The sequence below is a fragment of the Eretmochelys imbricata genome, chromosome 11 (genome assembly GCF_965152235.1).
Source record: "Eretmochelys imbricata isolate rEreImb1 chromosome 11, rEreImb1.hap1, whole genome shotgun sequence".
Lineage (NCBI taxonomy): Eukaryota > Metazoa > Chordata > Testudines > Cheloniidae > Eretmochelys > Eretmochelys imbricata.
This window is the reverse complement of record NC_135582.1, coordinates 56601095-57149420: the sequence shown is the minus strand read 5'-3', so window position 1 is coordinate 57149420 and position 548326 is coordinate 56601095. Positions and strand designations below refer to the sequence as shown.

At 41.1% G+C, this 548326-nt stretch overlaps 10 protein-coding genes and 2 long non-coding RNA genes across 34 annotated transcripts; 6 read left to right on the top strand and 6 right to left on the bottom strand.

Annotated features, from left to right (window-relative positions):
- Nucleotides 1–9710: 9710 nt before the first annotated feature.
- On the bottom strand, nt 9711–15925 carry HSPE1 (heat shock protein family E (Hsp10) member 1). Its single transcript, XM_077829616.1, has 4 exons — nt 15637–15925; nt 11894–12058; nt 10647–10736; nt 9711–9955 (listed from the first exon to the last, which is right to left on the bottom strand). The coding sequence occupies exons 1-4, from the start codon at nt 15637–15639 to the stop codon at nt 9905–9907; spliced, it is 309 nt and encodes a 102-aa protein (XP_077685742.1). The 5' UTR covers nt 15640–15925; the 3' UTR covers nt 9711–9904.
- A 226-nt stretch (nt 15926–16151) lies between these two features.
- On the top strand, nt 16152–33361 carry HSPD1 (heat shock protein family D (Hsp60) member 1). Its single transcript, XM_077830323.1, has 12 exons — nt 16152–16328; nt 17841–18016; nt 21085–21337; nt 22117–22199; nt 23291–23386; nt 24514–24607; nt 25615–25783; nt 26246–26345; nt 28718–28963; nt 31590–31764; nt 32487–32665; nt 32771–33361. Exons 2-12 carry the CDS (start codon nt 17843–17845, stop codon nt 32912–32914), a joined length of 1713 nt encoding a protein of 570 aa, XP_077686449.1. The 5' UTR covers nt 16152–16328; nt 17841–17842; the 3' UTR covers nt 32915–33361.
- A 929-nt stretch (nt 33362–34290) lies between these two features.
- COQ10B (coenzyme Q10B) lies at nt 34291–53329 on the bottom strand. The gene is made up of 5 exons (XM_077830324.1): nt 53210–53329; nt 47999–48148; nt 43484–43676; nt 39888–39989; nt 34291–35410 (listed from the first exon to the last, which is right to left on the bottom strand). The coding sequence occupies exons 1-5, from the start codon at nt 53281–53283 to the stop codon at nt 35243–35245; spliced, it is 687 nt and encodes a 228-aa protein (XP_077686450.1). The 5' UTR covers nt 53284–53329; the 3' UTR covers nt 34291–35242.
- A 4006-nt stretch (nt 53330–57335) lies between these two features.
- LOC144272155 (uncharacterized) lies at nt 57336–69118 on the bottom strand. Of its 7 annotated transcripts, none has more exons than XM_077830041.1 (3): nt 65805–65834; nt 62835–63011; nt 57336–59860 (listed from the first exon to the last, which is right to left on the bottom strand). In XM_077830041.1, the coding sequence occupies exon 3, from the start codon at nt 59816–59818 to the stop codon at nt 57791–57793; it is 2028 nt and encodes a 675-aa protein (XP_077686167.1). In that variant the 5' UTR covers nt 59819–59860; nt 62835–63011; nt 65805–65834; the 3' UTR covers nt 57336–57790. The 7 variants fall into 7 exon arrangements, with proteins under 7 accessions (XP_077686167.1, XP_077686172.1, XP_077686171.1 ...); XM_077830046.1 differs by lacking the exon at nt 65805–65834 and having other exon boundaries at nt 57336–58214; nt 59112–59860; nt 62835–65543; XM_077830045.1 differs by lacking the exon at nt 65805–65834 and having other exon boundaries at nt 57336–58901; nt 59003–59193; nt 62835–65543.
- A 619-nt stretch (nt 69119–69737) lies between these two features.
- SF3B1 (splicing factor 3b subunit 1) lies at nt 69738–108700 on the top strand. 6 transcript variants are annotated; one of them, XM_077830263.1, is made up of 25 exons: nt 69738–69845; nt 81657–81823; nt 83209–83310; nt 83898–84012; nt 85861–85940; nt 92704–92871; nt 93089–93323; nt 94525–94737; nt 95035–95156; nt 95981–96178; nt 96280–96381; nt 96905–97084; nt 97731–97817; nt 97997–98267; nt 99526–99671; nt 99772–99918; nt 100081–100206; nt 101176–101397; nt 101885–102067; nt 102171–102282; nt 102372–102492; nt 103459–103590; nt 104845–105117; nt 106197–106413; nt 108064–108700. In XM_077830263.1, exons 1-25 carry the CDS (start codon nt 69818–69820, stop codon nt 108220–108222), a joined length of 3906 nt encoding a protein of 1301 aa, XP_077686389.1. In that variant the 5' UTR covers nt 69738–69817; the 3' UTR covers nt 108223–108700. The 6 variants fall into 6 exon arrangements, with proteins under 6 accessions (XP_077686389.1, XP_077686392.1, XP_077686393.1 ...); XM_077830264.1 differs by lacking the exons at nt 69738–69845; nt 81657–81823; nt 83209–83310; nt 83898–84012 and adding an exon at nt 84067–85544; XM_077830265.1 differs by lacking the exons at nt 69738–69845; nt 81657–81823; nt 83209–83310; nt 83898–84012 and adding an exon at nt 91092–91161 and having other exon boundaries at nt 84067–85940.
- A 39539-nt stretch (nt 108701–148239) lies between these two features.
- Nucleotides 148240–363606, top strand: ANKRD44 (ankyrin repeat domain 44). Of its 3 annotated transcripts, none has more exons than XM_077830497.1 (28): nt 148240–148420; nt 236075–236158; nt 249483–249561; nt 256842–256912; nt 270300–270500; nt 273489–273576; nt 275937–276079; nt 277427–277639; nt 279148–279226; nt 285660–285774; nt 289638–289720; nt 291051–291114; nt 296105–296173; nt 298686–298826; nt 303026–303109; nt 304906–305017; nt 323427–323498; nt 327016–327217; nt 333776–333854; nt 335052–335169; nt 336039–336255; nt 337037–337124; nt 339213–339296; nt 341963–342108; nt 343124–343206; nt 344709–344791; nt 354510–354601; nt 359845–363606. In XM_077830497.1, exons 1-28 carry the CDS (start codon nt 148394–148396, stop codon nt 359901–359903), a joined length of 2976 nt encoding a protein of 991 aa, XP_077686623.1. In that variant the 5' UTR covers nt 148240–148393; the 3' UTR covers nt 359904–363606. The 3 variants fall into 3 exon arrangements, 2 of the variants coding, with proteins under 2 accessions (XP_077686623.1, XP_077686622.1); XM_077830496.1 differs by lacking the exon at nt 359845–363606 and adding an exon at nt 358376–358726; XR_013347556.1 differs by lacking the exons at nt 296105–296173; nt 298686–298826; nt 303026–303109; ... (11 more) ...; nt 354510–354601; nt 359845–363606 and having other exon boundaries at nt 285660–285819; nt 291051–291081.
- On the bottom strand, nt 327114–366963 carry LOC144272447 (uncharacterized). 3 transcript variants are annotated; one of them, XR_013347559.1, is made up of 6 exons: nt 366838–366963; nt 364306–364444; nt 348361–348608; nt 347173–347324; nt 328870–329145; nt 327114–327253 (listed from the first exon to the last, which is right to left on the bottom strand). It is a non-coding gene; the product is annotated as an uncharacterized LOC144272447 (long non-coding RNA). The 3 variants fall into 3 exon arrangements; XR_013347558.1 differs by lacking the exons at nt 347173–347324; nt 348361–348608; nt 366838–366963 and adding an exon at nt 366124–366211; XR_013347560.1 differs by lacking the exons at nt 327114–327253; nt 328870–329145; nt 347173–347324; nt 348361–348608; nt 366838–366963 and adding exons at nt 358749–359905; nt 366124–366211.
- Nucleotides 366964–367134: 171 nt separating this feature from the next.
- Nucleotides 367135–431015, top strand: PGAP1 (post-GPI attachment to proteins inositol deacylase 1). The gene is made up of 27 exons (XM_077830498.1): nt 367135–367289; nt 382000–382153; nt 386310–386485; nt 387509–387680; nt 389603–389763; nt 391482–391534; nt 391712–391778; nt 393708–393813; nt 395293–395348; nt 395432–395515; nt 398700–398749; nt 401937–401988; nt 403554–403631; nt 404652–404727; nt 405045–405118; nt 405223–405274; nt 408927–408993; nt 412255–412363; nt 412806–412844; nt 415226–415319; nt 415962–416052; nt 416284–416481; nt 419987–420122; nt 421055–421105; nt 424231–424457; nt 424908–425012; nt 426402–431015. The coding sequence occupies exons 1-27, from the start codon at nt 367146–367148 to the stop codon at nt 426538–426540; spliced, it is 2811 nt and encodes a 936-aa protein (XP_077686624.1). The 5' UTR covers nt 367135–367145; the 3' UTR covers nt 426541–431015.
- Nucleotides 431016–436184: 5169 nt separating this feature from the next.
- LOC144272448 (uncharacterized) lies at nt 436185–448792 on the bottom strand. The gene is made up of 3 exons (XR_013347561.1): nt 448670–448792; nt 440675–440749; nt 436185–438257 (listed from the first exon to the last, which is right to left on the bottom strand). It is a non-coding gene; the product is annotated as an uncharacterized LOC144272448 (long non-coding RNA).
- Nucleotides 439492–445943, top strand: C11H2orf66 (chromosome 11 C2orf66 homolog). Of its 3 annotated transcripts, none has more exons than XM_077830503.1 (4): nt 439492–439878; nt 441609–441749; nt 443348–443548; nt 445687–445943. In XM_077830503.1, the coding sequence occupies exons 2-3, from the start codon at nt 441627–441629 to the stop codon at nt 443528–443530; spliced, it is 306 nt and encodes a 101-aa protein (XP_077686629.1). In that variant the 5' UTR covers nt 439492–439878; nt 441609–441626; the 3' UTR covers nt 443531–443548; nt 445687–445943. The 3 variants fall into 3 exon arrangements, with proteins under 3 accessions (XP_077686629.1, XP_077686628.1, XP_077686627.1); XM_077830502.1 differs by having other exon boundaries at nt 439492–439938; XM_077830501.1 differs by lacking the exon at nt 439492–439878 and having other exon boundaries at nt 440777–441749.
- On the top strand, nt 448602–479969 carry GTF3C3 (general transcription factor IIIC subunit 3). 2 transcript variants are annotated; one of them, XM_077830499.1, is made up of 19 exons: nt 448602–448738; nt 452472–452574; nt 453881–454071; nt 455281–455404; nt 455976–456167; nt 456713–456878; nt 457699–457846; nt 458982–459054; nt 460069–460161; nt 461394–461497; nt 462046–462217; nt 462859–463061; nt 463846–463947; nt 465065–465200; nt 466069–466306; nt 466820–467010; nt 468950–469074; nt 475535–475687; nt 476239–479969. In XM_077830499.1, exons 1-19 carry the CDS (start codon nt 448637–448639, stop codon nt 476359–476361), a joined length of 2739 nt encoding a protein of 912 aa, XP_077686625.1. In that variant the 5' UTR covers nt 448602–448636; the 3' UTR covers nt 476362–479969. The 2 variants fall into 2 exon arrangements, 1 of the variants encoding a protein (XP_077686625.1); XR_013347557.1 differs by lacking the exons at nt 465065–465200; nt 466069–466306; nt 466820–467010; ... (1 more) ...; nt 475535–475687; nt 476239–479969 and adding an exon at nt 463470–463550 and having other exon boundaries at nt 463846–463909.
- On the bottom strand, nt 467975–529188 carry CCDC150 (coiled-coil domain containing 150). 5 transcript variants are annotated; one of them, XM_077830493.1, is made up of 28 exons: nt 529097–529188; nt 528740–528909; nt 528260–528480; nt 527953–528131; nt 526160–526228; nt 523345–523461; nt 516482–516611; nt 512108–512151; nt 507862–507954; nt 506430–506537; nt 504824–504948; nt 504371–504548; nt 503780–503848; nt 502962–503054; nt 501318–501401; nt 499402–499509; nt 499233–499295; nt 495092–495220; nt 493049–493218; nt 491157–491250; nt 490116–490285; nt 489124–489250; nt 488244–488438; nt 487572–487640; nt 487324–487485; nt 486859–486945; nt 484546–484665; nt 467975–468179 (listed from the first exon to the last, which is right to left on the bottom strand). In XM_077830493.1, exons 2-28 carry the CDS (start codon nt 528883–528885, stop codon nt 468174–468176), a joined length of 3156 nt encoding a protein of 1051 aa, XP_077686619.1. In that variant the 5' UTR covers nt 528886–528909; nt 529097–529188; the 3' UTR covers nt 467975–468173. The 5 variants fall into 5 exon arrangements, with proteins under 5 accessions (XP_077686619.1, XP_077686617.1, XP_077686618.1 ...); XM_077830491.1 differs by lacking the exon at nt 467975–468179 and adding an exon at nt 481155–483463; XM_077830492.1 differs by lacking the exons at nt 467975–468179; nt 487572–487640 and adding an exon at nt 481155–483463.
- Between the last annotated feature and the right edge of the window lie 19138 nt (nt 529189–548326).

Here is a 548326-nt window from a genome sequence, read left to right as displayed (position 1 = left end):
CCCTAGACGGGAGCGAAACCCTTTTTCCCTAACAATTTGGGGACTCGTCCGGGATTGCCGCTTCTCTGGACCGGTGGACGGTCGGGGCTCTGAATCCTTCTTGCCGGCACCTGGGTTGCTTTAACCCTGAAGGCTTCCTGTCTCGCTTCCACCCACCGTTTTGGCGAAATAAGGCGTCCCTAAAGGCACTAGGGTCCGGACCTATTGGTGAACACCAGCCGGTGGGAACTTGGTGAGTTCTGAATTTTTCCTTTGTGATTGTCTTGACAACAGTCAGGGGTTCTGTCTTTGGGAAAAGATGGGAGGGGGGTCATAATGAACTGTTGATCCTTCTACGCCCCTGGGCTATATGTTAAAACATTATGATAGGGATATCAAGGCCTTACAATCGGATAGCAACAAAACTGTATATAAGTTTATATTTTTGAGTCAAGGTCCCTGGGTGGAAATGATGCAAGACGACCTGGAGCCAGGAAATCGCTGGCCGGGGGAAGGAACATTTGAGTTACATACTGTTGTTCAATTACGGAAAGTACTGCGTGATTTGAAACCGCGGCAACTTGAGTATTCTGATGTATGGATAAGAGAGGCCGAACAGCGAAAAAGCGCCAGTGTAACTACTAGTTTACGAATTGAGGTAGAAAAACTTAAAGCCGTGTGGTCTCCACCCTATAATCCAGGATCCGGTGATGCTGACCGGAAGCCAAAAACGCCAAAGTCTATTTATCCCCAACTCCCATTGAAGGAAGCAGGGGATCCTATACCATTGGAAGAATGTACCTGGATATGGGGTGGGGTACCGCAGCCCAGCCCCAACGCACTCACGTCCCCGGAGAGTGACTGGGCGCACTACAGGGAGAGGAGCGGCCCCGCTCTCCCACTCACTACTGATGCATCCACATCTGACACAGAGCAGAGGGATGCTCAGGAGGCTGGCACCTCTACAAGGGAGGTGGCACGTCTTGATTCGCGACACCCCAGTGATGCGACGCCCGCTAAAACCCGCTCTCAAGACACACCTCAGGCAAAAGTTATTGGTGCTGTGATGGCTAGTGCAGTCCAAATGCCTATGCGACAACTGCCAAGTGGTATGGGGGGAACGCAAATGGTGTATGTCCCTTTTACCAGCACGGATCTAATGAATTGGTCTGCTACTTTTCCCCCACTTTGAAAGTGTCCGGAAGAATTTATTAAGAAGTTGAAGGGTATTTTCACAATGTATAATTGTAATTATGATGATGTAGAGATGGTTTTAAATCAAGTGCTAAGTGAGGGTGAGAAGGCAACGGTGTTTAAGAAAGCCAGACAGACGGTACAAGGCAAGGAGGCTTATCAGCAAGAGAAACCTGAAATGGATTGGGATGTTCCAGAGAATGTTCGTGTGTGGAATAATATGAGAAAGCGAATTTTAGAAGCATTAGAGGAGATGTCTAAGCCTGTTTATGATTGGGGAAAGGTAGGTGCATGTGTTCAGAAGCACGATGAACATCCACGGGAATTTTTCCACCGTCTTTGTAAGGTTTTGAAAAACCATGGCGGCTTAGATCCAACCTCCCCTGTAGCAAAAACACAAGTGATCGGCCAGTATGTAAAAAATTTATTGCCATTCGCTCAGAAGTCTGCGTGTAGTCAACCAGCTTATGAAAACAAAACGCTGGAGGAGGTGGTGGGTTTAGCAGCCCATGCTTGGAAGAATAGAAAGAAATTAGACACTAGGAGGTCTGAAAAGCTTCTTAATCTGCAGTTGCAAGGGTTCCGAGACGGCCCTCGGGGACAAGACGCCAGCTGTAGAAGGGGAGGCTTTCGGGGACGAGGCGGAAGGGGAGGCAGCTCTACCCAGGGATGGGGACCACAAGGTCAGAACTTCCAGCCACAGCCTGGAAGGGCAGGGCCAGATGAGCGCCGGCGGTGCCGACAAAAGGGACACTGGGCTGCCCAGTGCCCGAATTACCGCCCCCCCCCCAGTCAGCTGACCCTCTTATGCAAGCCTACCAAAGGGTTCAGGAAAGGGGGCGAGAAGAAGGAGGTACTGATTGAAAGCTAGCCGCCAACAATGCTTCACTCCCCCCACCAGAAACCCCCTCCACTTCTTGGACAGTGCAGTTGGATGCAAACCATCCGGAACTTCCCGTTGTAGTGGGAGGAAAAACTTATTCAATGTTAGTTGACACCGGAGCAGATGGAAGTACTCTACAGGACCCCAACCTTCCTACTACTTCTGCAACTGTAAAGGCTATAGGCGTTGGTGGCACCGTATGCGCCCTTCCTCTAACTGCTGAGCAAATGGTCCAGCTTGGCCCGTTATCGGAGGATCGTAGCTTTTTAATTGCGACCTCCTGTCCTGCGAATCTATTAGGCATTTTTCAGCATTCCTGTGCACCCGGACTCACAGTTCCTATTTGCCTTTATCTTTGACGGACGTCAATACATGTGGACCCGCCTCCCTCAGGGATACAGGGAGAGCCCTACCATCTTCAGCCAGTATTTAAAGCGAGATCTGGACTCTATTTCGTTGGCTATGGTTTCTACTTTGATACAGTATGTTGATGATCTGTTATGCTCTACAGCCAAGGATGCCTGTGTACAAGATACTCGAATCCTTCTTTGTGCATTGGCCGAAAAGGGTCACAAAGTGGCGCTTTCCAAGCTACAGTTTGCCCAACCCAAGGTGGAATACTTAGGGCACCGTATTTCTTATACCTCTACTGCGCTCACTCAAGACAGGATTAATAGCGTTCTGGGTATGCCTAGGCCTACCACAAAAAAACAACTCCACCAGTTACCAGGGGCAAGTGGCTATTGTAGAGCCTGGATTCCGGCTTATGCGGAGTTAGTACACCCCCTCACCGACTCGCTGCTGGATTCCCCCCTTGGGGAAAGAATTCCTTATAGGGATGGGCCTCCATGTTCATACCTCAGGACTCAGACAGACAGGGTTTGAGCGGTTTGAACTGGAAGAGATATCACAAAGTATGTTGAATCAAGCTATAAAAGCTCTACCTTGTTCTTTGTTCTGGGCTTCGCCATTTTCCTCTGTGTAGGAATTGGTGAGCCCTTCAGCTATCATACTTGCTCGCATTAAAGTGCCTCATTTTATCTAAGAGTCATGACTCTGTGTTTCAGAGTAACAGCCGTGTTAGTCTGTATTCGCAAAAAGAAAAGGAGTACTTGTGGCACCTTAGAGACTAACCAATTTATTTGAGCATAAGCTTTCATGAGCTATAGCTCACTTCATCGGATCTGTGTTTGTTTGGCTAATACAGAACACCAGGGAAGGGTACCCTCCCAACCTTAGACAGGAGGGAAACCCTTTTTCCCTAACTGGGTGATAAAATTAGAGGGGGAAAATGGTGGCCTACAATGAAGGATTAAGTAAAAATATCTGGGTTCATATTCCATCCTCTTTAGACCTCGTACAATCCAAAGTTAATGCCTTGAAAGATGGCATTCTGCTCTGCTAAGCATGGCACAAGGCAGACCCGCTCATTAGCTGCAGGGGTTCCCCTGCCACTAGGCACTGATCTTTTTCCTTTCCATACTTTCTAAAGGTTAGCTAACATTTGAAGCACAGAAGTTAGGGTTTTGACAGCTGCTTGTCCCTGACTTTATATTCAAGGACAGCAGAGCTTCCAAAATGCAAATAAATCAAGCTGAAGAACACATATGTCAGAAGGCAATTAGTATCAGCTCTATCCATCTACAACCAGTTCATAGTTCTTGCAAGTCAAAGAGAAAAGAAATTAATGGTATTTTTTTAACCAAGAAGTCTTAAGTGGGATTTTAAGCCTCTCTCCCTCCCAGTATTTAGTTACTTATGTCTGGCATTTGTCCAACCGTGTTAAATTTTACCAAGTAGATGAGTATTTAAAGAATCATTTCACTTTTTTTTTTTAAACCTGCACCCTCATTTTTCATGAGTGAAAGTCAGAGTATTTGGCCAATTTATTTAATATTAATGAAATCATCCACTTAATGTGCAGTGGCAGTCAAAAAAGTGAACAGAATGTTGGGAATCATTAAGGGAGAGTAAGAAAATATCATATTGCCTCTATATAAATCCAGGGTACGCCCACATCTTGAATACTGCGTGCAGATGTGGTCGCCTCATCTCAAAAAAGATATATTGGAATTGGAAAAGGTTCAGAAAAGGGCAACAAAAATGACTAGGGGTATGGAACGGCTTCCATATGAGAAGAGATTAATAAGGCTGGGACTTTTCAACGTGGAAAATAGACGACTAAGGGGGGATATGATAGCAGTCTATAAAATCATGACTGGTGTGGAGAAAGTAAATAAGGAAGTGTTATTTACTCCTTCTCCTAACACAAGAACTAGGGGTCACCAAATGAAATTAATAGGCAGCAGGTTTAAAACAAACAAAAGGAAGTATTTTTTTCACGCAATGCAGTCAGTCTGTGGAACTCCTTGGCAAAGGATGTTGTGAAGGCCAAGTCTATAACAGGTTTCAAAAGAGAACTAGCTAAGTTCATGGAGGATAGGCCCATCAATGGCTGTTAGGCAGGATGGTGTCCATAGCCTCTGTTTGCCAGAAGCTGGGAATGGGCGACAGGGGATGGATCACTTGACAATTACTTGTTCTGTTCATTCCCTCGGGGGCACCTTGCACTGGCCACTGTCAGAAGACAGGATACTTGGCTAGTTGGACCTTTGGTCTGAACCAGTATGATTGCTCTTATGTTCTTGTTATTTTTGCAGGGTTAGGGCTTCTGGCTGTAATGTGCTTTTTCACACAGAAGCCTCACCAAGGCACATTCCTGCCTCATCATCACAGAGGATGGAGCCAGCTAGGGCAACAAAGTTTCCTGAAGATAATACAGCTGCTTCTAGGCAACATCTGTAAGGTGGCAGAACGGGAATGAAGTTTGAAAGGCATACCTATGTCCCCACTCCCACAATCCGATGTAGTTATCGAAAGGCTGGAGAGAAAGTGCAGGGGTGAACAGAAAGTACCCATACCTCCCCATTTCACTTACCAGTAGTCTAAAAAGCAGAGGAAGAAACAGACAACCTCTGATATGGGATAAACAGCTGGAAGTGAAAAGAAAAGGAGTACTAGTGGCACCTTAGAGACTAACCAATTTATTTGAGCGTAAGCTTGCGTGAGCTACAGCTCTCTTCATCGGATGTATCCGATGAAGTGAGCTGTAGCTCACGCAAGCTTACGCTCAAATAAATTGGTTAGTCTCTAAGGTGCCACTAGTACTCCTTTTCTTTTTGCGAATACAGATTAACAGGCTGCTCCTCTGAAAGCTGGAAGTGAGAATTTTTAAACAAGTGGCTGCCCTTCCCCCAAGAAAGCCTGAGGGGTAACTATTGGCACAGTCATTGACTTCAGATTGATAGGACAGTGGCAGATAAATCACAGTTGCTAAGTTTCAGAGTAACAGCCGTGTTAGTCTGTATTCGCAAAAAGAAAAGGAGTACTTGTGGCACCTTAGAGACTAACCAGTTTATTTGAGCATGAGCTTTCGTGAGCTACAGCTCACTTCATCAGATACATACCGTGGAAACTGCAGCAGACTTTATATATACACAGAGAATATGAAACTTTCATATTCTCTGTGTATATATAAAGTCTGCTGCAGTTTCCACGGTATGTATCTGATGAAGTGAGCTGTAGCTCACGAAAGCTCATGCTCAAATAAACTGGTTAGTCTCTAAGGTGCCACAAGTACTCCTTTTCTTTTCACAGTTGCTAAGTCATCCTGTCCCTGCCTCCAGTGATAGCCTTGCAAAAAAAAAAAACAACCTTCACCTTATATGTAATCTGTGCATATTGGCCCATCAGTCATCTAATCACTTTATTTATAGTGCAGAGTGAATTCAGGGACACACTATCACTTTGCACTTGTAAACTATAATACTCTTTTTTTCCCCCAAGAACCACAACACACTTCACAAACAAACAAGTAGGAAGGCATTATCCCAGTTTTCGGATGAGAAAACAGATCTTAAATCCCCCAAATTTTCAGTCAATTACATAAAGTTAAGAAGCTACATCCATTTTAGGCACTTACATAAAAGTGGCCTGATTTTCAGAAGTGCTGAAAATCTCAGAGACCGGAAAACATAAGGAGGGAGCAGAATAATGGGTGAAGTACCAGTAGCAACATTAGCATGCTCAATACATCCAAGCGACTTTGGGCTGCTTGTACAGCACCTAGCACAATGGTGTCCTGGTACATGACTAGGACTCTTAGTCACTAAATACAAATAATCAGTGGGATATATGCTAAGGAAACCTGTATCCCTCAGGTCTCCCAGGCATCAAGCCCCTAGAGATATCCACTACGAAGAAGAAGCCTGTGTGCATCTTATCTTTAAAAGACTCTTATTTAGAGGGACTCTCAAATATTAGGCTTACCTAGTGACCTACATTAAAAGACAATCTCCACCCCAGTTCTTATCTATGAATAGTTAGCTTACAGAAACAAACTAGGCTGTTAATATTTTAAATCTCAGCCAGCTCAAAGATTCAACTTAACATGTGACCTGTTTAAATCCCAGAACACAAGCATTATCATAGAAGATAAGTGATTGCATCATAATTGCTGTGACAGCAGAAGGTGCATTTGCTTATTAGCACTGGGTTGCACAATCAGTTGGTTTTAAAACAGTTAGGGTACAGTAATCTTCAGTTTCAGAAATAAAATGCATCACTGGAATCATGAAGGTAAAATTGAAAGGGGGCAGCTTTCAAGTGTTTAGGCTAATAAATGCTAATACATGACTTTGCATTTTATTCAGCAGCTTTCATTCTAAACCACCTTGCAGACTATCAGACAAGTCAATAGGAGTGTGTCTCAAACTGGTAATGACCACATGATTTTGCCCAATTTGGATGCAGACCCACTGAAATGCAAGCAGACGTCTATGAAGAGGTGGTGGTAACCAACCGATACTACAAAATTGGGGCAGGGAGCATTTTGGCTAAAGACACCAGGCCACGTGAGATCATGAATGTCCACACAAACTATAGGGGGTCTTGACTTAAGGTCTCCTCCAAAAGAGCCACAGTTGGCAATCCTTATCTACCTTGGAAGATCAAAAGACTGAGCTAACATTATCAACATACGATCAATACAAAATACAGTTATGGTTCCAGGAAGTCCAGCTATTTCAGTCCTGAAGTTTAGACCATTAAACCCTCAACTCACGATATTTAGAGCATAAAAGCAGCATTTTTTAAATAAAAGTTCTAGCCTGTTGCCATTCATTTCAAGGGGCACAGGATTGGGCTCATAATTTCCTTACATTTTTCTTGGAACTTTGATTTCACAGTTATTTTGGTCGTCTAATATGCAGACTGGCTTTTTTATAAGTAGCAGTATTTTTCATACTATTACTGTTAAAGTTTTGTCAGTAGTAGTAACAACAACTGCACCTGTTTCTTTTGCTTCAGAAAAACCCCACAGGAATCAGAATTCCATTTAGGATGTAAATAAATTCAATGAACACAAAATTAAATCAGGTCTGGGCAGCCAAATATTAAGCTTCCCTATTGAAAAGGAACTTTCTGTATAAAGGTTTACACACTGTTAAGTTTGAGTGACCTTGAATCTCCTTTTGAAGAAGTTATTTTCTTACCCCCCAAAAAAGCTGAGTGCAAGGGTTGGTTGCTTAAGGAAAAAAATGTTACTTCAGTTAAAATTAAACCATGGCTGGGTAATATTTACCATATAAGAATGCTATGTCTGTATAAATGAACCACCACTGTATGTTCTGGAATATGCTTCTGGATTGACAAATACCTCAAAACCACCACAGTGCTATTTTCTTTGTAGTCCATATACTACATGATGGGAAAAGCCTTTAAACCCCAGCCTATTGTGAGCCAGTAACTTCCAAGCCCTGGCCACCTAGAGGGCCATTACAAAAAGCCAAACCCAACACACACAAGCTGAAGCCTAACTTGGTTCCCCCATCCAACAACCATGTTCATAAACCAACACATAGGAGGGCTAAATTTGTTATGGGTCTTGGTTAACCCTAATGTAGGGGGCCGAGAGAACTCCCCTGCAGTTGCTGTTCCCCAAGAGCTCTGCCAGACATGGAGCTAGATCCCTGACCTGGACGGCTCTTATAAGCTGCATGAGCATTCACAGGAGGCTGGGAGCTAAGGAGCAGCTGCAACGCTGGGCACCAGCAGGAAACAGGGGAATGCCGCAGCTACCTGACTGGTACCATGGAGCAGAGCAGCAGTTGCTTCCCACCTCCTACCTGAACATGGGTTGGGGCCTCAGATGCCAGGGAAGAGGTAGGGAGATGCCCCCAAAACTGCAGTGTCAGAGCTAGGCAGTCCTGGACGTAACACTCCCATGCCCCTGCAACTCTGCTCATGGCTTCTGCCCCACGGGGAGCAACGGGACACAGAGATTCAAGCCCAAGGCCCCACTGGGGTCACAGACCACTGGTTGAGAACCACTGGTCTAAATCACAGTACATATCTTGGATAAATTAAAACCACACTTTGCTGCTGGTGGAAGAAGGGAGTAGCAAACTTCAACCTCACTGACTGCTGACAGGGTGCATCACAGAAAAGGCCAAGGTGGGGGGAATACAGCACTGTCTCAACCCTTCCAGACTAGGGTACCCATTTCAAGAGTCTGATTGGTCTTGCATACCCAAAGTTTCACCTCATTGAAAAACTACTTGCTTACAAAGTCAGACAAAAATTCAAAAGTGTCACAGCACACTATTACTGAAAATTTGCTTACTTTCTCATTTTTACCATATAATTATGAATCAACTGGAATATAAATATTGTGTTTACACTTCAGTGTATAAAGCAGTATAAACAAGTCATTGTCTGGATGAAATTTTAGTTTGTACTGACTTCACTAGTGCTTTTTATGTCGCCTGCTGTAAAACCAGGCAGCTATCTAGATGAGTTGAGGTACCCCTTGGAAGACCTCTGTATATCCCCAGTTGATAAGATAATTCTGCTCCAGTGGTTGTGTCTTTACAGAAGGTAACAGGACTCAAATCTAGCAGTAAGGCCATAGAAATGCACTGAAGTATGTTTTTTAAAAACATTGTCATCTTATTGACATTAAGCTTCATTACAGAACATAATTTTGCGGAGTGGATAGACAGCATATTAATAAGATTCTACTGTATAACATGAATATTCAACGCCTCTGCCTACACAACGTCTTTGTGTGAATGTATAACTTTTATATTAAGCAACAATTGTAATGTTTCTATAGAAGATGTCTGGTTCATATTAAACCAGAAAAGAGGTTGCCACGGGTAGGTTGAACAAGAAAAGGAGTTTCACCTAGTTCAGCAATTACAATAAAATAATCTCTGTAGCACTCCTCTGCGGAGGCGGTTTAGTCCTTCCAGCTCTTAGTCTATTTTTTTTGGAAACAACATAGTGTTTGTTACCAGTACAACTGTACTGCAGGTATGCATGGAAGTCATATTTGGATGTAGTCAGTTTCACTGTTTCTGGGGAGCAGTAAGAGAAGCAGATGAACAATGAAACCACACAAACATCTATAAGGCAGCAAAAACAAAAACACCCCACCATTCTAAAATTCCTTTAGAATAAAATTAAAAAATTCAGGACAGTTTAGAGGGTATCGAAATTGAATTTTCTGCAATCTGGAAAAGTTACAAAAATTCAAACTAACAGCAGCACTTTGAACTGTTCAATGGAACTCCAAAATAAGAATGAACATGTGTTTCTCTGACTGTACACATTCCTTTATTTTGAAGTGTTTGCATCACTACAATGGAACTGTAGGAATTATTTTCATAGAGACTGGTTATCTGTTTATTACAAAATAAAGAACAGGAAATTATTTACATGATGGAAAAAGATTTCAGCACTTTAGTGGAATGGACAACTTCATGATACTGCAGCCATTTGAGAAATTTAGTCCACATACTTTCCAAGAATGTCACCGTCTCTAAATAAGTAATACTCCTGCAAATGGAGAGAAAAAAAAAAGTTTATATCTGTTGCAGCCAAATCTCACAGAGCTAGTAACTGTCTCCAGGGTCAGTAGCACTAAATATTGTAGTTACTGAGATTGATTTATTGCTGAAGGCTGAAGCCAATACTACACAATCAAAGGAACTATTAACCCAAGGACTTTTATAAATATCTGTTGCCCCGAGAGCCTGTCACTATGTTTCTTTCATTCCTGGGGATTTTTTCACCCCTTTGTGCAAGGCTCTGGGGTAAATTTTCCTGGCAGGAGCATCCTCAGAGACCATGTTCACGAATTCATGGGAGCAGTAACATTTAGTGATAGAAGGCTCTGGAATCTTCTCTCCTCCTCAGCAAGGAGGACATTGCAGTCAGCCCTCTATATTTTTTTCCTCCCAAGATAAGTTGACAGGTAAAGAGAACCACTTTCTCTCTGCAGGTATGGGGAAATGTCAGGGACAGAAGTGTTTCTCTCACAGCAGAGGATCACAGATGTGTAGTGTGCAAAAGCCACAGGGCCAGCTTAATGCTCCTCAATTTGAATATTAGCAGTTGTATCGGTCATTCAGTTTGTCAACAACACTATTCATTTTTTCACATGGCCTATTAGCTAGAAGGATTTTAAAATAATCCTGAATATTAGTAAACCAATTTAGCTTGCAATTATAAAGTTCAGCAAACAAACCTTGTCTTCCAGTACTACTTTAGTACCGCCATATTCTGGCAGCAGAATCTTCTCACCAACTTTTACACTAACTGGCTGAATCTCTCCACTCTAAAGAGGAAGAAAAAAACCTCATAAGTTTCTAGAAATATCTTACATTTGTTCATAACCACACACAGTTATTTAGGAAAATTTAAGCAGAATATATTTACTAACTGTTTCGCAGCAGAAGTACTAATCTTGGGGGAATCTGCACAGTACATTCAAATTCTGCATATTTTATTTGTCAAAACAACACAATATAATCATGCCAGTTTCAATAGTTTTGGTAATTTATTTCAAATACCTGTTAGCAAGTATGCCTGTAACAATACAGACAAAAAAAAATCCCCCCAGAAGTAGAGAGTTTAAAAAACCCCTAGGACAACCCAGTTCCTGTTTCTTTGTTATGCTTGTGTTGGTGCCCGAGTCTGGGTGTGTCATGTGTGTCAGCTGGGCCCATCTTGGGGGAAAACTCTGCCCCTCTGGTCATTTAGTTGACTCATTTTTTTCCCTACCCCCACATGGTTACCATATAGTCTTACTGGACAAACCAGTTTGTGAGCCGCATGCGGCTCTTTTACTGTTAAAGTGCGGCTTGCAGAGCCCTCCAGGCCTGCCCGTTCTCCACATACCAGACTGCCTGTGGCGGGGTGGTGAGGTTAGGGGCTTCTGCCAGAGATGTCTAGTCTTCTGGGCGTCAGGACAGGGCCAGAATGTAAAGGTTCACTTCCCGCCCAATAGCTTGAGTCATGCCCCCCCCCCCCCGCCCCTTTACCCTCAGTGTCCCCTCTCTGAAGCTCCCAGGTGTTAGCTCTGCATGGAGAGGCAGCAGTAAACTGCTGGGAGGGGCAGCTGCTTTAGCTCCCTGGGGAGAGGCAGCAGCAAAAGCAGCAACTCACCACACAGCTCCCAGCTGTTTTCCACTGCCTCTCCCCACAGCCACAGCTTGCAGGCTCCAGAAGCTGCTGTGCAGGATGGGGCCATGCGGCACCATATGACTGAGCAGGGCCAGCAAAAACAGTCAAAAATCAATTGGGGCGGGGGGGGAGGGGGTGGAAGGGGACATCTTCCTCTTCAAAATATTATACTTATTGTTCTGATCAGACACAATATAAATTTAATGACAAACATCCTTTAGCTATTTTGATTTTTTTTCCAGATAACATTCCACTTTTATTTCTTTTATCCAAAAACGTTCGCATGGTGCAAAATCTGGACATATTTACCTTTCCTTTGGATCCTGATCCAACCGCTACTACTGTTGCTTGTAGCACTTTTCCTTGAGATTTTTCCGGAAGCATGATGCCTCCTTTGGATACAGTCTCAGCTGCACATCTTTCAACCAGAACACGGTCAAACAGGGGAAGAAACTTCCTAAATGCTTTCCCTGCCTGTTAAAACAGAATTTGGTATTTTTGTATATAAAAAGGGCCCATTCACATTTGAGACTGCAACAAAATTGCAATCCAAAGTTCCAAAACCATGATTTTACTATTTAAATAGCAAACTAAGGACTGGATTCTAAACACCTGCAACTCCCACTGGCATCAATGAAGGTTGCAGGTACTCAGCAGCTCTCTGAATTAGGCCCATATATTTAATATTTAAGCAAAAACAGAGCTAAATTATTGTTGTAAGAAGGTATCCCATAAGTCTATAGAAGGAATAGGCTCCTAAATAGTCTCAATATGTGCAATAGACAAGTTTAACAGTTAAAATGCACAGAATTTTAAATAACTGCCTAAGATAACTTAAAACATTAACAGATGAGGAAAGCTTCAGGGAAACCTTATGTAGTTTAAACCTCTGTAGATCTAGAAAGCATAATATATGTTATTAAGATTAATTACTTCTGATTAAATGCAGTTCACATACAGATTGAAATCAGAGTCACCTATAGCTAAGATATAAGACACTTGTGGAACAGTTGGCGTAGTTATTTTAGCTGAATGCTTCAAAACCAAGAAGCAAAGATTAAGCATGTCACATGTTGGTCAAGGCTTTTGAAATATTCAAGTTTACAATCCATACAATAATTAAGGTACAATTTTGTGCTAAGTTATTTGGGAGAGAAGACTATTAACTCATCTACTTTTGCCAGCTTTTGAAGTTTGAGATAAGGTGTACAAAAAAATGTTTGAAGGAATGCCATTATCTGCAAAAAGTTTTGCAGATACCATCCAGTGATTTTTACAAAAGTGTTAAGATTTATAATTTTGTGTAAAGTTTAACATATGATACATTTAAGTATATTACAAACATTGCCACTTTGCTTCTTGGAGAAGAAACAGACAGCAGGAGGGGGAAAGCAGCTTAGGATGGAGAAAGGAAACCCGAAGCTAACACTGAGGATTGCAATTATTTTGAACTGAAGTTAGCAGGAGGCAATGGTAAAAATGTTACCAGCCTAGGGCTGTCAATGTCAGTCTTAACTACTGAGTCAGCAGGTAATAGTGTTTGAGATCACAGAGCAGAAGCCACATACCAGTCTGCCATCCCTACAACTTCACTAAGCAGGCAACACAAGAAAGGGAGGCACAGGGAGTGGGAACACGTTTTAGTTAAAAAATAATCAAGTTGTGGCCTGTGGAGAACTGCCAAGTCACATGGTGCTGGCTCCCTGCTCCTTTCCAGTTGCTTCTACAGATGTCTGGACGCCACAGCCTGGACACTTGTAGAAGCAGCTGGAAACTAGGAGAAGGAACAAGATGAGGTCCCTCCATTAGGGGCTGCTGCTACACAAGAAAAGAATAAGAACTGTCTTCACAGACCAGTGCTTCTAACAGAAGCAGAGCTACTTGGAAGCAGGTAGCTGTTATTCACAAAAGTATTAGCTAATTGTGGATCATCCCCCATTTCTATTAAGACATGGGCAACACTATCAACATGCTGAAAACACTTAGTTTAAGTAACTTAGATTTAAGCATTTAGGGGCTTTTATACTAAATCCTGTTTTTTTGAATCAGTAATTTCTCTCACAGGAAAGACAGCATGAGGGAAGAATCAATATAAGAAACGACAAGGAGTCTGGTGGCATCTTAAAGACTAACATTTATTTGAGCAGAAGCTTTTGTGGATAAAAACCCCACTTCTTCAGATGCATGGAGTGAAAATTACAGCTACGGGCATAAATATATATTGGCACATAAAGAGAAGGGAGTTACCTTTTTAAAACTCCTGTTGTTTTTGTGGATACAATAACACAGCTACCCCTCTGATACAATAGCAGAAAAAAGGCAAAAGGAATTTTTTCCTCAAACTCTGTCGGCTTTAGCATTGTCTAAAGACACATTACAGATGCCTAATATGAGCTCACTCTCTCAGTGTATTAAGTCTTGCTTCTATTTTTTTTTAAACAACATTGTTTCTGATAGGTGACAAAGCAAAAACATTTTAAGAGAAGAACATCCTTGTTCTCTCTGTTTCTATCGGTGTAGCAGTTTCTACTGTATCTAAATGACCTTGTAACCATGCAAGGTCACTTTCACGGATAGGCCAAAAAGAGAAAAAATAGTTTAATTAATTTAAAAAGATTGTTGCTGGGTAAGTTACAGGTCAACTTGGAATACATGTTCACTTCAGAGGCTCCTGACAGCAAATTCCATTACAAAGGCATGCTGCCTTTCATTTCACAACTACTTATGGTAGCCAGAAGTTAGACACAATTCTGTTTCCACCAGCACACAGCAAGAACATGGTGTTTTGCTACAATCTCAGCTCCTATTCAGCTGGTGTTTATATCGGATCACGGGCTTAACTTCTCAAGGGGGGGCGGAAAGGCTGGCTCAGCAAGCCCGCTAAAGACAGACTGGAGGACTAGGTTCCGAGGCATGAGGTGCAGCCTTGCCCGGTGCTAGGCCACGCAACCCACCGACGCCCGTGCGCTCATCACTGGGAGGCTACAAGGGGGGGGGGGGGGGAAAGAGAGGAGAGACCCCGTGGCCGCTGGCTGGGAGGGGTGGAAGACCCGATGGCCCCCGTGCTCGCTGCAAGGGGGCGGGGGAGGGGGGGTGGAAGACCCGCTGGCCCCCGTGCCCGCTGGCTGCGAGGGGGCGGGGGAGGGGGGGTGGAAGACCCGATGGCCCCCGTGCCCGCTAGCTGCGAGGGGGCGGGGGGGGGAGTGCATAGACCCGATGGCCCCCGTGCCCGCTGGCTGGGAGGGGGCGGGGGAAGGGGGGTGGAAGACCCGATGGCCCCCGTGCCCGCTGGCTGCGAGGGGGCGGGGGGGGGAGTGCATAGACCCGATGGCCCCCGTGCCCGCTGGCTGCGAGGGGGCGGGGGGGGGGAGTGCATAGACCCGATGGCCCCCGTGCCCGCTGGCTGCGAGGGGGCGGGGGAAGGGGGGTGGAAGACCCGATGGCCCCCGTGCCCGCTGGCTGCGAGGGGGCGGGGGAGGGGGGGTGGAAGACCCGATGGCCCCCGTGCCCGCTGGCTGGGAGGGGGCGGGGGAGGGGGGGTGGAAGACCCGATGGCCCCCGTGCCCGCTGGCTGCGAGGGGGCGGGGGAGGGGGGGTGGAAGACCCGATGGCCCCCGTGCCCGCTGGCTGGGAGGGGGCGGGGGAGGGGGGGTGGAAGAGCCGATGGCCCCCGTGCCCGCTGGCTGGGAGGGGGCGGGGGAGGGGGGGTGGAAGAGCCGATGGCCCCCGTGCCCGCTGGCTGGGAGGGGGCGGGGGAGGGGGGTGCATAGACCCGATGGCCCCCGTGCCCGCTGGCTGCAAGGAGGGGGGCGGAAGACCCGACGGACCCCGTGCCCGCACAGGCCCACAGCCGAAGGGCGGCAATGGCGGGGCGCCCAGAGCAGCTCCCTCCCTTCCCACCACAACGTGCTGGAGAGAAGCAGGAGCGCGGCTCCTACCTGCGTCCCTCCCACCTACCCCGCGCTAGTTGCCGCAGCGCGCCCCCCCGCCCTCCGCGCAAGCCCAGCCCAAGGGCCCCCGGCCGGGCCGCGCGAGGAGAGGGGAACACTCACCATGGCGCACCGAGTCCCTCCCGCTCACCGTGCTGTGAGTAACGGAGCGCCGCGGACCCACACCTAATACACGTGGGGGGTGCCACTCTGACTGCGCATGCGCCACCACCTCCCCTCTGGTGCCGCGCGCGGGAAGGCGGGGCTATTTCCGTTGTCCCGAGAAGACACGTTATTTCCACGTTTATTTTTTACTCTTGCAGGCGCCTTACGCGCTAGAACCGGATTCTCTTTACAGCAGAGCCGAACACGAGTCTCAATAGTTCCTCGTTACACCCTGCATCGGGCCTACACCCGGAAGTGACGTAATACCACCTTTGATCTGTGGCGAGCATGAGCTTTCCAGAAGGTTCTGGAATTGGGAGGCCCCAAAACCTGTTTGATTCATACGCGAGTAGCCGGAGCTCACGCATAGGACGCACAGTCCCGTAGGCCCCGCCCACTCCCCGGCTGGGCACTTGAACGATTGGCGGAAAGCCGCGCCCCGCCTCCAGCTGGGCCAAACGTATAGTGTTATGCTGGGTGCGGGGCCTGGCCGCACAGGACCCCACATGGGTCGCTGTCTGAGCGGGGGAGGGGCAGAGCCCGTGAGTGCCGTGTTCCCTCCAGGCTCCCGTCACTCAGTCACACAGCGCTGCGCTGCTCGTCCAGCTGCGGACCGCGGAGCCGCCTGCTGCCTTGCCCGCCGTGTTCAGGTGAGCGGCCTGGCGGCTTGTGCCGCTGAGGCGGGGCCCGGCGCGGACGCCTGTTCCCCTGCCGCTCTTGGCCGCGCCGGGGCCTCTACTCCCGCTAGCCACGTGCCTCCAGGGCGCCGGCCGGCCCGCCCGGGCAGCCTCTGCAGGCGCGGGGCGGCCATCGGCGCTGGGGGGGCAGGGGACGGCTCCTCGCGGCTTCCCCGAGCCCTGCCCGCCGCCATGGAGCGCGCACGCCCCTTCCCGCACGTGCCCGGTGTCACAAGGCCTGGGGCGTGTGTGAGAGACCCTGCCCCCACCGGGTGCCCACGGCGGGGGACGGGGATCCCCGCCTCCAGCCCGCGGGAGCGTGGGGGGGGGATCCCCACCTCCTACGCTGGGCGGGGGGAGAAGAGAGGAGACGCCTGCCTGGGTGTGCGGTTTCCCCTCTCCTGCTCTCCTTTGTGTGTGTGTGTGTGAGAGAGAGAGCGATTTTCCCGCTTCCTGCCCTTGGTTGTGTATCTGTGTGTGTGAGAGAGAGAGACCCCCTTCGCCTTCAGCCTGGGAGGGGGGTGTGGGACTGTGTGAGAGAGACATACAGGGGGCTGCGCACGGCTTCCTGCGTGCTGGGTTCCCCTCTCTTCTGCGCTGGAAGCGTTACTGGCCCTTGGCTACCCCTGCGGGAGTGGCGGCATCGCCCTGTTAGCGGCATGGTGTCATGCCTTTTCGTGCTGGGCTGCAGGTACAGCCTCTCCCATAGTCTCTGGGAGAAGGGGCCTCCATGCGGGTGTCTCCGCTGCCTGTGCAGGTTGGCTCATCGAGCAGCAGGGGGCGAGTCTCTCTTGACCTTCTTGTGTCCTGATGGAGAGAACCATGTGGAGGGGGGATAGGCCTGGGTTCTGCAGACTTCCTCTGCCAGGCTGTTGATACTGTTGCAATTTTCTTGTTAGTTTATCACCAGATGCTCTCACCCTTGGAACTGTTCGTTTTTCACGATCACATTCTAATAGCAACTTTTAGGATTTTTATGCTGATAAAGCTGCTGAGCTCTGACAGACATTTTCTTCTAACCTGCTTGTCTGTAATAGTCTCAGTGAAATACCCCACTTTTCCTGCTTTATCATACATAATACTAGTAGTCTCACAACACTTGTCATTGCTGTGGCTATAATCTCTTCACATACAAAAAGTGAACTTCACGATGCTCTCATGAGCTTGATAAACTTTATTCCCATTTTACAGAAGGAAAAAATTGTGACTTGCCCAGGATCACATAGTGAGTCACTGGAAGAGCTGGGATTAGAATCCAGGGGTCCAGACTCCTGGACTTTTGCTCTAATATCCAACTGTTAGAAAAATTGGGACGCTAAAATATTTGATCGGTCACAGCTTTCATTTAAAACTCAAAAAAACTACTAGTAACTTGTTGTTTGCTCTAAATGTTTGGAGGAGTTTGAGAACAAAACACAGGAATATGGTGGTTCAAAGTACTGTGACACAATAAAACTAATGCAGTATCTTACTTTTTTCCTTCAGAAATGCTCCGTTTATCAACAGTGCTACGTCAGATGAGGCCAGTGTCCAGAGCACTGGCCCCACACCTACTACGGGCCTATGCAAAAGATGTTAAATTTGGAGCAGAGGCTAGAGCTCTCATGCTACAGGGAGTAGATCTTCTAGCAGATGCTGTAGCTGTCACCATGGGACCAAAGGTATATTAAAAGCTGTTTTTTGTGTAACGTGAATACTTGTACAGTACATTCCAGTTTTATAAACTAATTAGGGATTGAGGAGTTCATAAAATAAAAAAGTTATCAAATGGACCATTTCAAAATTACAGTAGGTACAATCATTCAATCACTGTGTACATAACAAATGGTGAATGTATCATGTGCCACACTCTTATTAGAGGGAATTGAATCTCTTCTTTGCTGCTAAATCTGTCTTTCCAGCGCCACACAGTAACTTAAATGTTGGCTGGACAATTGACGTCACATTCAGTGGATAGAAGATGATTTGTAGCAGGATATATTTATGTTAGTTAGCGTTAATGGGGTCTGACTAAATTAGAAGTGTCCGACTCAGTTAGAACCTAGTCCTGTTTTAAGTAATAAACCCATTGGTGATGAGAGGAAGCTAAGTACTTCCATCACACAATGTGAGTAGCGTAGCTTAAGTGAACATACAGTGGGGGAAAAAGAATAGAGGCAGCTTAACTGCCTTCAACAAGTTTAGGCTTTCAGAGTACTAGCTGTTATGTCCTGCTGGATCATATGATGTTGGAATAAGACCGTTTGGAGAGGGTTCATGCTTAAAGCAAGGTCATGGACATCAGTACACAGCTGTGATGCATGTGATACCCTCAATATATGGATTCAGCCCACAATATATAAGTAGGTTGGGAGCCACTTCTCTAGGGAGTATAAATTTCAGACTTTGTCAGCATTGGTTTCATCTTGACTTGGCCTGGTAAATAAGTAAGAGCAAGCAAGTCCCAAAGCTGTAATAATAAGGGTGGATGATGGGTGAATGCACCTTTAGGGCCCAGTTTTGCAAATGTTTATCCCAGTGAGTAATCCCATTGAATGCAGTTGGACTACTCCCATGAATATAATTATACATTATAGGTATATTCATTATAGGTAAATTAGGTGTTTGCAGGATTGAGGCTATATATATTACTATAGAATATTTGCATGTAATCGAGTTTGTCTCCAAAGGTAAGTGTTCCATCACTCAACACTCCTGAAATTTTCTTTTTAAACCAAAAAAACAAATCAGATATCTATCAGCTTGAGAGAAACTTTCAAGTGGGGAGGAAATTCTGCTTTATTTTTAAAAGCCATGATATAAATGATCTACATAAACACAACCAACAGCATGTGAGAATGGGTTTCTCAAAGCAGTTATTTTTCATGGTTAGTGGCTGTGTAGCTTATGAGAAATGAGTTGGTCTGTCCATTTATTTCTTCATCACTATGACAAGATGAGCCACAAGCCACAAACTGCACCATGATGTTTGTGCCTGTCTGTTTCCTCTTGGTCCAGCCATTAAATAAACTTTTTCAATGTTCAGTTCAAAGGCCTGTCTGTAGTCATAGTTTATTCTTGTATATATTGAATAATCTGCAGAACCCTCATGATAAAGTCATTCTTTCCACAATCCCAAAGTACAGGAGATTCTCGGCTTTTTTTCCATACCCCTTTCTGGAATGTCATCTGTCATGTTCCAGAGCTCTGGTCTCCAGGCCATCCACTTGAGAGGTCCCAGATTTGTTTCCTTACCGTGACTATTCTCTGGTAGCCCCCAGACAAGTCTCCCCTATGAGAACTCCCTAGCAGTGTTGCACTCACCTAGGCCTCCCTGACTGAGCCATTCTCCTGACTTGCATCAATCCTATTGTTTCAGGCTATTCTTCCCTTTGTGTCCTAGGGGCCTTTGTATAAGCTTTCTTGTAAGTCAGCAGGGGTTCACCAGCGTTGGCCAGTCCTCACCACTAATGTTCTGTACCTTTTGTTCTTCCCGGTGGCTCTCTATATCAGCTCTCCTTTGCTGCTTCTGTTTCTCCCGGCATCTGTCCTTTTCTCCTCACGCAGTTGTCATCTGCCCCTCTTCTGACTTTCTCCTTTATATGGCTTAGGTGCCTTCTCTTAACCCCATTCGGAAGGTAACTAATCAATCAGGTGCATTGGCCCCTGCCTCCTCTTGAAGGACCTAGTCACCCTGTAACAATCGGAGTTGGCACCTTCTCAGCTTTTCTGAAGGGCAAAGGTGTAGTGGATGTAGGTGAATGGCTAGCTTCTCAAGGTGAGGGCTGAGAAAAAGTGATGAGACTGAGGTCACCTCTATACCTAAAATGCTGCCGCAACCCCCAGTGTAGTTGTGCTTCTGTAGCCCTTCAGTGAAGATGCTACTATGCCAGTGGAAGATGACGTAGTTAATCTACCTCCGCAAGAGGCGGTAGCTGTGTCAACGGAAGAAGCCCTCCTATTGACATAGCGCTCTCTACATTTAGGTTGGTATACCTGTCACTTGGGTGTGAATTTTTCACACCCCTGAGCAATGTAGTTATACTGATATAAGTTTATAGTATATACCTAGCCTCAGTATGGCCCTTTTCTGTAATGCAGCTGTCCTGTGGGTGGGCAAAGGATTTCAGTACTGTCAATTGATATCTTTTATATTAAATCAGCTCTTTAAAAATCATAGATGTCAGTGCACTCAGTCCCCCACCCCATAATATACTTTGTTTGTGGAAGTTGGTTGGATGCTCTCCTTTTAAAATGGTACCATATGCTTTCACTGATTTCTGGCCCCAAATAGAAGAACCATTATAAATCTCACTCTCTGACAATGGAAACTAGGAGGAAAAACTTTCCTCTTCATAAAAATAAGTTTATATTTTGAGTTGGCACTATTAACAGATTTGTGTCTCTTGGTGGAGAGTGGCTGTCTGAGGGTATGTTTACACTGCAGTAAAACACCTACAGCTGGCCCATGTCAGCTGGCTTTGTTTGGGCTGCAGGGCTATAAAATTGCAGTGTAGATGTCTGGGCTTTGGTTGGAGCCTGGGTTTTGGGATCCACCCCCCTTTTGGGGTCCCAGAGCTCCACAAGCCCAGGTCACCCAACATGGGCCATCCGTGGGTATTTTATTGTAGTGTAGACATTGTACGTTGTTTAGATGTGCCAAGTGATAAATCTGTGGTAATCCCTTTTGTCTGTGCTGCTTGGTATCATTTCAGTTAATTTACCTCTTATGTATGTTGGATGATTTTAGGGTAGAACCGTGATTATTGAACAAAGCTGGGGAAGTCCCAAGGTAACAAAAGATGGTGTGACAGTAGCCAAGGCAATTGACTTGAAAGACAAATACAAAAACATTGGAGCCAAGTTAGTTCAAGATGTTGCCAACAACACAAATGAAGAGGCAGGAGATGGAACTACTACTGCAACAGTGTTGGCGCGTTCCATTGCCAGGGAGGGCTTTGAAAAAATCAGCAAAGGCGCTAATCCTGTGGAAATCAGGAGAGGTAAGAATTTAACAATCTCTTTGTCACTAGTGCGCTTAAGGTTTTCTATAACATTTATCTCGACAGTTTCTTCTCTCTGCTTCACCCATGGCAAATTTGACTGGTGTTTGAGAGAACCTGGCTCCACTCGAAAAAGCCACATGACCCTTTTGGGAAGGGGCAGAACATAGAAATGAGTAACTTTGCTGTCAAGTGGATGAATTAATATTGTCAGGCCTTACTTTTTTAGATACATACATTTTATATAATCACTGGATCGTATTTACTTGTCATTCATCACAACAGATCTCAGTAAAATCTGTCTTCTGATAGGCTTATCTTATGGAAGTTATAAATCAGGGAATGTTTATACAGTCCTTAGTATTATGTGCCCAGAGTATTTCTTTTAAATTCTGTGTAACTTCTTTTCCAAGTGGTATCTTAGCTATCTCTGCTTTTCTTCCTCTCTCACTGACTATTCTTTATGCACTTGCAATTTAATATTGATGGGTCGTCTTTATAAAAAAAAAAAAAAAAAGTAAATCTGTTAGTGTCTTGTTTGTAAGATTGGGACAGGCTGTCCTTTGTTCTTGAAAGTGCATGGCCTAGAAACAACAAAAAAATAAGTACTCTACTTTGTATACAAATGGGGGGAAAAAAGGATATGTTGCTGCTCTTGCATTGTTTAACTTGCATTCCAATTTTGAGGAATTTTGAAGCTTGTCATTGGACTTGACTGTTCTGTACCATGTAAATAGAATTCACCTGAGTAACAATAACTATCATATTCTTCTATCAAGGTGTGATGCTAGCAGTAGATGCTGTCATTGCTGAACTAAAGAAACAGTCCAAACCTGTTACGACTCCAGAAGAAATTGCTCAGGTGAGGCTTCATTCCTTCTCTGTTTACTAGTTTTCTGTAACTGTCATAAATAAAAATTTCATCCAACGAGTGAAGATGTGCTATTAAGAGTAAAAATAATTTTAATGGAACCAGTTAAATTACAGGTTGGGTATATGACATCAACTTGCTATCGTGTTGATCAGACTCTTGTTGCATTTTCAATTTGAATTGTAATATTTTATCTTTAGGTCTCTGTAGCCTGCATGAGCCTTTAGTGCTCTGCCTCAGCTTTCTCTAGCTGGTGTGTGTGTTCGTCCGTCCTGGGGGAGGGGGGGAATGTGCTGGGGCCCAGGCCATCCCCCATGGGGGCAGGGCCGCCCAGCTTGGCTCCAGCCCTATCCCAGGCTGGGGCTCCGCTCCTGGTCCCAGACCCAGCCCCAGCTGCAGCATCCTTACTCTGGTCCGCATTTCCCCACCCCTACGCTGGAGTCATGGGGAGCATGACCCTGAAAAGTTTATGGATGACTGCTCTATGGAGACCAGCTGCCTGCTCTGAGGCTGTTAATGAGGCACAGGAGGGCTGGACCATTGGCCTTTAAAGGGTCCAGTCCACTCTCTGATAACCAGCATTGATCTTCAGCTGACTCGTTAGCCTCCCAAGTAGGTTCTGTCTTCATGTCACAAAATGCCAAAAGTGACTATTGCTATCTTGATTCACAAGTGAATACTACATATATTGAGAGGAGAAACAGCTGTATATTAAACTCATTTGTAATTGTTCACTGGCTATCTATGGGAGAAACATTAATGTCTGTGGTTAGATTTCTAGACTTCTCAGTTGTTTAACATGAGATGAAGACTTGGTGTGGAACCTAAACTCTAATTTGTACTAATGAAAAATGGAAGACTTCCGTGAAAAGGCTGTAGCTTTTCACATATCTAATATTCCATATCTAATCATGTGGCAATGTTAATGCTGAAGTTATCATGTCATGAATTGCATCCTCTTGTTCTCTGACCTGTAACTCTTTAGTCTTATTGCTCCTGTAAAAACTGTCCCTAAATTTAACTTCTGTAAATAGTGGATCAATCAAGTGCTAAAGGGAAAAATAAATAACATCTCATTGAAGGTTGCCACAATCTCAGCAAATGGGGACCAGGAAATTGGCAACATAATCTCTGATGCAATGAAAAAAGTTGGACGGAAGGGTGTTATCACAGTTAAGGTAAGAGTAATTGTTATGCTCGTTGAAGATAAACTTGCCAAGTTAGAGGAACATTTGCTGAAAGCACAGATAACCAGAGTAAGAAGTGAACTCGCTGCACTTGAAGCTTAAACTCCTTCCACTTTATTCTGAATTCCAGACCTTCTGTATGTTGTTGGTTCTTGTTTTGTATGGCATTACTGCATGTACTCTGTCCTCACTACAGAACTCCAGTAAATTGGAGTTGGATTAGGGGTACATAGTGAGCCCAACAGCTTATTAACACTGTCATAGTTTTGTCTCATAGTCGATAGGGAATAGTGCAAAGAAATTAGAGAACACAACTTTTTTTAAGAGGACTGTTGCTTGCTCTTTATAGTCCAGATGATATATAGACAAAAATTATGCAGTGATCGTAACATCGGTATAGTAAATACAGGGACATGGAATACAGTGAATGGAAACTGAATCAGTGATGAGTTGGACTGCAGAGCAGATACATATGTCTGAACTAATGTGACGTGCTGAATGGTTCTCAGTAGCCTGGTTATGAGACATACCAGTATTTCCATGGTGCATAGTACTTTTAAAATCTCTCAAAGATAATTGGGAGAATGTGGTGGTTTCTTAACTGCAGTAAATTGAGCTAAGAATGACTATAATGGCCAACAATCACTAGTTCGCAAGCTTTTTTTCTTTTTCTTTTCCTTCCACTGTTTAAGTAATCTAGAACAATAAATACTGCTAACTGGTCAAGATAATTTCTGTTAAAAGACTAATACAGGATGAATTTAGCTATAAAAGTAGAGGTGAATTTTCTTCATGTTTTTGATCTAATTCTTATGAGACATTGTTTCCACCACAGGAGGTAAGAATGTGTTTTACACGACTCCATTAGAACACAGTTTGTGTGCGTCCATACTTCCCTCTCTAGAGACAGTATCACTTTTAGATTGACCCCTCTTTCTCTCCTCGTTCTCTTTTCCCCCATAAAGGGTAGAGGACCTAAAGAATACAACCATAGTGGTGAAGGTAGCAGAGAGACTTGAATTCCATAGTGATTGACATGTTAAAAATATGTGCATAGAAGCACTTTAGGTACTACGTAAACTATAGATTAAATGTAAATTTGTATCACATTTAAACAGGATGGAAAAACCCTGAATGATGAGTTAGAAATCATTGAAGGTATGAAGTTTGACCGAGGCTACATCTCGCCATACTTCATTAATACAGCCAAAGGTGAGTTTGCAAAAGTTGCCATCGAAGTACCTTGTGCTATAACCTGTATGAACAAAAAGAATGTCTTCCTAGAGAGCTTACAATATAGGTAAAGTGAATCTTGGGTAAAGTGTCAACATTTATCCTTAACTTTTCTGAACCCAAAGATGTTTCCCTATTTGTATTCGGTTAGCTGCTTACTTTTTGGACTAAAACAAGTTTTTACCTTTTGTTGGCTGTATTGGCTCTGTAATTGGTGTGTGTGAGCCAGAAAACACAGCCTAACTTTCTGATCCGAAGTTGATAAGTTATCAGAACTGGCATTAAAAAAAAAGGCAAAAAAAAAAAAATCTTGCTTACAAGAAAATGCCATGTTGGTCTCTTCAGAGTGTAATCACATGCTAATTAAATTTAAGACTTATGTTTACATGGAATAGAAGTATCATTTGATCTTTGAGAAACATAAGTTTATTTGCGTGGCTAGTTATTGCATTCCCTTGTAGAACTAGAGCATTCTTTCGTAAGTAAGGGCTGGGGAAAGGTAAAATCACCTTCTCTTCACAAAATGAAGTAAAGGGGCAGGATAATGTTGGTGGGTGTTCCTTTGCCCCAGAATATACATGGATGCGTGCAAAAGTTTGTTCTTATCCAAAAGTATTATTTGTGTATATGTTGTTCAGGGTTAAGTCCATCAAATACAAATTGAGGACGTGACACATTTGTGGCACAGCAAAGTGCTAAAATTCTTAAGTGGCTTGCTCGTGTGCAGTAGTTTGTTCAACTAATTCTGACTATGTAGGAGTTTTCATGAGAGAGAAAATAGAAATGCCACAAAATCACAAACTGGCATCAGGTTTCAGGAGTAGAAATATTACTTGAAACTAGTTTTCATTCTATCTAATATAAATGTAAATGGAGAGTGTAGTGGCCAGATTTGATCAGACTTGGGGATTGTAAAGGGTACCTTCATATATACTTGCTAAAATAGAACAATTAGATAGTTCAAACAATACTTATTGCCTCTGCAGGACAGAAATGTGAATTCCAGGATGCTTATGTCTTAATCAGTGAGAAGAAAATTTCCAGTGTTCAGTCCATAGTTCCAGCTCTTGAAATTGCCAACGCTCACCGTAAGCCTTTGGTCATTATTGCTGAAGATGTTGATGGTGAAGCCCTCAGTACTCTCGTCTTGAACAGGTAAGGCTTGAATAGGTGTACCTCTGTAATAGAATCTTGTCAGTCTACTTCAGAGTCAGAAAACTGTCTTTAAAAACAGCAGATGTTCCTGCACGGTTTACTCTGTAGAGCAGTAGGACCAGATGTATCTGTCTGAACTTGACAACTTTTGCTTCTTATTTAGGTCTCCTCTCAGCAATGCAGACAAACAGTAACAGCTGTGAATAGCCCCATTCATCTAATTTGGGTGATAACTCTGAATCCTAGTGATTTGATGGTTTCATTGCTAATCAGTTTAGTAGAAAAAGCCAATTAATGGGCTTGTGGGATCCATTAAGATGGCATTTTTGCTTTTTGTCTTACTTACACTAAAATATCTTCATTTAAAACATTCTTTTGTTCTCTCAGCTACTGTAACAGGGAAGTGTAAACAGTTTAACACTTTGTTAGAATTAGTGTTCTCACTGAACTTTTTCTTTTCAGATTAAAGGTTGGCCTCCAGGTTGTTGCTGTAAAAGCACCAGGTTTTGGTGACAATAGAAAGAACCAGCTTAAGGACATGGCAATTGCTACGGGTGGTGCTGTAAGTAAATTATATGCATGTGTTTGTAAATATGTAAAAATGTATTCACTTTGTGGCCAAGCACCCATTTGATTTTAACTTCCTACAAAATGCTTCAGAGGATAACCATTTGAGGGATTGGTAACAGGGTACAACCCTTTTCAGGTCACTGATTGACATTTGGGCCAGGTTGGACTGTCATGCCATTGTATAGCATGGTAAGCGGCCAGTTGTTCTAGCTGGTTATTAGTTGTCCGCTTCACATCTGCAGTTAGGGTGACCTGATATTTCACTCTTGTGATCTGGACACATTGGGCGGGGGAGGGGAGAAGACAGACACGGGTGCACAGCCCCAACCAGAGGCACACTGGTCCGCCTGGCCCTGTGCTACCAGCGTGCCCCTTCCTGTTGGGGGTGAGCCTATGCTGCACCACACAGCTCCCCTGCCCAGCGCCCCCTGGATCCACTATGCCCAGAGCCCCCTACAACCCTTCCACCACAAATGCACAGTGCTGTGTGCACACACACCCAGCTGCCCAGAACCCCTCACTCGCTAGTTTCCCCACAGCCCCACCACCACAACTACACAATGCCCCACACAGACCCCCAGTACCCTGACACACACAGATCTCCCCCAACAGGCCCCCCTTCCCTGGTCATACTCACCAGCCCCGCTGGGAGGTCTCTGGCTCCTAGGGTGAGAGCAGCGAGGGGAGTCTCCAGACGCTCCACGTGCTGTGCCTGCCACAAGCGCAAGCTCCGTGGCTCCCATTGGCCGGGAAAAGCACCAGTGGTAGCTGCCAGAGCCATGGAGTGGGGCTTGCAGGTGCCGGCAGCACACAGAGCCCCCACCTTAAGAGTCAGAGGGACCTGCCAGGGGGCGAGGTGGGGAGTCCCGGCGGTGCTTACCTGGTGTAGCTTCTGTCCCGGGAAGCATCGACCGGGCAGGTCCCTCTGGCTCCGAGAGTCACGGATTGTGGGGGCAGAGGGCTCTCTGCCCGCTCCTGGTGCCTGCAAGCTCCGCTCTTGCTGGCAGATGGGCGCCAGGAGCTGCCCCAGGAAGCAGTGAGTGATGACATTGCGGCTGTGGTTCAGACGGTCCCGATATTGGGACAAAGGGCGTCCCGACCAACGTAAGGTCAGGACGCGGGACAAGTCCCCTAAAATCAGGACGTCTGGTCACCCTATCTGCAGTTCTTGTTAATAGTCTCTTCAACATATTGGATGGACATGGAACTGTTCTTGTTCTTAGGTCATCTCTCCTTAAGAGACGCTTGATGTGACAGGGCGCTGTGAGAGAACTTGCACTGTGGCTGGCTTTTTGCCTGTTTTGGAACTACTGTATTGTAAAAAGCTTTAATATGCAGGGCAGTCAGATTGGCACCTTGCAAAGTCTGATTTATGCACTTTTTCATTTAAAATGTTAATGTTTTATGTATGAGTAAGTTTTGAGAGCTGTAGTGCAATGCAGAATGATCTGTTTGTGATCATTAAATAGCTTTTTCACGGAGTGCCTTTTATCACATCTATACCTCCCAAGTAATCTTCAGGTTAGTAGCTAGGTGGTGCCCAGGAAACTTATCAGAGTTGTTCTGGAAGTTTTTACTACTTATAAAACTGAACAAAAGCATTACCAAAATTAACGTTAGTGAGCATGTCGTGACTTCTAGAGTTTGGTCTTAAGGAGCATGTAGTGTTCTGTTGGGTAGTTTAATTTTATTTGTTTTTTAAAATCTATGGCAGGGGCAACTATAATATTAAAAAGCCATCTTTTTTTTTTTGTATACTAGTCTAAAAACACGGCAGCATTATACAAGACCCAAACTAATTCTTGAAAATGATAGGCTTCACTGCAGTGTAAAAGGAACAGGATAAACAAAATGTAAAGTCCCCTAAATTCCATTATAATAATTGCAGGCATCAGTAACATAGGGAAACTCCTTGAAATGGCCTGACAGTGTCTCTGTAACACAACTATTACACCTGACATGCTGGAGATAAATGTGCAAAGTATTCCTTTTAGCTGGTAACTGCTGAAGGTCTGTAAATTAGAATTTTTATTTTTTTTTTTTTTAATGGTGGTCAAATTCATCACTATATACAAGCATTGATAACAGAGTTAGGCCTGTCTATACAGGGGAACTTTCTGGTATAGCTGGAGCAGAATAACTATTCCATTAAAGCTATTCAACTCTCCCATGTGGCAAGTCTGTTTTGGAATAAAATCACCTATTCCAGAAGAATTATTCTGCTTCAGAAGCAAAGTAACTATTCCAGAATCGTGTCCATATCAGGGAGTTAAAACAGAATAGTTATTCTACTATAACTGTGCAGGGAAATGTCTCCATGTAGATAAGGCCTTAGCGTCCAAGCTTTCATATGATCTATTTCAGGTATTTGGAGAAGAGGGTTTGGGTCTCAATCTAGAAGATATTCAGCCTCATGACTTTGGTAAAGTTGGTGAGGTCATCGTGACAAAAGATGATGCCATGCTTCTGAAAGGGAAGGGTGAAAAAGCTCAAATTGAAAGGCGTATCCAAGAAATCATTGAACAATTAGAAGTTACTACAAGTGACTATGAGAAGGAGAAACTAAATGAACGACTGGCCAAACTCTCTGATGGAGTAGCAGTACTAAAGGTGAGGAACTTTTAAACTTCCTTATTAGACTAAAACAGCGGCTCTCCAACTATGGGGCAGGCCTCCCAAGGGAGGCGCAATCTGTGTGGTGTTTTGGTTTTTTTGAGAGAGCTCTGGCTGTCAGTTCTAGGTGGCTGGGGCTTCTGCAGAAGGGGCCATGCACATCTGGGAGGTGGGTAAAGGGGACAGCTGGAGCCCTGCCATTGAGGCTCTCCTCCCCTCACTTGGAGGTGGCAGGGCTCTGGCTGTCCAGCCTCGGGATGGCAGCAGCAGCACAGAAGTAAGGGTGGCAATAGGATGCTATGTCTGCTGGGAAACGTGATATTGACTAATATCACTTTCCATGTTTCTACCTTCTGTACTGCTGGTGCAGCGCTGCCTTCAGGGCTGGGTTCTTAGCCAGTAGCTGCTGCTGCTCTCTGCTCTACCTTCAAGCTGGGTGGCGGGATATGTATTGGGGTGGGGGCATAAACTACTACAGACACAGAAGGGGGCACTGATCAAATAAGTTTGAGAACCCTTGGACTAGAACTATGCTATACTAAATGGATGACAACAGCAAAATTTTACTTTTCACTAAAGATCCATTTTAGCAGTCACATCACTTTGACTCTTTAAATGCTTAGCAGAGGTGTCCTCTTTAGTCTCCATTTCTAGAGTGCCAGAAAAACCCCACTACTTTAGTCAAACCTGATAAATTGGACCTCTGCTACACGTTTTTTCTTGTCAGGATTGCTTAAAATAGGGTGACATTCCTGTTAGAAATTACATTACTTTACATGCCTTTTTTTCCCCCTTGAGAGAAAAACCTCCCTGTCTAGTTGAAGCAACTACAGTGAAGGGTGTATGGTTATATCTTTGGTACTTAAGATTTGTCATGGAGAAGCTGTGCCCTATAACAACCCTTGCTGGCTGAGCATGACACTACCAAAACTCCCAGCTCTCCACCCACTGGTCTGTGCTGGGGGGATATGGCTTACCCCTCCAGGCAAGTTACAAACTTCACCCCTTCTGACATAGCAAAAGTCCAACTACAAAGTCCCCCAAACAGAAAAGCTCTTCTACTCTTTAGGTGTTGTCTTCACACCACCCTGTTCCCATCTGCTTTCTGGGCTACTTTTGAGTCCTTTTTCTGACTAAGGGATAGAGTACTCTACCTCAGTCTGGTTCCCCTGGTGTACCATTCTGGGTCCCTACTGGGCTCTGTTCCTTCCATCCTTTAGAACAGGCTGGCTCCCCAGGAGTACCTGGTCTCCTGCGGACCTGGGCTCAATGGAGCTTGCCTTCTCCCTGTAGTTCCAACCAGTGAGTCTCTCAGCCTTCTTATAAGGCACAGGTGTCCATTAACCTATCACCTCTTTAATCCCACCCCTTCAATTAGATGAAGCAGCTAATTAATTATGGCACAGGTGGGGCTGATTCATCTTTCCTCTAAGGGGCCAGGACCCTGTGACAATTTGCAATTTAACAACATTTATGTAATCCCTTAATGCTTCCCTAGGTGCAGGAGTGGGGTTTAGTTGGTCACATAGGACCCAACACTGTTGACATTAAAGTTAATAAAGACTGCTATCTTTATAACTTTGGATCATCATACTTGATACTCTTATTGGGTGTCTGAGTTGGATTTATTTGCCACTTTGAAGGGTCAAAACTGGCAGACATTCACTGAGACTGGGGAGCACCAATATGTGCCAGTGGTCTTCCTTTTAAGATTAGTAAATGTGTATTCCAGAGTAGTGCCAACTGCAATTGTCCCTTACCTGGCTGAGCATGTTAGTCCAAGAGAGTCAGTTTGGCTCACTATTTAAGTTTGGAGGCTGTGGAAAGGCCAAACTGCTATATGAAGTGGTGCTAAGTTGGTAAGTAGAAATTGCCTAGTAGCTAAGGCACCTAGCCATCTGTGGGTGCTCTTAGACTAAAATGAAGGTCTTAATTCTTTGTGGCCACTAAGAATCCACAAGATGCTGTTTACATGAATAGGGCTGTAAATCACTATCTACAGGCTTAATTTCCTGAGACAAGGTGGGTAAGGTATTTGTTGTACCAACCTCTGTTGGAGAGAGACAAATCTTTGAGCTTACACAGATCTTCTACGGATTTCATTTTCTGTCACTTCAACTGGATAAGGGATTCTTACTCTGATCCATTTTTACAGCAGGAATATATATTTTTGCTTTTCAAGGATGGATTAAGTGATCCATTTACACCTTTAGAAATATAAAGCATCTTAATTGCAAGAGGCTCTCTACAACTAAAGTACATATAATTTTTTGAAAAAAGAAAAGGAGGTCTTTGTGGCACCTTAGAGACTAACCAGTTTATTTGAGCATGAGCTTTCGTGAGCTACAGCTCACGAAAGCTCATGCTCAAATAAATTGTTAGTCTCTAAGGTGCCACAAGTACTCCTTTTCTTTTTGCGAATACAGACTGACACGGCTGTTACTCTGAAACCTATAATTTTTTGACCAATTTCTTTCTTGCTTTTTGGCATTCAAATGGAAAAGTCAGTTTGTTACTGATGTTTAACTGGCCCGCAGTGCTTCTGAAGTCTGAAGCACTTCCTTGCCTCTGAGAATGTATGGGGACTTTACACAACTGACGAGATGTGGCTCATTTACTCTAGGTTGGTGGCACAAGTGACATTGAGGTGAATGAAAAGAAAGACAGAGTTACTGATGCACTGAATGCTACTCGTGCAGCTGTAGAGGAAGGTATAGTTCTAGGAGGTGGTTGTGCATTGCTTCGATGCATCCCAGCACTAGATGCTTTAACGCCAGTCAATGAAGATCAAAGAATTGGTAAGCAAACTACTCAAGAATGGATTTAGTTTGAAGATTAACATTTTCCTTGTGATACCACTTACCTTCAAAAACAGCTGTTCTCTCTAGGTTAGAATACAATTCATATCAATGAGTCCTTTATGGTTATTTGGTCTGGTTAACGAGGAACCTTTGACACTCCTGATGATCTGCTATATATTAAAAATGGGAAGAAGCGTTCCTTCTGGTCTAATTTAGAAAAAGCAGGCAAACAGCTATTCTGAGACTGGTATTTAATGCAAGAGAACTAAACTATTACTTTTCTAAACAGTTAAACAAAATGGGTGTCTCATAACAATTGTAGTTAAAATTAAAGATTGAAAACATTTCACTTAATTTGGGGAATCTAATGTGACAGTGGCTTCTAAAGATTCTTTATCTCAGAGCAGATCATTCTGTACCAAGTTTTCCTAACCATGTTTTGAGTGGGGAGTGTTTTGTCTTTGGTTAGATAAGTTCATAGCTTATTTTCAAGAGTGATAATGGTAATTTAAACGGGTGCTTGAACCTTGTACTAGTAGTGACCTCTCTTGTAATGCTGCCCAGCAGTAGGTCATTACCTAACACTTTCCTGGAAGAGGCAGAAAATCGTTTTTTCTCCTTTGTAACTTTTTAGCACATCAGTAAGTTAGAGTACTTGACTTGCAGTAGAACGCATGGAGAATGTACTGTATTTAGAACACTAAAAATACTTTTTACAGGTATAGAAATCATTAAGAGAACACTGAAAATTCCAGCAATGACTATTGCTAAGAATGCAGGCGTTGAAGGATCGTTGATAGTTGAAAAAATCATGCAAAGTCCACCTGACACTGGGTATGATGCAATGCTTGGAGACTTCGTAAATATGGTAGAGAAAGGAATCATTGACCCTACAAAGGTAATGTGACCTTTTTTTTCTCCAAAGAATATTACGATTGTACCTTATTTTAATGGAGGGAGAACTAGTATTGAATTTTTTTTTTTCCCCCCCCCATTCTCTTAGGTTGTAAGAACTGCCTTGATGGATGCTGCAGGTGTTGCTTCCCTTTTATCCACAGCAGAAGCTGTAGTTACTGAAATTCCTAAAGAGGAAAAGGAAGTGCCCATGGGCGGAATGGGTGGAGGAATGGGAGGTGGCATGTTCTAATTCCTGGAATACTGATCCATTGTGAACTGTGATGGTTGAGACTGACAGTTTGCTAAAACTTCAGAAGTCAGTGCAAGGGGTGGATAGTGACTGAAGTGAGGCTGGTGTTTAAAAGAATCACTGTAACCATTAGTTACTGGATTTCATTTAACTCATGTAACTGTTTACAGTCACTGTCCATGCCTACAGATAAATTATTTTGTATTTTTCAATAAAGACATTTGTACATTCCTGCTACTGGGTGCAAGATCCACATACCAGTGTTCTGCTTTAAATTTAATCAAATTAAGGCACTTGAAATTCTGTTTAATCAGAATTTATTGGTGCTTCCCACTACTAAGCAAAGTTCTGATGAAGTCATTGTGTGCAAGACTTAAATTGTACAGAGACAAATATACAATTATGTGACAACCTCTATGTAATAAAAGATTGTTCAAAGTTATGAAATGTATTGCCTTATTCACCTGTCCATAAACCTTTAACAATCAAACCTAATGCTAACAGGGATCACATTTAAACTCTGCTAGAAATCTGTTAGTGCTGGGAAGGGGTGGAGTATTTGTTTAAGAAACAATCCTCCCCTCCATGGAGGGTGAGTGTAGACCACAAGCTCAACTGACAGTTCTTAAGAAAAATTAATCTTAAATTTAATGTAGTTGAAGTAGTAAGCTATGGACAGGGACTTGTCACTCTGCCTATTGAGTACTAATCCTATTTCATGTATTGGATCCTTTTAGCAGCAGTGTTGGGAAAACTGTGAGGGTATGAAAGAATAAATTGCCTGTGATATTTCAAAAGGAATCTTGTGTTTTCTACAGGAGAATTAGCAGGTCTTGTAAAGTAAACTAGTACCCCCCAGGTTGAAAACTAACAATTTTGTATCACCAGACACTCTACTAGAACATGGAGAGGAGATTTTTTTTGTCACTGCTTTAAACACATTGGGGTGTATATTTTTAACACCTGAAGTTTAAAGAACCATACCTCTGCAGCTGCATGAAGAGTGTTGCAACTCATGATGTCCTCCAGGGAAAGTGGGAGAAAATTTTCCTTCAATTTAAAGTTTGCAGAGGGACAGAAAACTCAAGTCAGTCTCATGGTTCCATGTTCCCAGCAAACAGTGAAGCTATTGTATGGGGAGGGAAATTGTGCACTCATAGTGTAATGCCTGCAACTGATTTAAATCTACTCAGTTTAAGAATCTGAAGGGATTTACTTTTTCCTGGGATATCTACTCTATATACAGTTAATACATCTAACTTTTCTGAAAGGGAAAAGGGGTAAATATTTCACTGATTTCAGACTTGAGCTAATGGTAAAATTAAAACAGGAATTAAGCAATTCAATATAATATAGAAAAAATGCAGATCTCTTCATTCACTTAATTTATAGCTTTAATTTTTGAGACAATTTAGCTCCAGCTTGCTTTTGGGAAGGAGGGGGAATATAGACAGTTAAGACAAGGGAATAGCCCTAATGCCAGCCCATCAAATGCATTCAAGAATTCTTGGCATAATTTACCCCTTTGCATTGTTTTAATGTTACAGTAATCTGTTTGATGGTAGCACTGAATGGGTGGATTTAAGTAGACTTCTTTTAAAAAGCTTCCTTTAATTGCTCACTTTAGACCTTTGTATTTAAGTGAATTACATATACTTTATACAATACCACACTGATTTAGTCTACATCAGCAAGTTATAGAACAAGGAATTGCTGCTCTTAACTTCTGTTATGTGTCAGTTTATATTTTTACCACAGCTGCTAATCTAAGATGGCAATGCTTTGTCCACAGGAATCTTGTCAGTTAAAATGTATTGAAGCCATCTATTAATGCATTCTTTTCAGTCTTTTTTGACACACAAGTCTAGTAATTCCTGATGCAGGGAAAAGTAGGAAGTTACAGGCAGTTGTCTTTTCCTGAACTTGTTTGGGTTGATACTGATACCATGAGAATAAGTTACATATGTTCAAAAACTGTTAATAACTTAAACTTCATACACTTAATACAAACACTGCAAAAAACTTAACAGTTTAGATAAGGCAGTAATGCTGATGTGCTGTTCATCATATAATCAAACTGGCAAGGTAAAGGCAATCTTGGTTGGCTAGCTGACAGAAGCTGCCACTCAGCTTGTTACAAACACCACACCCTGAATTGCACTTGAAGCTTGAATATTCCTCTATGTACATCTGGTTCCATCTTATATGCATGTTTTGTACAGCAGTATCACACAAAGCTAAGTTAAATAGATGCCCACAGAAAAGCACCTCTTATAAATAAGGTGTACAAATTAGAGTATAATAAAGGTAGAGAACTAATTTTTTCCCTTATGTGTGATGAATTTCATGAAACATTAGCTCCCGAGGTATACTAGTTTCTGGGCCATAGAGTTTGGATGCTCTTCTTTCAAAGGCAGCTACCATCTGTTTAACAACTTCATCAAAAAATAGTGTAGCAAGTTGAGAGTGTAGAAGTGAACGAAACTCAAAAGAAACCTGTTTGAGAAATCAAGAAGAAAGATTGTTCTAGCATCTATCATTTCAGTGACTTTGATAAAGCAAGATTAAATAATCTGTTTACTTAAGGGTATTTTTAATTGTATATCTAGCACAATTTAAAAAAAATTGTAAGGGGAGATTTAACCCTATGCAAATGAAGTTTATGTATCCCTCTGAAAAATATCAAGTGAAAACTCATGAGCCATTCAACCCAGTTCATTTTTAGATAGCATCTTTCATACATGCTACAGCCCAGAATACTTCAGTAATAATACAAAAGCACAATCACTATTTAAAAAAAAAAAGTGAAGATGGGTGAATAATGCATGCAGTTATAAGTTCATGACTGAGGCAAACTGAGACCTAGGTAAATGAGAGGAAAAGTGTGAAAATAGATTTGAATTCAGGTGAGTAAGGTCTGGCAGACATGGAGTTACAGCCAGAGATCATTTATGGGTGGCACTGAGCTAGATCCTGAAATAGAGAGAGAATGTGTAAACACAATTGAACACAAAAGGCGTTTCATTTTAACACTAAATCTAGTTTTTACCTTGACTTGTGGTTGTCATAATATGCTATAGCTACATTTAAAGCAAGGAAAGAATAATATGGCAATTAGGGAGGAAGACCAGCTGCTACTTTTCCACATCCCATCTTTCAGTGATTAAGGCTATAGCTTTAACTTTGCTGCAAACTACATTTGCTGCTCTCACCACCTTTGGATCCAAGTATTCCAATTAGTGAATGGTCTCTCTCAAACAAAATAAGAACTGATTTTATACAGCACTAATGTATTAGTTATAAGCAGCAAGGCCTAAGACTATTACAGTCCCAGATTTTGGATCCTATCATTCTCTCTAACCATTTAGCTATTCTTGTATTTAAAACAAAAATATCAGCATAAAGTAAGCATTAGGAAAGAGAAAGGAAGCTTAAATAACTCATGACAACCATGTTACTGTTTACATGAAATAGCCTGTCATATTACTTGGTACTGTCCCTAGTTAGGGAACACTCATCACTATAAACTGGAATCTTGTCTTAACTCAGTTATATTGGTTTTGCATACACAAGTCACCCTAGTAAGAGAAATCTTTTTACAAAATTCCCATATGGTTTAGTAGGTGATAATTTACCACAATCAGTACTAAGAGCTGCAGCATGGTGTTAAGATGTACTCAGCTGCTGCAGGTGCACTCTTTCCTGGAAGATGCTTAAACATCATGTGTCATTCTTCCTAAGAGTCAGTGTTAAGAGTGGTGTCCCAATTAAATTCTAAATGAGGCACTCATAGCCTGCCTATAAATTGACCTTACAGCTTCAAATAGATACAGCAGTCTTCCTCTTGAGTTATGTGGAATGGTGTGCATATTAATCTACTTATACAAGGGTTTTAAGCACATGCAACTTTACTCAAGCAAGACAAGCACATTTTGGCAACTCTAAAAGTTCTTTAGGGAACAAGAACTACAGGGCAGAGACCAAAAGTTGTGTCCTGCAAAAAAGTATCAGTGTTTAATTTTGTTTAAAAACTTCAGATACTACAGATTTTTCCAGTGAACTGCAGATAACACTATGCTGTATTCAAGCTATGTAGGAAGAAAGGTTAAAAAGAGCTAAAACACAGCTTAGATCTAAGATACCTCTCATTCAGAATTCACTGCTGACTTGGTTGAAGACTGGCACAGTAGCCTGTAGGAACAAGCAGCAGCCCACAGCTCAGATTTCTATTTTTGCATCTAAGGCTACATCCCAAAAACTACATTTTCAGTTGTTTCACTTAAACCCTCAGTTATTGTAAATAACTTAGTTCTACTCTGGGCACGGCTACACTTGCAGATGTAGAGCACTTTGAGTTAAACCAGCCTTCGTAGAGCGCAATAGGCAAAGCGCTGCAATCTGTCCACACTGACAGCTACAAGCGCACTGGCATGGCCACATTAGCAGCTCTTGCAACAGCCACAGAGGGCAGTGCATTGTGGTAGCTATCCCAGCATGCAAGTGACTGCAACATGCTTTTCAAATGGGGGGGAGGGCTGGTGGAGTGTGACAGGGAGTGTGTTGTGTGTATGTGGGGGGAGAGAGCATGTCAGCATGCTGTCTTGTAAGTTCAGACAGCAGCAGACCTTCCTCCCCACCACCCCTCTCTCTCTCACACACACAGCATTCCACAGTAATGGTTGCTGTGTCTCGGAGCAGATAATAGAGCTTTCAAAGGGCATATCCGCATACCTGCAGCAATTCCAAAACTATGCCAAGAGTGGCCACTTGACTTAAGGGGATTATGAAATGTTTCCGGAGGCTGATCAGAGCGCAGTAATGCAACACCTCATTCACATTGACGCCCGGGCATTTCAGCCAAGGCGCAACAACCGTTAATCTTGCTGAGGTGGAGTACCACGAGTGCTCTACGTGCCTTGCTAGTGTGGACGGGTAGTGAGCTAGGACGCCTGGGGTTGCTTTAATGCGCTCTAACTCACAAGTGTAGCCAAGCCCTCTGTCACATTCCAAAAGGCTGTGGAGATGTCTCTGCTACTTCTGTTCCCAGCAGTATACACTGTTAAGTGATGTCAAAGATGATAAAATGTTTTATTCAGAGAGCAAGCATAAGGAATAACCATTAGTGTGCTTTACTTTTCTAAACTGGGTACAAACATTTACTAATCCATAACACCACACCGGTAAAGTACTGTAGATATGTATTAATCATAGTTTTGCAGATGGGGAAAAGACTTAAATTACTTTGCTGTAGGCACACAGCGAGTCAGCAACAGAGCAAGATTAGAATTCCAAAGTGCCTCACTCAGAGTCCTCTTCTACATCCAACGAACTCAACTGTCTCTACTTCGGTTACTGATACAAACCATTTACCTCTTCAAAATACGGTGGATGGCAAAGGGCCATGATAGCAGTTCCACGTAAAGTCAAACAGTGTCCATTTTAAGGCCAATTTTGACTCCCTTTAACAACCTAGAATGTCATAAAGTGGTTTATGTAAGATTTTTTTTTTTTTTAAAGTTTGTGTTTCCTTAGAACAAGGTATCTGGATTATGGGATTTAAAACCAGTCATTCTGACTTTCTCAACTCACACAAGGTTTGGGATAAAGCCTTCAGCATTTCTGCACAATCAGTGGGAGCTAGCATACTGCTTTTTTTGAGGAGCTTTAGGACAATAAATTTTTCTGGGGAGCTTTTACATTCTATGAGTAAAATAGCTTGGGGGTCCATACATCTTGCAAGCTTAAGTGGCATGTCCTGCAAGATCATTTAATTTTACAAGCATGTGCTTGTTTTCCTATTACTGAACTTGTGATGTCCCCAATCCCAATAAATGGAAGGAGATTAGCCCATGCAAGAGGGTCTCAAATTACAGGAGGCACCAAAAGAGCTCTCTCCTATTTACAGGAGAGAGAGTTTGTTAAATCAGGGAACTCCAGCAGATGGCAACAATATCTACCCACACATGAGTACAGCATTTGCTGCTGTAGGCCAGGCTGTATACAGAGGTGCAAGTTTTCAGGTAGGTCCCTGGCTTGGGAATGACCCCCCCAAAAAAGCACACCTCTCTCTCTCTATATATATATAGCCAGAGAGAAAGATACACACAGAGGAATTAGGAGATAAATTTAAAAAAACAAATAACTAAGAAGGGAGATGGGCTAACACAGTTTTGAGCTGCAGTGGTTTCCCATCATAGAATAGAGAGGCGTTATTTTCCCTGAATACAACTCCAGTGTAACTGTCTGGAATACATCTAACTGCAGCCACCTCATTACCAAACCATATAAACTGCATGCAGGCAGTTCATAAGGGAGCAAGAAGTGATTAAGGGACTGGAGCACTTATGTGGAGAAAAGACTAGAACAGAAGAGCTCAATACATACAGCTTGGCTGAGACAACCAAAAAGGGACTGGATAACAGTACAAAGGAGGAAGAAGAAAGGTCAGTACACAAAAAAGGAAAAAAAGAGTCTACTCTATGCTAAATAGCAGAGGGAAAATACCACTCCTCTCCATTGGAATCCTCTCCATTGGAATATTTAAAACTAGAAGTTAACATGAGAACAATCCTGTATTTGTGGGGCCATGGTCTATATCATCTAGTAGGCTTTTCTATCGCTGACTAAGACAAATACATATGGGATAATTGTGTCTGGCAGCCTGGAAAACACCAGCATTAAGTGTTTAGTAGTTTGAGGGGAGGAATATACTCAACCCCTTAAACTATTTCATTGCAGTGGAAGCTAATGTTTTCATCCAAGAAGTATTCCTCATGAGGACTAGAAAGGGAAGTTTTCACATGGTAAAGTTTAACAGTAACTTTTGTAAAGTTAACATGATTTTTCAGTGCATGTGCTTAGCATATTTTTCATTAGTAGCAGCACATTTGTGTTTATCATGGCTGTAGTTTGCTTTTAAGTACATTTCCATGTCCCATTTCCAGCAGTCAGTGAGCTTAATTACCATACTTACTGAAAAATCCAAGGTGCATGTTCTTGGATAACCTGGGATTCCTGGACTGAAACGCCACACTGTTTCCAGATGATTAAATAGTTTCCCATCTGTGCAGGATGCCTAAAAGAAAGTTTAAGAGTTAAGCTAGAACTATGCTCTCGTACATTAAATATACGAGGCCGAAGTATTTCCTTTTGGAAGCTGGTATTAGGAAAGTTAATGTTTTCACGTTTCACTACATATTAAAAGGCATGGTGCAGCTAAGAATTTCTCCTGCATTGAAGCCAAGAAAAGACCAGTTTACCTAAAATAATTTCAAGCAATGTAATCAAGTTATCTACATGAGGAGCAGTTCTTAGGTAGAAAAAGGACGGTGTGGAGGGGGCCAATTTCTGTTCTCAGAGCCACAACAGATTTCAAAGCAGGTGCACTGAACTAAGAGATCGACGTATGTAGGACAAACAGAATAGTGCCCCTAGTATTGTAAATTGCAATCATTTAGTACCATTGTGTTGTAAGTACCATGGTTTTAAACAAGGCATCTGATATTTAACCTTTACAATTTCTTGTGTATAAATTATATGCACTGAAATGTCTCCAATATTTGTAATTACCCTGTGTAAATGGTCTTAATTTGTAGCTATTGTCTTTTGATGCTAAACAGTATTAGTGGCTATATGTTAAACTACCGTAGGTCTCAACTGCAGCCACCTCTAAGTTTGAGAGTTCACAAATATTATTTCACGAGAAATGCATGTCATTAAGGAACATATTCTACCACTCTCACTGAATGAAGAGTTTCATTGATTTCAACGTAAGGGATTAATCTATAGAAGAATAGCAGAATCTGGCCATAAGTATACATATTTGGCTTCAGTTCCCAGCAAGCAGTGCTTACAGGCGGATCTGATTAGAGTCCTTGCCTAAAGTTTTATATTAGGGGAGTATAGTGGTGTTGGCTTCGTAACCTCCACTCTGGGATTGAAGATCAATGTAGCCCTTATTTTCACTCACTCTTGTTTGCTGTCCAAATCCAGATTTGGGCTGGCCATACTTCCAGCAGAGGATTGAACAATGCTCCCTCTTCAAGAATCGCCTAAATGCTGCTCCCCAATTGCCTTGGAATTTTCAGAAAGAAATTACATGGTTCTTCCTCTACCCTGGGAAACAGCATGCTGCCATTGCAACTCTTCTAGCCTCAACGGACACATCAATACTAGAATTTTTTTCCTTCACATCGGCCACTGTTGATACTAACGATTCAACGCTGTCAGCAACAACAATGGTGGATAGGCGCTGCTGGTGTTTTTGCCACCATAATAACACAAGTTAGAATGCCAGCAGCTCCTTGTCTATGGTACCATTCCCACTTTGCCAACACTGATGGATCTGAATGGTGGGAATTTTTAGGGAAAAAAAAATCCTCATATAGACAAAGACAATAGGTCTGGGAGAGACCTTAAGCACCAAAAATAGATTTCTCCCTTCACCACTCTTAGGGGTGGTTCACCACTCTAGTCCAGCGGTTCTCAACTGGGGTCCACAAGCCCTTTCAGTGGATCCACAGAGCCCCGTGGCTGAAACCCAGAGCCCCGAGCCCCTGCGCTGAAGTGGCACGGGGTTGAAACCAGCACACCCCGAAGCCGGGAGCAGTGTGGGGCTGAATCCCATGTCCGTCCCCCCCACAAGCTGGGAGCAGTGCGGGGCTGAATCTGGCACCCCCTTCCCTACCCCTCAAGCTGGGAGCGGCATAGGGCTGAATCTGGCACCCCCTTCTCCCCCCAAGCCAGGAGCAGCGTGGGGCTGAATCTGGCACCCCCTTCTCCCCCCAAGCCAGGAGCAGCGTGGGGCTGAAGCCAGGAGCCACACTAGGACTGTCCCTGCCTACCTGTTCACAGCCCCTAGCTACCACCTGCCTGCACCCTGAGCTATCCCACTGCCTGCACACAGCCACTAGCTACGCCCCTTTGCACCCTGAGTCGTTTTCAAACTTTTTGAACTGACTCCCCCCTTTGAGTTATATTTTTTGGTTGCATCCCCCCACAGCCCAGACAGGCTGGGTGGCCTCCTGAGTGAGTCGGGGGTGGAGGTGACACTCCATCCCTGGACCCCACTGTGCAGAGCGGTCTCGAACCCTGCCAGCTCTTGCCCACTCCAAAACAGAAGTAAAACTATGCCTATGCCCAAGGATCCCCCCCAAGCTCAGAGCCCCAAGTCCTCCCCCACCCCCAAACCCCACTGGGCTCTGGCATTTTTATAGCATGTTGAGGGGGGGGCTCAGCAAGAAAAAGGTTGAGAACCCCTGTTCTAGTCTTCTCCAAGACTAGATGTGCTCTTTTAAGGTGAGCTGTAAATTTAAGAGATAGTTATGAAGCAGCCTGATGCCTACATTCACAGTTCTCTTTTAGGTCAAGAGCCAGTCTTGTAGAAAAATAGTAGGGATAGAGTCCAGTCAGCATGTGAAACCTGAACTTTCTGCTGTAATTGTTCACCTGTCTCAGGTCCTGATTTTTACCCCCCAGAATGAGAAAGTACTTTAAATAAAAGCCCTTCTTCCCACTGTACTGTCTTGGCATCTTATATCCCGCATACTTAACAAGGAATCCATTTCTGCTCTTAACAGTGTTTTTTATAAGAGGAATCCCTGGAAAGAATGGGGATGGGAGAAAGAGCAGAATTGGACTGCTTAGCCAAACAATTATCTTTAACACAAGTTATCTATGGCAATTTTACTCCATGCTGCAAGAAAATGGATGAGGTGATTCCTAAAGTGAAGGAAAGGTGTGAGACAGAAAAGTGCAAAAGAAATAAGAGATTAGGTTCCCGAGCAACCCTTGAATTTGAGCCTGAGTAGGTGTAGAGGACAAAAGAGCAGCTGAAGTGCCAGACTTCTGCTTAAAATGTTGTCCTTTTAATCTGCCTTTTTGGTTACTACCATGGTTGAAACGGTTATGAAGAAGGGTAAAAGGAAACAGATGAAAGTTATTGCCTCTGCAATATGAAAGAAGATGAAGCAGGGTTCCTTCTCTTCTGACCAGCTTAACTCAAAAGTCTCCATCTTCTCATCAGTCTTGCTACTGAACAAGCCTTCACCATTAAAGGGCTCCTTTCCAGCCAAACAGGCCAAATAATGTAAGTCATGAACGCTGGAGGAGAGTGATGACAGATGCCACAGTTCTTGCTGAAGTGTCTGAAGCATCATGCCCCTTTTTCTTTGAGAAGCGGGTAAGTCAAAATCAATTTTAAGTTTAAAGAGGATTATATAAAAAAATATACTAACAAGCATTCCTTATAATGAAGAGAACTAGGAATGGTATATACATGTATCACATAATTGGCTGGTTATTTCTCACACAATAAAAAGAATAAAGCAAAGATTTTTCTTTAAAGACACATTTTAAAAACAATGTTCAATATCCCTCAGCTGTAATTAGGTCTTAAACAAAAGCTACACACACAGTTTTTGAAAATATAGCACCACTCAAAACAGCTTTATGAATCATTTTTGAATTTTGTTTTGAAGTCATAGTTTCCTGTTTTCTTTAAAGTATTACATTTATACAATTGGATATTACGAAAAGTTACACACAAGAAATACACAAAATAAGAATTACCTTAACCAAGTGAGGTCTCACTAGGGTAACAACTGATGTATACTTCTCTACCACAGGAGGAAATCCTATTTCTAAGTGGGCTTTGCAGTACCCAGAACGTTTGGATAATATGTCTGACTTTTTACACCAAGGAACAAAGAGTTTGTAGTCCTCCACAACAGCTACCACTTCATACATTTCCTGCATGGAATACCTGGAAATAGAAACATGACATTACCAGTTATAAAACTGTAGTAATTTAAATATAAAAGCTTTTCAAGTTACTATAAGTTACATGGGCAACTTTAATTTGGTATTTCCAAACATATGAGTTCTTGACTTTGCAGATTTACATCCTTTTAAGATTTTAACAGTAATTTATACAGCACTGTAAATGCTGACTACACTTTACAAAAAATTAAATGAATATTTTCACTCTAAAAATCATACAACTTAGAATCTCAAAAGATACAATCAACTGAAGACAATATAGCTATTGTTAAAAAAATGTACAGGTAACTTAGCTAATTAAAAATAGTTAAGAAAGAGTTGTAAGCAATTTGGCACAAATCAGTATTTGCTCAAGGGAAGCAAGACATTGGAATAGATGAGGTGCCACAGGTTAGGATGAGGTATATTGGTAAAGCTAGGTGGGGAAGCCAGCACAGTGCTTACCCACCGTCTGTTCTGTCAAGCTTCTGCTATTAGTCCCTTGCATTCGAGAGCTAAGATCCCAATCCTACAAACACACAAATGAGTAATTTGTAATTTCATGCATATGACTAGCCCCTCATATCCATAAGTGTTTGCAGGATTGGAGCCTAAATTACTCAGTATTTAAAAAAAAAAAAGCTAAAAGCCCATTTCAAGCAGTCTGCACATGCAATTCTTCAAGATAAACACTGTTGGTACTAAATTTTAGATGTCTCAAAAAGGGGGGAACCTTTTAGTCTGAAGTTTAAGCTACTTCTGTATCAAATGGACTTTACCAAAAACAAAAAAACAAATGAACAAACAAACAAAAAAAACCCTAAAAAGAAGCCATTAGACTTAGATGCTGGATTTAATAAAAACCTCCCTCCGACTTTTTAATAAGTCAGAATCTCATTCAGACCCTTAGGGTGAAAGCAAGATGGAAATTCTAGTCTTGTCTTGAACTAGTTTTTAATGGGGTAAATGCAGAACAGTTTTTTTTAAACTGATTCTGACCCATATACGAAGTTTCAGCCCAGGGTAAATATTTATATCACCTTCATTTGTAATGGTCAAACAACGATATCAAGATAAAAGTTTTCTATTATTCATAAAGGCTCTTCAAATACTGTGCAAGTGATTTTCCACAGAACAGTTTTTATACCTCTAGTTCAGCCTTCTAGACTACGGCCCGCGGGACTCTCCTGCCCAGCCCCTGAGCTCCTGGCCTGGGAGGCTAGCCCCTGGTCCCTCCCCCGCTGTTCCCCTCCCCGCTACAGCCACAGCTCACTGCGCCGCCGGTGCAGTGCTCTCGGCGGCGGGGCCGCAAGCTCCTGGCGCAGTGCGGCTGCAGAGCCCAGCCTGACCCAGTGCTCTATGCTGCGCGGTGGTGTAGCTGGCTCCAGCTGGGCAGCGCGGCTGCAGCGCCGCCAGTCACTGGTGCTCCAGGCAGCGCAGTAAGGGGGCAGGGAGCACGGGGGTTGGATAGAGGGCAGGGGAGTTCAGGGGTGGTGGTCAGGGGGTGGGGAGGTGGATAGGGGTCGGGGCGGTCAGAGAGCGGGGAACATGGGGGTGGAATGGAGGCAGGGTTCCAGGGGCGGGGGGTGCAGTCAGGAAGGAGAGAGGGGTTGGATGGTGTGGCAGGGGGCAGTCAGGGGTGGGGGTTCCAGGGGCAGGCAGGGTACAGGGAGAAGGGGTGGTTGGATGGGGCTGGGGTCCTGGGGGGAGCAGTCGGGAATGAGAGGAGGGGTTGGATGGGGTGATGGGGGGCAGTCAGGGGTGGGGGTTCCAGGGGCTGTCAGGGGACAGGGAGCCAGGGGGAGGGGGAATGGAGGAAGCGAGAAGCTGGAAGGGAGGGGGAGAAGGGGCTGTGCCATGCCTGGCTGTTTGGGGAGGCACAGCCTCCCCTAACCAGCCCTGCATACAATTTCTGAAACCTGATGTGGCCCTCAGGCCAAAAAGTTTGCCCACCCCTGTTCTAGACATGCAAAATTGCAGTAAATTCTTCAGAGATACAAATTTAAGTATGTATAATTCTGCAGATCTTTAGCTTTTCATCCCACCGTTTAGCAAATCAGCCCATTCATATGTTTTGCAGAACTGCATGCTTTTAAAATATACAAACTTTAAAAATCCTATATTATTAGGAAAGCTGATACAACTGCTAGAGGCAAAGCTGCAGGAGTGTCTCCAAAGTTGGTTTCTGTTGGGAAATGATTTTTTGGGGGTGAGGAGGGTTTGAGGGGGAAAGGGCGGTGAGGGGGGCTGAGTATATGTCAAGTTTGAAGGAAAAATTACAGCTGCTTTTGGAAAGAGGAAAAAAGCTACCTTGCAGAAAAATAATAAAAACAAAAACAAAAAAATCTAGCAACCATCTGACATGGAAATTGCCCTCACTGAGACCTGTCAGTCTTCTGAAGAAAACCGATTTTGATTTAACCAGTTATGACCATTTGAAAGTCAAATGTTGTCCACATACAATACAATGAGTATATTTTTAAGCACCACCTGGAGCAAAGATAGGCGGCATTGCATATGTTTAGCTGTACAGTCAACTCCTTAGTCCTTCAAATGGACTGGTACTCATCTCCAGGAGTTTCTAGAAAACAGACTTAATTAAAGAATCCTCCTGCTGCTGTAGTCTCTTTTTGTTTATCTCCCTCTAACCCTTCAACTCATAACTCCTCCCTTCTGCTTATTTCACCTCCTCTTTTCTCTTTAACCACTCTCCCCTACTGGCTCCTTTCCCTATTATCTTTTAACATAGGGGGAAAACCGTAGCTCAGACCCATCTCTGTACCCTTCATTTCTTCAATCCTTCAGCATGCTGTGAACTGCCTAGTTTAACCATCAGCTACCTCAGCAACTCCATTATCTTATTCCATCAGGCCTTGTCCGCACATCACCCTCCATCCTGTGCCCAGCATTTTGTTGTCTTCCCTCATACATCTTGTTTAAACTTCACATGGCAAATTCCTTGGGGACATGGACATTCTTATTTGTTTGAAGTATTACTACATTTATGGTGCTTTAGAAATAGTAAGTAAGATCAGCCCATACCCACAAAGTGCTGTGCACCTCCTGATACGCACAGAGTGAACTGACTTCCAATGTGCATAGCACTTGCAGGATTGGACTCTAAGGAAGTATGGGGATGGGTTTAAATTAAAGATTAAAACATTTTAAAGAGCATTTGGAAAAAAAATAAAAACAAAATTCTGATCTTGAGTTTTTCCTAAAACAACTGGTGACATTACAAACAATTAAAGCAAAGTAGAACATGCAGCCTCTTTTCTGCTTTAGGTGTCCCAATGTCAGTCATCAAATTGAGAAGAAAGAGATCCTAAACTTTGGCCCTTCTGAAGTAAAATATCTTCACTGTTTTCTTAATTGTAATATTAAAGGCTTTTTGCATGTTTCCTAACAATTTAAAACGGAAGTCCCAAAACTGTGGGGCACACCCTGCTAGGAACTTCCAGGGGACATGGTGGGGAGGGAGCACCACGGAACCCCTTCCTGCCCCCAGCTCTGCTCCAGTCCCGCCACCAGCCACGTCCCTGGCTCCTGTCCCCAGCCTCGGCACAGCTCTGCTCCTGGCCCTGCCCCCACCCCCAGCCACTGGTCACAGCTCCATTCCTGGCCCAGGGCCAAGACCGGGAGCAGAGCTGCACCTGGGAGCGGCCCCATTCCCAGCCACAGATCCACCCCCAGCTGCAGACCCAGCCTTGGCCCCTTTACCCCTGTCCGTGTCTACTGACTTCAATGGGGCCAGATTTCACCCTCGGCTGTAGCTCTGTACTTTTGTTTCCCCATCTATAGAACAGGGATAATGCTTCCTCTCCACACACCCCAACAACAATCTAAGATCCTCAAATGAAAGATGCAATATAAGTGCAAAGTATTAGCATGTTCTTGGAGCAAATGAGGAAAAACTAGTTGAGTTCATACCTTTGTTATTTTGCTGGAATTAGTTTTCTGCAGAAGCAGATTAAATGGTTAAGGCATTCTTTCCACTAGAAGGGGTAGCTTTTTAAATTTTATTTATTATACATTTTTTTGAACACTGGGTTTAATTTCTGGACAAGACAACTAAACCTTTCAAAACTGGCTAGTGATTTTTAGTGTCTTCATTTTTTGGTGGTCATTCTGAGGCACTTAAAAGGGGCCTGATTTTGAGGGGAGAGATGCTCTACACTTTCTGAAAGTCAGGCTCCTTTAAAATCATTAGTCAGCACTAAACATAAGCCATAAACATTTCTAGTATTTCTGGTTATCTACAACAACTTATAGAAACCAAATGCACACACATCTATAAGTCTATTTCCATAGTTCTATTATACAAACCCTATAATTCTTCTCTCAGAATATTCTTTTCTTTTATTTCCGAATGGTGAAGCAATGTTGAAGAAAGTTCTTCTTGCGAAGGTACGGTTTGTTACAGATGCTTGCATTTGAGGAATTCTGCTCATCAGAATACCACATGAAGCCAAGTGCCTGCAATTGTGAAAATGTTTTATTATAGTGTGTTTTTGATTAACAAAACAAATCATTAATGCTTTGAAGTAAGATAGAGAGGTGGGTGAAGTGCAATAAAAGATATGACCGCACCTATCTTGTCTCTCTAACATCCTGGGACCAACACGGCTACAATTCTGCATACATTAAAGTGAAATATACAGGCAATCTGTTCTACAGTATTGCTGAAAATTTTTGATTCAGATGTGAAAATGAGCTCCATAACAGTCTGTAAGCTGTTGAAGATGCAATGTTAACCTTTTTTTGTCTTTGGCGAAACTAAAAATAGCTCCCAGTCATGGAAAAAAAAAATTGGCACAGTAAAATACAAAGGCCTTCCTTTAAGGCTTGGCTTCAACTCAGTCTGAGGCCATACACTAAACTGAGTTCACTTTGATTTGCAGACCAGCATTTCCTGCTAATATACAAAGTAGTTTTCAGATGTCATCTCTAATATTTTGTCCCATTCTGAATATGTGAACAGAAAAAGAAGTTTGGAGTCTGAAATACACAGCTGAATACCATTAAAAATACATTCATATTTTTATGTTTCAGATGACAAGAAGTTAGTTTCTCCTCCCCCCTTATTTCTCTTAAAAAGCAAGTTCCTGGCTGCATGGCCTTTTGGAGAGGAAACTACACTCCTTATCCTACTTTAGACATTTGTTTCTCCTGAAACAGTTGAGATCATATATAATCTTGAATTTCAGAAATAAAACCTCACCATTTACTTTTCAGAAATACTTATAAAGGTCATATTTATATTCTCTCAATGAATTTAAGATTATGGACAAATACAAAGCATATTTCAGTTTTAAAATGTGAATCATCACATTTATAGATCCATCTACACTGTTAAATTCAACACTCTGCTTGAGTTGGGATCTCTCATTGTTAAGAAGCACTAGTATATTTTATACAAAAGTTAACCTCAGGAAGTCCTGATTCCTGGCATCAAGGCATTTAAAAGAGAGAGCTCTATTACCTACCAGTGGTTCCTCTCCCCATAATATCTAATGAACTATCTGGGTTTCTATCGTATTTCTAACACAATCAGAGCTTGTAACTCTAGAATCAAGCAGTCATATGAATGAGGAGTTAAAAATGGAACTGACCTTCCCCAATAAGCTGAAAGGTTTTTTTTTTTTTAAACATAGTGCACTGGTGGATGAGTCTTCTCCTTAACCACTGAAGTCTAGCAAGTTATGATAACTAAGTGTAAACTGCCAACTATTTAAAGAAGAAACTATTAACTTTGCTGGCCTGTGACTGCAAAACATCCACTAATTTCCTACAATAACCAACAGTGTAAATTTATGGGGCAGACATTTAATACATCATGGAAGCATCACATACCTGCTCTGCACTCACCTCAATGGAGCTTTATTACAGGACATTCGAATAATACTGTAATTATAGAAGCCATTTTATAAATATTCTTGAGACACAATCCCTGCTTTGAGGAGCTTATATAATAGAAATATCTACTTGAGTAACTAAATTCTATTCAAAGCTATCATGAACACTTGACAAAAATGCTTATGCCCCTAAGAACTGCAATAAGTAACAACTCAATTGTACAACTACCCCAGGGCTACAGTTGCATTTAATTCTGGTTCACCATGTTAGACAGAAAACCAGTCTGGAAGGGACTTCAGAAGAGAGCAAAGAACTCTATCACATTCTGGAGAGATAATAGATACATATTTTGCAAGGTAATAAAACGTGTGAAACAAGATCATAGACCACAAATATTTAGAATCTTAAACACCAGAGACAGAAAGGAATTACTTGGGATTGTATCGGAGATACAACCAGGAGTATTGGTATGAAATTAGGAAAGGGAAAGTTAGGCTGAGTATCTGGTAAACCCTTGAGAATGAGATCTATTTGACTGTAGGACAGTTGTATCTCAAAAGATGTGACTACAGTCCCATAATTTAGCAATGTGCCTGGACAAGATGCAGCAAGGGGTACCATATAGAAACAATCTTGCAGTGCCAGAGAGATTGATAAAATAATTAATAAATCCTTATCCATATCCAATTTCTATAAATCTGGCCAATGCACTCAGAAATAGTGCATACAATACTGGGATAGGCTTTATTTTACATTTAAGTTAGCCTCTCTCGACCACAGACAAAAATAAAGCGTGAGAGTTTTTAACTATATATAGTACATTGTCAAAAGTAAATGTGTATTTAAATTTCTGTAATGATACAGTAAAAGTATTTCAAACCATTTTTCAGATAGGCTTGCTTTGCAACTTCCAAATCCCAATTCTAGATGTTAAACAACATAAATAAGGACAATGAGAAATAATTGCTGATAGATAGTGTCTGATTTAGAGCTTTAATACCATTCAAAGGTAGGCGGGTATGATTAACATAAGAAGAAATTACAAGGTTAACAAGTCTGGAGAGGTTTCATATGGAATACTGCATCATCAGTTTATTTTCTCTTGATTTCATCTGAAGATAAATCAGATATCAAGAATGTGCTGTCTTTGGCTCCGATTCAAGAAAGCATCCTTATAAAAGACATCAGTGAAATACATGACACCAGTGGGACTTAAGCATAGGGCCACTCTTGAATCAGGCTTTTAACTCTTTCAAGGACACATGTAGTAACAAAGTATTTAGTTTAGCTATATAAAAAACAGTGCTCAACACTCATTGTTCATCCATCTTCAGACACTACATATTCCCAATTTTACAGATAGGGAAACAGATGTAGAGTATTAGTGACTTGTTTAAGGCACAGAGGGCAGATAGCAGCAGTGCTCATATTAGAACTCGAAAGTACTTGGCTTCTAATCCTGCATTTACCCCTCTCTAGCAACAGGGCAGGCAGCTTTCACATCTTAGTATACCTTTTTTACTATTATCCAAACCAATCGTTTACTGCTTTATCTCCAAATGCTAGGACAACTACTATGGTACCACATGTCTTTCATGCTCCACGGAGTCAACAGTTACTACTGTATCTTACATGTTCAAACAACATATACTCCATGATTTTATTAAATTTAAAAAACTAGATCTGTTTTAAGATTGAAGTTGATTAGAATCAAGTACTAGAAGAAGAGAGATATCTAACAAATGATAGAAAAAACATATTAGTACTAAAGATGTGCCACTGTAACCATGTTCATAGTTTCTCAAATATCAGTTTCATAAAGTTAATGTCATCTAGTGGCTGTTTTATGGCCTGTGTCACCAATGTGACATAAGTTGATCTCATTCCAAATCCTAGTGGACATCAATTTCTCCCTCATTAGTTAGTTTGGTACTCAACACATAGGCAGAGCAAAGCTCACACATTAGAGGGGTTGTAAGCAGCTGCGTGGTGTTAAGATACCACATAGACATCTTTTCTTTTCACACAATTGTGCAGCTTTCCACAATGCTCCTCTCTGCACTAGGTGACAAAGGAAAATGCACAGGCCAAAGTACTTTATGGAAGGGTGGTCTGAATGTCTCTCCCTCTTTTATTAATAGCACATTATTGATTAAAACATTAATAGATAGAGGTATGTACTTGGTACATGCATTATACAAGTTATTATAAAGATACATTTATATAAATTTGGTACAGATTGGATCTATAGCTAAAGTATTTGGTAGATCATGAACATAGTGCTTATGAAAACCTAGTAATATCTACACTCCCCTAATTCTTTATCTCACTGTCAAGGACAGAAAGTTCTGAACACACTATCATTTTAAGACAAGTTACACTTGGATCAAAAGCACCTAAACATCACATTTGTTTAAGATAGGCTATAACCATATAAACACAGTTTCTGGAAATGGAGTTTGTCCTCAAACCACACATACTAAAATAATTTTTAAAAAGGTTTCAGAGTAGCAGCCGTGTTAGCCTGTATTCGCAAAAAGAAAAGGAGTACTTGTGGCAACTTGGAGACTAACAAATTTATTTGAGCATAAGCTTTCGTGAGCTACAGTTCAGCTTCATCAAGGAAAGCTACTTTCCTTTAACAAGGATGAACTATTTTAGTATCTCCAGCCCACATTAAACTTCACTTGAATGTGGACAGGACATAAAATTACTTTTTTTCCCCCTCCAAAGAGGGAAAAAAGATCTCATATTTTTCTACTTCAGTCCCTGTGTCAAACAACTAAATGTAGTTTATGACATCATGAAGGGATTTTGACTCCAACCTATTTATTACCACACACACCTTACCTCAACCTTAACATGGAGGCACAACCAGCAGCTCCCTAATAACAATAAAGGCTGCAAGAGTTCCTTTATTATTTCACTCCTTATTAAAAGAAATAGTTGAGTCCATTTTGCTTTCAAAGTTTTCTTTTGTTTTCACACAATTTGCCTCTATAATTGAAAGACTGGGTTTAACAGAAACAGCTGTGACACAAAGTGGGTAGATCTTGACTCTTAATCAACCTTACATTTATTAAAATGTCATGACACAGGTCTTGAAATATGTTTGAAATACACCCCAAAATTATATATATTGGTTCAGCTAGAAAGAGTGTCAGTTTGCTAACAGTTAATGCTTTGCATTTCCTTCAAGCAGAACTAGACATTTCATTTGCAGTAAAGTTTTTTGGAATCACAATATTCCTGGGACTGTATTTCACCCTTAAATTATCCCCTTAACTCCAGCCTGATGTTGGGGTTATCTAGGGGGGATTTACCTAGCTACCTATTTATTGCTTTTGAGTTGGAAAGAGACCTGGGCCCCTGGACTCCAAATCCTCAGCCAGAAGGGGGCTCCGAGGGGAGCAAGCAGTTGCCCCATTCATCTCCAGCGTGTTCACTCTGGAGCCTACTGACCGCAAGGCGAATGTCAACGCTGCTAATTATCGCCACTCAGCTCCTGGGTGGAGCAAGCAGGGGCCACCTCTCACGAGGTGGGGGAGCGGCTCAAGGGAGATTCCCAGTTCCTACGCGGTGGGAGGAGCCGCTCGCAGCGCGGGGAAGAACGGGCCCCGGGGGGAGTCATCAGCCCCTTTAAACCGCCCCATGTCCCTGTGACTGGAGGACCCCGCCTACCTGAGAACGCTTCTGTGCGGCGCCGTGAGCCTTTCGGCGAGCACCTTCCCAAGCGCCCGGCCGCTCCGCGCCATGTTCAGCCCCGCTACCTCACCCCCCCATCCCAGTCAGCCAGCCTAACGGCTGCCAGCGCCAGACCCGCCCCCATCTCTAGCAAGCCAATCACCGCGCAGCAGCCGCCCAGACGACGCCAATCACCGTGCTAAAAGTCCCTCACGTCACTGCTATGTGGACTGCGGTGTCCTACCCTCGACACACCCCCTCCCACACCCACCCCATGACTCTGGTGCGAGAGCGCGACACAGAGCTACGGGGCCGCGCGCAGTCACAAGGCTTAGGGTTGGCTTTGTCGGGGTTACATAAGGCTGGGAGCAACAGGGGCGGGGCGAGTGCTGGAATCAGCCCATTGATTGGCCGAATGGAGTGACACTCAGCAGCTCTTAAAGTTACACAGGCTGGCGTCGGGAGGAGTAAGACAAGGCTTTGCGGCGTGTCCTTGCGCCCCCTGCGTTCTGCGCGCGGGGCAATTCCCCCACGAGCCTTCTGTCCCGGTTCCCGCCTTCCAGCTCCCCCACTGCCCAGACCCTGCTTCGTCTCCAAGCCTCCCCTCAGACTCTGCCCCGCCTGGTCTCGCTTCCCCGCGCCTCAGCCCCCACCACTGCTTATCCTTGGTCTCTAGCTTCCGGCCCCACCCCTCAGATCCTGTCCTGTAGCCCCCTGCCCTCGTCACCAGCTCCCCCCACCCCTCAGACCCTCCCTGTATCCCCCTCCCCTCATCACCAGCTCCCCCCACCCCTCAGACCCTGCCCTATAGCCTCCTCCAGTGCCTGCCCCTTCCCCTCATCTCCAGCTTCTGCACCCCTCAAACCCTGTCCTATAGCCCCCTTCCCTCATCTCCAGCTCCCCTTCACCGGAGACCCTGGCCGTACCCCCTTCCAGCACCTGCCCCTCCCCCCACCTTGAACCCTGCCCTATAGCTCCCTCCAATGCTTCTCCCTTGGCACTAGTTCCCCCGCCCCTCAGGTCTTGCCCCTTATCTCCAGCTCCCACTCCCCACCCAGGCATAGTGTAACTTCTATATTTTTGGAGCAGCTCCAATCTAGGCAATGGGGCTGTGTATGGCAGGGGGTACAGGGGGTCCAAATTCTGTGAGGCTTGCATTTTGGGGTGGCAGTGCTTCCCTGCCTCACAAACTACACCCATGCTCCCTTGTCTCCAACTCCCCCATCTACACATTCCAGGCCCAGCCCTGTGGTGTCCAGTGCTCCTGTCCTCACAGACCCTGCTCCTTTGCTGCCTGACCACTGCTACCTCCCCCCAGACCCAGTCTGTGATGTTTTTATATTTATTATTTCTAAAGTGAACTGACGGTGCACCTAACTCCAAGTAATACTACTTTGTGCATAACAAGGAAGTTTACCTTGAGCATTTTACTCAAGAAGTACAAAGGTCAGTGCCTCTAAACCAGAGATGGGCAAACTATGCCCCGTGGGCCACATCTGGCCTGCAGGACCGTCCTGCCCAGCCCCTGAGCTCCTGGCCCGGGAGGCTAGCCCCCGGCCCCTCCCCTGCTGTTCTCCCTCCCCCGCAGCCTCAGCTCACTGCTCCACTGGCACAGCGAGCTCCTGGGGCAGCGCAGCTGCAGAGCCCGGCCTGACCCGGTGCTCTGTGCTGCGTGGCACGGCTGCCTGTCGTGGTGCATCTGTGCTGCCAGCCACCAGTGCTCCAGTCAGCACGGTAAGGAGGCAGGGAGCAGGGGGGTTGGATAGAATGCAGGGGAGTTCAGGGGTGGTGGTCGGCAGTGAGGGGGTGTTTAGGGGTTGGAGCAGTCAGAGGGCAGGGAACAGGGGGGTTGAATGGGGGCAGGGACCCCAGGGGGGCAGTTAGGAAAGAGAGCAGGGGTTGGATGGGGCGGTGGGGGACAAGGAGAAGGGGTGGCTGGATGTGGCAGGAGTCCCAGGGGGGTGGATGGGGCAGTGGGGGGCAGCCAGGGGAAAGGGGTCTGGGGGGATTCAAGGAGAAGGGGGGGGATTGGATGGGGCAGGGGTCCCGGGGGGGCAGTCAGGAAGGAGAGGGGAGTTGGATGGGGCGGCGGGGGGTGGTTAGGGAGAGGGGGTCCAGGGGTGGTCAGGGGACAGAGATGGGGGTTGGATGGGGCAGGAGTCCGGGGGGGGCTGTCAGGGGGCAAGAAGGGCGGGGGGGGGCACGACTGGCTGTTTGTGGGGGCACAGCCTCCCCTAACTGGCCCTCCATACAATTTCAGAAACCCGATACAGCCCTCAGGCCAAAAAGTTTGCCTGCCCCTGCTCTAAACTCTGGGGCTTTCAGGGTTACAGAGTCAGCTTTGTAACCCTGGAGAAGTTACATACCTAAGCAGAGGCTGCATGTAGGTCTATTTTCCAGGTATCTGGGCCCTGTTTAAGAGTGGTTAATATACTAGGAACGGTAAGAAATAGTATTCAGAAGATCCAGTTCCACAAGTTGGCATAGTTAGGGAACTATAAAATACTCTCTACCAATAAAAACCAAATTAGAAGAGTTCCTATGGATTTTTTTCCCTTTGAGTAACCAGCTGTCTTCATACACATCACTAACTACACTGCTCGTGTTCACTAGTGCCACATCTTGAATGCCCTTGAGAATTAAGGACATTTAACACTCTCACATTCAGGACTTCAGTTTCTAACAGCAGAATTACTACAAGTTTTTTATGATAGGTTATATCAGTTTATTACAAAAATTTAGAATGTACATTAAAAATTAATAAAAGTGGGTTCAAAATAGGTATTTCAACAGTTAAAATATTTCATGGTGTTATCCTCCACTGTTATAATTCCAGACTATTTTAATAGTTATTAATTCATACTTGTACATAATTCATCTAATTAAAAAAAGTCCCAAAAGCACAAGACAATACCATTAAGAAATTACAACTATCTTACAATTATTTTAATAATCCTTAGTCTTTTTATTTACAATATGCCACTTTGAATTTCAGACTTCTCTTTACTCCTGAGGGAATTTTGCGCCACTGCGCATGTGCAGAATTTACATCTCCTGCAAAGGGAAGCCACAAGAACAGTCATGCGACCCTCCCCAGGAGTATTTTTGGGTGCCCAAAGCAGCTCTCAGAGAAGTAAATCACTGTGAGGCAGGGGCAGGACTGGGGAAGACCAGGCTGGTAGCTCCTGCCCTGCGCCAGGCTCAGCTGCTAGGACTTCCTCTTTCCTTGCATGGCACCCACCCCCCGATTTCTCCCCCAGTTGCAAACTGTGCCCTCCCCTTCCCCCCTGCACCTATTGCTCCTCAGCTTCAGGGAGAGGGATCCCTGCACAGGGAGCTGCTCCCCCATCCGCCCAACCCCCATGGATCCAGACCCCCTCATACCTGGACCACTCCGACAAGCCAAGCACACCCAGATCCCCACCCCACCGAAACCCTAACCAGCTGCACCTGGATCCCTCTCTCACTGGGCTTCTCACACCTCCAGCATCTGTACCCCACCACTGAGCCCCCCAAACCCAGACCCCCCTGAAGAGCTCTATCCTCCCCACACTGACCCCCTCTGATGAGCCCCAACTTCCTTCACCTGGAACCCCCTGCAGAGTCCCATTACCGCTGCACCCAGAACCCCCCAACAAGCCCCTGTGCATCCAGATCCCCCCTGCACTTGGATCCCCCACTGAGCCACCTGCACTCAGGTTACCGCACACAGAACCCTCTCAACCCACCCCTGGATTCCCCCACGCTAAGCCCTGCCACACTTGGTTCCTGCCTTGCCAAGCCTGCCTGCCCACACCTGGTGCACCTGGATGGAGGGGAAGGTGTTTCTGGGACAGGCCCAGTCCTAGCACTGTCAGGGTTGGGTGCAGCCTCACCGTCGAGTCCGAATCCCAAGGGGTAGCTGCACAATGATTTCCCACCTCTGTGCAGCCAGTGGCCTATGCTCCCCAATGCCATGTGGAGCCTCCACATTTATTTGACAAATAAAATTTGTAGAGTTTTGCAGAATTTTAAAATATTGTGCACAGATTTTTTTTTTGGCACAGAATGCCCTTAGAAGTATCTCTTTTAACACAGTCATAAATACAAATTATTCAAGGATAGTGCCCTCCAAAACTCATATGTAAAAAAGCAGGTTTTATTTAATCTTCACCCAGCCATTTGGCTCCTGACTGAGAGTATTGTACTGAGGCACAGAAATGTAGTGTCAAGTTCTGTATCACTCAATATAAAAATATGCCATGACTGCATTACATTAATAGGCTAATGGAGAGGGGTTTTTGGTGCGCTCTCTAATCAGCATCTTCAGTCAAGTGCACCCCCACCAAATGAATTACTATTAGAGCATGCCTCATTAAATTTTACTTTCGTTTTTCAAAAATCCTCTTCTAAAAGGGTTGTGTGGTTTTATGCAATGTATCTTACTCTGTGAAAAGTAGTTCTTACTAAATGAATGGGAAAACGGATTTGTAGATAGAACATTTTAAATGCATGAATCAAATAGTTCAATTGCAATGAGCCATTTTGAAAATCCTTGCTTACTTTTCTAAAAAAGAGATCCTCTTCACTTGAGTCTTTTCAAAATATATCCTCCTCAGAGTCATCTGTAGCATCCTTGCTATTAGCAATTGCATAAAACTCATTATTAAACAAAGATATCATCTCTTTGGATGGCTGAAACTGGTTGCAGCAAATCTTATTTCGGTGCATATAGGCCCTGATCCTTAAGATATTTTCAAGTAGGGTGTCCTGCAGTCTGTTCTTTAACTTGGTTTTTATCAAGTTCATTTGTGAGATTGTACACTCCACGGCTGCAGTGCTGAAGGGTAAGGTGAGAAGGGCAAGGGCAAATAATCCTAGCTCAACAAAATCCTTATCACCAACTTCATCTGTGTGTTTTGCAACTTCTATCCAGAACTGTTCTATTTGGCTATCTTCTGTGTTCGTCCATGAGACTGCATCCAGATTTCTCCATTGCTGTTTCAACTTGATATGATCCCCTCTACACAAGGACAAAAAAGACAGGGTTGAGAATTCAGGTTTTGTAGGACTGAGAACAACTGAAGGGCTGAGAGCGCTGAGAGATTCTAGATGATGGACATTTGGAGGCAGTCGGAGCTTTATTTGCTTAGCAAACTCAAGGATACAATCTCGACATCTGCTTTGGATGGTATCTACTGTATGTGAGGAAAGATTTGCATTTATTAATTCTGATAGGAACGCTGATCCAAAGTTAACCTCTGAAAGAGGCATGTAGTTCCTGTTACAGTGAATATCATAATTTACAATGGATGTCCATGTTGTAAAGACACAAGGTTTCATGACTCTTTGTACCAAATTTTGATAGAACAGCATTAATTCAGCAATAAGGTTAACTGGATTAACTGTTTCAAACTGAAATAACTTGTTGATCCTGTTAGCTTCCTCAATAAGAGGCTGCAGAAAAACAAGATAGAGTCTATTTACTGGGTCAGAATACATTTGATAGAGAAGCTCAGCACTGTAGTCCCTTTCATTGTCTCTTATAGACTGAAAGTGCAACATCAGAGCTTCATACTGATCAAGTACTCTGTTAATACAAGGGCTAATGGACAGCCATCTTGTCTCAGTAAGCTGCAGTATTTTCAGGAAATTCTCTCCAACACTGATGGCAGCATACAGTTCATGGTACCTCTTCTGGTGGAAAGTGCTATGGGAAAACCACAAGTACGTCCGTGAAACCATGTACTCTATGTTCAATGGAAGCACATCAATGGCTTTTGAAGAACACAAATAGAGAGAGTAACTTACATATTTGATGAAAACTCCACAAGGATTGAGTTCATAAAACTTTTTGAGCAATGAATTCTTATTTCCACATAAGCTTGTATTGAAACCATCAGCAGCAATCCCAACACACCTTTTTATGTTCAGCTTGTTGTCATTTAGAAATGTCAAGAGTGCTTCTGTGATACTACCACTTCTAGTCAAGTTAATGATCCCTGCAAAGGATGATACAATACATTTAAGCTTGTTGCTGAAGTATCTTACTATCAAGCAAAGTTGCTTTTGTGCTGATACATCTGTACTTTCATCAATGATCAACGAGTAGTGTCCATTGCCAATGTCTCTGAGAAGTTCTTTGTGTACAGTAGGACCAATGACATTTCTAATCAGTGTGGAACATTTTGTTTTATGCAGACTAATGTCCTTCTCTGCTATCCCTCCAACAATGCAGCCTAGGTGATCCACTGTGAAAATGCTCATATGGCAAGCTATGTGTGCCGCTAGCTTCAGTGCGCACACATTAACAGATTGATCCAATTTGGCTTGCGTGATATCATCATCAAATGAATTTTGGTTTTCAACTTCAAATTCAAATGAATGTTTTTTCATATCAGAAGAATGTGAAAATAAAGCAACATGTCTCTTGTGCTTTTTTGTTTTACTGTGTGCAACCAAATCACTATGATGGGCTCTGATTTCACATGCGCAGTATTTGCATGCTGCCTTTGTGTCATCTCCTGGTACACTTCGAATCCATTCTTTTAATCCAGTTTCCCTTTCCCAATCTCGACAGTATCTTTTTCCATACTTTTCCCACTTCCCAAGTGGTTTAGGTGCCATCTATGGTCATGTGTTATAGGCTTCTCTAAGAACATAAGATTCCTTAAAAATAAAAATAGACAATTACTATAAAACTCCCAAGATAAAAGTAACATGAACATTTTGAAATCCCTTATTGGAGGATTAACAAAAAATGGTCACATAGAAAAAAAGAGGATTTCACCAATAAATTCTGACAACCAGTTCAAACTCTTCAAAAGGCAAAGGCTTGCTAAACCTTTAAAGAAAATCTATATGTAAGTGTAACTCAGGGTCCAAATATTCAAATTTGTTAATTTTCATCTGACTATAAACTGCTAGTTCAAAAAGTTCAGAGGTACTTTAACAAAACTGGTAGGCAGCGAATTTTACAACTGTAGGATGCCTTCTTCTTCCCAAATGGGAAAAAAGTTATACAGGTCATAATTAACATGTTCCCACAAGCTATTTTACTAATAAATGTCTTGTGCCTAATGCCCAAGACTGGGATTAGGAATGCTGGGTTCTATTCCCAGTTCTGTCCAGGCTTCTTGTGACCTTCAGCAACTCATTTAGATCTCTAATTAGGCACCAAAATAAAAATGGACTGATTTTCAAAGGTGTTGAGGCCCTCAAACTCTCACTGACTTTAGTGGAATCTGAGGATTATCAACATTCGTAAATTTGTGCCTAATTAGGGATTTAAGTGCCTAAGAGTAGACACACAATTTTAAAAAAATTAACCTCAACTCTGTGTTTTGGTTTATCCATTTATAGGGACAATACTTTTCTACTATGCAGACATTTTGAGTCTTAATTAATGTTTTTGAAGTGTTTTGAGATCTTTGGATGGAAAGCAGTATGTAAGAGAAGTAAAAATTAGTCTAGCTTAATATTTTACAATTTTATAATATTACTCAATATATCACCAAAATAATCTCCATATAAAAGATATTAATCCCCACTCTTCCAAAACGTGCATACCCTGCATTAAAGGGAAAAAATGTCCACAGAGGATCTAATTTCAGGTTGTATTATACAAATTATATTATCAAAGCAAAAGCGGAATGGACTGCTCACGTTACTAGTAATGGTATAGAACTCTTAAAGGACACTGGTTCTAATCAACTCCCAGTTGGTTCGGGCCAGATTTTGTAAGGTATTTAGATGTCTACAGATACAAATAGGCTCCTAAATACCTTTAAAAGTCTGGCGCTTGATGACTGAAAATCATTGCTGTCTGGTAGCTGCTTAGTGATCTATGAAATTAGTTGATGGTTTCAGTCCAGTTGCCTACATCAAGTACCATCATTGCAACTATTACACTTGGTGCCAGTCTTAGTAGAGAGGCCAAAGACAGAATCGGTCACATGACTAGATCGACAAAAGAACTTGGGCATTTCAGTGCCTAACTTTTAGGCACTTTGCCACCCACAGCCTGGCTCAAGCACGTAGGCTACCCATACAATGCATGGGAAGAGATGGACATCTAAGAATGGGATCACAAAACAGAATAGTGAGCAGGGATCCACCTAAATTTACCAATAGGAAATGCTGAGGAGAGGTGTGGGTACCATGTGCCACCACTCAAAGGCATTAAAGTGCCTAAGTCCACACTAGACTAAGTGTCTACCTCCACTAAATATTCTCGGCCATAAACCCTCTTCTGGAATGAGGTATCTACGCTGTTTTGTTTTTTTAAGACATGCCACAGAGAAGGTGGTGGACCCCCCTTAATAATTTTTAGCTCAGTGATTAGACCATTCACTCAGGATATAGATGACCCAGGTTCAATTCCCCCTCTGCCTTATGTGGAGAAAGGATTTGAACTTGGGTCTCCCATGAGAGTACCCTAATCACTGGCTATGGCATAATCTGATACGAGTCCCTCTCAGTTTATCCCATGGAAGCTGTTCCACTGTATATAAGTAATTACATATGCACTGGAACAGAAAGAGAGTGAGAATGACTCTATAGCTGTTATGGCTTTGGCACTCACCTAGCATGTGAGACATTGAGGTTCCAGTCCCCCTGCTCCAATGCATATTTGATTATTTATAAAAGTGGAACAGTTTCAACAGGAGAGAATGAGAGTTACTTGTCCCAGTATACCCCATAGGCCAGTGGTTAAGGAAATCACAAAGTAAAGGAAGACAAATTCAATTCCTTTCTTCACCTCAGGCACAGGGAGAACTGAACCTGGGTCTTTTACATTCTGAGTGAGTGTTCTAACCACTGGGCTAAACATTATAAGGGGGCAGTACCACCACCTCCTCTTTTATGTAGGAACACCTTCTGGATCAGGCTCTACAGGCAAGATAGGCAGAGGAACACTTAGTTTGAGGATCCTGCTGGGGCTCAGGTGCCCAGACACCAAGACTGAGGAGGCTGTACACATGCTCCCTTGGAAAGGGAAATTCAAGCACCTTTAGACTTTAGAGTGAGACAGCAGGTGAGCAGGGATTTTGAGGATCTCGGTGGTGCTTTAACATTGGCCTTAAGCACCTAAATCGTTTTGTGGATCTGGCCCACAGTGACTAGACTTCACTCTCATCCCAAAACTGATCCTGCAGAGTGAGGCATAGGCTCAGTGACAGCCGGTAACGAAGGCAAAAACATCCCTATGTACTTTTTTTGTGAATACTTCTTCAAGAACGTCAACAGTCATCTTTCATGAGCACTAAATTCAGTTAAAATCCCAATATGTCTTTGGTTTCAATCCTATTCTCTGCATCAATCTAAAAAAGTTGGTAAACATGTTTGATTTTTAATTTCCAGCTCCCAAGAAAAGTTTCCTGGGATATTCAAAAAATGAAATCTAGCAACATCATTTTCTTTTCTTAAAAAAATAAATAAAACAAAGTTTTAAGAAATCTGTGCGAAGAAACATAACATTTCAACACAGTAAAAATACTCCAATGAAACATAAAATACATAGAAGACCAGAAGAAAAAATAAAGGGTGAGTATTTTAAGCCTTAAGAGCATCAGACTTGATTTAGTTAGAAGCTCCTGTTCTGTAAATAACTTTATGCTGTTCCTTCTCTTCTGGTACCAACCTTTCCTTTATTCAGAAGTACTCCTCTTGACCACCAAGTAGTTTCTCTTCTCCCTGTATTTCTCTTGGTGTCTTGGAGTGTGTCTATCACTGTTGTTGTAGAATGCTTACTCAATGCCATAGAAAAATTTTGAAACCAGCAACACCCCCCCTGTTCGTTACCAGAGGATATCAAGATCTACCAAAAAATAAAAACCCAACCTAATTCTCAGCAATATTTCTGAAGAATCAACAATCAGAAACAATTCTAAAACAAATTGTAAAATATTTTTCCATCTGTCTATGTCAGACATTTCTAACATGCCTATCATTGTAGTAAGGGAAAAGAGCAGGAAATGCAGTCTCGCTGTCTACTTTATGTAAATGTACTGTACTCTGATATCTAGGTGATGCTCACATTAAAAATCTCTAAAAAGAGTAGAATCTAAGTCCCATATACATTGAGACACATTAATTTGTCTGTAAAAGATCCTGTACTTCATCTCTGCTCCTTTCAGCTTTTATTTTAATTCCCTCCTATTCACCCCTTATATATGTTTTTTTTTGCTTTGTACTCTGAACTTTGTCAGGTTTGGTCTTGGCCTGATTGATCTATAGAGCCCTGAAAATCTGCGGATTTATATCCACAGACCATTTTTGCAGATCGCAGATCACATGTGAATATAAATTTTGTATCTAGAGCCCTACAAATCTGCGGATATCTGCTTTATATCCACGGATGGGATATGGATACAAATTTCGTATCTGTACAGGGCTCTACTGATCTATTCCAGTAGGGAAGTTCCAACTTTCAAGGTGCCTTTTTTTTTTTTATTAAAACATTTATATCACACTGTCCTAATGACAACAGAGAGCTTTTTTGATATTATTTAAACTTGGTTTTCCTTTTAAAAAAGAGAAGCCACCAGCACAATCAATCCTATAATACCAAACTAGAGCATACATTTAGAATAGAGGAAAAACTGACTAGAAAGTTTAACAGATTCATTTCAACCTTCTGATTATGAGTTAAAAATACTTTTACAATATCTAACACTTTTCAGAGTCATTTTATGTGGGCAAAGGGTGGTTCCTAATCGGAGCTCGCAGAGGTGACCATATGTGATCATGGATAATTACGGTTTAAAAACCATTGCATTTTTAACATGCTGTATTTAAAACTGGTTCTATAGATAATTGAATAGTGCAGCTGTATGGGATGCTCCATTGGCAGCCAAAGCAGTAATACAGCAATTTTTCTTTTATAAACACAAAGACTTTCAGAGTTCCTTCCATCGAAATAACTAAGAATGCTTTACACACAACTGTTAAGGCAATACAATTCTGTGAGACAGGGAAATAGGCCAAGTCACTAACCATTCTGTTTCAAGGTGATACAAAGTGGTGGCAGAGCTTTTGGAAATTAAACCCAGAATTCCATTCTCCTAGTCCTATGCTTTAGTCACAAGACAATGATAGAAAGCGATAAGAGCTTCACCAGCATGTACATGGGGATCTCAGGACATTGAGCCCCCTGGTGAGGCAAAGATGGAAGAAAGTCACTCCCTACTAGCTTAATCATGTATTTAATTGTGAAAATATGTACAGCATTGGCAAAATTTCATAAGAAATTGTAAGCTAAAAAAGTAAGCTGAGAACATTAACTCTCTCAAAAGTAGATAGCAATGGAGTTGGATTATGTTCAACTGACGGAAGGTCATCTAGAATTTGAAAGCAAAGCTAGACCTCTACATTTCAGATGGAATTTAAATGTATAAGGAACAAGGGTTCTCAAACTGGGGATCGTGAGGTTATTACATGGGGGGTAATGAGCTGACAGCCTCCACCCTAAACCCCACTTTGCCTCCAGCATTTATAAAAGTGTTAAATATAAAAATGTAGTTTTAATTTATAAGGGGGGGGGGCACTCAGAGGCTTGCTGTGTGAAAGAGGTCCCCCAGTGCAAAAGTTTGAGAACCACTGATCAAGAATATTAGAAAAGTTTCAGGTGAAATGAAAACTGATGAGAGACATGAACTATTCAATGGAAAATACACAGTAAGTTTTGGAAGTATTATTGCATCTATTTATATTTTAGAAAGTGGAAGCAGAGGCATGAAATCCCTGCTGAGAGCTCTACAGATGCTTTCATGACAGTGTTTCAGTGGTTAGGGTTCTTGGACTTAGGAGACCAGGAGTCCAATTCTTACACTCTCAGACGCTTCCTGTGTGACCATAAGCCACTTACTTAGTGTATGACTATCATACAGTGCACTGCTGTGGCATAAACACATCCTACATCAACAGAAGGGTTTTTTCCATCAACGTAGCTAATCCACCTTTTAGAGAGATGGAAGCTAGATCAAGGGAAGAATTCTTCCCTTGATCTAGCTACTTCTACAGTGCGGGGTTAGATCAACCTAATTACATCAACAGGACGTTAAGTTTTTCATAGCCCTGACCAAAGCAGTTAGGTCAATCTATTTTTAGGTGCAGACGAAGCCTCTGTCTCCATACCTCAGTTTGCCATCTGTACAATGGGAATGCTAGCACTTCCCTACCCCTGCAGGGTGTCGTGGAACGTGGAGATAAATATGTTGAAGGCTGAAGCAGGGACCGGCCCTAGGGAGCGATTTCAGTACCTAGACCATCCCTCTCCTGTGGTCTCCCTGCCCTGGGGCTCAAGGCTCCTGTCCGTTAGTCGGTCTCTCTCTGGGGCCCCCCACTCAGAGCTGAGCGCCATTGACCCCCACCCCGGGCTCCGCGAGTTCACCCCGCCCCCCTCGCACACCCGGGCTCGCCGCGCCACTTCCCGCCCCGCGCCCAGACCTCTGGGCGCGGGAAGAGCCCCCCCCGCGACCCGCCAGGCAGGGCCGCGGGCCTGCGCCCTCCCTATACCGCCCCCTCCCGCGCCTAGGCCCCTCTTACACGCAGCGGCCCCTGAGCTCGCCTCCCTGGCTCGGGGAGCCAGTAAAACAAAGGCAGCACGCACCGGGCACCAGCGCTTCTGGGCGGCGCCTTCCCATCACTCCTACCGCCTCGGCCCGGGCCGCGCCCGCTCCAACCATACAAGCAGGGCCCAATCAGCGCCCGGTTCTTCTGACTGACAGCCCGTTGTCCCACAGGGCTGGTTGCTCCCGCCCAGACTCCCTGATCGACAGCAAAGCCACCCAATCGGCTGTTGCTCAAAGAGGTAGGGGGTCGGCACCCGAAGGCGCTCACTGCAGGCTTGAAGGAAGCAGCGCACGGAGAGCGTGTGCCTTCACAGCGCCACCTGCTGGGCGAAGGCGGGAGAAACTGCAATGTCATAACAGTATGAAGTTAGAATCTATTATGCAATTAATATTAACCATTTGTTAAATATTAATATAAAATCGCACTCAGTAAGTGGATAGTGCCCTTATATTCATGAAAGTGGGCTCTGAACCAGACTTTGTTGAAAACACCGCAAAGGACATTTGGGGTGAGCTAAATGTATTTAGACTAAAGGTTAGTCTATTAAGTTTAGTCTTTAGAAAACATGTTATACTTTTGTTTTATATGTAACCTGTTTCCATTATTCTTACTCGCTATCTCTTAAATCTTGATCATTGACAATAAACTTATGTTTGTTTTAACTATAAATATATCTCAGTGCTATGGCGTTGTACAAGGAGCTGATCACTAGTTGAATTGCTCAAGCAGGTGTGTATACTGTTCCTTTGGGGACAGCAGACCTGGTATTACTGTGAGTGTTCAGTGGATAAGGGGCTGGCCACTGCAAGGGAATGTTTCAAAGAGGCTCGGGTACCAGAGTATACCTATTGTTAACCTGCAAGGCAAAGGAAGGGCTGACATAGCCCAGAGGAGATTGTTTGGGTGGTTAGCAAACTGGAGGTAAGAGCTGACTTCTACTAAAGCACAAGCAAGCCCCTCTCTCACTGGAGGCAGGAGGGTAACAAGGTGACTCACAGTCCTGGGTAGCTTGAGAACCATCACAGTGGCACAGTCATGGCAGGATTTACTCAGTTTGCTGTTTAGCTAAGGATCACGTTCCAAGCACTGAAGTTTGGAAACAGATAGAAAAGGTTACCGTTGATTATTTTCTATTTATATATTTTGAGTAAAGGAAATAGTATAAAAGAAGGTATAAGATGAGTAACCATAATGAACAGCAAAAAGACAACCTGATGTACCAAAAGGACTTGAGGTCTAAAAGCCTGGAGGTGTCAGGAAGTTAAGCATAAGCAAAACTCTCTCTCGCTGAAGGCAAAAGGGTAACAAAGTGACTAACAGTCCTGGGTACCCCGAGAACCATCACAGTTACACACATTAAACTCCTGCTACACTAAATTCTTGTCTCTCTTGATCTCCCGGCCTAGATCTCCAAGAGACTCAACAAATAATCCTTTCTGTGGCTATGAGAAGAAGGGGTGGGGGTGTCAATAAAGAGAGTCTAACAAAACATGAACTGATAGAAGGGAATATAAAAATAAGGGAAGAGAAGAAAAGACCCTCACCATCTTCCAGCTATTTGAATGGCCAGCTCAAATAAATGGAAAAATGGTAACATTCCAGATAGATCATTCCCCTAATAAAAACTGAATTAGAACATACAGCTTGACAAAATTTATCTGAAACACAGAAAACAAACTATAATAAAATATAAACTTCCTCCCCATGGCAACATCTATCCCATTAAAAACTCTACCATTTATCCCAATAAAGATTCCAAACAGCTGTGCTAGCCCATCTCAATCTGACCTTAATAGGATCTCTTAAAGTACCCTTAACAAACTCAAACTGCCAACACTGGCTTCATTTAAGCTTCTCTGATACATCAGGAAAATAGAAGAGATATGATTTATGACACCTTTGACCACCTACTTGCTGGTGAGACCAGGTTGCTAACACTTGTCTATCTAATCTACCCATTATTTATATTTATAGAGCACCCATCATGGTAGTATCTCAGCATAGTATCATTGAGTGACTGAAAACCATTACAATCTAATAGATGTTGGGAGATCCTAAGTGAAAATGGTGGTGGTTACGCTAACCCAGGAGAATAAAAATAAAAGCCACCACAGATTTTGCAATAATGTCATGCAGTTTCCTGTTGTTCTTTGTCCAACAGAATACAGAGCCTTTCACCCCTAGGACGCTAGTCCAAGTCCAATTCAATTTTCTGCATGTTTCCTTTAGGGTTGAAACCTTTCAGGTTTGGTCTGAGTCTAAAGGTGATTTTTTTTTTTTAATTTTAATTTGAGAAAACCCACTTAATATGTTTCTGAGTTTAGTTAAGGTTTCTTTCAAGCCCCTCCAGCCAAGGCAGCCCAAAGGAACATACAGAATTAGCATAATTTCTGAATGCCCTATGCAGTGTCTATCAATCAGGTTTGTGGCTGCAATGACCAGCTGCTGTACCCACATCGCGGAGGATTTGCAGGCAGTTTGGGTCAGATTTTTACAGGAGTTAGGCACTGAGGTGCTTTTTGAAAATCCTACTAAGCACCTATCTGCATCTTTGGGTGCCTAAATACCCTTTAAAAATATGAGCATAAATCAGGAGTAACTCCAGATAAGTCAGTGGAATTCCACTACTGAAAAACTAGCAAATAAGACCAGAATTGGACAATATGGGGGGGGGGGGTTGTTCAAAGTCAAACTCTTAAATATTAGAGAAATCATGGTGGTGACCGCTCGCATTCATAAGTAATAATGTTCCTGTATTCTAAAGTAGCAGCCTCAAACACTGCTACTTGCAGTAGTGTTACTGCAGTAGTGTTACTGCCGATCAGCAGCGATAGATAGAGTAGATCACATGTCTATCCAAGCCTTTTCAGAGTTATGCTGATTTCCTGTGGTGTGGGTTTTGGGCCTGCTTGCAGGTGCCAGGCAGAGCAATCGTGTTGCCACACTGTGCTGTGGTGCTATGTTATTCCAGTCAGCACATTTGCACTCTGGTGGAACTCTGTCACAGTCTGATGTTGACACTTTCTTAGGTTGGTGTCACAATCTCCTAGCACTGTGAAAGGGAAGGGAACAGCTACCACCAATAGTATGGACATGGGGCAACCTGTGGGAGACTACATGGCATTCATTCCCTATATTCCTGATCCACCATCTTGTGCACCAGAGTGTTGGTTTTTTTTAAAAGTCTGTAGCGCTTATTGTTATGAAGATAGACTTACTTTATATTTTGGAAGATAACTGATTCAGTGACTTCTGCCTCCGTTTTCTGGACCCGAGACAATAGCTTTGAGGGGTGTGAACTGCCTCATTAATCTCCGTGAGGTTTTAACTGAGCGATCCAATTATGAGAATTCAAATGTCAGCGTCGCTGACTGTCTCACGGCTCCTCCAAGCGGGTACGAAAGGAGAAAAGGACCATGCCATGACTATCCGCACGCTTCGCTGTAAGGGACAGCGCATGTTCGGGCCAGGCCCGGGTGGCGCTCCACAGAGCACCCCACTCGGTCATCTCCAGAGTCAGAGAGGAGCTTCGCCCGGCCGAACACAGCGGGGCACCCAAGCTCCGTGGGCGAGCCCAGCAGGGCACCTGAGCCCCACCGGGCCGCGAAACAAGCCTTGACATGGGCACAACGCCCTGTGAGCGGCACCTGCCTCTGGCATCCCCACCGGCCGGAGCTAAGAAAGGCTCCACCCCAGCTCTGACCCCGCAGCTCTGGCGGGAGCTGCCTGTCACGGTTCAGTAAAGCCAAGCACGCCGAGGGTAACAGGCAAACGAGCGGGTGGATGCCCGCCGCAAAGAACCATCCCCTCAGACTCCCCCGTGCGCTTTCTCACGCCCGCGCGGTCCAGCACTGCGCCTGCGCAATTGTCGCCCCTTCCTCGTCGACGCAGACCGCGCCTGCGCAGTGAGTCTCCGTCGCCTTGGACCGTCGCTAGGTGACGTAGTTTACACCTGCGCAGTGAGTTTCCCCCTCCCTCCGCCCCCCGTAGCGGAAGTGGCTGGGGACTGGGAGCTCCAGTTCCGTCTCGGTGTTGTTCGCGCTCCACAAAATGGCGAAGATCGCCAAGACCCACGAAGGTGAGAAACGGAGCCACCCCCGCTCGGGTGCGCGCGCCTTGCGGTCCCCGTGCCATGCGGCGCCGGGCCCAGTTGACTGTCGGGGAGGGGGGGCAGCGCAGGCCGCGGCGAGCTCTGGGGGGGGGGGGGAAGAGCGGGCGAGTGGGCAAGGCCTGTGTGTAATGGCGTCTCTGCCTGCGTCTGCTCCAGGCCCCCCCCCCCACACCCCACCCCGACCTGGCACCATCCCGGCCGCCCCGCTGCAGGGGGAGCGGCGATGGGTTAGCGGCGGGCCCCGAGCGAGGAGAGCGCGGGTGGTGGACGCCGTAACGCGGGGGCGGGCGGAGAGGGGCACGAAGGCGACGCGGAGCCTGGCGGGAACGGCAGCGCTTCGTTTTTTGAAGGTGACGTCTGGCCCGCGAGCCCCCGGTCCGCGTCGGGTCGGAGCCCTGCTCTGGCCCGCGCAGTCGCCTCCCCGGCTCCGTGCAGCGGGGAGCCATGTGCGGATCCAGCCTGGATGCGATTCAATGACGGAAACCCCGCCTCGCTCTCCAGGCTCTCGGCGTGTTCACACTCTCGTTGCCTTTCGTTTAGAAATGCAAACACGGGTTATTGTCTCCTACTGACTAACAAGTGTTGTATCAAAGCTAGGTGGTGGTATTCCCGCGTTTACAGATGGCTGCATCGCAATCCTGCAAACGCTTATTAAATACTGCACGTTACAATTTACTGTCCTTCCACACCAGAGACTGCGAATTGGTAACACTAGTTGATCTTCTTGCGTAGTCTCTTTCTCGCTCGACCTCCTCAGTATTAGTAGTATTTATTTTGTAATAAAGTAGTTGATACTGGATTGCTAGGTAGAATAGACACACTCCTTACTTATATAGTGTCAAGGTGTTATGTTGTTCGTTAGTCACTCTGCCCATGTGAGGTTATACAGTAATCTGTCATATCCTGATGAGAGCCCAGTTCTACATGGGAGGAGCACTGTTGACTTCATTGAGGCTCTGAGTGAGTGTAAAAGGATCTCTTCAAGCACAGTCAGATGCAGGATTGGGCCCTTAATTTGTCATTATTGTAGCTGCTTTTATAAAAGGCTTATTTGGGTTACTTGTAGCCAGATTCGTTTCCCCAACCGAGCATACGCAAAAACTGCCTTGCAGGACATGTGCAATACTTCCTGCTCCTGAAATAGCTTTAATGCAAACTGAGAAATAACTAATAGAACAAGAGCACTTAGTCCACCACACACACAAACAATTTCTATTTGAATGCATCATACATGACTCTCAAAATTAAGGGTGTTGATCTGCCAGGATTTGTCTGTGCTACCAGCCTTCATAACCATAATTTACTAGTGCAGCTCCACTGGTGGTTGTGATGGTGGCTCCTGTAATGCAGACAGGGTGTACATGTTACTACTGAATTATGTGTAAATGATGAATTAGTTGCAGAGTTTTCTACTTCAGAGGAATGCCTGTGCATGAATGCGAGCTCTTGGGAGCTCTTAATAGTTCACAAGAGCTGCAGATCTTGTTCTAGTTTGATGGAGAAGACACAGGAAAGCTTACATTATTTTGTCACGGAGGCTTTCTTTTTCTAAAGTTTGCAATGAGTTAGTGCTCTGTAGTATACATAACATATTTATTCAGGTGAAGTGAACTTGCAATTTTTCCACCTTCCTCTGCAGCATGGGGTGCAGGTCATTTGTTGGGATTACCTGGGTATATCTAGCTTTATTAGTTCCTGGTCATTTTCAGGGGCCTTGGACATTGATGCACCTCAATCCCTCCTATTTTATGCCTGTGGGCTGTAATACCTTGGTCTAATTTCAGTTATTGGGTGTAGTGTATAATGCTGGGGTGATGTTGGTGGCCTATGAATGTACAGGATGTCAGATTGAATAATCTGGTGGTCCCTTTTGGCCTTCAGCTCTATGGCTGTGTGGCCATGTCTACCCTATGGGGACTATAGCAGCATGGTTACAGTGCTGTAGCCATGCCAGCATAGGTCCATAGTGTAGATGCAGCATACAGTGACAGAAGGTGGTTTTCTGTCACTGTAGGAATGCCACCTGTCTGCTGTGGATTTGGTCAGCATAGGTACAGCACTCAGGGTTGTGGATTGTTCAAACCCCTGAGTACCATAGGTGTGTCAATCTAAATTTTAAGTATAGATAAGGCCTATCATTGTGCAGAGAATCTGAGTATTCAGTGGGTTGCCGGGGTCTTTTCTGTGCTACCAGACTTCATAACCATAATTTACCAAAAATGGTAACAATACAAATATAAATTCCAGTCTTGCAAACATACATATGATTAATTTAACCAGCTTCATACTCCATTGGCTTTAAAGGGACTATGGACTAAGCATGAGCATGTTTGCGGGGTTGGTTAGTCTAATTGCCAAGGTGTTAGCTTTGGATCACAAATGAAATGAGTTTTTGTTTCATACTAGTTCTCATAGTATATTGTCAACATGAATAACCACATTTGTGTTTTGGAAATACTTCTTTGGTAGTGTGTTCAGTGTTACAACTGCGGAGTGTTGTAGTATATAGCTAAATTTTCCAAGAAGGATGTCTGAGAAAAAATGTATCATAAAGCAATTTTCCAGGGATCAGAACAGAGAGATTAACAGCTTCAAATTCTTATTGTCAGCTGGATAATTTAAAGGGAAGCTGTCAGGTATATTTTTGCTTATTTGAGCACCTAAAAGTGATTCGCTAGAAACAAAAGTGAAACTGAATAATTATGCTCAATGTCCAGACTAAGGCTTTGTCTTCACTACGGACCTTATAGCAGCACACCTGTACCACTACGTAATTAAACTACCCCCAAATATGACCAGCATAATTAAACTACCCCCAATGAGTAGTGTTAGCTGTGTTGGCAGAGTTTTTTTTACAACCCTGACCAAGAAAAGTTTTACTGACAAGTGGTAGTGTAGACAAAGCCTAACTGAAGTAGACAAAAAATAAACAGAGTGAATTGGGAAAAGTAAATTAAACTAAAAATATTTCTTCTTTAATATAATACATTAATACAAGACCAGATTCTTATACCTTTTCTCACATTGAATAGAACCTTACGCCACAAGCAGTCAATTGAAGTAAATGGAGCTGTTTGTGGAGTAAGGTATTACCAATGTGAATTAGGTTATCACATTCTGGCGTATGTGGGGGGAAAAATTCTTTTTCCAAATTATTTTTAACTTGAAGATATCAGTTGTGTTTGTAAAGACTCAGTGCTCAATACCCGTTTTTCTAGCTAAATCATACTCATGATGCTATGCTTTATTTAAATACCATGGTTTATAAAAGTTACAAAATAGGGTGAAATGCAGAAAAGGAAGAATTAATACTTTCATGCTGTCAGATATTATAATTTTCTTTTTCAATATTAAAAGCAAAGAAAGAATTGGAATGCAGTTTTCTTTTGAGAAGAGGATAGTTCCTCTTCAAACTTAAATTAACAACTCTATATATTTATATTAAGATCCCAAATCAGTAAGGCACTTAAGCAAATGTTTTGCTGAATCAGGCCTGAGATGACGATTGTTTAATTTCGTCAGAATTTTTCAGGATAAATAGGAAAGTCACCAAGCTCATTAACTGTCTTTAAAAAAGCCTTTTAACTGATCTTAAACTAAAGTCTTTGGTGCCTAACATAGTACTTTTTAAATATGCAATCATGCTACCTGTCTTTGATTTTCTACACTAAGCGGGGCTGTGTCTGATCAGGAGTTGGATGAGTTATCTCGTACAAAAAACCCTTGCTGAAGCTTGCCTCTGCGATGTTCACTGAGTTTTTCCTTTTAAAGGGGTGTCTTCACTGGACTGTATTGCCACAAAACTTTCACTATTGCTACAACATGTTCAGTTCTATTGGTAGTAGGATTGATAAGGCTTCAGAGGGTTGTTTTAAGCACTGTCACACAAACTGATCTACACAACATAGTCCTTAAGACGTGACAGATGGCTATTTGAATGCTATCTTGGGGTAACTGAACCACTGGTAATTATGGGAAATTTTTGCAGTATGTTCCTGTTGAAAACAACCAGTTGTGTGGGTACACAAGGAATGCAGAATTGGGGCTTAAATCAATGCTGATCTTACACTAAGAGGCACTGTGGTGTTTTAGTTACTGTCTTTTTGAAAAGAGATAAAGTACTAGTCTGCTGTGAAAAATATCATAAAGTGGCATGGTGAGGTTCCATAGTCATTGTATCTTAATGATTCCATATCAGATTTGCTCAATTTACAATTAAAATCCATTTTTCTGTCCAGCAGCCCTGAAAACTGCACCTGAGCCCTCACACTGGGTTCTTTAATTCTCACACATGATAATCAGTTATAAGGATTTGTCAGGTCAAATTATTCCCTCAGTTGCAGATGTACAAAACATTCCCTCATAATTCCTACCATAATTTGACCTGCGGTGTTTTTTAATTATTAGTGACAGTGTGTGAGAGGAAAGGAATCCCGCTTTGATTTCAGATACAATTAAAAAGATGTTTTTTTCTAAACTAAGCCATTTTTATGTGGAATCAGTGACCCACTATAAACCTGGAATCCTAAAAGGCCATTTTCAGAGACACTTCAAAGTTAGCTTGATTTGACTCTGTTTCTATGTGGCCCAAGATTTCAAGATTTTAAAATAAGTTTTACAAAACTTATTTTAAATAGCTTTTAATGAAAGTAAAGTTTTAGGCAGCAGGCTGGGTCACAAATCATGTAAAATTTTAAAAACTAAACAATTTTTAATTTAGTTTTAAAAATTTTACATGAATTGTGACCCAGCATGGTGTCTAATGCAAGATAACTGGAAAATAAAACTGACAAATCCATTCATCCTGGAAAGTAGAAATGAAATGAAGAGTAATAATAAAGAACACAAACAGTGAAAGGTTTTAAAAAATCCTTTCAGTTTTAATTATTCCTAAGATGATATACGAGCTGACAGTGCTTCTTAAAAATTGAGCATTAGACCACTTGTGGTCATTACAAATGTTTATGGGATTTCTGCAAGTGTGGGGTATAAACCCAGTGTTCTGGTCAAGTATTGGGTTGCATAATTGTTTGGTCTGCTGAAATTGCCTCCTCCAGTTTTGATCAGATAATATCTTAAAATATCTCTCTATTGAAATGAAGTACCATAGGAGTGCAAATACAGCCAGAGGTTTTGTGGGGATTTCTTTCCTCTTTGCTGATGAATCCACATCTTTGCTATCACTTTATTTTGAGTAATTGTAATATTAAATTATAATTGCAAGTTTAATACTTGGTGTGGCATTTAAAGTGGCAGGAGCACACTATAATCCCATTTACAGTTATAGCCTCTAACAGTTCTAGGGGCAAATAGTTCCTTATTTTTTGTTTTCTGATTTGTTTGGGAATATAATGGAGTTGCGCATTTGAGTCTTCTGGAGGTATTGAATGTCTGGCATTGTTATAGTTTTATTATCACTCTAATTGATTTAGGGCCTGATCCTGCTTACATTGAAGACAGTGGCAAAGCTCCCTGAACACCAAATGTCTTTTACATTTTTTTTCCTAAAGCTTGGCAAACAATGAAATGTTGATAGATTTCAGTCACAGCTAAGGCGGTTTTATTTGTGACTGTCTCCCTTTTTGTCCTCAAACAGAATTACAAACAGAAAAAATGTCCCTGAGATACATTTTATTCCCCCCCCCCCCCCCCCCCCACACACACACACACACAATTCACGGACAGAGAACTCTGTTAATGCACAGTTAAGGGTCCTAGAGGTTTCTAGTGTCCTTCCCAAAAACAGAGTTCAGAAAAATCCAGATTTCTGACAGCCAAGAAATACAGTGTTAGGGTAAACACTGCCGCACCCTTAACTCTGCTGTCCTGGAGCTACAGTAGCCACTGGGAGTTATCTTCATCCACACAAGCTGTATTTACTGTGTTAGATGGATTACTTGAAGCAGCTTGGCAGAGCTGTGTGATTTTTTTGTTGGGGGGGCCATGCTTGAGTCCTTGACCCTCATTTGTGATCAAAGGAAAGATGAGCATGTGTGCCTTGAGAGATCCAGTATGCTTAATTTCACAAATCAAAACAATGATTTAAATCAAGTGCAAAGCGTCAATTTACATAATTGATTTTAGTCAACTTTTCAATTTTTTAACTTATTTTCTAAAGAAAGGTGCTTTCTCATTGGTTGATCTAACCATTAAAATGGGTTGATTTACTACCCATTGGTTGATGACTATATAGATATTTATTTAAGTAAATATATAGCTTAATATCTTCAGATTCTTTTTAATTTTATATTTTTAGTATGTTAAATGGTGAATGATATATTTCTCATTAACTATCCAATTAACTTTTTGCTCATGGTTTGTGTCAACCTGCGTTAAGATGGTAACTGGAATTAAATATGCAAAACAGCATATAAAATTTATTTTTAATAAACAAAACAACCTTAAATGTTTCGGATACTAAAACTTCTCTTGTCAAAAACATGTTTCACATTCACAATTCAATAATAATGTTAAGCCTAAACGTATTTTAATTTCAGATTTTATTTTTAAACAGATTTAAAAGAAAAAAAACTTACTATAATTTAAATAGCAATCAGAAGATTTCATTGAAATAATTTTTTAATTTTTTAAACAAAATCATCAACTTTTATACTCTTCGGTAGGTTGTCAGAATCAGGATACAAGAACTTCTTGCCATGGGGATTGTCAGCAGTTAGGTGACAGATTGAGCATGGTCAGTGGGTTTGATGAAGGGCAAGTGAAAGTATAGTGTTAGGTGCCAGTTTATTTTTCTAGATACATAAAGGTGAAGGGGTTGTAAAATTTAAGAAATGTGTGTTCTGTGCAATAGGCTAAGTGTTCGAGTGTAGGGCAAGTGTTGGTAGTGCCTGTTCATTACACTGGAAAGGTAGAGTGTGGGTATATATGTGATTACTGTATTGGGCCATCACTCAGAGGGCAGAGTTAAAATTGCATGGACATGTATCATAACTCTGTATTTCCTGCTTTCCAGAAGTTTGAGATTGCCGAACTTGAATTGCTGGAATGGCGTGAGATACCACTGGGCAACCTTAGCTCTGTGTTAGCAAAGTCCTTTGTGGGTGAATTTCCGAGGGTGGTTTTTTTAAAAAACAGAAAAATGTTGGTAGGAGTTAGTGGTCGTTTAGGCAGATGTAATGTAAGTGTGTAGTTGAAATGGTACTGCTGCCAGGTAATGATAATACCTAGCTCTTATGTAGCACTTTTCATCAGTTGATCTCAAAAGAAATTTACCAAGGAGAAAAATATCATGATCTCCATTACACAGATGGGGAAAGTGAGGCCCAGAGCAGTGAGGTGAGTTGGCCAAGGTGAGCCAGCATGCTAGTGGCAGAAATGGGAATACAACCCAGACTTTCCGAGTTCCAGTCCATTGTTCACCCCATAGGCCACAGGGTTGCTATGTGATTCCTAAGTGCCCCACCCCCCATACACTCTGTTATAGTCGAGTGGGATAATGGTTGTACTTTGAAATGGTTGGAATGCATGTCAGTGGGGCCAGTGAGAGAAATCTGACATGGTTTATGTCTAAAAAAACTTGATGGTTTTGTTACGTGCTAGTTACAGTAACTTCAAGTGTGTGAAAGAAGACTGGTGTGTTTCTCTCCTTCCCGGCAACGTAGATCCCACCCCTGCCATTTCTAGCTTATCCTCCCTTTCCTGTCCCATTAAGCCATTCACAGGCCAGGTGTGCACAAATAACATTGGTCGAATCTGTGAACCTTAATACAAGCTGTTTTTTTTTCAGATGGATTGTATCTCAGGAACCTCTTGTTCACATGACCCCAAATTTGGATAACTAAGCCAAATTTCATGAGTAAGCATGTGTATTTTAGAACACTTAGAATAATTACCCTTTAAACAGAAAAGTCTTCTCAATCTTAACAGCTGGAGAGGTGGTGCTCCACTATAATAGGTTATTAAATTAATTATCAGCAACTGCTTTGCTGTATCCAGTTTTCCAGCACAAGATAATCAAGAAAGAATAGGAGGCTTTGAGAAGTGTGAAGGAGTCCATTGATCTCCGTGTTTTAGTACTCAGGAGAGCACCCCATGGAGATGAATGCAGCCTGAAACAGTAGCTCTGAGAGGTGTGAACTTCTGTGTTCGTCTGAGGCCTTGTCTACACTACAAATTATATCAATCTATATTACATCAGTATACAGCTGCTGCAGTAATTCAATTGCTTTTGCATGTCCACACTATGCTCCTTGTGTCTAGGGTAACCAGATGGCCCTATATTAGGGGCTTTGTCTTTTTTACGCAATTATATCCCTCGCTCTCCTGCCCCAGAAAAGTGTCCCAATTTTTCACACTTGCTATCTTGTCACCCTACTATGTCAGCGGTGCACGTTCTCACTGGCTGCACTTGCATCTATGCAGAGAGCAGTGTCCATAGGTAGCTATCCCACTGCGCAACGTGCCACCATTTAGTGCAGGAGGGTTTTGCAATGCCTGGTGGGGCCAAACGAGTCAAAAAGGGGTGACTGGGAACATGATTTCAGCATCTCATAATGCAATGTTCTTCATCCCATGATGTTTTGTGCCTCTTTTCAAAATCCCCGCAAACCTGCACGTCCCTTCTCACTGTCTGCCATGTGTGTCAGAAGTATGGATCCTGCACAGCTCTACTGTTGTGATGAGCGTTGCGAGCATGGGGCACCTGATCTTGCAGTATTTGCAAAGCAACCAGAGGAGCTGCGGGGAACATGACAATTCCTTGGAGGCTAGGTTTCTGTGGGATGTAGAAAGAAACAATACAAAGTTATTGGCGGTATTCACGGAGCAGCTGCAGATGGTGGAGCGCTGGTTGTGGACCCGGTAAATGAGCACGACTGTTGGGTTTGCACTGTTATACAGGTTTTGGATAAGGAGCAGTAGCTGCAGAATTTTCGTATGCACAAGGCCACATTCTTGGATCTGTGTGCAGAGCCCTCCAGCACAGTGACACCAAAATGAGAGCTTCACTGACAGAGGAGGAGCAAGTGGTGATTGCTCTGTGGGAACTTGCAATGCCCGATTACTACCAAACAGTCAAAGGACTGTGACTCTGGGCAATGTGCAGAACATTATGGTTTTGCAGCAATAGGATTCCCAAAATGCGGTGGAGCGATACGGAGGTGCATGCCATCTATTTTGTTCCCAAACCACCTTGCCACAGAGTACAGCAACAGAAAGGACTACTTTTCTGTGGTAATGCAAGCGTTAGTGGATCACTGGGGACACTTCACCAGCATCAGTGTGGGCTGATCAGAGAACATGCATGACGTACGCATCTTTAAGAACACAGGTTCTGGTCAGAAAGCTGCAAGCAGAGACTCTTTCCAGACTGGTGGATTATCATTGGGGATGTTGAAATGCCAATAGTGATTTTTGGGAGACCCAACCTACCCATTACTCCCATGGCTCAGGAAGCTGTACACCAGCTGCTTCAACAGTACCAAGGAGTGCTTCAGTTACAGGCTCAGCGGATGCAGAATGACAGTTGAATGTACCTTTGGCTGTTTGAAAGGTTGCTGGTGATGTTTACTCACAAGACTGAAACTCAGTGAAAAAAAATCCCAATAGTTATAGCTACCTTCTGTGTCCTGCATAATATCTATGAAGCAAAGGGGGGAACATTTCTGCTGCGGGGGAGGAGACATGAAGGTAGAATGGCTATCTCCTGATTTTGGGCAGCTAGAGACCAGAGCAGTAAGAAGAGCTCAAGCTAGAGCTATTCGGCGCACAGAGGCTTTGGCTATGTCTACGCTACCGCGGTACGCAACTCCAGCTACGTATCTTTGGTTGAATTACCACGGCGTCTACACGTGGCGGGTCAATGGGAGATTTTTCTCCCCTTGACTTACCTTACCTTGCTCTTCTAGTCAGGGGTACAGTACAGGGCTTGACTGGAGAGCGATCTGCAGTCAATTTGACGGTCTTTACTGGACCCGCTAAATCAACCACCAGTGAATCGATATCAGAGCGTTGATCCCCACAGTAGTGTAGACCTGCCCTTTGAAAGACCATTTCCTTAATGAGCTCCAGTAACGTGTGCTGCTGTAGTGCGCTCTGCGTGGCATTGCTCTTTTGCACCCTGGTATGAACCTTGTAATGAGTGCTGTGTGTATGTGTAGTAATATAACATTGTAAATGCACCTATTACTATTGTCTGTGAATGATGTCAGCCCTACCCAGCATATGTTGTGAACTAATAAAGATGAATTAAGTTTCCAAAAATAGACTTATTCCTTTATTCCATACCCGTGCAGACAGACATATTTATAGCTGAATAAAACTTAATAAATAATAGGAAACGGGTTAGTGATAACTAGCTAGCTAAGATAAATGTCGAACAGTTGAGGCCATTTTAGGCATGATCAGAACTTTGGTTTAATCCTTAAGTCTGCTCAAAAAAGTTGATAGAATATGTCAGCCTTAAGAACAGACTTGGGCATGGGTTTAGGGTAAGTGAGCCAAATTTGGGGGGGTTCCTGAGATATAGCCTATCCCATCTGTGATACAACAAATTGCAAGGCATGCAGATTTTAGAGAATTTAGAAGAGTTTACCTTTAGACAGAAAGTTCTTACCTCATGAGTAATTACAGTGGGGCTATATGACGGGTTTCAGAGTAGCAGCCGTGTTAGTCTATATTCGCAAAAAGAAAAGGAGTACTTGTGGCACCTTAGAGACTAACCAATTTATTTGAGCATAAGCTTTTGTGAGCTACAGCTCACTTCATCGGATGCATTCAGTGGAAAATACAGTGAGGAGATTGATATACACACAGAACATGAAAAAATGGGTGTTACCATACACACTATAAGGAGAGTGATCACTTAAGATGAGCTATTACCGGCAGGAGAGCGGGGGGAGAAAACCTTTTGTAGTGATAATCAAGGTAACTTTACATGTGGAATCCAGTTTGAACTATCTGAGTTGAATCATTTATTAGAAGGGTTCTAATTATATTAAACAATTCAATAAATTTTTGTATGAATATATTACATGGATTGAGGAATAGAATTAGTTTCTGCTGTCCAAACTTAAATGAGATTGCAAAATAAATATGGAAAATAATTTCCCCCAAAATATTTAGCAGAGCAAAGAAAATAGTGTTAGCACTAGTTGTTTTAAATAAGACTAAGATTTTGTCACGGATACTTTTTAGTAAAAGTCATGGACAGGTCATGGGCAAAAAAAGAAAAAATTAATGGAAGCCGTGACCTATTACTAAAAAGATCCATGACAAAATGGGGATCTATGGGTCTCCATACCACCTGCAACAGGCAGGTGTGCAGGGGCTAGGAGCTGCCTGTAGCAGGCAGCTGCGCAAGGGCTAGAACCGCTCGCAGCTCTGGGGGGCCCCATCCCCCTTGCAGCCGGGAGCTGCAGGGTTCCCCCACTGCCCCGGGAGCTTGGGGGGTACCCTGCGGCAGCCAGGAGCTGTGGGGTACCCCACTACACGCAGCGGCTTGGAGTTCTGGGGCCAGTTCTGGGGCAGGGGTACCCTATAGCTCCTTTGTGACTAACTAGTAGCCTTAGTTATAAATAAATATGAGCTATATCCTTTAGATATTGTTCTAATATAACTGTGTGCATGAGAGGTGCTACTAGAAGAGGATCGCTTTGGAATAGGGATTAAAAAATCAGTCTTTTCTATAATGTAATGTATAGTGTAATGTTCTATATTATTTGCTGGATTTTTCTCAAATGTCTCACCACTTATCATGCTTGTAAACTTTGCTTTGACAACAAACTAGATAAGAATCTAAAATTGATTATTTCTTCCTAGATATTGAAGCACAGATTCGAGAAATTCAAGGAAAAAAGGCTGCCCTTGATGAAGCTCAGGGAGTAGGCCTTGATTCCACAGGATACTACGATCAAGAGATTTATGGTGGCAGTGACAGCAGGTTTGCTGGATATGTGACTTCTATTGCAGCAACTGAATTAGAAGATGTAAGTGAAACATATTCTTTGATTTAGGGAAAGCAGTCAAAATAATTCAGATCTTACTTTCGTTTCTCTGAGTATTTTTTAAATTCGTAAAATAAAAAAAACTAGCAGATTATTTACAGATGGACTATTTAAAACTTAAAATTTCAAACTATGTACAATTAAAAAAATTAATTTACATAGGTTCTAAAAGTAAAAAGAGAGAAAAGAAAAGGGATTGTCTTTTTGCTCGTATTTAACTCCTCTCCTCAATAATGTCCTTAAATAAGACTGTCAGAATATTAATTCCCAATGTTTACAAAGTTTAGGCAAATATTTTAAGTCTTAACCAAAATTCTAGTTGTGTGAATAGTCACAAAATACTCATTAACTCCTCTGACTGTAAAGAAATAGACCATAAAGTTGAATAACTCAGGTATACTCTTTAAAAGAGTATATGATGTAGAGGGAAGAGTAAACAAAACAAAAATTAAGCTGATACTTGTAATTCAAAAGTTGAATTCAACCAATTCAAAAGTTGGTTACATAGTGGATATTTTGATAGTTGCTTACCTGTTTTTTTGTCAAGTGCTATTAGTTGTCATTAGAAGAGGTCAAAGGCTGCATTTAAAACACAGACCTCCTAATGAAGGGGATAAAGTCAATTTAATAACTGTTTTGCATATATTTCTGTTCAAATGGCTTACTTTTAATAGTTATCTAATAGTATTATTAAAACTGACAACTGAACTGTAGCAGGGAATGTCTGTACTCAATACAGTTAGATTACTATATGTGCAGTATATATATTGTAGGTACTTTCCACATGAGAATTTCTAATATTTTGTTTAGACTTCTGTTTGTGATTCAAAAGCTATTATTGAGTTGGCAGTTTCTTTATAAGTTTCTGATTCCTTCCAGCCCCCATCCCCATGTTTCCCATCAGAATTCCCTCCTGAAATTTTGTCATTCACATAGCCATTTTCTTTTCAAAATTTCAGATTGAATTACTTTACTAGGGATTGTGAAGCGTGGAAATTCTTTTTATTAGGTATATTACATGTTTCTTGCATCCTACATTTCCAACAATTGATGTTGGAGATCATCCGGTACTTCTATTTAACAAGTATAGACCGTTTACTTCACGCTTGGCATCATGTGGTAGAACACATGATGCCTGCACCTTGGCAAGCTATATTTTAATAATGTAGGTAGCATCATCTGCTCATCAGTTCATTTTTTTGGAGTAAAACTGTACCTTTGTGAGCAGGGGGATAAAGTATAGAGTAAATGTAGCTAGTTCTATTTCGATACAATATAGAAATTTGTAGCTATAAAATGTAAGTCTTGCAACAGGCAGTTTTAAAATAAACAATAAATTTATCTTTCTGAAAATTTTGTTTTGACAGGATGATGATGACTACTCCTCTACAAGTTTGCTTGGTCAGAAGAAGCCAGGGTACCATGCTCCAGTAGCATTACTTAATGACATACCACAGTCAACTGAACAGGTGAATTTTCTTAAATTTATGAGTACAGAGGAAAGTCATTCTAGGTTTTTTGTGTAAGTGTTTTTGGTTTTTAGTAAAACATTTTACAATGTATTATCTTAAAGTGGCTCCTGTAGCTTTTATGTTCCATATTTTTAAGACTTTAAAAGCCATTTGGAAAAATACATTAGTTCTTAGACTATGAAACTGGCAGTTTTATGAACGACAGCTCTGGCACAACATTGGTGAAAAGGCTGATTACTAAAAACAGGGTCAAGTGCTTGAAAATCACCTTTATAAGGAGGAGAAAAAACTAGAATTAAGTGAAAGAGCAGTTCATTTAAAGCATGGTAATGTGGTTTAGTCAGATGTGGTTTCTGTCTGCTGGACAGAAATTTACTGGTAGCAATCATTTCTTCCAGTTGTAAAGGGTAATTTCCCCACAGTTTAGTGTTCCTATGTTTTATGATTTGAGACTGTAAAATAAATCCTAACCTATGTGACAATACTGGAAACCCACATGGGTTTACCTTTCTACCACTCATCAGATATCTTTCATCCTGCTATTTTATACAGTGGGCTAACAGTCAAATATTCTTTACTTTAAGTATGATCCCTTTGCTGAACATCGTCCACAGAAGATTGCAGATCGAGAAGATGAATACAAAAAGCACAGGCGGATGATGATCATTTCTCCTGAGCGCCTTGATCCTTTTGCAGATGGTAATTGGTTTCACTTTTTTATAGGTCTTATCAAGTTTGTTGTCTTAAATTGTCTTTAGCCCTTTGATTTCTTTTGGCATGCTTATGAACTTAGTTTTGTTTTAAACATCCCCTTTTTTATATAGATTTTATAGATTTGGTTGAAATCACAGATGTCATATTTTTCATCTTTATAACACAAGTTTTCTTTCCAGGTAGAAGGACAAGAAAATAATGAGCCATTGCCATAGAAACACAAAGGGTTAAAGGTTTCTCTTTTAATTTTGTTTTGGGTTGTGTACTGTACTTTGAACAACTTATGTATTTTGTGCTCAAAATAAATGTACTTTGAGTACATGGAAAGTTTTCATTCCAAATCGTAGTTTTACAGGATTATTGCTTTTGAAATGCTAATTCTCAAAATAGAGCACATAATTCTTACCATCTTATGTTAATGCAGGTAGTATAGCTGAGTGAAACAAAAAGCATATAAAGAGACTTTGATACTTTTAATAGTGCAAGTCTGTTCTGCTAATTTTAGTATGCAAGTCAGCACAAGGGGCATAATGGCCTGATGGAAGCTTTCCTCAGGTGAGTGAGTTTCACAAGTGAAAATAAGGCGCCTGTTTGCTTAAAATTTGAATCTGTTGCAGGTTTACAAATTAGAATTTCAGCCTGCATGAATTAATAGGGATATTAATTATTTTACTTGCTTAATTGTAATAATTGATATAAACATGTTTTGTCAGAATTCACAGGCCCATACTAACTGTCCTTAATTTCTTTCCTACAGCAGTACTGCTATATGCCAGTCCTGTCTGCATTCTTAAGGGTGCAGTTCAACACATCCTGTGTAAATTATGGTGAAAAAGTATTCCAAAGGAAAGTCCTATCAAAGCTAGTGTCAGAATGACACTGCCAATTGGGCAATGATCTTCAGTATAGAAAATGTTTTAAGAATTTTATTTTTCCTAAATTGTAATGCTATACTGCTTGTATAGCAAATCTGCACATTATTTTAGAATAGTGTGTCCATGATAAGTCTCATTTTTATATACTTGGGCTTCCGTAAAGTATTTAAAAGTTAAAATAAAAACTCAAGATACACAGAATAAAACATGGTATACAAAAATCTTTTTGCCTGTGAGTATCATCGTGGTGGTAAATGTACTGTATATTACAATCAACTCCCAATTGTAATTGTACCTTCGGAAGAAAAGAGGGTCAAATAGTATAATTTCATTTTTTTATAATATAAAAAATGAAGCCCTTCTACAATATGACACCTCAAAATAAAGAACTAGAGGGTTTTTTTTGTCCAAATTTGTCAAATGTATAAACTGGTATTTATGCTAAAACATTTTGAATCATTATCTAGGTATACAGTAGTTATTCATAGTCAGATAACAAGTAGGATTTAACAGCTTACACAAGGTAATGTTTTGAATATAAATATCTTTCCAAAGTGTTACTAATGGTAAAGAGATAATTTTCTAGGCTTCTATTCTGCTGCTTGAAGTCAGAACTGCTGATGGACACAAAGGCACGAAAGTGTACGTATTCCGGATTAGCAACCCAGGAACCCATCACTTCTGAAGACTCTTAACTGTGTTATCATTTTATCATTTTTATCTGCTTTAAAATATTTGTTTTAAACTGCAGTAGTTATGTTTGTGTTCAAACAGGTTAAATTGATCAACAAACTGAATAAACGTAAGATACGTGTAATTTTTAAAAAAATTCAATCAAAAAAGTAAAATTAAGTGATTATGGAATAATATAATATTAGAGCAGGACGATGAAAAAAGTAGATTTTTTGATTATCCTGTACTTATTGTATTCCTGTCCTGTTGCTGTTCTCTTCTGCAGGAGGGAAGACACCTGATCCTAAAATGAATGCCAGAACATATATGGATGTTATGCGTGAACAGCATTTAACAAAAGAAGAGGTCTGTTATCTTTTTGATCTGAGCTTAATGCTTTATTTGTTTTGTCTTGGATTTCTAAAGGAACGCGGGCCTTAGACTCCTTTGAAATCCAGTCTTCATGGGTAAATGGTTATTACTTGTTTAAATATCATTTGTTTGAAAGCTTATCTACTTGGGTTCAAAATAACAGCTAAGATAACCATGGAGGAGGAAAATCTTTTTGTTGTTGTTTCTTTAATACACACAAAGTAAATTACTTCCTGTTCAGTCAGCTTTGTTGTTTCTCCTGTATAGTCACCTTCCGATGTTGATCTTTCATGCAGCAGAGGCAGGAGAGAGATTTTTAAAAAGTGATTGTAAAACCCCAAAACAATTGCCAGAAGATTCTGATGACAGGGATCATATCTGAATGTGTATTTAGTTCATTTAAAAAAAAATAACTAGAGAATTCAAGTTGATTGGGTTTCTTTAAATTTGGCCTAAAATTTAAATTTGTTTTTAAAAGAAAAATAAAGTCTTTTAAAAGACTTTGAAATGGTTCTCCAAGTTGTATTTTAATAGATTCCAAATAGGTTTTTAAAGAAATTTCTGTGCTGCAGTATTAGAAACGCACATGTTGGGGTGGCTTCTGAGACCTTATCCGTTCAGTAGCCTCCAATACTCCAAACTCGTCTCTGAGGTTTCTTTATTGGCATGCAGTCAAACTACACTTGAGCTGATCAGGCTCAAGCATAGGGGGTGGGTACCAGGCATACCACACCCCCAGATTTAGAGCAAACCTTTTCCTTTAAATACGCTTACACAAGACATTGTGTTTATTACTATATATTGCATCATACATTTTGGGATTAGCTTGGTTACCTTGTAGGCACCAGTCCCTGTAAAGCATGCTCTGTCCATTTTATATTTACTGATTTTTCCTTGGTGGTGGGTTTGTTTCTACTTTCAAAGTACACAGCCATCTGAAAAAGAAAAGAGCCTACTGTGGATCCTCTTTGGAGCCATTGTAGTACTTTAAGTAGTATGTTTTCTTTCATAATTTAACTTGCACTTTTAATACAGCTAAAAATGTTGTAGCAAATAAATTATATATTCTATTAGTGTACATTGAGTATACTAACTTCATATTTATATGAAATGGAACTGTTTTGTGTTTACAGAGTGTTCATGTACCCCTATACAAGTCACTGGTCACTCAGAGCCATCTTAAGGTTCATTGTTCATATGCCCATTCTTGGAGAGGAATTGTCATTTTATTTTATTATTATTTATTTTGCTTCTGCAGTTTTTTAGTGGTTGCTTTACTACTGAAAAAGGAATCAAGGATCTTTTCTCACCATCCTGGTTCTGGCCACCCTTTTAGTCCCTGTTTTTATTTGCTAATTTATATTTAACGTTTATAACCTACTTTAAAAAAAAGAAAAAGTTAAACTTTGTAAAAGCATTGAGACACCCGAAGGGTTAAATAACAAAGTTAAGACTGTCAGGAGACATTGGCTGCTGCTCAGTGTCTGCGACAGCTTTGCGACTTTGAATGCAAGATTTAGCTGGATTTTTAATGGAATCTTTTAAAAGCCCATTCATTTTTAGATATATTTTACATTTTCTTTTTAAATAGGAGTTTTCTTCAGTTCTGTGGTCCCTTACTGTGTTGCAAACAGTTTTGAGAGACCAAATAAACATTTGAAACTTGCTTGCCAGCTGAGCCTTTGGACCTTCTTTCCTAAAATGGTTGTACTCTCCTGAAGTTTTCCTTTTGTAAATTGCATGTTATGCGCAGATGACACATTTAAATTGATTACATTTCTGAACTGCAATTTTTATTTTTGAATTTAAGCTTTGAATAAGTTCTTCACAGGGAGAGAACTTTTTTGGCCTGAGCTCTGATAACTGCTGTACCCTAGCAACGTTTTGTTTTTACTAGGGCTGTCAAGTGATTAAAAAAAGTAATCTTGATTAATCATGCGATTAAAAAAATTAATTGCTATTAATCGTGCTGTTAAACAATAATATAATGCCATTTATTTAAATATTTTTGGATGTTTTCTACATTTTCAAATATCGTGATATCAGTTACAACATAGAATACAAAGTGTACAGTGTTCAGTTTATATTTTTGATTACAAATATTTGCACTGTAAAAAACAATAAATAGTATTTTTCATTTCCCCCATTACAGGTACTGTAGTGCAATCTCTTTATCATGAAAGTTGAATTTTCAAATGTAGATTTATGTTAAAAAAAAACCAAACAAACAAACAAAACCTTCCTTCAAAAACAAAATAATGTAAAACTTTAGAGCCTACAAGTCCACTCAGTCCTACTTCTTGTTCAGCCAATCGTTCAGACAAACAAGTTTGGTTTTCATTTGCTGGAGATAATGCTGCCCACTTCTTGTTTACAATGTCATCTGAAAGTGAGAACAGGTATTCACATGGCGCTGTTGTAGCCATTGTCGTAAGATATTTACTTGCCAAATGCCCTAAAGCAGGGGTCCCCAATGCGGTGCCCATGGGCACCATGGCGCCCGTCAGGGCAGTTTTGTGCTCCTGCAGGACACCCCGCCACCGAAATGCCGCCGAGAAGCCTTGCTGTTTCCCGGCCGCATTTCGGCTGCAGCGGGGTGTCCAGCACCTGCCACAGTCTTCTGGGAATAGCAGTATGTTATTCCTACAAAAAAGGTTGGGAACCACTGCCCTAAAGACTCATCTGTCCCTTCATGCTTCAACCACCATTCTAGAGGACATACGTCCATGCTGACGATGGGTTCTGCTCGATAACAGTACAAAGCAGTGTGGACCAATGCATGTTCGTTTTCATCATCTGAGTCAGATGCCACCAACAGAAGATTGATTTTCTTTTTTGGTGGTTCGGGTTCTGTAATTTACGCATTTGAGTGTTGCTCTTTTACAACTTCTGAAAGCACGTTCCATGTCTTGTCCCTCTCAGATTTTGAAAGACACTTCAGATTCTTAAACCTTGGGTGGAGTGCTGTAGCTATCTTTAGAAATCTCACATTGGTACCTTTTTTGTGTTTGTCAAATCTGCAATGAAAATGTTCTTAAAACAAATAATGTGCTGGGTCATCATCCGAGACTGCTATAACATGAAATATGTGTCAGAATGTGGGTAAAACCAAGTAGGAGATGTACAGTTCTCTCCCAAAGTGTTCAGTCACAAATTTAATTAACGCAGTATTTTTTTAATGAACATAATCAGCATGGAAGCATGTCCTCTGGAATGGTGGCAAAAGCATGAAGGGGCGTATGAATGTTTAGTATATCTGGCATGTAAATACTTTCCAAAACTGGCTACGGTAGTGCCATGCGAATGCCTGTTCTCACTTTCAGGTGACGTAAATAAGAAGCAGGCAGTATTATGTCCCGTAAATGTAAACAAACTTGTTTGAGTGATTGGCTGAACAAGAAGTAGGACTGAGTAGATTTGTAGGCTCTAAAGTTTTACGTTATTTTGTTTTTGAGTGCAGTTATGTAAGAAAAAATCTACATTTGTAAGTTGCACTTTCACGATAAAGAGACTCCACTACAGTACTTGTGAGGTGAATTAAAAAATACTATTTCTTTTATCATTTTGAGAGTGCAAATATTCATAATCAAAAGTAATATAAATGAGCACTGTACACTTTGTATTCTGTACTGTAAATGAAATCAATATATTTTAAAAAGTAAAAAAAATCCAAAAATATTTAATAAATTTCACTTGGTATTCTATTGTTTAACAGTGTGATTAAAACTGCAATTAGTTTTTTATCACAATTAATTTTTTTGAGTTAATTGCGTGAGTTAACTGCAATTAATCCACAGCCCTAGTTTTTAGTGCTGTTTTCACTCCCTTATTTTCCTTGTGTGTCAGCTATCTGGGGCTTTAATAAGCTGATTGTTGCGCTTAATTTTTTCTTTCTCTGACAGGCAGTCAGTTTTACTAGATTTTTTTTTAACAATCTGTTGTTTGAGCTAATTAATGCCCCTTGCATTGCTCTTATTTATTTTTCTACACAATAAAACCCAGATCGCATCTCCACTAGCATATTCAGAAGTAATCAAGCCATATCAAAATCCCTATTTCCTTTTTAGTGGTTTTGACTAAATCATCCATAATCCAGTTATTCAAATCAGATTGTCACTCTGCTTGCAGCAGCCAGCACAATTATTTACAGACTCTGTTCGTTGGAAGGGCCCATTTCCTTCAGAATAGCTGTGAAATCTTCTTGGGGGAAAATTGCATATAGTGGTGGTAGTTGTCACCACCTGACCTCCCATTTGCATCATTCATTTGATTACTAAGGGTTTTACTGGGTGTGATTGTACGAGTTATACTGCCATAACTGGGTTTCATTATCAAACCATGCATTCTCTTCTTTAACCCTTCGGCATCCTCTTTAACACTTTCACTGTAACATTTCACAGTCCCAACTGTTTAATTCCCTCTGAACTCTTCAGTGTTCATTTGTGCAAAAGCTCCTTTTAACTCCTCATTCTCTTTGCTTAAATCACTTACTCATCTCCCAAAGGGACACATTTCTCAGACGAATTCTTTTGGTGGCTCTAAACTTATCTTTTGTGGTTTTTTGCTCTTACTTCTTAACTTAGTATACTTTGCCTGCAAAAGCTGTACTCACTAAATACAGTCTTAGACAGACAGCTGCTTTTTACTTTAGATTCATGCAAATAGGTAACTGGCATTGTGTTCTCCTTGACCTGTCAGGAATCTTTTCTATTTAATTTGTTTCCTTCTCCACAACTTTTATTTATTCTTTATGCTTTATACATTCATCCCTGAAGGTGACTTTGTAAAGTTTTAGCCATCAGAAACAATCCTTGAGAAACTGCTGTCTTGAGTTGGGCTTTCTTTGTTTTAGGGGGAAAGAAATAGGTATTTATTTTTTCCATGGTTGCCAGAGTGTCTTATTTTTTTGAAAATTTCAGTGGCATTCGACAGACCTCTGGTATGCTTTGCCAAGCATTCATTTTTTATGTACTTCTTTTTTCCCTGCTCTCCGGAGTTCTTTTCACCTGATCCCGCTGTCCCCTTAATACTTCTCTGGAGAGTCCCTGTGGTCTGCCCTTAGATTTAACCTACTTCTCCAGTGTGGTGTGAAGTTCTTCATATTAAACCCTTAATTCCTTCCAATGCCATTTTCCTTAATGCTAGGTTGCGACCCTCACACTAATGGGTGTATATGTTACCTGCTCCAGACAAACGGATCCGAGTTGCTGCACCAGTAAGTAGTGGTAGCCTCTGAGACCTTATCTGCTCAGGAGTATGTTGGGGTGGCTTCTGAGACATTATCCACTCAGCCTCGGAGACCTTATCCACTTGATTCCCAAGAACTCAGTTTGACTCAGAACTTATCACTGAGTTTTCTTTATTGTATGCAATCAAACTACACTTGAGTTGAACACGCAGAAGCATAGGGCCTGGGTATAGTGCATACCACATATCTGAAATTACAGAGCAAAACTCTTCCTTTGTATATATTTATACATTATATTGCATTTACTGTACATTGCATTACATGTTTTGAGATTGGCTTAGTTACTTTGTAGGAACCAGTTCCTGTACAGCACGCTCTGTCCATGCACTGTTCATGTATGACTTACTTTTACTTCATCTTACGTTCCCAACTTACCTTAGCTATTGTTATCTTGTCCATTGTAAATGTTGTGTGGGTGTATCTTAAGTGGTACAGCCATTCTGTTTCCAGCCTACTGATCCATTTACCTCACTAATCCCGTCTCTCAAGAGATGAAGTCTCACTTACGTCAAACCAGGCCTACAACATTTTGCAGTACTAAGAACTCTGATGTGAAACCGACATTGATTTTTGGTCAAAGATGAGAAAAATGTAAAAAGTGTAAATGTTTAAAAGTTGATATTTAAAACTTTCTTTTTTAATAACCAAAATAATGGTGCAAATTCCGTGTGTATGTACACACACGTGTCCCTTGGCGTCAATGGAATTATGCTGATTTACCCCACTTGAGGATCTGGCCCGTGTTTTTTATGTTGTCATCTTAATATTTGTGTACATACTGATAAGTTAAAATAGAGTTCCATATGAATTATATATCCAACTTGTCTAAAGCAATCTTCTTAACATTTAATTAAGATCAGACATATAGCTAACTCAAATCTAAATTATTAGCTTCAAATATTGCATGCTGTGATATAATTCATTTAAAAATATTTTTAAAATAATACTTTTCTAAGCACTTGGGTAAAGAAGTTGTTCGGTTGAGGCAAACGTGTAGTAAACTTCTTAAATGTACACTGTCTTACTGATCACATATTGAAAAGTATTCTGTAATTAATCACTTTTAAAATAAAATTTGATTTAACTTTCCATTTGTAATACATCTAGAACCTTTTAGAGAGACAGTGGTAAGACACGTTTGGCATAAAATAGTGGTTTTGTAAAAATCTAATACCAATATAGGTGTTTCTCTGAAACCTTTAAAAACAATCCAGTGAAAACTTTTTAAAAAATAAATATTCAACTGCAGAATGCTGAACCCAAACATTGCAGTGTTATGCTAGTGTAGGGGAACTTGAAATTAAAATTGACCCAGAAATTGATTATAAACAGTGTCAAAATTTCATCGTCTAAGCTGAGAAAAATGCAAAATGAAACAGCATGAGAGTAAATTTGACTATTCTGTCTGTTTTAGTAACCTACAATATTACCCTAAAGAAACTTGTTTTGAGAATTATTTTTAACATAAGAGTGCCCTTCTAAGGAATAAATTCTCTATTTTTTTAACAGAGGGAAATTAGGCAACAACTAGCAGAAAAAGCTAAAGCTGGGGAACTTAAAGTCGTCAATGGCACCTCCTCCCAGCCACCTTCAAAACGCAAACGGCGTTGGGATCAAACAGCTGACCAGACTCCTGGTACTACTCCTAAAAAACTATCCAGTTGGGATCAAGCAGAGGTAATTATCCCTTTATTGGTTCACCTCTGTGTTGTAAAAGCTGTCAATGTTTCCAGCAAGTCTTTGGAGTTCTACAGAAGCTCTTGACTTCTATAGATGTCGCACAGACTGCACTTTTATTATACTAAATAGAAATTAAGTACTTACCTTTTACTGTACAAAATAAAATCAAAGGTAGCTGAGGAGTTTTAACAGCTTGTGCTTTTGTCTTGGTTAGACCCCTGGACATACTCCTTCTTTGAGGTGGGATGAAACTCCTGGCCGTGCAAAGGGTAGTGAGACTCCTGGAGCAACCCCAGGCTCAAAAATATGGGATCCTACTCCCAGTCATACACCAGCAGGAGCTGCAACCCCTGGACGGGATACACCTGGTCATGCAACTCCAGGCCATGGAGGTGCAACTTCCAGTGCACGTAAAAATCGATGGGATGAGACCCCCAAAACAGAAAGAGGTATTTCTGAAATTACTAGAATTGATAGAAAGGTCTGGATGGGTAATGGGATAAGAACTTTTAACTTCAGGCTGTCAGTATGAAAGCAGGTCAGGCCAGAAGTAGGGAAAAAAGTTATTGCTCTTTGATATCCAGTGGCTGATGTCTTTTTCAGTTAGGGTGCTAGTAGGCAGAGTTCTGTCACAAAAAATTCACCCCTCATGGTTTTAGTAAAGGAAACTAAGGCGATGCAGTATGCGCACTGCATCAGCATGGCTGTGGTGCCATAGCTATGCCACTGTAACCTTATAGTGTGAATGCAGAAGGGGTTTTGGTGTCACTGTAAGAACTCAGTCTCATAGAGCGACAGCAGCTAGGTTGACAGAAGCATTTTTCTGTCAACTTAGCTGCATTTACATGGGGGAAGCAGGTCAGCATAGCTACAGTGGTATGGATATTTCATACCACTAAGTGCCACAACTGTGTTGACCTGTGTTTAAATGTACACCAGAGCTTAAGAGTCTTTTTAGTAGTGATACTGCACTATCCGCTGCAGCTGAGGCTTTTGAAGCATGCTGACAGGACAGAGAAGCTCACATTATATTGTCTTTTATGGATATATAGAAAATGTTGCTTATACTGTCAATTGGGCATGTTTCATAAGATTTATGCATTTATTACCCCTGTTTGCTTTGACAAATTTTATTCACCTAATAGACTATAAAAAAAATCTTTGTCATATGTTAAATTGTTAAAATATTTTAACAAAGCAAGTATTGGAGTGTTTAATATATAAAATATTCAAGTTCTTTCAAATATGTTGCAATGATATCTAGTACTGATTGCTCAGGTGAAACCAAAGAATATAAAAAAGACAGACTCTTTTCCTCCCTAAGATTAAATTATTGTGTACATTCATTATACTGGTGGTAGCCTTTAATATTAAGGATGAGGGAAGTTTTTGGTTACCTGTTTGGTATCTTTGTTTATCTGATCTACCAGTGGTGGAGCTTGATGTTTCTGTTAGTATGTTGTTATGGGCAAGGAGGTGAAAGAGTGGAATGGAATAGTGTAAGGGAGATCAGATCTTGATATTGTTGTAATGCTTCCCTTTTAGAATGTTTTGTTTGTTTTTCTGACTTTCAGAAACTTTAGGATTTTGCTTGTAAGATCTAACTTGCAGCCATCATAATCTGAAAAAATTGGGCTTTTATTTTTATAGATACACCGGGACATGGCAGTGGATGGGCTGAGACTCCTCGTACAGATCGAGGTGGTGATTCAGTTGGTGAAACCCCAACTCCTGGAGCAAGTAAAAGAAAGTCACGTTGGGATGAAACACCTGCTAGCCAAATGGGTGGTAGTACTCCCGTTTTGACACCTGGCAAAACACCAATTGGTACACCAGCCATGAACATGGCAACCCCTACACCAGGTAAGATTAATCCATTAACTAAGACTTCTGTTTTCTATCACTTCATATTAAAATGTAAAAATAACGTAGATTTACGTAGGCATCCCTATTCTGCTTTTTGACTTTGGAAGCCCAACTTTGTATTCTGAATGTCTGTAGCAATTGAATTCTGGCAGGGAACACAACAATGTAACCTCAAAGTCTGAATTCTGAGGCCAGTTCTGTACTCAAGTGCTGAAAATGTCTTAATTCCAGACAATATTAAAGAAAGTACCCTTGCAGATAAAAATTAAAATACTTTCTTTTCCATAAATGTAGGTCATATAATGAGCATGACTCCTGAACAGCTACAGGCATGGCGCTGGGAAAGAGAAATAGATGAGAGAAACCGGCCACTATCTGATGAAGAACTGGATGCCATGTTCCCAGAGGGATATAAGGTAGTTGATCTGAGTATATCAAAGCAGTCTGTCGCTATATATGCTGTAACATACTGGTAATACATTTTCCACTCAGAATATGGATTTTAACAATAAAATAAATGTTATGATTTGAATGTTTCACACTAAATACAGATGAATTCATGCTAACTTTTGTTAATTTAGTTACTGGTATTTTATAAATATCCATTAGAAGGGGAAAACTTAAGAGTTAAATTAAAAGGAGGGCAATTTTTCTTCTGCTTCACCTTAGGGAGCTCATGCTGATTTCAGAAGGAGTTCCGTATGTGGAATGGCTGCAGAACTAGAGCCCATGGCGTGGTAAAACAGATCAGACAGAGATTGAAAACTGTCAGTAAGACAGTATTAACATGCTACATTTAAAAAAAACCACCCACTTATTTTAATATTCATATCAAACACTTCATAAAGAGACACTTAAAGGCTAAAATTTCATCTCCTCTCATGAGAACTTTACAGTAGTACTTACGATTGTTAGGACTCCTCTTGACATCATTCCTGTACTTTCAAGTCCAACAGCATGTACACAGTTCCAAAGAATTCATAAGATCACAGTTACTTAATTTACAACAATACAAAGGTAGACTCAAAAACATATACTGGAAGACTGTCACAAATCAGTAGAATAAACAGTTAACATGACAGATACATGTATCAGTCATTCCCTGTTCTGAGGCTGTTGTGACTGTCAGGTAATGTTATTTTTAACATTCTGCTTTGCAGTCTGAAAATACTTTTTAGATTTTAGTGTTCAGATGTCTGCCTTATTTCAGTGCATTATTTTTATCTTTATTTCGCTTCAGGTTCTTCCCCCTCCAGCTGGTTATGTGCCTATTCGTACTCCAGCTCGCAAACTTACAGCAACTCCCACACCATTGGGTGGTATGACTGGATTCCACATGCAAACAGAAGATCGGACCATGAAGAGTGTTAATGACCAACCATCTGGAAATCTTCCATTCCTAAAACCAGATGATATTCAATACTTTGATAAACTACTGGTAAATGAGATTTTATTGATACTGATTTAATGTCTCCTTATATGGGGCTGGAGATGGTAGAAAAACTGTGCATTAATTAATATATTTGGAATTATTTATAGGTTGATGTTGATGAATCAACACTTAGTCCAGAAGAACAGAAAGAAAGAAAAATAATGAAATTGCTCTTGAAAATAAAGAATGGTACACCTCCAATGAGAAAAGTAAGATATTCCTCTGATGTGGACATACCACTCTCCTTTTCAAATACCGTAATTTCCTTCCCATTTATTTTAGGATCCAGTTTCAGCTTTTTTCCCTAGAACTGCCCATGGGCTTTCTCCAGGCTGCTTCTAAAGGACTTTTATTTGTCTGTTGTTTTTTCCTTCTTCTCATCTAACTTTTGTTTTCTCTCTGTATTGTTTTTCCCTTATTTATGCCTCTTAATTTTTCCCCCTCTCTAAATTATATATTGGTCACAACTGTATTAAATAATTCAGTAAATATTTCTATTTTATAATAATTACATCTATAAAGCATATTGTAACACATTTATATGAAGGATGTTATATTTTATTGTATCTTAAGATCATTGTTCTAAATGCATTTCTGGCAACAGCATGCATAAATAATTTGAAATCAGTAGAAATGCACTTGATTATGGCTTGATTTTGCTCATTACATAGAAATGTTGTGTTATTTTGGTTTCATTCTGTATGGTTTAATTCAGAGGGGTTTCTTTTTTAGGCTGCTTTGCGCCAGATTACTGATAAAGCTCGTGAATTTGGAGCAGGTCCGCTGTTTAATCAGATTCTACCTCTGCTGATGTCACCAACACTTGAAGATCAAGAACGTCACTTGCTTGTCAAAGTTATTGACAGAATCTTGTACAAACTGGATGATTTGGTCCGACCATATGTACACAAGGTCTGTTTCACTGAAATTTACTTAAATATGTAATATTTGTTTTATGAATGCAGTCTGTACTCTTTACTGAGTGCTTTATAATAGTTACTTTTCTGTGGCTCATATTTACAGATGTTTATGCATCTGTGCATTTGAATCTTCATTTTTAAAAAAAAAATTTACATTATTGGTAGGAGTGCACAGTTAGAGATACTGTCCTTTTTATAAGTACAGAATGTAATACTAAAATGCTTTTATATAGTCATTTACCAGATTTCATTTGCAGAACATCTTTTGTAAGTTGTATGAATAACACATCAAAATATAAAACTTAAAAGCAAGGCAGTCTGGAAGAGTTAATTGTACATGAATGTGCTGGAAATAAAAGATTGTGGTAGCTGATCCGTGCAATATCGCTGGTATTGGCATCCTGTCTTAGAGGAGAAAGGTAGTCTAGAAAATCAATCAATGTTGAATGAGGGGGTAAAGGATTATTAAGGGAGATGGTGATCTTTTGAATTTAATGAGCGTGGGAGCCATGGAATCACCATGTTAACCAGCCTTTTCTTAGGGCCAGAACTACTGAAGTGGACAATAATACTTGAGTTGAGAGAGATTCATTAATATAATTTGAAGTGTTAATTTGTTCATTTGTTACCCTTTTCAGATTCTTGTGGTCATTGAACCACTACTGATTGATGAAGACTACTATGCGAGAGTGGAAGGCAGAGAAATTATATCAAACTTGGCTAAGGTAGTAACACTGCAGCATCCTTCCTTTTTGTACTGAATGTGATAGTGTTATAGCTAAAATGTAACTGTAACTATGTGACCTGGAGTATTCTGCTTTTTAGTATTGAAAATGTAATGGTTATGTGATGAGAAACTTACAAACCCAGCAAAGTATATATGTTTTATTTTTTTGTCTTTCAGGCTGCTGGTTTGGCTACAATGATCTCCACCATGCGACCTGATATTGATAACATGGATGAATATGTCCGAAATACAACAGCTCGAGCCTTTGCTGTTGTCGCCTCTGCTTTAGGCATTCCTTCTCTGTTGCCCTTCTTGAAAGCTGTATGTAAGAGCAAAAAATCCTGGCAAGCTAGGCACACTGGCATCAAGATTGTGCAGCAAATTGCTATTCTTATGGGCTGTGCTATCTTGCCTCATCTCAGAAGTTTGGTTGAAATCATAGAACATGGTATGTTCTGTTTTTTGTTAAATGTTTTCTCTAGTTTGTACATAAGGCTGTTGGTTAAATTAAGGACTCAAATTCTTGAATGTCAGTCCTAGACTTTGTAATCTAATAGAGACTACATCAGAGTATTCGTCTTTCCTTTTTATAGTTTTTTCAAATATTTTGGTCTATAGCCTGGTTTAAATAACTGTAATAAACCTTTATATGTGAGTTGTTATAGCTATAAAGCACAGAAGACAATAACTTGAAAATAACTAGTACTTCTAATTTCTTTTGGACTATTAATCCTTTAGTTCTTATGTAGTATAGTTCTTGCTCTTTGGACCATGTTTTGACTAGTAGATGACAACAATACTGTTTGACTTTGTATAACTGCATATTGTCCTGCGTTCTCCATCTCTCAACAAGTCTTGTATAATTTAAGGTATTCTCTATATTAATGGTTAAATTACGGAGAACGCTTGGGTTTCAATGAGCATCGTGCGAGCCAATTCTAATTGAGGAAGTTTTCTTTATTGATACAATAACATCCCCATGTATCAAGTTCACACTACCGCACTTGGGATGATTTGTATTGTAATTGCTTACTTGTTTTAGTGAAACATCTGCTGGTCAATTTTAATCGCTGTATTATGGAGCTCTTGGGACTTCATTGTTGAGAAGATCTAGAATTCTAGGGAGTGAAATGTTTTAAAATCCACAATAGAGGCACTTCACAGGTTGTAAATAATCCACATACTTTTTCTGAAACGTTTTAAAAAATCAACTTCTGAAGTGTTAGAGCACAGCCTGATGTAGTTGGGTGGTTTTGTTTCAATTCTGTTTTTTTCCAGGTATTACAAAATAACATGAGGTTTTTCATCTGGATTTCCCCTGCCCGTGACTTCTCTACAATGATTCCTTTTTGTTAAATAGCTGCCATGGAAGCAGCACTTGAGTACTTTTCCTGAAGAGGCCTGAATCTGGAGACATTTGAAGCTGAAACTCCTCATTGTTTTTGATTTTTAGACATTTAGAGCAAACAGTTCTCTGTGTAAACAAGACTTTTTTAATTCCAGAATAGATATTGAAGGTTTGTGCCAGGAAATGCTGAGCACAAGATGGAAGGGAAAAGTGGGGGGCATGCTTTTACGCTTTAACAAAAGAAGGATTTTATTTTCTCTTTCCTGTGCTCTGGCACACATTCCCCCATTTTTCCACAGTAATTCAAGCTCTGTGTAATGGTGTAAGAAGCACTTACTGAATATGACTTGTTTTCCAGGTTTGGTGGATGAGCAGCAGAAAGTGCGTACTATCAGTGCTTTGGCTATTGCTGCTTTGGCTGAGGCAGCTACTCCTTATGGTATTGAATCATTTGACTCCGTTCTAAAGCCCTTATGGAAGGGTATACGTCAGCACAGAGGAAAGGTATGTCTCTACAATCTGTTTCTTTGCATCTCTTTATTTTGAATGTAAACTGCTGTATATATTTTAATATCCATAACAAATATATTATGTATTATAATAGGGTCTGGCTGCCTTTTTGAAAGCTATTGGGTATCTTATCCCTCTTATGGATGCTGAGTATGCCAACTACTATACCAGAGAAGTAATGCTAATCCTTATCAGAGAGTTCCAGTCTCCTGATGAAGAAATGAAAAAAATTGTGTTAAAGGTATGTCAAAATCACTTAAACACTGTCAGTGTAATGTTTAAAGTAAACTGGATATTACTTGTGATTTGGATCAATAAAAGAATCTGTCATTTAATAAGCATTCTTCTAAAAAAAAAAAATGGTCTACAGCATTAAAACTGTTGCACTTTTATTCCCTGTTAGGTGGTAAAGCAGTGTTGTGGTACAGATGGCGTTGAAGCAAACTACATTAAAACAGAGATTCTGCCGCCATTTTTCAAACACTTTTGGCAGCACAGAATGGCACTGGACAGAAGAAATTACAGACAGGTATAGTTTAGTTTGGAAAAGATTTTAAACTGCTTTGAATTAAATTTATCAAATGGTATATATAAAGATGTTTGTGGTGGTGAATTTATTTTTGACTTTTTCAATGTATCTTGAGACGGCATTCACTTTGGGCAGAGACACATTGTGAGATGTGGATAGATGGTTAAAAGGATCAGCATTCTTAAATGGTATACAAAACATTTTGCTTCTAGTTTACCTGTTTGAATACCAGTCTCAGTTGGTAGTACAAAAGTAAGTACCATCTGATGGCTCATTTGTGCTATGTAAAATGACTGGTTGGTTTCCGTTTCTAGTGGATAGGTGTCCCCATCACAAAAGTGTTACCACTATTAGCTCAAACACCCAAGTTGACAGTCTCAGAGAAGACTTAAATGCTTCACTTTCCATGCACTCTAGAATTGGTCCTTCCAGTTGAGAGATACTAACATGGCAGTGTGTTTTAAATCATTTTCAGTCCATCCTAACAGGAAACAAACTCTGGAAATTCACACTACCACTGCGAATGACAAAAGTGCTCAAACTCACATTTAAAAAAAATAGTGTTTAATTATCTGGGTAATACATCCACCTCACATTAGTTTAAAAACAAAATGTTTTGTAATTTTTAATTATCTATGCAAGGAAAACTCTCCCACTCCCTGACTTGAAGGCAAAGAACAACCAAGTGGATTAGTCCATTTGCAATAATTTTTCTCAGGATATAGACAGGAATCTGAGATTCTGGAATTTTTTCTGCTTACCCACAACCTTGAAAATGGCTTTCTGCAACTTGGTTGTTGCCTCAGGAGGTTTATTCTGTTCTTGAGAGTAAATTATACCAGCATGATGCCCTTTCATTTCTTGTACCAGGCAAAGGATTTCCCAGATCATCTTAGAGGTTTTAGGAAGTCTTTGTAAACTCTCTCTCTCTCTGATTATTTTGCCCAAAGCTATATTTTCATGTTTCAGCTGGTTGATACAACAGTGGAGCTGGCAAACAAAGTTGGAGCAGCAGAAATTATTTCCAGGATTGTGGATGATCTGAAAGATGAGGCTGAGCAGTACAGAAAAATGGTTATGGAAACAATTGAGAAAATAATGGGGAACCTGGGTGCAGCAGACATTGACCATAAACTAGAAGAACAGCTTATTGACGGTATCCTGTATGCCTTCCAGGAACAGACCACAGAGGTATTGTTAGAAGATGCTCTTAGCAGTTAAAATATTTAATTTAATCTGTTTACACTGTTCTGGAAAAAATAGTATTTACACTTGAAATCCAAACAAGAATTACATGGGTTTTTTAATTGGAACAAAGAGCACTGAAATTTGTAAGGCAGTTTTGGAATATTAAAGTGGCAAATATTATAAAGGTTGTAGGTACGAAAGGAGTTCAATAGTAAATGGACAGTTGATATAAGAGAGACAAGGTGGGTGAGGTTATACCTTTTATTGGAACAACTTCTGTTGGTGAGAGACAAGCTTTTGAGCTTACACAGAGCTGCTCTTTGAAAGTTTGTCTGTCTCACCAACAGAAGTTGGCCCAATAAAAGATACTAGCTCCCCCACCTTGTGTCTCTAATATCCTTGGACCAATGTGGCTACAACAATACTGCATGCAATTAGTGATGTAGTTGATCTTGCTTTTCTAACTCTTTTTTTTGTTGTTGTTGTTCAGGACTCTGTGATGTTGAATGGCTTTGGCACAGTGGTTAATGCTCTTGGCAAACGAGTTAAACCGTACTTGCCCCAGATCTGTGGTACAGTTTTATGGCGTTTGAACAACAAATCAGCCAAAGTTAGGCAGCAGGCTGCTGACCTGATCTCACGTACTGCAGTTGTTATGAAGACTTGTCAAGAGGTATTCATTTCTCCCATTCCTCCTTTCCACAGAAAGTCATTTTTAAATGAAAGAAAAGTGAGAGAATTTTTGTTAACTTTTACATCTTGTTACTTGGTTCTAGGAAAAACTGATGGGACACTTGGGTGTTGTCCTGTATGAGTATCTGGGTGAGGAATACCCTGAAGTATTAGGCAGTATACTTGGAGCACTTAAAGCCATTGTGAATGTTATAGGTATGTGGGGTTTTTGTATCAGAAGCAAGTGGGGGGGGGGGGGGGGTTTAAAAGAATGAGACTTAATAAGGTGTCATTCTGTTGAACAGGTATGCACAAGATGACGCCACCAATCAAGGACCTGCTGCCAAGACTCACACCTATCTTGAAAAACAGACATGAGAAAGTACAGGAGAATTGTATCGACCTAGTTGGTCGTATTGCTGACAGGTGAGTTGTTGTGGTATACTTCTGAAACGCCATGACATGTTAATTGCTTACATAACAGGTCACAACATTTACCCATTTTTAATGTTTGATAATTTAGTTATCAGGTTTGGGATCTGGATTTTATAAATCTTTGGGGCTATTGGAGTTCCTTAAGCTTTATTACAGGGGTGGCCAACCTGAGCCTGAGAAGGAGCCAGAATTTACCAACCTACATTGCCAAAGAGCCACAGTAATAAGTCAGCAGCCCCCCATCAGCCCCCCCCCCCCCACACACACACCCCGCTCCCAGCACCTCCCGCCCATCAGCAGCCCCGCCAATCAGTCCCTCCCCGCATCTCGTGATCAGCTGGTTCATGGCGTGTAGGGGGGCAGGGGAGAGGAGTGAGGGCATGGCAGGCTCGGGAGCAGGAAGGGGTGGAGTGGGGGCAGGGCCTGTGGCAGAACTTGGGGTTGAGCAGTGAGCACCCCCCGGCACACTGGGAAAGTTGGCGCCTGCAGCTCCAGCCCCGGAGTCGGTGCCTAGACGAGGAGCCGCGTATTAACTTCTGAAGAGCACATGTGGCTCCGGAGCCGTAGGTTGGCCACCCCTGCTTTATTACAAAGATTGTTCATATTAACAGGTCTTCATGATTAATAAAATGAAATATGTAGGTACAAAGTATGACTGATCAGGTATACATTTGCAGTCTCATATACTATTTAAATTATATTATTTGCTACTGTTAGTCTTTAATTGGTTTGTCAGTTTACATATACTTGATACAGACCATAGAATGAAGCTTAATTCCCTATGTGGTTGTGTACTCTTGTAACAAAAATTCACATAGCTATCCATTAACTGTTTAAAAAGAGAGAAGGTGAGCCTGTGTTCCTGTGTTAGTAGCATAGGTGTACATCCTGTAATCTGTTTTTTGCTTTAAAAAGGTGTGACTTTACTAAAATACCTGCATTCCCTTTCTTATCCAGGGGAGCAGAATATGTTTCTGCAAGGGAATGGATGAGGATCTGCTTTGAACTGCTGGAGTTGTTAAAAGCTCACAAGAAAGCTATCCGACGAGCCACAGTAAATACTTTTGGTTATATTGCAAAAGCTATTGGGTAAGTATGTTGTCTTGATACTGATCAGCATGTGTAGGCCCTTTCTTAGAACAGTGGTGATTGTGGGTTTTCTTGAAAAAAAAGAACAATGAATTTCTTTTGTTTTTAAAATTTTCAGCCAAATTGTTGTGTACAATAGGTTTTTTTGTACTTCATTTTATTCACTTTGTAGGAGGCAAACTACAATCCGTTACACTTCAGTAACATATGCCGTTTTAATAGACATGGGGTTGGTCTACATTACAACATTAAGTACATCGCTCAGGGCTGTGTAAAATTTCCTGCCCTATGTGATTAATTAGGCAATTTAAGCTCTAGTGTAGACACCGCTAGGTTGATGGTATAATTTTTCCATTAACCTAGCTACCACCTCTCCATCCCCTTGCATCGCTGTATTAAGCGTCTACACTACAGCGCTAAAGCTGTGCCACTGTAGGGTTTCTAGTGTAGATGTACCCTAGCTTCGTAGGGCAGACAAGATCAAAGTACATTTTTATGTTCGTAGAAAGATAAAGTTAAGTTATAGCCATCTTTTTCCAATGCTTGTACTAGAATGGTTCTAATTTTATAGGTTTGTTTATTTTTCTGAGTGAAAAATTGGAGTAAATGGTACATTCAGGTGCTTCCTGGGTCCTTTCATACAATCTTGCTCTTGAGATTGTGGTTCCACAAGTCTCTTCCGTTAGTGTTTTCTGTAATAAAGAACTTCACCAAAGAAATAATTTTTGCTGTTAATTTGTATTACCAATTTATAGTCTTGTCAGAGTGTAGCGTGAAGCTTAATTCTGTATATTAGTCTACATATTCTTAGCAAATGGTCAGACGTCCAAATAAGCAATCTGTTCAAAAACAGATACAAGGTATCTAGAAGCCCTAAAATTGGGACCACATCATACAAGCACTGTATGAATATACACCCTAATCCAGCTAACACTTAGCATGTGTGTAATTTTCTGCAAGAGCATAAATGTTTGCAGGATCAGGGCTCTAGTAACAGAAAATTCTTACTCCAAAGAGTGTACTAGCTAATTTGAGGCAAGATAAACAACTGAGTTCCAAGTGGTGAAGGATGGATGAGGGTCATGAAAAGATCACACAGCTATTGCACAACTTGCTGCCTTCTGCTAGTTCCAAATCAACTGTTTGTCTCTGAGATACAGTCTATTATTGACTGACTGGTTTTTGACAGTAAAAGTAACTTAGTACATATTTACATCTTTTCACTGACAAACTCCTGCATTTTGTCTCTTCCAGACCCCATGATGTGCTGGCTACACTGCTAAATAACCTGAAAGTACAGGAAAGACAGAACAGAGTATGTACTACAGTAGCAATTGCTATTGTAGCTGAAACATGCTCACCTTTCACAGTACTGCCTGCTCTGATGAATGAATACAGAGTTCCAGAACTGAATGTCCAGAATGGTGTATTAAAATCTCTTTCTTTTCTGTTTGAATACATTGGAGAGATGGGAAAAGATTACATTTATGCTGTTACACCACTGCTTGAAGACGCTTTAATGGACAGGTCAGTAATTTATCACTTTAGGATATTTGTTGTCACATTCAAGTTCTTCTTGTTACATTAAACACGCTTTCCTCCCATACCTGGTTCCTCAGTAGCAGAAAAATGTACATGGAGATGATTGCTTCCTCAAAAACATTAATAGAATAACATATATATTTTAGCTTGATGTAATTCAAGCCAACTTTCTCTGTGTTCCAAACAACTATACATTCCTTTTTTAGTAATACCATTGAAGACTAAAAGTTTGCAAAATGAGATAATTACAGAATGACCCAGGATTTACCATATTAGGACAACTTTTAATTAGTTATTTTTCTAGACTACTGAGCAGTGTTAAATGATAGTAATTTCTCCTATGAAACTGTTAGATGATTTTTTATTAGCTGATTTGAAGTGTAATTTCTCTGCCCCATGCTGTTTGCAAGGAAGAATAGAAGAGTATCATCAACTTTTTAGCATTCTTTGTGTCAGAAAAGCATTATTATTAGGGCCCTACCAAATTCAGTCCTTTTTGGTCAAGTTCACGACCACAGGATTTTAAAAACGGTAAATTTCATGATTTCAGATTTAAATGGCTGAAATGTCAAGGTGCTGTAATTATCGGAGTCCTGACCCAAAAAGGAGTTTGTGGGGGGGGGTCCACAAGGTTATTGTAAGGGGGTTGCAGTACTTTTACTTCGGCACTGCTGGTGGTGGCGGTGCTGTCTTCAGAGCTGGGCTCCCGGCCAGCAGCCGCCGCTCTCCAGCTGCCCAGCTCTAAGGCAGCATAGAAGTAAGGGTGGCAATACTGCAACCCCCCTAAAATAAATTTGTCTCACACACACACACACACACCCCCCAAACTCCCTTGGGTCAACACCCCCAATTTTTGAAACACTGGTCTCCCCCATGAAATCTGTATAGTATAGGGTAAACGCACACAAAAGACCAAATGTCATGGGGGTGGCACCATATTTCACGGTCCGTGACGCGTTTTTCATGGCCATGAATTTGGTAGGGCCCTAATTATTATGATTTCCAACAGAAAGTTTTGTTTGCAAGTGAACTTGTTAAATAAACAGGTTATGTTTTCTTTGCAGAGACCTTGTACACAGACAAACAGCCAGTGCTGTGGTGCAGCATATGTCTCTTGGAGTATATGGATTTGGCTGTGAGGATTCTCTGAATCACTTGTTAAATTATGTGTGGCCCAATGTGTTTGAGACATCTCCTCACGTCATTCAGGCAGTTATGGGAGCACTGGAGGGCCTAAGAGTTGCCATTGGACCGTGTAGAATGCTGCAGTATTGTTTACAGGTATGCTTACTTACGTTGGGGCGGCAGGGAAAGTAATTTGTCAAACCTTGATACTCAACAAGGAGGAGACTTCTGGAAAGCAGAAATCCCAAAAGTGTGTTAAGGATGATAATGGACATCAGCTTTGGTGTTTGCAGTGTAATGTTGCCATACGCCACAGAGGTGGGAGAGTAATAGTATATTACTTTGTGATTCAAACTGTATTTGAAATATTGTATTAAGTTCTGCACACTTTGTTTACATATTTCTGGTAACAATATTTAGGGACTTTAGAGAAGTGAAACGAAAGTAATCATGGGGCTGCAGAAAAGCGTGTGGGGAATGAAAGATGAGGCTGATGAAGGGAAAAATGAGTTTAGTTTGACTAACTTGTGAGGGTATAACCATCTGCAGATCCTTGAAGGTAAATACGAAGGGCTGAGAGGAACAGTGGGGGTGTGTAAGAGAAAATAGTGAATGAAATTAAATTGAATTTAGGTTAAATCTCAGGAAACAAACTGATAGCGATTAGTGTTAGCGTGTAGTCTGTTCATCCCTCAAGACAATTAAAACCAGATAGCTCAAAGCACTGGAAAACTATACTGTAAGATAGGAAATATTCTCTCAGCATTGGGTTTGAATGTTGTTTATTAGTGAACATTTATGTTATGGTAGTACCCAAAAGCCCCATTGCTATACTGTCACAGACAATAGATACTCCTTGTCCTGTGGGATTTGCAGTCTAAAAGACAAAACAGATGAAAGGCAGGGGATGAGGATATAACATATAGGGAACTGAATACAGCAAGGAACTGACTCTGCTTCTTTAGTTGCATGTCTGGTGTTTTGTTTTGCTCTTTAAGATGGTAGGGTGAGGAGTTAGTAGGAATAAGGGAGTAGGGAAAAGGAAAGAAAGCGAAAGGGGACATCTCTGCCTAGTCTGTTTTATATTCTTAATTTGTATTTTCCTCACTTAAACTACTAAGCAATAGATTAGTATTTCCCTAGAGCCTTAAAATTCTACCTGTTCTGCAGTGAGGGGGATAATAATAAAAACTTAACTCTTGTATAGCACCTCCATGCGTTCATCTCTGTGCTGTACAAAGGAGAAACTGAGTAGCATTATCCCCACTTCACACATGAGGAAACTGAGGCACAGAGAGGTGATGTGACTTCCTCTGGGACACCGCAAGTTAGCACAGCCAGGAACGGAACTTGGGTCTCCTGCCGATGTCCCGTTCAGTGCTAGCACTTCATCTGTTCTTCAGGGTGAATTCCACTGTATGAGTTTCTGGTTGTTTTGCTCTTTTTAGAAAGGTGAAGAGCCCAAGCAAAACAACCAGAAACTCATACAGTGGAATTCACCCTGAAGAACAGATGAGACTTAAAGGGTGCAGAACTCCTAAATTTGAATATTTCCTTTGTATATGAAGTAATGACAAATCATTGTTTTATCTTCATTAGAAAGTTAAACAAGAATAGCAGTAACAGGAGAGAGTTCACTGTGTTTTCTCAGCTCAGACTTTTAGTTGGCATTTATTTTAATAACTAAACTCGATTTAAAATAATTGCTTAAGTTTTTTGTTTTATTTTTACTATTATGCATAGCCCAAATACCAAGTCTGTAATGTACATGGCTTCTTTATTTTATATTTTGTTTTATTTTCCTAGGGTTTGTTTCACCCTGCCAGGAAAGTCAGAGATGTGTATTGGAAGATTTATAATTCAATCTATATTGGCTCACAGGATGCCCTGATAGCACATTATCCAAGAATCTACAATGATGAAAAGAACACCTACATTCGTTATGAACTTGATTACATCTTATAATCTTATTGTTCAGTCATTTGTGTTTAATGCACAGCTGTTCCACACTTAAACTTGCTTCGAATTTGGTGATGTAAAATTTTAAAACGTTGCAGATCAGTCTAGAGCTGGTCAGAGGAGGAGCTAGAAATCCATTAGCATGATTTTTAAATAATCTGTCCTATTTTTATGTTAAACAGTTAAAGCCAGTAGTGACCAAGAACACAGTGTGATTACACAATGTACTGGAGGGATTTCATTTTGGATTCATCTTTATGAAGATTTAGATTTCATTCCTTGTGTTTAAAGGGGATGTTTATTTGAGAAATAAACATTTGTGTATAAAATACTAATTTGTGTGTGTGTTTTTGGACAGAGAGGCTTGTGAAGCGAATCTCTTTGATAGATTGTTAAGCATTTGTTTATGTAAAAAAGGTGGCGTAAATTTTAACCCTCATTTTGTTATCCCCTAGTTTTGAATAAATAAGAAAAATGTACAAACTGTAGTTGATGTGTGTGTCTTTTATAATGGGATAATGAAACTGTACTATAGCTGGTTGCCATAGTTTTCACATTCTATTTGCATGGAAACCATGGCTTTTAGTTACTGCTTGCTGTCAGATTGCTTCACTCAAAATTTCATGGCTGTGAAGATTAAATGTGCTGTCATTGTAATAAAAAAAATGAAGCTTTTTCTAGATGGTCTAAGTAAAAATGCGTTGTCAGTTGAATGTGAACGTGAATCTGTTTCATAGCCTTTTAATCAGTGTACCTGCCCAGGATGAAAGTGACCAGTATAGTGCTTAGGTCTGATTTAGGCTAATAGGATATTTGTCAGAAAAATAGTATCTGTAGTACCGGACTTGAGGCAGCTGCTGGGAGTGCTGAGCAAATGGACAGGAATTATTGGAATCATTTTGTCCTTACCAGCTGCCGGTATATAGGGGAGGGTAGAAGAAACACCTTCCCTTATTCCTGCTCACCCCCAATTATACATACTCCAGCAATAAAAAATAAGTCAAGGAGGACATATTATAAAATGGAGACATGGAAAACCACACAAAACATGGGATGATGTCCTGACATTGCCATATAAGGTTATCATTGTGATGATGTCATTGCAGCCTAATGAAATAGTAGGATGAAAACAGCAGTGGTGTGAAATCAATGGCATTATTTTGTGAGTGATTTACACTCCATTCTATGATCAGGTTGCATTCTCCCTTCATATTTGAATTCTAATGGTCTAACAGATTTCTTTCTTCTGTTTGTATCAATGCACAACATTCTTTTTCCTGTTTAGCATATAAGCAACTATTGTTTATCCTAACTTTCAAGGACACTTAAATATCTCATCTGAATTATGTCATTTTTTTTTAAAAAGTACTTGTGTGTTAGAAATTTACAACCCTATTTCTGGGGCAGATCATTACTTGTTACCTTTTCTGACAATATTGATTTTTTTGGGGGGGAACTGAAAATATGACCATAATATTTCTACTTGCACTAAACAGCTTGTCACTATGGAATTTATTACATGACAATAGCTGAGAGTTCTTGATGGTGGCTTTATAGTTCAGGAGCTCTTCTCTTCACAGAACTACAAGCAACATTTTTATATAGTGTCACTTGAACTTGTTTCTAGCTTTTTCTTGTTCAGCAATGCTTTGTTTGCATCTCTGTAGGGCTCTCACTTTGATTTCAAAGCATTATACAAATACGATAATGCAATTAGCCTTTCAAGAGCCCTTTTAAGTTGGTCAGTGTAAGTCTCCATTTGACTGGGGAGGAAGGGCGGAACTGAAGCGCAGTGAGGTTAAGAGACTTGCCCAGTCCTGTGTGTTAACTATACCATGTTTTCTAAGATATTAATATGACAAGTAAACCCATGAGATTATTCAGCAGGAAATGGAAACTAGCAGTCAACTGTTAATTGAAATGCTCTTTGAGGGGGAAAAAAACCTTCATATAATCTCTCATCACCCCCAAACACACACACACACACACACGCCCAAAAAAAGGGGAGGGAAAGGAGAAAAGGATCCTACTTGATACAGTAAAAGTATAAAAATTGCATTGTACTATTTTATTTTTATGCTTTATCTCCAGCACCAGTTGACAAAAATATATATTTTAACAGTGAAACTGAAAGGAAATTCTTCATGTCAAATACTGGTAAAACAAGTTTGCTTGTTACGCCTCAATAGTCCACTTGCACTACCTTGATTTCTCCCAACTGTCTCACCACAATATTGCCTTTTCAGAAAAAGTCCAAGTCTTATTTGGTTTGGCATTTTTGGAAGTCAAAAACTGCACTTTAGGAATGTTATTACATGCTTTGATAGTTGCAGCCACACTTGTGTAGTAAAAGCAGGTCATGAGTCCATTGTATCTAGGACAACTTGATGACTCTTCCATCACTGTCCTGCTGGATGAGGACAGAGTTATCATAGAATCGTAGGACTGGAAGGGACCTCAAGAGGTCATGGAGTCCAGTCCCCTGCACTCATGGCAAGACTAAGTATTATCTAGACCATCTGTGACAGGTGTTTATCTAACCTGCTCTTAAGTTCCAGTGATGGAGATTCCACAACCTCCCTCGGCAATGTATTCAAGAACTTAACTACCCTGACAGTTTTTTCTAATGTCCAACCTAAACCGCTTTTGCTGCAACTTAAGCCCGTTGCTTCTTGTCCGTCCTCAGAGGTTGCGAACAATTTTTCTCCCTCCTCCTTGTAACAACCTTCTATGTACTTGAAAACTTATCAGGTTCCCTGTCAGTCTTCTCCAAACTGAAAAAATTACGTTTGTTTAATCTTCCCTCATAGGTCATGTTTTCTATATCTTTAATCATTTTTGTTGCTCTTCTCTGGACTTTCTCCAGTTTGTCCACATCTTTCCTGAAACGGGCACCCAGAACTGGACACAATACTCCAGTTGAAGCCTAATTAGCGCTTAGTAGAGCGGAAGAATTACTTCTTGTGTCTTGCTTATAATACTCTTGCTAATACAGCCCAGAAGAATGTTTGCTGCTTTTTTTTCTTCTTTTCAAGAGTGTTACACTGTTGACTCATATTTAGCTTGCGATCCACTATGTCCTCCAAATCCCTTTTTGCAGTACTCTTTCCTAGGCAGTCATTTCCCATTTTGTATGTATGCAATTGATTGTTCCTTCCTAAGTGGAGTACTTTGCATTTGTCATTGAATTTCATACCATTTCTCCAGTTTGTCCAGATAATTTTGAATTTTAATTAGGGCTCTCGATTAATTGCAGTTAACTCACAAAAATTATCGCGATTAAAAAAAATCACGATTTAATCGCATTTTTAATCGCACTGCTAAACAATAGAATACCAATTGAAATTTATTAAATATTTTTAGATGTTTTTCCAAATTTTCGAATATATTGATTTCAATTACAACACAATACAAAGTGCTATATTATATTTTTATTACAAATATTTGCACTGTAAAAATGATAAAAGAAATATATTTTTCCATTCACTTCATACAAGTACCGTAATGCAGTCTCTTTATCATGAAAGTGCAGTTTACAAATGTAGATTTTTTTGTTGCATAGCTGCACTCAAAAACAAAACAATGTAAAACTTTAGACCCTACAAGTCCACTCAGTCCTACTCCTTATTCTGCCAATCATTAAGACAAACAAGTTTGTTTACATTTACGGGAGATAATGCTGCCGGCTTATTTACAATGTCATCTGAAATTGAGAACAGGTATTTGTATGGCACTTCTGTAGCCGGCGTTGCAAGCTATTTATGTGCCAGATGTGCTAAATATTCATATGTCCCTTTATGCTTTGGCCACCATACCAGACGACATGCTTCCATGCTGATGATGCTCGTTAAAAACATAATGCATTAATTAAATTTCTGACTGAACTCCTTGTGGGAGAATTGTATGTCTCCTGTTCTGTTTTACCCGCATTCTGCCATATATTTCATGTTATAGCAGTCTCAGATGATGACCCAGCACATGTTTGTTTTAAGAACACTTTCACTGCAGATCTGACAAAATGCAAAGAAGGCACCAATGTGAGATTTCTAAAGATAGCTACAGCACTTGACCCAAGGTTTAAGAATCTGAAGTGCCTTCCAAAATCTGAGAGGGATGAGGTATGGAGCATGCTTTCAGAAGTCTTAAAAGAGCAACACTCAGATGTGGAAACTACAGAATCCGAACCACTGAAAAAGAAAATCAACCTTCTGCTGCTGGCATCTGACTCAGATGATGAAAGTGAACATGGGTTGGTCTGTACTGCTTTGGATCATTATTGAGCAGAATCCATCATCAGCATGGATACATGTCCTCTGGAATGGTGGTTGAAGCATGAAGGGACATACAAATCTTTAGTGCATGTGGCACGTAAAGATCTTGCGATGTGGGCTACAACAGTGCCATGCGAACGCCTGTTCTCACTTTCAGGTGACATTTGTAAACAAGAAGCGGGCAGCATTATCTCCTGCAAATTGTAATCAACCTTGTTTGTCTGAGTGATTGGCTGACCAAGAAGTAGGACTGAATGGACTTGTAGGCTCTAAAGTTTTTCACTGTTTTTTATTTTTGAATGCAGGTTTTTTACATAATTCTACATTTGTAAGTTCAATTTTCATGATAAAGAGATTGCACTACAGTACTTGTATGAGGTGAATTGAAAAACACTATATTTTGTTTTACAGTGCAAATACTTGTAATCAAAAATAAACATAAAGTGAGCCCTGTTGACTTGTTCTGTGTTGTAATTGAAATCAGTATATTTCAAAATGTAGAAATCATCCAAAATATTTAAATAAATGGTATTCTATTATAGTTTAACAGTGCAACTAATTATTTTTTTAGTCGCTTGCCAGCCCTAATTTTAATCCTATCCTCCAAAGCACTTGCAACCCCTTCCAGCTTTGTATCATCTGAAAACTTGATAAGTGTACTCTCTATGCCATTATCTAAATCATTGATGAAGATATTGAACAGAATCAGACCCAGAGCTGATCCCTGCGGGACCCCACTCAATATGCTCTTCCAGCTTGACTGTGAACCACTGATAACTATTCTTTGGGAACGGTTTTCCAACCAATTATGCACCCTTTTTAGTAGCTCCATCTAGGTTGCATTGTCCTAAAACAAATATCCTGTCTGAGACAAAATTGCAATGTAGCAAATAAGCAAAAAAAAAAACCCACACTGCTCCAGAAGTACAATTGGCTACTCTTAAGCACAAAATTGACAAATATTAATATGCAGCTGTAAAACAAAATTGGCTGGGGCATTCAAGCTAGTACAAAGTCTAAAATTATTTTTTACTTTCTTTATGAATAAAATTTCAAGTAGAAGGTGTTCCTTTAATTCTAATTTAATTTGTCTCTATTTATAGCATCTGATGCCAAATTCTGTCCTCATCTGTACCATTGCCACTAATGTCATTTGGGTTGCAGAGGTAAGTAAAAACTGAATGTGTGGATATATATTTGCAAAGGCTGAGGATGTTTGTATTTGATGCCTGAAAAATTATAATTGTCAATAAGGTGTTACAATGCAATAGAAACAGTTGATTGTGACAAGTAGTGAGAGCAATGTATAAATTTGTTGGGTAGCATGCAACAATATCCATCTGTAATTTTGAAAACCAAATTGATTTAATCCTAAATTCACCAGTAAAATTAATTTGATGGCAACAATTCCATTTTCCTGAAATCTGACCATTTTTAAAAAAAAATATTTTCATCTTAGTAAGAAAAATAGTTTAAAGGCACATGTAATGTCAAATGAACCTTCACAAGTAAATATGATTTTGGTCTAAAAGAACTGGAGATGAAGGTAGCAATTTTGTCTTTGATGATAGCTAAACAGAACACACCAGAATGGGGGTTCAAAAGATGAACCATAAAAATGACATAGAGTATTAAAATATTATGAACCCAAGACACATGCATCATGGAAATAAGATAAATAATTAATGGAATGCCATCAAATATTCATTATTTTGTCTTTGTCAGAACTTACATACTCTAGGGTTGATCGTAAACTGCCTCCAAAATGTGGATTAAAGTGTTCAGAATTCAGAATAGACATCTGTCTGTTTACACTAATGTTTCAACCTAAGATTTGCAACCCCTGGTGGCTCATGAAGGGCAATCGGTGGGATCACAAGACTTTGGGAATTTTATTATTCTAAAGCAAAGAGAATACAATTTCTAGGATATCTCCAGAGTAGCCAAACTGTCATGTTGGTTAGGTCAAATGTAGAAAGTTCTATTACATAGATTTATTTTAATCCGTGATACAGTTTCTTCTCATAGTAAATGTAAGTGTGTCGTACAAATTTTCATTTTTGAATAAAGGTCACCCATCTGAACAAGGTTGAGAAACACTGGTTCTTCGAGTGCTTGTTCACGTAAATTCCAATCTAGTGTGTACTAGGACTGGCAACTTTCTAATCGCACAAAACCGAACACCCTAGCCCTGCCCCTTCTCAAGGCCACGCCCCTTTGCCCACCCCTTCCCCGAGGCCTGCCCCCCAGTCACTACATTGCCCCTCCCTCGGTGGCTTGCTCTCCCCCACCCTGACTCACTTTCACTGGGCTGGGGTAGGGGGTTGAGGTGTGGGAGGGGGTGAGGTCTCCAGCTGGGGATGTGGGCGCTGGGGTGGGGCCGGGGATGAAGGGTTTGCGGTGAAGGAGGGGGCTCCAGGTTGGGGGGGGCAGGGCAGAGGTCTTCAGGGTGTGGGAGGGGGCTCTGGGCTGGTGCAGGAGGGGCTGAGGGCTCTGGGGTGGGGCTGGAGATGAGGGGTTCAGGGTGAGGGAGGGGGGCTGCAGGTTGAGGCAGGGAGTTGGTGTGCAGGGGGTGACTGGGGGGTAAGTCAGAGGGGTTCAGGGTGTGGGAGGGGTCTCGGGCCTGGGGCAGAGGGTTGGGGTGCAGGGGGCTGTGGGCTCTGTCGGGGTGCAGGCACTGGGGTGGGGCCAAGGATGAGGGTTTGGGGTGCAGGAGGGGGCCCCGGGTTTGCTGGGGGGGCTCAGGGCTGAGGCAGGAGGTTGGGGCACAGGCTTACCTCCGGTGACTCCAAGTCAGCGGTGCAGCAGGGCTAAGGCAATTTTGCAACAGAAAAGCTTCAAAAACAGACTCTAATGAGAAACTGCTAAGCTTGAATTAATATGCAAACTAGATAGCATTAACTTGGGTTTGAATAGAGACTGCAAGTGGCTGGGTCATTACCCATATTGAATCTATTTCCCTAAGCTAAGTATCCTCACACCTTCTTGTCAACTGTCTAAATGGGCCATCTTGATTATCACTGCAAAAGTTTTTTTCTCCTGCTGATAATAGCTCATCTTAACTAATTAGCCTCTCACAGTTTGTATGGCAACTTCCAACTTATCTGTATGTGTATATATAGATATATCTTCTTACTATATGTTCCATTCTATGCATCCGATGAAGTGAGCTGTAGCCCACTAAAGCTTATGCTCTAATAAATTGATTAGTCTCTAAGGTGCCGCAAGTACTCCTGTTATTTTTCCGGATACAGACTAACACGGCTGCTACTCTGAAACCTAAGATGGTTATGTTCTCCAGAATGGCTGAAAGTATAGAGAAGGCTTGTGTAGTAATTGCAGCTTCCCTGTTCCCCAGAAAGCCAAGGATCTCTGCAATTTAAAAACCAAAAAGTTGTAACTTCCCATTCTCTGTGCGGCCTTTTCATTGTGATTAACTGAGTTTTGTCCAAGGAGCTTCTGGGAGCTGAGGTGTTCCTCTCAGAATACACGGAAGCTCAGTTTTACAAAGCATTTCTTGGCCTTGAGATTGCACACAGCACTTTTGCCAAGAGGTGCCCTGAACCTGTTGGGAAGCCCTGAAACAATAATGCACTCTCTGATGTCTGTTTTTGGGCCCTTTGAGCTCTGATGATCCTTTGACTTCTGCTAGTCCTTCCACTAGGCCCACTGCAGTGTGGCCCGGGCTGCAAAACTGTCACAGGATGGTCCAAGTGGAAGCATTTCTGTGATGAACTTATGGTAAACATTTTGAACAGGACCAACAAACTGGTGCGGTGCAAGAGGGAGAAGGGTTCGTGGCAAGTGGAAAGAAACAGACAGCCTACAGAGCAAGAGGACAGAATTTCAGCATGTGAAGAGAGGCTTGCAGTTTCTGGAGGAGGAACATAGGGACAACTGGGAAGTGGCATGCAAACACTATTTCTCAATATATTTCTGTATGTCAAGTCATACTGTAACTCCAGTTCTTGCCACTTGCCCCTGCCCCCATTTCATAAGTAGTCAAGTCATTCATAACTACAATGCATGGCAACACACGTGCTTTTCATTGTGTGATGTGTCAGTACTTCATTTACTGTAAAGCACATTCACAAACATACTATTCTCCCTCTTCCATTGGCCCATGCAAGCCCATAGACAGAGCATCCCTGATCTGTGTTGCCCAGGTGCATCCTGTCCCAGCTGTGATAGGTGCACTTCCTGCCTGAGCATACTGGTTCACCAGTCCAGCACCGTCACAGCTCCATTCAGGTGGAAATGGCTTCACAAAAATTATGAAGAACACAGGGAGCCACAATAACGCAGACAGCACTGATGTCAGGAATCCAAATGTGTCTGTAAACAGTGCTAGCAGGATTTCGGTCTACAAGTGCACAGGCAGTCAACATTCTGCACTTGCTGAGAATGTAATTAAACCTTCTTTGGCCAGGCCCTCTAAGACAGATTATGGTTTCATAACTTGGCAGGCTGCAACAAGTTCCTGTAACGTGGGGTGGACAGTCAAGTTTTCCCATGTTGCACCACAAACCAATAGCTAGAACAGCTGGGAGAGGGTGCTAGGAAACCTGGGATAAGATGGTTTGACTCAGATCTGTGTACTGCAGCATGGACAGGTCCAGATATTGTGGTAATGTCAATATGTAGTGTGGATGCTCAAACTTGCAAACCCAGGATCCACAGACTCAAGTCCCGCTAACCCTGGGTTTACACTGCAGTGTAGACACATCCCAAGTTACTCCTGCCCAGTAACAAGGCCAAGGCATTAAAGGCCTGATGCTGTTCCCATTGAAGTGAGTGGAGTTTTGTCAATTATTTCAGGAGGAGCACGGTGGACTGTCAGGGTGGCATGTAGCCAAGTGCCTAATTAACCTGATGATGATTGCATTTAAACCCATCTTTTCACACAATCTGTGCCTACTTCCTGCCTTCTTTCACCCTGTGCACCTACCCTCAGACGCATCTGTGCAATCCCAGTGTCTTCCAGGTAAGCCCTCAGTAGTTACACTAGGGCAACTGCAGGAGGCCTAATTGTGTTGCACAGGTATAACTGAAAGCTTAATTTGGACCTTCAGAGTCACTATTACTGGTGACAAGCAGTGAAAAGGAAAGAATGCAGCTTGATTCTCAGATCCCAGATTCTCCTTGGCTGCCGAGACCACTTTGGGCTTCCCATCACATGGTGGGAACCCTTGCCACTGCCCGGGGTGGGTCCTTGGCAGGGCTGGTGGGTCTGACTTCTGTGGTACCCCCTTGACTCCCCGTAGTGGGCGCATGGCCTGACAGAGGTCCTTTGCCCAATGCTGCTCTGTCCTTCGGTGCCGAGGGGCTTTGTTACTTCAGCTTCTTCTTCGGCACTGGCGAGACGGATCAGTGCCGGGCTGGGTCCGGCACCAGTGATGCGCTGCACGCCGAGGCCAAAGTGCTGGGCGTCGGTGCGGCGGTGGAGGGTTCCGACGCCAGACACAGAGCAGAGTCCATCAATAATGCCCTCAAGCGGATATCCTGCTCTTTCTGCGTCCGCGGGCGAAAGTTCTGACAGATGCGGTACCTGTCCTTGCGATGGCTTCTCCTAGACACTTAAGGCAGCTATCGTGTGGATCAGCATCGGCCTGCTGCATAACGCACATGGCTTAAAGCTGGGTCAGCAGGGCATGCCCCACTCGGGGCAAAGCCCCAGTGGGGGACTCTCTTGACTGACTAACACTATCAGCTAGCTATCTAACTGAAACGATATGTACAACCACAACTAGCAAGTCAATGGATAAACCGCAGCTGTTCTTGCAATGCAAGACAAGGTGCTCCAACCAACCGTCACGGGCGGTAAGCAGGAACTGACAGGGCCGGTGGCGCCTGATATACCACCGCATGGGAGCACCACTCCAGAGGGCGCCACAACCGGCCCCATGGATCCCCCTAAGGCAGAAATCTCCGACAGCCGTGCACGTGGGCACATGCACACCTAAAATGGAATCGACGTGAACAAGCACTCGAAGAAGAAATCAACTTTGGAAATGTGAAAATTATCTTCTTCAGATATTATCACTGTTTTTTCCTAGCAATGCACCTAACCTGAACAGGGAACTGCAAAGTCTACTGAAGTGAATAGAAAGACGGGGCCAAATCTATAACTGTTGAACCTCCACTGGAGTCAGTTTATTTATACTAAGGATGAATCTGCTCTAGAAAAAGCATTAGGTGAAACATACTTTTGGATTGGTTTATTTGGGATGATTTAGCATAATTAAATATAGTTCACCATATGAGTAGTAGTATCCCAAATCTGTGCCTGTAGCAAATTTCATAACAGCAAACTATTAAAAGAACATTAACGTTGCAAAGTCGAGCACTCAAAAGTAGGAAATACCAGAATTAAGGTTGCCTGTGAAACCCTAATTCGTCCCCCTGTGTGTACACATTATTATTCAGGCTTTAATTATTTGACACTTACTGGTTTTTTTTCTGCAGGACCCTTGCCTCATTCTGTGAATGGGTGAATGAGCTGCTATTCAGTATTTCCTTTTATCCATCATACTCAATATATGACCCCAGATCCATTTAATACACACCATCCAAATCTTGCACTGAATACCGAAGTATTAATTTCCTCCTGTGCACTTCTGCGGTACTCTCACCATAGTGTGGGTGCTTCACAAACATTAATGATTTGATCTTGACAATACTGAGCAGATGATGAACTGAGGCAGCTAGGAACTGATTTTCCACAGTACTTAGCATTTTATAGGTTCAAATCACAGCTCCAGTTGCAGATGCGAGTACTCAGCACTTCTGCAGCTCTGGTCCCAGATGTCTTACGGTGGACGGCCAAAATTGAGGAACTCACAGTTAGTGGCCAGTTGTTGTGCTGATGAATGAAATAGACTTTTGTAAGGCCTGGAGCTTGCCTATGAACCAAACTCCCAAAGTACTTTTGGAGACATGCTAAGGAGAAAATAGTTTGCTAAGAATTACCAGAAAAGACCTGACAATCTTTAGAAGACTTGTTAAGGGCTATTATTTTTAGTGATGTATTAACAACAAGTAACAGATGCTTAGGTCAGCAGAACTTAATATGCTTTCCAAAAAGATGGAGATAATCAGATGTTCAAATATACTGGAAATTTATGGGGGAAAATAAAACATCTGTGAAAAAGAAAATAATAGAATGAAATGGTAAACAGATTGGTTCTGAATTTGGCTTTCAAACTCACATTTTTATACCCACACAACTTAAGCTAGTTGTCATGTTGTTGTAGGCATAGGTTCTCACAGTTTGTGGTAATGTCTATCTCTTTCTGCTATGCTTTGTCTAATTAACTAATTGTCTAATAAAACTCACTCAATCTAATTGATCTGAGGTCTATTTGAATTACTGAGTAAATTCAAACCCTTGTTGGTAAAACTGGTAACAGGGAGAAGTTTGATTTGAATAACATCATAGGAACTTAGTGGCAGATTCCAATCTTTCAAGGTGTCCTTCTCTTCCTTAACTATGAGACTGTCCTTTCTCTTCCTGTCATTCATGGCCTCATTCACTACACACCTTCCAACTTCTGCAGCAAATGAGGTGGGGTCCTAAAGCCAACAGCCTCTTTCACGGATTCATCCCCAAAGCACCATCCATCCTGTGCCCTGAATAAGGTCTGGAGAAAACAGTATAAAATTATGTAATTGAATACTGTACCATAATGCAGGCACACAAGGGGCCTGAATTAAAATCATACAGGCCAGCTCAGTTTGGGCATTTCTTAACTTTTGAGTTTATTGTGCAATCTTTAAAATGCAGTTTTTCTATGTAACTTCCTCATTTAAAAAAAAAAGTAAATTGAAAAAACAAATGCTATCACATGGACCTATAATGACACCTAATTTGGGTGATCAGCATGGTTTGGACCTTTAAATACAGAGCACAGGCCTGTACCACTTGAGCTGCAGCACTAATAGGCGGCTCTTCTCTCAAGGGATACTAGAAGGGGATGACACACTTTGCCAGTGGGCTTCACAGCTATTTGCGGACGGAAGAGGAAGGTGGAGAAGGTTAATTTTCAGGTTTTGTAGGAGAGTGTTCTCTAATGTTTATACACATTATATACTTCTTCCCCTGTGCCTCTAGCCTATCTTTGTTCCCCTCTGCAATGGGATGATCACCCCACACAAAGCATGAAGGGGTGAATGAGCCCAGTTAATCTATAGGCTGCACCTGGAGGAAAGCCATGGCATGCTAAAGCCTAATTTGCTGATGAAGTCCAACTGGGGGAGGAGCTGGGTTGGCCTTATAGAGCCAGGAAGCTGGCAACAGAGAGTTGCAAGGTACAGAGTCCTTAGAGTGGAACCTGGAGTAGAGGGTGTGTCTGAGTTCCCCTATTGGCCTGTGGGGAAGCTGGAGAAGGCTGCCTGAGACCAGTCATGTGGAAGGGCTTTAGTGCCTGGAGGGGGGAATACATGCTGAGGAAGCTGGCTGGAGGGCTGAGTCATGAAGAGGAGACAGCAGTTCCTGGAACAAGAGAAGGGCCACAGATGGTGAACGAGCCAGAGCATAGTGGAGTGCAGCCACAGGAGGGGATGTTGACTGTGCAGAGCTAATCCCCAGAACGGTCAGGAAGGGGTGCCACCTGCACTGAGTAGAGTGCCCTGTCACACCTTCTCTTACACACAACACAGGTACTATCCACTCCATCTATGTGATTCTCTGGAGTTGCGTGGTGCAACTGAAGACAGGACTGAGCCCTAGAGATCTATTCATTCTCTGTTCGAAGTATGTATTTCACAAGATACTGTGCTATTAGGCTGTCTTCCTAAAACTTGCTAGTGTGATTGCTGTGTTGTCCAAGTAAAATTTTAAACACAGTGCTGCATCCGACTCAACATTTACTTTCTCTGTTTAGCTGTTACTCAAGAGAATAAACTTTTTCAGTCATTGAAGAAACTACTTTGCGAAGAGCTGCAAAAACAACCTTCAAACCTTGTGATTCTCTCTTTAAAGAGCCAGGGCATATAGCTATGTAACTGGTATTTATTTATATGCTGAAAATTGTGTAAAAGAGTGTCTGTTTAAGCCACGTACTACTCTCAATAGGAACCAACTTTAAAAAGTCTGTCTCATCCATTTAATTGAAAAGCAGGTAGGTAACCTTCAACCTGAGACTGTCAAATACCAATGTACTGTTCTAATACAGCTATTTTGACTGAAAAGTCTCATTTGTTTTTTGTCTATCAAAGTACAAAGCTCTGAGGCTGTCCAAACTCTAGTGGGCCCAGAGAATAAATGATTTTTTTTTTAAAAAAGTGGAACTAGCCATTTATTATTTTAATTAATAAAGGCAGATATTGTATGTTAGCTTTTCCCAGATTCCAAGGCACTAGTAATGGAACAGAGGTTAAAGGCATCTGAAATTCAATATTAAAGAATGGACTCTTTGTTTTTTGCACAGTACACAGCTGAGACAGGAGGAGGAAACCAGGAAATGAAAACCAGGTGGTTACTGGTTTGAATTTTAAAAATGAAAGATATGACTTTCAAAAACGGTTATTTCCTCATTTTAAAAAAGCAAATTCACCAAGAATAAAACCATTTAATTATCTCTTAAGTTTATTTGCAGATGTTTCTGTTATCTTATTCGTAGTGTCTCCACACAATGAACACACTGGAATGTAGCCAGGCATTTCTGTAGCATTATGTTCTCTAGTTAATTTTGACAAGATGGGAAGCGGGAGTATATTTTTCTCAGTGAAAGCAGGCTGAGGTTTTTGGCTAAATACAATTCTATAGTAGGCTTTCAGCTATAAGCAAGTGTTAGTGTCAATGACATTCTCACATGGAGGTACAAATCTTGTATGTTTCTCTGTTTTAAACAAAGTATTTTTTAAAAAACAATAGTGTCACAAACATTGAGAAACAGCAGTTGTTGATTCTCTTATTTCCTCCTTATTCTTATCATAAAACCTATTGTACTAAAATGGATTAGCCTCGGGCATTTTCTAGAAGAAAGAATCTAAATTTTAATGTATTTGGTTTATTGATTTGCATTGAGTAAATAATGCTGTTTCTGGCAGGCACAGTTACCAGTTAAAGCTCAGAAAGCACTAAGGGGAAATAACACTCCGGTTTTCAAGTAGACTTAGTTTTCTGAGTCTTGATGAAATGTTGAATCATTAATTTATAATGACCTAAAAAAGACACCTATGTATTACACTGGGCACTTTTAACATTTAAAGAACCAATACAACTGACACCAGCAGTGAATCCCAAAACAACTCCATCCCCGTCTCAAGCAAGTAGAAAAACTTTCTCCATCAAAATTGCTGTCTCCTAAAATAAACAGAATGCATCCTTTTCAAAAGCCCAGGCAAAAAGCTGGGCTTTGCCATGTGTTCTGAAGGTGAATAATCCAGGACTATTTTGGAGCATGGGCAAAAGCTGGTTTCACAGTGAACACTCCACTTGCAACTCTCTCTCTGTTTGTAACAGTGATTCCCAATCCTTGATTCATGAAGCACTTCCAGCTGGTCTAATGATGCGCTGCCCTCATGTTAGTGAAGTATCTGCAAGTCTTCAAGCTGTCGGGTTTCCTGCTTAGATTATGTGGGAGGGTTAGTAATGAGTTAGTTAAAATGGGCTAATGTGTTCTAAAATCCTAGTATAGATAAGGCAAGGTGTACCTCAGTTTAGTGTGTGCTCGCTGGTCAAGTTGAAGCCCAGCTTAACTCAACCAGTTACCATGCTAAAATAGAACCTCCTTTTGCCGACGTTCGAAGTCTAGTATATGTTCATTGGAACATGCTAGCTAATGTTCTTAAACAAATCCACCTTTATATCAAGACAATCTTTTAATTATAGCCTAGTTTGGGAGTCTGGTGAAGTTGCCTGAAAATAAGATGAATAATAAATATGCAGTCATGGACCAGGTCCCCATTGTTTTAGGTGCTGCACAAACACAAAGCTTACTCTAGTGGAAGTAGTTATATTTTAGATGTGTAAATAATTTGTATGTGTAAAATTAGTGCTTATTCATGACAGGTTGTTGATTGACAGCTCTGGATTGTCAAAGATGATCTGATGCACTTGGTATCCCACAGCCCTCCACTCCTTAGACTTCAGTTTGGAACTTCTTTCTTTCCCAGCCCTGGCACCCTGACCCCAACATCCCAGCAGAACAGAACTATGTCAGTTCTGCTCATATCATGGACAGCTTTGGCCACAGAGAAAGGGTAGGATATACCCTATACTGTAGTATAGATACCTATAAAATATGTCCACTATTCATACCTTTGCTGCTCTATCAATTCTTGTAACTGTATAGCTGACTGAGCAAAACAATAAGATTATTGTTTTGAATCACCACTCTGAACTGTGATATAAATCCCTGTTTCTCCAGATGCCCCCATTCTTCCTCCTCTTAAAAAGACCTGTGAGGAAAATAATCATATAGGTCTGTGATATCCTGGAGTTCCTCCTTTGCAGATGGCTTCCTATTTCTAAAGAGTTTTTGGGGTTTGTTTTGAAATGTGTGATTGGAGTATTCATGAGACAGCTTTGGAGACTGAAACCCGGTGTCTATCCACAGATTGGATATGGTATGGGTAGCTGCAGTAAAAGCTTTCCTACAGTGGCTTTCCAATGTGTTCCAGCTTGGTGTGAAGGGACCACCTTTAGGAGTGCGATGATAACGCAGCTTCCTCGCCTAGTCAATCTTTGGTACTCCTGCAGTGACTGACAGGGATCCTTTATGTGATATGGACACTTGTCCGTTCACAAGGGTGCTGAGGCCCACCAGCCCAGCTCACATATTAAAGAGCTTCCTAACACATCTGCTACAGGTTTTTGTCTCCTTTCTTTCTTCTTTTGGATTTCTGGTGAGGGTCTTTATTGGTTCTTGAGTTTTTTCTCATTCTTTAGTCATTCTACTTTCTTCCCCATCAGTGCTAACATGTATCTGATCATACTGTCTCTGGTAGTGCCAGTTGTTGCTTTCACATCATCTTTGTAAACACAGATGCAGTCCTTTTGGGCTATGTTCAGAATGTGTACATTTTCCACCAGTAAACAAACAGTTCCATCTGTTTCTTTCACTCACTCCTTGTTCCAAAAAAACCTTGTCCTTTATTTTAACTTCTAGTGAAATCCTCCTTTGTCTCCACCGCTGCTCTTATAACCTGTATAACATTTTACAACATAATTCTGCATTTTCTTTCACCCTCCTTTCAACCTTGTTTCTCTCTCCCTGGTGTCCATTTTTATCCTTGATCACTCTTTTCCACATATTCATTCATCTTGCGTGCAATTATTTAAAAACTCCAGGTGGCCATAGTTGACTTTTGGGTAACATGGTATAATTCTAGGTCCCTAGTAATTTTAATGCTCCTCAGTATGCATAACCCTTAGATGCATGCTCATTCATCATAGAATGTTCCATTGTCCTGTCTGTACTTTCTTTCCATGGCTTTGTGCCATACACTTTTTTCACTTTGTGTTACCAAAGTGTATTGGTTTAATAACATGCTTTAGCTCAGTGGTTCCCAAAATTTTTGGCATCATGCCCCTTTTTAATTTTCGAGAAACCCTCATGCCGCCCCACCTCTCCTTTATTATCACCTCCCCCCCCAATCCTTGTCCCCTGACCTCCCCACTCCCTATCCAACTCCCCCTGCTCCTTGTCCCCTGACTGCCCCCTCCCAGGACCGCACCCCCTATCCAACACCCCCTGCTCCCTGTCTCTATCCCTATCCACACCCCCACCTCCTGACAGGCCCCCACGCTATACAACCCCCCCCACTCCCTGTCTCCTGACCGCCCCACCCAGAACCTCCGCCCCATCTAACCGGTCCCTGTCCCCTGACTGCCCCTCCAGGACATCCTGCCCCTTATCCAACCCCTCCTCCCACCGCTCCCTGCCCCCTTATCAGGCCGCTCAGAGCAGCAGGACTGGCTTATTGGAAAGCCTGGGAGGCGGCGGCGTAGCTGCAGGGGAGGGTGGATAGGATGGGAGGGGCCAGGGGCTCACCTCCCCGGCTGGGAGCTGAAGGGCAGGGCAGCCTCACGCCTCCCCCCTTGGTATTTCTTCACGCCCCCCCAGTTTGGGAACCAGTGCTTTAGCTCAAGAAAGTATATGCGCTAGTAAAGGAGCACAGTATGGGGAGCCACGGCTTGTGAGTTCTATTCCTGGTTCTGCCAATGACTGGCTGAGTGACTTGAGCAAGTCACTAAACTTCTCTGCAAAATGGGAATAATATTTAGTACCGGCCCTTTGATACTATTGTAATAGTTACAGAAAAACTGAAGATATAGATAATATTTACCTTACTCACAGGGGTGCTTAGAGGCAGTGTGGCTAGTAGATAAGCACTAAATGTGGTAATTTAGTATATGTCTGTATGTATCGATTCCAAACTCCATTTTGTTTTGGGAGGACCATTTCAGTTGTAAGACTATACTGTGGTTTATGAACATAAGAATGGCCAGACTGGGTCAGACCAATGGTCTTTCTAGTCCAGTATCCTGTCTTCCAACAGTGGCCAATGCCAGGTGCCCCAGAGGGACTGAAGAGAACAAGGCAATTGATCTAATTATCCACTCCGCATTTCCCAGTCCCAGCTTCTAGTAGTCAGAGGTTTAGGGACACCTGGAGCATTGGGTTGTGTCCTGACCATTTTGGCTGACAGCCATTGGTGGACCGATCCTCTATGAATGTATCTAATTCTTTTGTGAACAGTTATACTTTTGGCCTTCACAACATCCTCTGGCAACAAGTTCTACAGACAGGGTGACCAGATATCCTGGTTTTTATAGGGACAGTCCCAATGTTTGGGACTTTGTCTTATAGGGATGCCTATTACCACCCATCCCCCTCCTGATTTTTCACACTTGCTATCTGGTCACCTTATCTACAGGTTGACTGTGCGTTGTGTGAAGAATTACTTTCTTATGTTTTGTTTTAAACCTGCTGCCTATTAATTTCATTGAGTGAGCCCCTGGTTCTTGTGTTATGTGAAGGGGTAAATACTTTATTCACTTTCTCCGCACCCTTTCATGATTTTTATTGACCTTTCCCATATCCTCCCTCGGTTGTCTCTTTTCCAAGCTGAACAGTCCGAGTCTTTTTAATTTCCCCTCACGTGCAATCATTTTTCTTTCCCTTCTCTGTACTTTTCCCAAGGCTATTAGATCTTTTTTGAGATGGAGTGACCAGAACTGCAAGCAGTGTTGAAAGTGTGGGCATACCATGGGTTTATATAGTGGCATTATGTTATTTGCTGTCTTGTTATCTGTTCCTTTCCTAATGGTTTCTAACATTGCTGTTTGGGTTTTCTTTTTTGACTGCTGCTGCACATTGAGCAGGTATTTTCAGAGAACTATCCACCATGACGCAAAGATCTTTTTTGTGAGTGGTAACTGCTAATTTAGACCATCATTTTGTACATTCAGTTGGGATTATGTTTTCCAATGTACTTTGCATTCGTCAACACTGAATTTCATCTGCCCTTTCGGTGCCCAGTCAACCAATTTTGTGCGATTGCTTTGTAACTCTTCACAGTCTGCTTGGCACTTAACTATCTTAAGTACTTTTGTATCATCTGCAAGCTTCACCACCATACCCCTTTTTCCACATCATTTACAAATATGATAAACAGAACTTGTCCTCGCCCAGATCCTTCGGGGAGCACAGCCCCCCATTTACCTCTCTCCCCTGTGAAAACTGATTGTTTAGTCCTACCCTTTGTTTCCTGTCTTTTAACTAGTTATTGATCCATAAGAGCACCTTCCATCTTATCCCATGACTCCTTACTTTGCTTTAGAGCCTTTGGTGAGGGACCTTGTCAAAGGCTTTCTGAAAGTCCAAGTACACTATATCCACTAGTCCATATGTTTGCTGACGCCCTCAAAAATTCTAATAGATGGGTGAGGTATGATTTCCCTTTATAAAAGCCATGTTGATTCTTCCTCAACACAGTGTTAGTCTATGTGTGAGATGATTCTATTCTTTACTATATTTCCAACCAATTTGCCTGGTACTGAAGTTAGGCTTACTGGAGCCTTTAAAAAAACACATACACCACCAGTGTCCCATTAGCTATCTGCTAGTCATTTGGTACAGAAGCTGATTTAAATTATAGGTTACATACCACAGTTAGTAGTTCTGCAATTTCATATTTGAGTTCCTTCAGAACTCTTGAGTGAATACCATCTGGTCCTGGTGACTTATTACTGTTTAATTTATTAATTTATTGCAAAACCACCTCCATTGAAACCCCAGTCCCTCAGATTTGTTTCTTAAAAAAGAATGGCTCAGGTGTGGGTATCTCTCTCACATCCTCTGCAGTGAAGACCAATGCAAAGAATTCATTTAGATTCTTCATTATGGCCTTGTCCTTCCTGAGGGCTACTATTCCACCTCAGTCATCCCATGGCTCCACTGACTGTTTTAGGCAGGTTTCTTGCTTCTGATGCACTTAAAGTTTTTGCTGGTTTTTGTGTCTTTTGCTAGTTGCTCTTCAAATTCCTTTTTGGCCTGTCTAATTACACTTTTAGACTAGAGAGAATTTACGCTCCTTTCTATTTTCCTAAGTAGGATTTGACTACCAATTTCTTAAAATGTCTTTTTATCTCTAACCACCTCTTTTATTCTGTTTAGCCATGGTGGCATTATTTTAGTCCTCTTACTGTCTTTTAATTTGGGGTATGCATACATTTTGAGCTTCTGTTATGGTGTTTTTTAAATTTTCCATGCAGCTTGCAGACATTTCACTCTTGACTGTTGCTTTTCATTTCCATTTAACCAGCCTTTTCATTTTTGTGTAATTTCCCTTTTTGAAGTTCATTGCTATTGTGGTGGGCTTCTTTGGTACTTCCCTCCCTCCCCCACACCGATAAGAAGGCTAAATTTAATTACATTATGGTTGCTTTCAGAGTAGCAGCCGTGTTAGTCTGTATCTAAAGGAGGACTTGTGGCACCTTAGAGACTAACAAATTTATTAGAGCATAAGCTTTCGTGAGCTACAGCTCACTTCATCGGATTACTAAGCGGTTTAGCTATATTCATCTCTTGGACCAAATCCTGTGCGTCACTTAAAACTAAATCAAGAATTGCTTTTCCCCTTCTGGGTTCCAGGACTAGTTACTCCAAGAAGCAGTCATTAATGGTGTCTAGAAATTTTATCTCTGCATCCCATCCTGAGGTGGCATGTACTGAGTCAATATGGAGATAGTTGAAATCCCCCATTATTGGGTTTTCTACTTTTGTAGCCTCTCATCTCCCTGAGCATTTCACAGTCACGGTCACCATCTTGGTGAGGTGGTTGGTAGCATATTCCTACTGTTGTACGCTTATTATTCAAACATGGAATCTCTATTTGTAGAGAGTCAATGGCACTGTTCTGATTCATTTCAGATTTTTACTATATCTGGCACTATGCTTTCTTTCCTGTAGTGCCACTCCCCCACCACTATGACCTACTATCATTTGTATATATTTTGTACCCTGGCATTCCCCTGTCCCATTGAGTATCATAGCTCCACCATGTTTCTGTGATGCCTCTCTATGTCAATATCCTCATTTAATACTGGGCACTCAAGTTCACCTATCTTAGTCTTTAAACTTCTTGCTTTTGTATAAAAGACTTATAAAAATTTGTCGCTATTTAGTTGTCTGCCTTCATGTGGTGTAATTGAATGGAACTCTTTTGACTGTTTCTCTTCAGTTCCTACCTGTACTTTAAACATCTATTCCCTGTTCTTTACTACATCTATTCCCTTTAATAAATACTCCCCCGAGGGATGTGTCTGTCCTCCTCCACGCTGGTCAGCTTCCCCCAACCCTTAGTTTAAAAACACCTCTGATCTTAATTTTACATGCCAGGAATCTGGTTCAGGTGGAGCCCATCCTTCCTGAATATGTTCCTCCCTTCCCAAAAAGTTCCCCAGTTCTGAATAAACCTAAATCCCTCCTCCCATGCATTGAGACCCTGCAGTTCTGCCTGTCTAACCGGCCCTGCATGTGGAACTGGAAGTATTTCAGAGAATGATACCATGGACGTCCTGGACTTTAATCTCTTACCTAGCAGTCTAAATTTGGCCTTCAAGACCTCTCTCCTATCTTTCCCTATGTCATTGGTACCTTCCTTGGTGTCTTTTTACCTTCATCTTAGACAGGAATTTGGAGAAGTGTTGACTTGACAGGGGGAAAAAAATGCAAAGCAAACAAAGGTTGTTAATAGTAGATTACTTTGTCCTGGCAATAAAATGGGTATGCTAGAGAGGGTGGCCAATCTGCCATAAATCGGTTTTTCCAGTCTCCCCTTAAAGTAATCAAGCAACCGATCACCTGGTAGGGGAGCCTTGATCTCCTAAGGGAGTCTTTGAGGATGACCAGGAGGCTCATTTGACAGAGGAGACTGGAAAGTTATAAATGGACAAGGTCTGCTCTTTCTAGCTCTCTCACCAGCCAGAAGAAGACAAGAGTGAAGAGGAGGAGGATCCTGGAACCTTAAAAGGACTGACCAAAACCCAAAGGGTTCTCAGAGTGGCAAGGATAATGGTAAGAGGGTTTTGCATGTAAACTGTCTATTTTTCATGGATCTGTAAGTCTCTTATGGCTTCTCTGAAAGTAAAGTGTACGTGTCTTTTAAGAGGCAAGTGTGAAAAGCCTCTAAGTTCCTTGCTTTAACTGTTGAATGTTCCCAAAGGATTACACAGTAAACCTGAGTCCCTACCAGGGCAGAGCTCTAGGGAAGGCGTGCTTAAGCAAAGGTGGAGAGTTGGAGTTCAACACTGGTTGTCTGGCCTAGGGAAGCTGGACTGTGAGGTTCCACTTCCAAGAAGAGGTACCAGAGAGGGAGTCTGCACCCTGGGAATGTTTTGACAGGCTAGAGCCAGAGACGGTGCCTGGACATTGCTCGGTCTCAGAAGACTTAGAAGCACACAGGATTCAGCACTTGGAGTCAAACACAGCAGCCTAGTGAGTGTCCAGCAGGGAGAGCTCAACCAAGTCTGTGTCACTAGGCCTCAGGAGACCAGCTGTGCCACTGGCCCGGTGGGTGACCTTGGGCAAGTCATTTCACCTCTCTGCCTCAGGTTTCGCCATCTGTAAAATGCACGTAATGATACTGACCCTCCCTTGTAAAGGGAAACTACATAACAAAGAGGAGGCAACTTTAGATCTCAAAGCACTCTTGACAGTTGCCTTTTAATTTATGATGCTATATCACATATACTATTGGTTGATATTTGTAAAACACTCAAACGTCCTTCAATGGAAGGGTTCAGAAACAAAAGTTGTTTTTGCATTAGCTTAAGCTAAAAAGCTTGTATAATAAATGTTCCTGTTTAGGTCTCAAATCTACTTGTTTTGTTTTCTGTAGGGTATAGCAGGCAAGATTTTGAAGTCCTGGGGATACAGCCACTGTTCTGGAAAGCAAAAGGAAAACATTTTGGAAATACACCACTGTCAGCTTTGCTAATGAATTACCTACCTTTGAGGCACTGAGGGGGCTTGAAGTGACTTGCTCAGGTGGACATAGCTAGTCAGTAGTAAACAGACATAGCCACTTGCAGTACATTGAACTTTGCTGTCTGAACTCCCATGCTCCTCTCTAATCATGCTACTCCCTCCCTACATTTTCCCCCCAAAAGGGAATGAAGCTGAAGAATATTTTATTCTAATACAAGCAATTTTTAAAATAAAATTACCCTAAACTTGTAGTTGCTGAAAATTTAATATTTTGCATGTGGAGTAAACTATTGCCAGGCAAATCTGCCCACAGGAAGACATCTGAGAACCCAGCTGGTGCTATTTATTACAGCAGAACAATGCTTTCTGAACAAACACCAGCCTTCAAGAAGGCAGGGTTCCTTGGAACTGTGTTCTGTGAGAGATCGGCAACTATTATTATTATTTTTTTTTAGTGTTTCTTTTTCCTATTAGCTAGAGTGAACTCAAGCCATCTGGAGTGGGACTGGTGAAGAAGAGTAATCTGCTGTCAGCAGTCTTACTCTGTTAGCGAGTCAGCAGTGTGACATGAAGGACTTAGCAAGGAGTCTCACACTGAACCCCATCTCCTCATGATTAAAACCAGTCCCACCTACTTGGCATGCTTATTCAAGATGTTACTATTTAGTGGATGGTGGTCTAATAATTCAGGCTTAGCTTTCCTGCCTTTGATTCTTTGTGCATAGCCTATTCAGTTCCATAAGATACTATTTGGAAAATTATAGTTTACTGCATTGCCAGCAATAAGAAACTCATGGACGTGTCCCAAAATGCTACATTGTAACTTGTTTCCTGCATTGAAGGAACTTCAAAATCTGCCAGGAAGTCTTGCACTTTGGAGATGGCTGTGGACATGTGTGATTTAAAAAAGCCACTTATAGCCAATTTATAGCCAATGTTATTTACCTGCGGTATTACATTGTGTGGTCAGCAATGTTAAAATAAAAGGTGACCATAACATTAAACAGTAATAGTGCGAAGTACATGCAAGCACTAACTTGTTCTTGGCATTAAATGAGGAAATACATGATTTCCTGCTACACTTGCATTTGTTTGTGTTTCTCAGCATAACAGTTCATTGTACCTTTCACAGTCCCTGAAGTCATAGGCTGGACTTCCCAGAACTCCATGCAGACCCATCAGGCACGACCTGAATTTGGACAGCTTTGCACCACTATGCCTGCAACTACAAGATAAGACCTCCCATGCTCTTCACTGCCCCAATGAGAATGCAAGGAGCTAGTGGAGCAAGGCAGTTGTAGCAGAAGCTTAAAAGCCAGAACATTCTCATTAACAGTTTTCAACTTCTTCTTCTCCTGGTTCTGTCTCCAGGTATATGTACAGATGCTAGCTGTGTCAGCTGGAGAGCACAGCCATACTCAAACCCCGACCCCACAAAGTGCTCCATACAGGGAAGACCACTGTACTGATGCATAACCTTACTGAAGCTCCAGGCAGTGCACGGTTCATCTGTGTGGACAGACCATAGACTCCATCTTCAAATATGTGCCTACACTGTGCATTGGTTATTGGCCTTGTGCAAAGCACATATAACCCTGTACTGCGCATACAAATATTTTTTCATTCTTCTGTTCTCCATCATTTAACTCAAGGCTATTTAACAAATACTCACTTTTTAAACAAAGCTGATACAACCTGGGAATCCAAACATCCATATAATATGGACTCTAATTGGATTCTATAGTGAAAGACAGATCCAGTTAAGATGGATTTGAATCTTTTAATGGAGGGGTGCTCAACCTGGCGGTCATGATGTTAAGGGGTTGCCAACAGTGTGCTCTTCCCATATTGCTAAATGGGAGAGGGTTCCTGATTTGGAAGTGGGGATGGGGGAGTCTAAGTATGGAAACACTTGAGGACTATTAGGTTAAAGGAGTTCTGATTTGTTTGTGGAAAGGTGTAAGAAGGGAAGAAAGATTCCATGAATCCCTTCTGCACAGTTTGATGTATTTGTGCAGGACTAGCAAAGGACGGGTTTAGAAGCAATGTTCAATGGGTCTTTAGTACGTATGTGGTATTCATCCAATCCAAAGTATAGTCCATTCATCCAATCCATAAGGTGGATAGAAAGCTGGCTAGATTATCGGGCTCAATGGGTAGTGATCAATGGCTCGATGTCTAGTTGGCAGCCGGTATCAAGTGGAGTGCCCCAGTGGTCGGTCCTGGGGCCGGTTTTGTTCACAGCTTTATTAATGATCTGGATGATGGGATGAATTGCACCCTCAGCAAGTTCACAGATGACACTAAGCTGCGGGGAGAGGTAGATATGCTGGAGGGTAGGGATAGGGTCCAGAGTGACCTAGACAAATTGGAGGATTGGGCCAAAAGAAATCTGGTAAGGTTCAACAAGGACAAGCGCAGAGTTCTGCACTTAGGAAGGAAGAATCCCATATACCGCTATAGGCTGGGGACTGACTGGCTAAGCAGCAGTTCTGCAGAAAAGGACCTGGGGATTACACTGGATGAAAAGCGGGATGAGAGTCAGCAGTGTGCCCTTGTTGCCAAGAAGGCCAGTGGCATATTGGGCTGTATTAGTAGGAGCATTGCCAGCAGATTGAGGGAAGTGATTATTCCCCTCTATTCGGCACTGATGAGGCCACACCTGGAGTATTACGTCCAGTTTTGGGCCCCCCCCCACAGAAGGGATATGAACAAATTGGAGAGAGTCCAGCAGAGGGCAACGGAAATGATTAGGGGGCTGGGGCACATGACTTATGAGCAGAGGCTGAGGGAACTGGGGTTATTTAGTCTGCAGAAGAGAAGAGTGAGGGGGGATTTGATAGCAGCCTTCAATTACCTGAAGGGGGGTTCCAAAGAGGATGGAGCTCGGCTGTTCTCCGTGGTGGCAGATGACAGAACAAGAAACAATGGTCTCAAGTTGCAGTGTGGGAGGTCTAGGTTGGATATTAGGAAACATTATTTCACTAGAAGAGTGGTGAAGCACTGGAATGGGTCACCAAGGGAGGTGGTCAAATCTCCATCCTTAGAGGTTTTTAAGGCCTGGCTTGACAAAGCCTTGGCTGGGATGATTGAGTTGGTGTTGGTCCTGCTTTGAGCAGGGGGTTGGACTAGATGACCTCCTGAGGTCTCTTCCAACCCTAATATTCTGTTGTTCTATTTTCTGTTCCTGTTTTCCTGGTTAAATGTGTCACTGGTTGTTGTAAAATGTGCAACACAAAATTGACAGGATGTGCAACACAGCTAACTTCACGTTGCTGTTGGAACACTGGTGTTTGTTTCTCCTGACTTTGATTTTTATCAGTTCATCTTTACAGTTGCATTGACTTCATTTTGCATTTAATATAGTGTATATATTGTGCTAATGCAGCAGGGAAGTAGGAGGACTAGGACTGCATCTTTGTATAAAACAAGCAGTAGTTTACTCTGGGTGAATTTTTGAACTGTGGAGTAGTTATAGAGTTCCTGGTCCTCCGCTGTTACCAGAAAGGACTAGAATGTTTTGCAGCAGGGAGCTTAATAAACACAGGCATTTCATGGTTAGAGGGTGCTGCAGTTGCTGCTTAAAATATGGCTCTCTGTGTTTTGTTCTCACACTACATCGTGTCAGAAGTGAGTGAATCTCTATCTAAAGGAGGAGTAAAGGAAAGAAAAGCCCCCCTAGATTGCCAGTTTGATGAGCGAGGAGGTGGGGCAAGTGGGAAAAATCAGGAAGGAGACCAATGAAAGCTGCTGCAGTAAGGAGGCAGAGCCATGTCTCAGCACTGCAATGGAGCCCATAGCACAAGTGGCTCTATTAGAGTAGTTTGATTTTGGCAACTCAGACAGTTGGCCTTTCTGGAACCAAAGATCTGAGCAATTCGCGGTGGCTTCTGGTTTAACAGAGAGAGCCCAAGAATACCCAGTAAGTGCCCTGACAGTTGTCATGCTGCTGCTAGTATCCTGTATGCCCTACCCCCTCTCTGAGGAAAAGAGAAAACTTCAAAGTGAAAGACATTTGATACCCATTTCATAAGCAGACAGAATATTATTCATAAGGATCAAATGTAATAGGTAGTGTCAGGAACAAGGGGAAACAGCTGAGCCTTTTATTAATGCCATTCATAGTCTTGCTGAACATTGCAAATATGGAATGTTAAAAGAAGAACTAATAAGACTAGGATAATTGTTGGTATAAGATTACCACCTTACAAGCACAGTTTCAGTTAAACCCAGATTTCACCCTAGCAAATGCCAAAAAACAAAGAAACAGCAATGTGACTTACATGCTAGCAGCATAGTGGAGACTGCATCAGACAATATTGACACAGTAAAGAGAAGAGACACACATGAAAAGAGCAATCAGACCAAATTTGCAATGTAAGAATCCCTCACAACTAGAGTGGGAGACCAAAGAACCTTAATCAGAGGGAAGCTTAGAAAAGTTGTGGAAGATATGGCAAGATACCAACCCAGAGCTGGCAGTAATGTTCAACTAAAGAAGCAGAATGTAAGATGACAGAAATGGGACATTTTGCAATAGCATGCAGGTAACCAAAATTAGTGGAAAAAATCCAAGAGGGAGTGTTATCAGATGGCAATGAGTCTGTACTTCTAGAGACTTATTTGCTGTGAGAATATTATATATAGTAAATGAAACAATGAATTCACACAATACTGTGGCTCTTTTGGGTAATGTCAATCACTAATTTGGCTCCTGAACCACTGAGCTCTGAGCATCATGGTCTTAAGGATTTTGTTTGATGAGCTACATTTGATAAGAGTTTCCCCAAATGATTTGTCATGCCCAGTAATGGTCTTACAGTAGACACATCTTTGGGTTTGAGTGAGGTGAGTAAAAGCATCCTGATTGGTTAAAAATTAAATCACACATTTTTAATATCATGTGTAGCCAAGAGCCACTTGCGGCTCACGAACCTCAGTCTGAGTATCACTGCCTTAAGGGATCTCTTTAAATGGTCACAATATGTGGATCTGGAGGAGCACACAACAAAATGCATTTAACACAATAAAAACTGATCTCTCCATCTGTTTACCGAATGTTGTGCCCAAGCGTCCAACAACAGTAACAGTGGACACATCTTCATATGGTTTAGGAGCAGTGCTCATACAAATAACAGCCAGAAGGAGATGAGAGACCTGTTGCATTCATATCAAAAGCCTCACAGAAAGCGAGCAGCCATATGTTCAAGTGGAAAAGGATGTTCTTGCAGTCACTTTGGCCTGTGAAAGGCTCAGTACTAGAATTTTAATAAGAAACAGATCATAAAGTCTTAGTGGCATTATTGGGGTTAAGACCACCACATGACCTTCTACCTAGCATTAAAAGATTTTGACTACAGCTGATGCAATTTTCTTTCCACATGGAACACATCAAGGAAAACACTCATGGCAGCAGTTGCTCTACCTAGAGACACAGTTGAGTTGCCATCGATGGCAGAAAGAAAAGGCTTTCAAGAGAGATGTCAAAGACAACATCAACCTTGTTCTGGCAGCAATTCCAGCATTTGCCAACCAACTTCAGCAAATTAGAGATGAACAGCTAAAGGACGAGACTTGCCAGAAACGGACTCATCTCTGCCAAAGAATGTGGGGTCAAAGGAGTCCACTGCCAACAGCCATGCTAACAGGACTAAAATGACCTTCCCATAGCCAATGGCCTACTACTGAAAGGACAGCACATTCATATCCCTACAGTACTTCAGAAATAGATGCTCTCCAAAATCTGAGACACACCAAGGTATAAACAAGCGCAGGTTACGAGCAGAACAATCTGTATGGACCCATCTGGGCAGGCAAATTCAGACTCTAGTAGAAAGCTGTGAGACAAGGAAAAAAATAAATCAACTACCAGAACCATTACTCTCCACAAAGCTCCCTGGCAGATGACATTCACAGACTTGTTTTTGTGTAAAGGACACACACACACATAACTGTAGCTGATCACTTCTCCAGATATTGACTCTGCTATTGGGGCAGAGGTCATCCAGAAACTAAAGTCAATATCTGCAAGACATGGAGTTCCTGAAGTCCTCGTGTCTGATAATGGGGCTCATTTTACCTCTGAAACATCCGTAGTGTTTGCAGAGGACAGTGGTTTTCATCTGTGGACTCCTAACACATTTGAAATGGAAATCTTATTCTGCTGACCCCAGGTTGAAAACCACTGACTTTGATTTTGAACATTTGAGCTAGTAGTCCACATTAACCCCAGAGCAATGCAGACTTTTAAAGACTTTTGAAAAAATCAGTGGACCCATATAAAGCACTCCTGGCACAACTGTAAATACAGGTAGTGTCTGGACTAAGGACAACTTTACCGGGGGCATTGATACAGCTTAAACTAAGTGGCCTGTTCTGAAGGCATTTTGAGAACAGGATGCTAAAATAAAAGGTCTCAACAAAACTTCTTTCATTCTGTGCTGAACAGTTAGCTACCTGAACCAAGGCCAGGGAACAAAGTTTGTCTCAAAAGCTCCCAGACATTTGGAACTGGGCAGAATTTCCCAAGATCCTATCTAGTGGAGACTCTAGAAGGATTTCTCCAGAGGAATCGGGTTCATCTTCAATATTTCCCAGTACAATGAAGAGAGGATCTAGGTGCTGCCAGCATTCTGTCAGGAAGTGAGCCCCTCCTCAGGGAAATCCGAACAGAAGTGAGAACACAGCCTGAAAGACTGATCAGACCACCTCAAAGACTTGATCTTTTGAATACTGCTCAGGACCATTTTAAATGCAACAGGTAAGGAGTGGGAGGATGGGCTCCCTGGACCCCCCACAAGGTCCTATTGTCCATCATTTACCTTGTCTCCCCCAGTTAGAAGCCTTTGGGGAAGCTCTTGGAGGGATACCACCACAGGCCAGCGTTTGGTTCCTGTTGTTCCCTTTGCAAGAGGGGAAGGTCTGCCCCTAGAGCAGGCAGCCCCTAGAGCAGGGGTGGCCACAGTCATTGACCCTCCAAGCTACATGTGATAATCTTCAGAAGTTCGAGAGCTGGATGCGCCAGCTGCAGGGTGGTAGGGCGGGGGCTTCTGTCCTGTGGAGGGGTGTCTCGGGGATTCTGCCCCATGGGAGGTGCCTGCCAGGGCTCTCTGCTGAAGCCCCGAGATCCCTCTCCCCACAGCACAGAAACTCTAGCCACACCACTCCGCTGCAGGCCAGAAGCCCCAACCTCCCCCCACAGTCTGGTAGGCAGAAAATCTGTCTACCAGACTGTGCAAGTGGTACTTTAAGTGTAAAAGTCACATGTAGTTCACGAGCTGTGGTTTGGCCACCCTGCCCTAGAGAGTCAAATCTAAGGGCTCAGTTTCTGAGTCTATTGCTCCTTTGCAGGGCTTACCTGTAACCCCTTCTTCCTGGGGTGTATTGCTTTACCACCGATCAGGGCGGCCTCAGGAGTGATGTGTCCCATAGCTCTCTCTCTTTCTCAGCTGGGCTCTCTCTATTGCCAGCAGTCCCTAGGCAGCAATCTTCTTCCTGTGCTAACTTTCCTCCCCCTCTTTAAGCTCCTCTCCCTCCAGGCTGAGCAAGCCTTGCAGGTGTCTCCTTAGCATGGAACAGGCCCAGAGGAACTCCTAGCATCCTTCATACCAGGATGAGGGCATGTCTCTTCACAAGGGGACATAGTCATGTAAACAGTATTAAGGAACTTGACGTGCATTTTGAACTGTGCACGCGTGTGTATATAGGTTGGTTTAGAGTTTGTTATAATTTTTTATTATAAAGACAGGGAGATGTGGAGTGGTTATGGAGTTTCTGATCCTCCACAGTGACCAGAGAGGACCAGGATGTGTTGCAGTGGGGTGCTTAGAAAACGTAGGATCTTTGTGGCTAGGGGGTTCTCTAGTTGCTGCCTAACTCATGGCTCTTTGTGTTTATGTCCTCACACTTCAATAACCACTTTAAAAAAAAAGTGTGGCTCAGAATTTGGTGGATAAAATTCCCTTTCTATTAAAATGTTTGGAAGGGGAAAGGGGTTTGGGGTTGAAAGTCCTTTGTTTACTTTTGGTTTGGAAACATCCTTATCTGGCATCTGTAAAGCATTTACATTCCCTATTTCTGGATCAAAGTCCTTCCCTGGGTCATGTCACTAATTTTCTTCTTTAACTGGAGCACCAAGAGAAAAATAGATTTTTTTTCCTCTTGGCCTTACAGAGTTAGCATGAGCCAGTGTTAAATTCAAATACCAGCTTTTACCAAGGAAGTAACAAGAATGGGGCATAACATCCCTCAATCCTGCCTCCTCTCATCTTCATGTAAATAATGTCAGGTGCCACCCCCACACAATCTTCTCAAGTTAACATTGCAAACAAAGTGCAAGGATTCTATGTTCTGAGTATAAAACATATCCAATGGATTTTAAAATGTGGTAAAATAAAACTCTGTATTGTTCTGCTGGACTTCTTCATTTCCTCAGGCTCTAAAGGCTTTTATGTGCAAGATCTTCAGGTTTCTTCTTTGGCCCGTACAGCACCTACCACAGTTTGTGTGCTGCTGTAAGACATTTTAAGAGTAATAATCATGACATACTGGTACTTTTAGAATGAAAGTGTTAACCCTTTTGGCCCAAGCAGTTAGCTGCTATTTGAGGCCTAGTAGCACTGCATCTTGATAGGAAAATAAATTAATGGTAGGAATCAATTATTTCTTTGGTGCAATCCTATTTACAGTGTTCACAAAGTCCTGTTTCCCTGAACCAAGTCGGATGAGACAACAGCAGGCACTTTCCTTGCTCACAATTTCCAAGCACCTCCTGTCAGTTCTATGCCCCAAGCAGCTCTATCTGCTCACTCCCTAGGCCAGGCTTATGACTCCTTCCCTCCCTTTCTACTGGCTTTCTGCCGCTCATACATACACAGCTGCAAGAGATCAATCCCCTAGACCTGGGTGGGCAAACTACGGCCCGCAGGCCGGATCCAGTGTGCGAATTGTTTTAAGCTGGCCTGTGAGCCGCACCAGTGGCTCAGCCCTGCTCCCGCCGAGGCGTTAGGTCGAGGCCACACCACGCGGCTCCTGGAAGCCGGCATGGCCCTGCTCCGGCTCCTGCGTGCTCCAGTGAGAGCTGCAGGGGCGGTGCCTGAGGATAGGGCAGCGTACAGAGCCACCTGGCCACGCCTCCACATGAGAAGGGACATGCCACTGCTTCCGGGAGCCACTGAGGTAAGCACTGCTCAGAGCCTGTCCCTCCTCACCCCCCCCCCAGTCTCTTCTCACACCCCAACCTCCTGCCTCAGCCGTGATCCCCCTCCCACTCTCCAAACCCCTTGATCCCAGCCTGGAGGACCCTCCTGCACTCCAAACCCCTCATCCCCAACCCCACCCCAGAGCCCGCACCCCCAGTCGGAGCCTGCACCCCTTCCTGCACCACAACTCCCTGCCCCAGCCCATATCCCCCTCCCGCCTTCTGAACCCCTCGGTCCCAGCCCACAGCACCCTCCTACACCCCAAACTCATCATCCCCAGTCCCACCCCAGAGCCTGCACCTCCTACCACACCCCAAACCCAATTTTGTGAGTGTTCGTGGCCCGCCATACAATTTCTATTCCCTGATGTGGCCCTCAGGCCAAAAAGTTTGCCCACCCCTGCCCTAGACCCTGCATTTGTAACCAGCCCCAGGAAACCCCTCGTCCCATATGGCTTAGCTTCTGATTGGCATTGAAATATGACAATAGAGAAGAAAGACTGGATAGCCCTGATATTTGGAAGGGGGAGGGGGAAATAAAATGTCTTAACAAACAAAAATGCCCTTTCGGTTCTTCTTTGATACATTATGATGAACCCAAAAAGGCCACAAATCAATTTTCCCTCAGTCCTCCATTGTCTGGCACTGGGCCCGATCCAAATCCCATTAAAGTCAATGGGAGTTATTCAATTTACTTCAGTGAGCTTTAGATCAGGCCCACTGAGAGCAGAGAGCTATGTGAAGTATGGCTGAAGTTTTGGAGGTTTTCATTCTGTCAGTTGTCAAAAGATTTTTAATTTATCAGATGTAAAATAGTTGTTGTCTTAAACCTGAAAGATGTGCAAAGATCTGTGAAGTCATTTTCTTTGAAAACTGATCAGTCTTGGCAGTCTAGTCAGGGATCTGTGCTCATAGTGAGTAGTTTCTTTCTCTCTCACACATACAGCTGCAAAATTACTCAGATAATGGTAGAAATCCTGATTCTACCACAGTCAGCAAAATTATCTTCTCAGTTACACTTAAATACAGTTGCAGCAGTGTAACCGAGAAGAGAATTGGCCCCAGATTAACCTGATGTATATTTTTCAGCTGTTCTCATTCTTCTTGGAGTACTATTACCAACAAATGGTTTACCTCAGCTGGGTGAAGACTCCTGTAAAGAGAGGAATCTGGGCAGAAAAAAATGAAGGAAGACCTGCTAGAGGCATGGATATAACCGTATTTACTCCATTCTGCTCAGCACAGCACAACACTGCAATGGCCGTGGTTTAAGATTACAAATCCACCTGGTTTCCTGCTGTATTGTGTGTTTAGGTCTCCATGTATACCACCTAAATACCTGCAGAAGTGTCATTTTAAAAATGTTTGAGATGCAGAGAGACATGTGGATGGACAAGAGAATGCCTTCCTTCCCTCCCACCTCTATGCCATGGTTTGTATTATTTTTTAAACTTGCTGTTTACATATTCTTCCTATTTGCATGTTAGAAATAGGCTCATCCAGGAATAAAAACAGATTAAAATGGTGTCAGGAATAAATCTTCCTTGGGGAAAAAAAGTAAACCAAATGTTGCCTTCTGGAAAAAAATTAAGTGGAGATGAATTCAGGTGGGCAATAAAAGGCAGTTCATGCAGGTGAATCCTAGTACCACTCCTTCCACATGCTACAACAGCTTGGTAAGGTTAGACAGTACCCAGAATAATTAGACATCCCCCCTCGGTGCCATGAGGCTACTTGCCCTGCCTCCTATCTTAGCACCTAGAGAGAGCCTCTCTTCCCCTCATTCCAAACAGAATTGCTAGCCCTCAACTTTCCCTCCTCATTCAAATTTCCTGTCCGCAGAACTCCTGCGCCTGGTTATTTTCCCCCCACTGTTTCATCACATAATGAGGCTGATGCAACATATTGAGGTGTGAATGTGCCTTCCTCTGAATAAGCCTTTTAGAATGTGTTAAGGCTGGGCGTAGGGGATGGGGACCACAAACGTGCTCTGGAGTGTTGAGGACATCAGAGAGGTTAAACAGATTTTACCATGAGGTCCATCTCTCAACAGTGGCAAAGAATACAGCTGAAGAATGAGATATTTACTTAAGCTTTATAGATAGGGTAAGAAAAATGCACAAATCTGGGGACGATTACCTCCACTCCATCTGCAAATGATCACCCTACTTAAATATAGCAGCAGGCCCAGCTTTGCAAAGGGCAGTTCAGCTAGACAGGAGGTCCAGATTCTTGGCTTTCTTCACGTGACCACATCCTACTAAGCTGCAGAATCATTAGACCGATGTAGTGATCTTAACATCTGTATGAAATGAGAAGCGTGTGGGGAACCAAGGGACTAACTTGCAGCACAGTTTGTAGTCCTAAATAGTGTAAAAGTCATGCAGCAGATCCTGATCTCACCCTCACTCTAAGAACTTGTCTACAATGCTCACTAGAGGGGTGTGATTTCTTATGCACACCAATATGTCCCATATTAACTGTCTGGCACGTAATAGGATGTGTTAATGTAGTCGCATTTCAAACAACACTACCTTAATGTGTGCTAGGGAACTTGTAATGCATGACAGCAGGGTTCACGTGGCCAGTTAGCGTGCAACACATTGGTGTACTTTAGAACTCACACACCTCTAGTATATTGCTTCACTGAGTAGACAACTCCTAAATCTGGAATAACTCCTTTAGCTTTCAGACTGTTTCTTTTCACTGTTTCATTTTCATTTTCCATGTTTAAAAAATCCTAATCTACTTGTTATTTAAACAAAGTTTGTTTTCCTTATGCAGGTCACCTGTGTTTCCCTCTTGGTCCTTCAGTGAAGCAATAATGCTGAATCTGTGATATCAGAATCACTTTCACAGCAACAGGCTAGGACACCTTTCTATCTAGGGTACTTGTAAGGGCCCCCATTACTGTAGTATGTGAGTGCCTCACACTCTTTGATGTGTTTCTCCTCACAACACCCCTGTAAGTCAGGGAAGCGCTGTCGTTTCCATTTTACAGATAGTGAACTGAGGCCCAGAGAGACACAGTAACGTCCCACAGGAAGTTTGTGGGAAGCAGATCTATCTGAACTCAGGTCTTCTGGGTCCTAGGCTAGGGCCCTAAACAAGATTGCATTCCAGGTCCATGTGAAAGTGGGGTCAGAATTCTTGATTTAGCAAAGCATCCCCATTCAGGACAAGCATGTTCTTAAGTTCCATTGAAATCAATGGGAATTAAACATGCTTAAAACTAAGCCCATTCGTAAGTGCTATCCTGAGTAAACGTGGATTTAAGCACGTGCTCAAGTGCTTTCCTGAATTGGGGTCTGAATGAGGAAGCTCATATTCAAAAATCACCTCCATTCAGTTTCAGCAGGGACTGTTTCTGGTGTTGAGAAACTTTATATTTATTTAAAAATAGCAATTTCTAAACTAAGTCAGAGCATTAGTTTATACGGTTCAGTACCGGGTCTCTGACTGTAGCCATCACGAGATACATTAGAAACTGTAAAAATTCCCATAGTGGACTGTTAAGAAATGAACAGCCCAACAGCGAATTCCTTCCTAACCAACCCACTGTCAGCCATTGCCTTATGCTCTAAAGCATGAGGGTTTATATTCCTATTCTGTTATTTGAAAAACTGTGTGTGTTCTCATTTCACAAATAAGATTGACTGGATTCTGGGAATTCTCTCAGGAGCCAGGGTAGGGCAGCATCAGGGCGAGTGGGAACAAATGCACCATCCTTCCTTCCTAAGTGTCTTCCAACTTCCCAGGCAGAGGTCACGTATGCACTGAAGGCATTTTAGGCCTTTCACTGCAAATTGAACCCAGACTGGCTAGTTAAAGCCAGTGGGGAACATCTATCTTGCAGGAAATTGTTAATGTCTCATTAAAGGAAGGCAACCTATCAACTCACAAACAAATGACAATGTGGCCTTTGCTCAAGAAACCAACCCTAAAAAGAAGACTGAGAGGGGACATGGTAACAGTTTTCAAGTACATAAAAGGTTGTTACAAGGAGGAGGGAGAAAAATTGTTCTTCTTAACCTCTGAGGATAGGACAAGAAGCAACAGGCTTAAATTACAGTAAGGGAGGTTTAGGTTGGACATTTGGAAAAAATTCCTAACTGTCAGGGTGGTTAAGCACTGGAATAAATTGCCTAGGGAGGTTGTGGAATCTCCATAACTGGAGACTTTTAAAAGCAAGTTGGACAAATACCTGTCAGGGATGGTGCAGATAATACTTAGTCCTGCCACAAGTTCAGGGGACTGGACCAGATGACCTCTCGAGGTCCTATGATTCTATGAAATGCCAGTGTCTTTGTCCACTATCCTCCAGTCTCTAACCTCCCCTTTCCGGAAAAGACCACAGAGGAGGTAGTAGTGCACTAATTCCAACATTATTTGACATCTGCAGCTTCATTGGATCCCAACCAGCCAGGGCTCAGACGTAGGCATAGCATAGAGATGGTGTTATTCACTGTGATCAACAAAATCTCTCCAGACTAAATAGAGGGTGGGCAGGCATCCTTGCTGATGCCACATGGTCTATCAGAAGCCTTGGATTTCACTGTTCATGAAGTGTTGTTAACACAACTGTGGGACCAACTGGCAGGGGTGGTTGGAATCACCTTAGAGTAGTTCCTGGTCTGTACTTTCAGGGTAATTACCAGAAGTTATTGTGAAGTGATTTTACTCTCCTCAGGACTCTCAGGAATGAAGTCCTGCAAGGCTCAGTCCTATCACCCCTTTTCTTTGATATCTGTGTGAAGATGCTGGGTGAGAAGTGGCATGGCTTATGATGTCATACTGGTGAAATCTTGTCTCTTCATGAAACTGAGATATAGCCATCTCCCGGCCTTCCCAGTGTTTGGCAGAAATTAGGGCCCTGGAGGAAAGCTAATAAGAATCTTGAAAATCTAGCAAAGTCTCTAACTGTTCTGTAAATTGAAAGCATCTGCATATTTATTGTCCAAGTGACTCAAAATCTCAAGTCTTGATAGGCTCATTTCTGTAAGTTCCTATGTCCCTAAAATGCAACAGTGCCAAAAATATCTGTCCATCTTGGGAAGGCCAAGAGATTGAGCCGTGACATCTCAGATGAAGACCTCACCACAGTCATCCATACGTTCATTACCTTTAAGGTAAACGACTACATCATGCGTTACTTGATAAGCTGGTTGGGCACGCAGAAGCTACTGCTAGTGCAGTGTGCAACCTCTGTGCCAGCTTTCTGAATAAAGCAGGCCACCAATAGCACATTACACCCCCATTGCTTTGCAATGATTTCTACAGGCAGAGAAGCTGGACCTGATTGTCAGAAGTTCATTCAGCTAGCATGAATCAGCAAATTCCATTCAAACTGATTGGCAGCAAACTTCCACTGACTTCAAGGGAACTATGCTGAATTCTAGTAGCTGGGGATCTGGCCCAGAAGGAGCTGTGTGCTTAACAGCTCCAAAAAACAAGCTCCTTATGTATCTACCAAATTTCACCTTCGAGCAAACATTCTAAGTACCTGAGAATGGGAGTTTATAATTGGAATAGTGACAGATCCTCACTTAAAATAAAGGCTAAGTTTTTCTGCTTGCTCTCAGATAGAAGTTTCTTCGACATGCTTACTTTTGACCACTGTGTGACAAGTGGGTATTTCAACAAAGTCCGTGAATTAGCTGTCAAAGTAGTAGCTCTAGTTAAAATCAGTGAGATACAGAAAGGGCCCAGCTCTCTATTGGACAGCATTGCAGTCTTGCCAATGGCCCTTCTTAACGTATGTTTTGACACACAACAAAACTGCTGATGCAAGCTCAGTACTGTAGGTATTCCGGCATGACAAAGACCATAAGGGAATGAAATTTTCGAAGAAAATTGCCTAGCAGAAGTCTCAAATTCCTAACAGCTACAGGGTTGTGGGGTTTTTTTAATCAATTTTATCAATTTTTATTGATTTATAATTTTTGGAAAAACTCTTAAGATGATGCATAGTGTCAAAATATTGTTCATAATTTGCATGTTAACTTTAAATCACCATTTATAGTAACCGCTTGGAAGTCTGAAACTGACACTTGTTTCCTCATCAGGATGGTTTTCTTCTGTTGTAAGTACTGCTATTATTATTTATTTATTATTTTTGAAGAAAAACCCTACAAAACCTATAGCATGCTGTAGCAAAGGGCCAAAATGTTATAGCTTGCAGTTGGGTTACCTGTAATGTTTTTAGGTCATTGTAGAACACTGTAGTCATTATGAGCATGGCTTGTTAATGAAGGATTACTTTTTAAAAAAATGTTTAGACCAATAAAGCATTGGCTCATTTGTTTAAAAAGAAATACTACCTCTGTCTTATACAGAATTATCTGAATTTGGAAACTGGTCCAAATTTTAATTTTCCTTTTATTTTCAGGCTATCAGTATTTATGGGATCCCCGTAAAGGGGTTATAATTGCATGTGTTAATATAAAATGATATAAACAAAGTAATAATAAAATGACAAAATCTGACACTTGATCTACTTATCCTGGATCTTTTTTATAATATAAAAATAACACTTTTTGAACTCATTTAGTGCCTTTTGTCCAGTGACAAAAACAGTTTACAAACATTTAGACCCTGATTCTCCTTTAACTTCTACTGGTATTACACCAGCAGAGCTCTACTGACTTCATCTGGACTACAGCGGTTTTACTTCAGTGTTAATGAGAAGAGACTCAAGCCATAATTACGGTCCCAATCCTCACATTAGTAAGATTAAGCATGTGAATAAATGTTTGCAGGATTAAGCACCACAAATCTGGCTTCAGGTAGGGAAACGTTATCTCCATTTTCCAGATGTGGAAAGTGAGTCATAGAGAGAGGAAGGGCCTGATTTCCCCGTGCCTTTTTTCTTGTGTATTTTACCCATCAGTGCCAATGACTAGTTAAGGGGGAGGGTAACAGACAACCAGGCTATCGGGGTCCCACATTCTCCTCCACTCCCTTTGGAGGAGGGAAGCAAAGGGAGAAGCAACTGAGGCAGGAGGGTGCAGTGTAGGGAAGCAGTGGCTCTATGGTTCTGAGGTTCAGGCTCCTTTCCCCGTTTATGAATGGGCAACAGTAACTACCACTTCAGGTTAAGTTAATCTCTCACTGCAAGCTAAGTGACTAGCCCAAGGAAGCCTGTGCCAGAACGGATTGTTGGGAACATAACCTGTTTTTCCTAAATCCCAGTCCAGGTTCTGTTATCTGCATTATGTATTTGTGTACTATTAGCCTGTCCTGACTGTGTGTAACTTAAGCCCGGATTCTATTCTGTGTGAACTAACCTTTACACCTGCTTGGAGTCCCACTGGAGGCAGACTGAAATCTCAGGCTCTGATCCTGCAAATGTGCAACAAGGGGTCACGAATCATGTGCATGAAGTTACTCTTGTACCTAAGGGGTTTGCAGACTTGGGACCTTAGACTGCAAACTCTCAGGGTAGGGCCAAACTCCCTGATTATACTCATTAAATAATATTTCTCCTATCCTTTCATTCTAAAGACTGCTTTATAGGAGCAAAATCAGCTCCTGGGCCATCTCCTCCCTTCATTCCCACCACACCTCCCTAAGTTCCTTCTCCATTCTGGTGCTTTCTAGACCCTTAGGACAATGTGTATGACTGGTCTAAAGGCTGGAGTTTGAGAACCCCAGCTTTGCAGTGTGTTGTGTCTATACACCAAGGTGATAAGTGCCACCTTAACGACTACAGACCGGAAGCTCAGTGAGAGCTGGGCTGGCAGCCAGGCATGCCAAGGGCTGCTCAATGTTATAAGTGCAACATGCTGGAGAAACAGGCAGGAAGGGAAGGAAAGTCACAGATTTGGGCAAGGCTGTGACAGGAACAAAGAAAATATTGGCGAGGGGAGGTGCAGCGGGGTGAGGGTAGCCCAGCTGTGAGCAGCAGCAGGAAGCAGCCCTGGTCTTTTTGTGGGGGGGGATGGGGATGGAGAGGGATGCTCTGGGGGAGATGCGAGCAGTAGGAGGCAGCCTTGTCCTTGCCCAGAGCTGCTCTGTGCGTGTGTTGTGCACGGGGTGATGTCAGTGGCAGCTGGGCTTGTGCAGTCAGTACTTCCTGTATCAGGCAGGCTCGGTTAGCGGCAGGCTCCTGGGCTCCTCCTGACCCCGGCGAGCAGCTGGATTGTCAATTTCAGGTCTCCCAGGCACGGCTGCGTTGAGCTCTCCTCCCCACCCGGCCCCCCACTCCTGAAGCTGGCGGACACCCCCGGACCGCGGAGCTGCATGTGCCCGAGCCGCGCCGAGGGAGAATGGCAGTCCTCAAACTCACCGACCAGGTAGGAGCCCGCAAGGAGCCCGGGCAGCCTTGCGGGAGGCTCGGCAAAGCCCCGCGCGGAAGGGAGCCCGCGCTGCGGCGGGCGAGGCGCGGAGCGGAGCGGGCAGCGGCTACGGCAGCTCCAGCTCGGAGGGGTTTGCTGTTGTCCAGCTCAGCCAAGTGAAGCCGCGTCTTGCGGTGCTCCGCCTGCGCAAATCCCGCCCGTTTGCGGAGCACAAAAACCCTCCCCGCGCTCTGGCCGCTCTGCGATCCCCGGTACTGCGCCGTGCAGCGAGCGCCATTCGGCCGTCTGTCTGTCTGTCTGTCTGTCTAGTCTCCGGGCGACGCGCTCAGAGAAGCAGGAGGAGGGCTAATAAGGCTATTTTGCCTGAGGCTAATAATGTACTGCGTTACTAGTCAGTCAAGTTTTGCATTGTGTGGGGAAAACAGGCAAATGTCAAAATGCCAGAAAGAAAGGCGCTGTTTGTCTTTCAGATGAATCGATTAGGGGATTTGTCACTGAACCAACCATCTAGAATAGCCCAGTTATTTTGCATCTTTCTGGTGTTTGTTGGTTTGGCATTCCATTCTGCCGCAGCCTAGACCTGTTTCCATTTAAATCAGTGAAATATTGGGGCTCAAGGTAGATTTCAGTGTGTTTCAGTGTCACTCAGAGACAAGAGGCAGATGAGAAATGTTAGAACATTTACTTTAATGAACTAGTTGCATTTTCTCATCAGTCCAGCGTTGGAATTAATTAATTAAACATTGAGTTGCTTAAGCTAATGTTTTAATTTGCCTCTTCCTCCCGATGAATATTAACACTTTGCAACTGCGTGCATGGTTGCTATTTGGCTGTTCAAACGCTGTCAGATTCCTAGTTGCTTTTTAAACAAACCTTCATGTAGGTTTCTTTTAAAAGGTTATTTCACATAAAAAACATAACAAGGGAATTTTTTTAACCATTTAGGTTGTTTGTTTAACCAATAAGAAAAGGAGTACTTGTGGCACCTTAGAGACTAACCAATTTATTTGAGCATAAGCTTTTGTGAGCTACAGCTCACTTCATCGGATGCATACCGTGGAAACTGCAATAGACATTATATACAATGTATAATGTCTACTGCAGTTTCCACGGTATGCATCCGATGAAGTAGCTCACGAAAGCTCATGCTCAAATAAGTTGGTTAGTCTCTAAGGTGCCACAAGTACTCCTTTTCTTTTTGCAAAGACAGACTAACACGGCTGTTACTCTGAAACCTGTTTAACCAATGATCGTCCTATTTTTGCATTCCTTGTTGTGCACCTAAAACTCCCATTGAAGTCAACTGCTATGCAGGATCAGATTTTAAAGAGCCACAATTTTGTAATGGGCTCCAAGTGCGTGCCCATGTGAATCCCCATTGAAGACAATGGGATTCTGCCTGCATTTTTTCTGCTGGGAGCAGCTTGCAGAATTGGGGCCTATATGTGTAACTTAAGTGAACCTAGTATTCTGTATCGGAAAAATGTTTGCCATTCATTCGCTTTTGAACATTTTACCCATTGATGAGTTAGAGTTGATATACTATCCAACTTTCAAGTCAAATATGTAGTTTTACAATTCTCAGAGCTGAGGGGTAGGATAAAAATGGATGTTGGCTATTTGTGTAAGGTCTCTAAGGTGTATTAACCTTCTTTTGAGAATTCAGTGCTATTTATTACCATGATACATAGTAATTATTTTTCTACTAGGCCTTCATGTTTAAAGAGTGCATTTTTGCTTTTGTTGCCGTAACTGTTTGCACGCTATTAGAAAATGGCAATATTCAAATCTCAGCTTATGTTAAAATGTTAAATTTAATAATAGAGCAGCTATAATTTGTATTAAATCACTTCTTACCATTAAAAGAAGTTCAAAAGAATTTTAAAATATTTAGTAAAGTAATAGTATGTTTCCCACAGCCTAATTTATCAACATATTGTACCATCTGTTACACATTTGCTTGTCTTAATCAGCTATTTTTAGTTTAACTTGGTCTGCCTATAATCTGCAGTGTGGGTGTCCTTGGAGTCCAAAACTTTCCTGTTACTTTTAAAATGATCATCAGCAGTTAGGGGTCCTTATTCAAACAACTCCCTTTCCCCTAACACACACACACACACACACACATGCCTACACACACACATGTGCATGCATTCTCTCTCTCTCTCTCATTTTATTTATGTATTTCCAAAGAAACCTTCCACTACAAAATCCTCTACCTGGCATTTGCCTTATAATTAACACCAAATTTTTAAAGGAAAAAATGAGCTACTTTTAAAATAAAATAAACATTGAAAGGCGACTGTATGAATTATAGTAGTCTAAATGCATTTCCATAATTTAACCAAAGACAGTGTTTATAGTTCTGTCTCCTGGCATGTCCCTTGTTACACTCATGTCTTCGGATGTGGTGCTTATAGCAAATGAAGAGAATGTTTCACACCATGAGACTTCATTCTGCTCAGTAGTGCATAGAACAAGTCTCATAAATCAGAAGATTCAGGTGAGATCTGTAAATTGAAAGTGTAGACTGCAGCATAATATTAAAGGCATTTGCACTACAGCTGGTAAAGGAAGTGTAGCATTTCAGTGCTTTACGTCTAAGTCTGAAATCGTGTTTCATGAGGTCCTTGGAATTAAAGCGCTAAAGGTTTTTAAACCATTGCTAAACCTCCTCAACAAGGATCTTGCTTCATCACTGGTAGTAGAGCGTAAAACTGGTTTGAGCCACGTGGATTGCATCTTGTGAAGTCTGTATTGCAACAAAGGGTGCTTGGCGGGGGGAAGGGGGGGAGTCTGGACTTTTTTAAGATTAGTTATTTCTCCTCTTCCCCTCCCACACCTCTAACGATCTCCAAACCTGGTAGATTGATTTATCAGAACTGGCATGGTGACTTTGCAGTATGCCTTTGCATGGCAGCACACTCTAAATACTCTCTGCTTGCCAGTATGATGGGTCATGCTTCAGGGCATAGTATGGCAATGCTTCTTATTTTGGGGGATGTCCTCCTGTTGTCCATAGACATACCCATACTCTTCATGCTGGACTGCTCTGTGACATTTGGTATGGTTGATCACCAGATGTTCCTGTCTCACTTGTATGAGGATATAGGAGTGAATAGAAGTGTTTCAAAATGGTTCAGGGCCTTTTCTTTTTCCTTTCTTTTTTTTTAAATAAAGATTGAGCCCAGAAAGTTGTTATGAGACACTAGTTCTCCATTTCTAAAGCCCTTGCCTTTAGATTCCCACCAAGGCTCATCCTCTTCCCCATGTTATTCAGTATCTATAACAAAGCCAGTGGGAGGCCTTGCATGACAACATAGGCTGAAGTGCCAGTAGTGTGCAGAGGATGCCAGGTGCTACATCCTCCTTTACATCAAATATTAAGCAGCGCTGTCTCTCAGCTTTTTCCATGCCTACCTGAAATCAGTACCTGGGTGAAGAACAGCTGGCTAAAGCTGAACCCTGTTAAGACTGATGTGATGTTGGTAGGAAGAATGATGCACTTTGAGGCACTTACATGTTTATAACATCCTCCGCTGCCTACAGTATGTGTCTTCAGATTTAGTTGGTCCACAGGCTACACTGCTCTGGGTGTCCAGACAGCCATGGCAGCAAAACATACCAGCTTTCATCTGTGGCTAGCCAGAAGACTGCATATTGTCCACTCAGATGCAGAAGTGGCACGGTGACTCCTGCATTTGTGATCTCCAGTGTTTATTATGACAACTTATTGTATTTTTTAATAATGAAGCCCCACACCCTTTAGCAGCAGCAACGGGTACAAAATGCAGCAGCTTGTCTGTTTAGCAACACAGGTCACCACAATCACATCACCCCAGCTCTTTGTGCTGCATACAGAATCTGGATTAGGTTCTCCATGGGATTGGTTCTGTCTGCCTGAGAGATCTCTTCTCCCTCCATAAGTGTAATTTCCCATAACAACTGCCTTCCTCCGGAACAACGAAACTATGGATCAATAGGGTCCAACAAGGCGGTCTACCTCCAGCGCTGTAAAAGTTCGATGATACTTAGTAGCAAGAGCCGAAAGAAGCCACATGCTGGTATGAGGAGTAAAGATAAGTCTTATTTCCATGACTTAGGTTTTCCTCATTTTTTTTCACATTTGCACCCTCTCGCTCTTGTCCTCTCTCACACACATAGGCAACCAAGCAAACAAAGCAGGCAAACAAAGATAATCATAAACGAATTAATCTATTTTTCATACAGGGTCAGAAAAAATGAAGAGATTGTTCTTGTTTCTATTTTAAGACACTTGAGAAGTGCTAGGATGCTGTGGTGGTGGAACAATAAAGTAGGTCTACTTTATAAGCGGTCCTGGTTGTATTCACATATTTATTTGGTAATAGAGCTTAGTTTAAGACTATATCCTATCTGTTTCTGGTCAAGCAAGTTACATTAGCTCATTTCTGAGTGATGGCAATTGCTAGCTAATCAGCTGGACCACATGGTAGTTTTTTAATCATTTAACCAAAGGAAGTATTTTCAACCCCCATTCACTTGTGGAAGTGAATCTATCAATCTTCCTTCTGTTCCTGGCCCCCCTTTTCCAAAAATTGTATATGAGTGATTGAAGTAGTAAGCTTGAAAAAATGAACAAACCCTAAATTGAGATTAGACACTTAAGGTTTCAACTTTGCTGACATCTTTGTATGTAGCAGTATTGAGTGACAGTGCTACGTAAGCCTTCCACATCCGTTCCAGATAATCCACTTCTCATATATGCAGTTTCTTGCATCCCCTACGGTGCATGCCAATTACAACAGGCAGGGTAAGTTTAAGTGCTTTTAGACCTACAGATGAAAAGTGATACTTCAGTACAAAGTGGCATTGCTATTTATTATCTTTCTTCTCCCCATGCACTTTAAGGTCTGACCATTTAGTTTAGTGTTTTATTTTCAATGCGGGTGTGGCTGTATGTAACGAGCTTATGCATATGAACTAGAGTTCAGCATGAATGAAAAACTAATGTTTTGACAACTGGGTTGTCCTAGACATTCAAACATGGGCTCTGTTCTCCCAACTCAAATCAGGTCATATGTGTGTGTAGGGGGAAAGGGCAAGAAAAAGGGGGTTCAGTACTTCTACGATGTAAGGACTGAGGATGTCCAATCATGCGCATCATGGTATTGGTGTATTTTGATTTTTCCACTTCCTCCAGGTTTCTGAGATACCATTTTCTCCCGTGTGCCATAACCATCAGAAAAGGAATACATTAATGAGCTGGCTCTCTCCTGTGAGCTGCTCTTTAATCAGGTTGTTTGGACTATGCTATCATTTCCTGAAGATGTAGTTTTATGTGCCTGAGCCTGAGCATCACCTACTTGAAAGGGGGTTCTAAAGAGGATGGAGCTCGGCTGTTCTCAGTGGTGGCAGATGACAGAACAAGGAGCAATGGTCTCAGGTTGCAGTGGGGGAAGGTCTAGGTTGGATATTAGGAAAAACTATTTTACTAGGAAGGTGGTGAAGCACTGGAATGGGTTACCTGGGGAGGTGGTGGAATCTCCATCCTTAGAGGTTTTTAAGGCCTGGCTTGACAAAGCCCTGTCTGGGATGATTTAGTTGGGGTTGGTCCTACTTTGAGCAGGGGGGTTGGACTAGATGACCTCCTTCCAACCCTAATCTTCTGTGATTCTATGACTCTCTGATGATTCTATGTTCTTTGGTGTTCTGAGTAACGAAAGATCAGAGATCTCTTCCAGACCCAAGTCTCCCAAAGTGCAGTCCAATGGGCTGTAGGCAGTCTCTTATTAATTACTCCCAGTCACACTTAAGAAGTCTGTTTCCGTATAACTATTTATTTATTTATTTATTGCATTCAGGAAACTTTTTTTTTAATGGAAGTTTTATTTCTGAAAGTGATGGAGATGAGATGTAAATCTTCACCGAGGCCCCTAGAACACAGGTGATTGTTAGTGGGAGTGCTCCACTGAGAGTGTGAAATCCTGAAGAGTATTTCTTTAACTCAAGAAAATTTACACAGCTTGTGGAAAATCATTTTGTCAGAAACTAAATCTTGGTACCTCCTCCGTCTCATTTCTGTACCACCAGCCCAGGACCCCTTTGCAGAGCACTAGTAATAACAGTGCAGAAAGGGTCTGTAGTTGGTAACGTTTCTTCCTATTAAGTTAGAGGATGCATTTAGCTTACTGTGTTTGATTTGGGATGTCAGTTTTTTGCCTGCTGAGGGTTTGTGTTAGCACTGCTTAAGCAAGAGTTACCTTACCATGCTATTTCTGAATGTAAGGGTCAGTCCAGAAACTCCTGCTTCTGTTAACTCGCTCGGGGTGTGGTGGGAGTGGGGGTGGGGGAGAAGTGCTTCAAAAAACATCCTGTTTGTGGGTGTTCTTCAGATGTTGACGTAAGCCCTTCTGTGCCGAATTGTTGGGTACAGCTACATGCATTTGTGCTGAATGCTCCACTCCCTCTTCGATTTATAAATATTCTCAACATCCTTTAAACTAAGATTATTCCCTTTAAAATGTGCATAAAAGGGCTGCCCAGCTGCCTCTTTCTAAAGGGCCATAGTACCTAGTGCTCCAATCGTGCACCACTCAGGTGAATGGGAGTTTTGCTGTTGACTTATGTGGAACCAGGAGCAGGCTGTCGGTCCTTGTTGACTCCAAGGAGCCCAAAGGAGTCTTTCCCATGAGCTCAAGTCCTGTGTGAACAAGACAACAGAAATATTTCTAAATTACACTCTTACCACATGCATCTTTTCAATGGTATTGTTAAAAAGTAACGGAGCCTGAATATGTGTGTGTGTGTTTACAGGGCTGCCATCCACTTAGAAATCATCAATCTGTCTGAAAACATTTACCTGCTATAGCTGAAAGTAACGCATAAGGTGACGAACTGAAAGAAACTGAGACTGTTTCTCTAGGCAGTGTTTTAATATGTTTACTTCATGTGTTTGGCAGCACTTTGCAGACAGTCAGTTTAATTTTCTCCTCTCTGTAGTCAGTTTACCCTGAAGTGTGTCAGTCTGGCATGCATCAATGGGGGGAAGTATAGGATGGAGAGAAACTTTTTATTTTAAAATGGGCACATGTGATGGTAAAATCACAGAAAATGGCTGGTGGATTCCTGGGGAGGATAAGTGCCTGAAAGTTCTCTTTGGCCTATGTTACACAGGTCAGAGAAGATCATCAAAATGGTCCCTTCTGACTTTATAATCTATGAATTGAAAAACAGCTTGAGATTTTTAAAATGTTGTCATTATAAACTAAGGTAACTGTAGAACAGGGGAATAATTCACATCAACAGGTATATGGCCACTCATTCTGGTAAATAAATGAATAAATAAAATAATTGAAATAATTAACCCTGCGCATGCACCACAGCAGCTATTGCTTCCTTTGGTCGAGCTATTCCTAGCCACACGCTATCCACAGAAATTGTGGAAATGTATTCACATATTTTAAAGAAAAAGTACATTTAAAAAAACCAAAACCCTGGCATTTCTCCCTCTTGTTCACATCTCTTGGCACCCTGGTCAGAGCTCTAGTGTAGACTGGCCACCAGCTTTTGAAATATTACATTGTCCAACCATACTCAGAGAAGGAAATAAGGTCTAGTGTAGACAAGGCCAGCGAGATACAGGGTCAGGAAGAGGCTTGCTTTCTTGGCTGAGATTTCTGCAACAGGTAACTTTGTTGCTGGTTTTGTCATCTGTGTTCAAGTAAATGAGACATGTGCACGTGCTCTAAAAAAATGTAGACAAGGAAATATTCAGAGTCTGTTTGTCTGCAGATTTCTCTTCCAATGGGAAAGTGATACAGTCCTAAAGTCCCAAGAAGTGCGATGGCGCCATAAAGGGGCAATACAGTAAGTCTTTGCTATGGATGTGTTAAGTGCCTGGGAAACTCCGGGTATATGTCATGTTAGAACATTGCTCTTTCTTGAATAACTATCAGCAAAACTTCATATTTCTTTATACACTTGAGGTATGGTATTTTATCTCTGCAGGACATTCACCTTCTGACCTATTCCTGCTCAACTATTAAAATATGATTTGGTTGTCATGACTGTGTTTAATAGAGACATGTACTATGTAGTGTGGGGCACGTATTTGCCTACTGGATTGGCTCTCTAGGAAAGCTTTTTTTTTTTTCTTACTGCATCCTAAAAATTAGGCCTGATCTGGTGGTAAAAATGCCTTAGCTGGGGCCCCCCTGTTGCTGCCAGTGGTACAGCTGTGCTGTTTGCTGGTGCCATCATTCTCTTGGCGTTGTTCAAGGGTTGGTGCAGCTCCACCGGCCCTAGCAATGATAGAAATGCTGCTGTAGACCAGGTGTAGGTGTCTTCAGCTTTGTGGCAAATCACTGAATTGCAATTGATTGAGAAACGGGCAAGTTAAGGTTTTGACAGCAAGAGAAGTCAGACACTTCCAGAGTCCTACAAAACACCAAGCCTGGAGGTTGTCTCTCCCCGTCCTCTCCCCTGAATGAGTGGCAGCAAGGCCTCCTGGCTTCTTCTCAGGAGCAGCCAAGATTCTCTCTCCTCCCTGGAGTGACGGGGTGGTAGCTGAAGGGGTCACCTTGTACTTATACCCTGATTTGCTAGGGTATGTACTTGGGTGGGTGGGTGGTTAGGCTGGGCCTGCTGCTCTCTAACCCTCCTGCCACACAACAGAATCCTCTATTGGGGGCAGTGGCCCTTGGGGTAAACACTTTTTTTGAGAGGCCTGGGGTAGTTCATCCTCTCAGAGACATTGGTTCAGGCTGTCTGCAGACTCAGGCAGGTATGGCTGCTTTAATAACATGCACAGTGGGCCATGTTTTCAAGGCTGCTTTTTCTTTTTGCAACCATGAGGGGTAGAAACTTTAACAAAAAATTAATGAACGCTGAGATTCTGATGTAATCACATGGCTCCAGGAGCCTGGGTCCTAGGCACAGACTTCGGCCTTTGTCACATTGAACAGATCTTGGATTTTCTATTCTTGTTTATCTTATTAAATGTGTTGCTTAATACACTGCTACTTATGTTTTATAAAAGTATACCATTAAATATACAGGCTAATGTTGCTGATAGAACTTTAACTTTTGCATTTCCTGAGACTTTTAAATGTTAACACTGCCTCTAGAATGTTCCAGTGACAGAATATTTTTGCACTTATTGAGCTATAGAACTGTTTTTAAATAACATCTCTCTCCAGGAGCATATATTCGACATTTGTCACTTTATTTTCCGGAGATCATAGCCCATTAAGTTCTCACAGCCACTATCCTGTGTCTTAAACTTGGGTTTAATTGCAGTATGTGAAACCTGTGACTACTTACTGTTGGAGCCCTCTTGGCCTGACAATAAATGAGAATGGAAGCACAAAACGTTTAATTTTAAAGGGAGAAGATAATTGTGAACCAATGGACTGAGGTCATCACTGGAGTTTGCATAGTCTTGGCCAATAAATTACAGATAACTGAAAATCTGGAAGAATACTTACTTTTTGGTGAGAAACATTTATATGTATTTTGCTTTTTTAGAAGAAAAAGCAATACTTAACTATGTACTGGAAACAAACTAGTGGATGTATAGCTAAAAATGGAGACAGTTTACTATGTTTGCACCGTACAATATTGTATGCCCTAGTTTGAAATAAGCTTGTCTGGTTGCTGTTTATACTTCGCATTATTAGCTGGCTTTACATGCAGGAACACATTCTTGTGCTGGAATTATTTGTAATGGCTTGGTTTCTAATTTTAAAAAGGATGCACTGAGAAAATGGCCTTGCAAAGCCTCCACTTCCTCTCTACAGCTGCATGTTTATGAGGAAGTAAGTAAAACCAAAATGGTTGATTTTTGCGCAAGTTTTGACACGTACCTGACTGAAGCCATTTACTGAGGTAAAGCTTTCAGTTTTTTGCATGGGGGTGTGCGTGTATTTGTGCCTTCCCCCCGCGCTCAACCCCCCCCCCCCAACAAAACAAAACAAAATCCCAACACTCAAGCTACTGCATTACATAAATATGAGATCTGTCTGAAGGCCATAGTTGATCTATTGCATCAAATAATTTCTTAAATCAGCATATAATCCCTAATGACAAATGGTGCAATATTTAGGTACTGCCACTTCTGCTCTGACATTTACTTGTAAATTAATGTGATGTGAGCGATATTTTTCCTATGTTGCAGCTTTCGTAACTTTGTTAATTTGATAACAAACTATCTTTTGGCCATGCAAAGCTTTTTTTACTAAAATAACTGGTTAGTAATAACTAGTTGCTCACCAAGAACTTAACAGTTTAGTAAAGGCTTTATAGAGCATAACTGCCAACTGAGCACATCTGGCTTGAAGAAATTTTAACTGTAAAAATGTAAAATCAAGTACATTTGTCTTTATGAGGAACCTTTTTAATTTGGGCAACATGTTGACTCCAGCTTCCTCTTCATTAGAAGGATGGAAACATGAACTTTCACATTTTAAATAAAATTATTTTGGGAAGCGAAACTGCTGTGAACATTCATCAGCCTTTATATGCTTTTGCTTGATTAATAATGCAGTTATTAAAGTTCAGAGAGAGAGAGAGTATACCCAATTTAACGTTCATCTTTGTGTACTTCGAGACTAACCTTACAGGCTCCTCATATTACCAAGGTTAAATGAGTCTTGGCTGTATTCTGAAATCTTACCCTTGGCCCAAGTTGTGCTTTCAATTATGCTGGTGTATATCCAGAGTAACTGTGCTGAATATAATGGAGGCACTTCAGATTTACACTGATATAAATGAGAGCAGCGTATAGTCCCTTTTCTTGGTTTCTGGGAATAATGGCAATTTGCATTGTCTTGGCATTTTTATTTGATTAAAACTGGACAATCTTCCTCATTTGATTGCAATCATGTTTTTAACCTGTGGAAACTGGTTAGATTGCTCCTGAAGGGCCCGATGCTGCCAGATACTGAGCTCCCTCAATGGCACCCCAGGATGCTGAGCACTTAGTAGGGCTTTGCAGGATTGGCCCCCAGTACTGAAATCACTGGGAGCACTCCATGGGTCTGGTTTCCATGAGTTACATTTACCAATTGCTGACAGTGTGTGCAGTACTGAGTACCGGTTCCGCTGTACATAGTTAAGCTGCAAGTCTGAACCAGGGTTTTCTGAAACGTTGCTGATCAGGGTTTGTCCTGGCCTATGCTTGCAGTTAAACTGCAGGCAATGGAATCAGCGCTGAAACAATTGCTCACACCTATTGTCTTCAACAGGTGATGTTTTGTTCTAGTGCAGACCAGGTCATGAAGGATTTGATGTGTAGGCAGGTGACAGAAACTGGTCCTTCAGGCTATTCCATCGGTCAGAAGTTTAACTTGACTCTTCCTATGTTCTTGACAGATCAGCTGGTGTCTTAGCAACTTGGTTTTTAGTTTAAAAATAAAGTTTTTTTGTTTGTGCTATTCATCAGCCTTCGGAGGGAGCCTTTGCTCAGAGATCTGTAATAGGAGTTTTGTTTTCACATGACCTGTTAATTTACACAGAAGGGTTAGGTCTAGACTTTCAAACCTGGCTGTCTACAGTTAGACTCATTTCCTCCCTCCTCCCACCCCGAGCTGCTGGGAACCCACAGGGTCCACTGAAGTCAGTGGAAGCTGCAGATGTTTGGCACCTTTGAAAATCAGGCCACTTTTAGTTCCTGATAATGGTTTGTGCCCGTGTTTAACTTTATTCACTGAGTAACCCCATTGCACGAGCGACTGAAGTCTTAAAGCTGTCTAAGCTTGAGACCTTATTCAGGAGCCTAAAAATAGATACACAGGCTTGAGAAATGGGGAAATTCGAAGACAACCCTGGAAGATTTGGCCCTTAACAGTTTTAATCTGATACAGTGTCATTAGGTGTGTGATAATTTCAAAACTGATAAAAGGAAACACTTTTTCACACATGTATATAATTGCGGAGCTCATTGCCACAGGATGTTAGCAAGATTCAGGGTGTGACTGGGCATTTGCATGAATAACAAAAATACCCAGGTTTGTTAGTTAGTCTTTCTCAAACTTTTTAAGCATTATCGTAGACTCATAGACTTTAAGGTCAGAATGGATCATCTTGATCATTTAGTCTGACCTCCTGCAAATTGCAGGCCACAGAAACTCAACCACCCGCTCCTGTAATTGACACCTAATCTCTAATAAAATGAGATTGGTATAAACCTTGAAGCATGAAGTTTTATGAGCCTGTCATGGGGGCATATTATTTTACATCTGCCTATTGTGGTGTTCTTGCACCTTCCCCTCCAGCATCTTGTGCTGGCCAATGTCAAGAGACTAGATGGGCTATGGCTCTGATCCAGTCTGGGAATACATGCGATATCAGTATGAGCCCAGTTCAGCAAAGCATTTAACTTCAGACACATGCTTCAGTGCTTTGCTGAATCTGGACCTGTGTTACTTTCCTGTCTTTGAACCCTATCTAGCAACCACCAGTGAAGTCAACAGAAAATATTCCTATTGATTTCACTGGGCTTTGGATCAAGCTATTTGTCTCAGAAAGATAAATAACGTGACATACTTCGCTTAAAAAAAAACTCTTAAAAATATGTGAATGCCAAATAGTATATCTGTGGAGAGAGAAGCCATATATTTACATTGTAAATCATTTGCCTTTTTAAACTTGTTTTAATCTCCAGATGTGGAGACGGAAACAGTGAACTAACTACTTCTAACACAGTCTGCAAAAAGTCTGGCTGGAGGATGGGGACTCAAGGGCTCACATTTTACATAGGTGTATATCACCAGTTTGTAGCAGGGAAAGTAATTTAAGTATTTTACACACCCAGATCTTTAAAGTATTTCAGATATTAGTGTGGAAGTGGATGGCTTTTTTTTTAAAAGATGAATTGATAACTGCTTCTTCTTAATCTTATCCAGTAGCAATCTGGCAGCATTATTCTCAACTGTTCATTACAATCACTGACTGAACATGTGAAACTAAATAGAACGTGTAGTATACTCATAGTGCAGTCAGTACAATAAGATATACTGCTCAGTATAGTACTGTGTGCTCCTATGCAGCAGCTCAATACTGCCAATGTCCTTAGTCTTACATATCTCGCTGGCAAAATTGGTTGTTATTAAGGATATTGACTATTTTTAACTTGTCACCTTTAATATGTTTATTTCCTTCTGTCCGTTTTAGTAGCATTTTCCTTTCAAGGGGTTTCTTGTTCCCTTTTGGGCTGAGCAGTATAGTTTTTATTAGGACTGCTTTGGTTATGGTTCATGATCATAACAATTACACTGCTGTTTTGTTTTATTTGTATAGTCTTTCAACGCTCTGTGGAGGAATGCTGGTGCAAGCAAATGTGGGGGTCTTTTGAAATGCCATTCCCCGAGGGCTAGATTGCGGCCTGGCTTGCATGGCAGCCCAGTTGAGTAGTGGAATGCAAGGTGCCCCCCTCACCACCCAGGTAGTTGGCAAAAGGAAGGAAGTAGCTGTACAGAGAAGAGAGCACTTTTCTACAGAGCTGCTGTGATTCCCTCTTGCAAAGCTGGGCTGCGGGAGAGCCAGGGTGTGAAGTCACCCAAGCGCTGGCTAGCATAACTACTAGTGTGCCAAGGGAAGTATGCAGTATTGCCAACCACGAGCACTGAAAGATCCTGAAGAAGGCACGTCCCCTCCCCCCCATCATTCGATTGGTATACAAATCCGGAGGTTTTTTTAAAAAAAAGTGTGTGGGGGAGGGAGGTTCATTGCCTTTTGGCTTTTTGAACCTTCAGGGTACTCTTGGGTCCCATTTTCAAGCTTTTCTCTGCCACCAGGGAAGAAACTTTTTTTTTTTTTTTTTAAATGAAAGCTGAGAGTCTCAAGTAAGCAAAGGACTCTAGGTGGTGGGGCTTCAAGAAAAACACCAAATATTGCAAAATTTGTAACCACACATGAGTTCAGAACAGCAAGTGTCTAGTGTCAGGTGTAGACTCAGCACAGGGTACTTCGCTTGTGGAGCAAAGGGAGCCCAGAAGGGCTGTACAACAGTGCTGTCCCTTGCTTGAAGATCATGGCAAAACCATGACTTGGCCCCTAACCTCCTGCCTACAAGGCCCAAGATTCAGTGTGTGACTATTCCTCCCCACCCTGTCCCATCTCGCTTGTCTTGCTTCAGATGCCTCCTGTTCTGTGTCATCCAAGATTTAGTTTCTGGGGTGTTTGTGGAAGGATGAGGGAAGTAGTGGATGATGTTTTCCTATTAAACAGAAGGACTGGCAACCTGCAGCGTGCTCCGGACAGTCTTCAGTGAAGACTGAAGACACCCTGGTTTCCCAACTTTATCATCCAAGAGTTGCGCTGTGTAGACATAACTCTAACTCTGCACTGGAATATGGGCGGCAAATATCACATTAACATTCCAGCGTGTCTCTGTTTGGCTGGGGTGATGTGGGTGACAGATGTTCTGTTCCTGTTATTGATCTCTAAACCAGCCCCGCTGCATGGGTGATTTTGGACAGAGGTGTTCGGATGTAGAAGCTAGAATACTCTAGTGCTAAAGCTGTTTAGCGTTGACCTGCTCATTATATTCTTCAGTTGTGGTTTAACATGTCATGGGGGGAAAATAAAACAGAAGAATAAAAGCCTAAAATATCCCATATTGTCTGTGCGCTTCCAGCTGTTTTAATGTACTCTCCAATATGACACATGCATTCATCTCTAATTTAAAATCGAAAGGGGACTTATTTCCTTATCCGCTCTAGGAAGGTTTTCAAAATGCTGTGCAAACCTAGTAAATACAGTATGCCAGATTCTGTAACCACTGCTTCTGTTTGAGTTGTGCATGCTCACATGAGGTATCCTATTCAATCCTGTTCATTCTGAGTTAAAGCCCCAAATGCGGAGAGTTCGTATAGGTTAATGCACCAGGGCACTGGTCCTTTGGGCGTATGCACGACTCAGCTTGCCCAGGATGTTAAAGGGATTGGGGAACCCCTTTAAGACTTGTTTTTGGGAGAGGGTATTCTCTAGATGGAGTGCATGAGTGAGAGGGGTCATGTGACTGCAGAATGAATTCACAGGCTGCTATGTAAGAAGCACCTGAAATCACTGTGGTGGGAGACCTGCAGGGCGAATGAGATGCTGGGGTGGGCTTGGCACAATGGACTAGGGAGAGGGCCTAGGAAAGGTGGTAGAAAAAGCCTAGATGGAGGTGGCCATGTAGGAAACAGTGAAGCAAAGGTGTGGAGAGGGTAGAGTGGACAGCCACTACAACTACAAAAACTAATTTCCCCTTGCTGATACTCACACCTTCTTGTTAACTGTTTGAAATGTGCCACCTTGATTACATTGGCCTCATTAGCACTACAAAAGTGATTTCCACTCCTTCTTGTCAACTGTTGAGAATAGCTTACTTCCACCTTAATTGAATTGGCTGGTTAGCACTGACCCCCAACTTGGTAAGGCAACGCCCATCTTTTCATATGCTGTGTATTTATACTTCTCTACTGTATTTTCCACTCCATGCATCTGATGAAGTGGGTTTTAGCCCACAAAAGCTTACGCCCAAATACATTTGTTAGTCTCTAAGGTACCACAAGGACACCTCATTGTTTTTGCTGATACAGACTAACACGGCTACCACTCTGAAACCTGTTTATATAGAGGTAGTGTCAGACAAACTTGAATTAATTTATACTTGCAATACCTCTGTGTGATAGGGAAGGATTATCCCCATTTTACACGTGGGAAACTGAGGCATAGAGAAATTAAGTGACTTGCCTAAGGTCACACAGGAAGTAAGTGGCACAGCAAGGAATTGAATCCTGATCTACTGATTCCAATGCCTTCCTCACTGAATTTTCTTTATTTGTGTTTACTTAATTGGTTGAAGTTAAATCATATCATGTCGTAAGAGGAAAAACAAACAGTTTCATAACAAGGGTTTTAATCTATACACCACCTACATAATTTCCTTAAATAGCTCTTCTGTAATATTTGTAAAATTCATATTGATCCACTATGCTACTAACGAGAATGTGCAATATCATGAAATCATTTCTAAGTTGTTGACTAGTGCTAAGTCTTATTTTGGATGACTCTGCAGTGGATGTCATTATCAGTAGCTAATCCTGATCATGTTAGGTATGGTACAGGCTATACCTCTTCTTTGTTTGGATTTGAGACCTTGTTGACACAAAAACATTCGCTTTGTGAGACTGTCAAGTCTGGAGAAGATAATTGCCAGAATTCTGAAACATACGAATCACATATGTTTATTTTCAATATGTGGGGACCTTACTGTGATTTTAGTCTCAGTAGATTATTTGATCTTCCTAGCTAGGTATGTAATGGTTCAGGAGGAGAATGAGATGAATCGTTGTTGTGGTATATAATAAAAAATAAAGATATCTGTGCAAAGTGACTTGAGAAACCTTTTATGTTTTGCTGTTTAACGTAATAGGCTCACAGGTAAATGATTCCATGAAGAAATAATCTCTTCCCCTTTGGTTTCCAGCAGGACAGAAATGTGCTTGTTTTTAGATGGGCTCCCTTGCATATGCTTGCATTGTGTTATGATTATTTCAACCTTAAAAATGATATGCATCCTGTTAAAGAAACAGTTATCAATACACAAGAAGCTGACTGGACAACATTAGCAGCAAGAGATTCAATGAGCAATAAAATTGGAAACAGCTTTCCCTCCCCTGCTGTGCCTTGTGTAAACTCTGTGCAGCAGAAAATCAGAACTATAGAGTACCATGCAGAGTAGGTATCTCTCAAGCCACGCAGATCTGCTGAGCAGCAAAGGATGTACATGCCTGAGTACAAATGAAATGTCCCCATAGAATCCAGAATTGTTCTTGTGTTTTATGCCTATATAATATAGATATTAACAGAGCCTGGGCTGGTTCTGAAAATTTCAGGAGCCTGTAGACATGAGAGTTCTTGATGGTAATGGGTCCAATGTATTCTTTTGTGTGTTTACAGATTCATCATTTTCCAGCGGTTAGGCTAAAAATATGTCCTGTTCTGGCTATGATAACATTTAGCTTATTCAGTGGTTTGCCATAATAGTACTGGGCTTGCACTGATGACACTTCTTACCTTGAAAGCACTTCACAAATGCAAACTAGTACATCCTCTCAACAACCCAGCTAGGTAGGGAAGTATTATCCCCAATTTACAGACTGAGACAGAGGTTAATTGACTTGCCTGAAGGCACAGAGAGTCAACATGGGTCACGTTCAGTATTAGAAGTTCCTAGCCCCGAGTCCTGTGCTCAGATCACACAAGTTCCTAATGTCTTTTTTATTACTGCAGATGAAATCTGTTTTCTGTTCACTAGCACTGTATATTAAAACTTGCTGCCCTCCAAGATGGGTGTGAACTCTACCACCAGGCTCTCTGGAAAGAAAGGCAAAATGAAAGTGAATCACAGTGCACACACTATTTTAGGAACTGCTTTTTATACGAATTCATAAGAAGATTTCAGGGACGTCTTCCTCAGAAAGATCTTTCAGACACAGTACTAGCAAAAGCTTAGAGAAGGGAAGAAAGGTAAGCAGCAGGATACGGACCCTGGACTTCAGGAAAGCAGACTTCGACTCCCTCAGGGAACGGATGGCCAGGATCCCCTGGGGGACTAACTTGAAGGGGAAAGGAGTCCAGGAGAGCTGGCTGTATTTCAAGGAATCCCTGTTGAGGTTACAGGGACAAACCATCCCGATGAGTCGAAAGAATAGTAAATATGGCAGGCGACCGGCTTGGCTTAACGGTGAAATCCTAGCGGATCTTAAACATAAAAAAGAAGCTTACAAGAAGTGGAAGGTTGGACATATGACCAGGGAAGAGTATAAAAATATTGCTCGGGCATGTAGGAATGAAATCAGGAGGGCCAAATCGCACCTGGAGCTGCAGCTAGCGAGAGATGTCAAGAGTAACAAGAAGGGTTTCTTCAGGTATGTTGGCAACAAGAAGAAAGCCAAGGAAAGTGTGGGACCCTTACTGAATGAGGGAGGCAACCTAGTGACAGAGGATGTGGAAAAAGCTAATGTACTCAATGCTTTTTTTGCCTCTGTTTTCACTAACAAGGTCAGCTCCCAGACTGCTACGCTGGGCATCACAAAATGGGGAAGAGATGGCCAGCCCTCTGTGGAGATAGAGGTGGTTAGGGACTATTTAGAAAAGCTGGACGTGCACAAGTCCATGGGGCCGGACGAGTTGCATCCGAGAGTGCTGAAGGAATTGGTGGCTGTGATTGCAGAGCCATTGGCCATTATCTTTGAAAACTCGTGGCGAACCGGGGAAGTCCCAGATGACTGGAAAAAGGCTAATGTAGTGCCAATCTTTAAAAAAGGGAAGAAGGAGGATCCTGGGAACTACAGGCCAGTCAGCCTCACCTCAGTCCCTGGAAAAATCATGGAGCAGGTCCTCAAAGAATCAATCTTGAAGTACTTGCATGAGAGGAAAGTGATCAGGAACAGCCAGCATGGATTCACCAAGGGAAGGTCATGCCTGACTAATCTAATCGCCTTTTATCATGAGATTACTGGTTCTGTGGATGAAGGGAAAGCAGTGGATGTATTGTTTCTTGACTTTAGCAAAGCTTTTGACACGGTCTCCCACAGTATTCTTGTCAGCAAGTTAAGGAAGTATGGGCTGGATGAATGCACTATAGGGTGGGTAGAAAGCTGGCTAGATTGTCGGGCTCAACGGGTAGTGATCAATGGCTCCATGTCTAGTTGGCAGCCGGTGTCAAGTGGAGTGCCCCAGGGGTCGGTCCTGGGGCCGGTTTTGTTCAATATCTTCATAAATGATCTGGAGGATGGTGTGGATTGCACTCTCAGCAAATTTGCGGACGATACTAAACTGGGAGGAGTGGTAGATACGCTGGAGGGGAGGGATAGGATACAGAAGGACCTAGACAAATTGGAGGATTGGGCCAAAAGAAATCTGATGAGGTTCAATAAGGATAAGTGCAGGGTCCTGCACTTAGGACGGAAGAATCCAATGCACCGCTACAGACTAGGGACCGAATGGCTAGGCAGCAGTTCTGCGGAAAAGGACCTAGGGGTGACAGTGGACGAGAAGCTGGATATGAGTCAGCAGTGTGCCCTTGTTGCCAAGAAGGCCAATGGCATTTTGGGATGTATACGTAGGGGCATAGCGAGCAGATCGAGGGACGTGATCGTCCCCCTCTATTCGACATTGGTGAGGCCTCATCTGGAGTACTGTGTCCAGTTTTGGGCCCCACACTACAAGAAGGATGTGGATAAATTGGAGAGAGTCCAGCGAAGGGCAACAAAAATGATTAGGGGTCTAGAACACATGACTTATGAGGAGAGGCTGAGGGAGCTGGGATTGTTTAGCCTGCAGAAGAGAAGAATGAGGGGGGGATTTGATAGCTGCTTTCAACTACCTGAAAGGGGGTTCCAAAGAGGATGGCTCTAGACTGTTCTCAATGGTAACAGATGACAGAACGAGGAGTAATGGCCTCAAGTTGCAGTGGGGGAGGTTTAGATTGGATATTAGGAAAAACTTTTTCACTAAGAGGGTGGTGAAACACTGGAATGCGTTGCCTAGGGAGGTGGTGGAATCTCCTTCCTTGGAAGTTTTTAAGGTCAGGCTTGACAAAGCCCTGGCTGGGATGATTTAACTGGGAATTGGTCCTGCTTCGAGCAGGGGGTTGGACTAGATGACCTTCAGGGGTCCCTTCCAACCCTGATATTCTATGATTCTATGATTCTAAGCTGGACAAGCATGGATATACCATCGCCTTTGTCTTTGTCATACATATATTCCACATCAAAAAGCCCTAACAAGGAATTCGGCACACAGCCTTGCACTCAACATCTGTTTTTAGTTACCAGTATAGTACATGGTAGGCAGAGTTTTCAGATTTCGAACCACAAAAGTAACAAAACTGGCTTAATGCATTATCTGGACATGTGTGCTCAGTCTGTTCAGAGACTGTCGGAATGAACTACGTTAGTGTTTACTAGCATGTTTGAGCATCAAAGTGAGCTCTACATAAATAGCTATACTTCAGGTACACAGTTAAAACCCTTCAGGAATAAAGTTGTATTTGAGGATAATTACTATTTAAATTGCTTATTGTACTCTTGTTAATACTTATACTGGTATTTTTGTTTGCTGGTCTCTGAAACAGTAGTCTTTGAGGGAAGATAGTCCAAATTATATAGGATCCTTTGGAAATGTTCAGACAATCTATATTAAATTAATCTTGAACAGTAATAAATGAAAGTCCTGGTAGATGTTTCACTACTGATTCTCTCTGTAAAGGGATAAACAATTTGCTTAGTCAAAGGGGAACTCTCACTTACTTCTATCCTGAAGTGTTAAATGTATATATGAGTTACACATATAGGAGGGGGACAATGTACTAAAACAGAATCCAGACAAAGGACATGCCTACACTGAGGACAATTTCCAATTGGTTTTAAAACTGGTTTAGTTTCAGCCAATTTTAAAATCGGTTAGAGCTAGTGTAGACCTAGTTTAAAATTGCCGGATCTATTTCTGAATAAACTGGTTTCAAGGCACATACAAAAACTTCCCAGTGTAGGAAAGTCCTAAGGGCTAAATGGAACTCCCATGCAGTGAGAGGATGGAAGGGGGCCTGGAAACTGTGAGACTTGCCTTGTGGAGTTTCTTTGGGGCTCTCCCTTCAGCAGGGAGGGTTTGGGTAGGGCTGCAGGGCTCTGTGGGGAAAGGAATCCCTATTTCAGTGGAGGGTCTGTTCCTCTGTGCTGTTCTTGTAGACTTACACATAACTAAAGTCAGTACTAGAGCAAGGATTATAATGTAAGAGTGCCTGGTTCCTGTAATGCTGCCTGTGGGCAGACTACCTGCCCCTGTGCGAACCCTCCCTCTCAGAGTGGGGGCAAGTGCAGACACTGATAGATATTATTTATGTTACCATCATTTCTAGGAGCCCTAATCATGGATCAGGAAAGCTGTACAAGCACAGATAATTGCTCAGATACCTGCTGTGAGGAAGGGGAGAATGCGGTGGAAACCAGCTTCTATTCTTGGCCCCTGCAAAGGGGCTTTCAGAATCATAGGACTGGAAGGGACCTCGAGAGGTCATCTAGTCCAGTCCCCTGCACTCGTGGCAGGACTACTTATCTAGACCATTCCTGACAGGTGTTTGTCTAACCTGCTCTTAAAAATCCGCAGTGATGGAGATTCTGCAACCTCCCTAGGCAATTTATTGCAGTGCTTAGCCATCCTGACAGTTAGGAAGTTTTTCCTAATGTCTAACCTAAACTTCCTTTGCTGCAATTTAAGCCCATTGCGTCTTGTCCTATCCACAGTAATTAAGAACAACACTTTTTCTCCCTCCTCCTTGTAACAACCTTTTATGTATTTGAAAACTGTTATATCCCCTTTTAGTCTTCTCTTTTCCAGACTAAACAAACCCAATTTTTTCAATCTTCACTCATAGGTCATATTTTCCAGACCTTTAATCATTTTTGTCGCTCTTCTCTGGACTCTCTCCAATTTGTCCACATCCTGAAATGTGGCACCCAGAACTGGACACAGTACTCCAGTTGAGGCCTAATCAGTGTGGAGTAGAGTTGAAGAATTACTTCTCGTGTCTTGCTTACAACACTCCTAGAAGGATGTTCTCTTTTTTTGCAACAGCGTTACACTGTTGACTCATATTTAGCTTGTGGTCCACTATGACCTCCAGATCCATTTCTACAGTACTCCTTCCTAGGCAGTCATTTCCATTTTGTATGTGTGCAACAGATTGTTCCTTTCTCACTGGAGTACTTTGCATTTGTCCTTATTGAATTTCATCCTATTTACTTCCATCCATTTCTCCAGATCATTTTGAATTATAATCCTATCCTCCAAAACACTTGCAACCCCTCCCAGCTTGGTATCGTCCTCAAACTTTATAAATGTACTCTGTATCTATTATCTAAATCAGGGGTGGGCAAGCTACGGCCCGGGGGCCACATCTGGCCCTTCAGATGTTTTAATCCAGCCCTTGAGCTCCTTGCCCCGCTCCGGCACTGCAGCCAGGGGCTTGCCCCGCTCCGTGTGTGCTGTGGCTCTGTATGGCTCCCGGAAGCAGTGGCATGTCCCCCATCCGGCTCCTATATATAGGGTCAGCCAAGGGGCTCCGTAGCTCCCATTGGCCAGGAACCATGGGAGCTACGGAGCCCCTTGGGAGCCTGCAGGGGCGGTACCTGCGAATGGGACAGTGTGCTGAGCTGCCTGGCTGCGCCTTCATGTAGGAGCCAAAGGGGGGACATGCCGCTGCTTCCGGGAGCTGCTTGAGGTAAGCACCGCCTGGAGCCTGCATCCCTGACCCTCTCCCACACCCCAACCCCCTGCCCTGATTCCCCTCCTGCCCTCCAAACCCCTTGGTCCCAGCCCAGAGCACCTTCCTGCACCCCCAACCCCTCATCCCCAGCCCCACCCCAGAACCTATACCCTCAGCCAGAGCCCTCACCCCCACCCGCCACACCCCTACCCAGCCCGGAGCCCCCTCCCGCACCCTGAACTCCTCATTTCTGGCCCCACCCCAGAGTCTGTACCCCCAGCTGGAGCCCTCAGACCCTCCCGCAGCCCAACCCCCAATTTCATGAGGTTTCGTGGCCCGCCATACAATTTCCATACCAAGATGTGGCCCTCGGGCCACAAAGTTGGCCCACCCCGATCTAAATAATTGATGAAGATATTGAACAAAACCGTACCCAGAACTGATTCCTGTGGGACCTCACTCGTTATGACTGTGAACCTCTGATACCTACTCTCTGGGAACTGTTTTCCAACTGGTTGTGCACCCACCTTATAGTCGCTCCATCTAGGTTGTATTTCCCTAGTTTGTTTATGAGAAGGTCATGTGAGACAGTATCAAAAGCTTTACTAGAGTCAAGATATACCACGTCTACTGCTGCCCACATCCACAAGGCTTGTTACCCTGTCAAAGAAAGCTATCAGGTTGGTTTGACATGATTTGTTTTTGACAAATCCATGCTGACTGTTACTTATCACCTTATTATCTTCTAGATGTTTGCAAATTGATTGCTTAATTATTTGCCCCATTATCTTTCTGGGTACAGAAGTTAAGCTGACTGGTCTGTGATTCCCCGGGTTGTCCTTATTTCTCTTTTTATAGATGGGCACTATATTTGCCCTTTTCCAGTCTTCTGGAATCTCTCCTGTCTTCCATGACTTTTTCAAAGATAGGTTTCAGAGTAACAGCCGTGTTAGTCTGTATTCGCAAAAAGAAAAGGAGTACTTGTGGCACCTTAGAGACTAACCAATTTATTTGAGCATAAGCTTTCGTGAGCTACAGCATCCGATGCATCCGATGAAGCGAGCTGTAGCTCACGAAAGCTTATGCTCAAATAAATTGGTTAGTCTCTAAGGTGCCACAAGTACTCCTTTTCTTTTTTCAAAGATAATCACTAATGGCTCCAATATCTCCTCAGTCAGCTCCTTGAGTATTCTAGGATGCATTTCATCAGGCCCTGGTGACCTGAAGACATCTAATTTGTCCAAGTAATTTTTAACTTGTTCTTTCCCTATTTTAGCCTCTTCTGATCCTACCTAATTGTCACTGGCATTCACTGTTAGACATCCAAACACCACCAACCTTCTTGGTGAAAACCGAAATAAAGAAGACATTAAGCACCTCTGCTATTTCCATGTTTTGTTATTTTTTCCCTCTCATTGAGTAACGGCCCTACCCTGTCCTTGGTCTTCCTCTTGCTTCTAACGTATTTGTAGAATGTTTTCTTTTTACCCTTTATGTCTCGAGCTAGTTTGATCTTGTTTTGTGCCTTGGCCTTTCTAATTTTGTCCCTACATTATATTGTATTACATTGTATTATTTGTTTATATTCATCCTTTTGAAATTTGACTTTGTTTCCGCTTTCATGGGGGCTGGCAGAGCAGGGGAGCATACCCCAGAATTGGCACTCGCTCTCATTTGCACCCTACAGCTGGGATCCATTGGGTTAGGCTACCATCCTTTTTTTCATAAACAAAGGCTATCTTGGGCCCTAGGATCAGAGGTGACATAGGAGTTCAAGTATCATTTTGCTCTGCTTTCACTTGCTGCCATAAAGTGAGGTTACCCTGTTTGCTGTGGTTGGTGGGCTTGTTCACACTGAGAAATTTAGTGAAATAGTGACATCAGGACAGTTATTTTCATGTAAGCCTCTGTGTGGAGATGTTTATTCTGACATAAGACGTGCTGTGATGGGACATAGAGGTCTTACACTAGCCAGGAAAATGTTAATGAGGGGCTGTGGACCCAGTGGATCCTGCCCCGCTATACCTGCGGCAGATGTCAGGAATGGAGAGGGGAGTGATGAGGAGAAGGCCCAGTTAAGTTCAGGGCTGACCACGAAGGAAAGAGCAGAGTGCTACTTCTTTCAGCGAGGGAATCCTGGTTTCTGCCGAGAGTCAGAGACGGCTTGCTGCCCGGATGAGCCTCCTGCTGGAGAGTACGACTAGGCCCAGAAAGCCTAACTAAAAGGACTGGCTTCATGAAGATAAGACCTGAGTGGAAAGGAGGGGTCTTGCCAAAGACTCATTGGATGACCCTGGTTTTGAGTTCATAATATTCCTTTATTTTTGGACTTTAATACCCTGGAAAGGGGTGGAAGTGAAGTGTGCCTTAGCTGGAGGGCTAAAGCACTACTCTGCTGGACCTGTGAGAGGCGGCACCTGACCATCCGAAACCCCGCAACAGAGTGAGTAGTTATTGTTGGGCCACAAGGGGGCACCATGGAGGTGGGTGCGGTCACAAGTGCCTCTTTCCAATTTAGCTTAATCCACTTTGGGAGTGGATTAATTATTGAATAGCTTTCCTGGTATATTTCCAAGCGTAGACAAGCTCCAACACAAAGAACAAAGGTGAACGGTAGCTTCTCACCAATTCAGTGCGAGACTCTCCCTAGGACTTTAAAAGTCATTCCACTGTCTCACATGAGCCTGTAGAAGGGAACCTTTCCCAATAGTAATTGTACAGAATATACCTCTTAAAATATTGCATGTTCATTACCCAACACGTGCCAATTAGTTTTACCGGATGGTTATTAAGTACAAGATCGACAGGAGTAGTATTTGGAGGTGGCTATTTGGTAATTACAGCCATTTGTATACCTGCAGTCAAACTGTTGATGTGCGAGAACTCTATAAATCAACACAGATTTGATTAGAGGGTTGGGAGTTACACAGGAAGTATTCGGATGCTGCACTGAAATATCTGGGTTTCTATAGTGCAATAGGCTGGAAATATTTGAAGTCTCATGTGAGGAATGAGGCCTGTTCATGTTCCTGTTGAAGTCACTGGCAAAGCCCCCACCAGTCATGGTAGGATAGTGATAGTACAGAGAGAGAGAGAGAGAGAGAGAGAAGTTAGTCCAGTGGTTTGGGTGCTAGCTTGGGCCTGGGAGACCAGGGCTCAGTTTCTTGCTCTGGCACAGATTTCCTGTGTGATCTTGGCAAGTCACTTCGTCTCTTTATGCCCTAGTTCCTCATCCATAAAATGGCAAGAACACCGCTCTGGGGTATTGGCTTATAAAGATTGTGAGCTGCTCAGTTACTACAGTAGCAGCAGCTTGATAAGTGGTTTCAATGGTTTCAAGAGTCAGTGTGATGAAACTGGCTCTGTATCTTTTAGAATGACTTTCAACTCCTTATTTCTTAATTATTGTTGGCTTAATATGAGCACTAACAGCGCTGGAAGGGTGGAATTGTAACCTGCCATTTTACATTTTTTAATAACAGGTTTATCTGCTTCTCACTTTCTCTTATAGCTACATTCTACAGTGCCTGTAAAGATGAAAGTATCATAGAAAAAAGTCAAAAGATTGAGTCATAGAAATGTTTTAAACTTTGCAACAAAAGTGCCTAGTAAGATACAAGTTCAGAGTTTTTGACTGGGTCTTGTTTTCTAAGTGCTAATATATACAGTTTCCTGAATTAGAAAACCTCGTATACCCTACATCTTGAGGTTTATTTGACCTACACAGTACAAACTGTATTTCTTTTTGTCAAAAAGCTATTAAATCAAAAACAAAATGTCTGTAGTGGGGATTATTAATATTAATATCTATACATGCCTGATGTAATTTCTATCAATTTAATGAGTCATCGGAGGATCCCTTTATATATTATCAAAAGATGCACTAAAAAAAAAGAACTGATAGTCAATATAGCCTGACCTTTATGGGTTTTTTTTATTGGAGCAGTGATAAAACCATATAGTCCATTAATGCTTGCCCTTGTTAAAGAGACATTGTTGTGATTGAAAGGCCCAAACATTTAACCTGCTCTTTGTTTATATGCTGATGTTATCGTTTGTCCTTTGCTTTTAATGGAAGTTTCTGGTTTACTGCCTAATGTATGCTAGGGTGCAAATGTATGATTTGGTGCAATGAATAAAGTTTCTGGGATGCTTTCTCTTTTACAAATAACTTTTGCCCCTTTTTTTCCATAACTCATTCTTTTTCCTTTTAAATGGAGGGGCTCACCTCATTTTATAGCATATTGGCCTTGCAGACTTCATGTTGTTTCTTTGACGAGCAGCTCTGTCCCCTTTCCGCACCAAGACAAATGGCTTCCCTCCATCTCCACCCTAAATTAAGAACCCCCGTAATATAATGGCCAGAACAATCCTACAATAACAAACCAATGAACAGGGGGGAAAAAGGAAAGATGTTTTAATTTTAGATTTCCAGGCCAGAAGGGACCCTTCAGGTCATCTAATCTGACCTTCTGCACAATACAGGTGGTAGAATTTCACCCAAATTATTTCTGCATCACGTCTACAACTTTTAAATTAGAAATTGTTGCTAAAAAAAAAAAAGCAAATAGGACACTTCCATAATGAATAACAATTTGGCACTGACCTGATCCAGGAAATGCAAGTCAGCCTCCACTTCTCCATATTTATTCACACCAAAAATGTAGCTGGTGGCTGGAGGCCTGGATTCACTCTTTTTTCCATTAACCCATCCAGCTCTCTCTCTAATTGATTAGCACTGCTTCTTATTGCTGACTTTGGCAGTTCATCCCAGACTTCATCTGCCCTGTGTGCGCAGAAATTTTGTCTCAGTTACAAGATCTCTCTTGAACTTGTGGTTGTGGCCTCTGGTTTGCTGTAAAATTAGACACTAGAATCCTACCAATCCTCTGAGCATTCAACTTCTATTGAAAAGAGAAAGCTATTTAATAGTAATGACGACAACTATTACAGTACTCTATTTTAGTACCATAACTAATCCTCTGATACTACTGAAAATCAACCTGACTCTTCTGAGCTGTCTCTGGGTTAGCCTCTCCCCATCACTTTCTGAATCTCAATTTTCTTTAGCAGCCTTTTATTCCGTAAGATGAAGGGTTCCCATCCTCCCGAGCCTGTGCTTGTGTCACTTTGCAGGGTACAGTACAGAAGCTGTGGTGTTTTGTTCTCCTAAGCTTGTCTCAGTGATCTTTTGGATGTCTGCTTTGCTAGGCTTGGGACCTGAAATGCTTAAGTTTTATTATTTTTCTTTGTAGAGTCAGTGAGGTATCTTTCTTGATGCTGACCCAATATTTGCTCTGTCTGTGTAGTCAGATGAAAACAGCAATTATAGTTCTCCCTACAATAGCTCTTTCCCTATGTTTCCTGGTAGAAACCCTTCAGCCCTCCACATAAATCTGATCATCCATCCACATTTAGCCTTAGAACTACTGAGATCCTAACCTTTCCACCCCTAACAAAAGCTGTAAGATCCAGGGACTCTGTGCCTGGTGGCACTCCATGCATGAGGGTTGCTAATTAACTATCAAATTGGTTTTAGGTTTTTCCATCATACATTATATTACATGTGATATCCTGTATCTCAGACATTTTGGTACCTATATTACTGAGGCTGAAAAATCTTTCCTATGCCTTCATCACTTATAAATACATGCACACTCATAGGTGCCTGTTTTATGGAGTGTGAGTCTGGTCTTGTGAGTGCCTTCACCTCCTGTTATTTGTTGTTTACATTAGGATAGTTCCTAGGAACTCCAGTCAAGGATCCAGGCCCCTGTAGCCTGCTTAGCTCTCAGCAGTGTTTTGTGCTTTGTTCAGCTGGAGCTGGAATTGCAGTTTTGGTGGTGGTTGTATGTGATGTTGTACCATTACCACACGAAAATGGATGCTGGCTCCCATATTCTAAATGGAGACATGAAAACAACTTGGTGTCCCTGACATGTTTTTTGCTTTGTGTTTTGCATTAGTCCACACTAAGGGCCCAGATCTGAAGCTACTCTGTGCACAGAACCCGCACGGACTTCATAGAGTGGCTCCGGGATTGGGCCCTGTAAAGTTAAAAGGACCTTGTTCAAGTTTTACAAGTGTACATATTTGTTATAACTAGGGCCCTACCAAATTCACAGCCATGAAAAACTCATCACGGACTGTGAAATCTGGTCTCTTTCTGTGAAATTTGGTTGTGTGTTTTTACCCTATACCCTACAGATTTCATGAGGGAAACCAGTGTTTCTCAAATGGGGGTCCTGCCCAAAAAGGGAGTTGCAAGGGGTCATAAGTTTATTTTGGGTTATGGTATTCTATGATTGCCACCCTTACTTCTGCGCTGCCTTCAGAGCTGGGCGGCCGGAGAGTGGCGGCTGCTGACTGAGGGCCCAGCTCTGCAGTCAGCAGAGCAGAAGTAAGGGTGGCAATACCATACCAGGCCACCTTTGCTCTGCGCTGGTGCTGGCGGTGGCTCTGCCTTCAGAGCTGGGATCCTGGCCAGCAGCAGTACAGCTCCCCAGCTGCCTAGCTCTGAAGGCAGAGCTGCTGCTAGCAGCAGTGCAGAAGTAAGGGTAGCAGTACCGCAATCCCTCCTACAATAACCTTGTGACCTCCCCCCCACACTCCTTTTTGGGTCAGGACCCCTACAATTACAACACCATGACATTTCAGATTTAAACAGCTGAAATCATGAAATTTACGATTTTTAAGATCATATAGCCATGAAATTGACCAAAATGGACTGTGAATTTGGTAGGGCCCTTTATAATCAGATGAAGAAGGTCCTCAAGGCTCTAACTACAGTGAGCCCAATCCTGGTCACATTGAAGTCCATGGTGCATTGTTTTAGCCCAGTTACAACAATGTAGGCCAGGTCTACACTAGGAGGGGTTTGCTGGTATAGCCATACTGGCAAACTCCCCCTAGTTAGGGACATATCTCATACCACCAAAAAAACAGTAGAACTTATACCAGTTCTTCAAAGAAAATAAGCTATACTAGAACAGGACTTTTTTGCTGGTACTGCTGCAACTACAGTAGGTGTTTTTGCCAATATAAAAATAGTGGCAAGAATCACTTTCCTCCAACTGACACAATTCTATTGGCAAAAGTGACGAGTGTATGCCATCAGTTGCATCTTGGGTCCAAAGACAATCACAGATTCAATAAAGTCAATGGGTGTGCCAGGCACTCTTTCAGGCCCAATAGAAGGAGCAATCAAACCCTTCTATGTAGTAAAAATAGCTGCAGACAATGGAGCTACTGCCCAAAGGATTGGACTGCATGGCAGGTCATAGTTAAGGTCTGTGGACTGTTTGGTTTCCCTGGCTGGAAACACAGGGCCTAAGATATCTGTGGCAGGCTGTATGTATAGGAGGCAGACCGTCTGGAAAGAGTTGACAGTCTGACCCCTTACAGGAAGCAGAGGGCCAGAACTTCTGGGGTCCAGTACCTGCTGGAGTGGCAGACTTGAGGATTTCTGAGCATGGGAACTGTCTGCTTTTGGTTTTCTACTGTGTTTCAAGAAACAGGACTTTGCGTAAAATTTTTGCAACTAAACAAGTTTACATCCAGATTATATACATGACTCATACCACTGATTGCAATTCCTAACAGAAACAGACCAGCAAAGCCCCAAACTCTAGCTAACTGCTTGAACCAAAAGAGGTAACACTCAGGGACATTAAGTGCTAGGCTTGTTCCTCAGAGAAGGGGCATTGAGAAATGGCTACATCTAGACAATTTTCTTCTGCTGCTAAATTGGGAGGATGATTAAGAAAAACCAAACACCACCTCCTTCCCCACCAGTCACTTACATTTGTGGGTCCCAAAAGTAGTGTTTTTCTCCCCCTCTGCTGGCTATGTACTTTTCTAATAAGCACTCTTTCAAGGGCTGTGCTGATATAAATTGATGCACAAAGAAAGATGTTTTTGGCATGAATATGTGCCACATAAGTTGTAGGATTTTTGTTGTCAAAGATTTGTAATTACAGTTCTAAAATCTGAGAGGGGGAAAAAGTGTGTCTTTAAGTGGAAACGGTCAAACTAAAGGAAGAGTGCACTCTCTTGTAAATGTGTAGGGAAGTTTAAATATGGCTGAATACACCCAGTAGTATAAGATAGATTTGGACATAACATACTGAATTTTTCCTGTAACCAAATACATTCTTACTCCTTAAATCTTGCTAAGCAGTTGCTTTGTTAAATGGTTTAAAGTCTGTAACCTTTGTGGCAGAGCTCTGACCTCGTCCCCATGGGTCCCGTGCATACAGGCAGTTTATGCTAGCTTCAGAGACTCACTGCAACCCTCCATGTAGCCCTTCTCTCTCTAGGGCCAGGGATACAGTCTACTGAGCCCTTTTCATCATAAGCCAGCAATGGAGATTGGTGAGAGTTTGCACAGTCTCTGTTGCTCCTACAGCCTCATGCCAAAACAGTTTCACCTCCTGTCCTGACAGGGGCCTGTTTTCCCCTCCCAGGAGGTGTTTCTGTAGTGGTGGGTTGGGGGGAACCCAGGCCCACCCTCTACTCTGGGTTCCAGCCCAGGAACCCTAATCGTAGCAGCTGTTGGCAGCCAACCTTTTACTGCCAGAGTTGCTACATTTCCCTGGGCCACTTCCCCACAGCTCTCCTGCTGCTCCCTTACCAATGGCTTGAGGGTCTCTTCATTAACCAGCCCTTCAGCCACACTTCCTCTCCTCTGGCTCCCCCTGCCTGACTGGAGTGAGCCCTTTTATATTATCAGAGGGGTCTTAATTAGAGTCAGTTTAATGGCCTCACCTGACTCTTTGAAGGTTAATAGGAGTCAGGTGTTCTCATTAGCCTGGAGCAGCCCCTGCTCTGGTCAGTCAGAGAACAGAAAGCTGTTAATCCAGTGGCCAGTATATCTGCCTTCTGCTACTCTGCTGTAGGGGACCTCCTGGTCAACCTCCTCCTGGCCCTGGCTAAAGTGGCCATCTATAAAACCAGGGTGAGGAGGTTGGTCGATGGAGTCTCCTGAGACTGTGGGGCCTATTTCCGATCCTCTGTCCGTTCATGCCTCCGGGCAGAGTTCCTCTGGGCGGCGTCCACTGACTCCCTTGACGCCTTTGAGGAGCGGTGGACGCTGTCCAGTGTTCTCTGCTCGGTGTCCTCGTCAGGTTCCCTTCGTTTAACCCTTTGACTGCACACCTGTCCCTGTTGTTCATTAGTTGTCCCCCGTAATTAATTGGTTTTCCAGGTCCTGTGGACCCCCCTCTTAGGCTGGGGGGGATTCTTTAGCAGTAGGCGGGCTTTGCCCGCCCACTTCCTGGATCCCAATAAGGCTACTCTGCTTTATGCCCACCCACTTCCTGGATCCCAATAAGGCTACTCTGCTGTACCCAACTGGCCTGGGTCTATCACACATGATACTTACATGATATTACTATGTTTTTAGTATGCTATTGGATAAATGAAGAAATCTGAATTGAAATGGAGTGGCACATGCCAAATTGCCACAATCACTAACTTCCAGTAGATTTTTGGCAGGGTAAGAAAACTGGTCATTTTAGACAGTTTTTGTGATACTGGTCTAGTACAAAGACTAGTGAGCACAACTTGCAATGCTAGAAGCATAAACTTAGTCAGGTCTCTTAAGCTGTCACATCAAATCCTCTGAGTGGAAGATGGAAATTGACTCAAAAATTTCTGGTGTACACATAGGATAACGTCCAGAGCAGGGATGGACAAATTTTTTGGCCCTAGGGCCACATTTGGGTATGGAAATTGTATGGCAGGCCATGAATGCTCACCAAATTGGGGTTGGGGTGCAGGGGGGGGCGAGGGCTCTGGCTGGGGGTGCAGGCTCTGGGGTGGGGTTGGGGATGAGGGGTTTGGGGTGTTGGAGGGTGCGCCACACTGGGACCGAGGGGTTTGGAGTATGGGAGGGGCTCCAGGCTGGAGCAGGAGATTGGGGCACAGGAAGGGCTCAGGGCTGCGGGCTCCAGGCAGTGCTTAACTCAGGAAGCTCTCGGAAGCAGTGGCATGTCTCCCCTCTGGCTCCTACGCGGAGCTGCGGCCGGGCAGCTCTGCACACAGCTCCATCTGCAGGTGCCACCTGTGCAGCTCCCATTGGCCGCAGTTCCTGGCCAATGGCAGCTGCGGGGGCAGTGTGCGGAGTCCCCTGGCTGTTCCTATGTGTAGGAGCAGTAGGGGGGACATGACGCTGTTTCCGGGAGCTGTGCAGAGCTGCGGCACGCACGCACGGAGCGGCCCCCGACCCCGCTCCCCAGCTGAAGCACGGGAGCGGCACAAGCCCCAGACCTCACTCCCCAGCGGGAGCTCAAGGGCCAGATTAAATCGGCTGGCAGGCCGGATGTGGCCTGCAGGCCGTAGTTTGCCCACCCCTGGTCTAGAGCTTTATTTTACATTTCTGTTATACTATATTAATGCCCCTTCTTCACCCCCCAATTTCTAACTGTTTATTTCCAGCAGTTGCTGGAACTTGGGCATAACAGCATTTCTCTTGTTGAAATGTATTTTAAAGGATCAATCAAATCTTTTGAAGTTAAGCTCCAACTGAGTAGAACAGAGCTTTGAGAAAGTTAGTTATCCAGGCAAATATAATGTATACACGGCAGATTCTTAAAAACACTTAATTGTTTCTCATAGTTAAAGTATCTGCATTGTAATTGCTTGAGAGATATTGAAGGCAAGATTAAATAAGTCAGGATCTTGAGAGCAAATAGATTAAACAAGGAGGTTAGCAAGAACAGCTATAGAGGACTTCCACATACCCAGAATACCTGAGGCTGATGGCATTTCACATATGCAAATCCTATGTGATAGACACTTCTCTGGGGTCCATGCCAGTTCTTCCTTTTATGTCCAAGCTCTGAAGCCACACTGTAAACACTTCCTTTGCTATATTTGGCTGTGATCCACAGCTACAGTAAGTTGCTGCTCCTGGAAACTTTAGAGCTCATTGAATGCAGCATGCCTTTCCACTCTACTGAATTGAGATTGCAGCAGTCACAGGGTCTGTGTCGGATACAGCTGAGCCTCTTGGTTGCTCCAAAGGGCAGTGCACCAGTGATGCATTTTTGTGCATCTATTGGGAGGGGTAGAATCTCTTATTCATACTTGCTGTATTTAAGTTTTCCTCAGAGGTTTGCCCCTTGCAGATGGCATGGGTTGTCTTGAAATGGACACTGACATACAGGCTGCTCCATTGTGGGTGCACCGGAAGTCCTTCTGCTTCTCCTGATTGATCATGTATAGGAGAAGCTCCCTCTTACAGCTTGCTAAATGTGTAGCCATAAGCACACTTACACAGTCTTCCAGGAGCCCTTGTGCCCATTATTGCCCCATCTCCTCCCCTCTTCCCCCATAAACTCCACAGATTGTGGTTCTGGTTCCAGAATGCTTAATTAAGTCTGTTTGTTTGTTTGTAAAAGCTTGACATGATTTTTTTTCCTGGTTATACTTCTCTACCTTTGAGGTCAGTAAAAAGCAAGGAAGACCCTGGTGTTATTGTCTCTCATGTACTACAACGAGATACTTTGCTCTTTTACGAGACTTCCTTTGAAGAGCTCAAACCACTTAATGCTTTTCAAAATTTTCCCTTTGCATCATTCCTGGCAATTCTGCTTTCTTTCCTGTCAACAAGGCGTGCAGCTTTGGTGTTGAACTTGTCTCCTGTGTTTCTCCTCATCCCAGGTCCAAGGAGTCATCGAATCCTGTTTGTTTTTCCCCTTTGGTATCTCCTTTCCTCACCTGATATGCAGGTTGCCTGTTCTTTGGTTATCTCTTGTCTTCACTACTCCAACCTCCTCCTCTCTGAACTACCCACCTCAATTCCTTTCAACTAACCCAAAGTGTTCTGTGAAAACTATGTTCCTTGCTTACTGCTCCAGGTCATTCCTGTCTTGGGATGCTTTCAGTGCTTTCTTGCCTTCTGAACTGAGTTCATGCTTCTCATCCTCCCCTTCCATGATTTTGTTTGCCATACTCTCCTGGCAAAGCTGTACATAGGAGAGCTTCCAGAGCATGGAGCCATCTGCAGAGTTTTGCTCCTGAGACCACCTCCATTGACCAAGGGGATGGCTAAGCAATGCATCCTTAAAAACTATTCAGTGGCTACAAATGAGGTGATCAGCAGCCATATTGTGGGTGATTCATTACTTCTCCTCCAGTCTAGGAGTGAGTCCTGAATCCAGAGTGTGGAACACCAGCAATCAGAAGGGAGGCTTGGCAAAATGAAATAAGGTATTTTTGGTTAACTGAGGAATACTTTTTATGATTTTACACCAAAGTAATCTGTAGGTGAACGATGAGCCTACTGTTTGAGTTTCAGCTATGAGAGACAGAAAACCCATTCAGTCAAGAACTCCTCATGAAGGTCATTCCTTCATATGTGGTCATAAAATATTGTGCCTCATATTTTATGTCCTCTGGTTTTGAATTGTCTGGTCTAAAATATGTGTGAAGTGCTCATATTCATGGTATTAGAGAGCATCTTTTTTTACAGCTGCATTTGGTTTTTTTTTTAATTGACTTTTTATTAAAAATGACTTCTGCTGTGTTGCTCATACAGCTAAGGTTCAAAAGAGTGAAACCACATCCTGATTCTACAAGCTCAGAAACGTTACTGAATTGTAAGAAACCTATTCAGTGTATAAATGCAGAGAGGGCTTAAAAATGCCAACACTAAGGCCACATCTGCACTAGAGAGCTTACAGCGGCATAGCTGTACCGATGCAGCTGTGCGGCTGTAAGATCTCCTGTGTAGCCGTTCTATGCCAATGGGAGAGAGCTCTCCCATCGACACAATTAAACCACCCCCAACAAGCAGCGGTACATTACAATAAGAAAAATAATTAAGACAAAATGAGGTTTGTGCAGCATTGGAATGACTGTTCAGCATTGTTTTTTTTAAATCACATCCTTATTCTATATCTGTTTCCTGTTGTGGGACTAAGTGTTCTATACATCAAAATATCTTTGGAATGCTACAGCATAGTGATAAGCTTGTGGTTTAAGCTACCTCAGAGTGGGGACTACGTGAACAGTACTTAAAAGGCCTGAATTGTATAAAACTGGCTTCTTGTAAAATAACCAACCCCTCCCCCCCATTCTTATGAACTAGGAAACGGCTATCAGTCATTTTTATTAGCTGAAGCACAGGCCATAAAAGGAACAGACAAAACTTAAAGATGCCCCAATATAGTCAAGGAAGTGAAGCAAGGTTTCCAATACCAAAATAAGAAAAGTGCAGTGTGACCCAGACTTAAGGTATCTTCCTCTTCTATTTTTGAAGTGTATGTGTAATAGGTGGCTCTAAGTACTTTACCAGGCTGCGTTTCTGTGGCATTTCATAAGTGATTCTTATTCAAGGCCCACTAGAGCATGAGTCTGACACTACATCATTGTTACTTGCACTAACATATTGATTTTCTCCATCCTTGGGCTACTTCACTGGATTGATTTATAGCCTCACAGTGTCACATCCTTTAGTATGATCTCATTTATTTCCGACACCGCTCTTCCACCCCCTTTAAACCACGGTCAGAATAAGTTTAAAATTATTGTAAGGCAATAGATTTTTTTCTAACTGTTCTTAAAAATTTGTAGATTGTAAACTTAAAAAACTGCTAGTACTAAATTGTCTCTCTTGGCCTCTGGGCATGTGTATATGAAATATAAGCTAAATTCTGACAAATATCAAGAAAAGAAAACTTGCAGAAACTTAAACAATGAAAGAACATCAGTCCCCACCCACCATACTTCTTTTCTAGGCACAGCCTGAGAGAATGGATAGGCCTTGAAATGTGCCTTTGAAAGTCAAGAATTCCAGTTATTCTGAAGGACAGGAACGAGAGAATTCCAGGTTTGAGTTCTTGCCCCCCAAAATACATTGCTCCCTCCCCCCAGACGTATATATGTAGGAAATAGCTACAAAGAACAACCCAGCTGACCTTGGTGGCCCAGCTGAAACCTGAGGTGTCTAATACAACCTGGATCCCCAACGTACAAGGCTTTATGGATCAGACCCAACATCTTGAGTTGCACCCAGAAACAAATCAGAAAACAGTGCAATTACAGCACCTGTATAGACACGTTCCATCTGAAAAACTGCTCTGTACGTGGACACAAGTGTTCTGCAATACTGGAAGTATATGAATGATCTCCAGTGGGAATCTCTCGGCTGAAATCACTAAAATAATTCCTGACTGAATTTTCTGTTACCTTGCTATCAGCAACTACATAACTACCACAACAGTTAAGGGGTGGGGAGCAGAAATTCATAGCAGAAACCCATTGTGTACACTTTGGTATTATTCAGTATGTTTAAAGGGTCTGTACACGTTCAGCCTAGCATGACAAACGTATTATCATTTACTGGCAAAGATTATGGCCCTGTCATCAGTTGTATAAAATAAGTTTGGCTGGCTGGTGGGGCAGACAAAGAATATATTTTCCATGACTGTCAATCATCTAGTACAAGTGTTCAGTTCTTAAAATTCAATTATAATCAAGTATTCTATATTATCTTTCAGACAAATGCAGCTTTCTGGGGGCTGGCATACTGCCTCTAAAATTAATGCTTTGCCCTGCCACATAGCAGCTCTCCTTTAGATTCTGGTGGTGAAATCCTGGTTCTGTAAAAATCTGTGGAGTTTTGCCCTTGATTTTGGAGGGGCCAGGATGTCATTCCTAGACTCTTGCTTCCAGTGCTGGGCATGCTCGGGAGACATCTTTTCCTTCCTTTAAGTTGGTTGTGAGCGCCATGTGGCAGTTTCATGTTGTTCACTAATGTCTCCTGCAGCTGGTTGAGGAGTGGTATTAAGTCCAAGGGACAATTAAGGCTAATTTTAATAATGTTCCCAAGTTGCACATAAAATTCTGAAAGATCATTCCAAACTTCTTGCTTTTGTCTTCAAGTTGGAGATTTAAAATACATATTTGGAATTATTAAAATCAAAGCTCCCTGTTAGTACAGATTTTAAACTGTTGGCTATTCACTTATGATTCAACTCTTACTGCTGGCAAGCCCTAGAATTGAAGGAGACTCTTAAGGCTACATGATTACTGCATAGAACTGTTTTTTTCTTATCCTGTATCTTGTAACTTGTTAATATCAACAAAACATACTAGGTAAAGTATTTTGAACTTAACATTGGGTTGCCTTTAATGTAAGGCAATGCACATTGGAAAAAACAATATAAACTGTTGATACAAGCTACTAGGTTCTAAATTAACAACTAGGTTCTAAATTAACAGCTTCTCAGGAAGACAACCTGGGAATCTCTGTGGACAAAGTTGAATGGCAATTTCTGCCCACTATGTGGTGGAGGTAAAAAAAAGAGCTGCTAATGTTAAAATGGATAAAGAATGGAGTAGAAAATAATATTCTAATGCCATTGTATGAATTGATGGTGTGCTCTCAGTTGGAATACTGTGTTCAACTGTGGTCACCCTATCATAAAAACGATAAAGTAGCAACAGAAGGGGATCAGAGTTGGACAGTGGAAAATGTCTTAGACATATGGTAAACCTGCATATCAGGAGAGAGCGAAAAGACTGGGACTATTTATTTTGGACTTTTTAGCATAGAGAGGGAACAAATAAGAGGGGACATGATAGAGGCATACAAAATAATGAATAGTATAGCAGATGTCAGTCAAATGCTCTTATTCACCCTTTCTCATAATACAGGTCATCCAGTGAACTGAGAAAATAATTTTTTTTTTTTAAATAGAACTGGTACCTTAACATAAGGAATTCATTGCCACAAGATATTGTTCAGGTCAAGAACTTAGCATGATTTTTTAAAAAAGATTAGATATTTACATGGATAACAGTGTCCGCAGGGATATACACTCTCATGCTTCAGGTCATAAACCAACCACTGACTGATGGGGGAATCTTTCTTCCTAATCTCTATCAGCAGTTCATTCCATAATTGCCACTGTAGGGTTTCTTGCACTTTCCTTTGAAGCATCTGGTGTTGGCAGCTGTCACAGAGAGAATACTGGACCAGGCGGACCACTGACATGATTCAGTATGGCAATCCCTGTGTTTTTTATATTCTGTGAGCGCTGTAAAGCAACATGTGATTTTTTGGGTTCACTTTTACCAACCTTTAGGTACATGATCTAATTTCAGTGGGCATGGATTTTTGTGCAGAAATCCTCAGAGCATAAATCCCACCGTGGCAAAATGAGAACAGGTTAAGCAGGAAAACCTCCAGGGAATAGGTAGAAATATTTAATTCTTGATGCTGATCTGATATTAGTGCTGTGAGTGGTGCCTAATGAATGGTGATTTTATGATGCAGCTTCTAGCTTTCTAGGAACTGAGCCCAAACCACCAAACTAATTAATAAAGATCTTTTCAAAGTGGACAACCCTATTAATTAGTTATTGTCAGGCGATTATCTTAAAAATATGTTTTAAACCTATTTGCAAAATAGCATACAGCAGTACTCCTCCAGTAAACTGGAATATTCTCTCTCTTCACATTATGGCTGTCTCCCTCTTTTATACAGACCATTGCTGCATCAACTGGAAAATTCCTCCCAGCTTCAAAGTGTGAGGAAATTTTTCTTTCTCGAGCCCGGGTACAAGTTCACTTCCTATTCCAGTGCTGGAGATCTAACCTAGTTACCTGCATCTGTACGCTAAACATGTGCAGTCTGCTAGACCATCAGCCTAGCATTCTCCCCTTCTAAAGGAAAAAAAAAATAAAGCATGAGCAAGGCTTTTGGCCTGTAATTTAATCTGTCTTCCCCTTGGTAACTGAGAGTCTGTGATCTTGTTGTGTCCATGGGCAGCTGAAAGAGAAGAAATGGAAAAAAATCATGCACCGCATTACATTTTATCTTTATAAAAAGTGCACCTCACATCAGACTGATTAAACATGATTAAACGAACTGATTAAACATGAACCTGGAAGCATTTCTTGTCCTGAGGGTCTCCCTGAGGGATGGGTAAGTAGGAAGGTCCTGGTGCTTTGGGCATCTGACAGTTATGGGATGCTGGTTTGGGTAACTGCAGCACATATGAATCAGCACTGTTTTAATATTTATAACATTTTTGTCTTACTCTTTCTTGGGATGTCAGGACTGTTGGTGTCTGTAACCATTTTTTAGTTGGATATAGAATTCCTCATTTTCTGTCTTAGTCTCTTTCATGTTGCTGTGTGCTGTTAAACCGTTGCCCCATTTTACCCCAGAGGTGGCAACATTTCAGTGGTGAGTGAAATGCATAATTTTCTATATCAGTTTGTTAGTACAGCATTTGGGGATCCTTTGGGATGAATGATGCCAGCAAATGTAAGATGTTGTTTATTAATCTGCTTGTTTCTTTATACCTTTGTGAATAGTTTTCTTCTGGTTCCCAATATTTTTGGACCATGTCCACAAGCAAGTACCAGTTATCTCTGTCAAACAGAGAGGAGTGTATATATGTGACATCAGTTATTGCATTCCACAGTTGGCATCTGCTCTGCACTGGCCTTTTGTTGCTGTATGCCTGGTTAAGAGCTCAAATTTGTGTTGCGGCCCGTCTTTGTTTGAATACCAGTGTTAGTTCAGTTTGTTGATGCTGTACTTATGACTAAGCTGAGATATCTGGTATCCTCCCCATCACTTAGCATGCAACTTCAAGCTTCTTGTTCAAATTCTCTGAGGATGAATCTGTTCATGTTTTGAAAATTATATGGAAGATGAAAAACAGGATGGAAGGGCCAAGTATTTATTTTTTCAACCATATTATTTCAGGTACTAAAGAGTTACATTTAACTTTTACTTATGAAAAATAAATATTTCTGGCTATGTCATCATTTGTGACAATATTATTGATCCGGTGGTATACATGTGCTTAGTATACAAAGAAAATCAATTCTTGCTTCAGCTTCAAAAATAGTGAGACTGTAGTAACTTCTGTGATCAAACTGAGTGTGGGTTTTGGGGCTATGCTTGTAATTCTGGAGGTAAAAATAAAATCCCAACTGTTCAAATTTAAGTGAACCCTTGCTGCTCCAGCTTTTGCATATATTACCATACATAGCAGTTTGATGGGGAGGACAAAAAGAAAATCTTTGATAGCAGTTTGTTATGTAACTTGTGACAGAACAATATTTTATATGCATTGTTTTCCCACCACTACTCACACCTAGGGATCAGTGTTCTGTGAAAGCAGAAGGATGTGAATATTGCTGTGATGTAAGCATTACCTAATTTTCTATAATGAACATTGGTAATGCATTATGCTGGCTTTTCTGTTTGCTTCCATTCAGTTTTGAAATGATCTTGCTTATATCCTAGCATGTCAGCTTGACATTCTGACCCAGTTGCCAGGATATACAAATAAACTTGCTTGAACAAATGACAGTGAGCCTCTATGTCTAGACAGATGTATTCTGTAATTCACTCTGTGTTGACCTAGAGAAGGCTGAAGAAAACCAAATTGTTTTTCAAAATGGTGGGTCAGAGTGAAACTTAAAAATTACTGTTGTCATGCGTACTTCCTCTATTAGAGATAGTTTTGGTGGTAGTGAAACTAATTTTCTACCACTTGGGAGCTAAAAGTGTATAATACAAATCTTAAATATCTACAGTTCGCCCATACAAAAGAAAAATGAATTCTTTGTATCCTGTTTCCTTTTTTAGGCCCTACGTCTACTATCACTTAGAAACAGATGTGCCTGAAACTTAAGACCATATCTCATATATCTGTACCTAAAAAAACACAGTGAAGATTTCTTCCGTGTTGTTGAAGTATAGGATTTACTGTGGTGGTGATTAAAAAGCTGGCTGATAAAAGAGCTAGTTTATAGGAATCATTTTTCCAGTTCTTTTCTATCCTGAGGAAAATTGTATATCAACTGGATTTCAAAGGCTGGCTAACCTATGAGATTTTGTAAGAGTAGCACTTTCTTGATTCTTGATATGAAGAAGTTTTGCAAGATGAGGGGTTGAGTCATTGTGAAATTCTGTATCCATTTTCCGGGCGAGATGAGGGAGCTTAGAGCTCTTCGTGTGTTGCTCTCAGTCAGTCGCTCCTATGAATGAACTGGAGACCTTCTGATAGCAAGTGCTGGTTGCTGGAATCATTGGATCTGACTTTGTGGTTTTGCTTGCTGGAGAATGATTTACACTCTTTCACTGATGAAGTTTCAAGGACTCCCCATCCACTTTGTGCTTCTTACCCTGTTTCGGTAGCCGGTATTCCTCTAGACTATCAAGATCTCTAGTGGGAGCATCTTGGCTGCTTAATTGACTTGCTGGTGAGCATCACAAAGGGCTTCTCTTCCTCCCTCACCTATGCCCTGAACCAGGCTGAGCACGTTCTCCCACGTGTATGTCAGTATGCGGCACCGGTATGGAGCTGTTGGGCTTCTCCTGTGAGCCTGCTTTTGTGAAGAGGTTGCCCATTAGATCCCTACTCTAATAAACACAGAATGGGTTTATTACAAGCTGGGCCCTGCTTCAGTCATAACATTTCTCTGGGGCATTTTAGTGGTCATAATTTGGAGAATATGTTTTGGACCAAGATTTTCAAAAGTAACCAGTGATTTATTGAAATGGAAGGGAAACTTGAGGCTCCTCTAAGGGGCCTGATTGTCAGAAACTGGGTGCTCTAAAAATCTTACCCCTTTCACATGTCTTAAGTTAGATGCCCTAAAGTCACTGGTCACTTCTGAAAATCTTGATCTAGGTCCCTTTTAGCTTTTGCAACATTTTTATAAAGATCAGTGTGCTTGTGCTAAAATACTTTGGGGGTACTAGTGATCTGGATAACTGGATTGAGATAGCAGAATTGCCAGATTCTTGTGTACATGAACTGATGTAATTCCACTACTGTAGTGTTGGTTTATTTTAAAAAGATGGAGAGCAGGGAACAGCAACAAAAATAAAAAGCTAGGTTCTCTGAGGTCTTGGATATGATCTTCTTTTGAAAATCATACTGCATGTGTCTGCTTCACTTTCAATGGCAGTAACAGATATGATGATATTGTATTGTAAATATGCCCATGAGATCTAAGGCCCAGCCCGGAAATACTCTTGCATGAAAAATTCCTACACAAAAGCAGTTGGGTCAGTATGTGTGGGAGAAGAGCTACTGGATAAATAAACACGATGCTGTAATGGAGATGGTCCAGACTTGCAAAATCAAGATCCACAGGTGGCTTCTGAAGATCCCAAAGTGACAAGTACCTAGTGTTTGGGTCCTATGGTGTTTTGGGGCCATCTCTACAGTTTATCACTTGTGGAACTACAGCAAACTCTCTGCAGTGAACTCTCAGTTCATTTTAGAAGGAGCAGCGAAATAGTTCCTTTTTCTGTCTTTTAAACTCGTGGGGCTGCCTGAAATGCAAATTTAATAAAAGCCCAAATAAATTGTCCTTAAAAGAAAATAAACAGATTTTGAAGAGAGACGATCACTTATTTGTTCATCTCTGATGTGATATGCAGGGTTTGTGAGAGTTTTGCCTATAATGTTGATCGCTGTGTTGGAAAAAGAGAAGAAATCAAGGCAATTGTCTGGCTTAACAAAAGCAGCAGAGAAAATTCATGTCAACTCTTTTCCTCACTATAGAAGCAGAAATTGAGTGTCTGAATTACATAATCCTAAAAGATATATTTAGCCTTCTTACTCCAGCTGTACTTTTACTAGTCAGCTCACATAGGTTTCTGAGACTGACAAATGTAATGATTCGGCACTCTTGCATGTAGAGAACATAAGTGAGATTTAGGTAAGTTTGTGTATATTACAGCTTTTGCAAAGCATTGAGTAATGGATTCAATAATGGCTGTAATATTAATAGGATTCCCACAGGATTAAAATGTGAGACGTATGTAAACAACTGACACCTCATGCAAAGTAACATTATCTTTAGAGGAAAGAATAAAGAGTAAAGCTTTGAGCTGTGTGTGCATCTGTGTGAATGTCCACAAATATAATTCTAGTTTAGAGTTAGTTTTAGCCAAGGAGATCAAGGTTTCTATTATAGAAATGTAAAATGTTTTATGTAATGCAGTTGACGGGTTCAGTAACCTTCTGAAGCTATTTTCCAAATGAGCTTTGTAGTGACACACTTAAAACACTCGTGTTTCAAAATACTGTCAGTATAATACCAGGTCTTGAACAACAGTGCAGAGAAGGAAAAACAGAAGTGTTTTGAAATTTTCTAAGCAAAACAAGACTGTGAGCAGGTGACGTTCCCACCCTTCTTCATATGAAGTCTACGTTCTGTGTACAAAGTGAAACTTGCCTCCTTTCTGGGGATAGATTTTATTGGTAACTCAGATAATAATAGGACATATTAGCTTAACCTAAGCCTAATGATTCTCCCCAAGCCTTGCTGTTCCTGTGGTTTCCAGTATAACTTTCATGTTTCTGCGCTTAATCTTCCCAAGTAGAGGGTCATGCCTACTTCCCTTAATCTTGGTGGAGTTAACAAATGGCACTTGCCACAATACATCAAGAGAATTTACATCATCAGGAGGGCAATGTGTTCCTATACAGTGTTGTAACAGAGTGGCAAGGCGTACAAAGATATATCACTACTTATAGTTAGTTGGGTAATCCATCAGTCCGTCAGACAACTCAATTATGTGGCAGAACTTGCTGGCCATAACCTAAAACAGTGTCACAGAATTATACAGATATCACAAAAAATCTTTTCCGAATATATTGTATCACCAAAATGGTTCTTGCAGAATACAGGGGTAGAAATGAGCTGCTTCTTGTTTCAGGAATGTCTTCTATGCTTTCTCAAAAAGCAGCTTGCCAGGTTCTCTTTACAATGGCAAATTACGTGTGTAGCAGTTAGAAGCTTTCCCCCCACTGAAGAAAAAGCAATATAGTAATATTGTGTTATTGCACTGAGCATCTCCTCGGCAGTCTCATTGTCGGACACTTCCCATATTTCATAATTAGCATCTGACAAACATATTTTGACCTGCTGCTGTACTGCTTTGTCTTGCAGTGGTTCATTAATAATGAAAGGTACGAATAATAGATTGAGCCAACAGCCTAACCTGTGATCTAAGGGCAGTTTGTGGGACTTGAAATGTAATGGATAGAAGTGAATTACAATCCAAACTTTTTTTTTTCTTCTTTTAATTCTCATGGCTGAAGTGGAATGTGTGTTGTCACCTGGAGATTTTTTTTACCCTTTATTTTAAGACCGAGCCATTCTGAAATGAAGTAGCATGACACAGACTTTGCAGCTCAGCAATAGTTCAGGAGGAATATTAGGAATTTCTGAGCATCAAATCTTGGGCTTTTTTGTGAGCCTCCTCACTTTCTTTCACCATCCTCATGTTTCTCAGCATTGTGGGATCATATACATCTTCTCAGTATGAGTTTTACTGGCTAAGTTCATAGTTGCTGGAAAGAGAGTCATCTCAGATTACTGGCTATAAATGGTTTCCTATCTTGATATTAGTAACAACAAATAGACATAAACTTGGTTTCCAAGGCTTATTTGTTAAGCTTTAAAATATCAGGTACTTCGTTTAACAAAAATATGTGCAACTATTTTCTATTGACATAAATTGCTCGTGAATTTATTTTTAATCAAAGGCTATTTTAAAGACTGTTTGGGGGCATATTCAGATTACTTTCTCTCTCTCTTCTAAAGAATACAATTTCTCAAGGTTTCTCCCCTCCTTATTCCCCAGAATATTCAGAAAAAAATTAAAATATGAGGTTTTAAAAGTAGATGATAAATTTTCAGTAAACAGGGACAACTAGCCTTTGGTATCCTGATCCCTGAATGGAGGTTTTTAACATGGGCTATTAGGGGGTCTGATTCTATATTTTTTTGTGCACCAAGAACTACCATTGAATTTACTGGAAGGAATGCAGGATGATTGGGTCTATATGCTCAGGTGAAATAAATCTGAAGCATTAAACATCCTATTTGGTGGGTACATTTTTATTTCTCCATTGCTTATTAATGATCTCCTTCCCCTCTGTCAAAGGAATTTTAGATAATCACAAACAGGAAATAGAATCAAACAAATTAGCTGTATCCACCCTGGGCGTTCCAATTATATTTTGGGAACTTGCTTGAACAAAATAGACTATGCTACTACACAAGAGGAGAGCTCCAATTATATAGATAAATAAAAATAGAAATTGTAGTAACATGGGAGCAAAATCAGAAGTTTCATAAGAAAGACTGGAAGAGATCCAGTTCTGAGTTCATAGTTGACGTGATTGGTTAGATAATTTCAGGCCTGGGAGGTCAATCCGCTGTTTGCTATGTTCTAACAATTTTATGCAATAAAAGCTTCTTTTTCAGTGCTGCAGATAAGTTTGCTAAAATGCAGCTCACTCTTACTTCCATTATTCCTATATAAAAGAATTTGGTATGGCTATAAAATTTGTCAGTGGTTTACCATTTTTATTGCGTGAATTCTGCCAAAGAGAGGGAGATATAGCTGAGGTCCTTTTGTCCATCCTTATTTGGGTTCATTGAATAATGATGATACTCAATTTTTATATTTATACTGAAGTCTGACTGAGCATTTCCAAGAGGAACTGAGATAACATTTAGAAACTTCCTGTAGCTTTTCCAAAGGCAAACTTTTCTTGGGTTGTAACTACTGGTTTTTATTTATGTCAATTTCAAAATCAGAAGCCACATTTTCCTGCAGACAATAATCCTGCAGCATGCTCTGCGTAGGCGGATCTGTGTTCCCATGTGGAGATCCAGTTTTTCAGTGGGTCTGTGTGCAGGTGTTCTTGTGTTTCCGAGTTTACCCTGAGGTACTTCCTTGAGCTGAGGTCGTGCAGTGCAGCTGAGCCATGACTTCAAAAGGGCTTGAGTTATTTTCGTGGGAGGGAAAAGCAGAGGTTTGCTGACCTAAAGTTAGGGTAGGACCCTCTGGAGATAGAAAAGCTGCTCTGATGATGTTTGGTTTTATATTGGTTGACTTGTTTACTGATGGCTAAACTACTTCAATGTGACTGGAGACTGGGCTAGTTTGTGTTCTTATGGGTGTACAAGAAGCCAGTAAATAAACCATAAACACCAGAGAGAGCACCTCATTTTGCTTAATCTGGGGCTTCCTGTGAACTTTCTTTGCCTCTGTGGCTGGGGCCAGGTCTGAGCAACTGCAAAGAAGTTTCTAGGGGTTCCTGGGAGAAACAGAGACGGATGGTAGCAATGTTGTGTAACTGGAAGAAAAATTTTGAACAAAACTGAAATGGTGGATCCAGCAAAGTAAACAAGCACGTGGTTAGGCAGCATAGCCTCTGCTGGCTATATTCTGCTCTGCTGTAATTACAGAGGGAAATGTCTCAATGGAGGAAGTTATTTGTAACCTAACTACCGCATGTCAGTACAGTTTGGTCTGTACTGATCCTGGCTATTTCTAGAGTCCCAGTATAACTGGAAGCTCAGGAAGTCCCAGGGTCAAGTGCCCTACAAACAACGCATCTGGCCAAACCGAAGGTTTTAGATTTTTGTTCTGTCTTTTCATAGTAGTCCACACTGAAATTATTATTAAAGATGTTTAAGACAAAATGCACCATACGAGCCATACCAGCTGCTTACCTTTTTATATATGTATAAACAGATTTTATTTTATAGCTTTCAGGATTAACAACTGCAAAGCTAATATAAAAGCTCGACACGTTTTTGTGTTTTTTAATAGTTTATTTTTTTCTGCTCTTTGGATTATAACTTCTGCAACTTGACTGAACTAAAGCTGGGACCCTTATCAACAGCCTTGGATTTAAAGAGTAAAAGCCAAATTCATCCAGTTTGCACTGACTTATTTAAGCTCCTTAACGCTCTCACTTATTAAAACGTGTCAAATCTGACGTAGGATTTCCAAAGAAGGCGGCCTGGGGGAGGTTGTGTTTCAGTGCTATTCTCCCTTGATGGGAATCCTGTGGTGCCCCATCTGGAATCTGAAGATGCATCCCTTTGCCCTTATGAGCAGGAGGGGTATGGTCGTAACTCAACTGAGGCCCAAAACGTTTTGCTGATAGAGGGAGATCTAATTTGCACCTCTCTGCATCAGCATTCGTGATTACCCTGGTCCTAAATGTTTGTGTTGGGAATACTGACAAAGTGTTTTCAACGTTTAAGAAAGCCAAACAACAATAAAGGCAACTTCGAAGGGCTAGTGCTCTGCACTGCCCTGAAGAATAGGTTCGTTGTCTGGTACAGGTCTCTTACCCCTTAGCTAGCAGAGGCTGTGGGCTTACGCTCCCTCTTGAGGGAGGGAGGGAGTGCTTTATGTCTCTCAAAAGCAATCCCTCCCAGCTGATAAACGAGGGATATTGATGGGCTCTCAAATCAGGTCTGCTCAGTTCTTCTGGAAGGGCAGTGGCTGTGATGCAGAGATCCAAAAGTGTGGGAAAATTCTAATGTGTCATTTCCCTTCTAATACACCACGTGAGATGAAAGTGTTGCCACCTTAACTGTATTGTAATTGTTCTATCCAGCCATGGCCATAAATGGAGAGTGACTATCCTTAAATCCTAACATGCAGATATTATGGTGAGGGATGAGGAAATTTATTATTTTGGGTACTTAGTAAATAGCATTGTGGTTTATATGTAGCAAAAGCAAGTGTATTTGACTGTTTATTATGAATGATTGAAATGCACAAGTACAGGACAAGTTTTTTCTAATTCCATGTGATCAGTACCAGAAGCATATGGTACATTACTAATATGTATCTTAATTACTTACTGCTCAAACTGATGTACCGGGGACATCAAATGCAGATTTCTTATTTTAAGAGTTATTTCATGCATTTCATAACAGTTGCATATGTGTAATAAACACAGGGATTCTTCTTATAATTCACCTACCCTGATCACATTTCTGTTTCACAATCCCTGTGTTTATTACACATATGCAACTGTTATGAAATGCGTGCAATAACTCTTAAAATAAGAAATCTGCATTTGATGTCCCCGGTACATCTCGTTTAGCTCATGTCATACTCGGGTTCTCCCAACAAGGCCCTTTGCCTCTGACATATAGCACAAAATTCCAGAATAAGGGACTTGACAAAAATCAGAAATGTGAAAGAACATCAAAACTGCCCTTATTGAATCAGGTCTATCTAGTCTGGTATCCTGTCTCTAGCAGTGGTCAGCACCAAATATTTCAGAAGAAAATGCAAGAAATATTGCAGTAAGGAGATATGGGATAATTTCCTTCACTACAGGAAGGTCTCATCCTGATCCCTGATGGTGATTTGTTTAAGGCCCAAAGCATAAGGCTTTATATTCCTTCCAAAATATTTATGTAACTCTGATTTTAAGTAAGAGAAGAGGCAGTCTGAAATTACATGGGAGCATGTCTTCGGCATAATTTTTTATATAATTACTTTAAGGTTTGGACTTTGTCAAGTAATTCTCTGTCTAAAACCACAAATAATTGTCTGATAGTAAGTATTAGTTGGAGGCAGTTAGATTTGGGAGGTGCTTTGTTATGCAGGGAAGTTAAGAGGTAGTCACCACAGAAGATTGTGGACCAAATTTTGCTCAGTTACACTGATGTAAATTCTGAATAAGTCAGACGCCAATCCTGCAACTGGCTCTGCATGGGCACAGTTGTCTACCTGTTTGGAGCTCAGTCTGGAACCCAGACCTGAGTACATTGGGCCTGATTATGATCTCCCTTATACTCATTTCACCCACCAGCATAACTGAGAGTTACTGATAACTGCAAGACTTTCAGAGCAAAAGGGTGGAATGTCATTAATGCTGACTCTGAGCCTGTCATTAATTCTGTTGTTATAGTTAGTTTGGAAGCCCAGTGTTGCTCAGGTTGAAGTCAGTGGGTACTTTGTCATTTACTGTAATAGGAGCAAGGTTGTGCCATGAACATTCCCAACTGATGCTGGGTGTTAAAAATGTACATTTATAGCCTTATTTATTTCATGGCTGTAGTGTTTTCTTATTTGAATAAGACCTAGGATGGGCCCAAACTCCAGCCAGTAGCCTCAGATAATTTCACATGGCTCATAAAACAGCTAGGACTGAGCCATTGTCCCAAGCCAAAAAAATTCTCACTGCTTTAAATTTTGTGGTTCAGGCTTGTTAGCAATAATTGCCTGATACTGTCCTGTTTGAAGGTAGTTTGCTGCATTGCACTTGGATTGACTTCTACTTTAATTTGTGAGGAGAGTTGTATGATAAGTTTAGATACTACCTTGCCACATCAGCGATAAAAGTCTTTAACTCCAGATTGATCTGGGTTTTTATACTCTACCCGGGGCCTATATTATTTAACTGACAAAAGCATTTGGCCCTTCATTTTTTTTAATAACATGGAAGTTGTGGAAAAAATAACAGAAGTCATGAATTTCGTAGTAAAGATTGAAAATCCCTCAACTCATGCATTTACTTCCTTTCTTGAGCTCTGGGAAGTTAAGGCCTTTTTGCTGAGTCTTTTGACTGTTCTGTCTCTGTGTCATAAGCTTAATGCTTGTTTTAAAACACGAGTGAGTTACTAACTATTATTGCGCATGGATACAAGTTTCCCTCCTCATGTTTGTAACAAATGTACGCAATGCAGCTCATGAATAACTGCTGTCATATTCTATTCACCAAAACACAGCACTGAAGAGCTTCTGCACTCTTCCCTCTCTGCACCCCCCATCCTGTTTTCTCTCCTCCCCTCCGGGCCAGGCTCGCTCTTTCCTTTCTTCTTACAGAAATAGTATCCAAGTGGACAGAACTGTGTATCTAAGTGTGCTGGCAAGACTAGGGAACTGACAGATTGAGGGCATTGGCGAGACTCAGTCATAAGGCAAGTAACTGTTGTGTAGTCTCCCCTATACAGTTCTGCTAATGCAGGAGAGGAATGAAATGCAGCTTTTCTGGTCCTTAGTTTCTCCCGAGATGGGTTGGGCAACTCTCTGTGTGTTTATATTTATGTATAAAAAGCTCACCCCTTCAAGGCATTGGGTGTGCTGCATCGACACCTACAATACAATAATAAACAATAATTAAAATCTGTGATATAAATGTAGAAATGATCAGGGCCAGTCATGCTAACAGCGCTTTCAGTCACCATCGTGGAGATGGTGAGGAGGGACTGCAGTGGGAGCCAATGGGAGAATTCTGGCTGACTCAGGGCGAATTTCCCCTCGGGCTCTAGGGGAGCTGACATTACAGTGGCGACTGCCTCATTTTTTGAAAGGGGTCTTTCCCCTCCCCGCCCCATACAAGGCCAGCTCAGTTCTAGGTGGGACTGTGGCCCCCATTCTGTCTAGCCTCATTAGGTGGTTAGTGCCTAGAGCACCGCCACCACTTCCCATGACGGTTGCACCAGCACACAACATAAGGGAGAAAAGGCTGTGTGTGCCCGGTCCCCATCCTGTGCAAGGCCGGCCACAGTCGGAGCAAAGACCAGTGGAAAAACGCTATTATCAAAACCGTATTCCCGGTCTATCATGATAACAGGTTTTACTGGCATGGATTACGTACATAATCCATTTCATAAGTAATTCCATCTCTGGCTCAGTAGGCAAGGGTTTGTAGGTTAGCAGCACAGTGCCAGCCCCCCGGGGGGAGAGATCTAACTGAACATGTCTGAAGGTCTTGAACAGAGTGAACGTGGAAGGCAGTGAGATCACAACAATCAGGCATCTTCTCTTGGCTGGGGAAGACAGGTGTAAAGGGGCTAGAGTTATCTTGTTGGCGAATGTGATTAACTCCTGGCACTATGGTGGAAGGAGCCATTGTGGTACAAGGGCCACTGATTGAAATAAGCAAGAAAATAACAAAACTGTCCTGTAGGCTGCAGTTGTGCCTGTCCTGCTGACATCCTGGCCTCCAGAGCAGGCCGGTGAGCTTTTTGGCTTTTGTTGGTTTTGTTCTTATTCATTTTTGAGCATTGGTTGAGGAAAGTGAAAATGCAACAGCCATCATTAGATCATAAGCTCTTTGAGACAGATGTTTATACAGAGCCTAGTACTATGGGTCCCAACCCAGTTGTCTCCTTAGATGCCACGATAATATAAATGTTAGATGATGATTTTCTTGGTGTTGCTACAGCATTTTTGTACATGATGGAGGCAGTGTACCATTCTGGAAAATGTACATATCTTCCTCGGCCTCTGGTATCCCATAGTGAGAATTGAAAAAAACAGTAGTACATTCTTAACCTATGATTCAAAGTAATTATCACATTAAATCAAACTCTGTTACTTGCAGTGGAATTGAGTGCTGTCTTCTATTGCAATAAAATCTTGGAGAAATGGGGAATTATTTTAGGCCCCATGATAGAATGGATAACAATCTAGGAATTCAGCTCTTCAGGCTCAGCATTGAGTCTTAATTTCACTGATAAGCGATCATCTACATACTGTATAATCAGATGTTATTTAGACATCTGCAAAATTTAGGACAATATTCATAACAGGAGCTGATCATAAAATATCACATGGAGTAGAAACTTTCCATGGAACACTTTTAATGAACATATTTATGCCTTGAGTACAGTTTAATTATGAAAGAAACTGGATGATTACATTTTTTTTTTTTAAGACTTGACCAAGTTACAACACAAACAAAACATTACTGTCATGGTATATTTTTAAGTGAATTATGTGGGATGTAAAGCTCTCTGAAGGTATGGATTTTTTTTAATGTACATGCACATTTTGTCTGCGGTTATTCCTTTTTACTTTGAAAAGCTGCTAAAAAGCTATTCTATAAATTATTATAAATTATAAAATTTTGTTCCTTTTACTTTGAATTACAGAAGTGATGAATACTCCATTTAACACAGGAATCTAAGCATTTAACAAAATTTTCAGATCTATAATGGTATTTTTAGTTCAGATTTTCTCTTAAAAAATGTGAAACACAGGGATCTTTTATGTGAACAACAGTTCATGGAAAAAGTATCACTTCATAGCTTTGAGATTTGCTTTAAAAAATTAGTCTCCAGCCAACTTTATTCTGTTAAATATCATTTCTGTTCAGGCTGTGATAGCATCAAAGACTGCTTTGTCTTTTCCTCTTTTTGATCTCAAAGGGGAACATATTGAAGAACTTTGGTGTGTGTGTGTGTGTGTGTAAAATATAAAAAAATAAAAATTGCTAATTTGCCTTAGGTAGTGAAAAAATAGCTACTGATACTATTTATGATGCATTTTTTGGCCAGTAGCCATTGCTTGCTGTTTATCAATATACCTAATGTTTTTGTTGGGGGGGGAAATATGCATGTTTTCTTGCCACGTATACTAAGTAAAACTGTACTTAATTTGTTGCCCTTTTGGTATAGGGATGAGCACAAATTTGCTCGCTATCCTGTGCTGCCAACTCTGCTGAGATATCTCATACGCATTTCTTTCATAGTGCCCACTTACTATCTATGTTATGTGTGTGCACAAAGGGACTGGAATATTTATGGCTTTACTAAGAAAATATTAAAACTTAACAGCAACTGTATTGTTCCTCTCACATACAAGCAGCAAGAGAGGCCGAGAAGCAAACTGGTTTATTTGCATTTCAGATGAGAGAGGCAGAGTAACGAGGTGAGAGAATGTGGTGTCGCAGAGTTCAATTTGTTATAAAATTGGAACTGTGAGCCTGGGGGAATGGGCCAGTTTATTTGTCACGAAAACGGTACTCTCAGAACATTGTGAGAGTCCCCAAAATCCTGACTCTTTAAACCCTGTTAAAACCTACTTCATTATATTTGGTAATACAGCATCAGCTTTCACTCACTCACTCACTCACTTACTCACTCACCACACACACCAAAAAAACCCAACCCAACAACAAAGGTTCAGTGATAAACAGCGGACACTGTCCAAAAATCACACCTATTTTTTTTTAATAGTCTCCTTCCTGAATGGAGCAGTCTCTCCTATTCTCATGTATTTCATGCTCTCCTTGCTTTTGAGTCAAGTCATCTATTTATTCTAGGCCTTTGTGGAGCTGGGAGATTTTTTTTACAGGGAATTTTCCGAAGTAAGTTTCCTAAGGGAAACTCCTTAATCCCTTTCCTAGTTCATTTTTCTAATTATGCACTGGTGGTTAGTGTAATACTCCTGACGTGTAGCAATGGTGGCTAGAGGCAGGTCCAAGCAACAAAGTGTGTATCCCAATTTCTCCAAAGTATGGGGAGTGTTCTGACTGGGCTTTTGTTCCATCCCAGCATAGAGAGAAGAAGGCCAGCTGCCAAGTTGTGTTCAGAAGTTGAATGTCCTTGTGGAATATTCAGATTTCGGCTTTGATTCGGGTGTCCGTAAAATAATTCTATGAATGTTACAACTAAATTTAATAATGAACACCCATCAGTTGGGACACAGAGCACACCGTTATCTTCCCCCATCTCTTCTGTGGAGCATAATTTTTCTTTATTGGGCTTTTTGTGGAAGTGAATGTCTCATAGGTTACTAGTGGAAATTCCCTCTCTTTCTGATGACTGTTCCTCTCATCCTCTTCCCCAAGATTCTTTGACGTAGCAAATATTCTAAGCTCAGTATGGTAAACCCAGATGATTACGACTAAGGCATGGTGGTTTCTTCCTGTCTTGTTATATGTGTAGTTATCTGACAAGTTCCACTGGCAGGGAAAAACATTAAGGATTTTAGAAAAAAATGTAAGTTCTGTGCTGTGGCTTATGTAGCAGTGTGTTGACCTCTGAGACTGAGTGATGTAAAAAGTGGCTCCCTGCCATCAAATGAGAAGGGATGGTTAAACATTTAAAAAATGAATTTACTCTTTCCTTCACAAAAAGAGATGCTGCCTTTAGGCCTGGTGAGGTGATAGGGCAGCTCATGAAGCTGACTTTGAAAGCGGACCCTGAACTTTTCCTTTGTACAGTTGAAACTTACTGACCAGTTTAACTTTTAGAGACCCTTACAGCTTTAATCCTCTGGAGAGTCGCTGCTTGAATTCTTACCTGACACACAGACGTACTGCTCTTTGCGCTTTTTCACTATAGGTTACTATTGTGGTCTGTCACCTGCCCCCCGCCTCCCTCCCCACAAATCATAAAGGACTTGACTGAAACTTTGGCTTATTGCAGGAAGATAGATGAAATGCCAGTAATGTCAGATAGGACCAAGCTAGTGGAGTGCAAAACACCAGCCCCTATCCAGCTGCTCCACATGTTTGTATCCTCTGCTCTCACTTTCCTGGAAGGATACTGTCAAGCTGAGCTCTTAATGACCTGTCTAATAATGCTAGAGATTTTGATGCTGCAATTGACAACGTGGGGCTTTAGGTGAGGGATTTTTTCCTTTTAGAAAAATATAGGCACAAAAATTGCTCCAGTAAACAAACCATATACAAAATTCATAAGAACAACATTACCATAACCCTTAGCCGTAAAAAGTATGGAGATGATGAGTTAAGAAAAATATTCACTTACCCTCACAGGTTATATATTTCCTTAAGTAACTTAATATGTCATGTACCTATTCACATTACACATTCTAATAACCTTAACTCTGCCTCACAAGATGTACTTACACGTGAGTTCTTTTCACTTTTAGCAGCACAGTACCACCTAGAGCAGGAGCCAGGGGCAGAAGCAGAAATCTATGGCAGCTGATCTTACCTGCACTGCTGATGTGTATGGATTTTGTCCTTTGAATTGTGTCTGTGTGTGGTTTTCTTTTGGTTTCACTGTGGGAGAATCATGTACACGCCTGTCTCAAATATTCCTTGGTAAACCATTCTTCTGAGAAACTAATTAACTTAATCCAAGCTGAACTACAATATGACACTCTATTGTCCTCTTTTTGTCCTCGGTTGCTGCTGGAATGTAGCTGGATTTGCTGGGCCCTGGAATGTATTTTTATTTTGTTTTTTGTTTGGATATGAAGAAAACTATACTTCTTCTGCTGGCCTCCATATTTCTGTAATAAAAGGCACTGAAAACCTGACAAAACAGGAGCCTAGAAATGCTGACATGGAAAGACTAAGCAATTAAGGTCTCATGCCAACTTCACAGGCAATCACAACTAACAAGAGGGGGGAAAGGAAGAGGAACCATTTTAGGGCTTTGAGTTAGCAAATGCTGTGCATCTTACTACGTCATTCTGCTAGCAGAAATCTTCCGGCGTTTTAATAGTTATTGGCTACATTCAGTCCCTAATCCTGCAGTCCTTGCTTCAGCAAGCCGAGTTGCTGCTTTGGAACTCGATGGTGGCAGCAGCGTAGTCCTATCCAGGAAGGTTGTCGGTGACAGCCTATTTTTGAAACGGTGTGAATTATATAAAACGAATGACAAGATTTCTTTTTCCAGGGAGCTAAAACCATTTGTACGCTCATTGTGAGTGCAGAACAAACATTGTGAAAATAGCAAATTCTTTGGAGAAATATGAGTCTCTGTGGGACAATTCTTGCCCCCCATCTCCAGCCTGAATGTGTCAGCTTGTTTCTGGGTAGAACCTCCTCCCAGAGGGAAGGAGGCAGGAATGTGGCCCACAAGGCTTTGGTGCTGTTCTGTATGACCCTAGCGCATTCCCTGTGTGGGGAGAGGGGGAAGATCAGATGATCTGTGAAGCTGTAACCCCACACCCTCTGAGTCAGCCTTCAGCAGTGGGGATTAAACCTGGGACCTCTGGATCTTAAAGCTTTCACCTCTTCTGCCTGAGCTGAGAGACCTATCTCTGGTAGCCAAAGCTGTAGCAGGCATATCAACCTCTGTATGTGTCCCAACCATCACCAGCTGAAAATAAATCTTGGGTTATTTGGACTGTAAACTCTGTGGAGTAGGGGTCCATGTTATTTTTCTTTTATACACAAGAAGCATCTAGCACACAACTGGGTGCTGTAAAATAAGAACCTGGCAGGCTAATACAGAACAGAGACTCACCAACAACACACTTATGCTTTAATGCCAGAAATGGACATAAGTTTCCTTCTTTTTCTAACTCCAATTCCCACTGCTGGTTTAAAAACAAAAACCCAAACCCACCGACAGTGGAGATTTGATTTTACAAACAGACTCTTTCTAATAGAGCTCTCTGCTGACATGACTGCTATCGGTGTAGTACTTGAGTGCCTCCCACATATTTATGGATTTCACCTGACGGCACCCCCCGGACACAGAGACTATTATTCCCATAGTACCCCTGAGGAACTGATGTCCAGAGAAATTCAATGACTTGCCCCATGTTTATGGCAATTGAGAATGGAGCCCAAATTTCCTGAGCCAACGGTCATTCTTCCTTCCCCTCGTTATGGTATTTTCTTTTTTCCTCCTTCTGTTTCTGTATTTTTATATATTATGGTTGTCATAGCTATTTGGGTAGGTATGATAAGACTAGCCATAACCAGCAATTGCGGTTAAGTTTGTTCCCTCCCACCCCCCGAGCTGTTGTCATTTTAAAGGTATACAGAACTATTGTTCTTGGGTACTGACCCTTAGTAATGAAAGAGCAAACATTTGTTGATGATCACACATTGGATTGGTGCATGAATGATATCTCTTAAAGGTACAAAATGAACGTTGTGCATTTCATGCTGAATAACAAAAATCTAGTCTTTGTGGTTCTACTAAACTTAGTTTAAGACATTACTAGAAAGAAACCTGGACTGAGGGGGAAATGGCCAAACCTTGTACTTCCTGTGGCGCTATCTGCAGTGTATTCTGAGCAAAAGCAAATGGGTAGTGCTCCCTGCCCCCATTGTTTGCTTTAAAAGCAAAAAACTTAGCACTAACTCTTCTTTGCTTCCATTTTGCTTTGCTTGTTGTAGTATACTTGCCAGCAAAGACTCACTCACAATACAGCTTTGTATTACTGAATGAGTGTTAATCTGCATTATTTAATGTGTTTTTGTTAACTCTGTCATCACGCTAGAGAGAAACTAGAGAGGGTTGGCATAGTGGTTACTGCATAATACACATCTTCCTCGATTGCTTCTAGATTTAATTGTTTGAGAGGGGCACATTCAACCTGGGCAAAATCCTGCCTTTAGTGAAGTGAGTGCAAAACTCCCATGGACCTCAATGGGGCCACGATTTCACCTTTGTTTTGTTTTCATGTTTTTGGACCAAAACATTCTTTTGAGCAGGTAACGTAGTTAACATGGTCATAGAATGAGTTGTCCCCTTTTTTTCCTTTACACATTCTCATGACTTGCACTGCATTTTAGTCATTTGTGTGATATGGTTCAGGAATACTAACAGGCCATTCTCTAATGTGTTCTGTACAAACCTGCACTTTTCCCGTCAGTTGGTTTTTTAATCATTTTCTGTCCCAAAGAATTCATGATACTCTTGAGTTTGCTTGCAAAGAGTCTGAAATGGAACAGGAAGCAAAAGCAATACAAAATACTAGTTTCTCTACAAGGATTTGTAGCTTAGAGGTAGCCATGTACTTGAGTTGTAAAATTCAGATGCAGGGTTTTGTTCAGCCCAACATAGATATAGGGGCCAGCTGCAAAGTTCTGATACAGATCTGAAATTTCCTTAAGTTCAGATCTGGGGTTTTGGTGTGGGTCCATTTCTAGAAAGACATCTCCAATGCACTAGCAATATTATGACTAAGTTTAAGGTGTAATCTGGGATAGTTATGCATTTACCTTAACTTAAATGTTATCTGATGTAAAATATCTCTGTTGGATGGGATTCCATAGATAACTGCCCTCAGTAAATTGTTTATATATTCTATACCACTCCAAAGTGGTGTTAGACTTTCTGTACCATGATCCCGTGTTACAACAGAAAAAAAGTCATCTTCCATCTTGGTATAAAGAGAAGATGTGGGAGACTGCATAGTTTTAGGAGCTGGATATTATTGCTGACTATGTCTTTAAAAAAAAAAGTTAAGACATAAAAATTATGTTTATCCTACAGTGTTTATTAAGCCTGAGTTAATTTTCCTCCTCTCTTTCTATGGCTTTAGGAGCTTTGCCAACAATGCGTTATAATAACGGGTAGTTTAAGAGAGCGCTGGCCATGTGCCAGCTCCCCATTCTGGCTTTGTGAGTTCGTATTCAGGATTTATGGTTGGGTCATACCACCTGTCAGAGTGTTACTTCTCTCACCAGAGCAACCCTGAAGCAGTTACTGTACAAGTCGTGGTTTGGTTCACTCCTGCAATAGGAGTTCAAGTTGCCATGGAGTGACTTAGCCTTACAACTGGTGGTTGTTGTTTTTTTCATAAAACTTGTAAAGTCTTAATTACTTTCCCTTCCCTCCCTCCAAATAGGCTGTGGAGACTGCTTGAAATAAAGTGATTGCCATGCAGGAGCATGGTGCTAATCTTACACTGTTAAATGTATATCTGCATTGCCCAGCTTGTAACATTTATAATTGCGTTTAATTTGCCAGATCACTTGTGTTCGTTCAGTTTTTTGATTCTTGTAATGTTTTTTTTTCCAAGACCATAGAAGTATGGCTCAACTTCACTGCTGGCATAAGTTGGTGCAACTCTATTGACTTGAGTGGATTTTCACCTATTTGTGCCAGTGATAAATTTTGCCCTGAAGCATTTCTACATGTTTGTAGCGAACAGGACATCTGCTTCTGATGGTGGACAGCTCCCATTTCTAAATCTGAAATGCAGTGAGATAGAGTACTTATAGTCACAGCCCTTTAAGGTACAGAGAAATTTCTGTTGGTTCAAGACAAGCTTGCTTGATCTTGGCCATGGTGGGAATAATGTTTTTTGAAGGGGAGCATTTGTCTGGCTGATGGATTGTTTTAACAAATGGCAGCTGTTTGGAATGCTATAATAAAGCCCAAGAAGATGGATTTGTGGGCATAGGGCAGGTGAGATAATAAAAGGCACAGGATAGATAAATTACAGAACCCTGCGATACATTTATCACATGGATAGCTCCTTCACGTATGAGAAATACAGATATCCATGTGATCTACTGCGGAGCCATATGATACATTTATTTATCATGCACCTTGGTAACTGCCTCACCTGCCCACTCCTAGTTCATTGTTGGCATCAGTGGATTCAGCTTCATTATCTTCACTGGATTTTCACCCATTTATGCTAGTAGGACCCAACATTCACAACTAGTCCTCTGAAGGTGCCAATATAAGACTTCAAAGACATGCAAATTTTAGGTATAGAAGAGCTGTTCATGGCTGTGGTCTGAGCCTTGTCCATACTGGGCTTTGGAGGAATGTAATTTTCATGGGGGAGGAATTCTTACATTTCCCAGGAAGTAGAAGAGGTGTTTTTCTGACAGGTCAATTTTAAAATGAATGAATGAATGAATAAATAGAGTCAGTTATTTGGAATGGTATCGTAAGTCCTAGGGAGATGGATTAGTGATCAGAGGCCAGATAAGGCACTCCGAGGTACGTAATTTCTATATCACGTGGCTCTTCAATTTTTTATCTCCACATATGTAAAGTGGGTGTAAGACACTGACTAAAGTCCGGTCTAGAACAGAAACTTTTGCCTGCATAGCAGTCTCAGTTGAGGTGGTAGTGTGTTAGTTTGGTGCTTTTTTTAAAATTGTATTTTGCAACATAACTATACTGTCAACAGCCCTGGCTTAGAAGCAGCTATACCTGCATAACAGTGCTTTTATGGGTATAGTTTATTTCAGTCCGTGAACCAATATAAGCTGTGCTGGCAAAAGCGCTTTTTGACTGTAGAAGCAGTGTCTATGCTAGGAGGATTTTGCCAGTATAGCTATACCGGCAGAACTTTTAAAAAGTGTAGGTGAAGCCTAAGTGTGGTGTTTCCTCCTCCTCTAATGAGTGGCTGGTCTTCCTAGAGGATAAGAAACTATTAACGGCAATTAGCAAATGGAGTTATGACATTAGCTCAAGTGGTACGGGCATGTGTGTTGATGCTGAAGGTACTGAGTTCTGTCCTTCTTGATTATCTGTAGTGGGATTGTTACACTTTTATCTATTTGTAGGGTTGGTGGATTCAAGAGGGATGTTGATAAATTTGAGAGGGTTCATAGAAGAGCCATGAAAATTATTAAAGGATTAGAAAACATGCCTTATATTGGTAGACTCAAGGAGCTCAATCTATATAGCTTAACAGAGAGAAAGTTAAGGAGTGACTTGATTGTAGCCTATAAGTACCTACATGGGGAACAAATATTCTGTAATGAGCTCTTCAATCAAGCAGAGAAAGGTATAACACAATCCAATGGCTGAAAGTTGAAGCTAGACAAATTCAGACTGGAAATAAGGTGTAAATGTTTAACAGTGAGAGTAATTAACCAATGGAACAATTTACCAAGGGTTGTGGTGCATTCTCCATCCCTGGCAATTTTTAAATCAAGATTGGAAGTTTAACTAAAATATCTGCTCTAGGAATTATTTTAGGGAAGTTCTATGGCCTGTGATGTACAGGAGGTCAGACTAGATGATCACAATGGTCCCATCTGGCTTTGGAATCTATGAATCTATGAAAATGCTTCTTAGACCTCAAGATCTTCAGGGCAAGTACTCTATCATACTCTATATTCTATAAATTACTGAGCAGTCTGATACACCACAAATAATAACAAAGCATCATTCACAGTTGCTGGAAGAGGTAGGTAAAATATTCTAACAACGTTTCCTATAAAAAGCTTTATTAATCTCATTGTATTGCTCTTCTCTCAGCAGCTTTCCTTTTCCTTTTTCTGTAGCTCTTTAATATTAGAAATTGAATCTGATTAAAGAAATTAACCACTTGATATCATTGCAATACTGTTTAATAATAATACGACATCTTCAAAATGAAATTTGGTGCTTGGGAAAGATGCCAGACTTACAACTTCTTCTATCCATAATGTTCTTGGTCCCATTCAGTTTATTTGGACAAAGTTCCCATTTATCTTAGCCATGCATGACTGGGCTCAGAATAAAAAGGGCAAAAGCAGTGGCAGTACGTACTTCCTATACTGACTTGCTAACAGACTCAACTCAGTTTAGAGAGCATGTCCTTACTGCCCGTTGTTTTCTTTTTAACATGGATGCTGAGCCAGCTCACATCACAGATTGCTGAACATAAGCTGAGACAACTCTGTCCATCAGTGAGATAGGATGGATGCTAACTAGGGCTCCGTGTCTGTCATGGAGGTTGTGGAAGTTATGGATTCTGTGACTTTCCATGACCTCTGTGACTCCTGCAGCGCCCAGTGTGGCTGAGCCCAGGACTGCCCAAGCAGCTGGCTCCCGGGTGGCTGGAGCAGATGCTTCTCAGTGGCCGCCGGGTGGCTGGAGCAGATGCTGGCCACGGGGCACCCCCATCAGCAGCGGACCCCCGGGGTGCCCCTCCCAGCAGTGCCCTCCCTCCCCCAAGATTTAGTCAGGGATATTTATAGTATAAGTCATGGACAGGTCACAGGCCATGAATTTTTGTTTATTGCCCATGACCTGTCCCTGACTTTTACTAAAAATATGTGTGATTAAATCATATCTTTAATACTAAATGATGGTTTAGAAGGGGAAGACTCCATGTCCCATTACCCATCCCCTGTGACAACCAGGTCTTTTTGTAGCAAGGAATTTATGTGGCTAGCTTTTTCTCCATGTATTTGTGAAAGTGCATTTCACGTGATTTTTCTCTGCATGTAATCAGCATCCATATGAAGGAGAAAATATAAATACACACTTCCAATTTACTAAATATCATTGGATGAATTCTTAGTGAAATCTAGCATATTTAGGATTCTCTAAAATTCTATTGCTTCCTTTTTTGTCTTTCATATTAAGAATTTGGCCCTTTTTGGATTAAACTGAAACTACTGCAAATGATTCTACTAGATTTGGGTGTATGCTTTTCATGTTAACAGGGCACATCATCATTGCATTTGAAGACACTGTTGCAACCTGATGACATTTCATGAGCCCTGAGCTTTTGTTTTCCCTCCCAGGACCCTTTAACAAATTACAATTAAAGTTCTCAAAATTCAGTATGACTTCTTCAAAATCAGGTCGTATTCAGAACGGGTAGTTGGAATCCCTGTAGCAGATGAACTGCAGACTACTCTGATCTGGATAGAAGACATGCTTGTGTGCTTAAGGGTTTGAGTCCTCATGATGTTTGAAGGAATTTTTACAAGAAATTGAAGGTTTTATTGGTTCTTTTTTTTAACAATCAGAAGAACAGAACACTGTTATGAGAGCAAAGATCTTAAACCTGGTATTCGTTGGATCTCAGTCCTCGAAAAATATTTAACGTTCCTGGCAAAAGTGTACATTTCCATTTTATAGAGTTAATCTGTGAATGGAAAGTTACATTGTTATTTCTCTTACGGCTTTTCAAAGTAGTCACTGTACGGTCCAACATATTGAACATGGTGAGCTACCCTCTCCCCTCAGTTACACCAGTGTTAAGTGTAATGGGGTTGAACTATTGTAAAAAGGGGAGGATTTGGCCCAATATAAGCAAAAAAACAAACAAAAAAACCCTTGTGAATTAGGGTGAAACAAAATACCATGTGAAGAACTGGCAACTCAAATCTTGATAATTTTGGATCTGTTCTGTTATAAAAACATTAAATATGCATCTCAGTAGTATAAATCTGGAGGTGATTTTAGTCTTTGCTTTTTTTAAGTGACCCATCTCAATCTATAAACACTATTAAATGTAGAGGTGATACTTGTTTCAGAAAATCTTGGCAAGACATTTATTCATCACTTGAAGCCTTTCAAATAAGGAGAATGATAAACAGACTCATCTCATCAAGTTTTGAGATAACTGATAGAATTTCATACAACACAAAAAGTAGAAATAGATAAAAAATCCTTCCAGAGTATCCTTAAATGGAAACTTTCTTGAAACTCCATTATGCATTGTGTAACCTTCAGGAGATTTACTTGACTTTACAAATGAAATGGTAAAAGATTTCTGAATAGTAAAATTAAATTTTTTAATACTAAAAAGCTACAATTTGGATGACGAGTGATCCTAAATGATGGTAGACTGCAGCTGAATAATGGGTATGTTGGTTGCATGGTTATGATTCCCCAAAAACCAAGTATATAAATGTTTATAATAAAATACATAAGGTGCACTCTTTCTATTCTATAAATGAATGGCCTTTCTCTGAAATACTGTGCTCAGTTCTGGTCCCCTATTTCGAAAGAGATAGAAGCAGAAAGGGTCTAGAAATGGTTGATGAAAATAATTAAGGATATGGAAGCTTGAGGTTGAAAATAGAGTGTTGTTTAGTTTGGAGGGGACATGAATAGAAGGAGATGTAGACAGCCATGGTAGGATAGAAAATAATGAACAATAAATGTAAATCAGGGTCTCCTCCTGTTTACCCTTTTTCATAACATAAAAACAAGAGGACATAACAGAAAAGCCACAAATTTAAACTGATAAAGGAAGGACTTTGTTTTACACACACATCATTAACTTGCAGAACTTGTTGCCACATGATATCTAGCGCTTTAGTAGAATCTTAAAAAATAAATTATATGTTAGTCATTAGTGACTACATTCACAATTACATTGGATAGGATTAAAAAAATTGGGGATTCAAATACTCGTGCTTCAGGGTACAAGCCAGCTACTAACTGCCCTGGTTTGGGAAGAAACTTCGCTGATGCAGCGGTTATTTCATAATTGTTTACTAGGGTTTCTTACCTTCCTCTGAAGCATGTGGAACTGGCAACAGGATTAGATGGGTCACTAGTCTGCTACACATATATAAACTACATGCAAAGTCCATAATACAAGACTGAAAGTGCCATTATGAGGAGGAAGGGACTGGCACTTGATGAGAAAATGGCCTTGTCCAAGATTACAACAAAAGATGTTCAAGACAAAAAGAGTTACAGAAAATCCTGTGGTTGCAAAGGGAAAGGAGAGATAATGTATTTATCATTATGGTATGTCGACACTTTGAGCTGGAGGTGTAATTGCCAGCTGGGGTAGGCATACACAGGCTAGATCTGATCCAGCTAGCATGCTAAAAATAGAAGTGTAGCCATGGGAGTACAGGTGGCAGGAGGGGCTAGCAGCCCCAAGTACAGTCCTGCCCAAGACCTTAGGTACTGACTCGGGTAGCCAGCCCCTCCTGCTGCCCACGTTGCTGTGGCTACACTTCTGTTTGTAGCAAGCTAGCTTGTCCAAATATTGTGCACCTATGTCTGCCCGAGCTGGAAAACACACCTCCAGCTTGCAGTCTAGCTGTACCCTCGTAGCCAGCCAGTAACAGGTGCTCTGTAAAGTAAGTAGGTAAAATATTCCTGTCCCTGGGCCAGATTCCAAAATAAGTCTTGTTTGTCTTTACAGTGAAAACCACATGTAAATTAAACTAAAGTAGTTATCCTTGATACATTTTATTTTGGGTAAACAAATACATTTTATTTTGGGTAAACAAAATTTCAACATGGAAAATATAGAAAATATAGAAAAATAAATCAGGGAGGGAGAAGAAAAGCAGGAAGTGAAAACTGGATAACAATACATTTAGTTATAATACTTAGCGCACATGTAAGTGCTATATAAACCTTTACTCTTCACAAGACCCTTGTGAGACAAGTGCAGTGTGGGACACAAAGAAGTTATGAATTGTCCACAATGCAGAACAAGTCACTGGAACCCTGATCTCATGACTCCCAATTTTGTGCTTAATAATCTAGATCATTCTGCTTCTCATAATATAGTCAGATGAGCTGTTGGTCCCATTTCACCACTTGGACACAATATATTCATCCATTAGAAAATGTATAGGGCAAAATCCTGGCCCCACTGAAGTCAACAGTTTTTTTCCATTTATGTCAATGGCAAAACTCCCATTGATTTCAGGGTATTAGACTTGTATTACACTTTTGCCATTTCCTCTGATGGGAGCAGGTTGAACCCTTGATCATAGCCAAAAGGTCTGATACAAAGAACTGTTTTTTATCTTGGTTTTTATTTTTTACCACAATTTAGCTAATTTTTTCCTCAATGGTCTTGTTAATAACTATTTATTCAGTGACATCCTTAGCCTTTTTTTAATCGGTTTTTAGAACTGAATATATAACACCAAACTTGAGTGTGAACAGTACGATTATAACCATTTTTCTAATTGCCCCCAAGATTCTCAGTTTTCAAACCAATAATAAATTTATATTGCCATGTATGTTTTGTTTAAATATCTTGCTAACAAGGCTCAGGGGGAAAGAAATAGTGCCAAAATATGAGAACTAAAAAGCATACTGTATCTTGGAGCTGGGCTAATAAATGAAAACAATAATTTACAAGTAATGGTTAGAAAAATATTATGATGAAACATTGATTAAGTTTTCAGTGTCATTCAACCAGCTCAGTTTTTGTAGACTGTTACAGAGAAATATTCCTTGTATTTGATCATTCTCCTCATCTTATTTAGAATTCACAGATGGTGGCTGTGTTATCCAAGGGTTTGAATGCAAAATGAATTATTCAAGTAAAAAATAGTGCATAAAAACAGTAGGAATTAAATTTGATTTCCTAGTCAGACTTAGCAGTTTTAATGGCCGTTACATTTTACTAAACTGAATTGCAAATAAGAGAACAACCTGTGTGTCATATATAATTTTTGCTGTCAGCACAGGTAGATAAATGTATGTTGCATAATGGATGGAACATGACTGGGGTTTGTGGTTTGCTTTTGAAGTTTTGTTTTGTATACCCATGCATTCCATGTGTGCATGTTCGGACTTCTCGGCACCACCATGCTCCACCATGAAGACTTGAATTAATTGCCCTGTCAGATTAATTATAGTTCTTTAAAGCGATTACAAGTTAACTCCTCTTCTCCTATAATACGCGACTTTTACACCGTACTCAGTGTCAGACAAGGCCTGTATAGAATATTACCTGTTGCTTGGGATCAGATCCAGGAATCCAATGCTGTGATGACTCAACAAAATCTGATACACAGAAGTCTTTGGTGTACAATGCCCTGCAACCAGAATTGCACATATGAGCCTGGAATAGCTGAATTAGTGCTGCTGGAGCAGTAGATAAGATATATTATGTAATTTTCTATTTTTGCAAGGTAGCTTAAAATAAATATTAGCATATTTCTCTTATGATTCTATATCTTATTTAGCTACTGTGCATTACAATGATCCATAACTGGAGTCAGAGCATATTTTACTGCTATGCAGCATATGGCAAGGGATTGTGGTTTAATTAATGGGAAGTTGTGTAAACAGAAAATCCAATGATACTGTAATATACCTGCTTTTCCTTCATGTGTATATGCCTCCAACTGAAATGAGCTTGTTCCCATTTGTATTATGGGCCTGATTATTTATTCCCTTGCATTGTGTTGGTCACTTAGTGCTGTATAAAGTTCATGCAAAATACTAACAAATCAGAATGGTGGCATTTTGTACTCCTTCTGCACAGGTGTAAGTGACTGCAGTGGAGAATGCAGCACAGTATGATTATGATGTACTTGCAGCATTCTGTGTGCATCTCTGGAAATTTTGAAGGTAATGCATTCAGCCTATATTGCTGCTGACCTCTCTTTACTCCTGTGATGAAGTAATGTATTGAAAGGGCAACAAATGCACATTGATTTTTTTTAATAGATATTTTTTGAGATGCAATTTTCAAAGTAGCTAAGTATTTTGCAGATGTGGGTTAAACCAACAATGCCTGGGAACATATACAGTCCATGTTAGGTGTCACACTGATAACACTCTCTTTTGTTGCTTGCTTTGCCTTGTTCCATTAGCTGGGATTGGTGGTGCAGATCGCATAGAGCATGCGTGACTGGCACAACTTTTATAATCCGGTGGGCCAGGGCTGCTGATCTTGGTATGAAATCAGAGGTTTTCTGTCTAGCTGGGCTGCCTGCCACAGCTGATGAGCCCCATCTGCCCATTAGAGGCATGGAGAGGTGAAGAGATATGCCCAAGGTCACACAGTAGGTAAGTGGCAGAGCCAGGAATGGAACCCAGCTCTCCTGAGTTGCAGTTCAGCACCCTCTCCACTGTACCACACTGACTTCCCTATTAATGCTCTCTTTCGTTATACTATCCAATTTAGGTATGACAGGTGTGTGTTGTCTTTTGGGTGAAGATATCATTTAGGAAATGGTGGCCAGCTGGCAGTCCTGGAGACAGAAACACGTAGAATCTGGGCAGTGGCAATGTAGGCTTCCATATAAATGTGCTTCAGCCCTGAAATGACCACCTCTAAGGGTGGGAAAGGAATGTTTCCATTTCTTCTCTTTCATTGGCCTCTTGGCTTAGCCTGCCAACAATGTGGGTGACAGTTGTGGTGGTAGTTTTTGTGATGTGGACACTGCTCTCTTAGGAAGTGGACAAGAACCAAGAGCACCTAACTTCTTTTTGTGTGAGCCAATAAATGACCATTGATTGGATAACAGCTTACAGTCATGACTGCTCTGGGTTGAAGCTGAACTGATGTTCTAGAACTGAAAGACTTTGAATTTTGTTAATTTCCTCAGCTAGCTGAAATCCTCTATCCAGTGTGGGTTTAAAAAATAGCCTTGTACCAAAATACTGCAGAAAACTGCTAGAGGAGGAGACTAAAGAACTTAGCTGAGAATTTAAGGTTAATGGTTTTTCACTGCTTTACTCTGTTTTATCACAGTAATGGGAACTAAAAAGTTTGTAAATATGTCCCTTAACATCTTGCATTTCTTGTATATCCAAAACTCTTGTCTGTGTTCTCATCAGTTATGTGACTGACTTAGCAGAACCATTAGACATCCATTAATTAATCTATAAAATAATCAAGATACACTGAGCCTATGGAAAGTGATGGCAGTGAGCAGTTTAATATTTTGCATGCTTTTCACCAGTATACTGTAATATCTATACTGTATGTGAGCTGTAACATGCTAATATCTTTACTTCTTTATCATGGATATAAACATGGCAATGATTTTCATTCACTTGAGATTTTATATAAATGACCCAGAGTTATATTCTAAACACTTTGTTCCCAGTTGATGCTCTGCTAACAGATCTTAAATGAAATTATTTCCTGAAGAATGGGCACATTTTTATCTGCTTCTGCTTATATTCAGAGAGAGATGATTGTCTTTGAGTCTGGACTTCGATTTGCTGACATTTCAGCCAGGCATGTGCTTTGGACCTGAAGTTGGGATTGACATTCACTTGGAGAACAGCTCCCCTTCTGCCTTCCCCAAGAGAAGTCAAATAGCGGGGGTTGCAAATGAATAGATGACAGTGGTGAGGAGCAAGCACTTGTGTGAGCCTTTAAATCAGGCTTTTTGAAATAACATAGGGTATGTAGATGTACATACCAATAAGGAATGTTTGACATCACATAGGTTTATAAGAGAACACTTGTTTCTCTATTCTAATAACCTCCCTAGTCCACCTCACCTCCACGAGGTGAACAGAGGATGTATTGGTAAAAGCACAAGAAGTTTTTAAAGAGCACTGAAAACCTTTCTACTTGCTGAGATGCCTAGGAGTTCTGTTTATAGATTGTATCAACATGTCCTTCTGAAGGGGGTAATATCCCAGTTTGAAAGATATCTTCTTCTTTCCCTTAAATAGCTGAATAAGGTACATGGTGACTGAATACAAAGTGAAGTGGTTCCAATTCAGAGCTCTGAAGAGTGTAGTCACAATTCAAATTTAGAAATTTAGAACCAGTAAAAGGGAGTCCTGCACTATGTATGGTATCCTATATTCAAATCCATAAAATTCGTTGCCATAGGGGGCCATTGAGACAAAAAAAGGAGTGGATAATTGCTGATAATATATAGAGAGCAGTGGTTCTCAAACTTTTGTACTGGTGACCCCTTTCACATAGCTAGCCTCTGAGTGCTACCCCCCCTAATGAATTAAAAACACTTTTTTATATATTTAACACCATTATAAATGCTGGATGCAAAGCGGGGTTTTAGGTGGAGGCTGACAGCTTGTGACCCCCTACGTAATAACCTTGTGACCCCCAGTTTGAGAACCCCTGATATAGAGAGAGCTAGGAAACTAAGACTGTGATCGAGATCATAATATCTCCAGGTTTCAGAAGCATAAAATGATCATTCCAGGAAACAGTTCCCCACTGCCTTCCTGTATAGTCTTGCAGAGTTGATTAGATTCATTTTGGTATGTGAAGGAGTATTGCTTTCTCTGGAGCATTTGATACTGAGCTAGATGGATCAGCGATCTGATCCAGTATGGCAGTTCATGGATTGGAAGCCAAAAAAAAAAAAAATGTATCTGACTTGAGAGAGAAGAAAAAATGAAACCCAAGAACAAATTTTGTTTTAATAAATAAAACCTGGTGAGCTATTATTAACTAAGGAGCTAAGGAGATTGTTTATTGGATCAGGATTAGGTTTATTTATGCTAAGAGTGGGGTCTGAAGTAAATAGAGGGTCAGGTTCAATGCTGACGGAATTTTGTGGGCTGTTTTATGAGAGTTTATATTGAAATGGTAGAAAGTTGATCTCCTGAGGCTTCTGCCATCTTGAAAGATGGAAAGTTCATGACATCTGCTATTCTTGCAGGATTTCCCTTGTCTTGGACTGAAAGTTCACAAAAACAGCTGGTCTCTCATGAGATCATTCTCTGCATCTGATCCAAACTGGGAAATAGGCCTTATCAGACTCCGAAACACAACTGTAAAGGGCCAGAATTAGAATCCAAACCCTCAATCCCTTGAAATTTGAAAGGTTTTGGACATGGGGTTCTGGTTTTTGGTACCTGTATTTATAGCAACCGCTCTGCTATGAGCCTGATTTGGTACTTTGTTTATAAAGGAGATTAAATGAACTATTTAACTTGGAGATATATGTACAGTAAATGTGTGTGCATCATACTTCCAGAAGAGCGATCTGATTTTGTCCCTTTATCAAAATGAACTGTAAAAGTAAGAAATAGATTAAACAGTGTTTGACAGTTTTTCTTAATCTGGCAAACCCTAGGAAATGAATAGTTCAAACTAAAATACCTCCTTTAACTGTCCCTGTTCTGCCTAAATATTGCAGCACATATGGCATATAAAGTTGTTCATTGAGCAGAGACCCCTGCAAGATTTTGGCACAATGGGACAACAGAAGGATTTAACTATCAATTTCCTCTTATTTGTGGGTTTTAGTGTGACCTACACTGTTGTTTTAATGGAAGCTTGCTTATTCCAGTATTTTGTTAGATAGCCAATTGTTAGATATTGTAGTTTTCTTTAATTCCAACTGGCACAGACTGTCATTTTACAGCCTGCTGGAGCCTTCAGATTGTTCATTTGTTTTTCTTAGTTTTTCCATCATGCCAGCAAATGTATTGATTATCAAGACCTTCTATATTTAATGCTACCGGATTGCTATTTGATGAAGAAGGTTAGATAGCATGAATCAATTCTTTGTTTTAGACGCAAGTGGACCATGGTGTTAAGCCTGCCACAACCTGGCAAACTGATGGGTTAAATTAAAATATATTCATCTGTAGGTATTGTCAGGCTCTGAGCAGGGATTTAAAATCTCAGGCGAAACAAATACAACAAGGGGTGTTGTGACTGCTTGAATTACATATTGTTACCTAGTTTAAAAGTTGGCTTAGTGTTCCTAATTGGCTCTGTGTCACAGAATGAATGTGATACAACATCATCCTAAAAATTGTGTACATTTTAGAGCATTATTTTAAGATTCCAATTCAGGGTATAATTCCTGGCTTCTTAGAAGCATACAGAAGCTCCCATTATTTTTAAAAGGTCATGAAATGAAAAGTAATGGGAACTAAAGAAGTTACCCTGGCCTTCAGATAACATTAGCCAATTGTCTAAATCGGCATTGAAACAACATTGAAAATTCGCTCCCATTTTAAGGCTATGAGCTATTATATTCTTATTAATGTAAAGGGGTTTATAAGTGCTAACCATCCAGTCTAGCCTTATGGAATACTATCAGGAAATGTACTCCTAGTATTGCCTTACACTTTATTACAGAATCTAGTCCCAGAAGTGTACTGTGGGAGGAGGAGGGATGGCAGATTGGTTTTAATGGTCATACTCTTATCCAGGTTGAGGGCCGTGGCAATTCTTCATGAATGTGTGAACTCCCAGTGACATTTCGTAATGACAGCAAGGGAACATCTCTATTGTTGCCTGCCCTAAATTGCAGCAAACCAATGCTGTCAGTAGAGCAGAGACTATGCTGGTAATTAACTGGGCCCCATTAGTTAGGGAAAATGGACTCAGATTAACTCTGTATGCACTGAGCCCTGTATTTATTATAGGTGGTACATGTAGTGCCACATATAACTAAGGCTGTCTGACACTTTCCATTTTGAGACTTGGTTGTCAGTGGCTTATAATTTTGCCAAACATTAACAGCTTGGACTGAAATTTTCCGTGGCTATTGTCTGCTTTCAGCAAAACCAGTTCTGCTATTTCTTAGAATGAGGGTAGGGAAAAACACTGTGTTTTGTCCATGTTAAAAAAATTCTTGCAGGGACTTGAAATTTGGCAGGAGGGTTGCATTGGCGTCAGGCTCAGCAAATGGCACATTCCCATGAAAATTGGCCCAAATTTGGCCAAATTCTGAGTCTCTGAAAATCTCAGTTATCACATAATCTGGAGAATTTAGCTGCTAAAATATCTCAACTAAGATTTTGTTTCATGGGCTTGCTTCATCCCTGGGCTGCAGGGGCTGAGCATCAATCCCCCTGCAATTGCTCCTCCCGGTAGTCAGGGGCCACTGTGGTGCCCGGCACAGGAAGTGAGAGCAGGATGAAAGGCGGAGGCGAGAGGGGAGTCTAGGGCAAGGACGCCACAGGCAGCTTTAAATCAGGTCTTTCTAACTGTTGGGTGCTAGACTCTGCGACCTTCAGTTTGTTTGGGGTGTGTGTGTGTGTGTGTGTGTGTGTGTTTTCATGTAATCTAAAAACATGTTGAGTATGTTCTAGCAGGACAAATAACCCACCATCCAAAGGGACAGACATACAGGACTCTTGCTCTTTTGTTATTCACACTGCTGGATTTTCACACCCCAGCGGGGTGCATTCTGATGGCTCCTGGAAGGGTCACATCACCTGCAGAGGGAGAACAGGCAGGAGGGAAACTGTAGACGTCTAGTCTGGCTTGTATGTTTTGAATGGCTTGGTGGTTAACGCCTTACACTTGCAGCTCTAGATAATGGGGGACGAAGGGGTGTACATACCTTGCAGGAAGCCTACTCTCCAGCATTTGTCATTGTTGTCATTGGCAGGCATGGCTCTGCTATACATGCAGGTCTCTCCTGGCATCTTCTCTCCTTCCATTTGCCGAACGTCCAGCAAATTTTGAGCAGAGGTTCAGTTTGCTGTTAACTTATCCCTCTCAAGGCAGTTGAACTTTGTCAGCAGGCTTTAAAACCCTGAATGCAGAATGATGAGACGCATTGAACCGCAGAGAGCATGTTGGCTTGGGAGTGACTACAGCTGCAAATGTCCAATCTGAGCCAAGTGTGGCAGGAGGCTGAACAGTGATGAAGAACTGTGGTTTACTTTCCTTATCTCTGTTAAACACTGCTTAGCAAACTCTGTGCTGAGTGCACTGTGGCCAGACTCCACTCTCTTAATGCAGCAAGCCCAATGAAAGATGGAGTCAGATAACACTTCAGTGAACAACCCCAAAAGGACCTGGCACGTTATCAGTTGCTACTTGCTACAAGAGCAAGTAATTTTGTAGCACTTCTATTATCTGAAACAAAGGCTGAGCTCATGGGGGAGGATGAAGTTGTTTAGAAAACATGATTTTTTTTGCACACAAAAAAGTGCCTTAAGTATTTCCTGAGGTTTTTCTCAGAAACCGTGGCAGAGCCGCAAATTAGCACTAGTGCCTCCCCACAGCTCTGCCTCTGAGAGCAGAATTGTAGCACCGTGATACTAGAGTGTCTGCATAACCTGAAACCAGACTGGAAATGTCCAGCAGTTGGTGTGCGAAAACTTGCTCAAATATTTATACAGTTTTGTTTGACATGACGGTAGTAGTGGCTAAAATTCAGTGTGTGGTGGAAATGATTATGGTGCAGATAGAACAAAGTTACTGGCTGGGGACAGCTGATGTTAGAATGTATCCAAACCACAAAAGCTGCCCCATGTTCTCAAAGTGGAGTAGCACCGGGCCTTTGGGCTGCTCCCTGTTGTTTATTTTCAGCTGGTTTGAGAAACATTGTGGAACAATGGAAGCCTTTGTCTGTTCCCCTCTGGGGAGAGAGAACACTGTCTCGCTACTGGATTTAGCCCTGAGGAGCAAGGAATCTGAAATTAATAACATTGCTTTAGTATTAGGTTAATGTAATGTCAGAGTGAAAGCCTCAGAGAGAGGGAATTCTCTATACTGGGATGCGAGTACTTTAAGTAGAAGCAGGATTTAGATGTGGAAAATGCCTTGTGGAGTAAAAGAGAGACAAGGTGGTTGAGGTAATATCTTTATTGGACCAGCTCTTCTTCCAGTCTGGAAAAGGCACTCAGCTAAATAGGAGGTGGAACAGATTGTTTAGCTTAAGTAGTTGACACATATTGTAAGAGACCATTCATGGTGAAGTGGCCAGTTAACACCCCTGCCAAAACAGGGGGAGGGTTTAGTAGGTTACATATTGTTGTAATGAACCATAAATCCAGGGTATTTATTAAGTCCATGGTTTTTAGTATCTAGCAAAGTTATGAATTTAAGCTCCCAGGCTCATCTTTTGAAGGTTTTGTGCAGATTTCCTTTGAGAATGAGAAGCGAGAGGTCATATGTGGAGTGATTGCTTTGTGGAAAAGTGTTCACCCACAAGTGATTTGATGTTTTTGTCACTTATCACTTTTCTGTGTGAGTTCATTTGAGAGCATAGTGATTGTCTGGTTTTACCCACATAGTTATTGGGACATTTAGTGCACTGGATGAGGTACAACACAATTTGTGATAGGCATATGTAGGACCCAGGGATCTTGAAAGGTATGTTGTGTGTGGGGAGGGCAGAGTATTGATCATTACAGCAGTGGAGATATGTCTACAAGTTTTATCTGTTCTGGCAGGGTCTGGTACCACTTGGAGTTGGTGTGTCCTGGTCTGTGGGGAGCTTGCTTCTGGTTATGAGCTTGGCAAGCTTATCTGAAGGCCAGAAGAGGGGGTTCAGGAAAGATTTCTTTCAGGATATGGTCCCATCAAATATGGGTTATAATTGTTTGATGTCTGGTATGGGTTCCTGGGTGGAGTGGTAGGTGACAACTAGGGATGTGTGGTTGGAAAGTTTTGTTTTTTCCTGTGCTGAAGCAGCTTCTCTTGGGCTATTTGGGTGACCTGTTCCTTGATATGATCTAATTCTCTGGTGAAATGTCCTTATTTGGTGACGGCAGTTTTAAGTGTGTTAAGGTGTATATCCTGAACTTTCTCCTCGGAGCATATTCTGTGGTATCTGAGTGCCTGGCTGCAGAGGCGGTGGCTTCCTCCTTGCCCTGTGGGTGTTCAGCTTAACCATTTGAAAATGCAGTTTAAAAAATTAAGCTTAAACATAGGGCTCATGTAAACCAGATTGAAAGCCGTGGAAACCAAAGCCCTGACCCTTTCCATTGATTAGAATTGTAAAATATAGGTGGCGACAAATTTATCCCCCACACTGTCCCTCTAATGTGCTTTTCCCTGAACTGCAGAAACACCTGTAAATGTGGGAATGTTTGAGAGAAGCACTGTTAAAAGGAAATGCTGTTAGAATCCCAACAGCCTCCACCAGGGCTTGAATGCAGGCTGTGAAATCGTCAAAGGACAGTGAACTAGATCGCAACTGGGAAATCCTACTACTGTTGTTGTCATTTGTTGGGGTTTTTTTTGTAATGCAGTGTAGTTATTTAGTGAAGTGGCCAATTTGCATCTCCTGATTTGATTACCCAATTAGTTGTGTGAATTTAGCAATTCAACTGATGATCGCCAACTTTCTTTGTTGCTATCATTAGAGAAATGTTCTAAATAATGCTCAGTTGCAATGATACAGACCAAAGTATTGTAAGGCAACATGCCACTTACTTGGCTAATAAGCAGTTCCATAAATTATCTAATTAGCTTTTTTTGTAATGTTGCTTTTTTACAGGGAAATTTTAAAAAGACAATATCAGACTATATACGATGGAACTGGAGAGCAAATAATGATTTACTGTTTTATAAAAGCCTATTTGAGGCTCAAGGCATAGATTTGTTTTTAAAACAACAACAGCACTAAAATGTTTTCAACAGAAATATGTTAATAAATTTAAATGTTTTTTAATTTTAAACTTTTTCCAGATACCCAAACATTACAACACTCTATTTTATAAGATTAATTATGCTTGTGTGTGAAAGAGTGAACAGAACTAGTTTTTCATTGTTCAGACTGAATGATGTGCAAAAATAAACAGCATAAGTGTTAAAGTTTAATTAGTTTTTTTTTTAAGGTTCTTTCAGGTTTAATAATCTGTGGCACTGCCTAGCAATGTATTGAGAGCTGGTCCGTAAGTTTTTAAAATAGATGATACAGGGTTTTTTTAAGAACCTCAAATCTTTTTCTATCTATCTAACCTGTTTTACTTCAAGACACCATAGTATCTGAGCACCATGCACTGTAATTAAATGTTGCATAGAGATGTCCATAGTGGCCTATGCTCCTTACTTCTCTCAGTTTCATCAGCTTTTACTTTCTATGGATGGTTTGCTTGCTGTAATTCCTTGTCATCCATTATTGTGAGACAACTTTTACAAACAGATGAGTCTTGCAACATGCTCTGTGAAAATGGTTGGGGCTGGGCTTGGCTGTCATTCCACCCCTTCAGTGGAGAGCCCCTTGTCTCCAGCTAATGAGAGTTTCATTCTGGGAGCTATCAGCTGCATTGCCCTAGAGGAGTGTAGCTATCTCAGTGGTTCATGAATGGAGGAGTAGTTTTGAATGTATCTGGGTACTAACAAATTGAAGACCTTGAAGATCAAGAGTAGTGTGTGAGGAATTGGCACTGGAAGTGAACAGGGAGCCAGTATGGGGCTTGGTAGCACTGCTAGGATATTTTCTTGGTTGTTTTCCCTACCTAGCAGGTGGCCTTCTGTATTCTGCACAAGTTGAGTTCCTGGGCTGCCTCCGTCTTCACCATAAGATACGAAGAGTTACAACAGTTTATTCAATGAGGAGTCCTTGTGGCACCTCAGAGACTAACAAATTTATTTGGGCATAAGCTTTCATGAGCTAGAACCCATTTCATCAGATGCATGGAGTGGAAAATACAGTAGCAGGTATAAATACACAGCACATGAAAAGATGGGAGTTGCCTTACTATTAGGTTTTGTAATGACCCAAACACTCCCAGTCTTTATTCAGGCCTAATTTGATGGTGTCCAGTTTGCAAACATATAACATTCAAAAACCAGGAGAACACTTCAGTCTCCCTGGTCACTTAATAACAGACCTAAAAGTGGCAATTCTTCAACAACAAAAACTTCAGAAACAGACTCCAATGTGAAACTGCAGAACTGGAATTAATTTGTAAACTGGACACCATCAAATTATGCCTGAATAAAGACTGGGAGTAGTTGGGTCATTACAAAACCTAATTTTCCCCTTACTAATTTCCCCCTACCCTTACTCACACCTTCTTGTCAACTGTTTGAAATGGGCCACTCTCATTACCACTACAAAAGTGATTTTTTTCTCCCTTGGTATCCTACTGTTAATTGAATTGTCTCCTTAGACTGACCTCCCACTCGGTAAGGCAACTCCCATCTCCAGGCCGATCTCCAGGCCAGCTTTAACATTCCAAATGCAAACATAGGAATGAAGCGTTGTTATGAACTGATATACACCTTCACACGGTTACAATGTTGTTAATACAAGTAACATTATAGTCAACCTTAATCTGACTTTTGCATTACATTGTAGCTGCTAAACTACACAAGGGCAGTACTAGATCGGAAACAAGCAACAGGAAACAGCATACTTTCTGAGGAATAATTTCCCTAAAGTTCTCTTCACTGCCACCAAGGAATTTCAAGGGAAAACAAATCTGGTACCATGTGCATGAATATTCAATTCATTTTAAAAAAGCATTTTTTGTTACTATTAGGTATAGTGAAGCTGACACACGTTCCATGGATCAATAAATGAGACCCAGGGCAGTAAGAGGTTGGGTATATGTCGGCAGTCGCCCCTCATGGCAGCAGTGTAGTGACTATGTCAGACCTGACAAGTTGCTGAGAGAGTAGTGAACTTCCAGTGGCCCACTGTGTCACAGACCTCTCTCTTACCCAAGATGCTTCCCTCTTTCTTCCCACACCTGACTGCTTAGAATAGTTGAGCTTAGAGACCACTGAAGCTTCATGGGAACCCCTTTTTATAAGCACTGCTGCATAGATATCCTATTTGCTTATCCTTGGCTTCAAAACTAAGGACTTTGTTATGAAATTAGGATCTGTGTTTTGAAGTCATTTGTTCTTGCTGCTTATTCTCCACTTGAAGTTGTCATCCTTTGTTTGGTAACCTCAGTGACTGGAGTATTTGCAAAGATCATGTTGTGACAGACTGACAGTATCCTGGTATATCCTGACAAACCTTGTGGAATTAAGATAAACTTCCCTGAATTAAGTTAAACCTTTACTGAATTGGGCTTGGTGCCCTTGGCATCCAGTGTATTGAAGATGCAACTGTTTGTGTTATTGTTGGACTATACGTAGCTTTTCTAGGGACTTGACTAATGTAAATGTTTGGAACTTCAAAGGACTTCTTGGGACATTGCGTGTAAAGTGGCTTTCCTAGGAAATATCTGGAGGGTGAGGGGAATACACATGACCCACTTCGAATTCATCCTTTTGAAGCTACACTCTGGGGAGAGAAGCCAATTGTCTTGTAATTTACCTGCTCCTGGAAACTCCAGATCAAAGACCCCTGAACTGTATAAAGAATGGACTAAACATGTCATGAGTATACTTGTTCTGAGCCAATGTTGTAATGCCTTTTACCTCAGGAATAAAATAGACTTGCAACAGGCGGTGCTGTGTGGTACCTTATAACCGTAGTAATTACACATGTTAACATCTGAAGAGAAAGCAAGCAGGTGTGGTTAGGCAGCCTGTCTCTGCTGGAATAAGACAGTGAAAGCAGGGAATTGTGCTGCTTGGAAATACCCTGGTCAGAAGGGAGTGAGAGACCAGTGGCGGATTAGCCACTGTGCCAACGGGACCCACGCCGAGGCCAATTATGGGGCCCCCAGAAAAATGGGCGTCCCCCGACCCACTCTGCCTGACTGGCACTTCTGCTGGGGAGCAGGGTGGGGGCACGGGTGCTTGCCCCGCTCTACCCGCCCGGCGTGCCTGCCAGGCAGCGGGCTCGGGGCACAGGGGCTTGCAGACATACCTGCACTAGCTTTAATCTAGCTGGCAAGAGTTAAGTGGTAGTGGGGATATAACACAGGTTTTGGTGTTGGGGAGCCAACCTTGTACAAGCCTGCTGGGGACTTTGGGTACATACTAGTGTTGCTAGCCCAGCCAGGGGCCACTCTGCCACATCTTCACAGCTATCGTTACTGCGCTTGCTAGATTAAAGTTTGTGCGGTTGTGCCTACTCCTGCAGCAAGCACATCTCCATTTGCAGTGCATTTCCTGTGTCACCAGATTGTCTTTAGGCATGCCGATGGACTAGGAGAAGCCTAAAGAATTAACAAGAGAATCACTATTGCTCACAAATTTTGTAGACTTTTGCAAAAGCCTTTTAACTTACAAGAAAACATCTTTCAAACTGGCAGATTTAGCAGCTTCTCTTTCTTACCTCACTTGGAGAAAATAATAACTCCTGTGTTAACAAAGATTGCACAGAATTTTTGAGTATTGGAGTCCTGTACAAAGATATTAATGATTGCTTCACTGGGAATTTTTCTGCATAAAAATTGAATCAATGTGTTGTTCTCTTCTCTTTGAACTATCCACATTCCTTATTGAGGCTCAACTTTAAAACATTCCCTTATATGAAATGGAAAGTATCACCATCCTGCTACCCCAAGAACCCCTCCCAGTTTTATTCATCTGAGATGTGTGTTCAGCTGTATTCACTATGTTTTTTAATTGTACGGAACTCGATGGTGAATTTGGATCCTGACTACCAGCACAAGATGAGCGTTTCATTGACAGGTTAGGAAGAGATGTTTTGTTAAGAATAATTGCTGCTGTGGACAGTGGAAACTGGATGAAAGCGCCTATCAATAATGTGAGCTGACTAGCAATTACTAGCACTGGTGATACTAGAATAGTTTTTGGAGAGGGAACTGAGAAACAAAAATCTGCAACCAGCGTGAGTCATTAGTTGACTGATGAACTAACAGTAATAAAGAGGAAGAGCAGGAAGAAATAGTTTGTGCACAGAACAGAAATAACCTCAAAAAGCAGAGAACTAGAATGTATCGACTTGAGTGGGCTTTGGACCAGGCCTTATGTTTGAAAAGTTGGTTTTCTTCCCCAGTTCAGGGCTTCCAGTCTTGCTGCCAATGAAATCAACAGCATAACTTGCATTGCCTTCAATGCGAGCAGAAATGTGTGTGAACTTTTGAATACCAGATTTGGATCTGGTATTTGCTTCTGTTCCAGTTTGAAGTTAATGGCAGTCATCCCATTGAGTCCAGAGGGAGGAAGACTTGGCCCCTAGTCAGTCCTAATTGTGTTGTTTAATGGGACTATTTAAATGTTTAGCCTTTTCTAACATGGCTGTTTTTATAGGTATCCATTTTGAACAGCTCTGTTTTTCTCACTTAGCACCTGAAATGGTTTGGCTACAATACTGTATGCAATATTTGTTTCCTATCTATTAATTAGCCGATGCTGTAAATAACTGGGGAAACATTTTTGTACTGAGTTTTTTAAAGTGAGGGAGGGGTGCAAGTGAATCTGCTGGTAAAAAATTTCCTGGAAAACTGAATTGATACCAATGTGGGGTGATGGTTGTTTTTGGCTAATATCCCCCCGTGCTTTTCTTGTGATGAAATATCGTGCAGAACAGTCAAAATGGCATTTGAGCTTCCATTCCTGTAGAACATTTAGACAGATAAAGAAACTTCCTCCTCCTGCTGCTGTTTTTTTTTTTTTTTTTTTAAACCCCATAGCTGTATTGTCGCAGTGGTCAATAGTAATGCTATTTGGATAGGTTTCAGAGTAACAGCCGTGTTAGTCTGTATTCGCAAAAAGAAAAGGAGTACTTGTGGCATCTTAGAGACTAACCAATTTATTTGAGCATGAGCTTTAGTGAGCTACAAGCTCATGCTCAGATAAATTGGTTAGTCTCTAAGGTGCCACAAGTACTCCTTTTCTTTTTGCTATTTGGATAGCATGTAATGTAGTACAGATCCCCAAGGCTTGAGAGACTTATCTTTAACATTTCCAATGGGACTGCGCAAACCAAGCTGTTCTCTATGATCCCTCCTCTGCCCTCCCCTCCCCTCCCCTCCCCTTTTGAAATGTCGGAAGTTCTTCATTCCCTCCAAGCCATAGCAGGGAAGAACAAAGAGGCACCAGCAATGACTGGGTCTCAGTCACAGCGCGAGGGCCATTTTCTGAGATCATCTCCCTGTGGACTAAAAGTTGCTCCAAGATGAAATCTTTTTCAAAGGTTTCTAAGTATCCTCGAACAGTTTCTGTGACCAATATTTAATTGAGCTGAATCTTCTTGAGGAGATTTTAATACTGCTTTGTTTACTTAAAGTGCAACTCTAACTTATTTATATAGTATCCTCAGCATTTGGTTCTTTATCAAATAAATCTAAGGTATTTTCTTCATTTTGGGGAAAAATCCTGGTCTTGGTGCCTGAGTGAGGTAGAAACTGAGGACCACTTCAGGATCTGATTGTTGGGTTTTCAGATTAGGTTAGGACAATGATTTTATAAGCCTGGTATGTAATCATGGATAGCTAGGAAAATGACTATAAATAAGAGGTAGATTGAAGGGTAAGGAAGAGCTTTAAAACCAGATTATTAGTCTGATCTCATGAAGGTTAAATAAATATAAGGAGTCTGTTTCTTCATTAGTGTGAGCCCCTAGCTCTCAGTTATGCAGGAATTGATTTTTAGATGTACACAACCTGTGCGATTGACTTGCTGAATAATTTTCAACCATTTCGAACCCAAATGTGGCACAATTAAAGAAGTGGAGATATAAGCAATTGAAATATTTCAGATCATGGCAGGATGATTATAATCTGGTTTTTATTATTAACATTTTGGTTTACATGGGGTGTGTGTGTAGGTTTATGATAATCTGAGATGAGATAGTTTTTGATTTATGAAACTATGAAGAAAGACAAATTAGCAAAAGTTCAATTTTTCTTCCATTTCTGTGTTTGTTTGCAGCTGTTGCATAGCATAGAAGGAGATGAGGGGATGCTGACTCTCTCCAGAGGATCTGTGGTTAGTGAGGAACAGGGGTGGGTGTGGGTTTGCATGTGTGAGTGAGGCTTTAAGGATATTGAGAAATTAAGAGGACAGTTACAGCCAAAGTGGAAATGGCTAGTCATTAATAAAGAGTTCCCCTTCCCATAAAGTCGTCAGGACATAGCGGACCCACCACAATGGTTTCTATTGCTCTGTCCTGCTGATGACCATTTTATCTCTTTTGACATTCTGAACCTAACGGTCTTTTGCTGACTTCTGGTTGAGAGAGCAAGTGAAAAGCTCCTTTGAAAGCTCCTCACTCTTTAGAAAGCAAATGGCTGGGTCCCTCTTGAAGACAGAAGGCCAAATGTAAATTGGCATCAGATCATTTATGTCAAAGTAGCTAAACTGATTTACACCATCTTGGGGTCAGACTGTAAGGGTATAGTTTACTGTCTATGTATATGCATAACCCTGCATATATATTTGGGCATAACGCTGTCAGAGTTACTTCTGCCCGTAAAGCCGACAACCAATGGGGTTATCTTGGGTTTATCCTATGTAACTCCTGGATCAGTTCATACTATCGTTGTACACACTCTGGATCTTGTTTTCTGGGATGGGATTGGAGGTGAGTAGGGTTTGCTGTTACAGTAGTAGCACCGATGGCCCCCATCAGGATCAGTATTGTGCACTCAATATAGTCTTCCTTTTCAAGAGGCCAGTAGAGTAGACCTGGTTTATTTGTTTTCTTGTAATTTGGGATTTATTTCCATAGAGATTTTTACTGTGTGGTCTTCACTTCATTCAGAAATTATATCTTATTGGAGTCTGTGGACTCTTTTAGGTATACTCTTGTTCTTACATCTCTGTCCTTCCTGTATAATAAATACAGTATGAAAAAGGATTGCTAGCTAAAATACTGGCGTCCTACAGTGTATTGAAATAGATGGACAATGAAGCACCCAATGCTGGAAACATGCAGCGAGAATAATTTTTTACCAAATGCACCATGTATTATTTATTGATTTTGTTCTCATTTTGCTCAAAGCTATACAATACCCAAAATTTAAAGACATTTCATGTCCCACGGAATTGGAGAATTCCAAAAGCATTTAAGAGATTAGGAAGCCAGTAGGACTTGGTCTCCTGAAAGCCATATGTGCTTTTGAAAATCTCCCCTTTATAATCCTAAAGATAATGTATAATTTACCATTGCACATATTTTATTTAAGCTTGGGGAAAAGTCTGTTATCACCAGAACTGATGAATAAATCAAATTTTCCTGTACATTCTTTTTTTTTTGCAAAAAGAACAGGAGTACTTGTGGCACCTTAGAGACTAGCAAGTTTATTTGAGCATAAGCTTTCGTGGGCTACAGTCCACTTCATGGGTTCATAGATGGAACATGTAGTAAGAAGATATATGTACATACAGAGAACATGAAAAGGTGGAAGTTGCCATATCAACTCTGAGACGCAAATTAATTAAGATGAGCTATTATCAGCAGGAGAAAAAAAAACTTTTGTAGCGATAATCAAGATGGCCCATTTCAGACAGTTGACAAGAAGGTGTGAGGATACTTAACATGAGGACTTGTCAACTGTCTGAAATGGGCCATGTTGATTATCACTACAAAAGTTTTTTTTCTCCTCCTGATAATAGCTCATCTTAATTAATTAGCCTCTTAGAGTTGGTATGGCAACTTCCACCTTTTCATGTTCTCTGTATGTACATATATCTTCTTACTATATGTTCCATCTATGCATCCTATGAAGTGAGCTGTAGCCCACAAAAGCTTGTGCTCAAATAAATTTGTTAGTCTCTAAGGTGCCACAAGTACTCCTGTTCTTTTTGCGGATACAGACTAACATGGCTGTTACTCTGAAACCTGTCATTATTTTTTTGGTCATCCTCATTTTTAACACAGCAAAATACTGCCAGATTTTAACCAGTCTTCAGCATCTTTTCTGTCTCCATTTGATCCATTTAACTCCGAAGCAGTTTGTTAATTGTTCAGGTAATTTGGAGATGTGATCTCCAGACACATTTTAAAATGAGAAACAGAAATTGGGGCAAACGATCAGTTTGAAGTAGCTAGTAAGAAGAAAAGACACTTGGCAAATTGAATCAATTTGTTTTGCTCTTTCACTTTTTAGAAGTGACCTAAAATTTAAAAAGTTGTGAGTTATTTTCAGTGACTTGGCTCATAAGTTTGCCACAACATAGCTTTGTCACTGAGGTTTTCTGGGTAGAAGAATTGCAGGATTCCAGGAATTGCAGGAAATAACCTCTGATTCACCTGGAAACATTAGCCATCCCTAGGGCAAAAGATTGCCTATTTAAAGAAAAATTGAAAGCAGCCAAGATCTGGAGCCAAACTGACAGCCAGGAATAGAACAGGGATCAGAGAAGAGATTATTGTATTTGTACTGTTGACAGCGGCACTGCAAAAAATGTGTGAACACAAATATTAGGCTTCATCTTGCATTCTTTGAGCATTGCAGAATCAGTCCCTTCGTCTTTTCTGAGCATTGTGAAGGCTTGAATAGATTCATTTGTTTCGTATTAAAATGTCAGTTGTCTCGCTGCATTGTCTGTATGACTCTTTTACCTTCTACCTTTTGCTTTGCTGCATGATTTTTTTTTGTTCTCTTTTGCTTGAAATGCCTTTTGAATAATGTGGTTTTTTAAATAATTTTTTATAGAGTGTTCTACATCAAGTTGATGTATAATATATTATGGAATTTAATGGGATAACGAAACTGGAGGAAGCAAAGATTTGTTTGTGTCAATATAGAGTAAAAACAGTACAGAAAAGTTAGTTTTCTGTGGTGAGTAGGGCTGGGACTTCACCCCATGTTGTTTTGTAGTTCTGCTGATTAACTCTTTCTTCTCCTCATAGAACTTTGGCCTGGATGGTACTTTCTAATGCAGTCACTCTTCTGCCTCTCTCAGGACCAAGCAGAGTAGCATGTCCCATCACAATGAGTGCACATACCTTGTGTACGGAAATTTGGGGGAGGGGAGAATCTCTATAAGAGAGATCATCCTCGCTATTACAGTGTGTAACAAGACACACATGATTCTCTGAGTAAACAATGCACCTAAAATTGGAAAGATCTCTGCAGAAGAAATCTTAGAAGTTATTTTTAAGAAATGTCACTTATTCACTACCACATTCCTACAGTAAGAAATATTGACACATTTCATAATCACAAATGTAATAGGTATTATAAAATAACAATAAAACAAAAGTTTTATGTTGGCTGCTGGTTTGGATTTCGAAGAGAAAATTTTGTACACGTCCTAAATGACGTCTTCTCTGGAATCTGACACCACTTGAAATCCAGATCAATAAAGCAAGTGTACACATTTTCAAAATCTGGAATAGAAAAAACATGAATGACATATGCACTCTATTTCCAGTTCCATTAGTTTACTATGCGTTTTTTGACATTCACATTCTAATTTTTTTTCATATTAGAAATTTTTGCTGCTTTTGGAATTGAAGGAATTTTCAGTCAAAACATTTTCTATAAATAAATACATTAATTAAATATTTTAACTATTCTATCAATAGAATATCTCATTAAATCTCTCAGTCTCATTACTTACAAAATCACATTGTACATTTTAAAAAACCTAGGAAATTGCACCCTGCCCCCACCCCAAAAAAGAAAACAATCATTGGTAGAGTTAGTCATTCATGTGTAAACAGCACTGGCTGCAAATCAAGGAAATCATCAGTTCAGATCATCCTACATCCATCATCAACACATACCTAACTTGCACAACCTCCATTTTTTCCCACTGTCAGCCAACAAGTAGAACAATACTTTTTCTATGATGAACACCAGCAGATGCACATTCTCAACTCGGACTTAAAATTTCAGCAATAAACCACTGATAGCTTGAGGAGTAAGAGCAGACCACAAGCTGGCTTGACTCCTGGCTGTTTCACAGCAGAGCAAATCTTCATCTGTCCACCAGTTTATCGAGAAGGCACGAGAATTCAAGTGCCCTGTTCACATTGTATTTGTGGATATCAAGGCCTCCTTTGACTCTGTTGACAGGGAATCGCTTTAACTGATCTTGAAACTCACAGGCCTCACTGGGAAGCTCTGTAGAATGTTCCATCTTCTCTATGGTGACTCCTCAAGCTGTGTTCTTGGAAAAGGGAAAAGAACCTCCTTCTTCCAGATTAGGTTGGGCATTTGACAAGGATTTGTTGCTACACCAGAACATTTCAGTGCTGTCACAGACTGTGTGCTTGATTAGACATTAAGTGAATGCAGTTTAGGAATACGCCATGATGATAAGAACCTCACCAATGTAGGTTTTGCCAACGACATAGAGCTAGTTTTCAAATCAATGAACGAGCTAGTCATGACACATAAAGCCCTGGAAAGCTATGCAGCAAAAGTCAACCTGAAAATGAAGTAAGGTAAAAACGAAGTTCTTCCAGTTGATGATTTTAAACATACTGCAGGCTCTAGTATCTTAGTGGGCGACCAGCCAGTTGAGATTGTTGGTGATTTCACCTGCCTCAGCTCTATTGTCTATAACATGGGCAGCATTGAGAAAGAGCTCGAGGAGAACTTTAAGCCTGCACTGCAAAAGCATCATCAGTAGTGGGGAACCTAATTAAGAACGTCTTTCACAAACTGAACACCTGATAAGTAGAGAGATGAAGCTGAAGGATAATAATGCTTTGGTGTTCAGCGTTTCTTAAAGTGTGGTATCCATAACTGGATATATGTATATATTATTATTAATTTTATCCTCAAAATACAGGGAGAGAGGAACAATTTTCACCTCAACCTTCCACTTAACTAACCCTTTTCTCTTCTCCATTTTCCTTCATCCCATCCCACATTCCCTCCTTACATCTGGTGTATCCATCCAGTCCCCAAATTCCCTGGCCTCTTCTCGCGATTAGGCTCTCTTAAAGGGACACAGTCAATTTAAAAATGATGTCTGTCAGAATTTTTTTACCTGCTTTTGTTACAAGTAAGAACTCAGGACAGTGTTTCTTCTGTCCTCTTTCAATGATAATCTTCCCCGTTCCTTTACTTTGTTGACATTATACAGCATTTTGTGTATAGTCAGGTCCCTTAAGCTCTATCTAATTTTGTCAGGTTTAAGAGTAGCAGCTGTGTTAGTCTGTATCCTCAAAAAGAAAAGGAGGACTTGTGGCACCTTGGAGACTAACAAATTTTACAGCAGTAGCTCACGAAAGCTTATGCTCAAATAAATTTGTTAGTCTCCAAGGTGCCACAAGTCCTCCTTTTCTTTTTATCTAATTTTGTGTTCTTGAGTAGTCTCCTTGAAGTCAATTTGCATTTCAAATGTGCTTAACCCTTTACAGGAATAGAGGGTTTTAGTCATTTTCCCCTGCTGCTTATGTGGGCTTTTCATACACCAAGGAGGAGAGAAAAATATTTTTAAAAAGGCAAAATGTGATTGTAAAACTGCAAACATTGGCACAGGATCTGTGGTCTGCTATCTGAAACAATTATTTTTTAAATTGAGTAGATTTCAAAGTTGATTGTTCCTGTCAGTTTAGTTGATAACTCAGATACCATAGTGCTGTGGGCCTAATTCAAACCTAGAGAGAGAGAGTGTGTGAAGTAGTCAACATTCTGATTAACTGGCAGTGATGTCATCTTTCCCCTGTCAACAACACTTGTGTGAAATGTGTGTGCCAGATTTTTCCTTCTTTCTGCCTTATTATATATTTGTACATTCCATTTCCTAATTTCAAGCAGTGAGACGATTCTTTCACTTCTTGGGTAGTTAAACTGTGATTATTGGCTTTTTCTTTAGTAAAATAACCTGAGATGCATAATAATCACTGAGAAATACACTGCTGTTCATATTATTTTCTGCTTTACTGTCTATAGAGTGGTTGTCATTAAAACTTCACCATATGCTGACAGCTAGAGCTCAGTAGTATCTAAGGGAAAACTGGTAATCTCATACTTAGACTAGGAAACAACTATGCTAATTGTGTGGTATCTGTTGGCAAAAGCTGCCATTTTAATGGGGATCCCGATCTGTACACTTACATGTTCAGGCATACAGATATACCGGGTGCAAGCTAATAAAACTTGCTTATAAGATTTTCATGTTGATTTGCGACTGGCGAAGGATTGAATGCATAATGTCTGTGCACTGTATTGGTAAATGTTAGAAGGAATAATATGTTGTCTTTAAAAGAACAAAAACCAAACCTTTAATGATTGTTTTCTGTTCTCAGCCACCACTGGTCCAAGCAATTTTCAGCGGGGATCCAGAGGAGATACGGATGTTGATCTACAAAACTGAGGATGTTAACGCTCTGGTAAGTGACTGTGTGTGTATGTAACTGTGCTTATGAACTGTCATGGCTTTGATATGAATGATTCCATTAGTATAAAAAAACTAACAAAATGGAAAATATTTGGTAGCTAGAGATTCATGGCTTAAATAGATTCCTAGTTATTACTGGAACAAATAATTATCTACAGCACAGGGTAGTAATTCCCTACATGTACCATAATTACTTTAAATGTGCAAGTCAGTCAGGGACAGTAAGTTTTGTCCAAATCCCTATTGTTGTGAAATAAAAAACAGCTGAAAGTAGCATATCTTGAATCTCTGTAGAATTTCTCACTAATAATGAGCCCTTGCAGATTTGGGACTGACCTTCATTCAGGATTTGAATATATTTAATGTCTAAGCTAATTTCACTACAGCTATCTCAAACAACAAGATTAAGGAAGCTGCAGCTTGGCCAGTGATATATACACAGAGGAATTATTGCAGGATAGATTGGCTTATGTCTAGCTTAGACAATGGTAAACAGCTGTAAACAAGCAGAGGTTAAGTATTTAATAGCGGAAAATCTTAAAGCTGAGCCTGCTCTTCTTTAGGAACTTGTTTGTTTTTTGCCTTACACTTTTCCCCATTGTATTCAATGACATTAGAACTGTTAAAATGAGCAGTTTTTGCTGGCATCTTGAGTATAGTTGGTAAGCTCTGGAGCTGGTTAGACCGTGGAGCTGAGACCACACAGAGATTTGCAGGCTGTCAACTTGGTCTTTTAAGTTAAACATCCTTTCCCTGTGTCTTTTCCAGACCAGAAAACTCAGTTATTTTCTTCTGAGCTAGTTCCAGTGGTTTGTCTGGTTTATTTACAACATAGGAGGCTCTTGATTGGAACTACAGCTCCTGTGGCCATTGTGGGCCAAATATCTGGTTGAAAGAGGTAGACGTCGAGAGTTGTCTTACAGCTGTAGCAGTGATCCCCCAGCTTTAGTTCAGCAGGGCTCCATCCAACTCCCAGTGATCTCAACAGAATGAGTTGCCACTGACTTAAGTGGACGTCAGATCAGGCTCATATAGAGAGGTGAAAGGAGAGGCTGAGGTAAAGCTGATGATGTAAGTATCAGTTCTTATGTCCTGTCCTGAAATAAGAATCTAAAGGTGCTAATTGTAAAATATTGTCTGCTTTATATCCCCTTCTATTTTTGTTTTCTCCAATCGTAACAATGGAATTTTGACACACCTACAAGGTGAATAATCTGTTTTTTATACTGCATATTAGTTTGTCAAAAACTCTTGTTGTGTAGATCCAGCTGGTCACATGCTTTCTAGTTCTACCCATAAAATGTTTTCATGTCCCCTTCAGTCCAAGGTTGCTGGTGATTGTTGCTATGGAGATGTACTCAATTCCCAGGTAAAATATTAAGTGGGTAGCATATATTTTATATGAGGAGACCATGGCTTTTAATGGAAAAAAGATAATTGATGTGAACATTTTTATGCAGAATTCTGTTTAGTACAGTGAAAGCCCTTGCAAGACTGTGTTGACCCACCAGCTTTCCCGTCTGCATATAAGAAATGGAATGGTCTTTGCAGTAATTACAAAAATATTTTTCAGGATATATTCAGAAATATAAATTTAAAATAGTAATTTCAGATAAATACCAAACACTGGAAATGTCACTAAAAGAATGGGTAGAAGACACCACAACTCCCAACTGCATAGGCGAATTATCTTCAGTCTGTTTCTAGTGCCTTCCATGTAAGCGTTTCAGCAATGCTCAGCTACTTCTAGCCATGTGACAGGAAACTTTGGCATTGCATGTTAGTGATGGGGTTTTTTGTTGATCATTTTTGGTTAATAGTAAAAATATTGAAAGAGTTAAAATGTAAATACAAAGTAAAAATACGATTTGACTGCTCTCACAGTGAGCTTTAAGAATTTCTAAAGTCATATGTGATGTTTCAGAGCCCACAGCAGAATAGCTATTAGCATGGCTGAACAAAATGGGACATGGGAAACTATGAAAAATAAGTGATACCTAACAATAGTAAACTGTCAAAGCAGCATGAGAGTTGTCCTTATCTAAGGAAATAGAATATTAACCTTAGAAAAGACTTCAGAGCAAATCATAAATTAGAAGAACAAATTATGTAACCTAGCAATATAAACAATATTTTTCCTAGCCTGGAAGTGTGTGTTTAAAAAAATAAATGACTCTGAGGTCTAAATGCTAACAAATTTTATTTGAGCATAAGCTTTCGTGAGCTATAGCTCACTTCTTCAGATGCATGCAGTGGAAAATACAGTGGGGAGATATATATACACAGAGAACATGAAACAACGGGTGTTACCGTACACACTGTAACAAGAGTGATCGGGTAAGGTGAGATATTACCAGCAGGAGGGGCGGGGGGGGGGAGCCTTTTGTAGTGATAATCAAGGTGGGCCATTTCCAGCAGTTGACAACACCTTGTCATGGCCCACCTTAATTATCACTACAAAAGGCTCCCCCCCCCGCCCCTCCTGCTGGTAATATCTCACCTTACCCGATCACTCTTGTTACAGTGTGTACGGTAACACCCGTTGTTTCATGTTCTCTGTGTATATAAATCTCCCCACTGTATTTTGCACTGCATGCATCCGATGAAGTGGGCTGTAGCTCACAAAAGCTTATGCTCACATAAATTTGTTAGTCTCTAACGTGCAACAAGTCCTCCTTTTCTTTTTGCGGATACAGACTAACACGCCTGCTGTTCTGAAATCTGAGGTCTAAATGATGCTTCTGTAATTGGGACTTTTATTTTGTAACCAAGAAAAAGTTGTAACTGTTTGGCTTAGTGTGGCTTGTTTGTTTTTAGTTCATTTTTCCAAGATAGAGGTCAGAGTGACTGCTCCGTGTTTCTCACTGGTCTTCGTGGAGAACCAGTTGCTGCTTTTACATCTTGATGGCAATGATACTTTTTATCTAGCGGGCAGTAGTTGCTTCTTATCACTAAACATTTGACTGCTTTTACCCAGAGGTGGCTCTGCAGGCAATTTTCACTGACCTACAGCCCAGGGAGTAGGGATTTTGATTGGAATCCCTGTGTCTTAGTTTTATAGACCAACATATGTTGTACTATGAAACCACTGAGCTAGCTGCAGGCAGGTATTTTTAACACTTACCCTTTATACATGCAAATATAGATGTAATTTTGTTAGTTTTTTTAATTTGGAGAAGAACAGGGGGACAGTTCTGAGATTTTTTTTCTTTCATTCTTTCTTCCCTAAGAGCTTTTTGACCCTCCCTCTAGTGATGGCCCCATACACAGTGTGAACCAGTGGTGGGCATCTGAAATCTAGGCAGTTGTTTAGGGCTTCACTCATCCAGGATTCCAGCCCCCCAGGGAGAAGAGCAGGTCAATTTTTTTCGGAGAAAAATGGCTTTTCAACTGCAACAAAATAACTTAAAGAAAATTTTCATATAATTTTCATATAATTTTCATATAAAATATTCATATTTTAAATCTTCCACTTTAAAAAGATAAAGAACAAAAAGTGTGTGGTTTTTGAAAACTGAAAAACTTCTTTGTTTTTCCCTCTTCCCTTTTTCTTCCCTTTTTTCTTTATGCCAGGCAGAGAAAGTGTGTGTGTGTGTGTGTGTGTGTGTGTAGGAGGGGAATAAACCAAAATTGTTTTTTGTTTTAATTTTTGTTGAAAAAGGTGACAAATTCTGGAAAAAAAATGAAATTCTGCCAGACGTTTTATCATGTTTGAACCTTTTCATGGAAAATATATTGCATTTTTCACCAGCTCTACCAGTCAAAGCACCATCTGCATGTACTATATTTGTTACAGTTAATCTATGTAGGGATTTATTAATAACTTGGGTTGGGATTTTCAAAGGCGCATAAGGGAAGTAGTCGCACAAATCACATTGACTTTCATTATGAGAGCTTGCTGACGTACCTCTACATTATTGGACGAGCTTCTGTTTGTGAGAGAGACAAGCTTTCGAGCTACACGGGAGCTGTTCTTCAGGTCTGGAAGAACAACACTGCATACCTCTCCATTGTTCACTACTTCAATTTTTTTTTTTTTTTTTTTTATGAAAGGTGGAAGTCTCTAGCAGTCATTTTATGAAGATCTATCTACACAAGTGCTTCCTGAAATGGAGTGATTGAGAAGGACTAGCTGGAGGGATGGGGAACAAATTAAGATGTGTAGGCAGTGTACAGATGCAACTGGTTTCATTTTTCTTAAAGTAGCATTGCCAACATGAAGTGCTCAAAATTTGAGAGTCAGGCCCCTCCAAATCATCATCATTTATTACAAAATCCTAAAATTAAAAAAAATACTAATTTTTGGATGCTTTTATTTGCCTTCTGTTTTTTGAACTTAGAGTACTTGTGTCATGCTTTCAAGCTTTAGTCTGCAACCATGAAAGCTAGAAACTTAAATACATTTGCATGAATTTGAGATGATACTAATGTACACAGCTACAAATGAGGATTAGTAGTCCAATATGAGAGGCCACAGTTTCCTATCCTGAGATTATGTGTAGGAAGAGGACCAGCAGCAAAACAATACTGAGCACTTTTGCTTACCTTATATAATCCACATAGTCATAAACGATCAAGAATTCATCCAAAATAATGGAGATACTTATTATACATAAGATTTAATGTTCTCCAGTGCAGTGTCTTACTCTGTAAGTATTAGACTAAAGGTATTGTAAGTATGGTACCAAACCCCATAAGCATGACCCTTGCTAGGAGTCAACAGAGTAAGGTAAAGAGAGATTTGAAAAATCATTTTGAAGATTTAATATGTTAATAAATGGTGTTTCCATTTTCAGGGGAAAAAAGCTGTGTTCTTTGCATGAATTCACATTTGTGTATTCATGATTGATTAATAAAAATATTATTTAAAAGACTTAATTTGGCCACTACAGAACCCACATCAACAGCCAATAAGACAGACCTCAGAATGACTGAGACTCTTAGACAAGTGATCTACAAGCCACATATCTTCCTCAAATCCCATTTTATCAAAGAGGGATTAGTCACTTGGATTTAACAGAAACCTTTTCTGTAACAGTGACAAAATAACAGGAATACTTGTGGCACCTGAGAGACTCACAAATTTAATAGAGCATAAGCTTTCATGGGCTAGAGATCACTTCATCGGGTGCATAGAATGGAACATATAGTAAGAAGATATATACACACACATACATACAGGGAAGTGGAATTTGCCATACAAACTGGAAGAGGCTAATTAGTTAAGATGAGCTATTATCAGCAGAAGAAAAAAACTTTTGTAGCGATAAGATGGCCCATTTAGACAGTTGACAAGAAGGTTTGAGGATACTTAATTTAGGGAAATAGATTCAATATGTGTAATAACCCAGCCACTCCCAGTCTCTATGCAAACCCAAGTTAATTGTGTCTAGTTTGCATATTAATTCAAGCTCAGCAGTTTCTCATTGGAGTCTGTTTTTGAAGCTTTTCTGTTGCAAAATTGCCACCCGTAAATCTTTTACTGAGTGGCCAGAGAAGTTGAAGTGTTCTCCTACCCATTTTTAAATGTTATGATTCCTGATGTCAGATTTGTGTCCATTTATTCTTTTGCATAGAGACTGTCCGGTTTGGCCAATGTACATGGCAGAGGGGCATTGCTGGCACATGATGGCATATATCACCTTGGTATGACAAAATAACCACTCTAACTAGCAAGTGAAGCTGTTCTAGGCTAGTAACCACATTTTATGTAAGTGTTTTGTCATTTCACAACATGTCCTTGTTTGACTGAAAATCCAGCTTTTCCTGTATTTTACTTAATACTGAAATGCTCAGAATAAGCCTGGAATTTGTTACATCACACTACCACATTTGAAAATGAAGACGATTTGAGCAAACTTGCATTTTGCTAGAATTATTTGTGCATATATGGATCCTGAAAAGTCTAGTACTGGAACAGAAATACTCCACATGTAGTTTGAAGTGTGATTATAAAATGCCACCTGCCACTGCACATATGTCTTTCCTGTGTTGTCTGTTGTGTACCTTGTTCACTGACATTAGCAAGCTACTGTTGGGACTTTGAGGCCAATGTATCAGGGGAAACTGCATTGTGCATGCAGTTGGGAGACAGGAGGTCTGGAATTATTTCTGTAACTGCTACTGACTTGCTAGTGACTTTGGGCAAGTTGCTTAGAGCTTGTCTACATAGTGTGACAGTGCACACCAGAGGTGTATAAATTGTAGCGTGCTTAAGTGTTACACTCTAACTGATTCGACACTCCCTGCTAACGTGCTCTAAAAGGTTCCTAGTGAGTGTTACTGTAGTACTGTTTCAAGCAGGATTACTTTGCCACACCATGTAGACAAGCCTGTTAATTCTTTGTGCTTCAGTTTGCTCATCTGAAAGCAGGGGATATTATTCACAAATCTCTGTAAAATACTCTGAGCCCTATGGAAGGAAAAGTACTACAAAAACCCTACGTTGTTATCCTTCTCGTTTGTGTAAGAGCAAAATGCATTTCTATTTTGCCTCATACGATATCCACAAAATTGCCAGCTAAGGACCCAGTCATGCAAATCTTGACTTTTGGGTGTAGTTGATGACACTAAGTGTACATCTACACTGCCATAAAAACCCACAGCACTGAGTCTCAGAGCCTTGGACAGCTGGTTCAGGGTCACGGGGCTCAGGCTTCAGGGCTAGAAATAGTAATGTAGACATTTGGGCTTGGGCTGGAGCTTGGGCTCTGAGACCCTCAATGTGGGCCTGATTCCTTGAGGACCTAGGGGTTACAGTGGACGAGAAGCTGGATATGAGTCAGCAGTGTGCCCTTGTTGCCAAGAAGGCCAGTGGCATTTTGGGCTGTATAAGTAGGGGCATTGCCAGCGGATCGAGGGACGTGATCGTTCCCCTCTATTCGACACTGGTGTGGCCTGATCTGGAGTACTGTGTCCAGTTTTGGGCCCCACACTACAAGAAGGATGTGGAAAAATTGGAAAGCGTCCAGCAGAGGGCAACAAAAATGATTAGGGGACTGGAACACATGAGTTATGAGGAGAGGCTGAGGGAACTGGGATTGTTTAGTCTGCAGAAGAGAAGAATGAGGGGGGATTTGATAGCTGCTTTCAACTACCTGAAAGGGGGTTCCAAAGAGGATGGCTCTAGACTGTTCTCAGTGGTAGCTGATGACAGAACGAGGAGTAATGGTCTCAAGTTGCAGTGGGGGAGATTTAGGTTGGATATTAGGAAAAACTTTTTCACTAGGAGGGTGGTGAAACACTGGAATGCGTTACCTAGGGAGGTGGTGACCGCTATTCCTACCTGCATGCCTCCAGCTTTCACCCTGACCACACCACACGATCCATCGTCTACAGCCAAGCTCTGCGATACAACCGCATTTGCGCCAACCCCTCAGACAGAGACAAACACCTACAAGATCTCTGTCAAGCTTTCTTACAACTACAATACCCACCTGCAGAAGTAAAGAAACAGATTGGTAGAGCCAGAAGAGTTCCCAGAAGTTACCTACTACAGGACAGGCCTAACAAAGAAAATAACAGAACGCCACTAGCCGTCACCTTCAGCCCCCAACTAAAACCCCTCCAACGCATTATTAAGGATCTACAACCTATCTTAAAGGATGACCCAACACTCTCACAAATCTTGGGAGACAGGCCAGTCCTTGCCTACAGACAGCCCCGCAACCTGAAGCAAGTACTCACCAGCAACCACATACCACACAACAGAACCACTAACCCAGGAACCTATCCTTGCAACAAAGCCCGTTGCCAATTGTGCCCACATATCTATTCAGGGGACACCATCACAGGGCCTAATAACATCAGCCACACTATCAGAGGCTCGTTCACCTGCACATCCACCAATGTGATATATGCCATCATGTGCCAGCAATGCCCCTCTGCCATATACATTGGTCAAACTGGACAGTCTCTACGTAAAAGAATAAATGGACACAAATCAGATGTCAAGAATTATAACATTCATAAACCAGTCGGAGAACACTTCAATCTCTCTGGTCACGCAATCACAGACATGAAGGTCGCTATCTTAAAACAAAAAAACTTCAAATCCAGACTCCAGCGAGAAACTGCTGAATTGGAATTCATTTGCAAATTGGATACTATTAATTTAGGCTTAAATAGAGACTAGGAGTGGCTACGTCATTATGCAAGGTAGCCTATTTCCTCTTGTTTTTTCCTACCACCCCCCCTCCCCCCCCCAGATGTTCTGGTTTAACTTGGATTTAAACTTGGAGAGTGGTCAGTTTGGATGAGCTATTACCAGCAGGAGAGTGAGTTTGTGTGTGTATGGGGGTGGGTTTTTGGAGGGGGGTGAGGGAGTGAGAGAACCTGGATTTGTGCAGGAAATGGCCTAACTTGATTATCATGCACATTGTGTAAAGAGTTGTCACTTTGGATGGGCTATCACCAGCAGGAGAGTGAATTTGTGTGGGGGGGTGGAGGGTGAGAAAACCTGGATTTGTGCTGGAAATGGCCTAACCTGATGCTCACTTTAGATAAGCTATTACCAGCAGGACAGTGGGGTGGGAGGAGGTATTGTTTCATATTCTCTGTGTATATATAAAGTCTGCTGCAGTTTCCACGGTATGCATCTGATGAAGTGAGCTGTAGCTCACGAAAGCTCATGCTCAAATAAATTGGTTAGTCTCTAAGGTGCCACAAGTACTCCTTTTCTTTTTGCGAATACAGACTAACACGGCTGTTACTCTGAAACCTGAATTTATTTTGTAAATTGCACAGTTTAACAGAGGAATCACTGAAGGAAAATAAATATTGAAGAGAAAGAGATGTTGTGTTCCAAAATCAACTTTTTGACCATAGCTACGTTTTAAATAGCCCAGGAGCTAACCCTGCTCAATTGCTCTTTCCTCTTAGTAGCTCCTAATCAGTTGCCTACTGTATGTTGGATTGAGATTCACTTACTCATCACATGGGTCTAACAAATCTTTATTAAGGCAAAACACTCAGCAAGTGGTGATTTGAGTGACCGGATGTCCCGATTTTATAGGAACGGTCCCGATATTTGAGGCTTTTTCTTATATAGAAGGCTATTACCCCCCACCCCTTGCCCCGATTTTTCACACTTGCTGTCTGGTCACCCTAATGGTGATCAGTTACTTACAAGTGAGGAGCTCATAAGGATGATCTCATCACAGTTGCCTTCAGCACCGGACAATACAGCTTCAACCCCCTTTCGTTACACAGATATATTTCTAACTTTTTTTTGGTATCTTTTCTTATACATATGTATTAGTCTCTGATTTCCATATCAACTCTCCTCCTGTCAGTACAGGTTTAGTTTTAGTTCAGATGGGTCTTTTCTAGCTTTTTTAGTTACTTTGTCTTGTCTTTTTTCTTTTTCTCACAAACATGATTACTCTGCAATTTCATGACACATGCGCAGCACTAAGCATGATTGCTCTGCAGTGTTGTGCACGTGCGCACTTGTAGTTATGCTCATGCTGCTAAATGTTATCAGAGCAGACTCGTAAAATTCACAGCAGGCTTCTAACAGGCCCAAGGGTGCCTTTGCTCCCAACACCCTACATTATTTTTTCTGAAGTAAAATTGAACCTGAATTGTTCTATCGACACTACCACCTACTTTGTGAACTGTCCCTTCTATGTCAATACATTCCCGTCTCTTAACAATTGTAAGTGTGGCTTAAATTGTGTAAAATAAGTTGAAGGCTCTTTCTGTGTGACTGTTTCCATTACATTTGATTCAATTTCTGTTCTAGTCATTGATATACATCCAATAGGATGTTTGATTTATTCTGCCTCGTAAATTTACCCTGGCCAATTTGGAGAAAGTGTGAATCCCTAAATCTTTTTAGCTCTGATTCTGTTCTTATCTCCATTAACATCAGTGACATTTCTCCTGATTTACGTTGGTGTACGTGAGAGGCCTGGCAATTGGTTAAGTATTAATCTGATCTTAATTGTGCTAAGCAGTATTTTAAATGTATTACATTGGTCTCTATGGCTCAACCAATTAATATGGCGAAAAATGGAGGCAGACATTAGTTTTCCATTACATCTTCATTGACACTTTCAGTAAATACACATGCTCTTGTGTGAACCAAGGCAACAAATTAATTCATTTTTGAAGGGGGAATGTTTACGTCACTTTCTGTAACTTGTCTTAGCCATCATGTAACATATCTATTGTCTTGTACCTTTAAGTTCTGTACTTGAAACATGCCTTATTATTTACCTTACCATTGTATCCAGTCTTCCTTTCACTATCTCCTCTTGCTGCTTTCTTTCCTTTAAATGTTTATATGAACTTGGTTACTGCCAAACCTTTTACAGATTGAAATAATACTTTTTTTATTCTCTCTCTATTTGTAGCCTTCAATGTTTAGGCCTCATTGATTTTTCACTGTTCTACCATCATGTCAAAATTATGTCTGCGATTGAACTTCTCTCTGTGCTTAGGCTCAGCACAAAGACTGGGCACCATTTAATTGGTGGATGGTCTTTGTGTGGGCTCTGAACACAAGGAGTGAATTTCATTATAGGTGCATATGCCCTAGTTCCTCTTGTTTTCTTTGTCATGCTTTTTGTAGCATAAACAGGAACCTGAGAATGATCCTCTGACTGACCTACTTATGTACATACTCAGCTACAGATGTAATAGTCAGGCTTCTTCAGAAGTAACTCCAATAAATGATCACCCTCTGGAGGGTTGAGTTTTGTTTTGTTTTTTGCCTTTTACTAGAGATTATTTCAGTCTACCTTCTTCAGTTATAACTTACATCAGCATGAGCCCTGTTTTGTTGTTGGATGCTCAATTGTGACAGGTGGAGGAGGAATTATTTTCTTATCTAGGAAACATAGAAATCAGGCTTAAAAACAACCAAACCACTAAAAAACTTTTTTGGGGGTTTGTTTAAAACATGATTCTGCTGCTATTGAAGTCGTCTCTCAATGACTTCAGTGTCTGAGGATCAGATGCTTGTGGATAGACATTGCTCTGCCTGTAAATGGGTTGGTGCTTTTATTTTTAGGACAGTATGAATTGATCATATCAGATGATCCACTGAATATCTTGTTGGCTCAAATGTTACGTCAAAACAAGTCACAGGCACAAAATTCCACTTTCCTGCTGCACCTTTTTTTCGGACAGCCAAGTCCCCATTAAGTTTTGAATTATTGTAAAATGTTCCTTATCAATCAATCAATTAATGGGATTGCTTTGGATACTTGCTTGAACTTGCATCACCAATACCCCATTTCACATCCCTCTGTTCTCTTATCAAGCCTTGTATATTGTGACAAGGTGGTTCTATAAAGCTTACAGTTGACAGAGGCAAGAACTGTTGCTAATATTGCACCAAAACCAAGAGAGATTCTACAGTGCAATGCATTAATTTAAAAAACCAGTGCACTGAAAACATTTCTATTTTTGTTCAGGATTTTGACCAGTCTTTGTTTTACGATTTTGCATGTATTGTACCGTCTTAGGAGGGAAGCATGAAGTAATCCTTCTGAGTATTATGGCGCACTATCCCACAGCAAACACTTGCCCTGCCAGTGCAAACTGAAGCATAATATATTACATCGTAGAAAATGTTACTGAATAAACTATGTAGACCCAGATTTTCAAAAATGCTCAGCACTCTGTTGTTCTCAGCAGGTGCTGCTGAATACTGAGCATGTTAGAAAATCTGGCCACTAAGGTGTCTTAATAGGCACTGAGGTTTCTTGCGAATTCTGGCCTGCAAGTGCATAGAGTGGTGATATTTTTGAAGTGAAAAACAAGAAATTTTTAATACTGTTATAACTTCCCCACTAGGTGAGAAAGGGAGATTGTAAGAAAATCTTTCCTCCATCAGTGTGGCTATGTTTGAGTAGTCTGTCTTGAAGTGTTTTACAGTATTTTAGAATTATTTCAAAAAAATCGAAGGCTTTGTAATAATATATGCATATGAGAGACTTAAACACTCTCCTGCGCATAACTCACCCTGTCCATCAGTGGCTCCTAGGTTTGCAGGGCTTGTGTGTAGTGTAGCCTGGGAAAAGATTTTTCATTGTTCAGAAGAAAAAAGATTCTGCAGCATTGATTTGTTAGTGTTTACAGAACCCACAAATGGTGATCCTAAAGGCATTCTGCAACAGCTGTTTACTTGACAGGAGTCTGGGGTATGTCCCTGGAGTGGGGTGGGAATATATATGGGGCTTTTCCATTGCTTTGATTTATTGCCTGGTGAGTTACTTTGTTACCTGTATATGAATATTTAATGCTGGGTGGTCCTGTTATTGTAGGTTTTATTAATTGACATGGCACTTAGATCTCTTTGTATGGTCGTTTTTAATGTTGTTTGGCTCTAAATATAAATAAACATATGAAGTGCACGATAACTCTAATAACACTCAGTACTTATCTGGTTAGAACTGTTACCACCTCTTGTGATTTTCTTGTGAATCTTGTAGTATTTGGTGGATTTTTTTTTTCTTAATGGTCTAGACCTTGGATTCATGAGAATACAAAAGAATTTTGGCTTTCATTTTTAAATTACAGTAAGTTTCTAGCCCTCCTGATTTCAGAGATAAGCTTGAAAACATGAACCCTAAAGGTTCAAAAGCCAGAAGGCAAACAAAAAGAACTCCAAATATGTTGTTTTAAAAATCTCTTTGTGTTTAAGCCAATCTCACGATATTGGGTGGCGGGGGGGAGGCCTGACTCAAGACTTTTGGATGCTTGGCTTTGGCAATACCGGACTAGACTGTGCCAGACTTCTCTATTTTGAGCCAATGACTTACTGATGAACAGTTTATGAAAGGCTGCATGTATTTGGATTACCTTTGTGGAGAAAGGACATTCTATCTATAATGTCCTTGTGAACTGTTCCATTCCTTTCTCAAAAGTATTATTTTTAGAGCCCTGTGCGGTGTTGTTCAATCAAATTGCATTACAAAGGCTGATGTCCAGAACGATTTGAATTATGTCAGCATAACAGTAAAGCAGCAAACATTTCAAAAAGGGCCTAATTGAGGACAATGTTTTCCCTCATGCATAACTGTCTATCCAGGGTTGGAAGGAAGAGAGGTACAGATGAGATACAAATTACATTCACTATATCTGTGAAAAAGAATAGTTTCTGTACAATGCTTGATGGAAAAAAATATAGCATGTAAGGTGTGGATTGTTAAAGAGAAATGCCTCGTTCAGAACTTTTCGTTCTTTGCTGGTTGAGTCCCATCTTTCTAATATGAGAAACTGTTAGAAAATCAAATATTAGCTAAAGCTTAATGACATTTTGGCATTCCATACTTTATAGCTGTGCAATCTTTGCTGTTTTACAGGATGGTGAAAAACGCACCCCGCTTCATGTTGCGGCTTTTCTGGGAGATGCAGAGATCATTGAGCTCCTCATTTTGTCAGGTAAAGTGAAGTCTGAATTAGTCATCAACAGAGAAACCAATGTTACAAACTAAAGTGAATGCCCAAGGGAGGCATCTTTAACTTATGCAGTTTAAATCCAGGCCCTGTCCATCTCTGTGTTCCAAGGAGCATTATGCTGTTTGCAGGATCAGAGAACCAGTTTAAATTGCTTGCTATAGTTACATAACATGTACTCTGAGAATAATAAAATGAACCAAAACTACAAATTGTTTCCAACTTGCAGTGGGTTAAAACTATTTACTATTTGCGGATTCAGAAAACAAGTTTAGCACATGCTTAAGACCGTCCCTATTTAGTGAGGGACCTATGTGTTAACTCCTGATGTCTCCAGTGGGATTTAATCACATGCTTAAGTTTTTTGCTGCATAATGATAGATGTATCCTTATATGTAGATACAGTATATGATGGGTGATTGAGCAGGGGAATGTCAAATCTCTCTTTGCATTGTTGTGCAATGTAAAGACTGAGACAGGGTATTGAGCACTGGACTGTGAATTTTTATCCCAGTGGTTGACACTGCCTACTTCTGTGACCTCAGACAAGACACTTAACCCTTCTCTGTATTGATTTCCAATTTGCAATAGGAATAAAATACCCACCTATCTTTGTAGAGGCAATGTGATAAATAATTGGTTGTGCTTCAATATGATTTTGAAAATGAAAAGCACGATTGATAGTTGTCAAAATAAAAGGTAGAGTTGGCACCTCACAAGAAGAGTAGAAGGTTCATGGCTAATTCCTCGATGTGCCTGCAAATGTCCAAAGGTCATGTGTTTCTAAACCAGCTTGTTAAGAGTTGGGCTTATTGCACTACAGTAGCCTAATTGAGGGTGAGGAGGAAGATACAAGTTGAAAGAGTAAGGAGCACATATTAAAAATATAACTGTGTTGTAACAGGAAATAAATGCATCAACATCCTTGATGTGGTAAGAATTGAGTGCAGGCGTATATCTGATCATCAAGCTCTTGAGATTCTGTAGCATTAAACAGCTACTGTTATGTGATATGTAGTCTAGAGATAGAGGCACATTATTGCATATATACACACACTGTATTATAAAAAGTAATTATTTAATTGCTAATTTGCCTTCTGAAGGGCAAATCTCAGATGAAGGTTTGGTTGTTCAGATGAGCCAATTTGGATGCTTACGTTGAATCTCTCTAGACAAGAATCTGGGCTTTAAATCTCACAAGAAAAAGCTCTGCTGCAAACTTCCCAGCACTTTTGCTGTTCTGGCAGGGAAGGAAATCTCTCGGGAATATAGCATTTCTACTGGGGACCAAATGCAGGAGGTGACGAGATTACCAAAAACTAGAAGTGGGGGTTGGAAACCTAGTTGAACTTATTACAACCTGGAAAAAAAAATGTTGTTTTTTAGTTTGGGGCCAGAGTGCAAATTGGCTAAGATTTTATCTGAGTGTGGTTTGCCAGACGATAGCTTGCTTCCTCCAACTGAACGGAATATGGCAATATGGCATCAGACCATTGTTGTTGTAATTGAGTCTAGCTCTCTGCATCTGACTGCTGTTACTAAGCTAAAACAATAAAACTATTTTCAGATCAGATTCATGTGATGAATACACGATCCGTTCTGTGATGGATAAATGACTTGGCAATATCAAAGTTTGTAACTGCAGCTTAATCAAACACCACTGCATTAGCCTGTGAGTGGTATTTTATGGAATAAGCAATATCTGTCAAGATTCCTACTGACATTTGCAGCATCTGCTCGAAGTTCCTATTCTGGCTTAATTGATGCACCAGTTATCAGCGATATGTACATCTTTAAATGCAACAGTAGCTGTAACAAAGCTCTTCCATTTAAATTTTGATGTTGCTGTTCTCCTACCAGATGTATGTTGTACAGACAGCTTGTAAGTGGAGTTTGCTGTCCAAAAAAAACGGTTGGAGAAAGCAAAAAAGGGATTCAACTAAATGAGAAAGTTTGTGCACGTTCCATCTGTCCATCATATATTTAGAAACCATGGGTTAGCCAATTGCTTTAGTCAAGGAACTTTAACTTCTGAGACTTACATTTTCACATGTGATCATCCAGTTATGTCATTGATCCCAGCAGAAAGACGCGAGTGAATATTATTACATTGACAGACTATGATTGGATGGTTTCTCCAATACATTAGACGCAAACATGCCTCTCTTCAACAGGCGGTAAAGATTAATTACCTTCATTTTGACATGTGGTAATACAGCATGTAGCCATTGTCACATCTTGTTATTGTGAATTGTCAGCATGTGAGCCGGATGCAGAGGCATTATCTTTTCAAGGATTGCAAATAGCAGCACAAGGAAGATCTGTATGAATAAAGAGATGAGGTAGCTCTGACCCGTATCTCCCAAGAATTCCTGTAGCATCTCTAGTGCATTAGCTCGTGAAGATGTGGCCTTGCTGTGGAAAATACATTTCATTTCTTGATTTCCAGTGTGTTCCTTATGTGGGAAAGAGTGTCTCCATGCTCTTCTAGGCAATATGAATTCAAATAAGTTACCAGCCAGACCTCATCCATTGGCTCTAGTATTTGTCTGGAGGATAGGATAAAATGCAGATGATGCGCCCAACTCTGTGAAATATCCGACGGGGGTTAAACAAAGAGAAACTAGCTCATAATTTAAGGTTTTAATGATTAGCCTTCATGCCAGCAGGGGTTCAGTTTGATTTGACTTAGTGGAGCACTACTAACACGGATACTTACATTCCCAGGGCTTGAGTCAGAGCTAATTCTGTATGTGGTATGTTCTACCTGGTCATCTCATTTTAGTCTCTGAAGTATCATCATTCATGACACACCAGTACTTGTACCCACTTGGAAGAGAAAAGGTCTTTGTAAATTTCTGTGACATAGTGATCTGCCAGGGCTAGCCAAGCCAGAGCTTAGATCACAATAGCAATGTTTTCCCCTCGTTTCTCTTCTGCCTTCAGCACAACCCAATTTGTAAAATACTTCACAAAAGATTAATCTGATGATCACATTTAGCACTCTAAAAAGTGTACCTCTAATGCCCGACTTTAAAATCAGAGGACAGGCAATATATTTAAAGAATAAAAGCATGGACTATTTACGGTCAGATTTGAACCACAATATTCTGAGCATGACAAGAAGCCAAGGAACGTATCAGCCCCTTGCATTTCAGACGGGACTCAGGAGAGACATTCAGTGAAATATGCTCATACTGAGATTTGTAGTGCGTGAACTGGTGGTAGCACAAATAAATGTCGCCTCTAATGAATAAAGCTTGTGCCCTAGTGCACCGAGAAATACCAGAAATGGCATTCTAGATAACCATTAGAATAGGAGTGGATTCAGAATACATGGAAGACGTGGGGCCAGATCCTCAGTGGGTATAAATCAGCTGAGGATCTGGCCTGTAATATCTGGCTGAAATGGGGGAGTGTATTGTGAGTTTGTTTCATGTGCATTAAAACACATAGATCTGAGATTTGGATGTTACTGCCTTCTTCATGCCCTTTCCACAGAATAGGAAGTGCAGTCAGGTAGTAACCATCTGTTAGATTTATTTCGACAACCTGTAACCACTCCCAATCACGGACGTCCATGGAGAGCTGTCCAGACAAATAGAAACACAAGAGAGGAAATGTATTCCAGTGCAATTCATGGCTTCAATGAAGTGGCACTGGTGTACAAAAGAGCAGAAATCTGATGTCCAGTCTCTGCCCTGAGGGGCTTGCTGTCTAAGGACTCTGTCAAACCTTTATGGCAGAACCACATGCAGTGTCATTAAGGCACTAAACATGAAGCCATGCTGCCCCGACAAAACTTCAGGAGGCACTGAACTTCCTGCCAGGCAAGGGGAGTGTAGCCATGACCATTGCTTACGAGGACACAGCATGCCCTCTTCTCCACATGGCTCTGCTGGCCAAAGCCTTTCATCCTCTCTGCTCCCTTTTGGTGCATCTCTACTCCTGTGCAGTCCTTGGACTCAAATGCTGCAGTTAGAATCATAGGACTGGAAGGGAGCTCGAGAGGTCATCTAATCCAGTCCCTTGCACTCATGGCAGGACTAATTATCTAGACCATTCCTGACAGTTAGGAATGTCCCATAACCTGTCTAACCTGCTCTTAAAAATCTCCAATGATGGAGATTCCACAACCTCCGTAGGCAATTTAGTCCAGTGCTTAACCACCCTGACAGTTAGGAAGTTTTTCCTAATGTCCAACCTAAACCTCCCTTGCTGCAATTTAAGCCTGTTGCTTCTTGTCCCATCTTCAGAGGTTAAGAAAAACAATTTTTCTTCCTCCTCCTTGTAGCAACCTTTTACATACTTGAAAACTGTTATCACATCCCCTTTTAGTCTTCTCTTTTCAGGACTAAACCCAGTTTTTTCAATCTTCCCTCATAGGTCATGTTTTCTAGACCTTTAATCATTTTTGTCTCTCTTCTGTGGACTCTCTCCAATTTGTCCACACCTTTCCTGAAATGTGGCGCCCAGAACTGGACACTCCAGTTGAGGTCACCTTAAGTCCCGGATAATTGGGTACCATGGGTGAGACTGTCACTCCTGCTTCATCTCATTTGCACTGGGTAAAAAGGCCAGAGCTGTATAAAGGGGGCTCTAAAATCTTTGTCTCCAGCCAGGGGAGAATTCCTTCAGTGCAAGACTGAGGAGGACAGGTAAAAAGCTGCCTTCTGAGGATCCCCCACCTAGAAAATACCCAGCTAAGAGCCCAGATTAACTTTGCAATGAAGACAGACCTACAGTTAGGTATACGTTTTCAAAAGTGTTCACTGACTTGAGGGTCCCTTTGTTTTTGGGTGCCCTAATTGAACACAGAGGGCCTGGATGTCAGAGGTTTACTTAAATGGGCAGTGTAGGTGTTCAGCACCAGAAAAGCATTGCCTAGGTGTTAAAGGTTGGCACCCAAAAACAGAGAGCATTTTTGAAAAAGTAGGCCTTCCGCTCTGTGTAACTCTGTTTTACCTTCTATACAATGTCCCATTTCCCCACCTTTAAGGAATGTGGAGAGTCTTTCTTAATACTATTGAAAAGTACTTCGAGATCCTTGGATGGAAGCTGATGCTTAAAAGCACAACACCATATATCCCAGGCATTTGGTTAAACCAAACAAGGCGTATGGAGTGAAACATTTGAAAAGACAAACGTTTACAAATGTATGGTAGACTAAACTAGCTATGAATGAGCCATTCCACTCTGTTAGGTAAACAACACATTGAAAAACATACAGAGGGAAAGGATGTGGAAAACAGCAGAGAGAGATAAAATTGAGAACGTGCAGCATAATTTGTGTGTGTGTGTTGTGATCATTTTGCTTTTATCTTTTTCTTTGGGGGTTTTCTAGGCAGCTGCCTATTCAGCTTCTTGATGGGTGAGTGGATCAGTGAAAGGCTTAACAAGCTACTGAAAGAAACAATTTCCTGGGTTTTCTAATCATCATCTTCTCAGATGCCACTATAGTTGCTGAATATTGAGGAATGATAAAACTGCTTATCACATAATGCTATTTGTCCCATAAGCTTTTCTGCTTTGGTATCATCTGCTCATGGGAGTTCTTGAATGGGTGAAGATAAATCAGGAGAACCTCAGTTAAAAAAAACTGAACCACAGAATAAATCGCTTGAAAAGAAATATTTGATGCCAGTCATTGGGATTTAGACCAGGCAGTTTGCATCTGACAACTCTGACTTATCCAAAACAGCGTAACACAAGGTACATTGGAATCCTAGATTAAAAGCTCCTTGAGGCAGAGACTGTCTTATGTTATGTGTTTGCACAGTGCCTATCACAATGGGGCCCTGATCTATAATGGAGGACTATAGGCACCACTGCAATGTAAATAATAATCCTGTTATGAAGATCAAATAGGGTAACACCTCACTTCTGTTTTGCTCATTGTATCAGCATTATCTGTAAATGTAAATCCATCATCAATGAACTTCTCAAATCAAACATCTAACTTACTAAACCAGACATGTTTTGCATGGGTATAATAAGTTCCATTAGATGTAAAACTCCCAGGCCAGTCAGATAGATTATAACTGTAGGTCTCATATTGGCACTTTGACAAATTGTAATGTTATTTTTCTGAAGTCAGGTGATCCGGGAGGTTTGAAACCTTTTCCAACTTTTAAAACCTGAAAGGTAACCCAGAGAAATTGCTTCTACTCTGATCATTAGAACCAAATTCTCAATGACCATAACGAGTGAGGGGCAAACTTGTAAGCACCCATGAGCAGTGGGTTTTTGGAAAATACTTTTGGGGCTTTAGACCTTGAATGATCCACTACAGAAATTAAAACCAAAGTCCCTGTATTGGGTACATTATATGAGCTTAAGTTCTAGTGCAAAATTAGGTTAAAACATCCTTTTTGTTAGTGAAGAATTTGAAGGCTCGTTTGTGATATATGCAGGACGCTTATACTTGTCTAACACTTATCCAATTGTATCCAGGACAGATTTGCAGACTACTCTGCTAATTTGTAAAACGTTCTGCTTTCAAACAATAACAACAATATTTTAAAATAAAGTGCTCTCTTTATTTTCTCTGCTCCCTCCAGTGATGTCTTGTTGTTTGCCTGAGTGCCTCAATGGATTGCTTTAAAATATTACTTAAAACTAAATTTGTGTCCCCACATGCATGTGCAAGCTCACTTTCTTAGTGTGTGTGTATTCTGTTGACCCACCCCACTCTAGCTGCCCCAAAACATCCTTGTTACCCCCTCCACTCAACAAGTGACCCAACAGTATTCAGCTGCCCAACCTTCCCCCGTTGCCCCTTTAAATAGTTCCCCAACACTTCCAACAAGCACTTCAAGTTGAAGAATCCTCTTCCTCCTCCTGCTGGATGAGTGACACTGGACTTGATCCTGAGATGTTAAATGCTGTCTGCTCCAAAAGTTGAGAGGCTCAGCAGCTTGCAGGATCAGGTCCCAGATCCCTACCTCAGTTGCCCCGTCTCCTGACATCCCTTGCACATTTGCCTGGTCCTAGGAAGACCCGCTAATCTTTGATAGACAATCTAGGCCTCCTACCCCCACTTTACTGCTGAACCTTTCTCGTTTTTGAAAGTAAGGTAATTTTCTAAGAGTTAACAAAGTAGAAATAATCTGATGCTAGCAAGGTTGTGATAAATTCTGTGCATATCTATACGGCATAGCCCTTTGTTACCAAGAAACACATTAATATTATTATTATTGTTGTTGTATTATTATTGTAGATATTACATCAAAAGCATGTCAATAATCTGTACTTTTTATTTGCAGGGGCTCGTGTCAATGCCAAGGACAATATGTGGCTGACCCCTCTTCATCGGGCTGTTGCCTCAAGGAGCGAAGTGAGTAAGGTTTGATTACCCCAGCAGTTGCATGCAAACAATGAAAAAAATACCATTACCACAATAAAGTATAAATGGAGATGCAAAAAAAAAAAAGGGGGGGAAAGGATTTTCTGATTGCAAAATCCTTTGGTCTTCACTAAAGCAAGAGTAATCAGCTACTGTCTGTGTGTTGTTCTTATTGTTAGCCTGCTGGATACTTGTGGTTTTCCACTCCTGTGTAACTGATTGTTTTCCCGAATATGATGCCTTATTTAAGTTACTGTAGTACATGACTTTCAGCCTACAATCAGTAGATAGAATGATCTTGACCTAAGTGGGAGATACTGTGCAGTGGTGTTGGTCTAATCACCTTAAAATGGTCAGACATAGTGGGGTAGGGGGAGGAGGTAAGCGGGAGGGATTGGAACGGGAGGGTGTGTCTCTAGTGATCAAACAGGCTTAATGTGTAGTTTGATTTGAATAACTGTGTTTAAAGGCATCCATAAAGCTTCCTTTTAATTCCCCTGATTCACCCATAAAATAGAGTTAAGTCCGTATTTTTTCCATTTGGCAACAAGAAATCTTTCAGCATCTCACGGTAGTGTTTTTCATTGCTATCTCAAAAGAGGAGAGATAATAATTATCAGAGAGAATAACCCAAGCATGACTGAATTTTCAAGTATACCATCATTCTGGGCTTCCATTTGTGGCCTCTTTGTGTATTTTTATCCTCTTAATATTGAGCTGACATGATGCGCGCAACTGCAGACTGAATTGGCTGCTGAGAGGAGCATTTAACACAGACATGAGCTGGCTGTCCTCCAGAAATTGATGGAATCACCTCCATAACAATCCCAGTGCTTGCCAAGCCTGGAGGCAGGAATCCTTAGCTCATTTCTGAACTCAAGCATTGCTTAGCTACTAGCTGAGCTTCCCAGCTGCTGGCTTCCAATGAAGCCCACTGAAAGAAATAGCTAATAGAATACGAATGCTGTAAAGGAGTGAAATACAAAAAAGCCACATTAAAAATAGAGGTCAGACATAAACCTTCAATAACAGCCACAATCTTTATAACCCAGTAATTACAACCAATATGGTTTAGCTGTTTTAGATACAGGTGAATTTTATCTGTTGTGACAGTCCTAGCTAAAAATGCATGTCTTATTGTGGCTTTGTGCCTGACCCTTAACCCCTTGCTGCTGAAAGCAAGTGAAGACCCTTTGCAGAGTTCCCGTTGAGCAACTTTCTTTTCCATATTTCTGGTAATTCTAGCACTCCAAAAGGAATGATATCACAGGTACAGTATGTGAGGGAGCAATAGAAAAAGTGAGCTGACGCCCATGTAAATTGGCTAATCTTAATGTATATATTTTTATAGAAATGTAATTTTCATATGTTCTTTTTCCTTTGCTAATTCTTGTTCATGTGAAGGCCATTACTTTATGAACATTTTGAATGACATTTAGCATCATAAGATGTTTTTTAAATGCTGCCATTATTGGTATTGCTATATTTGTGAAAATAAATCATTGTACAGGCTATCTGACAAATTTCCAACATGAGTACCATAATACCAGGTCAATATCCGCCATCCAGGGGGTTCTTGGGCCAAACGTTGACTGTTAGGCCTAATTATGTTTTGTCAAGTATCTGTGGATTTAGTCCACTTTTAGAACAATCACCTGTAAGGCTAAGGTTTTATACAGAGAGAGTTGCTTATTCTGAAGCTTCCATTCAACACCTAGATTCTGTCTCTCTGCAACCATTTAGAGTCTGACAAAAACACATGCAAAAAATTTTGTATTGGATTTAAAACTCATTAAAACATAAAGTTGATTTCAGGGATTTAAACTGGTTATTTAAAAAACCACAAACCCTCAAATGTATCTGTACCGGCTACTTCATGTATGTATCAAATTTTAGCATTGTACAGTTAGAAGTGGTTGAGAGATTTCACTCTGATAATTGGATTATACTGCAAATGCTAAAAGAAATATAAATGCAGAGTCCTAAGCAATACCATTGTACTAGATATATACATGGAAATTATGGTAAGATAAAGATCTATTTTACATCTTCAAAAGCCAGATAATTAAAAGTTGAGAGAAAAACACCTCCCTAAAGAATTGGAATAAAGTTTAGCTCCCAAGTGGAATGTAAATGGAATACATATGTAGATGTAAATGAAAGTGTATATACACATTTTTAAATGGAATTAAAAAATTACTTGTCAAGCCTTTATTTTTATTTTATTTGTACCTTCCAACACCTGTTTCTTTCTATCTCAAGAGTCAAATTTACATTCATTTTTCCATTGACTTCAAGTAGAATTTTGGTCCCAAAGGTGTACAAAGTGAATTTTCTTTAAGTAACTTTAAAGTAATTGGCCTGTAGTAATAATAATAATAATTAATAATAAAACCTCTAAGAGACTAATAATGATATATGATTATCAACACTTTAAGATAAGCAGTCTCACTTATTGTGTAAATTTGCTATACACCAATTTATGGGATTGCCATAGAAGATGAAATTGCTGAAATCAATAGAGGACAAAAGAGTTAAACTCTTACAGTAAATAGCTGTAGTGTCGATCCAGGCTGTGTGCGCTCTCCCAGGCACGTGATGTGTACATATATGATGTATTTGTTGTACATTAATAAAACTTTGCCTAGCCTTAACAGAAAACATTTCTGTATGTGAAAAACAGTACTGTAGTGCATAGGAATATGGGTGTGTCAAGGTTCCTCCCCCACTCTGAACTCTAGGGTACAGATGTGGGGACCTGCATGAAAAACCTCCTAAGCTTATCTTTACCAGCTTAGGTCAAAACTTCCCCAAGGTACAAAGTATTCCACCCGTGGTCCTTGGAATGGCCGCTACCACCACCAAACTAATACTGGTTACTGGGGAAGAGCTGTTTGGACGCGTCTTTCCCCCCAGAATACTTCCCAAAACCTTGCACCCCACTTCCTGGACAAGGTTTGGTAAAAAAGCCTCACCAATTTGCCTAGGTGACTACAGACCCAGACCCTTGGATCTTAAGAACAATGAACAATCCTCCCAACACTTGCACCCCCCCTTTCCTGGGAAATGTTGGATAAAAAGCCTCACCAATTTGCATAGGTGACCACAGACCCAAACCCTTGGATCTGAGAACAATGAAAAAGCATTCAGTTTTTTACAAGAAGACTTTTAATAGAAAATAGAAGTAAATAGAAATAAAGAAATCCCCCCTGTAAAATCAGGATGGTAGATATCTTACAGGGTAAATAGATTCAAAAAACATAGAGAACCCCTCTAGGCAAAACCTTAAGTTACAAAAAAGATACACAGACAGAAATAGTTATTCTATTCAGCACAATTCTTTTCTCAGCCATTTAAAGAAATCATAATCTAACACATACCTAGCTAGATTACTTACTAAAAGTTCTAAGACTCCATTCCTGGTCTATCCCTGGCCAAGCACAGCATACAGACAGACACAGACCCTTTGTTTCTCTCCCTCCTCCCAGCTTTTGAAAGTATCTTGTCCCCTCATTGGTCATTTTGGTCAGGTGCCAGCGAGGTTACCTTTAGCTTCTTAACCCTTTACAGGTGAGAGGAGCTTTCCCCTGGCCAGGAGGAATTTCAAAGGGGTTTACCCTTCCCCTTATATTTATGACACGCCCCCCAAATCTCAGCTAGGGTGAAACACTGGCTGGGATTTCTTCCTGGAGCTCTAGGAAAAACAGAGTTAATAAGACACATGCATCTCTAAATATACTACCAAGTACATAAAGACTAACAATATTTTCCACATCTTAAGGACGATTTTAACCAGTTGATTCTGGGAAACTTTCACGGGAGAGTGCATCAGCCACTTTGTTAGAAGCTCCTGAGATGTGTTGGATGTCGAAATCAAAATCTTGGAGAGCTAAACTCCACCGAAGAAGTTTTTTGTTAGTTTCCTTGACGGTGTGAAGCCACTTCAGTGCAGCATGGTCGGTTTGCAGGTGGAAACGCCGTCCCCAAACATATGGGCGTAGCTTTTCCAGAGCGTAGACAATGGCATAACATTCTTTTTCAGTGACTGACCAGTTGCTTTCCCTCTCAGACAGTTTTTTGCTGAGAAACACTACAGGGTGGAATTCTTGATCAGGTCCTTTCTGCATTAAAACTGCTCCCACACCACGCTCGGATGCATCTGTGGTTACTAGGAACGGTTTGTCAAAGTCTGGGGCCCTTAGTACAGGGTCAGACATGAGTGTCGCTTTAAGCTTGTTAAAGGCCTTCTGACACTTTCCGGTCCACTGAACAGCATTTGGCTGTTTCTTTTTGGTTAGGTCCGTCAGTGGGGCAGCGATTTGGCTGTAGTGCGGTACAAATCGTCTGTAATAACCAGCCAAGCCTAAGAAGGATTGAACCTGTTTCTTTGACTTTGGGACAGGCCACTTTTGGATAGCATCCACTTTGGCCTGTAGGGGGCTGATAGTTCCTTGACCCACCTGGTGTCCAAGGTAAGTCACTCTGTTTAGGCCTATTTGACACTTCTTAGCCTTAACAGTTAGTCCTGCCTCCCTTATGCGCTCAAGGACTTTGTGTAGATGTTCCAGGTGGTCTGCCCAGGAATCCGAAAATATGGCCACATCGTCAAGGTAGGCGACTGCATATTCTCCTAATCCCGCTAGGAGACCATCTACAAGTCTTTGGAAAGTGGCGGGTGTATTTCGCAGCCCGAAAGGGAGTACATTAAATTCATACAGCCCGAGATGTGTGATGAAGGCTGACCTTTCCTTGGCAGATTCATCTAGCGGTACCTGCCAGTACCCCTTGGTTAAGTCCAAGGTAGAGATGAACTGGGCCCGTCCCAGTTTCTCTAATAGCTCATCTGTGCGTGGCATTGGATAGTTGTCTGGACGAGTTACAGCATTTAGCTTACGGTAGTCCACGCAAAAACGTATCTCCCCATCTGGTTTGGGAACTAGAACCACTGGAGATGCCCATGCACTTTCAGAGGGGCGGATTACACCCATCTGTAACATATCCTGGATCTCCCATTCTATAGCAGTTTTGGCTTGAGGAGACACCCGGTAAGGGTGGACCCTAATTGGGTGAGCATTACCTGTGTCAATGGAGTGGTATGCCCGTTCAGTCAGTCCTGGGGTGGCTGAGAACGTTGGCGCGTAGCTAGTGCACAGCTCCTGGATCTGCTGTCGCTGCATACGCCCAAGGGTCATGGAGAGGTTCACCTCTTCCACACCACCAGCACATTTCCCTTCGTAGTAGACACCTTCAGGCCACTCAGCATCATCTTCTCCCTGGGCTGTAAACTGACAAACCTTTAATTCTCTGGAATAAAAGGGCTTTAGAGAATTAATATGGTACACCTTAGGCTTTCGGTTGGAGGTGGGGAATGCTATGAGATAATTAACAGCTCCCAGGCGCTCCTGGACCATGAATGGCCCTTCCCACGATGCTTCCATTTTATGGGCCTGGAGCGCCCTTAAGACCATGACCTGGTCTCCTACTTTGAAGGAACGCTCTCTGGCATGTTTATCATACCAGGCTTTTTGCTCTTTTTGAGCATCCTGTAAGTTTTCTTTAGCAAGGGCTAAAGAGGTTCGGAGGGTGTTTTGTAGGTTGGTTACAAAGTCCAGAATGTTAGTTCCTGGAGAAGGTGTAAATCCCTCCCATTGCTGCTTCACCAACTGCAATGGCCCCTTAACCTCACGGCCATATACAAGTTCAAATGGGGAAAACCCTAAACTGGGATGTGGTACAGCTCTGTAGGCAAAGAGCAACTGCTGCAACACTAGGTCCCAATCATTGGAGTGCTCATTTACGAATTTACGTATCATGACCCCCAAAGTTCCATTAAACTTCTCCACCATGCCATTTGTTTGATGGTGGTAAGGAGTGGCAACCAAGTAATTTACCCCATGAGCTTCCCAAAGGTTTTTCATAGTTCCTGCCAGGAAATTAGTCCCTGCATCTGTGAGGATGTCGGAGGGCCAACCTACCCTGGCAAAAATGTCTGCTAGTGCCTGGCATACACTTTTAGCCCTGGTGTTGCTTAGAGCTACTGCTTCCGGCCATCGGGTGGCAAAATCCATGAAAGTCAGTATGTACTGCTTTCCTCTGGCTGTCTTTTTCGGAAAAGGACCCAGAATATCCACAGCTACTCGCTGAAATGGAACTTCAATGATGGGGAGTGGTTGTAGAGGGGCTTTGACCTGGTCTTGGGGTTTTCCCACTCTTTGGCACACCTCACAAGACTGGACATAGGTAGAAACATCCTTGCCCATTCCCTCCCAGTGGAATGACCCCCCCAAACGGTCTTTGGTCCTGTTCACCCCAGCATGGCCACTAGGGTGATCGTGGGCTAAGCTCAAGAGCTTGGCCCGGTATTTAGTTGGAACTACCAACTGTCTCTGAGGATGCCAGTCTTCCTGGTGTCCACCAGAAAGAGTTTCCTTGTATAAAAGTCCTCTTTCTACAACAAACCTGGATCGATTAGAAGAGTTGAGAGGCGGTGGGTTGCTCCGTGCCGCCGTCCAAGCTCTCTGGAGGCTTTCATCTGCTTCCTGTTCGGTCTGGAACTGTTCCCTTGATGCTGGGGACATCAGTTCCTCATTGGATTGTGGACCTAGGCTTGGTCCCTCTGGAAGCGATATAGGGGATGGAGCTGTTTCTGTTGACTGTGAACCGCTCTCCGCTGGTGCACTAGGTTGGGATTCAGGCTCCGGCTGAGCCTCTTGTGTAGGGTTATCGGCTGCTGCCAGTTCAGGTTCGGTGGGGCCCTCTGGTGTTGAGGTTGCAAGTACTGGATTCAGTGCTGGCACGGGGTCTGGTGTTGGTTGTTCGGCTGGTTCCGGTTCTGGGACTGGTTCCGTCTGGGTCTCTGGGACTGGATCCACTACTGCTGTTGCAGACATTGGCCTGGGGTCCGGGTCCATCACCTCTGACTGGGTCCTGATAGAAGTTTCCGGAACAGAGCTAGGCCTCACGGCTTGTTTAGCCTGGCTGCGGGTGACCATTCCCACCCTCTTGGCCTGCTTCACATGATTGGCCAAGTCTTCCCCCAACAGCATGGGGATGGGATAATCATCATAGACTGCAAAAGTCCACATTCCTGACCAGCCCTTGTACTGGACAGGCAACTTGGCTGTAGGCAAATTGAAAGAGTTGGACTTGAAGGGTTGAATCGTCACTTGGATCTCTGGGTTGATTAAATTGGGGTCCACTAAGGAAGCATGGATAGCTGACACTTGTGCTCCGGTGTCCCTCCACACGGTGACCTTCTTCCCGCCCACACTCACAGTTTCCCTCCGCTCCAAGGGTATCTGGGAGGTATCTGGGCCTGTGGACCTCTGGTGTGATTCCGGTGCAATGAACTGTAATCTGTTGGGGTTCTTGGGGCAGTTGGCCTTTACATGCCCCAGCTCGTTACATTTAAAACATCGTCCAGCTGACGGGTCACTGGGGCGAGGAGGGTTGCTGGAGAACGGGGTGGCAGGACGATAAGGGGTCTGGAGGGTTCTTTGGGAGGTAGGTGGGGCCTTGGGCGGCCCCCGGTAATAGGGTGTGGTCTGGGGTGGTCCCTTCTGGTCTCCGCTCCAACTGCGACCAGTTTTCTTCTTCTCTGCCACCTCCACCCATCTGGCTCCAATCTCTCCTGCCTCGATTACAGTTTTGGGTTTCCCATCTAGGATGTATCTTTCTATTTCCTCAGGAACACCCTCTAAGAATTGTTCCATTTGCATTAGGAAGGGCAAATTTACTGGAGATTCAACACTTGCTCCTGATATCCAGGCATCCCAATGTTTCACAATGTGGTAGGCATGTCGGGTAAATGACATGTCTGGTTTCCACCTTAGGGCTCTGAACCTCCGACGAGACTGCTCGGGTGTTATCCCCATTCTGACTCTCGCCTTGGATTTAAACAGTTCATACTTGTTCATGTGTTCTTTAGGCATTTCAGCTGCCACCTCAGCTAAGGGTCCACTGAGCTGCGGCCTCAGCTCTACCATGTATTGGTCAGTAGAGATGTTGTACCCAAGGCAGGCCCTTTCGAAGTTTTCTAGGAAGGCCTCAGTATCATCGCCTGCCTTGTAGGTGGGGAACTTTCTGGGATGGGAAGTGGTACTTGGAGAAGGATTACTAGGGTTTGTTGGGATATTCTGCTGAGCCTTTATCTTCTCCATCTCCTCCACATACTTCCTCTCTTTTTCCTTCTCCTCCAGTTCTTTGTCCCTCGCTTCCATAGCTCTCCTGTGAGCAGCCGCTTGGTGGTGTTCTGCTTCTCTCGCTGCCTCCCTTTCTTGTTCCTTCTTCAGCCGCATGAGTTCTATCTGTCTTTCATGTTCCCTTTGTCTTTCCTCAGCCTGAAATTTGGCTAATTCCAGCTGTAGTCGAGCTGAGGATTTGGTCATTCTAACCTCTCTGTTTTTAACTAACTTTACACCCGAGGTTTAGAAATAAACAAACAAAACTTGGCTGTAAAATTTTGCTGTGCTGGAATAGAATACCTATTCTCTGATAGTGATTGTCAGCCTACAGAAAAAGACAATTCCCTTGTCTCTGCTCTGGGCCCAACTTAAAGCAAAAAACCTCCAGCTACTTGGAAACCTGCTTACCCAGCCCAAAGAAAAAAAAAAATTCCCTTTCAAACCTGTGCTCCTTGTAAAACAAAAAAATCAAAATCCAAAAAAAAAAAACCCCTGCCACTTTTGTCTCCAGGCAAATGGGTAGAGCACACACCCCCTATTTACTTTTAGGAAGGAAAAAAAAAAAAAAAAACCTCTGGGTTGGAAGACTGTGAATTTCCCTGCAGGAGTTAAGTACCCTGCCTCCAGGCAAAGAAAACCTGCAATTCACAAGATAATCCCCTTTTGTCTCTGCTTGGCCACAAAGCAGAGAAAAACAATCTGCTTTCAGTTTCAACTGCTTTCCAAAGGAAAAAAAAAAAATTCCTTTTTAAAATCTGTATTTCTAGTTCAAAAAATCTCAACTGGATCTCAAAATGATTTCAGGTTAATCCCACCACTATGCCACCATGTCAAGGTTCCTCCCCCACTCTGAACTCTAGGGTACAGATGTGGGGACCTGCATGAAAAACCTCCTAAGCTTATCTTTACCAGCTTAGGTCAAAACTTCCCCAAGGTACAAAGTATTCCACCCGTGGTCCTTGGAATGGCCGCTACCACCACCAAACTAATACTGGTTACTGGGGAAGAGCTGTTTGGACGCGTCTTTCCCCCCAGAATACTTCCCAAAACCTTGCACCCCACTTCCTGGACAAGGTTTGGTAAAAAAGCCTCACCAATTTGCCTAGGTGACTACAGACCCAGACCCTTGGATCTTAAGAACAATGAACAATCCTCCCAACACTTGCACCCCCCCTTTCCTGGGAAATGTTGGATAAAAAGCCTCACCAATTTGCATAGGTGACCACAGACCCAAACCCTTGGATCTGAGAACAATGAAAAAGCATTCAGTTTTTTACAAGAAGACTTTTAATAGAAAATAGAAGTAAATAGAAATAAAGAAATCCCCCCTGTAAAATCAGGATGGTAGATATCTTACAGGGTAAATAGATTCAAAAAACATAGAGAACCCCTCTAGGCAAAACCTTAAGTTACAAAAAAGATACACAGACAGAAATAGTTATTCTATTCAGCACAATTCTTTTCTCAGCCATTTAAAGAAATCATAATCTAACACATACCTAGCTAGATTACTTACTAAAAGTTCTAAGACTCCATTCCTGGTCTATCCCTGGCCAAGCACAGCATACAGACAGACACAGACCCTTTGTTTCTCTCCCTCCTCCCAGCTTTTGAAAGTATCTTGTCCCCTCATTGGTCATTTTGGTCAGGTGCCAGCGAGGTTACCTTTAGCTTCTTAACCCTTTACAGGTGAGAGGAGCTTTCCCCTGGCCAGGAGGAATTTCAAAGGGGTTTACCCTTCCCCTTATATTTATGACAGGGTGTATCCCTTTAAATGGTTGTGACTTATAGTTAGTAAATATGGTTATTTGGATCCCACTTGTTCCCTCACGTGGTTCCTTCATATTATGTTTGTGTAAAGAGCAAAAGAGACACAAAATACAATTTTTGAGAGTCCTCTTTTAAGACTATTTGTTTTGCCTAAGGACAGTTCTTACTAAGAGCTGAGGTAGGGTGACCAGATGACCCGATTTTATAGGGACAGTCCAGATATTTGGGGCTTTGTTTACATAGGTCCCTATTACTCCCCAGCCCCTGTCCTGATTTTTCATATTTGCTGTCCGGTCACCCTAAGCTGAGGAGAGCTGGTCGTAGCTTGTCCAACAGAATGTTTTTCTATTAGAAAATGCTGTTTTTTCTGTTGGAAACATGTTATGGGAACAAGCTGATTTTTGTCAAAATTTTCCACTGTGAAGTAAAAATATTTCATTTTGACCATATCAAAAGGTTGTGTTGATAAGATTGAAATGTTTGTTCACGCTTTATTATTTCAACTATTATATTGTATTCTAAATTTTATAATATGAAGTCAGAATGAAATGTTTCAATCTTATCAAAATGAAATGTTTTGGGAATATTTCATTTCACAAAAAATGCTGTGATTTCTACATTTCTGCCTGACTCGTGATGAAATGAAATTTTGGAATTTCTTTCAGGATGAGATTTCCATTTTCCCATTAGTTCTAGAGTTGAGAGCATGCAGCGGGTCTGCAAATCAAGGAATTTATTTAGATGCCTGGCCTTATTTTCTCCTAAATTTGTCTTTTAACTTCCAACTGCTGAAGCTGGAAACATTCAGATTAGAAATAAGTTGAAAACTTTAAACACTGAGGGTAATTAACCACTGGAATAATCTACATAAAGATGGGATGTATCCTCCATTACTTGAAGTCTTTAGATCAGGACTGGGCGTAGCTCAATCAGAAACTATGGGAATGATGCATGAATTGTTGAGCTTGTCTTCACTCCAGTTGTTAGCTGAACATAACATAAGAACGGCAATACTGGGTCAGACCAAAGGGCCATTTAGCCCAGTATCCTGTCTTCTGACAGTGGCCAATGCCAGGTGCCCCAGAGGGAATGAACAGAACAGGTAGTCATCAAGTGATCCAATCCCTATCACCCATTCCCAGCTTCTGGCAAACAGAGGCTATGGATAACTGGAGCTATAACTCATGTGTTGCCCCTACCCCATGCACACACACAAATCTCTAGCTTGAGTTAAGTTGCACCTTAAACTCAAGCTAGTTACAGCCTGTCAGAGGTGGGTTGAAGCTTGAGTGCTGCTGATGCTCAAGCAAGTAATGCAGCGGGGATGCAGCATCTTGAGTTACGACTGATTAGCTGCTAATTCAGTCATTCTATGTAGCTTGCATGTTGTTTCAGGGCGTGGACGCTAGCTCAAGTGGAGTAACTTGAGTTAATTGTTGCGCTGAAGACAAACCCATGGTGTGAAATTTGATGACTTGTGTTATGCAGGAAGTCAAAGTAGCTTATCATAATGTTCCCTTTGGGTCTTAAAATCGATGAATTGAGGCACCCAAAGTTTTAATTAATTAGGGACCCCTTACTCCATGAGTAATGACTGCAGGATCAGGATCCATTTTTACAATATAAGGATTATTTACACAGCTGCTAGCCTCAACTTCTGTCTACATCTCCAAAGAATTTAAGGGTCAGTAAATGCTCTGATTTTCAGAGGTCTGTAGCACCTATAAATCCCACTGAAGTCACTGAGGGTGCTCAGCGCTTCTGAAAGTCTGACCACATTTACTATGATACAATTATTAAATCTAACTTAAGGCATCATATATATGTGTAATACACGTGTGTTTGTGTATAATATGAATATAAAATATGCAAATAATAGGCACGCTAATAAACTGCTTATTCTTCCTTTATCTAAAGTGATCCAATTGTGCAAATAATATGTGTGTCTAGAACTTTTTATAATACCTAGTTACGTTTTGTATAAATGCTATTGTATAATTGTACTTTTAACAAAAATATGTAGTACCATTCTATATGTGTTTAACATGACAAGACAAGCTTTCTGGTCCTTTTGATATTTTTTAGGGCTAGATTATCCTTTGCTCAGGGTTGTAGCTAAAGGACCAAGGTGCACTGCCCCTGGTATAGTCTCAGGGGGCATTCTGCCTGAGACACCCTTCTGAGGCACAGTTCCACTACTGCTCCCATGTTGTCCTGGAGGGGGAATAATCTGCCACAGTACCCCTCTCAATGCCCAGCCCTTCCAACTAACTTGCTCATGGTGTGAGATGGGAATGATTAGCATACAATCTCCCTCTCCATGTCTCCTACCATGATACAAGCTGGTCTAATGCAGTCCTGTAGGGGTGACCCCACTACCACCCCGCATGGCTGAGTTAGATTCAGCCCCAACCCAGCCCATAGTGGTTGTGATGTTTTTAAAATGTCTTTTATTTTTTAGAATTTCAAATGGGAGAAAACAAACCTCTCTGTTCAACTGTGAGATTTCTAAATATATTATCCCTCTCCGCCCACCTAAGTATGGGTGGTACATATTTCCTTGGTCAAGAGATGTGCAATGTCTCAAATGGAAAATATGTAGTTTAATTTTGTTGGTATATGAACTTAAATTATCACTTGTAAAAATGAAGTTTTATCTAAAAGTGACAAAAAGCCAAAGAAATTCTGTGTTCCAAATGAGACACTTGATGTAAACTCTGGTCACTGGAAAAGGAAAAGAGTGCTGACAGGCACTAAGGACATGAATGTCAGCTTAATCTGGGACTCTCACACGTTCTGAGCCTGAAATTTGTCGCCTGCACAATTAACTTGGATTTTTGTTCTCTCTGTCCTGTTATCACTGCTGCATATAGCAATTTTGTCTCGACCTTACTGTCCAAATAGTGCTTTATTTATTTTACAGATGAATTCATCATACACGATACTTACCCCATTTCAATCTCAGATACATTAAATACATTCATTTCCTCGAGTAGAACATGGCTATAATGTCTAGTGTTAAAGGTATGTGGACCTATCTGGCATGGACCCAATCCTGCAGTTTTGCACACTCTAAAACCCAAAAGGAAAAGTTTGTGTAGGCTAGCAATGCAAGACTCTGCCTTAAATGATTACAAATATATATGAAGAAAGTTAAATGTATCATAATAAGATGACATGTAATACAAGGGCATTTGAATCAACAATTTCTCTCCCCTTCACCCCCCCCCCACCAGAATATTTTTGAATGACTGTCTCTGGTTGTCTTTTTCCCTGCTCACATATGAGTTTTCTATGGCTATCAGTAACTCTCAAGAACCATTTTTTCCACACTTCACCATATGACGTGTAGAGAGATATGTTTATACATAGACATGCCCTATATTTATTTTAATAGCTTGTTTATAACTGTGCTTCCATTGCAGGAAGCAGTGCAAGTATTGATTAAGCATTCAGCGGATGTTAATGCTCGGGACAAGAACTGGCAGACACCGTTGCATGTAGCAGCTGCAAACAAAGCAGTGAAGTGCGCAGAAGTAATCATTCCAATGCTGAGCAGTGTCAATGTCTCTGACAGAGGGGGGCGGACAGCGTTACACCATGCAGCTCTGAATGGCCACATTGAGGTAAGTGGCCGAGAAGCATTGTTGATATAATTTATTGATTTGTGGCACTGTTGTCTAATTCAAAATAAACGATGAGTTCATGTATCTCTGTATGACAAAGGTAGCTAGATATCCAACCTTCACTTATTAGAGACATTAGACCAACTTCTGCTCTCACTGGTGATACCTAACTGAAGTCAGTGGGCTGGTACCATTTGTAAATGCAAGCAACATTTGGTCCAATGTGTTATCCCGTAGTTAACTGCCTGTGCAATACAGAACCTATGGGCACAATGAACTATGCAAAAATGATTGAAGAAGCATTCATTATCTCATAAGAGGAACACAAGCGTCTGGACTATGCACAAGTCAATCATTGTGCTTTTCTAATTAGCTTTCTAGAAAATTTGTTTCTGGTTTAAAAATAGACCATGCTACTTCCATTTACATTGCAGGGTTGTGGAGTAAGTTTCTCTACAGCATACGTTCCCAAACTAGAGGGGTGTGGAATGTATTCTGGGGGTATGTGACAAGCTTTAGAAAAAAAACTTACTGCACACATTTTACCCACAGTAATGAATAGCTAGCTAAGCTAAGACCACACATCAGGTCTTCAGATGGTGCTGTGGAGTTGACTCTAGATGGTGCTGTGCATTTTGACAGATTTCTGTTGAGCTTGCGTAGCATGATACAAAGTCATTGCCATCTGTACGTTAACCCATGTGCTACGATGTGATGTGCACATTTAATTGTAAGCATCGACCACAATCAGTTTTGCTTTTTTGCTTTTATTACAATGGATTGTTGGCTTTGTCTCAATCAATGCTGTACTGTTTTTAATATTTAGTGAGTCGCATGTTGATTTTTTAATCTGTATATGTACTTGTGTGTTGGTGGTGGGGGCATAAACTACTATAAACACAAAGAAGCAGGAGGTGCATTAAGATAAGTTCGAGAACCACTACTCTTTAGTGTTCACTAAACCAGGGGTTCTCAATCTTTTTGGTTCAGAGTTCCCCCCTTTCCCTCCCCCTGCCAACATAATATATAAAAACTCTATGGCCTACCTGTGCCACAATAACTGGTTTTCTGCATATAAAAGCCAGGGCCAGCCTTAGGGGGTAGCAAGCAGGGAAATTGCCAGGGCCCCACGAAACTAAGTTGCTCAGGCTTTGGCTTCAGCCCCAGGTAGTTGGGCTCAGGACCCTGGACTTCAGCCCCATGCAGTGGGGCTTCGGCTTTCTGCCCTGGGCCTCAGCAAGTCTAACGCTGGCCCCACTTGGAGGACCCCCTGAAATCTACTCGTGCCCCCGCACAGGGCCCCGGACCCCTGGTTGAAAACCACTGCACTAAACAATTACACACTTATAAACTGAAAGCCACTGTATTAAGGTCCTGATCCCAGTGCAGAAATCCATTGACATCAGGATGTAGGCCAGTGGTTCTCAGCCTGCAGGCTGCTTGCGGCCCAATCAGCACACAGCTGCGGCCCATGTGATATCCTCAGGGCCAGACAGGTAGTATATATAGTGTGTGGATGCAGCCCATGTAAGACATAGAGAGCTGCATATGTGGCCCACAATGGTAAATAGATTGAGAACCGCTGATCTAGGCCTAAGTGTGAATAAAAATTCTCCAACTGAGATTGATACAATTGACAAAAAATCAGAAGTTAATTTACTGTGTTGTAACTTACAAAAAGCAGCCTACAGGTATTTGCTATAAAAGGAGTTATAGAGACCACCCTTTTAAAAGTTTCATATTTTAGGAAAGAGTTAATATTTATCATTTTAACATGATTGACTTTCTTTGATGTAATGCCATTTAATGGTAGAGTGTAATAAAGTGCACAACTAGTTATAGATTAAATAGTTTTAATAAAATCTCTGATTCATTTCGCCAATGAGCATTGAAGAGATTAAAGTGTTTGTTTTGCTGGATACAGAAAATCGTTGTATGTTTTACATTCAAATTGTTTTGTGTGTTTTTGCTTGTCCTGATATTAATGTCTGGATGGTGCTGGGAGATATGGAATTTTTTATGTTTATTCATCGCAACTGAAGCGATGTACTTTCATACTTTGTACTTTCTGCTAGCTGTTTGCTGGCATATATGAAATGAGTTGGTCTGAGTCCCGTTGCTAGTGGGCAGGGGGTTACTTCAAGCAAGCCAGTATCGTGATAGTTAATAGCAAATGGCACACTTGTTGGCAGTGTCAGCAGAGGGAACAAGGACTGAAGGCTCGATCATGCTAGGCATGAAGGATTGGCTCCAATCCAGCAAAGTATCTAAGTGTGTAGTTAACTTTAAGTACATGAATAATTCCATTGACGTTAAGGGTTACTCACATGCTTAAAATTAAGCAGATGCTTGAGTGCTTTACCAGCTTAAGGCCAGAGTGCCCAGCACCTTGTAGGATTGAGTCCTGAATAAGCATGCAGACTGAATTATCCTTTCACCTTTACAATGTTGTCCCTGTCGCTCAGGATTGAGATGCATTGGACGGGTAGCATGTAAAAGCGTGCAGTGCTGCTGCTCATGTGGTTTTGTGATTCCAGAGTGTCTCCCACTGCCATGAATCCAACATCTTCCACAATCACTAAATCCACACCGTTTTAAAAAAATCAAGCATTGGAAGAGTTGCAATGTAGAACTAGAATGTACAAATGAAAACTCTTGCCGGCGTGTTTCAGGTGGGGTTGGGCCAGGCTGGGGAGTTCTAGTGCCTTTTACGAAAAAAGGCATTACATTTTTAAGGATTAGTTTAGTTAAACTACAGGTTCCTGGAAGGGATTTTTAAACTATCTCTAATTTTAAGGCTTAAGTTTTCCTGTATAAACTTATGCTCATATCACACAAAGGCAAGTGTGATTTGCTCGGCAATTCACAACAATGTATTGCCCTCCGCCCCAAGCATTACATCCAGGGTGACAGCATTATTTGATAGACTAATCCATGTAAATGGAATACCTGGCTGACCCAAAGATTTACTTTTCATTGTTGTTTTAGATGGTGAACTTGCTTTTAGCCAAAGGGGCAAACATCAATGCTTTTGACAAAAAGGACAGGAGAGCTATTCATTGGGCAGCATATATGGGTAAGAACCGTGTTGTAGTCTGTTTTATTACTGAAGTACCGACACTGTGCTCTGTATTACACAAGACCCAGTTCCTGCCATGGAAAGTGAAAATTCTAATTACTCTGATTAAGGCTATGGGCTCAGATCATCAGCTGATATAGACACAGCTCCATGGATTTCAATGGAACTGCACTGATTCATACCAGCTGAGAGCCTGGCCCAAAGTGTCCATCTAACATAACCTGAATATTTTTTTCATATTACTTTTTTTCAATTTCATTTTCTCTTCTGACTTTAATTCAAGCCTCAAATATATTTGGTATGAAAAATACATATTAAACTCTCCTTTGTCACAATTAGCGGTAGCATAGATTTCAATAAGAACTAGGTTAGATAAAAACAATGAGGAGTCCTTGTGGCACCTTAGAGACTAACATATTTATTTGGGCATAAGCTTTCATGGGCTAGAACCCACTTCATCTGATGCATGGAGTGGAAAATACAGGAGCAGGTATAAATACATGAAAAGATGTGAGTTGCATTACCAAGTGTGAGGTCAGTCTAACGAGACAATCAATTAACAGAAATGACTAGCACAAATGCAGTTAATATGCTTTTTCTGAAATCGTTGTTTTTCCTATTTGTCTCTTTATTCAGAACAAGTTGGGTTACTATGTAGCGGTAAAGTCCTATATAATCATTTCCACTCTTAATTGTCTTCCTTCATCACAAGGCATCTCTTGATTCATGCATTCACATCATTGCTAATGTTCATCAAATTTGCTTTTTAAATTAATAGTTGACCATATCATCCCATCCATTTTAAAAATAAAATGTGCCATAGAATTCAATGGGAGCTCTGCTGTAAAAATGGTAGAAGTACAGGGACCATAATATTGGCCAGTGCTGTGCATGCCCTCGCACAATTCTACCACCACATCCCTGGATCTGCAATTCATGGGCCCTCAAACTGACTGCCACTGCACCTTCACTCCTGACCTGTAACGTTCACAAGTAGTTTCCAAACTGTGGGAAAATGTAGTGTAGTTTTGTGATGCCCACATATCAAATGTGAAGGCTGGCTTCTGACCTAGACTGGGATTTGAACTTTGCTCTGTAGAGATGAAAGATTTTCCAGCCTGTACAGCGTGCAGATTGTTTGACACAGAAACAAGGTTGGGACTCAGACATTTGTAAATACCATGGGTATTATGGTGCCTTGCATATTTTGAGGTTAATAATGAATTTTTTTGGGGCGGGGGGAGGCACATTCACTTACTACACTTGCTCTCCTATAACATGATCGAAGCTCACTGGTGTCAATGGAAAGTCTCACATTTGGTTTCAAAATGCTTGGGATCAACCCCTTGACTAAGGTGGCCTAGTTATATCCTCTATAATAGAGGAAAACTCAGTCTTAACCAGGTAGTAGGCACAGTGTGGGTGGGGTCACCAGAGAGGCTAGTTAAATGCTATGTACTTATGCTCCAGTCAGGAGGTTCCTTTACTCAGAGCAATTGCCAGAAAGGTGACCATAGAAAGGACCTAGCAGCTGAATTAATAGATGGCACCGACAGAACCCTCTTCTGGGAATCTTTCAGTGCTGTCAGGCTGGTATGCTCACTCTTCCTTCTGTTAACAGGGGAGTAGCATGTGAACAGGGTATGAAAGGGTAAAGAGAAGAATGGGGAACTTGTTCACTGGGCAGGGAATTGACACATTTTTCAAGACAAACACTCATTTCATCTGGATTCCTTAATGAGAAGTGTATGCTATGCCTGCTCGGTGTGGCAGTCTGTCCCCATCTAGCGGTGACTAGGCCAGCTAGAGATGGATGAACCTGCTACAACCTTGGCTGACAGAGATGTGTTTTTTAGGACGGGCAGTGGAGGCTGATGCCTTAAGATCAAGAGGTCCCAGGTTTGATCCCTGGTGGCCCGTAGAGTAGGTGAAGTAGTGCAACCTGTGCTCACAAGAAATCTCATAAACTGGAGGGATAAGCGACGTTGAACCGAATTTTTACATCCAGAGCCAGTTTATCCGGGGCTGTTAGAATGAGGCGTTACTGACTAACTTGAGGTCACAAAAAACTGGATGGAAATCTTGAAAAGAGGCATTCCATTTCCTCAGCTGCTGTAGCAGGCTCATCAATCTCTAGCTGGCCGAGTCACTACTAGAGGGGGACAGAATGCCACACCAAGCAGGCATGTCTTACACTAGGATTAAGGATATTTTCTTGCAAAATGAGTCGTCTGTGAGAGCATTTGTGAAGCAGCAGCAAAAAGAACAGTGAGTTAGGAAGAAAGCAGTAATTTGAGTAAATTACACTGTAGGAGCGTATGGGTCACTGATGATTTCCATTCCCCCATCTTTTAAAGGCCACCTGGAAGTTGTTGCCTTGCTGATTAACCATGGTGCAGAGGTGACTTGTAAGGACAAAAAGGGTTATACTCCACTTCATGCTGCTGCATCCAATGGGCAGATTAATGTAGTGAAACACCTTCTTAATCTAGGTGTAGAGGTAAGTAGCAATTGGTATTTTAAAGAAAAGCCACAAAATACTGAGGTTTGGGTCACTATTTGTCATCTTTTTATAATCTGTACTTTAATCATGGAAAATTCTCTGCTGGCCTGGCTTTTGTTCTCCTGTTTATTTGGAGATTTTGTCTGGCTGGTGATGCTGCTACAGACATTGGCAGAATTTTTGAAGAAACCATTTCCCATTCTTTGGATTACAGAATCTATCTCACACATTGGACAGCTTTCTAGGCCCAAATGCTGTGTGCAGTAGCTGCCAAGAGATGCAGATTTTGTGTGTGATCATCTGAGTGTCCATTCCCCAGCAGACTTAAAAATCTCTTGCAGGGACAAATAATCCCCTGAAATTGAGGAACATACAGCATTCGTGTCTGGGAAGCAGGGATAATGACTTGTGCCGTAGTCTCCTTGACTTTGTAGAGTGTCATTGTTGACCTTGCTTCATCTGATTTTGTAGAACAACTAATTTCTACACAAGCAATCCAGAAAAGTCTGGATCTAAGATTTTCTTAATACCTTTATTATACTGTGGTACTGAGTATTGGCTTCTTATTAGGATGCAGTATAAAGGACTGTGTGGTTTCTTTGCCCCCCCTACCCCATAAGAAATCTGTAGAGACAGACCTGAAGTCTGGCTCGTCATTAAAATGAAACTGCAATAATTATTTTTAAAGGAACCTGAACTTATTATTTCTCCTACTTTCCTTCTTGGATGTAACAGCTTTCCAGTTTAGTTTTAGTTTCATTGTCATCATGAGATTGTCCTGCTGCCAGTCTTTAGCTTTACATTGACTTTTTAAAATGGCCACCAGGGCAAAAAGTTAATAATAAAAGCAAAACATTCAGAATGAAGCGTTACTGGGGTATTTTGTTGTCAATGAAAGTTGCTTATGAACACTGACCCATGACAATTCAAGCCTCCACCTATTTCCACTTGCAGCATGAGGTGCATTATGTAAAGCAGTGATGCTCAGACTGTGGCTCTCAAGCTGCAAGTGACTCTTTAGGGTGTCTCCTGTGGCTCTTTTCAGCACATGATATTAAAACACTGTGTGATTTAATAATTAACCAATCAGGGTGCTTTTACTATGTTATTAATCAATTAAGTTATGAATTTGCACTACGTTATTAACTTATTTGCTGTGAGAATAATATATGTATATAGTTTAGATAGATATAAACTAAATATTTCCCACTCACACTATTTTGGCTCTTTTGGATAGTGTTGATCTCTCATTTGGCTCATGAACCACTGAGGTCTGAGAATCATGGATGAAAAGCCACGAGCTGATGTCTGTCATTTTAACCGTATGTTCTTGTCTCATTGCAGATTGATGAAATGAATGTCTACGGAAATACTGCGCTTCACATTGCGTGTTATAATGGTCAGGATTCTGTAGTTAATGAGTTGATTGACTATGGTGCTAATGTTAATCAGCCTAATAACAGTGGATTTACCCCCTTGCATTTTGCTGCTGCCTCCACTCATGGAGCTTTGTGTCTTGAACTGCTAGTGAATAATGGAGCAGACGTTAATATTCAGGTACAGCTTACCTTTCATCTCTTCAATTTTAGCTGCCTAAATATCTATCCCCTTTTGGTTTAAAATCTCTGCATGCCACAAGAGGCTGCAAGTGAGAATAACAAAACGCAGTGTTACTGTAAAATCTTCAGGGAATTGGCTGATGGAATAACACAGTGCTGCTGGGAGTTCGAATTAAGTTTTCTTCATGGGAAGCTCATAGTGCCTTGATTGATATGATATAATGGCACCCTGAAACTCAAGGCCAATCAGTCTCTGAGGACTTGCGCTGTTACATAAGTACAATCCCAGAAGTGCAGTCAAGACCACATCCAGTGGGCTACAGTTATCACAGAAATAATTATTTTGGGTATTCCCCCTAAAAATGTGTTCAACACAATTCTGCATGTTCCTCTGGGCTTCTGTCGAGTAGTAAAAATGTCAGGTACAGTCCCAGCACAATAGGGCCCCAATCCTGTTTGGGACCTCTATATGCTATTGTATCACAAATAATACTTAATGATGATCAGGGAATTCTGACTCCAACCCAGGAGCCAGAAGAGCTGGATTCTATTGCTGTATTTGTGACCGACTTTTGGTGTGACCTCTTGCAAGTCACTTAAATCTGTGCCTCCATTTCCCCATCTGTAAAATGGAAATAATAGTACTTACCCACCTTTGTAAAGTTTTTTGAAATTAATAGATGCTCAGTAATCAGTATTATTTTATTAAAATAAAGTTGGGAATTGCGTTTGAAAATGAATCCAAAGCCTGATTCAAATAAAGAAGGGATAGCTTGAGTCATCAGGTTCCACATCCTTCCTCTGTTCCTCTTCAGGCTCCCTGTCAATATTCCTAGACAGAGGTCCTTTCCCTTGGCTCCAAAACTTTGACCATTAGACATTCTACCTTTCCTTAACTGTTTGCACCTGCTTTCTAATGGTCTTTGATGGACATCCGATTTTTCTTTGGGTAGTAGTTTATTAACCAAAGCTCTTTTCTTTATGTAGTGGACTGCATTTTAATGTGTGTCTATTTAAATTGAAAAATAGTTTGTATTTGTTTACACTTTCCAGGGACTGCTGAAACTTAGCTCTGTGTTTTTCCTGGCTTTTCCCCAAGCAATATGGAAGATAAGGAAATACTGTGAGAATTATTCATAATGTTTAGAAAGTAAATAACACTCAGGAATATAACACTTATCTATTACCAATTTGGACCATGTACCCCGCATTGGTGGAATATTTCTGAAAATTTATTCACAACAACGACTGCCTTATTTCCCACTCCCATTGCTGAAGAAGGTCTGACACCTACAGAAAAAAGGCATTCTGCATGTATCCTCATATGAATCTTGGGTTCAGCCCTACAGCGCTTTAAACTTGATGGAAGTTTGGTCTGAGTAAGAACTGCAGGATTGAGCTCTAGTTACTTTTATTATTTCAAGCTGTTGATAGTATTTGAGAAGCTCGACATTGATGGCATTACTTTATACTGTAGGTAAGTGTCTTTTGTTTTGTTTTTGTTAGAGTAAAGATGGCAAGAGTCCACTGCACATGACAGCTGTCCACGGGAGGTTCACACGGTCGCAAACCCTCATTCAGAATGGTAAGTTAAGTCTTTCTGATAATTAATTAATCAGCAATGATCTGCTCAGAGCTTTTTCCAAGCCACTTACTGGCTGGAGGGGGCAGTTTGTTGTTCTGTGCTAAAATGCTGAGGGACCAAAATTCAATGGTATTTAAGTACTCTAATGAAATCTGATGGCTAGCGAGTCCAAAAGCTCTCATTTAATAATGCGATCTTAGACAAAGCCTATAATTAATCAAGAAATCCCATTCTCCACCAGCAGACGGTGGTCTGTGATTTGTGTGTTTGTGTTTCCTGACCTGAAAATGAAAGCAAAAGCAGCGTTCAGATTCTTTATCTTTCAGAAGAGGCCACAACTTGCTTCTTAAAACAAGCTTTAAAAAAAAAAAAAAAAGTTAGCAATTTTTCCACTTCCAGGAGTCCTCCACATCTCTGGACCTCTAAGGATCTCTTTTCCCATGCTCTCCCCTCACTTCTTAAAGATCATAATTCCATTATAGCCACCTCTCTTACTAAGGAGTAAATACTCTCTTCCTTGATGGCCTGGAGAAGACATATTTGTGCAATGCTTTTCTTCTCCCCTGCCCCCTCTGCCTTTTGGACTAAGCCTGTTACCCCTACAGCCCTCCTTCCATTCCAGGATATGAAGATGTGATAATTATTCATATTTTATACAACTACATCTTTATTTGTATGAAATTATAAATCATTCGGCTTCAAACCATGGAATAAAGTGCATTTTTTTTCTTGTATGTGCCTAGGGAGTGTTGGAATTCAGCTCCTGCCACTCCCCATGTCCTCCAGAAATATTCAGTATTCCCCAACTGGCTGGAACATGGCTAAGCTTTGCAGGGAGTGTTCTGATAAACATTAGGGGCACATTTTCCAAGTGGCATCAGCCCAGCTTCTTAATTTTTATCTTCAAATTTTACTCACCCAGAAATGGGGATTTCCTGCACTAAGTAAAGGCCCAGTTAAAACAGTCCTACCTATAACATTTTGTCATTTTACTCTTCTCCTTTTCTGTGTTCATTTTTGTCTGTTCAGATTGCAACCTCTTCAGGGCAGTTACCAGTCTTCTTTCTTGTGCATAAAGCACCTAACACATGCTAAATTGTTCTCCTATATCAAATATAATAACCCTGCAGTTTGTCCTGTTATACTACTGTTATTTACCCTTTAGATCATGGTAGCATTCACGGAAGTCAACCAGGTGGAAACACCATTGTAACAGGCATTGTAGAAACATATTAAAACCACAACTTTAACTATACTGTCACCACCAGCTCCAGCATAACAACAGTCTAAGAAATTGCAGACTAAAAGACATAGCATGAGAGTGAGATAAACAACGGATGGGAAGTGTAGAGGAGGAGGACAGAGGAACAGAAATAATAAAATGTTTTAGCACAGACTAGCTCTGTGAACAATTCTTAGTCAATCTGAAGGAGTGATCACAACACATCTCGTGCCTACTCACTGTTGTATGGCAGTTTCTTGTGTAATTCAAGCAGAGGTGTGTTCTAAGGAGGGATGTGAAAAAGGATAAAGTGGTGGCTTTACGGATTTTGACTGGGAGTTTTTCACACTTGTAAGAGCAGCCTGGGAGAAAGCACAAAGGGTCTTGAGGCAATGAGGACAAGCAAGCAATTCAAGAGTGAAGGTGAGAGCTGACTTCATGATAAGGAAACAGGGCAAATAGGTGGGTGTGACTAAACTGTGAAGGTTTCAGAGTAGCAGCCGTGTTAGTCTGTATTCGCAAAAAGAAAAGGAGTACTTGTGGCACCTTAGAGACTAACTAATTTATTTGAGCATAAGCTTTCGTGAGCTACAGCTCACTTCATCGTATGCATCCGATGAAGTGAGCTGTAGCTCACGAAAGCTTATGCTCAGATAAATTGGTTAGTCTCTAAGGTGCCACAAGTACTCCTTTTCTTTTTGTAAACTGTGGAGGGCTTTGAAGACTAGAACAAGACATTAGTGTTTGATGTGGTGGAAGAGGGGGATTTAGTGGAGGAACTTAAAGGGTGTGTGTGAGAGAGAAAGAGAGAGAGAGAGTGTGACATAGGCAGACCAACAAGCCAGGAAGTGGGTGGTGCAAGGTGGTAGGCTTCAAGGCTAGAGAAGACACAGTAGTCAAGGCATAAGATTATCACACTTTAGGCAAGAGTCTTGGCTGTATGGGGAGAGAGGAAAAGTCAGCTCTCATAGACATTGCGCAGAAAGAAGGGGCCAGATCTCAATGTGGCCTGGATGTGAAGCCCAAAAAAGAGAGCTAAGTCAGAGATGAAGCTGAGATTATGGGTTTGAGTGACAGGGAAGAGGGTGGGATACGCCTGTCTTGATATAGGAAGGGGCGAGTCTATAAAAGTAATGAGTTCCTGCTTCTTCCATTCAGATCATGTAGAGGAGCTGTGAGCTCTTCTGAAAATCAGGCCCAGTTATGTCTCAAATTAGGCATCCAAAAATTGAGGCACCAAAAATCAGTGACTACTCTTGAAAATGTTCTCAGTGTTAGATATGTAGTTGCAGTTTGGTTTAATTGCATTAAATTTAATTTAATCAGACGTCATTTGTAACCCCTGGGGACGACAGTATGGGTATTGTGGGCTGTGTCACAAAAATAAGATAATAAATAGCCAAAGGTGCGAGTCAGCTGGCCAGAAAAATATGGAATGGAGCCAAGGATGTAGTTAGCAGAAATAGCTCCCTTTCCCACCTACTGTGTCCGAAAGAGCCTTGAGGGTGAATAACCATCTGAAAATTAAGGCAGAAGGTTACAACTTTCGATGGTAACAACCTGTAAAGGGATGGAGTATAAAATATGGTAACAATTTGTTCTTGTCATTTAAATTTCTCCCACATGTCTGTGAGGACTTTGCTAGGTGACTTAGTACAGCAGGATATTGACACCGATCTGGTCACTCTCAGACAGAACTAGCTTTATTTGTACAGTCAATTTTTATGACATCCGCTTATACCTGAAAATACAAAAGTATTTAACCCTGTGTCATAGCTTAATCAAGCTGTTAATGTTTTGATCAGAAGTCCCCATTCACATACCTTGTCAGCTACTGTTTGTGTTGAGTATGAATGTTGGAGACATCTGATAAGTCTTCAAATTATTGTCCGTGTAATGTTAAATCACTGTTTTATTGTTGAGATAGGTAGAGGCTTAGATGAGACTATAAGGCTGATTTGATTCAGCAGTGTTCTCTCACTGATCTTCTTTCAGTAAGATTTGCAGCTGAGTGATCTTTTGTTTTTGTTGGGTCCTATGACTAAGAAGTGAAGTTGTATTAATGAAACACTTTGGGGACTACCAGTGTACATGTCATGACTTACATTTTTGCCCTAGTACTGTCCAACTTAAAATAAATCACGTGATTTAGAAGAGCACCAAGGGTGACGGATCCACTAGAAATGCTGGATGTGTGAGTGAATACTAGTTCTCGATTGTAATAATCCTAATTCTTAGCACTTGTATAGCAGTTTCCATGTGTAAACATCAAAGTGCTTTACAAAGGTGCGCAGGTGTTGCTTATCCTTATTTTAGGGTAGTTATCCTTGTTCTATGACAGAAGATAGAGAGGTGAAATAAATTGGCCAGTGTCACAGAATGTGTCAGTGGCGGAGTCGGGAATAGAATTCCGGTGTCTTGATTCTGTCATATATTTTTTAAAAATACCTTACCCATGTTTCTAACTATACCCTAAATTTTTACAAGGGGAAAGAATCAAAATCTGGTTTATGCCTCATAGGCTTGTCAGGCTGACATTGATCCCAGGCAAGATAATGAAGCGGCTGATGCAGGATTTGATTAAAAAAGAATTAAAGTAAGGTAATATAATTAATGCCCATCAACGTGGGATTATGGAAAATAGATCCTGTCAAACTAACTGGATATCTTTTTATGAGATTACAGGTTTGAATGATAAAAGTAATAGTGTTGATGTAATATATTTAAGACTTCTGTAAAGAGTTTGACTTGGTACTGCATGGCATTTTGATTATAAAATTAACATGGCATAACATTTTAAATGGATTAAAAGCTGGCTAACTGATAGTTCTCAAAATGTAATTGTAAATGGAGAATCATCATCAAAAGGATGTGTTTCCAGTGTAGTTCCCACAAGGATTAGTTCACTATTTAACATTTCTATCAATGACCTGGAAGAAAACATAAAATCATCACTGATAAAGTTTTGCAGATGACACAAAAATTGGGGGAGTGGTAAAGAATGATGAGGACAGACAGTGATGAGCTGCCAAAAGCTGAAGAACCGGTTCCTTCAGTCGCTCCGGGTCTTCGGCGGCACTGAAGGACCCACCGCCGAAGACCCGGAGCTCTGTCGGGTGAGTAAAAATGAAAAAGGGATTCTCAGGGGAGCCTCCCCAGCTGAGAGCTCAGGTGGGCCAGACAGGACAGTCCCACGGGCCAGATGTGGCCCGCAGGCTGGAGTTTGCCCACCCCTTTAACAACCGGTTCAAAAACCGGCTTCAAAATTTAACAACAGGTTTGTGCGAACCGGATATAGCTTGCCGCTGAGGACAGGTCTCTGATACAGAGCGATCTGGATTGCTTGGTAAACCAGGCTCAAGCAAACAATATGTGTTTTAATATGGCTAAGTGCTGTATACATCTAGGGAGAAAAAATGTAGGCCATACATACATGATGGGGGACTTTATCCTGGGAAGCAGTGACTCTGAAAAAGATTTGAGGGCTGTGGTGGATAATCACTGAACATGAGTTCCCAGTGTGATGCTGTGGCCAAATTTTCTAATGAAATCATTGAATGCATGAATGGGAATCTTGAGTAGGAATAGAGAGGTTGTTTTAACTTTGTATTTGGCACTCATGTGACCACTGGCAGAATACTGTGTCCAGTTCTGGTGTTCACAATTCACGAAGGGTGTTGATAATTTGGAGAGGGTTCAGAGAAGTGCCATGAAAATGACTAAAAGATTAGAAAACATGCTTTATAGTGATAGACTCAAAGAGCTCAATCTATTTAGCATAACAAAGAGAAGGTTAAGGGGTGAATTGATTGCAGTCTGTAAGTACCTAAACAAGGAACAAATATTTAATAATAAGCTTTTCAGTAAAGCAGAGAAAGGTATAACACGATCCAATGGCTGGAAGTTGAAGTTAGACAAAGTCAGACAGGAAATAAGGTATAAATTTTTAAGTGGTAGAATAATTAACCATTGGAATAATTTACCAAGGGTCATGGTAGATTCTCCACCACTGACAATTGGTAAATCAAGATTGGATGTTTTTCTAAAAGATCTGCTCTGAGAATTATTTGGGGGAAATTCTATGACCTGTGCTACACAGGAGGTCAGACTAGATGATCACAGTGTTCCTTTCTGACCTTAGCATCTATGAACCAGCTAGAAGATCATCTAATGTAGTGATGTTTAAACTTCTTAATATTGAGGATCGTGTCTTTGGATAGAGATTCTCTTGGAGGGTTATCTTCCCTTCTGACTGCCTAAAGCTGTGGCAAGTATAGTGGTTGTTTCATGAAATAGTGATGTTACCAAAGGGTTATGGAGACAAGCTGAAAGTAAACCTGCTTTAGTGTTGTGGATTGGGCTGTTTGGTTAAATACACTCTCTCCCCCACCTGTGTTTTGTATCTATGCTGTTTATTTTCTCTCTTTGTGTATAAACCTTCTCTTACAGCCTGCAGCTCTCTCTGCTCTACTCCAGGTTACTTTGCATTTGGTTCTCTCTTCCTGTGTGTCTTGCTGCACCTACAGTTGTGTTGTGGCATGTAGGTTTGATTAGAGATGAATTTACACCTGAAGAAGTATATGACAAACAAAGATAGGAAGCAGCTATGCAAGTGCTTGGGGTTTCCTGTTTGTGAAAACCCTGAGAGAGCTGTAGGTTGGGCTACAGCTACCTGGCAGCACCACTGATCAAATATTGACAGACTTGGTGAGGGTGCAATAAGCAGCCAAGTGAGGAAGAGCTCCATCTTCTATCATTGGTTTGTGGACAAGGTTGAGCACCAGTCACCTAAAGAATTGTGGCAAAATTTCAACAATTAATTCTGTTGATGTAATTTAGGGCAGCTGCTCATGCCTTTAAATCAGCGACAATTCAGAGTCACAGCAACACCTGCAGTATCTGTGTACCACAGTAGGCAATTATAGGGAAAGGCCTATGTGCAATATGTAGAGAGGCGGGAATAGAACAAAGTAAAAAAAAATGCAGCAGCCAGAATTGTGGCCATCCTGCATGACTGGCACAGTAAATGGCTTGCTGTGTATTGATACCCTGTCCCACAAATTCAGTGTGTCTGCTGCTCGTATACAAACTAAACTACAGCTGTAACTATGAGGGTAAGCTGCATTCATTGGAAATAAATAAATGGTATTTCTGGTCGCTGACTCGCACTAAATCCTTGTGTGTTACACTGTGTGAAAATGTCTTTTCCAGGAGGTGAAATTGACTGTGTTGATAAGGATGGCAACACCCCTCTGCATGTGGCTGCGAGATATGGACATGAGCTTTTGATTAACACCCTAATAACCAGCGGAGCTGATGCTGCCAAGTAGGTTGCTGAAGAAATGCTGTTCCTAATGGTCAAGTATTATGGGTAATGCTAGATAATGCTTATTTTTCAAGTTCCAGTGTATTCAGGTTAAAATGCATGTGCATAATTATGAATTCAGTAACAAATAGTTTGTATCAGGAAGTCAATTTGAAATCAGTATAAAATACAAAGCTACTAATGAAGGGCATGTAATTCCCTCAGTGTCTAAAATAAATAATTTACGTCCATAGGCTTGTAGTACTAAATTGATTTATTCCTTTATCTAGTATCCATTGGTGCTGGATAAGTATAATTAGAAATGGTAAAAGACAAAGCAGGGTTTAGTCAGTAAAATTATTTCAGAACCTAATGCAGCCGTGGTGCCCAGTCTTTGTGTCTTATGGTTTCAGATCTTCAACTGGCTGAGATGATGAGGCTGATTTTGTTTTGCGGTTTTCTTGAGTGAAACTAAGAGATAAATTTTGATATGTTGTTCAGCTCTTTGTGCTCCAAGGGATTGATTTGGCTAGGCTGATTTTACTCTGTGTTTGTGTGTGTATGAGAGAGAGACTGCATTTGACTATGTTCATGATTACATATATGTATACATATTGTGGGCCAAATCCTGGGAGGTGCATTGATTTCAGTGAGAGTTGGGCATTTAGCACCTCCTAGAACCTTGCCCTAAAGCAGTGATGTAACAGAGCACTAAATTTCCAAACTAGTTGCGGGACGAGTAAAATTAACTGTGAAAGGGAAAAGAGATGGTATTCGGAGTGTAAAGATACTGGCATTTGGGCCAGCCTGGTGGCCACAGGGTAATGCCAGGGAGGAGACCTGGTTTAGATATCTAATGTGAATCTCTTGTTCCCTGAACAAGCAGGGAACAGAGAAAGCTAATTATTTGCCCATCTCTATGAATGAAGCACCGTAAAGTTTGTTATAAATGTTTTGTAGTATTCACCGTATACATCTGAACATGCAATTGAGTGTTTCCTCACTAGAACCAACCAGCAGTATTTGTGATGCCTAATACTGCGGTAGCTGCTGGGGAACATCCTGTTTTAGGACCCACGTCAACCTATTCTTTTTAAAGATGTTTGCAGTTTTCTAGGCTTTTCATTTGGAGATTTTGAAATAAGTATTTTTTCACCATGTTTTGCTATCTGTTTTGTTAAAACTGCTTCTTGCCAGACAAAAAAGGCAGGGTCAGATTTATGCCAGCTTGAGAATCTGGTCCTTTGTGTCTAAATATGATTTTTGCTAGCTCTGTCTAATATATAAAGTTTCAGTCCATCTGTTTTCTGAGGTTTAAGGTAACAATGAATAGCAGTGAGATAACTAGCTCTTGCAATCTAGGTTTTCTGCTCAAAATTTCTATTTCACACTTGGGTGACCTGTGCATTGATCAAATAAAATACCTCTGCCAACAGCAGAAATATCTGAAGTGAGAAATCTGCTTAGATACAGTAGGCAGATCCAAGTGATGGCACTGTTCTGAAAATGAAATTACCTACCCAGTACTGCCAGAGGGAATGAGCTTTTAATGTGTTGTATGCAAATAACTTTGGCTTAATTCCTTGAACTGGCATTGAAAAGAGAATTTCTTCAGTGCTGCTAGCAGAAACTGCAGACAGCAAGGTCAGCAATTTGATGCAATTGCATTTCAGGGGTATGGACGGTAAATAATGTAGGGAGCAGTTGTGAGCAGCTCTATACAGTATGGCACTGGCTAGCAGATGTGCAAATTGCATCTCTTGATGGACACCAGCCAAAATATGCACTCGGGTGGAAATCTCTATACAGTGATGGGGAAATGTGGCTTGAGATAACTAGGGGGGAAGGGGAAATAGATGTAAAAATCAGAGATGCATGGAGAATACTATGACTATATATAATAAATCCTCTTTGTGATTTCAGGTTAAATAAATATATCCACAGCTTAGAAATGCAACCTGTTTAGACAGACTTGAGCAGCTTGGTGGAGCTTGTGCTATTTCCTTTCAAAGAACAGAGTGTCAGAGCATCCTTGGGCAGGTTTACTCTGTGGGAGACCTAGATGCTGGCAGGGCATTGATTAAATTAAATTTATACAGCACTGTAGATCAGTTCTGATTGTGGTCAAGTAGGAAGGTTGACAAATGCAATGTGAAAGGAAAAGAGGAATGGGAATACAGATTTTGCAACAAATCATATTTTTTTTTAAAAAAAAACTACACTCGTGTTTATGTGCATAGTAAAAATGTATATGGTGTGGGAGAGAAAGAGAGCACATATTTGCACAAACTTCCTCTTGGGTTGTAGGCACAGCTACATATTTTGCAGTTTCAGCTCAGTTGCCACCTTTTGTAAATTTAAGCCTTTGTGTTAGAGTTGGATTTTAAACAGCTTATCCTGGTATGAATATGAAATAACTTTCATTAAAGCTTTGTAGTTCTCTAAGAATTTTCCTGCCACCAAATCTTTCATGAAAACAAGTTCCTTCGGGTCCATATCTGAAATCCTGCCTAATGATATGATCATGTTACGTATATCCTTGGGTTGTCTTGAAGAAATTGAGTGATGGCTATGAATCCATCTGGCATCATCCAGGACTTTAATTAACTGTTTTTAGCTGCATCTGCAAAAGCAAACAGTAGATTCTCATCTCATACACAGTAGCTGAGTTCAGAAGCTGTACAGGGATGTGCACCAAAGGATTGTCTATGTTGTAGTATTGGTAAAGTAATGTAAGCATAAATGACACTTTGCAAAAACCTGCCAAAATACAAGAGTCTCAAAACCAGGAGCCTAAACTTAGGCTTCTAAATCCATATTTAGCAACCTGCCTGATTTTGAAAGGTACAGAGCACTCCACATTGATGTCAGTGGGAGCTGTTGAGGGTTCAGTATGTTTGAAAAATCAAGCAAATGTCTGATATGGATGTAGGACCCTAACTTTAGGTTCCTGTTTTAGGGTTTTGTCAAGATGTTTGCTCTGAGGAGCCTACAGTCTAACTGAAAAAGGATTGGTGGGATAATGATTTGAAAACAAAAATGCCTGGAGACACTGCTTGTGAGGATATATAGGCAGGGTTGGGGAAAGTGGAGGGTTTAAGGATGGATGAGATGAAGTAGGATGTTTGGTGCACAGGAATTGAGAGGCAGTTACAAGTGTAATTGCAGCCTGACAGAAGGTGAGAAGCTGCAAGTGGCAGGAGACAAAGAGAGCAGTTAGCGGAAGAAGCTGTATAGTGTGGAAAGAGAAGAGAAATGTATGGGGTGGGGGCAGAACCTCAAAGGTGAAGATGAGGACCTGGAACTTGATGTAGATGGAAAGGGCAATTGTGTGACATGAGTGAGGAAACGGGTGAGGTGGTCAGAGCACAGGGAGATGTCCTTACAATGGTATTTTGGATGGACTGAAGTATGGAAAGAGGAGACACTACAAAGACAAAGACGAGGGGGAGGTGCAATAATCTAGGTGGGAGCTAAATAAGACTTAAACTGGCATGTTAGCAATAAGGAAGTAGAGGAAAGATGGGTTTTAGAGGCAATACAGGGATTCTTTCAGCATTTACTTTCACCTCATGTGATAGAATACTTGTGTTGCAACTGACAGTCACAGTAGAAATTGAATCTAAACAAAATCCATTCTCTTAGCTTCTTCTCTCCTAGGTTCTCATCTCGTTTTTAAAACCATACCTATCCTTGCTGTCAGAGTGTAATCAAAATCGTTATGCTTTAACAAAACCTCAGAGGGAGATTATAGAAGGTTCAAATAAAATTAACGATGCACTACAGAAGTACAGACTCGATATTTTTTCAGAGGGGAATTTTCATCATCTGTGCTGAATGTAACCCGTTCTTTTGGTAACTAATAATACTGTTCTGCCTAACAGGTGTGGTATCAACAACATGTTCCCCTTACATTTAGCAGCACTAAATGCTCACTCGGACTGCTGCAGGAAGTTGTTGTCATCAGGTAAGTGAATCCAGCTGCGACTGTGGAGCTTAATTAATATCATGAACATGCTGCTTATGGCCCCTGTTTTATTCGGTGTTGTGAATTGTCCAAATGAAAGACTTCCTGTGCTGCTTCATGTGATTGTGTTGCTTGGCATACGGGAGTGTGTGTGGCTTTCCTAACTGCATGCTGATAATTACTAGCATCCTGTATTGTTCAGGCCTGAAGCCCTTTGAATGCTTTTTTTCCCCCTGGCAGTCACAGAGAGTTTATTTTAATTCACAGGGAAGGGGAGGAAAGGGAAAATCCTTTACCAAGCTGTAAAAATGTGAGATACTGTAGGTTCTTCGGGAAACAAACAACTCTAGGCCCTGATTCAGGGGAAAGCACCCTTATTGAGGACAACATTTGAGCAAATGCTTACATTCCATTGAAGCTGATGGGACTAAAACACATACTTTCCTGAATCAGGGCTATAGTAAAGAAAATGGGATAGCTAAAGTTCTGGGGGGGTGGGGGGGGAGCAGGCAAGTATTAGTTTGCTGATACTGCTCTTTCAAAGAGAGTAGTAATAAGGTGCCAACTCTTGACTTCCTTATGCAGGCAGAAGTTCCACTGAGTTCAAAGATAGAGAGCAGTTCATATATTTTCCAGAAAAATATATCATTCCTTAGCATGTGAAACCTCCCACAACCACTCTCAGCCATAAGGCTGAGTCCCCTGGGATGTTTAGGGGAAAAAATAGTGTGAAAAATGTAACTTGTGTAGCCAATTACAGCAAATCCTGATGTGCTCTGTCCCAGGCTATTAGGTTAGCGGGGGAAGCAGGCTGCTTAGGCATCCCAGGGTTAATTCGGTAAGAATCTGCATTGGGTTTTACTTCTATAGCCTTGTGCATCTTTAAAAACATGTGTTGCACATTCCTGGAAGCATCCTTCCAGAATCTAAAACCACCCTGGAAAACACACAAATAAATAAAATTCAACTCCCTGCATGCTAGGGCTCACTCTGTGCTTCTCCTCATTTCATCGTTTTTTTGTGCCTGCTATCACAATTCTCTCGATAAGAATCCGCCTCATAAATGCCTGTCACATGATTTAATAGTTGTGTAGCCCAAGGCTAAATGCGGAAATAGATTCTTTTTGACTTCACAGTTCTTTTTATAGAGCCACCAAGCTTGAGCAGCCACTGTCCATTTCCATGACAACCACTTGCTGACTAGAGTTGCTTGCATTCTGATTTTTCTAACTCACTGTTTTTTCTGTCTCTGCAATGTTTCTTGTGGTTTAACTAGGACAAAAGTATAGCATAGTGTCCTTGTTTAGTAATGAGCACGTGCTGTCTGCAGGCTTTGAAATAGACACCCCAGATAATTTTGGAAGAACGTGCCTCCACGCTGCTGCTGCAGGAGGGTGAGTAGTTACAATTATAGCTGTTACGCAAGTTGTAATTTAATTGTGGAGTCAGTGTAACTCGAGCCAGCTGTACCATCTGCAAAGGAATGTGTTCCAATTAAAGAGGAGCAAAACAATTCGATGTAAAATCTTTCTCTCTCCAGGCTGTGTTCCGCCAGCATTTGGTAAACTGAGGCTCAAATTAGGGCTACTTGTAGTTTGAGCAAGGGTGGTAGGACCTGGTCTTTTATTACAGAAGGCTAGTTTGTGATTTGAAACGCACACCTCTGGGAGGGAGTAACAATCCCCCTGTCTTCTGCCTATATGCAGACTGCTTAGACTTTGGGTCCAGGTCCCAGGAGCAAGAGAGGCTACACACTCACTCTCTTCTTCCCTGATTGCGTGGGTTGGACTCTTGGCTCCATGCCTCTCACTCACTGGCCAGTACTGCCACACCAGCATAGGAGGTGGGGTTGTAGTTTAAGCCTGACATGGGGCCAGCAGTAAATGACCATCCCTTGAAGGTGGATGCGGGGAAGGAATAGCGGCTCCCTGAGATGCTCCTGGTGGGGTGCAGTTAGGCACTGCCCTCTTGTTGTGTCCTTGAGTCAAAATCTAGTTATAAAAGAAGCTTTTTAAGGCATTAAAATGCCACAGTCTTTTTTTCCAGGTTGCAGTCATAGAAAGATTATTTTAAGCCTCTGAAGCCCATTGAAAGTAACTGAAATACAGAATCAAAAGGTTTTCATTTCTGAGGATGCAATTCAGATGGGTGGTAGGATACTAGGAGTGAAAATGAATGAAAATTAAATTATGTCAGTTTCATTTGTAGCCCTTCTGCCAAGTTTCTTTCAAGATTTGCTGTTAATTCCCAGTGGATTTGTTTGAAATTAACACAGAAAAAGCACAGATCGCTTGGCAAGCTATTGTTTTCTGGCTCTTCTGTTGAGGACTTGATGGCTCAGAAGATCGCTAGATGGAGCCTCTAGAATCCATCCTAGATTGGCAGTGGTTGTAGTGACCAGATATGGTAATTACCTGGTGACTATTTGGTAACCTTTGTAAGAATGAGTTGTCAGCTCACTTCTTAGTGGACCATTGTCCACTTCACCAACGTCGTCACCATCAGAGGTACATAATGAAAGTGTTCCAAACACGGGATAGGATTGCTCTTGTTAAACATTTATTTAATACAGTTAACAGAAGATACATAGTAGTTGGATGGACTGAATTAGCCTGACAGAGCACTCTTCAGAAAGTACCTCTCCTTAAAGCTGAACTCAAAATAATACCCCAAGTGTCTGAAAGAAAGGCACTGAAATAAGAGGCAAAAATTGCTCATGAAAATAAATCAGTTTTTATCTATGGCTGACTGTAATTGTCATCACTAACGAGAACTCTTATTTTGGGTTCGTTGTGGGGAGCATTGTGTAGATATTTTATACACTGACAATTTTAGATTGGGATGAACACCAGTTTTGTTCCATCCACTTCTTTTAGACTGGAACTGGAGCTGTACATAAAACACATATTTTCATCTTGATGCATATCTGTAACTCCTATTAACATTAATGGGAGTTATACTGGCATTGAGATGAGACTACCTTCCAAAGGATCTCTTTTTTTCTGTTTCCTAGTAGAAATGATTTATTTCCCCTCTGAATAACAAAGGAGTCTTGGAAGATTATTGTGCTTCATTACATGATCTTCCGGTTTGGTATTGTACATTTATTTACTTGAATTACAAAGACATTAAAATGCAGCTATTTTATTTTCCATTAAGAATCATTTCAATTTAAGCAATAACAACACATAGTTGTATCATATTGAATTCATTCAGCTGGGATAAAAACTATGAATGATCCTATCCAAATGCAATAAAGCTCTTAAGGATGTGCTTAACTTTAAGCTTTTTCTTAGGTCTCATTGAAGAAAATGGGTCTTAAGTAGATGCTTAAAGTTAAGTTTATGCTAAATGCTTTGCAGAACAGAGTGGACTTCAGCATATGCGAAAAAATTAATCCTGGCCTTAAGTGTTTTCCTGAATCAGGGCCTAAATCTCCTCCTCATTATTAGCCTAGCATTTTGTAAACTTGCTTCAGACTTCAAAAATGCTCTTGGAAAAATCCTCAGCTCAGCCTGGGAAGCATTAGCAGCACAATTTTTGACTATCTCCCCTCACCTTGAATCCAGGATATATTTTCTACTTTCTATTTATATTATTGATTTGTTTTTACTAGGGCTGTTGATTAATTGCAGTTAACTCATGCGATTAACTAAAAAAATTAATCGTGATTAGTTGCACTGTTAAATAATAGAATACCAATTGAAATATATTAGATACTTTGGATGTTTTTCTACATTTTCAAATATATTGATTTCTATTACAAAACAGAATACAAAGTGTACAGTGCTCAATTTATATTTTTTATTACAAATATTTGCACTGTAAAAATGATAAAAGAAATAGTATTTTTCAATTCACCTCATGCAAGTACTGTAGTGCAGTCTCTTTATTGTGAAGGTGTACTTGTGGCACCTTAGAGACTAACCAATTTATTTGAGCATGAGCTTTCGTGAGCTACAGCTCACTTCATCAGATGCATACCGTGGAAACTGCAGCAGACTTTATATATACACAGAGAATATGAAACAATACCTCCTCCCACCCCACTGTCCTGCTGGTAATAGCTTATCTAAAGTAATCATCAGGTTAGGCCATTTCCAGCACAAATCCAGGTTTTCTCACCCTCCACCCCCCCACACAAATTCACTCTCCTGCTGGTGATAGCCCATCCAAAGTATGGATGTGTGGGGGGGTGGAGGGTGAGAAAACCTGGATTTGTGCTGGAAATGGCCTAACCTGATGATTACTTTAGATAAGTTATTACCAGCAGGACAGTGGGGTGGGAGGAGGTATTGTTTCATATTCTCTGTGTATATATAAAGTCTGCTGCAGTTTCCATGGTATGCATCTGATGAAGTGAGCTGTAGCTCACGAAAGCTCATGCTCAAATAAATTGGTTAGTCTCTAAGGTGCCACAAGTACTCCTTTTCTTTTTGCGAATACAGACTAACACGGCTGTTACTCTGAAACCTGTTATTGTGAAGGTGTAACTTACAAATGTAGATTTTTTTTGTTACATAACTGTACTCAAAAACAAAACAATGTAAAACTTTAGAGCAGGGTCAGCAACCTTCAGTATGCGGCCCCTCAAGTTAATGTGCTGGTGGGCCGCAAGACATTTTGTTTTCATTGACCATCCTCAGGCACGGCCCCCCCGCAACTCCCAGTGGCCGTGGTTCACCATTCCCAGCCAATGGGAGCTGCGAGAAGTGGCAGACCGCAGGAATGTGCTGGCCGCTGCTTCCTGCAGCTCCCATTGCCGGGAATGGTGAACCACGGCCACTGGGAGCTGCACTGGGCTGTTCCTGCGGATGGTCAATGTAACAAAATGTCTCGCGGCATGCCAACGGATTACCCTGATGGGCTGTGTGCCGAAGGTTGCTGATACCTGCTTTAGAGCCTGCAGGTCCACTCAGTCCTCCCTCTTGTTCAGCTAATCGCTAAGACAAACAAGTTTGTTTACATTTATGGGAGATAATGCTGCCTGCTTCCTATTTACAATGTAACCTGAAAGTCAGAACAGGTTTTCGCATGGCACTTTTGTAACTGATGTTAGAAGGAATTTACGTGCCAGATATGCTAAACATTCGTATGCCCCTTCATGATTTGGCTTCCATTCCAGAGGACATGCTTCTATGCTGATTATGTTCGTTAAAAAAAATGCTTTAATTAAATTTGTGACTGAACTCCTTAGGGGAGAATAGTATGTCTCCTGCTCTGTTTTACCTGCATTCTGCCATATATTTCATGTTATAGCAGTCTCAGATGATGACCCAACACATGTTCATTTTAAGAACACTTTCACAACAGATTTGACAAAATGCAAAGAAGGTACCAATGTGAGATTTCTAAAAATAGCTGAAGCACTCGACCCAAGGTTTAAGAATTTGAAGTTCCATCCAAAATCTGAGAGGGACGAGGTGTGGAGCTTGGTTTCAGAAGTCTTAAAAGAGCAACACTCCGATGAGGGAGGAAACTATAGAACCTGAACCACCAAAAAAGAAAATCAACCTTCTGCTAGTGGCATCTGACTCAGATGATGAAAGTGAACATGCGTTGGTCCGCACTGTTTTGGATTGTTGTTGAGCAGAACCCATCATCAGCATGGATGCATATCCTTTGGAATGGTGGTTGAAGCATGAAGGGACATATGAATCTTTAGCGCATCTGGCACGTAATATCTTGCAATGCCGGCTACAACAATGCCATGCGAACGCCTGTTCTCACTTTCAGGTGATATTGTAAACAAGAAGCAGGCAGCATTATCTCCCGCAAATTGTAATCAAACTTGTCTGTCTGAGCGATTGGCTGATGTAGGACTGAGTGGACTTGTAGGCTCTAAAGTTTTACATTGTATTATTTTTGAATGCAGCTTTTTTTTGTACTTCTATATTTGAAAGTTCAACTTTCATGATAGAGATTGCACTACAGTACTTGTATGAGGTGAATTGAAAAATACTATATTTTGTTTTTTACAGTGCAAATATTTGTAATAAAAAATAAATATAAAGTGAGCACTGTACTCTTTGTATTCTGTGTTGTAATTGAAATCAGTATATTTCAAAATGTAGAAAACATCCCAAAATATTTAAATAAATGGTATTCTGTTATTGTTTAACAGTGTGATTAATTGTGATTAATTTTTTTAATTGCTTGACAGCCCTAGTTTTTACTTGTCTGGAATAGCATTTCAGGCTTATCCAGAAATAAAGGTGTGATCTTTACAAGTTTCCTTTTTCTTGGTTCTTTTGTTCAGGCTTAAATTGCAGTTTATGCCCAGTTTCTGCTCTGCAAATAGTGAAATAACACTTCTTTTTTGGGGGTACTAAGATGAAAACTTTTGTTTTGCTCATTCTTTGTTTTCTTTCCTTGTCTTTTCAGTAACGTTGAATGTGTAAAACTCTTGCAGAGTAGTGGAGCAGATTTTAATAAAAAGGACAAATGTGGGAGGTATGTAAATTGTGAAGCTCTTTTTCAGATATATCTCAAAGAAAGAAAGAGAAAGAAAAAGCCCTCAATCTGGAAATCAATATGTTCCGCTTAAAAAGGTAAACTGTAAAAGGGGGTAGGAAATCACTATTCCCAATAGGATACTGCTGCTTGAAGTTAAATGCCAAAAAGGCAGGTGCAGACTATATTAAATACATAAAAGCCATGCCCATGCTCTTGTGTCTTTCTTGTTTAAAAATATCAGTGGTTTAATTTTATTCCTCATTGCTCTTCGCGCTGCTTGGATCCTTGTGCTTTTGTGCCCAAGATAGCACCTGCACGTCACTTTGGGGAGAACTACTGCTTATGAGCCTGCTTTCTAGACTTTCTCAGAGTAAAATAATGCTGGTAGTGTTATGACAGAAATGGATGTGCTGATTCAACTTCCTGAGCGTCCCGGATGTACATTACATAGTCAGCCAAACAGTTTTCACCCAGGCCACGGATTTAAAAAATAGGAGCCTACTCCATCTTTAAGCTCTGATCCTGGAAATGCATATGCATGTGCTTAATTTCACACACTGTTAGTAGTCCCATTAACTTTAGTGGCTACTCATGGTGTGTAAAGTTAATCATGTGCATAGGACTTTGCAGGATTGAGGCCTTAAGCACCTAAACAAATTTTCAAAATGGCTGAGCTGTCAGCGGCTCCCAATCTAGTCAATGGGACCTGCTGAATTGGTCTGCCATTTTGAAAATCTAGTGAATTTTTCAAGAGCCTAAATTATTTTTGTGTTATGGAAGGGGTAAAATTGGGAGCCAGATCTTATGCACTATGCACCTTTGCGGGCAGCAGTTTAAAAATTACCCACCACAAATCTCCTCCCTCTTGAACAATTTTCCATCCTTCCAATTCAAATTTCTCTTCCCCCAACCCCTCCCACTCCATTTTAAAATCGAAAAACAGATGAGCCTTGTAACGAACCCAGACATTCATCAGATTTGGGCTATTTTGGACCACAGATGGGAAGAAATTTCAAATCCGTGTTCCACAGAATTCCCAGTCAAAAGCCCCCTGTCATGCTAGCCAGCAGGAACCAGCTCAAATGCCTTTGTTTTTCTCAGTGGTGGCAATGCAGCAAAGCTAATACTGAAATGAGTTGGGAGCCTCACTTTAGGTCCCCGCTTTTGAAAATCTTGGTCCCAATATGTGTGATTTACTAGCTTTTGAACTGCGATATGAGTAATAGCATAGTTCAGTTTAAAGAGCTGGATAGGAAGGAAAGTGTAATCCAAAAAATACTACAACTGTAACCAAATTAAAATGGAAAAAAATGAGTCTTGCCGTATTTTTAAATGGGTATTCTTTAAGGATCATTTGTGCTATGTATCTCAGAAAGGACATTGTAAAAGTTATAGCAAATTAAATATACAAGATTATAACTTTTAGGAGGTTTTGCTCTTGTTCATAATGACGACATAAACTAATCTAACATAAAAAGGCTCTAATATGTTACAGGCATTATTGGCATTCCAACCTAAAGGTGCAGTAAAGGGCTTTCTGATTTGTTTTTAAACCATATGCACTAAACAGACACAGTGAGGTATGTCACCTTTTCAGCAACAGCTTTGAAATAAAAACAAAGCTGTTCTTTATCCTGTGTAAATGAAACAGGTACAAAATTGAGAGCACTAGTAAGAAAATGAAGCACTCTTTGGTTATTTATATTTCACAACTTCCCAAAAAAATAAGTGAAACAAAAAAACTTTTTTTTTTGTACTGAAGAATTTTAATTGGTGGAGGTTTTTCGTGTCTTTGAGTGGTAGAAGCAGCCTTTGAAAATTTCATACCCAGCAGGGAACTCCTGCCTTCCCAGCAATGAATGTGCTTTCTGAATGATACTCATGCTTCTGAGTTGTGGATGCCAAATCTCTGACTCTGTGAACTATGCTGCACAATGAATTCTTTCTTGGATTTTGGAATCTGTCAGTGTGACAGGGTGGATAGGTCATTGCACAGCTATGTCACACCCCACCACAGTCATTGCCCATAGACTCTGACTGAGCCAGGCAACATCATGATGTTTTGAGGATTAAATACAGGCTGATGTTTCATTGTGTCACCCTGAGTTGAGGCAACAGGCTGCAGCTGAGCCTGCTGACTTAAAAAAGGGGCTGAGCTACTTTCATGAGAGGGAGAGACAGGGTACAAACCAGGCAGAGAGCTCTGGAGACATAAGAACTGCCCTTTTGGTGGTGTTTTGTTCGGTTTTATATTGCTTGTCTGGAGTTTAGACCATTAAACTTCATTAAGTGAATGTGGCCAGAGACTAATTATTGTTTTTTGGTTGAACAAGAAGCTGTAAATAAACCCCCAAATCTGAGGTTTTTGGGGGATGGGTGGGGAGGGAGGAGCATGGAGGTTGTTTTGTTTTACCTGAGACCACTCTAGGAATGGTGCAATTGGGACTCATTAGTATAATCCACGTCATGCTGAAGTGTCTGAAGTAATAAATTGCTATTTGTTTTGCAGGACACCTTTGCACTATGCAGCTGCGAATTGTCATTTCCACTGTATTGAGACACTGGTGACCACAGGGGCAAATATTAATGAAACGGATGACTGGGGACGTACTGCTTTGCACTATGCTGCTGCTTCGGACATGGACAGAAAGTAAAAAAGCTTATTTGTATTCCTTGTTTTTACTGTGTTTCCAACTCATTGTCATTTGTATTCTCTTCCTGCCACAATCTCATTTAAACAAACAAACATAAACCCACTAGCAAAGGTAATCCTCTTCTTCCTCCTAGACACACCCATTATTGAAATAGCTTTGACTATAAGCAGAGTCATGTATAGTGCAGTTACGCTGCTGCACAATGTATGTTTTTATTCAAGTTGCAACATAAATCGCCAAAATGCTGCCCACCTTCTCCTGCTGAACGACTTCCTCTCCCATTTTGCCTTCCTGTTTCCTTATTCTGGTGGTTTTCCCACAAGAGAGAGTTCAGGGAATTTCCCATTCCTGCTCTACTGTTTTGGTCTTTTTAAAAGGACATAGCATGAGGCAATGCGAGGGAGATCTTTCCAGGTGTGGGATGACAACAAAGACAAGCTATTGCCAGCATACCCATATGACAGTGGTGGAATAGGTCCGAGGGTGCTGGAACAATATGTACAGTGGAGGTTTTAAGAGCCATTCAACCAAACTGTAAATCCTGTATATCATGGAAACCACTTCAAGCCAGGCAGTGCACCTTCATCCCTAGTTTCAGCACCTATGAGTTAGGCCCCTTGTGAACATCACTGCGTGGGCTGACAGAAACAGAACCCATTGGGGGTGAGAGGCTGCTAAGCAACTGGGGACTCAGCAGGAGAGGTAAGATTCTGTGTTCCAGCAGAAAAGTGGGAACAGCCACTGGAAGAAAAGACCACTGTACTTGTGGGAACTGGAGGTCCATTGGTTGGAGGTGTTATGCCATGCTCTTAAGCCAATTGGGAACAAAGTCTGATTCTAGTGGGGTTAAGAAACTCTCCGCAACAGCTTCATTAATGACATCTCCATTTCCCCTTCTCTCAAATCTCTGGTTAGTCTGTACAATTTCTAATTCTCAGTTTGTTCCATAATTTGGTGGTGTCTGCCCTATGACAGGAAGCATAGATCAAATGGCCTTGATTATAGCGTTAGGTCTCCTTTGGAATTTAAAACCATTAGTCTGCTGTTTTCATTTCCTGTTAGATATCCCCACACAGTTCTCTCTGTTCCTTCTCTGCTTCTCTCCTGGTCTAAGGGATCATTCACTTTAGTTTCTTATACATTTAAGTCTTGTAACAAATTGTTTGACATACAATTCATTTCCAGTATAACACCTTCAAAAAGCTTCATTGCTCTCTTTAAATGGCCTCTGCGTAGCCCCACTGTAGAAGGTTGTGTGCCAGGCCATTGCAAACCACAGAACCATTCCCTGCAGTAAAACAGATAGGAAGTATATGAACATCACCCTCAGATCCATATGGTCCTACCCATGAGGCAGCAGCAGGGTCTTCAAAGGACTGCACTTCCTGTACATCCATCCCTAGTATATGATAGAGTAGAGGGAAGGCAAGTGGAAGTTTCTAGGTATGTCTCCATCAGGAGCTGTTACTCCTTGTACTGAAACAAGTCAGGGCCCTGCCTGTAAACAGGCCCTGGGCCAAGATTAGGATGCATCAAGCCAGTTTTAGCAGCAGCAGAAAGCCTGATTCATTTAGTCAAGTCCCCAAACATCAGTAAGATTGCTTTTCCCTCGTTGCACTCCTGGTTGTTTCTATGGCTTCCAAGATAGTGAAGGGGGGCAGTACCTTCACATGAGACCTCTCCTGCCCCCCCCCCCCCCGGATAGAGAATCACATAAACTAGGCCAGCTTTGAAAATGATCTTCTTTGTTGGTGGCTTTTGCAATGTGCATATCCAAAAAGATACTAAACTATCAGGTGGTGATGGACCTCTATAGAATGTCTTCTTATGGAGTAAAAATTTCCTGTGAGATGACCCTTTCCGGAGAAGTTAAAAGGTGAGACACATGTTGCTGGACATGTCTAGCACTGTTGCTCATTCTCTGGCATCAGCAGTTATACTTCACAATGTTTTATGGCTCAGACTGTTTGGGTTGCCTCAAGATGTTGCACTCTAATGTTTTTGATTTGCTCTCTAGAGACCCCGAGGTAATACTAAATCTGTTGAAATTAGAAAACTAGATACTAGATCTATGGCTAAATCCCTAGGGTTTTCTCACCCATCTTTCAGACCAAAGTTGTCATCTGTCTCATTTCAGAATCTCCTCAGTCCTCTTATCTCTTTGGGTGCCAACCCCAGCAATAGAAAAAAGCATTTAAGCCTGCTAAGACTTCTGAATCTAACAATTACAGTAAAGACCATGTTTATCGGCCATGGTATATGTCATCCTTGTCTGCTGTTTCGCCTGGTGGTGTCATAGAGCTTGGAACTAATCCTACCTCTTCCCATTCTTTGAGAGGGGAACAAAGGAATTTAGGACTGGAAGGTGTGTCCTGGGTCATTGAGTCCAGTCCTAAATTACAGGCAGTCCTGTCATGTAATCCCAATCATGAATTCATCATGCTCCATCTCAAGATGAGAAAAAACACATTTCACACTTAGTTCCAACTGGAGCATTGGATTTGAACATCATGGGAAGTGTTCTTGTCTTCTTATATTGTCCTTTTAGTAGCCACTGTATCACTTAGATGAGTGAATAAGATTCAAGAATTCCCTTACTGATCTGCCTTTAGTATGCTATGGAATGATACTATGCTTTTGTGGCCTAACCCTGAATTTATGCCGGATGATTATTTTATGTTCATTGCCATTTTGTAGGTCGTCATGACTATTTCAACATATGGAAAAAAAATTCCAGAGGTCAGGCTATTTAGGTCCAAAGACCATTGAAGATGATTCTTCTTTGTATCCGCCCAGTAATGAGCAGTTCAGGAAGGACTAAAAGTTTGTTCTACCAGAGATTTAGCTGTCTTGACTTCTTCTCAGTTGAATGTATCCATTCCTACACTGAGAATTCACAAACGCATTTTAATGAAATAGATAGGCCGCTTACCAGTAAATGGAGATTTCTGAATGTATTGCCTCTGCAGATCAGCACAGACTCTCCCTCCACCCCACTTCTTGAGACTTATTAATAGATTTAAGTGAGATCATCTGAATGTGGTTAGCAGATACAGCCTTTAACTGTGGCTGGGAATATTTGGGTCCATGGTCAATGCATGTGCCATCCTCTAACACTTTTACAGCATTGAATGGTTCATTTACTTCTGAGGCACGACACATGAGTAATAGTCAGGGAACATCCTGTATCAATTAATTGTGCATATTCTGCATATCTCAGATATCTATAATGTCTGAAATCCTACTGGATTTCAGACAGAATTGGGATCATTATTGGGTTACATAGTGTCAAATCTGGATGTGGAGGATGGGACACTGAATGTTTTGAAGAGATGCACCATTCTGTACTGCTCAAAATCCAGTCTGGAATACATGTGTTGGATAGAGACTAAAATTAGTTATGGGCAAATTAGTTTGGCAAAAAATCCAACTAGACCAAACTGTGTTTTTGAGTCAAATATTTGTGAAGGTTCATAGCAGTTCAGAAACTTTTTTTTCTATCTTGGCTCTTGATTTCTCCAGTCCTGAGAGTCAAATAATGTCTGTCTACAAAATTTAACCCACTACCAGCCATCCCCACCAGACTGATCCCCTTCATGTAACATTGCCAGAGACACTCCACTTTCCAGTAGGCTCAAAAGTTTGAATATTTGTTCAGCCCTTTACATGTATAAAGAGTTTTGCTGGAGTGTCATCATAGTGTTGCCTAGAACTTTAGCAGAGTGTGGGAACTGTCAGCAACCCTTCGAGAGCACAGTCAAGACAGGCCAATTTAGTGCTGGTGGTTAAAATTTCACAGGGTTCTATCCCTTGGTCAACAGGGAAGTACAGCAAGTTACCATGGGTAGAGGATGGAGATGGGGAACACAGGATTGCAAAGAAGAGTCTTTGAGGGCAAGGGGCAGGTGTGGAGAAACAGAAAGTTCCAGAAAGTGATGAACAAACTGGTTCTGATAGAAATCAAAACTTTTTGATTACTTTGGAAGTTGACATACAGAATGAAGAGCTGGTATATTTTAGGTGTGTTCAATGTTTGGGACTGTGATTAGCTTATATGCTAGGCCCTTTATTTAACCTGACTAATGCCAAGAAGTGGTCACTTGATTGGAGGAGAGAGTGGGGGTGGTAAATTACACCAAAATCACTGATCTGACGTTTTGAAAACGAGTTGCATTTTTCTATCCCTTATGTTAAGAAGAAAGAATATTTTAGGTAACTCCCATGAAAATGCCGAAGAACTTGAAAGAGCCAATGAGATGAAGGAAAAAGAAGCTGCATTGTAAGTTTGGTGTCAATACAGCAGACTCCATTTTTAGAGAATCGCTCTGCTTCTTTGGGCTGCAGTTTACACTCCTATCTTGTTCACTCATTGCTCTGCTACAAATGCTTGATACTATTGGGAGTTAACCTGAGTAAACTGCTCTTTGATGTATAAATGTATTTACCAATTCTGTTTCCATGCTTGTTGCTTTCCCTAACTACATGTTTATTGCATTGGTACTCTAATAATTCTTTAATATCACACACTATTTTATTTAAATGCAATACACTGGGTTTGTATGTTGCAAGGAAAATATAACCCAGTGTCCTCAACAAGTATTACTGTGTTCAAATCTGATGTTTTTATGCAGTGTTTTTGTTTAAAATGACACTGTTGTTGATAATAGTTTTACATTAGTTTGGCTGCATGGTTGTGACATGTGGAAGAGAGTGACAAAGAAATGGAGGAGATGGTATGATGGGATAACATGGTTTTGGTAATTAGATATTCATGGTAAATAGGCCCAATGGGCCTGTGATGGGATATTAGATGGGGTGGGATCCGAGTTACCCAGGAAAGAATTTTCTGTAGAATCTGGCTGATGAATCTTGCCCATATGCTCAGGGTTTAGCTGATCACCATATTTGGGGTCAGGAAGGAATTTTCCTCCAGGGCAGATTGGAAGAGGCCCTGGAGGTTTTTCGCCTTCCTCTGTAGCATGAGGCACGGGTCACTTGCTGGAGGATTCTCTGCTCCTTGAAGTCTTTAAACTACGATTTGAGGACGTCAGTAGCACAGATACAGGTGTGAGGTTTTTTGCAGGAGTGGTGGGTGAAATTCTGTGGCCTGCGTTGTGCAGGAGGTCAGACTAGATGATCATAATGGTCCCTTCTGACCTAAATATCTATAAAGAAAACGTTTTGAAATCTTTTTCCAGAGGGGTAAAAAATTAAACTCTGATAGATGACCCAGCGAGTACCCAGAAAATATTTGATTCAGATAGAGAAATTATCACTATCAAAAGAATTCAAAAGATATGTATTTAGGATCATAGCTCATTTGCCATTGAGTTCAGAGTCAGCCAGCTACTGGATTAGTTTAGATACCTGTGATTTTGATCAGTAAATTTTGAACTATATCAGTAATGACAAAGTACAGGCACGGGATGGAGTCCAGTATCACATGATCTAGTCACATGCCCTTGCATGTTTTGATGAGTCATAGCAGCCATTATCCATATACTGGCTGAAGCATTCACAGGAAAACCCATCAGGTAGAGATAAGGTTCTCCTGTGGCCTATAGTGTGTCTTAATAGGCCATCACCTTGAATGGTTCATCCACAGTGTGCTGGCTACACTGGATGTAAACTACCTTGTTGGTGTTACCCAGGAGCAAACACATTTGAAATACTGGTAAATAGTCAATATCCATAACTTTAGATACAAAAACGATACATTCGTACAAATAGGGTCATCATATTCAGCAAATCATAACTTTTCCATTGATACTTTACATGACATACTTCATATAAGACATACCATAATCATATCCTCATGGTATATATGGTGGTGTCATGGTGTTGCTTTGGGATACAGAGTGTCACAGTATCAAACAAGCTACTCCAAGACCAACAGATATTGCTGCACAGAAGTTTAAGGCAGGAAAACTCTTGTGTGGTACAAGATTCTGTAAGGAACATAATATTGAATAGCCAGCCTTTTAGAAAAGAGGCTTTAGCATTGCTCATAGTTGCAATGGAGATGATTCTGTTAAATGGTATGATCTGTAATTTAAATGTGTACATTATTCACAGGTGTCTAGAGTTCCTGCTTCAAAAGGATGCCAATCCATCGATCCAAGACAAAGAAGGGTACAACACAGTGCACTATGCTGCTGCTTATGGCCATAGACAGTGTTTGGAATTGGTGAGTCAGCTCAATCAGTGCTAAGACATCCATTTTCAGAAGATGTTCACGGGCATGTTATGAACTCTACAGGATTGTTATTGTTTGAGCACCATAGATGTTCATGATGCTGAAGAAATGTAGAGGAAGGTACACTACAGACAAATATTCAGAACCAGATGTAACTTGGCATTGTTATGGCCCTTTCAACATAGATCCTTGATCCCTGCACAAAGCCAGAGTAAATGGCCCTCATGTGGGGGCAGACAGGTGGCATTCTCCTCCCTTTCTCCCACCCCGTTTTCCAGAGGCATGGAGCGCAAAGCTAGTTGTTCTATCTTGTCCATGAAGTCATGGGCATACTGGACGTGCTCCAGTCCCAGCTGTCCTTTTGCATTGCTATGAAAAGAGCCATTAAGGAGGACTGCAGCTGCAGGAGATACAGACCCAAAGCCTCTCTCCCCTGCACAGGGGAACCATAATGGGTTGATCTCTGGTTAGAAATGTCCTTGCCTATAGGAATGGGAGCAGAGTTTGGGTCTTTGTGTTTAGGTGGTGTTGAACATGTGGTATGTGTTTGTTTAAGGCTCCAATTCAACAAAGTACTTAAGCATGGGTTAGCTATAAAATACATGATTAATCCAATCACTGTTCAACAAAACACTTAAACACACAAGATCAATGGGACTTAAGCACACGTTACATGCTTCACTGGATCAGAGCCTAAGTGTAGCATGGCTTTGGAGAGTTTTGATTGCAGTCAAAACATTACTTAAATGTGTGTTTTTTTATGTGGCTATTCATCATAGACAACACATTAACTGAATGATCTAATGAAGCTGAGTAATGGTAACATGACCCTCCTTACTATCAACTGCACAAAAGTGTAGTACCTTTTCTTACGTATTATGCAGTAATTGCAGTATTGCCATAGTCCATGTCAACATTATACTCCCTAATTTTCATATGTTTAACCATATCAGGTAGGGAAAGGATATATTTGTCAGCAAAAAAAACAGAGTTGCTAGAAAATTATATAGTGTGAATTTATAAAAAGCTCTGAATTGTAAAAATGAATAGCATGTGATGCAGATTAGCTGAAGTGCTTGAAATATGAAGTATGATGAAGATTTTATTTATATTGTTGGATGTTTTGTTGGCTCTAATCATACCAAAAATGGCGTAAAGTTGAGAAATAAAATTTTATGTTTTTATTTTCATTATATTTTCAGTCCCGTAAAACAGAGGCATCTGGTGCCTTTTTAGAACCTTTTTTTTGCTTCCTTGGTTTGTTTAACAGGCCAAATTATTTCTGTATTAAAAGGGGTGACGGCACAATACACAGGGACCACTTTTCATAATATGCATAGTAATAGTCACAGTTGCCATATGGGAAATTGTGTTGATGGTCTACATCAAAGTCACAAAATCAAGGAAGCTCTAAATTAAAATTTCCCTATGGCAGCTCTAAATCCAAGTTTTAGGTGGAGCATTAAGCCTTATTAACTCTCCCCCTTAATTTGTGAGCATACATGTCCCCTCTCCCTTGTCATTGCTGCCAGGCTTCCCTTGTTTGGTGCCTCCTCCTAGCAATGTTCTCATGTGTCCTGTCCTGTTTGGGAGGCTGTCCTTGTGTGGATCTTTCATTTAGAAATGATACAGACATGCAAGGAAAGCAAACATATTCTGCTCTGATCCCTCGTTCTCGTTTGTCTGAGTTCTGGGGCTCCACCCTGTCGCACTGGGTCAGATTATGGGTTGTGCCTCCCAGAAGCAAGGGGGAGAAGACAAAGGGGGCTTTGTGCCAGCTTTGCATCTTGACCATCTTTGGCTGTTCCCCTGGCCAAAATGGACCCTGAAATAACTAAGGCAGTCTGAAGAGTTATAGCCGCCTCCTTGGTACTGCTTGTAGCATGAGCCAGAGTGGCGATAACGGAGAAGTTCCATCCCCAGCACATCCACTATGCTATGACTTGCAGTGGAGCCAATGTAAAATCATCACTGGTGACAATGTTGTTGTGTACCCTGATTATTTTGTGGAGAAGTGGTAGAATATTATGTGTCTGGGTGCTAAGATATAAATCTTTACAGTTCAGGTGAAAAGGAACAGGAGCAGTGTGTGTTGTGGGAGACCCTGGCACGGTTTGGTTATAATTTAGTGTGCCCTGAACAAGAGAGGTATGTCTAGGATTTTGTCTGGAACCACAACCTTTATTTTAGCTATTGACTGCAGTAGATTGCCACAGTTTTTCTTAGTTTAACAAACCAGCCCTTAATTTTTATTCATTTCCCTTCATGATTTTTTTTGTACTACAAGCCCCTCCTTTTCCATGTAACACAAGGAAGAAGAGTAAGTCGTCAAATTCTGATTCCCATTCTTCCACCCTCCATGTATTCATTGGAGGGAAAGAAAATACAAAATCTTTTCTTCATCCTAGACTGAGATTTAGAATCATGCCCAATCTGATCATCTCCTCTACCATAAACAACAAGAGTGACTTGTAACAGGGGTGGCTTGCCCCTTAATGGCTGGAGGGCCTGGGGCCAGCCAACCCTGATCATTAAAGGAGCTAGACCTGTGTGAGAGCTGCTAATTCCCTATAAAGAGCAGCAGGTGGCTGCAGTGAGTGGGGGATTCTCAGAAAACAGGAGCCTGCGAAGTGGTAGCTTGCTTGAAGAAGCAGCTGCAGGGGGCAAGACTGGCTTCTGTGGAGACATTGAACTGTGGCCCTGGTTTGGGAAAGAAAGCAAGAACTTCCCAACTAAGGGAAAAGAGACACTTTGGGGTCAGAAGAACCAGTGCGTGTCTCAGGACTAAATAAATTGGACCCCAGGTGGGGAATATTTTAATTTTTCCTTTAGACTGCATGGCTTTTAAGGAGCCCCATGAAGGAGAAAACAGGGATGGGGAATGGCAGAGGCACCCCTGTCTGTGAGGGGGAGCTCAGGAGGCAATAGCGGCCACACTGCTACAGATTGGTGCAGTTGCCAGGATCTCTGAACCCCTTCCTGTCAAGGACGGAAGCAACAACGGGGTAGCGCTAGAGAACAAGATGGAAGAAATACTGCATTATCTGATGTGACAACAGCAAATCCAGGTTGTCCTCTTGCAACTTCTGCAAGATCAGCAGACAACAGGAGGTGCTGTGGGTAGCCCAGCAAAATCAACAGCACGTGATCAGTGGAAAGGTATGCACTGGGCTTCTGTTTCTAGTGTGGGAAACAAGGACAGACTTGTTTGAATGCCCAGGGTGGCCAGTTTGAATGCCCAGGGTGGCAACCTGATTCCAGAGGTGGTCCAGTCAGAATCAGAGGAATGCTGAAGGATGGATAGGAGGAAAGGGGGGAAGAGGCCACCTAAATGCTGTAAGTGTGGAAAGGCTGGGCACATTAAGTCTGCCCTTTGAAGAAGCAGTTGAGGAAAGCCCTGCAGTATAAGGAAGATAATCCCTGGCCAGATGGATGAAGGGTGAGAGGGTGCAGCAGATTCCCAACACAGAGGCCTAAGGAGAAAAAGGCCAAGAAGCATTTTGTTGTAGCATCAGAAGCCCATAAGCTAGGCAGGGGAATGCTATAGTCTGCTGCCAGAAGTGCCAGCTCCAGAGGGAAAAATCGTTTCCCTAACCAAGGTGGGGGAGATGACACTGGGTTGGAAGGATGAGCCAGAGAGGATCAGGTACCGAGTAAAAGAACTTAAGCACAGAATGGAGGAGGAGGCTAATGAGTTGAATAAAGCAGAGCAGCTGCAGGCTTGGGTCCAAGAAGTCAAGCAGCAGAAAACGTCAGCCAGGAGCGTGTATGAACAGTTCACATACCTGGAGGCTGCATAAGGGTGGATGCTGCAGTCACGGCAGAACCTGGTACTGCTGCCAAGAGGTGTGACACATTGCTGATAGGGGAGAAGAGTGAAAGGCTGACCTTTCTGAAAGAGAAGTATCAGGAGAAAATGGCTGCATTGGAGGAGGCCAGGCAGCTGACCTTGAGGGAAAGGAGTGAGCTGGTTGAGGAGTATCAGGCAACCCTAGAAGAAAGAGATCACCTGCTTATCATGGTTAGTGAACTGGATGGAGAATTGGAGAGTGCCCAAATCCTGCAGTCCCAAAGCTGAAAGCATCACTAAATGGAGGAAAATATAAATCTCTCCCCCTCCCCCCCCCCGCCCAGGGTAGAACTTGCCCTGGGGTGGGGAGTGCTCTTGGTGTGGGGAAGGAGATACAAAACAGGGTGACTTGACTCTTAATGTCTGGAGGGTTGGGCTACCTGTTACAGGACTCCTTAGTTAATGTTGCAGGAAGCATTCAATTCTAATTAACCCCAAGGTTGAATCTGTGGATTGATGCATAGGATTGCTTGCTTCAAGCATTCTGCAATTCATCAGACTTTCCAAAGGGCTGGTTATATTCATGTTTTTCTGTTTTATGGTGGTTTCTGACCTACACTGTATATAAAAAAACCCTACTTCAAATAATTGGTCACTTCTTAATTAAAAGATATAAAAAGGAAGAGACCATATAAAATGGAGATAAATTAGTTAGGAGAACTGATCCATGTTTCCTTAAGCATCCTACTTTTATCAGCATTATTTTAAAAAAATTCCTTGGTTTCAGTTGGGGAAAGGATAATTGTCCATGGAATATGATTTTTTTTGGCTTCTCTGTTATTCATTGTGGACCCTATCCTAGGAACAAAGGAGCTCCCTCAACTCTCGTTAAGATTAAATAAATCATTCCAGATTCTTCGAATAATTAAGGTTAATTTCTGCTCACAATTATGCTTTTCTGTAAGGTTGAGGTTGCACATGTATAACTGAAAGCGAGATTCTATCCTCAAAGCATCAGTGATCTGTAGAACACTCAGAAACTCAGCCCCTCCGTATTCACATAACGAACAGGAAGGTGATTTTAGAAAAATGTCCAACCTTACAATTAAGATGTGTGGTGCACATATAGTGCTGTGAGTGTATGTGTTTTATTAAGAAGTGTAAGCTTCTCCCAATGTAAAGCGGGACTCTTGACACTGGAAAGTAGGGTGGGGCAAAAAGACTGGGCATATTAAGGCATGACAATCTCCCTTCTTCCAACCCAGGCCCCAAAGTAGGAGTTGCTAGCTTTGGAGGGGTGTGGCCTAGGCAGCTGGGAGATGTTCCCTGGTCAGTCTAAACTGGTAGGGCTGTGAGGGAGTCTCAACGGTGACTTAAAGTTGCCTCCCCTGCTCTTGCTCTCCAGTGGAACCTTTGAGGGAGGGCAGCATGGAAATGTTACCTGTCCATCCTTTGTGATGAATCCTTTGTGTCGGGCTCAACGGGTAGTGATCAATGGCTCCATGTCTAGTTGGCAGCCGGTATCAAGTGGAGTGCCCCAAGGATGGGTCCTCGGGCCGGTTTTGTTCAATATCTTCATAAATGATCTGGAGGATGGTGTGGATTGCACCCTCAGCAAGTTTGCAGATGACACTAAACTGGGAGGAGAGGTAGGTACGCTGGAGGGTAGGGATAGGATACAGAGGGACCTAGACAAATTAGAGGATTGGGCCAAAAGAAATCTGATGAGGTTCAACAAGGACAAGTGGAGAATCCTACACTTAGGACGGAAGAATCCCATGCACCGCTACAGACTAGGGACCGAATGGCTCGGCAGCAGTTCTGCAGAAAAGGACCTAGGGGTTACAGTGGATGAGAAGCTGGATATGAGTCAACAGTGTGTCCTTGTTGCCAAGAAGGCCAATGGCATTTTGGGATGTATACGTAAGGGCATTGCCAGCAAATCGAGAGACGTGATCGTTCCCCTCTATTCGACATTGGTGAGGCCTCATCTGGAGTACTGTGTCCAGTTTTGGGCCCCACGCTACAAGAAGGATGTGGAAAAATTGGAAAGACTCCAGCGGAGGGCAACAGAAATTATTAGGGGACTGGAACACGTGACTTATGAGGAGAGGCTGAGGGAACTGGGATTGTTTAGTCTGTGGAAGAGAAGAATGAGGGGTGATTTGATAGCAGCCTTCAACTACCTGAAAGGGGGTTCCAAAGAGGATGGATCTAGACTGTTCTCCGTGGTAGCTGATGACAGAACAAGGAGTAATGGTCTCAAGTTGCAGTGGGGGAGATTTAGGTTGGATATTAGCAAAAACTTTTTCACTAGGAGGGTGGTGAAGCACTGGAATGCATTACCTAGGGAGGTGGTGGAATCTCCTTCCTTAGATATTTTTAAGGTCAGGCTTGACAAAGCCCTAGCTGGGATGATTTAGTTGGGGATTGGTCCTGCTTTGAGCAGGGGGTTGGACTAGATGACCTCCTGAGGTCCCTTCCAACCCTGATATTCTATGATCCTATGAATTCTTCCTCCTGTGTGTAGTATCTGCCTGCCTCAGGGCATCGAGTTGGAAATCCTACATCTTCTCACAGCAGCTGGAGTGAACTGTGTGTTGTGTGTGAATGGGGGTAGTTAGGAGAGAAGGGAATTAATAATGAAAAGGCAAATCTTTTGACCCAGTTAGATAAAGCTTACACGGTCACCCCCTATCATAATATCTTGTTCTGAAATAGTGTTCAGTCAGAGGGCTTTTGTACCTGATGGCACTTATGTCATCTGGGATGTTAATGGAATATCTGTACAGCAGTGAATAACATCATGCAGCTAAAGAAACGGGGATGAGAATGGATACCTGAATTCTATCTCCATCTGTAACCAGCCAATCATAAAAGACTGAATGGTAGGCACACATATCTGAGTAAATGTGTCAGGATCTCCCATCTGCTTTCTTTCTGCTAAAAATAACCTCTTTTCCTACACATTTTTTAAAATCTGGACTGATTCCATTAGTATTCAGGGAGGTCATTAGCTAATATTTTGGAGTCATGGTAAGATTAACATCACTGAGTTAATACTGATGTTTTTAAAAAACCTGTATATTTCACTGAAATGGGCCATGAATGTAAAATCTGAATTGATATGCAAAGTGTGAAATTTAAACTGTAATTTCACATTAAAATGTTACCTGGAAGGCCAGTTAAACCCCTTTGATTTTATATATGTTTAGAGCACGTAAAATAAATGTCATTCTGCAGCAGTGAAATATTTTGATTGGCCATAAGAATTAATTATTCTTTTTTATTGTAATCTATTCTCTCCTTTGTTCTATCTGCAAATGAATTCTACATTTTGGCTGAGGCAGAAAGTGAATTAATGCAACTGTAATACAGTTGAGGGTGGGATGAGAACATGATTGCACTGAAAATCACATCTAATAGAAGAGGCATATCCTGATATGTCTCTTTCATTTAACTGAGGCAGTCTGTTGAAGTGTGTGAGAGAGCTCCTGCACTCAGAAAAACATCTTAAGAATGCAGAGGAAGTACAATGTAAACCTGGTATGTGAAGAAGCTAAAATCATTAGCCCAGTAAATCTGTCATATGGTTAATGCTAATTTTATATATCCCTTATCAACAATCATCCATCCATCACAGCAGGGAGCTGAGGCTAATTATTAGTGATAAGTTAACCTTTGGTATGGACAAGCATTCAAAAGTTCCATTTCCACATCTGGCCATGACTCAGATATTTGTCCAGATGCAGCTGTTGGGCTTCCTTGTTGCCTGCATCTCCACCTCTTTATTATGAGGACACGGTTCTACCTTCCCCCTTTGTGACTGACTGGAGGCAGTTACCACTCTGGTTCTTCAAGGGTGCTGTGTTTCAAGCAAGTGGTGGCTACAGTTCAGTGGTGAGTGACTTAAGGCACATGCACCTGGGTGTATTCCGAGACCTGGCGGCTCCCAAGATAGGAGATGTTAATGTGACATCATATGTAAGAATTTTATTTCTAATTTTTCTTTCCCCCAGGGACAAATACAATTGGCTTCCTGGTAACTAAGGTACTTGATTTTTATAGCTGGAAGGATACAAGAAGTGATCCCACTGAAACTTTCCAAAATTATCTAAAAATGTCTAAAATAGTTACTCAGTAAATAAAAGTCTGTGTACAGAATGCAGTGTTTGACATTTTATGAAGTGCTCTCAAGATTTTAGATTAAATTCTGGAAAAATTAAGCATGAACTGAAAATGAAGCATATGCATAAGTGTTTTCAGCATCTTTAACAGCACTTGTTTGGGATGAGTACAGTAACTTGCTCATGACTTTGATACCAGAGTTGTTAACAATCCCAGATTTAGTGTCAGAGACCAGTATGTGGGTGGTCATGTCTAGTGGTTAGAGCAGGAGTCAGGTCTAGTGGTTAGAGCTGGAGTCAGCATTCAGGAATTGGAGCTCAGGGTTGGAGCTGGAGTCAGAGGCCAGATGCCAGAGCCACGGGATTGTACCAGGGATGAGCTTGACTCTATTGGCATTACTACCTTGGTGGAGAAGAGGTGTATAGAAGAAAAGTATCTTCTTTCTGCACTTTACTTCAAGTTGTTGTCAGGATATTTAAAAGTTGGAGTCTGGCAGGTCTTCTCCAGGGGAACATTTTGGGTAAAAGTGTGCATTGTGGAAGCAAGTGGAACCATCAGGAGCGTATACAGGAGGTCTGTAGGAGGCAAGCTCTGCATAATTAATCCTCCTTTTAAAAGTGGCTTTTAATAAAAGAGGGGTTTTGGTGTCTCCCCTGGAAACTGTATTGTGAAGAGTACATTTAAGAATTGGATTCTGTATGGACAAGGCAAAAGGATGGCAGCACCTCAACTGGTGTAAATCATCCTAGTTCTGTTGAGGTCTACTTGAAATCATCTTTCACCCTTTAATAATGGGGCCCTTTATTTCTAACTATAAGAAAGATCTACTGTTATAGCATGAGGTATTCTGAGAAAATAGCATATGCCTGGTTCAGGCTGCTGGAATGTGACCATAACTCTAACCAAGAGTAGTTGCAACCACCATCACGACACGAATATAGGCATAAAATGGAGGGAGAGAAATGTCCTTTACTACCAAGAGAGGGAGTGGTCATAAACCAAGTGACAGTCATGCTGAGTCCTGTCTGGAGACATCAAAATTTCCAAGTAGGGTAAACGAAAATTCCCACAGCATTTTTAAAAAACGATTATCATCCAAGTCAGCCTAAATTATTTAACCCGAAAGAATATAGGCAGTGATATTTATTTAATGTGAGTACCCAGAGTACCTACTAGCCATACATACACCCAGGCCAATAATGCCTGTATCTCTTTGCGGTCTGGAATGTAGATGCACTGCTAAGTGGGTGAGTGGGTGGCTGTCAGACTCCTTGACCTTCCTGGTGGCTCAAGGAGCAGCATGTCTACCTCTAAACTGCCTGAATGGTGTAACATTAGGACCTTTCATTCACTGCTCTAGTTCCCTCTTTGTTCCCTTTATTTCCCCTTTAGCTGTTTTAATACCTTCGCTTTTGTCCCAAATCAAAGCTTGAAATTTAGAGGGGAAAATCACATGTAACAATGTCATGTAATTTAAAAAAAAATCTGCCCAACATTAATAACACAAATCAATGACAGAAGACTCCTATCCCCACGCAGCAATAACCGGCCATCTTCTTTCTTCAGATGTACAGAGCTGTGGGATATGTGCCAAGGACTATAATAAAATGCAGGAACAGCAGTAAATAGAATATGTAGCATTATTGCTGGATTAAAGATTGGTTGGCAAATTTATTTTTGTTAATGCACAAAACCTTACTGAAATTGAAACGGTGTAACAGTGTTTTACTACATAACCTGAGTTCATTATGGTAGGAAAATTACAGCATAATACATATAATTGCATCTCTGCAGTTGTTTTAAAGAAGTATAATGAAGACAGAATTATGATCTCTATTCTAGCCCTCCTGAAGGCAATTTTCAGAAGAGCATTAATTTTTCACATGTATTTAACAAAGAGAGCCTTCCTAGTGGCACCACCAGTTAGCAACGTCTCCTGCATCACCATATTGATGATTAATCTTTTAGTGGAACAGGAAGAATTCTAGCGTGACTTTGCTTAGAGTGGAGTCTACAGAGAATCTATTAGCACATGGCTGTGTGTTGGAGAGAGTCATGGAACTCCCATTAGCACAAATGGCAATTATGTGTATAAATCTCATGCGAGAATCAAAATGTGTCCTTAAATAGCACATTGGCAACATAATTATCACCTGTAACACAGCCATTAAAATGATTTCTTATTGCTAGTTTTAGATCAAGTCCAAATTCCATCCAATGGTAAACAAACATCCTTGTTTCTGTGGTCTGGGTTGATGAGATAATTGGGTTGCTGACAGAGTTTTCTAGTTTTTTAACAAAGGTTTTTTTAATAGTTTGCTTATTCTCTGTGTTCACTGATATTATAAAAACAGTTACGTTTTAGGGTTTTTTTACTAGCATAAAAAAGCACTTTATAATTTTAAGCATATATCTGTAACAGTAACCATTGAACAAACAGGTTAGTGATAGATCTGTATTCCATAGTATTTCCCCCCTACTTTTCTATTTTTTTCCCAATAAAGAAAATGTTTGACTCCACATAGACTGGGCCCTGAATATTTACTTTCAGTAGTGAGTTGTCCCATTTGCTTTAGTAGTGCTACATATATAAGCAGAGACCTGCAAGATCAAGACCTTTAGATCAGAGACCTATTTCATGAAAAATATTTCAAGAAATATTTGTAATGCAGTTTATTGTAAAGCAAAGAACTAAAAAAGAAACATCTGCAATGCACCAAAATGTTTTCATATTCTGTGTTTTAATTATACTAATTACCATTTTTAATCAGATTGGAAGCAAAAGTCCATTGGAGATAGTAAGTAAATGAAAAAAATAATTGCATGTTGTGTGCTTTGATTTTCATTTAAATTCTTACTGCTATACACGTTCTCGTATTCACTCTGTTATGAACTCAACAGAAGAATCACAGTTTCTTAACCAGCATGCTATGTATTTCAAATAAATGCATGTGTGTCACTTTTATTTAAAGCAAGCCTTCTGACTGCTGCTTCTTAAAGACTAGATTTCAAGCTTCCACTTGAAAATATTTTGCTTTTCTTCAGTCAGTGTGATTTTCTAGATCCAATGGATCAATCATATGTATCTGATTGGTTTGTTACTTTCTGTATATAAATTAAAGCTGCTTTTGGTAATGTGAAGCGAAATCTACGGTTTCTAGGGTGTTTTCTTTTAAATTACAGGGCCAATTCGGAAGTGAGTCTGAATCTATGGGACTCTAAGGCCTGGTCTACACTAGGGAATTAGATTGGTATAACTATGTCACTCGGGGTGTGAAAAATCCACACCTGAGCTACGCAGTTAAACCAACGTAATGCCCGGTGTAGACAGCACTAGGTCAAGGGATGAATTCTCTGATCAACCACTTCGGGGAGGTAGTTTACCTTCATCCACGAGAGAACCCCTTCCATCTGCGTAAGTAGTGTCTTCACTGAAGCGCTTCAGCGGTGTAGCTGCGCTGCTGTAGTGCTTTAAGTGTAGACAAGCCCTAAGTAATTTACACAGAGAGTGGACAGAGGAAAGGAGCATAGCAGGAAAATCAGATAACCAGGAGCATGTACAAAAGGTGCAGATTTAAATTAGCTCAAACCCTACTTCAATCTATACCTTCTTCAAGCCTCTTCAAGCATCTATAGGCCTTATCTGCATTAGAAAAGTTGCACTGATTGATTTCAGTTTTGATTCACAGATTAATCTAACTGAACTGGCGTAAATCTGAATTGTACAGGCACCTAAATTTATTTAATCTTTAAATTGCATTAGATTAATTCAGTAAATTACTGTGCTAAATTACTGACATAAGATAAATTGATTTATAAAGGGTTAATCTGGTTTAAGATCCTGATTTCATTAAAGTACTCAACCAAGTGCTTGTTTCCTGGATTGAGGTTCACACCAGTTTGTCTTGATCAAGTTTATGCAGCTTTTCTAGTATAGATACCCTTACCCCTACTTACTGATGTGTAATTTTGTATCACTTTATACATCAGCTTTGAATTTAGCCCTTTAATTTAGAATGAACTCTGAAGCTAAACATGTCCTCCCTTTGATGTAGAATGGTACAGAGGTTAATATTCTATTAGTCTGTGAACTACCCAGTTCTAACCATGCTGAAGTTTGTGTTGTCCTGCCTGTGCTGGCCAGGAAACTGTGTTAACGCTTAGCCAGCAAGAGCAATATTTAAACACAGGTCTGGCTAATATGTTTTTCCTGCAGTATAAACAGTGCTTGAGTCTTCATATTGCAATGGAGAAGCGGAGATCAGTCTCAAACCTATATGTCACTCTAATATTTATGCTCTGTTTTGAAAGTGGCATTCTGAAATCGTAACTAATTGCTTATTCTGGATGACCTCATGTATTAGAAGTTATATCTGTACACATTTTTTAATGCAAAAGTACGCTATTCTAATATTTCTGTTGTCTTAATTGCCTTCTGATTAGCTCTGTGTGAGTGTGAAAATTTCTATATGCTATTTGCTCGACACCCTTTCAAAATAAATACCATGGCTAGATTATCACATTATACCCATCTAGCCTAACGGCCTGCTATTTTATGTGATTAATATTAATTATACTAATTAAGGGGTGGCCAACCTGAGCCTGAGAAGGAGCCAGAATTTACCAATGAACATTGCCAAAGAGCCACAGTAATATGTCAGCAGCCCCCCATCCGCTACCCCCCTCCAGCCCCCAGTGCTTTCCGTCCACCAGCAGCCATGCCAATCAGCGCCTCCCCATCCTTCCCCCCCTTCCCATCCGCGGCAATCAGCTGTTTCGCAGTGCGCAGGAGGCTCTGGTGGGGACGGAGGAGGAGTGAGGGCATGGCAGGCTGGGGGGAAGGGGTGGAGTGGTGGCAGGATCTGGGGCAGAGCAGGGGGTTGAGCAGTGAGCACCCCACAGTACATTGGAAAGTTAACATTTGTAGCTCCAGCCTTGGAGTCAGCGCCTATGCATATTAACCTCCACAGAGCTGCATGCAGCTCCAGAGCCACAGGTTGGCCACCCCTGCACTAATTGAAAAAGTTCATTAACGTTTAAAATATTCATGTTTGAATGTAACTCTGAATATCTATATAAAAGTTGCATTACAGTGTAGGGTGGGGTACTTATCAATGGAAAGGCTCTCATTGATTTCAGTGGGAGCTGGATCAGACCTTTACTTAACGTAGTTACCAGCAACACGCATAATATGGTGCATCAAAACTTTTGAACTTGTCAGATCCTGTTTGCAACCATGTATTTCTGTCTATTGTATGATTTAACGTAGCACCCCTCACTGTGATATGTATGGACTGAAATAGCTTCTAACTTCTTCCTTTCAGCAGCCTGATTTAAACATTTTATGAGTGACTAAACTGTTCATCTGCCATTCTGTCTAATGATTATAAATTTCAGAAATGCCATGTAGAGCTTTTCCTTATTTTTACTAGAGCTAATTCCTAGAACATACTATATAGCCTGTAAGAAGAAGCATATAAACCATCCTGTATCATTGAGTGATACATCAGAACCAGAAAAAATGGACAATAATTGATCATAATCCATTATTATAGCCAGAGGATTAGAACAGGCAGCAAATCCTCTTGATGTCAATAAATACCCCTCCTGTAAAAAACAGTGCAAGAACTATAAGTATTTCTAATCGTGGCACAGAGTTGAGAGAGACAGGATACAGTTTATAATACCAGCTTCACAGGGTAATTAACTAGCAGTGACATAACTAAGTCATGGTCATAGGAGTTTCCTTACATTGTACCAGCTTTGTGAAACTAGCATCATACTACTAAAAACCCCTGCAGGGAAGTGGGTTCAGAAGAGGTTGGCCGGGTGTGAAGGAAAATGAAGCCTTTTCTCCAGCTCTTCGTACATAAACTGACCATTTTAAAATGTGCTTGTATCAAGTGAGGAAATGTAGAAAGATGGGTATCCTATCCCTAATCTTTTAAAAAGTGTCACTCACCACTTTTACTTAAAATGTCCCTTTATGATGTTAAGTTATTGACACCGGCTTAAATGCCGCAGAAGCCTAGTTAGTAAGCAACTAAGAGGACTAGATTGCTCAGGGGATTAGAAATGTGATATGAGAAGCCTTTCACTGCCAGGTATTGGTTTTAGTCCAGTTCAGTAGTGATCAAAAATTGCTAACATCTGATGGTTAGTGGATGGTTTTGTGTGCAACAATGAATTCATCTCTGGCCTGTTTTCAGTGGACAAGTGTCCACATCACAAAAAAACAACCACCACCAAACTTTGCCAGTTCTGTTGGTTAAGAGTATTTTGGTCTCCAGGGCTGTCAGTCTGCCACCTTTCAAGAGCACTAAATTCGCATATGTTTAAAAAATACCTAATTGTATATAATTTCTGCACAAATGTAATGCAAGATGAATGCATTATGGAGTTAGAACTATAAGTGTACTCCATATAGATCCATTACTTTACATGTATCTGTTCTTATGACAAATGTGGCAATAACAGGAGTGTAGACAACTTTTTTTGAAGGGTGGGATGGAGCTAGAGATAAAATAATAGCTGCTGAATATCACTTAAATGCGTAGTCTTGCACCATAACTAAATTTATTCACTTTTATTAAAGTGAGATAAATGAGCTTATGTTCCAAACTCAGTTTCCTTTATTTATTAATTGAATCCCAAAATGTGTGTTGAGGGGGCAGGTCTAAAGTCATCATGACACCTCCCCTCTCCCCCAGTCGCCTAAGCACATGAACAATTGTAATTTATTATGAACAAATTACAAAGCCATGGAAATACTGACAAAACCTTATCTGCAGAGGCATTTTGCACAGTAACAGGGACCTGGCCTTTTTTGTCTGTTTTGTGGGTGTAATGTTTAATTCTATAGAATCCATGTGAAAATTTAGCTTTAATTAGTATGAAGAATTACATGTAGCAAGATGCACTCAAAAATCATTATTTGTATCTCTTTGAACTACTGAGGCTTGTTTTCTTTTACAAATTTCTTGTCTTGTATTTTCTGGCTGTGTATCTGAGAGCCTGGAGAGTTACCAGGTTTACCATCAAATTTGTATTTATGCTTGACTTTATGATGGAGAAATTCACCATTTTGAGTAGTAAGCTTACTAAAATTAGTCTGCAGTATCTTAAGATGTTTTAATTCTAAGACACTAAGATTCCTTTTGTGAGAGCTCTCCAATCCTGCAGTTTCTTCATCTAGAGCCTTAATTCTGGTAACTTGCAAATTATTTTTTCTCTATTCGAAAGACAATTATCTGTCTTGCTCAAAAACTTCTAGAGCCTCCTAACAGATAAAGGGAGAAGTTCCATGTTAAGGTTCTGATCCCAAAATGTAGTGGTTTGATGTTCAATAAATGGGAGGAATTTAATTAAAAAGGGATAGGTGTTAAGCAGACAGGGGAACCGGTTTAGTGGTCACTTTTATTTTTAGAGGTTCAATTACCCACTGGAGAAAATAGGAATTCAGATTAATCATCTGTACAAGAGCATGCCTCATGGAACTGAAGACTACTGGCCAAATATTTAGATTAAAATGATGCTGAATACTAATGTGTATATATTGGCTGCTCACGGAGAAATTTCTCCAAAGAAAATAGGCACCTTAAAAAATAATCCCAGTTGTCATCAAATGCAGATTATTAAATAAGGATTTTTTGTAAATGTTTAAATAACTGTTGTGACAGGGTCAGGCCAGATGGCTATAGGAGAGTAATAGAAAGCAGATATATTAGCCCCAGGCTAAGTAGGTCCCTTTTCACTGGGTAAGGTAACAGGGAAGGTTCCAGAACAATCAGGAACCTTCTGGAGACAATTAAGACAGGCTGATTAGAATACCTGCAGCCAATCAAGAAGCTGCTAGAATCAATTAAGGCAGGCTAATCAGGGCACCTGGGTTTTAAAAAGGAGCTCACTTCAGTTTGTGGTGAGGAGCTGGGAGCAAGAGGCACTAGGAGCTGAGAGTGAGAACGCGGACTGTTGGAGGACTGAGGTGTACAAGCATTATCAGACACCAGGAGGAAGGTCCTATGGTGCGAATAAAGAAGGTGTTGGGAGGAGGCCATGGGGAAGTAGCCCAGGGAGTTGTAGCTGTTCCAGGAGGCACTCTAGACAGCTGCATTCCACAGGGCCCTGGGCTGGAACCCGGAGTAGAGGGCGTGCCCGGGTTCCCCCCAAATCCTCCCAACTCCTGGTCAGACACAGGAGGAGTCGACCTGGACTGTGGGTTCAGAAAAACGTCCAAGCTGAGGGCTGCCGTGAAGCTCCAAGGCGAGCAAATCCACCAATAAGTGCAAGACCCACCAAGGTAGAGCAGGAACTTTGTCACACTTTATAAACAGAGAGGAAAACAAGGTAGGAATTAGAGAAGAGCCCAAAGTGGAACAGTAAACCCAACTCCCATCTCCACACCACCCAAAATTCCGAAAGATCACAGTTGGATTTGATTCCTGATTCAAATTGCATGCTTGAGGCCTGTATCTGGAAGGGAGTATATTTTGTATTAACATACACGAATATTGAATTATCAGCAGTGTCCAATGTTAACATATTTTTCTTTCCCAATTTTAATATTTTTTAAAACACTAACCATGTAAATAAAATCAATTTATTTTCCTAGAATTACAGTAGAATTATACATATGCATATCTTTGTGGCATTTGACTAGATTGTTAACATTAGATGGGAATCGGGTTGGATAGTTTTGATGGGTCAGATTTATTCTTGGTGTAATTCTGTTAAAGTCAATGGAGTTACGTCAGGGAAACATCTGATATTGTGTCTACAGTTTTTCTCCTTCTCATACAAGCATCTTCATACCTTCTTCCATGCAGCCCTATATGCCTGGAATGTTGCCCCTAATACTGTATATGCCACAAAATCTTCCTCTCCTCCTTGAAACCCACCTTTTTCCTACAAATCCTCAACTATCTATCTCCCTCCATCACAAAAATAAATAACTATAAAAAGAACTGTCATGGCTTCTGCAGCCCCACAAATTTATTAATTACTCATCACCCTTTCCATCAACTCTTGCCTGATATTATTTCCTCCAGCATCCTCTTGATGTCATACCCATATTCGTCTTAGATCATAAATGCCTTAAGACAAGGACTGTCTCTAATTGTAGTGTAACATTCCGTGCACACCAGTGGCACTGTATACAAACACATCATCACCCTTGCAGCTTCACTTGGACACGTTTTTGGACTCCACTTTCTATCTGTACAGTGCCTAGCACGATGTGTTCCTGGTCCATGACCAGGACTCAGAGGCGCTATAGTAATATAAATAATAATCATCCCAGTGAAATTTTGCTACTGCTGTTAAATAGCTGCCATGTTCCATTCAGGTGGTGAATAGTTATCCCACTTGACAAGCCTGTAAAGTGCTTTGAGAGCTGTCTGTATGTATGATTAGTTATGAGATGTGCTGGCCTTGTCATTATAAAGGTAATTCCTGCTTTGATAAGCATATACAAACACATTACATTCTTCTTACAGATTTATTTATCATTCATAATTTGGGCTAAGGGCTCGGCTCTGCAAATCCTTCTTCCTTTGTGAGTAATCCTTTCTCATGCAAGTCGTCCCTCTGATTTCAGTGGGACTCTTAACATGGATGAGAATGTCCTGGGGCTTAAACTAGTTTTGACTTCATTGTATCAAATAATTGGAAAATATTTTGTGGGGGAGGTCACAACAAAAAGCTGTTAAACACTCATTAAAAACCTTCCTTAAGTATTTGTGGGAAATGTCTGCAAACAAAATATTTTTGTCTGCCTGCTGATTTATGACACTTGAAGTGGCAGAGGTTATCCTATCTCACTCTGAGTAAAAGTCAAGCGAGGACAGGAATTTGGTTAGTACAAGAGGTCATTTCCAGGAAGCCTTACAGGTGGTGATAGTGCTGCAAAAATCCACACATAGACTTTTGCTTTCTAATTTTATCATTCAGTTTAGTGTATCTACATATGAAGCCTATGTATTTAAGAATAAGTTTGTTGTTGTTGTTGTTGTTGTTGTTTTTTAAAAGACCACATTTCTTAAAGTTAATAGTCACTCAAAAGAGAACAAATTAAGGGGGCAATCCTGCTGCCATTAAAATCAGTGGGTAGTTTGACTTCAGTGGGAACTAGATTGACTTTTAAATCTAGCATCTATTTTACAGAGGCAGTTGACAGAAAATAACATTTAACATACAGTAGAGTACACCATACTCTAGGCACTGAAAGCCACTTGTACAGAAGTAGGATTCTTAGTGTTTTCTTTTATGTTTAGAAATCGGGTATTCTTGAAGATTAGTATTAAAATCTTCCTGGTACTTCCGTTGGTATATAGTAAATCTGGCAAACATTTCTCTCTTCACCAAAGTAACCGTAAACCTGCTTTTAACAAGTTGTAACTTGTAATCTGATTTGTTTTGTTTTAGGTTGCTGTGGAAGTGTTTATGCTTTGCAAGACGTTTTAAAACTACTCTTCTTCTTTTTAGCTTCTGGAAAAAACCAGCAACATTTTTGATGAACCAGATTCAGGAGCTACTAAAAGTCCTTTGCATTTAGCTGTAAGTATACGACACATGTTCAGTGTTTGATCGGATAAATAACCACTTAACCTCTGTGAAGTAAGTAGACCTGCATTGTAACAGCTGGAAAGGGACTTAGGACCAAGATTTTAAAAAATGCTTCCTCGATAGGGATTAAAAAAAACAACAACCAAAAAACGTAAGGGAGCTAGGTGCACAGTTCACATTGAATTTCCTTTGAAACTCCAAGCCCTAAATCCTTACGAAGGTATCTAACTAAGGGTATGTCTGCACTTCAAGGCAGAGGTATAATTTCCAGGTCTAGGAGACATTCATGTGCTAGCTCTCACTGAGCTAACGTGCAAGCCACCCAAGTTACGTATCTAGCGTCTCTGAGGGAATGCATTTTGGGTGGCGAGTTGCTTGTGCCACCATGGCTACATTCTGTTTTTAGTGCACTAGCTTGATCTGCGCTAGCGTGGGTACATCATCTGGAGCTGGGAATCACACCCCCAGCCCCAAGTGTAGACATACCTGACTTGGCTGGGTTTTCAAAAGTGCTGAGCACTCAGCAGCTCCCACTGTAGTCAAGAGGAGCTGCTAGCTGCTCAGCACTTCTCAAAATCCAGCCATTTATGGTCCCTAAAGAAGGATTTAGGAGCCTTACTTTAGGAACTCGGTTTTGGAAAATTTTGATTATACTTTTTTGCATCTACATGTGATTCTGAAATCTTTTGTATTACTGCTGGTGTATAATCATACTAATTATACTTAAAATGCAGAGGGTCCCTATCCTTCTCACATTACAGCAATGTAAAACCAATGTGAGTCAGAAAAGAGCCAGGCCCAGTAGGTATGCTGTAAATATTGAGGACAATCAAATCTTTAAATAAGGTTAATAGTCTGGTTCATACCTAAAAGCCAGGAAATTCTGAGTCCTCAGGGTTAATCTTCCCTTAGATACATATGTATGCTTCCTGTTAATGTTAATAGGAGATAGGCAGGGAAAGAATTAGCTTCTTTAATCCTTAGTTGATGCTATTTTTGGAAAGTCATAATTTTTAAGGGTGAAAAATAAGACTTGACTTGGAACTTCAATGACTATTAGTGGGTGTGGTTTTTTTTACATTTGTATTTCCTTCTTGTAGGCCTTTTTCATGAACTGTTTCAACTATGCAGAGATTAATGCAAAAAACCCCAAGCAAAACAAAACAAAAAACCCCCAGCATGTGACTGAGTCCAATGATAAGCAGTGCAGTTCATGTCCACTAGAGTTGGGTGAACCGTGCAAATAATTTTCATGGATATTCACTGGAGTTTATAAATGAATAAGTTTCAGCTGGTTTCATCCCTCTTTTTTGTTTGAGTTTACTGGCTGGCATACATGTTCCCTGAAACATCAAATATAAACAAACTTTCAAGCTTGTAACTGTGAACATTTGCACCGGAAACCTCTTCTGAGAATTGCTCATATTCAATCAGAGACCAGAAATAGTCCATGTAACCTCAGTGTCCAATCAAAATAGCACAGATTTTTACTTTACAGCAAAGTGCTTGCTCACAAATAAATCACAGCCCAAGGATTGTTAGAAGAAATTATTCAACAATTCAATTTGAATAATGTATAAATTAAAGAACATCACAATCAGTTTTAGAATGGGTCTGAACTGGAAAATGGGTGAAGTGTATCAAACCCTTTGTTTCAAATTATTTTGCTCTTTCTCTCGTAATGCATGTTCAGTGGTTTGTTTTTCACAAAACTCTCTCTGCAGGGTTTAATTTAAATTTTCCTGAAACTGAATGAGCAGTGAGACTACATGTTACCTGTGCTATCTGTGGATATACACAGGTTCCCTAGCATATGCACACACCTGACTTCTGATGATCACTGCATCTTGTTTTTGAAGCAGCTGTTTTTCTGAAAGCTGCTGTAGAAACTTAAAATTCAACTAAAATAAAATAAACAAAGTCCTGATCCTGCAAAGACTTAAGACATGCTTAAAATCATACAACTGTGAGTAGTTTTTTTTAATGGGACGACTCACAGCACTAGAGTAAGCATGTGCATAATTCTTGGAAGGGTCAGAAGCCTACTGGAGAAAATATCTTCTGGTTTCCAGTTAGAGAGTTCACTAATTTAAGGGAGCCCCTTTTTCTGTTGTATTGATGCATTCAAAAAAATCTCCTATAAAGACAGCAAATTTGTCATGGGAAATTTTGCAAAAAGTCATGGATTTTATCAACAGTTGACTCTCTTTTTCCCACTCTTTTTCCCACTTTTTCACCCTCCTCCTACCCCATACAAACTTAATTTTGGCAATTCCTGACTTTTGGCGGCTTACCAGTGCAACTTTAAGGTTCTCTTAATACTGTCTTTTGTATGGAATACTGTGGGTTAAAAAGAGAGGGCTGGGGGAGGGGGACTGGAGGGAATGTTGACCAAAGGAGGGGCTCATTCTTGTGGACTTCCAAAGTTGCATGAGACAAAGCATTCCAGGGATGTCTAGCCAAAAAGTTCCACAATTTTTGGCAAGCCACTATTTTATTTTTAAATCAACCTGGTGCCAGAAGTTTTCTTCGTTTCCTTCTCTACCCATCCCCCATACCACATTGGCCTGAGGTCCAGGACAGGCAACAGAGTGCTGGACGAATGAGAGGTTTAACATCAACTATCTTTCATCCTGTCAGGGTTAGAAATGAGAACCAAACACCTTTGTAAATGGGAAGTTCACCAGGCAGGCTTCTCCAATGAAGCATTCTCTGGCTTTTAGTGCCAGAAGGTCCCCAATATGTGAGACCCTAAAGCTGCAATATTAATAGGTAATTGAAATAGCTTTTCTGTATGTTTTACTACTTAGAATTTTTCTCTTCCATAGAGATCTCAATAATTAGGCTTATGGTACTAAGGTAATTTGGCCTCACTATAGAAGTAAATTTGACTTTAAATATCTAAAGTATTTTTTATTTAAAAGACATTCCATATAAAGAATATACAAAGATGGTGTGGGTATAAGTTTTATGTGCACTTCTTTGGGCTGGCATGCAGACTTATTTGTGACTTATTTGTGGCTGAGTAATGTGGCTGTGTCTGACTCACGCTGTTCAAACCTCTGCGGCACACTACGCCATGCTGTCTCTTCTCTCATATTTATATCCTGCACGTGTCATTGCATTGAGCTATCTGTACACATTTGATAAGGCTTGATGCAGAAATGATTGGGTGAGGTTCTTTGGACTGTGGCATGTAGATCAGAGACTAGATGTTCATTATTGCCTCTTATGTAATTAAAAAACACAAATTTTCAGGCACCTGAAACCCTCTGGCCTCCTATACCATTCACACTGGAATGTGGGAAAAACCACATGTACTTGGGAGTCTCAGGTCATAGAACCATAGAATAAAGTATCTCTGTATTATAGTTTCCATTGTGTTCAAATGACTATCACAATGAAAAATTGTGCTCCTGGGATGCACGTGTTGTGCTTTTCAGTCAGGAGAGTAGTGAGTAAGATCTGTATTGCTTTATTCCCAATATAACCTGTTTCGGATTTCTAGGCCTATAATGGTCATCATCAAGCCTTGGAGGTACTTCTTCAGTCTCTGGTAGACTTGGATATTAAGGATGAGAAAGGACGCACTGCCTTGGACCTGGCTGCCTTTAAGGGACATGCAGAATGTGTTGAAGCTCTCATCAGCCAGGGTGCTTCCATCTTGGTAAAAGATGACATCACCAAAAGAACCCCGCTCCATGCCTCAGGTGAGTGTAGTTGTATTTTATCTTGAGAGAGAGAACCTATAACAAGACAGAGGTTAGTAGTGATGTTTGCTTAGCTACCATCTCTTTTGAAGGTTATTGCTAACCTAATTAATTATTGGAGCATTGAGACTTCATCTTTATGAACTGCCACCAGGAACTAGAGCTAACTATCTTTCCATTTCTCAACTTTCCCTTGTCCCCATGAAGTGCTTCACTTCTCCCCCTACAGCCTGACCCTAGACCTCATTCACCAGGGCTATTTCCTCTTTCTATCTTCCTTCTCTGATGCATGAAGGTTTTCCCCCACCCCACCTCATACTTGATGGTTTCAGGCTAGAGAGTCAGATGAAGATGTAAGTAGCAATGAGGCAGATCTTACAAGGAAAAAAGACTGAAAATCAAGGTGGATCCCACTGATGATGAAGTGAGATAGTTTGTACTCACTCCAGATAAGTCCCACTCTGCCCTTCCACCGCCAGAAACCTTCAGTGGCCTTCTGCAACAGCACATCCCCCACCCCTTTATTTCCTCTAAAACCTAGAGAAAATCATCAGTTTCTAAGTGTTATCCACCTAGCTAGTAAACTTCTTGGGAACCAGCCACTTCCATAAGGGTTAATAGTCTTTCTCTCCTTCGTTTGTTGAGTGTTCCTTAGCAAGTCAGGTACTCTAATTACAAAGTATGGAACTGGTGTCGTACATCTTAAAGGCTGTTCGTTAACATGTTAAAGATTTCTGGCTCCCCCCATCTGATCTATGTATAGTTAACAAACAGAACAATGAACCTACTTGTCATGGTACCTCATACTGATGGACTCAGTATGGTCCAACAGCAACCTCTAGTGGCAAAATAGAATCAGTACATTGTTTGCTATAGATTCGTTTTCAGGGCCAGACTTACTTGTCTTCCTGCACAGCTGTTTTTTCTGCTTAGATTTTAGAGATGTGTGCACATTTTATTCTTACAGTTTTTAAAATGCAGTCATATATGCAAATGGGCAACACAAAATAAAATATGCTGTGTTTACTTTGTGTCTCACCTTTATCTGCAGTATATTTTAACTGTATCTAAGGAAAACCTGGATTGTAGACCTGTGGTATAAATTAAACAATATGCTTTGGACTTCTTAAATTGTGGCTCAAAGACGCATATATTAATGTTGCCACAGTGCAGCAAAGGAGAGCTGTATGGCAACTGCACAAACTGATTATCAGAAGTCAGTGAATTTTTATTTAAAAAAAAAAAGAAGAAGCTTTAGATGGTTGTCTAATGTGTCACTGAGTGTTGACTGTAAAACGCAGTGCAGATACAATGGTATAATTTCCTTTCGATACATCACATGCTCTAATTCCTGTATAGGATTAATAGTGCATGTGGTGCAAGAGGAAAATAGACACCATACAACGCCATGATTAAATGTAATATGTGCACATAAGATTTGCACTGTGAGAGATCCTGCTCTGCAGATGTGTTAGCCATAAGTATTGATGTCATTTGGTTTCCTTTCCTTTCACCTCATCTTCAAATTGTGCCTCCTGCTTTATTTCCATATATTTATAGTTCTGTCAAAAAGTCCATGCCCTATTAAAGCTACTAAAAATTACAGTATATTTTCTTATTGCTCATATTTTTCAGTGTGTATCTATACCTACCAGAGTCCCGCCTTATCATGTTGAAGGCTCCTGGTGGGCTGGAGTTGTCCCATGTTGTCATCTAGGCAGCTAGTACACAGGTTGTTAGCCTGCAGTTGGGTATTTAGCCTGAATATATTATTGTTCCTGTCAGCTGTAATGGATTGGCATGCACCAAACGCTGACTGCATCCACTCACTTCGATTGGGTGGAATATATCAGAACTGCTCAAAGCTTTAGGCCCAAGTTAGCCAGGTTCTTAAGCACCTGACTATCCTTTAAGCATCTGAATAGTCTCTGAAAAGTAAATGAGACATGTGGTGTGGTTGAAGTTGGACTTATGATTCAGTATCTTGCAATGATTTTACCTTCTAGTGGTTAGATACCTGAAAAGAGGATAGAAGTTAATGACTCTCCATTAGCTTTCAGCAATAATGTTAGCTCAAGAGGTAGAGCCTTGCGATACTGATGCTTTAAAATTCGGCAGGCCTTAGCCTTTTGTTATTTTTCATCTTGGGGAAGCATGGTATCTGGAGTTGCACAATCAGAGACGGTCTTGCTCCTTCCCATTAATTGTGACATTTAAAAATTGCTGAATTTAAATGACATCACATTATTCAAAGACCAGAGCACAGTCAACCTGAGATTGGCAAATCATTATAGCTTCAAGATGTGACAGAAGTACCAGTGAAGACTTGTGCTCACAGTCAGCTCCTGCAGACTCAAAAGACACCCTGGGAGTTTGGTATTTTACTTGGATTGAGAAAACATAATTACTCTGCCACCAAAAACCTCCAATTCTATTTGTATAACATGGTCCGGGCTTAAGGATCGTCTGCCTGACCTCTGTGTAATGTTGCAGTAATGAGGATGGTCACAATAGAAGGTTTCCCTCTCCTTTAAAATGTGGTCATACTCTGGAAAGTTATTTGTGCAAATGGCATAGCTGCTTTCCATGTTCACTGTATTTCAGAGACTCAATCTCATGTGTGCTCAGTTTAAAAAAAAAAAAATAGAGCCTGATTCATGTCGGCCTTTCTGCAGTCTTATGCTGGTTTAATGCCATTTAAATCAACAGAGTAAAGCCTGCAAAAAACTAGAGTAATGCAATTTTGAATCAGGCCCAGAATTTTTCTAACTGTCAAAGTTGCAAACTGAGTTTGGGCTGTGAAGAACAAGCAGTATTCACTCCGGCTTGTGCATCATCACCAGTATCAAAGATTTTGCAACTCAGAAGTCGTTCATAATTCTGTTGTAGCTACACAAGTTCTGTTGTAGCTAATACAGAGTCCAGAGGTCATTCTCACAGGGGTGTATGGATTCTGCAGTGCTAACAGAAGTAACATGTAGTAAACACTTGTTTTGTTATTTTGTGACTCAAAATACAGACAGGGAACAGATCTGCTGAGTATGGAGATGCTATTTCTACAGTTACTTTTCTTACCATTGTCACACTCTAATAACTGTTCTTTATCTTGTCTACCTTAGGGTTTACGTTGCCCCCCATCACCGTAGTATCCGAGTGGCTTACATGTAAAATCAGTAGCAATAGTTTAATCCCTAGAGGGCTTCCTGGAGTCTTTGGCATGTCTCCCTTTTTGGGTAAAAGCTCTGCTAGGAATATGAACAAAGCAAGTTAACCTATAAATCTACTGTAAACCAACATGGACTAGGTGTGTATGCAAAAACACAGGGGACTCTAGAAGAGAAAAGAGTTGAGCTAGATACATATTAATCAGAAGGCAAAAAACTGCATATACAGGATAAAGACTTGAGACTAACTCTTCTTAATATATGTAGAGAGAAAGTGTGTGTGTGTAAGAGCTGGGGGGCTTTGTCTTCACCGACACACAGGTTGTTTTACAGCAAGATAACTAATGTGTGATAGCTATCTTCCCATAAAATTCTAGTGCAGACAAGGCATCTGTAGTGTCTACAGCGACATAGCTAGGCAAGCTCAGTACTATATTCCCTGCCTCTCCTAGCTGGCCTCATGATAAAACTAAAGTGCCTTGTTTTTACTGTGGGATAGCTAATGCACATAGGTAAAAACACACCTTTTTGTGTCAGCGAAGACATAGCTAAAGAGAGAGAGCGAGAGCGCAAGCATGTGCTGGCAGGGGCACAAAGACGATGTGCATTCATGCGTGTGACACCCCTTCCAGCCCGCCTCGTTGCTGTTGATGGGATTACCAAGGGAGCCATTACTAGTCCAGAGTAGAAAGAGAGACACCATATGTGACTTTTATGTATTTTCTCTAGTAAAATAACACAAAGTATTACACGGAACGGGGCTGTGCACAATACTATAAAACCCAATCACAAACACCCCCCACGAAATGACTAGGAACTAAAATTCCCATTCTCAACTGTTCCGTGACACTTCCTGAAATTGAATAATTTTTATTGTGTTGTTTAGAGTGTTCCATACAGAAGCTATAGCACCTAAACGAATATCCACACGATAACTCCCTAGCAGCCCATGGATACCACTTCCATGCATCTTTTATTACAAAGCAAGCAAAAGTGTATGGGCAGAAATCACACTGAATGAAGCACTTGAATTACTTTGTGTGTGTGTGCTTGAGAGAGAGAGAGAAGGCTTGCGTGTGCACACACACACTCATCCTTTCAAACAATCACACAGACACTCTTCATGAACGAAACATTTGAAAGATACTCTGCTTGGTTGGTTTGCATTTCATAGAATTTTACACAGCTCTGTTCTGTGTGAAGCTTTGTCATTTTACTAGAGAAATAATACAACTAAAAGTACCTACTTTTTCCGGGCATGTCCAACGAGAACACCTCCTGCTTTCTCCTGGGGATACTCTCTGTACATTACATCATTTGGCCCTGTATAATGGTAACTTTCTCTGTAGCCTAGATTAGATGTGGCTCCCACTGCAATTCGCATTAACCCCAGTCTCTGCTCTGGCCAGGAAGGGGCCTCTAGAGAATTGCAAATGTTCCCTCTAGCACTGAGTGTATGGCTTCTCTAGTGCTTAGCTAGCTCCTACTGGCTTGAGACCAAGGGACCAAACTCACGTTCCTTGCAAGATCTGTAATGCTAAGTGGCTGCTGGGCCAACTCCTGAGACTTTCTTGGAGTGTCTGTTCTACTGATCATTTACCTAAACCCTTTTCACACATTCACAGTTCCTACTGAGGGAGAGATTTGACTGTAAAGCAGTGACTCATTTGCACTGCAGAGCTGTTTACATGTTCTGCGTATGCCATTACTTAATGGTAAATATCAGAGAAATTCTTATTTTTGTAGATAGAGCAGCAAAGGTTATTTCTGGGTATGCAATTTAAATCCAGGATGATGTGTACAAGTTTCTCAGCCAGCGCAATGTGACATGGCATTGTGCACAAAGTTCGTTGCATCAGCACATGGAAATCCGGCAGAGAGAAGGAACAACTCTCCTGTTAGGATGGGAACAGGATCACGTTATATGCAGATGATGGAGAAATTATTGCAATTAAAAACAACCCCTTGCCCCCCTCCCCCCAAAAAAACCACCCAGTGCTGTATCATCCATTTGGTGGATTGTGTAAACGCAAGTCCTGCAACAAATGAAAAAAACAAAAATGTTTTGAGTGTCTAGCCCTACTAAACATAATGTGTTAAACTGAGAGAGGTTTTCTCCAGGTCTGTAAGAGCTGTAAATCTGTAAGGATTACATTTAATTTTTTTTCTTCAATTTGAGAAATAGTTCTGACACCAATGTTAAACTAGAAAAATAGAGGAAAAACTCAGATTGAATTCTTGGCTCTGCTTAGCCCTCTGCATTGACGAACAAGGAAATTCATCAAATCCCTGTGCACTGTGACCCCCCTGCTAACTGTGTCGTGAGGGTCCAAAGAGTCTTATCTAACCTCCATTGGCTAAGGAAGGTTGCCACAAAGCAGGGTCTGGAGGGATGAGAGGAAGATGGGAGCTCTCTGTTGAGAACTGATAGAGAAAACCACCTTTTGATAATAAAGACTGAGAATTTCAGAAGTGACGATGATTTGGGGTGCCCAGTTTGAGTCCTCTCAAAAGGGCCTGATTGTCAGAGGGCAAGTTGTCATCACTTCCTTAAATCAGGCCCCTCTGAGGTCCCCAACTGGGTATCCAAAACCGCAAGTCACTTTTGACAATCTTGGCCAAAGGCTGTGGGGAAAGTAGGAGGGAACAGGGGAGGAGAGACTAGCTTTGAGACGAACAAATTGACTTAAAAAATTATTTATTTGAATAAATAAAGTGAATTCTTGACATTTATGCCATTGAAAGGTCTGAGGTTGGCAATGGGGGGTGGGGGGAGACTGGATGTCCTCCTGCTGGGTACAACCTGGGGAGCAGTAGTACAAGCTTCCCACACTCCTCCACCAGTGTTACCTCATCCCTGTTCTGTAGGGACTAACTCAGAGGGTGTCTCCAGTCAGTCCTTATGCCTCTTGGGTGCCTGTTGTGGAGACACGTAGCAGTAAGGTGCCCAAGGAACAGCATACACAGGTCCAAGCAACAATAATAAGATTTGCTCATGTAACTGCCAATGCATTAAAAATAAGTAGTATTGTCTCATCCAATCTGCAGGATTCTGAAATGTTACTTCCTTTGGTAAGAGTCTTCTCAGATGTGACTCAAAAAATATCAGATACTTTTTTGCGTTACTTGTTTGTGATTTCTGTATGTAACAAAAACTATCCTCTTTTTGCTGTACTGAGAACCAAGAGCACAATTTCATTAGTACAAGCTAAGTGAAAATTACTTGACTGTTCATTTCTGTCACTGGAAAATGTCTTCTCCCACCTTAAATAAACCTCTCTGCCATAGATGTTTTGAGGGAACAGTGTCTGAAATGCAGTTCTTGTGTTAGTTTCATAACTGTGTGTTAGTTTTTATATGTTTACAGACTGGTAAATTTGTTGTTTCTTTCTAGTCATCAACGGTCACACACCATGTTTGCGGCTGTTGCTGGAAGTTGCAGACAACCCTGATGTGACAGATGCCAAAGGACAGTATGTGGTTTTTTTTGTTTTGATACAGTACTGTGATATGAATGACAGCTCCATAAATTGCTCACAGCATCGGTACTTATACTGTATACAATACTTCTATTGTATATAGTACTGTATACATCTCCTGCACCACTCCAATTTTTCCTCATAGAATTTGACAAACCTTACAAAGTACACATTCAGTTGATCAAAGCCATGGAATAAACATTAGCAAGGGGGAAACATTATTTATTAATTTTAGATTCTACCTCAATCTTTATGCAATTCTTCTGAGATGTTTAAGGCTAAATTCAGTTAAAGGTTAAATCCAGTTAAAAATGGATCAGTTTCTGAGCTGTTTCTAGGGAGACTCTCACCCCTCCCAAAACATTGATATCTTAGGACATACTTGGCCTTTTGGGACAGCGAATTTGAACAGAGTATTAATTGAATGTGACACTTAAATTGGAGTTGATGTACATGATGATGGTTTTCACTTCTCATTAAAGGTAGTTACGGAGGGAGGATGCAAGTATATTCTAAATGTGGAAATTTTGAATAGCTTTGAAATTTCACCTGGGAAAACACAGACAGATGAATGCCATGTTTTTAAAGGGCATCAGTTTCAGTCCCTGAACCATCACCTTAAAGCAAAAGGAGAATAAATCCCGTTTTGAAAAGAAGTGGAAGAAATATTGCTCCAGTGTCTGGCTGAGGGATGATTGGTGCAAATGAGATACTGAATGCAATTGGCTTTCCCTCCCTTATTAAACAATTCTGCCCAGGATTTTTTAAAGAATTTAAAATTACATAAATAGTTACCTTAATAATTAGAGGGGGTGATTACACAAGTGAGCTTCATGGTTTATCATGAGGCTGATATTCTGCTGCGGGCTGCTGATAATCAAGGGTTATTAAAGAACAAATTTTTAACATGGACTGGCTTGAACAATGCTGCAATATAAACTGCCTACAAATCAGATATGTGTTTCTCTGTTAATAATGATTTTGTTGGTTGCATTGCTTAACAATAAAATTGGACAAACAGTACCTTAATTTGGGTTATATAGATGAATATAGGGCATGAAGATGGTGGTAGAGAAAGGAAGTGTGGGGAAAATGGCAGGAATTCCTGGTGCCCCTGATCCCCAAAGGATAAGTTAAAAGTGGAAAAATGTCATGTGTTCTTAAAGCTGTGATTAACTTCTTATTTTCTAGAACCCCACTGATGCTAGCTGTGGCATATGGGCACATTGATGCTGTTTCCTTGTTACTTGAAAAAGAAGCTTCTGTAGATGCAGCCGATCTCCTGGGATGCACAGCTTTACATCGAGGGGTGACTATTTAATTTTATGACCCTTAACTATGCATATTAACTTGATGGTTATGGCTTTTCTTTTATGAACAAAGGGGTATTAAATTGAGAGATGATTGTAAATAACTGAAAATATTGGGAAGGCTGGGTTAAAGAAGTATGTAATAAGTTTTGAGCGGGAGGCAATGAGATTTGGGGTAGATATAATCTCTTCTCGGAGTAAGCTCCTCAGTCAAGATGTAGTTGCTGAGAGAGCTGATAGGGTTACATGTAAATATGGCCATGTCGTGAACAGTTTTCCAAAAGAGTCCTGGAAATATCTGTATAAAATAGAGACCATTGCATAAATCTTCTGTTCCATACTGATAACAATACATGAACATGATTAAAATACTGTACGAGATAAGCAAATCAATGTCAGAGGCAGCAGATGTGATAGTAGTAGCTGGATTACTGCAGCAGCTTTCTAAAATATTTGATATTTTTGGTAGTATTGTTATTGCTCCTCCCTCACCCTTTCTTCCCTAGTATTTGTGGTTTCATTCTTGATTGACCCCCATTCAGTAAGACTCAAAGAGGATCTTTAGTACTCCACCCTTTATTCTAAGAATCTCCATGTTCAGCCATAAACTCCTAATGGTCTAACTTGTACCTGACTTCACTGGAGGTGCTCATCCTCAGACTGCGAGGGCAGGTAAACTGTGTCCTTAGAAGCCGGTACTAGTGCTTGTCAATACAAAGAGGCACTCCGGGGAGCAAGTAGCTTCTCACCAATTTCCTGGACCCCAGCCTTTCCACCCAGTATTCAAAAGATACATCATGTATCTCACATATCCTTTGCCACAGCACTGACACTATATCAACCTGCTGATTCACTTCTTTGTTATCAGATTATGACTGGGCATGAGGAATGCGTTCAAATGCTGTTGGAACAAGAAGTATCTATCTTGTGTAAAGACTCCAGAGGCAGGACACCTCTACATTATGCAGCAGCTCATGGTCATGCCACTTGGCTGAGTGAATTACTGCAGATGGCACTGTCAGAAGAGGACTGTAGTTTCAAAGATAATCAAGGTTATACACCATTGCACTGGGCTTGTTATAATGGTAAGATTTTCTCTTTTTATACCTTTTGCCAAACTCAACTGTGGGTTTAGTGTTAGGAAGTAGTATAGTAAAATAGCTAGCAGCATAAAAAGTTTGAGATGTAGATTCTCTCCTTTTGCCTTTTGAAGTTGTAGCAAGAAATTGCATCATTAATCCTTCAAGTCAGAAGGCAGGGAGATACCAGCAAAACAGCAACCTTGCTTCAGAGTCAGCCACTAGGTGCATGCCTCAATCATAATGCACACTGGAGCCATCCTTTGGAGGCTGGGCATGAAATCTGGCATAACTCCAAGTGACATCACTGAGGCGAGGATTCCATCCTACAAGAGCCACCTCCTGTACACTGGTGCATGAGACTATCCCCCCCGTTACTGTAATACACACAGTACAACAGGCTGGCATTAGTGTCTTCTCATTAGGGTGGTTTGAGACTGTAAATCGAACACTAAGTTTCTGAGTACAGAGTGATAGATGGCTGACCAACTCTGAAGATCTAAAAGACACTTTTGCAGAGTGTCATAGCACAATGTGAAAACACAAGAGAACTTTTTTAAAAAAAAAAAAAACCAACAGCGTCCAAATGAGAGATCGGTCTAGTTTGCAGCACCTCAAAAAGTATCTCATGCTCCTTAAGAAGCATAAGTTCTCACGCATAAGAACTTATGTATGCAGTACAGCCTAGCTTATTTCAGATGCTAAAATGCAGTGCACATGTGACCTTAATATGAAAATGAGCTATTCTCCTGCTGTTTATAACAATAAATCATCTGATCTCTTGTAGGTAATGAAAACTGCATAGAGGTACTATTGGAACAGAAATATTTCCGCAAATTTAATGGTAACAACTTCTCTCCATTGCACTGTGCTGTGTAAGTAGAAGTATCAATATTAAATCTGGCTCTTTTGCTTTATGATGTATCCAGAAAATGAGTAGTATGAAAACAATAAAGTTATCTGGGTGTAGAGATAATAGTACTAGCAAATGATTTTTAGATCCGATGATGATGTCCATACATATCCTTGTGGTGAAAAACTGGTGCTATCAAGAGCCATATAAATTACTGCCGTTTTGAGTGAGTTTGTTACAAGTTTCATCTAGTGGCCTGAAGCTGCACTCTCATGATTACAGGGCAAGCTGCACCTCTGTCCCCTTTCTGGCCTGAGTGCAGCATTAGAGAAAAAAGGATTTAAAACAAGTTTACAGAAATATTTACCTTTCCTCAAGTTCAACCATCCCCTAATGGTGACCTAAGCAGGCTTCGCTTGCTGATCAACCCCCAGGAGGCTCCTGGGGCTGAGGCTGGTTTCAGTCTGATTCCCTTGAGCGCTCTCTCCCCGAAGAGAGAGCATCCCTCTTTAAACCCTGCTACAGTTCTTTGTTCTTCTGTTTTGCCAGGTTCTGGCCATTCCTGGCCAAAACCCGTTTTTGTAGGTTGGCTGAAGACGGAGGCAGAATCATCAAAATTCTGGCATTGTGCCTTAACACTCTGAAGTGTCTACTAATAGATGGCTGCCTTGAGCCATTCTTCTCCTTCCTACCTGCATTTAAGACAGACTTCTATTCGTACATATTCATACAGTAAACATCCCAATAACCAGGCAAACGTACACTGTCAGTAAATTACCACAGGCCAGCTCCAAATCTGCCTGTCACACTCAGAAAAAATTAGCTCAATTTAGGGCAAAGCATATGCAGTATTTTGGGAGAATGTGCTTTTTGAGTGGGGTAAGCCAGCAGAAAAATCAATAAGAATTACATAATCAAACACAAACATTCATGATTCCTGCTGAGGTTTAGAATTACTGACTTATGAACTCTTCATTCTACTGGTAGTATAATTATCTTCTCCCAGAAATAACTGATATGCGGATCCTATATAAAAACCCACTTAAAATAAAAACTGGCTGAAACTTGATACATAAAATCTGAACCCCAAATGGTCACTTTTTAAAAAAAAGATGGTCTCCTTCTCCCCAGTAGAGCAATCCGGAGCCAGGGACCAAAACTCAACAAGCTCTTCTTTGGGTTTAAGATAATAGAGGTCATTGTCATCCATAAAATGACAGCATTTATATAGAAATAGTGGCTTGACTAAAAGGTTACTAAAAAGTGACTGTATTCTATGAAAAAATAGTTTATATTAACTATAAAGTGACATATGCTGAATGTAATAATTACAGTTAATGTTTTTAAACATTAAAGACTTCATTGAAGACTAAGGGGATAACATTCTTCTCAGCTTAAAGGCCTGTTGGATCCATGAGACAAACTGCTTGGTGTTGCAATGTTTTGCCAAATACAGACCGCCATTTCTCTCCTCTCGCCCCCTCCCACCCAACCTCTCAACTCCTTGGAAATAGTGAGACCTTTGAATACTTTAAATGTTTGAAAAAAGTTACTTTCACTTAAGCCCACACATATGAGCATTGCCTAGGCTCAGATATGTGATTTAAGTTTAAAGTAATTTAAAGGGTTTTAAGAAGTTTTGGGGAGTTCACTCAGAGCCACTAGTTCAAATTTACTTCTGAGAAGGATTCCCCGTAGCCATTTTAAACCTTGACAAGTGTTCCAGTTGAATATGAAGGTGTGTATTTGGTTTTTGTTTTGTTTTGCTTTAAGGTTTAATCAGTGCATTGATCTTTCAGCTTGTTTTGTGTTGGCAGAGCTCCGTTGAAGGGATCGGCTGTGCGCAGCCATTGCAGGACCAGTGCCTATTTTTCTTTTGTGATTCAAATCCAAAATAGTAGCTGCAATTTGTTTGTAATGGAGCTACACTGATTTATAGCAGCTGGGATCAGGGCCATATTTTTAAAGCAAAAATTAATTGGGACACATTACAAATATACAGAAAGGAATACTAATGTACTGTCAGTTGGGGAAGGGAGTGAAGTGTGTATGGCAGAGTGGAAAACAGTTAGATTTTTTTCCTTTTAAAGAATTGTTCTTTCCTTTATAGGATAAATGATCATGAAAATTGTGCTTCACTGCTCATTGGGGCCATAGATGCCAGCATTGTCAACTGTAAAGATGACAAAGGAAGGTAAGAGTTCAGTTTCTTGAATAGAATGCATTTCACCTTCATAAATCAGTCTAAGATCATAATTTTTGCTTTGTGCAACTAATCTACATCTGGACTAAAATTTGTCAGACCAGCTCCTGATGACACAGAAGTTGAACTTTAACAAAGGAAGTGGTGATTCACTTCTAGAGAGAATATTAATTATTTTACATTGCTACCAAAATAAATATTACTTTGTTTTCTTTAAAATGCCCAGGGCTTAGGGCTGTTCACCAGAACCCAGTATGGTGGTAGTTAGGCTTTATTTTACCCCCTCTTCTTAGATTGCTGTTTATGGTTAAAAGAAAACAGTAGACTCCAGTTTGGGGCAAATAAAAAAGCTGAGTTAATTCCTAGTTGTAAAACATAAAAATTGTAAGCTAAGAGTGCACTTGATGGGGGTTATGAAATAAGAATAGAACTATATATGCGTCCTCACATAGGCCTTGATTAAGCAAAAACATTTAAGCACATTCAGTTTTGCAGGACCATAATTAGTAAGATTGAAAAGGATTTAACTTCTGAAAGCACTCTTATTAAACAAAATACACTACTGACTCTGAATGACAGTTGGGATCAACTGGGTCATGTACACATCCAAATCTTTAATTTATTTGGGGCAGTGAGAATCTCCTCAGTGTATTTTTGTGTGTGATGGGTTTGGTCACAGAGACCCCCTTGGGACTGCCACCTGATGTGCTGAAATTACCTCTGAGCCCGTTTTCCCTGATGGCTTAGGACTCCAGCACCCTGCCTTGTTGAGCCAGACACACTAGCCTGCTGCAACACAGACCCGGGTCTGAACCACACCCCCAAAGCTGCAGGCTTTAACTGAAAACCACTCAGCAGATTACCTATCTCCAGCACCCAGACACCCAGTTCCCAATGGGATCCAAACCCCAGATAAATCCATTTTACTTTGTATAAAGCTTATACAGGGTAAACTCATGAATTGTTCGCCCTCTATAACACTGATAAAGAGATATGCACAGCTGTTTGTTCCCCCAGGTATTAATCACTTACTCTGGGTTTGTTAATAAACAAAAGTGATTTTATTAAGTATAAAAAGTAGGATTCAAGTGGTTTCAAGTAATAACAGACAGAACAAAGTAAGCTACCAAGCAAAATAAAACAAAACATGCAAGTCTAAGCCTAATACATTAAGAAACTGAATACAGGTAAATCTCACCCTCAGAGGTGTTCCAATAAGCTTTTTTCACAGACTAGACTCCTTCTTTGTCTGGGCCCAATCCTTTCCCCTGGTACAGTCCTTGTTAGTTCCAGCTCAGGTGGTAACTAGGGGATTTCTCATGACTGGCAGCCCCCTTTTTTCTGTTCCATCCCCTTTTATGGCTCTGGCCCAAGGCGGGAGTCTTTTGTCTTTCTGGGTCCTGACCCCTCCTTCTAAATGGAAAAGGTTTAAGATGGATTCTAGTATCATGTGACATGGTCTCATGTCACTGTAAGACCTCATTCTTCATTACCTAGGTCAGTACACAGGAAGGCTTGCAAATAAATAAACCCATTCACAACCAATTGTCCTAGTTAATAGGAGCCATCAAGATCCTAAGCCACCATTAATGGCCCACACTTTGCATAATTACAGTAGGACCTCAGAGTAATACTTCATATTTCTCGCTTCAGATACAAGAATGATACAGTCATACAAATATGATGAACACACTCTGTAGATTATAAGCTTTGTAATGATATCTTACAAGAGACCTTTTGCATAAAGCATATTCCAGTTACATTATATTCACACTAATTAGCATATTTCCATAAAATATATGGAGTGCAACGTCACACTACGTATTTATTTAGTTTTGTTAAAGTTGTATAACAATTGAATTGCTGCCCATTGCATGCTCTGGTTACCCTTACAACAAATAAAATGGTGGTCATGTAATTAAAGTTAAATACCTCACTCTCAAAGTTCTCCAGGTAACAATAAAGCTAAAAAGCAAAACAAAACAAGAACACCCAATCATCAGACACTGCTGGAAACAACTCCTGCCCCCCCAATTTTCTTTTCCCCAAATGTCTTAGTCTTATCATGTGGAGACAGAGAACCCATCCTTAGAGTTGTGGGAGCCTCTCAAAATTAACATAAGCTACAAACCTTATAAAATCACCGCTACGCTCTACAGTAATGTTGTCAAACATTATGGGTTACAGTACTGTTACTGCAGTATTCAGGTCATTACTGTAAGTAGAATACTGTAGCATTTTTTTAATAATGGGAAGGCCAGATCCAAATTTTCCTTACATTTTATCTACATCACAAGCTTATTCAAAAAATCAGGAATAATAGGGAGGACTGCTAGTTTTTTCCATTGTGCAGTACGTTCTGTTAAGTTAAACATCCTGTTTTTATGAGCTTGTCCACAACTCGATCAACCTGATGCTTGCCGGTTTTAGACTTTTCATTGTACAAACACTGAGGATGCAACTGTTACCTTTATTGCTTATAGGAGAGTAGCATCCTAACTTGCCTTGTTGAGAGTTTTGAGTTTCAAGTTTCATAGGAAAAAAGCTTCAAAACTTCTTGTATTGTTCTGCTTAAGGCTACAAGGAACAACAATATTGTAATTCTTTATAGATCATTTAATATCTTAAAGCTATGACCATGCTGTTTTTTCTCTTAGAACTCCACTGCATGCGGCAGCCTTTGCCGATCACGTGGAATGCTTGCAGCTTCTTTTAAATCACAATGCACTGGTAAATGCTGCAGATAATTCAGGGAAAACACCACTTATGATGGCAGCTGAAAATGGACATGCAGGTGCAGTAGGTAGGTACCTACTTGCTTCTGTAAATCGTGAAAGAAAATGAAGGCTACTGTACTTATCCATCCAAGTGCTTTATCAGCTCCCCCCCCTCCCTTGGGGATTATAATTAAAATACAAAGAGATACTAAGAGTACATACCTAAATGTGTGTCCATCTATTTTATATAAGGGTAAAAGGAAATTTGCTTCATATTTTTAAAAAGTCTCGTGTTTATTGCACCCAGAATTCTTATGTCCGTTGTGTTTACTTCACTTTGCAAATAGTTTCAATAATGGATAAACCATGCCCATTTTTCTGCCAAGTCGTGTAGCGTGTGATTAAAAAGTGCTCTTGGTATTCATTCCTTCATTTTTTTTATTTCCCTGATTCTACAGGGCAATAGAATCTCCTTCTAGCAGAGTAATCTTTTGTAGTTAAATTATTAAAAGGTGTGTATTTTGAAGCACAAAATACTGTTTTGAATGGGCAACTGTAAGTTGAGTCTGGACTTATTTTTTCTAAAAACCCTATAGCAACTGTTAACTGATACTTTCTCTCCAGGCTTGACTGCGTGGCCCACATCCTGGATTGCTACACCCATTATCTCCCTCAAAGATATGAGTCAGCAGAACCCACTTAAACCTTTCAAAGCAGGATCCACAGTTGTTAACTGGGTGGACTGTTTCAGGCCAAAACTGCCATTCTGATGCTGCAGATTTCATCAGTCAAATTAAAATACATACAGTATTAGAATACATTTGAACTGACAGTTTTGGGTAAAATGAACATTTAATTAACAGTTTTCCATTTTCAACCAGCTGTTAGCTTTGGTTTGATTGCTGATTAACTGCACAAATTACAATTTGTTCATTGATAATTTTTCCTCCACATTTGTATGGTTTATATAGAATAAGGCTCTATTTCACCATGTTCAGTACTGTGTGCACACATGGAGACTGGAATTAATTTTCTCCTTTGCAGTTTGCATGTGCATCAATCGGTAGTACTTATCCCATGGTATTTGTTTCTGTCTTTCAGATTTTTTGGTGAACAGTGCCAAGGCTGATCTGACTGTAAAGGATAAGGACTTGAATACACCCTTGCACTTGGCTAGCAGTAAAGTATGTTAAGGAACTTCGTAGACTACCTGCATGCACACACACACAGACTCGCATTATGTATATTATATATGTGTGCATTGAAGAGGTATTTAAAACAAGGTGTTGGCAGTGTATTGAAGACATTCATCTCTCAGGCCAATTAAATCCTGAGTGCAATGAAGCTGTGATATACACAGACTTGGGCAGGGAAAGAGGAGGGAGGAAATGTAGTAGAGTTGACTTGCTCTTCAGCCTATCCAGCAAGGTTACAGTAATTTGAGAGGCAAGACAAATATAGGCTGCTGTATCTTACTACTTTTGAGATACTGGTAACAGGATAAGGAAATATTTCTAATGTGAAGAAGCTATGAGACCAAAGGAGAACTTACTGAATAGTCTCACTGTAGTGCAGTATAATACTGATTTACATAATCTCTCGGATTTCTGTGGAAAGGGACACAAATTTCCCGTTCAAGATGATACCAAGATCTTAAAAAAGTTGAGGCAGAGATCAGGTTTGGACCTGGTTTTCTTTTCCAGGCTCTGTGTCCACGTATTTAGTAACCTCAGTAGGCTTCACCTCCTCTCTCCCCTCTCTCCTCCTATTCTGCTGCTGCTATTACCTGGCTTAGCAAGAAAGAAATGCCCTCATTCCCTTAACAGGTTTTTCTTTTTCAATTGCACCTTTTAATAGATGGGAGTCTGGTAGTGATCAAGTTTGTTCAAGGCCTCTTTGCTGTACCCCCTGTCCCCAAATTTTTTTTATAAAGATACATCAGCTATATTTATTTGTTAGCATATCATATCAGCTGTTTACTATGGTACCTTTGGTGCTGGACCACCTTCAAGGAATGGATACCTGTGCTAGACACCTATACCCCAAAATCCCAACCCTGCAACTTGTTCTGCCCAGGCTGACCCCTGCACTCATGCAGAAGAAGTTGCAGAATTGTGGCCCAATTCTGCATTGTTTAATAAAATCTTTGGACAGTTTAATTGTCAGTAGTGCCCTTATCGTACAGGGGGAAAATACTTCTTCAGCTATTTAATTGAAAAAAATTATTTAAAGTTTCTTTGCCTAATTAAAACGCATAAGTAATCAGGCATTTAAAGGTCAAAGAAGTACTATTACTAGCGCTAAATATTGCTTATTTATTTAAAAAAAATATTCACAATCAGTTAACTGCTCTTTCAAAAGATCACTGCTGTTTCATGAAGACATGGATTCAAATTCAGCTTAAAGTAGGGTCTATATTTATAAGGCATGCAGTGTTTTAAAGGAAAAAAAGCCACAATTGGCACATTTGGATTACTTAAAATTCACCCAATAATAATGGTAGGGATTGCACTGTGTGTTTCCTGGCCTTTGAAATGCATCAAGTATGCACCCTTTTATAAACTCAGAAGCATGTTTGTAATTCTAAATGCATTTTTAAATTTGGATTTGTATTTTTTATTTATGTTGCCTCAATTTTAAAACCCTCTGCAGATTAACATTTATTTATTTTTCTTTTTAATATTAGGGTCATGAAAAATGTGCCTTGTTAATACTGGACAAGATCCAAGAACAGAGCCTTATTAATGCAAAAAATAATGCATTGCAGACGTAAGTAAATGCTGAAATAATTTTACTATTTATTCTCTTGTGCTTTTATGTATTGTTTTTACCAGAAAATTCTGATTTGGAATTTCAAATTATCGTTACTTAGATTTTTCATAAGTGTGTAATTAAAAAAATAATAACTGTAAAATGTTTCATTGTGGTAGAATATCTGAAAACTGTTGAATTTTGGAATATCTTGAGGAATATAATCAGCTATACTTAGTCCTGTGGAGCATGTAGTATAAGGTGTTTCTGTGAAGATCAGCTGCTTTAGTCTTTTAAAAACAAATATAGGTTTTCCAGTCAATAAAGCAGAAATCTTAGCCTGTTGTGTTGAATATGACTCCTAATGTCTTAATTAATAAATAAATAAATATTATCCCTTGCAGATTAAACAAAGTAAGTTAAAGAAGAGCAACACTTTTTTTTCCTGCTATGGTCTTTAGGAAAGTACTAGGGTCTGATCCACACATTGTCGGGCCACACCAAAAGAAAGATACGAGGCAGTGGATGTGGCTTAATTAGGCTGCAACTGTGTTCACTTAAAATATCTGGAAGTACCCAGCCATAAATTGTACAGTGCAGGTCATCATCAGTTATATATATATAATATCAGAGTTGGAAGGGACCTCAGGAGGTCATCTAGTCCAACCCCCTGCTCAAAGCAGGACCAATCCCCAATTTTTGCCCCAGATCCCTAAATGGCCCCCTCAAGGATTGAACTCACAACCCTAGGTTTAGCAGGCCAATGCTCAAACCACTGAGCTATCCCTCCCCCCTATCACTTCCACATAATCCCCAGCCAGGTTGCACCTCGCCTCCTTTCCTCATATGAGGGCTAAAGGGAGGGCTAGAAAAGGAGGAGAGTTGGCTATCCACTGTACCAGACGTAGGAGCCCCTAACCCTCCTCCTTCAGCTCCCTTAAGGGATGCTTTCCTTCTGATCCTTTTCCAGTTCATTTTATGCAATATCTGTAACCCTTCCATTGGTTCCACTGGACATCTGTCATGCATTTTATATACTAAATTGTGACATTATAACCTAATCTCCCAACCTTGCTCCACCTCACGGGGTCCCAAACCTACTGTGGGAAAGGCCAAAAAAAACCAAAAAAAACCCAAAAAAACCTCACCCTGTCTTGACCAACCTGGTGGTAAGGGAAAAATTCCTTTCTAGCCCCCAAGGAAAGGAGGGCAACTAGTGTAATGCCCACAATGGGTCCTGAAGAAATGTGGTCCTTTTTCAGATTTTATGGATGAGAGGATGGGTGCTCCTGGCTCGATCTGATGAAGGAAGGCTAGCAATAACTTTTTATTCTTCTTCGAGTAAAGTCCCTGTGGGTGCGCCAATTCACATGCGAAGCTGTTTGGTAGCAGTGCCCATTTGGCCTATGTGTGCACCACACACATTTAGGCTATATGGGGCTGCGCAGATGAACTGCCCTCAGTTCCTTCTCAATCACCTACTGCAGGGTCTACTGCAGTGGTTCTCAATCTATTTACCATTGTGGGCCACATCCAATACTACCTGTATAGCCCTGAGAATGTCACATGGCCCTTAGCTGTGTGCTGAATGGGCTGTAAGTTGAGAACCACTGGTCTACTGTGTGTCTGTTCTCTTTAGTATTCAGCAGTTAGTTAGTTAGCTAGTTAGTATATAGGTAGCTATTTTATATGGTTTATAGTTCTTGGAACAGCTGTCCCCCCCCTTTTTTTTTTTTCCTTTGCCTTAGGAAAAAATGTCATTCATAGATATAGTTAGAGATTTCAACTATTTAGGAAATCATGTTTTTGTTCTTTTGCTTGGGGATGCTGGGGTCCCAGGGATTTAAAAGGTGCTTCTCCTGCAGTGAGGTTGTCCTTATCAGTGACATTCATTCTCAGAGCCTCTGCTGTTTGGGAGATGCTCATATACCCAGTAAGTGCAAGATCTACACTTACTTCACGGGTAGATTCTGAAACAATAGGAGGAGGATGCTCCTAGCGATGCAACAAGCCTTAAGACCGTCTTCAGATCCAGGGGCAGAGGACCTCTCTGTGCATAGGCCTCCCAGTATGACTTCATCAACCTCTCGGACACCAGAGGCCGCTAGAGATGTAGGCAGTATCATGGCACTGATTCCATCCATGGCGCCAAAGACCTGACCAAAGGTAGCCTCAACATCTGTCTCTACACAGAAAGATGTAAAGAGTAAATCTCTGAGAAAGTCTCAGTCACCAGCATGTGCTTCGGAGAGTAGCAGAAAAGCTCCAGTTCCCCTCAGAGGAGGTCCAGGACTCACAACACAAGCTCTTGGACATCCTACAGAGTAAGAAGTCTAGTCAAATAGCACTCCCAGTGAATGAGGCCATACTAGAACCAGCAAGAACTGAATGGCACATACCAGTTAGGTGTGCTCCTACACCTAAGAGGATGGAAAAGCGGTATTTTTGTCCCAGCAAAGGAAGTGGAGTTCTTGTTCTCCGACCCTGCCTCAGACTCCCTAGTCATCCAAACAGCCACAAAAAGGTCCAGCCAACAGCTCCCAAGGGCAACCTGTGCAGATAAGGAAGTCAAATGTTGAGGGGAGAAAAGTGTTTAATTCCATCAGCCTCCAATTTAGAATTACCAACTACCAGGACTTTCTGGCAAAATATTCTAAGTTCCTGAATTTTAAAGGCATGTTACCCCAGGAGGACAGGGCTCAATTTCAAGCCCTTATTGATGAGGAAAGATTAGTGGCAAGAACCTCATTACAGGCTTCAGTCAACACTGCCAATATTGCTTCGAGAGCTATAGTGATGTGCTGAGAATTTTAGCTACATTTTTGGGGTTCCAGGGAGGTACAGAACACTAGTCTTTTGAATAAGTCAGTGTTTTCAACCAGAAGATAGACAAGTCATTGCACTCACTAAAAGACTCCAGGGCAATCCTCCATTCCCAGGGTGTATAGACCAGCCCTGAAGAGGAAGTACCATAAGCAGTCTTACAAGCTGAGGTCTTTACCAGTGCTCTTATGAGCCACCTTGCAAACAGCAGAAGGTGCAAAAATAGACTGCCTCATCCACCTTTACTACAGCTACCTGGCCTCCACCGCCTGTCCCTCCCCATCAGCCAAAAGATACTTTTGATGGGACACTTGGGAGCTACGAACTAATGTTGATGCCATCTCCACCCAATTACGAGATCTCCTTTGGTGGACACATAGCACAATTTTCCCACATCTGGGGGCAATAACAAAGGATACATGGGTGCTAGATATCATCCATTCTGGCTATTCCATTGGCTCCCAAACCTGCCAAAATTTCTTTCCCTGTCTCTCTTCAGAGACCATTCTCATGAGGAGATCCTACATTAGGAGTAAAATTCCTCCTCCAGTGTGGAGCAAGGAAAAGCAAAATCAAGGAAAAGGGTTTTATTCCAAATATGAGAAGGGTGGAGACCCATTCTCAACCTGCAGCAACTCAATATATTTATTTGCAAACTAAACTTCTGCATGGTTAGATTGGCATCAATAATACCATCCGTGGATAAAGACATATGGTTCACAGCTCTCAATATGAAAGATTTGTACTTTGACACTGATATTCACCCTTCGCACAGAAGATTCCTCAGATGTCTGGTGGGTCCCGACCACTGTCAATACAGGCTACTTTGGTTTGGTCTAGGAGCTGCATCCAGGGTCTTCACAAAAGTGTTTTCCATAACAGCAGCACAACTCAGATAGGATGATTCCACCATCTTCCTGTATCTAGACGACTGGCTTCTGAAGGGCAGGACATGTCCAAAACTCATGGCACTGACCTCATTGCTACTTTGTCTCCTAGCATCACTGGGAACCTTTGTGAACATGGAAAAGTCTGCTGTGACTTTGACACAGACTACAGATTTCATAGGAGTGACCTTAGACTCAGTCAGAGCAAAAGCTTATCTCCCTATGGACAGATTGTAAGCCATGGGCAGCCTGACCAGTCAAGTTATGCACACGCTTGGATATCAGTCTGGATTTGTTTAACGCTCTTGGGTTGCTTGGAGTCATGTACTTAAGTAACTCCATTTGCCAGACTCTGACTCCGTTGCCTGCAGGCTTGGCTTCAAACAGCATATATACTGAGCAAACACAGGATAAACATGGTAGTGACAATTCCCACCTTGATTATCATACACATTGTAAGGAGAGTGGTCACTTTAGATAAGCTATTACCAACAGGAGAGTGGGCTTGTGTGTGGTGGTGGGGGGGAAGAAAACCTGGATTTGTGCTGGAAATGGCCCAACTTGATTATCATGCACATTGTAAGGAGAGTGGTCACTTTAGATAAGCTATTACCAGCAGGAGAGTGGGGTGGGGGGGAGGTATTTTTTCATGCTTTGTGTGTATAAAAAGAAATTCTACACTTTCCACAGTATGCATCCGATGAAGTGAGCTGTAGCTCACGAAAGCTTATGCTCGAATAAATTGGTTAGTCTCTAAGGTGCCACAAGTACTCCTTTTCTTTTTGCGACTACAGACTAACACGGCTGTTACTCTGAAACCTGTCATTATGCAAAGCACTGCATTTAGCCGTATGGAGTGGAAATCTATCAACTGCATGAAAAAACTTGTACAGATACAGACAGACATCATCTTCCTTTCCAAATGCAAACAGATGGACATCGTACCAAAAGGACTGAAGGTAAAAAATCCATTACAATCTACATACCACACAGACTATGCTGACAACTTGTGCCACACGCTCTCAAAGAAACTGCGGAACCACCTGATCAACATCCTCTACAGCAAACAGGGAAAGATAAAGAATGAGCTCTCAAAAATGGATACTCTCATAAAAAACCAACCTTCCACACAAACTTCCTCGTGGCTGGACTTTACTAAAACTAGACAAGCCATTTACAACACACACTTTGCTTCTCTACAAAAGAAAAAGGACACTAAACTTTCTAAACTACTGCATGCCACAAGGGGCCACAGCAATGGTTCCCTCAACCCACCCAGCAATATTGTTAACCTATCCAACTATACTCTTAGCCCAACAGAAGCAGCTGTCCTATCTCTGGGCCTCTCCTTCTGCCCCTCCACCCCCACGAACATGATACAGTTCTGTGGTGACCTAGAATCCTATTTTCGACATCTCCGACTCAAGGAATATTTCCAACATACCTCTGAACAACATACTAATCCACAGAGACCTCCCTACCAACATTACAAAAAGAAGGATTCTAGGTGGACTCCTCCTGATGGTCGAGACAGCAGACTGGACTTCTACATAGAGTGCTTCCGCCGACGTGCACGGGCTGAAATTGTGGAAAAGCAGCATCACTTGCCCCATAACCTCAGGCGTGCAGAACACAATGCCATCCACAGCCTCAGAAACTACTCTGACATCATAATCAAAAAGGCTGACAAAGGAGGTGCTGTTGTCATCATGAATAGGTCGGAATATGAACAAGAGGCTGCTCGGCAGCTCTCCAACACCACTTTCTACAAGCCATTACCCTCTGATCCCACTGAGAGTTACCAAAAGAAACTACAACATTTGCTCAAGAAACTCGCTGAAAAAGCACAAGATCAAATCCGCACAGACACACCCCTGGAACCCCGACCTGGGATATTCTATCTACTACCCAAGATCCATAAACCTGGAAATCCTGGGCGCCCCATCATCTCAGGCATTGGCACCCTGACAGCAGGATTGTCTGGCTATGTAGACTCCCTCCTCAGGCCCTACGCTACCAGCACTCCCAGCTACCTTCGAGACACCACTGACTTCCTGAGGAAACTACAATCCATCGGTGATCTTCCTGATAACACCATCCTGGCCACTATGGCTGTAGAAGCCCTCTACACCAACATTCCACACAAAAATGGACTACAAGCCGTCAAGAACACTATCCCCGATAATGTCATGGCTAACCTGGTGGCTGAACTTTGTGACTTTGTCCTTACCCATAACTATTTTACATTTGGGGACAATGTATACCTTCAAATCAGCGGCACTGCTATGGGTACCCGCATGGCCCCACAGTATGCCAACATTTTTATGGCTGACTTAGGGGACGAGAGCTGAGGAAGCGTTGTTCTAACGCCCCTACTCTACTTGCGCTATATTGATGACATCTTCATCTGGACCCATGGAAAAGAAGCCCTTGAGGAATTCCACCATGATTTCAACAATTTCCATCCCACCATCAATCTCAGCCTGGTCCAGTCCACACAAGAGATCCACTTCCTGGACACTACAGTGCTAATAAATGATGGTCACATAAACACCACCCTATACTGACCACTATTCCTACCTACATGCCTCCAGCTTTCACCCTGACCACACCACACGATCCATCGTCTACAGCCAAGCTCTGCGATACAACCGCATTTGCTCCAACCCCTCAGACAGAGACAAACACCTACAAGATCTCTATCAAGCATTCTTACAACTACAATACCCACCTGCGGAAGTGAAGAAACAGATTGATAGAGCCAGAAGAGTTCCCAGAAGTCACCTATGTCAAAGTTTGACTCAGACTCACAATTTATCAGACCACTCTGTTTTATTAGCAAAGCTGCTCTGCTAATACATTTAGAAGTGAGCCCCCCGAGTGGGGCTTGTGTCTTTTAATTTATACAGTTTTTTGGAAAACAAGTTACAGACAAAAGAAGAAAAAGATTTTAGTCACCACCCTTGGAGATCCCTGAGACCAGTCACGTATCTTCAATTACCTGCCACCCTTAACAATCTCCTTTAACAGCTTCCAGTTAACTTAACTAATTGCCCTTCACACCTTCCATTCTGATGCTTGCTTCTTAGACGTGCTGGCTCTATCTTAATTGCTTCTCCATTCAAAAGCTAACTGTCCCTACGTGTGCTCCCTCAGATACTTTGTAACATGTTTTGGCATGCCCTCTCATATACAATGTATCCAGCATGTCCCCTTATACAATGTTATACTTCCACACCTACTACAGGACAGACCTAACAAAGAAAATAACAGAACGCCACTAGCCGTCACCTTCAGCCCCCAACTAAAACCCCTCCAACACATTATTAAGGATCTACAACCTATCCTGAAGGATGTCCCAACACTCTCACAAATCTTGGGAGACAGGCCAGTCCTTGCCTACAGACAGCCCCCCAACCTGAAGCAAATACTCACCAGCAACCACATACCACACAACAGAACCAGTAACCCAGGAACCTATCCTTGCAACAAAGCCCGTTGCCAACTGTGCCCACATATCTATTCAGGGGACACCATCACAGGGCACACCATCACAATAACATCAGCCACACTATGAGAGGCTCGTTCACCTGTACATCCACCAACGTGATATATGCCATCATGTGCCAGCAATGCCCCTCTGCCATGTACATTGGTCAAACTGGACAGTCTCTACGTAAAAGAATAAATGGACACAAATCAGATGTCAAGAATGATAACATTCATAAACCAGTCGGAGAACCCTTCAATCTCTCTGGTCACGCGATTACAGACATGAAAGTTGCGATATTACAACAAAAAAGCTTCAAATCCAGACTCCAGTGAGAGACTGTTGAATTGGAATTCATTTGCAAATTGGATACAATTAACTTAGGCTTGAATAGAGACTGGGAGTGGCTAAGTCATTATGCAAGGTAACCTATTTCCCCTTGTTTTTTCCTACCGCCGCCCCTCCTCAGACGTTCTTGTTAAACCCTGGATTTGTGCTGGAAATGGCCCACCTTGATTATTATACACATTGTAAGGAGAGTGGTCACTTTAGATAAGCTATTACTAACAGGAGAATGGGTTTGTGTGTGTGTGTGTGGGGGAGAAAACCTGGATTTGTGCTGGAAATGGCCCAACTTGATTATCATGCACATTGTAAGGAGAGTGATCACTTTAGATAAGCTATTACCAGCAGGAGAGTGGGGTGGGGGGAGGTATTTTTTCATGCTTTGTGTGTATAAAAAGATCTTCTACACTTTCCACAACATGCATCCGATGAAGTGAGCTGTAGCTCACGAAAGCTTATGCTCAGATAAATTGGTTAGTCTCTAAGGTACCACAAGTACTCCTTTTCTTTTTGCGAATACAGACTAACACGGCTGTTACTCTGAAACACTACAATAAGGGCCTCTCTGACTTGCTGGAAAGATCTTGCACAAGTGTGCATGAGCATTCCTTTTCTATCCCCCACACCCAACAGGACAATAATCATAGATACCTCTTGGTTAGTTTGGAGGCTCACATAGACGGTCACACTTGGATGCCCTCGGAAACCAGGATACACATTCATCTCCTGGAGCTCAGAGCAGTCCAAGAAGCACACAAGCCATTCTTACCATTAATCTAGTCTCACCACATTCTCATGTCAGACAACGTGACAACCGTATTCTACATAAATGAACAGGGAGATGCGAGATCCATTCCCCTGTGTGTAAATGCTGTCAAGTTTATGGAACTGGTGTATCAAGAACCATATTACCCTATCAGCAGAGTACTCCTAGGAACCAAGAATGGGCTTGCAAATAGCCTCAGCAGGCACTTTGCCACTGACCATGAGTGGAAGTTTCACAGCTCAGTGGTGAACTGCTTCTTCACTTAGTGAGGAATTCCCTACCCAGATCTGTTCGCCTCCCAGACTAACAGGAAGTGCATCAAATACTGTTCCGGGGAGCTCAGAGACAGTTCTCCAGAGGTGACAATACAGCAAATTGTACAGGCCCAGACCAGTAAGGGGTTCTGTCACTGCCCACGCTGTAATCTGTGACTCATGGTTTTTGAATGTTTGGGGTCGGCAATGCTGCACATAATGATGCACCCATGTATCTAAGGGTAGGATGAAGACCTGTCTTGTAGACTGAGGGGTTGATTTGCTCCCACTGACAAGAGAGCAGGTGTGGAAGGCTGCTGGAGGCTTCACCCCTGGAGAAGAGGTGAAAACACCACAGTCCATCTCCAGGGGGAGAGAAGGGATGCTTTGATTACCAATTGGGATGTATTGCAACAGTGCTGAGTAGCTTCTCTCCACACTCTGGTACTTCAACAGTGACAGGGCCTCGCAACAAAATGTATAAATGATTCTGGCATCCTGCCAGAATTTTCCTGCAGAACCCAAAGGAGAGAAAGTGAAATAATGAATTTTTATCTTAGCTAAACTAAGATATTCTATTTTAGCCAAACTGAAGATGGGATAAAGAAAAGCCATTTCGCTAGACTGAGGTTAATTCCCCTGCCAAATATCAAAGGTCTGCTGCAAACAAGGGAGGTGTGAGAGCTTTTCAAGTAAATATTTTATAATGAAAAGTGTTATGCATGAGTAGTGCTCACAGACCCCGGTTGTCGGCAGGCAGGATCGAACCTGGGACCTCTGGAGCTTAGTGCATGAGCTTCTACTGTATGAGCTAAAAACCAACTGGCTTTTTAACTCTAAGTGGTCTCTGCCATTTGATGGTATAGAACACCACACCCTGGTTACACATGCACTATATACAGGGTCACTATCAGTTCCCCTTCTATCTATCTGTACACACACATATGTGCATGCACGTACAGAAAGAGCGTGTGTGTGCATTCTTGTGTGTATGTAAAAACAAGATGTTTTATAGATGTTGAATTTAAATTTTACGTTTAAAAGATGTGATGGTATTTAAAATCTATCTGGAATATAATACTGAGGATCCAGAAAAGCAACTGAACATGCTCTTACGTGTTACTTAACCGGACGTGTCAAATACTTGAATCTAGAGTGTTATGTTTTGTAGACCTCTCCATATTGCTGCACGAAATGGCCTAAAGATGGTGGTTGAGGAGTTGCTGGCCAAGGGGGCATGCGTACTAGCAGTAGATGAAAATGGTAAGTGAAACAATACAATCTGACAGTCTTAAGAAGAGCACCTAAGGTGATTTTTACAAGTGACCAAAGAAATAGACCTGCAAACTGGTTAATTAGACAACACTGATGCCTATATTCCTTTGTAAATAAGATTTTCAGTTGTATAAGCACCCAAACGAGGATACTACTTCTGTATGTTTTATATCAAACACTGCAGACATCACAACAGTCTCTTTAATGTTAATTTTGCATGTGCTGTCAACAACTAGTCTTTCTTTAACCCCTGGGTGCAATGGTGGTTTGAATTTTCTAAACATGCGAAAGGCAACAGAAAATTCTGACTCCTTGCTCTAGAGTTAAGGATTATACATCTCATCAGAGCATGTTTAATGATTAGGAGAAAAAACATCAGCAATTGTTTGTTTGTACCCCCAATTCATTCTGAGATCAAAGTTAGTAATCAAATTTTCTGACCAAATCTGACAAGCTAACAAATTATTACCACCCTGTAGTAAGTGTGAATATAGTGTGAGACATGTTCAATTGGTGACTAAACTTGAAAATATTTGTTTCAGACTTCTATGAAATACTTTTTCTAAACACAAAGTATCTGTAAGGGAAAATCAAAACTCTGTTTTTATGGTATTTTGAACCTTTTAACCTTTAAAATTCCTTCTTTCCTGAAATAAGCTGGTTTCTCTTACACCACTGACTCAATGGCATTTAAGTATTTGATGTAACAGTTCTGTGCCTCGGTTTCTCTACCTGTAAAGTGGGAATAATATTTTTTACCCATCACAGTAAGACACTTTGAGATCTATGGATGAAAAACACTATAAAAGTGATTAATCTTATTTGCCAAATTATACTAGTCAGACTGCATGAATTAATTCTATTGAAGTCATCTGGATCTAAGTTGTGGACAGGATTTGGTCCCAAGTAAATGCATTTGTAAGAAGAATGTCTATTACACCAAAACTAAAATACCATGTTTTATTACAAAGAAAACCTGTGGAGCACTGGTGAATGAATTTTGCCTGACCCAAAATGTAGCATTAATTATGATAATAAAATGTATTTACTAAATGCAATTACCTGCTTCTTACAGGTATTGGAATTAACAGTTCCTGCATATTTCACAGAATTAAGCAATTATACTAATATCATTAGATAACTAAAGATTTTTTGTTTGCCACAGTCCCATTTATTATAGCATGCAATCTTCTACATCCCCTCCAACTGATCGGGGAGGAGCAGAAGGTTTCTAAACTATTTAATCTTACTGCTTAATTTTTTCTTTTTATTACCCTTCACCTCACCCTTATGCTTTTAGTGAGTAGCTACCGTTATGATACCTGACTGTAGCTGAATGCAAAGACATATCGCTTTTCTCAATGCTACTGATTTGCCACTCCATCTATTTGCTGTTAGAACATTCTGAAGAGCAGTGCTGACAGGATACTATTCCCAGGATCCAACCATTTCCATGGCTTGAAAAACTTCCACCAAACTGATGAGTCAGAATCTCAAGGTCATTGCTGAATCTGAGTCTCCTAAAGAGCACTGTTACTACAATTTCAGGCTGGCCCTGTTTTTCTCTTTTAATAAAGCAATCTACAGAGATTGTTTTTGTTCAGCAATCTAAACATTCTTTATGTTAAAAAAAAAAAAATTAATTGAATGGAATTATGCCCGAGCTTTCACTGTTTGCCAGGTTCCCAGCTTCCTGAAAAAGTGTACTTGAAGTATCTATTATAGGACTACAAACAAGAACCCAATTAATTAATAGCATTTGGCAGCTGATTAAAAATAGAGTCTCACTTACTGTATCAAAAGTTGTACCTAGAGCTTGATGAATACAAACATTTTCTTCAAATATTCTCTCAAACGTAAAAGTGAATTTGCCTAAGCCACTTTCTACAAACTTATGAGCTATCAAGTTTTATCAGTTTTCACTTTTCAGGCTCTAGGATTTGCATTAGATGCGGTATGTTTTGTATGAGATAGTACATCTCTTGAAGTGGCCAACGGATGGGGCTCTGAAAATCTTTTGCCAGGGTTTGGGATAGAAAGAAGTAAATGAACCAAATATGGATCTAACTCCACACACTTTACAACTAATACAAAACCAATTACATTTGTGCGACTATAAAGAGTGAAGATTAAATTTAAACTCTTCACCCAGGCAGTACATCTGACAGCACTGTAATGATGAATGATGTCTTGGACAAGGCTTTGCTGTCCTGAAAGGAAAAGGTTCAGATTTTCCTAATCCTCCTCATCTACCTCTCACTGAGGGATTTCAAGACAACCTCCAAATTATAAAAATGTCACACTTATCCAATCATAGAACAAAACTAGTACCATGTGATCATAACTAATCACCACAGTTCAAATTTCTTATCTCCAAAATACTTGTAATGGACTGTTTATTATCATCCTTAGAAATTTTAAAGCAACAGCAACCAAACCAAAGCACAAAAACATATCTGAGTAACTAATGAATACATCTGAGGAAGTCATGATCTGTTCTTGGACATAGTACCCAAAGAAAAAGAGGTTAAATTAATCAATTACTATTACTACTAATCATTATTAGCTGGAAATTATTTGCTTGGCTGTAGTTGTATATGAAATGCACTGAGGGTATGTCTTCACTGCAGAATTAACTTGCGTGATTGGCACTCAAGTGTAAGAACTATGGTTGGCCAAACTCAGGTGTGAGTGGCCACACTGCAAAGCCATACCTGAGGATATTCATTTGGCCGCATCCACAGTGGTGCTGTACTGTACTTGTGTGAGCTGGTAGGAGTATCCCATGGTTCTTAGTGGTGCAGTAAGCTTAGCTACTCTGATTTCGAATGAATTGTCGGAGAACTTGTTTGTCCTTCTGGGCATACAGAGGGAATTGTGGGAAGGCATGGGACTTGAGTGATTTAGCCAGTGTCCTCACTGCAAAGATTAGCAACCCACTTGTAAGCAAAACCCATCCTTTTAAAGCTTTTTGTGTGTAGATGAGAGCTGGGGTACAAACATCCAAATAGGAGCCCAAGTTAACTCTGCAATGAAAATTGGGTGATTGGCTGCCATTAGAGGTTTCCCAGTTCTTCATTTCACCAAGCCCTTATTACATTTACTTAATTTTTAAAAATATATTGCATGCTTCCTGAATAAACCATTCTTCTCTGAACAGGAAGGTAAATTTTGGATAATAATCTATACAGTCATACTTACTGTAAATATCATATATCGGGGGAGGTGTCTAGTCCCTTTCTCTGATAACTTAATTCCTAGATAAATTACTCTCTAAAATACTCAATATTATAAAATCTTTTAAAAATTCATTAATGCAGAACCAATATTTTTTATCTAATGTACATTTATCTTCAACTGAAGGTCATTGTTCTCAGAATGTGATTTGTTCATATGAACTGAAGTGGAAATCAACTTCAGTTCATAGTGCCATATGCTTATTTATGTTGTCGTTTTGCAATCATATTGTCTGTGTTGTGGAACTGTGTTTACCAAATGTTTTTATTCATTTTGTGAAGGCTGTATGCTGCCTGAGTTTTAAAATAGTGCTTTTTGTGGTCATTAGCTTAAACACTCCATAAATTGTGTATTTTCCCAGCATGCCTAATTTAAAATAAGTAACACGTTCTCTTGCCTGGCATGATTGTAACTAAACATACATCTCCTTATTATGAAGTCATCTAGAGATGTATTTGAGGAATGCTCATTTCCCTTCTCAGTACCCCCAGTACTAACCATTGCCTTGTCTGCATTTGTGCCCAGGTCATACGCCAGCCCTGGCTTGCGCTCCTAACAAAGACGTGGCTGACTGCCTGGCACTCATTTTGGCTACCATGATGCCTTTTTCTCCTTCCAGTTCAATGATGCCTTTCAACTTCGTTTGTTTTAAAAAAGACAATTTAAGCAGGACACATCTCTGCGATGGCTCCAATATGGGCAGTATTAACTCTTACAGTAAACCCTTGAGTAACAATATAGGAACAGAGGATGGGTACAATGAAAATGATTCCGATTCTGAAACATTTTGACTTTGGTATTCAAAGCTTTTTCTTAATTGCATTTGGAGTTGTTTTGTTTTTTTTAAAAAAAAGCTTGAATCCCAGATTATATTTTTAAAGTATTATTATTGACCAAAACTTCCAGAATTGGGCATTGAAAGGATTAGTAAAATTAAAAATAATCTAGTCTTTAATATAGAAGTTAGGGATTTTCATTTGAATGAATTCACGTTTATGTTCTGTAGCTTCAAGTTTCACCGTGTTTTCTTTAGGCCCCAAGTGCTCCTGTGAAAGTTTCTAGCTCTTTTTTTAAGTAGAAAAAGAGAAAATGCCTTTTTCTTTATGACAGCACAAATGAACAGGGAACTGTTGTATAAAATATTCACATGCCCTAGCTGTATAGTTGGTACACAGATGGCTTTCCAATGTGGCTTTCTTAGATTCCAAGAAAGAACCCCTACCCTCTCCTCCTTGTTGTCTATTTCCTAGTTAATACAGGTTCTGTTGGGTAGATAATAGTTCGTTACACAAACCAAAGGTAAAGTTGTGCATCTTTTTAAAGTACTGCCTGTATTACCTTCTCTAAGGGAAAAAAACATTTTACACTCTGCATGTATTAAGCACTTAAATATACAGAAGGCACTTTTTAAAGATCTTAGATACAGCACACAATTAGAATACTGATATAAAAATTTAAGGCCAAATCCTGCTTTTGTCTCTCATACCAATGTTTCACCACTTACATCAGTGGAATTACTTGTGTGAAGTCAGTATGAGTCAGCCGTTGATTTGCTTTTTCAGTTCAGCACAAACATATATGGTTTATTTGCACTACAGAACTAGGATCATTAGGAGCTTCTGTTACCTGAGCAATTAACCACAAATCTGGTATCAGAAAAAAAAATAAGTTGTTGATTGTGATGCATCTAAATTTTGTTGCCAATTTAAACTGATATTTTTCATTTTCTTTTCTAAACTTATATAGCTTGTTTTTACCAGGAACATTATCAGGGTTTAAAATACTTTTGCCAATATTTGGGTTAAAATTAATAGAGCAAAGGTAAATACAGAGCAAGTGAAAGCATTACATCAAAAGTGGACATACCAAACAAACGCCAGTAAATTTGAAAGCATATTATGGAAAGGGAATCATGATGTACTAGAACAGCCGATTGATACCAGCTTGCTTAAGCAACATCAACATTGTGAATATATCTACTCCTTCTGCCAAAGCTTCTAGGTCAAATGGACCCCGTTCCTCGTCTGGAACAGATGCACAAAAGGAAGACTGAGCCTTTAAAAAATAAACAAATAAACTACCATGAACTAACCAGCTCTATACCACGAGGACCAAAATGCTTCAGTATTTAAATGGAAGATTTTAATTTTTTTCAGAATGCAAGTGACAGAATGAAGTAATTTTTCTAAACAATAAAAATGTAAACTTTTTGAGTAATGAATAGTCTGGAGTGTATTTTACATTTTATGACACAAATTTCTAGCTGACAGCTTGGCGTTTTTAACTGATGATGTGTTGACCACAGTTTATTTTTTTCCAGACTAGAGAGAATGTTCATATACTTTTAATGTAAATGTGTTTATATTTATTCGAAATGAAATCAATGCCCAGGAAAAATAACTATGGCTTGTTCTCCTTTTTTGTGAATCTTATTTGGCATAACACAAAATGAAACGTGAATATAAGCCAAGCCTGTTGGCCTGAGTGGGGAGGACGGTGGGAGTGTGTAGCGTGGCCACATGGGTTCAAAACTAACCTCAGGTCCTTACTCATATGGTTGGATGTAATGTGAAGATGAAACAACCAGCCTCTGTTCATAAGGGGTGGAGAGTGAATTTGTGCATTGCACCACTCAAGCACCCTTTATCAGACAGATTAGAGCATAGGAAAAACTCACAACTTCTTAGCAGGGAAAGGGGGCATCATAACACAGCTAAGGTATGTGGCACAGGGAGGATAGAGGAGATGTACTGTGGCTTGGAGTAAGGAAATTTGTGGAAACTACCTATGATTCCCACTCAGGCTGTTAGCAGGCTTAAGTCTATGCTGGAAGGATGGGAGGTGTCTCCTCAGTAAACACTTTAGGCAGGGCAAAGGAAAAAATAGTTTTGTTTTGTTTTTTTAATTGACAATTCTGACAGTATTCTATATAATCAATGTCAACATTTGCTAAAATTTGTTGACAGGTTCCCATTCTTCATGAGGGGAAAAAGAAACATTTTAAGTATGTAATTCTTAGTGATACTTTTAATGCATATATGGGTATCTAGTAGTATACATAATACATTACCTGTATTTTGCCCTGCTAAAATTAAATGATTGTAATGTCTCTATGAATATTATGAAATAGAAAATTTCAAATCTTAAAGTTAAAAAAAATCTCAAGGGGTACTCCCTTTAAGGATTCACATTTCTCTTTTTCTATGTTTTTCTGCAGTGGAAATCCCAAGCACCTGAACCATGGGCTTTCCCCTCTTACATTAGTACTGTATGACTATTTTGATTTTTTTAATTGCTAAAGAGCAATAAATAACTACTTTACTTAAAGCACTGAAAATAAGGGGAGAGACCAACATGGAAAGAGTGGTGGGTTCTGTGGTGTCTGTTTAGAAGTGAATGGAAATCCCACATTTTGCTTTTTGTTGTTTCTAAATAGAACGAACACTTAAAGTTTCATTTCCTATGGGTTTTTTTCATTAGAAGGAGAAAAGGGTCACAATTACCATAGAAATGCAGAGGTAATAGTCACAGTGGTCATTAAAAAAAAGTCAGCATTTCCTATTAGCTACCACACAGTGATAGCTAAGATACCAGTATTTTAGTAGGAAGTAATTGTGGTATCTGTGTGGTATTTGTCAATAAAATGCTGACTTTATGATGACCCGTTATATGTAACATTATAGAACTCTAGATGATTATTGAATTTCTTTGATCATTCTGTGGTTCAAATCCAAAACCCATTGAATTCAGCAGAATAAGCTTCCTACTGAATTCAATGGATTTTGGATTGAGTACAATCTACAAATAGCTAAAGTTTATATCTGGTATTGTCTACTTTAAAACAAAGACAAAGGAACCAAATCTAAATTTTCTCATTGACTACAAACTGGCCATCCAGTTGTATTGGTGATTTCAAGTATGCTATATTACAGGAATCATAGGAAAGATATCACATACGCTTTGTTGGTTACCCTCTTAAGGGCACTGGGAAAGTCCATGTTTTGAGCATGGTACTCTTAGGAGAAAAAAAAGTACAGTATGGGTTAGATTTTCAAAAGTGCTCAGCTTTGGTTTAATTCTGCTCTTGTTGAAGTCAATAGGAACAGAGTTAGGTAAAATGTTGAACACTTTTGAAACTCCCACCCCCATATTTTTATTAGTACAATAATTTGTACACACTTATAGAAATAAATTTGTGATTTAGGACTTGCTCTTGCAAACATTTAAACATAACTTTATTCTTGTAATAGTCAGTCCCACTGAGTTAATGGAACTATTCACAGGAGTAAAGTTACTTATGTGCATAAATGTTACAGGATGAGGCACTTCAGCCCTGATGCTGCGAGTTATAATGTTGTTATATGGGCTACCTCTGCGCCTGTCCACAACATGGGGCTCTGTGTGAATGCACTGGTCTGTTCCTATGGTTCTGTGCGAAGGATCAGGGTTTTAGTTTATATTTGAACCATAGTTGTAGGTGGACTTCATTTCAGGAATAGTTCCCAAGTCTCTATCATAAATACCAAAAGTTACAATCTTCAAATTGCCTAAAATCTTCCATGATTCTACATTGAAATAGCTATGGAAATTCAGTTTATCATTACTAAAAGGGCACCGTAGTATGTTTGGTACTTTTTTATGCAGTAAACAGCTGCCAGATTTATTATTAAATTAGAACAAATACATAAAATGGATTATTTTCCTTTGTAATGTTGAGAAACTTGATCATGTATCCGTTAGGATGAATTAACGACTTTGTGATTTTTTTGTCATGTAAGAAACTTTAGAGTGCCTTTTTATATTTGTGTATTCTGGAAGTGTTTTGTGAAACTTATCTTTTGTTTATTTCATTTGAGTGTTATCAAAGCAATATAATACCAGTAAATTTTCATTTCAAACCTTTTTGGAAAGTATGAAGTAGTTTTTTTTTTCTTTTTGTATATTCTACCTGCGTTGAAATGAAAATTAATCTGCTAAATTTCTATAGGAAATTATGTATAATTTTTGCAGTGCTGAAAAGGCTTTCTTATTACACAAAAAGTAAACCATAGGTCAGTGTTTATAGGGCAGGACGTTTTAAAATAGTGACAATCTGAGAGTGTGCATAAAATGTAATTCTATGCGTTTCTTATGCAGTGATCTACATATTAAAAGCCAATAACCTTATGTTTTGTAGTTTCATCTTATTTTATGCTTTAGCATGTGCAATATATCTTTACAAACCATGGTGATACAAATCTGGTGCCAGTGTTATATTTTGGATAACATATTTGTCATAAACAATATAAAATATTGTTTGATGGTTTTGGTGGGGTTTTGTCTGTAATGTTTTCTTATGTAAATTGGAGTTTAATGACTTCAGTAAATGTCATGACTGTACAAAATGAGGAAAAAAAATACTTATTCCAGTGAATGACTTGGAATCCAATCTGAATCTGTTCAAGCACAGCTTAGTATCTTTTTCAACTACTGAATGCTGTATTAATGTAATGAAGTACTCTGACTGTAAACTACTATTGAAATGCATTCAGATGGTTATTTTTACAAATAAAAATGGTACAAATATTGTTGCAAAACTGAGTAATATATTTTTATCAAAAACATGAAATTACACTAGAAAAATGTTTTAAGCAGTATTGCAGAAAAAAGATGGATAATGTAGGTTGAACTGTCTATACTTCATTTTATATTTCTAAATTTTCTCTTATGCATTGACTATCTCATTTGGCTCAAGAAATGGACTTTGATAGTATTAACATGGGTTATACTTTATATAAAGTAGCAGAACTATTGTATAAGTAATTTTGTTCAGATACGTATTTGAATGTCATCTTGAATGATTTTTTTTTTTCAAAATTAAGTAGCCGCAAAAAAAATTGACTATTTCACTAAAACTGTATCGCTGTATCCTTAGAGACTAGCCAGTACTAAAATAAAGTCAACAATACAATTACCTATTTTAATATTATAAACCTATACGTTCCTCTTTGTAGCAAACAGGGTTAATATCCATAAAAATGAGCTGCATAACTAGGTATTCAGCTAACTTTTATGGGGGAAGAAAGATACAGGGTTAAATTCCAGCTCTACCTGTAGTAACCTGGAGCATGCATTACTAGAATTCTACCCACGTGAAGAGATTAAAATACTGTAGATACTGTTGAGGAAAAATGGGAAGAAGGCAGAGCACTGTACTACTATGCATATGTCAGTATCTGTAGCAAAGAAGCCACAGCACACAGTAATGTGCATTACGTTTTTCTGAGATCCTTGTAGTCTGATATGAAGTCCACATGTCCCCTGAAATGTTTTATTTTGTCACAAAGGTGCAGACTTCAATTTTTAAGTAACTTAGATTACTGCCTGATAGCAAAGCAGTATCATGGTTTTACTATAGTTCCTCTTATTTCCTGAGACCACACTCTATTCTTTTGGAGTTTGTAAATAATTTATACCATGGCAGATGCTTGGGGTTATAATTCCTCCCAACATGAGGATGTCACATCATCACATAGAAGGGTCTTGGGTATCTCTCAGTCTTGAGCTGTTGTCTGATTCTCGGTGTAAGATAGAGACTGTTGTCCTTAGAAGACCCTGTTGCAAAAGAGAAGAAAGAACATGCCTCAAAGACCCAAAGCTCCCCTAGCTGTACATGAGGCACTTGACAACCTGTGGGGGCTCACTCTCACATGCAACAGGAGAGCCATCCTTTAGAGACATCCATTATAACTGGCTGCATAAGGGAACCAGAGCCAAGTCCAGGTTAGGAGGAGGGCCAGACTTCATTTCAGTCAGATCATTCTCCCTGGCATCCAGGGGCAGTTCAGACTTGGAAGAGGTGACTAGGGAGGAGTCTTCCCTAAGGAAGTCTTGTAAACAATACTTGTAAACAATAGGAATACTTGTAACAAACTCCTCCCAAGATTCTTCATTTAGTGCCAGAGCTGCCCAGCTGAATGACTACACACAAACCCCAATAGCCCTCCTCCACAGCAGCAGCTTTACCCCTTCTCCCCTGACCCCCAAACCCTTAGATAAGAAAAGTGTAGAATAGCGGTCCTGAGAATCTGCTTTGTGGCACCTCCTGAACCTGCAGAGTGGTTGGGAGCCTGAGAGAAAATGCCACTATGCCTCCTTTTGGTAGTTTTTTTTTGGTTTTTTTTTAGAATGTAACATGCCAGCCCCTCTGGAAAAGGCCAAGTGTCAGCGTTCTGTCTCCACCTGTTTGCTGGGAGAAACTATGACCCAAGTGTCTGGATTGATAGAGAAGTCCTTGAAAAATAAACACCAGGTAAGGAAAATATCACTTTGTGGATCTTCTGCTCAAGTTATCTTTTGTATTACACATTGGTATGACATCTCTACCAAGGAGGAAGCTTTGGTTTTGTTTTGTTTTTTCCTTCATAGAGTTTTGAGCACTTTTCAAGTAAAATGCCCCATTGTATTTTGGAAAAAACTCAAGTATTTTCTGTTCGGTCACTTATGTTTTTGAAAGATCTGATGTCTTCCTCAAATCCAAATGCACCCTCAGAAACACAAGCTACTCATTTTATCTATGTATTTTCACAGCTACCTTCAAGATCCTAAACAGTCCTTTGCTCCCTGCTCTGTATATCTTACAGAATGGCTTGGAAAACCAGCCAGTGCCTACTGGCAGAGTTTCTTCCTTGTTTTTTTTTCTCCTGGGACATTTGGGCCCCTTGCCCAAGTGGCAGGTGGTTCTGTTCACCGTTCTCCCCCCAGCTCTGCATGAGTCCTAGGAGTCTGTATTGCTGTCGAACCCCATGGGCCCTAGGGTTGCCAACTTTCTAATCCCACAAAACCAAACACCGTTCCCCTACCTCTTCTTGAGGCCCCTTCCCGTGCCCCTTCCCTGAGGCCCTGCCCCCTGCTCAATACATTCCCCCTCCTTCAGTGGCTCCCTCTCCCCCACCCTCACTCACTTTCACTGGGGTTGGGGTGTGGGAGGGGGTGAGGTCTCTAGCTGGGGGTGGGGGCTCTGGGATGGGGCCAGAAATGAGAGGTTCAGGGTGCAGGAAGGGGCTCCAGGCTGGGGCAAGGGGTTAGGGCTCAAGCTGGGGGTGCAGGATCCAGGCTGGGGGACAGGGCAGAGGGGTTCAGGGTGTGGGAGGGGGCTGCGGGTTGAGGCAGGGGATTAGGGTTCAGGGGCATGAGGGCTCCGTCTGGGGGTGTAGGCTGCGGGGTGGAGCCAGGGATGAGGGGCTGGGGAGGAGGGCTCAGGGCTGGGCCAGGGAGTTGGGGCACGGGTTTACCTCTGGTGGCTCCCGGTCCGTGGCGCTAAGGCAGGCTTTGGGCCTGTCCTGACTCTGTGCTGTGCCCCAGAAGTGGCCAGCAGGTCTGGTTCCTAGGTGGAGACAGGTCAGGCTTCTTGCCCGCAGGCACCACCCTGCAGCTCCCATTGGCTACGGTTCCCGGCCAATGGGAGTGCGGAGCTGGTGCTCGGCGCCCCCTGCTCCCCCTGTCTAGGAGCCGGACCTGCCGCCCGCTTCTGGGGCGCAGTGCGGTGCCAGGACAGGTAGGGACTAGCCTGCCTTCGTGCCACAGCACCGCCCACGGGACCTTTAACGGGCCGGTGGGCAGTGCTGACCGGAACCGCCAGGGTCCCTTTTCGACCAGCCGTTCCGGTTGAAAACTGGACATCTGGCACCCCTACCAGGCCCCCACCTCAGCAGCGAGGCTGGGGGGAGCAGAACGGAGCTGGAAGCAGAATTACTGCGCTGGTGCGGGGCCGCTGTGAGGTGGCGGCCAGGCAGTTGAGTGGGAAGAGGGGCATGCCCCGGCGGCTAGGCGGGGCTGCCCAGGCCCCATGCAAAGGAGGCAGGGTGCTGCAGTGCCAGAGCAGCTCAACGGGCACAGGGAGGAGACACCGGCTCCCTGCGGTTCTTCTGAGCTGCCCACTGCCGTACCGCTTTCCCACGCCATCATGGCCGGTAGGGCAAGTCCCTCTTTCCTGCACGGTGACCTACCCAACATGGCAGACGCGTGTTGCCGACTGTAGTTTCCGAACGTAATGGACCCGCCCTTTTTGAACTCCGAGCCCGACCTTCCCAACATGGCCGACGGGCCCCTTCTCGGTCCTGACCTTTCCAACATGGCCGACGGGTTCCTCCACGCTCTGACCTTTCCATCATGGCGGAGCTCTTCCCAGTTTTTTGCGCCGGCCACGCCCTCGGTCCTTCGCCTCCTCGGGAGGCTAGCTCTGCCCCCTCCCTCGGTGAGCGGCGTGTGGAGCCGGTGGCGCTGGCGGGCGACGGGGGCTCGCTCGGCGGGGGCGATGGGCAGGAGTCCCGGGGTGGCGGCCGCGCTGTTCTACGGGGCGGTGGCGGCGCTGGTGCTGCTGGGGGTGCGGGACGTGCTGTTCGTGTACGAGGAGAACCGGTGCAGCATGACCTACATGTACGAGTACCCCGAGTACCTGGTGAGTGCGGGGCTCCGTGGCCGCGGGGCCGGCCACTTCTCCGAGGGCGCCCGCCCGCCCTGCTCCCCGGGGCGGCCGCCCCCCGCGCTGGGTGTAACCGGGGCCAGACCCGCCTTTGGCGTGTCACTCGCAAACCGGCTTCTCCGGTCCCCGCCCGGGGCGTTTGTCAGCACCGGCTGCTCTGCTTAGTCCAAACGTCCCTGCCTGGCATCCATTAGCTGAGGGGCCATTCGCTCCTCTGGCCTGACCCTCCTGTCTAGGGTGACTGGACAGCAAGTGTGAAAAATCGGGACAGGTGGGGGGTAATAGGAGCTTATATAAGAAAGAAGACCTAAAAATTGGGACTGTCCCTATAAAATCGGTTCATCTGGTCACCCTAGTCCTGTCTCCCACAGGCCACTGAATCCTCCCTGGCTGCACGCCCGGCAGCCAGACCAGTAACCTGGGGGTGCCTCTAAGGTGTTAGCCTCCTGTGCTGCGAGCTTAGCCTGGCTTGTGGTTCGGCAATGCTTGGCGTTCACACCCCGCACTATGTTCACTGAAAAACTAACATCAAGAAAGCAGTTGCATGACTGTTAGAGGGATGCTTTTCTGTAATCAACTGACTCCTTGTAATTCTAGTTTTGAATAGAACGCCATTTGAATGGTGTGTCATGCAATTTAAAACAAATCCACTTTAAATTGCAGCTGCTAGTAGTATACCTTATATAATCGCTCTTTAGCAAGGGAAAAACTGACTTTTCGGGGGATGTTTGTGAAAGTGATGCTGCACAGAGCGCTGTCTCAAATGCACCAAGTAAACAAACAGAAAAGAGTGCTTTTTCTGCTAACTTTCAGTTATAAGCAGGTTAGTTGCTACTTGTAGCAATGCTAAGGACAAAATTTTCAGACAAATAAAATTCCACCTCTCTATTTGTGAGTGGCAGATGAACCTTGAAGGTTTTACAAAGCAAAAATTTGGGGCCAGATATGATCTCACTATGTTTCTTAAAAGCTTATGATAGATTTCTTATACTATTATCCTATTCATATCTAATGCATTTCCCATTTCTATATAAATATGAAATAACAAATAGTATTTAAAAGAGTAAAGTACTCAACTTCAGAGAGAAATATTTTCCATTAGTAATTATTAACTATATATGTCGATAATCTATGCATCACGTCCCAGGAGAAGGACTTTGCCACTGTCGAGAATAGATTGGTGTGCACTGAACTATCTCTCAATTTATTACAATAAGAACCAGATTCGTGCCAACCTGACCAAGACACAGATGATGGCCTTTCATCCAGCAGGATCTTATTAAAGGGAAAAAGGCAAAATACCACATTTATTGTGAACACAGAAAGAATCATAGTAAGCAGTTAGTTATAGCTATAACATTCCATTCAATCTCATATTTATTCACACATTCATTCATACACACCCACACACAGGTTCTGCAAGGTTGTTATCATAGTTACCAGCCTTAGAGTTGCTCATGCCAAGCCACTGGCCAGGTGGCCTGGACATGAGGAGGGAGCAGGGCCTTGTCAGATGCTCATCTGATGCTCCTGGAAGTTGGTTTGCAGAATCAGACCCCAAAGTTCTCACTTTCTAGAGTCCATTTTTATAGGAATTTCTTCCTATGCCAGTCTATGGGAATTGCTTCATCATGCTGTTGAATCAATCAGCAGATAGCACATTCCTGATGGCTCCGTGCTGCTAGATGTTATCTTGTTCTTTGGTTCTCCCATCCTTGAGGCTGTTGGGTGGATTCCAGTCTGCCCTCCGGGGCGGGGTCCTCTGGTTATTTCCACTTGACGCCTTCTTCAGCCGATGGACACTGGATTCTTAGGCTGGCACCTCCCTGATCATTTGGTTATTATCCACACCAAGCATCCATCCACATATATCCTCTATCTCTATTTTAATCACAATTGTTAACAAAGCAAGATGAATACAACAAAAGGGCGGGGAGTCTCTGGGTGCTGTTTCTGTTGTTACAGAGTATTGTTTTGAGTCTCTCTTTAATATGATCCAAGATAATCCCCCTTTTGACACTAAGATTTATAATCGTCAGTGTCACTTTCTATGTAGCCTATTCAAGAGAAGGTACTGTGAGGCAATTTGAGTTTGTGACTCCAGTTCATCCCACATACGTGATCCTAGTGATGTATCTTTACTACAAGGTTCTGGGGCAACAGGCAAGGTGAGGCACACCCACTTTTGAGGAGTCCATTCGGTACAACCTCTAGTGTCCAATAGGTTCCCTCCCTCCCCAGCCCACTGGCTCGAGGTCCATGGTAGCCAGAAGGATCCCATGTGTAATATGGGGAGTGGGCTAACTTTCAATACCTTTGCCTCCAGGGACTGTTGGTGTGCAATTTTGACAATAATTTCTCCCATTAACAAGTCTGGTTTTACAATACTGGAAACGTATTGCATCCATTCATATTGATAAGTGTCAAACAATGATCTCTTTCTTCGTTTTAACAAATGCATCAAACCCTTAATATTTCCCAATATGACCCAGAACATTTCGTGTTCGAAAGTAGCTAGGGCAAGTATCTGCATTTCAGTGCATCCCATAGCTATGGCTGTGTAGTTTCCTATTTCTAATTTTTTTTTTTTAATGTATAAGCCATGTGGTAGTATTAAGCCATTTCCAAAGATTCCATCGGGCTTTTAGGTTACCCAGACCAATTTGGACCAAGTCTACATTGGCATGTACTTGTTTTTGTATCAGGCTGTCCTGTAGCTGGGACAGAGAGCTTAATTTATTTTTAATTACCTGCAGGTCTTTAGTATTTGTTTTTAAACACACAACTGTGCTAGCAACAAGACAAAACATAGAACACAAAACACAATTTCTATTGTGACAGTAGATTCATGGTATTGGGTTGCTCTTCAGCTGGCATCAGCTTTTCCTGATTTTCTGAAAGACAAAAAGAACATGTTTCTACCCCTTTTGGGGTAGCAGATTATTGCTTAAAATATTTCTTTTACAAATACTCTTGCTGACTGCAGGCAAAACAGGAATTGCCCCCACATTTTCCTGTTCTTGTTCTATAGGCAGGCCAGGTTTCAATGGCTTTTATCTTTTAAGGGTTATGGGGAAATTATCCCACTGTTTAGTCATTAAATCCCTGAGGTGGGGTACCTCAGTTTTCCTTCTTATACAGCAGATCAATTTTATAATGTTTTTCCTGCTGTGTTAAGCTTTAAGTTTATTTACAGGTAATAGCTGAGAAGCATCATTACCATACAACCTTAAAGGGTTTTCCCAAAAATCATACACACTATACTTTGTTACAGGGGTACTTATTATCATTAAATTTATTAAAATTATCTTGTTATCCCATGCCTTTTATTTAGACAATTTGTTTGCTAACTAGGTATGTCCTTTATCTGCAGCTCCTTTGTGCTGCTAGTTCTTTTCTTCCTTTATCATTTAGGTCATTTGCATTTTCACAGGCGCTTCCCGCTTTTGGATTTAAAGCGATCAGCAGCTCAGAGACTCTGTCTTAAAAGGGACACAATCAACTTTCACCAGAGTTTTGATTACTTTTAACTTCTGCTTCCAAAACACACAGCAATCTGAAAAAGAAAACCCAACTTATTCTGGCTCCCTTTGGAGCCCTGATAGCATTTTAATTAAGTAGCATGGTATGTTTGCATTTCTTTTGCCCCTTCTACAATATACCTTGCACATGTTCTGGGGCAAATGCACATTCCTTCCACAGTTTAACTTAACTATTTCTTTTCTTTTTTTTTTTTGCTTACAGAGTTTTCATGTACCTTTATATTATTCAGAGCCATTTTAAGACTCAGTGTTTCTAACATTGCTTCTTTTTGGTTTGTGCACCTCACCCCTGCTGTTGCTTCAGAGGGGCACTGTGTTTTTTAGATTTCTTATTATTTCTTTTCTACAGCTCTCATCTGCTATTTTGTTACAAAACCAAATGAAAACCAACCAACCAAACGAAAAGAAACCAGAAATTTTTTTTCTGATTTTGACTACCCTGCTGCAGCCACAACTTAATAACATTTTAAATTTTGTAAAGCATTGAGTTACCTTTTAAGGGTTAAATGCCAAATCCCAAAGCCAAACAACACTAATTACCTGTGTCTAGCAAAAAGGTCTGTCAGTTTTGCAACTTTGAATTTAAAGAGTCAAATGGATTTTTAGTGGCATTATTTAAAACAAAAACAAAACCAATTGGTCCTAGAACTTTACATATTTACACACACACAGATAAATACATACACATTTTCTTTTCCTTAACATCCCTTCCACACTGCTCTATTTTTTACGTCTTACATTCCCTTTATACATTTGAGACAGTTAAGTCCCAATAGAACCCTCTTGTGTTCTTTTAGCAAATTTGACTAAATTGTCCAGTCAAATGATTTTAATCAGATAGTTCATTTTTGCCTGGCTAATTTACAGACATTCCTTTGGAAAAGGGCCCATTTTTCCTTCAGAATGGCTGCAAAGAAACCAAGAATACTCTTTCTCTAACACTTTTCCTTTTTAACATTTCCACCAAGTTTAGCTGCTTAATTCCCTCCAGCCTCTGCAGAGTTAACTTTTTAACTCTCTTTTCTCTTTGTAATTATGCCTGGGGGTGCCCTACATAGGACCTTCTCCCCCTTTACCTGCGTCCCTCCAGCCTCTGCAGAGTTAACTTTTTCACTCTTTTTGTATTCCTGGAGTGCCTCTTTCACTATTTTCAGCTGGCTTTGGGTATTTGTAGCCAGCACCTTCCAATTGTCTGCTCCCTTTTCCGTTTGTGCCTTTTCCTCTTTACATGAAGACAAGAATCCTTACATGCCTCCCACAACAACCAAATTGCTGCTGCATCTCTTTTGGCAGCACTAAAAGGTTTGTATATGAGGATATACTGAGCCAGTCTATCCTCTAGGTCCGAAATAGTGCAGACATCAGCTAGGGCTTGTTTAGTCCAAGGACTGTGCCCAAATTTTTGAAGGATTTGTTTAAAAGGTGTAATTTCTTTAACAAAAGGTGAGGTTGGAGTTCCTTCTGACTCCATTCCTCCCTCTGGTACTGGCTTACCCTGTTTTCTTTTAAACATCTTAACATGGATATTTCAATCTCTTTTCAGAGTAACAGCCGTGTTAGTCTGTATTCGCAAAAAGAAAAGGAGTACTTGTGGCACCTTAGAGACTAACCAATTTATTTGAGCACAAGCTTTTGTGAGCTACAGCTCACTTCATCGGATGAATACTGTGGAAAATACAGAAGATGTTTGTTTTTATACACACAAATCATGAAAAAATGGGTGTTTATCACTACAAAAGGTTTTCTCTCCCCCCACCCCACTCTTCTGCTGGTAATAGCTTATGTAAAGTGATCACTCTCCTTACAATGTGTATGATAATCAAGGTGGGCCATTTCCAGCACAAATCCAGGGTTTAACAAGAACGTCTGAGGAAGGGGGGGGTTAGGAAAACAAGGGGAAATAGGTTACCTTGCATAAACAAGGTGATCACTTTAGATAAGCTATTACCAGCAGGAGAGTGGGGTGGGAGGAGGTATTGTTTCATGGTCTCTGTGTATATAGTGTCTTCTGCAGTTTCCACAGTATGCATCCAATGAAGTGAGCTGTAGCTCACGAAAGCTTATGCTCAAATAAATTGGTTAGTCTCTAAGGTGCCACAAGTACTCCTTTTCTTTTTGCGAATACAGACTAACACGGCTGTTACTCTGAAAGGGAAATAGGTTACCTTGCATAATGACTTAGCCACTCCTAGTCTCTATTCAAGCCTAAGTTAATTGTATCCAATTTGCAAATTAATTCCAATTCAGCAGTCTCTCGTTGGAGTCTGTTTTCGAAGTTTTTTTGTTGAACCATAGTCACTTTGAGATCAGAAATCGAGTGACCAGAGAGATTGAAGTGTTCTCCGACTGGTTTTTGAATGTTATAATTCTTGACATCTGATTTGTGTCCATTAATTCTTTTACGTAGAGACTGTCCAGTTTGACCAATGTACATGGCAGAGGGGCATTACTGGCACATGATGGCATATATCACATTGGTAGATGTGCAGGTGAACGAGCCTCTGATGGTGTGGCTGATGTTATTAGGCCCTGTGATGGTGTCCCCTGAATAGATATGTGGGCACAGTTGGCAACGGGCTTTGTTGCAAGGATAGGTTCCTGGGTTATTGGTTCTGTTGTGTGGTATGTGGTTGCTGGTGAGTATTTGCTTCAGGTTTGGGGGCTGTCTGTAGGCAAGGACTGGCCTGTCTCCCAAGATTTGTGAGAGTGTTGGGTCATCCTTCAGGATAGGTTGTAGATCCTCGATAATGCGTTGGAGGGGAGACCTCAGCCTGGTCCAGTCCACACAAGAGATCCACTTCCTGGACACTACAGTGCTAATAAACGATGGTCACATAAACACCACCCTATACCGGAAACCTACTGACCGCTATTTCTACCTACGTGCCTCCAGCTTTCACCCTGACCACACCACACGATCCATTATCTACAGCCAAGCTCTGCGATACAACCGCATTTGCTCCAACCCCTCAGACAGAGACAAACACCTACAAGATCTCTATCAAGCATTTTTTCAACTACAATACCCACCTGCGGAAGTGAAGAAACAGATTGATAGAGCCAGAAGAGTTCCCAGAAGTCACCTACTACAGGACAGGCCTAACAAAGAAAATAACAGAATGCCACTAGCCGTCACCTTCAGCCCCCAACTAAAACCCCTCCAACGCATTATCAAGGATCTACAACCTACGATCTACAACCCCCCCCGCCCGTTCCCCAGACGTTCTTGTTAAACCCTGGATTTGTGCTGGAAATGGCCCACCTTGATTATCATACACATTGTAAGGAGAGTGATCACTTTAGATAAGCTATTACCAGCAGGAGAGTAGGGTGGGAGGAGAGAAAAACTTTTGTAGTGATAAACACCCATTTTTTCATGGTTTGTGTGTATAAAAAATCTTCTGTATTTTCCACAGTATGCATCCGATGAAGTGAGCTGTAGCTCATGAAAGCTCATGCTCAGATAAATTGGTTAGTCTCTAAGGTGCCACAAGTACTCCTTTTCTTTTTGCGAATACAGACTAACACGGCTGTTACTCTGAAACCTGTTGTTATAGAGTATTGTTTTGAGTCTCTCTGTGTGAGTAGTTGTTATTACAAAGAATTGCTTTGAGAACAGACTCTGTCTTAGAATGTACTAACGCAATTAGCGGCTTGCAAGTTTAACACATAGAGGGAGAGAAACAGTACCACAAACCAAGAGACCTCTTAATTAGTAATACCCTGGAATTTGAACTATGGGGAATCAAACTCATTTGTGATTTTAATACAGAACTTCTTTAATATGATCCAACAACATTGGACCGGACAATTTCCTTCAAAGCAGGGAAAGTTAGCACCTGTAACAACATCCTCTAAAAGTTGGTCACCTCAAAGTGGGGAGCCAATCCAGTTACTTTCCAAACCACTGCTATCACATTGTGCTAGTCCATACAGTATGCGTGTCCAGTGTTGGAACGATCCGTCCAGGCTAGACGACAGTTGTCATGGAATAACAGGATGTTTAAAGCCAACACCAAAGGATAGCCTGTACTTACTGGCTGCCATTGCACTACCTGATATCAGGAGGAAGGTAACAGGTCAAAGGGAAAGATCTTGGCAGATGAAACTCAATGCATTCATTATATGATCACAGAGGAATAATCCAATGCCTTGTATTACGAAAGAGTTTTTTATAACCAGTGTTGTGCTTTTGGATATGACAGTTGGCAAGGCATGACTGTTACGAATTATACCTCACAGGTCACGCACACAAACTGCTGCGAATTATACCTCACAAGTCACGCACAGTTTGAGTCTAGGCTGAGGCACACGAACAAAGTCCACAACTGCAGAGTTCCCAAAGATACTAAGTTTATTACGCTCGAGCGTGGTGCCCCCCTGCTAATCAGGAGGGGACCCCGAATGCAGATTATACAGAGATTATATACCTTTTAGCAAAGCATGTTGCCCTCATGAATCGGAAACCTTAGCCAATAGACAAACCCTTTCCTTATCTACCACCTATCCCCTGCTAAGTGCATCCCCCGTGCTAAACCATTACTTCAGCTACACAACATGGTCCTAAAGCAATGTACCAGTAGCCTTTCTTATCAGGATGGGAGGCTCGCATCAAGGCCAGGAGACAGGGAGTTAGGAACAGACAAAGGACAGAAACCGGGAGTCGAGACAGGCTGGAAACAAAGGGGGGGGGCGGGGTTTCACAGGAATGCAGTATCTAAGGAACACTCCTCCTGGTGCATGATGTTTGCTTTTAGACAATGGTGGGCCCTAAACCAAAATGAAGTCACATATGCTAACTTTTCCTTAACATGACTGAGGTTATGGAATGAAAGACTACATGCAGCCGGATGCGCTGAAATAGATCTGGAACCCCAGGAGGACTTTCCCAGAGAGCCCAATACAAACTGATCAGTTTGGCGATGCCTGAACTGCCTGTGCACACAAACTGGAAGATCAAAGACTAATATCAAATGGGATTAATTTAATGACATGAATATATGGGAGTGCGGTGAGATGCAAACGAAGACAGCTGTTTTCCTTTGAATTTGCTTTGCAAATTATCCTTTAGGATGACAAACATTTTTCAATCACAGGATTATGACTTAATTGCAGAATCTAGTAACAGGAGAAGCCATGCTGTGGAGGAGAAAGCTGGTGTGTATGTGCACACGTTCTGTACTGGTATTGTGTTTCTGTAAAAATATTCCCTCTTCAAAACAACTATGGCCATGTCTACACGAGAGAGCTTACAGCAGCACAGCTGTACCTGTGTAGCTGCGTATGCCAACGGGAGAGAGCTCTTCTGTCAACATAATTAAACCACCCCCAACGAGAGGTGGTAGCTATGTTGGTGGGAGAATGTCTCCCGTCAACATAGTGCTGTCCACATCGGCACTTCTGTTGGTGTAATTTGTTGCTCGGGAGGGTGTTTTTTCACATCTCTGAGCAACATAAGTTATATTGACAAAAGTGCTGGTGTAGACATAGTTTATGTCTTGTACTTCAAGGATGTTTTATCTATCCACATCCTTCATGAACTTATCTTAGGCAGGGACTAGCCTAAATCCTGTTGTTGATCTGCTGAATGACTTGTCAGTGGTTGCAGTGTGTATAATGATGGAGTGTTTCTAATTTTTTTAATGAAATGTCTCCCAACACAAATAACTTTTAGAAAAAAGTCACTGTAATAAAATGATATTTAAGCATCCTATATATACTGTAGTGAAAATCACTTTTCCAGCAAGTGGTCAGTTATTTGTTCGGTGGGTATGAGATGAAAACTGGGGGCATTGTTTGTGGAGGAGAAAAGCATTTTTCTTTAAACAAAATATTGCATCACATGTTCTAAACAGGTAACAAAGCAGCAAGTAAATTTTAGGATCTACTAACTTGGGGACTATCACTTTAGAAAAGAAAAGCACAAGAGAAAGCTTACTTAATGTAAATACATGGGCTAACTTGCTTAAGTGATCCCTTCATTAAATAAAATCATGTAAGTGATTAGGATCTTTATAAATATAGTATTCAGAACTACCGATGGCTAAAACCTACTTCAGCTTCAATCTACGTAGTACTACCAATTTACAAGTAATTGGCAAAATCTCTGTTTTGATTATAGGACTGGAAGTTGTCTAAAATTAACACCCACCAGCATGACTGTTCTGTTCATTGATTGTCAGCACTTAAATTCTCATTATCTGTCTTATAAGCAGGTTTTGTGGTGGTGAAAGGTGCAGACTGAAGTGTCAATCTACAGTACAGTGGTACAACAAGCAGTGATAGTACAAGCTTCCCCACACTTCCCTCACAATATGCCTGAAGTCATAGCTAGAGGAACAACATCACAGAATGATATGTCTCCAAGTATCTGGCTTTTGTTGTTTTGTGGAGGAGAGGGGGACGTTTGGGGAAAGAAAATGAGGTAGACTGGATGGCTTAGGTATTGTATTGTATTATTTATTGTTTATATTACTGTAGCTCTCAGGCGCTGTACATGCACAGAACAAAATCCATCTGCCGTTTATCTTTAAAGTTCCTGTCTAAATGTAGCTAAGGCTGGCAGTGACGCAAAGTTGTTACACAAGAATTTGGTATATGTCCGAGCTACCTAGCCTGACTTTAAGTGGCAAGTATCCACATCACAAAAGGGAAATTCACTATTAATTGGCATTCTTATTTTCAAACACCCAAAAATATGCTATACACCTCACAAAAACAAATAATGACATGGTACCTAGCCTGAGGCACTTTACAACCTAAATTTAACATGACAAAATGTGAAGGTCCTAAAACAGGGGCTGGCAAACTTTTTGGCCTGAGGGCCACATCGGGTTTTGGAAATTGTATGGAGGGCCGGTTAGGGGAAGCTGTGCCCCCGCCCCCTATCCGCCCCCCCCTTGCTTCTTGCCCTCTGATGCCCCCCCTGGACCCCTGCACCATCTACCCCCCCATCCCCTCCCCCGCTCCTTGTCCCCTGACTGCCCCCAGAACACTTGCCCCTGACTGCCTCCCACCAGTCCACCCAACCCCACCTCCTTCCTGATTGCCCCCCCCCCAGGATCCCTGCCCCCATTCAACCTCCCCATTCCCCGCCCTCTGATGCTCCGACCCCATCCACATTCCTGCCCCCCCAACCACCATGCCAAGCTCCCCTGCCCTCTATCCAGCCCCTCCTGCTCCCTGCCTCCTTACCATGCAGCACAGAGCACTGGTGGCTGTCGGCGCTACAGCCGCGCCACCCAGAGCATTGCCCAGCCGTCCAGAGCACTGGTGTTGTGTAGTAAATTGCTCTCCGTGACTGCTACCAGTAGCACGTTCCTATGTGGAGCAGTTTAATACACTACACCGGCACAATGGCGCGCTGAGGAACAGCAAGGGAGGGGCTGTGGGGGCAAGCCTCCTGGGCCAGGAGCTCAGGGGCCAGGCAGGAGGGTCCAACGGGCCAGATGTGGTCCGTGGGCCGTAGTTTTCCCACCTCTGTCCTAAAACTATCTATTTAAGAGTTTTATACTGCTACCAGTCATCAAAGTATCTGAGTGCCTTTTACTAAAATCAATAGCAAAATCCCTAGTAGGCTTCAGGAAGTCTCTGTTTCTCCCTGTTTGGGGTCTAAACTTAGTTCGGGGTGGGGCTATTTCATTTGTTTTTTTGATTAATATGAGTTATGGGTTAGAAGGGGTGTCAGAAGTGGACCAAAAAAGCAGGAGGGAAGGATGTTGAAGGACAATGCAACAGTCGTTTCTTTCAGTTACTCAATAAGTCTCAAATATATCTTTCTGGTTATGTTAACTTGTTTTTTTCTCTCCTTTCCCCTTACTCACTTCTCACGGGTTGTCGAGGTTGATTCCCCACTCTGGCACTTTGAACCTGCAAGGATTCTAAAAAATTAATACTGGCCACTCCAGGCTTATTTTAAGCTTCCAAGGTTACAGCTTTTCTCTGGTTTCAGAGTAACAGCCGTGTTAGTCTGTATTCGCAAAAAGAAAAGGAGTACTTGTGGCACCTTAGAGACTAACCAAGTTATTTGAGCATAAGCTTTCGTGAGCTACAGCTCACTTCATTGGATGCATACTGTGGAAAATACAGAAGATGTTTTCTCTGATCTTGGATAGGTAGATGCTACCACCAGCCAAGTGCAAAACCCCTTTGAGAATCCAGGAAGGCACACTTGGGAATTTCTTCCTGTGGGGTACCCTCAAGCCCTTTCACACACACACACCCCCTCTGGGGAAGAGCTGAGACAGAAGAACAAAGGAAATCCGCTGTTGCCACCAGCTAATTAAACAACATGTGCACAAACCTCTTAGGACACAAAAATCCAATTCTGTTCTTTAAAAAGGTACATTTTATTAAAAAACAAAAGGAAGAAAATACATCTGGGAACTTAGGCTATTGCTAGATTTAAAAAGAGCAACTACAATAATTAAGCATCAAAAATAGTTTCTTGAGGTCCAGTTTAAAGGTTACAAGCAAAACAAAAGCACCTGGGGTTAGCACAAAGAAGTCTACAAGCCATAAAGAAATAAAAGGGATAAACCTAATCATGTCTTCCTAGACATTTCCTGATCTACTTACATATCTGGGGTTGTAAATAAGTAATTTCTAGATATGATTCTGATGATTTTTTCATACCTGGCCCGAAACTTCTTACAGCCCGGTTTACCTTTCCCCGGAGAACGACAGACAGACAGAAGGGAAGTCTTTGTTTCAATTTTAAAAAGTTCTAGCCTTCCGATTGGCTCTTTTGGTCAGGTGCCCACTCACTTCCTTTTACCTATGCATAGCAGCGAGATTTTTTAACCCTTTACAGATAGAGCAATTAGAAAACAGCTACTAAAGGGATTTTATAGCTACTGGCTGGCTGGGTGTCCATAAGGGAGCTTTCCCCCCTTCATTTATCACATGCCCCCCAAATCACAGATGGTGTTGGCTCACCGAAGAAGTTTTTTCTTAGTCTTTTTGACTGTGTGAAGCCACTTCAGTGCAGCATGATCAGTTTGCAGGTGGATATGCCGCCTGGTATGGGCTTCTCCAGAACATACACAATGGTGTAACATTCTTTTTCTGAGACTGACCAGTAGCTTTCCCTTTTAGAAGGTTTTTTGCTGAGAAACACGACAGGATGGAATTGTTGATCTGGTCCTTCCTGCATTAAAACTGCTCCTACACCATGTTCGGACACATCTGTGGTTACAATGAAAGGTTGGTCGAAGTCCGGGGCTCTGAGAACAGAGTCAGACGTAAGGGCCGCCTTAAGCCGGTTAAAGGCTTTCTTACACTTCTCAGTCCACTGAACTGCATTTGGCTGTTTTTTCCTGGTTACGTCATTCAGTTGGGTGGCAATTTGGCTGTTGTGTGGTACAAATTGTCTGTAATACCCAGCCAAGTCCAAGAAAGATTGGACCTGCTTCTTTGACTTAAGGACAAGCCAATTTTGGATAGCATTTACTTTAGCCTGTAGAGGATTGATCGTTCCTTGACCCACCTGGTGTTCAAGGTACGTTACCCTGTTTAGGCCTATTTGACATTTTTTGGCCTTAATGGTTAATCCTGCCTCCCTTATGCGCTGGAAGACAGCTTGGAGGTGTTCCAGGTGTTCTGCCCATGAATTTGAGAATATGGCCATATCATCAAGGTAGGCGACTGCAAACTCCCCAAGTCCAGCCAGATTTACCAGTCTCTAGAAGGTGGCGGGAGTGCTTTAGCATTGGGTAGTGAAGACGTACCTTAGAGAGTTTACAGCGGTGCAGCTGCACCACTGTAAGCTCTCTAATGTAGCCACTCTAAGCCGACAGGAAAGAGCTCTTCTGTTAGCTTAACTACTCCAGCCCCCATGAGTGGCAGAAGTTGTGTTGGTGGGAGAAGCTCTCCTGCCAGCATAGCGCTGTTCATGCCAATTTATTCGCACTCATGAGTGACACAAATTATGCCAACATAAGCTGTAGTGTAGACATAGCCTTATAGAGGGGATGTTGTGGTCAAAATGACAGGTAAGGAGGATGATTTTGGCAACATTACTTTGGTCAGACTGGAAGAAGGAAACATTAATATACAGAAGACCAGAAAAGCAGATGTTGCAATAATCAAGACAAGTGATTTGACTATTGGGAAAAAAAGGAAGGAGGGATTTTTTTAAATGTTGTGACGGAGGAAGAGATGTGGAGGGAGAATCCCAGGAGGAGTCAAAGATGACCTCCTAAATTGCATTTTCTGTAATACAGAAGCTCGCCGTCTTGACTAACAATTGCCTGGAAGGGTGAAATACATTAGCTTCTGTTTGCTGTTTTAGCTTCAGAAGAGCAAGTACATATATTGTAGCAAGCAAAAAGTCATACTGTGTGTACAGCAATGTATTGCAGCTTATGTATTAGATACTGCTTTCTTTATATTTTGACGGTGTACAAAATGCACCACTTAAATGGATTTTGCTGTAAGAACCTACAGAAAGTTATTAAGATAAAACAAAAAATCAGTAGTTTTATTTATTATTTTTGCTACATATAACCAATCACAAAAGCTGAAACCAACAACAGGCAACAGTAGCTGGATAATAAGATCCTAATCCAAATTGCACGAACGTCAATAAACTCCCATCGACTTCAGTAAGCTTTAAATCAAGCTCCGAGTGACCTGCAGTTAGCATCTTTCAGAACTATAAAACTACACCAAAGTGAAAGGGAAGAAATATCTGTACACAAAATAAAGATCCACCCGGATTTCTACATCTCAAAGGAAAAACAACTTTGTGGAAATCTTTGTCACAAAAACCTGTGGTCTCTCCAGCTAATATTCTTTTCTCTGTACTACTTTTAGAAATTTAATTGTAACTTTAATCAATTTAGGACTTACATCATAAAGAATAGGTCTCCGGAAAAAAAAGAAAACCTTTATGTATTTCCTTCACTTATAGATTATAAGAAAAAAAATGATTTCCATAGCAGTCTTTTCCCTTTCGTAAATTTGCATAAGCATTATTGAGGCTAAATCCTCTTTTTTTGTCTGTAATGATGCAAATTGCTTCTTTTGTAATTACTGTTTATTTGCATTTAGGAGTCCAGTATCTTGAATTCTTAGGAGCTGCTAAAGATCCATTAATTTTAGTCAGATACTGTACGTTTAACCATATGTATTTGTTGTCACAGAAAATAAAACTACCTAAGAAAATATCCAGACGTTTTCCAGCCTATGAGCTCTATCTCTATGGGGAAGGGAATTACGCTGAAGAAAACAAAAATCTGATATTGACAGGGATTCCAGTTCTCTTCCTTCCTGGGAATGCTGGGAGTTATAAACAAGGTATGGCTATAGTAAAGTGAATTTTGAAAGTTGTACAAACAGAGTTAAGTCTCTGGAATATTACTAAGACAGGTCAAAACTGTTACAGGAATGATATCAAAATGCCTCATTGCTACTACTTTAAGTATAAATAATGAAGAATTTCCTTATGTACAGTGTCCAGGAGATAAGGGGCCATATTTTCAGCTAGTGTAAATTGGGGCGTCTCAGTTGAAGTCAGTGAAGCTATGCTGATATTCACCACCGGAGAACCCTGTCGAAGATGTTTACCTGGAATGAGACTTCACAGATTTTGAAGTCCATTAAGGCATAGACATATTTGCTCAGCTACTGATAGCCTCTCATTGCAAAAAGAAAAATAGTCCAACTGTAGAGGAATGATATAAAAAATACAGGAAGTTGGTTTTATGGGAAAAATTACCATACCAATTACATACCCAGCGAAATACACAGAGGACAAAAAAGATACTTAAGAATTTGATTACCGGTACCTTTTATTCAATACTTAGACAAAGTATATTCACCTGCCCGAAAAAAAAAAAGCACACCTGTCCTTTTCTTTAATATTAACTCTTTATAGACGTATGTAGTCTGTTTAAAAATGTGTAATCAGACATTTCACTCAATATAATAAAATAACTAGAAATGACATCAAAGGTGTTTTATGTATGCTGTTTGTAATATGGTAACACTGTAATCAATAGAGAGCTGATGACTATATTCCTGTATAATGTCTCAACAAAAGCTACGATTATTTTTTTGTTTCTGATATTTACATGGCAAGGATTTGTAAACCTGTTAACACTTCATAAATAAATATATAGTAAAACAAAGAAATAGCATAGCTTTAAATAATTTGACTCAATGGAATGTATTATTATTTAACCTATTAAGATTATAGATTTAATTCTGGGACTGATTCCCCACAGCTTTACCAGTTTTACCCCAGTGTATGTCCATTGAAATCAAATTGATTTCACTTAAAACTGAAATAATGCTGTGTTGAATCAATCACTGTTTTTAAGACACATGTACATTGTCTGTCCAATGATTTAACTAAAAATTTTTACACAGTTCTATGTGAGGTTAGTTCTCTTAAATTAAGATAACTTAATTACGTTATTACATTTCTTTCACCTGACCACAAAGTGTTGTTTGTCCTCTACCCAAGGAAAGTAGGAAAGCATCCTCGTTTGAGACTAGGGTCAATGTGACCCTTTCTGTTGGCAAAAATAGGACCCATATAAATCACTACTGTTGCCCTCTGGTGGAAGCTCTTATGTAAATAAGTTCAGACCAGCCCAGGCACACAGTGATGAAAATGCCCCTAAATCATAGCTTTACTGTTGTTACCACTCGTGGGCTCCAGTGGTGAGTTTGGGGTTCTATTTTCACTATTGTGGATACATCCTAAAAGGTACTTGTGCTTCAGGAACCCAGCACCTCTGTATGATTCCCACAGGGATCATTCTGTAATTCCTCTAAATTTCACTAACGTAGGCAGGAAAAATCCACAGTCTGCTACTCAGACCAGGTCTGTTGTATTACACCATTATTGGCAACCTGACTGACCTGCAAAAATCTGATTGATTTTCGACTTGAACGATATTTTAGAACAGTCATATTGAATAAAAGCACAACTGAATTAGAAGAAGGGGTAAAACTCACTAGCTACTGGAGAATTCTGAGGTCTTTGATATCAAATCTAGTTTTAGATACCTTAAAAATAAGCTTCAACTCCTCCTCCCATCTACAAAGGCGGTTTTGGATTCGCTGCTAGTTACCTGAGGGGCAAGTGGCTCCACCCTGGCATGTTGTTCCAAGTCTTAATGTAGCCTGTTTCTACATTTGGTATAAACTCATTATCTCCTGCTGTACTTCATTCCATTCAGAGATTGGAAGTAATAGTTGTATATTTGTAGAGGAAAATGAAGATATGAGAGTACTTTGTAATTAAGTAGTGTTTACGTTTTTGAAAGTGCTGTGCAACCATTAACTAACTAAATATAGCATAATGAGTGTTATTCTGAAGACAGTCATTCTTCATAGATCATTATTTGTTTTAAGAAAGTGCTTTGAAACAGAATTATTCAGCATTCTAATGGTGATGTTAAAAAAACCTCTGTGCTTTTGTAAACAATTAGTATATGCCCCAAAATAGTTTTAGTTTAGCTGAGTAAATAAGCCTTGCATGCATTTAGCCAATGAATAACTTATTACTGACTTTTTTAACCTTCAAAGGTGCTTTGTTAATTCTTTTGACTGAAATTATACATACTTTTGTCAAAATGACATAGTAAAACATTTAATAATTTATAGTTTTAGAAAACATATTTAAAGGCATGTGAGGACAATGATATCCAAAGAAGATTACTGAAATAATCATCACACAAGATGCCAAATGGACACTTGTAATTATGTTTAAAGAAGTACAGACTCTATTGTGAATTAATTAGGTCTTTTTGAAAACACAGCAATACAGAGAGTGACCATTTAGGAATCAAAGGGAAACATATAGAGTGATCTGGATCACTTGGTAGTCTGGGCCCACTTAAAGAAAATGTGTGTTATTGCAACCAAACTGAAGGTCATATATCTAGGAACAAAAAATGCAGGTTGTACCTACAGAATGGAGGAACTGTATCCTGGAAAGCTGTGACTCTGAAAAGGATTTAGGGATCATAGTGGACAAACATGAGCTCCCAGTGCAATGCTGTGACAAAAAGGGCTAATGCAATCCTTGGATGTATAAACAGAGGAGTAGCGAGGTGATTTTACCACTGTCTGTGGAGTTTCTGAGACTGCTAACAGAATACTGCATCCAGTTCTGGTGTCCCCATTTTAAAAAAGAATACTGAAAAATGGGATAGAGAAGAGGCACAAAAATTATTTGATAGCTGCAAAAATGCCTTATCATGAGGCAAAAAGATCAAGAAGAGACTTGATTAAAGTGTGTAAGTACCTTTATGGGGAGAAAATATCTGGTACTAAAGATCTCTTTAATCTAGGGGGGAGAGGCATAACAAAGACTAATGGCTGGAAGTTAAAGCCAGATAAATTTGTATTAGAAATAAGGTACAAAGTTAACAGCAAAGTTGATTAACCATTGGAACAAACTACCAAGGAAAGTGGTGGAGCTCCCTCTCTTGAAGTCTTCAATTCAAGACTGGATTCTTTTCTGGAAGATATGCCTTAGTCAAGCACAAGTTTTGGGCTCAATACAGGAGTAACTGGATGAAATTCTATGGCCCGTATTATATAGGTGGTCAGATTAGATGATTTATGGTCCCTTCTGATCTTAAAATATATTAATCTTACCAGAGTGCTGTGGGAATTATTTAATATCTGTTCAGTGCTTTGAATATGTGGTGTTTAGCTTTTTTCAACAGGGCTCATTGAGGTTGTTCGATAACTGAATCTGCACAGTGAGAGGATATTTCCAGGGGTGACTAAAGACAAAGCAGGATCTAGAGCTCACAAAATGTTGCTCTCTAGGAGAAACTTGCATTTTGTCCCCAGAGAGACTTTTCCCCATGCTCAAGCATTCTTTCTTGTAGTCTTTATACTAGGGCTTCAAGCGATTAAAAAAATCTTGCAACGCCAGCTACAATAGTGTCATGCAATCGCCTGTTCTCACTTTCAGGTGACATTGTAAATAAGAAGCTAGCAGCATTACCTCCTGTAAATGTAAACAAACTTGTTCGTCTTAGCGATTGGCTGAACAAGAAGTAGGACTGAATAAATTTGTAGGCTCTAAAGTTTTACATTGTTTTGTTTTTGAGTGCAGTTATGCAACAACAAAAAAATCTACATTTGTAAGTTGCACTTTTATTATAAAGAGATTTCTTATCAACTAACTGATATTTTTCATCCTAATTTCTCATGTATGTATGTCTGAAAACAAGGGAAGTATACTTATAGGTTGGTAAAAGAGGAAAGCTTTCCACTCTTTTTGATGCATACAAATGACTTGCATCAAGTGAACACTGGTCAGGTTTAAAGAACTTGAATATCCAGTGGTAGTAAGATAACGTTTGTTTTTACCAGCTACATAGTGACTTGTTTGTATTGGAGAATCCAACTGAGAGTAGTAGCGTTGACTACAGTTAGAAGAAAGGTGTTTCTGTGATTTAACTAGTGCAATTTCTTTTCCTAGTACGTTCTCTTGGCTCTATAGCACTTAGAAAAGCAGAAGACATTGACTTCAAGTACCATTTCAATTTCTTCACTGTCAATTTTAATGAAGAGCTGGTTGCACTATATGGTGGTAGTCTGCACAGACAAACCAGATTTGTGCATGAGTGCATTAAAGTAATTCTTAAGCTGTACAAGGTAAGATGTGAGGTATGCACATGAATAGTATTTTGAGATTTTTTTTCCTTTTCTACTAAAAACTGGGGTGGAATTTTTGTTCAGTGGAAAATTGTGGGATGCAAATCTTTAATTGTAATAGATATATTGGCTATTATTTGTGTGGTGTAGATTATGTGGATGAGAGAAAAATACTCCTGTTTTAGTCTTGATTTAATAAACAAATTTTGGATTTTGTCTTTACTCTCATGGTGAGGGTGCCCAAAGCCTTGGATAGTTTTCTCATTTTTTTAAATAAAATATTTCCATATAATATGTAAACTACTTTGTAGTAGAAATGCAGTAGGCTCATTTATGTTTTCAGAACTGTTTATTTAAATATTTAATACAGATTTAGAAAACATGCCTCAGCCTAAAAGCTTATTTGCTGGTGTGCTTCCTTAAGGTTCTCAAACATTATAATATCAGCTATAAACTACAGTTTTTGAAGTACAGCACCTCCTACATTCTAACTTTTTCTTGTGATGAGCCTGTGTTTACTTAGTGATTCTGGAAAACCAAAGCATCTAAAATATGGGTCAGTTAGTAACATCTTGTCAAACTATTAAACCTGACTATTTTCTTTGAGCAACATGATTAAGAGGAAAAATGCACAACTTTTAACTAAATGATAGATCAACGTCTAAGGCCTTGTCTACACTACAGGGGAAATTCGATCTAAGTTTCGCAATTTGAGTTACGTGAATAGCTTAGTAGCTTAGATCTACTGACCGTGGGATCCACACTACGCAATGTCAACGGGAGACGCTCTCCTGTCAACTCCACCTACTCTTCTTGATCCGGTAGAGTACAGGAGTCGATGGGAGAGCGATCTGTGGTTCATTTAGCGGGTCTTCACTAGATCCACTAAATGAACTGCCAATGGATCGATTGTTGCTCGTTGATCTCCTGGTAAGTGTAGACAAGCCTTAAGTTTCATCTGTTTGTTTAAATGAATGTTCTCAAATTCTAACTTTGAGTGATTACTGTTTTCTTTTTCTGAAGGATCAAGAATTTGCTCCAAGCAGTGTTGCAATAGTAGGTCATTCCATGGGTGGTCTTGTTGCAAGAGCATTGCTCACTCTAAAGAATTTTAAGCCTGAATTTATAAACCTCCTCATTACACAAGCCACACCTCATGTTGCACCTGTAATGCCTTTAGACAAATATCTTACTGGTAAGTTTACTTCAGTTAAGTGTTGCATTGGGCACTATGTTTCTTTCTTAATGCTTAAGTGTGTGTGTGTATAAGAATCTGTTGCATTACAGTGGCCTGAAAACACATTGTTATGGAAAAAGAGAGTTGCTCTTAGAAGCTCTAATCTTTCACTCTTTCTCCTATGACAGAACTGGGACACTAAAAGAACATCAGTTTGTCACATAAATATCAAAATATTGTCTTTCAGCTTTTAACTTGACCTTTGGTGTAGTGGTGGGAACACTTAATTTCCAGCATCTTACACAGAAAATAGAAGTAATTTGGAACCTTGTAAATTACAGGTCAAAGTGATTTCCTGTTTCCCCCATGAGCGAATGCTTCCTTGTGTTAAACCTTGATATTCAAAATCACGTTCTCTTCTGACTGTATACCTAGTTATTGTGTTACTTTTTATGCAATTTGCCAAGTTTCATCCCGCCGTCTCAGTGAAGTCAAAGGTATTTGGATGAGGCAGTGAGAATATTAAATACAAATATTGGTCCTAATTGAGATTAAATGTTCGTAGATAGCATAACGTACAAATTTTCAGAGCCCAAAGGAGAAAAGAATTACTGTATTGACATTATATCAATACTCTGCAGTATTTTAATTTTTATGAAGTTACACTTGATAAGAATGCACATTTCAAAAGTTGATGAATCTGTACTGTGCATTGGGTGACCAGGTGTCCGGTTTTCGACCGGACACCCGGTCGAAAAGGGACCCTACCGGCTCTGGTCAGTACCATCAACTGTTAAAAGTCCCATTGGCGGTGCTGTGGAGCTAAGGCAGGCTAGTCCCTACCTGTCCTGGCTCCATGCTGCACCCTGGAAGTGGCCAGCAGGTCCAGCTCCTAGGCAGGGTGCCCACAGGGCTCCGCGCGCTGCCCCCGCCCCAGCACTGGCTCCACACTCCCATTGTCCAGGAATCATGGGGGTGGTGCCTGCGGGCAAGAGCAGCACACAGAGCTGCCTACGCCTAGTAGCAGGATCTACTGGCCACTTCTGGGGCGTAGTGCGGTGCCAGGACAGGAAGGAAGCCCGCCTTAGCTCCCTCGCTGTGCCGCTGACCGGGAGCCTCCGGAGGTAACCCCCCTCCCGAACCCCCTGCCTCAGCCCTGAGCCCCCTTCCACACCTTGAACCCCTCTGCCCCAGCCTGGAGCCCCTCCTGCGCCCCAGAGCCCACACACCCAGTTAGAGCCCTCACCCCCTTCTGCATCCCAACTCCCTGCTCCAGCCCAATGAAAGCGAGTGAGGATGGGGGAAGAGTGAGCTACCAAGGGAGGGGGAATGTAGTGAGCAGGGGGCAGGGCCTCCGAGAAGGTGCGAGGCCTCGGGGAAGGGGCAGAGCTAGGGTGTTCGGTTTTGTGCGATTAGAAAGTCGGCAATCCTAACTGTGCAGTAGTATATTTTAGTGTGTGTTTGTGTGTGTGTGTGTATATAATTATTTATTATTATTTATTAGTATATTATATGTAGAATTTTTTGTGTTCTATCTTTTTGTTTGTATTTTGTGGCAGCTAAGCATGGGTGATCCCTATCCCCTTGATTTTGCCACTGCTGCCTTTCTATTAATTTCTACCTCTACTGTTGACTGATATCACAAATGCATACTTCCGTTTGGCCTTCCTTATTGATCACTGTCGATCACGAGATTAAATATTTGGAAGCGCATCCTCAGCTGGTGTAAAAAAACAGTTGCATCTGACTTGTCTGATCACCCCTGCATTGGGTACAGTTTTGTTGTCTAACACAAGACTCAAAAATGGGAATGGAAACTTGACTTCTGGGTAGGCTGCCAGCACAGCTCAGAAAAAACTGTTCTTACTAAATGCTGTGAAAAAATTTCCACTGTTTCTTTGTATAAAGTGAATTTTAATCTATTTTCAATTTTTTAAAAGATTTTTATACAGCTGTAAACAATCATTGGATTTTAAAGGCCCAAGATGTAAGAAATCTAACTACCCTTTCTGTGGCGGGAGGATTCAGAGATTACCAAGTTCATTCAGGACTCGCTTTTCTACCCAGATTAAGTCAACATAGCAGTGCCTTATTTGTTGTGGTAAAATCTTTTTTTTTAATTGTCTTCTAATGGTATTATGTTAACTGTTTATGGGCTGTATGTACCTGTGTCTGAATACAGTATGTATGGCGTAGTATAATAAATTCTTATTGCAGTATTACTAGGTTTGAAAGAACACATCTGATAATGAGATGTGCCATATACAAATTTCACTTTGGAGCACAAAGGTGAGGTGGAGAAAATTTCATTTTGTAGTTACTTTTTCCACTCTGCTTCATAATCCTCAGATACAGTGGATTTAAAGCAACTTGCATCACTAGTAATTAATAACTGGAAATTTGTTTGTTCTTTAACCTGATTTGTAACAGAATTCAGTTGGCTAGTAACTAAGAGAGTAACCAAAGGGTAGTATTGGACAATGGTTATTTTCAACAAAGGCGTTTTCATGTGCTGTTCCATAGTGGTGGTCTTGTATACATACCTTGAGCAAGGGGTACCAGAGGTTTACAGCATGTATATTGAAGAATGGTACATGGCGTCTTGTTATGCTGATAACACCCAGATTTATATTTCTATCTCCACCAACCCCACTGGTGAGATTTACCTGGGCTCAAATGGAAATTTGGGTGTTGGCTAGTGACTTGAAACTCAACCCAGACGAGTGAATTATTTCCCTGTTGCTGTTTGCCCCATGCTATAATGATTACATTGAAAGTTTGAAATAATCCCTGTCTGTTGAGAGCTGCTTGCCATTCATTTTAAGGTTTGCAGCCTGTGAATCTTGTTGAATTCCTATCTGATTCTGATTATCCAGCTGGTAGCAGTAGTCAAGAGTATCATCTTTTTTTGGTAATAAATGTGCATAATTTTAGTTTGGGTGCAGTCTTCACATTGGCGATCTATGCCTTTCTCATGTCAAAGCTGAGCTATTATAAAATGTTCTACATGAGACTCTACCTTCATATTATTAGGGAACTGCAGTTGGTGCAGAACATAAAGGCACTTATCTGGCATTTCACTCAAATATCATATTGCAACTGTGCTCCATGATTTTCCATAGCTATCAGTTCACTTTTGATTGAAATTTAAGATATTGGTTTTAACCTGTGAAGCCCTAAATGGGATCTTGGCTCTTACAAGTCCAACTCTTCCCCCCAGAGTGGTAGGACAGAAATTGTGATGCTCTAAGGCTAAAAGATTAAATGGTTGAAATGTACAGTTGCTAAATATTCTTTAGAGGTGGGAGGTAGGGGTGTGTGTGTCTTGGTTCTGTTATGTTCCACCTGGTACTGTTTCCCCCTCTGTTCCACCCTGGATCTGTCAGAGTCCAGAACTGGTGACATTCAGGCTACATTGCAAGTCTCTCCTACTTACCCAGGTTTTGGAAGTGGATGCAGATGGCTGATGGATAGTTGGGAACATGGGATAATAGAATCCATTTAAATAAGTTGAGAAATGTATGTTTGTTTGTTTGTTTGTTTTAAAGATAGCGAACCTTAACTTTAGGGAAAATGATAATTTTTATTTTTTTTATTTATTTTTTAAAGAAAACTAACCATGAGAATTCAAAGTGTGTTCCTGAAGTGATAAGGTTTTTTCTCCAGCTTTATCTTAAGGCTAACCAAGCTCTTGTCTGATAATTTTGTAAAAGCCCATCTTAATAAATATTCAGACATAAATCACAAATACATTTTCAAATTTCTAATGTTTTAATGTTGAATCCCCAAAAAGCTAATATATTTTTCTCCCCCAAACAGAGCTCAGCAGTACCTAGAACTTGGGCCTCAACAGACCACCTCTCCATAGTATGGTAAGCAAATAGGACAAAGAAGTTAGGTAACTGACATGACATCTTTCTCCATCCCTTACCTTCATCTCCTTTTATAAATTCATTTAACTTCAGAGAGTAATTTTCTGAAAATATCTAGCCCATACCTTTTTTTGTAGTTGCATTTTTAAATATAGTGTTCCTTGTGTTTTGTTCTAGGTGTAAAGAATTGGTCTTGGCTACCATTAGGGCATTTTTTGATCTTATTGATGAAACCACCAAACAGGTTTGTAGTTCCCATTTCCTGCATGCCCCACTGGGAGGAAGGTGAGGATTTTCTCCCCCCAACAAAGTGATGTTTTAGCTACCATTGTAATAGTCAGGGACAAATACTGTGTATTACTTTCTGATAATTTTATATCATGTTGAAAATTGCTGGCTTTTTGATGTCTTGTGCTCCAGAATCTTGTGTTTTGGGTTCTGTGAAGAATGACAATGGTTCAGTTTTTGCTGCTGGCTGAGTCAGTGAGTTAATTATAGCTGGGCTAATACCCTGACTTTCTCACTGAGATAGAATGAGTTAAACAGGCCTGGGATCTTGTGATCCTAAACAAATCTGCTCAGCTGTACTGTGATAAGGTACACAAATTTGCTTACATATTTAATGTCCTTTTGCAAATTTATTTTAACAAAACAGAAACCCTCTATGTAAATTTGGAATGCTTACTTAGGGGAAATCAAGGGAAAAGCTGATGAGTTTACTAGTTTTCTTCGCTTTCTCCCTATTTATTGCTTCTTTTTACTCCCTCTGTCTCATTTTTCTTTTCTACCTGCTTAAATGTTATGTTGCCCACTGCATGTTACTGTTTGAAAAACTATTTGAAGAACCTTTCACCATATTTCATCCTATTCCTGAACCTTTGCGTAATTTTACAGCAATAAAAACGAAGAACTGGGAATAAGGCTGAGAGGTTGGGTCATTCTTTGATAGCTTCACTGGTCTCTGAAGCTTGTTCAGTTGAACCCTTTTTAATATGGGTATAGAAAAGTTGACTGGTCCATTGGGGAAAAAAATTTTCAGAACTCATTGGGGATGGCCATAATACTCACAAATTGCATAGCTATATTTGCAGAAAGTAGGAGGAAACTTACTTTGGGAGGTTGATTTAAAAAAAGAAAGAAAGAAAGAAAGAAAGAAAGAAAGAGAAATGGCATAGGTTTGAAGCATTTGAACATTTTAGGAACTGGGCCCAGGAAGTTGGATTAATGAGCACAAGCAAGTGAATCAGTTATAGGTAAGGCTAAGTAACGTGACTCTGTCACTGAGGTCGCGGAAGTCACAGATTCCATGACTGTCGCAGCTGCAATGGCCAGTGTGGCTGATCCCAAGGCCACCAGAGCAGCTGGCCCCAGGTGCCCCATAGCCAGCTGCACCGGACACTGCTCAGGTGGTCCTGGGACAGCTGGCCCCGAGGAGTGCCCGAGCAGCAGTCCTGGGGCCTGCCACACTAACCACTGCTCGGGCAGCCTGGGGAATACCCTGGGGAGCACCCGACCGGTGGTCCTTGGGGCCTTGGAGCAGGGGTGGCTGGGGGCAGTCAGCCCCCGCAGCCAGTGCAGGGGCTAACCTTCAGCCCCTGGGTGCCCCCAGTAGTGGTGTCCTGAGGCCCCTCAGAGCAATGTTGTCCGGGGCGCCAGGAACTGCTAAGTTTTAGTCATGGTATTCATATAGTAAAAGTCATGGACAGGTCACCAGCTGTGAATTTTTGTTTATTACCTGTGACCTGTCCATGGCTTTTACTAAAAATACCCGTGACTAAATCTTAGCCTCAGTTATAGGTGCATGAAAAATTAACTTGTTACATGGGTCTTCAATTTATCACATAGATATCACCTTATGGTGTGTGTATGTGTCTGTCTCTTTAGCAATATTTATATAATACAGCTTTTTGGTTTTATGTATACATAGTTTTAACTTTTTGTATAGTTCGAGCAGTTGCAATTTGCAGATAGCAGTAATTGGATATAGATGAATAGAGTATTTTTATTAGCTCCAGATATTGAATTGAAATTAGAAACTATATTATCCTCTGCCTTTTTGAAGCTCTGACTTTTACTGTAAATAAAGCTGCATTGCTGGCTTAATGTCTTGGTAATTCTTGTAAAGCACACAAAATGCTAAGTAGATTTTTAACAAGTTGTCTTGTATTTTTAGATAACCGAGGATCCAAAGAAGAGAATGTTAGTATTGAATCATCACTTTGTGAGGCACCCAGCAAAGTTCTTTGAGGAAGGTCCTGAAACACTTACTGAACTTAAAGGTATGCAAGTCTAATTCTTTGACCAGGATCTGAGGATACATTTTGTCTAAGAGTTAATCTTCTCACTACCGAATTGCTGAAGCGCAGACTCTTTCTTTAGGCACCACTCAAACACCATTTGGAATGCATGGCGACAAACTGTGGTCTTGATTCTTGTTTCTAGCTGCACTAGGCTTGGTTGAGGACCATAATGGGGCAAAGAAATGCCACTTTTGCATTCTCCAGATTCTGGGGAGTAGCCAGGAAACAAAAGTTGTTCCAGTTTAAGCCTGGCTGACCGATCTCCAGCAACCACAGGAGTAGCTGGAGTTCAGATGTTCTGACTATAGCCTTTCCCATGTCCATACCCTATCCTGGTGGGGGGTTGGTATGTATGTACTGTAAAGCCACTATGCTAATTATGGATGCTTGGGGAATTCCTAGGTGCCCAGATGTGCAGATTCAGTGGCTCCTTTCCCTTGACAGAGCTGGGCAAGGAGACCCAATCTATAATGAAGAATTGGCTCCTCTCTGGGGTTGGAGAATCTGCAGAATTCCTTATTTGACTTTCTCTGGCTGCTAGGAAGTTAACAAGGAGGAGCCATGGCTGTAGAGCCCAGGAGTAACTACCAAGGCTTAATTTTGTTGAAATAGGCTAGGAGGAGGTGAATCATATCTTTGCATTTCTTTAGTTTACAATATAACGGACATCATTTTATAGATTAGGTTTTCATTAATCATTTAGTCAGATATTCCCCCTCCCCCCACTTCAATAGCAATTTGGAGTATATTTATGTGCAATTTTTTTCAATTGCATTTTCCTCTCTCCTCATTCCCTTTTGACACTTGCCTAAATTTATCCATGCTGTAATGCCATTAAGTTCAAAGGAGTTACAAGAAGGGTGAATTTGAGCATGTGCTATTACTCCTCCCCCTTCCTCCTTCCTTTCTGCTCATACTTTCTTCGTGTAGTCAGTCTTCTGCTCCTAATTCTGATGCCTGAATTTGGGCTTTTTATGTTCCTTTCCTGTGAGACTGAAAGTGTGGTAAGGGCAAAGAAAGTATGCTGTGCTGCTGTATTTTCAACACTCTCTTGCCTGTATTCAGCCCCCATACTGACATTGATGCCCACCAGATGCTAATGCTATTTTTCTTTGAGACCTTTTATTTTAGCACGTATTGATAAATTTTGCAAGTAATAATAGCATCCCTTGGTTTGGCGTGCTGTATAGATAGTTGATTTTAACTATTGTATGCAATTCTGAATAGCAGTCGTGACTATTGCATTACATATTTTAATGTTCCTATGTCTAACTTCTGGAGATATGAACAATAAGTTGATAAAATGTGCTTGATAAAGTAGAATGTTTGTGTTTTGTGAAGTTCTGCTGAAGATTACTATTATACGTCATAGGCAATTCCTGCAGTAACATACAACTAGAATTAAGGTTTTCCTATCACACGCAAGTGAGCAAAATAAAGCATATGGTTTACTTCTAGGAACTTTGATTTGGATTAAAATCAAATCCTCAAAATGGACCTATACAGTTTATAATGTAAGTAGCATTAATATCTTTTTCTAATTTCAATTTTGTCATTTCTGTGTTTTTTTCTAATGAGCAATATTTTTTCTTTTAAGGAATCTGATGGAAAATATTTCATGTTTCCTCTTTCAAACCACAGAAAAACCTACAGTCATGTCCACTGTCAAAACAGTATGTTGGTGAGAAAATAAGTGCTTTCTGTATTTTTGTAAATATATCTGTTGTTACCCAATTTTAACTTTATGAAACTGAATTGTTGTTTCCATTTAAACAGCTGTATTGAGCTAACTACTCCAGTAATTATTAAACAGAGACCGCTTTTTTACTTTAATCCCAACGTATTATTACTTGTTTAGGGGCACATGCCTTTTAGTATTTGTTATGTTTAGTGTGTTCATTATCATAGTATCTGAGTACTGCACATATATATACACTAAGGCCTTGTCTTTATGAACAATTAGACTGCGACAAGCTGAGGTGTGAATCTACCCCACACTAGTTTGCTGAGGTCTAACTGTGTGTGTGTGCCCTGCTGACGCATTAAGAGTTTGTTAGGGTACTTTAAGATTTTTATGAACTGTTAACACGTGTCAGCACATGGACAGTTAGACGGTGGCAGGCTAGAGTGCGGTGGATTCACACCTCAGCTTGCTGTGGTCTACCATGTAGACAAGCCCTAAGACTGACTTAGAGTTGCCAATAATAGATTTTGCAGTTCACCACTCCAAACTTCAGTAGCTTTGGGTCTTTAATGTAGCAACGCCCCATCTTATGCCTCATTCAGAAAAGCATGTGCTTAAGTGACCTTCCTGAATAGGGAGGCTATCCCAAAATGGGGCTCTAGTAAGGGCCTTATCTAGAGCAATATAAATGAACCGGGAGTTAGTAGAGGGTATGGAGCTCCACCAGTTAATGTGTTCTCAGCTGTTTTTCCTGTTGAGGAGATGGGCTACTGTGTGCTATACAACTGGAGTTTGTGTTTCTTCCACTTTTCAGCCTCAAACATGATGATTTGCAGTAGTTTCACCTCAAGGCAAAGATATGGATCACTTTGACTCACCACCTCATTTGAAAAGGAGGAGTGTAGTTTCTTAACTGGAGGTGGAAGAATGCATTTCTCTACATAGGTGTTCGAGATTAATGAAGAGTCCACTGAGACTCCAAGATTTCATACGAACTTGGTGAATGGAAGGTAGATGCCTTTAGTGGAAGGGAGAGGTCAGTGTCTCAGTTAGCTCCTATAATTGTTCCCCCTTCCCACCAGCATCACTTCAGACTTACCTGAGTTCATTTTGAATAAACTGCCCTTAAATGTCCTCATCTTTTGCATTCATTGTGATGATGTTGAGCGTGCACGTAGAAGAGGGAGGTATAAGGCTGGGTGTCCTCAGTAGAGCCCATTAGGAATTTTGCAACAAAGCAGGTTTTCCTCAGGAAATGCCAGTTTGTCACAGAAATGCATCTGGTTTGAACTTCTGACAAAACATACCGGGCTCCAGTGGAACCCTGCCTGGCTTCCTGCTAGCTCAGTTAGTGGGCTTCCAGGGTTCATGGCTTCGGGGCAGCCCAGACATAAAAACTACCCCATGGCTGGAGACCCAAGGGCTTCGAGGCACCCTGCTGCAGAGCCAGGAACCTGGAAGCTGTGGAAACACTGGGAGACCCAGCTTGAGATGTGGTTCTCAAGGCTTCTAGTCCATGGTACCAGGCACCAAAAGCCTTGACTCCCATGCCTAGAGGCTCCTGGCTCAGCCATGGTTCCCAGGGCTTCTAGGTTCCCAGGCCATCTGCGAGCCTTCTGCCCTGGGAGCTGCAGCTGAGCCAGGGGCCTCAAAATTTGGGCTCCTAGACTCAAATTTCATTTAAAAAAATTTTAAACAAAATGTTTTGATTATTTCAATATGATTTTTTTTTTTCAGGTGTTCCCTTCTGTGAGAAGTTTTTGGAAATTCCGTTTTGGAACAAAAAGTAGAACACCATTTCCCTCCCCCAGAATATTGGCATTTTCTGCTAAACAGAACTTCTGACTTTTGATTAGCTTTAATCATTAGCAATGTTGTGTCTGATTCTTGCATGAGAATGGAATTTGCTTTATAAGATGTAAAATAACTGAAGTTCTTTAAATCAGACACAACATTGCTTGGTAAGAATATAAATTTTACTTGGGCTGCTTGGGTATTTTGGAACAAGGCTTAATTTTGAACTAACTGAATTTTTCATCACATTTATAAGGTATATTAATTGCTTACAGGATTTTGACAAAAACAATTGCTGATTGCCAAAAAAATCTATTGTTTGTAGTATAACTACAGTACATCTTCAATAGTTGTTTTTCGTAACAGTCCTTAAACTAGAATTCTTGATTACACGATTATATAAATAATACTTTAGTTTTGTACTACCCCTGTCATCATCATCTTGTCTGAGGATCTATTGTCTTCCAAATACTTTACTTTACAATTTGCTTGTGAGGTTGGCGAGGAATATGGAGGGAACACTTTTGCCACCTGTGGAATGCACAGCAGTCAGTTAATAATAATAATAATAATAATAATAATACAGTAACTTTACACAACAGTTTGGGACAAGAAATGAAGATCACCACCACATTCTGTTTGAGGGATTTAGGTAGGCACAATATAACTACCCAGATACTGGAATTACCACCCCATCTCTTTAGAAGAGTGCTTTGAGACTTCTGAACACTTCACTTTTGTTTCTTTCATGAGAAATAATAAGTGTTCTAGGCTGCAATATCTTCTGTTCATTTTCATGGTTAGCAAAAACAAAAAAGGCAAATTATTAAACGTATTTCTTGTTTAGCCAAAGATTCTCATTCTTGTATTTGAGCTGTTTGTTCTACTTTATCTCATAATCATAATTCTGAGTTTGTGGTATCAAGCATCTTGGCAGCAGACACGATGTCATTAACACTCTACAGAATCAAGAAAAAGAGATGGTGAATCTTACTGATTACAAATAAATAGCTAAGGAAACAGGAGATGAATCATACTTCATAAGCAACTGCATTTTTGTGTTTTGTTTGAGTGTGTAAAGTTCCTCTTAGGAGCACTTGGTGGTTATAGTGAGAGCCACTATAGAAATGTGTGATAGATAAGGATTGGGAAATGAAGATTGAAGTCTGCTCTTTTTTAATACACCTTGATGTATATAAGTATTGAAGGAGGATTAGAACAGTGGGTGATGTCTGATGAGGTGTCACAGTTAGGCAGGTATAAATTAAGAGTGGAACATCAACACTAACTCTAAACTTTTTTGGAGTGAAGTTCAATATTTTTATATTTAAACTCACACACAATTTAAAGTAGTAATGCACATTTTCACATGTTATTGATTTAACAGGGTACAAGTAGCTGGATTTATGGCTGCTTAAACAGTAGTTCATCTGTGTGGTGAGTATAAAGGCTTTTTGTAATTTATTTAACTAGTTACTATAAGATCAGTTTTGGGCATTCAGTCATGCAACACAGAGCAATTTAGGAGGAAGAACTATAGGGATTTAAAAAGGATTGCTGCTGTTAAAATTCATTGTTATCTGGTATAATGTACAATCAGCTTTCTTGATACTTAAATAGATTCAAAGCAATATTAAGTGACCTAGTATTTAAAGAAAAAAGGTAAAACTCAACTTTTATTGCAGTGTAACTTGTTTTGTTCATAATTTGTATGTAATATCACTTTAATACGTCCTCTGTCATGGGACTGTATCCATTGTATGCAAAGGATGGACTGAATGATCTTCTTCTTCCCTAACTACTATTATGAATTTATTGTCACTTGAGGACATTTAGAAATGGATGTGCTTGTTTTAGCAACTTCATTTTAGCAAATTAGATTGTCAGGTTTAATTGATTAATTTTGGAATTTGTAATGAATTAATGCAAATTGAAACCATTTTTAGGGCCAGAATCACTAGCCGTTTTAAATCTGCTTTGTTGAACTCCAACAGCTCAGAGCTGTCTTAAAGCAAATTTACTCTACTGCTTGGGTTGGCATAGGGCCAGTGTAGTAGTCTTCTGCCTCTGTATTCTGGGCCAAAGTAAGGGAGCATGGCAAGGGTGCTTGTATGGCCACTTGATACCCAGGTGTTATAATTGCCCTGCACTGGATTAGGAACCACAAAGGTGTCTTTTTGTAACCCCTTTGCACACTCTCCGGATCTGTATCAAGCTCAGCCAGTAAAGGGAGTTGGGGCCATTAAGTCTAATTTAACTATAGTATCGGTTTTTTTATTGTGAGTTAAGTCCATATAGTCAAACAGCACCATTTAAAGGGACCTGGAATAGTTTCAAATGTGGTTGTGGATTTTCAATCACTGACCATTTTTAAATCAAGATTGGATTGTCTTCTAAAAGATTTTCCCTAGGAATTAGTTTATGGAAGTTTTATGGCCGCATTATGCAGGAGGTCATACTCAATCACAGTGGTGCCTTCTGGCCTTGGAATCTATTAATCTTTTGAGAAATGTCTGGGTTTTTGTTTAAAATATGTGTAGCTGACTGTCAAGGCTAATTCTCCACTCTGGCACTTCAAGTGCAGAAGGTCGGGGCCCACAAGGATTCTAAAAATTAATACTGGCCACTCCAGGCTTGTATTAAACTCCCAAGGTTACAGCTTTTCTCTGACCTTGGATTGGTCAATGCTGTCACTACCTAGTGCAGAACCCCTTTTAGAGCCCAGGAAGCGCATTTGGGAATTCCTTCCTGTGGGGTACCTTTCACTACCATCCCTCCCCCCCCCTGCTCCAGGGAAGAGCTGGGGGGGGGGAGGAAATCAGCCTTTGCCACCAGTTAATTAAACAACATGTGCACAAACCTCTAAGACACAAAAATCCAATTCTGTTCTTAAAAAAGGTAAATTTTATTAATTAAAAAAAAAAGGAAGAAAATACATCTGGAAACTCAGGCTATTGCTAGATTTTAAAAGAACAACTACAAGGATTAAGCACCAAGAATAGCTTTCTTGAGGTCCAGCTTAACGGTCACAAGCAAAACAAAAGCACCTGGGGTTAGCACAGAGGAATCCACAAGCCATAACGAAATTGAAGGGATAAACCTAACTGAGTCTTCCTAGACATTTCCTGATCTACTTACATATCTGGGGTTTTAAATGAGTAGTTTCTAGGTATGATACTGATGATTTTTTCATACCTGGCCCAAGCTTTTTACAGCATAGCTCTGCCCTGTCCGCCTCTCCCTGGGAGATCAACAACAGACAGACAAAAGGGGAGTCTTGTTTCAATTTTAAAAAGTTCTAGCCTTCCCATTGGCTCTTTTGGCCAGGTGCCCACTCACTTTCTTTTACCTAAACATAGCAGTGAGACTTTTTAACCCTTTCCAGGTAGAACAATTAGAGAACAGCTCCTAAGAGGGATTTTATAGCTACTGGCTGGCTGGGTGTCCATAAAAGGGAGCTTACCTTTCCTCCCCATCATTCATCACACTGACCTAGAGTAAATTCATTAACATATAGGTCCAATATCCACTTTGAACTGCCACCTGAAAGGTTTTCACCAATAGGCAAAGCTGAGGTTGCATATGATACACTTTTATAAATTCCCTTAAGCTGTGAGAACAGTGGATGCTTTTACTTATTGTGCATTGCTTCAGTACAAATGCAGATATCAGTTCATTAAGTGTTTTCATTATGCTTCAAAAAGTTGAGACTAATAACAGCCAGATCTTGTGAATGCAGCGGTATTGATACCTATACGGCTCTGCCAATATGTCTGAAATCAGATTTGCAACATCTCTGCTCTTTGAGTCGTAAATTACTTTAGATTGCTAAATTATAACGTGTGGTATACGGACAATCGTTCAGTTAACTATAGTTAAGGCTTTGTTTTAGTCACGAGTATTTTTAGTAAAAGTCATGGACAGGTCAAGGGCAGTAAACAAAAAATTCACGGCCCGTGACTTTTCCATGACTTTTACTATATACCCCTGACTAAAACTTGGGGAGGGACCCCTTGGAAGGGCAGCCCTGGGGGTGCTGCGGAGAGGGGCGCGTCCTGGGGGGATGCCACGAGTGCTGGGGAGGGGGGTGGGGCATGCTCCCAGCTCCTGGAAAGTGGCAACCCTAGCTCAACATGCTGCCTCCGCTGTGCCCCAAGCCCTGGTTCTGATGCTCCCATTGGCTCCGAACCTTGGCCAATGGGAGCTGCAGGGGCGGTGCCTGGGGGCGGAGGCAGCATGTGGAGCTAGGAGCTGAGGGGAGGAGTTGCTGTCACCCTTCCGGGGAGTGGCCCCCGCCCTCCTGGTAAGCACTGCCCCTCACCCCAGCTGTGAGCCCCCACCCTAACTCCTGCTGCTGGGGGGTGGAGTGGGGGGGCCGAGTCTGCCCCAGCAGCAGCCTGGCCCAGGGGGTGTCAGAGCTGCTCTGGCAGCTCCTGTGACAGAATCCGTGACCTCTGTGACAAACACCGAGCCTTAACTGTGGTAGAAGTAGACCTGTTACCTTGTGCATTTCTATAGAGGTAGAGAGAGGCTGGTACATTAATACACTCTTACTGCTTGCTCCTTTCATAATGAATATGTGCATTTTGTATATTTGCACTTTAAAGTATTTTAACTTTTACAGCCTGGAAGGTTTTGATTTATCCTGGAAAGCTGAGTTACTGCCAACTGTTAAGGTAAATTGTACTATACATTATTTTGTTGCAACAAAATGGAGTGAGCATTTACATGAAGAGGTTTTGTGTGGGGTTATGAATAATGTAATGCATTCACATGTTGTATAGAATTTATATGATTTCTAAGCCATGTTTCCTCTTGGGATATATGCTACTGGGGGAGTGGGAAACTATCTTAATTTTTGAGGGTATATGAAAGTGATGTTTATTCCTACAATAAATTATTCTAAGCTGGAGTTCAGTTTAAAAGTCCATACTGAAGTTTTCAAAAGCAAATATTAAAAACTGTGGCAATTCATTGTTAAGCCTATAGAAAACGTAAAAGAACACTGTAGTTTACTAAACTAAAACTACAGCAATAAAATTGAGTTCAAAAATCATCTTGGGTTTATAATCAAAGGAAACAAATAGACTCTAAATTGTGTTTGTGTTGTTCTAGAATGAGACTTAACTTCTCTGTTACTATTGGCAAAGTCAGTACCTTCTTCTGTCGTTCTACTCTTGGGAGATTTCCCTTCACTCCCTTTCTTATAGCAGAAGGCTTAGCATGTATTTTACATCTTGTAGACTTTGTATAGTTCTCCTCTATGGACAGGCATTTTCCTTCACTTCTAAAGTTGATAGCACAGTTTGCAGCCACATAAAGACAGCAAAAGAGTTCAAACAGACTGAATATTGTGTGATACGCAATCGTTAATGAAACTACAGTGGTACGTATTCATCATAGCAGGAGAATATTTATCTAAATTAATAATCCATGGGAGTGACAGTACATGAACAGTGGTAGTTAGAGTAATCCATTTCTCAGCTGCTGTCCAAATATATGCAATTTAAGGGTGTATCTCATCATAATTCCTTCAGCACCTACTGTATCTGAAATCTGTAACTAGAAATTCATAATAAAATGTTTTACCTGTAGCTTTTTAATAGGAGCAGGATTGGGCCATATCTAAAGAGTTGTGTACAGTCTTTCAACATTTATATTAAACTTCAGTAGAGTATGTGATGTGGTACACAGTTTAGTTCACGATATTACACAGCACTCTTTTAATGCAGGACACTTACATATGAACTGTTTTTTCCCTTAATTGTAACTGCTAGTATTTGTGAAGCTCACAATGATTACAAGTATTCACATTTAGGTGTGAGATTCTGTGATGTACCTTCAAGAGGCACAGCACAGAACTCAGTGCTGGCGGTGTGTGCTGTGTGATGGTCGCTCTAAGTCTTCTTTTGAGCACTCCCAGTCATCTGTAGGGGATGGAGCAGGCCCTGGCATAATTTAGACAGCCCGGGGAGCCTTTCTCAGTTTCAGCAATCTCCTGAGGCAGCCCCATGGCCTGCATTGCTTCTTGGAATCTCAGTAGCACAGTATGCTCTGGCCCTGCCCTGGCATACCCCCTTAATACCAGGGCTTGCAGGTTTCTCCCCTGGCCAGATATGAGGTTTTTAGGGCCCCTTACCCCACATAAAAGAGTCGGAGTAGGAGTGAGGCTCTCGCCTGAGGTTTTTAACTGAACCAAACTATACTTTTATTGTAAATAATTTTTGTTTTCCTATTTTAGGTTGTAACTCTGAAACTTCAGGAATATCCTGCTTTGTCCAATCTTGTAATTTATGTACCAGCTATTAATGGCAATAAGGTAACAAAGATGAGACTTAAAAACGCTTTATTCAGCATCTGTTCAAGATAACTGAATACTATATTTGGTCATTATTGGTTGCAAGGAAAATGTATTAAATATCGAGAGTTGCACTAAATATCTTTTACATAGTTCTGTCCTACAGTATGTGATTCAGAGGTAGATTTTTCAACTAATTTAACATCTAGTCTACTGAAAGTAGCTATAATTCCTAGCATGATAATATTGTAGAGCAGTGATTTTTTTGAACTGCTGCTTGCTTGTGGTTCTAGCTCTCCTCCTCCTGTTCATCTGCTTATTTTTAAGACAGATCAATATACATGAATACTATTCTAGTACTATATTTTCATGTAAGCAGCTGCAGTAGCTGTGACAAGGATGTTCTGTGATTGAGAATGTAAGAGTAGTGGTTTGTATAATCATGAATAAGAAGGGAGATTGTTTCATAGAGAGACCATCTTTCTTTTAACTTATAGCTTGAAAACAGCTTGAAAACCACTTTTATAAAGGAAAGTGAGAAATACTGGTTTTCAGGTGAGGTGAGAGAATAGTTTTAAATGAACTAAATGTATTTTATAGATTGTGCACCAGATTCTCAGCTCAGCTCAGTCCATTTGTGCTGCTCCAGGAGCATAAAGGATAGCTAAAGCTGACATAATTGGCCAGCTAAATATTCTTCTTGTGTGTGGGAATCCTTGAGGGGCACAGCCAGCCATGTATAACTCTCTTGTGCCCCGAGTAGGAGGCACTGACTTAGAGATACAAGCGCTTTGGCCATGCTGCAACACATTGCAGCTGGGTGAAAATCAGATCAAGCTAGTCTAAAGCTGTTCTGGCTTGTGCTAGTGGCTGAACCAACGGCTGGCCAGCCACTGTAAGTGAACCATGGAAACATGACTTGCAGCAACCTTCGAACATTGTCATCTGCCTGGGGTTCTGAAGGGAGTATGGCCAGACTTAATGCTCTAGCTTTATGTTCATTTCCGATCTATGCAATAAAATAATATGTCTATGTTGCAGTTTACTTTGGACTGTGAATTCTTTCAAGAGGATTCCCGAACAGTACAACTTCCTGTAACACATCTTTTTTCTTTTGGTAGGTATAATGCACTGCTCTTGCAAAACTTGAAAACTGCATTTGTTGGCATATTTTGAGTAATAAATCTGGCCTTAAAATAACTCCAAAGATCAATCTTTTAGTAAGTTTAAAGATAATTTCCTATTAAGCAAGCCTTATTTCACCCTCTTACTATTAGGAATTTCATAAATACTTTATATGTACACCTGATATACAATATCTCAACTTCCAAGAAAAACCTTAGATGTAGTGAACTTTTCAAGCAAATCAGTCTCTAGTCCTTTACTTTTCTAGATTTACTAATTGGAAATAATATAGGGTTGTCATTTCTACAGGGCTTTCTTCAAGCAAAATTGTATTCAGTTCAGCTGGTCTAATTTACAATGTACAGCTCCAACACTTTTGCCAGGTAAAAATACTGAATTAAACAAAATTGATATTAACTAACTAGTTCCTTTGGAAATGCAAGTGAATAAATGTTTCTTGGGTTTGTTTGTTTTGTTTTGTTTTTAGATATACCAAGCTTTTAAAATCTACATTGAGAGCCACTGCAACCCACACAAAGGTAAATTTAATGTTTTCCTGAAGTGCACATGAATGGTTGCAGTAAAATGTACAATAGAAAAAAAGCTGTCAAAAATATATCTGCCTCCCAGCTCTCTCATGTTCCATACTGTAATGTGATTGCTATCAAGTTCTTAACTTTTTATGTAATTTTTTTGCTGTGAAAGTTGCCAGACTGAGAGCTCTGGAGACTGAAATCCTCTGTTCTATCCAACGAACAGATAAAATATTGGCAGTGTCTGTACAAGCTTCTCAACCCTGCCAGTGTGCTTCACCTCTCTTTCTAGAAAGACCATTTGTAAAGGTGAGGGAGTAGTCTGGTCTCCTTAATCATTCCATCCTCGGTGTCTCTGCAAAGAGAGATGCCGCTTATATTAGTCGGCTTTTGTTAGGTTGACACTGTCTGTGAGGATCTGGACTATGAGTTCTAAAGTCCTTGTGTGGCAAGGGCTTTCAATTGCTATTGACTAGAGTAAAATCTGAATTGTTGACTTAGGGATGAGACGCTCTGTGGCTTATTACTGCTTTCCTGAACTATTTGGACCCTTCAGTATAGAAGATTTTTATGGATTTTAAAAATGAACCCAAATCATCTTTGCGCAGGTCTTGATCTGTTTACACACTTCTTTTAAACAAAAACTGGACAAAATCCTGTTGTGAATACATGTTTCAAATAAAAAATCTATAATCTATATCACTGTGTATATGGGAGAGTGGATCTAAATAAAAATAATTAGCAAGGATTTATCTAGGTTCCTGAAGGAACCATGCACCATGGAAGATCTTGCCAGGACTAGAGACCGGGCCCTATCATATGCCCGACTCTGGAAAAACCTATGGCTGTGGCAGAAGGACACAAAAAGAAGATCTAGGCACAGCGGGGTGCCTGTTAAGCTTTCCTACTCTGCTTATTGGAGGATAGTTGACACATTTCACTCTTAACGGTCATATATATATATATATATATATATATATATATATAAAAATCTATTTATCTTTCACACGCGCACACACGCGTGCACTATTCCAAACTATACTGTCAACCAAATATGAATTCTCAATATATTATTATATGGCTTTCAATTTAGATTTCTTTCCAAACAGTTTGATATACAGTGGAGTTGCATCTTACATGGGAATTAGGTTCTAAAGTCAGCGCGTAAGGTGAAAATCACGTATAGTCAAAATTACCCTTGAAAATCCCTTAAATCGCCTGTAAAGTACAGTATACTGTACATGGTTTTGTGTATACAACCCTGTACAGTAATATGTATACTGTATACAGTAATGTACAATAAATAATAAAGAGTACATATGCAAAATATAATTTTACAGTACTTTATTTTTAATTACAGGGGGTAATTACAGGGGGTTGTCAGGGCTTTATGTCGATCCAGGAGATGGAGGTGACAGAGAGCTTGGGTGACGGAGAGCGAGTCGTAGATGAAGTGGTTGGCTCTGGTTCAGCTCGAGAAGTTGATTGCGTAGGCTCATCTGCTGCTGGTTTTTTTCCTTGAAAAACATGGTGATCGGCAACTGTTGCTGTTGTCTCTTGAGCTGCTCAAACATTTCTTGATACGGTCTCGAATCATCCGTAATACTACGTGTGATTTTGAGGCTTCGTTCCATAAAGGGATTGTATTCAGAAATTAAATCATTCAAGTGTTTCGCTGCTTGGAACACTTCAGCAAATTTATGAAGATTCCAACTTGCTGGCTCTTCCTGTTCATGGTGGTCGTCATCATCTTTGTCTTCTGTAGATGATTTTATCAGTTCCTCTAACTCTTCGTTAGTCAATGTTTCTCTGTGGCTCTCAATTAATTCTTCAATTTCTTCCTCAAGGATGTCGACGAAGCCATCACCACCCACTTGGCTGGCCACCTGAACAATGAGTTTCACTTCTTTGTCAATGGTCGGAAAACCCTTAAAATCATTCACACATTCTTTCCATAGGTTTTGCCAACATGCATTGACTGTTTCAGGCTTGATTGCATCCATTGCCTGTTTAATATAAGTGATGCAATCGGAGATGTTGAAGCACTTCCAGCATTCCATCACATTAAGATTGGGATCAGCATCCATAGCGCTACATATGCGTGAGAATGTAAGCCTCGTGTACGTGGCCTTGAAACAGTGAATCTTGGTTGAGAGGTTGGAGGATGGAGGTGGTATTGGGGGGGAGAAAGACGACTTCAATGGCTTTATGTGGAAACCGGAGTGTGCAGGGTGGCCAGGAGCATTGTCTCTGATCAGCAACACTTTAAAGTCAAGTCCTTTCTCTTCGAGCTACTGCTTGACCTACGGAATGAAACACTTGGAGAACCAATCCAGAAATAATGCTGCTGTCACCCAAGCCTTTTTATTTGATTGCCAGAACACAGGCAGGAGATTTTTGTTCTTGCCTTTTAGGGCATGGGGATTTGCAGCTCTATAGAGCAAGCCTGACTTTATTAAATGCCCAGCCGCATTGCCTCACAACAACACAGTCACACGGGTCTTTAGCTGCTTTGAAGCCAGGAGCTTGTCTTTCTGATTTCGAAATGTAAGTGCAGTTTGGCATTTTTTTCCAGCAGAGCCCAGTCTCATCAGCATTAAAAACTTGTTCCGGAAGATAGCCCTTTTCTTCTATGATTTTCTTTAATTGTTCGGGGTAGGCTTTTGCTGCCTCTTCATTGGCAGATGCAGCTTTACCAGTAGTCTGCACGTTTTTGAGGTTGAAGCGGTTCCTAAAACTGTTAAGCCAACCTTGGCTGGCTTTGAATTCCTTCTCACCAGAAGGCTGTTCCTCTTCGGCGGGAGGTTTGAACAGTGCATAGAGGCTAAGAGTCTTTTCTCACAACGTGTTGCCTTCAATAGGCACACATTTACGGTTCATGTCTTCCAGCCATAAGTTTAATGCCTTTTCAGCGTTCATTAAAGTCTTATCATGCACCTGGCTCATCACCGTAGCAGTTATTGGAGTGCTTGATGCTATGGCTTGACGAATTTCTCTTTCTCGAATCTTGATGGCACAGATGCTAGATTGGTTGCGGCCATATTTACGCGCCACATTGGAGACCGACATACCATCTCTCAATAAGTCCAACACAGCCAGTTTTCCTCCAACGTTGCAACAGATGGCTGTTTCTTTGGTTGAGCGCCAGATGAAGTAGTTGGCTTGCGTTTAGGGGCTATGTTGTATGAAAAATATGTATCTTTAAACACAAATCACACTCAGTGCGGCAAGATGCTCACACTGTGAGAGGCATGCAGGAACTAAGACCAACTGAGGGAACAGCAGATTCATGTCTCCCATCTCATGTTCACTCTGAGGCATACGCTCATTGAGTGGAATGGTGGGTGGAATCGCCCGCACTATTTACAGGTATCTTGTTGGTTTTTTTTTGCCAAGCGCATATAGTTGAATTTGCATAAGTTAAATGTGCGTATGATGCGACTCACCTGTAGTCTATATTCTCCATTTAATCTTGTTTTTCAGAGTATCAGTAGTGAGTTTTAAAAGTGCAAATTGTAACAGTTGTTGCAGATATTTGAAATATAGAAATAATCCAATAGTCATGTTATTAATTGCGTTGACCTGTGAATGAACTACAGTAATTTTAATCTCATACAATAATGTTTCATAATTCATTTTTACTTCGATTCCTTTCTAGGAAGGAAAACGAGTGTTTACAGACTCCATGTACCATGGTCACATGAAGACTCAATAACTGTCTCTAAGTAAGGTGTTTTGAGATTCTGTTTTTTCTTGCTATCTTTCAAAGTAGAGTTTACATTCCAGACACGGTAAAAGAGTAATCGTTCTGGAATTAGATTTCTCTCTGTCTGAGACGTTTGGGCTGCCTCTCTCTTCCTCTAAATACCAGAGATAGTTCAGACCTGTCCGTGAGATTCAGGGGTTTGGCTGCACCTCTTGCGTCAGATTCCCTAAGTCCACCAATGAAGACAGATGAGTAGTTCAGCACTCTCCCCTTATACATAGCAAATTTTTGCTTGTAAAGCTGACTTAGGGGGAGCAACAAGCAAAATCTTTACTCCTCTCCCTTAAGGGACCAACGTTTCCAGTGCTGTTATTTCTCTGTATGTGCTCCGTCCTCTCCCATCAGTGTAGACAGGACCTGCAGCAATCTGAAGTTCAAGAGATGCTATATCTGTGCAGGAAGACATCCCAGAAGCCGTAGAAGGGATGCTGACCTTCACTTTGCAGGGGTGGGGACTTGGGAGTCTGGACAGCTTGTTATGGTGTATCTGGATTTCTGCTCTCTCACGCTCTCTCTCTCTTTGTCCTCTGGCATTGATCAGTTAGTCCTCTTCAGCCCTTGGGACTCAGCAAACTGGACCCTCCTCACTGATTGACAGCTCTTCAGTAGTAAATCTAAAATGTCCCACAGTCTTGGTTCTGAACCACTTCTAAAGGGAAAAGTTTCAAGGTTCAATTGCATGTGCTTTAAGTGGATAATTGAGTCATTTGGCATCTTACCAAATGACACAATTATCCACTTAAAGCACATGTAGTTCTCCTGCATATGCAATTTCATTCTCTCCTTCTGCCTAAGAGGAAGATCTGGGCTCTCTTGGACATTCTTCTCATTCCTTTCCAACTGTATTTCAGAGGATGAGGAGTGAGTACCAGGGCTCAGAACTCTGAGATAAAGCCTAAAACAGAACACCAGACAAGGAGGAGACTCATTTCCTAAAAATGAGCGCTGTCACAAATCCTCCAGAAGGAAAATCTGAACTAAAACGGTCAATACCCAGAGAGGAAAAAAGCCAGAAGAAAATTCAGTTCTTCATTTTCCACGATAACCCTGAGCCATAGAAACTTGAAAGGTTCCTTTCCCCTCCAAGATACTCTTTTAGTCCATGGAGATGAATGTGGTGAAGAGGAAGACCAAGCTTTAAGCCAGGGCAAATATCTTTCTAGGGTGTGAGGGCAAGCCACGTGAAGGGGAGAGCAGATGGACAACATAGAATTGTCCCTGACCCAAGTAGTATTTCAGCTGAAATCCTGGGAGCTAGGCCTCTTGTTTCCATAAAGTTTGCTTCTTGGTTGCGGTCACATTGGCAAGAAGAGTCTCAGAAATTTTGTTCTTGAAGGGCACAAGCCTTACTGCATTTTCCTTAAGGACAAATGAGGGTGGGGGTTGAGTGTCTGAGTCATTCCTTCCGTATCATAGGAATTCATTCTTCCTTCATTTTTACCTGAAGCCTTAGGGCCCTAAAGGAGCAGCGTGGCACACAGTAGATACGTGAAGCTCTGTTTAAAATATACGTGAGTAGAACTGATCAGTTCTGGAAAATGTCATTGGTGTTCTTTTACCACCAGCCTACATACCTGGTCTTGGAGGAATCCAAATTCTCCATAACTAAGTGGATCAAGTGCTGTATCATAGCATAACAGAAGCCAGAAGGGATGAGAGCCCACAGAAAATGTGCCATGGGGTGGCATCCTGAATAGAAAAGATGACAGCCATCACAAAGGAAATCTTTAAGCAGCTATCTGGTCAACACCCTTTAAAGCACTACACAGAAGCACCCTTTGGAAGTATGTTTCTAGCAGTGCTTCCAAATTAGATTAATATTACTCATTTTTAGAAATAGAAAAAACTTTTCCCCCCTGTATTTCTCCCTATTAACTATTCCTTTAGGTATCTTTCTGATGGCTTCTTCAGGGCCCATGTATGTAGTTAACACAACTGAATAAGATATTTCTGTTAGATTATATTTACCATAGTAAAAAGAATTTAGGTCTAGAGATTCTTTGCTGCGTCAAAGTTCTACTTGGTGTAATCGGGGACAGGCATCAGAGTTGATTATGACCTGGGAGGTTCTTTAACCTATGCTAGCTGCCAACTGGGGTGTAGCATGCACCTCTGTACCCTGACAGACTCCATGTCCCATGGCTATGTGGAGGAGGTTGCATAGAAGCTTGTTACCCGGGCTGTCGGTCCCTGGGGGCTCCTCCATGCCACAGGAATTCTCAACAGGGAAAAAAAGGGCCACGTTCCCTCTTTGTGCTGCTAGAGGTGAACAAAAGGGACAGAGCGGGGCAAGCATCTACGTCTAGTGTATCCAGGGAGGTTTGGAAGTACATAGGGGGTAATAGCAGAAAAGACATGAACAAGTTTGAACTGCCTCCAGTATTTGCAGGAGGAGAAGTGCAGCCAATTATTTCAGACTGGGGAAGTCAGTCCCTGAACATCAGGTGTAAGAGTCCATTTATTTATCTGACATGCACAATGGTAATGCTTATGGGGCTTTGAAGAAATATTCTTTCATTGATTCTTTCATTCTTACATATAAAACAAGCTCCAAAATTCATACTGTATTTAATGGTTAGCAATAACCTAATGACAATTATACTCTTAGGCAAGTACATTTTTAAAATAGTATCTACAATTTATTCTAATGGCTCTCATAAATAACCAGCTGCTCTGGCCAACATCAAGAGCTTGTTGGGTTTGAGGTTAGAACATAAAATGGGTTTGAAATAGGATTAATTGTAATACATTGCAGGTTACAGTTAGATTTAATGTTTTGAAAATAGTCTTCCCTGTTCATTTCAGAGCTCTGAAGATTCTCATTTTCCCTTTTTTCCCCACATATTCATCCTCCTCAGCTCTTGAAGGCTCAAGCCCCAATCGACAGTTTACTTGCTGAGGACAGGATTGAATTTTTTGAGTCAAACTGAGCCCATCACTTACGTAGCTTGCTTAGGAGTGTTCTGAGGCCTCCTCCCCTAGGGGATTGAGCTTGAAGTCTTCCTTTAATACCCTGGCCCATGACAGCTCAGAGAAAAAGAGACTTGGATTGATGTTCTTCATGATCGTATAAATACTCACCACTATGCCATCAGGCTGGTCTTTGCTGTGATGCTTTTCTATGTTGCTAGTGTTTTGCAGCCACTTGTATTGAACACGCTAAAATATGTCTGTTTCTTTTGATTATAACTAGAGCATTTACTAATCGTTGTCATTTCAGAGTTCCATCTTTTACTGAGATTTCTGCAAAACTGCACATTGCACAACCTGAAAATGACAGCACTGTTGCAGTATTAAATATTTATTCATCTGTAGATTGTCAATATGAAGTAAGTAACAGGATTTATTTTCTTTAGCATATATAATTCGTCTCTCTATCTGCACATTTTGAGGAATTAACAATTAATGTTATTTTCTTCCTCATCAAATCTAAAGGTGTTTAATATTCTCAATCACTTTTTATTTACGTAGTGCAATTAAAAGTAGTTTGGAGCAGGTGAAGGGCTATTGAAAGCTGGGCTGATGTCTTCAAACAAATAAAACCCTTTAAAATATTACTTGAGCTTTCCCTGGGTGAGGGTGATATGATGTACATTTCAGCTATCGATCTGCTGCTGATACAGAGGATTTCTTTTTCTTTCAGAAAGCCAAAATGTGAAATATAGTGTTAATTTTCTATTTTTTGTGCTTAGCATTATTCAAAAGGTTCATCAGTTGACAGTAATGTACAACAAAATATTAAAGTTCTTTTTAATGTGTGTGTTCAATTAGGTCACCATCAAGACCTCATTCTCACAAGTTCTTGGGCAAGTAAGGAAACCCTTTTAATGTTTAATTTTGTTTTGTGTATCACTAGAATAAGTCTGTGGTTAGCCCTCTTGGTTAATGCCAAACATAAATGAAAACACATGTGACATTCTTGAGTACTGTGTCTTGATTGAAGAAAGTCTTTCCTGTATCTGAGAAAATTTATGTGGACTATAAAAGCAATATTTCAAAAGAGTGATGTGTGGAACCCGAAGTTCTGCCAAAAATAGTGTTTGGGTATTTTTTTTCTTTTAAATGTGTATATGCTATTTTAAAAAGAGCTGTTTTGCTATGCCCTTCTTGGATTCTCTCAAGATAGAGTGTGCGTGTGACTGTAAGATACCATCCAATGTTAGATTAAAGTACTTTTACTCTGCAAGACAACATACCAGGATAGATGTTGCCCTAAATTTTTAAAGAATTATAAAAAGTATTCTAGCTTTCCTCAGATCTGTGTAGATTTTTTTTTTGTATGGATGGGTTCTAACATATTTTACACTGATTCTGTCATGGCAAGTTGTACTAAAAACGAACACTTTAAATTTTTAATAATAGTTAATGGTTAATAATAGAATTGGTAATTTGATTAGCTGTGACTACAAGGTTTTTCAACAAGCTAAATTGAACCAGTTAGCGTGCAGTATATAAACTGTTCATATATCAGTAAGAACTGTGACATGTTACACTTAACACACTTTTTACTATTAACAATGTGTTTTTAGCACTAGCTTGGGTCATTTTCCTTCTTCCTCCATCCCACTTAACACCCAGCTTTATAACATTAGTAGGCAAAGATACAACAAATGATAAACATTAAGGGCTTGTCTCTACTGCATTGCCAGCTTGAGCTATAACTCAAGTTTTTCTCTCACTCCCTGACTCCCATTTATGCACAAAAATCTTTAGGTGAAGTTAAGTGGTGTTTTAAACTTGAGTTAGTTAACATCAGAATCTTGTCTATGCTAAAGTTCCCACTGTTAGACTTCAAATGGTGATAGCGACTGTGGGAGACTTTATAAGGAAGAGGCTAATGTAGATGAGGTTAAAATGTAGACTAGCAGCCAAACCTTTCTGAAGCTTCCAGAGGTGTTTGTACTTGAGTCAGGCACAATGCCTTCAGGAGCACCTGTTGGGACAGTGCACCTGTGCAGGACCCAGCGATGGGCTGTGTCTTAATAGCATAACGGAGCACTGAACAAAAAAAATCTTGCACTACAGATCACTGGCACTTGCTAATGATGGACTTCCCATGTAAGCAGAAATTCATCAGCTCCAAGTGAGGGGTAAGACTCAATTGTGCCAGTCCTCGATCACATATTTAGACTTATACCTCTGAAAAGGGTGCTGCTGTGGGTGTTGTTCACCTTGCCTCCAGGTATTTATTTTGTTCCATTTCAGACATGGAAATGTTGCTTGGTGGTGAACATAGCTTATTCTAATGGCAAAAAATCCTCTAATTAGAGTCGTCATCTGTTTCTTTGGCAGACTTTGCAGTACAGGAAGGATGCATTTCCATGCTAGAATCAGTAGAAATAGACAGGCCATCTGAAGCTTCATAGTACCAAAGTACTGGTAACTAGGAATGCTGTTCGCAAGCATCTCCGAAATGTATACATCAGTCTAAAATATTTCCACTTTTCTAGCCTCCCAGAAGGCGTCTCTATGTTACAGTGTACATTTAAAAAAATTATTAGCTTGCATTTTATGACATCAGTTACACAGATTTGGCAAAATAAAACAGATTTGTGTCATGAAATACTGGTTTATTGAATAGTTAAATGTTGTCTGTGAGTTAGACTCTCCTGTTATCCTAGTTTTTTTACTAAATTCTGATTCTGTTAATGAAAAAGGAATAAAATGTTCACTAAATAGTCAGAACTGTCAGTTTTGCTCACAGTTGTTTCCTCTCTGTCACTTGTTATGAGTATTTTTACGTTTCTATACCAATTCTAACTAATCTAAAACTGTGATTTGAAAAGCTCTTTGGCTACAAACTTACTGGCATTGCAGACAAGTGATTATCTCAAACTGATTTCTAAGTTTTGTTGTTAAATATATTGGATTTCATCAGTGAAACATGATTCAGATGCAACGTTATTCCTTCCACACTTATCCTGACTGCAAAATCAGAAATACATGTTATTTGGTATTTTATTTCTAAAACCAAACACAATCAGGTGGCAGTTCAGGAGTATGGTTCGTGGATATTTATCAAGTATAACTTTTATTGCTAATGGGAGTTACTGATGCATACACATCAAGGGGAGAGCAGAACCTGAACCTCATGAAAACAGTTTCACTCTTGTTCCATGAGGTAACTCACGTTAATCTTTTAATCCTTTTTGGCGTGCTCAAGTTAACTGTATAACATCCTTGTTTTCTAGGTAATAAGGTTTCATGGTGGTTCCCTTCCTGTGTATGTTATTTCTAATATGCTTCTTGCATATGGAGGACAGTTAAACGCCTTAATTTCAACAGGTAACATTGTGTAAAAAGATTGGTTAGCCACACTTTTTTTTTTTTTTGGTATAGTAATCATATTTTCATACATTATGAATTTAGAAACCACCATATTAATATTCTCCTCATAGAGAAACATCACTGTAGTTTTTCTTGTGGTTTACGATCATATTAATCTTCTTTTACGAGTTGGGCCATGATATCAAACAAACAAAAAGGAGCACAGTGTTTTTCCCCATTAGTGTCCTCCTCTAGCGACATTCTGCTCGTGTCAGAAGTTTAAGGAAAAAAAAATAGTTATGGGGTAGAACTTATTTTGAAAGAATTAAAAATAAACTGAAATGTGTGCAGGAAACTGGTAATCTCTTGTCACTAAAAGCATATTTATTCAAGATCAAGTGATGTTCGTATCTCTTAAAAACTTTTTTATCGTGTCTGTCTATCTAAAACTGTTGTCCCAGGCCATCTGTTTCTGAGCAATCAACTGATTGATAAGGATTTTGAACAAGAGCCTTGCTATTGTACAGTAATAGTCTTAGTATGTTATCATTCTTATTTTCACTTTTGAAGCTTTGTGTTTAATTTCACTTTCTGGTTTTGAGCTTTTGTTTAGAACCTTGTGGCAAGGTATGAATTGTGTCTTTATCATTTTTTTTCTAGGCCAATGTTCAGATTTTGTTCTTGCACTGGCTAGAGCAGCCAAACCCTACAAAGTGGACCCTATTGTGAATGTTGTTAAATTTCTATTGGGGTAGGTTATTTTCTGTTACTTGTTTTAATTTTGTGTAGCAGTTTCCAAAGTGTAGAAGTTTTATTTATACATTTTTTTAAAAAACAAAGTAGTATTCTTTTATTTTCTTTGTGATCCTTTGCCATGTGATATTGATCTGATTAAAAGGTTGTAGAGTCAGGAATAATTATGTGTATTTTGTTGAAACAGTGACCAGAAAAGACAACTAATATTTCTTTCATATTTTGGCAGGTTTAACTGGTTTAAAGATATATGGAATGTATTGTTTTTGCCAGAGTTGGATGCTGTTTTACTGAATAAGCAGGATATGTGGGACCCCCTTGTGTCCCTGATTCTATTTCTTTTTGGGACAGGAATTGCCTACTGGGGTGGCATACTCTTCTCTTCATCTCTAAGGCTCTTTTCTTCATTGTGGTTATCTTTGACAAGGTAAAACAGCATAATACTTATCTTTCTTTCGATGACTGTAACGATAATAAGTAAATCAGAGAAACCTAACAGTTGTAAGATTGGGAATACTTGGGTGGATGAGATCCTACAATACAGTTACAATAAACTCCTTTTTATTGATCATCAGGATTTGCCAACACCAAATACAAGCAATATAAAGCAATATAAAGGGCCGGATTGTGGCCTGTAGTACACCCCCAGGTAATGGGACATTAAGGTGCCCTCTTTCTTGCGCTGGCTACCTATATTGCCTTTTTGATTTGTGTCAAGGTTCCTCCCCCACTCTGAACTCTAGGGTACAGATGTGGGGACCTGCATGAAAACCTCCTAAGCTTACTTTTACCAGCTTAGGTTAAAACTTCCCCAAGATACAAATTAATTTTATCCTTTGTCCTTGGAATATCCACTGCCACCACCAGACTTTAACTGGGTTTACTGGGAAACGTAGTTTGGACACGTCTTTCCCCCCAAAATCCTCCCAACCCTTGCACCCCACTTCCTGGGAAAGGTTTGGTAAAAATCCTCACCAATTTGCATAGGTGACCACAGACCCAAACCCTTGGATCTGAGAACAATGAAAAAGCATTCAGTTTTCTTACAAGAAGACTTTTTTAATAGAAGTAAAGAAATCACCTCTGTAAAATCAGGATGGTAGATACCTTACAGAGTAATTAGATTCAAAACATAGAGAATCCCTCTAGGCAAAATCTTAAGTTACAAAAAGGACACACAGACAGGAATAGTCATTCTATTCAGCACAGTTCTTTTCTCAGCCATTCAGACATAGAAATTAATTTAGTGTTTTAGCTCCAGAAACTCAATCTCTCTACTCTCTGAGCAAAGAGCAGATCCACCAGATGAGCCTTTTCTACACATTTGTACTTTTGACATTCCATCAATTAGGTGGCAATAATACATATAGTGCACACACAATCTGTCACATTTCAACCGAGATACTCTTATCGCTGCTGAAAGCGCATAGAATTTAGCTTAAGTGATAAAGCTGTAAGTTTTCAGTTTGAGGATATTTTTATTAAAATCCTGCTTTGGATAGATTTCTCTTATAGGTGCCCAATTCTTGTTCTGTCTTGACTGAACAACATGACTGCATGCTAACTCTGAGAACACTCAGGGTAGGGTAAAGAAATTTAATACCCATGCTCCACAGTTTGCACTGGCTGCCAGTAAATCAATAGATTTCATTCAGAGTTTTGCTGATATTTATTTATTTATTTTTTAAAGCCTGGAGGAGTCTAGTCCTGAGGTTTGTGAATAACTATATCTTTCCATGAATCCCTAGAAGGCAACTGAGAGTGGCTGCGTTGTCCTCAGTGTCTATACTTAAGTGGTGTGCTAAGGCCAGGAGCAGGGGATTGGTATGTCGTGGCCCTTCTGTAGAATTCTTTCTTAAGTAGTGTCAGCCAGGGTCCCTGTGTAGCTGTTTTCAGTATTTGGATCTAAACCTTTTCATTTGGAGCAGTCCATATTTTACAGACTCCTTTCCTTTTTAGATTATAATTTTTGCCCACATGGAGTTGAATGGGTGGTTTCTAGACCACTAGGACCAATGTTATTTTAATGGATGTTTTGAAACAAGTCTGATGTCTTGGATGACTCTAATGGGTGCATTATGGCACAAAGTAAAAATGATAAATGTCCCTTTGGTCAGAGTGCAGCTACTTGGAGAAAAGTGTAGAAGCCCTATCATCTTAATCCTCCAACACAGCCATCCAATCCATGATCTCTAGCTGTCTTGGCTCCTCCTGTTTGAAATTCCTGTCCGTTTGGGCATCTTTCCTCCACTCCCCCAATAGACTTCAGATGCTGTTCGGGTTCCTCCTCTGTCTCTTCCAGAATACAAACCTGTTTGCACATTGTGAATACTATATCTGTCCTCCTGATCTGAATCCATACTGCACATCTTCCATGTCAGACTACCTTGGTTCAATTGGAAAACTTTGTCAGTTGATGTTTCTTCCATTCAGTCATGTCCTTGTCTCATGTTTAAGTCTTACATAATAGAATGTCTGTCTCATTTATTTATTTATTTATTTTTAAGAACTAACCTGTTTGCTGTCTTTCTGATCATTGCTAACATTTAAGTTGTTGAATTCTTTCCTTTTTTCACCCATTCTGTGCCTCAGTTCCACTTAGACCAAACATTTTTCTTATTAGGAAATAACAGCATGAGTCCTAACTTCAGCTGGTATCTCAAAGTTCAAGATGACCTGTTGATATCTAGCATCTTCTTTTGATCCTCAGAAAACCATTGTGCTGCTTCACCAACATCCAGTTTTACCAGTTAGCACAATGTGTTCAGTTGTACATCATTTCACACCTCTTAGTCAGCCCAGATAGCTTTTGTTTCTATTTTCAGTTTCTGTTCTAAAGTTACTATTCTGAAATATTTTTAGCATCAGAATGCCCATTGTATTGCCACACAGAACTTTTCATTCCACATACTTTTCATTAGGATTTTTGTTTTTCCACTCAGTCATTTTGTTGCTGAAATACCTCCCTTCAGCTGGTTTTTGTAATCTCAAAAACTAATTCTTGACTCTTAGTAACATCAACTGAATGTCCAAAGAATCGGGATATCTGCTCCTGTCTTTCTGAGACTTTGAGCAGGAATAATCTCTATTTAAGGAAAAATGTGTCAGAAAATGAATGTTTTTTAGCACTCTGTTATGGCTTCTGTACTGTCACGTGACACTACATTTTATTCACACTGCTATTAGAAAGCACCATTGTGTATTGATCTAGTACTACAATAATAATAAGCAGATAGAAATGTATTGGACTGGAAGGGACCTCGAGAGGTCATCTAGTACAGCCCCTGCACTGAGGCAGGGTCAAGTATATCTAGATCATCCTTAACAGGTGTTTGTCTAACCTGTTTTTTAAAACTCCACTGACAGGATTCCAGAACCGCCCTTGAAATCTATTTCAGTGCTTTTTCACAATTAAATCTTCTTGTTGGTTCGTATTCAATTCATGATCCACTATAACTCCCAGATACTTTTCCGCAGGACTACAGTTTAGCCAGTTATTCCCAGTTATTGGCTTCTCCTAAGGTAAACATGAAGATTTAATGATTGATGCAAAACCTAGGCCAGTGTTTTAAAAAACTTGGTTTTCATGCACACAAGAAGTCAGATTATGAATTATTTATTACATATAGTCTCAGACACTTAAAAGGCCATGAATTTATTAACTCAAATACCTGACATTCTTGAAGAAATGGAAGTATGAGGTAACAAACTGACAGCTGAAGAGTATTTCAGGCATCGTAATTTGCATGTGATTTGATTGGTTAACAATGTTCTAAACTTGCTTATGGACCTCTGAGAAGGTAAGCAGCAGCTACTTCCTAGCTTGTTACATAATTGATTTAAGTTATTCATGAACTAGAAACTTTTTCCTTTCTATGTAATTGTGGATTTTTGTCTCAGAACTCTAACAGATAGTAATTTTGTCATTGTAGACCCTCTGGACTTCCTAAAGACAGCAAGTTGATGACACCAAGAAGAGCATTTATGGCCATTCTTCTGATTTTTGTTAGCTGTACCACTTGTGGGGCATTTGCTGTATTAATTATCTATATTCACTACATGTTCAAGGTATTAAAACAGTGAATAATTGAGTCAATATCTGAATTAAACTCTTTAGGTATTTCAATAGTAGATGACTACCAAAGAGAAAATATAGAACAGTTTATCCTTTTCAGGATTTTAAAAATGCTCTAATATATGCGGAAACTTTTAAAATCCATACCTTTCTGGTGTGCTTCATAATCCAATGATATTTTTTAAGTCTTTTACTCATCTGAGCACGTCCTCCTGAAGGAACTACAAACTTAATCTTTGTGTGTCTATTGTAAAGTGATATTATGCACAGATGTCTAATGCGGTGAGTCTACTTTTCAAATCCAGGTTTATAAAACCAAGTGCCTGATTTTGCCCCCTTATGGAAATTTGCGTAATGGGAAGGGACCTTGATTGATGGAATCTTTGCAGAATTTTCCTCCTCTGAGTTTTCCCAAAATTTTTCTGGAGGGGACATGTGTGTGCACACTGTCAAATGAGTAGCAATTTGGTCTCCAAATTCACAATATTCCCTGTGATCCAAAGGAGGCTAGAGCCATCTGCATGTTACCTGCATGCTGACACCCTTCAACACACACACACCTTTTTGACTGCAGCAGATTCTCTGAAAATAAGCATCTCTTGTGTATTTTGTTGAGGGATTCTGAGGAAGGCGAAATGGAAGTAAAAGGGGCAGGGAATATGTAGAGTTTTCCCTGCCCTCTGTCAAACTCAGTGGAAAAAACAGGGAAACTAATACACCCACCATTCTGAGCACTTGAAAAGGTGTTGGAGGACATTTCTGGGAAAGTCCTTTTCATTACAGCTTCAGTTAAGCTGTGCTCCCAAGGAACCAAAATATCAGGACAGAAGACTCTAGAGCCAGCACAGAGGTTTTTTTATTTAGGCACTGCAGCTGTTATGTGTAGAACCTATGTAAAAAAATAAACATGTCTGTCTTCTCATAGGTTATTAAGCTACATTCAAATGTAAGAACAGAGCAAAATGTTCTTAATATGGTAAGTCTATTTAATACTATAGATGACAGAAAACAATCAGTACCCCTGTATGGGGTTGTGTGTTTATCATGTCTCAAGAATGTCGGGTGGCAAGCGACATTGACAGCTGTGATTTACCCGGACTTTGTAGTTTTAAAATGGAAATAAGTTTAGTTGGTGGTTTGGTGACTTGAGGGGTCTAGAACTCGCACTGGAGGTAATGGCTTCTTGTAGAGGTAATGGCTTCTTTGGTTCACTGGAGTAGAAGAGGGAAAAAAAGCAGAGACTCTTGAGTAGCCTGTGTCAGCACTGATGTCTGTTTTATTCTCTCATTCTTGAGATCACTGAGGTGATAACCTGAGATTTGATGCCATTGGTAAGAAGTCTTTAATCTTAGGATAGGAAGAAACAGTAGTTATTTGTCTAGCTAATTATTTTGTCATTTTCCTGTGTAATTTTCCTTTTGTGTTCCCTGAATATAATAGGGAGAAAATGTTCTTTCTTGCATCTAATTGTGTAGGCTGGTAATAACCTGTGCTCTACTTATAAATACTTAGCTCAGGAATTAACCATGGGTGGGATACAAGAGGAGAGGTAGTAGGACTTAATTAATAAGGACTTGCGGGGGGAGATATGGACTAAACTTCTGATGGCCAGGAAGTTGTTAAGAATGAATGGAAAACTCAATATTAGACCAGTTTCATGCATGAGGACATTTAGAATATTTTCTGCTTCTTTCTCCCATTACTTAACTATAGAATCGAGGGGTGTGTACATTAATATATGTGCTCAGAATAGCTACCCTCACTTTCCAGGTTTAGAATTACATGCCAGGGAAATGAAATAAAAGACATCTTTAATTCACTAACCTAAAAGTTGTAATTTTTTCTTGCTTTTTTTCTAATTTTTTTCTCCTGTCTTATTTCTTTCCTTCCATCTCTAATTAATTCTGTCCATCTCCGTCACATTCCCATTTGTCTACTCTTTTCTTGTATTAGTCTCTTCTTTGAAAATCAGCATCCCCTTTCTTTATCTTTCATCTTTCAGTCCTGCTGCCTGTCTCCAACTCTGCTTATGGTATCTTCCACCTTTCTCTCTGCATTCTCATCTCTGATCTTCACATAGACTCTTTACTGTCCCCTGTACTCTGTTGTTCTTTTTTTTCTGTCCTTCTTCCAGGAGCTCCCTGAGGTCTCCTCATGGTATCTCCACTCCCCATCCTTGTTCTCATTCCTCTTGGAGTCCTGAAGCCACTGCTCTAAAAGGAGAGACTGTGGTTGAATTAGAAGCTTTAAAAGATGAATATTTCTTTTAAAAATGCTTTTTCAGGGAATCCAAGATGGTGGTCCTTTACTTTGGCTAGATCTGGGTAAATTGCAAATCTGTTTATTTTCCTACATGAGATATGGCACATTGCGATTATGTTAATGGTGTTCTTTATGTTAATTTTAGGGCTGTTGATTAGTTGCGGTTAACTCACGTGATTAACTGGAAAAAAATTAATCACGATTAATCGCAGTTTTAATCGCACTGTTAAGCAATAGAATACCAAGTGAAATTTATTAAATATTTTTGTATTTTTTTCTACATTTTCAAATATTTGATTTCAATTACAACACAGAACACAAAGTGTACAGTGCTCACTTTATATTATTATTTGTATTACTAATATTTGTACTCAAAAAATGATAAAAGAAATAGTATTTCTCAGTTCACCTCATACAAGTACTGTAGTGCAATCTCTTTATCGTGAAAGTGCAATATGTAGATTTTTTTTTTGTTACATAACTGTACTCAGAAACAAAACACTGTAAAACTTTAGAGCCTACAAGTCCACTCAGCCCTACTTGTTCAGCCAATCGCAAACACAAACAAGTTTGTTTACATTTACGGGACATAATGCTGCCTACTTCTTATTTACAGTGTCACCTGAAAGTGAGAACAGGCGTTTGCACTTTTGTAGCTGGCATTTCAAGGTATTTACGTGCCAGATCTGCTAAACATTTGTATACCCCTTCATGCTTTGGCCACCATTCCAGAGGACATGCTTCCATGCTAATGACGCTTGTTAAAAAAAATAATGCGTTAATTACATTTGTGACTGAACTCCTTGGGGGAGAATTGTATGTCCCTGCTCTGTTTTACCTGCCTTCTACCATCTATTTCATGTTATAGCAGTCTCAGATGATGACCCAGCACATGTTATTTATTTTAAGAACACTTTCACTGCAGATCTGACAAAATGCAAAGAAGGTACCAGTGTGAGATTTCTAAAGATAGTTACAGCACTTGATTCAAGGTTTAAGAATCTGAAGTGCCTTCCAAAATCTGAGAGGAACAAGGTGTGGAGCATGCTTTCAGAAGTCTTAAAAGAGCAACACTCCAATGTGGAAACTACAGAATCCAAACCACCAAAAAAGAAAATCAACCTTCTGCTGGTGGTATCTGACTCAGATGATGAAAATGAACATGCGTTGGTCTGCACTGTTTTGGATTGTTGTTGAGCAGAACCCATCATCAGCATGGATGCATATCCTTTGGAATGGTGGTTGAAGCATGAAGGGACATACTAATCTTTAGGGCATTTGGCACGTAAATATCTTGTGACGCTGGCTACAACAGTGCCATGTGAACGCCGGTTCTCACTTTCAGGTGACACGACCAAGAATCGGGTGGCATTATCTCCTGCAAATGTAAACAAACTTGTTTGTCCAAGTGATTGGCTGAACAAGAAGTAGGACTGAGTGAACTTCTAGGCTCTAAAGTTTTACGTTGTTTTATTTTTGAATGCAGGGGTTTTTTTGCATAATTCTACAGTTGTAAATTCAACTTTAAGGATAAAGAGAGTGCACTACAGTACTTGCAATCGGGCAATTGAAAAATACTATTTCTTTTGTTTTTTCAAGTGCAAATATTTGTAATAAAAATAAATATAAAGTGAGCACTGTACACTTTGTATTCTGTGTTGTAATTTAAATCAATATATTTGAAAGTGTAGAAAACATCAAAAAATGTTTAAATAAATGGTATTCTATTATTAACAGCCAAATTAATCACAATTAATTTTTTTTAAATGCTTGATAGCCCTAGTTAATTTTATTAGCCTTATCTACTCTGTACCAATATTTTCGTTTTTTTCTTTACAGGATCCAAAGCACGCAAAAGAAACTTCAGATAATTCCAATAAAGAGACAGTAAAGAACTGTGACTCAACAGAGACCATTACAGAAGCAGCAGCTGCATCACCCACTGCCAATAGAGCTATTGACAATGTTGTAAACAGTCTTAAGATACATATTACAATCATCAATTTACTTACATGGATTGTGCTTCTCAGTTCACCGTCTTTAATTTATTGGTTTAAAAATCTCAGGTAACCTTTAAACTGCCAGCATAAAAAGAAAATCAGCATGATAGTTTGCTTAGTACTTATCTCCCAAATGGCTGACGATTCAGAATTACAAAGCTTTCTCTGACTATTAATATTACTTTATAGTAGTATCCAAAGGTTCTAATCGAATGATTTAAATAACGGGTATCTGTACACATCAGTTTGTATAATGGATTATGGTTAGCTATTATGTAAAGCAAATTATATGATAGAGACATAAGGGATTTACAGGCAGGACTGAATCTTAGCCCCCTCTGATTTACACTGAGAATGCTCCCACCCTAATTTCTTTTATTCGTATGGGATTAGCTGTTCAGATGTTGCCAGGCTGTCCTTTTGATTGTTTAATTTCTGTTTGGTTTAAAGTGGTTTAAAAACAAAAAAAAGGGGGGGAATAATATGCTGTCTTTGCACAATTTGCTTATTTTGTAGGTACAATATTAGACTTGATCCTGATCCATGTAGAACTATGGCTATTATTCTTGTATCCACTTTGGGAATCCTCATGAATTCAAGTACCACTAAAGTAAAATCAAGGTATCCTCTATTATTATTTCCAGTCCTCTTGTAGACCATATACCTGTCTTCACGTTTAATTCTTACTCTTGAGTCCTTTTCCACTTCTGTGGTTAAAGTTGATTTGTGTTACACAGATATTTAACTGGTAACCCCTCATTAACATTCATGACATTTGTATTATTAAACCTTGAAATGGAGAGCCAGGTATCTCAGTGGATATCTTTTCAAACTACATTTAAAAATTGACACAGATCAGCTCTAGTTTAGTCAAATGCAACAGATCACTTCTGTTCACCAACCAGGACATGAATGTAATATTGATTTGACACCTAAACAATCTATCAGATCAAGAGCTTCAGCTTTCCATTCAGACCTTATTGAATCCTTCAGAGCTTTATTCTTAACAGGTGATTGCGAGTCTTCGGCCTTGTATACACGGGAAAGTTATATTTGTATAAAGATGTGAATTTAAGCTCCCATATTGTTGCACTGTGATAATTCCCTGAATGGACACTTATTCTGGGATAAGAATGTCTTTTTCTGGTTTACTTTATGTTGCTTTGGAAGATGTTCAAGTTAAACTGAAAAAAATCGTCTCTTATTCCAAAATTAGTGTCCCACATGAGGGAGTTGCATCATATAATTAGGGCAGTATAACTGGAAAAATTTCTCATATAGGCAAGCCCTTAATAAAAGAAATTCATGAAAAACTTATTGCACATGAATCATCTGCTTCTAAATTAAAATACTTTACCTTGTTGCGCAAAATAGCACAGAGTGAATAGTCAACCTAGCCTTTAACAACAGAGTGAAGCCTTCCATGAATGGTTTCAGTTGACAATGCTAGTAGACGAAGTCCTTTATTTATCCATAGTACAGGTACAGTGCAGAGAGTCACAGCACAAGGTTTTCCAAATCACCCATTACACATTAAAATCAATACATTCTTCTTAAAAGCAAGTTCAACTGTGTGTTTGCACCAAAGTGCCTCGGTCCTTTCCAGGCCCATTAGAACTTCTGGCTTCTATGCAAAAGCTATCAATTAGTACCAATTGTGTAAAGTGCTGTAAAACATCAGGCATTGTTTTTTCTTTAGGTGTGAAACAATTAGAGCATTTATTTTTAAATATTATTTTTCAAAATATTAAAAACATGCACATTAAGGTGGCTTTAAAATTTTTTTTTTAAGGATTATTTTTAGCCTTCACGTTGTATATTCTTGCTTTTAGATGAACAGCCTTAATGAGGAACAGGTAACTTCTTTAAATGAAAATCTCTAAACCTTAATATCAATACATCCTTCTTCAAATCAGGTTCAAGTAAAATCATCCTTCTTGCACAACTTTGACTCCTTCTGTTTGCTTTGCAGTTACAAAAATGGTAAACTGTTTTTCTCTCTTCTCACAGTAAACTGTCGAAAATTGCAGCGCAACTTCCTCTCCCTTTGTCTGCAGCTGTGGTGGCCTTTGGACCAATGCATTTATACAGAGCACCATACTTTGTAATCTGTTCTCTTCTTCTACATATGTTATGTTGTATTGTGTAAATCTTTAGTTTCCCAAATGAAATCGGAAAAGCAGTGTGACCCAGAAATGGATGCTGCAAAAAAATGTCAAGTTGAACAAAGAAATGTCCAGATCAATGTAACCACTAATGAACATCATTTGGAGTAGATGACAGAATTGTGACCACTTCTTGTTAAGTTTGGGGTGTTTGGGAAATCTCAGAAACCTGCTCGTGGTGTTAGTTTACTAATCTGAAAAATTGATGGGAAAATTGCAATATTTCTCTGGACACAAAAATCTCTTTTCTTATTAGCATAACACTTCAGTGTTCCAGATTTCAGTAGGCAGACCATTCTGTGTCCACACTGCAGACATTTTGATATTTCTGTTGACACTTGGTTTTCTGTTGAAACACGTTTACCTTGCTGTGTGTATGTATTGAACCTATGTCTTGTTCTTGAGTTTTAAAATGTGATGGGTAAAATTCACAAATGATTGAAAGTGCATCACAAAACTAAATAGCCAAGAATACTTTTAATCATTTTATGCCACACTAACAAGCTGTCACAACTTTCTTTTTTCTTGTATCTAAACAAACTAGAATGTATTGTGTCTACTGATCGGTTATTTCTAACAAATCAAACATTTTTATCAGTGTCTGTGGCACATTTGTGTAATTATTGAAAGTGTTGGTGGCTTATAAACTTTATCTTTTGTAAGAGTGATAAAACTATGTCTACTCTATGTTGCTTTCTATTCAGGAAGATATCATAGATTCATACACAATTTCTGTAATGTTGTTTTAAAACATTGACAAATTCTGAAGAAAACCTGTGCCAGAATTTTAGTAATAGTGGGAAATACTGACCATAATAATCAATTCTGTAAAGTAGCATCTTATTGCCTCGATCCTACAGTGACTGGCATTGTTAAAATACCTAAGACAGATATCTGTAATGTATGGCAAATCTCTCCCTTGGTACTGTACAAGTGTTTTAAAACAAAACAAACAAAATTGTGTCCATCAAGCTAAAATTATCTATAATCCTTGTAAATCTGATTGGTTGATTCTAAAGAGAGATGGACTGTCTACTCATTTCTGTGTATCTTATCTATCTCTAGTATTTCTGAGGCACCTATCACCTTAATATCAAAGCACTGATCCTATCTGATAGCGCTTTTTTTTTTTTTTGGATCATCTCTTCTTATGAATAGGTTGAGGAAATCCAGTACCAACAGTCAAGTTACATCATATGCTCCGTACAGCAGTAGAGCCTAAACCCATTTGTTCTATTGTATTGCATCATTCTTGCCTGAAGTGCCTCAGTTAATTCTGGCTTGTTTTTAAGAGTCTTTTAGTTGAGCTGGCTGGGAACTCTAAGTTTATACAATGACTTTCCAAACTGAAAGTGTGAGGTGACATGACAAACTGCAGCACCTTACTTTTGTCAGCTCATAAACAAGCCACTCGCCCAAGCTATCCGTGAACCCTGAAGACGGCTTTAAGTATGAATAAGATAACAGTAACTAACTGTGTCACCATTACTGTTATCAGTAATGTATATGCTGGTTTTCTAATCTTAACATTTATATAATGCTAGGCTATTCATAGTTTTTGTAAATCAGAAAAGGTCTTTGGACAAACAACACTCTGAAATTTGATTTCTACCCAAATGTATGTATATGACACAAACACTCCTAGTATGCTGTGTGTATTTGTAGCCAAATTCTGCAGTTCTTTATCCTAAAACCTCATATTCAAATACAGAGTAGAGTAATAATATTTCTAGTTTTGGATGATTGTGTAATGAGAGAGAGAGTAGCAGAGCCATGTAGAGTTTTCTGTAAGCCATTACAATCAAGTGAAAGCTATTTATCCTAGGTTGGTCTTCATTGCTGCATATTGTACTGTTTCTAGCATCCCCAGGCCTGATTTTTGCTACTCTGACCACTGAGTAGTACTTTATTCTGCAAATAGATCCATTTACACTGTTGCAGTGGTTAGATATCCTCACTGTTAAATATTTACTTCCTGTTTGAACTTTTCCCGTTTAGCTTCCAGCACTATCTTTTTTATGTCCTGGTTTGCTAAATAAGACTCTCCCCTCCCCCCCCCCTTACTATCAGCGGGGTGTGTGTAAATTCTTGTGCACTAAAATTAAATTGCCTCTTAACTTCCTTTTGAATGAGATAGTAAATGAGTTCAATTTATTTCTCTCATTGTAAAATGAGTTTTCCAGGCCACAAATCATTCTTGTTGCTGTTCTTCAAATCCCCTCTAGTTTTTTAAAACCCTTTTTAAAGTATGGACACCAGAATTGGCCACAGTATTTCAGCAATGGTCAAATCACCTCCCTCCCTGTTCGTAAAACACTTCTGTGAATGAGGAGACTAAAACGTGTCTTTAGGCTTATTTCTGTTGATTATGGCCTTCTGTGGGTACATATGAAATTTTTATTTTATAAACTGCCATCTACATAGCATATATTAAGACGTTATGAAAATTAGAATAAAATGTTACCCTATTTTAAGTAAACTATTCATTAAATAGCAAGTATAGAAATGTATTTTTACTGCTTTGTAGGACCTCACATACCATCTGTCTCAAAATGAGAACTGATGGAAGTCAAACCCAGACTATTACTGTGTTTTCCTAAGACAAACATCTGAGCTGTTGCTATCCCAAACCACCGTCATAGGGTATGGATGGAATACCTTTCACGTTAGGTAGAAATTATACAACTCTTGCATTTATTAATGGTGTAGTTTATATAGCAATGTTGTTTTAGCCATGTTGGTACAATGGATTAGAGAGACAAGGTGGTGAACTGTTATCTTTTATTGGACCAACTTTTGTTGGTGAAAGAGACAAGCTTTCAAGCTCCACAGCTAAATCAGCTGTGACACTCTGAATACCTTTCCCAGACCTGAAGAACAACTCTGTGTAGCTCAAAAGCTTGTCTCTTTCACCAACAGAAGTTGGTCCAGTAAAAAGACAATACCTTATCTACCTCGTCTCTCTCTAGTTTATGTAGAGCAATACCTTTTCTCAGATGAGATGATGATACTCATAGGATTCCCATACAGCAGTCTCAGGCTGAGTGTGTTTTACAGAATTGTTAAAATCTTTGGTCTAGATTTTCAAAAGTGACCAATGATTTTTGTATGACCAACCTGGAATTACTTTTTGGGACTTAATTTTTTCAGACTGTGCTGAGCACCGACCCTCTGCAAATCAGGCCCTTTGAGAGTTGTGTACATGTATATGTTTGTTTCTATTAATGCAGGTTTAATTTTGCTTGTCTCTCTTGCTTTCTAAAAAAAAAAAAGACACAGTTTCATAAGGTATAAAGAATACACTTTTTATTAAATTTCAGTTTATTTTTCTGTTAAAGATCCTATGGGTTGGCTTGAGAGTCCTTATATTTAAAACGGGGAATAGGGGTAGAACCAATAATCTTTTAAACCAGCACAGATGTAAGTGAACCCTCTGTGAATAATGGTAAACATACCTATGATACCTTATTAATATACTGTGTTCCAACATTTATGAAACAATTCTGAGAGATGGCATGTGGAATATGTTTTAAACATGTTTGTTGGAGTCAGTTTCCAGTTTATTCTTGTAATTTAGCCAACATTCGCCGCCTCTGTGCTCGGAGGAGAGAAAGCAGTCTGAAAACGGCATTATCTTGTGATATTTTAGGGGCAGTCTCCCTTTTCAAGGTGAAGATGGCTGTTGACATATAGGGGAATTGGGACCACGGAATTAGCCCCCACCACAAGAAAATAGTGTCCTGCAAATTTAATGGACTAGGGACTCTCGCTGCATTGAGAACAGGTCACTCAGGAGCCATGCTGTCTTCTAACTTCTGTTCCCCATCTCTGGTGGGAATAAAAGCTGCATGGAGGGTATTAATATTGCAATATTATTTGCTTGCACGTTTCCAAATAGATCTGTCAGATTTGGATGGGTGCATGCCACGTAGAGAGCAAATGTTCCTTAGCTGAACTTCAAAATCCATTCAGTGAATTCTTAAGTGTGCTTTTTGGCTTGTTTTTATAAGCTTTCAGAAACAAAATCGAAACCAGGACAGGAACCCAGGAATAAAATTAAGTAACTTCAGTTAAAATACAGTAGAATCAATATTTTGCAAATGGGCTATAACTAGAACTTTTTAGTAAGGTGTCCCCAGAATAAAGCCCAGTATCCTCAACCGTTCTTGACTTGATGTGTATTGTCTTTCTTGTCACTGTGACCAAGCATGCAGGTATTTTCTGCACTGTCTTCTCATCCTGCAATAATTAGTATCTGCTCTGTAGCCTCCAATTCATCATGTGACCATAATGTGTGATGATAGAAAGGAGAACTCATATGACTTTGGTTGTTAGCTGGGTCTTTTCAAACCAATGTATCTCAAAATTGAATGAATATTGACCACAAGGGGTGGTATCATATTTATTCAAAACAAAACTGGACTTCTGCAAGCTAGGTATCAGCATCATCCTAAATAGGGCTTGGGGTGGGGTGGGCGGGTGTGTGTGTGTGTAGGGTTGTTTTAAAAATAATTGTGGGAACTGGAGTTTCATTTAGAATTATTTTTAATATTCAGCACAGTTTAATTTTTATCATTTAGGGAGCTGATTCAAATAGCAAGCTATTGCACATTGCAAAATGAATGGTATAGTAATACAGGACTGAGAAATAAACTAAAAAATATTCTATCTATAACACAGTAGGAGAAATTGGGAGTGCTATGTGATTACTATAATGGAGCATCTGCATGGAACAAAACAAAATGTAAGTTAACCTAGCCAGGCTACAGATGAGCAGTCATATTAAAAGTTGCTGTTGAACAAAAATCACAGTCTTGATAATAACATGAATCAGATTTATATATTTTATTTAAGGGTTTAAAAAGTTACTGCTTTTATCAGTACCATTCTTGATACAAAGTCTGTTTTTTCTGTCCCATTGCCAGTAATAAACACCTCAAATACCAAGTGACAATTAATTTATTATATTTAATAGCTTTTGCTATATCTGCTTTCTAGTTTTTGACAGGAGAGTATAAATACAGTTCTAGTGTCTGTGAACAGATTTAAACATTAATGGAAAACATAACTGATGATCAGATGTCTTTCAGTAAAAGGATGAGAGATTACTTGCATATTTGGACCTCAGTCTTGCTTGTGATGAGAGAAAAGAGAGTAGCCATTTTATAGACATTAAATCCTGCAGCTTAATAGAACTGCAGTGTGCTTTTTTGAGTGTGTATTTATATAATAATGCTTCTGCTGTTATAAATTGTTAAACTACTAGAGAACTGTTAACCACAAAACAGCCTAAAATCTTGAAATTCATTTTATATTTCATGTTAAATGTTCGACATTTGTTCAGTTTTAGTGTTAGACTTTTTACATCCCGTTTTGGAAAATAAGTGAGCTAGTTTTTACAACACTTAGCACTGTGTTGTGAACTGTTTAAAAAATGTTCATTACCTTAGCAAAACATGCACATTTGCCACCAAAGCTGTATATAACTGTTATATACCTCTGGATGTTTGTGCCAATGATCTACATTTAACAGACAAATCCATACTGGACTAAATAAAATCAAGTTTTTCTACTTAATTTTTTTTAAAAAAACCTGGAACTTTAAGCTAGCATTCAAAATGAATAAGTATTTAAAATCTATACAAGTTTCTTTGAAAACCTTTTAGAATGGTAGTACTTTGATATATTTTCTTAATAATGAAAGAATGCAAATCAAAGTTCTTAATTTAAAGAGTCCTATGTGTTTTAAAGTTAAACTAAATAAAATGTATAAATTTGTACCTTGGAAAACCCTTACTACAGTATTTCTGTGTTTTCTAATAATTTTTAAATTACTTTAGAAAAAATTCAGCAGCCTTTCTTTAGTCAGGCAAATCTGCCTGGGCCTCCAATTCTGCAAGCTACTTAAGCATGTGCCTACCTGAATTGAGGCCTAAGTAAGAACTGTGATATTTGGCCCTTTATTTGGATTCAGAGTTATGGCTTGATCCTGCAAACCCTTACATAGGTAGTCCTGACGCATGAGTAATCCCACTTTACACTCTGATCTTGCAAGCATGTCTGCATGGGCACAAGGCCGGACTGTGTGGAGCTTCTTGCAGATTCAGGACCATAGTCTATAAGGGCTTATGTCAGTAAAGGTTTGCAGTATCATTCCCTAACCCTAAGGCATATTTGTGCACACACTGTCAAGCGTTGTGTTCAGAATAATAAATCTAAAACTAGTATCTTAAATTTATGCAGGATCGGTCCATTAGAAATCAGTGCATTGAAGCTTTGTGTGTTCATCATTATACCAACAAGAATTTCTTTCCATTTTCTGAAACAAGTGAGAAAATGTTTGAATTTATTGTAAATCTGAAAAAAATGTATGAGGCATTTTGATTTTTAAGTTTTTTAATTTCTGTTGCTGCGTTTGACTATTAACTATTTTATTCTGGTGGAAATTAAAACTTTAATATTCAATTATGTAACTGCAATTTGAGAACCATATTGGAGATACTTCAGTAACTGACAGCTATAACATTACAGCACTCTACAAAGAATAAAAATGACACACACAATTAGAGCGCCAAACCAAAATGAAAATTACATAATATTTTCTCACTATTTAAACAACTAAATGAACACACTGCAGTTCAAGCCTGTAAACTTCGGTAGCCTTTGATTACATTGTGAAAGTCCATATGAAGTTGTCCAAAGAATTTTTTTAAAGTATGGATCATAACTGAAACTTGATTGAGTAGCAGGAGAGAGGGGGGTGTTACTTTCTTACTCTCCCTGTGTTAGCTGTGGCATTCTTGGAGGCCTCCACTATTTTTTAAATACAACTAAATTTTCTTTACATTAGTTGCTTTGAATCCAAACCTTAAAGGCAGGAAATTCAGAATTGTTGTTTACATTAATTCCTGAACTCCTACCATTGTGACCAAAAAAAGAAATAACAAGAAAGAAGTATAAGCCTCAGGTGTGCGTCTTGGCTTTCGTTGCTTTTTGTGTCACAATCCTAACCCTCTATAGAAATTAATTGTAATTATATTAAGATTTTATTTTTTCCCCTAGAAACCTTACCTAAAGCTGTAAAGACCACATTAACAATGTACACTTAATATCTGGGCCTGTTTAAAAGCAAAAGGGTATAATACTGTAGTGTTCCCATAAGCATTGTATAGTGAATTATATTTCTGAAGAAAAATTAATTATTTTACATATAACCTGCGAAGGACTTTACAAAAAATAGACTTATGCCATATTTTGGTTCTTTCTGATCCATTAAAGCATTTCAGATCCTTTTATTCATTTTTGGATTTAAATTTTTTTTTCTAAGAATATGAGGACAGTCAACTGTGGCTTTTCTGGCTCTTGCGATAGGACCTACTGGATATCAGAAGATTGTTAAACCTCACTTTTTAATTGAAGGGGCAGGGATGTTGAATCCAGTACAAAGATGACCTTTCTTCAAAATGTTAAATCGTCATTGGACTTCAAAACTTTTATTTTTATTAATTCCTGTTTAAATGGTGTGAGTAAAAATCTTCTATCAATCACTCCACTTTCACTTTCTTGACTTTGTTTTGCTAGTTCCAATCATTGTTCCTTTCCAAGCTAGCCAAAACCTGAATTTCTAATATGAAAAACCTTAAAAAAATACCACCGCACACCACCTACCAATGTTGAGAGCACCTTTATAATCATAAAGAACCAAGAAAAAATTGAACAAGCCCAATAATTTGTTTCCTTTGCAGATCGTCTTTTAATTTCTCCTCCAAATGCCATGATAGACTCTTGCCCCTGCAAAATATCAGTTCATACTGTTTTAAAGTAATTACAAGAGCTCTTAAAAATGTTGGAAACCACAAACAATTTTGGAATTTTTATAATTTCAAAACAGCCTAATTGACTTTTTGTAAATTTTTTCTTATAGTTTGAGATCTTGTATGGTCAGTTTAAACTTGGCATGAATGTTTTTGGTGGAGTTAACCCCAGCAGTTACAGGTTTATAGAGACTGTTGACAGGGTCTTAACTAAAGTTGTGGGAATATTGAGGCTATAATCCGTTATCATTCTTTATAAAAATGATTGTAATTGAGTTCTCAACTATACTTTATGCAATATATGATAAATATAAATAGTTAGGGCCTGATCCTGTGAGGTGCTGAACACACCTTGAAAGATGTTGAGTACATTACTGAAATCCAATGAAAGATGAGAGCTCTCAGCACCTTGCAATATTGTGCTCTTGGAGCCTAGTCCTTTTCCTGTTGACATCAGTGGAAGTTAGATTTGAACGGGAACTCGTTTGCGACCTTCATACTGTCTGAAGGGTCTATTCTGTGCAGTATGTACTCAAAATTTAATTTTTACTTGTCTTTTCCACACAAATGTGCATGACTTTTGTCCAGCATATATATTGTATTAAATACACATCTTATTTTTGTGTATATATTTTTTTATGGTACACTAACACTTGCATTCATATAAATGGTTGTAATTCACAAAAAGTGCCACCTATTAGTCATACTGTGTGCAGAGTGTTGTGAATGTTACCTGTATTTTTCCCTACACCATTGGGCATAGTGTTGAACATTTGCCTTCAGTCTTTGCTCAGGTATTGATGTGAAGCAGTTTAGTGCTTTTCTTTCTAAATTGTAATACGTGGTATTCTAAGTATTCGGAAGGTAAAATAAAAAGAAAATAAAAACTGAACAAAAGAAGCCTGTGTATTAATAACATTACTTGGGGAATTATGTAATTTGTTTGTTCAGACCTAAAGAGTACTTGGCTTACTTGGGACTTGAGAGGCAGTAATTATACTCCATATAGAATAGATTTCAAAATGTTAATTTATCCTTAAGTGGTAGGCACACATCATCTGCCTAACTCTCATAAGAGAAAACATAATAAACGGAGATGATGCTTGCTGAAAAATGTAACTATTCTTTCCTCACCTCTAGTCTTTCTTCTTTCCCAAACTATTACTATTTCACATAGTATTTTCTTGTACATCGATTATAACTGTAGTTTTCTCACCTTTCTCTCAGCAGCCCTGGGTCATGGTGGGTAAGTTAAGTTGCCAAAGTTATTTTATCACAGTTTGGCAGGTACCTAGTGCAGGTACTCATTCAGTAGGTGTTCTGGCTCCCCAGTAAACTGGAATTTGAAGTGGGTTAGGAGAAGCAACACCTAAAGAAGGTGGGGAATGGGGTAAGAGCTCTGAACCCATGGGTGGGCAAACTTTTTGGCCTGAGGGCCACATCAGGGCATGAAACTGTATGGAGGGCCGGGTAGGGAAGGCTGTGCCTCCCCAAACAGCCTAGCCCCTGCCCCCTATCCGCCCGCACCTGCTTCCTGCCCCCCGACTGCCCCCCTCAGAACCTCTGACCCATCCAACCCCCCTGTTCCTTGTCCTCTGACCACCGCCCCTAATCCCCCCCCACCCCCGCTCTCTGTCCCCTGACCCCTATCCACACCCCTGCCCCCGACTGCCTCCCGGGACAGTGAGGTAACTTTGGCTATTGGACTCCTAGCTTCTTTGTGGAGGATAGTGTGGTTCAGTATAAAAGAGAACTTCCTGACAGATTTTTGCACCTTATTTAGGATTTTTTTATTTGTTCAGATGAGACCTGATTTCATCACAAAATTGTTGTATGGGAAGACAGAGTCAGAAATGCACCAAGTCTCCTCTTTCCTTCCCATAGTTCCAGCAGAGTTTTTACTCATTTAACTATAGAGCTATATCTCCTACTCAGAAAGTATCATCCTGGTGTATATACAAGAACAGTAGGTTAAACGTAAGTAGACTCAAAGTCTACGGTTAAAGCATTACTTATTGTCAACTACCTTTTGCAAATTGAAAATATAATCAAAATTTAATGTATATTCCTTTGTAACATAGCTTACGCTTTGAAAGCAGCCTGTTCAATAACAAATGCCCCATATCAAACCCAATGTATCTCAAATTATCAACCCACCTCTTTCTTTTGTGACAAAAGGGAAAAATAGTGTGACATGTATGCAAAATATTCATGCTTTAAAATATTCTTCAGTTTTAAGGTGCAGGCATAGAATCATTCAAGTGCAGGACTGGAAGGGACTTCAGTAGGTCATCTAGTCCGGCCCCCTGCATTCAAGGCAGGACTATGTAATAAACCATTCCTGATAGGTGTTTGTCTAACTTGTTCTTAAAAACCTCCAATGATGGAGATTTCACAACCTCCCTAGGCAATTTGTTCCAGTGCTTAGCTAACCTGACAGGAAGTTTTTCCTAATGTCCAGCCTAAACCTTCCTTGCTGCAATTTAAGCCCCTTGCTTCTTTTCCTATCCTCAGAGGTTAAAGAGAACATTTTTTCTCCCTCCTCCTCGTAACAACCTTTTATATAGTTGAAAACTTATGTCCTCCCTCAGCCTCCTTCAGACTAAACAAACCCATTTTTTTTCCAATCTTTCCTCATAGGTCATGTTTTCTAGACCTTTAAGCATTTTTGTTGCTCTTCTCTGGACTTTATACAATTTGTCCACATCTTTCCTGAAATGTGGCACCCAGAATTGGACACAATACTCCAGTGGAGGCCTTACCAGCACAGAGTAGAGTGGACAAACTTCTTCTCATGTCTTGCTTACAACACTCCTGCTGATATAACCCACAATGATGTTCGCTTTTGGGTGTGGAAGGACAGTGTTACACTGTTTACTTATATTTAGCTTGTGATCCACTATAACTCCCAGATCCCTTTCTGCAGTACTCCTTCCTAGGCAGTCATTTTCCATTTTGTATGTGTGCAACTGACTGTTCTTTCCTAAATGGAGTATGTTGCATTTGTCCTTAGTGAATTTCATCCTATTTATTTCAGACCATTTCCCCAATTTGTCCAGATCATTTTAAATTTTAATCTTATCCTCCAAAGCACTTGCAACCCCTTCCAATTTGGTATCATCCACAAATTTTATAATTGTACTCTTTATGTCATTACCTAAATCATTTATGAAGATATTAAACAGAACCAGTCTCAGGACCAATCCCTGAAGGACCCTTCTTGATAGGTTCTTCCACTTGCCTGTGAACCACTGATAACTACCCTCTGGGAACTGTTTTCTAACCAGTTATGCCACCCACCTTATAGTAGCTCCATCTAGGCTAGTTTATTTATGAGAAGGTCATGTGAGACAGTATCAAAAGCCTTACTAAAGTCAACATATATAGCACATCTACTGCTTTCCCCCATCCACAAGGCTGTTACCCAGTCAAAGAAAGCTATTTGATTGATTTTACATGATTTATTCTTGATAAATCCATGTTGACTATTACTTATCACCTTATTATCTTCTAGGTGTTTACAAATTAACTGCTTGATTATTTACTCCATTATCTTTCTGGGTACTGAAGTTAAACTGACTGGTCTGTAATTCCCTTGGTTGTCCTTATTCCCCTTTTTATAGATGGGCAATATTTGCCCTCTTCCAGTCCTCTGCCTTTAATTCCTGTCGTTAGGGTTCCAAGCTTCTGTATAATTGTCAATATTTCTTTGAAAAAAATTAATAATTGAGATATTTCTATGGAAATGACCTTACTTACACACTTTTTATGCTGCATGACAAAATGCAAAGTTTTCTTCTGATGTTTGCTTCAGAGGGTCTCAGTGTTTTCCATTCCATGACCACACAACACAAAACACACCTTTGTGACACTCCCATATTCCCCATCTAGACGTAAAGAAAGAGGAAGAGTATCACAATCCGCAGGTTGGGAACCCCAAAGACTATTTGGATTTCTAAGGTTTTTCTTTCCCTTCTTCAGAGACCTGGTGGTGTTTTAGTGGACTCTGATGTGGTTTATACTGGGGTTTTGTAAAGTCAAAACCCTGTAACTCTTGTTTTGTTTTCTTTGATTAATAATTAAGTGATTGTAATTTTGGTTAAAGTAGTAATAAAAATCATTGATAAAGAATATGGGATAAGTATGAAGCCTAAGACCCAATGAGCCTTTGCTTTAGCTGACCACAGAAGCAGCTATTTTCTCCTGGTCCAGGTACTGAGAGTTTTTTATGGGATATTTTTGACTCTTATTATATTCCTGTTCTTGGAATGAAATGATTTTAGTTCACAGGCCAACAAAAAATATGTAACAGCAGTTATTGCAGGCAGTATCTCCTTCCACTCTGCTCGTTGCCAAAACAAACCACTAGATATCTCTTCACATCTGAGACAAGTGATACCTTTGGATTCGCTCCTGTTGCCATTAGAGTCAGAGAGATTTGCATTGACTTATACAACCGTAGGATCAGCCACAATCAGGGACTGGTAGGAGTACAAATATCCCCCCTCAGCCGTCTTCCAAGATACTAGGTGAGATACTAGGTTAGAAAGCTAAATTACGATACAGGAGTTCATTAATGCAGAAGTAGTAATGGGCAATTTCAGATGTTTTATTTAACAAACATCTGTTTATAATGGACATTAAAAAATTTTTTCAACGCATCATTCAAATATTTTATTAGTCATATTCAATTTAGTCTGCATCCAGTACATCATGCAGATAAGATGCCCACATTATACGATAATAAAATAGACCACCTGAAATTGCTTCTATTCTGAAGAACTATCTTGATAGTATGTTTGTCTATTCATTTGTGGGGTTTTTGGAGTGAATGCAGACAGAAAAGCAATAATGGCTTCTACTGGACCAGATCCTAAAAAATGAGATGAACTAAGTATATTTACTTTTTCAGAACACATCAGAAATGTTTTATTTTTCCATATTTACTTCAAATTATTTTTCTCACTTGTTTATATTTTTAAAATGTTATTTGTATTACAGTAGTGCATAGAGGCCTCAACAGAGGGGAGGGCCTGGTGCTCGGTGTGCTACAGATGCTTAGCAAAAGCCAATCCCTGCCTGAAGCCCCTACAATCTAAATAGATAAGACAATCCCCATGTTACAGATAAGGAAGTGAGGCACAAAGATTAAGTGACTTGCCCACGATCATGCAGGAAGCCAGTGGCAGAGCCAGACATTCAATCCAGACCACCAGAGTTCCAGTACTGAGATCTCTTAGTCAAGGAGCAAGGTGGCCAGTTAACTTTTTTCAATAACTGTTTCTATGGGGGGAAAGTAAATAGCAAAGGCAAAGATGAGTTAATTATTGGGTCTGTTTATGTTCTCTTTCTGGTCTCATTGAAATCTGTAGAAACCTCCAGGACAAACACAGCCTCTTCTGTGTCTAAAAAGAGAGAAACTCTACAAACAAAACTGCTGAGTGAAACTTGGTGAATGCCCTGGAACTGGCATGAAACCAGAAGTTTTCCCCACTACCGGACATTGAGGTCCTTCTCAACTTCTATCTGCCTTATATGAGAAGCATCTGCTTGACAGACATATAAAGAGTGTGTGGTGTGTTTGTGTGTGCTGTGACTAGCTTATTCGGTCAGACTGGTTAATTTAAAATAGCTGAAACCCCATGCAGTTTACTCAGCTGTTTCTCCTGTTGTTGCTGTCCGTGGTGTTGATCTGAAAGCCAGAATGCATGTATTTAAGAGCTCAATGTCTCCAAGCTGCCCACAGATAACAAAAACAATCTAGTCTAAATATTATAATAACTCCCAGTGTAACCTTATAAGATAATCTATGTGCTAGGTACACACATTACAATAGATAGCAAAATAATGCAGCTGGAATTTTATTTGTGTTAGTGATGTCAGAGTTCCTAGAGCCATAGATCAGTGTCTTTAAAAAGTTTAAATCTCAATAAATAAAGATACACACCTACTGGTATGGCATTTTATACAAATATTTATTATTAATAATAATGGACTGGTGCTAAAAGAATGACCAAGATGCCCAACTTGAAAAATGACAGTTTAGTGCAACTGCTGTAACTAAAATGTTCTTTAAACTGTAAGGAGAAAAATATATGAGAACTACGATCAAATGTCATAGCAGTTTTGAACTGATATTATTGAATAAGAACAAGTTAAAGAGCGTAGTCCTTGTTAGAATCTTTGGAATCATCCACTCTAGTATCCCCAGATTCAATCTGTAAATGAACGCCAATAACATCAGGATATCAGGTTAATATTTTCATTAAGGTGCTAAGATTTTGCATCTTGAAATAGACCTCACCTTGCTATCTTCCAGCACCAGGAAATTGCACCATATCTACCTTATCTTGGAGATCCTTGTGCCAGATAGAATTATCTGAAAAACAAATGTATAAAAGTAACATTTTATTAAGCTTCCACCATCCCTGCAGGAAATTTCTTATTTTGCCATCCACAAATTTTCAGTGATGTGGCTGGATGAGGAGGGAGGGCACTGTGTGCTGCAAAATTCAGTAGCAACAGGCCTTAAGAGTATCAATGATGAGATTCTCAAGGGTCTTTGTCACGGATGGAAATGGAATCATTACTGCAATTCTACTAACGTCATTGGCACCCACCCACAGTCAGTCCACTAGCAATATAAGTGGAGAGATCAGTCTGTTTTGCAGATTATAGACAGGCTAGCCAGGAAGGGGCAAGCCAGAGCCAAACTTACAGGTAAGCTTTATTTAAGGAGAGAGTGAGAGTAAGTGTTTGGGTATTTTTATGTTGCATCAAGTTGTAAAATGTACTATATTATTAATTTATTATTTCATATATTTACTATATTTAGTTTTTCTCAAGCAGTTTTAAAATTGGGCTATCTGCATTTTTAATTATATTGCTATATTTTCCTCAGGGCACACAAAGATCTGCTACTGTAACAAAATGGTTAGCTATTTTAGAACTATTATATGATGGAAATAGAGAGGGGACCAGTGTCACAGAGGTAGCAATGGAATGGGAAGCATTTCTTTAGGACTCATCTGTTTCTCAAGATACACTAAAGGGAGGGAGGGAGAAAAACCACACACACACTAATATATATTCCCCAGTAGGTAGATCCTCCTTGTCATGGACTGATTGTTTTAAACCATTTATCCGCATTAATTATATGAAATGCTTGCTTTCATGTGTCAGTGGTGCATGTTTTATAGAACTCATGCAGTCTGATTCTTTCCCCCTCTCATGTGCAGTCTGCTCATCTCTCCAGCATGTGGAAAGTGGCACTTCTGGTTCTGTGCACTACGCTTACTCTGAGGGGGTTGGCAAAGGGGGCTCCGCTGAGGCCAGAAGAAAAATGGAAACCTCTGAACAATCCCAGAAACCGAGATCTGGTAAGGAAACCCTACAGGAAACACTGTAATGAAGCCCAAACTTTGTGTGTGTTTCACATATTTAGGTGTCTCATTATAAGAATTTCTTACCTTTTGTAGTTAAAAACTTCAAAGTGAAAAGGGAACCTCTTAGCTAGTGTTAGTAACTCTGCTGTGCTCTGTATGGTCAGTGTCAGCAGCCACCTGCACATGCTTTAATCTAACTTGAAGAAACTTTCAATTTCAAATACTGTACATAGGAATGAGGAAGATCCATGTGCAGTACACATTAATTTTAAAAGAGATGTATTTTGATCTATGAAAATAGAACTTGCTTTATCCAACAGAATAGGGGTACTCTGTGTGTTCTCCAGGTCCTGTTCTTGTTGACTGTATAGATAATATTGCTTAAGTCAAATGCTAAACCATGGTTTGAAAACACAAATACATTCACATCTGACACAGCACCTTGAATGCTTTAAGATATGACAGCCAATTAACAATAACGGAGAATATTCGATTACAAAGGATTATTTATAAGGTCTTATGCAAAAGTTGTGAGAAACATGTCAGTGATTAGCAGCAATGGTTGTACTTGTTTGGAAGGTGACCAAATATAAATTAAAAAAACCCACTAACTAAAACCTAGTATTTTTTAAATATAATGAAGACTATCCAGCCAAAGGATCAGCTCAAACCAGTTGCAGGTGACTTTTAGGATAAATAAAATTGTACTGGAAAACCTGAGGCTACTCTGGCTGTTGCTAGAGGCTGTTCTTAATGCAGGTTTCACTGTGTGTCTTTTCTAAAGAAAATGTTAGCAAATTGGGCAGCATAATACTCTAATCACATTTCTTATAAAGATCTTAGAGGCTTTACATAAACTATACTCTTGTATATTTGGAACGCATATCAGTTTGAGGGACTTCCAGATATTGTAGGCTGTTTAATAAGCTTCACAGTTAAGGTGTACTTCACAGTTAAGGTGTACCCTAAAGCCTAGGGATCTGAAGAAATAATTTCAGACCTTTGAAACAGTCTGATTCAATCTTCTAATTTATGCCACCTGTTATTTGGAGAACCAAAGCTAACAAATACCTTTTACTAATATTCTCGGTGTCAGAAATATACACACTGTGGGTACTGGCAGTTGGGAGAGGTTTTCTCCTCTAGGTTACAAGTTTGCATCAGTACAGCTCAGCTGAGACGGGTTGGTGGTCTTTGGACAGGTGTCCATATCACAAGGCCAGATTCTGACACTCTTCCTCACGATGAGAAGTACCTTACTCCACATGCAATCCCATTAACTTCAGTGTCAGAATCTGGCAACAAGTGCTGGGTCTGTGTGGCCAGTGCCATCACAGGGGCTAATGACTGACTGTACTTGGCAAACGAATATGACTAACTCACTGCAAGGTGTCATCATTCCAGGTCATACTTGAAACACAGTGTGAAAGCCGAGTGGAGCAGCTTGCTCTGCCATTGTCTATGCTGTACATGTTTGTGGATAAAATAGAGGACTTCATTCCCATCCAGTTCCTTTCACAAGTAGTGTATTTACTTTGTTTTAATGGATATGATTATTCATTTTACATTTTTGAAATGTAAACTGTCTTCAGTTTTTCAGGACACTCCAGGCTTATTTTTCGGGAAGAGGTCTTGATCTGAGAAAGTTCCTAGATACTTTCTCCATGAATAATGACAGACCCAGGCCTGTAGCGATCTACTCGGATCCTACTGCTTCTGCATTTGCAGATTATGAAGAAAAGAAAAAAATATTTCAAAACTACTTCAAAGGCTGAAAGAAGCTGCTGACCAAGGTAAAAGTGATTGTTTTTCATCTGTGCTGACAGTTACATGTGGTTGAGTTACAGATTTGGATTCGGGTAATTTTCCCTTCTATATGAAGAAAAAAAATAACTTGCTCTTGATAACACATCAGAAACATGTAGTATTTTAACTCTCACTCAAAGCCGATTGAAATTTATTTAAGGAGAAATTTCTGAAGAGTTAATTTCTTTCTGGAATAACAGGAGTATATGCATGGTAAGAAGTATTCTGAAGTCAGAAGTGTATGCACTGCTTATGTCTCTAATTTATTTCCAGAGACAAATACTTGACCTTTGCTGGATTAAACAGGAAAAGATTTCAAGAGATCAAGTAAAACCTATTACAACCTAAATTTTTCAAGTGGAGGCTGTTGATAGCCTCCCATGATATGTCCGCATCAAGGAAAAAACAGACTCAAAAAAGAAAACATTACAGTAACAAAGAGTAATCCGCCTTTTAAATCTCTGTAAATGTAATGTGATTTTCATATTTCTTCAATTAAAAGTGAAGGTTGGATAAAATAGTGTGCAAACTGATTCGTATGTCTATAATGTAAAATAAAATGAATCAAGCTTGCACTATTAGTATATCCATGGCCAAATGTACTGCAGGGAACTTGGTTATTTATTTTTTATTTTGTATACTATATAAACAGCAATCCTCCTTATGACACCATGATGAGGGTAGCTAAGTATTATTTCCCCCTTTCTACAAACAGTAAGAACTTCAATAAGATTTGGATCAGGTCCCAAGTGACTTGTCCAAGGACCTACAAGGAGTCAGTGGCAGTCAAGATTAAACCTCAGGAGTTCCTGGCTTCCAGTCCTGTGCTGAGCTCACTAGTCCATGGCTCTGTCTGAACTATGTAGCACACCACCACCATTCATTATATTATAGTGACAATTGTATTAATATTTTCATTTTAAGTCACCTTTTGATGGGTTTAATTTGAAAAAAAACCCAGCATCACACAAACAATGTCAAATGGATTTAAAAGTGGTTTTAAAAGATATGCTCCGCCTCAATAAGAATTTATTAGTTTGGTGAAGGAATTACGGAATAAAAATCTATGGCTTGTGTAATGCAGGAAGACAGACTAAATAATCTTGGTGCTCCCTTCTGGCTTTAAAATTGCGAAGCTATGAAAATTATAAACTTAAAAAAATTCAAATGTGATTTAAATGACCCTTTGGAGTGTTTTTAGTAATAAATAGTGGATAAGAGATGATTTCTCAATAAAAATTTCTGGCTGTTCATAAATGAAAATATTTGCTTTGAGTGTTCTTACAAAATGGTTTATATTTACTGTGAAATTACTAAATTACTGGGCACTTGTGTTTTGTTGCATTAGCCACACAGAGGATAACTCAAGGTCTGGGGCCTAAGGAACATAAAACAACACTGATGTTTGACACAAACTGATGAAGACCTAGAAACACAGAATTAATTGTGGTCCCCTACCTTTGATTTACTGTGTTGTCTAAATATTGCATCACAGAAGATCAGATTCTGGGCCCCCAAAATATCTGGGAATTCTGTTGTTAACTTGATGAAGATTTAGGGGCTGAAAGACTGGGCATTTTAAAAAAATATTTAAATTCTAACCATGGTTTGTGTTCAGTTAATTATTTCAACTTCCTAATCTCTCTACCCTATCAGTCTTGCAGCCACATGATGTGCTAAACACAGCAGAACTGTACATTTCCACTCTAGGTGGGGCAGGATTTGAAATCCAGTCCTCAAGCACCACAGAGCTGTACTCCACAAAGGTCTCTGTGCCATAATCATGCAGGGAGATGGGCAAGAAATTGTGTATATGTACGTATGCAGCCAGTGGCTGATCCTATGAAAGGTGAGAGGCCGGAACAAGCAGCCACAATAGCTCCACTGCCATTCCATGGCCTTGAGAAATCTGTTCCTCACCCTGATGCTTACAGAGATTACTCCCAGTAGGAAAAGACAATAATTTACTGTTTAACAATGCTCACGCTAATAATTTGGGATTTATGAGCCCATCTAAGTCAGTGGGAGTGTTTCAGTTAGGGTCCTTTGGCTTTGGATCAGACCCCATGTGCTTTTAAATGCTCCTACTTACTATCCTTATTTTATTATTTATTTTTCCTTTCAGGTGGTTACTTTTGGACTTCATGTGAATTGGAAGCATACACGGCAAAATGTTACTGCTTTGGGGTTTCTAACTTATCTGACAATTTAACATTTTCTTCAGCATCTGAGTCTTTACATACACAAATCTGACATCTGGCTGTAATTGCCATATTTGCTCACTTTTCAGGTGGTGAGGTATGTATGGTTGTGAAGATTGGTTTGACAAGATTTTACTTGTTGAAATGTAAATGAATGAAAAGTTCAATCTGATGTAGTTTGTCCGACTATTCCTAATTGTCTTTGTCAAGGAATGTAAATAAATGTTACCTTTTAAATTTATTACATCTAGGTTTTAGATAACTATTTTCTTGAATGGAATTTATTGAGTCTTCATTATAGTGCTTTGTATTTGGTTTGGAGATGTGTGGAATTTAAAAAAAAAACACTTCAGTCATTACAGAAACCCATCTCTTTGTTCTGTTTGTACAGCACCTACCGCAAAGGGGCCCTCGTTCCTGACTGGGGCTCCTCGGTGCTACCCCAATACAAATAATAATCTTTTTAAATAGTCATGAAAGAAAGATAGACTCATCAGATGTATACATCTGAGAGATATCCCAAGATCATCCTACTGAAAAAGGCAGAAGATAATAAAAAAGAGCCTCCATAAATGTGGAAAAAAGAAAAGCCCTATGATGTCCTAAGACATACATTATTAATGTCATATTCAAGGTCTCGTTCAGAAACACAATAGCCATCAGAGTACTTAAATGTTTTGGCTTTTATGTTTTGATAGGAATCTCATAGTAAAGAATCCCGATGAGTCCCACAATTTAGTAATTAATAAATTATTTATAAGAGCCCATCTTACTATTTCTACTCTGATCATTCCTTATGTAGCTGAACCATTACAGATTTCCAGTACCATATTCTAAAATGGCATCAGGAAATCCTGCATTCAGATTACCACAGTTACTTCTCATTTGGAAGGTATGGCATTGATCCTGAGAAGACATTTACACATGTGCTTAATACTCCACATGTGAGTAGTCCTATTGACTGAAGTTAAAGGATGAAATCCTGGCCCAATTAAAGTCAATGGCAAAAGTCCCCTTGACTTCAATAGGATCAGGATTTCACCCAACTTGAGCACATGGATGAGTCTTTGCAGAATCAGGGCCTAACCCCTTGTTTAATAATGGGTATGAAATATGGAGGTAATAGCTCCATTGCTGTTTCAGTATTGACACGGTCACTAGCTATACCTGCACACTTGTAGAACCGGGACAAGAAGGCAGGCCACTGGCTTCAAAACACAGACATCTATCATCTAAATGAAACTCCTTTAGCTGTTAGTAGTTGAAGGGATTTTATTTTATAAACTAGCACAGGTAAGTAGTCTGGTCCCATCTAGTCCACCAAATGGAGACTTTTTTTTAAAAAAAGGAACAGGAGACGGAGTAGGATATTTAGAAATGCCTATAGAACTCGATGTAAATTAATACAAACTCAGAAGCTAGAATACATATCTGTAAGTGATTTCATCTTTGCCTGATAATACAATAATTGCTCTAGAAACATAATCACTGCCCTACTCCAAATGGGTCACAGAAATGGTTTCTCAATTTTTAAGAGTTCTGCTATTGTGTTTCCACTTGATGAAAAGAAAATTAACTACAGATATCTTTCCTCCAAGGAATCTATGTAATCAGTAAAACTTGAGTTATTAAATATACATCTAACTTTTTTATATTTCCATGTCAGCTGGCTGAAAAAAATTTAAGGGCCCATCCAACACTGCCTTTCATTTTCACTAGTACAAAGTGAGAGCAATGTGGGTGTAAACTGCTCCTATTTTAACTTGGTAGCATTTCATAATACTTAGTCCCGCCATGGGTGCAGGGGACTGGACGACCAGATGACCTCTCAAGGTCTCTTTCAGTCCTATAATTCTATGATTCGTACTCACTTTGAACTGTGCTGCCCAAGAGTTGAATCTGACTTAATCCTGACCAAATCTAGGGTGCTTTCCCAATATAGATTTCCATAAATGTTTACATCCAATAGTATCTTCATAAATTAGGGAGTTAGACTTCTGTTCTTCCTGGACAGCTGCATCCATTTATTTGATCTATCTGTGCCCTTCTGATGCACCTGTTGCTGTATTTTATGTTCTTTTCATAGTCCTTCACTTCCTTTATCTGGTCAGGATTCAGTAACCTCTCTCTAACTTGATCTTTCAACCACTTAAAACAGTGCAAGGAACAGGAGATACCCTTTCAGCTATCAATAAGTACCTCCTTGATGCAAAGATCACTGAAGTTAAAGGAAAGACTTCCATGGATTTTATTAGACTTTGGATGGGGCCCATACAGCGCACTGGGCTGGAAATACGGGTTTACTCCGAAAACGGTGGAGGGGCGGGGTAATGCTGGTGTTTGGGAAAGATGTTGGCTGAACTGAGCATAGGAAACGCTTATTTTCAGCTCAGGTGGGAGGCGATGGAGAGCAGTCCCTCTCCTCAGTGGCCCTCCCGCACAGCCCCAGTCTGAAACGGGCCCAGCTGTGCCGAACGCCCGCAGCGTCGGCGCCGGTCCCAGGCTGGTGCGGAGGCGCGGCGGGGGCGGACAAGCTCTCCCGCTTACACCGAGCTCTTCCTCAGGCCGGGCCCACGGGCTCCGCTGCGTGCGGAACGTCAGCCGCGCACGGCCCCGGGCGCTCTGGGGCCCCACCCGACCCCCTTCTACCATCGCCCCGCGGCCTCCGGCTCCCTCCCTCTGTGCCAAGGGGAGGCCAGCGGCTTCGCATCCTTACCGCGCATGCTCACGGCTCCGCCAGCGGGCGCTACCCGGGAACTCTTGCGCGGCGGAAGCGAGCTGCGGTCGGACCCCATTAACACGGGACGCCGAGTCCGTGCGCGAAACAACCCTCCCCGCCCCCGCCCCTTCCCTGGGTTCGCGGCAGGGCGCGCGATGTCGGGCTTCAGCCCCGAGCTGATCGATTACCTGGAGGGGAAAATCTCCTTCGAGGAGTTCGAGAGGCGCCGAGAGGAGCGCAAGAGCCGCGAGAGGAAGGTGAGGGACCCGGCCGCTCCCCTCAGGCGGTAGGTCGCGGCCGTTCCTTGGCCCGTTAGTGCCGCCCCCGCCAGGCCCCGGTGCCCCTTCGCCAGGAGGCTCCGCCCACTCTGCACCGTGGCGTGGCCCGGCGCGTGTGCACACTGCGGGAACGAGGGGAGTTCAGGGTGCAGGGCAGCGGGGGGGGGGGGGGGGGATGGCCGGGGAGGGTGCAGGGCAAAGGCCTGAGGGCGGGGGGGGGATGGCCGGGGGGGGTGCAGGGCAAAGGCCTGAGGGCGGGGGGGGGTGCAGGGCAAAGGCCTGAGGGCGGGGGGGGGGGATGGCCGGGGAGGGTGCAGGGCAAAGGCCTGAGGGCGGGGGGGGTGCAGGGCAAAGGCCTGAGGGCGGGGGGGGGATGGCCGGGGGGGGTGCAGGGCAAAGGCCTGAGGGCGGGGGGGGGGATGGCCGGGGAGGGTGCAGGGCAAAGGCCTGAGGGCGGGGGGGGGGGATGGCCAGGGGGGGTGCAGGGCAAAGGCCTGAGGGCGGGGGGGGGGGATGGCCGGGGAGGGTGCAGGGCAAAGGCCTGAGGGCGGGGGGGGGATGGCCGGGGGGGGTGCAGGGCAAAGGCCTGAGGGCGGGGGGGGGGGGGAGGGCGGGGGGGGGTGCAGGGCAAAGGCCTGAGGGCGGGGGGGGGGATGGCCGGGGAGGGTGCAGGGCAAAGGCCTGAGGGCGGGGGGGGGGGGATGGCCGGGGAGGGTGCAGGGCAAAGGCCTGAGGGCGGGGGGGGGGGGATGGCCGGGGAGGGTGCAGGGCAAAGGCCTGAGGGCGGGGGGGGGGGGGATGGCCGGGGAGGGTGCAGGGCAAAGGCCTGAGGGCGGGGGGGGGGGGGGATGGCCGGGGAGGGTGCAGGGCAAAGGCCTGAGGGCGGGGGGGGGGGGATGGCCGGGGAGGGTGCAGGGCAAAGGCCTGAGGGCGGGGGGGGGGGATGGCCGGGGGGGGGGATGGCCGGGGGGGGTGCAGGGCAAAGGCCTGAGGGCGGGGGGGGGGGATGGCCGGGGAGGGTGCAGGGCAAAGGCCTGAGGGCGGGGGGGGGGATGGCCGGGGAGGGTGCAGGGCAAAGGCCTGAGGGCGGGGGGGGGGGGATGGCCGGGGAGGGTGCAGGGCAAAGGCCTGAGGGCGGGGGGGGGGGATGGCCGGGGAGGGTGCAGGGCAAAGGCCTGAGGGCGGGGGGGGGGGGGATGGCCGGGGAGGGTGCAGGGCAAAGGCCTGAGGGCGGGGGGGGGGGGATGGCCGGGGAGGGTGCAGGGCAAAGGCCTGAGGGCGGGGGGGGGGGGATGGCCGGGGAGGGTGCAGGGCAAAGGCCTGAGGGCGGGGGGGGGGGGATGGCCGGGGAGGGTGCAGGGCAAAGGCCTGAGGGCGGGGGGGGGGGGATGGCCGGGGAGGGTGCAGGGCAAAGGCCTGAGGGCGGGGGGGGGGGGGGGGGATGGCCGGGGAGGGTGCAGGGCAAAGGCCTGAGGGCGGGGGGGGGGGGGGGGATGGCCGGGGAGGGTGCAGGGCAAAGGCCTGAGGGCGGGGGGGGGGGGGATGGCCGGGGAGGGTGCAGGGCAAAGGCCTGAGGGCGGGGGGGGGGGGATGGCCGGGGAGGGTGCAGGGCAAAGGCCTGAGGGCGGGGGGGGGGGGGGGATGGCCGGGGAGGGTGCAGGGCAAAGGCCTGAGGGCGGGGGGGGGGGGGATGGCCGGGGAGGGTGCAGGGCAAAGGCCTGAGGGCGGGGGGGGGGGGATGGCCGGGGAGGGTGCAGGGCAAAGGCCTGAGGGCGGGGGGGGGGGATGGCCGGGGAGGGTGCAGGGCAAAGGCCTGAGGGCGGGGGGGGGGGGATGGCCGGGGAGGGTGCAGGGCAAAGGCCTGAGGGCGGGGGGGGGGGATGGCCGGGGAGGGTGCAGGGCAATGGCCTGGGGGGGGGGGGATGGCCGGGGAGGGTGCAGGGCAATGGGCTGTGGGGATGAGGCGGGGGAGAGTCCGCTGCACTCCCAGCAGCAGATAGGGCACAGACAGGGGATGCCCAGCAGGGTATAAAAAGCAATGTAGACAGTGAAACAGCTTAGGCGAATAGAGTGCCTTATGTTCCTAAGTCCCCTGGGTGTTTAGCTTACACACATTACTACATGCTCAAGCAGTGCCTATCACATCTACACTGCTGTTTTTGGCAGTGTTGTGTCCCTGCTGCCAGAGCATTTCCATGCCAGACTGACAGTTCCCAGCTGTGGAGAAAGGCGCTGTCAGTGGGAAACTGTTGGAGCCTTCCCCCAATGCCAGCGCCTTTCCCCATTACTGTACCTCCCTGCTGTCAGAGCCTTTCACTTTGGTGTGTAGATATGTGCTGCAGTGACAAGTGTGGGCGTAGCCTGACTTCTGCCGTGGCATGTAGCTACGCATGTAGTGCCTGTGCTCTGTGTGCCAGCATAAGTGTGGACATTGTTAATCCATGAAACATTTTGTTCACTTTCAGCTTAATTTATGATAATGAGATACATGTGAGAAATTACTGTTATTTGATACTGGTAAGATATGACTCTTGTACATTGCCATGTTTCTGGAAAGACAAGGGAAATGCTTGGTGAGTGGAGCCCAACACCATAAGGAAGGGCAATTCCTTTTGCAGAGTGGGTAGGTGTCTGGCTCTGAAGAGAATCTTGGTCTCCCTGGCAAGAATGCTGGTTCCCACACTGCAAAGTCGGGAGGGGGTTAAAATTGGAGAAAATGAGAATTATACTCCAGGTTCCCTTGGGAACATGAAGGCCAAGCATTTTTCATTCCCATAATGGGATAAATATAATTTTGTACGCATACAAAGGTTTTGTTTTGATTCATTATTCATGGCTGTAGCTTTTAAGGTGTTTCTAGATTTGCTAGCAGGAGTTGTTTTATTTTATAAACATGCTATTTTTGTAGACTAAAAACTGTCCCTCTTACTTTATAGGCAATTTTTGTTTAGTTAATGAAAAGAAACTTAGATTATGTTGGAAATTTGGAACATCTGATCTTTTCTATTTCTTTATGTATTTTCATGATACAAGAAGCAACGCCTTCAAACATTATTGAAGTGCTCTTTTCATTTCTTCATTTATTTGTGTATTTTCCACTATATCCCAACTACAGTAAATAGGAGAGCCATTGCTGTGGGCCATTGAAATTGCTGTTCCACACAAAAATACTTTGTTCCCCCAGAGGAGGCCTTACTGGTCAGGAGAGCATTTTAATCCAAATTTCTCACAGGTATAACAGATTGTTTCAAGAAACTATTAATTGTAACATCTAACTATGTAGGGGTTTCAGCATTGCATTTAATTTTAGACAAAGGAGGCAAGCTTTTAAAAGCATTCATGATGTTTGTTTACAATTTTGTTCACTTGGATAGTCACACCTCATTTTTTTGTGAGATGTTGGGAACCGTATAATCTTATTCCAGTGTACTTCGATACAAGCAGTATTCTTCAAGAGACTTCAGTCAAAACTAATGTAGGACAACAGTGAACAGTCAGAATATTGAGTTCACTTTACACTGGTGCGAACAGAAGTTTCTTATAATCAATGTTGGTGCCTGTTTTAATGGAATAATATAGCATCTGTTCCATCAGCAATGCAAAAAGCCAGAAACCCATAGTCTAAATGCCAGTAATTATAAATACAGGTGGAACAGTAAAATTAAATAAGTAGTTGTACTGCAAACCTTTTAGCTAATTTTAATGTCTGTAGGATGGAGAAAGTGTACCTACTGAGGAAAATACATATGACCCAGATGCTCCATCTACATCTGGAAAAGGATCTGGTAAATCCCAGAGTTGCAATGAAACAGAAGGTACGTGTCAGTATGGTGGCTTAACTGTAGAAATGTAAAAATCAAAGTATTTTGTTGCTGAAACCATGTGTTCTTTGATAGGTAACTGTCAAGGCTGATTCCCCACTCTGGCACTTTTAGTGCAGAAGGTCGGGGCCCGCAAGGGTTCTAAAAATTACTACTGGCCACTCCAGGCTTGTATTAAACTCCCAAGGTTACAGCTTCTCTCTGACCTTGGATGGGTAGATGCTGCCACTACCCAAATGCAAAACTCCCTTTTTACTCAGGAAGGTGCACTTGGGAATTCCTCCGTGTGGGGTACTCTCAAGCCCTTTCATGCCCCCCTCTGGGGAAGAGCTGAGAAAGAAAACAAAGGAAATCAGCTGTTTCCACCAGCTAATTAAACAACATGTGCACAAACCTGTTAGGACACAAAAAACGCAATCTTGTTCTTAAAAAGAGTAAATGTTATTAAAAACAAAAAGAAAGAAAATACATCTGGAACTTAGGCTATTGCTAGATTTAAAAAAAGCAAATATAATAAGTATCAAGAATGGTTTTCTTGAGATCCAGCTTAAAGGTTACAAGCAAAACAAAAGCATCTGGGGTTAGCACAGAGGAGTCCACAAACCCATAAGAAAAAAAGAGGTAAACCTAATCGTATCTTTCTAGACATTTTCTGATCTACTTACATATCTGGTGTTTCAAATTGAGTAGTTTTAGGTATGATCTGTGATTTCCATACCTGGTTCACAGCTTTTTACAGCATAGCTTCAGCCCTGTTTTGCTCTATCCCCTCTCTCCTGAGAACAACAGACAGCCAAAAGGGAAGTCTTGTTTCAATTTTAAAAAGTTCTCGCCTTCCCATTGGCCCTTTTGGCCAGGTGCCCACTCACTTCCCTTTACCTATGCATGCAGTCAGACTTTTTAACCCTTTACAGGTAAAGCAAGTAGAGAACAGCTACTAACAGGGATTTTACAGCTAACTGGCTGGCTGGGTGTCCATAAAAGGTAGCTCCCCCCACCCCCTTCATTTATCACAGTGACTTTTAAAAACAGTTTACAGTTTGCACAATTAGAGAATGTAAGTATGAAATGGTTGTTCTCCATCATATCCAGGCTTGCCATTGCACCGGTGGGTGCCCTGTATCTCCAAGAGGCAGGCTCAGTCAATCATGGGGTGGAATTAGGGGAATTATGGGGGTATCAGCAACAACAATTGCAATTCCATCTGCATGACCAGCAGTATTTTAGACCTGCCTTAAACACCAACACACACTGATTCATCAGGATGTGTTATAAATCTGTTCTGATTCTCTTCAACCAGGAGAAACGACAGATGGGGTCAGTAAATCCGTCCATCGGGTCTTCGCTTCCATGCTTGGGGAAAATGAAGATGAGGAGGAGGAAGAAGAGGAAGAGGAGGAGGAAGATGAAGAAACCCCTGAGCAACCCACAGCAGGAGATGTTTTTGTATTGGAGATGGTGCTTAATCGAGAGACCAAAAAAATGATGAAAGCAAGTATTTGCATTTTAAAATCTTCATGTAGTCTGCATGATACCACTGAAGCACAGTGAATAAATGTTGTCTGTAGCATCATTTTAGAGACATGATGCTAATATTTGAAAACTTAACTGAAAATGTTATACATGATGTCTCCTGATCCCTTTTAACTGTTTGATTTGTTTACATGTCTGTATATTTTAAAAGATTCATGCTGGTCCCTGAGTCAGTTTGTTGACTGCGCTTTATATAAGCTTCCTTCGGCTGTCATTGAGATCTGTCATGCTTGGGTTTTGAGCTCCATGTGCACTTACTATCCTCAAGTTTTGGTTTAACTGAACTGTTTTTGTTGCAGTAAGATTTCACCTAAGTCACAAATTCAGCTGAAGAGTCCTCCTCTTTTATCCCGGTGTGGGGCTGCTCATATAAGGGCACTTGGTTAAAGAATAGGGGAGTAATTTTTAGTTTTTCTATAATTAGATTTTAAACTTTTATAAATGGATGTGGGATTACACGGCAAGCTACCAAAATTAGTTCTGACAGTTTTATTAGTTGTAGTTCAGTGCTACTGAAACAAATTTTAAATAGTTTATATTTAACAAAAATTACAGATGTGATTGATTCCTCTTGAATTTGGGCATAATAGAATAGGGCTGGCATTTGAGCAGTCCAAAAATAATTGGACAATTGACCAGTCAAATATTGTCAAGTAAAGCCAAAAATGGTCAAATATTTTAGAGCACTAATTTATTAGAATAGTTACAAAAAAAGAGCTTTCGTGAGCCACAGCTCATGCTCAAATAAATTGGTTAGTCTCTAAGGTGCCACAAGTACTCCTTTACTTTTTGCGAATACAGGCTAACACGGCTGTTACTCTGAAACCTACAAAAAAAGAGGAAGGCTTTAGAATCTTAAGTGGGCTTACCCTTAGATGCTTATGCCTAATTACAACCAAGTTACTTAACTGACTTATTTTAACTCCGGAAAATGCAAAACACAATGAAATGTGGTGGTAATAATAAAAGAAAGAATGACACCATGATGTAATCTAAAAGGTAGGCCACCGCCTACATCAGGGCATTCTTGCTAGAATATTTGACAATGTTTGACCCTGGTGAAATAATAAGCAGTCAATTTGATATTGTTTGACTGGTCAGCTGATCAGTTTGCCAAACCTATTATGGTATATTGATATTTGTTTCTGTTATAATCTTTCAATTTAGGAGAAAAGGCCTCGCAGTAAACTTCCTCGAGCTCTGAGAGGACTCATGGGAGAAGCCAACATTAGGTTTGCTCGAGGGGAACATGAGGAAGCTATACTGATGTGCATGGAAATCATAAGACAAGGTACTTCAATATTTCATGGGAGTGTGTGAGACTTAAATCTTATTCCTTTTGATGGCTGGTATATTAATCTGGAATTTATAGTATTCATCAAGGAAACTGTAAAAATTAACTGTGTTGCTTCATTTAATATCAAATACTATAGCATAAGGAACTGGTCTATTTGTAAATGGTCAAATCATTAATTTGGTATTAGGAATACTCTTAGCTCATCTTTAAGCATTCTCTCTCTCGTTGTTGTTGTTGTTGTTGTTTTGTTGTTTGTAAAAAGAAATTAAGACCCTGATCCTGCAAAGACTTATGCCCTTGCTTAGCTTTAAGTACTTAAGTGCCATTGACTTTGCAGAATTGGGGTCTAAATGGGTTGTAGAAATAGTTTGCTGTATGGATAAAATACTATGTAAGATTTAGTCAATTTGTTTAATTACACATAAGATGAACTTGGAGATTGTCTGAAAGTTTCTTTGTTTCAACAAATTAATTAAATATTTCATATACTTCTACTGTGCATTATTTGCAGAATCCTAAATTATTTTATTTCAGGTTGGGTAATGAGTATTTTTGTCTTTAATAGCTCCTCTTGCTTATGAGCCATTTTCTACTCTTGCCATGATCTATGAAGACCAAGGTGATATGGAGAAATCATTGCAATTTGAGTTGATTGCAGCTCATTTAAACCCTAGTGACACTGAGGAGTGGGTTAGACTGGCAGAAATGTCACTAGAGCAGGACAATATTAAACAGGCCATATTTTGCTATTCAAAAGGTAATGTAATGACTATTTTACTATTCCTTTGTACTTGTGGTAATTTTATTTGATAATGTAATGATAATCATTTGATTTGCTTTAGCTATCCCATTCCGTTTTCTGTTCACTGAGACTGTGGTAACATTGTTTAAAACTGATTTGATCTTTGTGTATAGGCATGTCTCATTCTACGAGGTCTGAGAGTTTTTCCTTTTTATTAAAAGTGTGTGGGAACATTAAAAGTCTATGGATGATTGAGCAACCCCCTTTGCTGTGTTTGGGAGAAGATAAACATCATAAATGTATATATTTGAAAGCATTACATTAGTAGCTAATGTACATACTAGAGAAGTCTATTGGATTTGGAGTATTATAGGAGATCTTTCCTCAGGCTGCAAATATTGTTTTCTGTACTATTTTTCTTATCTTCTAAGATGATACTGACACTTGTCACAGGTTTTATCATGTATGATTCAGGTGGATAGTCAAGCAAGCATAGTGAGCCCAGACTTGCATTTTTCTAAGCTATGTACAGTACTGACTACTTGTGGTTATTGTCGTAGCTCTGAAGTATGACCCTACCAATGTGCGTTATCTGTGGGAGAGATCAAGCTTGTATGAGCAGATGGGAGACCATAAAATGGCAATGGATGGCTATAGACGTATCTTAAATCTTCTGTCCCCTTTTGATGGAGAACGCTTTATGCAGTTGGCCAGGGACATGGCGAAGTAAGTTCTTTTGCCAGTAGCATGACTTGATTTTCCAAGATTGAAAGAAATCTGATTAATTTAAGCTTATTCCCTTTGCCCTTTAGAAAAATCATTGGGAATTTCTTCTTGTGACTTCTACAGCCTTTAAAATAATGCTCTTTCTGCAGAACCTAGTTAGTTCAGGAGCCATGCCTGAAATCAGGAACTGAAGCAGTTTCTGGACAGTATTACATATCCAATAATTCGTGCTGAAATCAACTGTTTGATTTATTCAGCAAGTCAGTTACTGCTTTGTGTGCCTCAGTTTTCTCATCTGCAAAACAGGCTGAGAATAACTTATTTCATCTCACAGAGGCCCAGCGAGGCTAATTCTTTAATAATTTAAAGCCCTTTGAGATCCATGGACGGGAGGTGGTATATGTATGCAAATTAGTGTTGTAACAATATTAGAGTTTCAACTGAGAGTACCTTAATACAATAAAGCCTGCTAACTTGGTTATGGGGTACGGGGGAAGGGGTGAGGGAGAGAGAGAGAAGGCAAGAGAAAGCGATTTATTGGGTTTTTAAAAAGTTAACATGTAAGAGAAAAACTAATGATAAAAATCAGTTAGTCAAATGGTAAAAAATAATCACAAGGTTGAAAAATCTGTTTTTTTACTTAAAAAAATCCTGACTTGCTCTAATAAAAATCCTCATAAGGAGGAGAAGACAAATAAAAGGGACACGGGAACGTGTTAAAAATCCATACAATTTTTTGGGTGAATCTTAGTTGACTAATTTTCATAATATGCGTAGCATTGAAAATTATCACTAATATCTCATACCCATATTTTTATAGGAGTTACTATGAAGCCAATGATGTCACCTCTGCTATTGAGATAATGGAGGAAGCCTTTACTAAACATCAGAGCCTCATCTCCATGGAAGATATTAATATAGCAGCTGAACTGTATATCTCCAACAAACAGTATGACAAAGCTATGGCGGTATGACAATGAAATGCTTTTGTGTCAGGTTTAACCGTTCTGTGCCCTTTAGAAGGACAGATTTTATCTTGAAGATTTTGAGCAATATAGTTTTTCCAGTTTTGTGATAGTTCAGCAAGTCTAATACTTTAATATTCATTACTCCAGTCTGTCAGTAAATTAGCATTGAAATCAAGTTTGATTTATTCGGTAAGAGGCAACAGAAGATTTGTATGTTGTTTCTTGGGGAAGATTTTAAAAATGTGATTTTCTTCTCCTTAGATGTATTGATCTGGGTAACCTGATGAAGCCAATCAGTCACGATCCGTGTGTCTGTGACACATCAGCACAGATCATTCATAGTTTAGGGCAAGAAGGGAACATTAGATCATCTTTATGACCTATAATACATTACAGGCCATTACACCCAGTTGTTCTTTTGTTGAGTCCAATAAGTTATGCTTTAGTCAAAGACACCCAGTTTCAATCTGAAGACCTCACAACTTGAAGAATACACCACACCCCTCAATATTTTTTCAAATGGTTAATCACTCACTGTTAAAAATTTATTTCTAATTTGAATATGTTAGGTTTCAGCTTCATGCCATTGGTTCTTGTTATGCCTTTCCCCACTTGATGAAAGAGCCTGTTAGTAGCTGTAATTTTTTTCCCATGAAAATTAAACACTGTATTTAAACACTGTAATCAAGGCATCTCTTCTTTTGGTAAGCTAAACAGTTTGAGCGCTTCTCTGTCTCTGACTGGTAAGGCATTTTCTCCAGCCCTTCAGTCATTTTTTTGGCTCTTTTCTTCAACTTCTCTGGTTTTTCAAGATTCTTTTTAAAATGTGGAAACCAGAATTGTATACATTATACCAGTATCAGTCTCACCTATGCCATATGCAGAGGTGAAATCACCTTCCTGCTCACTACTTCTCTATGGAAGTCTAAATATTTTAAATCAAGACATTAACATATGGTCTATTAACATATGGTCCAGACTCTGGGGGGAAAAAAAATTGAAAAACCCTATATTAACTCTTTTTTGCATGGGTTACTCCAGCAATGACCATGTTGTGAAGCTGTTTACCTAGAACAGTTATTTTATGTTGATTTTATTGTTTCTAACAGGACATGAATTGCTCTTCCATTTTTAGGTTATTACGGATTTTTCAGGAATTGTAGTTTCAAAGAAAGTGACTGAACAAGGCCCTTCTGAGGAGAATAAAGGTAACTGGCAAACAAGCAGCTAGTACGATGCCATGTATACCAGTATCTCCCTTGTAGTGCATGTTCTTTTGAGCTATTCAATACTTCTAGATTTTTCTTGAAAAGTTCTTCATTGTTGTAGGTGACACATGGTCTATTAAACTTTTTATAGTAAATTAATTTTGCTCATGAAAGCCAGTTGGCCACTTTGATGTGGTGACTCATTAAACCCATGGGCTGCTGTCTAGGTTATAATATAATAGGTGGCTAGTTAAATTGCTAAAACTCCCACTGAGGTTTTCAGATCAGATGATTTACTTTTCTTAGATAAATAGCTTTTGAAAAACACTAATTTAATAGCATCTTGACTCAAATATCTGTCTTTATACTAAATGAGATAAAACTAATTATATTCTTTTTAAACCCTACCTGTGCAATTACAGATTCAAGTCTTTTGGTTTATGCAGATATATAAATACTAGTTTGGGATCATAAATTTGCTTCCACATGAAAGCCATTGCTTGGTTTTGAAAATGTTTGTCTGCTGTGCTTTTAAGTGGTTTATCAAGCTGAAAAATTATTTTTTTTTTAAATAAATTAAAAAACTAGCTCAGGCCAGTAGTATTTGTCTGTGGCTGACCAGTTGGTTTAGCAGTGAAGTCCAAACCCAGTGCAAATATAAGACCTAGTCCTGCGCTCCTTTTTCAGGCAAAACTCCTGAAAAATCTTCTCACTACTAAACATAAATGAGGAGCAAAACTATTACGAATCAAAAAATAAATGCAGTTTATTATGTCATGCCAAATCACATAGTTATTAGGACAAACCTATACAATCCACTAGAAGCTTAATTTCCCTTTTTCCTTTCTCAACTTTTTAAAGCCCTTGTCACTGTGCCATCTTTTACAAAGAGGCTTGTAACTACTTTTCAGTAATTAACAAAAAGCTACTAATCAAATGTAGACACCAAATTAAATAGTTTTGGATTCACTGAAAACTGCTAAAGAGTTTAATCTGATTTTTGTTTCCTGTCAGACATGAAAGATGTAGTGGCTGTTGTGGAAATTCAGGAGAGTCAAGTGGCAGTGATCGACTACCAAGATTTTCCAGCTGAGGCCAGCGCTGTTTGTAAGCAATTTAATTCTGAATCTAGTGTAAAGGTGTAACCTGATCATGGTCAGTATTCAGCTTTTGAAAGTCTGGGCAACAGTGAAGGTTTCTGACAGCACGGATGTTGGATTTAGTCTAGAAAAGATTCTTGATCTGCCTTTCTTCCTTGGTTGAAAATTACTGCCTCCTACCCAGTCCACCTTCAGATTTTAAAAACACCCAGTTTCCAGAAATTATCCACTTTGAAACTGCTGTTTTATCATGATTTTAAAACATTTATCAGCAACTGAATAATGATAATGATTATACTTGGCATGTATATAGTGCTTTATTTGTTCAAAGAAATGTAAACATTGACTAATCCTCACAACTGTTACTTATAGGTCCTGGAAGTGTGTATTGTTAGTGGTTGTGTATTAGAAGTGAAATGGAGTTGATTGTAAACCTGAGGAGTCTGTGAATGTGTTTGGGGTTCATGTTGACTGATGGTGAGGCATGTTAGGTTGGTTCAGATTTGGTGAGTTCCTTGACATTTAGTGATTGATTGCGTTTACAGGAAGTACATTTGAGCAACCATAAACCCAAATTAATGAACTTTCAGTGTGGGATTTCTATACGATTTAGTAGTTAGTTAACAAGAGTAACCTCTTTGACATGTACAGCATACTTGCCATTCTCTCTCAATTATACCTACAAAGCCTGCAATAAGGAGAGTTCTGTAGGTATGTGCTATGTGTGTTACAAAATGCAGAAAGAGTCAGTCCCTGTTCTTATAGGGCTTATGGTCTAATGTGAAAAAGTAGCATATGCGGGACTACAGTTCATGTAATAGTAAAGGAGCTGGGGACACTAAGTAGGTCAGTATAGGAAGGCTTTGTGAATGAAGAGAGTTTGAAGGAGGAGAGGGAGGGCACTAAGGACTCTGTGGTGCTGAGTATATCCTGCAAGGTTCAGAGCACCTTCAACTACTGCTGAAGTCAGTAAAAATTGATGGCACTTTGCAGGATCAGATGCTTAGGTCACAGGGAGTAGGAAGTTGGTTCAAACATCAGGGTAAGCAAGAAAGAAATGAATCAGTTAGGGCCTGATCTAACACTCATTGAATCAATAGAAAGATTTCCATTGACTTTTGAGGAGCTGAATCAGGACCGGAGAAGTGTAACAGGCAAGAGGATATAATAGAAAGGTGTTGAGGATGTGGTGTCATTGTTAAAAGCTGTGGTTTCAGAACTAAGTGTTGTCTTTTGTAGCTGAAGATAAAGTTAGCTGCTCTATACCTGATGGAGTTCCAATTGACATCACAGTAAAACTAATGGTGTGCCTGGTTCACCTGAACATTCTGGAGCCACTCAGTGTAAGTAAAAACTAATACATAGATAAATATGGGGTAATTTTGGTTAATCATGTAATGCGTCGTTTTCACTTTCTCATGAGCAAGGACTTCCATTTGCCACTGTGTTTTTTACTGTTCATTTTCTAAAAATGGCCACAAAGCTAGGAAGGTCATCACAACAGCACTACAGGAGGCTTGTAGGATGGATTTTAAAAATCATAATTATAGTATAGACTCAAGCCTTCTCACGCACCATCCTGATGGAGATCTTTACAAGGGTGTTTGGATGTGAAGTTTTCCTTTTCTCTATCACAGCCAAAATAAGATTGTTCTTTTAGGAACCTATCCTGAAATTCTAATCTCATTTTTTCCCTTTGAAATCACATAAAAATGAAGGGTTCAAGTTTCAGGATGGACCACTTATGCATATTGTTTCAGATGTTGAATAGAAAATGTAAATATTCCATTGCCCTCTCCAATATAAAGTGGGTTAGTACAGTAATTGTATATGTGTGTGGCTTGTCTTAGTATTTCATTTTTACTTGTTTTTTATTTTTTGGGGGGAAAAGCCTCTTTTGACTACTCTAGTGGAGCAAAATCCAGAGGATATGGGGGACTTGTACCTGGATGTTGCAGAGGCGTTTTTGGATGTTGGAGAATACAATTCAGCACTACCACTCTTGAGTGCCTTAGTTTGTTCTGAAAGATATAACTTGGCAGTAGTTTGGCTCCGGCATGCAGGTAAGCAGTATTGCAATGTTGTTAACACTTCTGACTGAAGAGTAGAAACTCATTTCCATATGATGCTAATAACATTCTGGTGACATTAGTGCTGTAAAGGCCTGAAACTGATAGGTGCTTTTGCACTGACCACCATCATCTCCTGTTGACCTCTTAGGCCATTAGCTAAGAATGTCTGAACATCGGATAGAGAGTTCATATGATAAATTGTCGTAAGTGTCTACCATGCTGTAGTTACGATTAGAGTGTATCACATTTATCCTTGTGGTGGAAGGTTTTCTTTTATGGCGGTCCTCTTCAAGTGTATCCAAAAATGTTCAGATTGATTGAAACAATTTCAACATAAATATTTAGTCTTAGCAATGAAGACCATTGTTCAACTTTCTGTTTGTGGTGATTGCTGAAACATGGTTTTGTGTTTTTTCTCTTAAGATTCTGCAGATTAAATGACACTGTTATTCCTCAGGCACAAGATACTGTATTGTGTGTTACTATTTTAGTAATATGTGCTCAGTGTAGTTCATTTGTAGAGCACAACAAAAGCCTGTGTGTGATACAGAACTAGTCTAGTTTGTATGAAAATAGGCACAGTCTCACTTCTGTCATATAAGTGTATTGTATTTGTTGGTATTTATTTCTAGAGTGTCTAAAAGCCTTGGGATATATGGAGCGTGCTGCAGAGAGCTATGCGAAAGTTGTTGATCTTGCCCCGTTGCATTTGGATGCAAGAATTTCACTTTCTACACTTCAGCAGCAGCTGGGCCGGCCTGAGAAAGCTTTGGAGGCTCTGGAACCAATGTATGATCCAGATACTTTGGCACAAGATGCTAATGCTGCCCAGCAGGTAGGTGAAATGTTATATAATGTGATTTTTTTCTTCTTCTGTGTCTTGACTCTCTTGTCCACAGTTTTGGTGTACATAATTCTGTTATGGCAAGAATGTATTGCTAAATGCATTTCTTTGGTAAATTTCCTCCATGGCATTTGGAGTGATTTTGTATACTCTGTAAAGAAACATTGTCATTTTAAGGCTGGTAAAAGATGCCAGCTTGGCAATACTGGAGACTGTGGTCTCTCTATCTACAGCACAGGTCACAGTGGGGGGTTGTGGTGAAACATTCTCTACTGTGCTCCAGAGGGACCACTGCTAGGGTCAAGAGGGTATCTCGCTCTACATGTCTATTAATCCCAACTCCCAGTATCTAAATTCTGACTCTGATTTTTGTGTGCTGTATGACCACCTGTCCAATAGGAACTGGACTAAAGACCAGTCACTTCACATCAGCTGTCCAGCAGAATCAGATGTTAACTTTTGTCTACTACTGATCTGATTGTAAGTGTGACATAGTTGATAGGTTCTGTATCCCATTTCCAATAGCTCCTCCATCAAATAAGAGCTATATAGATTTTCTTCTAAATTTAAGTGATGAAACAAAACAACTATTATCTGAGGGAAGTTTTGATTTTCCCGTGCTGTCATTAAGATTTTAATACAGTTTTCTAAATATTGTTGTTTTCTTTTTTGGTACTAATACTATACTAGCAGCCAGAAAAGTAATGTTTATAAAAACACTAAGTGTAGGTAGTGGTAGTTTATGACTTAATTAACTCTGCTCAATGTTATCTAGGAATTAAAGTTACTGCTCCATCGTTCAACGCTGTTGTATTCTCAAGGCAAAATGTACGGTTACGTGGACACTTTACTTACCATGCTAGCAATGCTATTAAAGGTAAGTTAATTCTTGTAGCCAAGCTTTACTGGATGGGACAGACATGTCCTGTTTAAGCCAAAGGATAAAAGTACTCAAAAGTATTAGAAATCTATAGAAATAATTGTAAACTGATGTCTTATATATGAAATATCATAGTTTAATATGCCTTATCATCATCTGGTGTACCTGAGTCTTTCAGAGGTGCTCCCATCAAAGCCACTAGGTACCTTTTCAGAATTAGGCCATTAATTTGTAATCAAAATAATGCTCTATTCTGTAAAAGGAGAACTTCTATTGTATGCGTTAAACTACTGATATGCCTTCTTTACAGATACTGCCTATTTGTACATGACCTGTTTTTATTTGTATTTTCTCACAAGTGTCTGCATATGTTATGTTAAATGAAATACACACTGGGGTCTTTACTGGACGATTTCAAGATTGTTTCAGGTTCTGTATTATTCCTGACTATGCACAGAACAATCAGAACATAGAATCACTTTTTAATGTTTGTGGTAGATAGTATTGTGTTTCGCGTATAGCTACCGTAAATTACACAGGCCACATAAATAAGATGATTTAAAGTTAAATTATTTAAATAACTATCCTTTTACATTCTTGTTGTCCATATCATAACAAAAACTATTTTTAGGTAGAATTTACTTAGTTTGCAAGTTGTTGTTGCTTTTTGTTTGTTTGAGTTTTGTTATATTCAGAGTTCCATTTTCCCAAAATTGTTACAGTTTGGGGTCACAGTCACTGTACCAATTGGTTAGTTGACTGTCCACCTGTTTCTAAAATCTTGATACTGGTAGCATGGTATCTTTTTTATAATGTCTCTATGAAAGAAGTTTTGACTCGGTTATAGACAGAAGTCTACCAACCTTTATAAAAATTCAGCTCCTCTGGAGAGCTTTTATCCTTCTCTTTTGGTTAACTCAGTCTAAACAGGAACATGAAACAATGCTAAATACAGTCTTAGTGTTTGTGAACAATAGTCAAATATGCTTCTACTTATTATGGCATAACTGATCTGAAAACAATTTTTGAACATAGCTAGAGAAGATGTATTGGCAACAGGATGTATTTGTATAATCAGAAACTTAGAATTGTTGTCCTTCATGATTGTTTCCAGGTAGCAATGAATAGAGCTCAGGTGTGTTTGATATCTAGTTCCAAATCCGGGGAGAGACATCTTTACCTTATGAAGGTGTCTAGGGATAAAATTTCAGACAATGATGACCAAGAGACTGCAAACTGTGATGCAAAAGGTAACAGACTTTTAAAAAAATAAATCATTTTAATTTCCTACATACCAAAAAATCCTGTAATTATGTTACACTCCAAATCCTTATTCAAATGTACATGACTTTATTATATCTGTTTCACCCCCATGCTTTATTCATACAGTGCCTAATTTACACCCTGATCCTACAGTCTTTTTACTCAGATGAATAGTCTGATTTCAAGCCAAGGAAATGACTTTCATCAGTAAGGACTACTTGAATGAGTAAAGATTGCAAAGTCGTGTTGTTAATATGAAAGAGAGTATATTAATGAATGAGCTACTTCCATCGAGCGAAGCTTTGCCACAAACATTGGGACTGCACAAGCCTATATTGATGGGCTTAGGAAAATCCAAGTTTTCCCCTCATTTAAAAGCAAGCTAATCCTATCTGACAGGCAGATAGTATACTCAGTACTGCTGCTAGTGGAAAAGTCTCTTTAGGCATAACAATATTTAAAAACAAAACATAATGCTTTGTTTTCCAGCTAGATCCAAACTGTACCTGATTCAGACTTGTAATTATTTAGCATCATCAGGTAAATGGGGAAGTTTTTAATGTGTGTTTATGTAATACTGGAGCAGCTTGAATTGCTGCTGTTTTAAATTCCCTGGAATTCTCAAGTTCTCACTTTAATGGTTATGGGTTCCTGTTAAAAAAACAGGAATTTCATAAATTGTGTTATGAAAGATTTCAAATACCATTGAAATATATTCCACTCTTAATGTAAAAGACTCTTCATTTAAAAAAACAAATAAAAGTTTAGATTGAAGTTTAAAAGGTGTGTGTGTGTAAGTCTTTAGCCCTTTAAGACTTTAATTTCCTTGACTGATTGGCTTTATTAATATTTTAGCAATATTTGCTGTGCTCACAAGTGTACTGACAAAAGATGACTGGTGGAACCTCCTCCTGAAAGCCATATACTCTTTATGTGACCTTTCCCGATACAAGGAGGCAGAGCTGCTGGTGGATTCCTCACTGGAATATTATTCATTTTATGATGATAGGCAAAAGCGCAAAGAGCTGGAGTACTTTGGTCTTTCAGCTGCAATTCTGGACAAGAACTTCAGAAAAGGTTACAACTATATCAGGTGAGAAGTGTTGGACTGTAGCTGATCACAACGTTGTGTTTTTTAATGGTCTGTATAATGATTTCCATTGAGGTTGTAGTTACATTGCTGAGAACATTTGCTGCTGATGTAAAATAGTTAATTTCTGAATTGCCATTGGGCTGATCTGTTGTTTCTAAAAGAAACAGAATACTGTTTACTTTAAATGTGCCTTAAAAGCAGATTCATTGACTGAAATGAAGGGGCTCTTTGGTGTCCTTTAATTGCAAAGCAATGTAATACAGTAGCTAGCTCTGTGTGCAATGCAGCTATTTGGTCATCGTGATGTACATTATGAAAGTACTCTACAAGCTTTCTTATCCCAAGTTTGTCTCTTTCACTGATCTAACGTTTACTTCTGGGAAGTCCAAAGGGAAAGAATAGTCTTAAAGCAAATTGTAGCTCCTGTGGCTTCCTCTACAGACTGTTCACTCCCTGATTTATTGCATATTTACATACAAGATATTCAATAAATGCTTTTTGCTCCTGTTTTAGGATAATGTTAATGGAAAATGTTAATAAACCACAACTCTGGAACATCTTCAATCAAGTCACCATGCATTCTCAGGATGTACGACATCATCGCTTTTGTCTTCGATTAATGCTGAAAAATCCTGATAATCATGCACTGTGTGTCCTAAATGGGCATAATGCATTTGTATCTGGTAGTTTCAAGCATGCTCTCGGTAAGGCCATCATTATACTGTACTAATATCAACAAGTATGACCTTTAGGGGTGTGAAATGTTGCTCTCCTGTACTTATTTTTACTATCAAATTTCTCATATTTTGAGTATATTTTTTTCAAAGTAGAGTGAATGTGCCCTTCAGGTAGGAAAAAATCGCTGAGTATTTATTTCCTGCTTCAATAAATGAAGTACAGTTCTTAGTTAGTGTGAATAGGCATTTTCATACTATTTAACCATTTGGTAACAGAATCTCTGAGCATTAGCGAATGGACTGGCAATGTTTCAGTGTTGGTTTAAAATATATATGGTATACGTGATTTAGAAGTTTTCTAACTAACCTGCAAGAAAGATAATTAAATGATTACACTAAGAAAGAAACAGGCCCATTTAACCAGCAGTATATGGCAAATGTGAAGTTTTAAGTGTTTGTTCAAAGGAATATTGCAGGGTTAATTTAAGAAATTGTCGTCAGCCTATGCCGTGTCAGAGAAGAGCAAGTTACCAATAATATAATTAAAATAAACAAGAAGTCGCCATTTTGCCAATCTCTGTATGTAGATTAGGGCAGAGGAATTGGGCAGGTTCTGATAGCAACCACTCAAAGTCCAGAGTTGTGAAATCAGTTGGAGGTCTCAGCACGGTTCTGATTGGATATGAGGCCACATTAGAAGAAAAAAAAAAATCAGCATCCTGTTTGGCACTCCTTTTGTAACTCAGGGGAGTGACCCAGGGCTGGCTGGTCCTGGAGCTTGAACCCGCCCTCCCACTCTTAAGAGTAGTGCCTCCGGTTCGAGTTGAGGCACACTGGAGGTGGTCAAGTGGCGGGGGGTCTGCATTGCCACTATCCATGTCTTACCTGTGTTGTGGATAACCATAGAAGGCAGCCAGAATTTTCAAAGACTACTGATTTTGAGTGCCTCCATTTTTGGATGTTTAACTTGAGAGACTTCAAATGGGTCTGACTTTCAGGAAGTGCTGAGCACCCACACTCTGAAAATCAGGTGCCTTTAAAGTATCTAAAGTTGGACACCCAAAATCACCTACTCTCTTTCAGAAGTCTTGGGTGAAATCCTTGTCCTGTTGAAGTCCATAGGAGTTTTGCCATTGACTTCAGTATTCTTCTTCTTCTTCCTTCACAAGGCTGACTGTTTGACATCTTTCTCAGCACTAATAGTCAAGAAAAAGAAAATGTGTGTAATGAATCTTTTGAAATTAAAATTTGTGTTCCATTAGAAAGTGGCATTTTCTTTATAAAAAGACAATAGGAAAATAAGATGTTTCTTTCTCGTCAAGTAACCACAAGGCACTCAATCAGAAACATTGACCATGTTCTGAATTATGATAGTCTTTCCTCTAAAGAGCATTAACCGGGCATTAAAATAAATAAGAGGCCTAGATCTTTAGTTGTTTTGTTTTTAATATGCTAGAAGCAACCAGTTCACCATGGTGCAAAAACAAGGGGGCAGAACCTCAACTGGTATAAATGATCATAGCTGCATTGACTTCAGTTAAGCTATGACAATTTATACCAGTTGAGGATCTGCCCCAGGTCTCTCAAAAGAAAATACATTAGAAAGTAGTATACACCAAAAGTCTAAAGAATTTCCTCATGATGTTTGAAGATATTGTTGCTGTTGCACCTTGCCACTCTGAGCTACAACCCCAACAAGACCCTCTTTTCCCCCTCCTAATAAGTCTTTGTTTTTATTCTGATATGTTTAAGTGTGGTATCTGAGAGCTGCTGAAAACATGAGAACTGCTGCAACTCATATTCTCCCTCTTTCCTGTTTTGATGTAGTCATTTTGAAATCTGATTCTCTTTCTTGTTTCCTTCCTTTTTTCAGTTCACACTTCCAAAAAAGTGTTAGGTTTTTTGAAAAAAATGAAACCCAGTTTAAGAGAGAGTGTATCAGATCATTTACTCCTGTTTCTCCTAGGACAATATGTGCAAGCCTTCCGTACCAAGCCAGATGAACCTCTGTACAGCCTTTGCATAGGCTTAACTTTCATCCACATGGCATCTCAGAAGTATGTGTTAAAAAGACATGCTCTTCTTGTACAGGTGAGTTAGTTTGTTCTCCTTTGTGCATAGCACATGCTGTCATTTAGTTCTGTCATGGCTCACACAGTTACAGCTCTGACACATTATTAGAGCTGATTGACATTTAAAAAATAGAGTTAGGGTAGAATTTTCAAAACCCTCCAAGTACCTTAGGAGCACGCGTCCCAGTGACAGTCAGCTTGTGCTCCTAAGTCACTTCTGTTCTTGAAAATCTCCCCTTTGTGAATAAAAGCAATTCAGTTCATTTTGTTATGGGTTGGGGAATCTTTAATTATTTGCATATATTTAGGCAGCTGCCATGTATTCATGAAAATAATTTCAGCTTCACTAGCTTTAGTATGGATGTTTATTCATCTGACCCTTGTGCTGGAAGCGAAGCATTCACTACTCTGGTTTTTAAAAACAAGAGTCCCTTACCCAAACAGGGAACAGAAACACCACCAAATGACTTAGATGACTAACCACAAATAATGTAGCTGAAGCAAAGAGTTCACAAATAACCATAGGTTGAAAATTTTGTCCAAAATATTTGCTGAAAACCTACAAACCAAGGGAGGATCATAGGAAGATCATCATTCTGGATTGATTCATGAATGATTCATTAACAAAAACGGGCTAATTCCTACAGAGCATAATAAATAGTTTGACTGCTCTACGAACTGCACAGTAGGGCTGAGAGTCAAATAACAGTTCTTCACTGAGCACATTGAGACTTGTGTGTAATGCATGGAGGAGCATTAATCAGTGAGCAATCCCTAGTAACTTGTTAAGGGCTAGAGCTCACAAGATGCTGAGTGCTCTCAGTTCCCACTGAGGCAACGTTGGGCCCGTGAAAGGTTTTGGGCTGGTCTGTAATGATCCAATTGAGGAAATCTTGTGCTCTTTACCCTGAAGGCATTAGGGACCATGGTATAATGGTATTAAAGTGATTTACCTTTTGATATACTGCAATGGCTCTGCTCGGTTGTATAACTGGCTTGCAAGTTTTGTACAGGAAAGTGTGTGGATAATCAGCTGTGCATAAGATCACTATGGACAAATTGCCTATGAAATTTAATTTTTTTTAACCTAAGCCCCTGAAGAAAATGGCATTGATTTAATTTAAAAAAGTAACAAACTAATTTGCATCTGCATTTTCAACCTTATAAGTCAAATTCCAACCCATACTCTTTTTCTGAAAAGATTTCAGCTACTGTCTGTTTTTAAAATATGACACACATTGAAAGTGCTAATGCAACATCACTGTCCTTTCTGTTGATTTCTCCTGGATGCCTGTATTCAAATTTAGGTTAATTACCTTGAAGGTTTACACGGATTCCTGGATTTGCATGGCCCACAGACTCTCTTCTTGGATTGCAGCTCCAGCACAGCTCTTCTTGAATTGCAGCTCTATCTTTTTTCACATTCAACTAATCCCATTTCTTCGTGTCCGCACCTGCCAGACAGTTGGGGCTGAACAGCCCCACACTGGATCTGAAGCGTGTGGATCAGGCCCATTTCTGGTACTGGCACAATCCTGATTTTCTTCATTATTTCAAATCCCTTCCTTGGAAATTCCAGGTGTTTTTTTTTTATTATTCCCTCTACTCCTCCTCCCCATACCTTTCAGTGAACCAAATGAGGTGAAGAGCTAGGGCCAACATATTCCAGTTTGGGGGCATGGAGTTAGGCATTTAAATACAGGGCCTGATTTTTAGAAGTGCTGAGCACTTGCAGCTCCCTTTAATTTCAATAGGAGTTGCAGGTGCTGAGCAACCCTAAAATCAGAGCACTTATGTAGATGCCTAGCTTTACGCATTCAAGTTTGCACACTTTGGCCTAATTTTAAATATGTTTAACTATTTTTTCCTGTGTAATAATCCTTCCTTCCTATCTCTGTTGCTGACAGTCTCCAAAGAATATACTTGAAAAATGTCACCCTCCAAAGATGCCTTCCTTTTTGTCTCTGCTTTTCTCATTTCATGTTCACCTATGTTGAGGGTTTTTAATCTTTGCTTACTTCTGATTTGTTTGTTCAGTACTTCAGCCAGACAGCGACATAGTGGTGACTCTAATTATCATCATCAGCTGTTAGAGTCTGAGCTAATTCCTTACTGTTGAATGAGCTCTCTTCTCTGATTATCAATAGTGGCTGTAGAAATTATGCCCCCTGGTTACAGCAGAGGCTGCACATTCTTGTGTGACATCAAAATGAGACATGACCCTTGTCATTACTGTACAGTAATTTGTGTTCCATTTTTCGCCTCCTGCTGAACCCAATTTGATTTTTCCCAAGACTCTTTCAATTGAAAAAGAGAAATATTCTGGTGGATTTTAATCTTAAAATGGTTGTGTTGAATGTGTTCTCTTTGGGAGGTGACTCTGGTCCTAACACCATCACCTTTGTAGCACTGTATAGACATTAGCTAATGAATGCTCACAGAAACCCTGGGAGGGAGAGAGGCAGGCAGATGTATCATCTCGCATTTTATAGATTAGAAACTGAGGCCCAGAGGTTGAATGACTTTACCAAAGCTACATAGCCAGTCAGCGGCAGAGGTGGTGGTAGGGATGGGGGCAGTAGATCCTTCTGAATTGGGGGCAGAGGGATAGGAGGGAGAGCAAGGGGAATTACCTGGTGCTTAGGGTGGGGGCAGCGCGTGGAGCCCCGTGCCCCCCCTGCCTAGAAGCCGGACCCGCTGCTGGCCGCTTCCGGGGCGCAGCACTGTGTCGGAACAGGTAGGCACTAGCCTGCCTTAGCTGGGCAGCACCGCTGACAGGACTTCTAACATCCCGGTTGGCGGTGCTGACCACAGCCGCTAGGGTCCCTGGATGCTAAGCAAGGCAGTGCCTTACATGCTGCGACCCAGTATTGAGTCGCGACCCGAACTTTGAAAAACACTGGTCTAGTGGCTAAACCGCAGGACAGGGGAAATTGCAAGTTCTAGCTCTGCGAGAGTTGGGTTCCTATGGGAAAACTCTCGTTGGCTCAGTAGAAGCATGATTAGATCCTTTGTCTTTTTACTTAGGATATGTGAATTGTTCATTACTTTACCCCGAGCTGTTTGTTCCTGCCCTTTTAATTTTTTTTATTGGCTGTGTTGCAGAGTCTGCAAACAGCTCTCTATGGGAAGATTCAGCTAGGAAATTGCCCAGCACTCAAGTGCAGCTTTCCTCTGGAGAGTACACCCAAGATAATATCGTCTTGTGCTATATAGAAAGATCTGCATAGCGCAAGCTCATAAAAATTCACCCTCTCCCTGCATGTTGAGAGAGAGATGCACAGCTTCTTGACCCCCGCCCCCAGATATGAACTGCATAAACTGTATTATGTTATAAACAAGAAATAAGTTTATTAACTATAGAAGGTAAATGTTAAGTGATTATAAGGGATAGCAAACAGAACAAAGCAGAAAGAAAAGGAGTCCTTGTGGCACCTTAGAGACTAACCAATTTATTTGAGCATGAGCTTTCGTGAGCTACAGCTCACTTCATCAGATGCATACCGTGGAAACTGCAGCAGACTTTATATATACACAGAGAATATGAAACAATACCTCCTCCCACCCCACTGTCCTGCTGGTAATAGCTTATCTAAAGTGAGCATCAGGTTAGGCCATTTCCAGCACAAATCCAGGTTTTCTCACCCTCCACCCCCCCACACAAATTCACTCTCCTGCTGGTGATAGCCCATCCAAAGTGACAACTCTTTACACAATGTGCATGATAATGAAGTTAGGCCATTTCCTGCTCAAATCCAGGTTCTCTCACTCCCTCACCCCCCTCCAAAAACCCACCCCCATACACACACAGACTCACTCTCCTGCTGGTAATAGCTCATCCAAACTGACCACTCTCCAAGTTTAAATCCAAGTTAAACCAGAACATCTGGGGGGGGGGGGGTAGGAAAAAACAAGAGGAAATAGGCTACCTTGCATAATGACTTAGCCACTCCCAGTCTCTATTTAAGCCTAAATTAATAGTATCCAATTTGCAAATGAATTCCAATTCAGCAGTTTCTCGCTGGAGTCTGGATTTGAAGTTTCTTTGTTTTAAGATAGCGACCTTCATGTCTGTGATTGCGTGACCAGAGAGATTGAAGTGTTCTCCGACTGGTTTATGAATGTTATAATTCTTGACATCTGATTTGTGTCCATTTATTCTTTTACGTAGAGACTGTCCAGTTTGACCAATGTACATGGCAGAGGGGCATTGCTGGCCCATGATGGCATAAATCACATTGGTGGATGTGCAGGTGAACGAGCCTCTGATAGTGTGGCTGATGTTATTAGGCCCTGTGATGGTGTCCCCTGAATAGATATGTGGGCACAATTGGCAACAGGCTTTGTTGCAAGGATAAGTTCCTGGGTTAGTGGTTCTGTTGTGTGGTATGTGGTTGTTGGTGAGTATTTGCTTCAGGTTGCGGGGCTGTCTGTAGGCAAGGACAGGCCTGTCTCCCAAGATTTGTGAGAGTGTTGGGTCATCCTTTAGGATAGGTTGTAGATCCTTAATAATGCGTTGGAGGGGTTTTAGTTGGGGGCTGAAGGTGACGGCTAGTGGCGTTCTGTTATTTTCTTTGTTAGGCCTGTCCTGTAGTAGGTAACTTCTGGGAACTCTTCTGGCTCTATCAATCTGTTTCTTTACTTCCGCAGGTGGGTATTGTAGTTGTAAGAAAGCTTGACAGAGATCTTGTAGGTGTTTGTCTCTGTCTGAGGGGTTGGAGCAAATGCGGTTGTATCGCAGAGCTTGGTTGTAGACGATGGATCGTGTGGTGTGGTCAGGGTGAAAGCTGGAGGCATGCAGGTAAGAATAGCGGTCAGTAGGTTTCCGGTATAGGGTGGTGTTTATGTGACCATTGTTTATTAGCACTGTAGTGTCCAGGAAGTGGATCTCTTGTGTGGACTGGACCAGGCTGAGGTTGGTGGTGGGATGGAAATTGTTGAAATCATGGTGGAATTCTTCAAGGGCTTCTTTTCCATGGGTCCAGATGATGAAGATGTCATCAATATAGCGCAAGTAGAGTAGGGGCTTTAGGGGACGAGAGCTGAGGAAGCGTTGTTCTAAATCAGCCATAAAAATGTTGGCATACTGTGGGGCCATGCGGGTACCCATAGCAGTGCCGCTGATCTGAAGGTATACATTGTCCCCAAATGTGAAATAGTTATGGGTAAGGACAAAGTCACAAAGTTCAGCCACCAGGTTAGCCGTGACATTATCGGGGATAGTGTTACAAAACAAAACAAAGCAGGTTACTAAGCAAATAAAACAAAACACACATACTAAGCTTAAGATCTTAAAGAAACTGGTTTCAAGAAGTAATTTCTCACCCTAAATGCTGGTTGCAGAAATTCTTGAAGGCTAGCTACCCTGCTTGCAGCTTAAATTTTCAGGTATCTTATTCACAGACCAGATCCCTTTTCCAGCCTGGGTTCAGTACTCCTCCCCCTTTCCCTTTGTCCTTGTTCCTAGTGTTTCCAGCAGTCCTCCTGGGTGGGGATTCAGTGAAGAGTGAACCAAGATCAACTTAATCCCCAGCCTTAAATACGATTTACATAAGGCGGGAATCTTTTGTTTCCCAGTGTTGATCTCCCCCCCCACCCCCTTTTAGAAGTCCAAGATGGTGTTTAGTACCAGGTGACAGGACCACCTCACCAAGTAGTGTCACATCTAGTCCCAGGAAGCCTCTGAGGAAGGAGAGATTAGTATCTTCAAAAGTCTCATTGTTTCTTCCTAATGGCCCAACAAGGCTGATGGGCTGTTGTCTGGTGGGTGTCTCCCAACTACACACACAGTTGTAATTATTACATAGTCAATATTCCTAACTTTAGATACAGAAATGATACATGCATATAAATTGGATAATCACATTCAGTAAATTACAACCTTTCCGATGATACCTTATAAGACCCACCTTGCATAAAATATATCTGTTATGCCATATCCATATCGTAAGCATATTTCCATAAATAATATGGAGTGTAACATCACTGCAGGTTCTAATTCAAATGGGGATAAAGGGGGCTGGGGTGGGCAAGTGTTTAAAAAAATAGTAGACAAGAGGTGGTGTTCTAAAGCGTAACAGATACGGGGTTAAGCAAACAATCTCATTGTATCCCTTCGTTCCTCCCCTTCCTTTTGTCTCACTATTTAGATGGCAAGTTCTTCAGGGCGTGGGCCTGTCTTACATGTGTGTAAATATCTATCAGAGTTGAGTGCTATAGAATATAGTAATAATTCTGAGCAATTTTGCTCACAGTTTATCAAAAGATCTGTTTGTTGTCTTCACTGTGTGAGGCTGCTGAGGCAACAAAGAATCTCCTCTGTTAGTCTAGTGTGTCATGGAAATTGGATGGCTTGTTTTTGCATTTGGCCTTAAATTAGGCAGTTATATTTATGGGCATAAACCTCTTTTTGCAAATTTAAAACATGCTGCTTATTGTTTTATAAAAAATAAAGCTTCCAATGTATGTTTTGTGCATAGGGATTCTCTTTCCTTCACCGGTACCTGGGCCTCCGTGGACCATGCCAAGAATCTTTCTATAACCTAGGCCGTGGCCTTCATCAGCTGGGATTAGTGCATATGGCAATCCATTATTACCAAAAGGCACTGGAGCTTCCTCCTCTCATCTTAGAGGTACCGTATGGTTAAACATTTGAACTATAAAAGTAAAATCAGATCAGCATTACTAATATGTTTTAACCAGAAGTAAAGCATGAGTGTCCAGTTTATATTTGCATTGAATAATCCCAGTGTAATTTTAGAGGCACTAGAGAAAGCACTTAATTTAATTGTCATCTGAGCTGTATTCATGAACACGTATAACTCAAATTGCTCAGGTAATGATTGTCAGGTTTATTTTATTATCCGCCTGGTGTAGCAACGGCAAGAAAATGGTTGCTGAAGAACTTTGCCACCTGAATAAAGAAGCATACATAAGGTCCATTTTAAAAGCCAGAATAATATTAAATATAACTGGTATTTTCTCTGTTTCATGATTATGAAGGTTTAGTATAGAAATATAGAATTCCAATGTAACTATCTGAACGTGGTGGGAATGAACTGAGTACCTAGATGATAAAGAACTTGCCCATGTGTGTTGTTGCACTGATTTTGTTACGTTTTTTAATGTAACTCATGGTATATTATCCATGCAAGCTAGTAAATGATTTTTTTAATTCTTTCAGGGAATAGAAGCTGATCAGACAGACTTGCGAAGAGATGTTGCTTTCAACTTGTCACTAATTTATCAGAGCAGTGGAAATTTAAGAATGGCTCAAAAGCTGTTGTATACATATGGAATCGTATGATGGAGTTTGTGGCACCTGTTTATGACTAAGAGGTAGCCTGCTAGGAAAATAACATTTGTCATTTCCACTGGGGCAATGAGGATCTCATGCATTACACACCAATGGAGAGACCCATTCAAAAAGATGTGTACATATTTTTTCTAAACTGATCTAGCTGTGATTGGATCAGAGTTACTAGTTACTGTATATATTTTGTTTCCTGAACTTTTAAGCTATTTTTTCTGTTTCCTGAGGTTGGAACTGTAAAATGCCCCGATACAAGCAAGGTTCAACAAGCAGGCTTTTGTGAGCAGCTTCTCCAGACCTATTTAGATGTTGGTCGAGCACGTTATTGATAAGTTTTTGTGAAGCCTGAAGTTGGTGCTGGTACACAGAATTCTCAGGGACTAAAAATGTGTACTTTTTTTTTAGAAGATTTTTAAAAAGTAATTTAACTGGCTACTGTCCAAGTTCCATTCTGGCAATTGGTTACATTTGCCATGTACTGTACAAAATTGTTACTGTTATATAGGAGAGGGAAGACTGAAGAAATGGGCTTGAAGGGCAGGGGAAGATATAAGCTGAACACCCCCAGACAATAGATGCTTTGGATTCCTGGGAGAATTTTTCCAGAGAGAAGGGGGACAAACTTAACGTTACAAATAACTGTAATTGCAAGACCTTTAAAGTACTTAAAAAGGATGATAAAGATTCCTAGAAAAATATTTTATTTCATCGCAAGCTGTGTCTAAGAAAAGTAATTTTCTTATATTACTAAATCGGTGTCACATCGGTAAAAGGTATCCATTTTCAGGAGTATTGTAATTGGTCTAGTAAATATCTTTATTTATAAAATCAACAATCATTTAAATAACTTATTCTCAGCAAAAACAAAAAAAAGTCCTAAGTTGTGTAGTGGGCTAAACACTTGTTAGGTGTCATAACCTACACCCCATTATCTTCCTGTATTAAATAATTAAATATTGAGAGAGAGGTGCTGCAAATTCTGCATATTGCTTCGCTAATCAAGAATGATAATTCCGATTATACAGGTGTCATATGTTGATCTTATCCTGCAGAGAAATAACGTCATGCTGGAAGTGATGATGATAGTCCTATCTCTGAAACTTATCTTCAGTAAGATTTGTTTTAAAAGTCTTTGTAGTATTACAATACTAAATTTCGGTACGTGTAGTACTTTGAGCTGGCCCAACTAATTGAAGTTTAGTGGTAACGCGAATTTTATTAGATAACACATTAGTCAGTTTGGTGGTATAACCAGGCTCATGCATTAAATCTCAGCCACTCGTTACAGCTCTTGAAGAAAACTGGAACAAAGGTCTTGCCAAATTCTCTGTTCCTGGTGAACCAAAATATAATTTGTTTATATTAGATCAGATGATGAGATCAAATGGTCAGACAAAATGATGACACATACATACTACTGTTGAAAGTGTGCTGTTCGCTCATCAACACAATTAAAAAAAAAAATCTCACAATCTGTGGACTTCTGATGTGCTGAAGGTAAGAGAAAATGACTTGTGTTTTGGAGGATAGGTCATAACTGGCCAGCATTTATAGTATCCCGAATATTATACCTTCTTCCCCAAAAGTCAGCTTTAATTCTACTATTTTCTAACTTGAATGCTAGACTTTGCAACCTTAATTTGGCTCCCTTTTTTATGTCCGTATGATAGTCTCTAATTGTATGATCAGATACTGTTTTTTCCACAACTTTATTCAGTGCACAGGACAGATGGCACTCAGGGAATTAATTGGATCCAAAACATGAATGCACAGAAGCTTCTCAGAGAACCTTGTTAAGAATTTAACTTGTGAAAAACAATGTATTTTTTTTCTTAACTGCGTTCTCGGAAATGGCCAAACTGCTTTTGCTAAAACAACAAAAAAAAATCAGCTGGAGGTGGAAACCTTTAGCTTAAATAGTTGGCAAAGTTGTAATCAATTGGTAAGTGGCTTAGAATGGAAACATTTTTTAGGCAACTTTAACTGTAGTTGCTGCCAGCTCTGATATTCCTTTCCCAAGTTATTTTCTTACTTTAAACTGTAGACCGTTCTGTAACAAATAATAAATTATTACAATATTGGGCTTAATTACCTGGATAGTCTTGTTCTTAGAGTGTGCTTAGATACAGTAGTGGTGGGTAGCTTGGACCTCCCTAGAAGGTTGTTTACAAAAGTGTCTACTCCTTGTCCTCAAACCCTAACCACAAATGTGTTCTGTCTGAGTGACACTGGGAATGACCATTAGAAAGCTGCTTGCTATTCTCACATGTATGTACTTTCATTGAAGGCCATGGATCCAGAGTAAGGGCTAACAGTGTGTAATGCTATATAGCTCTATAAGTGAGCATATTTTTATTTAGTTTTGCCATCTTCCAAATATTGCTGAGGTAGAAAATGTTTGTTTAGTAGAAATTTCACACTTCCTATAACGACTTACCATGGCAGCTCATAGTTCTTATCCTGATTATCCATTTACAGTATGGCAGTGTCAATGAAAGTTGTACAGGTGAGTTGCATCATACGCACATTTAACTTATGCAAATTCAACTATATGCGCTCGGCAAAAAAAGAAAAATAAGATACCTGTAAATAGCGCGGGCGATTCCATCGACCATTCCACTCAATGAGCATATGCCCTGGAGTGAGCGTGAGATGGGAGACATGAATCTGCTGTTCCCTCAGTCAGTCTCAGTTCCTGCTTGCCTCTCATAGTGTGAGCATCTCGCCACGCTGAGTGTGATTCTAGTGTTTAAAGATACATATTTTTCGTACAACATGGCCCCTAAACTCAAGCCAACTACTTCATCTGGTGCTCAACCGAAGAAACAGCCATCTGTTGCAACGCTGGAGGAAAAACTGGCTGTGTTGGACTTATTGAGAGATGGTATGTTGGTCTCCAACGTGGCGCGTAAATATGGCTGCAACAAATCTAGCATCTGTGCCATCTAGATTCGAGAGAGAGAAATTCTTCAAGCTGTGGCATCAAGTGCTCCAATAACTGCTAAGGTGATGAGCTTGGTGCGTGTTAAGACTTTAGTGAAGACTGAAAAGGCATTAAACTAATGGCTGGAAGACGTGAACTGTAAACGTGTGTATCGATGGCAACACATTGCGAGAAAAGGCTCTTAGCCTCTACACGCTGTTCAAACCTCCCCCTGAAAAGGGACAGCCTTCTGATGAGAAGGAATTCAAAACCAGCCAAGGTTGGCTTAACAGTTTTAGGAACCGCTTCAACCTCAAAAATGTGGAGACTACTGGTGAAACTACATCTGCCAATGAAGAATGATTTAATTTCTGAATACGATCCCTCTATGGAACGAAGCCTCAAAATCACACGTAGTATTACAGATGATTTGAGACCATACCAAGAAATGTTTGAACAGCTCAAGAGACAACAGCGGCAGTTGCCGATCACCATGTTTTTAAAGGAAAAACAACCAGCAGCAGATGAGCCTACGCAATCAACTTCTTGAGCTGAACCAGAGCCAACCACTTCGTCTATGACTCGCTCTCCATCACATCCATCCTCCTGGATCGACATCAAGCCGTCAACCCCCTGTAATTACCCCCCCCATAATTAAAAATACATTACTGTAAAATTATATTTTGCATATGTACTCTTTATACTGTACATTAGTGTATACATTTATACATATTACTGTACAGGGTTGTATACACAAAACCATGTACAGAATACTGTACTTTATGGGCGATTTAAGGGATTTTCAAGGGTAATTTTGACAATACGCAATTTTAGCTTTACGTGCTGACTTTAGAACCTAACCCCCGCGTAAGATGTGACTCCACTGTACATCTACTCCTACCAATATTCAGCAGGTGGTGGAAAAGTTAAGGTCTGAATTTAACTCTAACTACTACAATGAATTTAAAACCACAACTCCAGTAGTGGGGAAAATAAAGTGATCTCTGCTGTCGTATTGTCCCATTTGACAATTTTTAGAAAGAGTTGGGTGCTTTTGGAAATCCCATGCCATAAAACTGAGTTAAAAGAACACATCCCATGGCTTTCAACAGCATGTGTGCTCCTACCTTCATTGAGTGGGGGGGGAAGTCCAACCCATAACTGTGTACTGCGAGACAGTATCTAATTAGAAAAAAGCTGTTTTTTTCCCCTCTCCTCCTTCAGAACTATGGAGACCACCCAGCCCAGAACCTCTCAGAAGTGCAGTCCTAGCTATCTTTGCTCTAATTCTGTAGGGCTCAGAAGGCAGTGGCAGGTCAGTGCAGGGTGGCAGGGAATAGCTGTGCCCTGCAGGAAAGGCTGGTTGGTGACTCTGGAGCTGCTATTCTTCCTTCAGTGTCAGTGCCCCAGCATGGTACTAGGAGCACCCGTCCCCTGCTTCAGGCACAAAACAGAGTTCCTGCCCAAGCCTAGGGTGCTGTGTGTAAGAACAGCATTAACCATACTGTTCCTGTAAAATTAAGGTAATTGTATTCTGCCTTTATCAATTTACTATGTAGTTATGATAGGCTGTGGTATCCTGCCTTCCTATCATGCTGCTCCTCCCGCCACGATGAAGGGAGTATTCAGCAAAAACTATTCAGTGAACATCAAGGCATTTCCCCATCCTCTGGGCTTTACTGTAGCAGGCTAGTGGTTAGGATGAAAAGCACTACAGCAGCGTAAGTATTACTCTATGCTTAGACTGCGTCTAAGTCTCACCACACTCAGTCCTAAACACCTCAGGACAAGTGCTTATTGGGTACTTGTTTAAAAGAAATAATAGGTTTCATGTACCATGGATTAGAATGACAAACTGCAAATATTTAAGTATTAATTAAAGCAGATTTAATGACTATTTAAATACAAAGTCAGCAGATATCTATACATAGCAATTATACACACAGCACTCCAGTGCCCTGTATCTGTGAAAAGAGGGCCTGATGAAAGAAAGAATCCCTACCCACTAATCACTAAAACAATGGCTCCTTGGTAGCAACAACTACTAAAGGAAACTGGATGGTAGCAGTTGGAGCTGTCTTCCCTCACTGGACCATACCTCATAGCATCTCTTTTTAGATGAAGGGCAGTGTGTTTTGTCATTAACAGCCACATAGCTTAACGAGATCAAAGTGTGAAATAAAGCAGCCAGTGCCACGCTAGGTTGGTTTCAGGCTATGCCTACAGCTTGGTGCTAACGTTGGCAGAGTTAGACTACGCTACTGATACTGACCCAAGAGGAGAACAGGGCTATAGAACAGAATCCTACACATAAGCTCATTTTAACCCCACCACTCAGAAGTGATGTGGTGTGCAGAAACTCAGCTCGCCAGCGGTAGATTGGGAGGAGGAACATAAGGTTGTATTGAAGACTTCTGCTGCTTAGGAATTTCAGCAACATAACAGGATCTGAGCCAAAGGCTACTGAAGTTCATGAAAGATACCTATTAGTTTTAATGGGCTTCCAATCAGGCGCTTAATCACTAAGGGTCTGATCCTGTTTTCACTGATGTCAATGGCAAAATACCCATTTGACAGCAATAGGGGCAGGACCAGGTCCTAAAATAATGGTCCAGGCTGTTGTAGCATAATTAAGTTTATATGACAAATGTAGGTATATAAAATGGGTGGAATGATTGTTATTTGCCAAGTCCCAGCAATATGCTTGGCTCTGTACACACCACAGAGGAAGAAGGCATAGCCTTTGTCCCACAGAGCTTCAAACTAGCCCCACAAAAACAAATGGATCAGACAACTGGAGGAAGCTTAGGAAACAGCACTGTAATTATTAAAATTAGGTGTGTAACAGCACATCTGATGTAGCTGGGTTACACCGTAAGCCAAGACAGACTGAGTTTTAAGGAGGGAATCTGAGCTACTCATAAGTGCTCATTAATTGAACAGTGGATGAAAATTGTTCGTTTCTATATCATAAGGGAATGGTAGTTAAAGTCTTAACCCACTGCAACTACGAGTGTATAGCACCTGCTCTGGACACCACCTGCCCTTTGGGTAACTTGTTCCAAGGTCGTGCAGAATTAACCAACTCTATTAATCACATGGGTACCAATGGTGCAAGGTGTTCTGCCTGGCAGCCTCTCACACCCACATGGAGCACCTTCCAGCAATGGAGCCTTGGGCAAAGACAGGGATCCTGCAATTGCTCAAGGGCACTGTCCTCCTCTCAGTGCCCAGACCCAGGGCTCCTTTTACTGCTACTAATGGTAGCTGTTCCCATCAGCTAAGAAGGGATCCTCCCTGTACTGGTCAGGTAACCATCAGTATCCAACAGTGGACAACTGCCCTCTTTCAGCAAGTTTACCATCACCAACCTAGGAATCCAAAAGACCATCCCCTGGATAGGCAGAATCCTTGCACAACAATCTGAGCTCTCAATAATAACGATGTCTCCTCACTTTGCAGGGCTCATTCCAACCCACTCCCCTCCTCTTGAGCTGCTAAAACACAAATGAGAGATGTGACTGGAGACAAAGATCCAGAACATAAACTTACTTGTATAGGAAGCTTTAGAGATAGGAATAATTTCTTTGCTATAAATTACGGTTTTGCTAATCTGAGTTCCATGATAAAGTGTTTAAGCAAACTAGTCCCACTCAAAGGCCATGTTAGGGTGGGGGAAATGGAAAGCTACCTCACAAAATAATACATTCCAGAATGTGTCAGAGAGGTGAGACTTATTAGCTAAGCTGAACTGGAGCACACAATTTAAATTAATATTCCAAAACCTGTCTGCACTGGTCTCCCATCAGCCAGCCAGTCAATGTGCATTTTATTTGAAGGATCTTCCTCACTGAATCAGAGCAGACCCTGTTCATAAGTTCATACAGGACCTCTGCTTACACCCACTCAAAAATCTTCTGAAATATGCAGATGCTTATAGATCAAGATACTTCAACCTTAGGGCTCATCTTCCAGCATGTGAAGATCTGGTCTGAACTGTGGTGTTCACAAGTGCAGGGTGGGATGGCAGCCTGGAAGCTCCTGGGTTAGATGACATCACTTCCTGTCTAGCTCAGATTGGTACTTCCTGGAGATGAGTTTGAGCTGCTGCTTAGTCTCCCAGCGATTCAGGGAGGCTTGGCTAGGGAGTTTCATGGCCTTTTCCTTCTCCATCTGTTAAAGGACAGGGTACTGGATGAAAACTGATCTATCCCCTCTCATTCCCAATGAACAGTAGAAAATACAGAGATTGCAGCAGCTCAAGATACATCTTTAGAGCAAGGTCAAACAGCTCTCTGGGAATTGCCACAGCTGTAAGAGACAAAGGCTCTGAGATCTGCATACAAAACAAGGTAAGGAGAACTGTCTTTACAGAACTGTTTGGATGAGTGTCGGAGGAGAATAGCAGCAGTCATGGAGAAAAGCAAGAGAAGAAGGCACACTAGAGCCACTCATTTTCAATACAGTTTTTTGGGTAGGAGCTTAATCAGACCTAAAATATAGCTGGAGAGAAGCAGGATATGGAAAATGGAGAGAAAGGGCTCCATCATTCCTCTCCTGTCTCCACCTGGCTCTAGTAGGTTCAACAAATGTCATCTCCCCACCAAATAAGCACATTCTGTGAAACATCAGCAAGAAGTTAGAGAACTAAACTTCAAAACCTTTGTCCAGGGGCTTACTCCTTTGAGAGTGTTTTCCTGCCCCAAGGAGATGCTAGTTGGGCTGAGAGAGGTGGGGGCTGATGGGAACTGCAGAAATCAACAGGGCTTAAGAAACCAAAATTCTGATTGTCACCTTTAACCTGCTAAAGAAATGAGTTAGGAAACAGGGAAAATTTTGGTCTGAGGTCTGCTCTTCCCCTCGCTTGAGGTGGGGAAGCTTTGTTTGGAGATCACGCCTCTCTGCTCCTGCTCTGCATACAGCAGAACATCACAAAGGGGCAGAGTTTTCTTATAGTTCTCCAGAAACTCTCCTGCCCATGTTATATGCATTCAAACAAAACAGTGTTGGCTTTCTTCTGGCACTGATACTCACCTCTGCATAGGAAACACCTGCTATAGTCCTGCATGGCCTTGCTATTACCTTCACTTCAACAAGTGCCAGCACTCTTCCTTGCAACAGCACGGCCTGCCTGTACTCAGACCATTGCTCCTCTAACATACACAGGGAACTCTACTACAGGCTGTTCCCTGTTCCTCATCCTCCCATTAACTATGCACCTCTACCTTGAAAGTAAAAGCAACTCCCTTATTTACCTCCTTGCCATAGTTCCTTTCACTGGGGATATTCTGCTGTTTGTTTTTCACTAGCTCTAGCTGCAGGCTGTCAAATTTAGATTTGAACCAGTGGTGAGCTTCCTCCAGGTTAGCTGTGATCTGAGGAAGAGAGTAGTGATTAGAGTCAGAAAGAGAACTGTTAGCAGTTTCAACTTCTGGGCTGCACACCAGACAGGCAAGATTTCAAATCCAGACTTCTTTAAATCTCCCACCTCTATGTAAGCATAGAGCACGCCACTTGGCCATCCTGGCCTCCTTCCTACAACATGGTGGAGGGGGTGGAAAGGTCCACACTGCACTGCTGTTACCCCCTTATTGAGTAACTAATGGGCCTCTCATTGGCACTAGCCCAAGAGAAAATTCTAACTAGAGGGAAAAGCATCAAGAAGTTGGTAGAGGAAGAGAGTAAAATGGAGGCTAAATACAGCAAACCACAGAAGAAAGAGGGGAGAGAGCATGGCCTTTGCTTGGCAATGTGCTGGCACCAGGATCATTTAAAGAATGACAAATGCTGTAAAATTAGCAAGTTATTTCACATCCTGTGTTAGCAAGAACTCTTGTTAAGGACAATCCTATATGCAGATAATAGAATCATAGAATATCAGGGTTGGAAGGGACCTCAGGAGGTCATCTAGTCCAACCCCCTGCTCAAAGCAGGACCAATCCCCAACTAAATCATCCCAGCCAGGGCTTTGTCAAGCCTGACCTTAAAAACTTCTAAATAAGGCGATTCCACCACCTCCCTAGGTAACGCATTCCAGTGCTTCACCACCCTCCTAGTGAAAAAGTTTTTCCTAATATCTAACCTAAACCTCCCCCACTGCAACTTGAGACCATTACTCCTTGTTCTGTCATCTGCTACCACTGAGAACAGTCTAGATCCATCTTCTTTGGAACCCCCTTTCAGGTAGTTGAAAGCAGCTATCAAATCCCCCCTCATTCTTCTCTTCTGCAAACTAAACAATCCCTGTTCCCTTAGCCTCTCCTCATAAGTCATGTGTTCCAGTCCCCTCATCATTTTTCTTGCCCTCTGCTGGACACTTTCCAATTTTTCCACATCCTTCTTGTAGTGTGAGGCCCAAAACTGGACATAGTACTCCAGATGAGGCCTCACCAATGTCGAATAGAGGGGAACGATCACGTCTCTCGATCTGCTGGCAATACCCCTACTTATACAGCCCAAAATGCCACTGGCCTTCTTGGCAACAAGGGCACACTCTTGACTCATATCCAGCTTCTCGTCCACTGTACCCCCTAGGTCCTTTTCTGCAGAACTGCTGCCTAGCCATTCGGTCCCTAGTCTGTAGCGGTGCATGGGATTCTTCTGTCCTAAGTGCAGGACTCTGCACTTGTCCTTGTTGAACCTCATCAGATTTCTTTTGGCCCAATCCTCTAATTTATCTAGGTCCCTCTGTATCCTATCCCTACCCTCCAGCGTATCTACGTCTTCTCCCAGTTTAGTGTCATCTGCAAACTTGCTGAAGGTGCAATCCACGCCATCCTTCAGATCATTAATGAAGATATTGAACAAAACCGGCCCAAGGACCGACCCTTGGGGCACTCCAATTGATAACAGACTGCCAACTAGACATGAAGCCATTGATCGCTACCCATTGAGCCCGACAATCTAGCCAGCTTTCTATCCACCTACTACTGCTACAAAGTACTGTGCAGTTTGAATTTAAAGGACCTTTGTTACTTACTCCCTTACTTATCCTGGAGACCTCCCTTGTGAAATAACTACAGTACTGTACAATTTGGAACCAAATTACTGTAACACTTCTGTAAGGTATTGTGCTTTGGACTTCTACTGTGCAATACCATCGGCTTTCAATAAGCGATGAGGTGCATGGGGAAATGTGACTCACCTTTAAAAGAGGTGGTTTGGAGTAATGTCATTCAAAATGGTACAATATAGCAGCTCACACTGCTTAATGGAGAGGACAGATGTGCAGGTGTTTTAAACTTGTCAACATGCACAAGCCATTGAACCAGGTGGAAACTGACAGACATGGAGAGAACTTCCTCTTACAGGCCTAACTAAACTATAATAATTTGTATAGGAGACTGTTAAGAGCTCTAACAGAAGAAGGGCCTGGGATAAGCACTAGCCAATGACCATGGGGAGAAATAGACTGTGGCTGCACCTTACTTCCCACCTCATCAAAGGCTTGTTCTTAACACTTAAAGGGCCTCCCAGTGCATGTCCCACAAACAAATCTTGTCATCCCCAAGGACGGATAACTCTTGCTTTGTACCAGAGGATCTCTTCTTTCCCACTGTTGTACTCACCTGTTCCGATTCTACACTGGCTTCTTTCAGTTTCTGCTCAGTTTCCTCTTTGCATTTCTTCAAGTGTTTGACTGTATCATCTAGCTTCTGGAGAGAGAAAAATAACACCCAGACCTCTCTCTTTATTTTGCTCATACAGGACATAACACAAACCACTTCTATATAACAGAATGAGCAGGAATCTGGACTGGAAAGTTTTGGTAGAATAACTCCCAGCCCAGTAGGTCAAATATTTAGTTCCATAAAAGCCCATGCCATACATTGCTGTCCATGCTCCAATAAACAGCTATAAAGAGAGGTTATAAAAGCCCCCTTGGCATGGGAATGAGCACCCACCACTGGTAATAGGACCCTACAGTTATGGCCCAGCAACATGCTCAGGGGCAATAAGCATTCAGACTCCAGGACAGGATCATGCAGCTCAGCACGGATCATACTGTGTTTCCAAGGCTGTGAGCATTTTACCTGACATTGGTTCTCTAGCTGCCGCCGCACTTTCTGCTCCATTTCCAGCTGGGCCTCCAGCTGCCTGTTCCGTGTTGCCACTTCATGCTGGTTTTTGGCCAAGGTCTGCATCTCACTCTGAAGACTTGTTAACTCTGTCACGAATTTCTGGATGCTCTGTGACTAGAGATGGCATGGAAGTGAGATCTCAGTGACCACATGCAGATTCTGATCTAATGGAAAGGGGAAGTTGTATAGTGAACTCCCACCTGCTCATAGTTTTTTTTCTGATACTGCTCCTTGATCAGCTCCATTTGCCTCAGCTCAGATTCAATCTCCTGAAAATAATTTTAAATGAAAGGAGGAAGCTCCAGTGAAATTGTTTAATGTGACAGAGCTTGGGCTGCTCCAAACGCCATCCTTACTGTGTGACTGAGATTTGGAGTAACACATGCTCTGCTGGGGACAAGCAGGCAGCAGAGTGGCATTCGAGCCCAGCACAGAGGATCTTCATTAAGACAGGGAGAGGGAGGCACAAGCACCCAGCAGTGTTCTACTGACTGGAAATCACTCATTTATAAAAGGACACAAAGGCGGCCAGAAGCTGTAGGCCCTTCCCTTCAGCATGACCTATTGGCAAAAAGATGCCTTATCCAATCCACTGAACTGGGAAACAAAGGACTACCGTGAAGTGATCTGTCGAACTATCGAGTGATTCCATAGCAAAAAGAGCATTTAATGTAGGGAAAAAAAGACACAAAAGACGAGCATTTCCCAGCTATTACTGACACTATAAGACTCCTACTGGCACCAGGTTTTCTCAATACCAGTGGCAGTATCCTGGCCTGGCCCCACTGCAGTGACAGCAGTAGTTCTTCCCATTACGAGGAGAGATGGTGTATGAACAGGGTTTTTCAGAGTGAAAAGGTATCTGCACAAACCTTTATCCTCTCTGTGTTCTGGATGTTGTTAGTTTTGGAGGCCAAGTAGTGTCTGATTTGAGCTCTTTGGCTCTTTAGCTTCCCCCTGTAACTGACCAGGGACTTTTCCAACTCCATTATTTTCTGCCGCAGCTCCCTGTTAGCCCGGGACACTTCAGCAGATTTGGAAGAAGCCTCTTCCAGGGCTTTCTTCAGCTAGGAGGCATATAGAAGAGGTTAGTTCATGTTCATCCCCAAAAATGTCTGGCTAGGGTAATCAGAGACATGTATTTCCTGTGAATATCACCAAAAAGAGAGTCTCTGGTACGTAGCTGTTAAGCTGGATCTTCCAGTTATTCATAGGGAATGAAAGAATACACAGGTTAACCTCTGGGTTTCTGAATACTTCTAAGGTCAGAGGACACAGATGATAGAAAGAATATAGCCCATGACAGACCAAAGAAGCAGAGACCACTGTTTTACTGCCTCTTCTCTTCCATATACCATGTTTTTATGACAAGGATTTTGCAATAATTGGAGGCTGCTATCAAACATCATACAACCTTCAAACTATAGCCTTTTGGTCCTTCCTGGAAACCATATTCTAATTAATCTTTGGTTTATTCCATAGGCCTTAGAGGGAAATACAGTTAGGTTTGCACAAAAAACAAAAGGGGAGGGATAGATGTGATAAATAAATCACTAACTATGCTACAGCCACCAGAGCATCACTTTGTCCACTGCAGGCCAAAACTCTCTTATGTTGCTACCAAGTGATATTGCAACACAAAAGGGGGACAAGAAGTGTCATAGATCACTTTTGTTTTCTTCTTGTTGGGAAGCAGAGCTCTTCTCGGGAAACTGATCATGGAAGGAATCTTGCAATTCTGCCCCTCCTCACCTCAGCAGATTCCCTGTGACCTGCTTTCCTTGTAGCCTCTCGCTCGGTCTGAAACTGCTTCTTCAAGGACTCCAAGCGTTTGGTATACAGCTTTTCTTCCATTGTGGCTTCTTCAATTAGCTGCTCCCTTTCAGGAAAGAAGGAAGACAAAAGCTATAGGAAATAAACCATACTGAGTGAATTCATAAACACTACAAGTGGGAAGACCTGGCCACAAAAAGAAAACAGCAAGAAAAAGTGATGGTCCAAAAATATTTTCTGTGCTTGGGTGGGCCTCATTTTGCCACATTATGTGCGCCATGAAGATTTGACTTAGCTTTTGAAGCATGGCAGTCCAGGAGGCCAGTTCAATTTGTTCATTCAACTGCACGTTCAGCACATTTATTTCCTCAACAACAGCTCCAAACAGAAATACAAGACAGATTCTCCTTGTCTGAGGGAGGCTTTCCTCTCAGAGCCAGCAGGCGTCTGCTGTAGGCCAGCCTGCAGAGTTCTCCCAGGAGAATGAGGCGGACTGCTCCAGCTCATAACATTCCTCAACTCCTATCAGCAAGCAGCCTGCAGTTCCCAGGAGGCAGACTCCTTCCCCGCCCCCATCCCCTCCTGGCAGTACAGGAACAACAGCCATATTGCAAGGCTGTCAGTGGCAAGTGCTGCCAGCCACGCAGGCATATTCACTCAAACAGCAGAATAGTGCTCCTGCATTCTGGGCTGCGCCACACATACAGCCCAGAGGAAAGACTGGGCTCCATTTGCAGCCTTCCAATACTGCAGAGGAGCCTGGAGAAGTCACTGCATCAGCAGGCAAACGGCTGGTTCATGAGGGCTTTGCACCAGTCCATCAATCCACCAAGCTGCTGGCTCAACAGTCACACCACAGAGATTGTTGCTGCAACTGACAAAAGCATGGAAAGGGCCACAAGCTCTGCAGCTAGAAATGGAAAAGCAAAGTGTTGTTTTTTCCAGCCACGGCACCTTGCACTTGTTCTTACCTGCAGGCCATCAACTGCTGATGCTCAATTTCTTTCCTGTTTATTTCTTCCTGAGTATGTATCAGCTTGCTCTGCAGGGTACTATTGGCCTGCAGAGCTTGTTCCAAACTCAAAGCAAGCTTCTTGTTGTCTGCTCTAGCAACTTCTAGTGCTTTACAAAGTGGGTCCACCTCAGGGGTAAAGAGAGAGAGATCTAATTTATATTTAATTGAATGAGAAGAACTTCTATAAACACTCCTTCCCTCACCAACTCCCCAGTAAGAACAGAAGGGATCTTTTTCCCAGTCAGTGTCAATTCGCTCGACTAGAACTCTGGCAAATACAAATGGTGTGTTAGCAGCCTCTGCTTAATGCTATCAATTGTGGGCAACTGGTGGCCTGTGGGAAGTCCTTAGACTCAATTTCAGAAGACCAAGCATCACATCCTGCTTTCCATCAAGGCTTCACAAGACAGCAAACTTCCTTCCAAGTGAAGGCTGTCCATGGTAGACATAACCATGACTGACACTAACAACTGCCCTGTCTATATTAAGGGCAAAATTGTCTTTAAGTGTTAGGTTTTAAAACACAATTCTATTTTGTTTTAAGTTTCTCCTGGTATAGACATGGCCGAAGAGATGCCTCCAATGCCTCCAGCAAAAGACAGAAAACTAGACTAAATATTTCTAAGTTTAAACACAAGCAGCAATGCCCCCCTCTTTCCCCCCCCCCCCCCAAAAAAAAAAGAGAGGTAAAGAGGAGAATGTGAAGAACAAAATAAAGATATTCATGAGAAGGAAATGCACATTTCAGAAACCTTTGTCCACATTCTCTGTTCCCATTTGAAGACAGCTGGAAGTTTAGCTCTCTCAAGGCATCTCTGGATGGAGTAAAACTTCCTTTCTATAATCTCCATAAAATGATCTACCCCAGTGTTTACAGATTTTGCCTTGTAAGTTTCCTGGCAGGTACTCCCCCACATTCCATCTTCCAAAAAAGCAGGATGGTTCAGTACCACAGAACTAATCCAACCTGTTATCATTGGAAAAACTTGGTCTCTACCTGACTATTGTGCTGAGTTTCTATGACAACCATTTTGGCCTGGTACTGTTCCAATTCTGCCTCTAATTTCTGGATTTTTTGTTGGCTCTGGGTCCTGCAAACAAAAGGAGAGAGAGAGAGAATAAATCACTCAAGGGGCATGGTTAACAGCAAAGCTACCTATGCATTCTTCTCCCCTGTAGAGCGGAGGTCATATCACAGTTTTCTATTTTCAAAGTATCTCGTTTGGACTGGAACTGAATTTTAATTTCGGTCAATCTTCTCTCTCAACTCCCAATTTCTTCCCCCTCTGATGCACACCATGAGATGATGAATTGGCTTCAGCCACAGCTATCATACCATTTGGTGTATTCCCAAGCAGCATGTAAAGGTAGGCCAAATGACATTAATGTTAGCTCTAGGCATCCAAGATCAGTTTTAATTTTATAGCATCATCCAGTTCCCAGCACAATGATTTGCTGTGCAGCAATGTACAGCTATCTCCCATTCATGAAAATCTGCCACACAGGGATTGCTGGCCTATAGTATAATGACTGGCATTATATACATGGCTGACAGGAGTTGCCTGCCTATAAATACCATTGTAAATGTGACTGGCATGCTTCATTGGCTCACATCACAACTGTAATTACAAGTTCTGCCAACTCATCAGTCTGAAACTTTCTTTTACAACTAACACAGAGTCCACAAACATAGGGAAGAAAGTGTTGCAAATTCTCAGATATCTTTGATCTGTGAGATTTTGGGCCAGGATGTTAACTGGTTCAAACTAGAATAAAAATCACAAAAAATACAGAATAAATTCTGTTCACACAGGAAATAGAGCAGTCTTTCCATGTGCTAATCAAGTTAGATCAGAGACAAAAATACAGTTAATGTGCTATTTACATTTACACTACAATCTCCTCTCTGCTAGATGCCTATATAAGATCCTATAGGGATTAATAATCAGATATTGGCTTTATAATAACAGAGCACTACACCTAAAATTTAAAACAAGCAACAGTTACTACACAAAGACAGACAAATTGCAGGGTATGTGCACCCGGAAATTTGCAGAGATACTCAAGGAGTTATGCCTCAGTGGGGAAAAATTTTATATGTTAGCAGGGATCGGCAACCTTTCGCATGCAGCCCGGCCAGGGTAAGCCCCTGGAAGGCTGAGCTGGTTTCTTTACCTGCTGCGTCTGCAGGTTCAGCTGATCGCAGCTCCCGCTGACTGCAGTTTGCCGCTCCAGGCCAATGGGGGCTGCAGGAAGCAGCGCAGGCTGAGGGATGTGCTGGCTGCCATTGGCCTGGAGCAGTGAACCGCGGCCAGTGGGAGCTGTGATTGGCCAAACCCGCGGACGCGGCAGGTAAACAACCCAGCCCGGCCCGCCAGGGGCTTACCCTGATGGGCTGCATGCCAAAGGTTGCCGATCCCTGAGTTACAAGTATTAAAACAGTCTGTAGAAGGTTTTTGGATGTTGATTCCCACTATCCCCAGTTATAAATCCCTACACATGACTAACTTCTGGAGATATTTTTATGAAGTCTTGTGCAACAGGCACACTGCACTTAATGATAGTTGGTTAACAGAGAAGGCAGTGTATTCTCAACCGCAACCCTTACAGAACTGATCATGTGTACATGAGGGGCAAATCAACTAGTGCTATGCCTCCATTCTCCCAATATTGCAGAAAAAACTAACTGCAGGGATTATAAAAACAAACTGGGTTCACTGGGAACTACCTTATCTGGTCCCATATAGTCTGCTTACTTCCCAAAAGGCAGATAATCATCTTGAGCCCTAGGGAAAGAGTCGGTGATCAAGCCATTCCCTGGCCTGGCTTGTCTAGTTTTTCACAACATTACAGATACTGAGAGTCGCAAAGAGTTTCAAGCACAGTTACCTGTCTTTTCTGAGCCCTGTGATCTCAGAATCCTTGCGTCCCAGCTCAGTTTGCACCTTCTCCAGAGCTGCCTGCATCCTGCTGTGAGAAGCCAGCACATTCTCCAGGACAGATGTCACCTTGTCGTTATCCTCCTTTGTCTCCTGTAGCTGGCGCTGTAAGTTTGCCACCTAAAATACAAGAAAGCAGGCAGAAGGGGGAAATTGGTTAACTTCCAATAAAGACTACTTTGATTATACTCTTCATATAAATCATAAGTAGGCTACACCCCCGCAGGCTCAGGGAAGATCGGTCTTGTCTTTGTTGTATTAATTTAGATGGAATATATGGGCCAAAGGTGTTAACATAACTCAGTCACTGTCCAACATTAAACAGTTTTAAACAGAGATTTCAGCCTGCTTAGTACCATGGCAAACACACAATTGTTTCCTTTCCCTTTAGTTAGGAGTTTTTTAGAAGGAAAATACCGTTGTCTGATAGTTTTTTAGATGGTATTAAAGATGGTAATAATTGTCCTTTTGGGGAAAAGAAAAGAAGTAAGTAGAGATGGGTATGAGCAGTTGTTGTTCTTCTTGTTGTTAAAGTCCAGTCCCACTATCTAAAAGATAAAATAAGACACACACACAAGGAGAGAAAAAAGAACAGCAAAGATAGAAAATGAAGTTTCTGTCTCTGATATTGACTTTCACTTGTAATTTCACTGCTGGAAAAACACAGGCACAGTACATGGTCTTATCCACTCCGAGACCTAGCAAACTTGTACCAGCATGAGGTTATTTAGGAGGGCATTGCATTTAGCTGCCTCTTTCTGGTCACAGGCTTTCCACTATGTTACAAAATATAATCTTGGCCAGATAAGCCAGAGTTTTATTAGGCAGAAGGAAAAAGGAGGGGTGTTAGGAAAGAAGAAATAAGGCAGGGAAGGAGAAGCACCTACTTTTGGGCGGGGTGGGGAGAGGAAGTCTCACATCCCAAGTGGTATTTGGGATTCTGCTGGAGCTAGTGGCAGTGTCACCTGACTCCCTCTCTCTGGCCTGGTCAGGACATCTTTCAGGATCAGGATGACAAAGTCCCAAGAGACGGTGAGAGTGGCAGCCAGTAGCCAATTTTTCTTTCTAAAGTCACTTTCTTAAGGCCTCCAAAAAGGAGTGGTTAATGGACTAATTCAGTCTGTCTTTTGTACCTTTTCCCATATAAACATTTGTTATGATTTGTGACATCTTATGAACTTTCACTTACTATTTATAGTTTACCTCACAATTAGGGTAAATTTATAGGCCCAATTATCACAACATCTCCTTCAGCCTGTATTTGAAGGTATGCCGGGAAAAGTTCTCCAGAATTCCTCTCCATTTCCCACCCTTCCTTTGGTGTAATCATCAGAGGAACCTGTCATTCTGGCTCAGGAGGGCCAGCCCTAACCCATGCAACTTTACCAACACTGGTTGAACATGCTGCCTTTGTGGCGTTCAGTTCCCATCAGCATAGGGAACGAGCGAGAGTGGAATACGAACTCTAATAGCATGTTGCGGTATTGTCCACTATGAAGTCCACACGGACTATGTTTTATCTGCCAGACTCTGATTTGCACCCTTATTCAAAGGTTTAGGGCCCAACATTAAAGATAAAATTGGGGATTCCTCACACCCATTTTAAGTAAGTGTTAACTCCACTGATTTCAAGATAACTCCTGACTTACAATGATGTAAGAGGAGAATCAGGTCCCAATTGCTGATACAGAACTTTCTAAGTAAATATTAACCCCTGGTAACCCCCTGTATGTTGCTGGCATCAACTGCCTACTTCATCAATGGCCATCAGTTGAAAGCATAATACTGCAAAATATTATACAGGATTGTACAGCACCTTGAGACTCAGGAGTCAGTATTCTACACACATTCCAGAACCAGTGTTGGAGCACTGTTGTCCATGTAGACATCAACCGGCTAATAAGACTTATGTTGAAGTTTAAATTTGCTGTGCTGGAATCTGAGCCAGGCTATATCAGATTTGTCTCCTTTAAAAAAAACCCTGTTTCCTTGCCTTTTGCTTCTCCCTCTCTTCCATGGCTTCCATGTGCCCCTTAATTTTCTGACTCTCTCGCAATGCCTCATCACGGGACTTGATTGCCATAGAAAATTCTTCTTCTTTGTGTTCAAGGGTGGTCTGTGCCTTTGCAAAGAGACAGAGGAAGAGGGTGAATTCTAGTTTTCCAAATCACAGGAATTGGTTCTAATAGTTTACAATTTAAGGTGGTGAAGGGACTTTACCAGTGAAATGGTCCAGATGTCCTAAAATCTAGACACCTTGATTCGGTATTTAGAACAAGAGATTTTATTTTTCAAAACAAGCATTAGAAAGAAACTGCCACCCCTCATCCGGCCTTGGTGAGGGAGATAAAGAGATAGAACTGGAAACTCCAACCCCAGTAGGGGCTGCAGTACTTTCCTTCATGGGGCATTAAACCTCTTTTTGACTTTATGAAACAAAGATCCAATATTTCCCTTAGAATCCAAGCTTTAAATAAATTAAACATGAGTAGCAGTGAAACAAGCATATGTGTTTTCTGCTGAATCTATTGATAGGATTTATTTCCTTGGTTTTATTTTTAGAGAATATTCTTCTAGTTTAATGGATTTTTAAATATTTGTTACCCTGTCCAGAGTCCTAGGTGCTTTATCAATAGTCATTACAGTTTCTCACTGCAGATCAATCATTCTCTCATTTTAGTGCATGTTACTGTTTGTTACATTTATTATCGTTAGAGATCTGCAAAATAACATCTGACAAAATTAAAATCAGATGAAATAAGAAATTCAGACTAAGCAAGAAAAGAGCCACTGCTCACTAATCCCCCAGTAAACACAATCCTTATAATCCACAGTTTGTAATAGAGAGGAAGGAGGGACAAGTCAATTGTTTGCAAAATCCAAAGGCCACTTTAAACACAAATAGCTAACATTTCATGAGACTCCCCTGGATATTGCCAGCCATAACTATAGCTCTAGGCATAGGAACAAGTCTCTGGGTATACTGCTTGTTTTAATATTAAAAGAGAACACAAAATAGGTAATTCAAAAAGAGATGGCAGAAAGGAAGAGATTTTAGCCAAACTCCTGACATATTGCCCAAAAAATGGAAACCAGAAGCAGCCACTTATATTTTTGGAATAAAAAATAGTAACTTTTAGTGACGTCCTCTGGGTATCAGGTACACAATATTCTCCAATCTCTGCTTGCCAAGAAAAAAACAACAACTTTAAGACAAAAATACTTGGCTTTCTCAAATCAAAGGTGATCTACTTTGTGTCACCCAGGGTAACTCAAAGTTTGTGTCTACTCTGTTCCTTGAAACTTCCATTTGTAAATCAGGTTCACAGCTTCTCAGCTGGATTACCAAGATAAAATTTAGAACACAGAGGGCTTCCTTTGTCCCAATCCCATTATAAACCAAACCTGATTATTGTCTTCCAACAAACTAAATATATAGCATCAGTCATATGGCCTTTTTACATCAACAGTTCAGACAGACCACAACTACATTATCTCAAGTCTAGAATCAGAAACACTTTCAGCCTGAAAACTTTGTCTTGTATCTGGACTTCATTAACTGAGCCTGCACCTTTCTACACAAGAAGCTCCCAAAGACACCCGTATTTGGTATTTTCCAGTATTTCCTCATTTTCGCTAACAATTTAATTATTAGTGCCCCAGAAACTCCCTTAAGTTTCCATCGTCTAGTTCAGAGGTGCCCAACCCTATTACACAGGAGGGACACATAAACCTAGGCACAAACTTGTGCAGGCCAAACAGATTCTACATATTTTAATAAGATTTAAAGTCACCTGTATTGATTTATATTTTAAGTTCAGCTGCTTTCATGTGTATTTGGATAGGTTATTTCAATGTACAGTATTATCTGTTTATACACTTGTGTAAACTAAAATGATGCACACATGATGATAAAATGCTAATGAATCGCCTGTTAGTAGATTGTATTGAAACAGGCCATGGGCCTTATGAAATGCTTTGGTGGGCCGTAGGTTGGGCACCCCTGCTAGTTTGTTTCAAAGTCTTCACTCACCATCAGGAAATCATCTTCACTAAATTCTGCAGACCATTCAGCTTTCAATAGCCTTGGAGTGAGGATGTCTATTTTACTCTCCAATCTTTCCTCCATGGTCTTAATAGCATTTAACAAAGTCCTCAGAGAGATTCTAGGACAGTCACCACATTCAGAAGCAGACTTCCTTGAATGTAGATCCGGCATGAAATGAACCCGGTGTGAAGGGCAATGGACAGTAGAAACATGCGATCCAAAGCCTGCAGCTCCCTCTCCCAAACCACCCTTATCTGACCTAATGTAATGAACACTGGGCTTCTGCTGCCAGGGCCTCTCTGGGGATTTCCTTCTTTTTGGTGGCATTGTTGCTACAAAACAAACCAATCAGTCCAAGTAGATAGAGATGGGTGGGAGGAGGGAAAGAGGAAGAAATAAAGAAAACCAGAAGAGCACACAGTAAGGTAACAAACTACCCACAAAATGTCTATCCCACTGAAGACACAACAGAGGCCACACTCACAGATGCTGCATCTTATTCCTGCACTGCATTACTTTATAAAGCCCTTATAAGCCATTTTAAAGCATCATTTACTACTTCTGATTAATCTGAGGGTTTTTTCAGTTTTCTTTCCTAATACTTTGCAAGACTAAATTTTCCACAGCAACTTATCCAGGGAAGCTAAATCAGTGTGGTTTCCTTTCATAGCTTAGTAGCACTGAGACATCACTTTTCACCAGTACAGCATTAGAACTATATGCAATGTCGCTATGCCTTTCCCCTTCTTATCATACTATATACTGTGACCTCACCGAGCAGAATGTAACAGCTCACCATCTGGAACTTAATCTTGCGTCATGTGAGGCAGAACATTCTAAGGGTTCTATTCATGACTCTGCCAATCTCTTGCTGTGAGACCTTTCTGTGTCTCCATTTTTCCCCTATCTGTAGAATGAAGATAATATTAAGTTATCTTTGTAAATTGCTTTCCCAAAGTTTGAGGGCATTCGGATAGTGGATTTTGGTGTGGATCTATGGCTTCCATAACCACAGTGTCAGACTGTCTCACAATCTTTAAAATATCTGTTAGAGCTATTTGGGAATTGCTTGATGAAATATTTGTCAAAAAATTCCAATTTATCAAAAGTGAAACTTTTTGCAGGAAAGGGTTAAGTTAGATGAATTTTTCAAATCAGTTTTAGAAAAAAAATGGAAAATTCTGGTTTTCAAGTTCAAAACAACTTTTGATTTTCTAAACATTTTGAGTGCCCCAAACCAAATTTTTGTTCTTGGATTTTTGGTTTATGAAAATTTGAGATAGTCATCCCAGTTCAGAATGGGAAAATGTTTGTTTGACAAGTAAACACTTTTCTGCCCAGCTCCAGTATTTATCCCCCCTGACATCCCTGTGAGGTAGGGCAGTGTTATAGGTATGACAGCTAGATGACTTATTTGCCCATGGGAGGTAAGTGGTAGGGCAAGGAATTGAACCAAGGCCTACTGCACTACAGGATCCCATCCTAATCACTGCTGCATCCTGCCTCTCTAATGTGTAGTGCAAGCTAGCATGGCACATACTATCTGTTGGTTACCAGACAGAACTTATAAATTTGCATATCCTGCAACTTAAGCATTTTCCTTCACCCCTTTAGGAGCTCTCCAGCCCAACAGAACACACTTTAAGGCAGTTACTGTAAACTGTAATTTTCTTTAAGAATCTAAAGGATTTCCTTCTCTGACCAAGAACTAATTTGCAATATTAAACTGGCACTCTCAGACTTCTGTTTCTTCTCAGACACCCAAACAAGACTAGCAGAAAACATGGCCCAGTGCACCAAATAAAACCTGCAAGCTCGGTACCTCTGCCCAGTGCAACATAACCCCTCTTTGTGCTGTTCCTAACAAGACTGAATAAGTGATCTAGATCAGATTAGGCTGAACATTCACAGCCTTTTTCCTTTTCCCCTCCCAGAAAAGCAACCAAATAACCTGTGACAATGTATACTCTCTACTGTGAGCCAGGAATAGACAGACATGAAAATTCCTACAATCCCACCGATTTAGCAAGTTCCAGCCCTAAACACACACATTACATTTGCTGGAAAACAGTTGTTGTTTTGTTACCTGCTTCAGCTGAGCTTCCATCCTTTGCATGTTAATCTTGACAGAGCCAAGTTCTATATTCACCTGTAATTTATAATAGTAAAAGTTAGTATTAAGCTATTGATGTTCTTGAGGGGAGCAGTTTGACTCCAATGCTGAGAAGTGAAGAATCCTCTGAGTTTGATTGTACCTGAGTATATTTAGTCTCTAAGGCTGTATTCAGCTTGCGAAGGTGGCTGTTCTCTGAACGTGCATCTGCAAGAGATTGCAGTTCTTCCCCCAGCTGCTGTACTTTGGTCTAAAGGAAAAAGCAGAGACAAAGTCAGCATACATCTCACTGCACCTATTTAGTAAGTGAAGAGAAGGAATGAGCTTGAGACAGCCAGAGAAGCAGAAAGAGAGAGTTTGTAAAACTAAAAGAAATTAACACTGAGCAAAGTCTCAGAATATGAGGAGCAGCAAGAGAGTCACTTTATCTTCACATAAAGGCAAAATTAAAACAGGATAAATCATTTTAATATAAAGCTCAGTATAGTGTCTTGTCCCCTCACCTATTACTATCATCAGTATATTTACGAGTAATTCTAGCTCACACATTTACCTCTCCAAGGTAGCTCAGAAGATTAAGAAAAGAAATGGCTTCTTCAATAAGCTTGCAGTCTCAGCTTGGGGAGCTAATGCGCAAACACCGCACAGCTTGGCGATAGCTCTTTGCTACTTAGAGACTAGTGTGCTCCTGTGTGGCCAAAAACTCTCCCCACACAAAGCTAGTTGACGTACAATTGAATCTAACAATGAGACTAACAGGAACCACGAGAGCACAAAATGTAAGTGGCTACCAGTCTCCTAACATCAGGCCTTCTGTTGCAGGAAAGAACCTCCTTGACGCAATCCAGGAGATACTACAACTGCCACTTTTCAAAGATATATAGGAGGTGTTTTGCCACCAACTCATCAATAAAAGACCAATATGGACTTTGTTACCGACCATCTCATCACATTGTGGTGAGCAGAATGGGAACAAGCTGCTCCCCCTGTAAGAAACTCCTCCCTCAACACTCAGCGCTTCACAAGAGACTCCTGGCCTCGAGTTGCCATGCTGTCTCTGGTGCAAACTCAACCATTTCAGATGTGGTGTGCAGCAAATGACCACCCCTGCGGACTCAGGAACAGCCCTCTGTGTAGCTGCAGTGAGGCTGAGAAAACTATACACCTATGAATAGCTGCTCATCTCGTGCTGGTCTATCAGGACTTTAAAGCCTCCACAAGGCTGCCCCCAAAGCTACAATGACTAAAGCATGTGTAATGCCTACCTAAGCCCTTTTGACACTTCTAACATTTTTTGTTTTTCATCTCTTACTGCCCTATGTTATATTTTTAAAACTTTTCCCATCTTTATTGTACCACTTGTGCATTCACTAATAATAATAATAATAATAATAATCACCACATGTAGCAACACAAACAAACATGCAGCTGTCTCACCATGTAAATAGCCACCATTCTCTCCACTGGCCCTTTCTATGCTGTTTTTTCACAAGCACGCCAAAATCCATGCACCCCTTTCCCAAATTCTAAGGCACCCATCCGCAACTCAGAAATGAAAGTATCTCGCTTTCACCATCCCCTTCTATTATACACTTACTTCACTTTTATTTATCTATATTTATAACCATGCTGTCTGGTCCCTTCTTATTTTACTCCTTGGAATAATCTGCTTATCCAAGACACTCCAAACTCCCAAGCTCTCTTTGAGGGTTTCTAAACATGCATGTTGCTTTAGAATGCCCCCCTTTCCTTCCTCGTTACTCAATGATTTTCAAACATCCTATGACTTGTTTACCCGGAATCCTATAGCTGTAATAAGTGAGGCATCTCAACCCAGTCTTTTACCTAAAGGCAATAAATGGTCTGATGAGGATCAAAGACAGTTTTAAATCCCAAACTACTTAAAAATATCTGGCAGCTGTTGCACAAATGACATCTGCAGAAGGAAATACAAGAACTTCCTTCCAACTGTAATAGTGAAGATGTGGTTAAATAATCCTGGATCAGCTGGGTAGAAGGATTTCTGAACAAACTTATATAAAGGCAAAAATCAGGTACCTGAAGCTTTCCTTTGTCGTAGGCCAGTTTATTTTTACTGTCAGTCAGCTCTGCTAGAACCTGTTCGACCTGCTGTTGAGCATACTGGGAAAACAAGAGCAGAAGTCACCCTCTCCTAGGAAAAACAAGCCAAAATGGACTTGGGCTTCAGCATCTTGTTTCTCCCTGAGGTTTAGCCCTTTTCCCCTTCAAGTTTTAGCATTACCTTTGTCCTCCTGTTTTGTCCAGATTTTCATTTAAAAATGAACAAGAGGTCTCACCAAGTGAAACAACAGAGCAGCAGAAAAATGTAGTTGTACCACCTTGGTACTAAGCCACCTCAGCCTATAGGAAGAAGCCGGCATACACTGGTTCTCAACCATCTAGACCAATCCCTGGATCACAGAGCCTAACCTCAAGCACAGGCAGCAAGAAAGTGAATGGCAGAAGAACCTGTCCTCTGGCAAGAGGGAAAGGAGAAGAAAAGGAATTAGCAAAGGAGAGAGAGTGGGGGAGGCAAGGGGATTAGGGGAAAAAAATGTTTCAGAGTGAGAGAAGGTACCAGAAGGAACACAGAATGGGATAATTATGGAGATGAACTATTTTTAAGCTTCAGAACATTCTGTTGATTCATACCCCTATAATGGGTGACTAACTATTGTGAAGCTAATTTTGTGTGTGGAGGGGAGATGGTAAATAAACTGTCACTTTTTATATTCTAACTTTAAAGAATTTAACTATCTTATAAATAATTTTGATCACCACGTGACAGACATTCAGAAGCTGTTTCAGCTGAATTTTCTCTAGCTTCCTGATTTGAGGACCTATTTACAATGAAGTTTTCTGAAAGTCTCACGTTGACACAACTAGAGTAGACAGTTTTTACTACCAAGAGATCTGGACCTGCTCAGTACAGTTGGAGGACACAGTGGTAAAAACTCTGCAGCTGGTCTCCTCTAACACTTCCACTGTTTCTAGTACTGGTCACGTTTCAGTGCTAGAGCAATAGTGAGAGAGGATAGGAAAAGGACAGCAGAAATGACATCTCAAAGTACCAACAGAAGTGTTAGCCAGATACAAGTCAGTTATCGTCTATCTTATGGTGTATATAGGCTAAAGTCCCACCTATACTACATAATGGAACAGAATACTCATGGGAAAATCCCTGATATAGTTGTACTTCAGGACTCCATGGGTACATACTCGGGGTGACTAGTTGGAGTCACTGCCCATGCTACCCCGGCTACATGGCTATTTTTAGCACTCTAGCTCGAGGAGAGCTAGCAAAAGTACATCAACACAAGTTTGGAATCACACCCCTAACTCCAAGTGTAACCCATAGCATAAGTGGTCCCTTCAGCTACTTATAAATCCTCCCCACACAGCATGAATACTTTTCACCCTTTAACAAATTCAAATGGAAACTTGAAAACAAAATTAACATGTAGCCGTTATTTTATTCTTTTGTCTCCCCTCTCTCACATTCCATTAGTTTGGAAACTAGACACAGAAATACCATGTGATCAGGATAACTAGTTCAGATTGCAGTTTGACTCCTGGAACAGTCACTCGCTAGTCAGAACACTAGGGTTACCTACCTATTTTAGAACAAACTGAAGGCGTGCGTACACAGGCCAACAAAAGCTGACTGAAAACTCAGGTTACCTGCTGGTGTTCCAGTGCTGCCAAGCGATCCATTAGCCTCTTGTTCTCCTTCTCCAGATTCTGCAGTGTGGATCTCATAGCACCCATTTCTAGCTTCAAAACAAGAAAAAATCCAATTCCAATCATGTCTTTTAAGTGTCTTGGATACAATACAAATCAATGGACCAAATTTCAACCCCAAGTGTGTGAATTATTCACAGGTCCTCATACCCAGAGCTACTTGCTTTTACCTTCCCTTCAGCACTAGTGATTCAGCCTTCCCCAAGAAGTTAACCTGTCAGATAAGCTCAGCAGTAACTATGCTGCAAACACACTCAAGTATACATTACAGATCCAACATTTAAAATGCAGGTTTGAGAGAGCTACACAGAAAATAAGTACATATGACCTCAGAATTCAGTGGGGGCTGAAAATGCTGTTGAGGTGATTCATTCAACTGCTAAGGAACAGCGAGAGTCTCATGTGACCCCCAACCTCCAGCAATGGTGGAAGCTGTAGTGTAGATCTGAGTCTAATCACAGATGATATAGCTGTAAACACAACTGAGTTCTGTCTCACCACAGCTACAATCATTGATATAGTCAAAAGGGCTGCACCAATGGTAAATTATGGCTGTAAAGTTTGCTAAAGCAGATGCAATCTTGGAGTCCAGCCCAAAGATTCAGGTCTCCCTTCCATCACTAACATCAGTACTAGAGAAAACTCTCACCTCCCTGTCACAGGTTCAGTTAAGATAAAACTGTTTGTACTTTGGATACCAACCCAAAAGAATGGATAGAATCAGAAGTCAGAGTGAAGTCATGCGTACTTGGTAGTACCTTGTTCCCAGTTAGTTCCACTTCCAATTTGTTCCTCTCCTGTGTTATGTCACTTGCTGCTTTCTTCATCTGCGATAAGGAATTAAAATAAAGTCACTTTTAAAATCAGAAAAAAGGAACTCTACTAGATCCACCCTAGAGATCCATTAATACTTCCAACAGAGAGATGTAGCACTTCATCTCAGACAGAAGGGTCACAGACCAACCCTGAAATTAGAAACAACTGTATATAGTGGATCCCTCCCATCCTCTTTCTCTTCCTTACTACACATGCAGGGCACTTTCCTCATTTCCCTTCCCTGACAGGGCAAGGCAACATCATAACTGTTACATTGCAATCTACTCTCTTATGTTCATCCACTAGACATAGCACCAATGCTGTCTGCAATGACACCAAAGAATCAGAATGGGAGGAGGCCAACTATTATGTTCCAACCCATCTTTCCACATTTGCAGAGAATATGAGACTATACTACTTCACCATGGGACCAACACTGAGGAAGATGGGAAGAAAGTAAAGCAGATGGAAATGTCTTCTACTATGATACACCTTTAAAATAAAAGTAAGAGACAGGAAAATATCTGTTGTACTTCTTGCTGAAGACTCTCCTTCTCCAACAGTAGAGATCCTCTCTCCTTCAGTGCTGTCTCCAGTTCACCTCGTAGTCTAGCAATAGTAGACTCCAGGAGCACCTTCTGTGTGGTTGTCATCTGCTCAGCTAGGCATGCTTTTTGTCTGCAGCCAGAATGCTCTGTGTGCAAGGCCTCCCTGTGTAAGTAATACAGGAAACAGCTGAGTTGGAGTTCTATACCTCACAATCTTAGATGTCATGAACAGAAAATGGATTTTATATTATATACTAGACATGCTTATTGGTGCCTGTTTTACTGTGTTCAAAAGTCCTGATTAAGTGTCAGCCAGCAGAAAATAAGTAGAACCTGTAGGAGGCTTGGAGAGATACAGGGACCAGGACACACCAAAGACGGCTAGTATACAACAGAGAAAAGATCAAACTATAAAGATTTAGAATATTCCTTACTCACAGCTCTTTTTGAAGTTGGACTTTTTCGTTCCGCATGCTTTGCAGCTCTCCTATAATGTTGGCACGGGCAGCATCCAGCAGCAAGTCTTGTTCCAGCAGTTTCTGAGTCATCCTCTCCTGTTCTGCCTAAAGATGGAAAGGAAATGTCAGTGTGAAAATTCAGATTATACAAAGGCTACAGCAAAAGAAGACTGGGAGAAGGCACAAAGCTGCTATTTAAACCAAAGTTCTATCTCTCCTGGTCAGTTGGGAGATTTCTGTATCCTCTCTTAGTACTGGATATTATAACACAACTCACTCCAGTTTTTCAACATCTTTCCTGAAATGTGGACACCAGAATTGGACACGGTATTCCTGTAGAAACTGCACCAGTGCCAAATACGGAGGTAGCATAACTCTCTATTCCTGCTTGATATTCCCCTGTTTATACATCCAAGGATTGCATGAGCGCATGGCCATAGCATTACACCAGGAGCTGATGTTCAGCTTATTAGCCACCACGACCCCCACATCTCTTTCAGAGTCATTGCTTTCCAGGATAGAGTCCCCCATCCTGTAACTATGACTTTATTTTGTTCTTAGAAGACCTTACATTTGGCTGTATGGAAACACATTGTCTGCTTGTGCCCTGTTTAGCCTGTATTATTTACCACTCCCCCCACTCTGTGTGTCATCAGCAATCTTTATCAGCAATGATTTTCTGTTTTCTTCCAGGTCATTCATAAAAATATTAAATAATGTAAATATTTGGTGGTGTTTTTCAGCCTGCCCAAAATACCCTTGTAAGTAATGCAAGAGAGCATAAACACTCTATTTTTTTTTAATTTAAAAATCTGTACTTGCGATTTAGAGGCTATCCATCCATAAACTGGAATTTCTTTAGTCAATTAAAAAAATCATCAATCTGATAATGTCTCTCTTAAATAAATAGTTGCTAGACACATCAAACCAAAATAGCGAAGTCCTTAATCTTTGAGAAATCAGTAAAGTCCCAGAAGACAGACTGATAGATTGGTATCAGTCTAAGTTTTGAATTCTCTATCCCAAGGAAGAATGCTTTGTGCCATTCTCTGATGACACCAACTGGCTGACAGAAAAATAGTTAAAGATGCCAGAATGAGCAGGGGCTAGTTCTGCACTGAAGAGAAGGCAGGAATTGTGTGGAGGAAGGAAAGTATAAGAGAAATATTCTTCTTTTCTCCAGAGAAGACAGAATAAATTCCAGAAGGTGATACATATTAGAGTAAGTGACCTGGTGAAAGATTGGATCTAGTCAATTAAACACACTCTTGGGTACCAAACTGTGCACTGATTCTACCTTCACATTAATTTTCATTTTATCAAGGATATTACCTGTCATTTAAGCAGGAGGAGGACGGAGAATTATAAGATAATATGGTTTTACATTTTATTGGGGTTTGATACCAAGTGTTCAAAATCAACTATGTCAAGCTGACTAGAATTCGGAGTCTTAATCCATAAAATATTTTACTGGATTCATGTAAGCTACTGGTTTATTGAGCTTTCCCCTCATCTAGTCTTCCTGGTCTCTGAGCCACAGATGCTTCACAGTGGCTATTTTACTTGCCTAATTGTGAACTGCATACCTTAAGCATGGCCTGATGATCTGAAATGAGTTTAGCATTCTCCATGGAAACTCTTCGAAGCGTAGCACTCAGTTCTGAGCACTGTTGGTTCAACTGGTCATTAATGGCCTACAGAGGGGAAAACACACACGTTTTATTTCAAACTTTCTGTAGTAGAAATAAAAACACTTACAAACCTATCAATTTCTTTTCTCTTTCCTCTACCCCCATCATCTTGCAGTTTTGAAGGTCAGTCTGACCTTTGCTATAACCAGGTCCACTAAGAAAAGTGTTCAGATAACACCAATTTTCAGTGGAAGGGTCACAAAGTGTGCTGCTGTAAAAATACTGTAAGACTCGCACAAACCAGTATCAGCAAAGCTAATGGTACTGAAGCTCTATCCTGATTCATTCAATGACACTTAATATTTGAAGTAGCGCAGGGCAAGAACAAAGGACCAGATTCCATTCTATAGTTTAAAAAATAAATTGTCTAGAACCAATCACTGCAGGACTGTCTAGATGTAAGTTGCCCTTTGCCTTTCTCCAGGAATTGAAAGATGGCCTTGTGACAAAAATACAGGACTGGAAATAGGAGATCTAGGTACTATTCTCAGCTCCGTGATAAAATCATTACAGAACGCTTTTTTGTAAGGGACATCTCTTTACAATTTACACTACAGCAATGCTGCAGAAATGCCAAAACTCTAACACTGGAAAGATCCATTCACTTCACTGAAGAGCTGCTGCTAAACAGAAAAACTGTTGTACAGGACGGAAGTGGAGGAGAGCATTAGATAGCCAAAAACTCCAAACGTTTTGCAGCACATCTTGTTTTTACTAAAGCAGCAATTAAGTGTCTTTTATAGATTCTAAGGCCAGCAGGGACCATTATAATCATGTTGACTCCAGCCTAACACAGGTCATAACATCCAGTAAATCCTGCATCAAGCCAATAAGTTCTGACTGAGCTATCACATCTCTTTTAGAAAGCTATCCAGTCTTGATTTAAAGTCTTCAAGTAATGGAGAATCCACAATTATGTTCAGCCCTTATGTTGGAGATGAGTTATATTAGGGCCAACAGCCCTAATATACCTTTTCAATATGTAGAAATTGCACCTTCTTAGAAGTCTAAGTATATCCATAAAAGCAGCCACAAGAATGGAAGCCTATGTTAGAATCGTAGCTAAATCAGAGATCATAAACTAAAGCGAATGTTTTGGGATTTCAAATTACGATATCAAGAAACTAAGTCATCATATTTAACATTTGTATCTGAAGCCTCTTCACTGTCACCAGCTCAGCAAGCAGACTGTGCAGCTTTCATTGTGTAGCTTTACCCCAGACCAGGGAGGCATACCAAGATGTGAGCATCACACTCAATGAGTCATTGTAGATCCTGCCCCCATATCTTAGCTCCGTGGTACGGCAAGAGATGCTACTTTCATTACCTGTACTTTTTCTGCTGTCTCTCGCAGAGCTGTTATTTCAGATCGCAGCTGCACATTTTCCTCGTGTTCTTTGCTGAAAGACAGCTGTGCATTCTAAAGGGAAGAATCAAACAGAATTTCTCCCTGAGAAAAGGTTAAAACAGAACCAGTGTATTTCATCATCCAGCCAAGAATTTCAGGGCATTTCACATTTGTCTCTCGCCTTTTGTTTAACAGAGCTGGTTAGCCTGTGACAGTGCTACCAGAGCACCTGCAGATGCCAGCCTGGGCTCCATTAATATAAACTTCCTTTGCCAATGATAGCCAAGATTATGAGACTCCAGTTAGCCTTTTCTGCATGTGTATTTTCTTTATTTGGATAGCCAAGCACAACCTCATATCAACTCAAAACACCTATTTGTCTTTACTGTCAGTGATCTTGGCACCATTCTTGACCCTAAACACTCCTCCTGCCACAAATCCTACATCGGCTCATCTATCACCATTGCTACAGCACTGCTTGTATATACCAAGCCTTGACTTCACTAAAACCTTTTTGCTTTCAAGCACAGCTTTGGGCTGCATATACACAGACCGCATAAAGACTGTAAGCTCACAGGGGGCAGTGACTATTTGTTGTATTTGTACAGTGCCAAGTACGAGGAGGTCTTGTTACATCACTCAGGCTCCTACACACTACCGCAATACACAAAATAAATAATAATGGATTAGAAAGTAAATAGCCTCTTTCTATGACCCTGTTGCAGCCACACTTGGAATTTTGCATTCAACTCTGGACTCTTCACTGATAGGAGCCCTTCCCCATTTAGCAAATACCTCCAAAAAACAAAGACAAACCTAGATTAGGCACATAACTTGTGACATTAATCCCTGTTTTGCTAACTGTTTAGTAACCTTTAAGGACTTGTCTTACACAGGGAACTGAGAAAAATTTATCTGAACTAACTAAAAAGTGTGAATTTAAAATGGATTAATTGAACCACATTAAGCCCCTGTGTAGATGTTCTTATTCAGAATTAAAGTGGCCTTAATTTTATTTAGCCTTGAGTCTCTGGGTGGCATTTGTTCACATAAAAAAGGCACTATCCAATCTCACCCATATAACAGTCCCTGTACATAGAATCATAGAATATCAGGGTTGGAAGGGACCTCAGGAGGTCACCTAGTCCAACCCCCTGCTCAAAAGCAGGACCCATACCCAATTAAATCATCCCAGCCAGGGCTTTGTCAAGCCTGACCTTAAAAACTTCTAAGGAAGGAGATTCCACCACCTCCCTAGGCAACGCATTCCAGTGTTTCACCACCCTCCTAGTGAAAAAGTTTTTCCTAATATCTAACCTGAACCTCCCCCACTGCAACTTGAGACCATTACTCCTTGTCCTGTCCTCTTCCACCACTGAGAATACTCTAGAACCATCCTCTCTGGAACCACCTCTCAGGTAGTTGAAAGCAGCTATCAAATCCCCCCTCATTCTTCTCTTCCACAGACTAAACAATCCCAGTTCCCTCAGCCTCTCCTCATAAGTCATGTGTTCCAGACCCCTAATCATTTTTGTTGCCCTTCGCTGGACTCTCTCCAATTTATCCACATCCTTCTTGTAATGTGGGACCCAAAACTGGACACAGTACTCCAGATGAGGCCTCACCAATGTCGAATAGAGGGAGACGATCACGTCCCTCGATCTGCTCGCTATGCCCCTACTTATACATCCCAAAATGCCATTGGCCTTCTTGGCAACAAGGGCACACTGCTGGCTCATATCCAGCTTCTTGTCCACTGTCACCCCTAGGTCCTTTTCCGCAGAACTGCTGCCTAGCCATTCGGTCCCTAGTCTGTAGCTGTGCATTGGGTTCTTCCGTCCTAAGTGGAGGACCCTGCACTTATCCTTATTGAACCTCATCAGATTTCTTTTGGCCCAATCCTCCAATTTGTCTAGGTCCCTCTGTATCCTATCCCTGCCCTCCAGCGTATCTACCACTCCTCCCAGTTTAGTATCATCCGCAAATTTGCTGAGAGTGCAATCCACACCATCCTCCAGATCATTTATGAAGATATTGAACAAAACCGGCCCCAGGACCGACCCCTGGGGCACTCCACTTGACACCGGCTGCCAACTAGACATGGAGCCATTGATCACTACCCGTTGAGCCCGACAATCTAGCCAACTTTCTACCCACCTTATGGTGCATTCATCCAGCCCATACTTCCTTAACTTGCTGACAAGAATACTGTGGGAGACTGTGTCAAAAGCTTTGCTAAAGTCAAGATACAATACATCCACTGCTTTCCCTTCATCCACAGAACCAGTAATCTCATCATAGAAGGCGATTAGATTAGTCAGGCATGACCTTCCCTTGGTGAATCCATGCTGACTGTTCCTGATCACTTTCCTCTCATGTAATTGCTTCAGGATTGATTCTTTGAGGACCTGCTCCATGATTTTTCCGGGGACTGAAGTGAGGCTGACTGGCCTGTAGTTCCCAGGATCCTCCTTCTTCCCTTTTTTAAAGATTGGCACTACATTAGCCTTTTTCCAGTCATCCGGGACTTCCCCCGTTCGCCACGAGTTTTCAAAGATAATGGCCAATGGCTCTGCAATCACAGCTGCCAGTTCCTTTAGCACTCTCGGATGCAACTCATCCAGCCCCATGGACTTGTGCACATCCAGTTTTTCTAAATAGTCCCTAACCACCTCTTTCTCCACAGAGGGCTGGCCATCTATTCCCCATGTTGTGATGCCCAGCACAGCAGTCTGGGAGCTGACCTTGTTCGTGAAGACAGAGGCAAAAAAAGCATTGAGTACATTAGCTTTTTCCACATCCTCTGTCACTAGGTTGCCTCCCTCATTCATTAAGGGGCCCACACTTTCCTTGGCTTTCTTCTTGTTGCCAACATACCTGAAGAAACCCTTCTCGTTACTCTTAACATCTCTCGCTAGCTGCAGCTCCAGGTGCGATTTGGCCCTCCTAATTTCATTCCTACATGCCCGAGCAATATTTTTATACTCTTCCCTGGTCATATGTCCAACCTTCCACTTCTTGTAAGCTTCTTTTTTATGCTTAAGATCCGCTAGGATTTCACCGTTAAGCCAAGCTGGTCGCCTGCCATATTTACTATTTTTTCGACACAACGGGATGGTTTGTCCCTGTAACCTCAACAGGGATTCCTTGAAATACAGCCAGCTCTCCTGGACTCCTTTCCCCTCCATGTTAGTCCCCCAGGGGATCCTACCCATCCGTTCCCTGAGGGAGTCGAAGTCTGCTTTCCTGAAGTCCAGGGTCCGTATCCTGCTGTTTACCTTTCTTCCCTGTGTCAGGATCCTGAACTCAACCAACTCATGGTCACTGCCTCCCAGATTCCCATCCACTTTTGCTTCCCCTACTAATTCTTCCCAGTTTGTGAGCAGCAGGTCAAGAAAAGCTCCCCCCCTAGTTGGTTCCTCTAGCACTTGCACCAGGAAATTGTCCCCTACGCTTTCCAAAAACTTCCTGGATTGTCTATGCACCGCTGTACTGCTCTCCCAGCAGATATCAGGAAAATTAAAGTCACCCATGAGAACCAGAGCATGCGATCTAGTAGCTTCCGCGAGCTGCCGGAAGAAAACCTCATCCACCTCATCCCCCTGGTCCAGTGGTCTATAGCAGACTCCCACCACTACATCACTCCTGTTGCTCACACTTCTAAACTTAATCCAGAGACACTCAGGTTTTTCTGCAGTACCGTACCGGAGCTCTGAGCAGTCATACTGCTCCCTTACATACAGTGCTACTCCCCCACCTTTTCTGCCCTGCCTGTCCTTCCTGAACAGTTTATAACCATCCATGACAGTACTCCAGTCATGTGAGTTATCCCACAAAGTCTCTGTTATTCCAATCATGTCATAATTCCTTGACATCACCAGGACCTCCAGTTCTCCCTGCTTGTTTCCAAGGCTTTGTGCATTCGTATATAAGCACTTGAGATAACCTGCTGATCGCCCCTGATTCTCAGTATGAGGCAGGAGCCCTCCCCTCACAGACATTCCTGCCTGTGCTTCCTCCCGGTATCCCGCTTTCCCACTTACCTCAGGGCTTTGGTCTCCTTCCCCCGGTGAACCTAGTTTAAAGCCCTCCTCAGTAGGTTAGCATGAGAGGATTAACAGAGGGCCTGCAGGTCAGGACTGAGGTACAGTGGTATTTTGCTTCTTACATTAGAAAAAGGAGAAAAATCAACTCTTTCCCCCTCCAACAGTTGTTTACAACTTACTTTTGCTTCTTCACTGAGCTGGGAAATGATGCAGTTTCTGGAATCTAAGGCAGAGCAAAATCAAAACAAAGCCATGAAACTATACGGTTGTAAATCAAAATGTCACCTTCTTAATTAAAGTGGCTTGCTTAGGTAACTGAATATGGAACAAATATGAAAGATTTCCATAAACATGCTGCTCTGTCTGATAACACTTTTACTGATGGATCTAACCTTTCAGCAGGGTCACTGTCGAGCACATCCTTCCTTCCTGTTAATCACAGGCAAGACTACTACATTTTTTTTTTTTTTTTAAAGAGGAAAGCATACAATTGTACCTCTCCCTCATCCATGCAATGGCTGGGATTGCACATGCATCCTGGGTAGCTGTACTCATAACCTGAATGATGTGGCAACTGTACACACAAATTATGTGCAATACCATATATGTTTTTGTGTCTAAAAGCTCAGGCCCCTAGTTTAAACACATACAGGGTAGAAAAAGAATGTACTTGTGTTGGTCTGAATGAACTATCTGTATAACATGCCTCTTCCAGTTCTGCACTGCTTCTGAACGAGATACTGACAAAGGTGAAGAGGATGAGAGGTACATGAATGAAAAGAATATAAAAATGAAGCCAATCAAAGATTCTTGGTTACAACATCCAAAGTACAATCTGGAAAGGTCAGCCAAAAGATATTTCAAATAACAAAGGAAGAAAGCCTTAATCAGAAGGATAATTTTACTTTTACTTTCTGCATGAATCTTTCCCCCAGAGGTAAGCAAACTCCCTTTGGAGAAGCTAGAGAAAAAAATGTTAAATGAAAAATGCCATTTCATTTCTTCCTAATTCAATCTGTGGGAAAGGGATCAAAGTACAAGGTGACAAGCTAAATTCCCTCTAAAGCTGCATGGCCACACAGATGCCTATTAAGCACTGCACAGGCACTCAGGGCTCCGTTGGGGAGAGATGCCACTCCCCAAGCCCCGGACCTACCATGTCACCCCTTTCCTGGCCCAGCCTGGCCCTGCTGGGAGGACAGGCACCCCTCCCCTGGCCCCAACCCAGCCTGGTCCCGGACCTGCTACGGCTGGGGGACAGGCACTCTGCCCCCAACCCAGCCCTGCCGCGGCCGGGGGACAGGCACCCCTCTCCTGGCCCCGACCCAGCCCAGCCTGGATCTGCCACAGCTGCGGTAGAGGTACCTCTCCCCTCCAGCCCAGGTGCTGTTGCAGGGAGTCCTCTCCATCATAGCCCCAGGGAGCACCAATGCACCCAAACCTCTCAGCCCCAGCTCCACCGAGCCCTCACACACATCCTGCACCCTATCCCTGAGCCCCCATCCCTGGCCCTACCCCAGAGCCCGCACCCCCAGACAGAAACCTCCCACCCCAACTCTCTACCCCAGCCCTGAGCCCCCTCCCACACTCCGAACCCTCTGGCTCCACCCCACCACATGAATTTTGTTATGTGCACCAATGTGGAGGTGATGTGTTACACATCACCTCCATATTGGTGCACACAACAAAATTCATTCCTTACATGGGTGGGAAAATTTAAAGGGAACACTGGTGACAAGTACCAGGTTTTAATCCTTTAGTACATACTAGAAATTCATTAAGTTTCAGCCTAAATTTGGCACTTGGGTAATAGATGGATTTTTGTTTGGGGAAAAGGAAACTGTTCTGTGTTTGTACAGGAAGAGAGGTCTCTCCCACCCATTCAATCCTACTATAACAGGGTGGCAAGATTCTCCTGTTTTCATATCCTCCTAGTGGGTGCTGGAACCCTTAATCAAGCTGCAGGTTAATTATTGCTGTCTCAATGAGGCAGATATGGGTCATTAAATTTCATCCTGAATATAAAGAAAGAGGGAGTGGCTCTCTGGCAAAAGGAACTAGAATCTGGAACAGACAGGTCTTGAAGGAAGGAACCCTAGGAAGAATACTTAGGCAATATTGAGGATTTTTTGGGGGTGGGGGCCAGGGATTTTATTTTTTGTTTTATTTTTAAAGAAAAATAGCAGATACCAGGAGGAATGGTCCTTTCATTCTGCAAGTGTGTAACTTTTGTTTGGAATTGGGTGGAGATTCCACCGGACTTACTTCACTGAAGCAGGGATTCCTGATCAGATCAACTAAATTTTCATGCACTGACATCTTTGTTCCACGAGGCTGTTGTGTTCCTCATTAAATCCCTCCCCTGCATCACAGTGCTTCTCACAGCATCTCCCAAATTATCTAAAGGAAAAGTGGTAAGGAAACTTTTCATGCTGTGCTAACTTATACCTCTGCCCATAGCTCCAAAAGATCAAGTCATTAGCAACCAGCATAATACCCAAATATCAGTTCAAGAATGAAGTCCTATGATTACGCACTAGCTCAAATCTTCTCTGAAAGAGACTCACATTGATTAAATCCATTAAGAAAATTGCTATCATTCTATTCCCTTCTCCCTATTATTACTGCAGCCACTTTCCTCCAGCTAGGAAAAGGTTCAGCAGCTTCAGATAAAAGCCAAGAGAAGTCTCTTCAAGAGTCCATCACCTCATAACCAGCAGTCCTCCCATTAGCCAATATAGCTGTATCCTATCAGGAGGACCCTACCAGCTTTGAAATGATGGACCTCAGTCACTCAAGCCTCTGCTGTCTGGTAGGGAAGGTGTTGCAGAGCTAACAAATCAGAAGCATAGAAATGTAGGACTGGAAGGAACCTCAATAGATCATCTAGTCCAGTCCCCAGCACTGAGGCAGGACTAAGTATAATCTAGACCATCCCTGACAGGTGTTTGTCTAACCTGTTCTTAAAAGCCTCCAATGACAGAGATTCCACAACCTGCCTCGGTAATTCATTCTAGCACTTAACTACCTTTACAGTTAGGAAGTTTTTCCTAATGTCTAACCTAAATCTCCCTTGCTGCAAGTTAAGCCCAGTACTTCTTGTCCTGTCCTCAGTAGTTAAGGAGAACAATGTATCACCCTCTTGTTTGTAACAATCTTTTATATACTTGAAGACTTATCATATCCCCCTTCAGTCTATTTTTGTCCAGACTAAACAAACTCCTTTTTTTAAATCTTTCCTCATAAGTCATATTTTCTAGACTTAATCATTTTTGTTGCTGTCCTCTGGACTTTCTCCAAATTGTCCACATCTTTTCCAATGTGTGGTGCCCACAACTGGACACAGCACGCTAGCTGAGGCCTTATCAGTGCTGAGTAGAGTGGAAGAATTACTCCTTGTGTCTTGCTTAAATCATTCCTGTTTAATACATCCCAGAATGATGTTCGTTTCTTTTTTTTTTTTGGCAACAGTATTATATTGTTGACTCTCATTTAGTTTGTGATCCAGTTAACACCCAGATCCCTTTTCTGCAGTACTCCTTCTGAGGCCGTCATTTCCCATTTTGTGTTTGTACAATTGACTATTCCTTCCTAAATGTAGTACTTCGCATTTGTCCTAGTGAATTTCACCCTATTTATTTAAGACCGTTTCTCCAGTTTGTCCAGATCATTTTGAATTCTAATCCTGTGCTCCAAGGCGCTTGCAACCTCTCCCAGCTTGGTATGGTCCATAAACTTTACAAGTGTACTCTCTGTGCGTTATCCAAATAATTTATGAGAATATTGAATAGAACTGGATCTGGGAGAGATCCCTGCAGAACCCCACTCGATATGCCCTTCCAGCTTGATTGTGAACCATTGACAACTACTTTCTGTTTTGTTTTTGCAACCAGTTATATACCCACCTTACAGTAGATTTGTCTAGGCTATATATCATTGGTTTGTTTATGAGAAGGTCAAGTGTGTCAATATCAAAAGCCTTACTAATATTGAGATGTATCACATCTACTGCTTCCCCACATCCACCAGCTTGTTGTCAAAAGAGGATATTAGGTTGATTTGCCATGATTTGTTCTTCACAAATCCATGTTGACTGTTACTTATCACGCTGTTTTCTTTTAGATGCTTACAAATTGTTTGATTATTTCCTCCATCATCTTTTTGGGTACCGAAGTTAAACTGACTGGTCTATAATTCCCTGGGTTGTCCTTCTCCCCCATTTTATAGATAGATATTATATTTGCCCTTTTCCAGGTCTGTGAGATCTCTTCCGTCCTCCAGGAGTGCTCAAAGATAATTGCTAATGGCTCAGCAATCTCTTCAGCCAGTTCCTTAAGTGTTCTGGGATGTATTTCATCAGGCCCTACCAACTTGAAGATATCTAACTTGTCTAAGTAATTCTTAACTTATTCTTTTCCTGTTTTGGCCTCAGATCCTACCCCATTTACACTGATGTTCACTATGTTAGTGGTCCAATCACTGCTAACTTGTTTGGTGAAAACTGAAAATAAAAAAGGCAATACTCAATCCTAGCTGAGGACCTGCTATCATACCCAGGTCAGCTTTCAGCTGTGTACACTCCTGCCCCAGCTGTACAGTTCTCTCCTCCTCCTTCTGTAACCTCTCTCGGGCAAGCTGGACATCCTTGCGCAGGCCATGGCAGTCCTGCTGCAGCACCTGTACCTATAGGGATATCACACAATCAGATTTTCTCTGGGATATAGAGTTTTATAAAAACATGAGAATCTAAGCAAGTTTCGGAATCCAAAAAGTTAGCCTGTTGGAGAGGAAAAAGCTAATCAGATTGTTTCAAGCATAATGTTTTAAAGAAGAATCACAAAGGGCAGTTAGTGGGGTATCAGAGGTTGTAGAAAGGATCCCGATTGCCTGCTTACTTTATGCAAAGGGGTGGAGCTAGAGGTAATAAAAACACATATTATAAGAGAAGTGAAATCAAATTAGCAGGGTGGCCTGCAATTGTATTAACAAGGATCACAGAAAGACAGGCTTTGTGGATCTGCCACTGAAAACAGACTGTTAAGTAAGCAAGGTCTGAACGTATGAACCATTCTGTCTCTTCTCGCATTACTTATCAAAACAGGACATTGTGATAAATACAAACATCAGAAAGCATGGGATGAATTAAATTAAACCGTTTTCTCTCCTTTTAATCCAATCTTGTTTTGCTCATTCACTGTTAGTTTCCTGTACAACTTGAAGTCTACAAGAATATTAAGATAATTCACAAAAGCTAGGAAAAGAAGAAAGTATGAAATTTCTACTAGTAGTATGCTGAACAATTCCAGAGACAGCAGAAGGGACCTTGAAAGAACAGAGATTAAGCAGATGCTTGACAGCCCAAAACCTGTTTTCCCAGGATTGACAAAATACATAAATGAATCAGTGTTTGCTCATTTGATTCATTTAAACATGAATAAATCTCACACCTGGTTTTTTGTTGTTTGTAGTCCTGTTGCAAGTGCTGTGGATTTAGAAATGTTTAGGCAGCCTTTGTTGCTTGGGTTTTTTTTTTTTGGATTATCTGAAGTATAACCAAATCTCTCTCTGCATTCACCTCCCTCGTGCTTCACAAGGGCTTCATATTGCAAATGCACTTGTGAACCAAAAGCCACCTTTGTTATTGTGGGAATTCATGGGGAAAACATTGTTACTCCAGAAGGTTTAAGAACTCTATGGAATATCTTCAGAAATGTTGTTTTCTAGCAGAAAGCTGGTATTTGCTAGCTGATACTACTATGCATATTTCTTTTTAATGTTCAATATTGCTTAGTTACTTATAAAACACTGAAAACATTTGTACCACTGATAATATTGAAAAGACAAAAAAAAAACAACCCAAAACCCTCAACTAAAATTAGAGAAATTGCCAGCTGAAAACTTAGGATAAACCAGTCATAATTAACTTCCTTCATGTTGATATCATGAATATCAGTGTAGATTCCTTAATAAAACCACAATACATACAGAGGCCTTCCATAAGAAATGGCCATACAGGGTCAGACCAATGGTTCATCTAGCCCAGTATCCTGTCTTTCAACGGTGACCAGTGCCAGATGCTTCAGAGAGAACAAACAGAACAGGAGAATTTATCAAGTAATCCATCCCATTGTTCAGTCCCAGTTTCTGGCAGTCAGAGGTTTAGGGACACCCAGAGCAGGGAGTTGCATCCCTGACCATAGTGGCTAATAGCCATTGATGAACCTATATTCCATGAACTTTTTTTTTAACCCAGTTATACTTTTGGCCTTCATAACATCCCCTGACAATGAGTTTCATCAGTTTCATTGACTGTGCATTGTGTGAAGAAGTTTGTTTTAATCCTGCTGCCTTATTCATTTCATTGGGTGACCAACGATTCTTGTACCTTGTGAATGGGTAAATAATTTTCCCCCCGTGTCCTTTATGCTTTTATAGACCTCTGAGATATCCCACCCTTAGTTGTCTCTTTTCTAAACTGAACAGTCCCCATCTTTTTAATCTCTTCTCAAATGGAAGGTGTTCCATACCCCTCATCTTCTCTCTCTCCCCACCCCCCGTCTCTGTACTTTTTCTACTTCTAATATCTTTTTTTTTTCAGATAGAGTGACCAGAACTGCATGCTGTATTTAAGGTGTGGGTGTATCATGCATTTATATAGTGGCATTATGATATTTTCTGTCTTATATATCCCTTTCCTAATGATTCCTCACATTCTGTTGCTTTTTTGATTGCTGTTGCGCATTGAGCAGGTGTATCCAGAAAGCTAACCACAATGACACCAAGATCTTTCTTGAGCGGTAAAAGCTAATTCAGATCCCATCATTTTGTATGTACAGTTGGGATTATGTTTTCCAGTGTGCATTACTTTGAATTTAGCAACACTGAATTTTATCTGCCCTTCTGTTTTCCAGTCACTGAGTTTTGTGAGATCCCTCTGTAACTCTTCACAGTCTGTTTTGGACTCAATTATCTTAAATCATTTTGTATTGTCTGTAAACTTTGTCATTTCACTGATTACCCCTTTTTCCAGATCACGTAGGAGCATAGTGAACAGCCCTGGTTCCAGTACAAATCCTTGGGGGACTCTGCTATTTACCTCTCTCCCACTGTGAAAACTGATCATTTATTCCCCCACCCCACTTTGTTTCCTATCTTTTAACCAGTCTCATGGACTTTCCCTGTTATCCCATGATATCCTACTTTGTTTAAGAGCCTTTGGTGAGAGACCGTGTCAAAGGCTTTCTGAAAGTCCAAGTACACTATATCCACTTCATCACTCTTGTTCACATGTTGGTTGACACCCTCAAAAATTCTGAGCGGGGAGGCATGGCTTCCCTTTACAGAAGCCATGTTGATCTTCCCCAACAAATCGTGTTCACCTATGTGTCTGATAATTCTGCTCTTTACAATAGTTTCAACCACTTCGCCCGTTACTGAAATTAGGCTTCCTGACCTGTAATTGCCGGGATCGCCTCTGGAGCCTTTTTAAAAAATGTCAGCATCCCATTAGCTATCCGCCAGTCACCTGCCACAGGAGCTGATTTACGAGAGAAGTTCCGCATCAGTTAGTAGTTCTGAAATTTCATAGTTGAGTTCTTTCAGAATTCTTGGGTGAATACCAGCTGGGTCTGGTGACTTATTACTGTTTAATTAAACAGTTTATTCCAAAACCTCCTTTATTTACACCACAATCTGGGATATTTCCTGAGAATGGCTCTAGTGCAGGAATCTCCCTCACACCCTCTGCAATGATGACTGATACATTTAGCTTCTCTGTCACGGCTTTGTCTTTCTGAAGTGCTTTCTTCATCTCCTCAATCGTCCAGTAGTGCCACAGGCTTCCTGCTGCTCATGTACGTAAACAATTTTTTGCTGTTCGTTTTTGTGCCTTTTGCTTGTTGCTCTTCAAATTCTTTTTTTGGCAATACTTGACTTGCCCAAGTTTTGCTCCTTTCTATTTTCCTTATTAGGCTCAGACTTCCAATTTTTAAAAGAGGTCTTTCTGTCTCTAGCCCTCTTTTACTTGGCTTTTTAGCCATGGTGGCATTTTATTGGTCCTCTTACATTTTATTTTTTTTTATTTTATTTTTACACGTTTGGGGCATACATATAGTTTTGAGCCTCTATTATGGTGTTTTTTAAAAGTTCCCATGCAGCTTGCAGGCATTTCACACGCGACTGTTCCTTTTAATTTCCATTTAACTAACCTCTTTGTTATGTGTAGTTCCCCTTTTTGAAGTTCAGCGCTATTGTGCTGGGTTTCTTTAGTATTTTCCTCCTTACAAGGATATTAAATTTCATTACATTATGGCTGCTGTTACTGAGTGATTCAGCTATATTCACCTCTTGGACCAGATCCTGTGTACCACTTAGAATTAAATCAAGAATTGCCTCTCCCCTTGTGGGTCCAGAACTAGCTGCTCCAAGAAGCAGTCATGAACAGTGTCTAGAAATTTTATCTCTCTGCCTCCCATCCTGAGGTGATATATTCCCAGTCAATAGGGGGATAGTTGAAATTCCTTATATTACTACTGTGTTTTCTGTTTGTGTAGCCTTTCTAATCTCCCTGAGTGTCTCACAATAAAGGTCACCATCCTGGTTAGGTGGTCAGTAGTATATTCCTACGGTTATTATTCAAGCATGGAATTTCTATCTATAGAGATACCATGACACTATTTGATTCATTTAAGATTTTTACTACATTTGACTCTAAGCTTTCTTTCACATATAATGCCACTCTTCCACTAGTACAACGAGGAGTCCGGTGGCAACTTGAAGACTAACATTTATTTGGGCATAAGCTTTTGTGGGTAAACAACCCACTTCTTCAGATGCATAGAGACTGACTGACACGGTTACCCCTCTGATACTCTTCCACCAGTGCAACTTACTCTATCATTCCTATATATTTTATACCCTGATATAATTATGTCACATGGATTATCATCATTTCAGCAAGTTTCTGTGATGCCTATTATATCAATATTCTCATTTAATACCAGGCAGTCAAGTTCACTCATCTTAGTATTTAGACTTTTTGCATTTGTATACAAGCACTTATAAAATTTGTTACTACAGTAGCTCCCCACTTAACATCCTCTCGCTTAACATCGTTTCGATCTTACATCCCTGCTCAGTTACAGAACATGCTCCATTTAAAGTTGTGCAATGCTTTGCTATAACGTCGCCTGGGTGCCTGCTTTGTCCACAGCCGGCAGCCCCCGCTCCCCTCCATCAGCTCCTCTACACCCTCCCCTCAGCACCTCCCGCCCACCGGCAGACCCCACAGATCAGCGCCTTCCCCCCTTGCCTCCTGCCCGTGGCAATCAGCTGGCTTGCGGCATTCAAGAGGGAGGGGAGAGGAACGAGGACTCGGCCCGCAGGCTCCCCCCCACTCCTGAATGCTATAAACCATCTGATTGCTGTGGGCAGGAGCCAGGGGAGAGGCTGTGCTCAGAGTCCTCGCTCCTCCAACCACCCTCCTGAACATCACAAGCCAGCTGATTGCCGCGGGGGGGGGGGGGGGAAGGGGGGAGGAGGAGGAGCAAGGACGCCACGTGCAGCCTCCCTCTTCCCTCCCCTGCCCGCTGCAATCAGCTGGCTTGTGGCATTCAGGAGGCAGGGGAGGGAGGCGGAGCCTGCGGGCCGAGTCCTCGTTCCTCTCCCCTCCCTCTTGAACGCCGCAAGCCAGCTGATTGCCATGGACAGGAGGCAGGGGAGGGAGGACACGGCGTGCGGAGTAAAGGGGGAGGAGGTGGGGGGAAGAAGAGGCGGGTTAAGGGTGGGGACTTGGGGGAAGGGGTCGAGTGGGCGGGCTAAGGGTTGAGCCCCCTGCCCCTGGTGCTTGCACAGTAGGGGAAGCTGCCGTTGCTGCTGCACAACTTGCTTCTTCTAGCCTACAGCACCTTCAGCCTCTTTGCCTGCCTCATTGTCTCCAGTGCCAGTGGGCTGTGCCTGTGTGGGGTAAGGCGGGAGCACCTCCCAACTATAGTACTGTACTGTATAGCAAAAAAAAATTTCCCTGGAACCTAACACATTTACATTCATTCTTATGGGGAAATTGGATTCGCTTAATATTGTTTCACTTAAAGTCACATTGTTCAGGAACATAACTACAACATTAAGTGAGGAGTTACTGTATTTAATTGACTGCCTGCAAGTCGTGTAATTGAATAGTACTCTTTTTTTGTTTGACTGTTTTTCTTCAGTCCTTACCTCTACTTTATCAGCTTCTATCCTGTTCTCTTTACTAGGTATGGAGTATCCTCTTTAATAAATCAGATGGGTTTGTCCGAATTCTGTGCATCTTTGCACCTGTTGGCTTACCCTCACCTTAAAAACTTTATGACCTTTTTAATTTTACATGCCAGTAATCGGTTTTTTTGTTTTGGTTTAGGTGGAGCCCATCCTTCCACTACAGGCTCCTCCATTCCCAGAAGGTTCCCCAGTTCTTAATAATCCTAAATCCCTCTTCCCAACACCATCCGAGACCCTGCAGTTCTGCCTATCTGGAAGCATTTCAGAGAGTGCTACCATGATGGTCCTGAATTTTAATCTCTTACCTAACAGCCTAAATTTGGCCTCCAGGCCTCTTTTATCTTTCCCTACGTCAGTGGTACCTACATATACCATGACCACCGGCTCCTCCCCAGAACTGCCCATAAGTCTGTATAGATATTGCAAGAAGTCTGTAACCTTTGCACTTGGCAGGCAATTCACTGTGCGGTTCTTCCAGTCATTACAAACCCAGCTATCTATATTTTCTAATAATTGCATCCCCCATTACTATTACCTGTTTCTTCCTAATAACAGGCATCCCCACTCCAGAGAGTTATGCTCACTGTGAGAGTATACCATGAAATCATCCTGAAGGAGGATCCCAACTATGGGAATGTTTCCCTTCACTTCTGCTCTACTGTGTCCAGGGAAGTCTTATCTATGTACATCTCTGTCCCCCTTAGCTCCTCCAGTTCAGCCATTCCGATCTCAAGAGCCTGTACTGTGTCCTCGGACCATGAGGTGCTTACACTGAATGCGCACACATGCCATCTACCCGCAAGGCAGGTAATCATACGTGCTACATTCAGTGCAATAAACTTAATTGCCCTCACTCTGCTGCAGGACTTTCTGCTTGCTTTATTTTTACTTTTGCTGGATCTCACAGTTGCTGGTCTGTTTCTCTGCAGAGCATTCATATTGAATTGCTTGTCAACTTTTAGACCTTTAACACCTCATTAAAATTTAATCAAGATTCCATTTTCCGCACCTTGCATACTGAAGCTAAGTGATTACAAAGGTATGTTAACTGCTCTCTAGGAAGAACACTCCAACCTCTTATTATTCTTCCTGCGAGGCAAAAAAAAAAAAAAAAAAAAAAGACAAAGGAAAAGTGGAAGAGGTGCTGTGCTTCTCCAACCTGTTCCCGTTCTGCCTCCACTGTTATCTCCATATCCTGCACACGTTGCAGCATGGTTGCTTGGGATTCCTCCAAAGACTCCCGCAGGCTTGCCTCCTGGAAAAGCTGCTCCCTTAGCTATAAGAGACAAAACACTGGGTATGTGGCTGGAGACAGCACCAAGCCATAAAAACCTGAAGATTAATGAAGCAGATAGGGGTTCAATACAGCAAAGCAACCCTTATTAGTAATATCCAGTGATCTGCTAAACGAGATATAACACTATGGAGTAAGTATTTCATGGAAGTGGTAAAGCAAGGAAGCAATACCAAACAACCCATTCAACCATGGAAAATGTATTAATAACCAGACAGATTTGGCACCTGGACCAAAATTTGTGTTTACTGAGCGTGGCAATTCTACTCCCTACAGTGTGCTCAGAGACCCAACTATTTTCTCTGCCTCAAATCTCACTGCTCTTGTGCCACATTACCATTCCTCCATCCAAGACCCTGCTGTGTCTGTCTTCCTCTAAACTGAGTCAACATTGCTTCTGAATGTGTTGGAAAGAGTCACTGCAGATATGAGACACTTCTTCTACTGCAAGGACTGAGCAAACATAGTGGGCCTGATTTTGTTCTCACATCAGAGCAATTCCAGTTGTCTATCACTGTAATTGAGACTAGAAATCAGGCATATTGTCTTCACAGCACACTCAAGACCCGAAGTTCAATTCCTTGCAGAGTAGCATACTCTGTTACTACGAGACTCTTGGGTTCATCACTAAAAGGGATAGCTGCCATTCAATAAGGACTAAGCAGCTGCTCTTTTCCCCGGAAACCCAATTCCAGATATAGAAAGCTGAATCTAAAGCTTTCTGTATCTGGAACTACAAGCTTTAGAAACATTTAGACACATTCAGTGTAAAACCTCCTATAAAAGCAAATCACATAAGGTACGCTCTTGACCCTATCCAACAGGTGATTCTAATCTCTGGTGTCCCCAGGAAAAGCTAGGACCCAGGAGAGTTTCTCTTATCTCCAGGTGATGTTGACAGAACATGTAGATTACTTTGAAGCCTGATTTTGCTAAAGACATTTGTATCGAGTTACTAATAAGGGGCCTATAATAAGAAGAGAATTCCCAGGGACAAATATGAATAAATGAGGCTATAAGAAGAGGCTTTTTTTTTGGTTTGTTGCAGAGAAACCAGCACCAATTTGAAATGGGGCCTAGAACCAGGGCCTAGCTACATCCCCGTCATGAGTACTGCCAAAATACTGAGTGATAATCATGTGAGCTAGTGTATCTGGGAATAGATACTTCTGCTTCTTCTGTGAACTATAAGAAGAGAGCATCAGATACACACCAACAGAAATGTTTAAAGTTGCATAATGACTACTATTATCTGAAGAGACTCCACATGATGCTTCAGATCTGTCATCCTCCAGTAAGTACAGCACAAGTACCTAAATGCATTGCTTATAACAAGGGCCATGTGTACTTCAGGGCAAGCTGAACCTGAATGTTACTGCAAGACCTGCTGCCTTTCTCCGGCACAGCAAACTGAAAGTTCTATTGCAATATCAACTATTTTTAAAAACAGAGGATTTTATTTAATAATTAAAATGAAAGTGAGTGATAAAAATCTCTGTACCAGTGGTCTGGGGAGATCTGGCCAGTCACACACAGTGATAACTTTACTTCTTTCCAGCTACTAAGGAACATTAAAAGAAGCTGAAAATATATAAAAAAGGAATGCCAGGAAAGTAATAGTTATAGTTTCTACAGAGAGACTCAATCATCAATTGATGCTGTTCTGTGTGTGATTGTGAATGGGAAGGAAGGTGGTCCACACCAGAAGTCAGAGAAGCCGCTCACGTACATTTAAGTGTACTACTTTCTTTGATATTCACTTTTATGATTAAGTTTTCAGTGTGACCTATGCTGACAAAGAGTATCCACATTGTATTTGTAGTTGGAGGTTTTGACAACTACGGCTTTAGGGTCTCAAGAACAGTGAGAAAAAGCACTTAGCTTTTTGGCACTCCCATGAGGCATTTATGGTTTTTTGAACTTAGGAGGGGTCATCTTCTCTTTCCCTCCCATTTTATGGAGCAAGGTGGGCTGGGGGGGGAGGGGAGAGGAAATCCATTTTCCCCATGGACGGAGTGATTTGCATGATCTCACCAACTGCTTCCATTACCCACCTCACATCCTTTCTGTTCCCTAAAGGCTTAACACCACTGCGGCCTGCATATTGCATCAAGCATCCTTCTGGCCAAGACAAGATCAGGACACCTTTTAAGTCTTTCAGAACTGCTGCTCATTTGGCTTGAGAAGTTATTAAATGACATAAGGGACATAACCCACATTCTCAAACAGGATTAGGCTGCTTTGCAGAAGCTCACACCCTACTTCATGAGGACAATAAGATGCCTCATGTCTGCACTCTATTTTTTTAATTAGTCCATAACAAGGTATCTGCTACAACTTGTTCACTAGGTAGCAGACATTAAGTCACCAGTTCCATTCTGGATGCAATAAAGTCATTCTTCATGACCACAAGAAGCAGAAGATTGTCAGCGAAGGGTAAAACCTACTTCCACAGCATGGAACTCAGGTCTCTGTTAGTAACGTCAACTAACGCATTTTTGTATCTTGCATGAAGGACATTCTGTCTTAGGTTTGTAGATCGAGGCATGCTCAGCAGCCTTCTTTCAGATGTGCATATTCCATTCCTGGTTTTCATAGATTCATACCCAGATCACCATCCAGGCTTTTCCCAAAAAATCTTATCACCTCACTCTTCCTTCTAACCTTCTTTTGTGCTTACCTCCTGAAGTCTATGGTTCATTATGTGTTTTGTTGTCCTCAGCTCCTCTGCTGCAATGGCTACATCTGTCTAAAAAGGACAAATAATAAATAATAATTTATGCCTCACAACTGCAGCAAAACTTTGAAGAGTATTTCAAAACCAGGCTGGCCAGTAACCCATGCATGTTTTACATTTCATGCCATGCGGAGACCTGGGTTTGATTCCTAGTTCTAGTCTGGTGCTCTAAAGAGACAAAACACCTTGCATTGCTTTTCAGCAACCACTTAAGACAATTAAGAAGATAGGATAACAGATTCCAGACCAGTCCTCTTCAGCTGAAAGGCCTAGCTGTGGGACCCAAAGAGTATACAGAAAAATGGAGATGTGCTTAGCAATCCATGAGTTGGAAGTGGAGAACCCCAATTCTTGAGGGGTTAAAAATACAGGGTGGTTTGTTTGTTTTTTTCCCCCCCCCCAAGTCACACTCAGTTTATCACCATCATTTATTGCTGGATCCAGAGAGTCCCCTTCACAAAGATGAGATGTTGTTTTTACTCCAACAAAAACAGCACCACCCACACAATGCCATTTCTAATCACACATACCTAACCTCCCAGCACCTCAAAGCAGAGTTTCATTTTCAAAGTTGGCAGCCTTTAAAGACCAGTGCCTTAGTATTGGAATCAGTATAGACACTCTTCAAGGACTACAACTCTCAGCACCAGTGTTCCCTTTAATTTTTCCCACCCATATGCGGAATGAATTTTGTTATTGTACCAATATGGCGGTGATGTGTGACACATCATCTTCATATTGATGAATGTAACAAAAATTCATGTGGTTGGGGTGGGGCCGAGGGTTTGGAGTGTGGTGGGGGCTCAGGGGTGGGGCAAAGGGTTGAGGTGGGGGGGCGCGAGGGCTCTGGCTGGGGGTGCAGGCTCTGAGGTGGGGCTGGGGATGAGGGGTTTAGGGTGCAGGCTGCCCCAGGATTGCGGTGGGAGAGAGGACTCCCCCAGCTCTCTCTCTCGCTGCGGCAGCTCGGGGCTGGGGAAGATGCGCCTCTTCCTGGCTGCAGCAGCTCTGGCAAGGCTGGGCCGGGCTGAGGGTGGGGCCTCTCTCCCCCAGCTGCAGTAAGTCCAGGGCAGGTCCATGCTGGGGCCCAAGGGGAGGGGCACCTCCAGAGATGAAAGTGGGCCGGTACAGCTTACCGGTAAGAAGTGGTCACTGGGATGGGCCTGTACTCAGCCGACGTTAAAGCGCTGCCACCGCAGCAGTGCTTTAACATCACTTCCTCTTCTGCCCCCCGGGCTGCCAAGAGGGGGGAGGCAAAAGGGGCAGCTGCCCCGGCACCTAACAATTTAAAAGGGCCCAGGGCTCCCAGCCGCCACTACTACCGCCGCAGCAGCTGGAGCCCTGGGTCCTTTAAATTGCCACCGAACCGTCGGGCGGTGCAGCCTGGGCAGCGCTGAAGAGCTGGCTGGGGAAGACTGACACATCCCCACCCCACCCCTTCCACCCAAGGCCCCACCCCTTCCAGGGGCCCAGAGCCAGGCTTCCATACCGGTAAGATTTTTAAATTACTTTCACCCCTGGGTGCCTCTCCCCACCGCTGCAGGTCCATGCTGGGACTGGCAGGGAAGGGTGACTGAGCCTCTCCCCACACCAGCAGGTCCGTGCTGGGGGAGAGATATCTCCCCCCGCCATGGCCCTGAGCCCCTGCACGAGGCTCAATCAGCAGCTTCGTGGCCGCGCAGCTTAGAAGGAACTTAGCTCAGCACACCACCATGCACACTCACAGCCAGCTCCTGTACCTTAGTTGCTGTGGCAATTTCCAAAGCAGCACTTAATCTTTGAACTTCTTCCTGTGCCTTTTCTACATCCTCTTTTGCTTCACTTAGCTGTTGGCGCAACTTCATTGCCTCTAGCTGCACAACCTTCAGTTCCTGCAAGTGTTCCTCCTGCATTGCATTCATACGCTGTTCAAGATGCGCTGCCAGATAGCAAGAGAGGATCAAAAATGGTCATTATAAAGAAATGCAGAAAAAATTGCATCTGAAGGGCTGAAAGAGAATGAGAAATCTGCTACCAACACAAAAGCCAGCTTTCTACTGTCTGTACCTGCATGCTTGGGATTCAGCTCCTTTTCAGTCTGCAGCCGGAAGAGGTTTAGCTTCAAGGTCTGCACAACACTCTCCAACCGGCACATTCGATTCACGAGCGATTCACAGTTCTTCCACAGCATGTCACTTTCACCTGCAAAGGCTACCCTGGCCCGAACCGGGCTAACAGGCTGGGGGCTCCCAGGTGTCTCTAAGGGCTTTGAATGGAAGAGATCAAGGCTGAAAGAAGAGAACATGTGGCACCATTTATATCATTTTTTTTTTTTTTTGGTAATCTTGCTGCAGCCATCAGGCATAGCAAGAAACTTTCCAGCGGCATGAAACATGTGCCTCTGCTAGCAACTTCTGCTCCCCAGAGACGCCGAGATACCAGCTCACTCGGAAACAAAAGTGGAACAAGCAGAGAAAAAGGGACTACCAACAAATATGGCGCATTCCCCAGGAAAAGACGGACCCGGACAATCCGTCCCAACCGTACCTCTGTCCGTTCACACCCAGCATCTCTAGGTCTCTCGCCAGCGCGCTGGTCTGCTCCTCAACGACGCTCATCCTCTGGCGGAGCACGGCGAAGGCTTCGGGCGCTGTGGCCCCGACGCTCATGGGGGCGATGGGCGGCCTGGCCATCGCTGCCCCGCGTCCAGCGGCTACCTGGGGGCGAAGTGGCCGTGTCGCAGGGTGAATGAAGAGCTCGACCAGCCGGGCGCCCGGCTTCGGCCACTCCCAGGCCTACTGGCTGCCACCCCTTCGCTCCCAGGCCCGGCCCTTCCCCCCGCGGGAGCTGCCGGGCCCCACGGGCGATGGGGGCTCGCTCTAGCTCCCCCCGGGCCAGCCTTACCCCGCTCGCTGACACTTCGCGGCCCCGTTTCCATGGAGCTCCTCCCCCGCTTCAAACCGACCCGCGGCTTTAGCGGACCCCATTCTACGCACGCGCCGCGACCCTAACTCCCGCTGCGCTCTGGGATTTGTAGTCCTTCGTGCTCCACCCAGACAGGGAGCTAAACGGTGTCGGCCTGTCGGGGAGGCACCTGGGATTTTTTTTGCCGGAGGCGCACGCGCAATGAACCTCACCAGGGTGGAGCGGGTCATGCCGGGATATGTAGTTTCGGTCTCTCTCTATTCCAGCATAGAACAACGTGGGCCAGCCTAGTCTAGTGGTGAGAGGTGAGGGTTGGCAGTGCACTATGGGTTCTCGTTCTGTATGGCCTTCAAGGTGACCTGATGCTTTAGTTTCCAGGTATTGTGAGTAATCCGATTGTCACAAAATTTGAGTTTTTTTGTTTTAAGCTCCAGCTCTTAGAGTGATAAGAGTACACAAGAATTTCAGCTTTCATTTTTTTTTAAGTCTGTTTCTAGCCCTTTTGGGTGTAGAGAAAAAAAACCCTTGAAAATGTGGTTCCTAAAGATTCAAAACCCAGAAGGGAAATAAAAAGAAAACAAAACATATCATGGATTTTTTTCCCCACTATCTCATGGGGTTTGGGGAGGGCCAAACCTCACAGTTTTTGAATGCTGGGATCTGCAAAATTGGTATCATCTTTTTTGTCCCACCTCATAATGTATCTCAGTTGCCCTCCTCATTCTGAGGGATGTCACTCATTTGGTCCCAAAGTTATCTGTCTTTCACAACAAAAAGGGGGAGACACCTTATAATGCTTATGAATGTGAATATGATGTAATTGGAATATGCCTTATGCAAAAGGTCTGTTGTAAGGTATCATTACAAAGGTTATAACCTACTGAATATATTCATCCTATTTGTATGAATGTTTCAGTCTTGTATCTGAAACTAAAATATTAAGTATAACTCTGAGGTCCTATTGTAATTATGCAAAGGTTAATGGTAGTTTAGAATCTTGATGGCTCCCATTGACTACAGTTGGTTGTAAATGGTTTATTAACCTGCATGCCTTCCTGTGTACCTGTGGGCCAGCCCATGGATAATGAAGAATGAGATCTTACAGTGGCACGTGATCGTGTCACATGATACTGGAATCCATCTTAAATCTGGTACTTTTCCATTTAGAAGGAGGGGTGGGGACCCAGAGAGACAAAAGATTCCCGCCTTGTGCCAAAGCTATAAAAGGGGGTGGAACAGGACAAAGAGCTGCCAGTCATGAGAAAGCCCCTGTTTTTCATCTAAGATGTCTGCTGAAACTAACAAGGACTGTACCAGGGGAAAGGATTGGGACCAGACTAGGAAGGAATCTAGTCTGTGAAAGAAGCTTACTGGAACATCTCTGAGGGTGAAATGTTATCTGTAATCAGTTTCTTAATATATTAGGCTTAGACTTGTGTGTTTTTGCTAACCCCTGCATAAAATATGGTCTGTGAACACACCCTATCAATGTAGAAGCTGGTTGAAGTAAGAACTAATTATTTGCAGATTTTTACTGATGATATCTCATACAGTTTCTATTAAGCTATTCAGAAGACTACACTACAAGAAATAGTTTGGTGTTTTGTATAAATGTTTAGTATAAGCATTTAGGTCAATTTATATGCAGATTTATGTATCTCCTTCAGGTCCCAGGCAAATTATTATCATGGGCCAAGATAATACGAGTTTGGGTACTATGAGGCATCTGGTCTTCAACATCCTTATTTGTAAAATAGATACAATCTTAGCTCCTACAAAAAGGTGTTATGAATTTTGAGATCTTTGGATTACATGCATTTATAGAAGTGTAAAGTGCTATTATTTTATTAATTGAATCTTATCTCTAGAAGGCAGCAGACAGCAGAAAAAACAGCAATAGTCCTAATGAGATGGCTATGCATCTTATAATATCTTGCATAACTGAAAATGGTGGTTATACACTAATATTGAAAAGAATAATAAAAAAAATTAAATCAAATACTACAGAAATCATAAGTACAGAAATAAGAGTTGCAAATAGAGTACTTAAATCACGTTCACTGTTTTGAATGTGGAATCTATACCTGTGGATGGTTCCTGATAATTTTTTAATGGTAATTATTGGAGAGACTAATTCTGCAAATGACTTGCTACTTTTCTGTCATAATACAAAAGAAGGCTTAAGTAGGATAATTAGTAATTGTTCTAGTGTTTCTGTTAATGATTTCAATTTAAGGTTTCATAAATGATACGATCTTTACCACTACCTTCCACTGTGATTGTGCTCTTACCCTTCGGAAGCAATATGAAAAGAAACCAGATAGATGAATCTTAACATGAAAATTTACTAGAAGGCTTTTGCTAATTTAATGCTTCTGGGCTAGATTCACAAAGGGATTTAGACATTTTGACGCAGACATTTGACAACACCTAACTTTTAGGTGCCTAAAAAAATCACAGGAACAATACTACAGTTCACAAAGCCTGTGTGAGTTGCCTAGGATCCTGACACAATGAATGGGGAGAGATAGGTGCCTGAGAATGCGATCAACAAAAGCCAGCACCCTAGGTAAGAAGCCACCTAAGCTAACCAAAGGGTGATGCTGAAAACAGGGGTATGACCTAATCTCTCCTCTGCTCATGGAGATAGGTGCCTCCTTGCAGCCTGGAGTTAAGTGCCTGTCTCTCCTAATGATTCATGTCTGGGAACCCCTCTCCAGGAGGCAGGTGGCTCATTCTTGTGAGAATGAGCTAGGCAGGGATGGAACTACCCACAAAACAGCCAGAGGAGGAGGAGGAGAAGGTAGTAGCAGTGCCACCCACTTTGTAAGTTTTAGTTCTGTGGTTAGAGCACTCATCTGGGATATGGGTGACTGAGGATCTAGTCTCCCCTGCTCTACTGACTCTTCAGTTATTTATTCAAAATGGAACAGCTTTAAGAGGAGAGACTGAGGGAGCCCCACATCAGAATATCCCATAGCTCAGTGATTAGGGCACTCTCTTGAGGGATGATGGGAGACCCATGTTTAAATCCTTTCTCTTCCTCTGGCAGAGGGAGGAATTGAACTCAGGTCTCCCACAGCCCATGTGACTGCTTTAACCACTGAAAGCCTGAGCTAAAAGTTGTAAGGTGGGCACCCCACCTTCTCTTCCTCCCTCCCTGATTTTTTGAATGGGACCCAATCTGGTACACAGCCTTGAAGTACACTTAGGGGTTTCTTTAACTCTCTACTCTTCAGGCAATTTTTGTGTATGTCTGTATTGTTACACACATACTTGCTGACAGGTATTTTGAAATAAATTACCAAAATAATTGAAACTGGCATGATTATATAGTGTTATTTTGACAAATAAAATTTGCAGGATTTTAAAAAGTGTGCAGAATTTTTAATTTTTTTTGTTTGCAAAATTCCCCTTATACAGAAGAACAGCATATACCTGAGGTGTACATATAAAAAGAGCAACTGATATGTAGATCCTTTCATAAGTTGCTCTATGGGGACAATATTTGACAAAAGATATCTCAGCCTGAAGGCACAGTATTAATTTTATAATAAACAGATCAAACAGATTTCCAATTTAGTTTGCATTAAAAGAAATGATTGAGCTGAACTTGTTGTTCATATTATTGATCTTCCTTTCAAAAACTGCTGTGCCAGAGTTACATCAAATCAAAACTGCAGGAGTAAAAAGCATAAATCAACCTGTCAGTGGTGTTATCTATGTTAAACTTCTCAAAAGAAGAATCTGATCAAAGCACTTAACTGTGAGGACTGAGATGAAGCAGTCTGATGTACTTTGCAGCCTCAGATATCCTTGCACAATGGAGTTTCTCTTCAGACTTTAAAAGAGCCTGAAACTGTGATTATTTATTTAAAATTGCTCTTCTGCACAGATGATGCAGGAGACAACGCCCTGTGATGTGTGGAAGCATAGTAGTCAATTTTGTGTTAGGCCAGAGTTTTGTATTAGATAGGCTAACCTTATTGGTAATAACGCAAGATTTGTAGAAGCGGGGCTTGTGCTAGGCGCTGGGAAAATTGTCTGAGATGTTTTTTGACCTTGCTTTGATTAAAATTGAATATAGACTGTAGCAGAATTGATTGAGAAAAATAAGATAGTAGGTAGGAATATGTATAAACAAACTGCAGCTGTGATCATTATTGTTTGTCGCAAAAAGGTATAAAGGCTTGCCTCAATTGTTTATCTTTGGAGTCCTACCTGGAGTAAGGGAGATCCCTGCTCATGTGTGTAGTTCCCCTCATTGCAATTGCTTGAGAATAAACTGTCTCTGATCTGTTACAACCACGCTGAGAACGAAGACTCTGTTTTCTTCGACAGTAATAAAGGGTTGTTTTCTTTAACTTGTGTTCTCAACATCAGTCTCCACTTGTGTGCAAAGCCTATACAGTATCTACCTGTGCATCTGATAATCATATATATTCCTCTTAATCTATCCTGCATATATAAAATCGTGTTTTCTCTTAATATTTTTGTTGCTCTTCTCTAAATTCCCTCCAATTGGTCTACTCTTTTCTATTATTTAAATGCCAAGAGCTGAACTCTGTATTCAAGGTGGAGTCTTGCCAGCACCCTAGAACTATTGTCTTTGGGTGGGCTGAGAGGAAGAGAACCCTAATTATTTGCCGGTTTAACCCCCTTTTGATAAACAATCTTTGTTATAAAGTCACTCAGTTCTAATGGCAAGTGGCATTCTGCTCACTTGGGAGGTAGGAAAGAATGATGTGGGTTTTTTGTTGTTTTTTTTTAAGCTGGTAGATGGAAATAAAATCTGCCAAACTGAATCAGATGGTCCATCTAGTCTCACATGCTGCAATGGCTAATAACTGATACTTTAGGAGAGAGTGATGCATGTTGTCAGTTATGAAATATTATAAAATCACTTTCCTAGCTTGTCTCTGACCATGTCACCCCCTCTTTCTATCCTCCTACTGGCTTCTCCCTTCTCTATTACATCAAACATAAGCTGCTTGTCTTCACTTTAGTGGTTTTTCAAACTGCGGGTCATGACACAGTACATCCAGTGCAGAATGTAAAGCACTGGATCATGGTGGCTCTGGTCAGCACCACTGATTGGGCCGTTAAAAGTCCCGTTGGTGGTGTTGCCTGGCTAAGGCAGGCTAGTTCCTCCCTGTTCTGACACCACGCTGCACCCTGGAAGTGACCAGCAGCAGGCCCAGCTTCTAGGTGGGGCATGGGGCTCTGCGTGCTGCCCCCACCTCGAGCACTCACCACGTTGAGTGCTTAATTAGGCCAAGTGAGCCCAATCAGACAATTAAATTGTGTGGAGGGAGCTACTTTGGAGAAGCTCACTTCTGAGGGAAGAAGAGAGGCCTTTACAAAGCCCAGAAGCTCCCAGCAGATAGGGGCTTTAGGGAAGTCTGCTGTAGTCACTTCCTGAAGGAAGGGAGGTATGTTTGGAGGTTACAGAAGTAAGTAGCCCACAGCTACTTCTTGAGGAGGGAGCTGGGAGCTGGCAAACACAGAGGGTGTGGGGAGAAGCCAGCCACACAGGAAAGCTCAGGGAAAGTAGCTGGAAGGTCTAGGAGGGGAGTAGACCTTCTCTGCTGATTAGAGGTCTGAGCTGGAACCTGGAGTAGGTGTGCCTGGGTTCCCCTATTGGCCATGGAGGAAATAACACCAGCAGGGCAGTGAACTGAAAGACTGCTTGTGTCACTGCAGGAGTGGCTCAGTTATGGTAGCAGGCATGAGGGCTGCCTGCCACTGTGGGTGAAAAGAGACTTTGAAAGAATACCCCAGAAGGGTAAACCGTATGGTGACCAGGCTGGAGGGACAGTAGCAGCAACTCCTGGAGTGAGAGAGGGGCTGCAGACAGAGAGCAGTGGAGAAATGGGGTGCAACCACAGGAAGGGGTGTCAGCTGTGCAGAGCTAATCCCACAGTGGCCAGGAGGAGGTACCATCTAGTGGTGCGTAGAGTGCCCTGTGACGCTAAGATTAGTTGTAATCAGTGATGAGCTGCCAAAATCTGAAGAGCTGGTTCCTTCGCTCCGGGTCTTCAGCGGCACGTCCTTCCCTTGCTCCGGGTCTTCGGCGTCACTGAAGGACCTGCTGCCGAATTGCCGCCGAATACCCGGAGCAAGGGAAGGACCCGCCGCAGAAGTGCCGCCAAAGACCCGGAGCACCGCCAGGTGAGTAAAAATTAAAAAGGGATTCAAAGCCAGGGGAGCCTCCCCAGCCAGGAGTTCAGGCGGGCCGGACAGGACGGTCCTGCGGGCCGGATGTGGCCCGTGGGCCAGAGTTTGCCCACTCCTTTAACAACCGGTTCTAAACCAGCTTCAAAATTTAACAACTGGTTCGCGCGAACCGGTGCGAACCGGCTCCAGCTCACCACTGGTTGTAATCTAATGTAATTATGTCTTTTATCCATTATTTTACTGGAAGGTAGGTTGTAACATCATAATATAATCTCAGGTAACGAATTCTGATGTTGGCAGTGAGGCGTATGTGTAACCCACACACCTCCTGGGCTTGGTGTTCTGTCCCATCTAGTGGCACCACGGCCACTTAGATAAAATTAGTCTGCTCTATGGCCTTAGCTAAGAGCCAGTTGGCTTTTAGCTCATACGGTAGATGGTCATGCACCAAGCTCCAGAGATCCCTGGGGTCTGTTGGCATTACATAAGCAGTAGGAGCAGACAAACTCAACAACATCGTATCTTGTCTGCAGGCAAGTATCTCTAATGGTGTCGGGGAATACAGAAAATATTTGTCGAAATGGAATATTCTTCAAAGCTTTAATTGTGACAGTAGTAAGTAGGTCTTTAAGTTAGTCAGACTTCTCCCTACTTTCTGGGGAGCACACTGAGACCACCTAATAGCATCTCTCCTCCTTCCTGTTGCATTCTCTCAAATCTCTTCCCTCCGCCCCCCCCCCCAGCACCACTATGGAGCTCAATCAAAAAATGTAGAACCACCCCCTTCCTACAACCCTGAACTTTGAGTTTGTCAAAGTATACACATCCAGATGTGCTTATTTTTACAGTAGACCTATATAAAAACCCCAGATCTGAGCCATTGCAGACATTGAGGTGTTTGAAATCTGGATCTGAATGTTGCAGTATGGGCTTACCTTTTACTTTTTAGGCATATAAGAAATCTCCAGTTTAAATTTGCCATAATGTGGCTCTGCTTTCTTCCCCCCCACCCTTGTTTTTTTGTTTTAATATGAAACTTAAATGTTTGAAACTAAACATTCTATATAGGTCATGTATGACGTTCTTCCTTTCAAGGATAATCGTACTCCTTGTGTTAGTTATTTGGGGGAAATGTGTGTCAGCCTCTTCCCTGCTGCTTTGCAGACACACCCAGTGAGGCTCTTCCCAGACCTCATATCTTAAAAAAATTCTCTTATAGTGCAAAGTAATAGTTGTTACATCCAAGTAAACACAGGAAGTGTGTGTGTGTGTGTTTGGAGGGGGGGGGGGCAGTGGCTGTTATACAGGAGAGCATAGACTGTGGAGTTACACAACGGAAGACCGACTTGCTTAGCTGAAGTATGCTCTTCAGGACACCCAAACTAATCCACTAAACTGTCTTGTCCAATCTAACGTTTTTTAAAATCCATTCCTATAAGCACATATTAATTGACCATGTTTTCAACAGTGTCATAAGGTTCCTTTGGTCAGTATATTTAATTTAGCAAAATGCTGAGATCAAGGAATTTCCCAGTGAACAGCCAACAATTTCTGTCTGAAATATGGTAACTTTATAGGAAAATGAGGTAATTTTAATTTGCACTTTATTTATAGCAGACTAATAAATTCAGTCACTCCAGGAAGAAATCCAATTTTAAAAAAACTACTTAAGTGGTGTATTGATTTCAAATAACCCTTTGTCTAGATCTTGGAAGCCAATTAGGCTACAGGGCACCTGACCAAGGGCATACTCAATATCTAAGAAATGTGCCTTAATCAAACAGCTGGCTTCTGTCTGACCAGCCTACAAAGTATGGGACCTATCCTGATCCCATTGGAGTAAATTGAGAATCTCTCCCCTTGATTTCAGTGACAGTAGGTTTCAGCTCTATGAATTACTTCTATTCATGATACTCAGATTTCTTCTGCAGGTAGTTCACTTTTTTTTAACCTCTGTGTAGAATACTGAGGGAGTTAGAAAGGCAAACTATTTTCCGTTATTAATGGTATTCCAGTGTGCCTCCACAGATTTAATTTGGGTTACTCCTGCTTTACATTGATATCAGAATTGGTGCTTCTATTGTTATTTCTGAGACAATAACATAACTTGGTACCTTTTAGTATAATATAATCCTTATTCTAATCTGGATATATTGTACTACCTTACTTCCACATCATTTAAACAAACTATCTGTCTCATTTTACTGTCACAGTAAAAGGGAATAGCTTTTGGAATTCAACCACTCAACCAGATCTCTTTGGAATTTTATTGTTAAATGGCACATCTACACTATTGTGGCTAAGAAGGTTAGCTCTAAGCTCCTTTACTACTAAATTGACAATGGGCCAGCTTCTTTAATTAGCATAGCTCCAATGCCTTCATTGATATACATGGCTGACTTAACCTGGCTGACAGTCTGACCCCACTACCTTCGTTAGGGGTTCGCCATTCAGTGCCCAATGGTGACAGTACAAACTCTTCACCCTTTTACTTTTCAGAGGCAAATGCCTCCTTTGTGGAGTGGGAGGTGTGACATGCACCCCATATTCTTCACAGTGATATTATTATGATATGGTTATAGCATAATTATGCATTTTATTCAAGATAAGTCATGTGAGGGGTCACTGGGAAGTTATGATTTACTGAATATTATCCTATTTATATGCATGTATCATTTTTCATCTGAAGTTATGAATATTGACTGTATAGCTGTATTTCAAATGTAGTTACACCTGGGTAATGCCTACTAGGCAAGATGCTTTCAGTCAGATGGTTGGGAAGGGCCTATTCAGTGCAATGAACCATTAGAAAGAACAATAGGCCTTAGGAGAAGCTTATCTCCCACCTGGTGAGCCTTCCTGAGAACGCTCCAAACAGCCTATAAGTAATGGCTGCTATGACTCTAAACATCTTGGGATGTCAGTATTTTTCCACAAGGTGGTTTGGGAGCCAAGGATTCCCGCCATATGCAAAAGCTATATTACGCCTGGGGGTATTCTGTACTAGTGTGTGCATGCATAATTAATAAGTCATGCATATTTTAATATTTTTTGTGCAGAAAAAAGCTGATCCACCTTTTGCCCACCAGAGGGCACTGTGGTGACAGAATCTGGCCAGTGGCTGAAGAGAGCCTGCCTTCTTCACAGTGCCTGTCAGGCCAGGTCAGGAGACAGACTGTTGGGGAGTCAGATGGGCTCATAAGGGCTAGTGGGGGAGGACAGACTGGGGCAGGGGCTGAATGGGAGTGGAGGCACAGGGCCACGGGGGAGGGAGGTGCAGGGCCACATTATGGTGTGGGAGGGGATACAGGAACACATAGGGATAGGGGAGTGGCTGGGTGGGGCACAGACACATGGGGAGGGGATACAGGGCCACGGGGAGGGGTTCAGGGCCAGATGGGGAGAGTGGGGGTGGAGGGACACCTATGGACAGGGGGTGCAAGAACACATGGGGGTGCAGGAACACATGGGGACAGGGGCAGATGTGCCTGACTGAATGGGAGAGGCAAGGGGTCAGCCAGGGTCTGCATGGGGGAAGCTCCCTAACAGTCCCCCCTCACTCCCCCACAAAAAACCCTGTTCCATACTTTTCACACCCATACTCAAAACAGCCCTCAAGTTCACAACACGGCGCCTTCCCAGCAATCTACTTCCCTTTCCCTCAGCTCCTCTGTTACCCCAGACTCCCCCAAGCCTTTGCACTGCTTCTGAGGCGTGCAGGAAATACAGTTCTGTATTGTAGTTTAAATGAATTATTACTCAGAGTTCTATATTAATATGCCTAGTAAGGAATCTATTTGTCAAACATTTCCTGAATCTTTTTTTGTTGTTTGTATTGATTTGACCAGGGGAGGATGGTACTGCTCTGGGTTCCCAGGCTGGGAAGCTGGTGGTTGGAGAGCCTGCGTGTAACTGCAGCTGGGTGTGTCCCTACCTGTATGAATGCTGGTGAAAGTGCAGGCTGGAGGGCTTTGCAGATTGTCACATCAGTGAGGCTGGTGGGTCAGGGGGCTCAGTGGTGTCCCAGTTCCCCTGGGGAACCACTCACAGGAGGAATTAATTAATTATCCAAGACAAATTAAAGTGCTGCCATACATTACCAGAGATAAATGCATTGGAATATTTGGGACTAATATTCTGGATATGTTTAAACCTGTATAAAGTTATATTACAAGCCCCTGGAAAACATTCAGTCTAACGTGATAGACTTGAATAACCACCATTTTAGTTAGTGTCGCATTCCTTTTTTTTTTTTTCTTTCCCCTCTTGTATTGTAAACTCCTCAGGAGAGCGGCTGTGCCTTCTTTTATATTAGGAAAGCACCTGGCACAGGTGGGTGCTACCAACTATAATTAAATAATATTGGAATGATCAGTATATCCAGATTATAAAACAGCAATCTTCCCAAATCGTGCGCATTTGCACACGCATATGAGGGTCGTTCAGTTAGTGTCTGGCTTGACCTATTTAATGATATGCCAAGGCCCAATAGATTTAAAAGAATCAATAGTTTGATCTGTGATGTTTCCTTGTCAGAAACCATTTTTCATCAGTACAGAACTTATGAGGACATGTGGTTGAAGTGAGTCAGTTACCTAAGATTTGGAAAATGGAGAAGAATGAAGAAGAATGAAAACTGAGTGGTAATCAAGTACCTCAGTAAGAAAGGCTTGCCCCAAAGGAAATCCATGAGGACATGGTAGCAATACTGGGGGATGATGGCCCTCTATATGCCAGAGTGTGTGGCTGCTGAATTAAGCGAGGGAGAATCAGCTCAAGTGCGAAGGTGAGGATGCCTCAGAGGCTACCATACCAGCAAAAGTTGATCCAGTTCACAAGACGGTGATGGATGACAGAAGTCTCACAGTCAGTGAGTCAGTCTCACAGCTGAGATAGTGGGCATCAGCATTAGGTCAGTGCATGCCATCCTAGATGAAGACTTGGGCATGAGAAAGGTGTTAGTAAGATGGGTGCCCAGAGTGTTGACTGCTGATCAAAAATGTGTGACTTGACCTCTCCTGAGAACTTTTGGAACTTTTTGCTTTTGCAGGAGAGTGCATCACCCCAGACATCCCAGGTTGCAGTGACCACAGCTACTGAATGTGGCTCAACTGCTTCCCCATGCAGCCTATTCACCAGATTTGGCTCCCTGACACTCCTATGTGTCTCAAGATGAAGGAAGATCTTTGTGAGAAGAGTTGAAGGGTTTCTGGACATGCTGGACTCCTACAAGCCAGGCATAGCCAAGCTGCAGCTGTGCTGGATCAAATGCATTGATGTCAAGGGGGATTATACTAAAAAATGAACAATTGAACATGGACTGCTTTGGTCTTTTTCTCTGTCAGGCTAGACACTTTGTGAATGCCCCTTGTACAAGCAAATCTTTCAGTTTACAATGATGGTTAGTTCTGCTAGGCCTTATAGTGCCCTGAGAATGAAATCAGGTTATAACTAACTAATCAGCATGACCGCAGCCAGTTATATCCTTCATTTGGATCTCAGTAGCATTCAAAAAGGTGTGAAATAATTGTATAACTTTTGAGAACATTATAAAAAATTAGATTGACAGCCATTCTTGATCTTTACATATATCTACCTTCTCCCCCACCCCCCACTGGAGATGCAAGTTGGCTGGGGAGTTGGTTACTGATCCTTACATGAAAAGTATTATGTAAATACACTAGTATTAACTAATATGGTTGTCAACCTATTCCATACGGGGATTCCCCTTCCCTTTAGTAGTATGGAAGGGCTCACCTGGTTGAGAAGCCCTAATCTAATAAAATATGAAATAATACTGTCAAATGTGATAAATATCTCAAACTTTCATTGTTACATGAGCATTAATGCATCGAATAATATTTTCTACCCTCATATTTAAAAGGTAAAAGCTGTAAATCCTATGTTTTTGCTTTTTTTTTTTAAAGGGGGGTGATAATGTGTAAATAAGCTCCTATCATGTAAGATTCACTTAATCAGAGATGCTGAGCTTTAATTTATCAGGCCGCTTTTGTTTAGGTGCCTAAGTATGATTTTAGCATAGAGTGGCTTGCATTTGGAAGTGCTGGCCTCAAGTTTTAATGTTATCTGAATCACTTCCACAAAATAAACTACATGATACTTATCTGCCTTGAAAAAATGAATTAATGCTGCCAAAATTTTAACCCATGGTTCTAGGGAGCGTGAGCATTTCACAAACATAAACCAAATACTTGCGTCACGAAGGACCCAGTTATATTCCGCTATCTAAACATTTTGGATCTACAAAAAAGCTTGGAAACTTCCCAACAAAGTCTCTAATCTTGTGAGATTTCTACCCCTGCTTGGCTCCTGTCATGCCAGAATTGTTCAAATAATAGCTTTCTATTTCTTGATGTTTCTGCTTTTCAGTATTGATGCAGGAAATAAAAGGGTGAATGAGCACAGGCACAAAAACTAATGTAGTGTGTGACAGAATGTTAGGACTCTTTAAACCTCAAAATTCAATTGGAGGTTTGAGTGATGGTTTGAGTTGGTTCTTAGTTAAGCTAAACTCGTTTGTCAATCCCTACAAGTCTCCATTTTGTGTTATATTGATTTGATGTTGGAGGGAAAGAAATGACATCACATCTGTGCTGTTTTTAGTTTGGTACTGTAGTATTTTTTCATACAGAAAGAACAAACAGATTCTTTCAGAATGATCTTCACTTCAGAATAAGTGAACAATAAAACTAGTCTCCATGAGAGAGCATGCAGTGTGTGTCCCTCTTACAACCTGCACCAAACTGAACATACAATAGTTGCTAATCTATCTGACTAGACAGAGCCCCAGAGTTTTAAAGATGTGATTTTTTTAAAAAAATTTTTAAAAAGTGTATTGAACTTTTTCTTTGGAATACAGAAACTTCCCCACCTAGATGAGCTAAAAGTATATTATTAGGATTACCTGAACAATTCTGAACTCAAAGGGTAATAAAATCTTGATTGTACCTGTGGAATAAACTCTGCCACCTTTGGGTTTTTTGTGTAATAGGCCTACCATTACCATGTTGTAATGTTTCAGCTGCAATGTGCATTCCTTGGTTTGTTATATCATTTCTTTATGTGACCAACCAGAGACTTGAGCGGTTGGGCTAAATCCTTGGGGTCTGGCAGATCGGCACAAAACATAAACTAGGCTGTCTGTGTGCAAATGTGGCATAGAACTCACCTATTGTAATTCCAAATTCCTGGGCTGCTGTGTACAGAGCTGCTCCTTCAGTGTGAGTTAAAACAGCTCTTAGTCTGCTCCAATATAAGACATGCTAATAACACCAAAAGGCCAAAGCCACACCATTAAGGGGCCCTGTCTATGCTGCTATGCCAGCAGCAGGGAAGAAGAGTAGCATAGGGGCTTCTATACCATCAGCATCCACCTTGCACTGGGGTGATCTTCCCATGGCTCTAGGATGTCACCACAGTTTAGTGCAAATTATACCCCTGGGGGAATTCTTTGCCACTGTGGATGCACAGAATTCATGTGTCCTGTACATTTATTTTTTTCCTACAGAAAATATATTGTCCAAAAAGTGCTGCAGTTCTGTCTTTTACACACCAGAGGCCACTGTGGTGCCAGAACAGTCAGCACCATGAATGAAGCTGGCAATTCTGGCACCACAGCAGCCTCTGGTGGGAATTGCAGCATTTCTGAGCAGAATGTATTTTCTGTGGCTGGGAAAACAAATTCTGTGCTTGTGCCGAGTTGCAGAATTCCCCCAGGCATAGAAGTTCATGACAGCACTCAGCCAGCAGAGCTAGGTTAGGACAGAATGGGGCACATGGGACTGCTGGGGAGAAGGGTGGCACCAGACTGGGGTTAAGAATGGCTAGTGGGGGGACAGACTGGGGCGTGGGGTCAGGAGCTAGTGGGATAACAGCAGTGAGTCAGGGGCTGAATGGGAGTGGAGGTGCAAGGCCACATGGGGTGGGGCTGGAACATGGTGGGGGGAGGCTGCAGAGACTCATGGGGAGGGAGGTGCAGGGAAAGGAGCAGATGTGTCTGACTGTATGGGAAAGTTTGAGGTCTGCATGGGGGAGGCTCCCTAACCATCCCATCCTCCCCCTCACCCCCAAAAACTTGTTCCATACTTCTCCCACCCACACCCAACAACCCTCCAGGTTCACTCCAAACTCCTTTCCTCTCCCTTAGCTCCTCTATTACCCCTGACTCCCCCAAGCCTTTGCCCTGCTTCTGACAGGTGCAGGAAATACAGTTCTGTATTGTCATTTAAATGAATTACTTTAATTGGACCAGAGTGTAATCTCTGTAAGATTACAGAGTATATTGCATAATCATTCATCAAAATTCTTTTGTGAAATTTGTTTCAATTGCTTAGGATGCGAGCCTATGTTCTAACGCCTTTGGGTGGACTGCACTGCCTTGCTACCTTGAGATGCTGTGCCAGGGCACTCTTACCACCACTCTGCTCACTGATGTTGCATGAAGAAGCTTGTCAGCTCAGCTATGAGCAATTAAACACTTTCTGTTGGGGGATTATGAGCACCTAGGTGGTAATCATTGGGCTAACGATGTAATTGGGCAGAAGTAAGTGGAAGGAGCAGGAAGCAAGGGAGCTCAGAGAGTGAGCCTTGGCTGAGGACTGAACGCTGCAGGGAAGTCTCTTTCTTGCTGTAAACCCGAATTATATTGTAATACTTTGTCAAGGAAGAATAAACACACACTTAGTGAAAGGGTAACAAACTGGTATGTGTTTGTGACCATGTGACCACACAAACTGGCTGGGCAGTGCCAGTGACAGAGGTACCCTGTGACAGAGGCAGAGGTTAGATGCCGAGCAATCAAAATATCAACTCATCACTCATAGCCGGGTTAGCCCGGTTAATACCATATTGAACTACTATAAAAACCTACTATGCTGTGGGGCTAGATTTTTAGAAGTCAATGGGAATTTTGCCATTGACTTTAATGAAGCCAGCATTTCACCTTTATATTTTGTATGCTTTGACCATAGGTATGTTATCAACATTTTAGGATCACTGCATTTCTCACATCAGTTATCTATTGCAAGATTTCATCTGTGTGATTCTGTCTTAAATGGCCTGATCTTGGCTTGCCCTATTGAACGTGATTTACATTCTTTCCATAATCTCATGAATCCCATTTTAAGACATTCAACACAGGTAAAGAGGATAAGAGGCCCAGATTGCCAGCAAAGCTGTCATAGGATGCTATAATTCACTTTGATTTGGAAATCTCTTACAGTGAGCAACAACTAGGCAAAAGACATTGTATTATTTCTTTAGCAGAGATTCTAATTTTCCATTCCATTTCATTGCCTACTGGCAATTGTCTAGTTCGAGCCTGAACATCCCAGCTTTGAGCATAGAAACCAGCTATTACAAGGCCTTTTGCATCCTGTTTTTCTCAGTCAATTAAAGAAACCCTCATGTATTCAAACTTTCCTTAAGCAGAATATTAAGATTCAAAAAAGTCAGTTCTTTCGACTGCCATACCCAACGTACAAGAAAGCAATAAGTCAGGTGACCACATAGGGTCATGTCTTACCACTAATTTTTGACATAAAAGATCAATTTGCTGAACTGGGACTTCAGTGGTTGGTACGCCATCATGAGGTACAAAGTATAGGGGACAAGATAAGGGGGAGGGATAGCTCAGTGGTTTGAGCATTGGCCTGCTAAACCCAGGGTTGTGAGTTCAATCCTTGAGGGGGCCATTTGGGATCTGGGTCAAAAATTGGGGATTGGTCCTTCTTTGAGCAGGGGGTTGGACTAGATGACCTCCTGAGGTCCCTTCCAACCCTGATATTCTATGATTCTAAGATGGTGTTACCAAGATCCACACATGGAAAGACCACTCCATGCATACATCTTGCCTGTGCCATATGGAAGTGGTATCCTCCAGTTTTCCCAGTCCTTCCAACCCCCTTTTTAAAAATAAAAAGGAATGCCTGTCTTTTGAGCATCATGCAGTCTTCCTGGGGGTTATGTCATCCGTCATTTTCCCTTTTGTTAATACAGTAAATCTCACTCATAGATATTGCTCCAAAATTTTACAAATGCAAAATAAATCTTCCTTAAAGTGAACCATAAAAGGAACGACAGCATTTTCACTATTTAAGAAAAGTGCCCACTGAAGTAAAAGACTGAAGGGTGTGACTTCAAAATAGTATATACAGTTACAAAATAGCAGATCATGCTTATAGCCAATCAACAGTAACAGCCATCTTTACTGCTATTAACATAAAAGATTATGCTTTTCTATTCTCCCACAATGGAGTTATTGCTTAACAGTGGTAATAGTTGGGAAAATACATTGGTCTTGTGGTGTGGCTGAGTGATTGAAGCACAGTCGATCAGAGTAATACTGATGTAATATTTCAAATACATACAAGAGAAAAATATCATTCAGTTACTGATACTTCTGAGCAGGGAACATGATCTGTTTAGTTAGATATAAAGAATTAAAACAAAGAAAAGCTGACTGCATTGATGGAACTATATTTTGATGTCATGAAGTACTGTGCCACAAATTATAGAAAGCACTGCATTGTTTATATACAGAGTTATGTCTTTTAGATAGACCCTTTTTACAGACAAGCAGCAACACAAATCAAAACAATGACAAAAAAAATTAAGTGATCAATATTAAAATAATCTTTAAATAGATTCACTAACTGCAGGAGGTTCAAAAGAAAGATGCATTTGGCTACTAGTATTCGGGTTATAGTATAAATTAAAGTCTACAACTCCAGATATTTAGATGCATCTGACATCTGTTACTGCCGCAATTGTACTGAAAAATAATAGGCCAGATTCCCTAGTGTGCTACTGCTAATTTTACTCCTGGGGGAATTCTGCGCCAAAAAATTAAAAATTCTGCACGTTTTAAAATTATGCATATTTTGTCAAAACAACACCATATAATCATGCCAGTTTCAATTATTTTGGTAATTTATTTGAAAATACCTGTCAGCAAGTATGTTTGTAACAATACAGACCAAAAAAAAGGTTTTGGTAATTTTTTTTGATAAATAGATTCCTTACTAGGCATATTAATACAGAAGTTGGTCCAGTAAAAGATATTACCTCATCCACCTTGTATCTTACATTAGGAAAGGTCATGCAAAACTGCAGTTATTTGCAGTGCACACATTATTCAGTAACCTGTCAATACTTGAATGCTTTAAATGTAACTTTAAGTATAGTTTTTCTATTGAATTTACAGGAGGAGTTATTTGTACATAATTTTTATAGTATCTGCCTTCCACCAGCCAACAGTCATATAGTTTAAAATAATAGGGATTTCTCTGAGTCCTTAGACTTTTGTTTAGAAGAACCTTGGTGGGAAGGGTAAAGACTAGGGTCCTCCCTGAAGAGTGTCATAATATTAGATGCAGTTGGAGTCCTGAAACTACTTAAGGTTTTCTTTTGATAGAAAAGCTGTAGTCTGAGAGCTTCTGACAATAAAAACACAGCGATGAGATGAAAATTATTAAAGACAAAAGATACCCACAAATGCAATGAGTGGACTAATACCGCAGAGTATATATATATATATATTTCAGCTAACAAAAACAACTGTTGAAGATTAATCCTTTTGTGTTGGATATTTTTGTTTGTGAAATCCATTGCTACATAGAAACAGCTGGTGCCAAGGAGTTAAGCTTCCTGGATTAAAGCCTTCTAAGCTGCATTTCCAATTTTTTCAGCGAATTGAATAGATGCAATCAAGTAAATTCAAATAAGATTTGAATAAGATGGGCTGGTTTTGACCCATTGGCTTTAGGAGTTTTGTCTAAATGAGGATTTTGGAATATGTCAGATTATGAACTAAACAAGTCTATGAAAACAAACGATAGACTAACAAACAAAACAGAACGATTTTGTTCTGTGCTTCTCTTGAAATTTTGCACCTGTTTGCCAGGTGTATTTGGACAGATTGTGATATGAATGAGCCTCTGTTAGGATTCCTTCCAAGACATCTTTCCCCTTAGCTTTCCAAGAACTCAGTTTGACTTCAGATTTTGTCACTCAGGTAGCTTTACTTGGCATATAGCAAAGCTATGTTGAGTTGACCAAGCGTAGGGAGTGGGTATAGGGCATACCACATATCCACAGTTACATTGCATCAAACATTTTGGGACTGGCTTGGTTACTTTGTAGGAACCAAGCCCTGTACAATATTGTCTATCCATGTGCTATTCATGCATAATCTGACCTCTGTTTTATCTTACATTTAGGCTTGTTTACTAATACCAGGAGGCTGCTGCTGATTTTAGCTAGCCATTCTGACTTCAGCATACTGCTTGTTATGACAACGTAACCTTCCGTTCACCTTTCCAATCACGCCCACCAAGAAATGAGGCAAGTTACTTATATCAAACTAGGCCTACAGCTTCCCCAGGCATGCAGTTAGATGTAAGGGCAAATAGTATAATTAGTAAAAAAAAGTTAGTATAGATCTACCCCAAAGTCTAAGACCTTCATGCATGCCCAGGAAACTGCATATTCAACACTAGCCCTCTGCTTTTGTGACCAAAACTACTGTACACTGGACATGTCCAGTCAGGTTACAGAACAGTTCTAGCTTACTTGTGGCTCAAACATATGGTACAAATCAAAGAAAATTTGCAGCTGTCTGGCAAAACATTGCCTTGCTAGCACCTGTCATACACGTTAAGCTTTTCAGTAGCTTTCTCAAGTGTGCATTCAGTTGCAGAATCACTATTTCTATGCTGATACTTTCTGTTCATGCTACATTCTAGCACTTCTCAGAAACAAATGGATCTAGGACTTGCAATGCATCACATATTGCAAGTTCTCTATATGTACAAATTAATTTCAACCTCCTCTGCCAAATCCCATGCAATGCTGTTTGACTGAATAAATTAAGAGGTTTCCCAAATGTATGCTTGTGGTATTGTCTGAGACATACCAAGCTCCATCCAGAAGGACTCTTAAATATAAGGTAGTTGTATTATCTGGAATATCCAGGCTATCTCTGAATTTCCATGTGCCACTGTGTTGAATGTC

Coding starts and splice junctions, on each gene's coding strand:
- SF3B1 (XM_077830263.1), top strand. CDS start 69,818: ATGGCGAAGATCGCCAAGACCCACGAAG. Junction 97,085..97,730: donor TCCGACCATATGTACACAAG/GTCTGTTTCACT, acceptor TACCCTTTTCAG/ATTCTTGTGGTCATTGAACC. Junction 98,268..99,525: donor GGTTGAAATCATAGAACATG/GTATGTTCTGTT, acceptor CTTGTTTTCCAG/GTTTGGTGGATGAGCAGCAG.
- CCDC150 (XM_077830491.1), bottom strand. CDS start 528,885: ATGGCCAGGCCGCCCATCGCCCCCATGAGCGTCGGGGCCACAGCGCCC. Junction 501,402..502,961: donor CAGCACTGGAACACCAGCAG/GTAACCTGAGTT, acceptor TTGTTTTCCCAG/TATGCTCAACAGCAGGTCGA. Junction 489,251..490,115: donor CAGCAGTTGATGGCCTGCAG/GTAAGAACAAGT, acceptor CTTTCCTGAAAG/GGAGCAGCTAATTGAAGAAG.
- C11H2orf66 (XM_077830503.1), top strand. CDS start 441,627: ATGTGGAAAGTGGCACTTCTGGTTCTGTGCACTACGCTTACTCTGAGG. Junction 441,750..443,347: donor ATCCCAGAAACCGAGATCTG/GTAAGGAAACCC, acceptor AACTGTCTTCAG/TTTTTCAGGACACTCCAGGC.
- COQ10B (XM_077830324.1), bottom strand. CDS start 53,283: ATGGCGCGGAGCGGCCGGGCGCTTGGGAAGGTGCTCGCCGAAAGGCTC. Junction 43,677..47,998: donor TCTGAGAGAAGAATTATAGG/GTTTGTATAATA, acceptor TTCTATTTCCAG/GTATTCCATGCAGGAAATGT. Junction 35,411..39,887: donor CATGCACCTTGGATTTTTCA/GTAAGTATGGTA, acceptor TTTCTCAAACAG/GTTTCTTTTGAGTTTCGTTC.
- LOC144272155 (XM_077830043.1), bottom strand. CDS start 59,818: ATGGCACCTAAACCACTTGGGAAGTGGGAAAAGTATGGAAAAAGATAC.
- HSPE1 (XM_077829616.1), bottom strand. Junction 10,737..11,893: donor GATCAGGATCCAAAGGAAAG/GTAAATATGTCC, acceptor CTTCCTCTTTAG/AGTGGAGAGATTCAGCCAGT. Junction 9,956..10,646: donor AAGTAGTACTGGAAGACAAG/GTTTGTTTGCTG, acceptor CTCCATTTGCAG/GAGTATTACTTATTTAGAGA.
- GTF3C3 (XM_077830499.1), top strand. CDS start 448,637: ATGTCGGGCTTCAGCCCCGAGCTGATCGATTACCTGGAGGGGAAAATC. Junction 456,879..457,698: donor TTGGCCAGGGACATGGCGAA/GTAAGTTCTTTT, acceptor ATATTTTTATAG/GAGTTACTATGAAGCCAATG. Junction 466,307..466,819: donor AAAGGTTACAACTATATCAG/GTGAGAAGTGTT, acceptor CTCCTGTTTTAG/GATAATGTTAATGGAAAATG.
- HSPD1 (XM_077830323.1), top strand. CDS start 17,843: ATGCTCCGTTTATCAACAGTGCTACGTCAGATGAGGCCAGTGTCCAGA. Junction 22,200..23,290: donor CTCCAGAAGAAATTGCTCAG/GTGAGGCTTCAT, acceptor ATCTCATTGAAG/GTTGCCACAATCTCAGCAAA. Junction 28,964..31,589: donor ATGGAGTAGCAGTACTAAAG/GTGAGGAACTTT, acceptor CATTTACTCTAG/GTTGGTGGCACAAGTGACAT.
- ANKRD44 (XM_077830496.1), top strand. CDS start 148,394: ATGGCAGTCCTCAAACTCACCGACCAG. Junction 323,499..327,015: donor AAAGTCCTTTGCATTTAGCT/GTAAGTATACGA, acceptor TCGGATTTCTAG/GCCTATAATGGTCATCATCA. Junction 336,256..337,036: donor GCACTGGGCTTGTTATAATG/GTAAGATTTTCT, acceptor GATCTCTTGTAG/GTAATGAAAACTGCATAGAG.
- PGAP1 (XM_077830498.1), top strand. CDS start 367,146: ATGGGCAGGAGTCCCGGGGTGGCGGCCGCGCTGTTCTACGGGGCGGTG. Junction 398,750..401,936: donor AACAGTAGTTCATCTGTGTG/GTGAGTATAAAG, acceptor TAACTTTTACAG/CCTGGAAGGTTTTGATTTAT. Junction 401,989..403,553: donor AGTTACTGCCAACTGTTAAG/GTAAATTGTACT, acceptor TTCCTATTTTAG/GTTGTAACTCTGAAACTTCA.